Source organism: Bos indicus, chromosome 24 (genome assembly GCF_029378745.1).
Source record: "Bos indicus isolate NIAB-ARS_2022 breed Sahiwal x Tharparkar chromosome 24, NIAB-ARS_B.indTharparkar_mat_pri_1.0, whole genome shotgun sequence".
NCBI lineage: Eukaryota > Metazoa > Chordata > Mammalia > Artiodactyla > Bovidae > Bos > Bos indicus.
In genome coordinates this window covers 1,170,962-1,746,332 of record NC_091783.1, presented here as the reverse complement: position 1 = coordinate 1,746,332, position 575,371 = coordinate 1,170,962, and the positions used below count along the sequence as shown (strand labels likewise).

Genomic DNA, 575,371 nt, shown 5'->3' with positions numbered 1-575,371 from the left:
GCTTCAAAAGCAAGGCAGGTTTATCTCCTCACAGCTCCGGGTGGTTGGAAGCCTCAGGTGTCAGCCGGCTGGGTTCCCCGAGGCCCTGAGGGAAGCTTCCACCCTTTCCCAGCCTGCGGGCAGCTGGCTATCTTTGGGGGTCCCTCTGCTAGGGAACCATCACCCCTATCCCTGACCTACTCTTCATAAGGTGTCTCTGTGCTCAGATTTCCTGCTTTATATAAACATGGTACAGATGAACTTATCTACAAAGCAGGAATAGAGTCACGAACGTAGAAAGCACACTATGGTTACTGGGCCATGGAGGGGATTAGGGGATGGATAAATTGAAAGATAGGGACTGACAAATACACAGTACTATATATAAATAGATAACCAATAAAGACCTACTGTATAGCACAGGGAACTCTGCAGAATACTTTGAAATGACCTATATGAGAAAAGAATCTAAAAAAGAATGTGTATATCTATAACTGATTCACTTTGCTGTATACCTGAAACTAATACAGTATTGTAAGTCAGCTCGACTCCAATAAAAAAATTCTTTAAAAAAAAACCCTGAATGTAGCAGTCACAGTGAATCCAGTCTGACCTCTTCTTAGCTGCTTAAGTCTGTAATGATCCTAATTCCAAACAAAGTTCCATCCTAAGGTTCTGGGTGTTGGAGCTTCAACACTGGAATTTGGGGAGGGTCACAAATCAGTCTTAAACACTGGGAAGGGAAGCTTGTTATACAGATGGAAACGAGACAAGATACAGCTCGGCACGCGCGAGCACACCAGTAACCATCAGGGCTTCTCCGGCCAACACAGGACATGTACATATTTCCTCATCAGCCTGTACCAAAGGAGCAAACCAGCTGACTTGAACTAACACGGAAACATCTGCTAACTTATTTCTGAAAACAGACTTATCGAGTTCTGCCTAAACCCACGTGACATGAACCTAGCACAAACTGTCTAGGAAGTGCAGAGAGAAGGCCATCGCCCCACTTCAGCCTGGGCAGGACTGTCCGCTGCCTGCCAGGCTCCCATCCTCACCAGTGGCTCAAAACCTCTGTGGTCTCCGGTCCCTCCCCCAGCATCGCACCAGGTGCCTGCCCGGCATCCTCCTAGACGCCTGGGGCCACATCTGTGAGCCCCCACCCTCTCATCAAGAGGGCTCCCTTTCACACTGACCACTCAGGCTGTGGAAAAGATTTCTTTCTAAGTAGAAAGAATGGACCTTCGGGGCTCCAGGCCCGCAGTGACACTGTTTGAAGGACATCAAATGTGGCCTCGGGGTGGTTTCATTTGCTCTCTTCTCCTGAGTTTCTGGGCTCTTCCAGGGTAAGTCTGTGACCAGGAAGTGAACTTCCTCTGCTCAGAGTTGCCTCATTAGTCTTCAATTACTTCCTGTCTAAGGGGAAAAAAAAAGCCAACAACCCACACACCCAGGAGACAAATAAAGAAAAATAAAGGGTATTAGATCATAAGTAACTACACAGAGAATGAACTTCGTGCTTTTTTTTCAAACTTGACTTCTTGGCTTCTTGCTTTTTTTTTTTTTTAGTTTTGTTTTTTCTGTCACTTGCTTGGTCCTCACTTTTGTTTGCTTTGATTTGGTTTGTGTTTGATGGTTTTTTTTTTTTTCTTTTTTAGTTACCCAAATGTAAGATGCAAAAGCAGTCATCTCTTGCCTGCATGTGTCAGTGCTAAGTCGCTTCAGTCGTGTCCGACTCTTTTGCGACCCCATGGACTGTAGCCCCCAGGTTCCTCTGCCCATGGAATTCTCCAGTCAAGAATAATGAGTGGGTTGCCATTTCCTCCTCCAAGGGATCTTTCCAACCCAGGAATCAAACCCGTGTCTCTTACATCTCCTACATTGGCAGGCAGGTTCTTTACCACTAGCACCACCTGGGAAGCCCAGTCATCTCTTGGTGTGCCCTAATTAAAGGTAAATTTCATTAGGAAAATAAAAAGATTTTCATTTATAGAGAAGACAAGGACACCATCTCCAGCCCTGGGGGGTGACCTCAGATACTGTTAGAGACCGTGGTTTCAGACACTCAGATGTTCAGAGGCTTGACCTTCCCTCCAAAAGGCTCCTGATCTCTTCTTTGAATCAGATGACAGCAAAGCAGGCAGTGGTTGTCGTAGAGATTTATCGTAGGAGGGGACCACTTCCTCCTCCGCCACCCAAGGATCTTCAGGAAAATCTGCTCAGGGGTGGGGGGCAGCCTTGTCTCTGTGGGTGCTCAGCCTTGGGGTCCAGGAGCCCCAGACCATCAGGGTGAACTTTCACACCAGCCAGAGGGCCGCTGCCCAGGGCTCTCCTCCAGTATCAGGACTCGGCTGTAGGGCTCAGGCAGTGCGGCTGGCGAGCCATGGACAGCCCTGATCTCAGACCATGTGGAACCCGCAACCACTCTGGGAGGGCCACGCATTCACCTTCGGTCAGTAGATGCAGAGGCGGGGTGTGAGGCTGGACCCTCTCTGAACCCAAGGCGGGTGCAGTCAGCTCCTCAGGACACAGTGTCCCCTCCCAGTGTCAAACACTGATAATATCCATCTCAGCTGAGTCCAGATATGGGCCGGGCCCCGCAGCTGTCCCCCACCCATCCCTCCCGCGCAGGGACCCAGGGTGTGAATCCACACCGCGGTCCCGTTCCCGCCTCCTGCATGGCTCAGCCTTCAAGGGACCCCCACAGGACATCTCCCACCCTCCTCAGCACTGAGACTTGTCCACGTGTGGACGGCCGAGCAGCCCCTTGGGTTCTGGCCGCGGGACACTGGCCTGCTTCCTAGGAGGCCTGGCTGCCCCCTGCCCGCACACCCTCCTCTGTCCCCTCTGACTCAGGACTCTTCCCTCCCTGGCTCGTGCCTCCATCTTAGACCCTCTTGCTCTTCCCCGCTTCATCCTCAGCAGGTCAGGGAGGCATGAAAGCCCGTCCATCCTCCGCTCACAGAGGTACAGCCAGATGGCCAGGCCTGAGGGGCCCAGCGGTCACCCCACCTAAAGACATCTGCAGGCTCCAGGCCAGCACATCCTGATGACTCGCCTCTCCTGCAGGTGGAGGAAGTGTGTTCACGTTTCCCTCATCCAGTAAGGTCAGCCCATGCATCCCACCCAGGGAGGGGGTGCAGACCTTCACCACTTGGCCCCTGGCCTCCAGCTCCTCCAAAAACTCAAGGCCAGCTGCACTGAAATGACCCTGGACCCAGGGACAGTCAGCCGTCAATGTGAGCCCCCGCCGGGGAAGTCTGGGCTTGAGGCCTCGGTGTAGGGCAGGGAGGTCCTGCCAGGTCAGGGTACCCTGCCGCCCGGCCGGCAGACTGCCCTCGCCCAGGGCAGAGCAGGAGCAGCAGGGCAGGTCCTTCACCCGCTCCGGGACAGCAGAGGCTCCAGGAGGATGGGAGAGTGGGGAGGGGCCTGCGAGGCTCCGGCTCGGTCCACGAGATGACGCAGGCCGCCAGTCAGGGCCCTCTCAGGGTCGGAGGCCCACCTGCAGGGCCCGGCCCTCGGCAACACCATCCCAGTCTTGAGGGGCCCCAGGGCCTCTGCCTGCCACCCTGCAGCGTCCTGCAGGCTCGGCGCCCTGAGTCCTCCCCTCAGAGGCCTGGCCGAGCCCCAGGCTGCTCATTTCATGGGGCCTGCAGAGACCGCGTCTCTGGGGGCCTTTCTGAAGCGTCAGTCACAGAGGGGAAGAAAGGGCAGGTTCATGATTCATTCACTCCTGAATCCAGTTCCCACCACCAACTGGAAGCTCAGAGTGGATTTTTATGGCCGAGATATAAATCCCTGGAAAGCAGGGTCTCCCATAGACAAGCTGTCAGGGGTTTCAAGGCCAAGATGGCCTTGGGTGCACGGGCCATTCCTTGCAAACGGGCGTCGCCTCCTGCCTCTCTGTGAAGCTGGAGTCAGGCCTTTGGCAGAGCTTCCGAACGTCACAGTTTTCATCACCAGGCTCAGCAGGGCTTGCCCAGCCATGAGTCCACATCCCCGGGTTCTCTTTAAGGCACTAGGCAGGCCGGAGGGATGCCAACCTGACAGACATGCAGTTTGTTCCACGTATGACCCGCCCCAGGTGGAGAGGGTGGAATTCTGCTCACTGCGTGGCACAGGTGGGGTGGGGCGCACAGGGGCCCCAGGTCCCAGCTCCTCCCAGGTACCCCCGAGGCCTCAGCCCACGTGGCTGAGAGGACAGAGCATGGAGGGCCTGGGCCACCCCTGGGGGCGGGAGCCAAAGCCACTCCGGACAGGCCTGTCCCTGTGCCCCCAGGGGGGTGACTTCCCTCAGGGCTGCACCCCCCAGGCCTGGAAGCCCCCAGGCCCCGCGATGGGGCTACTGCCCCTCCAGGGAAGCGCTCTGCCCACAGTTTCAGGGAAACTTTGCTTCTGCCTCCGTAAAAGGGAACAAGAGGCCATCTGGCAGAAAGGCCAGGGCCCTGGGCAGGGGCTTTCTAGGGGGAAGTCTCTCAGGCCCTAGGCACACCCCCTGGACCCCATCTATTACCCATGAAGGCAGGATGAGACCTTTTTCCCACAGCTCATGCTCACCAGGAGGGTGATGGGGTCCTGACCCCAAGAACAGAGTCGTCCTCATCCTCTGCTCCCAGCAACCTGAACCCCGAAGGCCCGCTGAGGCCCCACAGAGCCCAGCGCTCAGACTCCAGGGTCCCCGGGCCTCAGGCACACAAAGCAATTTGAGTTAAAGCTCAACAGAGTCCATCCAAACAGACAGGATGGTAGATGCACGGACACCAGGCAGCAAATACAGAGGTGGCCGCTCCACGTCTAGGGAGACGGTGTCGGAATGGACTGACCGGTGACCTGCAGCCCAGGTGCTGGGGGCGGGGGAGCGTTGGCCCGCTACCTCTCACTCAGCTGGTCTTTCAGCCTCGAGAACTCGCTGTCTTTGGAGACGCCCAGCTCCCAGGTGCACGTGGCTCCCGGAGGAAGTGCTGCAGGGCTGTGTTTGTTGGGAGCCCAAACCGCAGTCCCAGGAGCACGCACGTCACTCCAGGGACCCAGGACCTAGAAGCACAAGGCCCTCACGGCAGGTCTCATGTGGGTGCATCTGCAGCATCTGCGCGGCACCAGGCAAACCTTACACCATTGTAAGGACCCACGCACTGAGTCCCCGGGGCCCTCTCGGGGGAGCTCTGAACGACGCCCACCCGCAGGTGAGGAGGCCAAGCTGCACAAAGTCTCAGGAACCTCTTCAAGGCCACAAACCCCTGGGACAGGGTGTAAGGGGTGCTGAGCTAGAGTCAGACCAGGGTTGGCAAGCTCCTCCAAGTCTATCCGAAACCCTGTCCAGGCCAGTCCAAGGCCCAGGGAGTCAGGGTGGGGGTGCACGAGGCAGGGAGGTTGTTTGGCCCAAGAGCTGAGCATGGGGTCAGCGTCCCCTGAGAGGCCCGGCAGGGGCAGATGTCCACAGAGGAAACAGGCACCGAGACAGACGTGGGTGAGCGGAGCTCTGCAGTGGCCCCCACAGAGTCGGCTCCCAGTCCTGGAAACTAAACGGAAGCTTCTACAGAAACGGGGTCTTCGTGAGCTTGATTAGCTCAAGGGTCTCTGAAGGGGATCTACCTGGGGTTATCCACTGGGATCTCAGCCGCCATAGGGTCCTGGCAGGAAGGCAGCAACCCCCAGAGGAAGGGGAGCGCACAGAGGCAGAGGTCAGGGTGCTGAGGTCACATGGAGCAGAACCCAAAGCACATGGAAAACCCCTCCCTCCCACACCCTCCCTGGTTGCTCAGACGGTAAAGAACCCGCCCGCAAAGCCCCTCCCCTGCTAGACAGCATGTCCTCCTCGGCAGACCAGAGGTGGGCGACACAGTACCCCGTCCTCGGGAGGCCCCGTCCGGCCCCCTGCATAATGAAACCTTGATGACGCCGCCTCGGAGCACAGTGTATTGACCGCGGCAGAGCAGACACGGTCATCGTCTTTCTGTCATCACATGAGAGAATCTTTATCTCTCATTAAAAAAGGCCGATAGCTCCCGTGTCCCGGTGATTATCAGCAACCTGCTCTGACGGCTGAGTGAGCTGGCTCCCAGACCCAGAGAGTAAGTGCAGGTCGGGGGGCACCGGGGGAGGGGCTGAGAGTCGAACCCCAGTAACAGATTCGCAGCAACATGGGCCTGCCTGGTGGATTCTCTGGTGGGAGAGGGGCCACCAGCGGGGCCTGATGGAGCCGGGAGGAGGGGTACAGGGGGCAGGCGCCAGGCACAGGGGGACAGTGGGTTCATCTGACCTGCCCACAGGACTGAGGCTGGCCTCCAGGCTCCACCCTCCAGATGCCCAGAGGACACGGCAACGAAAGCACTGCCCAGAGGGGACCCTGTGGGGTCGGGGGTGGGTCCCTGTCCTCCTCTCCCCCAACGCCCACCCCCCACCGGGCCTACGCGAGGGTCATGTGACTGAGACCGTCCCTTGTCTTGCACCTGCTCTCAGCACCAGTGCATGGGCTTATTTTGTTCTGAAGTTAGGGTTTTCTCATGTGTTCCTTTTTATTTCCTTTATTTTCCTGAATGAAATGTCATCCAAACCAGAACAAATTCCCAGAACCTGCAGGATGGAGTTCTTTGCTCTCCTCTGATTGCCAGTCTCTAGAATAATGGCCCTGACACCTGCAACATCCCACAGAGGATGGTCCATGCGTATCCCCAAAGCCCCCTGCATCCCACAGAGGAGGGTCCATACGCACCCCAAAGCCCCAGCAGAGGCATGCTGACCACACACTGAGAGGCCCAAGACCCCTATGTTGGGCTTCCCCCAGGTCTGGAGAGGGGATCTGGTGCGAGGAAGGAGCTGGGGAGTGAGCAGGGGCCAGAGCCCCTCCACCCCGTCCACCCGGTCCTCCCCATCCTCCCCGTCCACCCCATCCACTCCGCCCTCTCCGTCCTCCCCGTTCACCCTGTCCACCCTGTCCTCCCCATCCTCCCCGTCCACCCCATCCTCTCCGTCTTCCCCACCCTCCCCATCCTCCCCATCCACCACATCCTCCCCGTCCACCCCGTCTTCCCCGTACTCCCCGTCCACCCCGTCCTACCCATCAACCCCGTTCTCCGCATCCACTCAGTCCTCCCCGTCCATCCCGTCCACCCTGTCCTCCCCGTCCACCTGGTCCTCTCCATCCTCCCCATCCTCCCCATCCTCCCCGTCCACTCCGTCCTCCCCATCCTCCCCGTCTACCCGGTTCTCTCTGTCCTCCCCATCCACTCCCTCCTCCCTGTTCACCTGGTCTTCTCTGTCCTCCCCGTCCACCCTGTCCTCCCCATCCTCCCCATCCACCATGTCCTCTCCATCCTCCCCATCCACCCCATCCTCCACATCCACCCCATCTACCCCATCCACCCCATTCTCTGCAGCCCACCTCTGGGGCCTGACTCCAGTCACATCCCCACTTCTTTCTCCTCCATCACCTTCCACATGACCCCAGCCCATAACATTCTGCACACTGAGCGTCAGCCCAGCGCAAACAAAAAGCCCTTTCTCCAGGGCAGAAATTGTGAAAAATCTCCAGCCTCAGAATTTACAGCCACTTTCCCTCGAAATGCTTGACATTTCCCCACAATTTCTTAGATATACTCGGTGGGTAAAGTGCGTCATCTCTGTTTGAATTTATCGCACAGAATAAGCCATTTTCTCCACTTTAATGTCATCCCCTCGGTAACCGGCAGGTCGGGGGCAAAAACGAAAAACAGCAAATTTGTCAATGGAATGTGCAAAGCTGGTGTAAATTTATCTTGTCCTAATCCCGTGCCTTTCATCTGTGATTTCTCATATGCATATGGGAATTTCCCACGTATTGCTTTCTCACACATTTCACTGTCCAGGCCACAGCGGGCCAGGCTGGTCCCTCAGCCCCATCAAGGCAGCCTGGCTTCCCTCCTTCCCTCTTATTAAACTGCAGCCAGTGAACTCTGCTTCTCGGGTCATCTTCCCTGAAACCCCAGTGAGCTGGGCTCTGTGCCCCTCTTCTCCTGAGAGGAGCTCAAACACAGTGGCACCGCGACCCCGACTCCAGCATCCCGAATGAGGGTCCAGAGTCCCAAATGGAGAGGAGGGCAGGGCACATCAGTGCCCCCTCCATCAGACTCATCTCTCCTGTGACACTGTATATCAGATGCCACCACCCTGAGGACCTCACAGAGCGCGTGTGTGCCAGAGCCTCATGGAGCTTGGAGCCTGGAGCCCATGAGGGCAGGGGCTTGCATCACAGGGATGCAGCTGAAGCAGGTGGGGTACGAGATGCCCCTAAGATCATCTGGAGTTTTCACAAACAGCTTTTCTCCAAGAAGCACCCCTACCGCATCTTACCTGTAACCTCCTCCCTCTTGCTGCAGAAACAGCCCCCTGTGTTTTCAGGGGGTGTCAGCTCACCCCAACCCCTTGTCCAACCACAACCCCCCCTCCCCAAGAAGGAAACCCACCACCTTTTGAGTCAGAGAACGAGCGTCTCCTCTGATTCAGAGTCAGATATGGGTACTCACCATGATCGAGTGTCCCCCGGTTCACGAAAAGTTCACCATTTTCCGTTCATTTTAACCCCACCTAATCATTGGAAGCATCTCTTTTTAGCAGAAATGAGCACATCAATCTATTAGAAAAAGAAAACAGCAGGAGTGCAGCTGGCACACAGTAGGACTGACGCTGAGCAAGGCAGAGGGGCGGAGTCTGAGCCGTCAACAGCAGGTGGGGACGGCGTGAGCACTCGGGCTGAGAGGAGGGTCCAGGATGGACTCCCATCGCCCCGCCCACCACGCTCAGGACACGCGGCCCCCGGGCCGACCCAACCACCTCTGCGCCCCGCGGCATCTAACACGCCGACCCCCGAGTGCCCCAGGAAAACTTTCTCTGGGTAAACATTCACATCTGGGCACCTCCTTCTTCTCAAGGATGTTTCCAAATGTTGATGCTTCTTTCTTTCTATGTATTTATTTATTTTATTTTTATTGAAAAGCTTTAGTGTGAAAGTGTTAGTTGCTCAGTCATGTCCGATTCTTTGCAACCCGGTGGACTGTAGCCCGCCAGGCTCCTCTGTCCATGGGATTCTCCAGGCAAGAATACTGGAGTGGGTTGCCATGCCATCCTCCACAGGATCTTCCAGGCCCAGGTATCGAGCCCAAGTCTCCTGCACTGCGCGAGGACTCTTTACCATCTGAGTCACCAGTGAAGCATTCCCCACTTTTTATTGAAGTTGGTCTATGATGTCACGTTAGTTTTAGGTGTACAGCTCAGTGACTCCGTTACGCATGTGTGTATATATATATATAAGATCCTTTTCCCTTATAAGTTGTTACAGATTATTGAGTAGAGTTCCCTGTGCTATATAGCAGGTTGTTGTTGGAGATCTATTTTATACATAGTAATAACTTATCACTTCCCCACTTTCCCTCTTTGGTAACCATAAGTCTGTTTTCTGCCTGTGAGTCTGTTTCTGTTTAGGAAACAAATTTGTTTGTATTTGCAACAACTTGGATGGACCTAGAGAAGATCATGCTAAGTGAAGTAAGCCAGAGAAAGACAAATATCATATGATATCGCTTATTCATGAAATCGAAATTTCTTACACCCTTCTCTGCAGAGAAGCCGTGATCCTCAGACGGGTTCACACGCGGCAGAGTGGAGCCAGGCCCCACAGACTTGTCCCAGGTCTGCCCCGTGTCACAGGGTCCCAGGGATGGACATGTCGCAGACGCGTCACTGGGGTGGGGGGCGCCCGCTCTTCGGGTCTGCCTGAGGCACTTCTCCCCCAGCTCTGTGTCACTGTGGGGAGGGATGCGTTCCCTTCAGAGAGCGCTTGAGCACGTCTGGCTCCCAGGACCCCGCGCGAAGCGGAGGAGGGACTGCGGGACGGCCTTCAGGCTCAGGTCCTGCAGGCGTGCACGGCAGGACAGTGACACGCTGAGCAGGACGTTTGAAAAAGACTTCCGTCTCGAGGCCAATTCTGTCGTCTCTTACCTTTAACGACAGCAGCGCAGAGCTGGGAAAGGCCCTCTTTTGTTGGGTGCTCAGCCTTAAATCCATTTCTGCTGCCACCAGTTGGTTTTCAAGTAAAGTCCTAGACTCTACTACATGTGTTCCCAGCACGTGGTAGAGATGGATGGCTTTTATAGAGAAAAGAAATGTTCCCCTTTTACCACTAAAGGAAACATTACACCCCCTCCCAATACACACACACACAAAACAAAAAACACAGACTCACCGCTTCACAGCAATGAGCTATGAGTGATGGAGAGATTTCCAAAATTAGAACTCAAAAGAAAAAGTACCTCCATCCCACAGGATAGTGGTTGATGTTTGTAGACAAACACTCAATTTTTTCCAAATAGTTTTCACCCCTATAACACACACCAGGGTCTCTGCTCGACGGCTGAGCTAGAATGACAAAAATGACAGATAAGGTTCTGACTGCAGAGACTTTCCATGGAGCACATAACCGGGCACAGAGCTTTCCGAGGGCCGTGCACGCTGCAGAGTGGAGACCTGCTGTCTGAGAGCGGGCGCCGGCCCTGGTAAGCACGGACTCCACGTCTCTGGGCGGGGTCCTGCAGCCCGGTGGTCACAGCACGGGAAGACAGCAGTGCCCCACGCACCAGGTGAAGGGCCCCCCAGCAACCGGGCGTCAACCTCAGGCTGAAATCAGAAAACTGATGCCAGATGAAAGGGCTGCTCAGACGGTGATTTTGAGAATCACAGGATTTCAAGCATTTCAAGTCCTCAGCATAAGGCCAAGCTCCTGTGAGCCTTTCATGATTCTCATCTGATTAGAACTTTAGCACCAACCAGGGTCTGGGGCATATGAGCCTTTCAGTGTACATTTGAGGAACTCAGCATATTCATTAATATCATTACCGTGGTGGTTCCCTCTGAGATCTCCCCCCAGAGACCACACTGAGTTCCTGGACACTGATCAGCCACAGTGAGTTGTCAATCCGAGTGCTCAACAGTGACCTCAGAGCACAGAGTTAGCTGCTGTTGTCGAAAATGCGAGCCTACCTCAAGACCCCAGAGTCACTGGTCTGGAAAAGGAGGTGAAAAAATCTGAACGTTGCAATGTGAGGATCAGATCCAACGCAGATAAGCAGAACAGAGGATGTAGCTGTCAATTGTGCTTTGCAAAGACAGAGAGCAAAATCATATTTAATGTCTTCACTGAATAATAAAACACTGAGTATTTGTGAGCACGCCAGATCCTGTAATCCTTTGCTCAAAAAATTGAAGCTCACCTGTTAGTCAGGGCACAGCTCTGTAGGCAGATAAATAAGATACAATGAAGAAAAGCAGATTTAACACCAAGTATTGTGTGGGGTTTTGTCAAGACTGGACCAGGCACAGAAAGTTCAGGTCACACCCAGCGTGAAGTCGGTGCTGGGGTTGGAGTGAAAGCCCCTGATGGCAGACCATAGGCAGGATGCTGGAAAGGGGAGGGTTTGAGCACCTCTGCTCTCTGGCCAGGTGGCCAGCTGGACAGTGGGCAGAAGAATGGGAGAAAGGAGTGAGCGGGTCTGCAGACACTGGTGGAGCTTCAAGGGAACAGCCGCTGGGCAGTAGGTGTGGAGTCAGAGCAGGCGGACTGAAACTAGAAAGTGGCTGGGACAGGCCTGGCGCTGGGGTGAGAGCCCTGTCTGGGTGAGCAGATACAACGAGTCATGTTGAGAGCTGCAGAGAACAAGTCGGGGACCGTGGGACAGCAGAGTACAGTCATCCAGTGGACAGACGGAACCTGGACTTAGGCCATGTGAAGGCTTGCCCAGGGCAAGGACCTGCTGTTCCTTTCTGTCCCCACGCCCAGTACAGTCCCTGACTCCCGTCATCGGCTGTAAGGTATTTATATTAACGTACAAGCAGCTAAGGACTTCTCCCATGGCTCAGCAGTCAAGAATCCACCTGCAGTGCAGGAGACTCAGAAGAGCTGGTCAAGAAGATCCCCTGGAGGAGGAAATGGCAACCAACCCCAGTATTCTTGCCTGAAAAATGCCATGGACAGAGGAGCCTGGTGGGCTACAGTCCATGGGGTCACAAAGAGTTGGACACAACTGAGCGACTGAGCACACACACACACAGATAAGCTAGATAAGCATGCAAATCTAAGATGCTGAGAAAGTAGAAACTGTGTGTTGAGTGCAAGAGAAGGGAAAGGTGGGGTTGAGGGAAGTTAAGGGAAAGTTCGTTAAGGTGTGGTGGTGGCTGGAGCGTGGCTCTAAGATGCGGAGGAGCAGCGGGACGGGTGTGGGAGCCGAGCCAAGGAGCACCAGGTGTGTTCGCAGGTGAGAGGAGCACAGACCTGGAAATACACGGAGTCACCTGAAAATGCTATGAGCTATAAAATGAGCCCGTGAGGCAGCTGGGTAAAAAGTTAGTCACCAAAGCATTACCATTTCATATCTTATCAGATAAACAAAATGCGGGAAAAAAATAAATTTATGAGATGTTCACAAGATACCTATGGAGAAAACTTTGGAAAGTCTGAATGTTCTGAAAGAAAATTTTTCTGCATTGAAGCCACAGTTTACTTTTAGATAGACATCCTTTTGAACTGTGGTGTTGGAGAAGACTCTTGAGAGTCCCTTGGACTGCAAGGAGATCCAATCAGTCCATCCTAAAGGAAATCAGTCCTGAATATTGATTGGAAGGACTGATGCTGAATCTGAAACGCCAATTCTTTGGCCACCTGATGCGAAGAACCAAGTCATTGGAAAAGACCCTGATGCTGGGAAATATTGAAGGCAGGAGGAGAAGGGGATGACAGAGAATGAGATGGTTGGACGGCATCACCGACTCAATGGACATGGGTTTGAGTGAGCTCCAGGAGTTGGCAATGGACGGGGAGGCCTGGCGTGCTGCAGTCCATGGGGTCGGAAAGAGTCAGACATGACTGAGCTACTGAACTGAACTGAGCTGAGACATCCGAACCATGAGGGTGTCAGTTCTACTTGAATTATTTTAAAATGTTGTGAGATCCTGATAAAACATCCATAAGAGCAAAACCAGAAAACGACACCCATAATGCTGCTGTGGAGGAAAAAGAAGGACTAGAGGCACTCTTCACAGCAGATGCTGAAACACACGACGATATCAATGTCACAGCAGCTGAATCGAGTGGACGGAGAAATCAATGGGATAGAGCAAGAAACCCCGAGATAGAGCCACATGTCTACATTGGAGTCGCAGTATATAATAAAGTGTCATTTCATATCACAGAGAAAACCAAGATTCAATAAGTGCCCCAGGGACACGGAGGCCCAATCCAAGCAAACAAAGTTTGGTTCCTACCTTTCAACAGACATCAAAATAAATCCCGTATGGAATATAGCACTAAGTACAAAATAACAGCAAAACAGAATAGTGGAGGAAAATACCAGATGTTCCTAACCACTGAGTGAGAAAGAATGTCTGAGGAAGAAAAACAGAAATCCAGAGGCCATAAAAGAACAGGGTGATACATTTAACTATGCAAAATAGAAGTTTTCCAATGGCAAAGCACCACCAAATAGGCAAAAAGAGAAGTGAACAGGCAGCATATTTATAACATACATCACAGAGAAAACCCTGCCCCCTTAATGTAAAGAGCTTCTGCAAATCAATAAGAGAAAGATTGATGAAAGAGTGGCAAGAGAGGCAGGATGTATGAACAAAAAAGAAATTCAAAAGCGGTAAGAAATAACCCCGAAACACATGGACAAACTTGACCCTATGAGGAATGCAGACTAACACAGTAGGGATACAATTTTTCATGCATTAGATTGACAAACATCTAACATTCACTCACACTCAGAAGTCAGAGTTGAGGATGAGGGTCTGATCAGTCACTCAGATATGGGGGTATCCACACAAGCTCTGTGGGTAACCTAGCAATGACTGTCAAAACTGGAAATGTGTTTCAGTATCTAAAACATACAAGTTCATGGTCCCAGCCATCCCACTTGTAGAGGAGCTTCCTGCAGTCACGGACCTGTGTGTGACGACCCAGGGAGGCAGGGTCATCTCCAGAACATCTCCAGGACAGCTTTGCTCGCCAACAGCTCAAGACAGGGAAGCAGTCTAAATGATGGTTTGCAGGAGGTGGCTTAGGAATGGACGCAACCGCTCAAGGCCGGGAGAGGAGAGAACCTCTCCTGAAGGACATGCAGGACGGCTAACAGGCTTTGACTTTGGGGAGATGAAAGGGCTCTGGGCAACTTTCATCCCATCTCTATGTTATACCATGACCTTGGATTACCTCTTCACAGAAAAACAGTTTTAAGCACTAGTATAAGAGTCGGGCCTGGGGAGAAGATAGAGACCGTTTCCCAGGCGCTGAAGGCAGGTTTCAGGCGTATTCGCTGGGCAGGTCCCCGGGAGGCTCTTTCCTGGGACATGAAGTCTCTGTGTGGATGGGAGGAGGCTGGGGACTGAGGGTGGGTAGCCAGGTGTGCATGCACTGTGCTGGAGCCTCCCTGTGGGTCCACAGCCACAGAAACGTTTAAATCCATCATAGGCTCGGGTTTTTCTCCAAGGGAACCAGATAGGCGTTATTTTGGGGTCCAGAGCCAGGGACTCCTGGAGGACGGCCAGCTGCCCACCAGCTCCTAGGCCGGGGCCCCCGCCCACCGGCGCTCCGAGGCCGGGGGCCCCCGCCGGTGCTCCTACGCCAGGGCCCCCACCGGCTCTTAGGACACTCCTAGGCCAGGGCCCCCACTAGCACTGGGTGTGGGGCTGCAGCTCTCGCAGGAGCTGAGGCTCCCTATGACTCACTCAGAGCAGAGCTGGCTCTCCTGACTTTCCCAAACCCCAACTGTCTCCAGGCTCCTGGACGAGACAGCACTGGGATGAGGTCCCTGTCCCCTCTTCCCTGTAAGATAACCTAAAAGTTTCATTGAAAATATCAAAGTCAGTGAAAAAATGAACTAAGAATGAACAATTTTAATCTGGTGTTTCAATCCACATAGAGAAGTAAAAACACACACAAAAAATCCTTCCAGTTTCTGAAAACCTAAGAAATATTCTATAGTGAACATCTCGCAGGGTCTCTTAGAGGCCCCTAAAAATGGGATTTTAATGAATTGGTTTCTCTGTTCCCAGAGTGTTCATTTAATGTATTTCTCTTTGGTAAAAGGAGAAATATCTCACCCATGATAATCTGTCGTCTATAATCTAATTTCACCCTCAATTTATTCATCTCTGCACCTGAGTAAAATTCTCCCATGGTTATTAACAGATTTCTTAATTGCAACCAGCTTGTAACACGGTAGCAAACACACTAGCAGCTGATCAAGAGAATTCAAACTGTGTGGATCTGTGTTGGTCCAGCAGAAGCTGACTGTGTAGACATTAATACGGGATGGATGTGGAGGACTAGATGCAAACACAGAGAGATGATATAGACAGATGCAGAGGAACCCGCAGGTGCAGATACAGGTGTGCATATTGATGTCGACACAGATGCAGCATACAAGCACATCTCATTTTGCTGCAGTTTCCTTTTGCACTTTGCAGACACTACGCTTTTTCACCTGCTGAAGGTTAGCAGCAACCTTGTGTCCAGCAAGTCTACAAGCACCATTTTTCCAACAACATCTGCTCACTTCGTGTCTCTGTGTCGTATTTGGTAATTCTCACGATATTTCAAACTTGTTCACTATTATTATAATTGTCCTGGTGATCTGTGATCAGTGACTGATGTTACTATAGCAAGAAGATCACAACTCAATGAAGGCTCAGATGGCGGTTAGCATTTTTAGCAGCAAAGTATTTTTAGTTAAGGCACATCCATTGTTTTTACAGACATAGTGCTGTTACACATTTAATAGACTACAGTATTAGTGTAAACATAGCTTTCATAAGCCCTGGAAAGCCAAAAGATTGTGTGTTTTGCTTTATTTCGATGTTCACTTCATTGCCACGGTCTGGAAGTAAAACCAAAATATCTCCCAGGGGAGCCTGAAGGTGGACGTGGATATGAGTTTAGGTTCAGGTTAGGATATGGGAATAGATGATGGGATGGAGACAGGAGTGCAGATGCAGGTGGAGATGGAGGTTTGGGTTAGAGATCAGGGCTTCCCTGGGGGCTCAGAAGGCAAAGAATCCGCCTGCAGTGTGGGAGAGCCAGGTTCGGTCCCTGCATTGGGGAGATCCCCTGGAGAAAGAAACGGCAACCCACTCCAATACCCTTGCCTGGAGAATTCCATGGACAGAGGAGCCTGGCAGGCTACAGACCATGGGGTCAAAAGAGTCAGTCATGACCGAGAGACTAACATTTTCACTTTCATAGATGTTGGTATAGATGCCAGGGACAGAAATATGACTCAGTGGCTGAGCACGCACACACATGTATACCTGTACAGATAACATGCCTAGATGATGAGGTATACACAGATGACACACACATGGGCGGGTGCACATGCAGGGAGAGATGACACAGGTAAATGTGGATACAGGAGTAAGATGCTGGAGGTGGAAATGTAGACATACATGTGGACACTGAGATGCAGGTAGATATGCAACTCTGATCAGTTTCTGTAGCGTTAACAAAGCCCTCCTGGAGGAACCTCAGTCCCTGACAGCCGTCACTCTTGTGACCCTGAACATACGCTACTTCCCTCTGCTCTTGCTGCCTCAAGCCATCGTCTCTGCAATGTTAAAGCCCAGCCAGTGGTTCTCATGCAAGCTTCAGTCCAGCGAAGCAGCCCATCCTCTGGCTTCCCCAGTGTGTCTGTTGGGAAAGGGAGTCCCAGGCGTCCTGGGATTGGCTTCTAGAAACATGGAGGGTGGCAAAACCAGGACCCAAATGCAGCTGGTCGCAGCCCTGCCGTTTTCATCTGGAAGAAAAGCTAGACAAATTCAGAGAAGACACGTTTTATTCACAAATTTTCAGAGCTCCAGAGAGGCAGTGAGAGAAGATGAGGGAGCATGGACATCCCTGCTTCACAGAGGAGGTGACGTGTGACCCGAGCAGATCCCATCTGGGGAGCAGCTGAGCGTGGGCTCCAGCAGGCTGCGAGGTGCCCACCTCCCTCCAAATCGCCAGGCTCTAGTCACTCCTTGTCACCCGCGGTGCACACACACACCCTCAGCTCAGAACACCTGCCACTGGGGCCACAGCTACTGTGCAGACATTCAGGCTGGCGCATGCAAATGCCTCATCTCCACTTCCTTCCTTATCCCTGCCACCACCGTCCCCTCCAGACACACGAGACACACACAGCAGACACCACACACACACCAGGTATACACACCAGACACACACATCGGATACGCATGTAACTACACATAACCACACACACACAAAACACACACAAATGCACACACATTTAGCAGCTTCTCCAAACAATGGGAAATACCTGTTTGTCTAAGTTCATCTCTGAACCTACAGACCCAGTAAATTAGCAAAAATACATATGGATGAGGCTGATACATTTTAATTTTGCAACTAAAGGAACTTGTCAAATACCATAGTTTCACACAGTTTTTATCTTCTTAATTTTTTCCAGCTTACTGAGATATAATGAACAAATAAAAATTATGCATATTTATGCAACAACATGATGTTTTGTGTACACATTCTGTAATGATAACCACAACCAAACTAATTAACACACTCACCACCTCACATAATTACCATCTGTGTGTGTGTGTGTGCTTGTTGTGTGTGTGTTGTGAGAATGACTAAGATCTACTTTCTCAGCAAATTTCAAGTGCATGGTGCATTATTATTGATAGCACCATGTTGCACGTTAGATCTCCAGAACCTACTTCTAACTAGGAGTTTGTGCCCTTTGACCAACATCTAATATTAGCTTAAAACTGAATAGAATTGTGATATTAACTTTGTGTTCCCCTGCCTCATTTTCTCTTCCTTGCAAGGAAAAAAGGATACTTGGCTAATTAAATATTGCTCCATAGAAGGACTCTTTCTATCAATTACTATTTGTGTGTTTGAGTATGTGTATGTATATATTCAGATTCGACAGATCATAGATAGATAAATGATTGGTAGATGGATGGATGGATGCCCGGATGGATGGATGGATGGACAGACAGACAGATAGATACTGAAACAAGTGATAGAAAGACTTCTTCATAGCTATGGCAATAAATCTCCCTACACATTAATTTGACTTATGATGTAGAAAATGCCAAAGTTCTGGAAACTACTCAGGCAAAGAGAAATTCAAATAATAAACCAGTTTATTTTGTGCTGCACCTACCTTTTTTCCAGGCATATTCCAGTAAAGAAGTTAATTTGACAATGGTATGAAGCACAGAAGAGAAATTGGCAAACAGCGTGAGTAATGGCTAACAAGTTGCAAATTAAACACCAAGCCGATAAGCATCACGTAGAAGCAGCAGAATATATCAAAACTTGCTGCGCCTCTAGGGATGGGCTAAATTTGCTGTGCCATATAAAACAGCGCCATTAACACGTCATTGCAAGACTTCCTCCTGGAGGAGATGACTTTGGTGAATGTGGATGTGTTTTCAGCACAACTGTTCAAGTGTAGAGAAGCCCAGGAGCACAGGAGGCAATTGAGCAAGTAGCCGCCTCTCATTCACCCACACGATGGCCGGGACTGGGAGCAGACGGGAGGGTCCGAACTCCGTGTCCTGGGAAGAGGCCATCTGCTGGTCCACTTGCTCAGAAGACAAGACCTATTCCTCTTGATTAATTATAGATGGAGCTGGAATGAGCAAGTCACTCTGGAAAATATGCTCATCTTGACACATAAGAAGCGAGCAATGAAGAGATGGCTTCAGTCTTTCCTTTTCTTTAAACTTCAAACTTGGTCTCAGTATATGAAAAATACCAACCAAAATTTGGCTGCATCCCAAAACAAATGAAAAGTCATTTCCTTGGGAGAAAAACACATAGCCATTTACAGGGTTGAATTCTTCGAAGAGATTTGTGTTACTAAACAGACAGAAATTGCCTAAGTTCAGAAATATATCCATAAATAAAGCATACATCCTCTGGAAATGGATGGGAAGACTGAAACACAGATTGCTAAGAAAGATATGATGAATGACGATAAATATGATATGAATAGAATTAGATGTCTGATTCAAATTTATTTCTAGGAGTAGCAAGTAAAAAATACAGGCTTAATTCACTATTAAACCTTCTTAATCTAATTTTTAATATATCAAGACATTCTTAACCTCATTCTCAGTATACCAAGACATACCTAATACCCATTTCTCAGGATTGTTCTCAGGGTTAAATGAACTAACATGTGTAAACCATCAAGACTAGAACCTGTTACATAGCTGGTGGCAATAAATGAAACTTGAGAAACTTTCAAATACGAACTACTGTGGTTTGACCTGAGTAAAGAACCGTGAGAAAGGCTCCAGGAGAGCTCGGGACGCCCTGGTGAATTATGTCCTTTATCAGAGTCTAAGGTTCTTCTCTTAGGACTATGATGAGTCAAAGCTTTCAGGCATCAAACAAACATCGCCATGACTATTTGAGGACCTCAGAGAAAGTGTCCCAGGTAAGTGAGCTGCTTGTAGAGCATCCATCTTTGCTCCATGAGAAAAGTCCCAAGACAATCGTAACACATCCTTAATGAGGAGTACATTGGCAGACAGCATATAATGTCCATTTCTCACCAGACAGGAGCCCAGGGCTTATACATATTTCTAAACCCCGTCCTGCTAAGGAGAAGGCAATGGAACCCCACTCCAGTACTCTTGCCTGGAAAATCCCATGGACGGAGGAGCCTGGTAGGCTGCAGTCCATGAGGTCGCTAAGAGTCGGACACGACTGAGCGACTTCACTTTCACTTTTCACTTTCATGCATTGGAGAAGGAAATGGCACCCCACTCCAGTGTTCTTGCCTGGAGAATCCCAGGGACGGCAGAGCCTGGTGGGCTGCCATCTATGGGGTCACACAGAGTCGGACACGACTGAAGTGACTTAGCAGCAGCAGCAGCAGTCCTGCTCAAAGCTAAGGCTAGAGGCATGTGATAGACCATTGATTCCATTTCCTTGGGCTTATGTCCCTAAAACCTTCCAAACAGAAGTAAGCTGCAGAGACATCCTCTCAATTAAGCTGGAGAATTCTCAAAATATTCCATAATCTGTGTCAGCAGCACCTGGCGTGTACTTTCCAGCTGAACTGGAGAAACCCTTTCCCTGAAAATCCTGGTGTGCTCACCAGCCCTCTTGGAGTCATTAGCAATCTGTCAGCACAGAACAGATCTCAGCATGTCTTGAGGAGGTGAACTTTATTAAGTCTAGATTCTAGATTAAGCCATGTCACTTAATCTAATGGGTCTAGATTAAGCCATGTCACGTGTTCCCTTCATAGAGCTTAACATACTCTAACGCCTTGTCTGGCTTCTTCTTGGGCCCCTCTGAGAGCAGAGCATGCCCCCTCCATGCCTGAAAGATACCTGAGAGATGCTAAGCACTCCTGGCTCATCTCCACTGGCCCACCAGGAGTGACCACTCAGCACAAGACTCTGGGAAGCAGGTGATGATGTCTGATACAGACTGATTCCAAAGAAAAGCATAGGATGGTTTCAGGCTAAAATGCTTGCTATTTTCAGAACAGCATTGACCTTCCAATGTGGGGGGGAAGGCATGCTAAAACAGGTGAGAGAAATGCAAAGCAAAGCACATCCACCTTCATCTCTTTTTAATGATTCTATCCCTGACTACAAACAATCAAAGGGCCTGATAGGAATGGACGGTTGACAAAATATTGGTGGGAAAGGAGTGCTTCTAGAAAAGATCTAAAGAAAGGAATGATTGATGAAATATACATTTAATGTATTTGACTCCAACCCCATTAGGCTGACTTGAACCACATTTCCCTGTGTAAACTGATGAACAGAAACTGCAACCAGAGCCATAAGGGCAGCCCTTCAAATGGATATTCCTGCAGCCGGTAACCCAGCAAGACCAGGATTCCAGCCTCATCAGACCGCGGCTGCTCAGCCCACATGTCATTTGTCAAAAATGACTCTCTCTTTATCAAAACGGAAAATTCACTGCTTCTCCCTATTTCCTTCTGCTTGACTTTTTTTTTCCTTGAAAAGAAGAGATAAATCCCAGTAGCACAATTAAAGCACTAGCTAAATATTACTTTGTTGGGCTTAACGATAGATTACAATGTGTGCATAATGACCCACTTCTAGTAATATCATCTGATTTAGTGAGGGAATCAGAGGCTGCCATATGTTCACCAGCGAGGTCTCAGAGTCGCTTCTTCTCCTCCGTGATGGATCAGCCAACTGCTGCAAGGATGATGCCGTTTGGTCAGGAAGCCTCGTCTGAGCACCAGGCACTCAGAGTCTTAGCCGTGACACACAGTTCATCAGACGGCTTCCCAAGCGCTCAGCAGGTGAGGTAAGCACCGTCGCCTGCCTGTGGGAAGTCCCTTTACTGTTATAAACCAGTTCACACATCTTCTAAATATTTATTTACCCAACTGTATGCTGATTAAAAAAAAAAAAAAACAGAAAAAAAGATTCTTAGGGTTGAACACAGAATTTTTTTAACAAATCACAGCTCCAAAAACTGACCATAACTGCTCTTTCATGTTAATGGAATGAAGTAATCATTTTGTTTTTAAATCAAAATTTAAATGTTGACTCTGGAAAGTTCCATTTCAGAATAAATATAAATGAAAACTGTGTTACCAAGACATAATATCAATCTTAGCTTTGTAAGACAATCTACTGATCCATTTAAGTCCATATTCACAAAGAAATAAGAACAGTTATTGACTTAATCAAACAGTCTCGATAATATTATGTCATCACCATGCAAGTTATTTCATATATTTAGCAAAAATTGAAATAACACTTACTTCCCTCAAGAATGGAAAATGTGTGTATGGTGTATTATCATTTGTGTAAGAAAGCAAGCCTGTGTTAATAAATAATTTTATTCACAAAACAAAAATGGAAGGGTGGACCACAAAACAGGAATAGTAGGGGAGATATACTGTTCATGGGGTTCTCACAATGGAAACAATGACAGACTTTATTTTCTTGGACTCCAAAATCACTGCATATGGTGACTGCAGCCATGAAATTAAAAGATGCTTGCTCCTTGGAAGAAAAACTATGACCATCCTAGACAGCATATTAAAAAGCAGAAACATTACTTTGCTGACAAAGGTTCATCTAGTCAAAGATACGGGTTTTCCAGGAGTCATGTGTGGATGTGAGAGTTGGACTATAAAGAAAGCTGAGCACCGAAGAATTGATGCTTTTGAACTGTGGTGTTGGAGAAGACTCTTGAGAGTCCCTTGGACTGCAAGGAGATCCAACCAGTCCATCCTAAAGGAAATCAGTCCTGAGTATGCATTGGAAGGACTCAAGCTGAAGCTGAAGCTCCAATACTTCAGCCACCTGATACGAAGAACTGACTCATTGGAAAAGACCCTGATGCTGGGAAAGATTGAAGGCGGGAGGAGAAGGGGACGACAGAGGATGAGATGGTTGATGGCATCACCGACTCGATGGACATGAGTTTGAGCAAGCTCTGGGCTTTGATGATGGACAGGGAAGCCTGGCTTGCTGCAATCCACGGGGTCACAGAGAGTCAGACACAACTGAGCGACTGAACTGAACTGGAGGGAGATATACAGCAGAGCCTTGAACACAGTGGGTTTGAACTGTGTGAATCCATTTCCATGTAGATTTTTGCCAGGGAATGTGAAAGTGCACATGGCCCACAGTTGGTTGAATCCACGGCGCCTCGGACAGCAAGGGCCAACCTCAAAGTTATACTTGGATTGTTGACTATGAGGGTTGGCACCCCAACCCTGGCTTGTTCAAGGATCAGCTGCATTTTGAAATATCAACCTTACTTTGGAATAAAGTGAATATTTTAAATGATAATAGATCATAGTTTGTTTTAAAATATAAATCCCAAACTATTAAAAAAAATTAAAAATCTGAGGTTAGAAGTGTAGACGTCAGCTGTGAGCTCCCATTCAGAGCACAAGGTCTGAACCTACCATGTTGATGCCTGAAGAATAAAAGCAGAAACATCCTGCAGAGGATTTTAACAGGACCAGAGAAGGTAATGGCACCCCATGGCAATGGCACCATGCGGTCGTGAAGAGTCGAACACGACTGAGTGACTTGACTTTCCCTTTTCACTTTCATGCATTGGAGAAGGAAATGGAAACCCACTCCAGTGTTCTTGCCTGGAGAATCCCAGGGGTGGGGGAGCCTAGTGGGCTGCCGTCTATGGGGTCACACAAAGTCGGACACGACTGAAGTGACTTAGTAGTAGTAATAGTAGTAGTAGGATCTATGCACACAGCATACATAATGTCCAAGATAAACACGAAAATAAGAGACACATCAAAAACCAGGATAAAACCAGTCACACAGTCAGCAAATACAAAATGAAACATGACACAGATGCCAGAACCCTGGGCGGAGTACTAACAACAGTGAATACATAGCAATGATTCATAAAATAAAGGTAAATACCCATGAAAAAAAAATGAAAATGAAGACATTCTCAGCAGAGAAGCAGGATTAAAAAAGGAAACTAAAAAAAAAACAAACAAAAAAACATTAACTGAAAAATAGAATGTCTGAAAAGACAAATTCACTGAATGGACACAGCAGAATGGAGCTGATGGAGGAAAGCTCTGTCTTTCACCTAGACCACAGACCAGGAAAGACTTCCGAGTTGAAATAGAGAGAGGAAATAAAGATCAACAGAGCCTCAGAGACCTGGGGTTGGGGAGGGCGGGGGGTGGCAATTAAAAAAAGCAAATAAAGTAGAGACACACGTCACTGAAGTCCAACCAGGGGGAGAAAATGAGAGAGAGACACAAAATAGCGTTTGAGGAAATAAAACCTCAAATCATACCAAGTTTGATGAAAAACATACATTTACAGATTTAAGAGGCTCAGCACATCCAAACAGAATAAAATCAAAGAAAACAACACCTGGTCACATCACAGTCAAGATGCTAAAGGCCTAAGACATAGAACAATAACTTGGAAAGAGCTAAAGAAAGCAGACCAGCTGTCTAAAGGGAAAAGGGATTTGAATGACCTTGGGTTTCTCATCAGAAACCAGAGTCCAAAGAGCTAAAATTGCTTGGTTTCAATTGATCAGTTAGACTTGATCAAATTTAAAGACTTTGTTCTTCAAATGCCACCATAGGGAAAGTGAAGATGCAGTCACAGATGAGGAGAAGATTTTACCAAAACACGGATATCAGGTAAAGGACTCATGTTCAGAATGTTTAAAGTACTTTCCCAAGTCAGTAATAAAGACACCATCAGCCCAGTAAAGATTGGACAGAAGGTTTGAACAAACACTTCACAGAGGGTCTTTGTGAGGGAGGACATGTTCACACTGATCTGAGGGAGAGTCAGCTTATCCTGGTTCCCAGGCCAGCAGTGCTGGTGAGAGCTGGACCTCTGACCACCGATAGGGCAGCCCTGCAAGTCAGGATGCTGAAGACTTGCTGACCTGAGGCAGCAGAGAGCTGAATCTGGGCATCCTAAGGAAATGCCAGCCCAAGTCCAGGATGTTCTTGTGACCTTTGGGTGGGGCTTGCTACTTTTGAGAAATACTCAAAAGTAGTTTTAAATGATTGGCTGATATTGGGAATCATGTCTAAGAATCTCCCTGATTTGGGATCCTCAGTTTCCAAGGCAAAGCCTTCAAAATTGCCCTCATTCCCAGGAGGACCAGCTGTTGTCCTCATCCGACCTGGGACCCATGTGGGACCTGGATTGTAGTCAGAGCTGTTGAGGGAGAAGGAAGCATCAGTGTGGATCTCCATGTACTCAGCTTCTGCTGGTTTCAGCGCTGATGGCTCTCAACTCAGAAGAAAGAGCCAAGAGTGAAAATTATTTTCGATGCTTAAAAAGCTTTTCAGTTAGTGGACAGGGACCATTTCTGAAGCCATGTCTTGGTTCTGCTAACCTGCGGCCTCTCAGCGTTGGCGTCTCTCCTGGGATTCAGCCTTAAGTAAAGCAGTGCTCTGGTCCTGGCCGCTGCCCGTCCCACCATTGCTGGCTCCACCTTGGCCATTTGTCCGGTTGCTGTTAGAGCTGGTGAATATCCTGCAAGTAGCTTGAACTTGCTTTATGTCCAATGCAGGTGTGAAAGTGTTAGTCACTCAGTCGTGTCCGACTCTGCAACCCCATGGACTGTAGCTCACCAGGCTCCTCTGTCCGTGGGATTTCCCAGGCAAGAATACTGGAATGGGTAGCTGTTTCTTTTCCAGGGGATCTTCCCGATCCAGAGATCGAAGTCAGATCTCCCAGAACACGGGCAGATTCTTTACCATCTGAGCCACCAGGGAAGCCCTATATCCTGTAAGTTTGAGGCAAGTAACAGTTGTGAAGTGTGTTCCTGCTTCTTTCTTGGGCCCTACTTAGTCTGAAAGAATAAGAAGTGAACAAATAAATATTTTCCCACAGTTATTTCTTGCAGTAATTCTTTTAAAGGATGAGATCGAACATCTCCCTACAAAATACTTACTACAAGAGACAGAACCCTTCTTAAAATAATTTTCTCAGTAAGACTGATAAGTTCAGTCATGTAGAAATAGAGTAGGAAGTCAAGAAGAAAGAACCATGCGATATTTGGAGAGACTCCTTGGGAAGGAAAACGCTTGTGCTGCACTGGAGACAATAGAGTCAGTTATCAACTGGCAAAGCGCTGAGGCTATCAAATCAATAACGGATGAGATAAGAGCAGGATTTCTCCCGGAAACAAGAGCAAAAGATAGAGAAATCATAGCTGAACGGATGGCAGGACTTAGGAAACGTTACTTTCAATGTAATTTTCAATAACGGATCTTAAAGGCAAATCACTTAACGAAAACAACCAACAAAAGAAGTGAAAATCTTTCCCTCTGGCCTGAATTGTGTCCCCTCCTGAAATTCAGAGGCTGCACGTCTAACCCCCAGCAGCTCAGAATGGGCTATATTTGAAGATGAGGCGGTTAAAGAGGTGACCAACGCTGCACAGCACAGGGGGCTCTACTCAATACTCCGTAATAACTTACATGGGAAGAGAACCTAAAAAGGAAAGGATGCGTGTGTACGCACAGCTGAATCACTTCACTGTGCACGTGGAGCTAACACAACACTGTAAAACAACTATACTCCAATAGAATTGTTTAAAAGTAACCACACGATTAAATAAGAACAAGGCCGTTAGGGCAACCCAAACCCAACCTGACTGGCATTCTTACAGAAGAGAGCATTCGGACCGAAGACCCCAGAGGTACCTGCTCACAAAACCACGGGAGAACGCGGCAGGAAGGCGTGTCTGCAGGCCAAGGGGAGAGGCCTCGGGAGAAGCCAGCCCCCTGGACACTTGGTCCTGGACGTCTGGCCTCCAGGACTGGGACAGAATAAATGTCTGCTGTGTAAGCTCCAGGCATACTAATAAACGTTCCTTAGTTTAAAAAAACCATCTTTAATCTGCCAATCAAAAGGGGTCACTAAGCTAAAAAAGAATGCAGCACCTGGACATATCCTAATAAAATTTCAGAAACTTTTAGGCAGGAAAATATAACCTACTAACTAACCTTGTAGTTTTGTCTCACAGCACCAGGCACTAGAATTTAAGAAAGAACCATCTGTAGGATTTTGAGATTAAAATATTGTTAAGTTAAAAAAAAAAATACTCAGGTTACATCCAAATTGATTGTCCTTCATGTGGAAGGAAAAACAGAGAGAGAGAAATTGAGAAAAGGCATCACAGACAAGCAAATACTCATAAGCCACTTTTCCTGTACTTCAAAAGTAGATGTTGTTGTTATTTATTGACTAAATAGTATCCAACTCTTCTGCAATCCCATGGACTGTAGCCCGCCAGGCTCCTCCATCCATGGGATTTCCCAGGCAAAAATACTGGAGTGGATTTCCATTTCCTCCTCCAGGAGATCTTCCTGAGCCAAAGATTGAACCCGTGTCTCCTGCACAGGACCAGGGAAGTCCCCTCAAAACTACATAAAATTAAAACCTCAAGCGTAGCAAAGTCACAGTATAACAGAACTAGCTGTAAGCAGAGAAACCACTAAAACAGAGATCAATTTAAACATCATATAACATGAAATGTAATTAAAAGAAAAAAAATTAAGGAAAAAGATACAATTTTAAATGGGTAATTGAATAATATTCTGGCTCTAAAATCCTAAATTATGTTAACACATGCTGATAAGTAAGAACAAGAACCAGAAGTATTGTGAATCTGTAAGTAGAGGTCAACGTATTAACTCTTATCTTTAATTTCATAGGAGGTGCAAATTAAGTTCAAATGTTTTTAGACATAAAAACTAACACCTGTATAATATAAGCAGAATATAATTTTCCATTTGCCACACAGAACTCAGAAACCCCAATGCTGAACGTGGGTCTGTTTGAATCCAAGTCTGTGTCCTCGGCCCACAGTCGCCAAATGTAGCAAATAAAACACAGGCTGCCTGGTTACACCGAATCTCAGACAAGGACCAAGACACTTTCTAGGGTGACTGTGAACCATGCAGTGTCTGGCGTCCAGTTTTTATCTGGCAGCAGGGTCCGGCCAGGAAAGACGAATCCTAGGAAAACATACGCCCCTCTAAAGCCAGAGTGCGCCCTAGAATTTGTGAAAACGGCCACTCTGGTTGCCTCTCACCCTGGAATTCTTCGGACTCAGACGATGTTCTCTGAGGTGGGGTCAGCTGTCCGGGTCCCTTTGCCCTGGCCCCTCTTAGGGGGCGCGTGCTCAGTTTTCCAAGCAAGAAAAGGAAAGTTTGAAAAAGTGTAAAATCAAGTGTCAAAACAAAAATTCTAGCAACTTTTCTCTGAAAATGCAGATACTGGCTGCTTTACTTCCAAATGGAGACCCCATGCTGCAAGACTTGGAAACATGTCTGTTTTCTTATTTTGACATTGAGCTCTGAAATAACACTGTTAAGTGTTAATTTATTTATTTTTTTTTTTTAGAAATTGGCTTTTAACACTAGACAGCTGGAAACTCTAAAAGGTTAGCCTAGATCTGATACACCCACTTGAACGACAAATGCCAAGTTTCCATCAAAACTTTTCATAGGTCAATGAAGCAATTATCCTAGGAACCAAGACTGTGATTATCTGAGGTGGCGAAGTGCACAGAAGCTATAGGACAAGGTGGGGCTTTCTCGTGCTATTGAGGGAGTTTCTTCCTAGAAACACCAGAAAGATCTTTAATTTCGACAGCCCAGCTTGCAGGCAGGTCCCAAGAGCAGCCAGGTGGTCACAACAGGAGCCTGGACCAGGTGACCGAGGTTGCAGGCAGGGGGCAGAGGGTGCGTCTCTAAATTGAGTCTGACTCGACAAAAACAAGTTTTCTCACGGGGAAGGCTTTTCCAAGTCTGATAAACTGTACTGGGAGCTCATGAGTGCTCATTTGAGTGACTGCTAATCTGAAAAGAATTGTTTTGAGAAGATAAAATGCAAGTGAAACAAGGTCAGGTGATGTGAAAGGTGGCCGTCTATTCACAGTGAGATGAGCATGGTCCAGCAATGGGCAGTATTCCCCTCGACTCTCTGCAAAGTCAAGCAAAGACGGAGTTTTGCAAAATTAAGTGTGAGGAGGGAGGAGATGGCGGGAGCGGGAGATAGATCATAGCCAAGGAACTGGCAGCTCAGTTCAGCTCAGAGGAAATCTTTGAAGCCTTGATGGCAAACCACGCTTTTCAGCATCCTTCTTTCTGGTCCTTTCTCTGATGGTGAAGCTTCTGATTTCCACCATATGGAGTGGAGGGCTTCCAGGGTTTGTGCTGGAAAACGAGCGTCGTGCTTGAAGAAGCACCACCCATTCTGGGTTCAGGGCATTGTGTAACGGTAATGAGACCCTGACTCGCTCGGCTCCCAGGACTCCTCAGAGCCCCCCGAAGCTGAGCCCAGAAGCCCCGACCGGCGCTGCTGTATAGGAGGAGCCAGGAGGAGCCAGGGACGCGGGCTCAGGGCGGCAGGAGGGGCAGGCAGGCCCTACGTGCTCCCAGGGTAGCGGGACCGTTGTCAGGGGGCGAGACCCCAGCAAGGCCGTGTCACATCAGAGCTGTCTCTGCCGGGCCTTCCACTCGCTTAGATGAGCCCCACTGTCTCCGGATATGAACATATGGCCACACGCACTCCTCACAATATGTTATAATATTTATTATGCCACCACGCTGTGCCAAGTTAAAACTAAGTGACATAAATTCTGTGGAACACATATGTTTTTATAAGAGTGTCTCTGACACCATCTTCATACCTTCATCCGATCAGATCACGGGTCCTTGCTGGGAGATAAGAACAGTTAAGTTCGGGTGAGCTGCTCCAGTCTGGCTCCTCCCCTGGCAGGGCCGTGCAGGACACAGGGATGGAGGCTGAGGCAGGAACGCGGACACAGGACGAGGACTGCCCTGGGCATCTGAAGAGGAAGGAGAAGACCACGGATGAAAGACTCGTGCTGGCGTACTTGCAAGTGAACCGGGTAGAAGCAAAACCACAGAAGACTTACTAAAAATTATTCTGTGGGACTTTCCTGGTAGTTCAATGGTTTAAAACTCCACGCTTCCACTGCAGGGGCACAGGTTCAATCCCTGGTCATGGAACTAAGATCCCACACGTGTTGTGGTAAGGCCAAAAAAAATTATTTTGTGCCACCAGAGAAATATAACATCTTGAGTGTTTTGTTGCATATTCTTCCAGATTTTTTTTCCTATTTGTATGTAGATGATAAATAGAGGGATGCTTGATAGATACACAGACAGGGCTTATATGCATAGATACACAGCATGCACGCATGGAGATGTTCTACACCTTATTTTTCATTCAACAGTATATCTTGCACGTGTTCCTGTGTTAATAAACACACTGGACTCAGTTTTAATAGCCGAACAGTTTCTGTGTCATGCTACACCGTGTAATTGCTTCACACCACTCCCCTCTCAGGGACTATTTATAATTTTTCTTAAATCCCTACCTGTTCTAAAGAACGGTGCATGCTCACAATAAAGCTTCTCCAATTCTGTATTTAGAAAGCGAACATCCATGTATCTGGCTAATTATTTTCTCTGAGTACGCTTCTGGAGGCAGCGTCGAGGTGGATGTGAGGCTCACATCGAGGCTGCGCGGGCTTGTCGCCCACGTGTCCTGGTCAGTGCGTGCATCCCCCAGCCCAGTGCTGGGCTCAGGGCACTGGGAGGACTGGTCTTGTGTCTGTGCACAGCAAACATCACGCTTGCAGGGCCGTTAATTCCTGTTCATCCCAAGACTGACACTTACATGGGCCCAAAAGACGGAAAAGCAGGAGCAAGAACTTGCCAATGGAGGCAGCAAACATGGAGCCAGACTGAACTGAGTGTCTGTAGCTGCTCGTCCTCTGAGCTGGGACGATGACACCTGGCACACGCGTGTCGGGTAACCTGATCGTAGGGTCAATCATGCCACGTGAACAGCACTGGGAAGGTTCCAGGGAATGTTCTAGAAACTCAGCAAGAGGCACATGGACGTTTCGAGGAAGTTGGGGCAAATAGACAAGCTAAGTCCCGGCCAACCACCATTTCTTCCTGCTTCTCTTACTAAGGCCCAGTCTCTAAGTTTTGGCTCCCCAGGTGGTGCAGTGGTAAAGAATCTGCCTGCCACTGCAGAAGAGATAAGAGGCCCAGGTTCAATCCCTGGGTTGGGAAGATCCCCTGGGTGAGGGCATGGCAACCCACTCCAGTATTCTTGCCTGGAGAATCGCATGGACAGAGGAGCCTATGAGGCTACAGTCCATGGGGTCGCAAAGAGTCAGACATGATTGAGCATGCACACACACTCAAGTTCTGAATAAAGAGAATTTAGGGATTACAGTAGCAGGCAGAAGTCGAATACAGTTTCAGAAAAGACAGAGATGGGTGCTTCTCAGAGTTGACTGAACTCTCAGCTCTCTGTGGCTCCATCATCTCCTGATGAAATCAGCGTCACTGAGCAAAGCCGGCCACTGCATTGTCAGCTGTCAGGCCCCCACTCCACCCCCCGCAGGGTCCCTGCACAGGTTGATACCTTCGGTATCCACCAGCCCCGGTCTGACGCTGAGGATCACAGGCCTTCTAGACCACCGATTTCCAGACGTCTTTCAAAAACTATGGACATTTCTCCTTTTTTTCTTTTAGAAAGACTGTAGATATTTTTCCCCCTGCCTCTTGAGGTAGCTCCTTAAAGAAATACAATCAGAAAGTTGCTAATTGCTTTTTTATTTTATAGTGGCATCTCTGATTTTATTTTCCTCTGGCAGTAAAGTATTATTAAAAGTTGTTTGATTTGGTTTTTTTTTCACATCTAAATGTTTCAACAAATGCTCATTTAAGAGCTGTTTACTGTGCTTTCTCTTCTCCTAAAAAGTTCACGTTGAAAAAATAAAACGGCCTACTCAGAAAGATTTCTGTGTTCCCACTTCCTTCACAGTAAGACAGTAATTTCTGAGTTTCAGAGCTGGAGACGTAATACTATTTGTTGTTACTCTGTGTCTCAAAAGCCGGTGCTTAGGCAGTCTTGACTCACGCTGTGCTCAGCTGCCCTCGGGGGACACTGTGTTAAACTGTGAGGTGAGAACAGGAAAATGGCCCTGGGGCTCTGTGATGTGCAGGCGTGTCCAGGGCCAGGCCACCTGCTCTCAGGTCAGAGAGCCTGTCACGAACCCGCAGGAGAAGAGACCGCTGACCTGCCTGGATTATGGCACTTTCATGCTTTCCTCATAAGTCAGTCAGTAAAGAATCTGCCTACGATGCAGGAGACCTGGGTTCAATTCCTGCGTCAGGAAGATACCCTGGAGAAGGAAACGGCAGCCCATTCCAGTACTCTCGCCTGGAAAACCCCATGGACAGAGGAGTGTGGCGGGCTACAGTCCATGGGATCACAAGAGTTGGACACGACTTAGTGACTAAACCACTGTGGAGATTCAGTATCGATTATGAAAACGCCTGTAAAACCCGTTGTTGGATGGTGTTATGGTGAAATGAGGGATCTTTACACTCAGGAGATGAGAACTGCTCGCTAAAGAAGAAATCAGAAAGTCCCTGAAGTGTACAGATGTCCGCCGTGGTCTCCTCACTCATCTCCACAATTCTCACATCTCTCTCACCCTTGTCTGGTCTTTGCAGTCCTGGAGCCCAGTCCCAGCTCGGCAACCCCAAGGGCTTGGTCCACAGACAACTCCCACCCAACACAGCTTCCTCCCTCTAAATGCACTTCTTACCTCTGTGGAGTCCATTCAGGCCTCTCCCCCAGCCCCTCCACCTGGTGCTGGTCGAGCCCCGGTGTGCCTGGAACCCAGGCTTCACCTCCTTCAGGGGCCTTGTCTCCATGGTTCTTGACCTCACTTGACCCTGAGACACAACTTCAGGTTCTCTCCTCACCCCTCAGATACAAGCCGGCTCCACTCCATTTCTCTTCCCGGCTCCTGAAGACCCAGGCCAGCCCTACTGACTCTCTCAACCAAGACTGCAGCTCACTCTGCAGGTCGTGAACAGCGAGGGAGGCAAACACATCCCATCCTGGGGAAAGTCAGCCTCGCCTGTCAGGTTCCCCAGGCCACTGAGGTCGGGGGCTTCTCACAGAGCTGGCACACACGCTCACGCCATGTTCATATTGCGACTTTCAGCATCAAAGGAATCCACTGAGGTCGGGGCTTCCCACAGCACCCAGCACCCTCACACCATGCTCCTTTTCTGACGCACGGGTGACAAGCGCATGTGGGACTTTCAGTGTCACAGAAAGTTGCTGAGGTTTGTGGGGAACACTTCTCTCTAAAATGAGTGACTCTTCACTCCCATCCTTTTGATCGGAAACAGAAGTTTCTTCCACCAAACAAGTCCTGTCACCCATGATCCTGCCTCCAAGCCCAGTTCAGTTCAGTTCAGTTCAGTCGCTCAGTCGTGTCCAACTCTTTGCGACCCCATGAATCGCGGCACGCCAGGCCTCGCTGTCCATCACCAACTCCTGGAGTTCACTCAAACTCATGTCCATCAAGTTGGTGATGCCATCCAGCCATCTCATCCTCTGTAGTCCCCTTCTCCTCCTGCCCTCAATCCCTCCCAGCATCAGACTTTTTTCCAAAGAGTCAGCTCTTCGCATGAGGTGGCCAAAGTACTGGAGTTTCAGCTTTCAATCCTTCCAAAGAACACCCAGGACTGATCTCCTTCGGGATGTACTGGTTGGATCTCCTTGCAGTCCAAGGGACTCTCAAGAGTCTTCTCCAACACCACAGTTCAAAAGCATCAGTTCTTCGGCGCTCAGCTTTCTTCACAGTCCAACTCTCACATCCATACATGACCACTGGAAAAATCATAGCCTTGACTAGACGGACCTTTGTTGGCAAAGTAATGTCTCTGGAATGGGTGAATTTAACTCAGATGACAATTATATCTACTACTGTGGACAGGAATCCCTTAGAAGAAATGGAGTAGCCATCATGGTCAACAAAAGAGTCCTGAATGCAGTACTTGGATGCAATCTCAAAAACGACAGAATGATCTCTTTTCATTTCCAAGCCCAGAGGGATCATCAAACGATTTCTTGGAAACTCCCTCCCCTGGTGAGCAGCGGTGGGAGGGGGCGGCAGTGGGGCACAGCAGGAAGCACCCACAGCACGCCAGGAAGTCAAGACAGGTCCTGGGTGGGGAGGGGCCAGATGGAATGTGAAGTGGTGTTAGGGCTGCTGGAGAAATGCAAGGAAGTGCGTGTGTAAAGGTGCAGAGAGAGCAATGATGGAGACTGTGCTGGGACCCCAGATGTGCTGGCGCAGACGGAGCGGGAACAGGGGGGACGCTCGAGTGGATGGAGGGCTGGAGCCTTGGGTTCTGGGTGAGAACGCTCCGACTTGACCCACTGGAATAGGGACTGGGTGGGGAAGAACTGGGAATGAGTCTTAGACTCTGGAGCGATCTCACAGTGGGGCTGAGTGGGAAATGGCAGGGCAGGGAGACCATGGAGTCAGTAAACGGACTCCTCCATCCATGAAACTCTCATCCTAAAGGGCTTTCACATCTCCATTAAAGCATAGACCCTACTTCTCTCTTTTGCTTCCTGACAAAAAACCTTACAAAGAATATATCCATGGACATTTTCTTTCCAACCATTTCCTCACCACACTCCTGGAATTCCACTTCCAATACGAACATTAGAACTGTAGCTTCTGCTGAAACCTGGTGCTCCTTTTCTGAGGCTCACTCCACATGGTGCGGCTGGTGTGGTCGCCAGCCCACGGCCGGGAGGTCTTGCTGTCCTGCGGGTCCTGCTGAGCACAGAGCATCCGGGGCATCCCCAGGAGTGTGAATTCCACAGGCCTTGGACTCAGACAGACACGGGCTTGTTGCCAAACCTCTCAGAAACTTGGTTTCTTCATTTGTCAGCAGTAAGGGGATTACATGAGACCACATACACACACACACACACTCTCTCTCACACACACACTCACTGACACTCACACATACACACACACTCTCACACATACACACACACACCCCAGAGCTCCCAGCACTGACCGACCACTTGGCCCGGGGTGAATTCATCCTCTCTGCAATTTTCCGGACAGAGGCACAAGGTAACCAAGTTGATCCTGATACAGGAGAGTCAGCCCCTGCTGAATCTGTAAAGATTTTTCACTGATCTGTAAAGAAATAAGAACTATAAGAACAAAAATCTAAAAATGTTGAAAAATGTTGCTTGTTTTACAAAAACATGGTGATAATAGATCACATTTGGTGTTTTCAATATCTATTTACTGTTTTTAGTTGAAAAGATTTAAAACTTTGTTGAATCTTTATCAATCAGCTTTTCATTTTTTATTTCACTTTGTTATGAAATTCAAAATTTTGAGAAGGTATGTGAGAATGACTAGATTCTCTGATCCCCAGTAATTTTTTTTATTTCCTTTGACAGCTTTGAAAGCTGGTTTTACTCTTATACTAAGTGGTGTCCAACTCTTTTTCAACACCATGGACTGTAGCCCAGCAGGCTCCTCTGTCCATGGGATTTCCCAAGCAAGAATACTGGAATGGGTGCCCATTTCCTCCTCCAGGAGATCTTCCCAACCCAGGGATCAAATTCAAGTCTCCTGAATTGGCAGGTGGAGTCTTTACCACTGAGCCACCAAGGAAGCCAGAGATTTACTATTAAAACTCTATTTTCAAATGAAATAACAGAATCGGTCAGAAAGAAATCAGCAACATTTATTGCCTTGATGAATCCTCCTCTCTGTAACAAAAAATGAAGTCAAAAAATGAGTGGAGAAAGATGGAGAACTGAATTAATTGTTTGATGTGTCCTGAAGCCGCTACCCACTGCAAGCTTCTTACAGAACTTTCTATGTGTTTACAACTTCAGTAATAATTTTTAAAGATTTCTGTGCTAGGAACTATTCTAATGTATTTTCTTTTATATATCCCAGAAATTAAAAAGAACAACAGATAGGCATGTGGCTGTCACCAATAAGTCTATATTTCATGAAACAATCAGATCACTGTTCAAATTCCCAAGAACCAAAGTAAGGTCTGTAGAACTAATCAGATTCTTCCCTCCATGTGTCAAATTTAGCCTTAGGATCTAGTCTGATGGGAAACCTATAAGTCATTTCTGGACCCATGAAGCTGCTGTTTTGTCTCCAACACCTACCTTGCCAAAGGAATTATTTACTGGATGTAAATAGTGCCTAAAGGTGTCATTTGACTACTGTACTGTCAAGCTGAATTATTCATTTCCATTTGCAAAAAACACCAAAAATGCAGTAAACAGATGTTGTTTGCAGGGGACAAAAGAAAGCAAGAAAAATAGTAGGAATGTAAGAAGATATTTAACATACTTATGAAGTTGCTGTATATTTTTTGTGTTATTTGTGGGAAATCAAATTCATTTGACTAATCAAAGATTATAGTGAGTTATCACATGTAATGTAGATGGATGACAATTTTTCAAAGAGATGTGACATCATAGATGTTAAGTTACATAACTGGTGTAGCGTCATAGACCTAAAGCTAGGCATCACCAGACCTGTGATGTCAGAGAAGTAAATTATTGAATATAATTTAATCATCTGTTGTTCACTGGTATATGCACACAGAGAATGTCACCGCGGCAAAATTTTCATTGAGGTGTATTTTGAAAAATGCCAGCGAGGAGAACTCCAGCTGGCAAAACTCCAGCTGGTAACAGAAACATAGCTTTAGAATAGATCCAGCCTAAATACAACTGGCATCCAAATTAAACTATATTTGGTGCCAAGCGTTTTAGAAAAGTCTACTTGGTTATAGACTGGCAAGTGAATTCAGAGCTGTTGCCATTACAGTGTCTGATAACAAACAATTTTTCATGGGAGGAGTCAAAGGAAGCGCATATGATCCCATCAATTAATGCAGAAAAAACATTTGGCAAAATCCAACATAATTCAAGATAGAAACTCTTAGAAAACTAGGACAGGAGGGGAATCTCCTCAACTTAATAAGGCACATGCTTATTAAGTGGCTAAGTCGTGTCGGACTCTGCAACCCCAAGGACTGTAACCCACCAGGGTCCTCTGTCCTTCGGATTTCCCAGGCAAGAATACTGGAGTGGATAGCCATTTCCAGGGGATCTTCCCGACCCAGGGATCGAATCCGTGTCTCCCACATTGCAGGTGGATTCTTTATCACTGAGCCACCTGGAAAGCCCCTAAAAAAAAAAAATAAAAACACAGTTAAAACAATTTTTAATGATTTCCCCCTAAGTTTCAGAAGAAGGTAAGGATGGATTCTTTCACTATAACTGTTCAAAATCACAGTGGAAGTCCTGGCCAGTGAAATAAAAACAAAACAAAGATTTTAAAAGCATGGATTGGGAAGGAAAAAACAACGTTGTCTTTGCAGATGGCATGTATGTCTACGTAGAAAATACCAAAGGTGCAAAAACAAGGCAAAACTCTTAGAACAAATGAAAAAGAGGGAGGTTGAAAGATGCGAGATTAATACAGTAAAGTATTAATAAACCGGCCAAGTGCACCTAGAAGCAAGAATATCAAAACACCGTCAGTAACAGCACCAAAAAAGTACTCGGGTACAATTCAAGGTCAGCACGGACACTGATAGGTCGTGTTGATGGGATGCGATGAGAAGGGAACTTTATTTTGCTGGTCTTCCTTCCCAGGCTAACCATGGGGAAAACATCAGACACACTCAGATTAAGGGATAGTCTACAAACTGCCTGATCAGTGTTCTCAAAACTGCTGAAGTCACCAAAAATAAAGACATTCTGAGGAAACGTCACAGCCTCAAAGAGCCAAAGGGGCGTGACCAGCCACCACCTCTATGGTGACACTCAGTGAAGGTTTGAGTAACTGGGGCCAAGCAGACAAAGAACTCAAGCATCACAGTGTCACAGGGAGAAAACGCCCTGTGTCCTCAGTGTGGACGTGGGCACTGCAAAGCTTCCCACTAATGAAAATGTAGTTTGGGGAAAGGTGACGTGCCCTCCTTAGAGACAAAGGCATTGCCAGCCCAGCCTCTGGGGACAGACTTGGTCAGTCCGAGTCAGCCGGTCATGAAGCAGGATGTGCTGGTGATGACCGCAGGGACCATCACCACACCAAGTTAGTCCTGGACTCACACTGCAGGGCTGGCAGAGGGGCGGGCTGGATCCCTGGCGTGTCAGTTCTGTCCATCCAGAGAGATACACAGGGCTTGGAAGTCATGCACAGGAAAGTAACCATTTTCACCGGGAAAAAAAAAAAAAAATCAATCTTGAATGTCAGCTCCTGTGAGAATTTGTTAAAGATATTTTAACCTAAATTGGCTCATCTCACACTCTGTCTATAGTGGGAAATGAATGGACTGCATCTGCGTCAATGCCTTCAATTCAACCCTCTTTCCCTGAACAGGGAGCCTCTCCAGTCCATTTGGCCTCAGATCAGCATAGATCAGGAGGCCGACGGAGGGGCAGGGCAGGCTTGTCTTGGGCGAGCTGCGGGCCTCACAGACCCTCTGCAGCCCCCATCCTGCAGGGGACCCTCCCCCGCACCCGGGAGCCAGGAGCTGAGAAAGCAGTCACCATCCGGGGAGACACCCGCCAAGATCCTTGCCAGCTGTGAGTTGGGAGAATCCTTGTCCTAAAACGTTATTGTCTACAGGGAGATCTTCAATGCGCGGACACTCTGGACCGAGTGACAATCTGATGCACTCACCATGTCCCTCCTATTTATCCAAAGCTTTGAATTGCCCCCATTTTTTCTGCAGACTCCCCACTGGCATCTTTAGGGCACAGAGGGTGCCCTGGGCCTCCGTCCCTGTCTGCTGTTTCTCAGCTTAGAATCCGTCCCACAGGAGTTCTCCCTGCCATTAAGGCCAGACAGCAGGAGTGGCCCACATCATGAACAGGAGACTCGCAGGCAGTGAGCAGGGCCCCAGGAGCCCGCAGACAGGCCAGAACCTCCCAGACAGACACTAACACCCGAACATTGCCATCCAGGGGTCTCTCAGGGCCCACCAGGCCCAAGGCCTCCACTCTGGGATGTCAGATTCAAGCTGAAAAATAAAGCAAAGTACAAGTCCTTCTTACTGAAAATCTACGAAAGGATGGTGGACACACCCATGCAAACCGGAAGGCTTGTGACCCCGGGGAGGGGGTGTGGCTCCCCGGACAGTGGTTCTGGTGGGCAGCGAGCATCCTGGGCTGGTGGAGAGGCAGGACCATCTGGGGCCCACACCTTCCTGCTTCTCGAACAGCGATGGCACCCAGGCAGTTACTCTGTGCGGACACGGAATGAGGAGCCTGGAGGGGCCTCCAGCTGGAGCAACAGAAGAGGAGTCCAAAGGCCAGGGACCCATGACTCGGGGTCACCCAGACACTAGACGCTCATCTTTCCTGCTTCAGTGTCTCCACCTGGCAAAACCACTCACCCTGCCTCTGGAGCCAGGGGTCGGGGGTCCCCTGGGGAAGTTCTCCTGAAAGAAGCTGATTGTAAGACAAGGAATGAATGAGGGCAAGAAGGTGCTGCTCTGATCCAGAGCCCAGGGGCCTCGGGCTTGGACTCAGAGCATCCACAGGGGAGCCCCAGGCCACAGAAAGACCCTGTATGCAGCTTGAGGTGTGGACCCAGCCTCGGAGGACCACTCCCCACCCTGTCAGCAGTAATAGCAGAATCTCCTCGATTTCTATCCCACGATATTCAACTTCTGCTGGGCCGGGTCTCAGCCGTGAGCTGGGAAGAAAGGACAGGCGGGTGAGACTTGGGGTTCACCCTGACCCTGAACCTCACCACAGCAGGGACGGCTGAGGATGCAGCAGAGCCCTGGATGACCCCAAGACAGGTCACACTCCTCCCTGGAGAAATAGAATTTGCAATCAACCACTCATACTTTTATTGAAATTATGATTTCATTTCCTAATATATTGTCGAGACTGTGGCATCCTTTTTATGTGAGTAAATATTAAAATGCATCAAACTGGCCAGTGAAGATGAAAACCCTTGGCAAAAGACTTGCAATTAAGAAATGTACATTTGTTGATAGGCATATTGGATATGCATTTTCTATTTATTTATTTGAATTTTTATTATTCATCTCCCTCAACTAAAAGCAAAACCACTGCTGACCTCACTGACAAGTATAGTATGAGATGGTTCAACATGATGACATGTCTGAAGGGCTAAGGGTATATTCCCAGTGACTTTTCTTCCTTGTTCTTTGTGGGGTTTTTTTAGTTTTTATATTGTGAACATGGATTAATTATAGTGACCGTAACCTATGCCAAGCATAGTTATCAAGTGAGCAGCAGGAAGGAGAAGCAAAATCTAAACAACAAAAGAACACATGAAATCCGGACTCTGAGATTTTCACATAGTTTTTTTCCTTCACTAAGATAAAGATCATTTAAATATTTTCTTAAACTTTAAGAATCCAAGTGAGGCAGTTGTTTTGACATGATAACTCAGCAGCTCCGGCTGCCTGTGTACTTTTCTGGGAAAACCGTTGCTTTATTTCTCCAGGGCACCTCACCAGACCTGTGGGGTACAGGAGGGGGTCCCAGGCCCCCTCTGCTCAGACCCCAGCCCCCCACAGGCCCTGCTCCTGCCGCCCAACCCTCCCTCTCTGACTCCCTCCTCCCACCCCCCACAGGCCCTGCTCCTGCCGCCCAACCCTCCCTCTCTGACTCCCTCCTCCCACCCCCACGTCCAGGACGCCCTGGGCTCACATCCTAACCCCAGCGCACATCCTGCTGCCGTGGAAAACGGACTTAACTTCACTTTTGGACTTTCGGATTGTCGTGTTAATGTGTGGAATGCAGTCAGTTTTGTGCATTGATCTTGTATCTGGCAACTCTCTGAGCCAACTTACTCGCTTCATATTAATAGTTTCTGTGGATTCCGTGGGTCTTCCATGTGCAAGAGGACAAGCATGCATGCTAAGTCATCTCAGTCATGTCTACAACCCTATAGACTGTAGCCTTAGAGGCTCCTCTGTCCATGGGGTTCTCCAGGCAAGAACACTGGAGTGGGTTGCCATGCCCTCCTGGATCCAGGAGATCCTCCCAACCCAGGGATCGAAACTGCATTGGTAGACAGATTTCTTTTTTTTAATATAAATTTATTTATTTATTTTAATTGGAGGCTAATTACTTAACAATATTGTATTGGTTTTGCCATACATTGACATGAATCCGCCACAGGTGTACACGTGTTCCCCATCCTGAACCTCCCTCCCACCTCCCTCCCCATCCCATCCCTCTGGGTCGTCCCAGTGCACCAGCCCCAAGCATCCTGTATCATGCATCGAACCTGGACTGGCGATCCATTTCACATATGATAATATACATGTTTCAATGCCTTTCTCCCAAATCATCCCACCCTTGCCCTCTCCCACAGAGTCCAAAAGACTGTTCTATACATCTGTGTCTCTTTTGCTGTCTCGCATACAGGGTTATTGTTACCATCTTTCTAAATTCCATATATATGCTTTATTATACTGTATTAGTGTTTTTCTTTCTGGCTTACTTCACTCTGTATAATCGGCTCCAGTTTCATCCACCTCATTAGAACTGATTCAAATGTATTCTTGTTAACGGCTGAGTTACCACTAGCGCCACCTGGACATCATCCGCAAATGGAGAAAGTTTCTCTTCTTCCCCGCAAAGAGCTGCCTTTTATTTCCCTCTAGTGCTGCCCGCCCAGGCTGGAACCCCAGCACAGTGGAGGCAGACGCCCCTTGTCATCCCCGATTTTTGTGTGAAAGTTTTCAGCCTCTCACTGTGGGGCGTGGTGTCCACTGAGGGGTTTACAGACGCCCTTTATCGGGTGGAGGGGCTCCTCTTCTGGTTAATGAGCCTTTTATCCAGAATGAGGTATGGATTCATCAGGGGGCCCCAGGGGCTGTGATTGGTCTACAGCCAACGTGTTCCTGCAGCTGAGCATCACCGACTCAAGGGACGTGAGTCTGAGGAAACTCCAGGATACTGTGGAGGACAGGGAAGCCTGGCGGGCAGCAGTCCATTAGGTCACAAAGAGTCAGACAAGACCGAGCGACTGGACAACAGCAGCGAGGAGTCTTCTCAGAAGACTAACGGTGGCCTCTGACCTGGGACCTCTCCCAGCCCCCTGCAGGTATGGCATCGCCCCCTCTCCTCTAAAGCAGCCCTGCCTCCAGCCCCAGGATCTCCAAGTGCATGCACTAATGCCAGTGATCACTGAGCTGACCGCTCGTGGTCTTCTGGCCCTCAGAGAGCACCCTCCTCCGAGACGTCGCTCTCCGTGCTCTGCCTGCAGCTCCAGCTCCAGCCTGGCTGGACACCCAGCACTGCCCCTCCACCCAGGGTGACTGCAGGGCTGTGCCTGGGTGTCCCGTCCCCGGGCAGTGACTCCAAGACAACGAGCCTGCAGGGTGTCACAGGGCTCACCTCTTTCCTCTCTCGACTTTAAAGATTCACTGTCTTTTGTGGCCTGACATCCAGTGTCTTCAGGGCCATTTTTTCACCGATTTTGTCGTTTTTTGAGCTGTTTCAGCAGGAGGGAAAGCCAGGCCCCTGTTATCCCACCCTGACCGGGTGGGACACATGGAGCCCAGCGCCCCCAGCCCTTCCAGTACGGGAGCAGGTCCTTGTGATCCCGGTAGAGGTGGGCCTTCCTGCTCCTGGCATGACTTCAGCTGCCACCACCGGCTGGACGCTGTCCGCGTGACCCTGGGGACTCTCTTCTGGGCCACTGGGGGAGGGGCATTGCTCCTGAGTAGTCACCACTGACCTGCAAGGCCTGGGGGCTCCTTCCAGGAATTTAAGCTCCTCAAGGGCAGGCATTGCTTCTGTGTTGCTCTTTGTTGCCTTGCTAGCACTCAGAATGCACAGTATGTGCCTGACAAATATTTATTTTGCTTTTTTCCCCAGTCTATAAGAGATAGCTATCTATGCATCCATCTATCCATCCATCCATCTATCTGTCTATATCTATGTATTTATAACCGTAACCTCTCTCTACAACTTAGAAGCAGTGAGCGTTAGTTGCCTTCACGTATCTTCCTTTTCCATTTGCTTCCCTCTTTTCAAAGTAAGAATGTGAGAATATAAAATTAAAATGGCACATCTTTTACAAAATGCAGGGAAATCTTTGTCTTCTAATCTGGAAAATGTCTTAATTCTCCTGGAATGAAAGCTGCACTTTCTATTCCTGCCTTCACTCTCATAAGCTAAAAGTTAATTTCTTTACCCTGTCCTCTAACCTCTGGAGGTAAATATATCTACAAATTAGTCAAAGTGTCTTTGTTGAGTACCTCTCGTGCATCGCTGCATTCACTGTGATGTTAATGAAGGTGGAGAGAAACGTCCTGGACCCGCCCCGACAGACTCACCGTGTCAGGTGGCTGGCAGGGGTCTGCCCTCGCAACTCGCTGCTCAACCAGCCTGCCGTAGCCTCGGGCCTCAGCTCCCAGTGTCAGGTCGGTGGCTGGCAGGGGTCTGCCCTCGCAACGCGCTCCTCAACCAGCCTGCCGTAGCCTCGGGCCTCAGCTCCCAGTGTCAGGTCTTAACTGTGAGATTCAAACTGGCTTCGGACGCTCACAACGGTCTGTTCTGTAAAACCCACACCCCAGGAGTGAACCTAACCCTTGTGAAGTGCGTTCTATCTCTCAGCTCTTTGTGGTTGTGTTTGCCCAACTTTTCTTCTTGTCTAATGAAGCCATCGCTGGGCCCTCTTATAAACCTCCTTCCTCCCTGGATACGAGTCGAATCAAGTGGGTTTTGTTTCTTATCATTGAAGATGCATTTAAATTCCCATCACTTGTTTGTCTTGTTTTGGGGGAAGGGATGGGAAGCAGAAATAGAAGAGGTGCGTGTGAGTGACGTCAGATGACCTCTGAGAACGGTTCCCTTAGGAGCCAGTGACTCGGACGCTCTTGGTAGTTAGAGAGATGGACAGACAGACACAGAGAGACACACACAGAGACACAGAGATGCAGACATGAGGGAGAAGCCTGGGACACCTTTCCCCTCCCTCTCCTTAGCAGGCACGGCGGTCAAGGGCACAGCTCCTCCCCAGCCACGTGTGCATGTGCAAGGAAGCTGTGCAAGTTCTGGCTGCCCTTTCTCGGCTTCTGTTGTTTTCTTGGGGCTCAGTGGGGTGGACAGTCTGCACTGGGGCAGGACATGCCAACAGATTGCCTCGCTTCTGCCTCGGTGCCCGAGGACAATGACATGCCGTATGCCAGCGGCAGGAGATGAATGGGGCTCATTTACACTGGCACCGGCCTCCCGCGTCCGTCTGCAGAGGCCGCCCTGGCCAACGGGAGGCGACGGAGATGCAGCGCTGCAGCCGTCTGGGCTTGGTGCAGGAGAGGGGACATGGAGAAGGGTGCCCCTCCCGGCTGCGCTGTCGGCCTGGCAAGAGCGGAAAAGGAACCGGAAAACATCAGAGTCCTCCACTCCCCCTGCACCAGAGGGAGGGAGAAAGGCAAACCCGTGCAGTGCGTTCCAGCTGCAGGGAGGAAACAAAAACCCAGCAGGTGTCTCGCTGGCACATTCAGAGCAGTTAGAGCAGACGGGTGGCCACAAAGGCCTGGCCCCACGGTGACCCCAGCCCCTGCACCCGCCTGCAGCCCCACCGCTCATATTTGACCTCTGACCTCTCTGGAAGCCCCGAGATAAACAAGGATGTTTGTAGGTGTGGGGACAGACGCGTGGTGGAAAAGCCCCATCCTAGGTCAGGGCAAGTCAGGGTCCCCCACAAGGCACGTGACTCCTGGACCCCGAGACTGTGAGGGCCTGTGGGGACAGGTAGTAATCATGTGTCCCTCTTCTTCAGAATCCCTGTAATTAGCATCCTGATCAGAGCTGGGCGAGCTTGGGGCAACCTCCTGGCAGAAACACTCACTTTTAAATAATAACAGTAACGGTAGCAGCTGCAGGGCCTTTTTATCCAACTTTAGAGCCCCAGGGAAATAACTCACTCAGTGTTGGCATACCCTGGAGACAGCAGCCCAGGAGCCTCCCGGGGGAGGGCCCCAGGGGTCCGGGTCCAGGGGAGATGTGCCACTCAGTGCGGCTGGACCCCCGCTGATGGAGCCCGTGGCAATCTATGTGTCATCAGTTGAGACCCAGAGTATATAGACGTGGTGCCGGACTAGGATGGAGATGTGCCTGTGGCCCCAGACGTTGGGACAGCTCATGGGCAGGGTCACCACCTCCACCCCATCAGTCCCTCCAGCCCATCACTCAACACCATCTCCCTTCTTGGTCCCGGACTCTGCCTCAGAAAGAAACAGCAACTGAAAGGAAGGAGGTTCAGCCAGGATCCATCTTTCCAGCTGGCTTTACAATGATGACAAATACACATTTCTCTGGTTTTGCCCGCATAATAAATCCATTTTGAGCAAAATCACATAACTTTTCTTCTAAGCAAGAATCTGTGCTCACTTAAGGTGGGAGAAGGCACACTGCAAGGCTGCAGAGGTGGGTGGCATCCCACAAGCCGGCATCAGGATGTGACACAGTGAGTCACTTTCCCATCTACTTCCCGGGAGAGTCCTGGAGGTCTTGCCCTCTGCTCCCAGGGGTATCTCAGCACTCCTGCTGTTCACACCCGCTCCCACCCGGCTCGTGGTCAGGAGCTCTGTCCTCCTGCAGATCTCAGTAGAAGCCTGAATCCTGGAGGGATGGGGTCAGGGTCAGGGGGTTGGCTGGTGTCCTGAATGGACACCCAGAGGTCCAGGCATCTGTCCACTGTATCAATAACCAACCCCAGCCCCTCACAAAGCCCTTAACCCAGGCTGCTCTCCCCAAGTCATGGCCCCCAGCAGTTGTGCACAGGTGTGTGCATGTGCACAGGGAGTGTGCATACACCCACTTATTTCTGTGCATGTATACCAGGGGTATAATATACCCATACACATGTATGCAAGTGTACACGGGCTGTGCATGTAGTCACACACGTGTGAATGTGTACACAGGGTATGTGTGTACACACGTGTGCAAGTGTATGCAAAGTGTGTAGGTAGCCACACACGTGTGTGCATGTGTACACAGGGTGTGCATGTACACACACATGTGCATTCAGGAGGACTCATTTCTCTGCGGCAGAATGAATTTCTAGATATAAATGGATTTTCCAGATAAGTTAAACTTATTCCTTTAAGGGTTTATTTTCCCCAAGGTGCTTTGTGGAAGGATTTCTAAAATGAGGTGTATACTTTCCTGCTTTCCAAAATAGATGCTCCTGAATGTAATTTAATTGTGCAGGTATAAAGTGATAAGTCAGTGAGCTTAGCCTTTGCAATTTACAGTTTTTGTCTGCCAGCTTCTACGTTTCTTTTTGGGGGCGGGAGGTGCAGTGGAGCTGGGGTTAGGCAGTTGTTGGAGTAACTAGATCTTTTTTAGCCTCTAACACTCACTGCTGTGCTAGTTCACTGTAGGCTGGTAAAGATGGGAACTAACCTGGTAGACCTGTGTGCGTGCATGCTCAGTCTCTTCAGTCGTGTCCAACTCGGCGTGACCTATGGACTGCAGCCCACGAGGCTCCTCTGTCCATGGGATTCTCCAGGCAAGAGTACTGGAGTGGGTTACCATGCCCTCCTCCAGGAGATTTCCCAATCCAGGAATTGAATCTATATCTCCTGTATCTCCTACTTTGCAGCAGGTTCTTTACCCATTGAGCCACCTGGGAAGCCCCAGATACGTGTGGAAGGTAAGCATAAAAGGCCCTGAGGACTGACCCACTTCTCCCAACACAAGTCCTCACGTCCTGTTGTCAGAAGTGTTTGTTTCATTATCTCTCTGCAGGATCTGCTGTGTCCTGGAGGTTTTCGGATAGAGGTGGCACACTGGTGTATGATGCACAATTCACCAATTTCTCCCTTGATGGATGGTGTTTGATGTTGGGTCAAAGAAAGCCTTTGCCAAACCATAGACTCAGAATATTTCCTTCTAAACATCAGCACTACCGACTGCTGATACACACGGCGATCTGGGGGACTCTCGAGGAAATCATGCCACATGGAAACAGCCGATCTCAGGACAATCCTACTGAGTAAGTCCACACAGTCATCACTCTGAAATGACAGGGTCATGAGACACGTTGAAGAGCAGCGGTCAGTGGTGGGGAGTGAGATGTGCTGTAAGAGAGGACCAGCAAAGAGCCGTGTGCTGGGAACTTTCTGTCTGTCAGTTGCAATAGTAGTCACTCACATCCACAAGGTGACCAAAACTGCATGGAACTCAATACACACAAGGTGTGTGTAAAAGTAGTGGAAGCTAAGGCTCGTGGATGGTGTTATGAGCATTTCCTGGTTGTTACACTGCTCTGTAAGATATTACCAGGGGCGAAAACTGGGTGCTAGGCATGCAGGGTCTCTCTATGGTATTTCTTATTACTGTACAATTATCTCAAAATCAAAAGTTTGCAAAATAGAGACTTTTCCGTAGGTTGCACATTAAAACCACCATAAACTATAATTGATTAAATAACAATGTGTTATCATCCTTTATTATAAAATTCCACTTGGTGGATGAGTCATAAAGATTTTAACATAAAGAGACCTAACAACTGTGTATTTCTGTGAAGCACAAAAGAGAATTTTGAGTAGTTTAAAATTTGACCTTGGTTTCATCACATTACCCAGCCTGAAAGTCTCCACCAGCTTCAGGAGCATCGATACCTTCAGCTGTCATTGTCATCAACATTCGTCCCAGATGGAAATATTCCAGGAACACTCAGTGTTTGGTGACAAAGACAATATATCTCACTTAGAATTTTTGAAATGCACCCCTGAGCAAGTTCCGGGAGATGGTGAGGGACAGGAAGGCCAGGTGGCTGCAGTCCATGGGATCGCAAAGAGTCGGACACGACTGAGCAACTGAACAACAATTTCTGAGTAACAGGGAAGTCCATCCCGTAACCTGAGCCTAAGACTTTTTATCAGTGCAGCAATATTCGGGACAGACAGGACTGCCTATCCTGTCTGTCAGCGTGGAGCATTGACTGCCTACAGGCCAGCTTCATGCTGTAAATCGGTCACTTATTAGGAAAAGAGTCCCCACTGAGGGGCAGGACCAGGATGGAACATCTCCTAAGAAATCATCTTAAAATGGGGATAAACTTCGGGAACTCCCCAGTTCCCTGACAGCAGCAAGGTGTCTGAAGAACACAGCCGCGTGCTCCTATCCAAACAACAGCCTAACTGGGCTGCAGTCAGAGCCCTGCCAAAGAAGCCGCGCGCTGACAGCAAGCTCGCCCCAGACCAGACTTTGTTTCCTGTGCGGTGAGTCTCTCGAGCCGCGCTATCGACAGACAGCTGTGTGCCTTCTGCAAACTCCTAGAGATCGCTGTTCTTGGCATGTAGCTTCTCACGGCGTGGATGGTCCAGTGACCACCCACACTCAAAGTGCCGAGGAGGACTTCCAGCTCTCCTCCCCCTAGACTGCTCCCAGGTGTGCTCCCTCCATCGGACTGAGTCTGAGCGTGTACCGCTGCGTCCCATGGATTGATAGGAACAGGCAAATGGCGCTCTTGAAGTCGGCAGACACCTGTTCCACCCAACGCCTTGCAGAGGAAGTGGTAGCTTAACTTGGTAACTAGGAGCAGATACTTGTCAGAGACACATAACGTGAGTAATTGGCTCCTTTTCCATGATATAAATCAACCCAGTCCTCAAAGACCAGGCTCTGCAAAATATCACATTCACACCTTTCCATCCGATCATCAGCAGGGCCAGTAGTTATTAAACCGTGACAACCAACAGAAAAGTAAAGGAAGTTCGTATTTAATTCAACTCAAAACAGTAAGTGCTACTTGTTCAGAATGACTAGACTTTCCTTAAATGCTCCTGCCCCTCCGTGGGGACTCTTTCCCTAATAAGTGACTGATTTGCAGCATGGAGCTGGCCTGTAGGCAGTCAGTGCTCCACGCTGACAGTGATGGGGGAACAGACTTTATGTTGGGCTGTTTGGTGCCTCTGTGAGTCACCCGCCAGGGTCAGTGAGCCGGCCCAGCACACAGATGGGTGGTCTGTCCCATTCCTGGGTGGCCTCGGAGAACAACAAACCAATACTTTTTGCAATTAACTCAAATTGTGCATTTGAAATGAATGCTTCCGCTCTCTTTTTTCTTCCAGTCAGCACATAAAAAATCAAGACCTACAACTTAATACATGATTTAAAAAAACTGTAACATCATTAAAAGCAATTAGGAGAAGAATCTATATACCATTTGAAAAACTAATACTAACTTAAAATTCCATTTTCACTTCAAAATGGTTTAATATTTCATGAAACATTAAAGCCATGACAATCATGTGGGAAATAGAAATGCAATGACTAAATGTTAGTTTTTTGGGAACATGTGTATTATTTGTTAATCACCTACCCCAGTACCTCCTTCCTGCTGCTTGCCCTTGATCTATGGCCACTTTGAGGCCATGCTTGACCACAGTGGTGTGTGCGAAGGTGGACAGACCACAGCACGTAGAAGCAGCCCAATGTCCTTCTGGCTGTGCCAAGGAGATTGTGAAGGGAAAGGCTACAACTGTGGCAGAAAAGATGTCTGGGATATGCTGGACATTTCCATTCTCAAGGTCTCCATGACTGTAACCAGTCTAGGTTACTAACTAGTGATGTCTAAGTACCATAGATGAATTTTCCATCTTCATTTTCATGACACTTTCTCCAAAAACAAGCCACTGCAGCTACTGGCAGACATGCATTTTTTAGAACAAAGGATGTTTGTTCAGGTGGCGAAGAGATCACATGGATGGGTCAGAGACTTTGATAAGCAGCCCAGCAGGAGGCATGCACCTGTTCAGGTGGTGTGGTGCCAGGCAACCCCCAGCAGGTAACCGGCAGAGGTACCACAGATGGGAACCTGGCTCTGGGGGTGTCCATTCTGCTCTGTCGTTGACCAGCTTGCACAGGACATTCATCCCCCTGGGACCAGCTTCCTCACCCATAGAGAGGGGTCATGCCCTTCCTTCCAGACTTTCAGGGGGCACTTAATGAGCTCCCACATGAGGAGTGCCTAGCAAACTCCTGGACTCAGTAATGTTAGGTGGTGGTGGTGGTGTGTGTGTGTGTGTGTGTGTGTGTATAAGACTCTCCCTTCCCAGCTCCAGTAGCTCAGTAATGTCCAAGTATTTGCGACCCCAAGGACTGTAGCCTGCCAGGCTCCTCTGTCCATGGGATTCTCCAGGCAAGAATGCTGGAGTGGGTTTTCATTCCCTTCTCCAATGGATCTTCCCAACCCAGAGATCAAACCCGGATCTCCCGCATTGCAGGCAGATTCTTTACTATCTGAGCCACCAGGGAAGTTCGTTGTTAACTGGAATTAGCCGTTAAAATAATTCCCAACTAGATTTTTGTCTATAGCCTCTAGGGACTGGGAAAGGAGTCGGTAGTGGGAGCTGAGTAGAGGGACCATCCGCTGCTCCTTCCCACCCAGAGATGCTAAGACCAGCCCCCAGGCAGGTCAGAGAAGGGCCAGCACCCAGCTGGAAGTCACTGCCGACACCCATCATCCAAACAGATTCACTTCTCCTTCTCGAAGCACAGTTTTAATTCCTCCTCAAGCATCGATGGATGTTGTGCGAAGTGCACGGTCTGTAGTCAGAAACAGCTCCAAGTGGGTCCAGCCTCTTACCAGGAGTGACTGGTGAGCACCAGCAAGTTGCTTAATCCCTATAGGCTGCATTCTCCCATTCCAAAATGTATAAAGTGATGTACCTGAGTGTGAATATCCTGAATAATGTACACAAGGTACCAAGATTAAGTGATAATTAGACGCTAATGTGCAATTCCTTCAGCCCCTGCTAACCATGCCCAGAGGAGGGACACATGGGAATGAATGGACCCCGCCCCTCGCACCATGAAAAGTCATCCACTTTGAGCAACGTGGCAGAATGTTTTCCTGAAGATGTTCACACCTGAACTTGCGGAGCCCATGAACTGGTTACCTAGCAGGGCGAGGGGATTAAGGCTGCAGTTGGAATTAATCCCCTAACCAGATGCCCTTCAAATAAGGAGACCAGCCTGGATTATCTGGGTGGCCCATCAGAACAGCAAAAGTCCTTTCTAGTGTGAGGGGGATGGGGAGCCACAGTCAGAGAGATGCCAGGGAGAAGAACGGGAACCTTGGTGCTGGCTTTGCAGACAGAGGAGGGGACCATGCTGTGAGGAACAGGGGCCACCACCAGGGCTGGAAAGGAAAGATGGGTTCTCTGAGGTCCCGGCCTGCCAAGGCTCACTGGACGACAGTGAATCTGTGCTGTTTTAAAGCCACTAAATGCATAGTGTTTGTTACAGCAGCCGCAGGAAGCTGTCACCAAGAAGGAGTCTGGAAAGACCCTTCCAGGCAGTACTTGGCTGCTCTGGGGTAGACGCTGCCTCCCCCACCCAGTCCAGTTTCAGAAGACCCCAAATAAGTCCCCAAGGATCATCTGCACACTCCTGGGAGAATCACTCAAAAGCAACTTGGTTTGTAGAGGAAGACTTGAGGTTCATGGTGGTTCTGATGGGAAGATGCGGAGAAGGGCGGGGTGGGAAGTGCAGGTGAGAAGCAGGAGGCCTGGAGACGGTATTCAGGACGCTGCCCAGGGGCAGGAACCCAGGTGGACAGCACACGGGGAGGTCACGGGGATGGAGGTCCACTGTTCATCAGACTGGGGTTTTGACCGAAACGTCACTCCTCCCCTCCCCAGTGCAGACTTGCCATCACTTCCCAGGTCGCCTTTCACCACAAAGATGCACAGACTCCCTGGCGTGGCAGAACGTGGCCCCTGGGAGTATCTGGACAGTGGGAGAGCCCAGGGTGGAGCCTCTCTCACCCAGACTCTCCCTTCCCATTTCCAGTTGGGTGGGGCAGCCATTACCTCCTTCTCCAGAACAGAAATGACCAGCCTGGGAGTTTAGCTCCACATTTAAAAGCATAACCTGCACTCAAACTGAGTTGATATAAATCTAATAGTGGGATGCTCATAAAGAAGAATTCTAAAAATAAAGCAGATCATCGGAATGTTCGTGGGACTACTTCTTTTGACGTGGGTGCTTGCAATAATGCCAGGGTAGATGCATAGAGTTCATCATCTACTCTGTTTCTTAGGGCTTATGTTGGATTTTTAGTGTCTTTTTCACCAGGACAAAGGGCTGGTAGGGTGAACATAGCAGCCTGGCCCTCCTAAACTTGCCTCCTGGCTCCTGAGATGGTAAAGCAACCACATGCAGGTCACCAGGCCAACGTGCCCTCTGTGGGGTTAGCTCTGACGGTTCCACCTGTTGCCAGAGCCTGTCCCCACCCACCCCTGCTCCCCAGACAGGGCTGTTTCCTGCTACAGTCCCTGAAGTCTTTTCTTTTCTGCCTTTAGTCCCTGTTGATGGACTGAGAAGGGGAATGGGACCGGGCTGTTAGAACAGGATGTGGGCTCAGGTGTGGCTCCTCTGTGGACCCCCACACTGTGAGGCGTGGGGGAAGCAGAGCTGTTCAGCCCTGACCACCCAGCCACTCCTCTAAGGGTTCAGAGCAGGTGGGCCACGGGTGGGCCTCAGGTGGGCAGTGGTCACCCGGCTCCCCACGGCTATCTCACCAGCCCCTGGGCAGACAGCTGGTCCTCAGGGAGCACTTCACAGACTGGATAGCTAGGGAAGAGCATGAGGGCATGGAGGGTGTTAATGCCTCAAGCCTCCTTTCAGGCTGTTGCAGCAATGCCCATGTGATTTCCATGGACACTGATATCTCCAGTAATGATCCAGCCGTGTCTGGTCAATGCAGTCAAGCAACCAATTTGATTGACTTTTAGTTGCTTCACTGTATCATTCAATTATTTGACTGTAATGACCCGATTTTTCAGAATGGCACACACAAAGCCACAACCCACACAACCAGAAAGAACAAAGACAGAGTGAACAGACAGTTCAGAAATCACACTCTCTCCACTATGGAGGGGAGCGTGGAGAACAGGAGATACTGTATTGCTTCCCAGAACATTACTGTCTCTGTTTGGGGCAGAACCACCTCAGAAAAGAAAAATTAAGTGCTTTAGAGAATAGAGGTTTATATTTGGCCGTGTGAAAGCAGTGTATCATAGATCAAAGCGAGAGGATGCAGATTCTGAAGCATCATTATTACCGACAATAAAGGGTAAAGAGGCTCTCACGTCAGCCCTCCCCGGGAGGATGCTGCATCTCCATGCAGACACTCTGAATCTTCTGGGCATCACATTCAAAACCCGCAGGAGATGGGTGATCTTCTGTAACTAAAGGTGACAATTGCCGAGTTAAACTATGCCAATTTCAGCCACAGAGCGGCTGTGGTAACACCAAGACCTCCACCCCATTCTCCATCGTGAGCCCAGGGGCAGTTCCCTTCCCAGGAAGGCCGTGCCCCAAGTGAGGCTTCAGGAAGAGACTTAATTCTGACCCCAGTTCTGCACCAAAGGTTGTGTTTTCCAACCATAGAACTTGGGACGAGCAGCCCCAGTCCGTGAGCAGACGGCCGAGGCCCAGTAGGAATTCCACGATGCACACAGTGACTTCAGAGACTTGGAAACCAGCTCCTCTGACTGGCTAGTGGGGTCGGGATGGGTGGCCGACCATCAGCTTCTCTGCAGGGTGAGGGTGACTGGTTTGCAGAGAAATCCCTCCATGCAGCTGGTTTCTAATGAACTTTCTCGGAGGAGATAAGCTTGTCTTTTCCAAAAGCACCATCAGAGAAGGCTGCCCCACGAGGCCACCCCTACCACCAGCCCTCCTGGCTTTCCCAGACTCTTTACAACAAATGGAAAATAGCAGCCTGTGCTGGGCTGTTTATCTGCAAGGCTAGAAAGAGAAGGGCTGCTTGGCTGTCAGGATCTGGAAGCATCCATTCATGCCCGGATGTGGACCACGTCCTTCCTGGCTGGCAGCGACCCGCGCACAATACCCTGAGCACATCCTCAGCATCGAGTTCATCAGCTCTGGCAGGAGAACTCCATCAACTCCAACAGGCTGGTCTTTAGGGTGAAAATGTTGTGAAAGAAGCTCTGAGATTGAACTTCCCTGTCCCTGCACGAAGCTGAGGTTGCCATCTACAGGGTCTGCTCCAAGTAGTATTTACAAACAGCTTGTCCCTGGGCATCCAGCTAGTGCTCAGTGGGGGCTGAGTGGGTAATCACACCCCCTGTGCCTTCGTCAAGTCAGACTTTTGCTTATTTTGAAGGTTGGGATTTTACCCCAAGTCAGGAGTAGGGCGTCTCTCTCTCTGTTGTTGTTAGGTTGTCAAGTTGTGTCTGACTCTGGACCCATTGGACCGTAGCCCACCAGGCTCCTCTGTCCATGGGATTTTCCAGACAAGAATATTGGTGTGAGTTGCGATTTCCTTTTCCGGGGGTCTCTTCCCAACCCAGGGATCAAATCCATGTCTCCTGATTGGCAGGCAGATTCTTTACCACCTGAGCCACCTGTGAAGCTTCTTATTGCCTTAGCAATCATCTAAATCAGTCCCCAAAATGGCTATTTTGACTACACTCAGAGTTTTCAAATAAATGCTTAAAATGTATTATGTTTTATAAAGCTATGCTTACAGTCACATAATTCTTGGTGGAAAATAATGTAAAAACTTTCTTAAACCTTTAATTTAAAAACTCACAATGAACTAAACTTTTACCAAATGCCATACATCAAACCATAGAAGACTGGGAACATGGAAAATTCAAGGTCCGCATATTCATCCAAGCCTCAGAACTGTTTTGACAAATTGCACACCCATTCAGAAAGTTTTTGGCACTAGTTCAAGTCAGCTACAACATAGCTTTATGTCAGTAAACCCAGCATGTTCTGCTTACCTGCTGCGACCGATGCTTCAGGGACACCTATGGCCTGATTCAAAATTTCACCTCCACTCTTGTGCCCTCATAATTTTGTAAAAACACATAGCTTTGATCATAAAAGACCAATATGTGTCTATGTCTAAAAAGCAAAGATTTCCTGAGCAAGTTGAGACTTATTTTTCCCCACTAAATGGAGGCTCAGATGGTTGGATGGTGTAATTGACTCAATGGACATGAGTTCGAGCAAACTCTGGGGGTTGGTGATGGACAGGGAGGCCTGGCATGCTGCAATTCATGGGGTCTCGAAGAGTGGGACGCAACTGAGCAACAACAAAAAGAGGGCAACTCTGGAATGCTTCAAGACCTATTAAAAACCCACAAATACTGTTTGGATTGATCTTACAGTAGGCAAACGTACAATTTTAAAAACATGTAGCGAGTTCAGTAACTGACAGGGTTTTTGAGGTGTTCGTCAATTCTTCTGCCAGCATTTACAGCTGTAGCGAACAGTTTGATGCAGCTCTAATTTCTAATTATGACTTCCCAGGAGTGGAGGAGGTTGTCAATTTTGCTTGTCCTGTGGTGAGAAACAAAATGATTCCACTTTCTGCTGCCAACCCAATCATCCTATTCTTCAGCAAGGCTAAGAATAATCATCTAAATAACAAAAGTCAACAGGAGCGATTAGTGTTTTAGGACTGGCTGCTACTGACTTTTCCAGAGAGATGCAGTCAAAGTGACACTCAGAGAAGGTCTTCAGAAAACTCTCCTGAACTTTCCACGGCAAGACTCTCCCTCGAGCTCTGAAATACACACAGCCCGGGGAGGAAGCCCACTCCCCGAGTGCTCACACCCTGCTCTGACAGCCCACAGATGCCCTTCTCCCCCAAACGGCTGCAGTGAGGACACCTGGACAAGTGAGACCATCACTCAGTTGTCATCATTTTAAGGCTGGAGATTCTTCACGTGCAGTGATCAGGTGGCATGTGGGCAGAAAGCTGTAGCAGATTTGTACAGAGCAAGGCCAGGAGATTCTGTTGGGACCAGCAAGGTTTCCTCAGTCCCTTAAAGCAGAAGAAAGAAAGGCTGGCAATGCAGAAAGACCATCCCAAGGTAGACCAGCTGTCCGACTCTGGAGCCAGCAGTACTATCTTCTCTCTTTGTCTTCTGCTTAGCACTTGATTGATGAGCTGGGGTGGGTGCAAAGACCCCCGGAGAGGTCTCAGATTCTAGCAGCCTAATCAGCCAACAATTGACCCCAGAGGCCAGGGATCAAATATCAGAGTGATATGCATTTCAATAACTCTGAATTGATACTAGGAGAGCAGACGCATGTTCACAGGAGGGTGACTGAAACAGATTAAATATTCATGCTGAGAGCACCTGTGAGGGGCTCTCAGTGACCACGGTCATCAGCCTCTTGGGCAATTTCTCTTAGCCTAATCTGTCATCTTTTTATCTCACAGGTTAAATGTACATGTGCTCCTCAAGGAGAATGGTAGTGGCCATGGAGGGATCTTCAGTGAGTATCTCTGCGGGCAATCTGGCCCCATGGGGCTCCCACCAGACCCTCCCCACCCAGACGCAGGACATGGGGCTCCCTCGTGCCAGCAGTGAAGCAAACGATGACACCCCTATGCTCCAATCAGACACACAAGCCAACACACTCCATTTTTCCTCTAAAGTGAAAAAAATCTAACATTCATGAATGTTCTCAAATTAGCAATGCTATATAAGAAAGATTCAGAAAGAACCTATAAGAATCTCATGAGAGAGACGTGGAAAGACTTATTACAGTGAACACACCCCCATTCTTCAGAGTGAAGATGCTTTGGGGCGACGTCTATCTTGTAACAGTCACTGAATATGGATGCTCAGAGAGTCACTGGACTTATAAATACTTTGGGTGATGGTGGTTTAGTTGCTAAGTCATGTCGGACTCTTGTAGCCCCATCGACTGGAGCCCACCAGACTCCTCTGTCCATGGAATTTACTCTATCTTATTTCACTGTCATAAGCATTTATGGAGACATCATGGTAAATTTGCAACAAGATCTAAACACACACTTCCTATTCATTAGTGACGTGTGTGTACCTTCTTCATGCCCAAGAAACCATCTGAAAACGGATTCCTTGCTTAGCTTTCAGGAATTTCTTAATTTGGGCCTTTTAACACAAAAGTATCAGGTTACACTAAAGCATGACCTTGCTTGGCAGGAGGTATCATAAAACTTATACAAAAGAGCTCCATTCACAAGGATGTTGGTGGCATAGTCAGTCCAGATAATCAAGGTTTACTTAAAAGTAAGTGAACACAGAATCGGTTCTCCTAGCCCTTCATTCTAAAATTAGAGTCTTTCAACTGCTTTATACAAGAGGCCACACAGTGTGGTCAGGTAATAAAAATAACAACCCAACATGAAAATAAACAAATAAAAGAAGCATTAGGGAGGAAAGATTAATAGGATAATCTAAAGAGTTATGTGGCTGTGGCATGTTTGAGAAATTATTTAAGTCATAATTTTCATCAGCCATGTTCTACTGCAGTAAAAGTTCTGCACATGCAGGAAGCACAGGGATGCAGACCTAGTATTTTTGCTTAAAGTTTACTCTCCTGTAGGAATGTAGAGGCTTGCACTGGGGCTAGTCCTCATGAGTGTGGACATCTGAAGTTAAGAAAAGCATTTGTCTTTCAGATAATAAAGGTGCAAAGTCCCAAACCATATGAAGATTAGTAAATGAAAATGCAAATGTTTTTCATTTATAATGGAAGTGATAAATAACCACAGCAGACTTTGATACTACATACAATCATTCTTACCAAATTTTGTTGTTCAGTCACTAAGTCAACTCTTTGCAACCCCATAGACTACAGCACACGAGGCTTCCCTGTCCTTCACTATCTCCCTGAGATTGCACAAATTTATGTCCATAGAGTCAGTGATGCCATCCAACCATCTCATCTTCTGCCTCCCCCTTCTCCTCCTGCCCTCCAACTTTCCCAGGATTGGGGTCTTTTCCAGTGAGTCAGTGCTTTGTATCAGGTGGCCAAAGGATTGGAGTTTCAGCTTCAGCATAAGTCCTTCCAGTGAACACCCAGGACTGATCTCCTTTAGGAGGGACTGGTTGGATATCCTTGCAGTCTAAGGGACCCTAAGGAATCTTCTCCAGTATCACAGTTGGAAAACATCAATTATTCGGTGCTCAGCCTTTTTTATGGTCCAACTCTCACATCTATGACTACGGGAAAAACCAAAGTTTTGGCTATACTCACCAAATGTGCTTCAGCATAAACCCAGGAGCACAGGAGGTGAAATAAGAAAATGGACCCACTTGGGTTGAACTTGCTGATTGAACCAGAGCCAGACCAGCTCCAAAGGCTGTAAGGATGGTCCAGACCATCTCTCAATTGTGGATGAGATCCCACGAAAGCAGACAGCAGTGGGAACTTCAAGGTCATGGAAGTAAGACACAGGGAGCTGGACGTGCCACTCATAACGGAAGATATAAAACGCAGCCATGGGTTCACACAGGAGACTGAAGCCCATGCACGGCTGGCCCAGGGCTCACGTCCGCGGGAGTTCGTCCCTCCATGTGCCTGGTCCCAGCTTCTTCCATGCTGCCTTCCTCCGAGACAGCACCTGCCCTTTCCCTGGAAGCTTGCATTTGTATCAGCTTAACAACTTAAGTGAGAAGTGTGTCTGTTTCCCAAGGGTTTTGACAAAGCCGGAGCTAACATGCTCCTTTAGGTTGAGTTACATGTGTGGCCTCCTCTGAGCCAGTTGCTGTTAAGCTTCACAGTCTTGGCGGATGGCAAATAAGGACCCTTGAATCATGTTATAAAGTGATCAATCTCTTAGTCATTTTCCTATCTGTGAGTGAAAACACTAATCACGCCTTATGAAACTGACACGTGTTAAACCAGGCAACGCGACGCACACAGTACACTGCCAGGCTTCTAGTAAATTCTCAATGTTAGCTCCACCACGACTTGTGAAATAGTGAAAGTGTGTTCAAGTAAGAAATGCAATGCAAACTATTACACCCAGGATGGATAACCAACAAGGCCCTACTGAATAGCGCAGGGCACTCTATTCAGTAATCCTGCGATCCTTTTGCAATTGACTTCTTTGGCACCAGTGGTAAAGAATCTGCCTGACCATATAGGAGACATGGGTTCAATCCCTGGGTTGGGAAGATCCCCTGATGAAGGACATGACAACCCACTCCAGTATTCTTGCCTGGAAAATCCCATGGACAGAGGAGTCTGGCAGGCTACAGTCCATGTGGTCGCAAAGAGTAAGACACAACTGAGTGACTGAGCACTTCTAAGTGTCACTATGTAAGTTCCCTACCTACAAGCCTCTCCACCTGCACAGGACGGGAGTTTAAGGTTTTTACCTGCACTGGAGTTCCCATAATACTTTCCAATCCACTCATCAGCTTCCTGAAGAGCAGGGATAGGATGCCTCCTGGCAGGGGTTTCCAGGGGCTGAGCCCCACAGCCATAGCCTGGGGGCGGACCTACAGACCATTTCTGTCTGACCACACAGCTGAGGGGTGCAGGCGGTCCCACGTACAGCACCCCTGTAGAGGTGAGCTGGAGTCCTATGAAGTGAACAGGGCACCTGTCCATTCTCCCAGGGTTGCTGACCAGGGAGGGTGTCCTCTTGTTATATGACAGGTATTTCAGAGAGTTTATGAGAACAAAGAAGAAAAGAGTGGCCCTGAAGAACAGTGTTGTATATAGTCACCATCCTTCTCTCTTTAGACAAAGACATAAAGCCTTTGTGTCATTTCTAACAGAGACAACACCCTCTCCTGTTTAACCAGCTTTGCATGCCTGAGTAGTCAGTGATGATAAGCATTGGTCCTGGTTGCCAGCTGTTAGTTAAGTGACTTAATCTCTCCAAACCTGTTTTTTTGCCTGGAAAATGGGCTCTGAGTGTCTGGCACTCATAATGATCATAGGAACTAAAATCCAAAGCAATAAATACTTTTGATCTTCCAATGGAGCTCATTTCATAATAATACATTGAATAATCAGATCGCTTGCTAAACATGGAGGTGGTGTCTTCCTACCCTGGTTGCATTGCAGAAGTTGAGACTTTCCACAGGGAAACATTTTTATTTTCCAAACAGAAACACCATAAAAATACACTGAGTAACAATAACTCATTATTGTAGTACTATGTGTTTTTCCCATGCAATGTTTTAAATTTTTAATGTATTATTAGCCTTTTCCAAGTGTAAATATGAAGACATCATACCAAATGCCATATTTAAGGAACTGCCATAAAACAAAATTAGGAGGCGTTCCTTAAAGAGAGGGCAAGAGAAGAAAAAAGACAGAAATAGAACTTCTGGTGTATGTCGGAATTAAAGCTGCAGAATTTGATGAAGCCACTGAGAAGTGGGTCAGTCGCACCGTTTCTACAAAACACTTTTTCAAACAGGAATGTTTAGATAGTTTATGATGTAATCACAATGAATGCAGAGAATCTTCCGGTCTCAAAAAGAGAAATGAAATTAAAAACACAAATACTGATAAAGTGTTCCAAACGTGCAGAGCCAATGATTTAGTGATGCTTCTTTTACCTTAAATGAACCAAGAGATCACAGATCTAAAAATGCTTAAATATGATTTTAAAATTAATTATGCTTCACCCATAATAGTATTTAAATTGTGTTTAAATTGCTTATTTATGCAATGGACTTGTCAGACAGAAAATGTATTTTTGCCCTGAGTTGCACTGAGCCCGGCTGTGAACGCGCTTGGTTTGATCTTTGGGATCCAAGTTGAGTTTGCAAAGACTCGAGAGAGTCTTGCGCATGCAGGGCAGCCTCTGTGGTTGGAGCTCTGGAATTGGTTTTTATTTTTTTTAAAACAATCTTCCTAAAAGTATTTGCACCATCTTTCTATCCCATTTGTATTTTGCTAAATTAAAAAATTAAAAATACTGTAAACCTTAAAATATTTTTAAAATATTATGATAAAACAATTTTAAATGGAATTAGAAAACAGAACTCAGTCTCAGCTACAGGTCATAACTACTAGATGATCCACAGAAAACGTTCCCAAAGTTTAAAAGTTCAGACTTGAGAGTTTTTTTCTGTGTAAGGAAAAGACTATAAAATCTACTGAAAAGGAAACAAAATGTTAGCTTCTGAGGCAAAATGTCATATTAACTGATAGAAATGCCAATAATATGGGCCCATGTGAGGGTGTCCCTGTGAAAAGACGTGGAAACTCCCTTTGGTCTGCGCCCACCCGAGAGAAGGTAAGCAGGGGTCCAGATGAACTTACTCATTGAGAAGCGTCCTTACGGTGAGAGAATCTGATGGTAGGTCACGGTCCTTCCCATGTCTTACAGGTGGAGGGTGGTGGCTGGTGTCTGCACTGGCCTCGTGCCTTGAGGACCACCAGGCTCCGTGCTCATGTCCCGGACACGTCAGTGGCACTTCACAAAGCGCAGAGGTTCTGACGTATGTGTGTTTGACTGAGCCACTCGGTGGTTCTGGCTCACGTGGTTTCATGTTCACGGACTTTCCTGATACACTCCACACGGATCTACATCCAGTTGGGAGAACGACATCCCAGCTCCCACGGGAAACTTCATTCAGCTTCACTGAACTGCCTTTGGAGTCTCTGCTTTTTGATTCGGGCTCAAAGAAACTGAAGCAGAGAGTAATGGAGCCTTCTGAACAGTTGTTGTGCACCTGGAACAGTGGGAAAATGGAGAGAGAGATTTGAGTCAAAATTTCCTCCTTGAAAACCCCCGGAAACCACTCACTGAATATAGTATTCTCAGGTTGGGATGCTGACCCAGCAAACCTCACCTGCTGCGGGGGAACATCTCTGGGGTTGTGTCAGGGCTTTGGTCCAGACTCACTCTGAACACATGACACTGATGCTGGGCTTTCTGTAATAAATAAACTGCCTACATCCAGCATCTCATCAGACCCCCGCCAGGTGAACCTCAGTGAAAACAGTGCCATGGACGCAAACATGTCTGATTCCAGATGCCTCCCCTGTCCCAAACCCACGGGTAGACGTGCAGACTTGGCTATCCCAGCGCCTGCCTCTCCATCCCAGGCCCACTCTCATGACCACCCTTTGTGCAGAACACGACCCTGTTCCCTCCAGCCATGGTCTGCTGTGCATGAGCCCACGTGATTCCGGCTGATAAATCTCACATCTGTTAAGGCCAGGGCAAAGGTTGATCTCCTAGCACGTATTGAGACCATCTGATTCCCCATCTGAGGGGATAATATTGACAATGAGGGTGATGATGACGAAGATGAAGACGGAGGACTCCCACAAGGCTGTTCAGAGCCTCCATCCCAGAGAAGGACCAGTCTGTGTGTGAGAAGCTCAAGAATTGAAGGAAGAGCTATGTCCGGCTCTCTAAAATGTCTGGAATGAAGAAGTTAGCCCTGCCTTAAAGGCCTGCCTGACAGGCTGCAGAGAACAAACAGCGGGGCTCCAGGAAGCCCGGCTGATGCCTCAGCTCACCCACGACGGCCCTCACAGCGGTGGCTCCAGAGACCATGTCCCATCTCCCTGGTCGCCCTGAGCCACGGTCTCGTGGCTGGAGCCGCAGGAGCCCTGTCAAGCAGGCCCTGGGTAACATGGCTCGTGGACATGGGCACCGGCCCCCCAGCGCCTTTCTTTCCCTACTGGGCCATGGGGCGGCTGCCCTGAGCTCCTCAGGACCCCATCTGCTTCCCAGCGTCGGTGAGGCTGTGCCCACAGGAGGCACGTTTGAGCCGCGGGTCTGCCCGAGCTAGCCGGCCCGTGGAGGCAGCACTTGGCTGCAGCGCAGCTCTGCTGGGGCCATGGCTCACAAGGCCCCACCCAAAGTGGTGAGTGGGCTGCCCTTCTCCCTCTTGGCAGACAGAGAAAATCCCAACGCAAATCCTGCTAAGGTGAGCTCACAGCAGGACACTCCGACTAAAGCTCTGTCTCTGGGTCAGTCAGCCACCTCCACATATAAGGCCCGCCCCACCAGACACAACCTTCTAGGCTTTTCACTGAGGCCTGGGGTGAGGTCAGGGTACATGCACAGTCATGTACACACACACATGCTGCCACACATGTACACACATGCACCTACATGTGTACACAAACACGTGCACACAGGCATACACACTGCCATGCGCACATGTGCGCACACACACCAGCATGCACGCAGACACATACACCCACATATGCACACAGCCGTGTGCACACTGGCACACACACCACCATGCACATGTGTATATAAACACAGCCATGCACACATGTGCACACACTTGCACACACCCATGCACACACTGCACACACTTGCACCCACACGTGCACACAGCCATGTGCACAGGCAGGAATGATCCTGGATGTTCTCTGTGCCACCACTGCTCACACGTCCCTCTTTAACAATCATGTTAGATACTCTTGTTTCCTTTGGCTGGCGAACTGGGCAGGGCAAGGTGACAGACTCCTCTCCTTGTGGGGTAGCCCCATGGTGATCTCTCTCTCCTCAATACGCTCTCTTTGACACCTGCGAGACATTCTTACTGTCTTACATAACCCAGCACTTGAAGCCAAATAGAGCCTCAGATTCCAGGGGAGACTCAAACGGTGGAATGGTCATGATTCCCACTGCAGTCCATGTAGGGTTAGGAAGTTTCTACTTCTTTGGGGTCTTCCCAGTGGTGGGAAATGCTCTCTGGGGACCCTGCTCTCTTTTTCTGATTCTAACTAATAAATTTCATATTGGAAACAAAGTTTATTTCTTAATGGAAATAAATTTATTTGGATGGAGATTCTGTTATGGCTTCCTCTTTTCAAGGTCCCTCTGCGTCTCCCAGCTCTCCTTGCCCTGGCTGGTTCTCATTCTCTCACCCTCACCACCGAGCACTTCCTTAGTGCTCCCACTGCTCTAAGAAACTTGGAAAGTCTGTTCTTGAATTTGCTTGCTCCAGTTTCATCTCATGCAGTCTTACATGTATGAACCTGAACAGACCACATTCTCATGACACTGGTGTCACTGAATATTATTGTTTTGCTTTTAATTACCTTAATCGGTTGCTATGCTTAGCATATTTTGACAGAAGAGGCACGTTTTACACACACACAGGTACACAGCATCACAGGCATCTTTGCACAGCTTGGTCTCACATAATTGTGACATCTGCCGTCACCATTGACCTTCATAAAGTTTTTAATTCAATATTGGATTCCAGAAAGCACTCATGTTACCAGTCATTTAGCAAGTGTTTGGGGACAGTCCACTACACCGTTTGAATTCTCTAGGGTAGGGTGAGAACATAAAAGAATTGCATTAAGTGTTTCCTGGATGCAAAGAATTCCCAGTCTATTTGAGAATCCCAACCTAACATTTGTAAGACACAAAAGACAGCAATCTGTATGTTCTCTATCTGAAACTGCGGGTCAGTCTTTATGGAAGAAAGAACTTTAGATCAGGAAGGATGAGTGCATGGGATTCATTTGGAGAGCAGGACCCAGGCATTGTGGGATTGAAGCAAGAGGGAAACACAAGAGAGGAAAGGGAGGTGGAGCTGGCTCGCACCTGGGAAGAAAAGATGGAATGAAAGCAGCCAGATTCCAGCGAAGAGGATGTGTTGACCTCATCTCACCCAGCTGTCTTCTCCAAGTGTTCATGTAAAGCAAATTTCAGTTCATACAGAAACAACTGTACCTACAGGATTCCAAAATACTTCCTGCAATGACCCTTCCTGCAATCCACAGCAGAGCTGGCCTCGGCTGCCCACCAAGGGACCTGGTCCTGAAAGGTCGTGGTTTCTCTGTCCACACGTTGCCTTGTGATCCTCCCCACTGACCTTTGCAAGCAGGAAGTGTATCCTGTGTTAACTGTGATTGGTTTCTGAGCTCCTGGACCCCAGTACCCATCGCCCCAGCCCCAGTGAGCCCCAGCGAGCCCCAGCGATCTTGCAAAGACCACTGCTCAGAGGACAGCCCTCCCACGACTGCAGAGGTCGAGGAAGAAGCAATTCCTAAGCACCATCACAGAAGTGTAAAGATTGCAATGAAACCCTGAGAAGTGTAAAACCAACTCCTAATTAGCTCACTTCCTAAAAGAGCAGGATTTACTCGCTGTAGACCTTCGCTAATGAGCATTTCAGAGCTGAGAGAAACCAGATGCGCGCTTTCCCCGCCTTGGAGGAGATTGGACGGTGTGTGGGATTTCGTGCATCTTCAACCTATCAATAGCACCAAGAGCACTTAGAGCAATAATCAATAAGTCATATTACCCAGATCCATAGTGTGACCATCCCACAGGACAATCAAACGTTTTGTTATAAGGCGGCTGCTTGGCAGATTGTATTGAGATTTTTTTTTCTCTGATGTTTAGCATGATGGTTCTATTTGGGGCTCTTTTAATTAAAAGCAGACCTTGCAGAGCAGCACTCTAGTTTGCCTGCACCTGATTACACAATAAGATGCACAAATATTTGTATTCGTCTTAGCATCATGCTAATTTATGTTTTATGTTATACTGATTGCCTGAATCCGACCAGTTAAACAAAACATACCATTACATCCTAAAGGATATTCAATTATGAGGTTGGCTACTCTTCTTTTCTGTGTCGTCATTTAGATAAGGGATATAATTCATTCCACGATCTTTTATTTATAACATTCAGTGTGTCATGCTGAATGTTAAGATACACACAAAAGTCAATTTAAAGTACATTTGACCACAACCAATTTGCTGCAGATATATCCGATTCCTCATAACATTCTCCTAGTAGTCCTAGCTGTAACATGTCCCATCTTTTATTTACCACATTGCTGCTATTAACCAGGAGGAAATGTGAAAAGCCAGGTATTGATAACCAATGCCAATATTTCAAAAGTGTAAATAGCTATGCAAGCATTCATTACTGTCTACATATTTGTTTTAAAAGTTAAACTTAGGCCCGAATGAAAAATTCAAAATACACTGCTTTCATGGATTTTAACTTAAAAAGGCTAGATATGTAATACTTGTGTCTTCTGCACAGAGGAGCCACAGAACACATCCCTGTGTATCTCCTCTGGTTCCACTGGGACCTCAGACCAGCTAGGTCCTTGGTCTCCTCTGCTTGCACTGGGACCTCCACTAGCTCAGCGAGGCTGGTTGGTTCTTCATGGGCCACACCGACACAGGTCTCACACCAGGTTCCTCCTGAAGCGGCCCCTGGACTCTCAGACCACCAGGGCCTTGAGTGGCCACAGTCACTTGGGATCATATTTCCTTTCACAAAAGAGCACGATTTAGCTCTGAGGACCTCTTCCCACCACTTCCTAAAGCCAAACACCAAACTGGATTGAGCTCTGACAAAACCGCATGACTGCCCCCACCGTCTTCCCAGAGAAGCGCACAGAAGTGAGGAAGCCAGGAAGTGCTGTGGCCATGGGAACGGTGCCCCGACGCTCGGGTCCGGACACGGGGAGGCCGTGCGTGCAGCCAGGGACAGGGTCTGGACCCCCACGGGCACCCACCTGAGACTCAGTGTTCATCCAACCTACCGCCTCCGCCGAATAAAACAGGGAGACGTACCAAGTAAAAGAACATTTAACAGTGTAATGAAATTTTTCCAAGACGGGCAGGAAGAGAAGCAAAAGCAGCGCCCAGACCGACTGAAAACACAGTGAGAAGTGTGCTTGGACGGCTCTGTGGCTGCTCCCTGAGCGAGCGGCTGGCGTTGCACGCCCAACAGTGCGATTCACTTCCGGCGACGGTGAGCCCCCCAGGTGAGCTTGTCTTCTCTGCACCTTTTGTGTCCCCTTCTCAGACCAACGTCTCTCACATTAATGAGATTGGACTCTGGTCTGAACCTCAGGGGAAAGCCAGGGGCTGTGCCCAGTGACCATGCAGTCTCCGCCACCTCCCTGTGTGCCCTCATGCTGGATCCCCGTCCATCCACACACAGTGGACACACACGTGGACACATAGAGGCAGGCACACACATACAGATACACATGCACATATGTGGATACACATGGACACACACATACATGGACATACACATGCATGGACATACACATGCAGACACATACATAGAGACACACACATGGGCACCCGTAGACATACATGGACACACATATGGATAATCATACACACAATGACATACAAGCAGACACACATGAACATGCATGGAGTCGCGTGTACATGCATGCAGACACACTCACACATGTGGACATGTGTGGACACACATGGACACCTGTAGACACACACATGGACATGCACACGTTGACACACACCCTCATGACTCCCTAAGTCCGACAGTGGTTGAAAGCTGAAATAGACTTGGTAAGCCACCTGGAAATGTGAGGTGTTCACTCACGTGCTCTAAAGTCACTTCTCATGATTCAGGGTCCCACCTCCACCAGCGCATCCCTGTCAGAGTTCGACCCGTGAAGGGTCTCCAGGTCTCACCCTATCACTTCCTCCCTCTTTCCCAGGGAATTCCAAGCTCCTTCATCCCCCTGAACTGTCAGGGAGGCTTGAAGGCAGCCTGAATTTGTCCACGTGTCTAAGCTGCATCTCAGACCAGCCTCAAGACACCTGACTTATAGATGCAGCTTTTGGGAAACACAACAGACAGAAGTGTCCCTGTGGAAATATAAGTTAGTGACACTTTCATGCAGATGACAGTTCAAGGCTTAAGTCACCCAGTGACCCCTCTCCTCTGGGACACAACCTCTATCAGCTTTGGTACCAGGACAAGCACCATGTCCTTCTGACTGGAGAACCAACACAATTCTGAGGTTGTGAAAGATGAGCCCACATTCCAGGCACTCATATGTGGTCGATACAATTAGATTTTACCTCTTAGGGAGCTAGAAACTTATCTCTAAATATCTTAGTACAACAAAAAGGGGGGAATTAAAGTGCATTTGACAGAATGAACTTATGCTTTTTATTTACCTGTTTGCTCTCTAAATTTTAAATTGTTAGGAGCTTAGGAGTGAGTTTTCCTTGTTAATGAGTTACGTAAGGAAGAAGCAGAGTCTCCCATGGAAGGAGGCTGAAAGCTGACTCCAGATAGAGTTCCTGGCATTTTTTAAATCTAGAGCTAATCTAATTTGCATTAGAGACTTCCTTTGTTCAGCCTGGGAGGAGGTAGTTTGTTTAAGCAGAGCTTTTATACTCTCGATTCATAAGAGAAGATTTACAGGTATTAACCCAAACTGCAGGCAGTTTGATGCAAAGAGGAGGTGAAGATCAGGAAACAGGCAGAAGGCATTCTCGTTCCTTCCCTCTGATTCCAACAGCTTCCCCATCCGGAAGGGGTGTTTCTGAGATCTGGAAAAGGTAACCCAGTCCTACTCTTTCTGGACAAAGTTAATAATGCAGATCAAACTCATAAACATCTTAGGACCTAGAGGAACTGACCAGGGGTGGATGAGCTTGGACCAGGGTTTTGCCCTAAAGGGACTCAGTCCAACCGTCCAAAGGATGTGCACAGAAATGGTTTGTTCTCCTGAAACCCATTCAGAAATGGATGCTCAAGTGATTTCTTTTTTTTTTTTTTCTCATATTTTGTCCTGCCTATGGTCTTACTTCATAAACTAGTTGGAAAAACACCTTTTCTCAAAATCCAAATTGCTCACTCTGGGTTCCAGAGTCCTTTTGTGTGTACTGCTCATGGCACCAAATCTGCCCTTCAAACGGGACAGCATTTGCTTTTCAAGTGACATCCTCTCTCTCCACGGCATTGTGAGCTCCTGACTTCACACGCTCATTGTACATCATTACTTCACATTTCCAAGATACTCATTTCCTACTGAGACAGCAGAGCAGTTTACACCACATGCAGAACTCCAACCAGCGTCTTCCTAGGCATGGACGTCCCACATTCATTCAGTCTCAGAAGCAGCTGAGGTCTGAACAGCAAAGGCATCACTACAAAGCTTTTCTGTTGCCATGGTGGGTAGTATCTCATCAAACCTTAGATTCAGGAAAAAAATTTAAGAAGGCATTCAACTCGTTTCTCTAATTCTCATTTGATACTTGAAAACATAAGATGATATTCCTTATTTGGTAGGGCCTTAGTCGTGATTTCTAATGCCTACACTAGCCCTGCAGGTGGCTGCTATGCCCCCAAGTTACAGATGACAAAACTGAGGCTGCAGAAAAAGTGAGAAACCGCGACCACACGGCGGGTGGAGGTAGACATGGACTTGAACTTGGTGGGCGTCAGTTCACGCTGCCACACCGCTAGAGCAAAATACCTTAACCTGTGAGCTCACTGTTACCCACACATAAAAGCAGACACAGATGCTTCCCACTGCAGGCACGTGTCACTGAAATACACGCAAAATACTGATTTGTGTATATGTCGTGTACAAGTGCACGTGCGCGTTTATATTATAAAACCGTAGCTCTTGAAAACAGGCGAACCTCTCAATTAGAACAGAATTCCGGCAGAGGCAGACTCGAGCAGTCCCTGCAGCAGGAGAGTCACCCCCACCTGCCCTCGCCCCCAAGGCCCCCAGACACTCGTCCTTAAACCACAGCCGGGAGGGAGGGGACCGCGGGGATGTGAGCAGGAAGTAGATGGAGAGGCCCTGGACACCAGCACGAGGGGGCACTCGGCCGCTCCATCCCAAGTGTCGAGGTTCGTTTCCACGACCATCCTCTCTGACCAAGCTTTTATAGACGTCTGTCTGACCAGCTCCCTTAAGCATGCATGTAATGAGTGCATTTATGGGACAGCCTCAGTGAAACCAAACCTCACTCACAAATCTCTGGATTTGTAAATGTCAGGCAGCAGCAGTCCCCGACCCCACAGCGCAGCGTCCGACTCCATCCATCTCCTCAAGGACCACACCGCATCTGGAGCCCCAGCTCCGACCAAGAGCACCGACCTCCCAGGAACGTGAGGACATCGCTCCTGCTGCCCCTGCAGCCCTTTCCAGAGTCTTCATCTGCACGTATGGGAGTAGGCAACCCCATCCAGCTGGGCTTAAAGACAGCCTCGCTGCATCTACCCTGCCAGGCGGACCACACGGCTAGTCGGAGCCCAACCAGGAAGCTGAGCCAGGTCAGCATTACCCACCGCGGCTGCAGCAGGAGCCTCGCGTCCACCAGGGACCTGCTTGTCTCATGAGACCTGGGGAAAGGAGGGTTTCCAAGAGGAATTTTAGGATGTGACAGGGACACTGCACCCCCGTGGGGTCCTTCTCCCTGCAGAGGGCATGTCCGTCCCTGAAGGAATTTTCCAGAAGCCCTGCACGGCCTCCGACGCTTCCTGTAGAATATTTTAAGTGGATGAAAGAGCCCAACAGACACCTTTTTCTGGATTCATAAATAGGCTCCCACCTCATATTATGGGCCTGAATTTAATTTGTTCAATATTCCCAACACTAACGATGCCCATTTAAGACATCCTGTTAAAAGTTTGTAACATTAATTTAATGGAAAAATGCCAATATCACTCCAAGAACTCTATTAGATTTTCTCCCTGTTAAATTAATGTTACTAACTTTTAATGGATGCTGTAATTAGATGTTATTATTAACGGGAATATTACCCAAATTAAAATCAGACCCTGCGAGAGACACAGCGTACATTTACAAGGGCATAAAGCGCCCTGTCTGGACGTCACAGGCTCGCCTGTGCGGCCAGATGGCCTGGGCCCGGCCCCCGGACCCACGGCAGGACCAGGCCAGGGTCGGGGCACGTGGCCTGTGTGAGACCACAGCCACCGTCACGGCTCCCACTTAGAAGAGGAAACAACAGCCCCACACCCTGTGGGGGACGGGGAGCCCTCTCCCAATTTCACACTCAATTTAAAGGGTCGCTCTCCATCCGGTCTGATTGGGTTCGGCAGCTTGAAATTGATTGTTTGGGTTGTAAAGCTCGCCTGCCTTCCCAGACAATTTAAAAAGAGGCTCTTAAGCTGCTGGCTTGTTACGAGCTGGACGCCAGAACAAGGGGTGCCAAGAATCCAGAGCTGGGGGTCTGACCCTGGCCAGGCCCTGCTACCCACTGGGACACAGAGGAAACCCTCCCTCAACATCCTCTACCAGGAGTGGCCACCGAGGGGCAGCTAAAGCTGGGATGCGGGCGGGACAGAAAACCCATGTGCGCCCATAAGCTTCTCTCCTGTCATCACACCATGAGGACCCAGGACCATGCTGCACAGCCAACTTGCATCTGACAAAACCCCTTCCCGCTCATGGGCTTCCTTTCAGAGACAGAAGAAGCCCAGTAATTGGGATGCTGGGTCTCTGTCCATCAGGCATCAGGCGGCCCCAGCAGAGACCAAGGTCAGGACAAGGCTTGGAGGCCCTGGACAGAGACCACAGAGGAATCGAAGCCACGGATTTCCTGAAAGCATCCAGCCAGCATTTAAACTCAGCATCCAAGTGCTTCCCTGTATTTCAACTCCTTGCCTTCTTTCAGTCCACATCTGGAGAGAGTTTTAATCATCAGGAAATAGAGAGCAAAACAAGAGAATCAGAAGGATTTTTAAATCCACAGACTGGGTGAAGAGCCCAGAATAACTGCCCTGCGTTTCTCTCTTGGAAGACCTGACCTCCCCCTGCTCTCCCCAAAGCTGCCGCCTGTCCCAGGAAAGCAACTTCAGATCACGCTATGCAGGACGTCTGTGTAGCTCCATTTCTCAGGTTACCTACCACGTGGCAATGATACGGGTTACACACCCATCCGGCGGTGAAGGCAGATACTGTCTCTACCTTACTGAATTCTCCAGGCCTGCACAATCCATGGCACAGAGTTGGCATCTAATTAGTTGGATCAATGACTAAATGAATGCACACAAAATGGATACGAGAAGTTTTTAATTGCAATGACAAAGGAGAACAAAGTTTCTCATAGCTTCGTCAATTTAAAGACCATTAGGAAATGGATGGTGGGATTGTGATCTTCTGGGAAGAGAGAATGCCTCTTCTAAACTGGAATTCACCCAACCATCCAAGATCTTGTCTACGCAGCCAGAAAGAGCACCAGCGGTGTGAAGAGGATGCCATGCCCGACAGGCCTGATCATGGCTGTTTTTAAGAGAAGAGAAAGGTAGGGATGGTGAGATGACCTCACGTGCCATGCTTGTCTGGGGTATTTGCATTCACACACCAGAGCACAGGTCTTCCCCATGTGGATGCTCTAGTCGGGGGGTGAAGGGGCAGAGGGAATGGGGCTTCTGTCGAGGCCGTTCTGAGATCAGGGGATCAGCTTCATCCCATTCCCAGAGCTGGCTCTTACCTGGGTCATCCCCGCCCCTCTGCCTCAGTGAGGGGCCAGGGATGGATGGTGGCTCCGGAGACCAGCCTGGGGAAGAGGCATCAGGCGGTTGAGCAAGGCGAGGTCCAGGGAAAGGTGTTGGAGCCGTAAGAAAGCAGCTCTGGCCTGAATCCCCACCACACTTGTCACGTCCCAGGAGCCAAGAACATCCTTGCACTGTCTGAACCAAGCAGAGTTGGGTTTTTCTATGACTTACCATTATAAGCATTCTAATCACACATTCATATAAAACAAATAACAGAAAAATTATGCAAGTCCTTACGTGTTCTTTCAGGGAAAAGTCAAATCAACATGAAAATCATGATTTCAAAGTGACTGATTTCCTTAATGAATTAAAAAATCCAGAAATCTATGAATGTTATTTTTAAAATGGCTTCTTCATTCCTAATTCCATTTTGTGCAACTAGGAAGAAATTGCTTCTAAATCAGGAAACTCTGGCTGCCATGAAAGTTTTAATTAACCATGATCAATTGAAATTCATAACCCTCATAATATGTCAATAATAAATTTTCATGTAATTATCATCTTGTTACAGTAAAGTTTCTCAGACTAAGTTTCCTGTTCTGTAACATGGGACAATTAATAATAATAATAATAATAAACTTATAGGAACATTCTCTTCCACCTTCTGTAATACCTGATTTTACAGAATAATAATAATTTCTTATTCATCAAACATCCTGATCAGTTTTGCAAGAATTTCCACTCAGGAAAATTAATTTCACCCTTAGCAATCATTTCTCATTTTAATCACAGAAACTAAAGCCCTTGGAAGATCCAAAGCAAACCCTGCACATGAACCAGCCCAGGCAACAAGCAGACCTTACTCCACATGCATTTTTATATTTCCTTTTAAGTACAAGCTCCCAAAAGTAAAAGATGCCTTCTTTTAAATGTTTCAGTTTAAAATGCTAAGTAAGAGTTTATCAAACTCACCTTCTGTGTTTACTCTTGTAGAATTCTGTGTTTCCTCAAAATCAAGGTTTAGTTTTTTGGGGGGGGGAAGTGATTTAAAAATAATATAAAAATGGGTGTGGTCTGTGGGTGGCTTTCCTATCTTATTACATTAGAAATGTCACTCCATATAAATGCGAGTTCACTCCTTCACTCAGTCCCGTTTTCTGAATGCACGTACTGATGGCACGGTCTGCAGCACTGCAGTAAAGCTCTCTTGAATGAACGCAGGGAAGTATCCAAGCTCAGAATGTGGGCTCCCCCAGGGGCCCTTTAGAGGCAGAGCAGGGGCACCTTTGGGGCCTCCGCTCTGGTGCCATCACATGGGCTCCAGAGCGACCAGGACAGACTGGTCCTTCTGTCCACGCACCGCTTCCGGCCCCTCACATAGGCGAGGCTTTCCGGTGGGTGCTGACACACACGTGTGCTGCACACAGGCTGACCCAGCTGTGAGCCCCATGGGGAGTGCAAGCAGGCTGGGGGTAGGTGGGCGGCATTGGGTCAGGGGCCCTGACCGTGGAGCCGCCCTGGGGACCGTGTCCATCAGGCATCCAGCAGCATTCCTGGCCTCGAGGTCCCAGCTGAGGTGGCGCATGGGCCCCACCTGTGTTCCAAGGCGTCAGATCAAATCAGATCAGTCACTCAGTCGTGTCCGGCTCTTGCGACCCCATGAATTACAGCACACCAGGCCTCCCTGTCCATCACCAACTCCCAGAGTTCACTGAGACTCACATCCATTGAGTCAGTGATGCCATTCAGCCATCTCATCCTCTGTCATCCCCTTCTCCTCCTGCCCCCAATCCCTCCCAGCATCAGAGTCTTTTCCAATGAGTCAACTCTTCGCATGAGATGGCCAAAGTACTGGAGTTTCAGCTTTAGCATCATTCTTTCCAAAGAAATCCCAGGGCTCATCTCCTTCAGAATGGACTGGTTGGATCTCCTTGCAGTCCAAGGGACTCTCAAGAGTCTTCTCCAACACCACAGTTCAAAAGCATCAATTCTTCAGTGCTCAGCCTTCTTCACAGTCCAACTCTCACATCATACATGACCACAGGAAAAACCATAGCCTTGACTAGACGAACCTTTGTTGGCAAAGTAATGTCTCTGCTTTTGAGTATGCTGTCTAGGTTGGTCATAACTTTCCTTCCAAGGAGTAAGCATCTTTTAATTTCATGGCTGCAGTCACCATCTGTAGTGATTTTGGAGCCCAGAAAAATAAAGTCTGACACTGTTTCCACTGTTCCCCATCTATTTCCCATGAAGTGGTGGGACCGGATGCCATGATCTTCGTTTTCTGAATGTTGATTTTTAAGCCAACTTTTTCACTCTCCTCTTTCACTTTCATCAAGAGGCTTTTGAGTTCCTCTTCACTTTCTGCCATAAGGGTGGTGTCATCTGCATATCTGAGGTTATTGATATTTCTCGCGGCAATCTTGATTCCATCTTGTGTTTCTTCTAGTCCAGTGTTTCTCATGATGTACTCTGCATATAAGTTAAATACACAGGGTGACAATATACAGCATTGATGAACTCCTTTTCCTATTTGGAACCAGTCTGTTGTTCCATGTCCAGTTCTAACTGTTGCTTCCTGACCTGCATACAGATTTCTCAAGAGGCAGATCAGGTGGTCTGGTATTCCCATCTCTTTCAGAATTTTCCACAGTTGACTGTGATCCACACAGTCAAAGGCTTTGGCATAGTCAATAAAGCAGAAATAGATGTTTTTCTGGAACTCTCTTGCTTTTTCCATGATCCAGCGGATGTTGGCAATTTGATCTCTGGTTCCTCTGCCTTTTCTAAAACCAGCTTGAACATCAGGAAGTTCAAGGCACTAGGGTCACACAAAGGGGCGAGAGGCTCCATGACAGCACCTCCAGAGCCAGTGTCCAGCTCCCAGCCTTCATCCCTGGGAGGGCTTGGCCGCAGGCTGGATCCCCTCTCGAGGACGTGGTTTGTCATGAAACCACGCCTTCCTTCGTCCCAGTCCACGTCCTCCCTATCTGTGGTGTTTCTACGTCTCTTCCTCGAGTCCCTGGTCCCGTGTCTTCCCGCATCTCCAGAGGACACCACGGTCAGAGCCTCCTCCCTCAACACAGGCTCCACCGGCCGCCTTATCTGGCCACCCTCAGGAGCCTTCTCCGTGGGCCCCTGTGGGAGTGGACAACGGGGACCGGCCCAGCTGGCCGGGTGGGTCCCTGTAGGGGGAGCGCAGCGCCCAGGCCGGTGCCCACCCCCCCAGCCCTGACCTCTGCTGCACCCTGGGGCCCAGTGCCGCTCCACGGCGGCGACTAGAGCCTCCCCGGCCCTCGTGTTTTCAGCCCCTTACCCTTGGAGCAGCCCAGCCTCCTGTCCGTTTCCCGTGACTGGCTTTTCCCCTGGATTATGTCAGTTCATGAACTGCAGGTGCTGCCCGCCGAGGGCAGGGCTGGCACTTGGCTCACTGCATCACCCCAGGGCACAGTGGACTCTAAGTAGGTGTGTCCGTTTGGTCAATATATGCTTTGCAGTGAATCTTAGGAAATGATGTCTACATCCTCTCCAAGAGGACAGCTTGAAGGCCCAGAACCTCATGTGAGTATTGACCAAGGACGGGGAAGACAGGTGGACTCCTGTCCTGAGGCCTCGACTCCCGGGGAACCCGTCCCAGGAGGCATCAGGGAGCAGAGCCAGGAGGATAGGGTGGAGACACCCGGCTTCCAACTCGGGGACACGTTCCCCACGGCCTGGGGTGGGGACATGCAGGGCTACATCCCAGCGTCTCCAGCCCGAGTCCAGCAGCCACAGGGCTTAAGAGAAAGACCTGAACAAAAGCCTACCTCTCGTGGAGTAGGACTTCATGAACAGCAACACGGACTGAAGCTGACCTTTAACCAGAGAGAGGAAGAGAAGCTCAAATGCAGCACAGACCCTTCTCTTGTCTGTGTTTAATTTCACACTGGACTACCGTTGATCTACAGCTCTGTGTAGGTTTCAGGGGTGCAGCAAAGGCATCCGGTTGTCCGTGTGTGTTTCCATGCCTTCTTGGATGATTTTCCCCTCTAGGCAATCACAGAACACCGAGTAGACTTTCCTGTGCTGTGCGGCAGGTCCCTGTTGGTGTGTGAGTGTGCATGCCTGTCACTGAAGGCCATTTGAGAAATACGAAAATCCAGCAGCAGAGAGACACACGCGGCCCCTCGTTAGGGGCCCAGCTGTGATGACATCGTAACTCAGGCACGTTTCCTGTCCACCCCCACATCGCAGTGCCCACGCCAATTAACACCTCGGCCCTCCGACGGGGCTTGTTTAGTCCAGGATGTGGCCGTCACCTCTGCAGGAAGAGCCAGCCGGCAGTCAGCCCCACGCCCCAGGCCGTAGGGCTGCCAGCTGACCTCCAGCGCCTCGGCCTGCGCCCTGCTGGGGGCCAGGAACCCCACTCCAGCGGCATCCCAGCCTCGGCGTTTAGCAGTGTACAACCCTCTCTAAACGCGTCCCGGGAGAGAACCCCACGTGCGGGCCACAGTGGCAGGGACGGGCCTGGAGGCGGGCGCTATGCTGGGTGGTGGTCTTTATTCTCAAACATTGGACTTCCGTGGTGGCCCTTCAGGTGCTAACGAAAGAGCTGTGTGCAGTTTGGAGTGAACCTCCACAGTCCCCTTACACACGCTGGGGGACGTGGTTAACCAGGCTGGTGAGAGCGCTGAGCCCCGAGTGCAGGGCAGTGTGCTTCCCTGGGGCCGGGGCTCTGGAGAGGCTGCGGGGAGCGGCTGCCAGGGCTGTCCCCAGGGAGGACGGGCCCACAGCTGGCTCCTGGGCCAGACCCGCAGGGACCCGCAAGGGGAAGAGCCACGGGGTTTGTGAGCCAAAAAGTGCAAATTCAGAGGGTCCCAGTCTGTTCCACAGGGGAGATATACAGACACCAAGTGCTTCACAGCAAGAAACGCTCTGGCAGTGAGACAGAGCCTCAGGGGTCAAGGCTCGGGTCAGGTCTGAGGCACCTGAAGGAGGAGCAGGATTTGAAATGATGGGAACCCCACAAGGGGAAAGAGTGAGTTCACAAGGGGAGAGTGAGACCACGAGGGGAGAGAGTGAGTTCATAAGGGACAAGTGAGTCCATGAGGGAGTAGAGTGAGCCCACGAGGGGAAGAGTGAGCCCACGAGGGGAGAGTGAGTCCAGGGGGAGAGAGCCCACGAGGGGGGAGAGAGTGAGCCCATGATGGGAGAGTGAGCCCATGAGGGCAGAGTGAGCCCACAAAGGGAGAGAGAGCCCACGAGGGGGGAGAGAGTGAGCCCACGAGGACAGAGTGAGTCCACCAGGGGAGACAGTGAGCCCACGACGGGGGCAGAGAGCCCACAAATGGGGGAGAGAGCCCATGAGGGGAGAGTGAGCCCATGAGGGCAGAGTGAGCCCACGAGGGCAGAGTGAGCCCACAAAGGGAGAGAGAGCCCACGAGGGGAGAGTGAGCCCACGAGGGCAGAATGAGTCCACGATGGGGGAGAGTGAGCCCACGACAGGGAGAGAGTGAGCCCATGACAGGGAGAGAGTGAGCCCACGAGGGCAGAGTGAGCCCACGAGGGGAGAGAGCCCACAATGGGGGAGAGAATGAGCCCACGAGCGCAGAGTGAGTCCATGAGAGGGGAGAGTGAGCCCACGACAGGGAGAGAGTGAGCCCACAAAGGGGGAGTGAGCCCACGAGGGCAGAGTGAGCCCACGAGGGCAGAGTGAGTCCACCAGGGGAGACAGTGAGCCCACGAGGGGGAGAGTGAGCCCCCAGCCTGCTGCTCTTGAGAAAATGAATGGCAGAAGCCACCTTGAATATCTGGGGGGCTCACCCCCTGGTTTTTTATTTGGTTTTACTCTGTTTATTTGCCTTCTTTGCTAGAATTTCTTCCCATTTCTTCACTGGTTCAATCTGGGATTAGCCCACAGAGTAGGGCGGTGCCTGGAAGCAGGGAACACGTGTGGACATGGCTGGCAGGATGGCCCGTGGGCTGTGGCCTGAGCCATCTCCGCCACTCTGGGCCACATACAGCGTCCACAGAGCAGGTGGCCAGGGCGACTCCCACCCAGCCGGGGGAGAGGCGGTGTGGCTTAGGGGCGGGGCTCCAAAGGCCAGTGCATGAGGCCGGGTGTGCCCTTATATGGGGACCTCTCTTGCCTTTTGCAGTAAGGAAAGAGCTAAATCACCACCCCCGACTCCAGGAGGGTCAGGACAGCCCACCAACACGAGGGGCCTCACACAGAGCACACACACCACCCCCAGACGGGGCCCGGGGAAGGAGAGCATAGCCCCGGACAGCCCCAGGGCCGTGTGCTCAGAGGCCTCTCTGCAGGGGCCACTCGCAGGAAAGAACTGTTAAGTGTGACTGTGTGTTGGAGAAACATGCCCTTGACTACACAGGTTCTTCTGATGGAATAACTCTCTGGCCCTGATGGGACGAGCACAGCGCGCGAGGAGCTGACCTCTGTTCTGCAAAGTGGACAGAAACAATACATGGGCAGCCCGTGGAGGAACCCGAGAGGTTGCCCGCATGCAGAACATATGTCTGCAAGCCCGTTAACCCAGAGCGCAGGCCGCTTATCAGAAAGTTTCAGATCAGCCACTCTCTCTTCCTGAATATTTTCTAATTGGTCAATTAATTCCATAAGTGGTTGGGGAAGGCATTTCCTCAAAGGGGCAGAATGGCCGAGTCTCTTTGAAATTATCCAAATTCTGAATGTGGATCTTCCCAACTGGAGTCGGGCTGTGTCTACGCAGCCCAAGCAATTCAACTATTGGACTAATTGGCTTGTCACCAACCAGGTGTCTAACCAAGAAAGCCAGTGATTCCAAGGAGGGCTGTGGGTGGGATCCCTCTGATTACTAAACCGCTAGTTAGTGGTTGGTCTGTGAGCTGAGAAATCTGAACCACATTTGCAAGTACTGTGAATCGAAATGCAGATCTGGGCTAATATTTTTTACTTTGCAGGGACACGTTTTAAGCTGTTGCTTCTGTGATCAGGCCATGGCCACCCAGACTGCGGACGGCCATAAAGGCGCCAGTGGTAAAGATGCTTCTGGAAATCCTTCACCCAACAAGCCTACATCTTTATGCTAATTATTCCTGAGCAGGTATTCTATCTGAACCATTGCAAACTGCTTCCCTCATCTTTAATTGGGTTTTATTAACTCGCATCTATTGTTAAAGCCCAGACAATAGCAGGGGAAGGAGTGGAGGAGCAGCGTGAATGGCAACCCCATTGTGGGGAGTAATTTGAACAGGTGGGCAAATTGAAATATTTAGTGAGTTGCTTTGTTTTAGCTCGCATTGAAAAGTTTATAATGATCCAATATGTTTTCAAAAATACACCCACAATGGAGTTTGTCTGTGGGTTTTACACGGCCAGGCACAATGAAAATGAGAAGACGCTACAGACGTGCAGCACTGAGGGGCCGGATGTCTGAGGGCGAGGGGAGCAGAGAGAATCCGGACACTTCCCCTGCTTCTGAAATAAGCTGGTGGGCGCCCTGGGGAGGGTCTTCTCTGATGACGACGGGTCCTCGGAGGAGACTGTGCTAGTGCGGGTGGAGGGAAGGGCCGGCAGGCGTGAGGCTTTTCCACGACACTGCAGGGAGAGGAGCAGGAGGGTGTCAACCCTCCCCTTGGGCTCCCCGGGGCCACGTCGGGAAGACACTCGAGCTACGTCCCAGGGTCGGGCCTTCTGTGGGCTGCCAGCTGGGAGAATCCGCCCTGTTCCCACACTGGGAAAGGCCGCGTGACGAGGGGCTTCGGGAAAGGAGAGGACCACCTGACAGAGGACGCTCAGGGATGCATCACAGGTAGAGTCCAGGCAGGGCCTGGAGCCGCCCGTCAGGAAGGGCATCCAGTGTGGCTGGCACGCACCCGAGTTTCACTGTTTCTCCCGTGAGAAGGGAACGTGGTGGTCACCCTCAACAGCGCCCGCGCCTACACCTGCAGACTGACTGCCGGCCACACACGTGTGGCTCTGTCTCTCACGGTGGCGAGGGTGGACCCAGCTGGGGACATCCACACTGACATCCCCCAGTCTGGGCGTCCTATTCAGGAACCATCGTGACCAATGACGAGGGGTAAACACACTGGATCCTGTGACTGGCCACAGATTCTCTCCCAAGCTGCTACTCACCTAGAGCTCATTTATCTACTTTCACCTACAAAACAAAACACAAAGAGAAGAAAAAACAACGGCTTTTCCTTTGAAAGCTTACATTTCCTTAAGGGATTTTCTCCAGTTTCAGCTGTAAAAATTTTTGAAATTTTCATTGCTATCTTCTGCTATTCTGTCTGACCACCTGTCTTATCTGTCCTTCCCTCTGCAGTGAACTTGACCTCCTTGTGGGACTACGTGTTTACCTGTCCATCTAACTCGGTTTTGTCTGCCCATTCGCTTCTCCACCACATAAAATTTCACATCTTTTGTGCATTACAGTCTGAAAATTCCAAGCACCTAACACAGGCTTCCCAGATGGTTCAGTGGTAAAGAATCAGCCTGCAATGCAGGAGACACAGGTTCAATCCCTGGGTTGGGAAGATCCTCTGGAGGAGGAAACAGCAACACACTCCAGTCTTCTTGCCTGGAGAATCCCACAGACAGAGGAGCCTGACAGGCTCCAGTCCGTGGGGTTGCAAAGAGTCGAACACGACTGAGCGACTAAGCAACAACAGAGACACAGACCGTGTGAACCAGATGACGAGGGAGGTGGTGAACCCTCCTCTCTCCCCTGCAGGAGAAGAGGAGACAAGAGGGACAAATACGTCACCTAAGCTGGCGGAAATCCAACAAGAGCGTAAGCTACATTGTCAGGATACTAGGAACACCTCTTATACACACGCTCACCACCCAGACCGGACATTATTTTGTTTTTTCTCCCTGAGATTATAAGGGGGCTTTGAATTAGGAGCACATAGATTTCCTCCTTTCAATGCTAAAAAGAAAAATGTTTCTGTCCAGGTCTTAATGATCAATTACATTAATTTAAGGTAACGGTGAATAAAACTTATTTTCCATTGTTAAAATTATATAATTGCTTTGAATCAAACCCAAAGACACAGGTTAATGAAAACCAGTTGACAACCTGGGAAATAAATGAAATGAAATGGGGATAATTTAGTAATTCAAAGTTTGAAAAGCTCTTAAAAAAAAAGAAACTTGATCAGAGAAAATCACATATATACACACAAATGATATTGCATCATAAATTATGTGAATTTATTGAAATAAAAACACAAGTTCTAATACATATATATATACATACACATTAAAATCATACAACATATTATGTATAACATAGGTTATAAAATCAAAGATGCTACTGTCTTGAATTTTTCTCAGAGAACACAAATATATCTGTGTTTAAAATTTCCAAATTGCTGGTCTCCTACATAAATAATGTAAAATCACTGCGAATTAAACGTGAACACTTTCAATGACATAAAAATGCTTAATGTGTAACATTCATGATCAGTGATGCTGATTCTTACAGTGAACTTTCTATTCTCTGAAAAATACTCCACTCATCTTTAAGGAGAATAGACAGCACATTCTCAAGGAATTGTTTAGAACAGAAGACTCAGTCCCTCACATCTGGGTGTGCAACCACACGTAGTAAATTTTCATTCTCACTATAAATCGATTTAATAGTTTTCACTGTAAATGCAATACATGATTTTCCCACTTTTTAATGGGAACAGTTTAAAGTGCAATATTTCCATGAATCTTAAACAGCCTGAAGTGACTCAATTTCAAAGTTAGAAAAACTGCCTTTCTCACTCTGTAATTTGAAAAAATGATTTTGACAATAAATAGCAGTTGAAATGAGTCAATTTAGCAGTGACAAAGAATGTTTTGGACTGTAAATGTAGTGTTTAAGCAGTTATTTTAACAGTAGACTTGTCAAGTTGACATAGCCGGGCATCATAAAAACTGTTTAAACCTGTAAATTTAACTGTTAAAATTAGCAGTTACATGGTCGACTGTTAAACATGGTTAAAGTGGAACCCAAACAACAGCAAAAAAAGTGGTCTTGGTTTCAAATGTCATTTTCGTGTTGATTTTTGTTACTTTTCTGAATTTTGATAAAGGATAATATTTTGAAAAGAGAAGAAACTTTTCCAGGAACTTTGCTAGTAAACCAGATCCTCGGTTAGTGGAGCAAGAAAAGAACTGGGATGATGAGCTCTGGAGGGGTGTCCTCCAGGTACAGACCCCCCACCCCGCCAGCCCCTGTGACCCCAACCCATCCCCCACCCCAGTCCATCAGGTCACTACCCAGCGCCTCATGGGCAGCTTCCTGACCGGAGATGAGCCAATCGCCTTCAGGTAGGGACTCTGCTTATGAACAACGAGGGATCAAACTTATGTCCATGGCTCAATTCTGCAATAAGAAAACACACTGGGAAACACCATATTCTGAGGAAACAGCAGAATGTGACTTTGGAATCTGTATAGCTCTGGGTGGTCACCCTCAAGGGTCTCCAGGAGCCTGCATTGAGTTGAGAGAACTCAGTCATCAAGAGGCTCCCCATGGGGACTTCTCAAGGTGCCTGGACTTCACCAATCAGGGCACTCTGACGGTGTCAAACAGGGGACCCTGAGCCCTGATGTGCTGGAAATGGTGAGAGGGCAGTCTTCCACCTAGTATCTTTCCCCGTATATCCAAAAGTTTGTGCAAAGGAGTCTGGGAAAGGGCGTTTTGCTATTTTTTCATAACCACGACACATGCATTTCCATAGTAATTAAAAAGAAAATGAAGGAGGCCTCAGGAGGCTTCACGAACGCCACAGTGTTTGGTGGGACCTGAGCCGGTTCACAGTCACCAGCTCTGCAGTCACCACACGATCCATGGACGTCTAAATTCTGCATCTTCCAGTCTAAATTCTGCATCTTCCAGTAAAGCAGAAACGTTGAGAAGGGCAGGTATTTGCTGGCTCGAAAAGGAGCCCATCAGATTAAGAAGCAGGAGGCCTGAAGCTTGGTCCAGATCTGTCCTTGCTGGTTCTGTGGGCCATCAGGGCCACCCACCTACGAGGGGACGACCCAGGTCCTCACACTGACCAACCCCCAAGGGCTGTGAGGGTCAAACCCGGCAATGAATATTAACGCCCAGCAGCACTTTAAACAAACGTGTGTTATTAATCATCACCATAAAGGAAACCATTGCATATGTTGGACTAAAATCAATGCGGGAAAAAATGACCTTCCCTGGAAATGTCATTCATCCTAATTCTTCCCTGAATATCGATATGGTCACATACCCATGCACAAGCGAGTTGACCACTCTGAACCCACTGAGTAGTTACTAACCAATCATTAACCAGTAAACACCTGGAAATTTATTCTCATAAGACTGACGTGAATTGAATCAGTTCCCGGTGAAACCATTCGATTATTTCTGGTCTAATGCTACAGCATTAAACATGTCAGTAAGTCAGACCTGCATGTGAGGAAAGTAGTTCTGGTTTCAGCATTGGGCCATGAAAAGAACAAAACACAATAGAATACAATACAATATTTTGGTTTAAAGGAACTTACAAGTTGACTTAACATCCAACTCCTTCTTCCTATACTGTAGACAACTGAGGTCCATATATTCTAGCAGATTTTTTACAAATCACCCCATTATTTTATTCGGATTTACTTGACCAAAATGTAGTGTTGCTCTGTTGAAATGCGATAGTTTCTAGCAGCTCAAATTTAACATTTCCAACCACAGTCAAACAGAATTACCATTTTAGTGGTCAGTTATGTGAACCCTGACCCCTCCCAGGAGCACAGCAGTGCAGTGGGAGAAGTTGGCGCCCACCCAGGACCCCAGCTGGGGTTGGGGGGTCAGGAACCCTCTTCCCAGAAAGGACGGGAGAGCTGTTCTCTTAACTCTGTCCCCGAAATCGGTAATAACGCAAATGTCATTATTGAAATACCACCATTTCATTAAATACGCACATCCTTAAGTGAGCCCTGGGTCCTCGGAAGTACTGTTTCGTTCTCTGCTCGGGTCAGGGAGGAACGTCCACAGCTCCATAGCCTGCCATCACAAGTTCAGGCCACCTCCCAGAATGTCCTGAGGGGTGAGACCCTGGTCTTATCAGATTGTAAGACAGAGGATGAAGGCTTTGTACATTTTATTGTTGTATAAAAATGAGCACTAGCCACTTCATAAAAGGTGAATGGGAATGCTCATAAATAATTGTTGGTAAAATAAAAAGTACTTCCCTTTATGTTTCTGCGCCGTCACATACTGTGGTTCAGCCTCCATCACCCCTTCAGCAGACGCTTGTGGGTGCCACCTGAAACTCAACCAGCAAACGTCCCCGTGGCAGCTGACGGGGACCTGGGCTGCTCACAGGGAAACCGAGGTGCAGATGACCTTGCAGCCAACACACAGCCCTCCCAGTAGGTGTCCCCACACTTCCTGGGGCCTCAGACCTGCCAACAAAGCACACCGGCACCCAGTCAGCCCTCATACACAGACGTCCCCACAGAGAAGAGGTCAGCACATGCAGTATCACCTCAAACACGTGCCTGGAAGCCAGGTGTGAGCTTTGTCACACTAATACAGTAGTACCTCTGACCCGCTCCATCGCAGCTCTCCAACACCCCCTCTTACCCCAGGGTGGGGCCCAGAGGGTCAGCTCGATGGGCAGGGAAGTGTGCCTTCAGCCGCCCGTTCATCCAGGGAAAGAATGTCGCCTGCCCGGCAGCTGAGGAGCCCGTGGGGCTGAGGCCCGGCTCCTCCCTCACTGCCCCGTCACTCGAGTCCCGGCCCTTGGCCTCAGTTTCCCCTCCTCCCTTCTCTCCCCTCATGAGCTCGATCCATCGTGGTCACTTTGGCCAGAGGCAGACTCGCCCTGAGTGACCCAGGTGACCACGTGGCGGGTGTGAGTGAAGTAGGTGGGGCAGGGTGGACCTGCATGAGCTCCCTGGGGCGGGACAGCCCATGGGCCCAAGGTGCTGACTCTGCTTTGCTGGCAGGGAAGTCCCCTGAGCGGTGGAGCCCAGAGGGCTTCTCCATGTTAATGAGGTGAGGGAGGCCCTGCGGTCTGCACAGAGTGGCTCCAGCCAGCGGGGCTGCAGCCCCGGTGCCTCGGCCTCTGCCCCGTCCACCCTCACCCCGGTGCCGCCGCCCCCTCAGCCCATCCTGAGAGCCAGGCCCCTGGAGCCACCCCTGATGTGGGCGATGTCGGGGCTCTGGCGGGTTGCCAACCAAGTTCGTCCCTGTTTTCTTGTCTGAGAAGCAAGACCACAATAGCACCCACCCCCAGCACTGGTATAAAATTAGGCCCATGTGAACTCAGTATTTAAGACAGTCTGACCCATGGGAGGCCCAGGGCCCCCGGGAACCCCGCCGCTCCCTTTATGTCCCCTCCCCATGTGCCGCTTTCTCCCAGGCCGTCCCCACCCCACTCTCATCGTCACGTGAAGGATGAACATCACACCTGGCTCACTTCTGCTAAAACCCTCCATGACGCCTGCTATCTCCCTGGAACTCGCCCTCGTCCCAAGCCCAGCGCCCTGCTCTCTAGGACCTGGGCTGATCTCAGTCCTCCCACCGCCTTCCAACCAGGGACTCCAGCCTCTCCCTTCACCTGGCAAACCCAACGCCGTCCCCAGGGCCCAGGAGCGCCGGCTTGCGGGAGGCCTACTGTCCCAGCTGGACTCCCGCAGGACGCAAGGCTCTCCCCCTGCACCCTCGGGGCACCCGAACCCAGGGTCTCTGTGGTGGTCCAGACTGGGGGCTGAGCCCACCACCTGGAGGGAGCCCCCTCAAGGGGCACCCCGCCAGGCCAGTGCCCACAAGCCCACCTCTGGACCAACATCCTGGGAGCCTGTGAGCTCAAGGTCACATCAGCAAAGCCCCGACACTCACATCTCCCAGCTCCACCAACTCTGCCCTCTGACCTCTCTGTGTCAGAGGTCAGCCCTCAGGGCACACAGACACTGCAGATTTTCGTGTGAAAGTCAAGTCATCATCTTGCAGGTTACGCTACAGTTCCTGGACCCCAAAGCAGACAATAAGACTGCTGCTTTTGTTTTTCCTTAATCTCTGAATCAGCCCAGCTCCCTGTCCCTTTGCCGAACCCTGTTTAAATTGTGGAATTTATGATTTCCTTCAAAAGCGACGACTTTACTGTTGGGTAAGCAAATTGCCTTCTGATGGTTAAAGGTTCCATTTGGGGCAACGGCACATGCCCCACCTTGCCCAGAGCTTTGCTGCATTTCTAGTGACACCGAAGCTCCAGCCCCTGGCAGGGAACTTGTCCTTCGGGGCCTGCTCGACAGCACCAGGGCCCGGGGTGAGTCCCTGCCGACCCTGCTCGAGGGGCCAGCTGCTCAACTGCCTTGACGGACACACTGAACAAGCAGGAGGGAGCAGCAGAGCTACCTGGACAGGGCAGAGAGCAGGTGATGGGGTAAGATGGATGGCTTGAATTTCCCACCAATCACCCGGCAGCACTTTGGCTGGGGCAGTGATTGATGAAGTGGTTAGTCGTCCATCTCACCTGGCCACGAGACCTGCAGAGTGTCAGTGGAGCCTGGCTTGGCTCCAGAACATAAGAGAGACCTCGAGCCCACAATTTGCCCTCACGTGGGAGGTTCAATAACCGCTTTGGACGGCCGCTGGGCCCGCAAACGTTCCACTTCAAGTGTTGACAGGCTTTACCATGGCTGCGGCCCAGGTCTAAATGGACACATCTCCACAGCCAAGGTTAACTTCTCTTTAGGTTCAGTGAGTTTCTCCTAATTGCCCTCAAATAGGCACTGCTATTCCAAGAACTTTAAGGAAAGTCCCTTTGGGGCCCTTTAAACAGGTTTTAAGTGTCTACTGAGTGTCAGAAACCTGCTCTGTGTTAAAATGTCGCCTATTTAAAAGGAGAGTTGGAGAGAACACGGCCCTGGAATCCGAGAAGGAAGAGGCAACGCGTCCCCCACATGTTGCTTAACAGACAAAAGGGAAGAGGGAACTTGGAATGAGGGAGATTTGGGATCTAGATGGAAGGAGCGTTCTCCTGCACAGAGAATTCTCCTGTCCTGACACCTTGTGGGCGTGGGACCAACCGCTGCTGAAAGAACGGAGGGAAAGTGGCCAAGCTCGTCTGCTCTGAAGGAAGCTGGACCCTGGGTGCTCAGGGGTTGGGGTGGGGGTCCCCAAGATGATGGATCGGGGGCTGCAGCAAGGTGCCAGACATCAGGGTCTCCAGACACACACCCACTGGGTCCTGGCAGGGAGGAAAGGAATGGACTGACTGGCGGGCGCCTTCTCTGATTCTGAGAGGACTGGGCTACATCCTCCGCGGGGCGGGTCCTCGGCCGAGTCACGGGCCAGGCCAGCGTTGGGCCCTCCACCCAGCACTCGGGACCGCCCACAATGAAGCCTGAAATCCGATCCCACAGCAAACACCGGCCCAGCCAGGCCCGAGCTTGCACGAGTATTTTGATTTTGCATTTCCTTTCTGAATCCATTAATATTTTATGAGACCACACAGAGGGCTCGTGCCCTGCCCGGATCTCCTCTTTTAATCATGTGATGTGCTATAAAGCGTGAGCTATTGATGGGCGGTGGGGGGGGGGGCGGGGGCCAGTGGTGGCTGGGCTCTGGAGGCTGCGGAGACAAGTCCTGAAGGGCAAGGAGGTCAGGACCCGGGGCATGGGGCGCAGGGCTCTGCCTAGTCACTTGCTGGTCTTGGCCACCAAGCTCCTTCTCCTCTGGTTTAAGTATTGGACTCACAGAGGAGCTCGCAGCCAGGGACACAGGCTGCTCTCCACGACACGAGGGCCTAACAGCAGCGCCCAAGCCACCAGGGACACTTTCTCTGCACCTACACTTTCTGTCCTGGGTCCCACCAGGCAACCTCCCCTTGCCCCCAACTTTCTGCAGCCTTCCCAGGTTTGCTGTGCAAACCCCCCAGACAACCGCCACACGTCCACACTTCCTGCTTCCATAGCCCTTCCTCATCACACTTCTGTGTCTGGAGGAAGGTGGGAGGAATTACCCACCTGATTCTAGAGAGTTCAACCCCACCTGGGAGCTGGTTTGCAGCCGATCACCGCTGTCGTCATAGGCACCACCTCACCTGTGCATCAGGGTGAACGGGCTACTGGGTAGTGAGACAAGCTCTGCAATGCAGACAGTTGAGAACATTCAGACTCTATTTAAAAGAACACATCTCATTTAAGCATTTTTATTTTAATACAAAGAAATTCAATAGTCTCACAGCTGCTGCTGCTAAGTCCCTTCAGCCGTGTCCCACTCTGTGACCCCAGGCTCCTCTGTCCATGGGGATTCTCCAGGTAAGATTACTGGAGTGAGTTGCCATTTCCTTCTCCAAGGGATCTTCCCAACCCAGGGATCAAACCCAGGGTTCTTATGTCTTCTGCATTGGTAGGCAAATTCTTTACCACTAGCGCCACCTGGGAAGCCCTGTCTTGCAGTATTCATGGGTAATGAATGCTTGTCACTTCCACTAGGCATCAGTGAGCCAAGCTTCTGGCTCATGTAATTGTGGGTCACCCTGTAGATCAAATCCGGGGTGAAGCTGGTGTGTGAGGGAGACAGGCCAGGTCCCCAGCAACTCAGCACAACAGGGGCTTTCTTCTGCTCTTTGTCTCGGGTATATTTTCCCAGTGGGTTTATAAGCTATGGTAATAGTCACAAAGGAGGGAATTCCAGATGCTAGGGATTCACAAGCAAGATGAGAGGAGAGTCGTGCACACAACTGGAACAGCACGCTCCCAGGTCACAGGGAAGGCACGGTTCACCCCAAATCCTCAAAGCTGCAATAATCTGACTCTCATGATACTCTCAAGGCAGTAGGAATGTTCAGTATGAAAGCTGCAGTCGTTGGATAGAATTTCCAGGAAAGGAAATTACTCATACCTCTCTTTGCCTTTCTATACATCTTCCTTCTACTGATCTGGGATGTAAAAATGATGTCTAGAAATCAGCAGCCATCTTGTGAGCATGAGGTGACTTTGAGAGTGGAAAGGTAGCACCTGTTAAGAACAGTAGATCAGAAAGACAAAAGGAGCTTGAGATGTCATGGACCTACCACTCCAGCCTCTGCTTATCCCCAGGAAAACACTAATTTTTCAACATTGTGATTATTTGGGGTATTTGGGGTCTCTGCTGCTCTACTACAACCAAATACAATTTCTAAATGACACACGGTATTTTTTAATTTCAAGAAAGCAATGGATATAAACTTTTATATTCTGTCATAATCATCATAAAGCTGTAGCAAAACCATACTGCAAAATCTCATTATCTCTGGGCTATTTCATGCCAATGTAATAATAGATACCAGTGGATTAATTTATCACTTCTCCTAATTAGTAGTTATGTTTTTAAATAGGGTCTTCAGGAGTAATGGCTTTACCTACAGCAGTGAAATTTGATAACTTGGCAGCTAATGAGAGAGTTTCGGGTCTGTGAGTGATTAAGGCCTTGTCGAGTTGCAGTGTGCAGGTGCCACCGTTCTTTTCTGCACGTTGTTCCAGCCTCTAAAGGGACAATCTTGCCCCAAAATGATACATCCTGATTTAATAGCCAGACCCCAAGATGTGAGCTGAAGCAGGGAGACCGGCAGAAGCGCGGAGGATGCGGGTGTCACTGGAATCTGGGCAACTACATCACTTCTCAGATTATCACTGCCTGAGAGTTCTGACCACAAATTCAGAGAGTTTTGTTTTTTCTCTCATGATGAACAAACACCAGACAAGCTTAAAAGTCCGTTAGTCCGTCTGCAGATGACACGTCCACTTCCATCGGGAAGGGGGTGCCGCTGTGGAGAGGCTGGATTACAACAGGGTGACCAGCTGAGGAAGACGGACACCGGAGCACAAAAGTGATTTTCTGCCATCCGTGGAAAATGCGTCTGGCAGAGACTGCGGGGCCGTGCCAAGCCTACTTTCAGAGTGTGGTCCAACTCTAATTGTCACACAGATCTGACATCCACATCAACCCCAGCAAGGGGCTCCCAGCCCAGAATCCCTGAGAACCCTTCAAATGTCTGGCATCCATGTGTTAAACAAAATATGTCTTGTGGCTGAATTTGTTTATAAATTATTAGTGAGACATTAACAAAGTTTCCTGTTGACCGCACGGCATTCATTAACCAATCACAGAGGCTTCAACGGCACTTTGTGATCTTAAGAGCCGTTTGACGGTTGAAAGGGAAAGCGGTGCTGATCTAAATGCTCGGCTCGCTCACCTTCTGCGGAAACTTAGTTACTCTAGATGTTCTTAATCTGACCAACGGACTCACGGTGCTGGTGGTGTCAACAAGCAGTATCAGTCACTTGAGCGAGGAAGCCCCAGAAGGGGCCAGGCGGCCCCCCTGAAGAAAAGCAGTTAGGGGCGTGGAATAACCACCAGGCTGCCACACGCACAGCAGCCTCTACACCCACTGCTCACCTTGGAAAGAAACAGCAGCTGCATTTCCTGCATCAAGAGTCCAACTCCCACCGTACACAACACTGTCTTTCCAATAAATGACAAGATAACCAATTGCATAAATCAATTGGTTAAAAGAAAAGTTACCTTTTAGAGGTGCAGGAGCTGGCAGAAATCATACTGGGTGCTTTAATTTAGAAAAACCTGAGAACTTGGACTAAAAAAAAAGTAAAAATTCCATTACTGAGTTTCTGGTTTTCTGCTTGTCTGAAAGCAGGCATGATAACAATGGTTTAAAAAAAAAAAGAAGAAGAAGAAGAAAAAGAAAGAAAAAAGAAAAAAAAAGGATGTTTGACCTTTTAGGACTGACAGAACAAGTGTGATGTTTGACAGTAATAGCTATTATATAATTCACTTTCTGCTTAAGTTTTTAATGGCACTCACAAGATAACGGTGTGTATGTGTGAGTATGTGTGTGTGCACATAAGTAATGGAGGAAAGAAAAAATTGGGTGAGTCTAATTTCTCATAGCAATCTTCACACAGCTGGATGTTTCTCAAATATTTCAAAGTGTTTTGATCATTTAAAAAGATTTAAAGCATTATTTTCCTAGAAATTCTGACAAAATGATTCTACCAAATTAACCACTTGCTCCAAATTACATATTGTGTCATTAATCCCTGATATAGATTATATTTTACAGGCAATCACCTGAATAATCCTATCATGTAAGAATCTTCTATTTCCAAATTCTTGGGTAATATATCTCGCAGAGAATCAATGCTGTCTCTGCTTCTAAATTTCTATTATCTTCATCCAGTAGGTGTGAATTAGTGACACCCATAATTCCACACAAATCTCACAAAAATGAAAAATAATATCACCTTCTGTCCCATTTCAAGCACCAGGTGCCTAATTTGTTTTCCCTCAAAGCAGAGCAGGAAAGGAAGACCAGGAGCAGGTACCAGGCCACGTGCTATCCCATCTCGGATGAGACAGAGGCCGGGAAACAGCCAGACAGCGAGGACGATAATAAGTGGGGGATGAGCCATGGAGACGTACCCCTTGAGAAGAGGCGGGCTCTGGGAGGATGCTGGCCGAGCAGGGTTAATTAGACGCTCACTGGAGCAGGGGTCTCACCGCGTCTGGGGACCAGGACACCAAGCTGTCAAGGTAAGGCAGAAGATGACACAGGAGGATGCGCATGCTGGGAGATGCATGTGCCAGAGGATACGCATGCCGGGAGATGCGCATGCCAGAGGATGTGTGCACCCAGGCTGAGCTCTGCAGTCAGAGCGTCTTCATCAGGACCGGGGGCAGTGCTCCTGTTACCCTGGGCACCAGGTCGGAGCCCCCAAGGCAGGACCATCCTTGGCCAGGGACTGTCCTCAGCGTCATCTCACTCAGGCACTGTGCCCTGAACATGGCAGCCACCCTGTGGGCCCTCAACTGTCCCTGTGAAAGGAGTGATGGAGCATACAATGGGATGGAGAGAGATGGGTGCCGCCCAGCTGGACACCCAGGGACTGGCATCCAGAGCACAAGACACAAGCATCCAGAGCCACACGCGCCCAGCACCCTGACCCAGACTAAACCTGCTGGGACGGGGGTTTAGGCTAAAGTACATACTGAGTCTTCAGTAGGCTTTGGCCGCTGTCAGGGGGGCTCAGGGACTGGCAGAAGGGGTGCAGAGGAGGTGGAGTGACGGAGAAAGTCAAACTGCGGAGAGGGCACGTGTGCTGGAAACCTGCCGGCTTCAGGCACTTTATCTCTTCCTTGAGCACTATCTCTTCCCTGAAATGTCTGCATGGGTAGCATAAGATAAACAAGAAGAGATTTTTCCAAAATAACTCACCTATTAGATGTGAAACCATAAAAGCATAATATACTTTCTGGTCCAATCTAGAGAACCACCCTCTGGTTTGAAAATAAAGATTCCCAGAATAATGGTCGTGGGTCTGGGTGGGTCCAAGGAGGGTTGGGTTGCCTTTCCTCAAATAAACCCAAATCCCAGCATCACAGAGGTCAATCCAAGGGCGCACACTCTCCTCACCTGCTCCATCCTGAAGCTCCAACACACACTTTCTCCACCTCCACCGAGAAAGTTGAGTTTCTCCATCTACGTTCCATCTTTCCCCACACACCCTGAAAGTTTGATCCTAAATAGGAAGGTTCTTTTGAGTGTTGTATGTTTCATAATCCAGGAAAACCTCCATCCAGAAGGAACTACTGTGAGTGGAGACAAATGTCAGCCTCGGTGGGAATAACGTGCTCTTTTCAGGACCTGCAGCTGCAGTGCCATCAGGGAGTTGTCTGGCCACGTGGTTTTTTCACATCTGTCAGTTCATTTAAAGAAAGGAGCACACACAATTTCACTAAAGCCAGTTACATAGATTTGTGGCCCTCCCTTGAGAGCCTGGAATCTATACATGATAATAATATGTTACATGGGGTCTGGAATATCATATTTTCAACTCTAATCAATAGATTTTTACATACCTATAATGTAATCTGTTTACGTAAAAGTGTAGCTGATTTTTCAAATCAACAATCCAGCATTTAAGGACAATCTGGATAAATGAATTTAAATCCACATCCAAGCTAAGATAATTAGCCTCTTTCATTTTGAGGGATAATGTTACCGTACTATATTCTTCTATATCATGAGTTTTGGATCAATAGCCAAATATGAAAGCTATCAAATAAAGTGGGAACTTGCAGTGTTTTGTTAAGTCAAGGCTCTTTGAAGGTGACCCTTAACATCTTTGCTGAAAGATATCTTGAGTCAGAGGTTTAAATTTGCTAAAGAGAATGGCTTAGTTCAGGACATTTTCACCATGTTTTTCCACCCAGCATTTCCCCCTCACCGATGATTCTTGAGTTTAAAAGACTGAGCAGATCCTGGAAAATAAAGAACAGGCCCCCACCTGCAGGCCATACTCACACACAGATCTTTGTTTCCAGCCCAGCACCCCTTTCAAGGGCCTCTTCCTGAGGCCTTGGCTGGGGCATGGTCTCCCTGGATCCCCCAGGTCCCTGGAGAGGCGGGGCCTGCTGCATGGGCTCCTGGGCCCCTGTGCTGCATCCCCGACCCTCACCCAGCACGTGCCTGGGGAAACGTGCTGCAAGGGAACTGGCCCTTCCTCACCCACCTTTCGCCTGCACTGCTGCGGCAGCTGGATGGGGGCTGGAGCGAGCCTTTCAGTTTGACACATTGTCCTAATCAACCGCCAGGACTCCAGGCAGCTCAACAGGCTGGAACGCGGGTCACAGACCCCAGTTGCAGGCACCACCTCTGTCTTTCTAAGTTCCACAGCTGGGTGAGCAAGGCCCCCATCTCTCCGTGCAGCTCGGGCTGCAGCTCAGGGCTGCCCGGTCATCATCCATCACCTTGGTGGACACTCTGGTGGGTATGGCCTTGACCCTGCTTCACCTCAGGTCTGCTCCAGGGCAGGGGACTGAAGAGACCGGCTCACCACCCTGAGAACTTCCTGACATCGTCCAGAGGAGCAGACGCACAGGACAGCTTGCTTGCTTTCTTTTTTAATTTTTATTGGAGAAGGACACTTTCTGTTTGCTTGATTGCTTGTTTGTTTGCTTGATTTTGTTTCAGGAATGCTGAAATAAAAGAGAAGAGAGTTCGATGCCTGAGGCTCAGCACTAAGGCTCCTCTGTCCCTGAACCAGCTCTGAGGCCTGAAGCGGAGGGGGAAGAGCCAGAATGCATGGCACCAATGGGGCCCTGAGAGCCACAGCACAAGCCACTGCACAAGCCACAGCTCGTCATGAAGATGAGCAGCAGTAACTAACGGGGAACGGTTCTATGTCAACAGTGCCTAACCCTAACGCCATCTCACAGCACCCCAGGGGTTGTCCCTCCTTTAATTCCGTCAGAGACAGAAGGACGTGAGGAAGGGGCCAGCTAACTCGTCACAGCCAAACCCAGGCAGCCACAGAGCCAAGAGTTTAGTCCCAGCTGTTACAGCATTGCACTCTTGGTCACCACGGAGCCACCTAAGTTGAATCTAAGACACAGGGATCTTCCATCGTCTGATTCAAGGTCAGGTGTCTCTTTATTGTGCCACTGGGGGCCCGGCAACAGTGTAAGGTGCACTGTTAAGGAAGGAGGCTTTGTCTATTTAGGGGCTCAGCCCCCATTTCATTATTTCCCTACAGATGAGTAGTTTGGAGAGTTACTGGCTGAAAGTCCTCCTGGACGAGTGAAGTCAACAGTGGTAGGAAACATATCTACATGAAGAAGGAGGAGAAGAGTGTGGCTTCCTGGAGATCACACCCTGGAGACCAATACCCTGGAGACCACAGCCCTGGGGACCATAGCCCTGGAGACCACACCCTGGAGACCACACCCTGGAGACCCCAGCCCTGGAGACCACACCCTGGGAACCACACCCTGGAGACCACAGCCCTGGGGACCACACCCTGGGAACCACACCATGGAGACCACACCCTGGAGACCACACCATGGAGACCACACCCTGGAGACCACAGCCCTGGAGACCATACCCTGGAGACCAGAACCCTGGAGACCCCTGCCCTGGGGACCACACCCTGGAGACCACACCCTGGGAACCACACCCTGGAGACCAGAACCCTGGAGACCCCAGCCCTGGGGACCACACCCTGGAGACAAGAGACCTGAAGACCACACCCTGGAGACCACACCCTGGAGACCATAGCCCTGGAGACCACACCCTGGAGACCACAGCCCTGGAGACCACACCCTGGAGACCACAGCCCTGGAGACCACACCCTGGTGACCAGAGCCCTGGAGACCACACCCTGGGAACCACACCCTGGAGACCCCAGCCCTGGGGACCACACCCTGGTGACCAGAGCCCTGGAAACCACAGCCCTGGAGACCACACCCTGGAGACAAGAGACCTGAAGACCACACCCTGGAGACCACACCCTGGAGACCACAGCCCTGGAGACCACAGCCCTGGAGACCACACCCTGGAGACCACAGCCCTGGTGACCATAGCCCTGGAAACCACACCCTGGAGACCACACCCTGGACACCCCAGCCCTGGAGACCACACCCTGGGAACCACACCCTGGAGACCAGAACCCTGGAGACCCCAGCCCTGGGGACCACACCCTGGAGACCACAGCCCTGGAGACCACACCCTGGAGACCACAGCCCTGGAGACCACACCCTGGAGACCACACCCTGGAGACCACACCCTGGGAACCACACCCTGGAGACCACAGCCCTGGAGACCACACCCTGGGAACCACACCCTGGAGACCACAGCCCTGGAGACCACACCCTGGAGACCACAGCCCTGGAGACCACACCCTGGGAACCACACCATGGAGACCACACCCTGGAGACCACAGCCCTGGAGACCATATCCTGGAGACCAGAACCCTGGAGACCCCCGCCCTGGGGACCACACCCTGGAGACAAGAGACCTGAAGACCACACCCTGGAGACCACACCCTGGTGACCAGAGCCCTGGAGACCAGAACCCTGGAGAAAACACCCTGGGAACCACACCCTGGAGACCAGAACCCTGGAGACCATACCCTGGAGACCAGAACCCTGGAGACCCCTGCCCTGGGGACCACACCCTGGAGACAAGAGACCTGAAGACCACACCCTGGAGACCACACCCTGGTGACCAGAGCCCTGGAGACCAGAACCCTGGAGAAAACACCCTGGGAACCACACCCTGGAGACCACAGCCCTGGAGACCAGAACCCTGGAGACCCCAGCCCTGGGGACCACACCCTGGTGACCAGAGCCATGGAGACCAAGCCCTGGAGACCACATCCCTGGAGACCACAGCCCTGGAGACCATAGCCCTGGAGACCAGAGCCCTGGGGACCACACCCTGGAGACAAGAGACCTGAAGACCACACCCTGGAGACCACACCCTGGAGACCACAGCCCTGGAGACCACAGCACTGGAGACCACACCCTGGAGACAAGAGCCTTGGAAACCACACCCTGAGGACCACACCCTGGGGGCCACAGCCCTGGGGACCACACCCTGGGGACCAGAGCCCTGGAGACCAGAGCCATGGAGGCCACACCCTGGAGACCAGAGCCCTGGGGGCCACATCCTGGAGACCAGAACCCTGGAGACCCCAACCCTGGAGACCAGAGCCCTGGAGGCCGGAGCCCTGGGGGCCACATCCTGGTGACCAGAGCCCTGGAGACCAGAGCCCTGGGGGCCACACCCTGGAGACCCCAATCCCTGGGGACCGCACCCTGGTGACCACAGCCCTGGGGACCACACCCTGGTGACAAGAGCCCTGAGAACCACATCCTGGGCACCACAGTGCTGAAGACCACACCCTGGAGACCACAGCCCTGGGGACCGCACCCTGGTGATCAGAGCCCTGGGGACAACACCCTGGGAACCACATGCTGGAGACCAACCCTGGAGACCACAGCCCTGGAGACCACACACTGGGGACCACACCCTGGTGACCACAGCCCTGGGGACCACACCCTGGTGACAAGAGCCCTGAGAACCACATCCTGGGCACCACAGTGCTGAAGACCACACCCTGGAGACCACAGCCCTGGGGACCGCACCCTGGTGATCAGAGCCCTGGGGACAACACCCTGGGAACCACACGCTGGAGACCAACCCTGGAGACCACAGCCCTGGAGACCACACACTGGGGACCACACCCTGGTGACCACAGCCCTGGGGACCACACCCTGGTGACAAGAGCCCTGAGAACCACATCCTGGGCACCACAGTGCTGAAGACCACACCCTGGAGACCACAGCCCTGGGGACCACACCCTGGAGACTAGAGCCCTGGGGACCACACCCTCGTGACCACACCCTGGACACCAGAGCCTGTACATACATACATCCACTGTAATTCCCAGGAGTAACTGGGAGAGAGACCCTGGATGGAGTCTGAAGCCCTGGAATTAGCAGGAATGTTTCAAGGGCCCCCATGCATTTGTGTTCCTGTGACGACACTGAGTCATGACCACACATGAGAGACACCATTTCACACCAGTCCCTGCATCACCTGAACAGTGAAGACCCTTCCAGAAGTTCCACCTCACAGATTAAAGCCACATTGTAAGAGATTGTCCTCTTGGGATGAATTTATGCTTCACGTGTATCAAAACTGGTTCCTTGAGTGACTTCGTGGGAGACAGAGCCTTATTGCCAGAGGGGAGGCTCATCCCCACCTTCACGTGACGTCTCTGCCTCGGGTGCTGCCTTTTGTTTCTCCCGTTTACTCCTGAGGTTTGACTTGAAACTGCAGAAGGTGTGTGCTGAGTAATGAAAAGCAAATCGTGGGAAACCTGCATACTTTGTTCCAGAAATTCACAGTCAGCACAAAAGAACCTGTCCTCGTCCACTTCAAGGGCTCAGAGAAGCACTAAAAAGAGCAGGGGTGACCACAGAGGTGTGAAGGTTCTCTTCCACTGTACAGCTATCAGAAGTTTAAAGAGAAGACAGCCAGAGAACGACCCAGAGACGGAGTGAAGGTGGGCTTCTTGCTCCTCCCCAACATGGAAACCAGCTGATTTCATCCAGCATCTGTGCTGAGTCAGGGCCACCTGTAAGATGGGGGTTCTCACCACGAGGTGCAGGAGAGGCCCCCAGGCTTCGTTTCTGTCTGGGAGTGGGCCAAGGAGAAGGCCCATGAAATCTGCTTTTTCACCAAAATCCGTGTGCAGACTCGTCCTTCTCATCCCAGTTCCTCAGAGAAGACCTTAGGAGGCTCTGCCCCCCTTCAAAGTGATGCCCGCAGCCTGCACCTACAACCCACCCCTGCCTGGCTGGACACTGCACTGCTCGCTCCTGAGCCTTCTCTGTGCTCACGTGACGCTGCCCCCACACTGGGCACTGGTCGTGCTGGTTCACTCTGTGCAGCACCTTCCAGATATTAACGAAGATCTAAAACTAGGAACCCTGACTTTCTGAAAGGGAAGTGCTAGTCGTTCAGTCATATCCGACTCTTTGTGACCCTGTGGACTGTAGCCTGCCAGGCCAGGCAAGAATACTGGAATGGGTTGCCATTCTCTCCTCCAGGGGATCTTCCTGACCCAGGGCTTGAACCTGAATCTCCTGCGTTGCAGGAAGATTCTTTGCTAGCTGAGCCACCATGGAAATGACATCCTTATAAAAACTGGGAGAAAATATTTTCAGATAATATATTATATCTGACACAGAACTCACATCCAGAATAAATAAGTTTTCAAATCAATATGAAGAAAAGAAGCAACCTAATTTCTCAAGCAGGCAAAGTACTTCGTAGACACATCACTCCGGGTGATGTATAGATAGCAAATGCTGAGTATCACCGGTTATCAGGGAAACACATGCAAGCTGACACCAGAAAGATTCCAGTTAAAAGACCTGGTTTCTCAGGCCACGGAGAAAAAGGCGCTTTCATTCATTGCCAATGAGACCATCAGAGGGGACAACCTCTTCAGAGAAGAGCTGGCTGCACCTTCGAAAGGTCTAGATGTAGCTACGGTCACCCCCATCTCTGCATCCCCAGGTTTTCACCCAAGAGCAGTGGGAGCATGTACAGACTGAAACTTGTACACAGACGTTCCCTCCAACATTGTCGCTAACAGCCAACAAGCCCATCAGAAGGTGAAAAGATAAACAGACTGGCACATCCGTGCAGTGGGAGCCGCTCCCATCTGCAAGACTGACTCTGGGTGCAGGTTACGGCACGGCCGACCACAGATAACTGCCAGGTAAAGGGAGCCAGGCCAAAAGCCAAAGTACGTACTTTCTGATTCCATTTATAGAAAATTGAAGGAAATTAAAACTAGATTAGCAGCCGCCTGGGGACAAGAGTCGGGAAGGTGGGGGCAGGGTGGGGATCTCAAAGAGACACCAGGAGACTCTGAGATGAGTGAACACGGTTGCCATCAGGACTGGGGTGAGGGCTTCGCAGGCGGACTCTTGGGTCAAGTTGACGCAACTGTACGTTTTAAAGACGCCTGGTCTCTTCATGTCCCTTACACCTCAGTAAAGCGGCTTTGCAAAGCTGCTTATCTGGTAGGAGAAAGGGCTTCATGAATGAGAGAGGAAAGAACAGAAGGCAAGGGGCTCTGCCCGGCACCACGCGGAGTCCACGCCCTGCACACCAGCCCCCAGCTTCCGACGGCCACCGGCTGGCTCTCCTGCTGCTGTGGGCCCTGGCCACTAGCGACCACTGTTCACCCTGAGTGGTATCTGGCTACTTTCCACTCCAGCACTTGATTTGTGCCTGTGGTGACAGCCCCGGCCCCTGGATAGGGGGTGGGTGAGCCCAGCGTTTCCCCTGGTTCCTTCTGAAGACCAACCCCTCGTCCAGGTGTCGCCACAGGGCCAGTCTTTCCGAGGAGCTGGGTGCATGGGGGATGCCTGCTTCCTCTGCGGAGGGTGGGGGTCGAGGGAGAGAAAGCAGGAGAAGGAAGAAGAGGTGGGAGACAGTGTGGACTGGGGAGGGCTCAGGCACCCACCACACGCTCGGGCACACCCAAGACCCCACTCTGCTCTGGGAGGAGCCTGCTCCCAGCGTCGTAGGAAGCAGAGAGTCAACAGGTAGGAAAAGTGAGGTGGCTTCAGGGAGACACAGCCTGGCTCCACAGGACCAGCGCCACAGCAAGGCCAGAACCGGGCCAGGCAGACGCACCCCAAGGAAGGGACCCACAGTGGGTCACAGGTCACCCAAGGGAGGCCTGATGCCAGGCTGGACAGCGAGGCTCCCGCAGCTCACTGCCTCCTCTGACTCAAAGCCAGCTGGTCTCCATCCCAGGTGGGCTGGGGGCATCGCCCACTTCACAGGAACGGAGCAGAGCAGACCCCACAGCCTGCTCGGTCCCGGCCATGGAGGGCATGTGCTTCTGGGTTGTCCTCATCTCTCGTAAACAGCAAGCTGTGGAGTTCGGCCTTTGGTGTGCAAAAGGGGAAGGCTGCTGCCAAGGGCCAGCATGGGGCCAACCTGGCCCCTGGACATGCTGGGGTGCTCTCCTGTCCCCGTGAGCCCATCGGCCTGGCTTTACAGCTCCCCCAGCCTGGCGGTCAGACCATGGTCTGGCACATGGCGTGCCCTGAGCCCACCAGCCTTTCCGAAGGGGGTCACGGGGACTCCTGCACACAGACTGCCCGGGCCTCCCTCCCCCTCCCGGGGCCCCACAGCAGACAGAGAGCCTGCCTCCTGCTGTCATCCAGCCCTGTCCTCAAGAATGGCCACCCTTCCTGCAGGTGAGACCGGTCCTCAGTCTTCTGATGCCCAGGACTGGTCTGGACGACCGGGCCATGGTTGGAGAGTGGGCTCCCGAGGGGCACGCGTGCTGGGCCCTCCGGGGGCCAGGTGGTGGCGCTGCTGTCTTTAGGCATCATGGCCACATCCCCGGAGCCGGCCTCAGAGGCCACCTGGCCGCAGGCACCGCGCCCTGCGACGGGGCGCCCTGGGACGGCACAGGGCTTCTGGAGGCGGGCCTCCCGCCCCACCCCACAGGGCCCCAGCCCAGAGAAGCAGGCGGTGACGGGAGGTGGACCCCGGCATCACTCTCAGCCCTGGCCTCCCTCTGCCCCCCACCTGCCGCCCCTCAGGACAAAAGTGACCTTGCACCCCACCCACGACCTGGGGGAGGCTCACGGTGATTTAGACAGTGCCTCTGCCACTTACTTCCCCGCTTCTCTCATGAGGAAGGTTTCCAAACCTGTAACAGTGCCAGAGCTGACTGGAGGTCAGAGGGAAGTTTCTTTCCCTCTGGTTCTGACCATCTTTAGCCCACGCCACTCACTCACCACTTCACATCAGGAACCCATCTTTTTTCTGTCAATGCCCGCCCCCCTCCCAGAGCCGGTCGCTTGGACCCCATCTGTGGCGGATGAACTGTGGCTGGGTCCTTCCTCCTCTGAGTCCCCCACCCAGGGCGCCCCATCCCCTCCTTTGCAGCCTCCATCAGACAGTCCTTCTGGAGTCGACTGCGTCTCCACCGCAGCCAGGAAGGCTCGTCTGGTGTCTCCAGGCCGTGCCCATGAGAATCCTTTCAAAAATGCCCTGTGCCTCTCTCTGTCAGCATCAGGTACCTAAACAAAAATCCTTTCCACATGATTCTCTAATGCTATTTCTTATCAGTTAAGTGGATTGTGAGGTCATGTTGATCTATTATCCGTACAGTTAGAGGAATGGGACCACTGATGATGAAGACACAGATGAAGACTCTCAGATAAGACCTGATCTTGGAAGATGTGGAGGACAGCGAGGGGACTTCCGCAAATGCTGAGCTGAGACCTCGCGGTGTCAGGACGTGGTCCGTGTGGACAAGGTCCGGGATGCTGGCCCACGCACAGCACATGCTGAACTCACCAGGGAAAACAGGGATCGCAGGCCTGGGCTTGGGACCACGCACACAAGTCCCTCCCTCAATATCTCTGGGCCACGGAGGCCCCTCAATGTGGGGAAGAGAAAGGCCCTTCCAACCAGGATGGCATCTGACCCCCTGGACTTGCAGGAGACAGCTGGGGACACCTTTCACCTGAAAAGTCAGAGATTTGATGAAGCTCAAATGGAGAGCTTGATTCAGAGGCATCTGGGGTAGGGGATTGGGGGGGAGCGGGGGGAGGGGGAGGGCAGCTCCTCCCACTACTGAACCCTACTCCTGTAGCAGAGCACCCCCTCCCCACTTCCTCCTCCACGAAATACCCCCTCCCATTCCAGGTTTCTCTAAGCAGCCCAGGGACTCATTTGCTCTCAGTCTTTGCTGAGACTTTATTCCTATGTTATTCCGCAAAACCCATGGCAATACTCAGATCACAGGGAAAACTCTACCTGAAAACAGCATTCCCAGGCAAGGCATCCCACCAGGAGAACCTGGAGCGCATCCAGAGCTCCAGACACTAAGCTCCTGCAGTTAAGAGCCCCCTAACCCAAGACAATGGAGGCAATCTTGTCAAAGTTTTCAAGACTCACTTTGCACTTCTTTTCTCTTGTTGATTGAAGCCATATTTTTGGTGTCATTTTAATAGTCTCTGTGCACATTTTCAATATCTATTCATCTCACAGTTTGATTAAAGGTATAATGAATAATTTTTCTGTCATTTACATTCGAGAAGAAATGCATTCATGAACTCGCACACAATCTGACTTTCCATAAATTCTCTTCTTAGACATGCATTTGGTCAGATTCGCAAAAGCTTAATGTCAGATTATTATTCCTGGCACTCACTCATCAGCACCTCCCAAAAAAAAATCCACCCCCAGGATGTGGTTCTTGGATCCTGCACAGAAATAATTGATCTCATGACGGCTGATGGTGACTTCCCTGCTCCTTCAGCAGCCCTTCAGTCAGACCTGGGTCTACTCCTGAGATGACACGGCTGCGTCCTCCCACACCAAGGGACGTCCCAGTCGGAAACGAAGCTGGCTTTCCAGTCTGTGTTACACGCATGTTTCTACTGCCCATGAGGGACTTTGCTGACCCTGCCTGGCACAGCCCAGATGAGAGGGTTGCTCAAGACTCGGCCTGGAGTCGGGCCCCTCTCCTCAGTGGCCCAACGCTCTCCTGCAGGCAGGACACGGCTCGCTCTGCGGGAGCAGCTACCAGGACACCCTCATTAATCTCCTGGCTGTAGAGAACACAGTCCTTGCAGATTCTGTGTCTTTTCCACTTTACGTTTGGATTTAAATGCACTGACTACGATCATCCGAACATGAAGCATCAGGGGTGTTATATAAGAGGAGCACTCGCCCTGCCTCCCCTGATCTCATCACTGCCCCCCCACCCCCCACCCCCACTCCGCCTCCATATAAAATGACGATGATCACTGAAAAATGCTAACTTGCCCTGTCTTTTCCCTCTAAATACAAACTTTCCTTCATGTCTAAGTTCCCAGAAATTCCAAGCCCAGTGTGAAGGCGAGAGTCCTTTTCCTTGAAGAGTCCCACCATCCCTCCTACCCAGCAGCGGGCTGGGGGCCCAGGCAGAGTTCAGGGCATCAATGAAAGTGCTGGCCCCAAGGGGAGAGGTCAGGCACGCCTTGGACCCTCCCTGAAGGAGCCCCAAGAGACCCCATCCTTCCTTCCAGCCCTGACTCCCTGGAAACAGGGAGCTTCCTTCTGCTGCGAGTTACAGGACCACTGCAGCCCCGATGCAGGCCTGGGTCTGCCTACGACTGTGGTCCGTTTATCAGCCTGGGACTTGGACATTAATTAGGGCTTCATTTGCTGCTGGGCCTCCTTCTCTACAAATATTTCCTCTGGGGCATGACAGCCATTTCCTGTCCTTTGATCTCGCCCCACAAGTAATTGAACCATTAGCCTCATACCTGCAAGAAGCTGAATAGGAGCCCATCTGGGCTGGGGGGGAGGGCTTCACACATCCTGCTGGTCAGAGCTCAGCAGGGAATCAAGGGTGGGACCCGGGTTAGCATGGTTGGAAATAAAAGGAATAAAATATTAAACAATGTAAAGAATTAATTTTCTGTACTGCATGTTAGGGAAGCGTCACAGTTTTCAGTTTCAAATATGGAAGCCCTGAGTATGGTGTAGTTAAGTAATGATGGCAAATTAAAATAATAAATAACACTAACGAACTGTTTACTGAGTACCAGACACCATTCTACACACCCATCCAAGACTCTCTGGCTGGGCTGTCCCCCGAGGGGACAAGAGCGGGTCCCCAAAGCCTCCCTTCCCTCAGAGGGAAGCAGGACATGTAAACAACTCACTGAAACCTGCGGACCACGTGGCTAAAGTCTTCATCCACAGGTGGAGTCACGCCTACAGCGAGTGGCAACCGTACCCAACACCTGGGCCGGGTTCCATCCACACTGGGAAATGCGGACGGCTCCCTGCTGCCCTGGGGACCTCAGGGCCCCGATGCAGACTCTGGAAGACTGGCAAAGAAGGCAGGGAAGTTTACAGTAGTTTCTCAAGCTGTCAATACTCTAGTTGTTTCTAAGAATATTCGCAAGGCTATGGCCTCAATTCACCCAAGTAAAGTCCCTTTCAGATCAGATCAGATGTTCACTTCAGCTCAATTAACTTATTAAACCAACTTTAAGAAATGGAATAAAATTGGTGCCTCTGATTCTGAAGGGGCCCGACTCAGATACAAGAACAGCCACCAAAACAGAGCAAAACACACACCATTTCTGGCTCTCGCGTGTTCCCACCAGGACAGCTGGGGGGAATTTCAAGAGCAGATTGCTGATAATCGTCCTGTTCACACGTTCTGGTTGCGGGAACCGCCGCCTACAAGAGGGACAACATCTCACTCGGTTACATTAACAATTATTGCAGTGCGGACGCTGCCCGGGAAGCCGTGCAGAGTGCACTCTGCGTTTGACGAGGTGAATGGTTTCTTTTGTCCTCGGGTGTGAAAATCTGTTTCTTTTCATCTTAGGAAGTAAAATCAGCCACATGTAAAGTCATGACATCCATGAACTTTCTTTCTGATACAGTTTTGCCTGAGAAGCTGAGTTTATTTTTATACAAATGTAAATGCACTTTTTAGTGCAAAAGGACACGTATGGGCAGCATTTTTCTTTCTCTACGTTCCCTTTTCCAGTGGCTGCTGTAACCTGCAATGGACCAGGCAGGTGGGCAATTCTCCAAACTCCAGAGAAGGGGAGCAGAGGACATCCTCGGGGTGGACAAGACGTGCCCCCGCCACGGTGCCCCCGGCAGAGCGCACAGGCAGGGGGACCTGACACCCCTCAGTCCACAGAGGAGGGCGGAAGAGGAACGCAGGGCTGCCTCCCGTGTCTCCTTGTTGGGGTCCTGGCAGGTGCAGGGACAGGCGGGCAGAGGTCAACAGAAGAGCTCCTTCTCTTCCCGATGCAGATCTGAGGACCGGGGTCAGCGGCCAGGAGACGGCCCCAAGGGGTGAAGTGGTCAAGGGAGGCCAGGGAAGCCCTTAGCCAAGTGGTTGGCCAGGCTGGTCCCCAGCTGTGGGCAGAGCTCCTGCCCACCCATTACTGGTCAGATGCCAGCACTGCCGAGGGGGAAGCTGACCACCTCAGGGTCTGTGCCCGCACTCCCAGAAGGCACTCAGCATGATCAGAGGCCATGGGTCACCACCCAAGACAGCTCCCAACTCTTCTGCTCAAGTGTCTTCAGAGAGAAGTCTACAGCCTACAGACAGGCGTCCTGTCTGCTCCTCCCTCCGCACAGGCCCTGGCCTCCCTGGGCTGAGGCTGACCCGGGCAGTGTTCCCTACCCACCCTCCACAGGTTTACCGGGAGCTTGGATGGGCCCAGGACCCCCATCTCAGGATCTAACCTTCCCAAAAGAAGGGCTGACCCTCCCTATCGCCTGTTGGTCTCCCAGGCAACCTAACTAATTATCTCAAACTTGGCAGCCCAGAGCAGCAGAATTTATTCTCTCTCTGTTCTGGAGACGGGAAGTCTGAGCTCAAGGTGCTGGCAGGGCCGTGCTCCCTCCAGAGACAACGGGGGGAGCCTTCCTGCCCCACCCCCAGTTTCTGTGGCCCCAGGTGCTCCTGGCCATGGCCACACCCTTCCGACCAGCGGCTTCTCTCTGAGTCTCTTCTCATCAGGATGCCAGCCAACAGAGTCAGGGCCGCTCTACATGCATGACGCTTCCATCCTGGGGCCCTTCACAAATCAAGTCAGCAGAGACCTGACAGGTCATACTCTGAAGTTCCAAGGGGACACGCATGGGAGCGCCTGGTCAACCCGCTGCCGAGGGGACGTGCATGGAGGTGCCTGGTCAACCAGCTGCCGAGGGGACGTGCATGGGGGCGTCTGGTCAACCTGCTGCCAGGGGGCCACGCATGGGGGTGTCCGGTCAACTGCTGCCAGGGGGACATGCAAGGAGGTGCCTGATCAACCCGCTGCCAAGGAGACGTGCCTGGGGGCGCCTGGTCAACCCTTTTCAGGACACAAGGCCGGCTTTGCCCGCAAAGGAGAAGGAGCTGCCCTTGGGGCCATGTTCCCTCCACCCTCCTCTGCCTGCAGCTCCTGACAGCAGTTCCTGCGGCAGGAACCGTGGCCAGCCCTCTAGATTTATTATTGCATTTAATCCCCATGATAACCCCAAAAGGAGACGTATTAGTCTTGTCTCTCAGAGCACAAGACTGAGGTTTGAAGAAGGGAAGAGCTCGTAAGTGGCCAGCAGGGCCTCTACCAGGTCTTGAGCCTCTGCCACACACGGGCCTCCAGAACAGAAATGAAGGTCCCCAGCCCCTTGGGGCCTCTGGGGGTTGCTGGGTGCAGCATGGAGCCAGATGGGCCCTGACAGGGGCTGAGGAAGATGCAGAGACCCCTGCCCGCAGCCGTCCTGCAGCAGCGAGGCCAGCCGCCCGCGGCCCGGTGCGGCCGGCGAACGTGAATTAGCTGTAGCAGATGTTTTTACTCTGGGAACTACCAGACCTTTCTGGCCACTCAGTTATCCTTCAAGGGGATAAAACTCTACCCTTCTATTATGTGTTGTCATTGGAGCATTGCACAACTTTATCAAACTTTTTATTCTGGAAACTGAATTAATTTTCTGCAAGGGGGTTTTTGTGCGGCTCTTTAATCACATTTACTGGAGAACATGTGTACTGTACAGCCGGGGAGCCGATTACGGCTTCCAGAAAGGCCACTTTCAAAAGGAGATTGCCCTCGCTGCCGAGGCCTCCATCTCAAGGCCCCTGGGTTTTGTGAAGAGGAAAAAATTAATTACTATTTTAATAACGAAGCCAAGCCGGCTGAAAATCCTCTTAGAGAGTGGCGGGATGATGTAAGGGCCGGCGGGGGGGATATGAAAGCTCCGATCACACCTCCGCCCTGCACGCAGCGCTCCATCCCGTAAGATGATACGGGCTGCTGGGTCACACATTAGGGAATTAGAAATATAATAATAACACTGTTTTCTCTTGGGAAGGGGAAAAGTTGTGATCCTGAGGCGCAGGCTGGTGGGAACTCCCAGGGCTGGCCCCACTCTGCCCCCTCCCCGCCCCCAGCTCCAGGCTCCAGCAGCCGGAGTCGTGGAGAGCAGAGACGACCGGGGACCCCAGGAAGAGGTGGGCTGTCTCAGGGCTGCTCCAGGGCTCCCGGGGACACCTCCCACCCCCCACAACTCCCCCTGCCTCCCCCATGCCCCCCAACCCTAGTCCTCTCCTCTTTAGCTTCCAGAGGCAAAGGCTGAGCTGGTCTTTCCTTCTCTCCACGGACACATGTGCCGGCTATTAATTCTCCTGAAAAGTAAAAGTTATTAACCAACAAGGACCTACTACATAGCAAAAAAAATAGTAAACGTTTTGCACCAAAATGGTGGGGTGGGGTAGTGGTTATTGCCAAGTGAGCAGAGGGTTCCTGGTCACAAGGGGCTGTTGTTCTCAGGCCTGAAGCAGTCTCCTCTCCCACCAAGGCTGATTCTGGTGGCGATGATGAGGCTCAGGAATTAGGTGACCACGTCAGAACAATGAGGCCATGATCGCTCCTGAGACTCGTCACCCTACGGGGCCCCCAAGGTCTTATCCTTTTCTCGCCAAGGTGCCCCTTCACCCCTTGCCCCCACCTGCTCCTCTGCACTGTGCCCCCCCACACCTCCCCCTGGGCACTGTGGTGCCCACTCCCGAGGCAGGGTCAGCAGAACCAGGGTCTCGACGGACGCACTGTGAGCTGTGTACTGACCCGAGGAAGGCAGGATCCAGCCAAAGGCTACCCCGATTCAGATCCCTCCCGTTTAAGAAAGAAAGAAAGAAGGTTCCGAAAATCAGTAGAGACAGAGTGACTGAAAGACACTGTGTGTGTCTTGGGGAACGGCTGGGGAACCTATGAAAGAGATGCTTATTTAATCAGATTTCTCAGATCTGTAGTAAATGGCATTTGATGACTGTTCGTCAAAAATCATATGAAAGTATATCGAATAAATTAAAGAGTTAGCACTCACCAGAAATATTTTATAAGAAGTCCCCAGAGAAGGCACAGCCTTTCCAGGGAGCATGATGAACAACGAGATGACACGTTGTGTGGCTAGGAAGTCACAGGGGCTGCTGTGGTCAGCAAATGGGTCATGTTCACAGCAGATAAACGTTCATAATGGACGTGCTGGGAAAGCGTCAGCCAATGTGGGTCCGCTGGACCGAGGTCCACCTGAAGGATGTTACTGGGCCCTCATGCCCCCAAGCTGCGGCAAGCCCAGGGAAGGACCAAACCCGCACACGACGGCGGGGGCAGTGGCTGGGAGGGAGGTGGTGTTGAGGAGGAAACCCTGCTGAACATCCGGAGCTGAGGAGCAGGAAGGAGACTCAGTGCCTCCCGAGAATGGAGATGCAGGAAGGCGTCGGGTCCCCGGCAAGGGGCGAGTGCAGGGTGACATCTCAACCAGAGGAAATGTCTGGGGTGAGCAACGCAGCCTCGGCTGGGAGCAACTTTACCAGTTAATGCACTGCCTTCTTGAGTGTCCGGGGACCTCTGGGCTTTACCCCTAAAGCCTGGAGAGAGTCCCATCTCCCCTGTGACTACAACAGCGAGACAGTTCTCCCTGAGGTATCAGTTTACCCCAACTATTTCACAGACTCTCAACCACGCTCTGAGAGAATTCAACTAGATTTCACATCACCTAATTGAGTTAGGATCAGTGCCTCAGTGCAAATACATGCACAACGTGGCATTAGAAGAAAATACGACTCTTTGCACATTCCTCGTTGGCCGTCAGAACATTGCTATCCTGGGGTCCCTGCCCCCTTTTGTTTTAAAAATAGGATAAAGTGATGGCTGTGTATTCTAGTTGAAAAAGCTCTGTATGTGACCAGTCCCCATCGTGGATGTGAGCAGGGCCTCGCCGCCCTGGTCTCTGCTTCCCCTTCCCCGTGGTGAGGGCAGGTGAGCACAGGTGAGGCAGGCCTGCCCTGCTCACCTGTGATGCTTCCTCTCTGCTTCCTTCCTTCCTTGTGAGTGATATAATCTCATCCACAAGCCAGGCTGCCAGGGTGCATTAGGGAAAAAGCGGGCAGCATGGAGAGAGCCAGAGAAAGAGGAAAATCTAAGAGATCTCTACCTTTGGGGCACTCACACCATCCGAATGGCCGAGCACTGCCTACAGAATTCCCACCCATGGGACCTAAACGCGGCTCCATCCACGAGACCCCACTAAGTGGAGCTGGGCCCCCAGGGGATGTGGCAGAAGTTCTCCTGGTCCCACCCCCAGCACCAAGCTCCCGGGTGCAGTCGTGGGGAGGAGGGCAGCCCGCCCACCCAAGCAGGTGTGGCCCCGCGCGCCCTCCTGGGCAGGCCTCAGAGATGGAGACCCAGCCCTACACCCGCTGGGAGCCCTGGGGCAGGGCAGGCCACCCGCCCACAGGCTGGAGCCAGGCTGCGCAAGAGGGAAGGACAGGCGCGGTCCTCGCCTGGACCCTCACCAGTTCAGGCTGCGGGCCAGCCAGGTGGGGAGCGGATATCCTGAATCCCCGCCCCCCTCGCTCAGAGCGGGGCCCCTGACTCTCAGGCCACCCTGGAGGGAAGGCCATGGGCCTCGCAGCACAGAGAATCCTTGGCGTCCAGGCAGGCCCTGCCGTGCAGAAGTGGGTCAGAACCCCGGGGCCTGGTGCAGCAGACCACGGCCCACACGCTGAATCCCGTTTCTGTGCTGCCCACGAACCAGAATGATGTTTAAACGGTTAAAAACTTGAAAAGAATCATATGTCAGGGCAGGTAACGTGGAGTGGAGTTTGAGGTCTGGGGCATAATGAAAGGTCCAGGGCAGACGGAGGCTGACCCTGCCGGGGCACCAAACAGAGCCAAGCTGATGCTGCGGACACCGTGGGAATAGGGGAGCCGGGCCGGCAGACCCGGTCCCTCCACGCCCCCACCTGACCGTTCTCCTGACCCCGCGCCGTCGAGGGGGAGTGGACCTGAACTTTCAGCCCAACTCCCCTCCCCGAGCTCACGCCACAGGAAGCCGTGCCGGTGACTTGAGATGGGGGTGCAAACCTTCCCACCCTCACCCCACAAACTCGAATTTCTCCAGAGCCACTCAGTTAGATGGAAAGAAAATGTATCAGACAAACAAATGGCTAAGTTTTATTAGCTGTTTATAACCTGTACTTTTTCCTAAATTGCCAGAGTTAGCATAAAAGAGACGTGTCATATTGATGCGAAGTCTCCCAGTTAGGATTATGAATTCCGTGACAGCACGATTGCCTTGATATCAATATGTTTTTTCATGAATTGCAAAGAAAAGCAGGTGTATAAAAATAAAACTCACATAAAATATAAATTATCATCATGCGAGTTGATTCTATACCCTCGGGACACAATCGCTCACGCACTTTATATTTGCCAAAATGTTTGCGAGTTACTTTTTTCTGATTTATTTATTTATTTCTATTTATTGAACGTTTCTGTTCCCCTCGCTGAGAGAACTCTGTAAGATAGACGTCTTATTTCCATAACCGCCCCTGGAGGACAACAGTCATAAAATGTTTCTATATTAACCTTGATGTCCCAGATAATGTGATGTGGAGTATCATGCAAAATGCACACCATGCTGGAGTCGGGTCTTCTCCTTAGAGGGGGTGGGACCGGGGGCTGAAGGAAGCAACTGTCTCCTTCTCAGAGTTGACGCCCTCACGAAGGAATGAATGCGTGGAATCGGGGGAGAGGCCGAGTGTAGACATTGCCTGATCTAGCAGGACGTCAGCTTGTTCTTGCTGATGGCTGCCCTGTAAATACTGATAACGTCCATGTGCCCACAAGCAGAGGTGAGCTCAGCCTCTCCCCCCTCTGCCACCTTCCCCCCTCCACCAGCACCCTAATGTTTTGAAAACTCATCCATTTCTATGTTTGAGATCCTTTTCATGTTGTCCCCTTGAAGAGAGATGAATGTGTAAACCTTGCGTGGGTGAATCATCATCTATTTCATCCTGGAATAAATTTAAGACTCTCCAGAACCTTTCTCTGAATCATCCCCCTACATGCCCGTCTCAGCTGCTCATGCCCAGCACTGAGGCCTTGGGCAAGGTGCAGCCTCTGATTCTCCAGAACGAGGCGGACCGGTGCCCTGGAGCTGGCTGCCAGGGGACAGCTTTGGGGGAGCCCACGGACCACGCACTGAGAACAGCAGGGTGGTTCTGGCCAAGGTCCCCTCTGGTGAGACCCAGACGACCCAGAGGCCTCGATGCCTCTGGTGGTGGGCTCCGGAGTCCCCACAGCCTGGGCTGCCCATCTCCACCTCCTCCTCATTCTCCTGGGGAAATGCCCACTCCTGGACCACCTAGAATCCACACAGAAGAAAGAGCTGACTTCCCCTGCTTCTAGGATGGTGTGCTCAAACATTTGTGTGTGGTTTCCCGCAGTTATAACAACTGTCTCCACTTTGTGCCCTGCCATCCACCCTGCCTTGTAGCCCTGAGACCCTTGAGCAGAGGTGGCAGCTTTTTATCTCCTGGATGAAGGGAGTGGCTAGACTCAAGTCCCAGATGAGTGGACGTGGGTCCGGAGAAACAGTGCAAAGCAGAACCAGCCTGCACACCTCTCTCCCTCCCCATGCTGCCTGTCACACCTGTTACCTCCTCCTTCTGCCAAGAGCTCGCGGCACAGCTGGGAGGCTTTTATACCCGAGACGGAGGCAGGGCCAGTGTGACCAGTCCTCCCTGGGACACGGGGAGCCGGCCTCCCCCACGTCAGGCTGAACTGTGTGAATGCGTTTTGCTCACGGAGAGAGGCGGCTCTGTGTGTTGTGGCCGTGGCTCGATTCTCACAGTCTCGTGTGACCAGCGCCTCATGAAAAGGATGCAGGGGCTTTGAAGGAGCACCACGTCCAAAACAGGAGCCCCCTGGAGGAGGAGCCCAGACCCCGACCCACAGTCCTGGGAGTGGTTCACGCCGGCCAGCTGTACCCAAGGCACGGGGCGGCTCTGCCCTCCGCTGACCCCGCCCTCCTGACTCCCAGGACAGAGTCCCCCGTCAGCCTCCCGTCAACACTTAGAAGAACCGTGTCGTGTGCTTCCCAATGATCCCTGCAGTTTCTGCTTCATTCCCATCTGCAGACCAAGACAGAGGAATAGCTTTACCACTGTCTAAGTGACCCAAACACTTTTGCTCCCAAAGAGGACAGAGTCTACATTTGTGAACAAAGAAGCAAAGTCGTAAGAGAATATGCTGATACTTTAATTAAATGAATTTTCTCTGAATGTTTCAGACTGAGCACTCTGGGCAGAAATGATGACACATAGGAAACCTCATGTGAATGTCCGAGCTCATCCTCCCACCCTCCACGCCCCGACACTGATCACACCCTCCTTCATTATGCATGATTGGACTATTATATTCAAGTTCCTTAGTAAAGGAAATATGTTTTGTGCACCCCGTACCATCGAGCATGGCTTCACCCACTGCCGACACTTGATAAATATTTAATTAGCCCATACAATATCAATCCTGCTGGAATATACCGTGCACCAGTCTTTTTATGGGGAGTTCGTTTCTTAATTATATTGATCGCTCATATCATGTGAACCATAATTGGTTCTTTTCTTCTGACAATTTATTTTTAATGAAGTGCTTTTGACCTCTTTGTAATGGCAAAGTGTGTCTTCTCGCTAAAACGGATCACTTACTCCAGAATGCGTGCTGCCCGTCTTCCTTTTAACGTTGAGGAAGCGAATTGAAAGTTTACCGAGACGTTCGCCCATTTGCCCATCAGGAAAGTTGTCCTCAGCCTGGGTGCCCGGCCACCTAGTGACAGGGGGGTGATGCAATGACCGCTCCCAGGATCTTCAGATCCAGGAGATGACACGGCCCTGGGGGTGGACACCCCACCGACCCGGTCCAAACCACGTGTGACGCTCGCCTCGGAAAGAGGGACAGAGCAGCATGGATGCATATGCACTAACATATGGGAATAGACAGCCAATGGGAATTTGCTGTGTAACTCGGGGAACTCAAACTGGGGCTCTGTCATAACCTAGAGAGGTGGGACTGGGCGGGAGGTGGGAGGGAGACTCAAGAGGGAGGGGACATGTGTATACTTGTGGTTAATTCATGCTGATGTATGACAAATCAAACCAATATTTTAAAGCAATCATCAATCAATTAAAAATAAATAAAATTAATAAACAAACAACAGATCAGACAGAAAGGCGCACCGCAGCCTCCGGCAGGTGGTTTTCTCTTCACGTCTTCCTTGGTCCGCACAAAGTTCACCCCGACCACAGCATCCCTTTGCCCTTCTTCTCAGGCCTTGACTCCACCGGGCTCTTAACCGGCCGAGGCCGTCTGCTGTCCAGATTGGCTTGATGACATCGTTTTGCCCCTCACCCCACCCATCCACCCCTGTCCCCACGTGACACATCCCAGGCACCTCATCCAACCAACAGCGACCCACTGACCACACGGGACCTTCGCCTTCCCTGGAACAGGCGGCAGTGCTGTTGGCCCCACGGGGTTCCGGTCCTGCAGCCGCCTTCGAGCTGTTCCCTGCTCGGATGGGACTCACCACCCCAGGGGGCCCGGTCTTCACCCCAGCACAGACAATGCCACCCGATGACTCACGGTCCTGGGAGGGAGAGCACCCCCAGCCTCAAGGGAGCCATTCCTGCGGTGTGACGCTCGCCCTGGGCTCCCTGCCCCCTGAAGTGGGCGGAGCTGGTCTCAGCTGAACCCAAGCTTGTCCGCGCCTGCCCTGCCCCCTCCACCGCCGGCCTGAGGCTTGCCCTCTGCTCATCACCTGAAGTAGGATGCCCTCCTTCCTAAGAGAGTTGGAAGCAGACTCCAGTGCGGGGGTCTCACCGGCTGGATAGACGTGGGGACTTCCTCCGAGGTCACTGGTTGTGAACAGAGGTCAGGCAGGTACATCGGCGGGTGCAACATCTCTGCATTTTTCCAGGAGGATGGGACCCGTGAGCATGAGGATGCAGAGCTGGGGCGGCGGCCAAGTGCCATCCACCTGCTGAAGAGACAAAATGACAGACCGACCGGCCAACAGTTCACATACAAGTATGGATGCAGTTGTACCTGCACCACCCCGATCCCCACAGCAGGCAAAGAGCTCCTCCCTGGGGCACCTGGGGGTCAGACACAGGACGACACGGCTGAGATGCCAGCCACCTGGCGATGGCTTACGGACAGAGTAACCACACATGACCCTGCAGCGTGGGCGCCGTGCCCCAAGGCCAGTCAGACATGGTCAGTGCAGGAGGACAGCCTGCCAGCCAGGGACTGCGCTGAGCCCCAGCATGGAGTGCCCTTGAGGGAGTCCAACCAGCCACTTCTTAGCAAGTCAGTTTGATGGGACACCCCACCCTGGAAGGGATAGGGTTCCACTTGACCAGGATGGACACAGAGTCTGGGTGTGGGCTTGCTCTCATCACAGGCACATGGCCGCCATCGGAGGGCTTACAGAGGATGGACCCGCAGCCTGGGGATCAGGGGACGAGGTCCACTGGACCTCGGGAGCATCCTCATGGCAGAGGACCTTTGCCCCCTCACCTCTCCCTGAAGGGACACACATGCACACATCTGCACACAAACGCATACACATGCACAAATTGTTCCAAATTGTCCATAGTTGAGTGGACCACACACAGAGGGAAAAGCTTCATTTTTCCTTTGCCAGACATCTATACAGTCAGACTCAACTCATCTCTGAATTCACGGGTCTACTCCCGGACTGCAGGCTTGGGGTCTCTGCAGACACTGTGGAGGAGATGGTGAGGTCAGGCTCCAGGGGAGTGGCCCGGGGCTCTGCTGTCAGCCCACTGCCGCACAAAGACGGGAGCCATGGACCTGGAACTATGACACAGAGCGAGTGTTCTATGCAGGCCACAGAGAAGGGCTGAGGACTCATGGGTCAAGTCAGAGAGTGCTTCTCTTTAAAATGAAAATAAGACACAGTCTCCAAGGTCGATGCTGTTACCATCCTGAAACTCAGGAAGACAAGAGCCATGGGCAACTTCACCCAAACCCATGTCCATTGAGTCGGTGATGCCATGCAACCATCTCATCCCTGTCAACCCCTTCTCCTCCTGCCCTCAATCTTTCCCAGCATCAGGATCTTTTCAAATGAGTCAGCTCTGCACATCAGGTGGCCAAAGTATTGGAGTTTCAGCTTCAACATCAGTCCTTCCAATGAACACCCAGGACTGATCTCCTTTAGGATGGACTGGTTGGATCTCCTTGCAGACCAAGGGACTCTCAGGAGTCTTCTCCAAACCAGCACCTCTACTTAATGAAAAAGCCAGAAATGTGAATAAAGCAGATCCAGTGTATAACACACGGGCTCTGATGCAGGAGGAACCCCCGGCACACCGCAGGTGTGAGGGGTAGCCACCACAGCAGCTGAACTGCCCAAGGAAGACGGTGCAGGAAGGATGCTAGTCAGAGCCCTGAGTCCCCATAGAGACGATAGTGGCCCACCCAGGGGGTTGTGGGGAGAGAACTCAGAGCTCCGCGGTTCTGGGAGGGAACACAGATAGCAGGTCTGCACTGCAGAGCAGTCGCAGTGGTAATTTAATTTGCTCTCAGGACGATTGCAGGAACAGCTACTCTGTCTGCACAGCTCATTTTCCAAAGCAAGAAGCAAAACTTGGTGACGGAGATCGGGATCTGACAGACGGTTTGCTTCTGGGAAGGAAGGGCGTTTGAAGGACGCGCCTTCAGAATCTCCCGGGAGGGCAGAGCTCACTTTTAGGAAATGAGATGTAAACACAGCTGTAAACAGACAGTCATACCTTCCAAAGAGAGTCCTTTCCTTCAGTGCCGCAGGCTAAGACCAAGTGCACAGAGCCCAGCGCCTAAGGGCCGCACACAGTAGGTGCTTAATAACAGTGCTTGAGACTAAAATGAATTTGCTAAGTGCAATGAGCAAATGACTTACTATTTATCTAACAGGCCACAAAAATGGGCAAGGACTGTAAACAGATGACAGTGGTTGAGCTGATCACAACCACCTTAGAGCCCTAATGCTGGCTGTATCTCCCGTCCAGGGTGTAACATCTTTCTAGGGGATTAAGAGTAACACTGACCTCAGGGTAAGTTTCTTTGGAGACTTTACTGCCACTCTGTGGAGCCCAGTCTCACTGGTATTGAGTCTCTCAGGATCCTTCGGACACAAGCAGCTGGAACAGAGCTTGAGAGAGTCCCCCAGTAACTTCACCAAGACGAGCCTGACCGGCGTGCAGGACGGGCATTTCCAAGGTCTCCAGGAACAGTGGTGGGCGTCCTGGTCCACACACATGCCTCCATCCACTGCTCCCTCCTCACAGGCATGAATCAGAGCCCCATTCCCTCCACTCAGCCAAACCTATGGGACCGGAAAACAAAACCACAGTGATTCGTTTCTGAAGAAAGTTGTAGGCGTCAACTAGGGCACTGCAGAGACACGTCCATCAGGAAAGAGGATAAATATGGATCTTCAGCTTAATTCAGGCCCAAAGGACATACTGAGGTTTGGGGTTTGGTTTGAATTCACTGAGTCTTTGTCTAGAAGGGCCTGTATTTGGGGATGCTTTTCTGCCTTGACTTTTTCTTTTATCTGTGGGTGACCTTCTCCTCTCCTTGAACTTGCACAGGAGTTTCCTTACTTAAGTGAGGCTGTTATCCCAAATTGCCTCAACCAGTGACGGTCCCCAGGGCCCACTGACAGGCACAGTAGTAAGCAGGAGCTCACCAACACCTCTTGAGATTTTTGTTTTTGATGAAAATTAGGTTTTTGTCATTGCTTCTTTTCATTCAGTCACCAGGATGCTCATTTTGATTAAGGAATTTTCTGTTGGAGAAGCAATCCTTCCAGACTCTGAGGAGACTAGAGACAGATGAAGAGAAAAAACAGAGGCAGAAGAGAGTTAAGGAGGTTTCATGGAGAACTGGGAGAAGGCAATGGCACCCCACTCCAGTACTCTTGCCTGGAAAACCCCATGGACGGAGGAGCCTGCTAGGCTGCAGTCCATGGGGTCACGAAGAGTCGGACACGACTGAGCGAGTTTAGTTTCACTTTTCCTTCCATGCACTGGAGAAGGAAATGGCAACCCACTCCAGTGTTCTTGCCTGGAGAGTCCCAGGGAAGGGGGAACCTGGTGGGCTGCCGTCTATGGGGTCGCACAGAGTCGGACACGACTGAAGTGACTTAGCAGCAGCATGGAGAACTCCAAGTAGGGAAGAAACACTTTTAAAAGGGAGGAAGTTGTCTCTATGGTTTTCCAGAATGCATGTAAAGTGTGCAAAGATGGAGAACCTCTGCTCTGTACTCAGAACCCAAACACGAGATTCAACCCAGTTATTCCAGTCCCCTGCCCTGACCTTAGTCCCCATAGATAAACAACACGCACAGACACCCTCACCACGTGTGTTGATCCACAGACTACAACCAAGGCACATCCTTACATCCATGTTCAGCACTTATGGGGCTGTGTGAACTGGCCTCGATGGGCTCATGCAGACCCACCTCCAACTTGGAGCTCTTGTGCCCACAGGACAACCAAGGTGGTCTGGGAACAAACCCCTAGCTTGAACATTTCAAGTAACAACACAGCAGCAAGAGGTAGTCTGCCTTTCTGTGCAAGAAAACTGACAGGGAAGCAGGATTCGCTTGCAGCCCCAGGTACCTTCCGAGGGCAAGTGCTTCTCCAAATTTAATCCCTACAAGAATCACCTAAATGGCCACTGAAAATTCAGACTCCTGCACCTGGTCTACATACCTGACTCTGTAGCTTTGACAAACGGCTCAAGAAATGGCATTTCATCAGATGGTGGTGGTGGTTCATGTGCTGCTGGTACTCGGGGCTCTGAGAAACCCAGGCTAGCTCTACACCCCACCCCTCCCATCTCCCCCGGACCAGCATGCTACCCCTGGGGGAGACACTCGGCGTGCTCACATGCTCGTGTCCGAAGGGTGGGTCCTGAGAACGCAATGGACTGGAGACCAAGTAGATGGCACAGGGGGCAGTACTCCTGGGAGGAAGGGCCGTGGGGCCCTGGCTTCTGCACCCCAGGCCGGCACACGTCCTCCCCTGCAGAGGCCATGGCTCGGGCTGGGCTTTCACTTGACCCCTCCTTGCAGACAAGGAGGGGCTCTGGGAGGCAGACCTCTCGGCCACAAGACACGGAAGTGGCTGGAGTTGGAAGAGGAGATGCTGACCCAGTCCACAATCCACAGCACCCAGTGTGTTCCCCCTGCTGACAAGACCTTGCGAGGTGACGGGGCTGCAAGCTACGTGGTAGGCGCCTTGACCCTGATGGATGAAATACGCCAAGAGCTGGCTCCGCAGCACGCCTGCACAAGCAGCGTCGATGCCATATTCTGGAACTTTCTGGGTGGGGCAAAGGGACTGCAAGGTTTTCTTTAGCTTCCTCTCCTGACAACATACTTGATTCAGACAGAAGCCAAGAAAAGAGGTGATGCGAGCATGAAGCTCCTGGGGCCGTGAAGACAGGAAGGAGTGGGGACGCCGGGCGCCTCTCGGGCAGTGAGAACGCGCGCCTCCTTGCCCTCGGCTCAGCCTCTAGAAGGACGGCTGGAGCTGCAATCACGGCCCTGGATTAATGGAGCTTGAACAACTTCAAACACTGCTGAACAAGTTCTGACAACCTCTTGTGAAGTTTCTCCTCCACCGGCTGGGTAAACAGCGCACTGTCTCTTTAACTGATTTTATTTTTTTTCTTTTCTTTTCTCCTTTTTTTTTTTAGTTTAAAGATTACATTTAATATCTATTTCCCAGCAGTGTACAAACTGACATCATCTACTCATAAAAGCGGAATGCTTTGCTTTTTTAAGCTTCAAGCTGAATAACAAATTGCCACAGATGACAGCATAAAAGAATAACAGAATGGAATCAAAAGAAAATTCATTGTCAACAGAAACCCCCTGCTGAGGAATTTCAATTTCATATATCTAATTATCCCTGTCAGTTGGAAGAACTGACAAAAAGCATTCTTTGTTCTCGTCTGCCTCCCGCATCTCACTCTCAATTAATTCCGGCATACAAATATGACTAATTGTCTTTGCAGCGCTCAAGAGCGCTGTATATAAATGTTCACGAACTGAAAATGATTTGCAGGGTATTCACGCACTGATTTATGATATCTGAACACAATAGACATGCATAATTCAGGTGACCACGTTCGCACCCTCCCACACCCGTATTACAGAGATTAAGCAAGATTCTCTTTTCACGTCCCTTTTTCATATCTGCTTTGTGACAATAACTCACTTTGCACCTATTAAAAGAGGAAGCATTATATGTCTGCTGTTGCTCATTGAAATTACCATGAACAAGATTATCAGCATTTAAATAACATACGGGCAGTGAAGTGACTTGGGGAGGAGGGCGGGTGGTGGGACCGGGAAAATATTAGGGACTTTTGAAAAGCAAGACAAGATCTCTGTGTGAAGGTTAAAGTTTGAGGGTTTTATTTCAGCTTGTTGGTGTGGCTGGGGGATTTGCTTTGTGTTTTTTGTTTTGTTTTCCTTCTCTTTCTTTGCCCCTCCGTCATGATCGATTATTAAAATGCTTTTCAATTAATGTAGCTAAGCCTTTCATTGTCTTCTTTAGTCAATTCAGGTAGCTTTCTCCCACTTTTTTCAACTTCAGCAACTTAAACTTTACGCTGTTTGTGGCAACATCTAAACAAATTGTAAATAGGATTCAACATGTAATAAAGAGGAAATAATACGTAAGAGGACAAAGGCTTTTCCACTGGAAAATGCATGTTTCTAAAAATCAGGTTTTCTCTGCTTCTTAACAAAATCATTTTTACAATTACAATTTAAAGTTAACTGTAATTCAGAAAATGAAAGTTAGAGTTCTGCCCTAATTATGGCAGCCAAGTAGTCTGTTCCAACAAATCTACAAAACTACAACATTTACTTAACTGTTACCAGATATGTGTAATTGCAGGCTTGATCTAAACATACATTTTATTATCATCTGTGCTTTTTGTTGCAAAAAAATTAAAAAACGAAGCCTGCTTTGGTCAGAGCTGAGTAGCCTCTTTAAAGTTTGGAGAATGAAAGCTATTCACTAACAAGTAGACATTTTTTGGAGTCTAATCATATTGTCAAGGTTACTAATAAAGGACCAATATGACATTCTAAAGGGCTTAGTATAAATTACCCCCAAAAAAGTGCTTTTGAGCAGTGAAAGAGATTTTTTTTGTGAACTGCTTCTCCTGAATTTTTTTAGTGTGGGAACTTTAAAAAGTGTGCTTCCGGGGTAATTTTTATAGGAAAAGCAACAATTGAAGATACATGCTCTTTCCTCAGACACACACTGTCAGCAGCTGCTTACCTGCTAGAAATAGCTAAACAGCCACCAAGCTGGAGTGCTCCTCTGTTGTCTGAAAGTGCGTGGACTGGAATCCTGCCCAATGCGGAAGACCCCCGTGGGCCCTCCTCCCCCAGCCCCCTCTCTGAGAGCCCCTCTGGCTCTGCAGCACTGGCGCGCTTGCTTCTGTTAAAGACCGTCTCAGGGTCCACGGAGGGCCTAGACACTGACTGCAGACTTCTGTATTCAGGGAACAAGGACTAATTTAACAACAATTCTTAAAGCATGAGCAGGGTCTCATCAAGATTTGACTTTGGACTTGAAGTTGTACGCACGGGGCCACTGTGGACACTGTAGAGCAGATCTTGCCGTGTTGGATCACAGTCTCTATTCCTGTGCTTCTATATTTTCACAAGGAAAAAAAATACATGTGTGTGTGTGTGCTCATCTAAGTACAAAAGATGCTGTGAGATCAAATGTAACTGTGGCTCAGACAGTAAAGAATCTGCCTGTGATGCAGGAGATGTGGGTTCAATCCCTGGGTCAGGAAGATCCCCTGGAGGAGGAAATGGCAACCCACTCCAGTATTTTTGCCTGGAGAATCCCATGGAGAGAGGAGCCTGGCGAACTATGGTCCACAGGGTCACAAAAGAGTCGGACAGGACTCAGTGACTAAACAACTATCGGAACAAAATGCAGCTACATTTTTGAAGTCACTACTACTAAATCCTAAAGGACGACAGCTTTGAAAAAGAGGATCATGTCATAAACCTCAGTGGGTCTTAGGGAAGGATGAGGTGCAGGACTGACCTTCATAACAGGTCTGAGTGGAAGTGCCCACCAGTTGTTGGACAGGCACTGGGGTGTGTGTCGACATTTGGTCACGCGTTCTCAGGGTGCCTGAAGGGAAGACACGATTCTTCTCCACCTTCCTGTGTGTCACTGTCAAGTCATCCCCCTCTTTGACAGTGAGCAGTGCTAGTTGCTCAGTCATGTCCGACTCTTTGCGACCCAACAGACTATAGAACTAGGCTCCTCTGTCCACGGGATTCTCCAGGTGGGAACTCTGGAGTGGGTTGCCATTTTCTTCTCCAGGGGATCTTCCCAACCCAGGGATCGAACCCATGTCTCCTGCATTGCAGGCAGATTCTTTACCATCTGAGCTACAGGGAAGTCCCCCTCCTTAAAGAATGACAAATATTCATGAACTTCAGGGAAACTTTCTGAAAGCTCAAGTTATAAACTCCCCAAACAAAACATGGAAACAATACAGTAAATTAAATCTCAGGAGAAAACCTGTTTGTTTGTTTTCAGAAGATATCTTGAGTGACCACACAGAGTGGTGAGTTTGAGACAGAAGAGTCTCTGGTCAGAGGGAGACTGCCGCAGCTGCGGGACTAGGGGCTCGAGGACCCCTCTCCTGTCTTCCATCCTGAAGGCAGCACGGCTCCCACCTCCACAGCCTGAGCTTGACCTTGGTGTGAAGCTGGCAGTGTGAACTGGAGTCTGGAGTGGCTAGAGGAGTGGGCCTCGAACTGTCCAGTGTGCCCGGAACAGAAGGCCCAGGGAAGCAGGGAGGCACTGGGTGGTGGCCATCAGCACTGACAGGAGAGCCAAGGAGGGTGAAGAGGGGCAGGGCTGACAGTGGACAGGGGGGCCAATTAGACTCCATCCCGAGGTCCATGTTTAGTGCGAGCCTCCCTTTGATGTTCCGCCTTGTGTTACAGAGATGAGGACTTTAAATCAAACTGCACTTCCTTTCAAAGCTAGTGAAACTCTTATAGGTTTTGCATTGCAAAGCTGCTTCATCACTTTCTCTGCCAAGATTTTTAAAAATTTAAGACGGTAATAGAACAATTGATTGCTGGGTCCCTCCAGGACATATTGTATTATGACTGTTACCAACACGAGGACTGAGTGTCCGAATGCCAGCAAACTCAGACCAAAGCTGGGGAGGAGCCCAGGCTGCGTTGTGGGTTTTCTTAAGGTGCCAGCAATTCTCATGAGACTGACTGCATTTTGGAATTTCATCTCAGGATGTATGCAGATATGGGATGCCGTTCTCCCAAGCAGGCATGGCTGAGGGACTGGTGAGCCCAGGGATGAGAGATGACCCGTATCTGCCTCTGGGAGATGCCAGCTGTTTGATGCAGGCACCAGCAGAGCAGCTCTGGGTCCCTGGGGATCACAACAGCTGATGATGCTCTGCACTCACATCGGTGCAGATGTGGTGGCCCTGTGTCCTCCTGGGCCAGCCCCTTCCCAAGCAGCATGCACGTGCACTCATACACTGAGTGCATGAGTGACTGAGTGCTCAGTCGCTCAGTCGTGTCTAAGTCTTTTCAACCCCACAGACTGTAGCCCTCCAGGCTCCTCTGTCCATGGGATTCTCCAGGCAAGAATACTGGAATGGCTGCCATTTTCTTCTCCAGGGGATCTTCCCGGATCAGGGATCAAACCCAAATCTCCTGCATTGGCAGGCAGCTTCTTTACCACTGAGACAGCTGGGAAATGGATTTCTGGTATGGGAGGGGAACGATTAATGATGGGGGAGTGGAAGAAATAGAAAGCCCATTGACACCTAACTCATTAATCAACAATTTCCAGATATTATAATTTCAAAAACACAACTTGCTATTCTTAAATTTTTTAAAACATTTACATTGCAATCATTATAGATTCATAAGCCTTTGTGAGCTATGGTAGAGTCTGGAAAGATCTGCTGGTCCTCCCCAGCTTTGCCCAGGAAGGCACCTCACTATGAAACAGCCTCACAGCCAGGAAAGGAGCACTCACGTCATCCCCCATCTGCTTCTAGACACCACCACTGTGACGTGATGTGTATATGTGTGCAGTTCTGTCAAGTGAGCGTGCTCGTGTGACCATAGCCCGGTCACAAGCAGAACAGCCACCACTGGGGCCCTGAGCTACCCGTTGTCACACAGCCGCCTCCCTCCACAACCCCGACCCCTGATCTCTACAGTTTTGCCTTTCAAAATGTCATGTGGATGGAATCCGTTTGTAGCTTCTTGAAATGGGCTTTTTTCACTTGGGATGATTCCTCTGTGACCTTCCAGGCTGTTGCATGAGTCAACGTCTTCTCTTTGTTGCTAACTCATGTTTCTGGGCATGGGGGTGCCATGATCAGCTTAACCTCCCACCTGTGGATGGACACCTGGATTGTCTCCAGCCTTTGCAGCTAAAGGGAAAGCTGTTGTGAACATTCCCGTAGGAGTACTAAGTGAATACAGATCTCCTTTGTCTTGGTCTGTGCCCACATGTGATTGCTGAGCTCATGATAAGGGTATGTTTTGCAAGAATCTGACATCTTTTTGCTTTCCATTTGCCTATGTCACAGTATTTGAAGTGAGCTTCTTATAGACAATCGTTTAGTGTTGTTTCATTTTTTACATCTCTTCTGCCAATCTCTGAGTTTTAATGATCATATTGTTTAGACTATTTACACTTAATTATTGGTCTATTAGGGCTCAGGTGAGCCATTTAGTTTGTTTTCTGTTTGTATCTTCTGTTTTCACTTCTCTATTTCTATTTTCTTACTTGCCTGTGGGTTACCTAAATGTTTTTAGGAGTTCATCTTGATTTATTTATAGTGCCTTTTAGTATATCACTTTATATAGTTTCATTTGTTGTTCAGTATTATAGTATACATACATGATTTATCACAAAACTCTTACCATGTTTTGCCACTTTGAGTTAAGTATTGAAACTTTAATTCCACTCAGTTCAGTTCAGTTCAGTTGCTCAGTCATGTCTGACTCTTTGCAACCCCATGAATCGCAGCATGCCAGGCCTTCCTGTCCATTACCAACCCCTGGAGTTCACTCAAACTCATGTCCATCCATCCATCTCATCCTCCATTGTCCCCTTCTCCTCCTGCCCCCAATCCCTCCCAGCATCAGGGTCTTTTCCAATGACTCAACTCTTTACATGAGGTGGCCAAAGTATTGGAGTTTCAGTTTTAGCATCAGTCCTTCCAAAGAACACCCAGGACTGATCCCCTTTAGGATGGACTGGTTGGATTTCCTTGCAGTCCAAGGGATGCTCAAGAGTCTTCTCCAACACCACAGTTCAAAAGCATCAATTCTTCGGTGCTCAGCTTTCTTCACAGTCCAACTCTCACATCATACATGACCATTGGAAAAACCATAGCCTTGACTATGTTGCCTTTGTTGGCAAAGTAATATCTCTGCTTTTGAATATGCTATCTAGGTTGGTCATAACTTCTTCCAAGGAGTAAGCGCCTTTTAATTTCATGGTTACAATCACCATCTGCAGTGATTTTGGAGCCCAAAAAAACAAAGTCTGACACTGTTTTCACTGTTTCCCCATCTATTTCCCATGAAGTGATGGGGCCAGATGCCATGATCTTTGTTTTCTGAATGTTGAGCTTTAAGCCAACTTTTTCACTCTTCTCTTTCACTTTCATCAAGAGGCTTTTTAGTTCCTCTTCACTTTCTGCCATAAGGGTGGTGTCATCTGCATATCTGAGGTTATTGATATTTCTCCCAGCAATCTTGATTCCAGCTTGTGCTTCCTCCACTGCTGCTGCTGCTTCTAAGTCACTTCAGTGGTGTCTGACTCTGTGCAATCCGATAGACAGCAGCCCACCAGGCTCCCCCGTCCCTGGGATTCTCCAGGCTAGAACACTGGAGTGGGTTGCCATTTTCTTCTCCAATGCATGAAAGGAAAAGTGAAAGTGAAGTCGCTCAGTCGTGTCTGACTCCTAGTGACCCCATGGACTGCAGCCCACCAGGCTCCTCCGTCCATGGGACTTTCCAAGCAAGAGTACTGTAGTGGGATGCCATTGCCTTCTCTGGCTTCCTCCACTAGGTCCTTTTAAATATAATGATGCTACTTCCTGTCCACACATAGTGTTGTGGTTTTGCTTCAATAAGCAAGGATGACTTTAGCATGTGTGAAGGCAACATATTACATTGACCTTTGTTTTACCCATTCTGGTCATCTCTCCTTTCTGAAGACTCAAGGCTTCTTCTGTTGTCACTTCCTCTCTGTCTGGAAAACTTCCTTTAGTTGTTCTTTAAAGGCAGGATTTCTAGCAACAAATCCTCTTAGTTTTCCTTCATATGAGCATGTCCTGACTCCCTTTCATTTCCAAAGGATATTTCACTGGACAGAGAACTGAAATGTGTTGTCCAACTTCCTCCTGGTTCCCATGGTTTCAAATAGGAAGTCTGCTGTCCTTGGAGTCGCTATGACCCCAGCGTACCGTCCTTTCTAGCTGGCTACTTTCAGGATTTTTTTCTTTCTTGCAGTTTCTGAACATTAATTAGAATGGCTCTTGGTGTAGATTTATTTGGATTTATCTAACTTTGAATTTCTTTAGCTTCTTCAATCTGTAGGTTTGTCGAGTGCTAAATTTGGGGGGTTTCAGCACACACACATTCAGTGCGTTCTCTCACGTCTCTCCTTCTGGGAATCCAACAATACAAATGTCAGGCCTCCTGTTATTTTTCCACAGGTCCTTGAGGGGCTCTGTTTTATAGTTTACTCTCTTTGTTTTCAGTCTAGGTTAATTCTGTTGACTGTCTCCTCTGTTGGATGGCATCACTGACCCAATGGACATGAGACTGAGCAAACTCCAGGAGATGGTGAAGGACAGGGAAGCCTGGAATGCTGAAGTCCATGGGATCACAAAGAGAGGAACGCAACTGAGTGACTGAACAACAACTCCCCTCCGTCATTTCCATCCTACTATGGAGCCCATTAAGCCAGTTTTTTATTTTAGAGATCTTATTTTTAGTTCCGTTATTTCTATGTGGTTCTTCTTTATAACTTCTTCTTTGCCGAGATTTTCACTTTTATATTTTTATCAAGAGGACTTGTAATTCTTCACTGAAGCATTTTCATAATGGCCACTTTAAAATTCTTGTCTAAACATATTAATATGTGGTTCATTTCAGTGTTAGTGTCTGTTGACTATATTTTATTATTCAGCTTGTGGGTTTCCCACTACTTGGTTTGATGAGTGATTTTTGGTTGTATCTGGGATATTTTAGAGATCATATTATGGCAACCTGGATCTTGTTAAATCTATTTTTAGCAGGCAGTCCCCATGTTGAGAGGGCCAGGTGAGTGTATATGTTTAGTTTCTCTAAGCCTTGATGATACCACCCCAGCAAAGGTAGGAGACTGACTCCCACTACCTTGTTTCTTAAGACCTACTCTGCTGGGCATTGGTAACACCCGGTGGGGATCAGGGTGGGGGGAAACTCACATTGCTGAAAGGGGTTAAAGCTCTGCTCCCTCCTTTGTCCAATCAACACCATTCCCACAGAACAAACAAGACAGTGTCTTACCGGCTGCAACTGAAAAGTCAGCAAAGTGCTCGCATGCTCAGCCCCACAGAACCACCATGCAGCCTGCCCCACGGGAGCAGGTGACGGGGGTGAGGAGGTGCTGTGAACGGTCTGCTTGCACGTGAACTTGTTGGAATCACAGGGGGAAGGAGCATGTGGAATTTTTCTGGGTTTGGTTAGAGTAATGTTTTCTATTGTTAGTCATTGTTTGCCACCATTTTCAGGCTAAGGGGAACTGACTTTTCTTGGAAGTTTGTCTTCTGTGCCCATTGGTGGTTCTGGGCTGGGGGTGCTGAAATGTCTGCTCTTCCTCCAGGACGTCAGGTAGGCGATGAGGACTCACTGTTACCCCAGGCTCAGGCTCTCTATCTGGCCACACTGGATTTCTCTTTCCACCCCTCAGAGTCTTCTTGTAGTTATTTGTTGAGGTATGGTCAGAAATTCTTACCTGTAAGAGGGAGAAATTGGAAGGAATGGAGCTATTCCATCTTAACCAAAACCAGAACATTTTCTTATAGTTTTTAATCCATTAGGATAAAATGAAAAGGAAATAAAGAGATGTTCCTTGTGAATTAAGCTCATCACAGGCAAGCATTTCTAAATCTCAGCAATACTGATGTTCGGAGAGAACTGGTTCTCTGTGTGGGGGCCGCACTGCGTGCTTGATCTCCATCCATTCGATGCCAGTGGCACAGCCCTCCCACATCCTGACCATGGCACACCTGCGGATATCACCAAGTGTCCCCCAGGAGGCAAAGTCACTCATTGTTGAGAAGCACGCACTGTGATCAATTAGAAATGCTTCATATACCTACCGACGTGTGTGTGTGTGCATGTGTGTGTATAAATAGGATATTTTATTGATTCTTCCAGAAAATAACAAATTCTAGTGAGTCTCTCATTTTTATGCCTATTCCAAACTACCAAACACTGATGAAATATGTATAAGAACTAAATAAATGAGGAGATACACTGCAAAAAAATAAATGGTATGATCAACAGGTATCTTGCCAAAGTATCTGAAACTTGTACAACTCAAGAGCTTACTGCTGGCTGCCTCTGAGAACATGAGACTGTCACACCAGCTCCTACAGAAGAGACTTTCACACTATCATTTACTTAAAGTTACAAGTTTCCAGAGGCCCTCTGGTCTAAACATGTTACATTCATAGAAAGAAAAAACAAAAAATGCTCACAGCCCCCATCAAGTAAGTGATGCCATCAGCTCTGCCATGTCAGAACCTGAAGAAATATACCCAGAAGTCAGCAAGAGTCAGAAAGAAAACCAGAGAATTCCAGCAGCCAGTAAACAGAGGCGTGTGGATGGGAAACTGGTCACCGTGGGCAGAGAGGGAACCCCGGGAGGGAGGGCTGTGGTGCTGTCCGTGGTCCTGGAGGCCCTGACGTGGGGGGGCTGTGTCTGCTAATCCCACATCCCTCCGGGTCCTGCCCACTGGAATGCGAGACCAGGTGAGGGGAGAGGGGTGGGGAGAAAAGAGTGGGAACAGGGAGGGAGGGTCCTGAGAGGCACACAGAGGGAGGGCCTCTTGTCAAACACCCAGGTACAAGGTTTATTTCTAGAAAAACTGCCAAGAGTGGCTGTTTGCTTTTCGGTCTCACTCTCAAAAGATAAAAATTAAAAAGGTGGTTCACAGCACAATCTACGAGACATGTTAGTGTGAGATTTCTGGCTTTCTGCCTAAGTCCTGGTCTCTCCTCCTCATACTGCCTCTGACACAGCATCATCCTAAATGAAAAGCCAGGATAACAGCCCAGTGAAGTGATAGTCCCTCAGTCGTGTCCAACTCTTTGCGACCCTGTGGACTATACAGTCCATGGAATTCTTCAGGCCAGAATACTGGAGTGGGTAGCCTTTCCCTTCTCCAGGTAATCTTCCCAACCCAGGGATCAAACCCAGGTGTCCTGCATCTCAGGTGGATTATTTACCAGGTGAGCCACAAGGGAAGCCCAACACTCCAGTTCAGTTCAGTTCAGTCAGTCAGTCGTGTCCGACTCTGTGACCCCATGGACTGCAGCACACCAGGCCTCCCTGTCCATCACCAACCTCCACAGTTTACTCAAACTCATGTCCATTGAGTCGGTGATGCCATCCAACCATCTCATCCTCTGTCGTCCCCTTCTCCTCCTGCCTTCAATCTTTCCCAGCATCAGGGTCTTTTCTAATGAGTCAGTTCTTCATATCAGGTGGCCAAAGTATTGGAGTATCCAAACACCCCAGTGGATGGATCCAAATGGCTGATTGGGCCCTTTTCCTGCATTACTCTTTTCTGCTCACCTTCAGTTCCCTGAGAGGTGAGCTTTCCTTGTCTGTGTCCTGGAAACAGGTTGCATCCAAGCAGCTCGCTGAGCAGAGCACGAGGAGGAGGAGGAGCAAAGAAGACAGCAGAGCCTCGCGAACGGCCTGCAGCTCACGCTCCGGACATCGGGCAGATGTACAGATGGAACTGTCGGCAGTGGAAACACAAAGAGAAATACTGCTCTTTCTATTATCCACAGGCTTCCCAGGAGCTGTTTGCCTCGTTGCCATGGCATGGGCGGTGAGATTTCATAACTCTCCCCCTGCCTGCCATGTGCTCCACCAACAATGCGAATTTAATCAGCCCAGACAGTTGGTCGGGTTTTGTCCATGTGAGTGGAATAAAACTTTTCTCACCAGCTAAACCCACAAAGTATCTAAAAGCCATAAATAATCGGTAGCCTCCTAACTTGCACCTGCCCGCTCTGTTTGACCAGGGCTGCGAGGGGCAGGGAGCACCCGCGGTTCCCATGCACTGCCTGGCTCTCCCGGTTGTGAGGCCCAGCGTGTTTGCAGTGGAAAATACCCGTGCTGGGCAGGGACGCATTACTTCTGAGTGGCAGAAATAATTCTGCTCCAAGTGATTCTCTTAGATGGAAAAATCTTCACAAACATCTCTTACACAGGTCTGAGAAAATGACCAAAGGATGGCAAGACGAGAAGAAAACACGTCAGAAAGGTCTTCTGAAAGGTTGGAGACGGCAGGAGTAAATTTCACTTGCATCATTAGAAATGGAAACAGAACACTGAAATTCCACCCTTTCCTTTATGGTGAAAGATGCCAATAACACGGTCAGCGAGCTGGTGACAGAGGACCCAGAACTGAGTGTATTCATCACACCTGGAACTGTATGAAAATTTTTGCCTCTTTTCAGAAAATAATCTGCCCTATTTTGAAATGATAACATTACAATATGATCAAGAAAGACTTCTGAAAAAAGTCATATTTCCATATCTTTAGGGATGGTACTAGATTTAAATGTACAGTAGTGGATATTTAGATGTGTTTATTTTTATGTCTCTATTCTGTGATATAAGGTTATGAAATTCCCAAAAGCCTCTTAAAAACATATTCACTTTCTGGTCAAGTGCCCATGAAATTGCTCAGTGTGTTTTTAATGTACTAAAGGGTCAAAAATTATAAAACATAAAACACTACTTTGACACAAAACTAGGAGATGGGATTTTAATGAATTTATCTGCTGATCCATTTTTTCAAAAGAATCAGAATATTTCCATTATAGATTACCAAAAGTGTCTTTACTTTTGAGTGACAAAGCAGAAAGAGAGACAATTATTTAAGCTATTTCTCAGCTCAGCTCCAATTAAAAAATAGGACACAAATAACAGGATACTTGAAAAGTGACTTTCTTAGGTTAGAAGTTGGAAGTGTTAGTCACTCAGTGGTGTCTGACCCTGTGACTCCATAGACTGTTAGCCTACCAGGGCTTTGTCCATTGAGATTCTCCAGGCAAGAATACTGGAATAGGTTGCCATTTCCTTCTCCAGGGGATCTTCCTAACCCAGGGGTCAAACCTCATTCTCCTGAGTTGCAGGCAGATTCTTTACAATCTGAGCCACCCGGGAAGCCCCTTTTTAGGTTCAGTTCAGTTCAGTCACTCAGTCGTGTCCAACTCTTCGCAACTCCATGAATCGCAGCACGCCAGGCCTCCCTGTCCATCACCATCTCCCGGAGTTCACTCAAATTCATGTCCATCGAGTCGGTAATGCCGTCCAGCCATCTTATCCTCTGTCCTCCCCTTCTCCTCCTGCCCCAAATCCCTCCCAGCATCAGGGTCTTTTCCAATGACTCAACTCTTCACATGAGATGGCCAAAGTACTGGAGTTTCAGCTTTAGCATCATTCTTTCCAAAGAACACCCAGGACTGATCCCCTTTAGGATGGACTGGTTGGATCTCCTTGCAGTCCAAGGGACTCTCATGAGTCTTCTCCAACACCACAGTTCAAAAGCATCAATTCCTTGGTGCTCAGCCTTCTTCACAGTCCAACTTTCACATCCATACATGACCACTGGAAAAACCATAGCCTTGAGTAGACGGACCTTTGTTGGCAAAGTAACGTCTCTGCTTTTGAATATGCTATCTAGGTTGGTCATAACTTTTCTTCCAAGGAGTAAGTGTCTTTTAATTTCATGGCTGCAATCACCATCTGCAGTGATTTTGGAGCCCCCAAAAATAAAGTCTGCCACTGTTTCCACTGTTTCCCCATCTATTTCCCATGAAGTGATGGGACCAGATGCCATGATCTTAGTTTTCTGAATGTTGAGCTTTAAGCCAATTTTTTCACTCTCCTCTTTCACTTTCATCAAGAGGCTTTTGAGTTCCTCTTCACTTTCTGCCATAAGGGTGGTGTCATCTGCATATCTGAGGTTATTGATATTTCTCCCAGCAATCTTGATTCCAGCTTGTGCTTCTTCCAGCCCGGCGTTTCTCATGATGTCCTCAGCACAGAAGTTAAACTAGACCACTAACCTGAAGAGCTCCACTTTGACAAGAAGCAAGTGGCAGCAGAGGGACCTTCTGAAAACTTCAAGCACTTGAAGGATTGAAAACATGATTAGAAGGTGGGAACCAGACACGGGGGCTCATGCTACTGTCCTATCCTCTCCGTCATCTCTCTCCGCGCTCCCCAAGCCACGAGCCATACTTTCCACCCATCTCTTCGGAATTTTGATGTCATTGCAACTGGTTCCCCATGGGAGACATTAACAAAAAAGATCCTCATGTTGAGTTGAGACACTGCCCAGGGAATGCTTGTGAAGTGAGGGAAACCAATAAGCCCCCTGCACACTTCACCTGGAGCCTGGGCACACTGTGAGATGACTCACAGGAGCCCGACTCCTGCTCAGGCCTGGATAGGCATGCTCCAGACAGCCAGGGTGATGGTCAGCCTCCCTCAAGGCTACAGGGGTTCCATGAAATTAACCCACTGATATAAGCAAAGTGAATTCAGAAGTGGGACCCTGAAAGCACCTCTCAAAAGATACCAAAAAATGTTTAGTGACCTTGAATGAACAACAGTCTCAGGGGAAACACTGAAATTGAATACTTAACATCCAGCACATAGTATGTGGCCATTGTGGGTCTGCTTTCCTGTAGTTTTCACACAGGTGAAAAGAAGTCACCTCACCACTAGACAAGCTCCGTTTCCCACTCTGTTTGTGGTTAATAACAAGGATATTGAAGCTGAATGTCCAGTACTGGGGCCATCTGATGCGAAGAGCCGACTCATTGGAAAAGACCCTGATGCTGGGAAAGACTGAGAGCAGGAGGAGAAGGGCATGACAGAGGATGAAATGGTTGGATGGCATCGCCAACTCAGTGGACACGAAACTGAGCAAGCTCTGGGAGATAGTTGAGGACAGAGGAACCTGGAGTGCTGCCGTCCATGAGCACATGGACAGACCCCAAAGAGTCAGACACAACTTAGTGGCTGAACAACAGTGAGAAGGAGTCTGGTGAGTTGTGCTGCTGGGGCAGAGATAGACACATTTATTACCATTTCCATTGAAATGCACTAGCTTCTACGTGTGGGTTTTTGAGCAGCAAGAATGAAAAGGAAACTGGTCTTTATCATTTTCACTTTGGCCAAACTCTACACTGAGCAGAAAGTCAGCAAGACTGGAAAAGACCTGCCCAGGACTGAGCCCGGGGCTCTGTGGGTCCTGTCCACTTTAAGAGGTGTTATTACTTGCCAAGTATAGAGCTGAGACTCCAAATGGTTAAATAGCAATGTTCTGGGCCATCATCAAAATGAAAACTGGATCTTTAATCAAAACATCTGAAACCACCTTGACCAGCTCGTCGCCGGTGCCTCCACCATCCCCAGGACAGACCCACTTCACCTGCCTTAGCAAACAGTCTATGTTCCAGCTTTGGTTCTCAGGTCCTACAAGGCACTGCCCTTGATTGGCATGTTGGTTGACCCAGCAGCTCTGAGACAGTCAGGAGGGCAGGAGGTGCGGCTCTGCCGGATTGAGGTGGACTTGGAGACAGGACCTTCCAGAAGCAGTCCCTGCATTTTCTGCTCCCGTCTCCTCTGGTCAAGGTGACCTCTGCCAGCCCTGTCCTCTGACAGTGCCTTGTGCCGGCACTGGGCAGCCAGGGCTGCAGGCTCCAGAGACCCTGGTCCAGGCAGGTCCAGATGTGCCCTGTACAACGAAGAGATTTCTTTAGAGCAAGAATGTCCCCTGTACAGGCCAAAAGCCGCCCAGGCCCATTGATGACCTGGCTTCCCCCTCCGTTGTCATGGGCACCCAGAAAGGGTACGACAGAGCCAAGGCCCCCAGTGCCCGCACTTCTGGGGAATGTGTCAGTGAAGGTGGGGGTAGATGAGCTCAAGACAGGCCAGCGGAGGCTGAAAAGACCACCAGTGCGAAGCAAAGATGCCCATCTCCACATAGCATGTGCCTTAGTGCATGATTTAGAGACACGGTTAGCAGTGGGAGGAGGTGGTGAGAGTCTGTCCTAAAGAAGCGTGGTCCTGGGCACGCAGGTGCTGCTTCTGAGGCCAGTGTGGTCAGACGAGCCCGCAGACCAGTCCTGCCCCAGGGCTCTGCACGACAGACCTCCTGGAGTCTGCAAGAGCATGGTCAGTGCCCAGCTTCTCCCCAAGGACAGCAGACTGCCTGGGATGGCCCAGGGGCAGCCTGGGGCTGCAGGACACACCCACAGACTGGCACCCTGGCCTCCTTGTGCTTTGTTCTAGCACTCGTCAGAAATGCCCCAGCCACTGGCGTCCCCCTGCAGAGACGCGCTCGTGAGTGAAAGAGCCACAGCCTCTTCTACACGTGGACCATAATTAAGGGGAAGGGGAAATACCCCTCTGCAACTAGGCACTGGTCGTGTCTCACCCTTCACTGGTGCAGCAAGGGTGGTCCCTGTAGAGCAAGGATGTTCCCTGTACAGTAAGGATGCTCCCTGTACAGCAAGGGTGGTCCCTGTAGAGCAAGGATGTTCCCTGTACAGTAAGGATGCTCCCTGTGAAGCAAGGGTGTTCCCTGTACAGCAAGGGTGTTCCCTGTAAAGCAAGGATGCTCCCTGTATAGCAAGGGTATTCTCTGTACAGCAAGGGTGTTCCCTGTAGATCAAGGGTGTTCCCCGTACAGCAAGGGTGTTTCCTGTAGAGCAAGGGTGTTCCCCATGGAGCAAGAGTGTTCCCCGTAGAGCAAGGGTGTTCCCTGTACAACAAGGGTGTTCCCTGTAGAGCAAGGATGTTCCCTGTGAGGCAAGGGTGTTCCCTGTACAGCAAGGATGTTCCCTGTACAGCAAGGGTGTTCCCTGTACAGCAAGGGTGTTCCCTGTACAGCAAGGGTGTTCCCCTTAGAGCAAGAGTGTTTCCTGTACAGCAAGGATGTTCCATGTAGAGCAGGGTGTTCCCTGTAGAGCAAGGGTGTTCCTTATTCAGCAAGGCTGTTCCGTGTACAGCAAGGGTGCTCCCTGTACAGCAAGAGTGTTCTCTGTACATAAAGCCTGTTCCCTGTGTAGCAAGGATGTTCCCTGTGCAGCAAGCACGCTCCACGTATCACAAGGAAGCTTCCAGGAGCAGAGCTCTGCATTTCCAGTCCCTGGATGTTAGCTGCTGGGGGTCTTCTGCATGAGCTCCCTTTCTCTGGGGTTTCTGACACGATTAATCTCTGCTTTAGTTGCTAGGGCTACAGTAGCAGACTATTACACGCGGTGACTTCTATTCTGTCCCAGTTCAGAGGCCAGAGTCCCGTCCGCGTGCTGGCGGGGCGGCCCCCTGTCCGCGCCCTCTGCCCTCCGCTGCTCCGATGCCTGCGGGACACCCCCAGTCCCAGCCCTCCGGGTCCCGCAGCGGGGGTGTCTGTGTGCTGTCTCTTCCCGCAGCTGTGTCTCTAGGTAAAAGCATCTCTTTTCAGTCAGGACACAGTCATGCCAGACTAGGGCCCGTCCTCTGCAAACACCCCATTTCCAAACAAGATCATGTTCACAGGTCCTGGGGCTTACAAGTTCAACATGTGCGTTTAGGGGGATACCACCCAGCTGGAGGACGCAAGACCCTGATCTCAGAGAACAGAGTCACGTGCAAGGGATTTCCACTCCAGATACACTGGGGGGGAGGTGTTAAATGGTCCCCAGGTCTGGGGGGCATCCTGTCTGCCGTTGAGGCGCCAGCACTTGGAGGGGCAGCAGACCCCCGCCACGAGCCAGTCCACTGACCCCACAGCAGCTTCCTGACCGACGCCTGGAGGCGGCAGCGCACCCCGAGGGACACTGAGACACCCCGAACCAGCCCGATGCTCTGAGCGCAGCGACAGGGTGGGTCGCAGACGCAGGAAGGCAGCGTTCCCTTCCCGACACTGCTCTGCTATTTATCGCATTCCAGTGTAAAAAGTCAGAAGAACCTGTGAATAAAGAAAGGGACCTTCCTTGGGGACCTGCTCCTCTTTCACTCTTTTCCCCTACCTGCTCCTCCAGAGTTCACACCGTCCTGACCCTTTCATCACCAGCGTGGGTTCAGGGCAACTCTGCAGCCTTGAGCAGCACAGAGCAGGTGGGGAGGCAGCTCCTGAGGGCCCAGTACAGCGGCCGGTGGTCAGCCCTGCCCAGGGCCCATCACAGGTCCCCGAGTCCACCACAGGGCCCCATGGGCACCGGACGGGTACCACCGCTCCCCGCAGGAGACCCTGAACGACAGAGGGCATGGGACACAGGGCCGCCACGTGCGCTCTGAACGGGCCCAGCACCTGCGAACTAGGAGGTGCCATTCAGAAGCAGCCTCGGAACCTCAGCACAGCCCTGGAGAAAGCAATCTGGGGCCGTGGCGGGTCCAGCCCCTGAAATGCGAGGCCTCCCTTCTTGCCCACTTGGCGCAGCCCCGGGCCAGCCAGGAAGACTCACCAGCCTCAGCTGGGGCCTGTGCCTGTATTAGCAATTCACTGTCAACCGGTAGAGAGTTTGCCAAAGAATAATAGATGCTTTACATTTTATGCATAACTAGTTCTGAGACCAGGGCTATAAAAGTTTTCTATTAACATGTAAGCACTAAGACAAGTTTTTTTTTTAACTTGATAAATATACATAACTCCTTTACAATGGGGCTCTTGTATTGCTAATGGGGACCCTTAATGGAGAGTTATATTTCCAGGATTATATCTTTATTCAGTTGCAAATGATTTTTGAGGGGGGGAGTTTTAATACTCTGCTCCCTCTATGAATAATAGTATCATTTGAATGCAGGGGACACCTGGTCCCGCGAGGAGGACAGTGGGGGCCCTACACGGACCTGGCAGGGCTGCCAACTCTGCGTTTTCCCAGCCTCCCCTATCCGCTCCATTCAGCATCTAATTTCATTCTCCCTCAGCAAAATGCTAGACACTTGTAACTTTATTCTCCCTCTGCAAAAACTTGCTCTCTTGTAAGGAAAAAATGCTGGAAAAAAAATTTTTCTCTTATCAATCTCTTCTTATATGGAGTCTCGTAATTTGAAGGCTGGCTAAAGTTTCAGGAAAAACCTTCCAATTAAATACTGTAAAAAGATAAAATAACAGTGGCCTTGCCGCTGCCCACTGGCTTTATTGAAGCGCTCTTTTGTTGATTTATTGTACATTAGCCACTGAGCCGTGCAAAGAACATTACGTTTCAGAAAGAGCTATTCGTATGCGGCCTGCATCCACTCCAAAAACAATCAGGCCTGTATTGCGTTTTGCAAATTTATACCAGGATGTTGGTTTAGAGTGTTTCCCTGAAAAGTTTTTCAAGTAAGTGTCTGCTTTCATGGGGGAGAGTGATTGAGGCACACAAACAAACCTTTGTTTCAAAACTCACAGATGTATGGCCGGGGCTGGGCTTTGTTTTCTCTTTAAGAAGTATTCTCAGATTTTTGTTTTGAGCACAACACAGGATTGTACCAAAAAAAATCAGCTTGAGGATGAATGTCTTGTATAATCTTTGGCTTTCCCAGATTTTCCCAGGGTTAATTTTTCTACTGGAAACTTTGCCTGTTGGGTTGGTTTGGGTGAGTTTTGGGGTTTGTTTGTTTGTTTTTTAAATTCGGGCCCACAGTGAAAAGGAATCTGGCTGCTTCAACTCCTAATGGCTTCAGGAAACTTCATTTCAATGCTATCTGGGGGTCAGCAAGCTTCATCAGTACCCACCAGTTGGGGTCCCGGTCTGCCTCTCGCTCACCTGCCTGAGGACCCCCGTCCAGGACACCCATGAGCCCCAGGCCAGGATGTTCCAGGGGCAGTACCAGGGTGGAAGGGGGGCGGGGGGCAAACTGTTTATACTCCAAGCCAGGCATCCTTGGGAGCGTGAAAACAATTCCTCCTCCCCAAGAGATGGGGTGTCTTTGCATTCCACGTGGTCACAGTTTCAACTGAAAAACACTTGTGCACAGACGTGTGAAGAGTGAGCAGTTAGGAGAAGAGTCTCGTGGGGGCAAAGCCAGGAAGTGGGAGGCCCGCCCGTGGCCCGGTGCCCGAGGTCATCTGCGGAGCAGGGAGCTGTCTGGTGGCTGGGCGCTGGCACTGGCGGCAGCCTCCCCGGGCGGCCGAGGCTCAAGTCTGCATCCAGAGACCGGTCGGGCGTCCATCCCCACACAGGTCAGGGCAGCAGGACAAGCCTGTGAAGGAGCAAGTTTCTTGTCCAACCACAGCGCCCCAGAGCCCGCAGCCCACATGGGAGCCTCACTTGGAGTGGTGGAGGCCCCCAGCGCCCACCTGGAACGCAGTGGCCTCCTGCAGTGTTGGTGTGGCTGGGGGGCCGCTGTGAGTGAAAGGCAGATGCCAGACACCCAGCAAGGGCGTGAGTGTAGGCGCGACTGGCTGAGCGGAGTCACAGCTGAGTTGAGGTTGGTCATTGTCCAGTTTCGTTACAAATTAGTGACCACTGATCATGCCCTTTTCATGCTCATGTTTTATTTATTTTTATTTTCTCCGACTCTCAGAGCAGCCATACAAGTCTCATTTTCAACGTGAGGAAGTTGAGACTCAAGGGCACTTAAATAATTTGCCCAAGGTGTTCCAGCTGGTATTCAAATCCAGGTTCTTCCAGGTGCAAATTCAACTCCTGTCCACTGTGTGAACTCCTCTGAGCTTCCCAAGTCAAAGTAGGTGCGGAGACATTCTCATTCCTCAGATGAAGGATATGTTGGCTCATTTGTGGACTCTCTTCCTTTACTTCGCCCCATCCCCCGCCCCCAGAAAATGGTTTAATTGGCTCCTCACTCTCACCGGAGCTGGCTAATTCTGGTGTGCCATCAGCCCGAACCTCTGCTCTCATCGTTTAAAGACCACGACTGAGTCAGGCTGTGCCAAATGGTGCTGTGGTGTGAACAGTCACCGCCGCTTCGTGATCCCAAGACGTCATCTCCCTCAAGTAGCAGAAATGTCCTGTTCTCCCGGGATGTTCAAATCACGTCTCGAAGTGGGGTGTTGGGTTAGTCTCTCAAGGGAAGAGACTCAGACAGGCGGATGAGACAGGGAGCCAGCAGGTGCGAGGTGGGCCACCAGGTAAAACCCGCAGTCAGAGACCTGAGGGGGTGAGCCTGGGGCCTGCAGGCCGACAGAGGCCGTGGCGCGCAGTTGCCCCAAAGGAGAACACTCCTGCATCTCAGGCGTGGGGCTGCCGCGCCCCCTCCCCACCTCCAGCTTCACCAAAAAGCCACTCTCTGAGCTCACTGATGGCAGTGCAGCGAGATCCGCGAGTCTGAGAGGAAACACCTGGAATTATGAATGGAGCCTCAGAAAAGTCAAGGGCCCCAGGAAACCTTTGCAAAGTTAAAGGAAGTTCCCCTCCCCAGGTAAGGGGCTCGTTCAGGGGTCTTCTGTGGCGCTTACATTCCAGAATCCCCTTCAGGACCAACACACCCACGTGCAGACGCCCTGTCACGTCACCTGCCCTTCAGGTCCTGCCAGGTTCACTGGGACACCCGCCCGCCTGATCGTCACCTGTCACGTCACCTGCCCTTCAGGTCCTGCCAGGTTCACTGGGACACCCGCCCGCCTGATCGTCAGTCACCGACAGTTTGGGACCTGGCGCACAAAGCATCTGTCAGCACTTAAAGCACTTACTGCCTCAGATCTGAGACTCATGGCTTACTATCTTTCTTTTCAGGAAACTCACATTCTTTGTGGCATGTTAAAAAAAATAGATTTTGTACTGCTGCATTTTGTAGTATGGGGGTTGGGGGTTTTGTTTTCGAAACCCCAAATCTCACCACCACTTCAGAGTCTCAGAAACCCCAGGACACTCCTAACACCTTCTGAGGATAAGAAAGACACAAGGTGACCCAAGACGGTGGAGACGTGAGGGAACACAAGTCTGACTCCTCCCTCAAGTTCACACTCAAGAATTCTGGCGTTGCCCTTGGGAGATACCATGCCAGATATAATTTTCTAAGCTAACTGGTACTATTTCCAACACGAAAGCAAGGCATTTCTTATCAACTGAAAGTCAGTTTTCCAGCCACAAGCCGTGTAATGAAAACCTCTTTTGAGCCCAGGTAAAAGTTGGGGCAGATATCTGGGAGCACGGAAACCCATAATTGCTCTCTTATTTGTCCTTTTCAAGGAGGAGGCCAGGACCCGCTCTCGATCATCACTCAGCACCTTTGCTGACCGCTGCCCCAGAGCCAAGTGGCACACAGAACACGCTGGCTAGCAGCCCCGGTCACACAGGCCGGTCCCGGTGCCCGGGGGGCCCTCGAGACGGCCACGCTCGCCCGCCCCTCCCTCACGCCAGATCCCTCCCCCCGAAGGTCCGGTCCCGGTTCGCACCCCCTCTGCCTTCCAAGGCTAACACTTCTCCAGCCTTGCCAGTCAATCACCAAACATGGAAAGGGCAGAGGATGCCACGAGCTGCAGGCGACCCCCGCGCCTTGTCCCTGGCCCCTGCAGACCTGGGTCTCAAACCAGCAGGAGAGATGCGGCCCGCCGGTCAGCTCGGCCTGTCCTTCTCAGCCCCGCTCGGCTCTCACCACACCATCCGGCACCACGGCAGCAACCACTGAGAAAGCAGCCGCCCCAGTCCCCGTGCGTGAACGTTCTGTGCGTGGTCCTGATGCCGCGTCCAGCCGGTTCTGCCCGGGCCCACACGCCCAAGGGCCAGCTTTCTCTCCGGCAGCTGCTCTGGTCGGACAGTCAACGCAACGCAGCCATCTGTCCAGAGCCAGGACAAGGACAGCATCGCACAGGGACCCTGTGGCCTTGCGGGGTCCCCTGTGCTGGGTGATGGATGGCTGGTGGGCGCCCCGCCAAGCGGTGTGCTTCCAGACTGGAGAGTGTCCTGCGGGGCTGTCAGCGTCCTACCCTGAATTACTGGCTTCTGTCCTGATGGCTGTGTTTTAGCCAACTTGAATCTTGGAAAATTATTTTTATTCAGGTGACATCTGTGATAAACAGCCCATCAATAAAAATTTTCTGCCTGAGAAATGTGCTCAGTCCACTCACCAGAACACGAAAACCAGGCTTGCTGATGCTGGCCTGGAAGGTTGAGGAGAGGGAGCATCGTGGAACACAGAAGCGGCCCGTTTCTCGCACACAGTCCACGCCCAGGGCCCCTGGCCCGGAGCCTGCACGGCTTTATAGGGGATGGCCAGCCATGGTTCCAGGTCCACCAAGGAAGTGATCCTTGGCCCCCCAGTGAACCCCATCGGGCTGTCCCCCTTGACCACCTGTCCCAGGAGTGAGGTCTCAGCAGCAGAAGGAGCGGCCGGGTCAGTCTGTGCCCCGGGGGAAGACCAGGGGACTCTCGAGGGCCCTCCAAGCCCAGTGACCCAGTTCTAGAAAGAAGCAGAGGGTGAGAGTGGTCCCTCTCACTCCAAGGACCACCTTGCCTCAACACCCCTCACCTCCCGGCCCACCTGCTCCCCTGCTGGCTCGGGGGCCCCCAGACCAGCTAACCTCCTGCCGGGAACCTCCCGGAGCCCGGTGGCCCACCACCCCCGACCCCACACGCCACCGCCCCCCAGCCGTTTACCCGTGCCTCTCCTGCTCGTCACCACAGTCCTGTCGCGGTTCCCTGGTCTGGGCGCTCACAGCCTCTCCTCCCTGCGGGAAAACGAGCTCAAGAAGGTTAGACACACTGTGTTCACGGCTGAACCCTCCACATCCAGGACCGGGGCCCTCAGAGGAGCTCAGCGAGCCTCTGTCTGGAGGATAGTTTCAGTACCACACAGCTGTCAAGATGAATGTATACCAGGGCAATGGACGGAGGAGGGGGGAGTCGGAGGTCTCGCGGGTGTGGCCCCGCAGAAGCCAGCGTGGAGCTGGGTTACAGAGGAAAGCTTGTGAGAAGAGCATGCTGCCTGCGGGCCCCACGGCAAAGGCCGTTCTCCTCCGCCACCTATTCAGTGATAGGAACTCATGGTAGGAGGCAGTGAGGTAAATATATATACCACAAAGTCTAAAGTTAATATCAAAATAAACAAAAATAAAGTTATAGGTAATTAGCTAAAAGGGAGAGAAATTTATTAAAAATTACCTGTGTGATCCAAAGGAACTGAGAAAGAGGCCAAGAACCAACGAGAGCTGGGCATTGAATTACAGACTTCAAGTCCTGTGGCATGTGGATTACATCTCTGATGAAAGGCTTAGTCTCTGAGTTGTGTCTGACTCTATGCAACCCCATGGGCTGTAGCCCACTAGGCTCCTCTGTCCATTGAACTCAACAGGCAAGAATACTGGAGTGGGCAGCCATTCCCTTCTCCAGGGGATCTTCCCCACTCAGGGAGTGAACCTGGGTCTCCTGCATTGCAGACAGATTCTTTACCTTCTGAGCCACCAGGGAAGCCACATCTCTGAGGCTGTTCTTAAAATTAAAAAAAAAAAAAAAAAGGAGTGGGATGAAAAGTGGTAACTGGTCTCAGGACACATGCTCTAGGTTGGAGGGAAAAATGTGTGCTCTGGTCTCTCCAACCAGAGGGAAGGAAAGGAAGCCTCAGGTCATGGGTGAAGCGCCTGTGACCACCCTGTCCAGGCCGCACAGGGGTGAAGGTTGCTGAGGAGAGAGCCCTCAGGGTCCACCTTTCCGTAGTTGCTCTGTGGACAGAAGTCACACTCGAGCCTGAACAGCACAGGTCTGCTTACACATACATTTTTTTCAATATTTTTGTTGTTCAATGGCTAAGGCATGTCTGACTCTTTGCGACCCCATGGACCTCAGCATTCCAGGCTTCCCTGTCCTTCACCATCTCCCGGAATTTGCTCAAACTCATGTCCATTGAGTTGGTGATGCCATCCAACCATTTCATCCTCTGTCGCCTCCTGCCCTCAATCTTTCCCAGCATCAGGGTCTTCTCCAGTGCATCCAGCTCTTCGCATCAGGTGGCCTGATACTATGTTTTCTCAAAATAGTAACTGTTTTACCCTTTATGGATCTTTAAACTAAGTGTGGGTAAACGCTTGTGTTTGATTAGAGACCATGACAGGAAGGATCAGAAAAGGAGGGTGAGCCCTGCATCCCCTGGGGCTGCTTCAGCTCCTGCCCCGGCGAGTTCTTCACTGTTTTGGAGGCAGAGAGAGCAGTAGGTGAATTTTCTACAATGTAGAGGCAGCACCCAAACCCCTGCATTGTTCAAGGGCCAACTATCTTTTGCTCTACTTTTTATATATCAAAAAAGGGATTTTCCCCATTTTCTACAACCGCATAGTACCTGGCTTGTACCATTCCATGCTTCTAAAATGTGGTCTTTGCTAATGTTTAATGGGCATGGCTCCTGCGTCTCCCTGGCTGAGGATGCGGCCAAGGTAAGAACAGGAAAGCTCCCCACCTGTGAGTCTTCGCAGGTGATGTTTGATCTGATCTGTTCCAGTCTCACAGCAATGCCCCCGTGCGCTGTGCAGGCCCTAGCCCTGGATTATCACACTCTCCGCTGGTGCAGACGCAAGAGCAGAACTTCAGCATGTCCAGCACCAAGGCAGGTGACCCACAGGAAGGGAAGCTGAGCGTGGGCACCCCCTCCTCTCACGGTGGGGACTACCCTCCCCACACCCTCTTTCTCCACCCAGCCTAATTCTTGCTCGTGCTGCCTTTGAGCTCCACTAGCCCACGGAATGATGTTTTTAACACAGAACCAGATTTGCCATGAGCCCCCGGCCCCCAGGGCAGGACGTTCCCAGGAAGCCAGCCGCACCTTCCCTGGGGGCAATGTGCCCCATCCAGCCTCTCAGGTACCTGGTTCAGTGGCTGACCTGTCATCTTCGTGGTTATCAAGTTGCAGCCGGAGAAGTCAGCCCTGGAAGCGAATCTGTTCTGCATTGATGAGATCTCTGCATGGGGAGATGCTAGATAGGATACACATAATACCACCATGGTGCCCCAAAGAATCGCCAGGAAACTGAGCTTTTTCTCAGATGAAAATCCCTCCTGAGTCTACAGGACAGCCCACGGCCCCCTCAAAGGCTGCCGTCTCTCGTGCGTTCCCCTCCCCAGCCAGCGGCTCCTCATGCTCCCACGTCCACTGCAGCGCCCTCTCCACACCCCAAAACCCAGACAGCGACTTTGACCTCTTTATACGCTCAGTGCTTCCTGAAGTCGTCCATTCTAGCAAAGCACCTACAAGAGGGCTTCAAGTGCGGGTTTATTCTGACAAACATGCAAAGGCCAGTCAGAGCTGGTCCAGGAAAACACTGGTCTCATCAACCAGCCCGCACATCCCAGGACAGACGTCAGGACAGGAACTGGGAGCACAGCGGTGTAGATCTCCACCCCACACCCTGTGTTACTGGTATCTGCTGTTAGATGCTGTCACGATCCAGTTATTTTAGGATGGCAGCCCAGGATATGGCTTCTGATTGCTGCTTTTTCCCTTTATTTTTAATCATAGAATAGTGTTAGTGGCTCAGTTGTGTCTGACTCTTTACAACCCCATGGACTGTAGCCTGCCAGGCTCCTCTGTCTGTAGGATTTCTCAGGCAAGAATACTGGGGTGGGTTGCCATTTCCTTCTCCAGGCGATCTTCCCAACCCAGGGATCAAACCCAAGCCTGCATTGCAGGCAGATTGCTTACTGTCTGAGCCACCAGGGGAGCCCAATCATAGAATAATAAACATGAAATTCACCATTTTTAAGCACTCAGTTCAACGGTGTTGTGCCTACATCACCACCACCCATCCCCAAAACTTTTGTCCTCTTTCCCATTAAACCCTAACTCAAAGATCTAAGTATAAGAACTAAAACTATAAAGTCTTGGGAGAAAACATAGCGGAAAAGCTTCTTGAGACTGGATTCTCACAGGTCCTTCCCTGAGCGTCTCCTTACGCCTCTGTGACATTTTCATCAGTAAATCAATACAGAGGGAGACTTCATCTCACACTCTTTGCTGGCAGGTATCACAACCTGGATGCAGAGAAGGCAGGACCATGCCATGCATGGGGCTGGGTCACCTGAACATAACACGTTCAAGCCATATCTGAGGACGAGGCATGGGAGGGCTTGGCATCAGGATGGACAGCATCTTAGAGCGGAAGCTCTTTGCTGGGGTGATGAGTGGGACTCTCGGGCTCCTGGGGCTGCAGGAGAGGAACTGCCCTCAGGGAGGCCTCCTGGGCAGCGAGGGAGGCTGTGTGTGTATGTGTAAAATTACATGTAACCGCAACATTACACCATACGTACATGAACAACTACATCACACAACTGCATGCTATCTGCTTACAGATTTGCGGGCGGTCCGCCATCGCATGCACCACACTCTTCAGTACCCCAGAGGGGCCTCTGGGCCCAGGGCACCCACCTTGCTCTCTGGGGTCTCAGCCTGAAATTGTGCTAACACCCCAGCGTACCATGGCCACGGGGCAGCCTGTCTGGGTCACGGCTCATCCTCTGTGGACCTGGCCATCAGCTCAGGTCTGCTGACTGAGTTCTGGGTCTGCCTCCAAGTTTCACCACCTGCAGGAGGATGTTTGAAAATGTGGAATCTCAGTTCTGGTGGGAATACGGGCAATAACCTCCTCAAAAGTCACGTCACAAATGAGAAATCAAGTGCTTTGCCTGAAGTCACAGCTCAGGCTCAGAACAGAGCTGGTGTGGCTGCCCTCTGTACCCTGGACCATGAGAAAGTCCAGGTGCTCATCGCCACAGGCCTTGGACGTGATACCAAACTACACAAGAGAATCATTTGGAAGGACTCAGACAGCATAGTTGCAACAACAACAGCAGCAATAATAATAATAAAAGTAGTTTGTGATTTGGGGAAGATCAGATCAAGACTCACAAAGCCCTCACCTCCCTAACTCCCCATCAACCCATCAGGCCAGGATCAGAGAGCCTGGCCAAGGTCTCCAAATGGTAGATTTGGAGTTCAACCTCAAGGTTTTCCAAGTTTGTCACCAAGCACTTCAGAGGTTCCCCTGAGAGGGGACAGAGCAGGGGAGCCTCCCAGTCTCCCTGCAGTCGCCCCAGAAGAGACTGGTCCTCTCACCGCCCACAAGCAACCGTCGCATAGAGAGGAGAAGCGCAGATCAGATAAACCAGGACAGAAGGTGATTTGTGGGCTTTGTGGGCTCATACTGGAGACCCTGGAGCCTCCCCAGAAAATGGCCAGCTCTGTACTCAAAGGGATCCTGCCCGGGAAGCCATCCAGATGTCTCCCATTACCAGCCCGAGAAAGGCAGACGCAATACGTGAACCCACACCAGGGTCTCTGGGGATGGCATGATAAAGGGCCTCCCCTCGCAGACGACAGGAAGGAAAACCACCGTTTCCCAGCTGGGACCGGAGTGAGGGAAAGCTCACATGACTGAAAAGCAAAATTGTCTGTCGTAAAGGAGCTTGGCTAAAAATCACATAAATGACATGACACCATGCTGGCTCTAATGCACCCACAGCATGAACACGCCCAAAGCCAAGGCCACGGTGCCACCGTCCTCCGGGCGTGGCGGTGAGAAGGGAGGAAGGTCGAATAAGCGGAGTCTGCCGGGGTCTCCCCCAGAGAAGGGGCGGCGGGCCGCGTGCTGTTCACACCACATTCAACCCCACGTGCACAGGAGGCGGCCAACGGCTCCCTCACTTAACTCTTCCACCAGCTGAAGACAAACTACCCACAGCTCGGCTTCTGAAACCTCTTCTACAAGAAAGGAGGTGCCTGTGGGTCACCTGACAGCTTTGTGGCCGAAGTTAGCAGATTAGCGGGCGTGCTCATACGTCAGCCTCTGGAGAATCTTATCACCTTCAACTGTGTTAGCTTAAACCATCACCTGGAGAGAACCACCTCTGGAGAAAGCGGAAGTGCTGAGTTTCCGGAGAAGGATGTGGGTCCGCAGGGCAGTCCTTGCCCAAACTCTGGAGCCTGAAGACTGTCTGCTCCAGGGTCTCACAAAAGCCAGCCCCGAGCAGATGGCCCCCTCCTTCATCTGAGTCCACAGAGCAGCCCCCGGGAACCGCGGGACCTCCAGCCGTGTAGGCTTCTGCGGGGTGGGCGGAAAGGATGAAAGAAAAGCATGATACAGCACTGCAAGTGCTGCGAAGGTCCGAGTATCGACCCACAAAATGCAGGTTCGGTTCTGTAGATGGGATTCCGTAGGAAGACCTTAACAAGGAAGGAAGTCCGAACGCAGCTTCGAGAAGCATCTCTCCTTTGTGGGAACTGATGAAACACCCTTTCTGACCATGCTGAAGAACGCGGAGCCCATTGGCTTCAGGCTTGGGCGTCCTGCTGAGATTCCCATGTGTCACATGCATTCTTCTCTGTGAGGCACACACACTTATGAGCCAGGAGCCTGGACCACCCCCTGGCAAGGCCACTGACCACCCGAGTCACCACGCATCACCGACGGCCCGCTGATCCTCAGGCATCTCACGGACAGACTGAACGGTGGTCTGAGGACCCTCCCCTCCATACAGACTGCGATGCTGAAATCAGAGGACTCCGCACACGGGTCCCAGGTGAGGGCTGGGGAGACAGAGGGGCTGGAGGGTGAGGCCCCAGTGCAGACGTGAGCAGGACGCTGGAAGGACCTCTCTGTCTGGAAGGCCACCCGCCACCACAGCCAGCAGAGGACGCAGAGTCACAGGCCGTATCACATTCTGAGGACTCAGCCTGGACGCGGATGCCCCGGAGCCTCTCTCCTTCCTCGGACACGCCCGGCATCAATAATCAGCAGAGACAGCTTCACAGCGCTTTCAGCGCCTCTTCGCCAAAGTTGCTGAGCACCACAATAGGGACGGAAGCGGGCGGCACAGGCCTGCCCTCCCTCCCCAACACCTGAGAGCAACCGCCTGCACCAGAACCAAGGGTCGGTTCCGCCCTGAGGAGCTGGTTCCCTTTCCACCCCTGCTGCAAGAAACTGCTCCCGGTGAAAGGCTGAAACTCACACACGTGTCCTCTTACCACTCTGGAGACCAAAGTGCAAAGAGCCCCAACATGCCAGATCCAAGCGGTCCACAGGGCAGCTCCCTCCAGAGGATCCGGGGAGATGCTCTGCTCCCCGGCCTTCTCAGCATCCATGGCTCCCAGGCCCGCGTCACAGGGACCCTGACTCACCCCCCAGGGCCCCTCACACCATGGCCCCTGCCTCCCTCCCCATTGTGATGACCCTTGCCATGAATTTGCTTCTCTATTGGGTAAAAAAGTCTCAGTATAGTTTTAATGCATTTCTCCAGTTATGAGTGAGATTCAGTCTAAGATCCAGTTGTACTTCTTTATATATGAACTTTTTCTATACATTTTTTCCTATTGGATTGTTAACTTTTTTAAAATAAATTGTAAGGTGATCTTCACCTACTAGGAAAACGAGCCTTGTGTCTCTGACATGAATTACAAATATTTTCCCTAATTTTTCATTTGTCTTGTGATTTTTTTGCCTGTTTTATTTGTCATTAAAAATATTTGATTTTATTGTGGTTCAATTACTTAATCTATTATCTACATCTTCTAGATTTGGTTTCACACTTAGAAAGTCCTTCCATATCCCAAGATTCAGGGGATAAAATACTAGTTTTATGTTAAATAATTTTTCAGTCTTTTTATAATTTAAACCTTTGGTTCATTTGGTATTTATTTGGGTGGGAGGTGAAACAAGAGTCCCATTTTATTAATTTATTTTTAAAAGAGTACTACCCAGAGTCCCGATATTGTGCTAAGCAATAATAAGCTGGATAACCTAGAACCAGACATTCTGGAATGCAAAGTGAAATGGGCCTTGGGAAGCATCACTACGAACAAAGCTAGTGGAGATGATGGAATTCCAGCTGAGCTGTTTCAAATCCTAAAAGATGATGCTGTGAAAGTGTTGCACTCAATATGCCAGCAAATTTGGAAAACTCAGCAGTGGCCACAGGACTGGAAAAGGTCAGTTTTCATCCCAATCCCAAAGAAAGGCAGTGCCAAAGAATGCTCAAGTGCAACTACCACGCAGTTGTGCTCATTTCACATGCTGGCAAGGTAGTGCTAAAAATCCTTCAAGCTAGGTTTCAGCAGCACATGAACCAAGAACTTCCAGATGTTCAAGCTGGATTTAGGAAAGGCAGAGGAATCAAAGATGAACGACTTCTGCTTCATTGATTACATTAAAGCCTTTGACTATGTGAATCACCAACAAACTGTGGAAAATTCTTAAAGAGACAGGAATACCAGACCACCTTACCTGTCTTCTGAAAAAACCTGTATGCAGATCAAGATGCAACAGTTAGAACCAGACATGGAACAATGGATTGGTTCAAACTTGGGGAAGGAGTATGACAAGGCTATATATTGTCATCCTGCTTATTTAACTTACATGCAGAGTACATCGTGCAAAATGCTGGACTGAATGAATCACAAGCTGGAATCAAGATTGCCGAGTGAAATATCAACAACTTCAGATTTGCAGATGATACCACTCTAATGGCAGAAAGCAAAGAGGAAGTAAAGAGCCTCTTGAGGGTGAAAGAGGAAAGTGAAAAAGCTGATCTAAAATTCAACATTCAAAAACCTAAGGTCATGGCATCTGATCCCATTACTTCATGGCAAATAGATGGACAAAAAGTGGAAGCAGTGACAGATTTTATTTTCTTGGGCTGAAAAATCACTGCGGACAGTGACTACAGCCAAGAAATTAAAAGATGTTTGCTCCTTGGAAGGACAGCTATGACGAACCTAGACAGCATATTAAAAAGCAGAGACATCACTTGCTGACAAAGGTCCATCTAGTCAAAGCTATGGTTTTTACAGAAGTCATGTACGGATGTGAGAGTTGGACCATTAAGAAGGCTGAGCACCAAAGAATTGACACTTTCAAACTGTGTTCTGGAGAAGACTTTTGAGAGTCCCTTGAACAGCAAGGACATCGAACCAATCAATCCTAGAATAAATCAACTGTGAAGATTCATTGGAAGGACTGATGTTGAAGCTGAAGCTCCAATACTCTGGCCACCTGACTCAAAGAGCAGACTCATTGGAAAAGACCTCGATGCTGGGAAGGATTAAGGGCAGGAGGAGAAAGGGTCGATAGAGGATGATATTACCAACTCAATGAACATGAGTTTGAGCGTATTTCAGGAGATGCTGAAGGACAGGGAAGCCTGGCAGGCTGCAGTCCCTGGGGTCACAAAGAGTCGGACACGACTTAGAGACTGAGCAGCAACAATCTGCATTTATCATGTAATAAATTGCAGTGTGGACTATTTCTGGGTGCTCTCTTCCATGCCAGTGATAACTCCTATCTAGAAACAAGCACCACCTAACAGTACAATTTAAAACCTAGTAGTGCCAGATTGCACTCATTTTTTCATCTAATTATTATTCCTGCTAATTTTTCAATATAACTTTCTACTCACCCAATGTGTTCTGTTTGGGATCGTTGCTGTTAGTCGCTCAGTCGTGTCCAATCCCTTGCAACCCCATGGACTGTGGCCCACCAGGCTCCTCTGTCCATGGGATTCTCCAGGCAAGAATACTGGAGTGGGTTGCTGTTTCCTTCTTCAGGGATTGTTGCTAACATTGTCCTAAACCTATAGGACAGTTAAGGAAGAAGTGATCCCTGATGAGTCTCTCAAATAGATACTCTTTTTCATTTTTTTCTCTTTTCCCACACTGTTTCAATTTTTTAATCAGATAGACTTTGAGATTTTTTAAATTTATTTTTAAAGTTTGTCTTTTGATATTTTCATGTGAATGGTTGCAACTGCAAATCAGCTCTTCAACAATTCTAACTGGATATTTTTAGTATATGTGAACAGCATCAATTTCTATATGTTTTATTAGTAGTAACCACCTCACAAAATTCTCTTATCTGCAATAAATTTTCAATCTATTTTCTTGGATTTATCAAATAAACAATTGTGTTTCTGCAAATGGCAATAATTTTAACTCTTTCCAATTTTCAGAACTTGTTTTCTTGTCTCATTTAATTGTATTAGCTAGTGCCTCCAGCAGAATATTAAATAATAGTGATGATAATTGTTTTCCAAACTTGTTTTGTTCCTGCCTTAATGCGAAAGCTTCTTGTGTTTCCCTATTACACACAAAGCCACAAGCTTGAAACCTATGTTCTAACACTAACAAAATACATATCCAATCCCACGATAAAGGAGAAACAGAATCACAAAAGTGTTTAAAATCATGTATGGAAGTTATGATACACTATATAGATGTTATACATATTATAACGATTTTTTAACATGTGCTTTTTTACCACCTATGGAAATTTGAAGTCATTTTTCCCTTCTTCGTTTTTTTCTCCAAAAGAGCAAACTTTGATAATATTTACTGATTTTCTGCTTTAAAATTCATTTATTACTATTGTTATCTTTAATTGATTCCTTTTGCTTTCCTAAAATTTATGTACTTGCTAATTTTTCCAAATTTTACATTGAGTACTTAATTTATTTTAATTTTTATTATTTATTTTATGGTATAATCATTTGAGATTATAGTTTCCTCTGAGCACTGCTGTAGTTCTAATCCATCAGTTTCAGCATATTTTCTGATCATTATTTCCAAGAGATTTTGAGATTTCCATTTGTAGTCTCTTTTTTAATCTGAAAGAAAGTGAAAGTTGCTCGGCTGTGTCTGACTCTTTGCAACCCCATGAACTATACAGGGAATGGAATTCTCCAGACCAGAGTACTAGAGTGGGTAGCCATTCCCTTCTCCAGGGAATCTTGCTAACCCAGAGACCAAACCCAGGTCTCCCACATTGCAGGTGGATTCTTTACCAGCTGAGCCACCAGGGAAGCCCCTTCTTTATCTGAGTTTCTTTTAATTATTTTCAAATGGTTTTTTTTTTCATTTTAATTTTTCAGTTAGTGAGATTTTTATTTGTCTGTCTTATGACTTTTGTGGATAATATGTGTTATGATTTTGTGGTTAATTTCTATTTTTAATGCATTATGACCAGAGTATGTAATCTGAACTGTCTCTTTCTATATTCTGTAGATTCTAACAGGTGTGAGGTGGTATTTCATTGTGGGTTTGATTTACATTTCCCCAATGATCAGAGATGTTAAGTCCCTGTTCATTTATCTGTTGGCCATTTGTATATCATCTTTGAATAAAATTTGCTAAGATCTTTTGTCTATTTTTAATTGGCTTATTTGGGTTTGTTGGGGTGCAGGGAGTTGTTGCTATTGAGTTGTAGGAGTTCCTTATACATTTCAGGGAATCAGCCTCTTATGAGACGCATAGGTTGCAAATGTAATATTTTCTCCTGTTTCAATGATTGCTTTTTCATTTCATCAACTGCTTCCTTTGCTGTGAGGAGCCTTCTAGTTTGATGTAATCCCTCTTGTTTATTGCTGCCTTTGTTGTCTGTGCTTTCGGTGTTATACCCAAAAAATCATTGCCAAAACCAATTATGACACTATTTTCTGATGAATATTCTTTGTTGGCCATTTTTAAACTTCCTTCCTTTTATAATCTTTTTAAAATATAACCAGTGCTGTGTGTGTGTGTCTGTGCTCAGTCATGTCTGACTCTCTGTGACCCCATGGACTGTAGCTGCCAGGCTCCTCTGTCCATGGGATTCTCCCAGCAATAATACCGGAGTGGGTTGCCATTTCCTCCTCCAAGGGATCTTCCCGACCCAGGGATCAAAGCTGCATCTCCTGCATTGGCTGGCAGATTCCTTATCACTGAGCCATCTGGGAAGCCCTGATGGCTTCCCAGAAAATTTGGAGAAAATTCATGCAGATAAAGGACCAAGGCTGCATTGCCAAGTAACAGCAATTCTGGTGTGAGGCTGTGGGTGTGAGTGTGTTCCTGTAGCTCTCATGGCTCACAGGCTGGCGGTTAATGGGCTACTGAGGCTATAGAGCAGCCTCCTGATTCTAACTCATCAGCAGGCAGCTTCCTGCCAGAGTGGTGTATATGAGTCCTGTCCAACCCCACCTTTCAGGCCTCATCCAGACCATCTTAGTCCAGAGAAAGTCAGCAGCAGCCCATACACCTGTCTCTTATGGTTCCAAACTGATTACCTTGCCAGGTGAGCTCCACTCTACTGGGCTTGCCGCCATACAGAAGCAACAAAATGATGATAAGTACATGCCTGCCAATAATTACTTTTTGTTATCCATGCTGACCTAAGGTTGTGATGTTGACCTAATATTTTCCCCACTGAATACCTGAGCTCCACTCCGTCTCTAGTCACCAGGACATCGAGGGGGGCAACATCCACCATCTAGTTCAGTTCAGTCTCAGCCGTGTCCAACTCTTTGTGACCCCATGGACTGCAGCACACCAGGCTTCCCTGTCCATCACCAACTCCCAGAGCTTACCAAACTCATGTCCATTGTGTCCTTGATGCCATCCAACCGTCTCATTCTCTGTCCCCTTCTCCTCCTGCCTTGAATCTTTCCCAGCATCAGGGTCTTTTCCAATGAGTCAGTTCTTCGCATCAGGTGGCCCAAGTATTGGAGTTTCAGCTTCAGCATCAGTCCTTCCAATGAACATTCAGGACTGACTTCCTTTACTATCTACTGCTGCTGCTAAGTCACTTCAGTCATGACCGACTCTGTGTGACCCCATAGACGGCAGCCCACCAAGCTCTCCCATCCCTGGGATTCTCAAGGCAAGAACACTGGAGTGGGTTGCCACTTCCTTCTCCAGTGCATGAAAGTGAAAAGTGAAAGTGAACTCGCTCAGTCGTGTCCAAGTCTCAGCAACCCCATGGACTGCAGCCTACCAAGCTCCTCCGTCCGTGGGATTTGCCAGGCAATAGTACTGGAGTGGATTGCCATTTCTTTCTCCAAGTTACCCTTTAAACCAGGGAATGGCAGGACCATCTCACAACGCTGGGCTCCCTGGGCTTTTCTCACCCGCGTTCTCGTCCTGCAAGGCCCTCTCCCATTGTGGGCCAGCCCAGGCCTCCCCTGCAGCTCTGTTCCTGAAACACCTGGCATCATTTCTCCATCAGCCCTCTCCTCGCACGAGGATGCCTAAGTCTGACCTAAACCTGGCCACCTGCACCTGTGAGTCCCAGCTCCCGGACTGTTTGCGCCCAGAGTGCAGAAACCGCCCGCACAGCTGAAAGGTGCAGGTCTCTGGTGGACAGTGGGGGCCGGCCCGGTTCAGACCCTGCTGCGTGCTCTGTGGGGCTAGGCGACAGGGCAGCTGCTTTTCCCACCACCTGACCCCAGGGTTCACAAGAGATGACTCTTAACTGGCTTGTGTAAAGCCCTGGTCAGGAGGGTGTGCTGGTCCGCTCGGCACCCAGGCCCAAGATGCGGGCTCGGCTAACTGCTCCAGACAAGAGACCAAGATCCAGGCTCAGGGGGCCAGGCCTTCATCAGGTCACATATAGTCTGGCTTGAGATCAGCTTGAAAAATCAATTTAAACAGAACAAAAAAGCATGTCTATAAGGCTGGGGAAAAAACAGGGGAACGAATTATGGCTTCTCTTTGTGAGCCATCTCTGCCTGGCAAGCCCACCTCCTCCTGTGGGGTCCCCCCCACCCCCGCAACTTGGCAACCTGAACCTGGTTGTGATGTTTGGCAGTCACAGGCTTTCTTTTTCTTCTTTGCTGTTACTAATCTTTCATCGTGTAGCATTAGCACACAACATGTCTGACACCCTCACTGTGTTCTACAATTAGTTTCCGAGTGACCATGTTAATAACACTGACATTAGCCGTGTTCATCTGAGGATTATGCTCAGTAACCGCTTGACTCGATCTGGTGTTTGTAATTAGATGGTCTGGATCTTAGTGATGCAGGACTTGGTACCCCAAGGTAAGAACACAAAGATGCATTTCTTATCCCCAAGACCCCCACAGCCTTTGAAACTCAGTTAAACAGAATTTTACTGTCTCAAATACTATCAAATAGAATATTTTTCTCCTCTGTGAGAAATTTGCAAGACCTAGTTGAGTTGTTGATATACAGGATATGAGTCTAATAAATATTACCTGAAATTGATTATACTATGAATCCACTGGGAGGAACAAGAGAATAATTGTTAATGCATTATTAGCTACTGGCAAAATACTATATTTTACATTTTATTACACAGATTATATATCCCAGCATACGTGATTCTATTGCATTGTTTATTCACCAGCTTGGTAGTTATTTTTGAGGGTTTTCCTTTGGTATTACCCCGGATTGCAAAGCTCAGTCAATATTATTTATAAAATAAGGATTATGGAATGATGATCTCTGGACAGGCAAAGATAGTCGTTGTGAAATATACTCTGCCCAGTGTCACTGATCACTGCTTCAAAGCGTATTCTGTCTCCAAATAATTTTTCTCCTCAGAAGATGGTGATTTTAAATATCACTCTGACATCTTCTCACCTTTCACAGATATTCTGATGCAAGGCATCTCATTTTCTAAGTACAGTCCACAAAGATTAGAGGCAAGTATGCAACTCCTGCTCTGCTGCTGCTGCTAACTTGCTTCAGTCGAGTCCAACTCTATGTGACCCCAGAGATGGCAGCCCACCAGGCTCCCCTGTCCCTGGGATTCTCCAGGCAAGCTCTAGGTAGCTCCAATAACGACGGGTGCAGAGGGTTCCCGTCTCAGATTCATGGAGCTGGTGGCGTACGGGCAGATGGAGCACAGCACACAGCCTGGGGTGTCAGGGCCCACGTGGGTCCCCACCACTGCACCCTCTGAGCTCCTCGCTGAAGCCCTGGACCCCCAGCTACAGACCCCATGACCACAAGCCAGAGGCACCACAGCTTATGCGGCCTTTTCCTCAGAGCTGTCCCTCGCTGGTGCCAACCTGCAGTCATGACCCAGGGCCTATGAGTCATCATCTGACAGCCTAGTCATCAGTGGAACCCTCTGACCATCACCTGGGGACTATGAGTCATCACCTGATACCCACTGGCCATCACTGGTACCCACTGGTCATCATCTGGTACCTACTAGTTATCGCCTGGGGATGGGTCATCACCTGATACTGAAGTCACCACTGGTACCTACTTGCCATCACCTGGTGCCCAGTGGTCATCAGTGTCCCAGGAACCAAAGGCTCCTCAGCTCTGAAAGCTTTCTCCCAGGAATGTTCTTCAGGATGAAATTTTGTCACCATAAAACTAAAAATTTTTAAAACAAAAACCCAGCTTGCTGTGAGCACCTTTTGTGAACATTCTGGTTTGAGCAGGGTCCAAATATACTCTAAAACCCCAAATTCCATACGTTTTACAAATTACTTTTTGTTGTTGTTGATATGTGTGCTTTTTTTAAAATTATTTTTGGTAAAAATGCTTAGGCATGTGGTTCCCTCTGTAGGGTTTTTCTAAATCTTGGTCCCTTCAGCTGCCAGAAATTAAAACAAAAAGACTGTATGACGCTCTTGTTCTGACTCCTGAGGTTTCAAAAAGGAAACTATTGTTAACTGCAAATTACACTGAATAACTCACTTGGTGTGGGTTTTTCACTCAATTCTAATTATTAATAATTACCCTAAAGTTTTGGAGCTGGGTGTAAAAGGCACAGCCTTGTTCTTGCTCACCAAAAGAGCAGGGCCCCCTTCCTCTCCAAACCCTGGTAGACCTTCCTGAGAAAGAGAAGGGGACGGAGTGTTTATGGGCCTTGTTTTATGAAATGAACACATTCATGGGTCATTGCGTCAATTCCATCTTCCTGTTAATGAACCAAAAGAATGACCAGGACCCAAGCAGTAAATCCTTTGATACAGGAAACTCTCTTCATATTAATACACAGCTATCCTTTAACTTATCTGGAAGGTTTTAATCATGTTTTTGCGTATTGGATTTTAGTTAAGTAGGACAGCTCCTACTTAACTAAATTAAATGAGAATATTAGGCAGGAAGAGCCAAGGAACGTGACTCGCAGGCCAGGGGCCCCCTCGGCCTTGCACTGTGGTACCTGGAGCTCCTGGACACAGCTGGCCATCCCGAGGCCAGCCTGTACTGTCCAGAACTTCCAGCTGGCCTGGAGACCAGCTCAGCCCAGCATCCCACTGTGGCCAAACTGAGGGCCAAACCTGCGCTGATACCCAGACTTTCCCAGCTTTCAGCAGCTGCATCTGCTATGAACCAGAACTCATCTTGGTTCAGACTTGGATTCTACAAGAATACTAAACAAGGGGGAAGTTACACTGGAATGTTGCAGAACGTTCAGTTTCTTAAGTTATTTTTCCAAAGGGGAGAGGAGATAGGCTTCTGTTGACAGAGCACTGATGTTTCACGGATCTGGGGGTTTTGCTTCACTTTGGTTTCTTTCTTCATCTTCCTGATTCATTTCTCTGAGTCTATGGACTGAACCAGATAATGGATGTGAGACCCCAAGCAGTGACCGCAGAGCTCAGCAAGTCGTGGCCAGGAAAGCAGTGGCCCCGAGCCGTGGTGTGTGTCAGGGTGGCAACAACAGCACCACGCCAGCGACCTGCTCGGACAGCCGAGGGGCGGTGGGCGAGAAAGCCAGCTCTGAAGGCCCGCGCCGTCTGCAAGCAGCTCTTCAGGGAGAGGCGGTGAGAATCCATCACTGCTCCAATCGGCAGAACCAGAATTTATGAAATTCCTGGTGGGCAAGGTCGGCGGAATATTCTGCTCCCAGCCCCGTCAGGATGAAACGGGGCTGCCTGTTCCTCACTTGCCCTCCACGGCTGCCGCGCTGTCTGTAATTGACTTAGAATTTTTCCCCTAATATAATTCTTTATGAAACCTGCCTTGAGCAATGGATCCGTGATTGCTCACCGAGGGTCGGGCCTCATTTGTTCCTGTAGATTGTGCCTAATTAACGCTAACTTGTCTGTACATAAAAAGTACAATGGGCTGTCCTTCCCAATTTAATTCCGACAGTTTAATCGAATCTGTATTCTTTCAAAAATAATTAGATCATTTACACTTCATTAACATGTAATGTAATGTTGAGACATTCATCATAATGATTTCTTATTTTTCTTGTGCAATATTATCTCCTCTAATGAAACTGTTAACACCATGCATGCCTTAATTAGCTGTATCATATCACTGATGATTTCTGAAGAAAGCCACGTTTTAACACATGAAATTGAATTATCTCAGTAGGTATATTTTCAGAAGAATCTGTCTGCTCTTGAGAAACACCTTCCGGCCGCCCAGCCGCAGCTCCACAGGCGCCTTCAGGTGGCTCCACCCAGGCCTGGGCGGCAGGAAGGGCGGGCACTTCCTCACGGGGACCCTGGGAGCAGAGCCCACGCCCAGGGGTGTCACACACTGGCAGCCATGTCCACTAAGGCCTGGTGGGCACAGGCAGCAGGCCTCTCCCAGCTCAGAGGAGGCAGAGGTCAGCCCCGTGGAGACACGCATGGCTCAAGCAAAAAGTGAAGCCACAGGTTCACCTGGCTCAGGTAGGCAGGGAGGGAAGCTGGGGTTCACCTGGCTCAGGTAGGCAGGGAGGGAAGCTTCTGCAGCCCCACCTGGCTCAGGTGTAAGGCCATCTAGCAGGCCGTGACCCCCTCCCCCCCACCATGCACTTCCTTACCCAGGGTACAGCAGAGTCTTCAGACCCCAGGATAAATCATGTGGGAAAGGCCCCATCAGATTCCGAGTGGCGCTCTCACCTGGGGCTGGTCCCACAGGACAGGTGAGTGGGCAGGAAGGGCCCCTAAGCCTAAGCCCTAGTCCCACCAGGAGCTAGCTGCTGCACTCCTCCTTTAACCTCTCTGAGTCTCAGTTTGTTCTTGTGTGAACAGGTGTTACAGTGTGCACACAGCCTGGGGTAGAGATGCCCATGTCCCCCCACATCAGAAGGTCCTGCGGCCCCATGACCTGAGTGGGCAGAGCCACACCTGAGTCACATCCCATCACACCTGCGTCACACCTGAGTCATACCCGCCACAACTGTGTCACACCCCATCACACCTGAGTCACACCCGCCATACCTGTGTCACACCCCATCACACCTGAGTCACACCCGCCACACCTGCATCACACTCCAACACACCTGAGTCACACCCCATCACACCTGTGTCACACCCCATCACACCTGCATCACACCCACCGCACCTGCATCACACCCCATCATACCTGTGTCACACCTGCCGCACCTGCGTCACACCCGCTGCACCTGTGTCATACCCGCTGCACCTGCGTCACACCCGCATCACACCCTGTCACACCTGAGTCACACCCTGTCACACCCTGTCACACCCTCATCACACCCTGTCACACCTGAGTCACACCCGCCATACCTGTGTCACACCCCATCACACCTGTGTCACACCCGCCACACCTGCCTCACACCCTGTCACACCTGAGTCACACCCTGTCACACCCCGTCACACCTGCATCACACCCCGTCACAGAGCAGGAATCCCGGGGCCTCCTGATGTGCTGCCCCTCTGCTGTCAGAGTCCAGAGCCAGCCCACCAGGTGGGAACAAAAACAACACAGCCAGGAAAACTCTGATCTTTGACCAGAAGATGAGTTACTACATGCCGTCTGCACTGTTCTGAAACTGGCCTGAAAAGAGCGAGACGTGGCTGTGCGACCTGGGTGGGGCCCTCCCCAGGGTCTGGGGTGGGGGCCGCCCCGGGGTCTGTGGATGGAGCCCACCCTGGGGTCTGCAGTTGGGGTCCACCCCGGGGTCTGAGGTGGGGGCCGCCCCGGGGTCTATGGATGGAGCCCACCCCGGGGTCTGCAGTGGGGGGTGCCCCGGGGTCTGCAGTGGGGGCCTCCCCGAGGTCTGTGGATGGAGCCCTCCCCAGGGTCTGCGGTGGGGGCCTCCCCGGGATCTGCGGTGGGGTCCACCCCGGGGTCTGTGGTGGGTGCCGCCCCAGGGTCTGCAGTGGGGGCCTCCCTGGGATCTGCAGATGGGCTCTTCTCCTAAGCCAGGACTCCCAGCCCCCATCTGGCTGCTCACCTGCATGGGATCTAAAGGCATGAAAGCTCAGAAACCAAAGCCCAGATGGACTAAAACAGGAACCCCTGAAACAAGGTGGTAACCCCAAGCCATCTTCTCTGTCCAGAGAGACCTGCTCTCCCTGCGGGGCAGCCGTCTAACTACACTGTCTCCCACCGGCCCCTGGAATTTGCCACTGGAGTCTTCGGCTCAGGGATGGACCCTCCAGACGCACAGATGGGTGAAGAACGCCTTTGCCGTGGGGTCCACTGCTTCTGGACCTCGTTCAAGTTGCTCTATCTTCTGCCCACTGTTAAATAAACAAAAAGCACACATAGAGGTTTATTTGGGCAAAGGAAGCAGAGAACAATGTGAAGTTCAACATCTGCAGCATCGTTTAGGTGCCTTTGGTTTACCTTCTCTGCCTGGGCCGGGTGTGAGGAGGAAGCGGGGAGACCACAGGACGGTTCTCAGAGGTAGAAACATCTCCCTGGAACTCCGCGCCCTTTGAAAGCAGCTCAGCGTAATTGTCCTGCAGAACATTTGGAGAATTCAGGCTACTAATTAAGCACTCGTGCGTCAATTAGTTATAATAGCGGTAATAATACACAAACAATGGTACGAAGTTATGCGCTGCTGAGCCTCGCTCCCCGTTTGGTGAGCTTTTCTTCTTCGCAGCTTTGGCTTTGAAGATTTAAGTTAATAATTTGTCCCTAATGAATTTAGCCTTTCTGTTTCTCTAGGACGCAGGGTATTTAAATGACTGAAAGAAACGATGCTATTAACACAATTTCTCTTTAAAGAAAACTTTCACCACCAAGAACAATATTTTCATATGATTGTTTCCGCACTCAGCCCCCAGAGGTGTGTAGATGAGGTCACCTGGTTGGGCAGACGTCGGACAGAGGTTGGGGACTGGTGAGAATACACAAACTTTGGAGTCGATGATTTGACTGCATTTCATAAAGAAGGCTGAGCTCCAAAGAATTGATGCTTTAGAGCTGTGGTGCTTAAGAAGACTCTTGAGAGGCCCTTGGACTGCAAGAGATCCAACCAGTCCATCCTAAAGGAAATCAGTTCTGACTGTTCATTGGAAGGACTGATGCTGAAGCTGAAGCTCCAATGCTTTGGCCACCTGATGTGAAGAGCCAGCTCTTTGGAAAAGACCCTGATGCTGGGAAAGATGGAGGGCATGAGGAGAAGGGGGCAACAGAGGATGAGATGGTTGGATGGCATCACCGACTCAATGGACGTGAGTTTGAGCAAACCCCAGGAGATGGTGAAGGACAGGGAAGCCTGGTGTGCTGCAGTCCATGGAGTTGCAAAGAGTCAGACACAACTGAGCAACTAAACAAAAACAACATGAAAATTTAGTTCATCTTCTATAAGATCTATAAGCTTATGCAACACACACAATCTGTGAATAAAAGAAACTCACAATAAAGCAAAATTGTTCATAAAGGTAGCTTTTTTTTTGGATGAGAGAAAATGATAAAGTCTATTTACTGAATGATAAAATGATAAAGTAAGTCTATTTACTGAAATAAATTCCAAATAATAATTTAAAAAACCTTTTCAAGATGCATGTCCAGCCACCCACGCCCCAGAGGTCCTCGTAAACAAGAGCCTGGAGCAGCTCCCCTCCCCGGATCGTCCTCCTGTGCCCCAGACCCCTTCCTTTCTGTGAAGGCTGGACCCTTCGACTCAAATGCAGCCCACAAACCTGCATTCTCCACAAACAGAGACGCACAAAATCCTGAGACCAGACTGGGACTCATCGGACAGGCAGGACGGCCACCTTCAGAGAAAAACCAACTCTGTAGCTTTCAGATACTCACATCACTAGGTCCTTTCCTTCAAGAAGCGTGGTTAGAACAGTAATATCCCCTTTGCATAAATACAACATCAGTCAGAGGCTATAGCTCTGAAGCGAGTCTTGCAGGCAGCACAGATAGCTATCTTGTTTTGATCCATTCAGCCACTGTGTGTCTTTTGATTGGAGCACTTGGCCCATTAACATTTAAAGGAAGTATTGATAGGCATGTACTTACTGTCATTTTGTTGTTTTCTAGTGTGTTTTTCTTTTTGTTTTTTGTTTTTTTTATTGTTCCGTGTTCCTGTCTTCCTCTCTTGTTCTCTTCCTTTATGATTTGATGACTTTCTCTATTGTTATGTTTTATTCCTTTCTCTTTACTTTCTGTGTATCTATTAGAGGTTTGTTGTTACCAAGAAGTTCATATGTAACAACCTATGTACACATAGTAACCTACATACATACACATTTACACGCACATGTATATAGCAGTCTATAAGTACTGAGGTTCAAGCACACTCTAAAAGCACTACATTTCTACTTATCCCCCCATTTTATGTTTTGACGTCATATTGTGTGAACTGCTTAACTTATTTTAGATGGCAGTGATTTTACTACATTTGTCTTTTAACCTTTATACTAGTTTTTTAGGCAGTTGATGCCCTTTCTTTAAGTTTTAACCTTATTTTTTGCATTTACTAGTGAGATCTTCTTCTTCCATATTTTTTTGTTTCTACTTCTGACTTTTCTGTTTAAAGACTCCTCTTTAAAACTTCTGGTAAAGGAAGTTTAGACAAGATGAACTCCTTTAGCTGCTTCTTATCCAGGAAAACCTTGGTCTCTTCTACAATCCTAAGCACTGACCTCGCTGGGTGGAGTTTTCTCCGTTGGAGGTTTTTTTCCCTTCCATCACTTTGTGCTCATTTCTGCCAACCTGCAAAGATTCTGCTGAAATATCAGCTGATAATCTAACGGGGCTTCCCATCTTAAAAGCAGCAATAGAAAAATCACTCCCTTGTACATAGCCAGTGATTTTTCTATTGCTGCTTTTAAAATTCTCTTTTTATCTTTAACTTTTTCCATTTTAATCATAACGTGTCTTGGTGTGGAGCTCTTTAGTTAATTTTGTTTGGGACTCTCTGTGCTTCCTGGACTTGGGCATCTTGTTTTCTCCCCCAGGTTAGGGGCTTTTTTCAGTCATTTTTTCTTGAAGTAGATTTTCTGTTCTTTTCTTTCCCTCCTCTCCTTCCAGGACCCCTTGAACATCAATGTTATGTTGTCCTAGAGGCCCCTTACACCATCCACAGTTTTAGAAATCTGTTTTACTTTTTGCTGTTTCAAGTCAGGTGATTTCTCTTGCCTCATGGTGGGGGAGGCCAGCGGTGGACGGGGGTCCTTGGAGGGGGCGGGCGGGAGGGTGCAGCCTCAGGCAGAGGCGGCCTTCCAGCCATCGCTCAGGGTTCCTGAAGCATTACGTCCTGGCCTTGGGTGAGGCTGGACATTTCATCTCCAAGCATGTCTCTTGCTTTCTGTGTTTCTCAAAGAGCGAGGAGTCCCTGGTCAGCCGAGGCTTTGCCAGGCCTGCTCTGCCAAGCAGCTTGGCCCCAGCAGGAGACGTGGAACAAGAGCACACACCTCCTGAAGTCAGGTCCAGGCTCAGGGGGCTCAGTCTGACTGTTTGCACAGGACGCAGGCGGTCAACCTCTGCTCCATCTGAGGCTCTGAGGGGGGCCAGAGGGCTTTTCTTCCTCTCTGCCTTTTAACCCCCACCCTGAGGCCTCTGTGCAGAGCTCCCCGGGCAGGGGTCCCCAGGACGGCCGGTGGGGGACGGGAGCCGCTATGCACAGCCATGTGGGTGCAGCTTTCCCTGTGAGCCGGGGGCAAAGGCTACAGCGTCGCTCAGGTCAGCATGATGGTGCCGGGTTCTGAGCTGGTCAGAACCCATCCTAAACAAATGGGCTGAGCAAAGCCATCCACAAGAGTCACCGGCTTCGCCTCCACGCAGAACCAGGCTTCCCGGAGAACATGCTTGATTTTACTTCCAGTCCTCACTGTCCTCTCAGGAAGGATGCTTGAGGTCAAGACAGGGAGGGAGTCATGTGGCCACTGCGGGCACCCATGCCTGGAGGCCCAAATGGAGACAGCACCCTGACCAGGGCCTGCCCTGACCCGGGAGGTGCCCAGTCTCTCTCCGAGGCTACCACCCAGCCCTGCAGGTGCCAGGCTCTAAAGAATCATTCCGGAATATAAACAAATAATTTACACTGGTGGTAAAGGAAAGGAAAATCTTAGAATGAGATGAACATGAAAAGATGAAAGACCTGTGACCTGGGGACCTGTGACCTGGGAACCTGTGACCTTGGGACATGAGCCAGGGCCCCCAGGCCTCCCCGCCTGCTCTGCAGGGGACACTCAGCCCCTCCCATCAAGCTCCCTGCCCGGCTCTGCGTCCTGGCACCCAGCTCGCTCTGGTGAAGACTGGCTGCACGCTAGCCAGGGTCCCAGCCCCTCGTGGGCGCCTCATACACTGGAGAGCAGGGTGGGCCCTTCGCCCCGTCCCTGTGCCTGTCCCGGGCAGGGGTCCAGCCCCACACCCCCGCCGGCTCCAGACTCTGCCCACACGGCCATGCCATCTAGGATGGCCCTGGGGGCATGTCCAGCCATGCCTGTGTCGGGAACGCCCCATGGGCAGAAGTGACACGCTGCCACCCTTGCTTCACCCTCGCTCAAACTCGGGGACCCTCCAAGGCCCCACAGAGCCACCAGAGTCTGGGAGCCAGCCCACACCAGGCGGGTGCCCCGCAGTGACCCCAGCCGCCCCGCAGTGACCCCATCCACCCCGCAGTAACCAGACTGCATGGGGGTCCCAGGCTAGGGATAGGGCAGAAGGAGGGGCCCACATGAGGTCACCAGTCCCCATGGAGTCCTCGGGGCCCTGCCGGCCACCCGCAAGCAGGTGGCCCACCCCGGCCTCCCCCCACACTCGGTCCCGGAGCGCAGACGCTGTGCCGGGTGTGGACAGAACCCGAGGCCCGGGTCTCGCTGGATACAGTGACCGCGTCCCCTCCGATGACACCCCATGGCCTTGCAGGCGGTCCTTGCACACAATCGATTTCCCGCAGAGTTTTGTCTGAAAGATGCTTCTAGATTATGGCAAGAAAGCACTGGGTAATCCTCCTGCCAATGTCGTTATGCTAACAGACAGGCCCGCGAGGCTGATTGATAGCACTTCACTGCGAGCGCGTTTCAGCCCCAGGCATGCCCGCCAGCCCCCAGCGAGGCTGACCCCGCGCTCTGCTTGTTTGCCAGGAGCGGGTCGTGTTTGCAGGGGAATCTGTGAGGCGGGGGTGCAGGCAGGCTGCTATGGATTTGCCATGTTAGCCTGAAGTGTGGACTGCTGACTGTGTGATTAAAGCAATAATCGTTTCTGTGGGATCCCGTGCTTCCCTGCCGTCTCCCGGCCACGACCAGAGCGGAGCTGTGAGCTCCAGCCCTGGCCTGAGTGCCTCGTTGCAGAGAAAACACCAAAGCCATGGCAGGTGGCTTCCAGATCTCTTTAGAAAGCAAAATATGATCATGGGTCTCCAGGTAAATAAGAAAGCAGCCTTCGTTGTCAGGAGGGAACGTGACAGCTTGGGGAGCAGGGCTGTCAGATCGATGCGGCTGTTGATTCTGGCTTTACCGGGGGCCATGCTGAGCCTTGGGTCTATACTAAGGAGGTGGACACCCTCTGTCTCCAGGGAAGGGGTTTAGATCACAGGACACGGGGCTCACTCCTGCACTAGCGGGCTTGTCATCCGGGCAGCTCATGGCCTGGGACGACCCTCCCCCACTTCTCCTTGGGTCTCAGACCCCAGGGGAGGGCACGCCACGCACTCCCACACCCACACCCAGGAGGGCTGTGTGAGCCCCAGCCCCAGAGACACAGACATTCCCGCTTCTGAGCTTTCAGCTCCAGACCGTCACTAGGAAGCTCCTATGTTTCGTAGCAAATGGCATCAGAAGCACCGTCCACCGTTTTCACGCCTGAGCCCGCGCGCGGCCCCGCTCTGGGGGCTTTCCTCCCGCCCACCCCTCCCACCTCCCAGGTAGCTGAACGGCTCCACTTTGCAGCAAGTTCGTCCCACTCGGCTCCCAGCAGGATAATCTGGGACGATTCAGTCTCCCAGCGGAAATCGCTGGGGCACCAACAGATCTTTAAAAATCAGAACATCTGGTCAGTCACCTTCTCCCATCTGGGTAAACAGAGCTGAGCTAATAAGGCCGCGACGGGAAGCCGTGGTGGCAGGTAGTTTTAACAGTTACGGGATGGAGCTGCACGAACGTGTCAGCCCCAGGAAGGCGGTGGGGCGATGGGCGACTGTGCTAATCGGTCCTTTCAAACCACAGGTCACTCATGGGCATGTTAAACATCACCCTAAAAAAGAGATCCCAGGGATGGTGCTCCCCATGTGTAAAAGGCAAGGTTCCTACATTGAAAGACAATTCAGCATTTCTTAGGCTTATGCAGTCGTGATTGTAATTATTGTTTATCTATAGGGAATTGAGCTTTAAAAATACTATTGAAAGTGTTAGTCACTCAGTCGCGTCTGACTTTTGTGACCCTATAGATTGTAGCCTGCCAGCCTCCTCTGTCCATGGGATTCTCCAGGCAAGAACAGTGGAGTGGGCTGCCATGCTCTTCTCCAGGGGATCTTCCTGACCCAGGGATCAAGCCCAGGTCTCCCACACTGCAGGCGGATTCCCTACCAGCTGAGCCTGCAAAAGGGGAGAAGAGGAGGAGACACATCCATGTTCTCAGGCTGAGGCCAGCCCTAGGCTCCTGAGACGGCGCCAGGCACTGTCTGGCGCTCCTGGCAGGAGGCGGGGTGCTGGGGGCAAACAAGGCCTCCTTCCAGCGCCCTCGAGATGCGGGCCCCGGCTCACTGGGGTCTTTACCGTTTCCACATGAGCCACATCCCCAAGCCAGTGCTCACAGGGAGCGGCCGAAGGGTCCCCCAGCCGGGGCGGCCCAAAAGAGGATGCCCGTCCCCAGAGGTGGAGCCGGGTGGTCCCTCTGCCTCTCCAAACAAAGCGGAAGACCGCCCAACTCAGCCTGCAAGAATGTCTCCGCATCTTCCTTTCCTCCCTTTCTCTCTGATGCATGCCGACCCCACACAGCTTGGAGGGCAGCTTTAAATCATGAGTGACGCTGACCTGGAGCCGCTGGACCTCTGCACCGTCCACGCACGGAGATAACACGGACATGGCTTCCTGACAACACCCACAGGGCCACGCCTACCTGACACCCTGCAGGAATTTGAAAACAAAAGACAAAATTAGAAACGATGCATGCTGGCAAAGACAACAGGATCCTGAAGACCAGACAACGTTGGCCTTGACCCGCCTCAGACCCGTCCTGCACCAGGCCTCGAGCGTCTGCACACACACCCCGCAGGGCAGCCCCGGCCCCCGCCTCCTGGGCCCCCAGCTCATCTGAGTCCGGGACCCCCACGGGCCACAGCACTCCCTGCCACGCGAACCTTTAAGGAGGGGCCTTGCCACCTGTCGACTGCGTCTGCGGCAAACCGATGATAAGGCTCGCATTTGAAAAAATAAATAAAGACACGGCAACAAAAACAACTGCCCCTTATTCTGGGAGAACCATTTGGTCCATGTCATACTCACTACTGTGTTTAGATTTTCTCCAGCACATAGGTTCTAGTATAATTTATTTTAGAAGCCAGAAAGCACACTATTTGGCAATTTCATCACTCCAGGTGTAATTTTTTTTAAAAAGTCTTCCATTGTTGTCTGTCATTTGGTTAAGTCTCTGCCAGCCAGCTCCACAATAAGTAACTACAACCAGAATTAGTGATCACGTTTTTTTTTCCCCCTCAGAGTTAATTGAAACTGATGTGTTTTGAAATCATAGTGGGGGTTTCCTGAGAGGAGCGCTGTGTGTTATTCAATCGGGGTGCACAAAGCCGGCCGGGGCCAGCACGACTCGCTCCCCAGGACTGGCTACTTTGGCACAGGTGGGCCCCTCACAGCAGCCTCTCCCAGTGGATAAATATTTAAATTACATGTGTGCTGATGAACAGAGAGGCCTGAAAGGAACTGCTCTTTCTCCTCCTGCCATCCGCTGTGAGTTCTGAATACAGCTCCAGGTCAGCGGAGATGCCCTCTCCCAAATCGCAGAGCCGCTGACCGCTCGGGTCAGACCTGCCCTTCTTCTTCTCCCTGGGACTGATGTTGACAGGCTTCGAGCGGCATTTCCAATTAACAGCACCATCGTCTTGGAGAACAGCTTTGCTCAGGTTCACTGCTAAGAAGTAAACACTGGACTGCTCGGTGGCAGTGATTCACGACAGAGGAGGAAAGTGCACACTCGTGGTGGAGGCTGGTTCCAACCAGGTCCACTCTAGAATTCCACAGCTGCACCCATACATTCTTAGCAACGATCATAAAATTCTTATCTTTTTCTCATTCCTCCACCCCTTTCATTGCTTCTGGAATTTCTTTGTGACTCATGAAGTATATCCACGCTGCAAAATCCTAGGGTACGCCTCCAGACCCATCACGGCTCTGCAATTTGAATTGAACGGAGTGGTGCCCCAGCGGGTTAACGTGAGGATGTTCGAGTGTGTTAATCACAGGAATGGCCAGGTTGTGTTTGCAGCCCTGAACAGGTAAGCAGCTTACCTGGTGAGCAGGTGGTCCTCATGGTGCTGAGCTCCGCAGAGTGCACGTCTAGAAGAGACTCTGTTCTTAGCATGATCACAAGTGTCCAGAGAGCTGGGGAGACTCAGAGGAATGCAGGGTGCCCTATTTGGGGCACATCTCAGCAGTTTCTGGGTATTCGATGGAGAAGGACTTACCTTTGGCCTGAAGTTCCCAATGGGCCAGATTTAGCTGACATGACCTGCAGTGTGCTTAGGAGGTGGTTTTGGGACGCAGGGTCAGAATGAAGAACCCTCAAGCCTTCGCTGCATCCACAGAACAAGTACAGTTCTCAAAAGCTTGTCACCACCTTGTAAAAACCTTGTTCAGGCGGCAGAGGTCGTCCTCCCATCTTTGTGGAGGAGGCTGATGTTAGAACGAGAATAAAGCTGGGGGACCTGGCCCAGGCAGAGCGAGGACCTTGGTCCAGAAGGGCTGCTCGAGATGGGGGCCTCCACTCACCTTCTCGTACCCCCGCCCTCAGGGCAGGCGCTGTGAGGAGCTCACACTGCAGTTTGTTGCTCAGCAGGATGTGACTGGCACTTGCTCACCTGATGAGTGACAGGCAGGAGACCTGGGCGGTGGTCCCCGGAGTTGCCTGTGGGATCTCGGGGGTTGATGTGCTTCCCAGCAACTCCTCGAAGCCTGGTTACTATGGTCAGCGGACAAAGGACACCTTCCAGCACTAATTACCTCTGGCCAGAGCCATGTTTCATGTATTTTCACATGTAGATAAACCTCATAATTTAATCTTTGATTTAATGCAGCCCTCGGTCCTCGTTTTCCAACAAGTCAACCAAAAATGTAGTGATTTCTCTTCGGTTAGTCGGAGTCTTTGCGACAAGATGCACATTCAGGCAGAAGTTGTTTCTGGGGTGCTCTGCCTCCCCGCCCCACTCGGTTCCCCAGCCTCACGGAGAAGGTTGGTGAGATGGGAAGTCCACTGTGGACGTGGAAGCCAGCGGCATGGTCACAACGTCTCCACCGGAGGCACCCTGTGTCCCAGGGAGCTCTAGACTGTCCTGTCCCTGCTCAGACAGCGTGGCTGTCAGATGGGGGGTCCACGGGTTTCCCAAACGCCCCTGCAGCTGGCCTCAGGCCAGTGCATGGTAACAAGAAACCGGTCACTGTCTTTGGCTCTGGAGTCACTGATTGTCACAACACTTAGTCTCTCATACTAAGTGTTGGATCAGAAAGTTGTCAGGAACTTTTTTCTCACGAAGACATTTTTAAATAAACAGGCGCGCGCATGCACACACGTATGCACCCACACACATGCACACACACACACACCACCACCAAGCAGAAATGAGACGTGTGAGTGTGAAGGTTTACTGGCAGAGGCGCAGAGAACTGTCCGGAGAGTGATGGGGGGGCAAAGGCCGCAGAGCCCGAGGATGTGCACCACCTCTCCTTCGCCTCCTGGCCGGGGAGAACCAACCGTCTCATCCACGGCCTGGGGGCACCAGGAGAGACTTGGGGGTGTGGAGACGGATCTGTCCATCAAGACGGGTTTGGGGAGCCTTCAGTATCCTGACTGGCCCAAGACCTGAACACGCAACAAGCATCCGTCTTACAAACCCCCCGAGCACTGAGAACAGCAAGTCAAGATCCCCAAGCTTCCATCCTGCTTGTCACTGGTCACAAAATAACCACATGTTCAAGATGGTTCTCCTGAGGGTGAGGATGGAGACATTTGCATTCAGCAACTTGAACGAAGCAGTGAAGTGTAATGAACGACCCCTCGGTTCAGGTTTAAGGGTGTTCCGACAAGTGCTTCTAAGGATTTATATTTATGACAAAAACCATTTAACATAATGGGTACCTTATATGTACCGTGGCCTATTACTCAACCATTAAAAAGAATGAAATAATGTCCTTTACAGCAACATAAATGGACTCTAGAGATTGTCATACTGATTGAAGCAAGTTAGAGAAGGAGAAATATAGTGTGGCGTCCCTTATATGTGGAATCTAAAAAGAAATCTTACAAATAAACTTATTTACAAAACAGAAACGGACTCACAGACTTGGAGAACAAACTTACGGTTACCAGGGGGACGGGATAGTTAAGAGGCTTGGATCAACATGTACACACTGCTATATTTAAAATGGATAACAGCAAGGACTGACAGGGAACTCTGCTGAACGTTATGTGGCAGCCTGGATGGGAGGGGAGCTTGGGGGAGAATGCTAATGCTACTGCTAAGTCGTTTCAGTCGTGTCCGACTCTGCGCGACCCCATAGACCGCAGCCCATCAGGCTCCGCCGTCCCTGGGATTCTCCAGGCAAGAACACTGGAGTGGGTTGCCATTTCCTTCTCCAATACATGAAAGAGAAAAGTGAAAGTGAAGTCGCTCAGTCGTGTCCGACTCTTATCGACCCCATGGCCTGCAGCCCACCAGGGTCCTCTGTCCATGGATTTTCCAGGCAAGAGTACTGGAGTGGGGTGCCATTGCCTTCTCCGTGGGGGAGAATGGATACCTGTATATGTACGGCTGAGTCCCTGTGTTGTCCACCTGAGACTATCACACTGTTAGCAGGCTACACTCCAGTACATGATAAAAAGTTTAATAAATAAAAGTCATTGCTTTGAGTTAATGTGAAAACACTTGTATATATACAACGCATACTTTATTGAAACCCCCAATATTATCATTTCTTCTCAGGATACTTAACAAGCTAGTGAGATTTTCTGTGGTCCATGTAATCTCCTGCTCACAAAGGTCTCATTCATCTGGCAAGTCTTATCTGTAAATTATCAGCTCAGCCTCTCAATCTCCAACTTATTTTTTGGTTTGGCTTGGGTTTGGGTTTTAATTATAACATTAGACTAGTTTGCATGAAAGAATTTGGCCTGTTTTCACTGTTTTAATAGAACGGTTGATAATGAAATTGTACATAATTGGCCCTATTCCAATTTTTATCACCTGAGAGTTTACAAAAATCCTATCCCGGAGCATTCAAGAGTCACATGTCTCCACCAAAAAGTCCTCAGAGGCTCTCGACCCAGAGTCAGTCCTGCTGCAAAGCGGGTGGTGGATGCGCCTGCAACTCCCGGGGTGGGGGTTGGGGGGGTGGCGCAGGCATCCCTCCCCAGCTCCCACCTGGGGACTGAACCCTGACTTCAGCACCCAAGCCACCACGTCCAGCTCCAGTTCCAGGCGCTCAGGGATATGAAGCCCAGTCAGGGCCCATGTGTCCTCCTGGGGGCCTGTGAGCTCCGGGCAGGCTGTGGCCAGTCCCCCCTCCACCCTGGGGACCCTCCTGGACCCGTCCACCTCCTGGCCACTCCTGAAGTTGTGAGGGGCCAGGGGGCCCCACTTGTGGGGATCGGGGTGCAACAGGGACCCTAAGCCTCGGACTCTGCGAGACCTTCCAGTCTGGATGTCCTGTGCCTCCGGAGGGTCTGGGCCTCGGGCCTTCCTGGTTCCAGGAAGGGTTCTTCCCTCTACAGCCCCCTGCCCCACTCTGCTCTTGCTTTTCTGGGTCCCTCCCCACCCTCCCCCTAGCCACCACCTTGAGATGTCCTGAAACACAAGCAGGACAGCCGTCCACTGCTGTAGGGCAGAGCAACTCATCTTGTTCAACAGAAACCTCCGTAACTGAAAATATCCTTCAGTCTTACCTCTTACCCATTAAGATCCAGAAGCAAGTTCTTCCAGTTCTGCAAGCCCCTTGATGTATCACCTGGGCTCTTCTCCTATTTCTACCTGGAACCCACTGACCCGGGCCCAGGCTCGCCTCCTGCTTTAATGCCTTCCTGCCGGGCCTGCATGTGTGTTAGTCACTCAGCCGTGTCCGATTCTGCCACCCTATGGACTGCAGCCCGCCAGGCTCCTGTCCACAGGATTCTCCAGGCAAGAATACTGGAGTGGGTTGCCATTTCCTCCTCCAGGGGATCTTCCCAACCCAGGGATGGAACCCTTGTCCCTGCACTGCAGGCGGATTCTTTACCACTGAGCCACTAGGGAAGTCCCTGTAATGGCGAGGTAGCCAGCAAACACAAATGTCTTGGCTCTTCTGGAAGGCCCCACACAGCCAGGGGCTCCGCAGCAAGGAGGCCAGCCTTCCCAAGTCATTGCAGGTGACGGTTGTGCCAAACATTCTGCCAGGGTTTAATGGGCCTCCCAGCCTTGAGGCCTGCAGTGCCAACCTTGCCATCCATCCACAGACCGCTAGAACTGAGCCAGAGTTTTGGGTTTTATCACACTTGCACCCACGTCCAGAGCGAGTAAAAAATAAGCCCCCAAGCTTCAGCGGTTTAGCCCATTGTTTCCCGTTCTCTTAGCAATCCAGTGTGGCTATTTCTGCCGCTGGCTGCCCTCCACATGGCCCTTCTGGGAGCCAGGCTCCCTCCGTCCACGGCATCTCCTTCTTGGGCTTCGCACATCACTGCACGAGCCATGGTGGGCAAAGACCACTGGCAGATCAACACACTGGCCTGGAAGGGACGGATGCAACTTCCACTCCACTCCATCGCTGAGAACTAGTCACTGGCTCCACCAGGATGCAGGGGAGGGCAGGGGCTACAAATAACCCCCCATGCGGACAGTACCTCCTACACCACAGAAGAAACCCAAATCATTGAAGCCGTCTCTGCAGAAAGCAGTATGAAAAAGTTCAAAAGACTTGCTGTTTGCTGTTCCCAAATTTTCTGTGTGCAGGAATCCACATATGGTCTAAATAATAAAAACGCAAAACCCTCACCCCATCCCCAGGGCTGTGCACCCAACAGGTTTGGGCATGGGGCCTGATATTCTGCACTTTTGACTAGTACCCCCAGGAGATTCTGCTGAGGGCACTTTTAAAATACAACCACAGAGCATCTGTGTGTATGTGCTAAGTCGCTTCAGTTGTGTCCGACAGTTTGTGACTCTATGGACCGTAGCCCACCAGGCTCCTCTGTCCATGGGATTCTCCAGACAAGAATACTGGAGTGGGTTGCTGTGCCCTCCTCCAGGGGATCTTCCTGACCCAGGAATCGAATCAACATCTCTTATGTTCCCCGCATTGTCAGGCAGGTTCTTCACCACTAGCATCACCTGGGAAGCCCCTAAGACAGTTAATAAAATATTGATAAATAGCGTTGATCAGGAGAGAGAGGAGAACACTCTGCAGCTTCGAGGACATTAGTTTCTGGAGGGCCCAGCTGGGTGTCCAGGGACTCTCCTGCTCTGTGTTCTGTGTTGTGTGACCTTGGGAAAGAAGGGTCATTCACAGTCACTTTGGTGAACACGGTCACTTCTTCACTGGAAAAATCATGACACTCATATATTTAACTGAGTGATCAGACATCCTGCTCAAACTTTGCTCAATGCTTTCTAAATAAATGCATCTTCATGCTCAGTTTGGAACATTGAACCTATAGATTTCAATGTACGGTCTTTTCATGGCACATAATGAATACCTACAAAATGCCCAGCCTTGTGCTAAACACAGGATCAGAAAAAGGAAAACAAATTTGCCCCAGGAAACCAGGTCTTCTAGACAGGGCAGTGCATAGAAACCGAATGACGACGTGACAGGGGTCAGGAGAGAAGCACGGGTTACGTGTGGGCAGACCAACGAGGAAAGCAGCCTGTGCAATGGCTTAGGAGCTCCTGGCATGCTGGTTAACCCTCACTGACCATGTGGGAAGGGCATGTTTTCTTGTTTAATGGCAGTAGGCACCCAAGAGTTACAGAAGGTATCAGACAACATAAAATGACAAGTGTACAGTGTCGACTAGGAACAGAAGCAGGCCATTTTGAGAAACAGACATGCATTTTTTCACTGTTCCTAGACAGGGTGGTATAGCCATGCTAGCATGACACCTAAAAACAAGACAACAGAGAAGAAACCTGTTCCAGCACCCTCATCAGAAACTCGCCATCTTTGGACAGCTCACAGCTTTGGAAGGCTCATTGCATTGTTCCCATTGGTTGAATAGAGATGCTAAGTCCTTTCCCTTGTGAAGATGCTCATGGGGTAGCAGCGGCTGTTGCCAGGGTAACAGCAGGATCCAGGTGCTCTCCCCATCCCAGTTACAGGGTTGGCCCTGCCTTCCAGGCCTGCAGACTCTTTCTGGCCACGGAGCTGTCCGTGGTCCTCACATTCTCTGGTCACATCCTCTGAAGTATCAACTTAACTCTTCAGCTGAACTTTTCTTTGCATAAAGTGTAATTGCCCGCTAACAAAGAGGAACCCCTAACAAAGAATGGAAAACATTAGTAGTAGTTCCATGAGGTCAAATAGGCAGAGATAACTGCTGGTGAGCCTGAGGGACTGTGCCTCTAGAAACTTTGTTTGCTATTCATCAAGCTAGCTGCAGAAAAATAGGATGGGAAGTTTTAATTATCCTGACAGCCAGAGTTTCAAAGGCATGGAGACATTTGAGGCTGTCTGACAAGAACATCAGATGAGCTAAAATTGCGGAGGAGAACGAGTGTATGTTAAGGCAGAATTCTCTCTTTTTCAAAAAAGATGGACCTTGATGTTTCTCCCCCATGATTTCAGACAAAATGTACCATTACAGCCTGTGTGCAATACACTCGGAATGTAAGAGAGTGGAGGCTGACCCTTTACAGGGCATCTTGAGATACTCAAAAAATTAAATCCTTTCTACTTCTGTCAGGTGGAAACACGGCTCTGAGAGGTGGGAGCAGGTTTGTGGGCTGGAGCTCCTGAGAGCTCACCTGTGGGGGACAGCAGAAGACCCTCTGGTGGGAGGATCCGCAGAGAATACAGCCCTGCAGCGCCAGCCCATGGAAGCCAGCAGGCGCCTCTAAGCTAGGCTGGGCGGCCATCCCCGTCTGCGTATGGGGAGCCCCAGCAGCAGGCCCCCAACGTGTGGCTACGCTCCAACCTCTCGCCGCCGTCAGCCCTCCTCCATGTCCCCCACAGTTAAAGCAACCTTTCTGTGCACTTGCCGAAGCCCCCACCCCCGAAGACACCAGCTCTGGGCCCTGGAGACCCCCTCCATCCTCCCACCTGAGCTTCGAATCCTCTTGGCTGCACGACAAGGACTCTGATTGGTTAGATTCCCTTGCAATTGTTTTCAGTCAAATAAATGGAAAATGAAAGTACAAAACTTTATCTTCTTCTTCTAATGTGATATTTTATGTACGGAATTATGTTATAATAAAAAATTCTCTGTGCTCTATAAAACAGCGGATTTAAAGCTTAGCGGGAAATATCTCGCTTTCTTGGCTAAGACCAGCTGCTAAAGGGCAGTAAAACACTTATGTGCATAAGAGCACATCCAACTCACCCGATCTTGCAAAAATATTCTTTAATATCCACGTGCCATTTCTTTGGAAAGACTGAAGAGTAAGGATATATGGTGCCTGTAAAGATGTTTTCCTCAAGAGTGTCTACTTTCCCCACCGTTTCTAAATTAGACGATTCCATCGATGACTTTTTAGCTTCCTACGTCCTACGTGTTTCTGTTGTTGTTCAGTCACTAAGTGGTGTCTGACTCTCTGCGACCCTACGACTGCAGCACGCCAGGCTTCCCTGTCCTTCACCATCTCCAGAGCTTTGCTCCAACTCATTTCCATCGCATCATTGATGCCATCCAGTCATTTTACCATGTCCCCATTTAAATATATGAACTTATAATGACACTAGGCAATGGCACCCCACTCCAGTACTCTTGCCTGGAAACTCCCATGGACGGAGGAGCCTGATAGGCTGCAGTCCATGGGGTCTCGAAGAGTCGGACGGACTGAGCGACTTCACTTTCACTTTTCACTTTCATGCATTGGAGAAGGAAATGGCAACCCACTCCAGTGTTCTTGCCTGGAGAATCCCAGGGATGGGGAAGCCTGGTGGGCTGCCGTCTATGGGGTCGCACAGAGTCGGACACGACTGAAGCAACTTAGCAGCAGCATACGATTATCTCAAAGAATTTACATCAGTTCAGTTCAGTCGCTCAGTCGTGTCCAGCTCTTTGTGACCCCATGGACTGCAGCACGCCAGGCCTCCCCGTCCATCACCAACTTCCAGAGCTTGCTCAGACTCATGTCCATTGAGTCAGTAATGCCGTCCAACCATCTCATCCTCTGTATTCCCCTCAACTCATGTCATTTACATCAATACTTGGCTTTTGAATCATAAGATAGTGTTCTAAGTGGACAAAAATCTTAAAATAATCATATTTTTAAGTGGACACTCATTATTCATTATTCAGTATTGAACATACAAAGAAGTGCCTGAGAAAAATGTTATGAACTTAAATAGAAAATAAAATTACACCAGACATATGAATATTTCCCTGGATGAATTCCAGTAACAAGATTTAATTTCAACAGACATTTCCAGCCACACTTTATACAAGAACCACGTTGACATGTACTAGGACCAGCCTGAAGCATCCTAACCCCACCATGGGAACCAATAAGTTAGAACACATTAACGGAGTGGCACTTCCTTAAGGGAAAAATATCTAAGAAATAAACACAGAAGAAACGAGAGAAATGGAAAGTCACCATCACAACACCTCACTGATGACTGTCGCAGGCAAGGTCCGTCAGCCTGTGCATCCCCCACACTCACTCCACAGACAGCAAACGCCAGCTGGAGTCTCGGTTTACCAAGGGGAGGGAGGGAAGCACGGCCTGTAAGCACACAGTGGCCCATTCGGAAGCCCTGGAGAGAAGAGATACCTTTTTAAACCATCAGGAAGGGGCAAAATGTCCCTTCCAAAACGGGGCCACAGGGCAAAAAGTGTGGTGCCGATGACATGAAGAAGGTTGGACAGACAGACGGCAGGAGGGGACAGAGACCGTCCCTGAGGCCCCCACACCCCCGGGCCCTTGCAAGCGTGTTTCCAGCAAGCCTGATCACTTGCGACCTCCCACAACGCTGACCTCGAGGTGGGCAGCCAGGGGAGTCCTGACCGTGGCTCCACGCTGTGACACCCGCCTGAGGGGGGTCAGTGAGCCTCGGATTCACGCTCAGGAACATCGTTTCCAGATGACTCAGACTCCACCCAGAAGAAACCTGATGGCAACCCTAGCCCCCACAAAGCCCCGGCCAGCAGCTGGACCCGAAGGCCAGGGGCCCTGAGGATGGGCATCACAGCTGCGACTCCACGGGCACCGTGAGAAGAGAACAAGCAACAGAAGGAAACAGACATTTTCGGATTAAAACGCCTACAAGTCTGTCCACTAAAGGAAAACCGCCTCCACGGAGCCCGTGCCTCACCGTCCCCTGAGGACATTAAAACGAGGCTGCCGGTCTTCCAGCCTCTAACACCATACGTGGTAGAAGGGAGAAGCCTGAAACATTTATGAGTATAAGATGCGATGTAACCAGTGGTCCCTCCTTCGATTACAGGTGTTTTCACATTACAGCTGAGCTAAAGTCCTCTCTCAGTATTTTATTTTATTTTGTTTTTTTTATTTTTTTTACTTTACAATGTTGTATTGGTTCTGCCACACATCAACATGAATCCGCCACGGGCGTACACGTGTTCCCCATCCTGAACCACCCCCCACCTCCCTCCCTGTAACATCCCTCCAAGTCATCCCAGTGCACCAGCCCCAAGCATCCTGTATCGAACCTGGACTGGCGATCCATTTCATATATGATATTATACATGTTTCAGTGCCATTCCCCCAAATCACCCCACCCTCTCCCTCTCCTATAGAATTCAAAAGACTGTTCTATACATCTGTGTCTCTTTTGCTGTCTCGCATACAGGGTTATCGTTACCATCTTTCTAAATTCCATATATATGCATTAGTATACTGTATTGGTGTTTTTCTTTCTGGCTTACTTCACTCTATAATCGGCTCCAGTTTCATCCACCTCATTAGAACTGATTTAAATGTATTCTTTTTAATTGCTGTGTAATATTCCATTGTGTATATGTACCACAGCTTTCTTATCTATTCATCTGCTGATGGACATCTAGGTTGCTTCCATGTCCTGGCTATTATAAACAGTGCTGCGATGAACATTGGGATACACGTGTCTCTTTCCATTCTGGTTTCCTCGGTGTGTATGCCCAGCAGTGGGATTGCTGGGTCATAAGGCAGTTCTATTTCCAGTTTTTTAAGGAATCACCACACTGTTCTCCATAGTGGCTGTACTAGTTTGCATTCCCACCAACAGTGTAAGAGGGTTCCCTTTTCTCCTCTCGGTATTTTATAGGCTGCAGTTCCGGCCTGGGCAGGTTCCAGCCCCGGCTTCTCCCTCCAACGCTGCCTGATGTTTACAGTCTGATGGTGCACCACTGGAAGGTCTACAGAAAAGTGAAAAGAAGGAAGCACTTTCACACTTTACACTGGGGTGTTTTTGCAGTACATCAGTTATGTGAAGGTAATCCCACCACAACCACTTGCCCTGAAAAGTTAGAGGACCTGTTCACTCACGACAGGTTCTGGGCACCCGGAAACCGCACAAGCACAAAGTCGCAAACGCTCTCACAGACGGAGCAGAGTAGCAGGCAAGTCCTCCCAGCAGCGAGGAAGCGACGGGGCCGAGGAGGCAGAGCGGGAGGTCCGCAGCCGGCCCCAGGCGCGCCGCGGGCCAGCGGGAAGGCTGCAGGGAGGGCACGTCCGAGGCCCCCAGGAAGCCCGGGCCGGGCAAGGATGAGGGGCAGGAAACCCAGGGGCCCTCGGCCTTCTCACAGACGCAGGACAGCCCTGGCTGAACAGACCCATCTCCCTGCCCCGGGGGACAACCCAGGCCCGTGGGCACGGGTGCGTCAGGGGCCCAGTGAATCCACATCGCGAAGCCCTTAGACCCAATGAGCTTTTCCACATGCGCGCACGCCCGAGGTCAGGAGGCAGGTCTGTCCTGACATCTGAGCCAGGAACGGCCGCTGGGGGCCACGCTCACGGGGAGCCGGGGTTCCTTACGGGTGTCGGGGTGCTGACCCTGCGCTCTGTCCTCATCGCCCCACGTCTCCCTGGTGACCGTCCAGGACACCCGCCTCTAGGCGCCCTGGATGCGTCCACACCGTGGCCTTCCGGCAGCAGTGGGGCCGCCAGCTTCGCCCAGGCCTCTGGTGTGAGGAGGGTCCCCCGTTTCTCTTTCCAGCTGCCCCCTGCCACCGGTGTCAGCAGCCCCGCCGTGCAGACAGGGCTGCGCTAAGCAGAACCGCGGCACCAGCGGGCAGGACCCTCGCCACCAGTGGGCAGGACCCTCGCCCAGCACCCAGTGCAGAACAAGCTGGAGCCAAGAGCAGGACCTGGAAGGTCGGTGTCTGAAGGCAGGCCCAGCGCGCAGCCTGGGGGAGGCGGGAGCAGACATAGGGCCCCAGGCCCCATGGAGAGACGGCTCAGCAAAGCCCCCACTGCTGACGCCAAGCACCCCATCCTGACACAGGCTCCACCGTGACCCCACGATTTCTGGCCACTGTCACCTGTTTGCTGCATGCGTCCAGAGTCCAAGGAGGTGTGCGCCTCCCCAAACCAGGGATCCTGCCATGTACCACGGCAGCAGGGGGACAGTCGTGCAGATCAACAGACACACCAGCAGTGATGCCAAGATGGAGTGCAGTCCACGCTCGAGAGGGGTGAGTTGGGGGAGAAACCAGCCCAGTGTGTTCTCCCACGTCTCCAGGAAGGCCTTTGGGTGGAAAAGATGAAGCAGGGTGCCCACCGTCTCCCGACCTCCCCTTCTGACTCCCTTCTCTGAAGCCTCTTTTGCAACCTGGTAGGGGAGTCTGGGTGCCCCCATCCTGGGCCCCTGGGGGTTGCAGCTGGCTGTCAGGCGGCTCCCATGCATCCCTTCTTGGAGGAAGTGGACAGGGGAGAGCTGAGAGGAGACAGAGCTGCCCGCACGGCCCAGGACGGAGGGGGAGGTCACCGCCGTCAGCGTCGCCACTCTGAGCAGACAGAACACAAACATCGCCAAGACAAGACGCTCTTGCTTGCCAGGAAGGGCCGTCTGGTGGACGCGCTTTTTCTAACACTATTGATTCCATCCCCAAAGGTCATGAATTACAGGGGGAATTAGTCCTGCGATGTTTGCGGAGCCTGACCTTGTCTAACAACTTTCCCACCGGTGGCTGGCAGGGCCAGGAGCGTTCTCGCTCCTTGACTGCTGTTAGAGCCCTGACCCTTGTCATCACCCAGCCTCTCAGGGGAGCTGCAGGCCAGGCCTCAGGGTGAGGAGGGTGTCCGTTGGGTAATCCAGGTTCTGTCCACAGCCTGGGATCTGAGGCACCCCTCCCAAAGCACAGAAGGCCCCTTCAGGGTCATGGGTCTCCTGCCTGGGGACCCTCTGCACAGAACCGCCCACACTTTTGAGACCCTTCAGGGCCCTGGCACTGTGGCTTCACCACAAAGACAAGCACAAAGGCCTCAAGTGTCCCCAAGGGGGCCGTGTTTACAGCAAGCCCAGAGTCCTTAGGACTGCAGGGAGAGCAAACCAGTACGTCCTAAAGGAAATCAACCCTGAATAGTCATCAGAAGGACTGATGCTAAAGCTGAAGCTTCAATACATTGGCCATCTGATGAGAAGAGTCGACTCTTTGGAACAGACCCTGATGCTGGGAAAGACTGAAGGCAGGAGGAGAAGGGGACGACAGACGATGAGATGGTTGGATGGCATCACTGACTCAGTGGACATGAGTTTGGGCAAGCTCTGGGAGATGGTGAAGGACAAGAAGCCTGGTGTGCTGCAGTCCCTGGGTCGCAAAGAGCTGGACACGACTAACGACTGAACAGCAACAACAGTCTTCAAGTCCCTTGCGACAAGTGAGGCCGGTTTCGGGCAGGTCACCCAGCAGAGAGCAGACAGAAGCTCAGAAGTGGCCCAGGGGGCTCTGTTCCAGTGGCTTGTCTAAAAACATCCAGCAGAGCCGGGAGGAAGCCGCTGAGGGAAGCACCGCCCAGACAGACGCTGTCCTAACTTGCCCCTGGGCGAATTGAGGAATTTGTTACCTTTATTGTCAGCGGCTTACTGTGTTTCTTTCTGTGAGCACTTGAAGCTTGATAGATGATACAGTACAATTTATTATTTATACAGTGTCCTTCACAGAGAGGACCGGGAACCGTCCGCAAAGGACTAAGACAGACGCAGAAGACGCCCCGAGCGCCCAGACCTCCGGGGGCGTGGGTGGAGGCCGGGGCGGCTGGCAGTGCCACCCTCTGTCCAGGGCCCCCTCCACCTGGGCCCAGGAGACACGCCTGCGGAGCCCCTGGGGACACCCGCGGTGTGCCCATCAGCTGTGGGACTCAGCCAAGGACGGTGTCCCTGAAAGTCACCCATAGAACAAACGCCGAGGTAGAGCTCAAAGCTGCGAGCACTCTGCCGACTCTGGGGGTTCTTTGCTTTTGTTGTCATGGTGGTGTTTATTCTCAGAGGCGGATCAGATTAATTTTACTGCAGTTGAAAATCATGCAAATATAGTTGAGAAAGAGGCATTTAATTCTTTATTGCTCTTGCGCACGACACAAATAGCACCTCCAGTACGAGCACTGGCAGGCATTTTTAGTGTTGCTCCACGATACAGTACATCACAATGTTAATTTTCCACATTACTTTATTCCTTCTCCAGACCATATTTTACAACAGAGAAAACAAACTGCTTGTAATTACACTGCATGCCAGGACAAATTAAGTAAACACGCATTTTTAATGCTTCGGGCTGTTAGGGTAGAAAACAAAGGACTTCGGTTAAGGTCAATATTAGAGTTATGCCACGGCCCAGGGACACGGGAGACAAGCTCTGATTGAATGCCGGCCGAGAGGAAACGCTTCCATTAAAGCCACGGACGCAGACCCTGCAGAAGAAGGTCCCGTCAGGGAGGCCAGGATGCTTTTCCTATTTCATATCCATTTTCTGGGAGATTAATGTTAATGCCAATAATAAAAAATAATAACAAACTAAGAGGAAAATCCACTGTGTCATTAACAGGGACATCAGTCAGCTAAAAGCGAGCCCACTGCGGTCCACACCCGCCTCTGGAACTCACGTCTAAACAAATACATGCCATCAGTAGCAGCCACAGACCTGCAAGCTGCATCTTTTCTTTCCTGTTCCCACCTGCAAAATAACAGCTGACAATCGTACTGCACTTGAGGAAATGCAGAATTGAGGAAGGGTCGTGTTTTTAATGAGCCAAAGAAACAAAAACGAACGTCACTAAACAGCCGGCAAGGTCAGGGCAGGTCCAAAACAAACAAGTGTTTCTGCTTCTGTGCCTGCACCCGCCCGCTCCCCCGCCCGCTCCCCCGCCCGCTCCCCCGCCCACGGCAGCGGACACGGAGCAAGTGGCTACATCACGAAGGTGCAGGGGCTGGAAACCCTCGCTATTACGAAACTGCTGGCGTGAGTACCCTCGGGCGAACGCCCTCGGTGGCCTTGTGTTCATCTTTGCTCTGAATCTGTCGAGACACCTGCTTCAGTTTCCCCTAGAATATGGGAATATTTGACTTCTCCTCCTTGTCAGGAGCTTCCTGAAGAGAATCAGATGCCATCCATCCTTGTGATTCGTGGATTCTGGTCTTGCAGATTCGCCCACCCCTGAAGCATGTTGTCTCCTCAAGTCAACGCCCAGGGCCTCGTGGGACCTCACAGATGCACCAGACGTGCCAAGTGCCCATCCCACCAACGGCGAGCAGCCTCTAGCTCTCAGCCTGGAAACACGGGTCCTGTCAGGGTCCATCCAGGGCCATGTTCCTCCAATGTTCATGCTTCTTCTTGGTGGTTTCCCTGCTTACACCAGCCCTGTGTGGGATAGTGCAAGGCTGGCCGGTGCCCTGAGCTCGGGAAGGTGGCGACTGCCCTTGCAGAGGGGACACATGTGGTAGGTGAGGCTCCGTCAGGTCAAGTTGCGGTGTCGCTGGCCCTGAGTTCCACGTGGGCGAACCCACTGCACGAGCTAATGAAGGAGCCGGGGAGGGCAAGCCACCCGTCAGAGTCCTCAGACTGTAGGGAGCTTAGACCCACCTCATTTTGCTCGCTGACAAGCTTAGACCCTCACGTGCACAGAAATGCTTTACCCAGAGAATCATTTCAGAATTCTGTGTATAGAGGGATTTGCCAAAGATTCGCGTGCATGGAAATGCCCCAGCTGCACACCTGAGACAGTGCCAGGGCTATTGCCTTACACACAAGAACAAGAACCGCCATCACGCCATCAAATACCCCCACGGGATCTTCTTCTTTCCCTGGAGAGTCTGCTGGGAAATATGTAAATTCAGCCACGAGATAAAATCAGGGTTTCCCGGGCCCAGAACACAGCAACCTCAGAAGAGCAGGCGGACTGGATGGAATTTGAGACTGAGCTCCACCCCCTCCGCGCTGTCCAAAGAGACACGCTGGCGAGGATGGGTGAGCCCGTCCCCGGCGCTACCCCCCGGGTGAACACCACTGAGGGCTCGTCCCAGGGACAGCCAGCGCAGACATGCCTGGGGAGAGGCTGAGATTTTAGGACCAGAAAGGGATTTGGAGCCTCAGAGACTCGGGAGGACGCGGACGGGCTGGGACACAGACCTGCATCCCAAACCTGACCTGCCTGCTTGCACGGCCCCTCCCCCCCCGCCCCCCCACCCTGACCCATGTCGGGGCCTGGGCACCTCACCCACGTCTCCACAAAGCTGCCTCCACCTCCCCAGCCGCTTCTCATCCTGAGAAACGGGCCAGCTGGTAGCCACGCAAGACCCAGGGCAGGTCTCTGCCCCCGGGGCCCCGGACAGCCCAGCCCAGGACTCAGCCACGCTCTGCACACATCAGCCACCTTAGTGCAGAGCTGGCCATTCTCCGCCAGTGTCCGCCCCTCCCTCTCCTTTAGACCATCCACTCCTTGAGACCAGGGCGGTGTCTTATGTTTTCTCCTGTTTCCAAGGCCAAGAGCACCGCCGGACACCCGGGAGTTCAGCAAACGTGGGTGAAAGGGTGCAGGCTGTGGGGAACCAGGCCCTCCGCCCACATCGGGGGCACCAGCAAACGCCGGAAACCAGAGGCCAGCTGGGGGCTTGAGTCAGGCGTTGACTCAAACGTATTAGCTTCAGTTCTCTGCAGAATGCCTCCAGGATGGACGTTAAGCGGATTCAGGTCAAGATAAGATTAAAAAAGTGAAGAATGAAGAAGGAAGGAAGAGGAGGGCAGGAGGGAGGCTGATCACTTGTCCGAAGATGCCACACCTTTCAAGGAAAATGTTTACGACGTGCATGTAGAGAGCGGGAATGTGAGCTAATTACTGCTAACCTTCTGGCACAGGCACCCGGTGTTAAAACAGAGAAAGAAAGCACTACCCAGAAAACCTGAGTGAGAAAACAGATAAACACAAGAATAACAATTTACACGGCAAGAAGATTCTAGTCTTTAAAACAGTATTATCTCTAATTTCTTTCAAGGGAGAAAAAAGTTCCCTGAGAAAACATGAGATGCAAAGTATGATTTGCTTAAATTCGATTCACATGCAGCTCTTCTGGGGGTGGTCAGTGAGGAGTGGGCTGAGCCTCCCACACCACACTCCCGTCAGGGTGCTGGCCGAGCAAGGGAGGCTCGGGCCCTGCACAGGCCTTGCTGGACTCCGGGCTCAAGGAGTGGACGGAGCTGATGGACGGCAGCCTGGGACTCCCGGCTGCCTGAACCTAGAGCCCCTCAGCTGTGCCCCTCATCTTCCAAGGGGCTGGGCACTCAGCCAGGCCCAGGCAACCTGGACGTCTCAAACCTGTTAGCAGTCCAGGGGGCAGGCGGGCACGGGCCCGTCCAGCCAAGGGCACAGTGAAGTCGGTGCTCCCTCCCGGCTCATGTTCGGTGCTCCCTCCCGGCTCATGTCCACTTGACTCACGTCTTGCTCCTCATCGTCACTCTAGCTGAGGGTCTCCTCTGGGACAGGAGGGTCACACACAGCCAGCAAGGACCTCAGAGTCCCCACAGGAAGGGGACCAGGCTAAGCAGGGGCACACGGAGACACCCTGTGACTAAGTGCCCGGGGGACACTTAATGGCCGGGTCCAGGAATTGCCGAGGTCTGGCCTGGTCCCTGCAGGTAACACTCACTGTGCAAAACAAATGCAGAAGCAGTGCTCTGACACCTTCTCTTCACCCTCCTCCATTGCCTTTTGTTTCTGTCTAAATGCTGCTGGCATCCAAGGCTGGCATGCACTGGGTCATGAACCCCGTGGTCTGGAAAACACGTGCTGGGGGGTGCCTGGGCATCCCCAGGGGCACCATGCTCTGGGGGCTGCATGACCGATGCTGGGGTGGGGGCCGTGTGAGGAGCGCCCACGGGAGCCGGCCCCCCTGCTCTGAGCACCCTGAGGACACTCTGGCTATGCTGGCTCAGGAGGGGGCTCTCCCCGAGGAGGGGGTCTCACACAGCCTGGATCTGCTGGCCTCCGAATGCTCACCCTGACCTCAGCCGTGCTGGGGGGCAACAGGCTGAGGTCCTCACATGAGCTCGTGCCTCACAGGCCGGGGGACAGAGGAGGCAGACCAGGGCCTGCAGCCCGGCCAGGACCCCCTGCGGGCCCAGGGGAGGGGACTGAAGGACAGTGTCGCCGGGATCTGCCCACGTTTCCAGGACCCAAGCACAGGCACTGCTCTTTGGGTGCCTGGGCAGCATGTTTCTGCCCCCTCGGCTCTCTGCGTCCCGATAACCAGCATCTGCTGGTCGTCTCTGCTCACGTGGCAGCACTGCCTGCCAGCTCCACACTGCCTGCTTCCAGGGAAGCCCAGGGATGCCACCAGCAGATCCAGGGGTGCGCTCAGGACCCAGGCTCCGTTCAGCCAGTGACAGCCTCCAACAGCCAGCAAGTCGTCAAAGTCAAAGACAGGCCTCTAGTTTTAGCAGCCAAATACACGTCCAGAAAAAAAGTCGACTAACCGACTTTTGGAAGACCTCACTTCCTCCTGGTTTGCACAGCCAGCTCTCAATTTTGTCACAGATCGTGTTGAATAACAGGCAACACCATGTGACCTGTTGTGGAAAAGTATTGTAACATAATCAGTCAACCTCCCTGAGGCTAAAAGCGCTGCACTGAAAAATCCAGAACTATTGGGTTTTAAGATGGTGTGGAGGGTGTGAGTTTTTAAAATGAGTCCTCTAGAGCACTGCTGTGTTGGAGAAGACTCTTGAGAGTCCCTTGGATGGCAAGGAGATCCAACCACTCAATCCTAAAACAAATCAACCCTGAATATTCATTGGAAGGACTGATGCTGAAGCTGAAGCTCCAATACTTTGTGCACCTGATGCGAAGAACTGACTCATTGGAAAAGACCCTGATGTTGAGAAAGATTGAGGGCAGGAGGAGAAGGGGACGACAGAGGATGAGATGGCTGGATGGCATCACCGATGCAATGGACTTGAGTCTAAGCAAGCTCTGGGAGTTGGTGATGAACAGGGAAGCCTGGCATGCTGCAGTCCATTGGGTCGCAAAGAGTGGGAAACAACTGAGCCGCCAAACAAGAACAACAGAGCACTGCTGACTTTCAGAGTGGACGTGTCCTGTTTAGGAGAAACTGTAGAGATGCACAAGGCTTGTGAAGGCAGAAGAGGCCCACGCTGGCTCCGTGGCCAGCTCCTGGACAGGGCGGTGCCCCCAGTCACTCGTGTCTTGTCCAGAAGTTCATCCAACTCACCCTGCGGGGCCCCCACGGCCCTCCCAGAGGCTTCTGTGCTCCAGGACCTCAAAAAGCAAGAATTTCATTTTTTAAAAATCTAGTTAACATATCAAAGAGCAGAAAATGTGCAAATTGCTGCCCCAAGGATCCTTTATTGCCTTTCCTTTTCAGATGTGCGCCCGCCCCTGCGCCCACCCCTCCGACAAGGTTACTCATCATCAGGGAGCAAGCTATTTATGTCCCTCAGATGTTTACCTTCAGTAAAGACACTTCAAAGAGCGCTCACGGGGCTCTCCCTGGCCCGGCAAACACTTAAAACCTATTGCTGTGATGGATGGAGTCTCTCCCCAGATTTAATAAATAGAAGCAGCGGCCTGCTCCTCTTTTAGGGCAGCTGTTCTCCTAATGGGCTCGCAGCTCACGGGTGGCCTGGCTGGCACAGCCTGAGAGCGAGGCAGGGCTGCAACGACAACCCAGGGCCTTCTTTTTATTTCTTCCCCCAAGTCTCCCGTCTAAGAGCCGGACGGTTTGTTAATGTTTCCCGCCCAAGCATTCCACAATCTTGACTTAATCTTTCTATGGAGGATGATTCCCCATAAAGATTACTTGCTCTTCTTTTAATATCGAGTTGCCCAAATGGGTTTGATGAGCATCCTTAATTAAGTAGAGAATGTAAATACATCTAAATGTTACCTCACCAAACACATTAAGTTGCTCAGAAGGCTTGATGACATCAGTAGCTCCCAGGGGCACAGCCCCGTCCGAACAGCACGGATTTAAATGCACACAAACGCCAGCCAGTCTTCCCCTCTGTGCCCTCACGGGCCTTGGAGAGGCACACGCCCTCGGGGGGACAGGGAGGGGGAGCTTTCAGGCATCATTTCTCAATACCCATCACGACCGTAGGACCCAAGTCATGGCGATAGCCAGGACTCTTAGGGACACCCACTCAGCTTCATAATACGTCGCATGCGTGAATGCTCAGTCGTGTCCGACTCTTTGTGGCCCCATGGACCATAGCCCACCGGGATACTCTGTCCATGGAATTCTGCAGGCAAGAATACTTGGACTGGGTTGCCGTTTTATACTCCAGGGGATTTTCCCAACCCAGGGATCACACTTGTGTCTCCTGCTTTAGCAGGCAGCCTTTTTACCACTAGCACCATCTGGGAACCCCAGTCTTTACATAATTTGGTTTTTAGCCGCTAGGTCATGTCTGACTCTTTCAATCCCATGGACTGTAGCCCACCAGGCTCCTCTGTCCATGGGATTCTCCAGGCAAGAACACTGGAGTGAATTGCCATTGTCTTCTCCAGGGGATCTTCCTGACCCAGGTATTGAACCTTGGTCTCCTGCTTTGCAGGCAGATACTTTACCAACTGAGCTAGGAGGGAAACTCCATTATATTATTTGCCCCTTTTTAAAAACAAAGAAACTGAAGCCGGGAGAGGTCAAGCGTCCTGGTCAGGGTCACTCAGGAGCCTTGTATTCCAACCAGTCTCTGAACTTGGACCCACGCTCTCCAATCAGTAGACACCACATCCTCATCAAGAGGATGACTGAGCAGAGGGGGTGCACTTCCAACCACACGCAGCTCAGAGACTAGTTTCAGTGCCATCCGAGCCCCACCATATGGGGGTGCCTCCCCACACAAGGACGGGGCCCCCAAGAGGCTTCGGAACAGCCAGGGCTGCCTGTGGCCACAACAGAAAGGGATTCTGAATGGAGCCTGTCGTTTCCAAAGTTGGTCGGTTTCCTGGCCTGAGGACTAGCACACAGCTGTGACCACGGGAGTCAGGTTTCCTGGAGGAAGAGGGTTTTCTGCTTGACAACAGCTGCTTGGTGTTTCAGAGCATGTTTCTGTTCCAGCCACAGAACCAGGATTCCGGGGAGAAGCCCCAAGACCCATTGCTCAGGATGGTTCTGCCAAGAGGACCCATCAGTATGAGGCCTCAGCATGTACCTGGGGAGGGACTGGTCAGTTAGAGCCTCCAATGCCTGCATGTTGACAGCAACAGAAAATACTGATTCAGCAAATAAATGATGCCTCTCATTCAATAAATAGTGTTTTTCATTTCTATTTGCTACTTACTTCTAAGTTACTTAGAGATATAACATGTGAGAAAAACTAAAACTTGGTCTTCCAGGAGAAAAAACGATGTTTGGCCAACAGGCACTGGGTCAGACCCTGCAACCTTGGTAAGGAGACTGGGCAGATTTCTCCATCAGCGCTGGGCAGACCCCATCATCTCTCCAGGGTCCAGTCACACCCAAGACGAGCTCCAAGTTTACCCAGAGAGTTCCCGTGACTTGGAGCTGCACCTGCATGAGAATCTGGAAGGGGCGGGAGGAAATGGGACCACATATTCTTGAGGCCTTGTCCCTTCTCAGAGTGACAGGGGAGGTGGCCCCAGGTCCTCCTCGCCCCGCACCCAGGACGTTGCAGCAGACACGCCTCCCAGAGCAGAGCCAGCAGCCTGGCAGGGCCCTCAGTTCCGGGGGTAGGAACCCAGCAGACTACACGGGGGACCCCATGCAGCAGACTCTCTGCTCTGCCCGTTACACGTGAGGAAACTGAGGCACAGAAGTTACACCATCTGCCCAGGGCCACGTGTCTCATGCCAAAACTGGGCTTTGAACCCAGAAACCTGGCTCCAAAGTCGGTTCACTTCCCTGCTCAGAAGTAATCAACTTGCCTAAGTGTCTGTGTCCAAAACCTCTGTTCCCTGGGATTTCACGTGGGGCCCGACCCCAGAGCATCCAGTCTGCAAGGTGAGCAGCTGTCCCCGGCCACTGTCTCCTAGGGGGCCTTTCCGAGCTTTGTTTTCTGACCTTGGGGCTCTGGGGGGCACCACGGGGCTGCGATCCCGCTGTCCGTGACCCCCATCCCAGGCTGCCCCTCAAGGTCAGGCTCCAGCCCCTGCCATCCCCACGTGGCCGCGACCCTCACAGTGCCCCACAGGGGCAGGCGTGCATGCCCTCCACCCTGTCGATGGCAGGGTGACACTGGGGCCAAGGCTCTGCCCAAATGCAGGTCATTAACTCAGCACTTAAAATCAGTTCTGCCAACTAGCAGTCCTCCATATTTGACAGCTATCACCCTCAAAGGAAGAGCTGGTGAAGACACTGGAGTCAAGTCCCAACACTACAACAGCAGCCCTGAGACTCACTGCGATGATTGCGTACTTCATCCTATCATCATTAAATAAATGGTCTTTGTTTTTCTTTAAGAAGAAAGCTTCAGGGAAAAAGAATATGATAAATTCAGACTTAGGATAGTGCTCTTTAAATAGACATCAAAACGGTAGAATAACCGAAATCCCGAAGAGTAAACTGAGGTAACAGCATCGCTGAGGGTTGAATAACAGCTGCTAAGCACAGCAAAGTTTGGTGCACACTGAGGTGTGCAGAGAGGGATGTGTGTCTGTCTGTGCTCTACAGGGGACTCAGTGTGCAACCCTGAGACATCAGCCCGCGGGCCGCTAAGGAGCCTGACGCACTGTGATCTGCTGTCGCTGGAGAGGGCGGCTTCTGAGGCCCCAGGTCGCTCAGCGGCCGGAAGTGCGGCGGAGGTAATTCAGCTGCTCACGTGGGCCTCGGGATTCTGCTTCCGGCGTCTGATGAAAGCGCAAGTTGTAGGATTGCAGCTAAACAACAAGAAAAAAATTTGTCAGAAAGATCGGTTTGTAACTGAAGCCCAAATTTCCCTGAAAAGAGAGAAAATTACTCCTCACGTTCCTAATGAAAGGAGGGATGTTCTGTGCACTTGGACAAGAGCCAGCCTCGCAGCATCCCCGGGAGGACGCAGGCCCTGCTCCCCAAAGGCCTGCTCCATCTGGTTTTACAGGAAAAGGAGGGACCCTGGACGGCTGCGTCTGTAGGCCAAGCTGGACGAGGAAGCCCAGGCGCCCCAGCCCACCGCAGCAGCGTCTCCACGGCCCCCACAGGCTGCCCACGCCATACTCCCCACCACGCGGGCCCAACACCAGGTCTGCTGCCAAACTACTGCCTTGGTCACTGCCCGCAGGCCACGCTGCAGCCGGGCCACGGCCATGCCCAGCAACCTCCGTCCACGAAGCCCGTCCTGCGACAGTCAGCGCTCCCACCTCCTTCCTGTGCTGTCGTCCGCGGTTTGCTGTGCTCCCCGCCTTCTGGGAGCCCAGGGCATGGGGGTGGGGGGCGGTGGAGAAGCTTAGGGCTCTGCTCGAGATCCACCTCAAGAGACCCCAGCAGGAACTCTTCTGGGACACTGGTCACTCCCAGTGCTCCTGGGTCCTGGCGCCTGTGAAGACCCAAAGGCAGAAGCTCCTTTCACGAGGACCAAGGACACGGACCCCAGTGTTTGCTGCAGGGCAGATGGGCCAGCTGGGCTGGCGGAGGGGGGAGGCAATGGGCGGGCAGGCAAGGAAGGCTCCGGCAGGGCACCAGGTAACCCCTGGAGCTTAAGGGGGCAGGAGAGCTGGCCTCCCCAGACGAGCCAACACAGGCCTGACCCCCAGACCTAACAGCCCACGGCCCTCCACAGGACGGGGGGCCAGGGGAGGGGGCAGAGGTGCTGGGGGAGGGGGCAGGCAGCTGGTCCTGAGCTGGTAGGACAACCTCGGCACAAAGTCAAAGCAGCCCTCTTGTTAGAGGTGGCCATGCTGCCTGGGCAAGAGGCAGCCAGAGGGCCCGGCCCCCACGTGGTCAGTGCTGGGGGTCTGCACCCAAGAAGCGTAGGATCAAGTCCTCTGCCCTATAGCCTCTCCAAGCTACACCAGTGACCCCCTGGGCCAGGATCTAAAGATAAGGGCTGGTCTCTCAGGATCTTGGGGTGAGGGCTGTGCTCTCCAGATCTCGGAGTACAGGGCTGTACTTTCAGGATCTTGGGATGCAGGGCTATGCTCTCAGGATCTCAGGGTGAGGGCTGTGTTCTCAGGATCTTGGGGTGCAGGGCTGTGCTCTCAGGATCTCAGGGTGCAGAGCTGTGCTCTCAGGATCTTGCGGTGAGGGCTGTGCTGTCAGTGTCTCGGGGTACAGGGCTGTGCTCTCAGGATCTCGGGGTGCAGGGCTGTGCTCTCAGGATCTCGGGGTGCAGGGCTGTGCTCTCAGGATCTCGGGGTGCAGAGCTGTGCTCTCAGGATCTCAGGGTGAGGTCTTCCTGTCAGGATCTCGGGGTGCAGGGCTGGTCGGTCTGGGGCCGTCTGGGGCTCCTGTGTTTGTCAGCAGTCAAGCCCCATGTTTTCTGGGTGTATGGGCTGATGGGTCCTCCTAGTCCTCACGGTAGGCAGCCTCCTGGAGACAGCTCCGGTCTGAACCACCTGTTCAGTCAGGAGCCTCTCCCAGCAGGTACCTCCTGGCTGCCCGCAAGACTGACAACAAACCCATCATAAGTTCAGGACACACAGAGAAGCCAGTGGCATGAACAGCAGAGCTCTGAGTGCCAGCCTGAACCCGCACAGCCCTGGTGACCAGGGTGCCTGTGTCTGAGCCGTGTGCTGGGCTCTGCTGCCTCTTCGTCCACAGAGGGACCACCGTCCTCAAGCGGGAAACGGCACTTCAGTCCAGTCACTCGGCGAAAATCGGGAGCTGGCTGATCCCACAGAGCAGAGAACACAGGTCTCCTTGAGTCAAAATGGGTCCTGTTCTGTTTCCCGAAGGCTGCTTCTCATTAATGAAACCGTTGTAATTAAGAATAAAAAAATGCAAGAAATGTAAAATTCAAAAGTCCAATTGCGGCTGCAAGATAATTATTAGCTTTCTGATTATAACTGTTTCTTACCTATAATCCCCGCTGCCTTGTCATTAGTGAAGCCTATTTCCATCATCACCAGAGTCTGATATTAAGGAACAACGAATTTCCCGCAAGTGAAAGAGCGATTAGCTGAGCTGTGTCCACTCAACCACAAGTGAGCCCTGGAGTGACCCCTGCTCTGCTGAATTCCAGTCACTGATAAAGGGGCTGGCTGGGGGAGGGTCGCAGCCTGTCCCCACTCACCTGGAAGGCAGAGCACCTGGCATAAGTGCAGAGACGGGGCACTCAGACGCTGCACCTGTGGGGAAAGTCAGTCTTCTTCCCGACTTCACTGCCAGCCACTTCCTCTAAAGACAAACGTGGTTCCCACGTCGTGCCAAATGTTGGGTGGACAAGGGTCTGTGACCTGGCAGCCTCCCACCTGCAGGAGCGCCGCCAGGCATCAGGGCCCCTCTGTCCTGCTCCAGGGGCCGTGGGGAGGTCATCGGGGGGCACTTGGAGCCCCTGCCCCACCCCACCCAGCCGCTGTGCCCACCCCTGCAGCTGCCAGCAATTAAATCTACGGGAGGAGGGAACTCACCTCGTACACTCCGCGGTAATTATAACTTGCTGCCGACGTCCAGCTCTGACAGGCTCCGTCTCGTCTGCCCCTTGGCGCTGTGGCATTTATTTACAACCTCAAGAGCATCTCAAACCCAGCAGCTCACACGGACACTCGGGTCGGTGATGGATAGGCTGTGGGAAGTGACTGGGCAAACAGCGGATCAGCAGTCAGTCGTGTACATCTCTCAGAGACTTCAGAGGCGGCTTCTGTGGCCGGAGCCACCGCGATGAGGTGCCGGTTCACCACCTTGTCCCACATCGACGTGTCTCTGGACTGTCCGCCTGTGACCTGGAAGTGCAGAGCAGACACCCGTCAAGGACGCGCTGCCCGGCTCTGCATCACCGGCTCTTCCTCACGGCTCTGTCCTTTTCCTCTGGGCTCCTCTGCTCATGATCTGCAGGACCGACCTGTGATGTTTCATAGCCCCTCCACCCGCCAAGGTGATGCACCACAGACCAGCCACGTGCAAACACGCTGAAAGACACCACAACCTCACGCAGAAAAGAGCCTGGCACGTGGCGGAACTCAGACCCCATCCATGAGCATCAAAGTAGGTGATTCCTGCCACATCCACCATGAAGACGGACACAGAAGACTGTGTCTGGTCCCATTCTCCTTAAACAAAGCCTGAGCCACGTGACGTTCCTGAAAAATTTACGAGGCAGGAGTGAGGCTGGATGTGAGATATCTGAAAGATACCAAATTACAGGAAAATTTGCATTTTACATATTTTGAAATACCCTATTTTCAATAATACATTATCTAAGCTTTGCAAATGACACATTATCATAAAATTTAATGCATAAATTGCTACTGCTCTCAGTGTGGTTACACATACATATTTGGAGGGTGCAAGAGGGAGACCTTTGGGGGAAATGGTCTGTGTCCTGCCAATTTGCATATCAGTGTGGTCGTCTGAGAAATGGGTTCAGGCCCCAGTCCTGGTAGCACAGGCCAAGGCCTGCTGCTCTGAGAAGGGCGTCCGTCCTTTCTGAGCCCCCGCGTGATGGTGCTCACTTGCTCACAGTCTGGGCTCTAAGGGGCACTCAGCCGCTTCTGTGTGCACTGAGTCCCTGCACAAGCCGGGCTGCAGGAGGGCATGTGACGGGGGGAGGTTGGAGTGGAGCCACGGTCCCGACGTTACCCAAGCTTGGAAGGTGCAGACGCAGGCACGTGAGAAGCTGGACGGGGACCAGGAGCGTCCTAGGTCGGCGCCTCTGCCCAGTCTGCCCGCTGGCCCTCTCCTGCAGTCGTGGCCCTCCAGCCACGTGCTGCACGTTCAACCGGAGAGAAACAGTGACTGTTGGGTTTGTTCCTCAAAGGGCGCGTCTCCCTTCAAAGATCAGGCCTCCTCTTCGGCTCGTCCTCTGGCTTGAGTAAACTCCTATGGATTTCTGGCTCACTCAGAAAAACTTATTAGGACTGAATATGAGTCTTCTCTCTACTGTCAGAGACAGCGGAGTCCACTCCTAGCAGAGCCAGAGGTCCGGGCACTTTGTCCGCAGGGGGTGGGTGCCAGTCCACAGGGAGGAGGGGTCAGAGGTGGAGAAACAGGCCAGGGAGGCGGTTTGAGGTGAGACCAGTGGAGAATGTCAGGCCGAAACATTCCCACGCCTCCCGGGGACTGGCCTGCAGCCCCTGCCACACCCGATCGTTGTCACTGTCAAAGCCGGCGCAGGCATAAGAGAAACCAGCGCCGGGGATCACCAGGCATAAGAAAGCTGCCCAGTCTTCTCAGCCTTGGTTCCAGCTCCAGCACGAAGTGGCCCCACACGGACAGCCCAGCACCTGTCCAGCCGGTATCCCTGACGGCCCTCCCCGTGCGCCGGATGGAGAGGAAGTCGGGCAGGTGGACAGATGGCCCTGGGCATGGGGGGGCTCTTGTCCAGTGACCACAGTTTGGGCCCTTCCTTGAGAAACCGATTCAGGACGAAACAGACCTCAAGCGGTTCCCTGGAAAGTGGCCGTGCCTGTGACTACCACAGTCTTGGGGGAGATGGGCGCTAATTGCTGTCTAGACGTTTTATTACACAGCGAGGCCTTGGTCACTGAGCGCCTCCCTCTCTGCAGGAGAAACTAGGGTCAGCTGGACTGTTTGTCCTGAGGAGGGCTCAGCACAGGCCAGGGTGTGGGGGCCAAGGATCCTGAGCCCCACTCACCGGATCCCAGGGCGGCTTCTGGGGAAAGCGGGCACTGGGATGCCTTAGGGCCAAGTCCCTTCATGGGCGGGGGCCCCGATTGTGAAACCAGACAAATCCGTTACTTCCTACAGATTCTCCTGTGCGACTTCCGTTTGGCTTACTTGTGTCTTTTTTTCTCATCGTTCTTGCAATGGTGGATTTTCTTTTTTTTTTTTTTAATTACTTTTCAACCACCATACAGCCGGGTCTGCAATTTGAGGTGTAACAGCATCCTGAGGTGAAAACGCTGCAAGAGTCCAGTCTTTCTGAGCAGACCGGGCGGGGCGGGTCTGGCGCCAGTGCCTGAGCCCCGCCTGCGGGGACCGAAGTCGCAGGAGGGGCCCCTGTGATCTGCGGCCACGTCCCAGGCCCTGAGCCACCCGGGGCAGCGCCTCGGCCATGCGGCATGGAGCACAGCCTCCGACCCAGCCGGAGCTCCGAGGAGCGTCTGTGCCGCCGAGCCCCCTGCACCCAAGCCCCCTGCACCTGAGCCCCACCCGAAGCAGCCCCAGGCCCGGCATGCGGAGGGTCCCCTGGGGCCCCAGCGGTCTCTGTCACTGCTTGTGCAGACCACATGACCGGTCACGTTGCTTTGCACCCGCAGACTTGGGGACCCTTTGGCTCATAGGAAACCAGCCTCACAGCGATTAGCTAACTCCAGCTGGCAGGCAGTGTTGGCAACGATGTTGTGGAGTTATTCTGGGGGGTTCTCTGAGCACCAAGGCCAAGTCACTGAGGTCTGCGTATGCGTCATCCTGCAAAACCATCTCGAGACTGAGCATTTGTAAACCCAGGGTGCTCCCAAAAGGAAAGGGACTCGGGGCCTCGGCTGTACTATCTGACACCAAGGATTTCTCCCCGACTTTGTGGCTGGTACCCCCTTGCCCCCACCCCCGGTCCACAGGCTCCTGTGACCTCAGCCAAATCCACCCTAACTCACTCCCCCAAAAAACAGTTCAGATTCTCTGGCCCAAGCATCAGAGTTATGAGTCTAGAGCTGCATCTTGCTAATTAGGGGATGGTGCCTCTCGGACCTGCCTCGATGGGTATCCAGCTGCCCAGGCCTCACTGTGACCTTGCAAAGCCCATTTGAGGGTCCTGCCCATTGCAGAGACTCTCCTGCAGCACCCCTGCCACCAGGTCCTACCCAGAGCCCCACGTTCGGGAAACCCACCTTAGCAGTGTGTTTACTGCCTGAAAAGAACATGAAGGAAGCAGAGAATTTTTTTACTCAAAGAAAAGTTTTCTTGATTTATTTTGATTTCTTTTCTTGTTCTTAACAAATTTATAACTTACTTTAATAGCAAGTTTATAACGATACAGTTTACAGTGGGCCCTCTGTATCCACGGGTTCAACCAACCGTGGATGGAAGCTATTCAGAAAAAATATTCCAGAAAGTTCCAGAAACCAAACTGGAATTTTCCATGTGGCAACAATTATTTACACAGCATCCACATCATGTTAGGTGTTGTGAGTAACCTGTGAGTGTTCAGCCACCTCAGTCATATCCGACTCTTTGCAACCCCATGGACTGTAGCCCGCCAGGCTCCTCCATCCATGGAATTCTCCAGGCAAGAATACTGGAGTGGGTTACCATTCGCTTCTCCAGGGGATCTTCCTGATGCAAGTGTTGAATCTGCATCTCCTGCATTCCAGGCAGAGTCTTCACCGCTGAGCCACAGGGGAAGCCCTCGTAAGTAACCTAGAAATGAGCTAAGGTACACATAAGCATGCCTGCGTATGCCTTGCGCATCCTCCGATTCAGCTGCCCAAGGCGATCCTGGAATCGATGCCCTACAGACACCAGGGGTGACAGCACATCCCATAAAGTTTAGCTTCATGTACACATTCCTCAGATACGCAGATGACACCACCATTATGGCAGAAAGTGAAGAGGAACTAAAGAGCCTCTTGATGAGAGTGAAAGAGGAGAGTGAAAAGTCAGCTTAAAGCTCAACATTCAGAAAACTAAGATCATGGCATCCAGTCCCATCACTTCATGGCAAATAAATGGGGAAACAGTGGAAACAGTGGCAGACTTTATTTTGGGGGGCTCCAAAATCACTGCAGATGGTAACTGCAGCCATGAAATTAAAAGACGCTTGCTCCTTGGAAGAAAAGTTATGACTAACATAGACAGCATATTAAAAAGCAGAGACATTACTTTGGCAACAAAGGTCCATCTAGTCAAAGCTATGGTTTTTCCAGTGGTCATGTATGCGTGTGAGAGTTGGACTATAAAGAAAGCTGAGACCTGAAGAATTGATGCTTTTGAACTGTGGTGTTGGAGAAGGCTCTTGAGAGTCCCTTGGACTGCAAGGGGATCCAACCAGTCCATCCTAAAGGAAATCAGTCCTGCATATTCATTGGAAGGACTGATCCTGAAGCTGAAACTCCAGCAGTTTGGCCACCTGATGCAAAGAACTGACTCACTGGAAAAGACCTTGATGCTGGGAAAGATTGAAGGCGGAAGGAGAAGGAGATGACAGAGGATGAGATGGTTGGATGGCATCACCAATGCGATGGACATGAGTGTGAGTAAGCTCTGGGAGTTGGTGATGGACAGAGAGGCCTGGTGTGCTGCAGTCCATGGGGTCACAAAGAGTCAGACACAACTGAGCGACTGAACTGAACTGACACATTCCATGCTTTCAGTATTTTCTCAGAATGATACAACTGCCGTCACATGCTAATTTTAGAATATTCTCAGCACCCCAGAAAGAAAGCTCATACCCAGTGGGAGTCACGCTGATCCCCCACTCCCGGGAAACCACTAACCTACTTTCTGTCTCCATGTTTGCTCTTCTGGATGTTTTATGCAAATGCTATCATACAATAGATAGTCTTTTCTTGCTGGCCTCTTTCGGGAGCACAACATTTTCGAGGTTCATCTTTTCTGTGGACAAACAACACCTGCCTGTGTGGACGGAGCCCGACACTAACTCTTCCCCAGCTGACTTTCGCCACGTCCGCGGCCTCACTCTGGGTTCTGGGGAGGAACGCCACTGTGAGCTCTCTCTGGCGAGATTCATGTGGACGTGTGCTCACTTCTCTCGACTTTCTCTCCCTGGGAGACTATGCGCTAACATTCTGGGAACTTCTGCTGTTACAGCTGTTGAACTCCAGGACCACTGACGACGCCTTTCCCTTGGTGAGCTCTCTGCACCTCCCGGTCCCTCTCTCTGTCTCTCTATCTCCCTTTCTCTCTTTCTGTCTTTCTCTCTCTCTCTCTTCCTCTCTCTCTGTCTCCCTGTCTCTCACCCTCTGGACACTCAGCCCCTGCAGCTTGAGTCCTTGTCTGCACATCAGAAAGCTGGAGCAAGACCCTCCGCTTCGGCTGCACAGAGTCTGCAGGCGCACAGGATCACAAGTGTCAATTAACCCGAGTTAGCCCAAGTGTGTCCACAATGACCGAGGACAATGCGTGTTGTTTTATTTCCTAATCCTCCAAGGGTCCCAAGAACGGGCCCCAGTTTCAACGACCTGAGAGGCACTTGCCCCAGACCCAACTCGAAGCCTCTCGGTGACGCACGGGCTTTCATCCCCGACCTCTGTACATTCCTTCTGTGCGTAATCTGCTCCTAACAAGGTACCTGCTCTTGCTAATTCTTTTCTTCTGAAAAAAGCAGTGTAAAAGGAGTTGATGTTATACAATTCATGTTTGCAGGAAGAAAAATTACTTTCCAACAAGCAAAAGAAGAGAAATGTGGCAATTTGTAAAAAAAAAAAAAAAAAAAGGTAACTCCGTCTGAGACACAGTGATTTTGTAAAATCCGTCTTTTCACTCACAGCTTTGCAAAAGTAGCTCCTCCCCATGGGAGAAAGTTTTTACTGAGTCTTGCAGGTGAGTAAGATATTTAAAAAACCCGAATGAAGCTTTTGGCCAATACAACATGATAAATATAATAATACTTCTGAATGTTACAGATGAAAGCTGTTATGAGAGTAAATCCTAAGAGTTCGCATCACAAGGGAACTTTTTTCCTATTTCCTTAATGTCGTATCTATACGAGGTGATGGGTGTTCACTACACTTATTGTCATCTTCTCCCGATGTGTGTGAGTTAAATTATGTTGCTGCGTCTCACCCTTGTATAGCGCTCTGTATAGCGCTCTGTATATACATCTCAATAAAACTAGAAGAAAAAAGTGAGTTCTTTGGAAGGTGTTTCCTCTCCCCAAACGTGAATTGAGAAACTCCAGTTGAGTGTCAATAACAGAAACATAAATGCTAAACAGCTTGACTACTCCAAATCTTAGAGTTTATATCTATTTATATATTATCCTTTCCCTTCAAAAGGACTGAGCCCAGTGGGGCCAGAGCTGAAGACAACAGAGGAAAACATACAGGCGGCGGGGGAGACTGGGATGAGCAGGAATCCTCATTCTCAGCAAACCCTTTCGATAGGTTCAGAAATTAGCTGAGCTGCCTGACAGCTGGTTGATGACACGCAGATAAGGACAAATATGCCTGCGAGACCCAGATCCCATGTCTTCCAAACCTGTCTGGCCTGTCTCTAATGATATCTGCCTTGAAAGTTCTTTTTGCTACAGTGGCCAACACCTGGGCTCCAAACAACCGTCACCTGAGACAGCGCCTCTCCTGGGTCTCGGCCCCGTCCCCCGGGAGCCCTCTCAAGGCACCACATGGCTGGCCCAGGGTTTTGCAAAACAGCACCTTCCATCCCCAAGCGCGTCGAGTTTCTGTCCTTGAAGACGGTCCTCTCTGGTCAATTAGCATGAGCTCTGATATTGGCTGGTGTCAGAAATCTCGTAATAATGTCAGAAATCTCACAGAGTGTTAGCATCCTGCTGCTGCTGCTGCTAAGTCACTTCAGTCGTATCTGACTCTGTGCAACCCCATAGACAGCAGCCCACCAGGCTCCCCTGTCCCTGGGATTCTCCAGGCAAGAACGCTGGAGTGGGTTGCCATTTCCTTCTCCAATGCATGAAAGGAAAAGGGAAAGTAAAGTCCCTCAGTCGTGCCCGACTCTTAGCGACCCCATGGACTGCAGCCTACCAGGATCCTCCATCCATGGGATTTTCCAGGCAAGAGTACTGGAGTGGGTTGCCATTGCCTTCTTTCTGTTAGCATCCTACAGGAAATCTTTTCATCACAAAGACCCAAAAGATTCCCCATACAATGTCCCACATTTGCTTTAAAAAAGCTGTAAGTAAAGTCATCTCAGAGATGCAGCACGAGATCATTGATGGAAGCAGGTGCTTTAGAATCAGGAATTCTGGCCCTGACCCTCAACTGCCCATGAAGTCTTGGACAAGGCCCAGAATTTCTGTGAGCCTCAGTTTCTTCAGCTGAGAAATGGACAAATTCCCTAACTGGAACTTTACAGCCTGTTGTCCACAGCATCAGAAATTATATATACAGTATGTATATAGACAAGGCCTCCTCGGTGGCACAGTGGTAAGGAATCCACCTGCCGGTGCAGGAGATGCAAGAGACTCAGGTTCAATCCCTGGGTCAGGAAGAACCCCTGGAGAAGGCAATAAAAACCCACTCCAGTATTCTTGCTTAGAAATTTCCATGGACAGAGGAATCTGGTGGGCTACAGCCCATGTGGTCACAAAGAGTCAGACAAGATGAGTGGCTGAGCACACTAAACTATACAGACAAGGATGTCTGTATTTTGCTTTATGTTATTTTTATAATGCACATCAAAACTGGTAAGAACCAAGCTGCACAAGTCTGAGGTATTCTTTTCGCGAGAATCAGGGACAATTTCATAATCGACCACTTTTACATATTTTTCACTCACATGAAGTGAAAAGGAACACGCCACTGCCTCACTGAACATTAAGGATCAGGGGTTGGAAACTTCAAGTATTCATAAATACTTCCCAAGTCTTATAGTCGATTGCATGCAAAAACAGATGCAACACATATTTGGAAGTTCTCTGTCAAAGGAAATTTCCTTTAACTGTACTGAAAATGTTCCAATATGTGATTAAAATGTTTTTGCCATGTGCGTAGTCAAGCTCATCACTTTACAGCCTGTGGGCATGTTTAGGATGTCACAGAATGGAACCCCTGTCGTTATAACTTATGATGGATTATAGATAAACAATATGAGGTAGGTCTGCTCGGAGAGTTCTCTGCAAACGCCAGACTGTAAATCCTGATTTTTCACCCAGCTTTGCGGGTGGAAAATCCTGGTCACAGCTACTCAACTCGGCTCAGCGCTTGTACCAATCACAGCTGTAAACGATACGTCAGTGAACATGTGGCTGTGTGCCAATAAAACTTTATTTGTGGACACTGACGTGTCACATAATTTCCACAAGAAATTTGATTCTTTCTTCTTTTGATTTTTTTTAATCCATTAAAAGAATTCTCAATAACTCCTTCTCAGCTTGTAGGGTATACAGACCCCAGCAGCCGACTGGATTGGCCGACCGCTGACCCAGAATAGTCTGATATGAAATCAGAGTCTCTGTAATGGTCTTATTTGCATGAATACAAAAATGTCCATCTGTAAACGGATTTCTTCAAGGGAAAAATGTTAAATTCTTATGGTAAATCCAAGTTACCCTTTCACAACCCAACAAGCAAAGCCCCCGTGCTGGAGGAGCGAGGTCTGGCTTGGACCTGCAGGGTCAGGGAGTGGAGACGCTGGAGTGGGTCCTGACTGGGGAGAAAGGGACCTGGGATGACGGAACGGGGGCTGAGAAGGGGTGCAGAGGAGGGGAGGGGGCTGAGGAGAGGCCGGCCCTCCCGCCTGCAGGGCCCCTTCCCCTCCCTGAAGCACTCGCCCAGCAGGCAGCTGTCCTCCCCGCAGAGCAGCACACCTGCCACGCACGTGGACCGCGGGCCTGGCGCCCCCGTGCGCACCTTCCGCAGGACAACGGAGGCCCAGCCTCATCCCGCGCAGGGCGCCTGTGTCCCTGTCGACGGGCCCTCGTCTCCCCTCAGGGGACACGGCTTCACCAGCTTCAGTGAGAGCGCAGCGGAGGAGCCAAAGCGGCTTAGCGCCCCACCCCCGAACCCTGGGGGGGCGGTCTGGAAAAGTCTCTGGAAGATGCCGGCAGGTGTGACCTGCATCCGTGCACCGTGTCTGTTCCCAAGACCAGCAAGAGGAAAGCTGCCTTTTTAATGGTGGGGGCTTGTGTCCGTCTAGTCAAGGCTATGGTTTGTCCTGTGATCATGTATGGATGTGAGAGTTGGACTGTGAAGAAAGCTGAGTGCCGAAGAATTGATGCTTTTGAACTGTGGTGTTGGAGAAGACTCTTGAGAGTCCCTTGGACTGCAAGGAGATCCAACCAGTCCATTCTAAAGGAGATCAGTCCTGGGTGTTCATTGGAAGGAACGATGCTAAAGCTGAAACTCCAGTACTTGGGCCACCTCATGTGAAGAGTTGACTCATTGGAAAAGACTCTGATGCTGGGAGGGATTGGGGGCAGGAGGAGAAGGGGATGACAGAGGATGAGATGGCTGGATGGCATCACCAACTCGATGGACATGAGTTTGAGTGAACTCCAGGAGTTGGTGATGGACAGGGAGGCCTGGCATGCTGCAATTCATGGGGTCGCAAAGAGTCGGACACGACTGAGCGACTGAACTGAACTGAACTGTGTGCAGCCATAATTTTCTGTTTACATTGCAAACAGTCAAGCTCGAGTGTCTTCATTACTGAAAGAGAGGCGAGTTGCTCCGCTGTTGGTAGTTCCGCTTATTCATTGGTGTAGATGGTGTTTGTGAGCCATCGAGTCACCTTCTGCCCCCGCAAGTCACTCAGCCTCACCAACGGTGAGAACAGCTGTCCACATCCAACTTCATATGAATATTCCTGATTATGGTCAATGAGGTTCACGCACTGGTCTGTGAGGTTCACACACTGGTCTATGAGGTTCCCTCACTGGTTTGTGAAGTTCACACACCACAACTGTGAGGTTCAAAATATAAAGAAGGAATACTGTTCTCAACTAGGACCTGCCAATTGATTCCCACAGACAGAAATTAAAGTGTCAGAAGGGGTGCAGGTGGAATTCTGGGCTGATGAGTTCAATCTTAAAAGGATTCAGAACGGCTTACTCAAATTTAGCAGACTTGTAGCAGCCAAACTGCACCATCCCTGACAACCACCCCGGAGTGGGAGAATTTCTTTGAAGAGATCCGAAAAACAAAAGCCGCCCCAACGTGGACACCCATCTCTAAGTTTCAGTCTTATTGCCAATATAAGTTGAGACACTGGCTTTGGCGTGTGGCAGAGTTAAATTTTTTTATCTGTAATCCTGGTGTGGTCCTTGGAAACTAAGTTATTAAGCTACCCTCCTGAGAAAAAACTCAGAACACGCCTGTTCAGCAACAGGAAGGAGACTTCTCTCCACTCCATTTCAAAGGTGCCATGTTCTTCTCCGTGAAACTCTGCTTTGTCACATGGCTTCATCCAGGGATTGTCGGCCAACTGCAATGAGTCGACACTCCCATGGACAGGGGCTGCCACGATGGACGCACTTCACCCAAATACTGGACAATAAGAGAAACTTCATGTTTGTCTTTTGCAAAATGACTTGTCACAGAGCGTCACCTTTAGGAGAGCATCTGCTGAGAGCCTAGCTACACTGTGCGTTCTTGCTGCAGGCAGGGACACATGCAACAGGTTGTGTTCAGAGAATGTGCGTAGTCGCTCAGTCCTGTCCAACTCCTTGTGACCCCATGACCGTAGCCCACCACACTCTTCTGTCTGTGGGGATTCTCCAGACAAGAATACTGAAGTGGGTTGCCATGCCCTCCTCCAGGGGATCTTCCCAACCCAGGGATGGAACCCAGGTCTCCTGCATTGCAGGCAGATTCTTTACCAGCTGAGCCACCAGGGAAGCCATCAGGGAATGTGGTCCCAGATAAACAAGAGGGGAGATGGCAAAGCAACACGGGAAGATGAGGCGTCAAGGACTTCTTTTCTGAGCTGAGGTGTAACTGACACACAGTACCACAGATGTGCAACATGTTGATTCCATATTTGTATATGTTGCAAGCTCAAGACTTTGTCTAAGTAATATTCATCACCAAACGCGTCACAGACTTTTTTCTAGTAACAAGTTTTAAGACTTACTCTCTCAGCAGCATTCAAATATGCAACACAAACATACAACTATTAACTATAGTAATAATTAAACTGTCCTTAAATGTACACTTTTGAGATGTGTCTTCCCCGGGTCCAGAGACTGTACTTCCTGGACGGGCACCATGAACTCCTCTCTTGAGAACTGAAAGCACATGTTCCCCACAGTCCCCGTATGTGCCCCCTCCTGGGCACACGGCACAGCCTCTCCTGGGGGCTGATGCACCTCGTGCTGATGACAGCTTCCCCGAAACCTCACCAAGAGACACTGCCTCTTCCCAGATCTGCTGTGAGCACAGTGCATGCCCACCTGCATCCACAAGACCGTGACGGACCTTCTGTCCACCACATCCGGGGCGCCTACCCCCTGCAGCTCTGGAGCCCGGGCCTAACGCGCCTGCCTGGAGCCCGGGCCTAACTCAGCTCACCTGCCCACCATCTCCCCAACGGAGGACACCGGCCAGGCCCAGGTGCCCAGAGGTCGGGCAACCTGGGTGGCGTCCCAAGCCCGCAGAAGGTGGGCTGCACGTCCAGACTGTGGAGACTTCGAGAAACGGACTGTTTCTAGTCAGACTGTTTCTAGTCACTGTCTCTAGTAGGATTGCAAAGAACAGACGACAGCGCAGAAAAACCTGGATTAGAGTGAGAAGATACAGTCCCCTCTCTATTTGGCCAGTGGATTTTTGCATGGCCCTAAAATCTCTTCTCTCTCTCCATATAAATAGCTCCATTATTTCATCAGAAAAAAAGAGAAAATCTTTATGTCTCTCTCCTTTAGGTGACCCTTAAGGACCAGTAAGCCCATGAGGAAGGAAACCCGGTTCCAGCCCAGGCCCAGACCTTGGGAAACCCTGAGCATCACACGTCTGCTTCCTCACCTGCCAGCCAGGCTCCCCAGCCAGCCCCGCAGGATCCTCACATCACATGATTGCAGAGGCGATGCAGTGCTGCCCAGAGTGTGTCTGCTGTGATTAAAAGTGATGAGAATCAGCAGTGTCACAAAGGGCTCTGGAACCTACTGGTAAGGTTGTGCACACATGTGGGTGTGCACAGCTGTGTGTACACAAGCACGTTTGTATGCATGTGTGTCTCTGTGTTTGCACATGTGTGCTGTGGTTCTTTAATGTTTATGTGTGCATGTGTGTACACGTGTGCATGTGTGTACACTCGTGTGCATGTGTGTACACTTGTGTGCTTGTGTGTGCCTGTGTACATGTGTACACGTGTGCCTTTGTGCATGTGTGTGTGCGTGTGCGCGTGTGCATGTGTGTGCACAGGTATCTGTGTGTGCACGTGTGCACACATGTATTTGTCCCGCAGAAGCATTCAGGGGCTCCCATTTTGAAGACCAGTTCAGATGCCCTTCTCTGGCTGGTCAGCCTCAGTGTCCGACCCAGCTGTGGAATCACCTCAGTTTCCACACATCCACCGTCTGGGGATGCTTCCACCAGCAGTCCAAACCCCAGACACTCCCTTTGAGAAACCAGTAAGTTATGGTAAATCATACGATGACATTCAAATCCCTGTGAAGTCCAATCTTCAAGGAAGATTGCCTGTTACAACATGAAGTGAAAAGGCACAAAACCAAACTAACAAACGGTCTCTGCTGTGCGTGAAATAGAAAAATAACAGAGAAAACACAGGAAAGTGGTTTGTTGGGAGATGAACAGTTTCTCTTATTTTCTTATGTCTCTCAATTTTTTTGTTTCTATGCAATGATCACACAATAACGTGTTATAAACGGAGAAAGAAGAAGGGCACCTTTGATGTGAGGGTGGAGAACGTGTGCAGGGCTGGGACTCGGGGTGGAAAGAAAGGCTGTGCCTCGGGGCAGTCCTCCGGGACTGTGCCCGGCCAAGCTCACTGTGATACCCGTTCTGACACGCATGTCAAGTGTGAGTCTGGACTCCGGGCCCTCCACTTGCAGTCCCTTGGGGAGCAAGGCCTGGGTGCCCTCAGGGGCCACACTGGCCCTGCCAACAACTAGACGGGCAGCCAGTGCCAGGCCCGAGCGCCAAGGATAGGCAGTAGCTTTGAGGCCTCGGGGACCTCAGCCAGTGGAGCCCATGGTGGATCCTAACTCCTGGCAGCCCTCTTGCCCCCATGGGGTCCCCATGCCCCTGCCCCAAGAGCCCTCCTAGGCCTCCCATCCCCAGGGTTCCCCCAAACCACGCTTTGTCCCCTATAAACCATGGCACCCACCTCCCCCCAAAATGGCCCCAAGGGTCTTCATACCAACTCTGAAGGGTTCTTTATTCACCTCCACTCATGTTGATGACACTCCAAGTTTGGAACAAATGTGATCAACACACAGAAGTTTCCCCGGAGAGAAGAGTGCTTTTCTGCTGCAGGAAGGCACACGGAGGGCGATGGGCAGAAAGCTGCGTTTGTGCTTAGTGAGCGCCTACTGTGTACCATCACTGTGCTGGGCTTGAAAAGATGAAAAAGACACAAGAGCCCATGCAGAGGCCAACACACACACACAGACACACACGAATCACATCAGCTCATAAGTGCCTCAAAGGAGGGAGTGTAGAGACCGAGCCGGGGCCTGGTGTGCACACAGGAGCCAGGCTCCTAACGGCATCACCCAGCTCCTTTTAAGTCAAACCTAAGTACAGAAAATGCAGATTGCTTCAAAGAGGATTTAACTTTTCAGGACAGACCATTTCCAAGCCCAGCCTTTCCCACCTCGTGGAATTGCCAGCTGGGTGCCCGGGGTTGGGCCTGCCCCAGTCTCCAAAGAACAGGGCTGTGACTGAAGATCCGGGCACATGAGCCTTGATCAGACACATAGGAGCACCTCTGTAGCCCCCTCGGAGCCCCAGGATCTCACAGCAAATCTGATTACTGAATGGCAGCATGTTCCATGAGCGTGTAATATCAGAGCCCGTGCTGGGGGCAGGCAGGCACGTTTAATAACTCGTGCTGTCTTGGTTCCCCACCTGAAGGATTTCAAGAGATGATCAGGGAAAATAAAAACAGAATGGATGGTTGAGAAAGGCAAATTGGAGGGTCTGAACAAATTGAGTTATTCTAATAAGATGTCTCTTCCAGAGTTCTTTTCTTCATCAGGCGCAAACCTGACTGCTAATTAAGTTATTCCACTGGAAAGGAGAAAAGAATCACCTACAACTTTTTTTTTAAGAACCACTTTATAACCTTTGGTCCCTTGTTCCCGCTTTGGGCCACAGGGGTATAAACCTGTAATTAACAACTTCTTTATTGCCTCCTCGATAGTAATTGCCATGTATCGCCTTAGGTAGTGAGAATAAAATCCTTCCTACACTCTCCTCCCCACGCTCCGCCAGCCCCCTGGTTGTTATTCAGGTCTTGCCAAGATTTCACCTTCCACAAACCTGTGCTCACTGGGCAGCTCCTACACTCTGACCTCTCTGTGAGCGTCAATACGTCTGCTATAAGAAATCCCTCCCTGCAGAGCAGCCTGGAAAGAAACAGGGGAAACGGGGGAAAAACATACAGGCCGGGCTGAGATTAGCTTATCAATTATCGTGAAACCGTCTGCAGCTTCAAAGGGCCGGGAGCCGGGCAAGCAGAGTTGATCGCGCCTGGAAGGGTCTGCAGTTGTCTCCTCATTGCCCAGATGTGGGGCCGCCCACTTGGAGCCGGGGGAGCCCGGACGTGAAGGCGGGGACCGGCGTCTCCCCAGGACTGAGTCAGCGGTCCTGGGTCAGATGGCGACAACACATGTGTGCCCACTCGGACCAGCGCTCCGCGGAGGACACAAGCATTCGTCTCCTCCCTGCGACCTCAGCTTTCCTGCTGGTCGGCCGGCAGCAAAGCGCTCATCACGGGCGGTGTCTCCGCAGTCCACGGGGCTTCAGGACGTCGGCTGGGCCGTCCCACGGGACTCGAGCCTCTGACCACATGTGGGAACACAGGCGACAGAAACGACCCACTTAGAGGCCGAGCGCCAGTGACTGACATCACTTCCTGATTAGAATTCGGGGGACTTTTCTGAGTTTTGCTTATTTTGGGCTTTTTCCAGTGGGATGATTGAGACTTTGATTTGATCCACAGTATCTTAGAACCCACCAGAACAATGGAAAATGAATGTAATGTTTATCGATACAGAGAAAAGTCCTCTGGCTAGAGAGATACCAAATAAAATCCAATTAAGTTCTCCTGTGGTCACAGGTCTGGTTAATGAACAACCCTCGCTGTGCTGAGCAGCGAGTGAGCGGCCCCAGCCTCTGCGCCTCTGGCCCCCTGCTCTGCGGGCCAGCCGTCCACGCTGAGCACAGCCTGGCCCACACCCAGTCAGGACTGGTCTGAACACCATGGACACGGGACTCCAGGGCAGCAGGCCCCGCGCCCCCGCATCCTGAGGGGTGGGGGATGGTTTCAGTGGGGGAACCTCCATCCTCCCGGCAGAGAGCAGCCGGCACTGCCCCTCTTCATCTTCAGGCTCACAGACGTGAATTCCCAAATTACTGTTTTTCAGAGCACAGACTCTCAGCGAGGCCTACATATTTTTATTCCATCACTTGTTTCCAACCTCTAAACTTACTGTATGTGTTAGTGTAGCCGGCATAAATTAAATATATATTAGTAGAACCTTCCTTTCTCATTTTATTGATATTTTTGAGTTAGAGGGAAGGATCTCTGCCTATGGTAAAGAAAAGGAACACAATTATGTCCCCAAACTGAGAAAGGATAAAGCAATATTCTTTTTAAGATCACCCATAATCCCAACAAGATTCCCAGGTTGTTCACTGGTAAGAAATCCACCTGCCAATGCAGAAGCCTCCGGTTTGATCCTTGCTTTGGGAAGATCCCCTGAAGAAGGAAATGGCTACCCACTCCAGTATTCTTGCCTGGAGAATCCCGTGGATAGAGGAGCCTGGAGGGCTACAGTTCACGGGGTTGCAAAAGAGTCAGAGTCAACTTAGCAACTAAACAACAAATAATCCAAACATCCAGGGGCAAGCCATGTAATACTTTGTCATATTTCAATTGTCCTTCCATTTTTTTACATTATAAAGTCATAAGGTTCTTATCATTTTAATTCTACTTAAGAAAAAAAAAAACTTTCTCGAAGTTACAGTTTCCCGTGTCCTTGAAAACTCTACAGACTACTTTAAAGACTATACAGCAGTCTGTCTTCTAGAAAGTGGTGGGTGCAGCCACTAAGCACTGCCTCTCACAAGGCGCAGCAGGGTGGCTGCCTTCCGAGCCTTTCTGTGACCTGAAGGGCGGTCTTCGCAAGGACCCAGTGGTCCCCGTGTTACACACAGAGAATCACAGAGCAAAGATATCTGGTTCAGGGTCTCACAGAGAAACAAAGATGCCTGCCAGAGCTCACGGTTCCCATGCCAGCCTATACCCTCCAGCCTGAATGCAAAGTCGGCTTCACCCTTGCAGTCTATTTAAACATCGGAATAATTGTTTCCAGTTTTTCACTGTACAGACCTCACTTTAATGTATCCAACTTCTTGTGCTCAGCTGCTTTTGCAGAACCCTAATCCAATGGTGACTGTGTGTGTGTGCTCAGTCGTTCAGTCTTATCCGACTCTGTGCAACTCCAGGACTATAGCCCGCCAGCCTCCTCTGTCCATGGGATTCTCCAGGCAAGGATACTGGAGTGGGTAGCCATTCCCTTCTCCAGGGGATCTTCCTGACCCAGGGATCGAACCCATGTCTCCTGCACTGGCAAGCATATTCTTTACCATCTGAGCCACCACCAGGGGATCCAACTTCTTCCCACCACCCAAAATGTATCCAGAGCCACGGAGATGGAGCCAAGCTGCTTTGTTTTATTTCCTCTCTTATTTCCCATTGCAACAGTGAACCGCAGTGCAGGGGATGGGACCAAGGTGGGAGAGAGAGAAACAGGAGGAAAGAACCTAGATGGTCTGTAAAACAAAGACCCACAAGAACAAATAAACAAACAACGGGGTCCTTGAACTGACCGAGGCTGTGACCTGGGCATCGGGGGAAAGCAGACTGGCCTTGTGCGAGCTGTGAATTAACTGCCTTGCTGTCGCTGGACGCCAGGCCCATGAGGGAGCAGAGCCATCTGGACTTCGGGGAGGCTGGGCCATCGCAGGGACCTCCTGCCCCCGCCGGCCTGGGGGCCACCATCAGAGCCACAGCTGGCAGAGACCCACTCGGACTAAGCAGCCTCACCCTCAAATATCTCTCACCCAGGATCTCGGAAGGGCCGACTAACCGGAGCGACATCAAGAGCGGACGCTGCTCCGGGAAACCACATGGAGCCGCGTGTCGCGAGGCCACCGTCACCAGGCGGCCCCTCACGACCAGTGTCCACCTCCTCAGAGCCACAGCTTGATGGCTACCTGCGTACCTCCGTGTTGGCCTCTCAGGAAACGGTGTCCAAACAAGCGGATCCCCTCATACTTTAAAGACAAAGACAGGCAGCACGGAGCCGTGCCTGCATTCTCTGAACGGACGTGCTGAGCGTCCTCCTCTGACCTGGTGGCCAGCTGCCGTCTCCCTAACCCAAAGCACGAAAAATGCTTACAAACCAAAGCACAGGCCCCTCTTTAGCAATGACATTTTCTGCCACCCGTTAATGAGCCAAACTGCTAGTCCGGACATGCTAGAGAAGGAGCAAGTGCCAAGTGGAGAGACGCCGGGCTTTTATGTTGCCTCTCTGAGATAAAGCAAAATGATACGTAATCTTGAATTATGTCATGATGCAGAATGCTGTGGTTTCCTGGAAATACGGGGCTAATCATTTATTCACTTAGGAATCAACTAGAGCATCAGTTGTCAGATTAAACTCCTTTAACGTTCCCAGTCTCCCTCGCAGGGTGTTAACACTCTAAGTATACTGAGGCCTTTGTGTATATTTAAGCAGGAAAGAGGAGAAGGCTTTCTCGTGTGCCAAACGGAAAGGGAAAACAAAAGTATCCTTTGCTGCCGTTGGGAGGCCGACACTTGGTGAGTTGCCACAGCGGCTCAGAAGCACGCTCAGCCACATGTGTGTCCAACGGCGGGGCCGTCAGCTGCCCGGACAGCCAAATGGAGGCGGATGTCGGCGGGGCACCGTGGCCTCCTCGGCCCATTCTCCCCGAGTCCACCCCCAAGGCCCGTAAATTGTCGCATCCACCTCTCCAAACCCCCCGCCTTCTTCTCACTCAGTAAACTGTAAACGCGCGCCCTCGGTGAGCTTTGTTGCTTCAAAAACAACTAATCTTCACCCAGTTTTGTCTTGAAATATTTCATCTAAAAACCATAAAAGACCACACTACTTATTTTTGGCAGAAATGTCATACAATTTTGTATCACTCCACATCCAGTAGCTATGTGCACACAGCTGTTTTTCGTGGCTTCACAGGAATTTGCATCACGTGAGAACCAAGCATTTTTCCATTTCTGTCTCCAGTGACTTGGTGTGTCCATGTCCTGAGGATCTTCTAGAAGCCATGCGAGCAGGAGAGATGAGCACACCAATTTGCACGTCGCCAGCTGCCCAAGTGGAGCTGGGGGGATGAGGCGTATATCAATTTTGATTCCGTGATTTAGTATAAGCTCAAGAATTGTGGATAAAAAAAGAATTGTGGATAAAGATTTCAACTTAAATATATATATATATATATATCTGAAGCAGCTAGAAATATTCAGAAATTCTGTACACTTCTTTCCTTGCATATTTAGCTTGGTATTCTTAAAACTTTCTGGTATCCATCATGTTTTCCCTAGATAACTGTAAAGAAAGAATTTTGTTCAAGGTTTGTGAACCTTTTGAGGGAAGCCTGGCTATGTTTCTCCCATCTGTGTGGGTAGTGCCATAAAAGTTCCTTTTTTATTCAGATTTCCCTAGGATAAACCAAAGTTCTGAAGCCACTGGCAAAGAAACAGGAACAGATGTCACCTGCCATAAGGAGTCAGCATTAGAAACAAGTTGTCTCTAAGACTTTTTAATATAACTAATAATTCACACTTGCTGAGAGCAATTGGGTTAAAACAGTCATTATACATAACACACAGAGGAAAGGCCCGGGTATTAAGGCTTAGTTGGTAGACCATCCTAGAAAGTTAATAGACAATGAATTTTAGCAAATTCTGGGAGATAGTGAAGGACAGGGAAGCCTGGTGTGCTATAGTCCATGGGGTCACAAAGCGTCCAACATGACTTAGCAACTGAACATCAACAAAAAAGTTCTAGCATATAGAACAGGACATGTATCCATCAAACGGTGAATATTCAGATGTATTTACCAACGTATCACCAATGACCAAATACTGGAATTTCTGTTTTTAATCAGGGGTCACTGACATCACGGGGACAGTCACATGGAAAGGAGGTCTGAGTCTGGAAGAGTGATAAATGTTCTCTTTGTGGATATTACGTTCCTGCCTGGAGCTAAAAGTTAATATCATTTGATGTGCTAAGCATTCCCAATAGTGAAATTTAAATCAAAACCCACTGAGTAGGGAACCAGAGTGTCAGAGAGAGAAACCAATTTTCTCAGTATTAGAAGATCCCTGTTCCTTAATGTTTGTTATCTGAGCATGTCTCACTTCCACAAAAATACCACACTGAATATTATATATAAGATATGACTGTATTCACAATAGCCAAGACATGGAAACAGCCCAAGTGTCCATTGACAGAGGAATGGATAAAAAAGAGGTGGTACATACATACAATGGAATACTACTCAGCTATAGAAAGAGTGAAATAGGGACATCTGCGGCCACACTGAGAGACCTAGAGGTTATCATACTAAGTGAAATCAGTCAGAGACAGGTACCATACAACACCACTCACACGTGGAATCTGAAATATAGCACAGATGAGCTCGTCTGTAAAACAGAAGCAGACTCACAGAGAGAGCAGCCAGTGGTCGCCGGAGTCGGGGGTGGGGAGGGCGGATTGGGCGTCTAGGGTTAGCAGATGCAAGCTGGCACATGGAGAATGGTTAGCAGATGCAAGCTGGCACATGGAGAATGGACAAACGACAAGGGGGGCCCCACTGTATAGTACCGGGAATTGCATTCAATATTCTGTGATAAACCATCCTGGAAAAAACATGAAAAAATATACATTTGTAGAATTGAGTCAGGCTTCCTCATGGCTCAGATGGTAAAGAATCCGCCTGCAGTGCAGGAGACCAGGGTTCGATCCCTGGGTCAGGAAGATCTGCTGGAGAAGGGAATGGCAACCCACTCCAGTACTCTTGCTTGGAGAATCCCATGGACAGAGGAGCCTGGTGAGCTACAGTCCAGGGGATCACAAAGAGTTGGACACGACTGAGCAACTAACACTTTCGCTTATAACCACGGAAGCTCCCATTTGTAACTCGTGGCAGAAGGGCTCGAAACCGTCATTCAGGAGACTAGGTTCTGGGTCTTCCACCTGAAGCCAGCCCCAGACCTTGGCATGCCCACCGAGCGGGCGGCAGTTCCCTTGTCTGTGAAATGAGAACGACTGCGTGAAGGGTGAAGCCCTCACAGGCCCAGCCCCACGCAGTCACTGTGCCGGGGGGTCCAGGGCTGCCCAGTCCCTGATGGGGTCCTCCGGGGCCTCCAGTCTGAGGACGCTCCCATGGCCTTGCTTTCGGTCAGAGTCAGTTCTCACCCAGCTACTGCTGGGGGCGCCCCTGAAGCGTCTCTTCCCCGAGTTCACACACTATTATCAGAGGCTCTTGTTTTCGCTTTTAAGGTTAAAAAGCCCTTAGGTTTCAAATAAAATAATACCTAAAGAAATAATTTCAGTAATAAGCAGGGCATAAAGTAGCATTTTCAGTTCAATTTCACAAACGTCATGGAGCACTGTCTCTACAGTGATATGAATGCTTCAGGAGCTGATAAGGGAAGCTCACGCTTTCTCCCCACAGGGAGTTTGCGGTTTAGCGAACAGCAGTGGGGGTGGGGAGGCCAAGATAACACAGGCGCAGAAGGCGGAGGAACAGAACAGCCAGAGAACTCAGAGACTGCTGGTCAGTTGGAAAACGCAGGAAGTGTGGACGGGGCTCCGCACTTGAGAGGGGGCCTGAGAGCTGGACAGGCTTCCTGGGTAGGGGCACACGGCCCGAGTCCAGGAGGGGCCCAGGCCCCCGGCCCCGCACCCCCGGCCACAGGAGTTATGCCCGGAACACTCTGAGCCGCAGCAGCCCCATAGGAAGATGCAACTGATGGGAGGAACAGCAAAAAGCCTCCGAAATCAAAAATGAATGAAAAGTGCAGAAAATAAAATTTTGTTCAGACATACACCTCATCAAAAGTACCCCCCTCAGGCCCCCGCCCAAAGCACTGACTCAGAAACTGACGTGCTTCCACGTGAGCAGTTTCCTCAAAGAACTGCCAAAAAAGCCCAGGTGTGTTCTGCTTTCTTGGTTATTCCATGCGGAAGTGTGGAGGCTCCAGGGCACCATCCCAGGAGCTCACTCCCTGCAGTGAAACCCTCAGTTCTGTATGTTACGCACATGAAACCTATCTCTAGCCTCCAGCGGAACACAAGTTATCCACACTGCATCCATCAGTGCTAAATGGTACACAACTTGTAAATTTTGGGGAACTGTGCAAATCTTGGGCCTCTTTGTGAGCATTCTTAAAAGGTCCTCCATTAATCTCCCAGGTCCTAATCAGGAGGATTCCAGGGGCTACACCACTGTTTGTAGCAGGAATCCTGGAGCTTCGTCATAAAAGGTGGCTGGTTTAGAATTCAGCTCAAATTCCGAAAACATGCGTCTACACTGAGTAACAAAGACAAGCAAGGAAAACTAACGGCCCGCATGCAAAGTGATAAAGGAGCTTGTACCTCTCGAGTGGAAAAGGTTCCAAAGTATTTTCCCTGTAATTTGCATTGTAGTTTGTAAGATTTATCGGTTCTCATTCAAGTCACCAAAAATACAACGGAGAATTTTATATTAATTGGAACATTAATAATGCATTTCTAAGCTAAATGATGTCCTTGGGATTTCAAAGGAAATCTCAGAAATGCGTGGCTGAAGTGCTCCGTGCCACCAGACAGGCTGAGCCCCTCATCAGGTATTCATTTGAATGGATTTTTCCTTCAGCGCGTCCACAGGCACTCGGTAAATTGGCGGATAAAGCAAATGTATTCGTGTAAACTCGTTTGATTAGCACCTCCTGCCCTTCCAAATGAGGGAATAACATTCTGGGATTCTCTCACAGAGGCTATTTCAGTTGGCTGTATTCAATATGCACTGCATCCCTTAAAGGCTACAGTTTTATGAAAAGCCTAACAATTACATAACCAAGAACATTCCACAAATGAGAAGGAATCATTAGAGTTTCCTTCTTCTCAGAGGTTGTAAATCCTTGGAACTTTATCCAAAAAGGGATGGAATAACAATGGTGCCAGCTCTTCAAGGGCTAGAAAATAGCCCCTGATCACAGATCCCTCGAAGCACCTCTAACTCTCTGCTGGAACCTGACACTCATGTTACTAAGAGGGGAAACCCGGGAGCGAGGCAGTGTCCTTCAGCAGGGACGGGCGCCAGCTCCCGTGTCCACGTGGGCAACCACAGGAGCCTCGAGGGAATGACCACAGCAAACCACCGGGATGGGGCAACCTCCTCATCACAACGTAGAACGAAGACCCTGGACAGAAGGAAGGCAAACTCCAAGAGTCACCACGTTTAGTCCAAAACCACAAAACCAGACAGACCGTTAGAAGTCGGGACAGCGCTTACCCTTCAGGAGGAAGAAGGTCACAACCAAGCTGTGTGAGACCCTGAGGTCCCCTTCTCTGTCTCAGCAGTAATTAAGTGGATCTCAGTTTCTGGACAATTTGCTAAACTGTGTTTTACATTTTGCTCACTTCTCTGTATGCATGTTATTCTTCACTTGAGAAAAAATACTGCAAATAGAAACAAAAACCCTGCAAGGTGGTGAACCCCAAAAGGACAGCAATTCTGTCTGCCCACTGGTCCCTGCGCACCCAGCCCCTCCAGACCCAGCTAGGGGTGGGGGGGCGGCGGGCCACCCGGGGAGCAGAAATTCCCTCGTGGGATGGGACTGTGTGATCAGGATTATCTGCCCTGCGGTCGACCCTGTCATCTTCTTTCTCTGCTTTCTTCAGTGTCTGATACTCTGCTGCTGCTAAGCTGCTAAGTCACTTCAGTCATGTCCAACTCTGCGGATCCCATAGACGGCAGCCCACAAGGCTCCCCCATCCCTGGGATTCTCCAGGCAAGAACAGTGGAGTGGGTTGCCATTTCCTTCTCCAATGCATGAAAGTGAAAAGTGAAAGTGGAGTTGCTCAGTTGTGTCCGACTCTTCCCAACCCCATGGACTGCAGCCCACCAGGCTCCTCTGTCCATGGGGTTTTCCAGGCAAGAGTATGAGTTGGTAAAAACAAGTATTCATCTTACCCTGTTATTTACAAAATCTAAGCAACAGCCTCGGTTGCATTAAATATACAAAGAGTGAGAGAATAAACACCAGTATTGCTCATATTCAGGAACTTCCTGGCTCACTCAACTTCAGTCTACCTGAATGACCGATTCTCAGAGCGTTAGAAAACTGCAGGACAGACTTTACGCCGTGCACCTGGGGGGCCATGTGTGAACACTGCTGTGTGACAAAGCCCTGCTGGTGGACGGCACCCAGCCAGCCTGCTCTGGGGGACAGACCGATAGTAGCCTGCAGGCTAGGACTCGTCTCTGCAGAGAACTGCTTTCTTCCTATTCTATTGCTTAGTCACACTAATATATCTAACCAGAGACATCATATAAACACCTCTAAAAATGCTAAAAAGCCCTCTGACAAATTCACCCTCATTCTTAATGCACTCAATGAAATATGCATGGGTGGTTATTTTCACGACATAATTAAATGCATCTTAATCCAAATGCCGACATCATGCTTTTTTAATAAAATTTTATGTATTTGAGGTATGACACTTAATGTTTCAATATACATATACATTGTGAAATGATCACTACAGTTGAGCTAATTTACATGCATCACCTCACATAATTAGCACTGTGTGTGTGTGTGTGTGTGTGTGTGTGTGGTGAAAGCACTTAAGATCTACACTCGTAGAAAATGTCAAAGACGGTATTATGAACTACACTGATATGCTATACATTACCCTCCAGAATTTACCCATCCCATGTAACACAAACTCTACTTTTGACCAGCATCTCCTCAATCCCCTTCCTCGTACCCCGGGTAGCCAATGTTCTGTTTCTATGAGTTTGACTTTCTTAGATCCCATGCATAAGGAGATCACACAGTATTTTCCTTCTGTATCTGGCTTATTTCACTGAGCATATTCACAAGAGCCACGATATGGAAACAACCTACACATCCATCGGTGGAGGAATGGATAAAGAAACCATGAAAGATGGATGATAGGGAGGTAGGCAGATAGATTGGAAGAAGAGAATACTATTTATCTGAAACACAGAAGGCAATCCTGCTGGTTTTGCCCACAGGGATGAACCAGGAGAACCTTATACTAGGTAAGCATTTAGAGCCTTGTTTTGTCACAAGGGTAGACAGTGGTGACTTTAGGAAGCTCGAGTGAGGACTGAGTAGGAGAGTGACGGCAAAATCACCTTGCACAGTGGTTTCCAAACGCAAGCTGCTGTGGTCAGTCCCCACCATAACGCACTGCTCCCAGAGGGAAGAAGACGGGCTCCGCCCAGCCCATCCAGCCTGTGACCCCGTGTGCTTCTGATCAAACTGCCTGTTTACACCTCACTTCTCAAGTACAGCTTTGACCTGGGCTCTGGCTCTTCTCAAAAGGCACTACTACTTTAAGAAATCACATGAAAGTCACAAGAAAGAAAACGGTGGCGATGGGAGGGAGTCGCAGGGACGGGGACTGTGCTGTGTCTTACTGGAAGCAAGACAGTTATGCCGGCTCCAAGGTTTCATGCTGTCTTCTTGATCCACATCCACGCTTTTAATATTTAAGAAAAACTAGAATAAGAAAACAAGCAACCCAAATGCCCACCTGCTCATGAGTGGATGCTGGTACATCCACAGGACAGAGTATTCTTCAGCAAAAACTAAAAAGGAGTGAAGTGCCAAATAGATGAACTCTGAAAGCACTGTGCTGAGTAAAAGTCAGCCACAAGAATCACACAGGACACGGTTCCATTTCTGTGAACTGCCCACAGCCGGCCGATCTACAGACTGGGAGGTTGGGGGTGATGGGACGTGACCCCGAAAGGGCACAGGGTCTCTCTTGGAGGGACAAGAATATTCTAAACGCAAGTGCTGACAGTTGCACACACCTGAGAATGAGCTAAAACCACGGCAATGAACACCCTCAGGTTGAACGGTGTGCCGTGTGAACTACATCTCAATAAAGCTATTATTGAAATAAATAACAGCTTTTTTTCCTTTCCAGCCTCATTGGGGTGACCGTTATCACCTGATCTATGTGTCTGGACTGTGTGACAAACGTGTTTTTCTCATGCATTATACATGTAACTTAAAACAGTGCCCACGGGCACCTGGGCGGAGGGCACGTCCCTCCATCACCGGGGGCAAGAGCTCTGCAAATTAACAGTTCAGTGAAGCGGGTAATGGGTCTTCTGCAGGCACCGAACCCCTGTGGGGCGTGGGGTTCCCGTGTGAGCGGGTTACTTGCAGCCCAGGCAGTGTGGTCAGGGCCCTAAGCTCCTCAGGGGTGGGGGCTCTGCGGGGACACCCAGAGCCTGCGGCCTGCACGCGTCTCCACAGCACGCTCTGCAAACGCGTGTGACAACAGCTTCTGCATGTGCCCCGCGTGCTCAGCACACGTGTCACAGTACATGTGAGCACACATGTACTACACACGTGTCTCTTGCCAGGAGGTGGGACCTCTCAGTTTTTGCCCACAGCCTCTCTTCCCGGAGACCACACGCATTTGAGGTCTACAGGTCTGGGCAGTTTGTGAGATCGTGTCCACGGCCCCATCCTTGGGCAGAAGTTGGCTTTGGTCTCTCAGGACCTTCCATGCTGGAGTGTTTTCTGGGAAGAGCCCTTCGTGAAAGTAGGGGGTGGTCCTGGGAGCAGCCCCTCCCTACAGACAGCAGCTGGGGCCTCTCAGGTCTGGGGGTTCCCGGCACACATAGAGGAAACACACCAGCATCTGGGAGACAGGACACAGGACCTGCCAAGAGCTCCTGGAAATCTGGGACTCAGGATCCTGGCCACTGTCTTCTCAGGCAGGCAGCGGGGTGCCCAGCCCCCCAGGACAGGAGCCCCGAGTCACCCCAAAGCCAGACTTTCTCTTCCTCCTCCCACAGGATTCCCAGGGTCTGACCTGAACCTAGGTAAGCCCAGAGCTCTGAAAATCAAATCCACACTTGAAAAGCAACAGGGACCTGTGGCAAATTCAAGCTAAGCATGTTGGCCAGTACCCCAGGCCCCAGACTTCAGTAAGACGAACAAGCACCCTCTGGAGCTGTGTGTCCATCAGATCTCTGGCCACTTCACAATAGCTGTCTAGGTCAGCGGGCTGTACAGGGTCTAAACTCAGCAGGCAAGCCCCTCCCATGCCCACCCACTCTCCTTTGTCATATGTGGTGCAAACCATCCACAATCAGCCACCATCAGGGCTGGCTGACCGTCCGGGATGCGGACCATCCATAGGGATAGCACCCGCGTGGGGACGCTGCGGGTATGGAGACATCTCAGCTCTCCCCCAAGTCAGGACTCTCTCCCTGGAGCCCAAACGCCCCTCTGCCCACATCTGAGGACCCAGCCCTACAGAGCTGTGTGTCTGTCTACACACATTGGTTAGACCGGTTATCAAGCGGTCACATCGCTGGTTCTGAAAACCTTATCCTAGAGAAGCTGGTTTATTTCAGGATTTCAAACATTTCAGTACAGTCTTTCCTCTACTTTTTTGTACCCTAATATATCAGCCAGCATAGAAATAAAGTTACTACAAACAGCTGGCCTAAATTCCTCTCCCAGCCCCTCTGTGAACACTTTCTGTGGGTTGCAGAATATGCATATTTTCTACGCCCCACATTTGGCTGATAGATGTTGTTGCAGGCGCTGGGTAGTATGGTTAAAAATGTTTCTCTTTCATTTCTGAGTCTTTAATTTTATGTTTGAGCTCTGCATAAAAATAGCTTATAATTGCTTTTTGACAGTAATAAGCCTAAGATTGTGACTCAAAATTTTGAGATATTATGTTCTTTTGTAATTGTATTCAATGAATACATAGTTCAATATGGAACTTAAAAAGAATTCCAGCTTGTGCAGTTCCTATATTCCACTGACACATTAAAGTCACAGTGAAAGTGGGCCAATCAGGGGGCCTGACTGGGGTCCACACCTACTTTCTAAGGACGCTCACCTCCACTGGCAGAAGGGTTTTCTTGCAGAAGCTGTGAGTGGAGAAAGAGAACCTTTAGAACCTTCCACCCGCTTTCCCGACACCTGCCTGCACTGCGTCCGAGCACCACAGATAGAGCCGCAACGTGAAGAACTTTAAGTCTCTGATTTTCCCTAAAAGACAATGTGCGGAAATTTCTCACATTGCATAGAGAATTGTTTAATATGAATAAAATATGGTCAGAGAATATGGTCACTGAACACAGTGACAGATTCTCTTTTCTTGGGCTCCAAAGTCACTGCAGACAGTGACTACAGTCATGAAATTAAAAGACGCTTGCTCCTTGGAAGGAAAGCTATGACAAACCTAGACAGCATATTAAAATGCAGAGACATCACTTTGCCAACAAAGATCCATGTAGTCAAATCTATGGCTTTTTCAGTAGTCGTGTATGGATGCGATTGTAGGACCATAAAGAAGGCTGAGTGCTAAAGAACTGATGCCTTTGAACTGTGGTGCTGGGGAAGACTTTTGAGAGTTCCTTGGACAAGAAGATCAAACCAGTCAATCCAAAAAGAAATCAACCCTGAATATTCACTGAAGGGACTAATGCTGAAGCTGAAGCTCCAATACACTGGCCACCTGATGCGAAGAGCCAAATCACTGGAAAAGACCCTGATGTGGGAAAGATTGAGGGCAGAATGAGAAGGAGGCAACAAAAGACACGATGGTTGGACGGCACCACTGACTCAACAGACATGAGTCTGAGCATACTCTGGGAGATGGTAAAGTACGGGGAAGCCTGGCGTGCTGCAGTCCATGGGGTCACAGAGAGTCAGACACAACTTAGCAACTAAATAACAACAACAGAAATTAAAAGCTAGAAACACACAATGCTTTCATCGCACGAATTGAGACTGATACTCCTTTAAGCAATGAAGACATTACCCAAGGATGGGGTGAGCTGCTGAAAACTGACGAGAGAACTCAAACAATGATCTAGAAACATGAGAATAAAGTCTATAAAGAGTGTCCCACAGCCACCGATTCTGTGTAGAGTGTTCATTTATTTTTTGGTTTTCAAGCTTCTTCAATAAAACACAGGTGCACAAATGTCCCCCGTTTACATTTCAATGAACGGCTTCTGCCAGGCTGGGGGGGCGGTGGGGCGCAGAGGGGTGCGGGTGGGAGGGTATGGGATTCAGAAAGCCCCCAGAATTTAGAACCTGTCACTCTCACATGTATTAAAGTCACATCACTACCATTTTCCTCAGTAGCGAGAAAAACCCAGAATAGTTTTCAGACACAGAGACTATCATCCAAAAGTAAGGAGAGAGAGGCGGCAATAATACGGAAGTAAAACGCAACTAAATGATGTTTCTCAAGGTCAGTGTCTCCATGGTGACGGCGGGTCCTCCGCAGACAGATGTCTCAGAGCCTCAGGCTCTGTGTCCGCATTCCAGACCAGGCCAGAGAAGCAGGGCCCTGCCACCATCATCATGTTCATCACGAACTGAGGCGAGCAGCCAAAATTTTCCTTCCTAAGCTTCAAAAGTGACAGAGTGAATATTTTCATGTTCAAAATAGAAAACAGTTAATGAGAAACACAATTCACTTCCAATAAATTACATATTTTTAAACACTATGAATGCATGAAACGAGATAATATGGGCAGAGAGCAGAGCCCTGGGGTGGCAACTGTGGTGAGGATGGTGGGGTGACAGCCACACCCACCTTGGGGCCTGCGGAGACCCCGGATGTGGCCACGCTGGGGTCCCAGTCTGGGGCCTCCGTTTAGAGGCAGATGCCCCGGTGAGCAGCTCTGCGCCTCTCACATCACTGACATCAGCAGCAACGGGACTGAGGTTCTCTTCCGGGAGAGGAGACGTACTCTCCTGGCTTCTTCTCAAGGAGTATTTTTTCACTCTTACATTAGGTGATGCTAGCTGCCATTCCAAAACTGGCCCATCTTCATAAACGTGGCTTTCTCTAAGCTGCCAAACACCGTCACCTCCTTAGGCATTCAGAGTTTGCCCCCAGTTTTTCATTAACCAGAAAGCACTTGATTTTACTAAAATGAGCAACACTGGGTTGTAATGACGTCACTCTGAGCGCTTCTGTCTGTCTCAGCCGCACGCCCCTCAACCCCCTTGGAGCCCAAGCTCTGTCTGGGGTGTGGTCCCTTTGGACTCACACACACGGCAGAGAGCTGAGGCTAATGATGTAATGAGAATGTCACTCAAAATTTTATAAACTTTAATATGGACATTCAACTCCCATTTCTTTGCAAGTTGAGCAAGAAATGACAATTCTGCTAGCACCAGTACCAAACACTCTTTTTATATGGGGTTTTAAAATGTAGGGGATTGCAAATCTAATGCCTTATTCATGCTGCAAATTACTCTCCTTGGCATTGAAATATAACCGCAATTAAACCTGCAGTAAAGTGTTACACGAAAGCCCTGATTGCTTCCAGCGGAATCCTGAGCTTTCTTGGGACGCCAGGCATTGATGGCTGAGCCATCACTTCTGTCATCCACTTTTATTACCTGCCCAACAGTCCCCAAAAAAGAGTTGGTTCTTGGCTTTCTGCAGTGTGGGTTTCCATTCCCCAGGACCAGTCCATAAAAGAACCCAGGATAGCCCCCTGCCCCTCATGTCCATGATCCATTAGGTGTGCCCACTTCTTGCAGCATCCTCACTCCTGGCCAGGTACATCTCATCACTTTCCAGCTCTAGGAAGCACGTGATTTCAGGCCTTAGAGCTATGTTTCCAGTTCCTGCACCATGAAAGCAACCAAGTCAGTCACCCAACACCTCCTGAGTGCGTTGTGCTGGGAACGAAGAAATAGGAAAGACAGGCAGTCTCGGGCCTCAGGAAAGGTGCCTTCTGGTGAGGACAAGTGATATCAAAACAAAGAGCCAGTGTGCCGAGTCCCCTGAGGGCGCCTAGTGGAGGGAGCATCGAGGAACAGAAGGATCAGAACACACGCACGTGGGCAGAGTCGGGACAGGCCGTGATGTCCACTCTTGGGAAACTCACCTATTTAAGACCAACAAGGACCTACTGTACAGCATCAGGAACTCTGCTCAGTGTCATGTGTCAGCCTAGATGGGAGGGGAGTTTGGGGGTGAATGGATACATATGTATACATGTATAGCTGAGTCCCTTGGCTGTCCACCTGAAACCATCACAGCATTGTTAATTTGCTACGTGTGTGCTAAGTCACTTCAGTCGTGTACAACTCTTTGCAACCTTATAGACCATAGCCCACCAGTCTCCTCTGTCCATGGGATTCTGCAGACAAGAATACTGGAGTGGTTTTTCCGCTCCCAGGGGATCTTCTGGACCCAGCAATCAAATCTGTGTCTCCTGCATCACCAGGCTACTATTAGCACCACCTGGGAAGCCCTAAAGGACTATACTTCAATATAAAATAAAAAGGTGTTTTTTTTAAATTATTGAGACTCTACAACTTAAACCCTGGGACATGAGAAGAGTTCCTAAGGGTAAGGAAGATGCAGTCAACTCAAAGCTGACCCCTCGACCCACCCACAGCCCAGCTGAAGGCAGGTCACCCTCATCACTGTGAGGCTAGTTTTCCGAAAAGGGCAGGAGTGGGGATGAACAGCTGTAGTTGTGAAATTCAGGACAATGTTCAGGAGTGAGACAGAACAGATGCACAAGGTTTAGCCAGAAATCAGGAAAGCACAGTGTGAACCAATGTGCTGGGTAGAAACTATTTAAAATACAAAAACTCCATGTGTTAGAGAAAACAGTGGACACAGCTCCAGGCACACAGGCGCTGGGAGGCCGTCCAGCTCAGACGCGGCTCAGCATCAGCCTCCACGGCGAGAGGGAGGCATCTTGTCTGTTCTGACCTGTCTCACCAACATCTGGTCGTCGTCATTCCGGTTGAGAACAAATCAAAGGCAGAAAAACGAAACTTTAGCACATTTGACATAATGATGTCAATTTGGTTTTTAAAAACTAAAGAAACAGGAATGGCTTAGTAAATAATAACTAGAAAAGCTATATTTCCACAATATCAATGGATCTCTAAAGCAAAAACCCCAACCAAATAAAAAGGCCTGGGTGCTGCCACCAGGAGGCTAATAGCGTGGCGGGGGGGGGCGGCGACCCAGGGGTCGAACCCACGTCTCCTGCATTGGCAGGTGGATTCTTTACCCCTGGGCGTTTATGATATTACACTGAGTTTACTAAAAGGCACAAGAAGCATATTTTGGTAACATGCACAAAGGCTGAGTATCCGGACAGGAGGGGCACCTCCCACGGGCTGCCAGCCGCCCCGCAATCCTCCTGGACACCTGACAGGGGACCAGAGGGGATGAAAGTCCTCAGGTGGCACAAATCTGTGAGGATACCGGGGGACAGAACGTCTCGACAAAGCAGGACAGGGTCACGACCCTGGAGTGGTCCAGAGGTACCTCTGTTGTCCCTTCCCCAACACAGCCCAGACCATCAGTGGCCATCGGTGGCCGTCGGTGGCCGTCAATGGCCATCGGTGACCGTCAGTGGCCATCGGTGACCGCTGGTGGCCACCAGTGACATCAGTGGCCGTCACTGACCTCAGTGACCGTTGGTGGCCATCTGTGGCCGTTGGTGGGTGTCGGTGACCATCGGTGGCCACCAGTGACATCAGTGGCCGCCAGTGACATCAGTGACCGTCGGTGGCCGTCAGTGGCCTTCAGTGGCCGTCAGTGGCCTTCGGTGGCTGTCGGTGGCCGTTGGTGGCCACCAGTGACATCAGTGGCCATCAATGACCTCAGTGACCGTCGGTGGCCATCAGTGACATCGGTGGGCCGTCAGTGACTGTCAGTGACTGTCAGTGGCCGTCAGTGGCCGTCATTGACCGTCAGTGGCCGTCAGTGGCCGTCAGCGGCCATCAGTGACCTCATTGACCATCAGTGATTGTCAGTGACCGTCAGTGACTGTCAGTGATCATCAGTGACCATCAGTGGCCATCAGTGATCTGGATGCCAGGCTGCATGAGCATGGTTGGTGGGGGGTGGGGGGCAGGAGAACCCCCCTCAGGACCCCCTCCTGCCACATGCACTGAGCAGTCACATCAGAGAGTGGCCGCCCCTGGGTAAGAGCCTGTGGACAGAGGGTCCAGGGACACCTGGGGTCCCTCCACCCCAAGGTGCCAGGAGGAGGCATGCCTGCTTCCCTTCCCCAGGCCACTCCCAGGAGATCAGAAGGTGAGTTTACAGGACGTCCGAGCCGCTCCAGGACTCAGCACGGCAGACAATAAATAACAACAAAGAGAGACCTTTGAGACGTCGAAGGAATGAAACAGGCAAGAAGAACTCAGAAGAACCACTGCTTACTTCAAAGAACCAAGGGAGATGTTAGGAGGACGAGAAAGAGCAAAGATGAAGACCGTGAGGTCAGAGAGAGGGGACAGCGCCACATACAGTGGAAGCCGAGGGCTCTGGGAGGGGTGGGCCGGCAGTGAGGCCAACAGGGCCCCAGGAGACCAGCCTCCAGGGGCAGGGGCGGAGGCCAGCCCAGGACATCCCCACATGGAGGACACAGGTCCTCACACCAAAGCGTGTGAGAGCACCAACAGGGAAGACTCGGAAAACTGTCCTCGACACCCGTCCTGACCAGCACCGGGCACAGGGAGACCCCCGGACGGCCAGCAGGGAGGCCGAGCCCGGCCCGGCCCGGCCCAGCACGTGGCCAGCCAGCAGGACTGACCCCGGGACCAGGGGACCCTGGGAGTTTATGAGTGATAAGTCTACACAGCACCAAAGATGCGCTGAGTCAGGGCCATTCTGGACCGACGTCCACACTGGTGTATCAGCCTGTGCTCCGTCATCCGCCCGGGGAGCGCGTACCCAGGCAAAGAGAATCTGCTTTAGTACTACCTTTGAAATTAAAGTTTCCAGAGCCTTACAATGAAATTTATGTCAAATTAATTTCTGGGGCTCAATGAAGCTTAAAATGAATTCATAATGAGGTACATTTAAGAGGTGTATATAGGGGTTTGGAGGGGCTGATCAAAGAGGTCCCCTTCCTGCCATTAACTCTAATTTCATGATTATGACACATTTTATCCCACACGACACATAATCTAAGAGATGATATGCTTTTACAATTACTGTACATGCAGAATGTGTGACCAAATGGAAGTTGAATATTGCTACATTATTATTATCATTATTAGTTAATTGAGTATCAACAATGTGCACACTTATATGAGAGACAACGAAGACAGAGTTCCTCTGTTGGAGATTTATATTTTAATTTAGACATACTTATAATTCCAATATAACACATACAACCTGAGAAAATCATTGTCTCAAAACTGCAAGAATTTCCTGAAATATGTGCTTACAAATCCTGATGACTGGGTGTCAACAAAGCGTAATATTTAAGAGATTCTGCTTTCATAGAAAATAAGGTATTTTGCATTTTTCACATGCAAATATTAAAAACTTTAAGAGCATATCTTAATAAATTCAGCTTCCTCAGAAAATGAAATGTGGAGCATTATAAAGACAGGAAAATGTGCAGAACTTCTGAATCTACTTCTCATGTATTGCTACCTTGATGCCATGAATATTACGTTTGAGCTGAGAAGGTAAAAATGGATATATCGTTTAATCTAATTTAGACACAGATTCCTAATGATATACACAAGATTTTTATTTCTGTGTTCTCCTTCCTAAACAACACACATTCAACGAGAAACAGACAAATCATAGCATTTGTGGCCTGAGCATGGTTATGCAGACCGTTTCATTCCATCCCCATTTGGAGAAAATGTCCAGTGCAAACAGTGGTGAACTACTCCAGGGCAGAGACGGCAGGACTCACCCATTCCTGAGCCCCTCCGGGAAATAGGCCATGCCCAGCCGGAACCATCAGGGCAGCCCCGAGGGTGTCAGATGGTGCACTCCCGGCCCCCAGACACAGGCCGCAGGAGACAAGGAGCCCCGCAGCACGGTGCCACAGACCTGTGGGTAAGAGCCGCAGAGTCCACGGGAACACGACGACCCTCCGCCGGGAATGACACACCTCTCCCTCCAACATCCGGACTGTGCTCTCATGGAACGACCAGCATTCTGTCAATGGTATAACTGTGGGAAGTTATTCACATTCATATGTTTATACACAGAAACCCAGTGTTGCTCATATAAATAATAAAGAAAATTCGATAATTGTTTAATCATACAGAAGATTCACAAGATAGGGTGAGTCTTGAAAGTGACCACAGAGCATTTGCACTGACCACCAGGAAGTCACAGCCAAGCCGCCCCCGACCCTGGACATGGGGGAGCTCCCTGGCCTCCCGTGAGGATGCCCCTCATCCCCACATCGTCCAGCTCTGTCTCCACTTCCCCACGGACTGGCATTTTCTCTTTTTTTCAATGTTTTATTCTTTTACCTAAAACCTCAAATCCTTTTCTGGAATAAGTCATGACATAAATACATATAAAATTAGTTAAAACTTTAAATGACCATTTCATCCCTACCAGATTATAAAGCCAGCTGAATTTTTAATTAGATGAGCAATATCTTCAAAATATGCAAAGTCTAATTAATAAATAATGAATTTCTAAGTTGCTTCAGTCATGTCTGACTCTGTGCGACCCATAGACAGCAGCCCACCAGGCTCTCCCGTCCCTGGGATTCTCCAGGCAAGAACACTGGAGTGGGTTGCCATTTCCTTCTCTAATGCATGAAAGTGAAAAGTGAAAGTGAAGTCACCCAGTAGTGTCCAACTCTTAGCGACTCCATGGACTACAGCCCACCAGGCTCCTCTGTCCATGGGATTTTCCAGGCAAGAGTACTGGAGTGGGGTGCCATTGCCTTCTCCAATAAATAATGAATTAGGTGTCTATAAAACATTATATCAGCTCACCTCATTAACTGTTCAACTGGGTATTCATAAAACTTTCACTGCTTCTGAGGACAATTTATACATTGGTAAGATGTTTTCAGCTCCCCGAATGCCTGAGTAAGTAAGAGCACTGCCAAGGAACCGGGTCAACTATCATTTAACCAGGTACCACATTGTGAAAAATGACTGGTCCTTCAGTTCAGTTGCTCAGTTGTGTCCAACTCTTTGCGACCCCATGGACTGCAGCAAACCAGGCCTTCCTGTCCATCACCAACTCCTGGAGTTTACTCAAACTCATGTCCATCATGCCACCCAACCATCTCATCCTCTGTCACCCCCTTCTCCCACCTTCAACCTTTCCCAGAATCAGGGTCTTTTCCAATGAGTCGGTTCTTTGCATCAGGTGGCCAAAGTACCTTACATATTTGCAAATTAAAATACCATTATTTCTGGGCACCAGAATATGACACTGGAAAATAAAGCCATGACTTACTGAGACATAACCCCCACAAAATCAGCAAATCAGAGCATAAAATATTTACACGCCTGCCTGTTGCCAGTTCCTCCTGACGCCCTGCTGCCCTGGGCTGTCCTGGTGCCCACCCAGGCTTCCTGGAGCTGCCCACACCCACCCCGTCCTGCCCCAGGCCCTCCTATCCTGCCCCAGGCCTCCCTGATGCCGAACTGAGGCTTGAAATTGGTGGCAAAGACAAGCCTCATTCTTAACAATTATTTTCTACTGCAACAAGACACATATCTGCTCCAAACTTTCTTAAAACAGATGCCAGTAAAAATATGCTTCCAAAACAACCTAGCAACCATAACAGACACCAACAAAAATTGGCCAGAAAAATGTTTTGTGATACATCCAAATCTTCAGAGTTTGGGTTTTTTTTTCATTCAGTGATGGAAACTGCTAAAACGCTCTCCGTCTAAAGGGGCATTAGTCCTTTACACCAGCCCCACATGAAAAGCACAGAAGTAAAGCGCTGTAAAGGGGACGTTTCCGGGCACAAACCAGGATTTCAGGTAACAGCGTGAGCCAGGCTGGGACCTGGGACCCAGGACCCTTCAGTGCAATGTGTGCGCCTGAACAATGACTCCTCGAGCAACAAAATACAAAGAAACTGTCAGGGACTAACAATGACTGCGTGAAGAATATGATGTAAAAAGGCCAAAACCCAGCTGCCACGTGGAGGTGTCGAGGGCAAAAGCAAAGTCCCACGCATGAACCAAGGGGGGCGGACCCCCAAGTCACCTCCCCGCCCGACCCCTGACCTGGCCCCACCCTTACCCCATGTAAGGGGAAGAGCAGGGCTCCTGTTACTTGTTCTCGCCCACCGCACCCATCCCACCCACCCCACCCATTGCAGCAGAAGCCCCAGTAAAGCCTTACCTGAAGTCTTCATCTGGCAAGCATGCTCCTTCCCTCCAGGGGCCTGGCGGCTCCAGGCCTGGGGTCACGGTTGTCAGGTGCCTAAGAGACCGACTTGGCCTTGCTAGGAGCCAGGAGCTCCGAGCTCAGCCCAGCCAGCCCCCCACTCCCCAACCCCACATCATCAGTCTCCCCATGGCTCCCAGCCGGCAGCGGGGCTGGGGTCTGGGACCTCCCGACCGAATGCAGGCGCCTCACGCGGCCCCTCCGTTTACACGCAGAACTCACCTGTCTCCTCTACTGTCACGGGTGCACACCCACGGAGCTCTTGGTGCCTTTTTCCCACAAGACCCAGAGGACACAGATGGGGGGAAGCCATCTTCACAGCCACTAACCTCCATGGAGACTCCAAAGGACCTCGGCGTGGGGAGCAGACGGTGAGCAGAGCCCGGCGGGCTGCTGGGGCAGAGCTGTGTCTGGTCCCTTCCCGCCGCCGGCTCACACCTGCCGGGTCACCTGCAACCGAAATAGGAACACTCGAGGTCAGGGCGGCGCCAGGCGGGCTGCGGGGCTTGTGTGACTATTGAGGAGAAGCACATACAGCGTTTTCACCCCACGTGCTGGATATGTCGTCCTGATTCCAGCGTCCTGATAACTGTATTTTAGTAAAATTTGTTCCTTGGAACTCGTATTTTATTTTGTGCATTTTAATGCATTCTGACCATCGTTCCAGCAAAGGCACAGGGGTGGGGGACAGCAGAGGGGAAGGTGAGGGGGTTAGGACTCTGCCCTAAAGCCACCTCGTTCACGTCCCACCCGCCCAAGAAGGAAGGCGCCTTCTGGCCTAAGGATGCTCCAGACGACTGCCCAGAAGGATATCTGCAGGAAAGCAAGTGAGGTTATTATTTCCTTTCTTCTTTTAGAGTTGGAGCCCAAGAGCAAAGGCAGAAGAGCGTCTCCGCCAAGGCCCGTTCTCTGAGCCGGAGCGAGAGGCGAGCGGAGTGGGCTGGAGGCCCTCCAGCTGCTGTGCCGCCTCCCTGCCATCGCCTGGCCCCGGCCTCCAGCAGGTGCAGCCCAGCCTTCCAGGGCCCCTTACGCGCCAGCCACTCCCTCTCCAGCCTCCCTGCGGCCACCAGCCTGCCTGGTCCCCAGGGCCCTGCCATCAGCCCCGACCCCGACAGCCCCCAACACGTCCCTACCTGGCTCTCCCGTCCTGGGGGTGGGCGCCCCCCGCATCACCTGCTGCCTCTGACCAGCGGCTCTCAATGCGTCCTGGGCTCCTGCCAGCGCCACCGATTCTGGCACATGCCCCCACAGAGGGCCCTTGAAAGCCATTCCCAGCAAAACCCTGCATTTTCCAGGTCCAGGCACACGTGCCAAGCGCCCCAACACGCCTACCGGCCCCTCAGATCCCACCATTGTCTCCTCCGCTGGGGCCGCTCAGCCGCCTCTCACCCAGCATCTGCTTCACCAAAGCGCCCACAGGGCCTTGGGGCTGCCGCTGCGCTTTGGGACCGCGGCTCCAGGCGACCCCTGCTTCCGTGTGGGGCTCGTGCGTCCCCGAGAGCTGATCCGCACATCGTTCCCGAGTGTGGACACCACACAGCAGAGAGGAGGCCCCCACGGGTCCAGTCCTGCAGCTGAAAAACCAGCGTTTGTCCTCATTCATGGAAATCTCCAAATACATTTCCAAACGTGATCATATCCACAAACGGCTGCCAAAACCCAAGGCCTCCAGTCTAGAACAAAGGCGCAGAACCACAGAAGGTAAAACCAGCCACTCCCCAGCCTCCACACCCACAGCTGAGAACGTGCTATGAAGACCCGATGCCTGCCCTGACGGTGTGTATACCAGAAGGGCGGTCAGGATAGTCGCTATCAGACACGACAGCAGCCTCGTCACATCCGCAGCATCACTATTTCCACGCGTGTCAGAGGCGGCAGCAGCTGAGGACGAACCATACAGCCCAGATGTGGATCCACACTGCCCTCCTGGGTCTCTGCTGCAGGCCCAGGGCTGGCCCTGCAGGACTGCAGGGGCCTGGACGTCAGGCTGCAGCTCAGGCAGGGCGCCCCCCTCCACCCCTCATCTTTGCGGCGTCCATACAGCAGCAGGAACCAGCCGTGACCACCCGGAGCTCGTCACAGGGCTCCCGGCCTCCTGCTCGGGGTGCCCTCGGGCCCGCACTTCGTCCTGGGAGCTCAAGCTCCAGCTCCGGTACTATTCGGGTGAATTCTAAGCCAGACGCGGTCCCATCCTTGACCTCCGTGGCCTGGTTTCATCCCCAGCCTTGCAGGTGAGTCCGGAGGACACCCTGCGGGATCCACTGCCCCCGGGCGCCACCAGGACACAGCTCTGTCCAGCGGCAGCCCAGGAATCAGGGGCCCGAGCCCTTTCTCTCCAAACTGACGCGTGTTTTTACTTTCCTCCATCTTCCCTGAATCTGAGAGCTACACACACGGGCTCCTCCTTCTTACACGAATGAAGAGTGAGGAAGTGGGCGCACAGGAAGGAACCCAGGAGTCCAGGCAAACCCACCCAGCGGCTCAGCGTTCATGCTGCCCCGACCCTCCATGTCCAGGCACCTCCATCCTCAGCACGGTACTGGAAGAAGGGCCTGGGGCAGCTCCTGGGGGTGGCCAGCCTGTGGGACCGAGCCCTTGACCTGCAGATCTGACGCTGACTCCAGGGAACAGAGTCAGAACTGAGTTAGCGTATGAAAGGTAAAGAGGGTGTTTCATCAGATCCCTGACAAGCTGCTGACATTTTCTCTAACAAAATAATGTTTGAGGCTTGCATTGCAGGTGATGAGGGAGAGCTGAACTGTAACTGAACTGCTTATATTTCTTTTATCTCAGAACAATTACACCTCAAGTCCACTGAAGCCAACCGCCTAATCAAATCCCACGGCACCTCGACGTCCCTGCAGTCCGACACTGTCCCTCCCCAGAAAGTTGCGGAGACGAAAGGAGAATAAGCCAGGAACTCTATTTCTCCACCCGTCCCCCACCCCCTCCCACAGTTAGATCCCCATCAGGGGACGGAACTATTAATATAAAAGTGTTCCCGGGTCAGAGCTCCGTGATGTACCTTCTAAACTGAGACACAATTATTTCTATCAGAACCAGTCCTCAATCCAGACGCAAGAGATCCGTGCTCCCCAAAACCACCCAGTGAAGCCACATGGTCCAAACTGCCCTTGTTGGGAAAAACCAGGCACCATTTTGAGGCGTGATTGTGATGCCCATTACGAAAATTAGTTTTCAATATAATACATTATTAAGTCGCTGTTCCTGCCTGCCTTACAGGAGTCAGAGGCCCACAGGAGCCAGATCAAATTTAGGCAAAGGAATTCTCAAGTTAATTTAGTTTAATTATGAGAGCTGAAAACTACTACTGAGTCTGCCCTGTTAATGAACGATCCTGGTTAATGAATGGTTCTGGTTAAATTGTAGCTCTTTCACCAGGTCCCCTTCTTTATTGCAAACTTCCCTAAAAGCCAGCTAAGTGGAGTCAGAACCCCTCGCTAAACCTGAATCATAAATGATTTTTTGCACTGTAAAATTTAAATCTCAGGCCCTATCGTCATGAAGTTGGACCGCTCTCCCCACGTCCAACACCGTGGAAGGTGGAGAACACCCAGACTGCCACTCGCCCCCGGCCCTGTTCTTTGCCCTCAGCAGCAGCTCCGGGCCAGCAGCCTCTCAGTTACAATCTTCCTGTTGCTTCTGCATCACCGGCCACGGCCCCAGGTTTCAGGTCCGCCCTCAGGGCTCACCTCCTCCACTCTGCCTTTGCACAGTCGACAATCCAGCTGCATCCAGGCCAGCCCCACCCCATGGGGCCACACTTACTGGAGATTGTGCCCAGCTTGTCTGCGTGACCACGTACACATGCTCCAGGCGTGCTCATCGTCAAATAACAAAACCCACGCGTGTTGGAAGCCTGCCTTGGGGCCCACGGTCCTCACACAGCTTCCCCGCGGCGTGGGCAGCATGCACGCGGGCAGAAAGTCAGTCTCCATCTCACTCCAAGTCCCCCCCCACCAGGCTCTCTGGTTCTTCCCCGAGAAGTCCCACTCGGCTCGCACGCCCCTGGCTCCCCGAGAGCCTGTTCTGGGGCCTTGCCGCCTCCCTATTGTCCTCGGGCCCCGTGGCCCCGCCAGCCCCCTTCCAGTGCTCCTGCCCCTCAAAGACCTGCTACTCCTCTCCTCTCATCCACACCCCGGGACCCCTGCCTTAAGCCTCCTCTGACTTCCTCTTCCTGTGACTCATTCACTCCAGGGCTTCAGCCGCTGCCCACTGGTTGACAGTTTTCTAAGCTGCTTCTGCTGCCTCAGACACCTCCACTTTGATGTCCGGCAGACACGAATTTTAACACGTCCCTAACAGACACGTCCCTCCTTTCCTGTAAATCTCCTTGGAAAGCATCACCCTGGAGTCACTCTTGTGAATTCCCGGTCTCTGACGCCCTCCCCAAATCATCCGATGATGACGTCATATCAACTCCCACCCCCAGTTCGCTTCCATTTCTGCCTGTCTCTCCATCACTGCCCTTCTGTCCATTGCACGAGGCCTCTATCATCTCTCAGGGACTTTATCGGGCAGCCTCCTAGCTAAGTTCTATGCACTAGTCTTGTCCCAATCTAATCTCTGCATCCCCACAAAGGTCAAACACCAAGCCAATCTCATCTCTCAGTCTTAAAGCCCTTGGGGCCGTTCTGGGCAAACTCCAAAGCACAGGTCCTCAGGATGCCCCCCAGCCTTGAATCACACGTCCCATCAAGGGAACCCTGCAGCCTTTGGGCATGGCTCCTGTGCTTCTGAGCTTGGAGTCCCCTTTCTGGTGTCTGCCCTCCCCACTCTGTCCACACGCCCCTCACTGGTCCGTAAACCTCAGCTAGGGTTGCACACGTTCTGGGAAATGGCCTCTGTCTCCCCCTCTCGTCTGAGCTGGGGACCCTGCCTGGGAGTCAGGGGTCCCGAGTGCATACCAGCATTGCACTTGGTACACAGAACCTGCTCCTGGTCTTACCTTCCACCTTAACTAGGCCTTGAATTTTGAGCATGGATTCTTTGTGTTTCTAGCTCACGGCTGCAGGCCTGACACCCAGCAGTTGTTGGGTGAAGCCTCTTGAATGGGTGTTGCTGGTGTGCAGGGTGTGGAGGTCTCTGGGGGCAGAGACAGGACCCCCCCCCTCCCCGTTCTGTGCGTTTCTCCCTCAGAGCTGACCCATTAGCAGAATTACCTTTCCCCAGGAAGTGCCTGGCCACCAGAGATCATGGGCCACATTCGGCACTGAGTTGACAGCATTGTCTTGATTGAAGTAGCAGTCAGCTAGAGACCCTCAAAGGGGGCGTCCTCACAAAGGGCTGCCCTGAGCACAAATCTGAGATTAAGCGGCACTCTGATGCTGGAACAATGAGGGTAAATCTTGGAGGGCTGCACGCCATCTCAAGAGACCTCGGGATCCTCAGCCTCCGCACCTGCTCCTTCCTGAAGTCCCTCCCCCAGAGGCTGAGCCTGGGGCCTGAGTCGCAGCCCCGCCTTCTCCCACAGCGAAGGCTCACCAGTCACTCCTCACAGCGCACCTCAGCAGGCCCAGGGGTGAAAGCGTCCTCGGGCGAGAAGGAACCAGCGCAGTGCCGCTGTCAACTTTGAGAACGTGAGCAAACAACACGATGGCCGCATGGCAAACCCTTCAGCAAGTCGATGGTCCCAAAGCTCTGCCTTCAGCAAAGTTGCAGGAGGCCCTACCTGAGTCTTGATGGTATAGGTCACTGAAAATAGTTTCAATGATTGATCACCGTGTGATTACTGGCATGCACCCCAGAAGGAAGTAACTTGGCAAATATATCCATAAAAACAGAATCGATTTGAGAGGAATGCTATCCCATTCCAGCAATGAGTAATATTCATCTACAAATACGTAACTAGATAGAAACCATACTGTCTCCATCGCATCTATAAACTTCTGACCACTGTGTTGAATAAGTATTCATATTTCTTTTAAGTGATTGTGTGCTGTGTGCTTAGTTGCTCAGTTGTGTCCGACTCTTGCAACCCCATAGACTGTAGTCTGCCAGGCTTTTGTGTCCATGGGATTCTCCAGGCAAGAATACTGGAGTGGGTTGCCATTTCCTTCTCCAGGGGATCTTCCCAACCCAGGAATTGAACCCAGGTCTCCTATATTGCAGGCAGACTCTTTACCAACTGAGCTACATTGCTTATTTAAGTGATTAATATTTATTAAATTTTATAATTTGTTATGATAGACTATGTCCTTACAATAATTATACCAATAAATCCAAAAGAAATCAGAGCTTTACGAATACAAAATTTTCCCAATTATTTTAAGCATAGGGAATTCTTTTTCTTCAAAGAAGCATGATAAGATAATGGACCAAAAAAATAAAACATGTTATATAACATTAGGCTAAACTCCTATTGGGAAGAGAAACAGAAATTTAAGGGGAAAAATAATATTTAACTTCTGGCTGTTAAGGAAAGAATAGTTATCATGTATTTTTAGATGGATAGTGCCATGTACCAAATTGCTATAGTATTAGGCTCATATGATCCATTTTAATTTTTAAAGACCAGTATATATCAGTATGGTGGAAATTACTTCTTTGCAACTATCCGAACTGATGAAAAAAGGCAGAAGTCTTCTTGAAAGGTGCAAAAGGCAGCGTTGTTCTGTGATGCTCTGTAGGCGTACCCAGGAGAAGAAACTTGACAGCTAGGTATTCTGTGACTACCTGGGGTCCCTCTGGGCACTGAGGGCAGTGCCAGCAGACACACCCAGCCTACAGGAGGGAAGGCCAGAGCCTGGAGAAGGGAACGACTAGCTCGGGAACAATGGCATTCGAGGGCCTGCATGGAGGCCTTAGAGTCTGGGGGAAGGCTCCATGCAGAAGAACCCTCGAGCTGTGGGTGGTAGAGTGAGTCCTGGACAGTCTCCAGGCAGGGCAGATGCTGAACAGAACACCAGAGATGGGAAGCCTGGGTTGTACCGAGCCCAGGATTGCAGGAGGCGCAGGCGCAGCTGGCATCCAGGGCCGGGCTGGAGAGGCCAGGTGGTGGGCGCCCCCGGGGGTCTTAACGGAGCAGAGCATCAGGACCTGGTTTGTATTCGGAGGCCACTCTGACCGCTGCAGGGAGACCGGAGGCAGGAGCTCAACTGGGAAATGTCACATGGTCCAGGGGAAGAGACAACACGGATAACAAGGCCTGGAGGAACTGACAGCCCACTGTCAGGGGAGGTGCTGGGGTGCGGACAGAACAGTTAAGCAGCCCCCAGCCAGCAGTTAAACAGCCCTGATTTGCTGAGGACGTCCTAGGGCCCAGCACACCTGGAGTGACTCCTCTACCCCTCACCAAGGTCCCACAGGCAAGGAGGGCTATTTGTTAATTGCCTACAACTGATGAGGGGCTTTGGCATAGTCAATAAAGCCTTTGACTGTGTGGATCACAAGAAACTGTGGAAAATTCTGAAAGAGATGGGAATACCAGAACACCTGACCTGTTTCTTGAGAAACCTGTATGCAGGTCAGGAAGCAACAGTTAGAACTGGACATGGAACAACAGACTGGTTCCAAATAGGAAAAGGAGTACGTTGAGGCTGTATATTGTCACCCTCCTTATTCAACTTCTATGAAGAGTACATCATGAGAAATGCTGGGCTGGAAGAAGCACAAGCTGGAATCAAGATTGCCAGGAAAAATATCAATCACCTCAGATATACAGATGACACCACCCTTATGGCAGAAAGTGAAGAGGAACTAAAAAGCCTCTTGATGAAGGTGAAAGAGGAGAGTGAAAAAGTTGGCTTAAAACTCAACATTCAGAAAATGAAGATCATGGCATCTGGTCCCATCACTTCATGGGAAATAGATGGGGAAACAGTGGAAACAGTGGCAGACTTTATTTTGGGGGGCTCCAAAATCACTGCAGATGGTGACTGCAGCCATGAAATTAAAAGAGGCTTACTCCTTGGAAGAAAAGTGATGACCAACCTAGATAGCATATTAAAAAGCAGAGACATTACTTTGCCAACAAAGGTCCATCTAGTCAAGGCTATGGTTTTTCCAGTGGTCACGTATGGATGTAAGAGTTGGACTGTGAAGAAAGCTGAGTGCCGAAGAATTGATGCTTTTGAACTGTGGTGTTGGAGAAGACTCTTGAGAGTCCCTTGGACTGCAAGGAGGTCCAACCAGTCCATCCTAAAAGAGATCAGTCCTGGGTGTTCATTGAAAGGAATGATGCTAAAGCTGAAACTCCAGTATTTTGGCCACCTCATGCAAAGAATTGACTCATTAGAAAAGACCCTGATGCTGGGAGGGATTGGGGGCAGGAGGAGAAGGGGATGACGGAGGATGAGATGGCTGGATGGCATCACCAACTCGATAGACATGAGTTTGAGTGAACTCCAGGAGTTGGTGATGGGCAGGGAGGCCTGACGTGCTGTGATTCATGGGGTCGCAAAGAGTTGGACACAACTGAGCGACTGAACTGAACTGATGAGGGGCTTCCCTGGCGACGAAAACAGTAAAGAATGTGCCTGTAGTACAGGAGACCCCGGTTCAGTCCCTGGGTGGGGAAGATCCCCTGGAGAAGGGAATGGCAACCCACTCCAGTGTTCTTGCCTGAGAAATCCCATGGACAGAGGAGCCTGGCAGGTTACAGTCCCTGGGGTGGCAAAGAGTCAGACCTAACTCAGCAACTAAACCACAATCGATGAGACTCCAGGCACAGAAACTGGGAGGAACCATCTGGGATGTGGGACAGCTGGGCAGAAAGGGTGAGTGTGGCCACCTGTCCTGAGGCCGCGTGCAGAGGGCCCGGTCTGCGGTGGAAATACAACTCGCCTTGTAAACCGTTGCCGGGACAGAACCCAAGGGCCAAATGGAAGGTATCTGCAGGCTGGCCTTTCATGGACCTCAGTCCTTGACTTAGTTCTCTCCCTCAAAGAGGAAGTTCTTATGAAAAGTGTTGAGATGGGAGAGACACCGGAGGATCTAAGACAAATCCCCTATTTTTCACCTCGGGAACTGCAAACTCAGGGAGGTGGTCCACCCAGGCTTACATTGAAGATAAAGGCTCAGCTTGGGCCACGGAGGCCGAAGCGTGGCTTCCAGAAGCAGACAGTGGATCCCTGAGAACAATCCTGATGGAACCACTTTTTTGGAGTTATTTAGGCAGAGATAGATATGGCTACAGAGAGGCACATGTGTCTGATGGTCCTTTCAAGCCCCATTTTTGCTAAATGTTCATAGGCTACAAAACATCCCCTTCCCTTTTCCATCATGAGTCTGTGAATTCCATGTGAACAGCCCACACTCACCGGAAGTCCCCAGGATGATGCAACGCGATGAAGAGGAGCAAGAGGAGGGCGTCGGAGCCCGCACCTGCGCCCTGGTGACTGACGGGCCCCTGCCTGTCTGTGCCCGCCCGCAATGCAGGCTCCTATTCACCCGTGAGGCACGTGGCAGCTGCTAAATGGCTGTCTATGGCAGTTTGGTGAAAACAATAATAATACGTTATAAATCAATGAAAATGAAGTTTTTGCTGTGTTAATCTGATATAGATTTGCTAACATTTGTATGAAATTCAATTCTGTTTGATTGCATCAGCATATGCTTCATTTCTTCCAGCACTATTGATTTTGAAGGTTCTTATCCATATGTCTAAATTATTTCTATTACATCCTTGCATTACTGTTCAGAAATAACCTGGGTAAACGGAAGCCATTTTTTCCCATTTTCTGTTGTTTTTCCCTTTTCTCATCCTCATTCATTACTTGGGTCTGTATTTTGAATGGAAAGAAGTACCTTTAGAAGAGCCTTCCTTCCTTCAGGAACAGTTAATGCTGAATTATCACTGCAATGTGCAGATTTCCATTGTTAACATTTATGATTGTCATTATTGTTATTATTTTCATTGCTATTGTTTTCTGAGAGCATCTGTCTGTTTTGATGGGTCAAATTTTCAAGGAGGGTTTAAATGATCCTGGAATCTACAGCTACATATTAATCTTCCTTGGGGGGAAAAAAGCGTGTGATTGTGCATCTTACTGAGGCCAATTAATAACCAAAAATGCTGAATTTTCAACACAGAATCAAAAAGGAAAGGAAATCAAAGGGAAAAACGAATGTTGAAGGCCAAGAAAGCAGTGTTGAAAAGCATCCACAGACACAAAAAAAGTGAGATCCCGATGTCACCCACCTTCCGGCAACCCAAATATCCTCGGAAGAGCGCTCCCCACCCTGGAGAAACAGGGTCGACCACTAGGCCACCATCAAGTCCCCATCAAGCGCCCCCTCACCAGTGAGTCACCGTGAAGAAAATAGAAGACAACAACTCACTGGTACTCACTGTGGACGTCAAAGCCCATGAGCACCAAGTGAAACAGGCCCTGAAGCCTCTGACACTGACGTGGCCAAGGCCAGCACCCTGGTCAGACCTGCTGCAGAGGAGAAGGCATGTGTTCAGCTGGTTCCCGACTGGGACGCTTTGCATGTCATCAACAAAACCGGGATAAGGCAATGGTACCCACTCCAGTACTCTTGCCTGGAAAATCCCATGGACAGAGGAGCCTGGTGGGCTGCAGTCCATGGGGTCGCTAAGAGTCAGACACGACTGAGCGACTTCACTTTCACTTTTCACTTTCATGCATTGGAGAAGGAAATGGCAACCCACTCCAGTGTCTTGCCTGGAGAATCCCAGGGATGGGGGAGCCTGGTGGGCTGCCGTCTATGGGGTCGCACAGAGTCAGACACAACTGAAGCGACTTAGCAGCAGCAGCAGCAACAAAACTGGGATAATCAAAACTGAGTCCCAGGTGGCGCTAGAGGTGAAGAACCCACCTGCCAACGCAGGAGACATAAGAGACATCTGTTCGATCCCAGGGTCGGGAAGATCCCCTGGAGGACAGCACAGCAACCCACTCCAGTATTCTTGTCTGGAGACTCCCATGGACAGAGGAGCCCGGTGGGCGCCAGTCCATGGGGTCGCAGGGAGTTGGACACAACTGAGCAACAAACAGCATGTGCTGCGTTCAGCTCCTCTGAACTGAGTGCCCCTTGTCACCCTCCATCTGTGGCCCTGGGGGTAGGGAGGGGGGTGCTTTCTGCCTCCCATTCCTGCAGGATGTCCCATCTCCTCTCAAAGACCCGCTTCTGTTCGTGCAGTCTGTGCTTGGTATCACCTGCTGCGGGGGGAACAGGGGAAGCTAACACTCACTGACGGAAGCTCTTCTACTTGGAAGTGAAACTGATTCTAAGTCAGCGCCCAAGCAGAGGGCCGGGCTCAGAATACCTCCGAGTCTCTGGTGCCGTGAAGGCTGCGCCAGGATTACTTGCCAAGCGCTGGCACTTCTCACTCAAACCTGACCTGCCATCTTTTATACAGCAACCTATATGTTACAAATGAAGCAATTTATTTTAACTGTTAGCAATAGCTTTTAAAATAATGAGGACAAATCACAGTGTTACAAAGAATACAGCAAGCTCACCAGAACTCCAAAGAAACATTCTCGACCTTGGCAGCTTGTTCCAGCAATTCCTGCATATACTTTAAATTTGTATTTACATGTGAAATAAAATCTGTATTGTGCATCACATCACCTTAAAGCAACAATTTTTTTTTATCTCTTCTGAGACAAATTCCACCAGAACATGAGACGAGGTAGCACAAAGCCATTTTTACAAGCAACATAGAAAGTTAGTTTGCCTTTATTTTCTGTTGCATCATCAGGCTTTTTTCCATCCACGGCCCTTAATTTTTAAATCAGTGCTCTTAGGGAAGAAGCAAAAGTAAACACAACTGCTAGAAGTCAACCCATGTTCTCTGCTCTTTGCAGGACAGGAACCAGGCTCTGAGCCCCACTTCCCGATCAAATTGGACAAATGGAAAGAGGGTGGAGCACTGAAGCCGGGGCTAGAGGGCCCTGGAGAGGCTGGTGGGTCTCAGCCCCACGAGCTTCAGCCCAAACCATCAGGGACCAGTGGTCGGCTCCAGGGGCAGAGTCCACGCGCACCCTCAGGGTGTGTTTTGAGGTTAAAGAAGTCATTCCACCTGGGCTGCCTGGAGCCCTGAAACTAAGTGGAAAGCATTTGGAAAACATGTAAATACCTAAGCTGACAAAACACTCATGGAGGTCACCCCACCTCCTCTGCCAGCCGTGACGAGGGCTTTCAAGGGAACTGGGGTGGGGCAACTTGCCTTGATTTCATTTAATGATAAGGCATCAATCTCTGCAAATTAGACAATTTTAGCAAACCACATTCTTAAAAGCATGCACTAACTTAACTTTACTGAAACTTTACTCCAATCAAAATTAGTTTTATACATACGTACTTACATATGTGTAGACATATATATATAAAGAAGAGAGACAGAACCAGGGCTTACCAGGAAAATAAAAGATCCCTTTAAGTGACTTTAACAGAGGAAATAGAGCTTTAAAAGTAAAGATCTTTTTTTTTTTTTAATCTAAGAGCATCAAGCTACATTATTAGATTTAGTTTCAGGCGTTTATTTATGCAATGCCTGTAATTAACAAATATTTTCAGCTGGGCTCCCTGTGCTATAGAGCAGCTTCCCACCAGCCATCTATTCTACACGTGATACTGCTGCTGCTAAGTCGCTTCAGTCGTGTCCGACTCTGTGCGACCCCATAGACGGCAGCCCACCAGGCTCCCCCATCCCTGGGATTCTCCAGGCGAGACCACTGGAGTGGGTTGCCATTTCCTTCTCCAATGCATGAAAGTGAAAAGTGAAAGGGAAGTCGCTCAGTCGTGTCCGACTCTTAGCGACCCCATGGACTGCAGCCTACCAGGCTCCTCCGCCGTGGGATTTTCCAGGCAAGAGTACTGGAGTGGGTGCCACTGCCTTCTCCCTACACGTGATAGTGCATATACAACACTGATAGTGTATATATGTGATAGTGTATATATGATAGTGAGAGTGTATGTGATAATGTATATATGATAGTGAGAGTGTATACATGATAGTGCGAGTGTATACATGATAGTGCGAGTGTATAAATGTCGACGCTACCTTCTCCATTTGTCCCACTCTCTCCTTCCCCCACTGTGTCTGTTCTCTACATTTGCATCTCCATTCCTACCCTGCAAATAGATTCATCAATACTACTCTTCCAGATTTCATATATATGTGTAAAGCAATTTTCCTCCAATTAAAAAATATATTTAAAAATTAAAAAGCACTTAATTATACTTTTGAAAAAAACAAACAACTATCTTTGATAGTCAAAGGTTGACCCTGAAGACTTTAACTTAAGTCCTAAAGTTTAAATTAGCCCAAGGGGTCACAAAGACTCAGACACGATGGAGCAACCGAGCACGCCATCCAAACACTGCTCCCTCCCGACCTCCTGTGCATTTCACATCCTAGAATTAAAGCAAGCACAGGTGGCCTGCAGACACGAGCAGTGTCTTCTGGAACAGCGTCCAGTGAGGGCAGGATCAGGGTTTCCAGAAGGAAGACCTAACGTCACACACACGACTCAGCTTTGTGACTGGGATTTGAGACACTCAGCGGTAAACTGAGGCTGTGTGACGGTGAGAGGCGGGCCGCGCGTGTGACTGGGATTTGAGACACTCAGCGGTAAACTGAGGCTGTGTGACGGTGAGAGGCGGGCCGCGCGTGCAGGTTGTTGTAGCGCACCCCCGCTGGCCGTTTCCACAGCTCCCTTGTTGCCCCTGGCCTCCGCCTTCAGTTCTGAGCCCTCGTCACTCCCTGTGGGTCAGCCAGACCCAGACAGAGTCGAGTCCTTCCCGCATTACTGTTTTCTTTCCAAAAAGGCTTCCAAAGACCCAGTGCCCTGCTGTCCTCTGCCGTTACCCTGAGTGGGGTCTTGGCAGCATCTCATGGGCTGGGTGGTGTGTTCTTGGGGCAAACCCAAGCCTGGCCATGACCCAGCCCCAAACTCTGTGCCCAGCTTTCAGTGACCAGGTCCTCTGGCCCCACAGCTCTGCCTGGAGCCCAGGTTCTGCTTGCTCCTCCATAACTGACGCTTTTTGCTTGGGTTCTTCCTATCGCACCTTGCATTGCACATCTCATGGTCATCAGGAACCCACATCCTTCACTCCTGGGGACACCAGGTAGGCACCTGTGCTGCTCGTGACCCCTGGTCCCAACTGCCAAGCAGCCAGGTGAGGGCACATAGCCCATGGGCAAACGAGAGACCCGGAGCCACAAAACACACAGGAACCCAGACCCATGACTGGAGTCCCAGGGGCCTGTCTCTCATCCCTCTTGCTCCACGTCCACCACCACACGGGAGCCATCAAGCCAGTAAAATACCCTCCTTCGGCCTCTGGATTTTGTCAAATTGCGTTGGCCTTGTCGAGAAGCCCGGCTGTGGGAAGGGGCTTCCACACAACAGGGAGGGGCCCTGCACCTACTGCAGGGGGTTCAGTCCCTTGTGCCCTGGAACTGCCTGCCAGGGTCTGCCCAGGGCGTGGGGGGGCCGAGGGAAAGTGCCTGCCACCCACACACCCGCCAGGGCTCGCCTGCAAGACTAGAGATGGGCTGAATGGCCTTGGTTGTTGTGTGAGGGGCTGTGTGTGTTGTTCTTGTTGTTGCGGGGGGGGGGGGGGGGGTGTCTTTTTTTCATTTCAGAAAGAAAATAATAACACAAAGGCTTCTTCGATGCCCCTGTTTCAAGGGTGCTACAGCCCGGCTGCTGGCTGGCACCTGTCCATTCTATCCCAGCAGCTTTAAAGAAACATGCTGACGGGTCTGCCCACACTGAGGACACTTTTTCCTCCACCTCTGCTTTTTCCTAGGGCTCACAGGCACTTTCCGACTTTCTCCTCTGCCTCCTTCTCCTTTTTCAATCTTTCGGGCTCTTCCATTGTTATTCGCCCTGCTTGTTGCTCCCAGCAGCCCTGACATACCGCACATCATCTGAAACCACAGACGACAGGATGCAATAAGCTGGAGAAAGCAGCAATCGGAGAAAGTTCTTCATTCACTCTCGCTCCTAACTCTCTGTCTTCTTATCCTACATAGAAAATAAAAAAATCAATACCACCGCCCAGGGCTTGATAAAAGTGCCGGCCGAGTACAGCAGGCACACTGGATATAGTAAATTAAAGTGATCAAAATTTTCCAGTCGACTCTGCCCACACCCTCCGTAAACTAACAGCCCTGTCGGCCGGGTGTCCGTCATGGGAAGCTTTATTTTATCAGGGCCTCTGATTATCTGGAGAATGAACACACACTTGCCCGGGTCGGAAGCCTCAGCATTGGGGTGTGAGGACGCACGCCCGGAGGAAGGTGATGCAGGAGCGGGCGCCCAGTTTCCACCAAGACATGCGTGTTGCCCACAGGGCACGGGCTGTGGGCTCCACAGGAAACACGCCAACAGGCGCTTTGTGTTTAGTCACCTGAGTGCGGTAAGGCAGGGTGTCAGCCGGCGCTGTCCAGATGCAGACCCAAGTGCAGGCTGGAGGCCCAGCTGTGCCCTCATGTGCCTGCACGTGAGGAACATGACCTACGGAAGCCCATGTCCTCCTGCAAAATAACAGCAAAGACGGCAGTAACAGGAACATCACAAGCACAGTCTTGCAGACCTCAGAGTCCTGGGAACAAAGAATAATGTATACAAAACACCTCCATATCGCAGGTGCTCACACAAGGTTGCTGTGCACACAAACACACACCCATGCACTTACACATACTTGCACATGCACAAGTGTACACAAGCATGCATGGACACACAGACATATATACATACACACAAACACACACATACACATACACAAAAACATGCTTCTATATACACACCCACACACTTACACACATGCATGCACACGCACAAGCACACACAAGCATGCATGGACACACATCCGTATACACTACACACACACACATACACGCATACATGCATCTATACACACACATGCACACAGGTGCACACGCACATGTATGTACCATAAAAACTGAAATAGAGTATGCTTTTCATCTCACTAAAAGACAACTGTCCCTCCAGATGGATAAACAGTATGCATATTCCTAGTAGATCAAATCTATTAGCACCCTTCACACACAATTTACCGACACAGGAGTAAAGATTTGACTCTGGAGCACAGTTCCCAGTAACGGGACCCAAGCCTTGGGGCGCCTCCAGGAGGGCGGAGGGCTGTCCCCCAGCATGGTTGTATCAGCCGGCTCTGCCGTCAGAGCCGCGACCCTTGTTAAGTCACTGACACTCGTCCGACGTTGGAAACGAACTAATAGCTTCCATCGACCGTCGGAGAAATGAGCAGAATCAGAGAGCAGCCAGCTGGCCGGGCAGCCGCGAAGACATCCCGGGACAGTGCAGGAGGCAGGTGCCCGCTAACAGGGAAGTCGCGCCTGCGGAGGAACTCGCCCGCCCCATGAGGGGTGCGCGCCGAGCCCAGGAGACCAGGGCTGAGCGCCAAGGTCTCCACAGGCGCCTCCACTGCCCAGACGCTCCATCTATTAGGGTTGGCGCCGCGCGGACGGCAGGGAGGCGCGGGCTGACCACTGCCCAGACGCTCCATCTATTAGGGTTGGCGCCGCGCGGACGGCAGGGAGGTGCGGGCTGACCCCATCATGGGCGTGACCCTCCGTCCCAGGGCCTCGCGCACACCAGGCTCTAACCCACTGCCCGGCTGGCACCAACCCTGCTCAGCCCCAGCCTTCTCCTGTGTAAAGTCTGGGTAAGGGCCCCACGCTCCGCATTGCCTGAAGAGCAAAGTGAACACATGCACGGCTGGCGGGAGTCTGGGTGCCGTGAGTGGCAGACACCCTTCTTGAAAGATCTGAACCAATCCATGTCCACCCGCCTCGTGTGCTCGCCCCGAGCGGCCACTAGAGGCGGACAGGCACGCAGTCCGCCTCTTCCCAAGGAGCTCGGGCACGCCCAAGCTCGTGACCACACCACACAGCCCGGCTTGCCCTTGGTCCTGTCTCCGTGCTGACAGCCGCCCTTCACAAAGCAAACGTGATGGGCATGTTTGGACGCGCACAGAGGCAGAGCCCTGACGGCCTGCGTCCAGGTCGCTTCATCACTGGTTCTCCCAGTCCCACCCCGCCCACCTGCTGTTCCACCGGGAGCCCCAGCCCTGTCCGTTCACCTGTCAGCACCCTTTCCAATGGAGCCTTGTCATCATCATCACACTGTAAGTAGTTAGTGACAGTCTCCTCGAGTGATCTAACAACCAGTCAGTTCTCAAGCCTTCCTGATTATTTCGGAAATGCCTTTCTGTTGCTGGTTTGTCTGAATCTTCACAATGCTTTCCACAACCTGGGCTGGGAGAAAGCATTTAGCCTGATTTCCGGGCATTGCTACATGCTGGTTTATTTTACCACAAGCTCCTGTCCTTCACCATCACCTCCTCCCCAGCCTTCAAGGGTCCCGACTTCTCTCCATCCCAGTTTCTGTCCTGAGTTGCAACTCAATGCCTCCATCATTGCAGGGAGGCCCCAGTCACTCCATCACTGTTTCATTCAAGGCTGAGTCCTGAAGCCTCGTCTGCAACTCAAGGAGTTTCCTGTCCTTGGAAGATTCCCACCTCACATCTCAGAGTCCCCTCCAGGCAGCACACAGCCCTCAAGAGGAACAGCCCCTCAGGTGTGGAGACGAGGACAGGTCAGACAAGACACCCGCTCTCACGTTGGCACCCATCTGTAGAGCGTGACTGGCACAGATCTGTCTTATTAAATGTCTCTCCTCGCTGTAATTGCCTTTCTCGCCTCTTTTTAAAAAATGAAAAGCCTCTCCCTGGACATGCGAAGTCTGGGGTCCAGCTCCCCTAATTTCTTCACCACTTTTCATCCCCACCTTCATGCGCGCCCACCTCCACAAGCGCCCCTCCCCTGACCTGCCCGTTTGGCTCACGCGCACACGGTGAGCTTGTCTACGTAAGGGTAAGTCAGCTCCCCACAGACACGTCAGGGCCATCGAGTGCAGCTTCTAGATCTGGACCCTGTGTCAGCTGGAGCTTGCCCTGCGTTCATGCCAAGGCTGAGATGCGTCTCATAACAGAGTCTTGCAGAATGGGCCAACGTGTCCACACTTGGAGGTCATGGCCTCCACACCCGGCCACAGCCCCCAGCTCATGGTCTCCCCAGGCCTCCATGACCCCCACTCCCGGCCTCCCCAGCTTTGGAACCAGATCCAAGGCTTTCCTCAGGAAGTTTCTTACAGCCAATTATAGGACTTAATCAATAGTTAACACCTGTGACAGCGCTAATCTTTGTGTCTAACATCTAATTTCTGGGAGGCTTTCATACTTTCACAGGGATACAAAGTGCACCTAAATAATAAGAGTAATAAAGTGTGCCTGCCTGGAGCAGAGATGAGCATGCCGACGTCACCGTGAGGTTAGTGGGTCCAGCTGTGTCAGGACACCTACGAAGGCTCCTCTGCTGAGCAGACCTCCAGGACTGCGTCCCACGGCGTCTGCTTGGAAGGAGGCGAGGAAAAGAAGCAAATGTGGGAAAGCACTGCATGTGATGGTGTGAAGGTTCTGGCTGTGTCCTGATCTACTAGGAATGTGAGAAAGCACACTCCCCAAATCCACACGGAGCACCCTCAGTTTTCCCCCAGACTCTCTAACGGGACTACTAGCCTCCTCTCCCCGAGGGACACAGCCCCAGCTGGGGGTGGGGGGCGGGGAGGACTCAGCATCACAGGCCTAGCGGGGGCTGGGCCACCCGAGCCCCAGACCACCAGACTGGGGCAGGAGACCTCCCACCACCCAGCCCACAAGGTTGAAGGGAACAGAAATCACCTGCTTACATGGTGGTCAGAGACTTTCCCGCCCATGGCGACTTTAGGCGCGAGCTCCGCCACACAGAGGGACCGGAATTTAAACAGTTCAGTTCATCAGATGTTTTAGTCAGTGCGTGTAATGGAGACCCCAGGCTGAGTGTCAGCAATCAGGTCCTGGACCTAAGATCCCATGCATGATTCCAGGGCACCGTCTTAAAGGCTGATTCTTCTCTCCCAGGAAAGGAAGGTCTTTGGGACGAAGCCTGTCTGCCTCCCCTCTGCTCCTTCGGCAAAGCTGGAGCCCGGGTCTGGGGTGGTACTGATGGGCCTCCATCAGCGTTAACTAGTTAACCTGACGGTGACTTCATAAACCCCTCAAGACACAGACATTGGGAACCTTGAGCTCAGATGGCTGTCTTTATAAATCTTGTAGATGGAATTGCTGTGTTTATCTCACAGATAAATATCTTTCCATCTGCACCTGTATCAATGTACATTTTAAGAACTGAGTATTGTTTTAATCTGATCATTGCAGGAAAACAAGAGGTCACTTCTAATGCAAATAAAAGCTCCTTCCATCCCGTACATGACATTCTGGTATCTAACGGCCTTTACTTCCAACCACTCCCTGGTTTAGCAACGTCCAGGGCACCTGGAGGCAAGGACCAGCCGCTCTGGTATGAGGACATTGAGTCTGTAACCACATAAAGACGGGGCACAGGACGTTCTTCTTAAATTTAGTATCCAGCTCCAACCTGTCGATGCCACTGGGTTCATGTAACACGTGTGGGGACAGGACTTTACAAAAAAATTGTCTGATGGTGTGTAGGACTGAAGGAGAGCAGACCCTGAAGACATTATGGAGGGGGAGGGGGCATCAGGTGGGGACCATTTGACATGAATGAGAGAATTCCTTTGGGGGCTTCCTGGGAAAGGGGGATGGGCTCAGAGGCAGCAGACAGCTGTTTCCCTTCCGTCTCCCACCAAACGTCAGGGCGCATCCACCAAAAGGTGTTTGGGTGAATTGAGATCACCTTTCGCAATGTCACTAACTATTCCCCTAAACACATGGCCTCCAGGACGCCTTTCACACACCGACTTACAAGCTCCTTCTTGCCTCCAAGTGTCTGTTAGTTGTTGTCCGGGGTGGGGATGGGGGGGTGGTCTGTTGCTGCTTCACTGCAGGAAGACCCTGATACGGAGACATCTAGGCTTATCTGAATACTTTTTAGGGTAAAGTCCTAGAGGTGGAACTGTGCTGTCAAAATGCAGGAATGTTTTAGCCTTTGATACCATCATGGTTCTGATAAGTAAGAATCAGTCAGTCGCCTAATTCCTCAATGACCCAGCGTTTTTCTGTGAGTTCAAAGCCTGACCTCCCAAGCTGCTTCCTCAGGGACCCTGTGCCCCTGTCCATCGCCCCCGCAGGCAGACAGATTCCACATGGAAATCAAGCAGGACAAAGTTCCCCAGAGACCCCCCATGCAACCAGGATCCCGTCAGCTTCTAGTCTCAGGAATGTAATATGCATGGCCTCTGGTGGCTACTGACCACGTTGACACAGGAGAAGAGTCATTTCCTTGAGGGTGTGGTTCAAAGAACAGCTGCAGGAAGTAGGAAGTCAGGTGAGGGCAGAGGTGGTTGGGGTGGGGACCCAGGGGGTGGCTTGTAAACAGTCTAGAGTCTATTAGCCTAGTCTAGTAGCCCACACCCCCCACCCGCTCCCCTGCAAGGACTCTGAGTTTTAGCAGTCCGTCGTCCACAGGGGCTGTTAGTTGTTGTTAGTTGGGGTTGTGATTAAAAACCCTTGGAACACGTGTGGGGACAGGACTTTACAAAAAAATTGTCTGATGGTGTGTAGGACTGAAGGAGAGCAGACCCTAAAGACATTATGGAGGGGGAGGGGGCACCAGATGGGGACCATTTGACATGAATGAGAGAAAAACAGAGGAATTTAAAAGTGTGACTGCAATTGATGAGAAAAGTTCAATAAACGTCAAAATTATTCTGAAAACACTTGATCACCAAGAGAAAAATTTCACCCCAAACTAAAGGTTGTAAGTTCAGGGGGAGCACTGGCAGGAGCCCTGCAGGTTAACCTGGGACTCTGGAGTCTGTAGGTTCCCAGGACCCTGGATTCCGCCTCCCCAAGCCTGCCGCTCAGGCGGTTCTGCCCTGGCTCCACGGCCTCCTGAGCTGCGTCTCCCAGCAGAGATGCCGACAACATTCTCTCTGGTTCAATCTGTTTTGCCCTCTTGTCTGATATTTCCAAGGGTTTTTAATCACAACCCCAGCAGATTGATCAATGACAGATATGAGCAACAACTTTTGCATGCTAACGGTGCTGGATTTTTTATCTGAGTTAATATTTCTCCCTTAAAAAGTCTCTGCACGGCTATGTATTAATTAAAATCTAAATACTAAATATTGATTGATGTGTTATCAGGCCATAGCAGTTGGGCTCTGCCACATTGATTTTTTGCTGTGATTTATTATCATATTTAAGAAAAATCATTTTGTGTGATTATACGAGGAAATAGACTTTAGTGAGGGTGTAATTCTTTTGTATCACTTTGGTTGTGTGGAGGTCGGGCCAATTCCTCAATTGCCACCAAGATCGCCGATACCCTTCACGGCTCTTCTCCAGGGCTGCACCAGCCGGGGCTTTAAGCCTCCTTGGTCTTGTCATTAGGAATAATGGGTAATAGGATTTCCTCCTTAATCACAACAAAGATTAACAGATGGATGAACCCACGTTCTCAAAATTATCTAGTTATTAACAAGTATTCCTTTTTATCACATTAATAACACTGTCGCAGAGGATTTTTTTTTGCCTTTAACAGCAAGAATTAAAGCAAAGCCCCAGAACAATGTCCAGGCCAGCCCGATGTGTTGCCATGAGCCAATTAATCTTTTCTCTTAGTGCAGAAGCTACGGCTGCTGCAGCAGAATGCGGCCATGAGGAGGAACAGAAACGCATGGCTACACGAAGCAGCCTAGTGGAGGCCTGGGCCTGCCTTTGTAAACGCGATTTATACGCAAACAACAAGGGCTTAGATCCCAGTTGTTTACCGTTCCCCAAACACAAAGGTGGGGGAGACAAATTCAGTCACGTGGAAACTTCTGCACATCAGACTCCAGATCAAACTTTCACAGAAACATAATCACTGTCATTTGAATTACTGCATCGAAATATTCCTTGCATTTTATTTTCTTCTCTCTTATTTTGCGTGCTCATCTGAAGAGACTAAAATTTCCTCAGTATTAACTGAATCATTCATTGATTCAATAAACCAAAGTCACTCATTGTTCTTCCCACTTATCACATCTTTCTGACTCCAGGAGAAAAAAAAACAGAAGAAAATAAATGTATTAACTGTAACTTCATATTTGTGGTTTTTCTCTTACAGTCAAAGATCCTTAAATTACGTAGAATTTCAGCCACGAAACCTCCCTTGACTCTCAGCTGAGCACCTAACTTGCTGCCCCAAGTCCACCAGATCCAAACATAGGGCTTGTCCGCGGTTCGCAAAGGGATCGTAACAACAGACAGAGGGTGGGTGAGGAGTCATAGGGAGATTTAGGAAGAAAAAAAAAAACAGTTTCTAAGGAAAAGAAATCAGACCATCTCATCGTCATTAAATCGAAATCAATTTTAAATATGAGGCCTTTCCCCCTAATTTCACAAAAATTTAAAACATAGACTCAAAGGCAACATCGGGAAGAGACCATGCTGGGGAGAAACATAAATGCGCTAACACTGTGCACACAGTCTGTGTCCTTCTCTTGTGAACGGTCTGTTCTCAGAGGGGTTTTCTGAGGAGGGGGGAGATGGGAGAGCCTTGCTCACAATAAGGCTTATTTGGGGTACACGAGTGTGCTCAAGACTCGCTCAGCAAGGCCGGGTCTTAGGAACGCCCTGAGCCCGGGTCGGAGACAGAGATGGACCGCCCTGAGCCCCACAGTCGAGCAAGGGCCGCCCTGAAGGTAACCCGAGGAGCACACACCTGCCACAGGACACGCACACGTGGCCCCTCACGGCCGTGCAGCTGGCACGTCCGTCATGAAGGGGCATCTGAACCACAGCGGGAAGGGCAGGAGCGAGGGTCATCCAGGCCAGCGGAGGCCCAGGAGGCACGCAGACCCAGACACAGAGCTGGGACCTCGCAGCCAGGAGCTCTTGTGGTTGTGAGGTGCGTGCGTTTTATGGACATTCAAAAAAAATGAACTCTGAATCCAGTCTCCTATATCAGGCAGGGTAAAGAGCCTGGAGCTAAATTTGTGGAAATTATTTTATAGGAAAAACACTAAACTCAGTCCTACCTATAAAGACACTATTTCTAAACCTTGGTGCCTGAGATTGAGTTATGAAACAGAAAATAATAATAAATGCTTCCCCCATCATTCTTGCAAGACCCATGCCCACTGGATGATGAGAGAGCTGCACAGCGTGGAAGGCGTGAGGAGGGGACCTTCACCCTTCTCTTAACTGGGTTTTGCATTTGCTAAACAACAACGCAAATAGCCTCTGACCCTCATGCGGCCCCGGCCAAGCACAGCATCTTCCCAGAGAAACACATTAGCCCATCCTCACAGGGAGAACACAGCGTGTTTGCCTTGGTCCTCATATTTGGGAGAAGCCCGTTATCAAAGTCCCCGAAGCTGCGCATTGGAAAATCCGCCCTGATTTGGCCCATGATTTCCCACCTGGTCTCGGAGAAGGACTGCTGAGGGTCCTGGGCACAGGCTCTGCCCTGCTCCCCCCTGCACCAGCCCCAGAGCTCACGGCAGCCAAAGGTGGTCCCACAGAAAGCACGGGACCCGGAATGTGGAGGTGACCCCCAGCCTAGCAGGTGTCCCTCTTGTGATAAATGCCACAGACACACCAATGACCTCAGGTGACCTGATCATACTCAGGCGCCCGTGTTGATGACTTTCTCTAGTACCTGGCTCCCACTTTTTTCTCATGAGAACTGAGCTTCTAAAAGCAGCCCAGCTCCACCCATCACATCTGGCTCCTGTACATCGAATAGATGAGGTCATGAGGATAGGCCCCTAACCCACTCTGGGTTCCTCACAAGAAGAGGAAAAGGCTGCGTGAAGACAGAGGTGAGCACTGGAGCGACACGTCCACAAGCCAGGACTGTCGGCCCCTCAGAGGCAGGAAGGGACCTGAAGCAGGTACCACGAGAGCTTTCAGCAGAGCCTGGACCTGCTGACACCTGGACGGTGAGCTTCTGGCCTCCAGACCATGAACAAGTGGACTTCTGTGAAGCTACCGGGTGTGTGGATGCTGTGGCAGCTGCAGAAGCTGATCAGGGTGAGACTTACATCTGAGGCTGGTGAAGTGCTCACACTCCCAGAAAGAGGCCTTCCTCATCCCCACAAGGACCATCACCCACTGCTGAAGAAGGGGAGGAACAGCAAAGATTTTCAAGGATTATTACCATCACCGACATCACCAGCTTCATCACCTCCACCACAGTCATCATCATCTTCATCTTCCCCATCACCATCACCACCACCCTCAGAACCCATCACCATCACCCTCAGACCCCATCACCATCACCCTCACCCTTAGACCCCATCACCATCACCCTCAGACCCCATCACCATCAGCCCCACCAGTCACCATCATCACCATCACTATCAGCCTTAGACCCCATCGCCATCACCCCCACCACAGTCATCATCACCATCACCCTCAGACCCCATCACCATCAGCCCCACCATAGTCACCATCATCATCTTCCCCATCACCATCACCCTCAGACCCCATCACCATCATCCTCAGACCCCATCACCATCACCCTCAGACCCCATCACCATCACCCTCAGAACCCATCACCATCACCCCCACCAGTCACCATCATCACCATCACTATCAGCCTTAGACCCCATCGCCATCACCCCCACCACAGTCATCATCACCATCTTCCCCATCACCATCACCCTCAGAACCCATCACCATCACCCCCACCAGTCACCATCATCACCATCACTATCAGCCTTAGACCCCATCGCCATCACCCCCACCACAGTCATCATCACCATCTTCCCCATCACCATCACCCTCAGAACCCATCACCATCACCCCCACCAGTCACCATCATCACCATCACTATCAGCCTTAGACCCCATCACCATCACCCCCACCACAGTCATCATCACCATCTTCCCCATCACCATCACCCTCAGAACCTCATCACCATCAGCCCCACCATAGTCACCATCATCATCTTCCCCATCACCATCACCCTCAGACCCCATCACCATCACCCTCAGAACCCATCACCATCACCCCCACCAGTCACCATCATCACCATCACTATCAGCCTTAGACCCCATCGCCATCACCCCCACCATAGTCATCATCACCATCACCCTCAAACCCCATCACCATCACCAACACCACAGTCATCATCACCATCTTCCCCATCACCATCACCCTCAGAACCTCATCACCATCAGCCCCACCATAGTCACCATCATCATCTTCCCCATCACCATCACCCTCAGACCCCATCACCATCATCCTCAGACCCCATCACCATCACCATCACCATCACCCTCAGACACCATCACCATCACCCTCAGACCCCATCACCATCACCATCACCATCACCCTCAGACCCCATCACCATCAGCCCCACCATAGTCACCATCATCATCTTCCCCATCACCATCACCCTCAGACCCCATCACCATCATCCTCAGACCCCATCACCATCACCCTCAGACCCCATCACCATCACCCTCAGAACCCATCACCATCACCCCCACCAGTCACCATCATCACCATCACTATCAGCCTTAGACCCCATCGCCATCACCCCCACCACAGTCATCATCACCATCTTCCCCATCACCATCACCCTCAGAACCCATCACCATCACCCCCACCAGTCACCATCATCACCATCACTATCAGCCTTAGACCCCATCGCCATCACCCCCACCACAGTCATCATCACCATCTTCCCCATCACCATCACCCTCAGAACCCATCACCATCACCCCCACCAGTCACCATCATCACCATCACTATCAGCCTTAGACCCCATCACCATCACCCCCACCACAGTCATCATCACCATCTTCCCCATCACCATCACCCTCAGAACCTCATCACCATCAGCCCCACCATAGTCACCATCATCATCTTCCCCATCACCATCACCCTCAGACCCCATCACCATCACCCTCAGAACCCATCACCATCACCCCCACCAGTCACCATCATCACCATCACTATCAGCCTTAGACCCCATCGCCATCACCCCCACCATAGTCATCATCACCATCACCCTCAAACCCCATCACCATCACCAACACCACAGTCATCATCACCATCTTCCCCATCACCATCACCCTCAGAACCTCATCACCATCAGCCCCACCATAGTCACCATCATCATCTTCCCCATCACCATCACCCTCAGACCCCATCACCATCATCCTCAGACCCCATCACCATCACCATCACCATCACCCTCAGACACCATCACCATCACCCTCAGACCCCATCACCATCACCATCACCATCACCCTCAGACACCATCACCATCACCCTCAGACCCCATCACCATCACCATCACCCTCAGACCCCATCACCATCACCATCACCCTCAGATCCCATCACCATCACCCTCAGACTCCATCACCATCACCATCACCCTCAGATCCCATCACCATCACCCCCACCACAGCCATCATCACCATCATCTTCCCCATCACCAGCACCATCACCCTCAGACCCCATCACCGTCACCCCCACCACAGTCATCACCATCTTAGCCAGAGCATCAGTGACCACATGTGCCTCAGCTACTTAATCTCTCCAAAGTGCCATCCTCATCTACAACATAAGGAGGCTTTTTTATATGGTGTCCAGGATGGTCTTTTCATACTGTCCATGGGATTCTTATTTTCTTGGGCTCCCAAATCAGTGCTGACCATGACTGCAGCCACGAAATTAAAAGACGTTTGCTCCTTGGAAGAAAAGCTATGACAAACCCAGACAGTCTATTAAAAAGCAAAGACATGTTTTGCCAACAAAGATCTGTCTAGTCAAAGCTGTGGTTTTTCCAGTAGCCGTGTACAGAGGTGAGAGTTGGACCATAAAGACTGAGCACAAAAGAATTGATACTTTCGAACTGTGGTGCTGGAGAAGACTCTTGAGAGTCCCTTGGATAGCAAGGAGATCAAACCAGTCAGTCCTAAAGTCATTCAGTCAACCCTGAATATTCAGTGGAAGCACGAATGCTGAAGCTGAAGCTCCAATACTTTGGCCACGTAATTCAGAGAGGCAACTCATTGAAAAGACCCTGATGATGGGAAAGATTGAGGGCAGGAGGAGAAGGGGGTGACAGAGGATGAGATGGTTGGATGGCATCACCAACTCAATGGCCGTGAGTTTGAGCAAATTCCAGGAGATAGTGGAGGACAAAGGAGCCTGGTGTGCTGCAGTCCATGGGGTCACAAAGAATCAGACATGACTTAACAAATGAACAACGGGATGGTCTTCATTATCGGTGGACCTTAAAAGCTGCTCCATAAATGGTCAGTTCTGAACTTGGTTTGAGTCCAAATGAAGTGAGTCAGAACCTAGTGAAACGCTGGTGGAGTAGAAGCCAACCATTGGTCCAGGTGGAAAAGCCTCAGAGGAGAAAGACACCTTCCCGCCATGCCCAGTGGACGAGACCCCCTCCTACAGCGTCCCAGCTGCAACAGAACCAGTGATGAGGATCTCACATAGATTAGTGTCATGCTCTGCCAAGTTTCCCAAGTGTGCATTATTTAAAATAAGCTGCCAAATAAGGCAAAACGTCACAACTACTCTTTCTGCAGAAACTGGGCAAGTTTTTAACTCAGACACAAAGATCCTGGAGTGCAGACAGCATCTCATGTCTCAGCATTTCTTTCTTGCCCCTCACCAAGTTATGCCCACGTCTCCAGTTCTGAGGCTTTCTTGGCTTCGGGGGCGCCCAAGGTCAGTTGGACATGGAATTCTAACGAGAACAGGCCCATCATATGGCGTTCACCCCTTCCCTGGGCTTCTCCGAGGTGGAGTATTTGACTGATCTGGCCAGTCCCCTCCGTTTATGTCAGTATCTATAGCACATCACTCCACACCACAGCGTACCGGGTGGCTGCAGGCCCACACCACCAAGCCTTTGTCCTAAGAAATCTCCCTAGCTCTCCTGTTAATTATGTTCAGAAAAATGCAGAATTCAGGTACCAGCTGAAATAAAAATAAAGATCATACATTTTTCAGATGGTTATGGATTTTCCCTCCTATCTTTGCTGTGTGGCACTAGTAATAAAGATCCCAACTGCAGTGCAAAAGATGCAGGAGATGTGGGTTTGATCCCGGGGTCAGGAAGATCCCCTAGAGAAGGAAACAGTACCCACTGCAGTATCCTTGCCTGGAAAATTCCATGGAAAGAGGGCTCGGTAGGCTACAGTCCATGGGGTCGCAAAAAGTCGGACATGACTTAAAAGCTAGCACATGGATTTTCCATTCTATCTGAGTCACGTGACACCCACATGTCCTGTAGATGTGACGACTAAGGGTAAACGTCCTCCATACAACACCATAGAGCTGCTGTGGGCGGACACGTGACAGCCCTGACTCAGCGCCTTCCAGCTGGGTTGGTGCACTGTCTCTGTGTTTGTGGCATGTGTCTGATGGAGGACGTGCTCCCAGGCTCTGTGGCACCTGCTTCTGTGCATACGTACAGGAAGTCCCCTAACACAGCAGGCCCTGCCCCTGCAGACTGTCACTGCCTCGGTCTATGTCTCTGAACGCAGTGTTCTCTGGATCTCTAACAGTCAGAAGTCACGGCAATGCCCCTTGACCTTCCTCAGAACCTGATGCTGCAGCTGCTCCCGCCAAAGGACTAGCTGAGTCTAGACCCAAAAGAAGGAAACTCTGCTCTGGCGAGATGGCTGCAGTGCTGCCCGATGGGCGCCCACATAAACCTCCACCTGCCAGCTTCAGCCCCTTCCTGGCACTGCCGCCCAGGGCCCCTCGTGAGTGGGCGTGGGAGACGGCGCCAACAGGCCAGCGGGCAGAAGGGAGCCGCCAGGGCACCGCTGGCATCAGCTCCCAGCTCTGGTGCCCCCGAGGGACTCGCGCCTGTAGAGAGAAACCACCTGGGGAAGGAAGACCATCAGCAGGGGCCTGGCCACCAAGATCACTTTCTCCTGGAAGAAGAGGGCTTCCTTGGGACTAACGAACACAATGACCAACAGAGAAACCTTTAAAAACTGCTAATGTGAGGCACGCTGCCCCATAAGCCCCAAACAGGTTCCTGCGGGGAGGACGAGGTGACGGGGCAGTCTCAGGGCTCTCGCTACCTGTCCCAGCAGCGGCCTCATCTCTGCCTTTTCCCGTGTCTTCCTGCCCAGCCGTGGGAGCCCTGCAGGACGCTCTTTCTCTCTGTATTACACTGTGGTTTCCAGTAAATCATCACACACTCAGGGTGGGGCTCGCAGCAGAGGAGTGTGGCAGGGGTGAGCCATGCCGGGCTTCCCCACCTATCTAAGTCATCACCAGACACCCTGTTGGGGCTGCGCCCCTGTCGTAAGCTCATCACCCCTAACTTCCACCACAGAACTCTCCACACTTCTTCACCTTGTCCCAGATGGCAGGACACATAGCTATGGAATCCTGGACTCAAAACAGAGCAATTCAGCTACTGAGGAAGGCACATTCGAGTGCTTGTAACCAGGTAGTAATTGCTAACATGCACACTGTGGGTTTTCTACTTTAAAAAACTCTTTACCATTCTAAGGTAAGATAGGACCAAAAACATGATGTCCAAACTGTAGAACCAATTAACAGTCATAACCACTTTCTTTGCAGCCCAAAAGTATTCCCAGGGAGATAACAGGACATATACAGTCTTTTTAAGCTTATAGAGAAAAGGAAAAGTTTGAAATGAAAGTATGTTTTGGGGGGATTTCCTCCTAAAATGAGTACCAACTGTGCAGACAGTAGACCGCTAGCTGTTTGCCTCCATAGATTCTCTGGGGTTAGACTGTACAAAGGACGGAGACTCTTCTTGAAGCATAGAAGAAACTTCATTATAGACGCCTAGGAAGAGGTGCCCTGTTTGCACCAACATTATGACGTCATCCGTCACCGTAATTACAAGCAGAACCAGGAGGTGTCTCTTCCACACGATGGAGGCGCCCTGAGCCTTGCTTCAGGCCACAGGCAGTTGCGGCCCTGCCGGTCCCAGCACTGCCCACTTGCCCGAGCCAGCGACGACAGACCTTGCGGGAGAACTGTTTAATTAAAAGCCAAGCAGAAGTTTCTGGTATGTTCAGTGGGCTGACTCTGCGATGACCTGAGATCGTCGTCATGCTGATTGATCTGATTGTTGATCATCATACAACATGCCCTGATTGCATGCTGTAATTATTTCATTCATCACAGAATGACAGCAGAAGAAATCCTGCACCGGCTCTCTGGACAGTGGGGACACCTCACCAACAGGGAAAGCGGCCACAAGCGGGGACACAGAGGGCATGTGGGGCGCAGCCCACATCTCGGGCAGCAACTCAGTTGTCACACTTAGATCCCTCCCCATACACCCGAGTCCTGGCCTGGCACCGCAGGTCAGAGGCCGCTTGTTCTGTTCAAGAGCATGAAGGTCCAGCCGCTCAGACGGTCAGCGTGAAACGGGAGCGACCCGACCCCTGTGGGCACAGGCGGCAGCCTCCGGGCCACACACTTCTGTGGCTGAGTTTCATCCTCACTGCAGAGACAGTGACGTTGGACGTCTGACCCCTGCAGCGCCTGTGTTTTGGGAGGTGCCCCAGTTCTCACCTGGTGTCCACACCACAGAGTGGCAGGGGTAAACGCAGGTGTGTGCTGAGCCCTGTGTCAGCGAGGCCCGGAGGGCACCCACGGCGTGGAAGGAGCAGCCTAGCCCTCAGAAGCCACAGTCACAGGGACAACGTCCCTTCCTTCCACCCGAGAGCAGATGGCAGAGACCCACAGAGGAAGGTGTGGCATCCAGTAACTCCAGGGAGGGCGTGAAACCCAGGAGGCCAGTGTCGCCCCAACTCCCCCCCAACAGGGTCTCCAGCCAGGATACAGGGAGCCAGAGGCATAGAGCCTGCATGCGTCCTGGTCAGAAAGAGCCCCATGCAGCCCTGCAGTCACTTCTCAAGTGTCTGGTGTTCACTCAGCAAATCTGGGGCCAGGAAACCCATTTAAAGGTTGACCGAAATTCTTCTCATCAAGTAACATCTTGTGTCAAATGGCCACGCATCTGTTAATCCCGTTTGGATAATATGGAAAGTAACACATTTACTCTTCCAATAACCTCACAACAGCCAAGAACAAATATGCTTTTGTTCTCTAAAGAAAGGCATGGGATAAAACAGTTTTGTCCAGCTATCACATATCAAGCAATAATTTGTGGTCAAAACCACGTAGCTGCCATTTTTCACACATGGGGGACCTTCTGTTCCTTCATTCAGTGTCTTCCCAGTGGCAGGGGGTCTGTGCTCCCCTCCCAGGGGGAACGGGAGACCACGGCCACTTGTAAGGCAGAAGGATGGTGCCCCGTGGCATTCCCTGAGACACCTCATTGTGTTTAAACATTACTCAGGGCAACCAAACTTCTCGGCGTGTACCCAACAGAAAGCAAAGTCCTCCACGCACACACAGTCCCCTTTTTTCGGGGTTTTGTGAAGGCTTCTCGCCCAGAGAAAGTTAGCTAGTGGGCAGCGGAAGAACTCCAGCCTGAGCTCCTGAGGCTGCGGACGGGGTCCATGGTGTGAGACGGATCACATACACTTCCCAGCCAGGCCCTAGCTCTGCCACCCACAGACAGGAGAGACACAGAGGCCGCCGCCGGGACCATGTCCCAGGCCGTTCAGCGAGAAGACCCCTCAGGATGTCATCCCACCTGCAGCCCAGCTCCACCAGAGGCCATCCAACCAGGCATCTTGAAGACCATTCATCGCTCTTGTTGAAATAATACACGAAGACAGCTGATGAACACCAACCTCCTGAAAGTAATGTGTGGAGACTGGAGATGAGAGAAAAAGCCGAGAAAGGCTGTCAGTGACCCGAGGGCAGAAGCAATGGCAGAGATTTCAAAAACGCACCGGCCGATTCTCAGCACAAACACATGTAAGGTCTGGCAGAATTTTTCAGAAATCACAATATGATATTATTTTAATTCTCTTTGAAATCGGTACATTGTAACAAAATACTGCTGCTGCTACTGCTAAGTTGCTTCAGTCATGTCTGACTCTGTGCGACCCCAGAGACAGCAGCCCACCAGGCTCCCCCGTCCCTGGGATTCTCCAGGCAAGAACACTGGAATGGGTTGCCATTTCCTTCTCCAATGCATGAAAGTGAAAAGTGAAAGTGAAGTCGCTCAGTCGTGCCCGACTCCTAGCGACCTCATGGACTGCAGCCTACCAGGCTCCTCCATCCATGGGATTTTCCAGGCAAGAGTACTGGAGTGGGGTGCCATTGTGACATAATAGTAGCAGCTAAATTCTCTCTGAATTGATATGACTAAAATGTGTACTTAACATGGAATATGAGTAGTTAATGTTTGTGTTTATAAAGTCATTGTATATATGGAATTTAGAAAGATGGTAACAATAACCTGGTGTACGAGACAGCAAAAGAGACACTGATGTATAGAACAGTCTTATGGATTCTGTGGGAGAGGGAGAGGGTGGGAAGATTTGGGAGAATGGCATTGAAACATGTAAAATATCATGTAAGAAACGAGTTGCCAGTCCAGGTTCGATGCACAATACTGGATGCTTGGGGCTAGTGCACTGGGACGACCCAGAGGGATGGTATGGGGAGGGAGGAGGGAGGAGGGTTCAGGATGGGGAACACATGTATACCTGTGGCGGATTCATTTTGATATTTGCCAAAACTAATACAATTATGTAAAGTTTAAAAATAAAATAAAATTAGAAAAAAAAAAACCAAAAAAAAATAAAGTCATTGTAAAATTCAAGGACCACGTGACTACAGGGAAAACAATCCAACCAATCCCCACATGGATTATAAGGACCATTCTCAGCAAGAAACTAGTTTCAAATGTGTCTGTAGGCTACGGGGCTATCTCACACACAAACAGTTCACACAATGAACAGGTAACAACATAGAGTGAGATCTGCCCTCGCGAGCAGTTGGTGTTGTTCAGTCGCTCAGTCGGGTCCCACACTTGGCGATCCCATGGGCTGCAGCACTCCAGCCTTCCCTATCCTTCACTATCTCCCAGAGTTTGCTCAAACTCATGTCCATTGAGTCGGTGATGCCATCCACCATCTCAACCTCTGTTGTCCCCTTCTCCTCCTGCCTTCAATCTTTCCCAGCATCAGGGCCTTTTCCAAAGTCGACTCTTCTCATCATGTGGCCAAAGTATTGGGGTTTCAGCTTCAGCATCAAAAAAAAAAAAAAAATGCAAGCAGTGAAAGTGAAGTCGTTCGGTCGTGTCCAACTCTTTGCGACCCCATGGACGGCAGCCCACCGGGCTCCGAGATCCATGGGATTTTCCAGGCAAGGATACTGGAGTGTTTAAAAAAAAAAAAAAAAAGCCAGCAGTACATGTTCTAATTATTTTTAGAGCAATTATCCAATAAGCCACTTTTTTCTGTCAGCTCAGTTCTTAAACACAAAAAAGGCAAAAAGCATCCAAACAGCATGTTTATCTATTATGTGATTTACATTAAATGTATTTCATACATTCAATGCTGACATTCGTTTTTGGCCAAAATTTGATTGATTAAAAACAAGAGAAGCAAAAAGGAGTCAGCATAAGCAAAATGAAAGAAAAATTAAGTCATTAAAGGGGAAAATGTCCTTTATAAATAAATTCTGGTTTTTACTTTCAAGTGAGCATCGGATGTGTGCCACAATCATAAACACAGTTGTCTTATGTTTCAACTTGAATGTTACACACAAGGCCATAGTCTGATTTCTTGAAATAGCATTACTTTCGGAAGGAAGGGCTGGGATTGAGGTGTGCTGGGGTATAAATCAATTAACAGTTCATTTATCTGCCTTGTCCAGAATCTTACCTTGTGTGAAGGACTAATCTCTTGCCTTTCAAAAGTTCAAAATAAAGAAATCAACCAACAAGTGAAATAGCAGGGGGTGTACTCTGCAGGAAATGTAGGTGCCACCATCATGCTCCGGAGCACAGGCCACCGACGGTCCTGCGTTGCCTCCTCCCGCTCGCTCCTCCTCACCCTCGCTGGTCTCGGGCCTCCTCACACCCCACCTTCCTCTGGTGGGGCCTCGGTCTCAGGGGCTTCTCTCCCTCTCCACTTCCGGTGGCAGCGGCCCCCTCCTGTAAGCAAACGTCCCCTCTTCGGCACAACTGTCACCTACGTCTTCACTGCTGTTGGCTTTCCTCACGAGCCTGGACCTCCTCTTCCAGCCTCTGGTGACACCTTCACCTCAACTGCTCCGAGGAGACTCAAGGCCATCTGTCCGAAACAGCCCGCCTGCTGCGCAGATGGGGGTGGGCCTGGTGGGATGGCCGTGGTGCACGGGCCACAGGCTGCAGACCTCCGTGGACCGCTCCAGGGAGACCGTCCGTGCTCCAGAAGACCTGCTTGGTCTCCGGCAGGCAGGCGTGTGGCTGAGCCTGGTCCTGGGGCCCTGGGGCATGGCTGCGCAAGCCCACTGCTCTACCCTGAACGGCAGCGCTGGCCACTCCAGAGACACCTGCAGTTACGCTCCCAGGAAAGGGAAGAGTCCTTTGCCGACCGAGTCATGGCACCTTCAACTTCCTATCTTATGAATTCTGATTCACCATGTCTCCGTAAAGCAGAGCACACACACAGAGTGCAAACATCTCCAGACTTTAGGGAAATCCACTGTCTGCTCACTGATTAAAATTTTTATAAAGGATTCTTTTTTTCTTAACTTTCTGATTTCAAGAAAATCAGTGTCTTTGGGGTCCAGTGTCTTCGCCATAGAAGGGCAGGCAATGCCTCTGCATCACTCCCTCATGTCTGATTTCAAACAGAAAAGTCCGGATGAATCAGACATACAAGGCTCAAAATGCAGAATACATTATTAAGTGAAATTTCTCAGCAGTAGCCAGCGATTCAGAAGGGAGAAGCAGAGATGTCCTGGCTACCCCCAGCCCCACCCCCGCACGTGCAAGAACAGAAGCTTGGTCCTTGCCCAACACCGACCAGGAAGGCCCAGAGCAACAGCCTGCTCCTTGGCTCCGGGCCACGCAGGCCAAGCACAGCCCTTAGCATGGAAGGGCCCGCGCGTCTGGACAGACCTGCTCATTTATTTAGCTCATCAGCCTGATTGCACGGCTTGAGCAGGAGGCTGTAAGTCCTGCTACCGGGTTGGTTTTCTTTTGTTGATGGTTTTTCAGGAGGATGTACCGACTCTAATCTGTACGATTTTTGTTGCTCCTTGATTCCTGACCTTCCAGGACAGCTTGAAAGCGTCCGTTCCGGGCAAGGCCCAGTGCATCCGGGCACAGTGCAGACGTCCACCCGGGCCAGCGGGCGGGCGGGGCACCGCGGGGGCCATCCGCAAGGCCAGCGGGGCAGAGTGTCAGCTCTGAGCTTTGCAGCGCCTGGAGCTGAAGCAAGTGACGCCTGTGACCACGAGCAGCCAGTACCTACGGGTCCGCCCCATCGAAGTTGCTCCTGCCTTTCTACAACTTCTACAAACACGTCGTGGCAGAGCCGGCGTGCTCCCCAGCCCGCGCCCCTCCCTCCGATCCGCAGGCGCCCCGGGCCCCGCGTGGGGACGGGGTGGGTGGAGCCTGCCCCCCAGCCCCCCACCCCGCCCCGGGGTGCCCGGCGACTGCACTGAGCTCCGTACGTCCCACGGGGTGGGCCCAACGAGAGAAGGGGACAGCGAGCCGCGTTCTCCAAAGTGAGTGGCGTCTGGACAACAGAGGACCCTCCGGCTCCCGCCCTGCCGCCCAGCGGATTAGAAAGCAGAGGAGGACGCGGTCCCGCGCTGAGGCCTCGCTTGCTTTTCACACCCCCGCTCCCACTGGAACCGCGACCTCGGAGGGCTGCACAGACGCGAGTGGGAAGGGACTGGGGCGGGCTCAAAGGCAGGGCTCCCTCGGCGCCCACTGCACCAGAGGCCCGGAAGACGGCCTCCCCGGGGACTCGGTGCCTGTAGGCGCGGCAAGGGGGCCCAGGAGGTTCCTCCTGCGTCCTCCCTGTGTCCCCCGCCGCACCCGAAGCCTCTCTCCTCCCAGCAGGCGTCCGAAACGCGGCCTCGAGGAGGCCCAGCCGTGCGGGGGCGCCCCTAGGTCCGAGGACCCGGGCGAGCGGACACGCGCGCACTCGCTCCGCCGGGCACGCTTGTCCCTGCGCGGGGCAGCCGGGCTGGCGCGGGGGGCGGGGCGGACAGGCGGAGCGGGGGGCAGGAAATGCCATTAATTGGGGAAATGCACACGGATTGCCCTCGCGGCCTTTGATGTGCGCCTGGGGCGGCGCGGCCCCTCCAGGCTGGCGAGCCCATCCCGCGTGTGCCCCGGGCCGCCCGCGCTCCAGGGAGTGCAGCCCGCCCGAGCGCCGAGGACGCGCGACATTGATCTGGAGGGAGCAGGAGGCCGGGGTCTCCCCCTGTGTCTCCCGTCAGGCAGCTCGGGTGGAGCCCTTTTTGTCTCTCCCTAGACCCCCAGTACCCTGGGCCTCCCGGCTCCCCGAGTCCCCCGGGGCGGGGTGGGGGGGGGGGGGCGGAGGTCGGCGGGCGGCCGAGCCCTGCGGAGGGAGGTCGCTCTGCCCACGCACCCTCCGGAGGAGAGGCCGGGTCTCTCTCGGCCTCGTGTATGTACACATATAAATATAGTGTTCGTCCAAATGACATTCCGCTCGCTCTCCCTCTGGCCCACCCCTCCCCCCTCTTCTTTTCATCATCAGCAAATAAAGATTAGCTGGGAAGATTATGGAAGCGTTTTCAGGCTGCTGCTGATCTTTATTCCGGAGGCTTTGTGATGATATTGATGATGATGATGGTCAAGTGGACAGTTTGATTTTTGTGTTTGGAGCTAGTTATAAAGAATCAATATTATATCAAGGGGTAACTTTCGTGATAAAGGACTTTAACCAGTCCGGCTATTCATCATAAGTCTGTAGCAAGCAGATAGGTCAAAAGAAATTATATTGCACTAAAGACTGAGTCTTCTTATCTCTCCCATACCAGGGGAATAGGGACAAGCCGATCGATACAGTAGCTGCTGTATACTTCTTGCAATTATCAATAGCTGATTTCGCCTTTTGAGGCCTGCATCTAAAAATGCAAGCTAATAATAATCGTTTGAGCCTCCCTATAGGCAAGGGAGTCAAGGTTTTAGCTGGCCACTGTTTAAGGAATCATCCGTGTTGAAGTGCCCCAGCCGGTCCACCACAGCCCAGATATGTGGCTCAGTGGTCAAAAGAGAAGTGCTTTCACATGGCTTGTGTAGCTAAACGTGAAGACGAATGAGTCTGTGCTGTTGTTTCTCTCCGTATGACATAAAAAGCCATGGAATGTTTGCCTGTGATGCCTACATGTGAAGCTGTAAGCTGACCTGTAATGAACATACAAGATGACTGTGAAGCACAAAGACCTAGATGGATTTCTATAACTACACACGTGGCTCCTATCTATAAAAATATTTAGACATATTTATCTCGATAGTGTTGAAAGCAAAGGGGGGTAACAGCAGTTGTTGTGTGCAGTGTGGGCAGGGCAGTTAGCTATATGTTGGTTTATTTAAGGAGAGCATTTTATTTTTATGGGGAAAGTGATTTCAAATGGGTGAGCGAGAAGCTCAGAAAAAGCGTTTTCAAAAAACCATAAATATAGTTTTTGGCTGCACGTTTCCTAGCACCACCCCCCCCCCCCACCGCCCAAATGTAATAGAAAAGAAACATCTTTATAATTGGCACTTGACATGCTGTTTGCGTTGGGCTGTGGTACACCCAGCACAGATTTCCTGTTGATGGAAACATTTATCATCCTGATTGCCCCAGAGTGGCAGGTGGTGTTATCAATTACCTCTTCTTACCAATAATAATATTAGTATGGTAATATCTTTGCTCAAGTGAGAACCAATTAGCGGTCACTTGTCACACCATTAAAGACACAAAATCATGCCGGTTTTAAGGACCTAAAAACAAAAGTTTGGGTGGGGGAGGAACCAGAGACAGGGGAGAGAGAAGAAAAGAACTTTGATTTGGGAGGGGAAAAAAAATGAAAAGAGACAAAAAAATAAAGCTCTAACCTTTGAATACTTTTTATACAAAGTAGCTGGGAAAATAAGCACATTGTAAATAAAGTGCCCAATGCACCGTATGCAAAGCTGTCTTTCGTTTTTGAAGAGCCAGGTAGACTCAATAAACGGGGACATTAAGACAGAACCAAGCCTTCCACCTTCCCTTGTCAAGCCAGTATCCCAGATACGCTTTCTGTAGTATCTGAATAAATGATACAAATTAATCAAACACCTAATTATATGTTCCACTAATGTAAAATATACAGTATTAATTTGTAAATAATATTATTAAGCAGACAAAATAATAACGTGTCGCCTCCAAAGATGAAAACAACATTGCAAGAGTAAAGACAATTAACAAATTAGATTTAATTATAGGGAAGAAAACCCAACTTTTGTTTTTGCTAGTGTTTAGGTATTACAATATTGTAATAGACAGTGGTCATGTGATGGCAAAGACCTGTGTGTTGCCTGCACAAGTCGGTATCCACACGTCTGATGCACAGCTCCGGGGGTCCTTTCGCTTGGGCGAGACTGGAGGACACATTCTGGTACCTCATCTGTGAAAACACCCTTCTTGACACGTTGTCGACTCGCATTGTAGCTATGGTTGGGACTCGAACTTAAGATAGGTATGCTTTCATTAAAACTTCCTGCACTAAATAAAAACACTTAAAGAAAAGTTTCAGACCTCAGTGGAGGGAGGCGAAGGAGAACAGGAGACTCAGGAGGTAACTCGCCTTTTGTTTTCCGCCTCTACTTTGTATTTTATTGTTTTTCTTTTTTTTTAATTTTATTGATCTTGAATACCCCAGTCAATCTTTTAAAAGGTTTACAGATCCACACCACCTAGACTTGGCGGGGAATTTCTGTAGGTTCCCCTTCCGCTGCGTCCCTGGCTCTTTCCGTCCAAGTCTTTGCTCGATCTTCTCAACGAAATCTGAGCGCAGAGAGCGCGGGTGTCGAGGTGGAGCCGCACCTACTCCCCGCCGGCCCCACCCCGCGCGCGCCCTGGGCAGGGACTGCACCCCGCGCCCGGGCAGGTCGGACCGCGGGCTCGGCGTGCGGTTTCGCGGCCGCTCGCTTTGTGGCAGCCCCGGCGTCCGCCGCAGCCGAGCCCAGCCTGCCGTGTCTCCCCACTCACAAAGCGCCTCGCGGCTGGCGGACACGTCTGCGATCTGACGGCTCGCTTCTTACAGCTAAAGGGCCGCGGCCTGACATTCGCCTTCGCTGGAGGGACTTAAGATCCTCCCCACGACCGCACACCGTAGAAAATGCAAAACGAGTCGACGGAATTAGACTGTGGCGTTTATAAGTCCGGGAAAGACTTAAGGAAATCGTGCCAGTGGGTCGGAGAGAGTGGGGGACGGGGATGGGGGGCTGGGGGAGGCGGGCGAATGGCTTTAGGAACAAAAAGGCGGGGGCCGGTGCGCGCAAAGTGGCCCGAAGCGGAGGAGTCGCTGCCACGGGGCCCGAAGGCTGCGGGGGAGCCGGGCGCGGGCTTCCTCTGAGAGGGTTCGGACGCCTCGAGAACTTCCATTTGCTTCTTTTCCCCCAAAGTGTCGTTTTGTAAAAAGAAGGGAAAAAGAATTAACCAGGTCACAACAGGCAGTGCACCTTTAACCAGGACTCCGACCCACTGACGGCCGCTTTGGGTTCTTTCTCTGCTGGGGAGCAGACGTCTACCTTTCCGCTGCGGCGCTGCAACTTCCCCAAACTCCTGCCGTCCTGTAAATTCTGCAAGAAACTTCCACTCGCTACCACCGCCTGCCCCTGCGTCGCCCCTCCTCTTAGCCACTCTTTTCCCAGCAAAGTTCCTGGCCAGCTAGCCCCAAAGCCCTGGCTGGAAACTTTTCACTTCCGAGCGCCTCTGCGCCGGATGCGAGAGCGTCCCCAAAATGCAGCAGCATTTGCCAAAGTTGACGGCGCACTGGCGAAACAGACCTTCCCTGCATCTCCCAGCTTAGCTATAAAAGCGTTACCATTGGGGGGGGGGGGGGATGTTAACTCTAGATTTCGAACATGTTTCATTTTCCATTTTTTATTTTAAAAAATAAAATTACCTAAGTGAATACTCCTGCCACCAAGTAGCAAAACAGAACCAATTTTCAGGAATCTGGCTGGGAGGGGGTGGCAAAAGCGATGGCGGGGTCTCTTTGGAGACGATTCCAACCTGTGCGCTTCCTTCCTCTGTATGATTTTTCTGCGCTTTACCTGGAGCCCAAAGCTGTTGCTTCGTGAAACTTACACAATTAGAGGCGCGCGAGAGAACACCGGCTGGGAAGAGGGAAGGTTCTAGAACGGAAAAGCAATTCCCAGAGAGCCGGGCGAGTGGCGCAGGGCTGGGGTCCACCCGGGGCGGGGGAGGGGGTCCCCACTAGTCAGAGCCCCGCTCCCAGCCACGCGGGGAGATCGCAGCCCTGCGGACGCCCAGGGCTGTCTGCTAGCCGGCAGTTCCCTTCCAGCACAAGACCCTGGGGGAAGCGCCGGGAGGCCATCTGTGCCAAAGCTTCGTACCAGACAGGGCCACTTGTGAAGACAAAAATAATAAATTTAGGAAATGAAAGAAGACATGCTGGGGCGCAGGGCACAAGCGCGAGCTCGGCAGCGACGGGCCTGGAGCACATCCCGGCGGCCGCTCGCAATGGAGGACACGAGCGGGAGTGAGCGCGCGGGAGTGGGCGAGGGCGCGTGTGCGCCGCTGCGGGTGGGGTGCGCGCGAGGGGGCGGAGGCGCGCGCCTGATAACGCGCGGAGAGTGGGTGCGTGTGCCGGGAGCGCGCGGCGCCCGCCGCCCGGTGATGCGGGGCAGGTTCGGACGTGCGCGACCCCTCACCTGCTCCCCCTACATCACCCCCAAAAGTCCAGAACGCGGTGGGCCACGCGTGGGACTTTTGTGGACTTGGAACTTTCAGTCGCGAGGCCTCCGGGCACCCTGCGCTCCCTGCCCACGCCACAGGCGCCCGGCACTGCACCCATCAGGCTACGGAACTGGGGGTGGGACGCGAAGCCCCGCGGTCCCCTCCCTGTCCCTGGATTTAAGGAGCCACAGGCGGCCCGGAGGCCTGGCGGGCGGGCGAAGGGCCGGGGCAGCCCCGGTGGCGGCGGCGGCGGGCGGGGCGGGCGCTCAGGAGTCGAGGGGCCCGGGGTTGGGGGGGGGGGGGGGCGGCGGCGGCGGGGAGACAGGGGTGGGAGCCGAGGGGAGGGGGTCCGAGGGGAGGGGAGGGGAGGAGCCGCGCGGCCCGCGCCGCTTCCGAACCGGAAAGTTGGTCTTGCCGAAGTCCCGCCACCCCGGCGTGCGCACTCCGCTCCGCTCCGGCCGCGAGCCTCCGGGCCGGGCCGGCCGCCGGGGGAGCCCGAAGAGCGGACACGAGCCCGGAGAGAAGGTCCGGAGACTGGGACACCACCTGAGCCCGAGCGGGGCCGGCGTGCGGAGAAACGCCGAGGACCAGTGGAGGCAGGCGGCCGGCCGGCCCTCCGCGCCCGGAGAGCAGGAGGCTCGGCGCCCGAGCGCCCCGGAGAGACAAAGGCGCCGGCCGGAGCCCTGCCCGCGGCCGCCCGCTCCGGGAGGGGCGCCGGGCGGCGGCGGGGGGGCGCGGCGCGGGGCGCGGGCGGCGGCGCAGACACTCTATAAAGGGGCGAGCCCGGCGCGCCGGCGGAGAGGCGCCGCGCGGACGCCGCCAAAGTTTGCTGCCTGCGCTTGGGTCCGGGCGGCCGCCGCGGCCAGAGCCGCTCCCGGCCCGCCGGGCCGCAACCGGGCGCCGAAGAGCGCGGAGCCCGTGATGTGAGGCGGCGCCGGTCGCGCGCCCGGGTCCCGCAGGCGACGGCCCCTCCTCGCCGCGCGGCCGCTAATTGCGAGCGCGGCCTCATTTGCATAGGCCGCCCGAGTCCGCTGGAGGCCGGCCAATCGGCGCGGCCCTCTGCTAATAGCCATGCATTATTCACCAGCCTAATTGCTCAGCCCCATGCGCGGCCCGCGCAGCCGCCGCCGCCGCCGCCCGCGCCCCGCGCCCCGCGCCCGCCCGGCCGCCCCGCGCCGTCCCCGCCGGCCGCCCCGCTGATGCCGCTGCCCTGCGAGGGGCCCGCGCGCCGCTAGCAGCATGTCTCGGCGCAAGCAGGCCAAGCCCCAGCATCTCAAGTCGGACGAGGAGCTGCCGCCGCCGGACGGGGCTCCCGAGCACGGTGAGGGGCCGCGGATCGCGGGGCGGCCGGGCGTCTGGAGGGAGCGTGGGCCCCGCGGACCCAGAAAGTGCCCGGGCTCCCGCGAGCCGGTGCCTGCCGTGTGGCGCTCGACCCGGGCAGGCCTGCCTGGGGATCCGTTCCTCCGCCGGAGCGCGCGGCGCGGGAGTTTCGGGCGAAGTAAACTTGGCTCGGCCGCCGGGAGTTGAGCTGCGCGCGGAGGCGCCAGGGCTCGGGGACCGCTGGGAGCCCGCGCTGCCCCGCGGAGGCCAGCGCGCCTAGCCGGGCGCGGGCGGGAGGGGCCGAGCTGCCGCCTCCGCGCCGCCCCCCAGGCTCACCACGCCTGGACACTGGGGCTGGCCTCTGCGATCGCGGCGCCCACTCGGGAAAGCGCGGCGGCGGGGACGCGTCCCGGGGTCTCCCACCGCCGGATGCGGGCCGGGGCAGCTTTGTTCGGCGCCCGGCGCCCCAGGCGGTGAGCTCTCGGAGCGGATCCGCCGCCCTGACCGCGGCCTCCCCCTCCCCGGCAGGCCAGCGGCGCCCGGTGTGCCCCGAGGGCCGCGGAGCCCGCGAGGTCCGGGCGCGCCGACAAACCAGCGATCCCATTCCGAGGCGAGTAGGAAGTCGGTGTGGCCTGGCCTTTCCTAATGGCCGCCTTGGGAATTAACCCCGGGTGAGCTGCCCCGCGGCGCGGGGGGTGGTCGTGCACGCGGTAACCCCGGCACGCTTCTGTCGCTTCTCGGTTTTCTGGGCCTTTTCCTGCTCTTGGAGGCGCCGCGGCCACTTCTGCAGTCGGCTGGAGGGTAGGGACTTCCTGCCCATCCAGGAGGGAAGGTAGGAGCCGCGAAAGTAAGCTCCGGGCCAAGAGCGGGCTGGCCTGGCGCGCCCCAGCCCGGGAAAGTGAAGGCTCGGGCCTCGCGCCGCCCGCGGGTCCCCAGGGTGCGGGAGGGGCGGCCGCGGGGCTATCGCGGGACGCGGGGCGACCCTGCACTTGCCCGGAGCCCGGGCACAGAGTAGTGTGATCCTTACGAAACAGGCCGGCCAACTTTTTGGATTAACCTATTATAAGTGGTTTAGAGCAGATACGCATCTTTGCTTTGGGAACTAGGCTGCAGAAAATAAAAGGAGTTGAAGAGTTTAGCGAGCGGTGCCGTAAAGTTTGCAAAAGCAGGTATTCGTCCACATCGGAATGGAGAAGGGAGCAAAGGCTTCTTACGCGGCTGGGAATTCAGGAATTAAATAAAATTCGTGAACTCGTGAGGGTCTTTTTTGTCGCAGCGGAGGTAAGAGGTTCTTATCTGTGTCGCCTGGTCACCCAAGATTAGAACGGGAGATATGCTAAAAAGAAACGCTTGCATATGGTGGGTAGATTAAGGACAAAGAATCTTTTTGTCATGGAAATGGATTTTTTTTTGTTTTGTTTACTTCATCACATAGAATTTCTCACACTTGGTTTGTTTTCTATTGCCCTCAATGACTACATGATCAAATGAATGGATTTATTTCTGCCGAATGAGAAAGACAGTCTTTCCTTCAAAAGAACTACATTGCATCCCAGTGAGGAATTTTAAAGCTTTATTATTGTGGCTCCTGAATAGCTTAAAATCGGCTTTCACAGCCGCCCCAAAATGCAACAATGTAAATACTTCTCAGCTTTGTAGGGTCGTTATCAAAATGTGCAATGTCTCTTTTTATTAAAGCATATTTTAATTAATAGAGTAAAACCCCTTGTATTTAACAATTAACAAGCTGAGACACTGCTATTCATTTTTAATTTCACTTCAGAAATGCGAGCATGGTGAACCTCCTAGTGTAGCATGTGGAGGGGTCCAGAGCCCTTATTTGAAAACCTAAGATGGAGTAAATTATTCACAAGTTCTCTTTTGAATTCCCCTTGTTGTTACTGAATTTATTTAGGGGTGAAACATATTCAGGATTTTTTTTTCTTTTAACCCACCATGGGATTAAAGTTTTTGTCTAGGCTATGTTTTTCACAATCATTCAGAGTTGTAATCAAGATATTGCCACAGTTCCTGATCATACTTTGCAACAGGCCAAAAATAGCCTGTCTGGGGCTGAGTCTCAGTCAAGGAGTGTGTTCCCGCGATTGTTCCGGAAAACTGTTTAAAAAATAGTTCTTTCTGATTTAATTATTCTGAAGCTGATTGTTCATGGAGCATAAAAGATACTCTGTTCTCTGTTCACTTAAGGAATGTTCATGTATGTATTACTCTGTTGTGCTGATCGCCATTAGGAGGAGAATTAAGTAAAATATTTTTTTTAAGATAAATGGTTGTGAAAACTAAATCACTCCACCATGAATTCAGATATTCTCAGAATTATATTTTGTTAAAAGCAGTGGAAATAAACTATGCATCAAGTTATAAGTGAACTAAGTTTACATTGTTTTAGAAAGGAAGTAAATAATTCCTTTGTATCACTTTGGGTGTTACATGTTAATTAAAGCAGTAAATGCCTGCAATAAAATTGAAAGTTCTTGATAATGACATGAAACACAAATATTCTATGCAAAATTTTGAGTATGGTATGGGCGGGGCAGAGTGCACAGTCACATCAATTTACAGTAAAAGGCTTTATTTCTTTTAAAAGAGAAATGTGACTGTTATTTTTCAGGCTTTAGTTTTTAGGCAAGCAGTGAAAAGACAGCTATCCAAAAATGCCTTAGCACTTTCCAGACCTTATTGCAAAAGTGAACTATGATGACGTATGTAGAACGGGAAAAAGTGATAAAGATTTACATAAAGTTCTAAAGTTATTCGGTTGTTAAAGATGTGTTTTAAGGATGGCTGGGACTTGACTTACATTCCCAATAGGTACTATCTTTTAAAATTGTAAAGTATTTCCTTCCTGTTTCTGAAAATTTAGAAATAAATGGGATGCAGTTTTGGGATTCAGTTAATTAAATGTATGCCACCAATATGGAAATCCTTTGAGCCAGCTGAATGTTTTTGTTCTAAGAAAAATTAATTAAAACTTCTAATGATGGAACAGCACTTACACTCCTACTAAGAGCTTTAAAAGGTGTATTATTGCTATCCTTCATTGGATAAAATACAAATTAGGAGGGATATATTTTATTGTCGTTAGGAGGAAAATATGTATATGAGGAAGAACAAAAGAATGTTATAATTTAAATCAGTTTGCCATCCTGTATCTTGTTTGTTTTTTATTTTCTGCCAACTCACAGTTACATGGCTATCTTAAAAATCCTTTAAAATGTGGTGATCCTGTGATTTAAGACTTTACCAGTGGTATTCAAAGACTGTGTTTAAATTAAGGGGAAGAAGGCCCCCAGCCCTGGGTGCTGAGATCTTTTCTCTTTTATCTGTCTGTGCACGGTTTGCCTTCAGCGCTCAGGGCACTCACTCACACACTTACAATTCAGCATTGCAAAGGAAACAATACAGAAGCCACTTTCTAACATCCGTAGGCAGACTGTTTTCTCTGAAACATGAAAGGTAAGGAGTAAGTTAAGCAGGAGGGGAAAGGAAAAGGAGAATTTGCAAACATTTATTTTTAAAATGGCAGTTAAAATCCTAATCTATTTAAAAATGCATAATTTGGCGACCAATAAAAAGTCTGCCAATTAATTCCCACCGTACAGAGAAAGAGCTGATTATGTAAGAGGGATTTTTTTAAGGCACATTTAAACTTCCACAATCTATACATAATCCAATATTTTTAGATCTGTTTAGATCCAGAAAAGGAAGAAGGTATGGACCAACAGCAGGAATTACTTAGCAAGCTGATTATTTTTTGTATACAAGATGATGGCAAAAGCAGGCAAAAGTGGGTCAGATTTCATTTTCAACTACAGTCTCTAAGAGGCTTTGCCATTCACCCCAAGATAGCTCTGAGAACGTTTTCTTTTGGGGAGAATTCAGCAAAGGTGCAACCAAGGTTTCCGTTCTGTACTGAACACCAGTTAGAATTTAACATCCTTAAATGTAAGTATTTTATTTGCATGAAATAAAAACCTGCTTAACTGCCAATGAGGTCATGCCCCATCCTTTAAGGCTGGAAATAGTTTCAAGAAGGAGAATTGTTAAATACTACTTAGAAGAGGAAGAGGTTTTGTTGTTTTGTTAGTTTTCATTTCCTTCATGGTTTCTTGACCAGTTGCCAGGATAACAACAGCCTCGTGAGAACGAGAGCTGATTCCACTGCCGGTGGGCCAGGTTTGCTATCACAGCATGTGTGATGCTGCCCACACTTCGTATAAGACCAGGTGTAAATAAAATCTATGTAGACATTGAACGTTTACTATTACTCTACATAAACTTTTATATTTTACAAAAGAGCCCTGTCCTTAGATTTTTTTGTTTTTCACTATTACTTGACATAAACTTAAGCCCTATCCTTAGGTTTTTCTCTCTAATTTGAACACTTCTGTGATCTCGAAAGCAGTTAACCGTGTGATTTCCAAGCTGACGAGTAAGGCAAGTCGTATCACAGCAAGTGTGAAATATTAATTGAAATAATAAAATAATGTAATGGGCTCTGTTTATGTGAGAGATCAGGGTTGGCCTGTTTGTTAATTAAAGGCAAAAGCTCGGGTCCAGGGAGACCTGAGGCTCTGGGGTGGCATCCCGGCGCCCCTCCGTGGGCCTGTCTTTTCCAGGCATCCTGGATTAGTCCTGCTGACCATCCCGGACCCCTCCCCCTCTGTGTTCCGGGAAGCCTTGGGGCCGCACAGGGTCCTGCCTGGTGGCCTGGAATCTGTGAGAAGGTGGGCTTGCAGGGGACTGGCAGCTTCCTACTGCTCTACCAAAGGTGGGTGGCTCAGAGCACTGCTGCAACAGACCTGCTGGTTTAACCTTTGCCTGCTTTGCCCTGCCAGGGGTGGCCACTAGATGTCAAGCTCATAATACAATTAGTGCATCTGCGCTGTTGACCTTGGCAACAGGACTCACCAGTGTTCTGTTAAGTGTTAACACTGGCTCTGAGAGTGGACTGGAGACCCACAGGTTTGCCCTGTGCTGCTGGGCTTATCAGATGCCCGGCTAGTTCAGCACAAGTGTTTATAGTTCTCCAAGAGGGAGAGAGACCCGTTTTCTTTTGTGCGGCTGTTACATCTTGAACTGTTTAATTAACCCTGCAGGTGCCGTGGCTCTTGGTCTTAATTCTTCAGCATTCCTGGTCCTCTTTGCTGAGTGCCCTCTCCAGACCGCCGTTTGATTGTTGACTGTAGGCTCAGCGCAAGCAGACGCTGGCTTCAGACCCCGGGCAGAGCTTTTCCTGGAGGATTTTTTTTTTTTTTTTTGCTCATGTGTAAACTTCCCCTGTAGAAATGGAACAGTGTGCAGAGGTGATGGCAAATCCTGGAAATGATTTAATAACCTGAGACCGAGTGCAGGAGTCGACGGTTACAGTCGACGGATGGGCGCCTTCTTCCTGGACACGGCGCAGTGTGCGCAGCTGTGGGGTTCTTCAGGCCAGGTGTTTGTACATCCGAGAGGCTTGGCTTATTTCTTTATCGTCGTGCCGGTGGATATGGAAAGTGAGGAGTTGGGGGAGGACCTAGGCAGTTGTCTGCATAGATGCATGGTGGAGTAGCTCGTTTAGCTTCATGTGTGAGTTTATCTGGACCAAAAAAGTGACCCAGCACAAACCGTGCTTTCCCCTCCCCTAGTTTTGATCGAAATGGTCTGCATTGGCCGCCGAATTTCAGGTTTGTGCGTTGCTCGTGAGGCACAGATAGTGATATCCGTGCATTCATCGGAAGGGTGATTACAGCATAACATCTGAATGAAAGAACGATTGTGCAACCTTGAAGTGCAACAAACATCTTATTATTTGATACAGCGTCGGGCAGATAGTTAAGACAAGTGAACGTTGTGGCTGCTTTCCAGCTGCGTGCGTCCATAAAGGAAACAGTGTTCTCCCTCCCCGGTGCTTCACCCCGCAGAGGAGAACCCGCAAACCTTTTAAACAGAAGGCGTTTGGTGCCTGTGCCACAGGTGGTCCGTCCTTAACACATTTGAGGCGTGGGCCACTGAGTCGGCGGAAGCCGGCCTGCGGGTCAGCGCGGCTTGGGCGAGGCGCGAGCGCCCTCCGCTGTCCGGCTCCGAGCGCACACGCTTGGAGGTCTAGGGAAAGGACAAAATTTTTCTATCGCGTCTGGAATTTCTTCTACATTGTTAAACACAGTAGGGGTCTCTATTTGTCTCCTCCTGTTTCACAGCTTGGGCTCAGTATGTGATAATTCATCTTTCTTTATGGGATTCAAAGCTATCATAAGGAGTTAAAAAGAATTAATTTGCAAGAAAATAGTGTCTCCTAACAATTTGGGAAAACTTGAAAAATGCTTCTTAGATTTTTAAGGGATGGAAAAGACACAGGAGAAAAGTACAGTTTCCTTTCCTCGAGACCCACGTGCGTTTCCCAGTTACTAATTAAAGTGAAGAGGTTAACATCCGTTTTCCCATAAAGGACAACTTTTGCTTCTCCTCTTGTTAAAAGGAATTAAAAAGTGTAGCAGAATCAAGGTGAAAGTTTGAGCTTGATCAACAAAATTATCAAACACCTGTTTACTGCTCTGTGTAAGTGGTTACTTATTTACAAGGTACTGCCCTCAGGATGCAGAGAATAAAAACGCCTTACTGAGAACTCCACTTAGAATTTTTTTAGGAAAGCGTCATGTGGCAAATATTCTCATCAATATTACAGTGATGCTTTTTACTTGTAGCTTAAAAAGATCATCGGGCATGTAAGCACTCTGCCAGGTCATCTCTACTTGGAAGACCACCTTAGCTTTTGCAGGCAGTGAAGACCTGATCCCTGTATAACATGATCCTTGTATATTGTATAGCAGACCGGGAATTGGAGCTGAGAGAGAGATAGCGCAAGGGGAGGTCCTTTCACACCCAGAGAGTTATAAAGGGGACATTTTTGTTAAACATCCTCTGTGTTTTTATTAGTGAGAAGGGGGAAAATATGTACTTTTAATACTGCTGTTGAGGCCCTCCCTAGGTTGGAGGCCTCTCTCTGAAAGGCGAGGGAAGCCTTTTGCCTCTCCTGTGGCGCACGTGCTCAGGAGTGCTTGAATGGTGAGCGTTAGAAGCCCTGAAAATCTCATGTATAAATAGTAAGTGTGGGGCTAGCTGTAAACTAATTGCACATTTCCTCTCCAGTTGAAATAGCTTCAGCTCCTGCGTGTCCCTCCTCCTGACTGCGTCCAGGAGAACAGACCCCATCGCCAGGCTGGCAGCCATGGCCAATGCATCCTTCATGTTAGCAAAATAAGGTTATTTTCACAACAGCTCCTTCTTCCCGTTGACAGTCAGTCCAGGAAAGCTGTGTGGCACTTTCAGAAAGTAACCTTGACCAAATACTCCTGTTAACCAAGAAGGGAAGATTCCTGCCTAAGTTCTGTTCCTGGGTGCACTGGTTGGCATTTTTCTCCACTAGTTCTAACCCTTGCACAGTCTAAGCCCCTGACTATGTGCAGTTAAGTCTCTTAAGTCGTTGATCTGCCAATATGCAAAAAATAAATTATTTTGACATTAATGATAATGTTAACAATGCTTGTTTTTCAATTGTCCCTTTTAGGAAGAAAGAATTTCCTATTGCATTGGAAATAAATTTCTCAAACTTGTACTGTTGTTACAGTGGCTCATAGACATGGCTTTACCGTGAAACAAAAATTTTAAAGCCATATCAACAAATGGATATAATAACTTCTACTTTTAGAATGCAAAAGCCAGTTTCCAATGTAAGTTTAATTAAAAGATAGTTGAATCCGACACAATAGTGGCTTAAAACAATGGCAGGATTAAAGGACTTTAGACGTTATATGATAAAATTTGGAGCTGCTGTCAGATCTTTCCTATAAGGGTTTTCTTGTTATAGAAAGCACTTTTTTAAAGATAAGTACTTCCAGATTAGCATGTCTACGCTGTAACACGATGCGTGTAGCCACTGTAACGAGAAGCAAGTTATAACAACTTATTTTGCGTCTCACCCCGAACGCGACATAAGGTCGCTGCTTTCACTCTGGGCTCAAGTGTGGTCTTGCTGCTTCTAAAGAGCTCTGTCCCCAGTGAAACAGGCTCGCTTTGGTTCTTCTCTCCCAACCAATTCAGTTGAAGTGCTTGTTGTTCTTTAAAAACGTTCTTAAAATATGCACCCAAAATTTCTATTCCACACGTGACGTATTAGAGTCTTTTCATTTGTATTCATTGCATTCAAGACTGTCTTGTGAAATTTGTGCTTCTCTATAACTTTCATGGAATGCTAATCCCACTCAGATTTGATAGTGAAACAAGTAGAAATTAACAATTGAAGTGATCATGTTACCGTATTTCATGCAGACCCCAGTAAGAAAAACTATAGGTGGTGATGCTAAATTATTTGCCCTCAATACTAAATATGAATTGTATTGAGGAATTTTTTTTCTTCACTGATTGTAGTTTTTTAAATATGTTTTAGTTAAAAGGCAAATTTATTATGAAACTTTGTAAAATCCAACAACTGTTTAGTTAGGTTCATTAACATAATGAACTAACAGGCCCTAATGTTCAGAATGCCATTTTCACCCTATCTCCTCTCTTCAATTTTGCTTTCCTTCTTGGATTTTAGAGGCGTACAATGCAAGTTTATTTTACTTTGGCAAGAATATCTTCATTGTGTTTAGGTAATTATCAATTTCCTTTAAACAAAATGGCTTATTATTTGGTAGATAGTGCTTAAATATTATTATTCTGTGCATGGTTTCTACAGTTGAGACACAGTTATAATTTTGCCCACCTGCAGTGGGGGCAGGAGGAAATTACCTTCCCAGCTTTCTTGACTTTGCAGGTGAACCCCACATACTTAGTACATGAAAAAAGCCAATGGAAATGTTAAAATGTATCTTTAAAGTAAATAGAGATTTATTTGGGTTTCTTAAAACCTTAGAGAAAAGTACAGTGTAAAATAAAATCCTGTTTCCTTATTTCACATGCCATAATGTGTTACAAAGAAAATCTGGGAAATGCTCATTTGTAAAGATGAAAGTTAACGTAAATTCTTCTGGCAGTCGTCGCACTTAAAGCGATCCAGCAATCAGCCAATTTCCAAGCGTTTTCTCAGTGAATTGTCCCCAATACATACTCCATATTAAAAAATATATTCTTGTATAGCACAGGGAACTATATTCAACTTTTATATATTCAACTGTTATTCTTTAGTAATCTATAATGGAAAAGAATCTGAAAAAGAATACAGAAATAAAACATAAATATGTGTATATACAAAATAATCACCTTGCTGTACACCTGAAACTGGTGCAACATTGTAAATCAACTGTACTTCAATCATAATTTTTTGGAAAAGAAAATGAAAAATATTCTTTGGACAAAACATACACTGTTTAATTGTATAAAACTGTAAACGTATATACCATGTGAATGCTTTTGTATACCATGTAAGTTATACATTTTTTTCTTCTCTGGGGAATAAAGATGTAAAAATAATTTTTCAAAAAATTAGCAGTATTTAATTTCTCTGTATTTTTCTCTTTTTTTGTAGTTTTCTTTTTAAAAAGTATTAAAATTAAAACTCTATGAAGACTATGGCTGGCATTTTATATCATAGCTTTAAAGTGTTAAAATTAACTTTTAGAATATTTTGTGTTCTGATAATTACACTATTTATGATACAGTATAACACTGATTCCAACTTGATTGCTTAATGCAGATGAACTTTTTAAAATGTCCACTAGTGCATTTTTTATTATGTGGGTCTGCAGGAGAACAACCCACTGTTATAAACAAATTGTAGAGATTCTTTGCCTTTTTAAAATAGGTGAACTAAAATGTGAGATAGCCCGTGTTTTCTTATCATTAAGAAATTATTTACCTGAAGAGTTGAGGCTTTTTCCCTGCCCTGTTCCATAACCCTTGCAAGTTTCAGATCAGATTTTGCATACATAGAGCAAAGTTAAGTACTCCAAGTATTTATTTTGTTAACGCTGCTATCTGCAGTATAAATCAGCCATGTCTTTGCTTCCAGCTACACTCGACCTCATTACAGACACCGATTCCGCTCCTGCCTCTGTGCAGTAAGGAGACTCCTTGCAGTCTGAGCTTCAGCACTGAATTTAGTTTAAAAGTCTAGCAGGTCTTTATGGGCTGCAGCTCTAACTTTTTCCCCCATCAAATGGTTGAGCCAGTTAAGAAAATGCTAATTGAACACCACTAATAATTTTTTAAAGGCACGTATAAATTACCTGGAAACAGCAGCCTCGCGGGGAGCAGCCAACCAGCTTCGAATTATAGTTTTATTCTCTCCTCTAGCGGAGGGACTAAATGTTTTCACTGGATATTTTTTACAAGTCAGATTTCTCTACTGAGATCAGTGCCGAATCCTTCCTTCCCTAAAACCCTAAACGAGAAAACATGGAGGCTTCTCAGCAAATCCATTTGTTGATGTTTCAACAGTCAATGGTTTTCGGGGATATGGACCTGAGGGTGCGTGGCGCTCACACTCCACTGCTCACGACAACAAAGGGCCGGCTTGAGGCTGTCACTTGTCTCTGTCCAGGTGATTTGTTGCTGTCACTCCATCCGCAAGTTGACAAAAAGCAGTTGCAAGGCAGTTTTACCCAGGCCGGCACAGGGAGCCTGAGCACCCCATTGAGGGCTGCCTGTCACCCCAGCCCCCCCCCCCCGAAAATAGGAGCTGGGCATGTCCTCGGATGTTGGTTTCTCCTTCCTGTATAGCTATTTATTTGATCAGGTGTGAATGAGAATCATTCATTATACAGGGTTGTTATTCGGCACAAGAGGGTAACGGGAGTCGGCAAGTCGCTGCCTACAACAGTAATTAAACATGTGTAACCAATTAGAGGGTTTCCACCATGGCACAAGCATATAATTTGCTAAGTCTTTCTATGTGAATAGATGAAAATAGGTACAAAAAGTGTGTCTGACTACAACATTCTCATGTTAAACATGTCAACATAAATGAACTTTAAATATATAATTTCTAGTTTGTTAACAATCTGTGGGACACGATTGGCTAGTAACAGTAACATATAATTTTGGTTCATTTTGCCAAGAAATATTGCATCTGACAGAGGCAATTAATTGTATTAAACATGATTAATTTTAGGCACAGACTATATTGATGGTATTCGTTTGGTGAATCCTGAAATGTAGAAACGTACTGTATCTGGAGGCAAGTGCACCCGCTAAAAAGATACAGGATTGATGTGTGGATCGAACTGCAAGTCGGGGAGATTGTTTTTCTGAGCAGAGATGTAAGAAGTGCTTATATATTCTTTGTTATATTTACAAATGAAAGTATTTAGCTGAAATTTCCTCCATGAAATAAATGCCCATTGATTTGAAAGGTTCTGTAGAATTACATTAAATCTGTAATGTCTCCGCGCGGCATAAAGATAATAAATCTCCGTGGTCCGAGCCCAGGAGAGAGGCTGCAGCCGGCTCCCCTGTCAGGTGCTGACGTGAGTTTGAAAGGTTACAGATTAGTTTAGCAATGTTAAGCGAACTGGCAAAGGCATCTCTGATTTTGCTGGAAATGAGGAAGCCGGATGGTAGGGGAGTCCTAATGAGCCCATCGAAGGCTGGCTTTGTACCCAACAGACAGGGTGGCTGCAGATTGTATGAAAATATTGGAAATCAATGGCTTCTATGGAATTTCATTAAGAAGCAGTATCCACAATTGATAGAGCCTCATAATTTGATGGATTGTGCTAAGAAAATGATTAGCTAGCTAGAAAGAGTCATAGAATACACACGCCAGGACGTCAGAAATGTTGAAGTGGGGTAATTTGTACAGAATAAAAAATATTGATTTTACTTATGTGCAAAATTTTGAGATGGAGGGCGGGCTGTCTCTCGAGACCCGGCTGATGTAATGTCTTGCTTTTTCAGCGGCCCCCGGGGAGGGCACCGAGGACGCGGACAGCGGCAACGAGAGCCGGAGCGGAGGCGAGGACACGCACGTGTGCGAGAAGTGCTGCGCCGAGTTCTTCAAGTGGGCCGACCTGCTGGCGCACAAGGAGGCCTGCACCAAGAACCCCCTGGTGCTGATCGTGGGCGAGGATGAGCCCGCCCCGCCCTCCGAGGACTTCCCCGAGGCGTCCCCAGCCAGCTCGGCCAGTGAGCGCGCGGACAGCGAGGCTGCCGAAGAGGCGGCGGCAGCGGCGGCGGCGGCCCCGGAGGGCGGGGAGGCCGTGGAGGCGAGGGCACCAGAGCGGGAGGACGAGCCCATGGAGGTGGGCGCGCCCGCGGACAAGGGCTTCCAGGGCCCGGGCGCGGCGCATGCGGGTCAGCCGCCTCCACCGCCAGGCCCCGAGCCGGCCCCCGGGGCGGCCTACGGCATGCCCAGCACCAACGTGACCCTGGAGACCCTCCTGAGCACCAAGGTGGCCGTGGCGCAGTTCTCGCAGACCTCGCGGGCCGCGGGTGCAGCGGGCCCGGGCGGTGGCGTGGCGGCCGCGGCCCTCCCGCTGATCCTGGAGCAGCTCGTGGCCCTGCAGCAGCAGCAGGTGCAGCAGCTGCAGCTCATCGAGCAGATCCGCAGCCAGGTGGCCCTCATGAGCCGCCCGCTGCCGCCATCCCGGCCGCCGCTGCACCCCGGGCCGGCCGCGCACCCCACCCTGCCACTCTCGGCCGGCACTGGCCCCGCGGCCACGGCGCAGGGACCCGCCGCCCCACCGGCGGCCTACGAGGGCCCCCAGCACCTGGCTGCGCCGGCGTCCACAGCCAGCACCCCGCACGTCGCGGGCGGAGGCCCCTCGGTGCCGGAGCCCGGTGCCCCCGCGTGCTCCGGTGCCCCCGCGACCTCCACGGCCTCCACCCCAGCGGCCGGCGCCTCGGGGGGCACCTCCCGGCCACAGAACGCCCCCACGCCCCCCGCCCTGGGGCCCGGGCCGCTGCTCACCTCTACACCCAGCCTGCCAAGCCCACTGCTACCTCAGACCTCCGCCAGCACCGTCATCTTCCCCAACCCGCTGGTCAGCATCGCGGCCACGGCCAACGCGCTGGACCCCCTGTCAGCCCTCATGAAGCACCGCAAGGGCAAGCCCCCCAACGTGTCGGTGTTTGAGCCCAAGGCCAGCACTGAGGACCCCTTCTTCAAGCACAAGTGCAGGTTCTGCGCCAAAGTGTTCGGGAGCGACAGTGCCCTGCAGATCCACCTGCGCTCGCACACGGGCGAGCGGCCCTTCAAGTGCAACATCTGCGGGAACCGCTTCTCCACCAAGGGCAACCTGAAGGTGCACTTCCAGAGGCACAAGGAGAAGTACCCCCACATCCAGATGAACCCCTACCCGGTGCCCGAGTACCTGGACAACGTGCCCACCTGCTCTGGGATTCCCTACGGGATGTCGCTGCCGCCAGAGAAACCGGTCACCACCTGGCTGGACAGCAAGCCAGCGCTGCCCACTGTGCCCACCTCAGTGGGGCTGCAGCTCCCACCCACCCTCCCAGGCGTGGGCGTCGGCAGCTACGTGGACTCCCCCAGCCTCACCCCCGCCAGCCGCTCCCCGCAGCGGCCCTCACCCGCGTCCAGCGAGTGCCCTTCTTTGTCCCCAGGCCTGACCAGCTCCGAGGCAGGCGTCCCGGTGGCTGCAGGATCCCCGCAGCCAGCACCCGGTGGATCTTCCCTGCCCAAGACCGAGCCCGTGAGCCTGCCCTGCACAAACGCCAGGGTAGGGGACCTCCCGGCCACGGCGGGGCAGGTCTCCACCACGTCTGCCCTGGCGGACAGCAGTGCATCCCCAGGCCTCTGCAGCCCGGTCCTCCCGGCCGGGGCCGAGCCGTTTAAGGCCAAGTTCCCCTTCGGAGGGCTGCTCGACTCTATGCAAACGTCCGAAACCTCCAAGCTGCAGCAGCTGGTGGAGAACATAGACAAGAAGATGACAGACCCCAACCAGTGCGTCATCTGCCACCGCGTGCTGAGCTGCCAGAGCGCCCTGAAGATGCACTACCGGACGCACACGGGCGAGCGGCCCTTCAAGTGCAAGATCTGCGGGCGTGCCTTCACCACCAAGGGCAACCTGAAGACGCACTTCGGCGTGCACCGCGCCAAGCCACCCCTGCGTGTGCAGCACTCCTGCCCCATTTGCCAAAAGAAGTTCACCAACGCCGTGGTGCTTCAGCAGCACATCCGCATGCACATGGGGGGCCAGATCCCCAACACGCCGCTGCCCGAGGGCTTCCAGGACGCCATGGACGCTGTGCTGCCCTACGACGACAAGGCCGCCGATGCTCTGAGCGCCTGCGACGACGACATGGACGACAACTCCCTGGAGGATGACGCAGAGCTGAAGGACGCGGCCGGCGACCCAAACAAGCCACTGCTGGCCTTCTCGGGCTCCTGCCCACCCTCCCCGCCCTCTGTCATCTCCAGCATCGCCGCCCTGGAGAACCAGATGAAGATGATGGACTCAGTCATGAGCTGTCCGCAGCTGAGTGCCCTCAAGTCTCTGGAGAACGGGTCTGGGGAGAGCGACCGTCTGAGCAACGACTCGTCCTCGGCGGTGGGCGACCTGGAGAGCCGGAGTGCGGGCAGCCCGGCCCTGTCTGAGTCATCCTCCTCCTTGCAGGCCCTGTCACCCGGAAACAGTAACAGCGAGAGCCTGCCCTCCAAGTCCCCGGGCCTTGGCGCCCAGGAGGAGCCCCAGGAAACCCCGCTGAAGACGGAGAAGCCGGACAGCCCGCTCCCCGGCCCCGAGAACGGAGGGGCGCTGGACCTGACGGCCACCCACCCGTGCCGGCCGGCCGTCAAGGAGGAGGCCCCCTTTAGCCTGCTGTTCCTGAGCCGCGATCGGGGTAAGTGTGCGAGCACTGTGTGTCGTGTGTGTGCCAAGCCCTTTGCTTGCAGGAGCGCCCTGGAGATCCACCTCCGCAGCCACACCAAGGAGCGGCCGTTCGTGTGTGCGGTCTGCGGGCGCGGCTGCTCCACACTGGGTAACTTAAAGCAGCACTTACTGACCCACAGGTTGCGAGAGCTGCCTCCCCAGTTGCTTGACCCCAACTTTACTCTAGGTCCCAGCCAGGGCACCCCGAGCCTGGGCCCTGGCTCCACGCCCACCACCATCAAAACGGAAGTGAACGGGCACAGCAAGGCCGGCCTGCTGGCCGAGGGTCCGCCGCTGCCGGCTGCCGTCCAGGTGCCCCCCGGGCCTCCGACGGTGATGAGCCCTGGCCTCGCACCCATGCTGGCCCCCCCACCGCGCCGGACCCCCAAGCAGCACAACTGCCAGTCGTGTGGGAAGACCTTCTCCTCGGCCAGCGCCCTGCAGATCCATGAGCGCACCCACACTGGGGAGAAGCCATTTGGCTGCACCATCTGCGGGAGAGCCTTCACCACCAAGGGCAACCTCAAGGTGAGGGTCGCCCGGGACCCCCCTCACCTCCTGTGGTCCTGGCTGAGGGGCACCCCCAAGAGAGCGTGCATGTGCCGTGTCTATGAGTGTTATGGACGAGTCTGCCTTGTATGTGTGCCCAGGTATGCGTGTTCCATGTGGCGCTCCCACGCACGTCCAGGGCCCAGTGAGGAGCTTGCCTTCCGTGCCGGTCTGTCCTCCCCTTGAGAGGCTGGTGCCGCCTAAGTGGCTGCAGGGTGTTGGGGAGATGCACACTTGCGGCCCTGAGTCCAGTGGGTCACTGATACCAAAATAGCTAGGCTTTTAAATGCTTCCACGTGACACGAGCACTGCTGATCCTGTCCAGAGGCCAGGGCTTTGATCTGTGGGTTTGTCCACGTGATTGCCAAGAGGGCCCGGTGGGCATTTGGCAGAAGCTTCCCAGCCTGAGGGCCAGGGGCAAACGGTACAATGATATAATGTTGGTATCGAAGATGCAGCGAGGCAGCCCATCTTCCCTGGAGGCAGGCTGTGTGGCCAGCACCACGGAGCCATTCAGGCCAGCGTGCTGCTTTCTAGCCCAGGTTAGCTGCATGTGGGGTTTCAGCAACCCCCTTCAGTAGGCACTGTGGACGTGGTTTCCACTTCCTGAAGGCCACCTGAGGTCCTTGCTGACCACAGGTGCCCAGACGTTCCCTCTCTGTTGGGGAGAAAACCAGAGAAAGGCACAGAAAAGGCAGGAGTTACAAGCAGAAGATGATCTGGGTATGGGGGGAGCTTTGGGACCCTCCAGGTGGCCTGTGGGTCTGACACCTTAGTGGGGAAATCATGCTGTCAAGCTGTGAACTGATAGGAGTGTCCATCAGCTCATCGGTCAGCTTGCCTTGTACTTGACGAAAGGAGTGTTGCAGGTTCATGTCTCAGATGTTCAGAAAACCTCACCTAACAAGTTTGTTGTCCCAGATGAATGCTCAGGCTGGGGAGGAGGGGACGGAAAGGAGCTGGAAGGCGTCCCCTGGCCCCGGATGCCCTGTAACCGGAGGCTGGGCGTGCTCACGCCTGAGTGTGGCTCTGTCCCCGCAGGTGCACATGGGCACCCACATGTGGAACAACGCTCCCGCCAGGCGTGGCCGCCGCCTGTCGGTGGAGAACCCCATGGCCCTGCTGGGTGGCGATGCCCTGAAGTTCTCAGAGATGTTCCAGAAGGATCTGGCCGCACGGGCCATGAACGTGGACCCCAGCTTTTGGAACCAGTACGCCGCTGCCATCACCAACGGGCTGGCCATGAAGAACAACGAGATCTCCGTCATCCAGAACGGAGGCCTCCCCCAGCTCCCCGTAAGTCTCAGCGGGAGCGCCCTCCCCCCACTGGGCTCCCTGGCCGCCGGGCTGGACAAGGCACGTCCAGGCAGCAGCCCGCCCATCGCAGGGCTGGACAAAGCCAACTCGGACACGGGAGGCAGCCGGCCGTTCACACGGTTCATTGAGGATAACAAGGAGATTGGGATTAACTAGCCACGTCCCTGCCCTGTGGGTCTCCTTCTCGGTTCACCCGGAGCGGGAAAGACGTCACCGGGTGGCCGCCCGAGGTGGCCTCCTGCGCTGCCCGGTTGCGCCTTTCAAGGTGAACTTGGGAACTCAGCAACCTTGGAGATAGATCTGAGTCAGAAAGAGACGTCTTCCGAGAGCCGCCTCGGAAGCCGAAGGGGCTCAGACCACATCCGTTCCATCCCTCCAGAGCCCGCCCCGTGCCAGGGAAACTCGTCCAGTGGTCTTGTTGGAATTAGTTAGAAACTTGAACTCTGTCTTTAGAACTCTTATCTCAATGACGTGGTCCAGTGCGCCTGACGCCGGTCCCGCACAGCACCTTCCCCTGTAGAATTTATGACGTTCAGATGATGCGGGTCACAGACAATGCAGCCTGACTATAACGGCAGCTTTTGTACTGCAGAATACATCTGGCTATGTGAATTTTTTTTTTTAAAGCAAGATTTGTTTTACTATAAATAAGTGGGTGATTTCCATGCAGGCAAAATCGTGAAGTTCTGTTAGGAAACAGCATGCTTTTCGTGTGCAAGCACCTGTCAATAACAAGCCTTTTTTTTTTTTTTTTTTTTAATTTAAATGTCTGTAGCTGCTATGTGGACAGTGGTCTCTAGTGTGGTCTGTAGCCCAGCAATTGGGAACAAGTCACAGACAGAACAAGTCACCGTGAATTATTCACAACATTATAGCAGTTGTGAGTAAATATTTCACATTATCAAAGCTGTACAATAAAAAGGTAATGTTTGTATAATGTGGTTGCAAACTCTTAATTTATACTATTGCACTTTTAGTATTTTGTATTAGGGAGGTTTGTCTATAATTTGAAAATTTTAAAAGATGTAAAGCATTTTATAAATAGTACTTTGATTGAAGGAAAATGAAAAAAAAAAAAAAAAAGCTGTTACGGTCTTAGGTCAAATGATACGAGAAATCTGTGCTCCTTAACCAGGAAAACCACCAGGACTTGTCCGTTCCTCAGTAAACTAGGGCTTGCCATTTCTTACATTGAGTGATTTAACTTTTCTAGAAAGCCCATTTAAAAGCTTGACCACCCCCAACAGAACTCTGGTGAACTCGTCTTAGGGCTGTGGCACCAACATAAGCCGGGAGGGGGGAGCCGAGCAGCTGCCGTGCGGGTGTGATCTTGCTGTCCCCGCTGCTGCTTCCTCGCACGCCCGCGGACCAGATCCCAACTGCCTGCCGGCCTGGCGTTGTGTCCAATAAACCGAGAGGTGCCGGGTGTCGGGCAGTATAATCCATCACAAGCGGGACATGTTCTGGTTTCTGATTTATTTATTACCTTCTCAGAAGCAAACGAAGCGCACTGTGGTCCAGTCGCTCAAAGTGCAGGCTTGTGCTGGTGACGGTCAGCTGCTCCGAGTCAGGGAAGGGCCCCGGGCAGGTGCAAGCGGCTCGGCTGAGCCAGGCCGTGTGGACAGGTGGTGTGTTCTACCTCATTCTGTGTGCTGCACGCGTGCCGGAGTCTGAAAGTGGGGCCTCCTCCAACTGCACGGTCCCCCGGGTCATCGTGCCCGGGGGCAGCGCCGGGAGGCGAGCCTTGAGGAAGGAGGCAGGCAGTCGGCCGCCTCAGCAGAGACCGAGCTCTAGAACGATCTTCCTAACAGAGCCCCAGCAAGCGCAGACCACATCGTGTCACTGAGCAGAGTTTCAGAGCCTCACAGATGAGCAGACCTAGCGGTGGTTTCTGTCGGAAAAGAGCACGGAACCCTCCCACTGTTTCCCACAGAGGTGGGATGGAGTGAGCCCCGGGAACCCTCTCTTCTCCCAGGACGGGTGAGGGTGCGCCTGTGTCGGGAACAGAAAACAGGTGCTCGGTGTCGCTGTGTTTCAGCAGTGAATGTTGTTATTATTTATCTGTGTCCCTTTTGGTGTGATTTTTTTTTGGGGGGTGGGGGTCGTATTTGGTACCATGTAGTGTTCTGTCCTCCCAGAAAGATGTGTATATACCGTGAGAAAAGAGAAATGTAAAGTGCTGTACATAAGGCAGCTCGCGGCGGGCAGTGAGACTGCCCGGCCTGTGTCCGGGTGAGGCTGTCCGTCTGCACGGTGGAGAGACACTTATTTTTCTATTGCAGCACCGTGCAGGGCCGGGCCCTCCCTGAACCAGTGCAGAGTTGTTACCCAGATCCAATATTTTTTATGACGAAATCTGTGGCTTGACACATCTACTGATTGAAATGGATGTCTTAGTCTAGGCTCCTATTTTTGTCATATGGAATTGAATAAAATGCAGGATGTAATATTATTTCTGAATGGCGCTCCTTGATTATTCTAATGGAAAAAGTGGCATTTGAGGTTATGGTCATTGATGGTGGATGTATATTTGTGGTGTTTCTCCAAGGACAGTCAGTCAGGTCTGACAGCTTAGATTTAAGCCATATCTAAGCGTGTCTTGATCGGTCTTGAAATTTTCATGTTTCACCTTTTTCTAAAATAAAAATACAGCCTTTTGATTGTGGTTTTTTTTTAATTTACATCTTTGATGGAAGAAGATGTGGTAGAAAATGTTTAATGACTAGAGACGGTTGACAGTGTCCATAAATGACTGCACTCTGAATGACCCTCCCGTGGTGGGCCGTGAGGAAAACCTCAGTTCTTTGGGTCCCTGGAAAACTAAATAGCTGTGCCTCTAGCCGTGATTCAAAGAAGCAGGCCAGGGAAGAAGGTGCGGGGCCCTCCCTGAGCCTGTCAGTCCCAGATGAAGGGAGCCCCTCGCTTGAAAAGAAGCTTTACCTTGCCAAAAACATGTGATAAGGCATAAAACCTTACATAATTTAGTAGCTCCTGGAGTTCAACATATATAATCCATTTCTTCTTTTAAAAAAGTAACTACTGATACCTAGAAGCCACAGTGAAGTTCACCTGGGAGACGCTGGGTGTTTCTGAAGTGTTGAGAAAGGTACTAACCACTAAACAGCTGCCCAGTCCCCCGGCAGGTGTCATATGTCATGAGCCTTAGGAATTAAAACCCTGTTGATTTCAGAGCTAGAGCAGAAATTATGAGAGAAACCGACTAAATCAGATAGTCATTTTTTTAACATATGGCAATAGTCATTTAAAGTAATTAATATAAATTAAAATGTAAAAAAAAAAAGAGATTTACTTCTTAATTCAAAAATGTTTCCAGTGTAAAACCAGAGGTGTTTGGGCTTAACAAGCCTGGATATTTACTTCTTCCTGACATGAACTCTAGCTGCTCAGACAGTATATCAACAAATCATAAATGCCAACAATCCCTAAAAATTATTTATTTAAATATATTTATATTCTAAGTTGGTTGCAGGAACAATTAACATTTCAAACTAATTAAAAAGCATTGCTTAAGGGCCAAAAAGCAATTGCTGTGAAGCCCTCGCTCTTTAACTCTGTGTGTGTGGAAGCTTCCAGGCAGCCCAGGTCCCCTGCCCGCTCCCCCTCTATGCCCGGCAGGCAGCGCCCAGCGCCCGCTGCAGCGCTCAGAAGCCGAGGCAAACGTTAAGGCTGTTTGTTACCAGCGGCTGCACGGCATTTCCAGCCCACCCACCTTCAACGCGCTTTATTTATTCTGGCTGGCTGTCCAAGCCACGGAAGCCCAGACCCCTGTCTCTTCCCCTGGTGCATGCTTTCGGTGGATAATAAGGTCACATGTGTATAATTCTGCAGCCAGCCTGTCACCTTGCGAGCGTGCCAGCCGACCTGAGGACCTCGGGTTCAGCCTTTGTGTTTCGAGTCCTGTGCTCATTTGCTCGTTTCTGGGCTGAGGCACTCCTTTGCTCCTTCAAGAAGTTTTTCTAGGGGTCCAACGCGTCTTTGAAAAGCAGAGGCTGTGAAATGTTTCTGTGAGCGGGTCTGTTGGCTGATTTGAGCTACGGGAAAATCTGATCTACAAAATATTCCATGCAACACTAGGAAGATCATGAAATCCTTTTCTTTTTCACTTAAGTGGAAAACACTGTGTATTGTTTCAGCACTTTTTTATGAACGGAAAACCTTAAAATGAAATCACCATAGAAACATTCTCCTGTCCACATCTTTGTCCCAGGGTGGCGGCTGTGGGTGCATCAGTGTCGCCGAGTGGCCCTGGTCTTCCCCCAAGTGGCTCAGGCTGGGGACAGGCCAGGCTGTGCCCTGTGAGAGCCCCAGCAATTCCTCCCTTTGCTTCCCGATCAGCAACAGCGGGGGAGAATTTGATGACAATAAAATTTCCACTTCCAAAAACCAGTGTTTTGTTTTTTTTTTCTTTAAACAACTACCACTAATGTACATCTTTCTTCCCTGCCCCCTTCAGAATTCAGTAGACAGACTAATTGATGGCCTCTGTACAGAGAGAAGATACAAATGATTAGCTAAGAATATAAATATGAAAAATCTATTACAAATGACTTTGCTAAAGAAAATATGTGGAATCATATTTGGACCATGAAAAATGTGTTGGTATCTTTGATTTTTTAAAAAATCATTAAGTTTATTGAAGCTTTTAAAAATGCAACTATATTTAAGGTAAAATAAAGTCGATCTCTGTGAACATTATGCTGACTGCATTTTCTGTCAGAAAGGAGACCTTTTCAGGTGGATTGGATTTTGTCACGTGTGCACGTCACATACAGAGCCTCATTAAGGCGACATACAGATATCTGTGTCAGTGTAGACACTCAGCAGAGGATACACCGGAGCAGGGGTTGGCTCATAGTTCTTTCTGGGGAGCAGTTAGAGAACCTCGCTATTAGCACTGGGTTTCCTGTCCTAATTTATAACTGCATGTGCAGTTCTGGTGTGATGTTTTCAGAAGGAAGGCTCGCCAATTACTCTTAAGCGACTCTGCCTCAAGCTCTTCCTCATGGCTAAGTTCAGTATTCACTGCGCACTGGACCAACCCAGAGGGAGATAATCAGAATGTTGGTGAGACAGGAGAGGGGAAGAGAGGGAGTCCTGAATGTGAGAGTCCATGCATGTTAAGGGTTCCCTACGTCACTGAATGGAAAACATGATTTATAAGCCCCCAAAGTGAAGGGATATGTGTGTATCCCTGTGAGTCACTGTGTCTGACTCAAACCTGGAAATAAATGTCTGGCTGTCATCCCACATGTGGTCACTTGTGAACATGGGGATTTTGCACATTCCACGAAATGCTTTCCATGTTGGTCTGCTGTGCGTGTTTTTACACCACAGAATTACCTGTGAACTAGGACTGTCTCAGGAGTGTGGGCTCCTTCCCTCTCCAGCTGCTGCTTTCTTTCCATTTATCAGTTCTCTTTCTGGTTGAACCTCAAGGACACCTGAACTTTCATAACTTTTTACAAGTCAGGATATAAATATTTAAATGACCAAAGTCACCACATTTCTTGTCTAACTGGCATTATATAAGATGGATTATATGTGTGATATAAAACATTTCTGTTTTATTTACCTTTTCTATTTACAGTATCAAGGGCAGCTTGGGAACAGGTCTTGTTATGACCTAAATTTACCCAGAAAGAGGAATATGTCACACCGGCCCTCAAACACCACCTCCAAGGAAAAACAGGCAGCCTCAGAAAAAAACATTTTCCACTCTGACGATAGTGGAAGTTTTAGGGATACACAGAGGGAGGAGCACATAGAAACTTCCCCACACGTTCAGATAATTGAACAATAAGTTAGATTTTGAATTCATTTTCCTTCACAAGTAAGCCTGGAGTTGTTTGGTTTCTCCCTAGGAAATAGACGGGTCTAGGAACAGTTCTTGGGGTAAAGACTGTGCCTGAGAGCAAGAAGCATGAGCATTTCCTTTCTATCTTGTCTTTTCGGTAATTCCATTCTTTCCTTGGCTTCTCATTCGGGGCTTTTTGTTCTGCTCTGTTTGTGATGTTTGGTAACAGAGGAGCTGCCCCTCGCTGCAGAGGCTGTGCGGGCAGGGGTTTGGGGTCACAGAGAAGAGTTCTGGAACCCAGGTGTCTCCTAGTTGAGGATTAAACAAACTAGATAATTGAAAAGAGGAAGGAGCTGTGAAAGCATTCTCTTCTAAAGTGAGCGATTCACTTCTGTGACATCGTGGATAAGTCTCCCAACCCGCTGATAATTTTAACCCCAAGATGAGTAGCTACATATGGATAAAGCACCAACTTATTAAAGAAGCCAATCTGGAAATTGTACCAGCAGTGAAAATAAACACTAACAGAGACATAAAGAGTAGAAAACTCACCAGCATCTCAGAGAGTTTATAGCTGCATTAACCTCATGGATTTTCAATTAGGAGCTATAGGCAGTTTGGGAAATGAACTTTATCAATAAATATTTGTAAATGATTAGCTTTTCCTGAGGGCAACTACACATTTTTCATAACCTCAGGACACTTTCTAGGACTTGAACAAATCCCTGAATGTTGTTTAAGGTGATGAACCTCCAGCTCATTTGTTCACGATGAACCCCTGGTCCACTTAGAAACCTTTCCATTATGGTTTTTTGCATTGTCATCTCTTATCCAGAATTTATATTCTGGCTTGTGTTTCTCTTTTTTTCATTTTATGTTTTAACCTTGATTTTGTCACTTTTTTTTCTGTTTTGCTGGAAAATAGTAGAGATCAAATTTTAAATTAGAAATTGTGATGTGAGGGAGCTCCCTTGCAGTCCAGTGGTGAGGATGCGGTGCCTTCACTGCTGTGACCTGGGCTCAGTCCCTGATCGGGGAACTGAGATCCTCAAAGCTGAAAGATGAGGCAAAACAGTACATAAAACTAGAGATCTTAACTTGGTTATTTTCAAGACTGGTTCCTGAGGCTGAGCTCTGAGCCCAGGCATCTTTCTCTTCCAGTGGGTTGAATTACTCAGTTTTAGAAATACAGACCCAGTGGTCTTTGTGCCTGGACTTGGTATTTAACTGAAGACAAATTCAGAGGTTTCTCACAATCCCTGAAAAGGGAGACTCAGATGATTTCAACACCCGCTTTTGCCTGCAGGCTTCACTTTGGCACAAACAAAGCATCCTCCGTGGTGTGGAGACAATCGTGCACAAGCTGCCTTACCTGGTGCTTGTGTGTCTGCCGGGAGGCGGCGAGGGACAGACGCACACCGTCTCCTGCTGGGCAGGCGTGTCTGAGCCAGCCTGCAGGCCCTGCCTCCTGCTGTCCAGGACTGATTCCATCTTGACGACAGTGAACAACAGTGACCCAGTAGTTCATTTTGCATAATGTCCCGTGTGGTTGATGGTATCTGACTTGGTTTACTTTGGGAGCATTAAGGGAATAAGTGTAGGTATTTAAAATTATAAGTGCATTAAAATAGTACTTGTAATCACAGGAAAAAAGTACCACCAGGTTGAGCTTTGGTGAGTACTACAAAGGGAACACAGGTGTGGGATCTTGCAGGAAAAATGACGTTGCCTGGCTCTTCATAAAACTCACTTTTTAAGACATTCTTAAACCCCAATGTGTATCTTAAAGTCAGTGATAAGAACTAGTTTAAATTGTTTTGATCTTCACTAGTAGGAGTTTCTACTTTACTGGTAAGTTATGTGTACCTGAAAGAGCAACTCTTGAAGAATCACCTCCTTCAACTCTGCAAATACGTGTTTGTCCAGAATAACAAGTTCAGCTTTTTGAGCAGAAAATAAAACGTAATTGTTTTGATGCTGCGTACTCCCTGAGGTGAGAAGATACTAGGGTTAGGATTTAGGGTTAGGCAGAGAAAGCAGTTGGCACAGGTTTGCATGGGCAGCTTAGTTGTGTGTTGGAAAATGCTGTGTTTTCTGTGCTTCTAAAAATTGCACGTTTGATACAATTTGTGTTTTCCCTGCTCTTGTAATTAAAGAGGCTGGGACTTCTCTTGGGATGCGTCCGAATTCCTAGAACAGAGCGCTGGATACGGATGCAGACTTCTGCCGTTTCCAGAACCTTCTCCCTGGCTGCGACACCAGACCCCACCCACCGCTTCTCTGAGAACCACTGCTGGCGTCTCTCCATCCCCACCTCACCTCGGTCTCAGATCTTTACGGGAGAGCCCGTTTCCTTTCCGATCTCAAAGCAGTCCAGCCTTTCTGAAAATATGAAGTACTTTCCAAAAGCAAAAACAGAATGTGGTGCGACGCAGGTTCTCTGGCCCTTGATGGCAGGGACGCCCCCAGGTCCCTGACGCTGCAGGTGAGGAGGGCGGGGGTGTGGGGGGTGCCTCCTGGCTTCCCCCTCCCACGTCACCTCCAGGGGCCTGGTTCCCCCCCTGGATGGAGACCAGCTTCACTCCCCCGCTTCTCGAATTCCTGGGCCCCTGCTGCTCTCTCTCCAAAGCAACCTGCCTGCACGCGCGGCCGGGACAGGTCCAAGGAAGAGCTGGGGGGGCACGTGTCCCCAGTCCCAGCGCCCAGGCTGTGGGGCGGAAAGACTCCACTCGTGGGCATGGAGATGCCCGCCCCCGGGACATACCAAGAGCTGGAATTCGGACAGGAGAGGCTTCTGGGGAAGGCGGCTCTGAACGCACGGGAAGCCGAGACCCACCAGCTGCCAGGAAGCGACATGGGGACCAAGGGCAGGGGCCTGCAGGCCTCACCCCAGCCCCACCACCCTGCGTGGTCCTCCTGCAGAGTGAGGGGCAGCGCCCTCTAGGGTGCTGCTGAGTGAAGCCCCCCAGGTGGGCCGGAAAGCCCACTGGCTCCCTGGGAGCACCTCCAGGGCCCTGCCGCCTCTGCAGGTGGGGGCTCAGGGCAGGGGCGACCTAAGCCCGCCTCTTCGGCACTTTCCTACCTCCTGGCCTCCAGAGTTCCTGCCGGGAAGACCACCACCTCTGAGTCCTGCGGGGGCGGTGGGGGCTCGGAGAGGACTGGGGTCCTAGGGGACTTGCTGAGTCCAGACCGACATTTTAGAAGGAGACCTGGACAGAGTAGGTCTCAGCGGAGCGGCTGTGCTGCCCCGGCCCCGGGGCCGTGAACTCGGTCAGGGAAGAGGTGAGGCGCACATATCATGCTCACACACACACACAGTCACACAGACCTCACACTGCCACCTGCTCACTCAAATGCCTGCAGTCTGCTCTGCCCACACCACCCCCAGGGCAGGGGCCTTCCCGGATATCCTTCATGAAGTGAGAATCAACATGGCTACCTCCTTCCTCTCTCTGGTCCAGAGGCCACACTAATGAGCCACACCACTTATCTCTGGTCACCAAACAGAATTAATCTACAAAGGTCAGGCAAATTATAATACACATACCCACAGCACACAGGGCGGGATTCCAGCAGAAAGGTCTGCCGGGGACACTGTGAGATGATAAATGCAAGTCAGTCTTGTAACAATCCTTACTGTATTTAGTAGATGAGAAGTAGATAATGGGTGGGTAGGTGGGTAGGTAGATAGATAGATGATGGATGGATGGCACCTGTTTCCTGTACTTTCACTCATGACCACAGGATGGCTGCTGCCACGCCAGGTGCATTCACTCTCACACGCTCATCCGTGTCAGTGCATGTGACGTTCGTGTCAGAGCCCGTCTCAGGGACCCTCCCCAGTGACCCACCTGGCATCTGCTGTGTGTCAGAGCCTCGTTGTGAGCAAAGATGAAGGCACGGGTGCTGCGTGTGGTGGGTGATTGTCTGGGTGATACTGATCCCAGAATTTATCCTCGAAAAGCACGTTCCAGATTCTGACCAAGCGTTTCACCTTCATCACTGAGCCAAAGTTTTGCACATAGTCCATGCCCAATAAATACGTGTTGGTGTACTGCAATTGGAGTTATAAATGCAGAAAAAAATCCCTAGAACTTTGATGAAGTTTAAGTGAACCCGGAGGAAAGTGAATCTGCCAAAGAACGTTAATATTTTCTGCTTCTCCCCTTCCCCGAGTCTCAGTAGCATAGTCCATGCCCAATAAATACGTGTTGGTGTACTGCAATTGGAGTTATAAATGCAGAAAAAAATCCCTAGAACTTTGATGAAGTTTAAGTGAACCCGGAGGAAAGTGAATCTGCCAAAGAACGTTAATATTTTCTGCTTCTCCCCTTCCCCGAATCTCAGTAGTGATTATTGACAAATGCTGAATGGCTTTTCTGCAGTCACATCTCTGTGTTCAGCTTAATGATATGGGAACTGCAGATGGAGGTGAGGGTAACTTGAAAAGAAAAGGGTATTATTGGTAAATGCACTGGACGCCTTGCAAATGTGAGAGGATAAATTGAAATTTTACAGGACTAATGAGTTTTTGAAAACTGTTAGCCAGGCTTGTCCAAACTGTTCTCTCCCTATTTAAGATTTTCTAAATTAGAAACTCAGAAATTTCGTAGCTGTTTTGGTCCTGGAATAAATAAACAGCCAAAGTAGATGGTGTTTTCCCATTTATTAAACTTACATTGTCTCTTGCATCCACTGTAACCTGTGTATTATTTTTATTAAGGTTGATGGTCTGTTCAAAGCACTTGCTTTATTGAGCCCAAATGTAGGTACTTTGTAACCATAACGGGGCTCAGCTGTCAAAAAGAGGTGAATTCTAGGCGCCTTCACATTTAATTTTTTTTGCATACTGCAGGGTTCTGGCGGAGAAGGCAATGGCACCCCACTCCAGTACTCTTGCCTGGAAAATCCCATGGATGGAGGAGCCTGGTGGGCTGCAGTCCATGGGGTCTCGAAGAGTCAGACACAAACTAAGTGACTTCACTTTCCCTTTTCACTTTCATGCGTTGGAGAAGGAAATGGCAACCCACTCCAGTGTTCTTGCCTGGAGAATCCCAGGGACGGGGGAGCCTGGTGGGCTGCCGTCCACGGGGTCGCACAGAGTCGGACACGACTGAAGTGACTTAGCAGCAGCAGCAGCAGCAGGGTTCTGGAGCATGTCCATATAAGCCTAAAATTAAATTTCGAGGTAAATGCACCATATTTTTGAAATTGTTGTTTATTGCCTAGTGGTTAAAGTCTTGAATTTGATTCTTGGGCTTAAGTCTTAGTGTCAAATTTGAATTTACATTCATCACTGAAAACTGTTATGGACCTAAACAGTCACGTTTATATATTTGAATCCAAAAATCTTGCTGTAAGGGGATGAACCTTTCACACACTTTGAACTGCAGAAGTAACCTTTATTTTTATTTCAGTTATCAGCCATTTCCTCTGATTGTTGTTGTCGTTCAATCCCTAAGTCGTGTCCGACTCTTTGCGACCCCGTGGACTGCAGCACACCAGGCTTCCCTGTCCTTCAGCATCTCCCAGAGGTTGCTCAAACTCATGTCCAAGTCAGTGATGCTATCCAACCTTTCATCCTCTGTCGCCCTCTTCTCTTCCTGCCTTCAATCTTTCCCAGCATCAGGGTGTTTTCAAATGAGTCAGTTCTTCACATCAGGTGGCCAAAGTATTGGAGCTTCAGCTTCAGCATCAGTCCTTCCAATGAATATTCAGGGTTGATTTCCTTTAAGATCAACTGGTGTGACCTCCTTGCAGTCCAAGGGACTCTGAAGAGTCTTCTCCAATATCACAATTCGAAAGAATCAGTTCTTTGGTGCTCAGCCTTCTTTTCATCTGATATCACTGTCAATTGGTTTAAATACAATTTGCCTCAATGTTCTTAATTTGTCGCCCTGGGAAACTGGCACACCCATTCATCAGTTGAGAGACTGCATTTTACTTTGCATTTTTGTACTTCCATTATATAACATTATGTAGTTGCATGTGAAGAAAATGCTAAATATCCTTCAATATCATTTCCTTCCTAAGCAAATCATCTGAGATTATTTTGTGTTTTGGAAAAAAGGAAGTTATCTGTGAAATATTTTATCTCTGTTGCCTAGACGTGTTCTCAAATGTAATATAGATAAATAAAAAACTAAGTTGCTCACAGCTTTTCTGGTGAACATAATTTGAGAAATAATTACAAATTCTAAGTTGTGGGGGTTTATTTGTTGCCCATGTCAAAATTGTAGCAGAGGTATTTCATCCACACAAGTCTTTCAGAATTCAAGTCTAATCCATCCCATTGTTCCCTATCGACTCAAATGCTACAACAGTGGATTCTGACGTTTTCACTGATCATCTTCAGAAGAAGCAGTTAGTACAGATAGGTGTCTCTCCTTTTCAGACTAAAACTACGTTTAGTGGCTCTAAACCAGCATTTTTTAATGAAAGAAAGCGGAATAGAAAATGTTAGACCTCATGGCACGGCAAGTTGAAATTACGAGTCTCACTTTATATCTGTGTGTGTGTGGACAGGCTCTCCGTGTGAAGTAGTCACGATCAAAACAAAGGTCACTGCTCTATGGGTGCATCTTTTCCTTTCTTTCTGTTCCTCTGCCTTTTTTCCTTCCTTCTTTCTTTTTTCTTTCATTCTTTCTTTCTCTGAGTCATTAGTTTACTTAAACGGTTAGAAGGGTATAAAATCTGAAATCTGTCACGATTCACACTCAGGTTTCATCACCTACTGGCTGTGTAGTCATCGGCGAGTTTCGTGACCTTTATGTCCATTTTCTCAACTGTCAAGTGGGCTGCTTGATAGGCTCGTTTGTAAGGAGGTCAGACCAGTGATGGTAAACGGTGAGGACCACATAAGCGTTAGCTAAAACTATTGCCAACTCTTGAGAGCAGTCTCTTTCACTGTTACTATTTTTCCATATGCTACATTCATTAACTGTATATTATTCTTTCAGCATTTCTAGATGATAATATGTATCCCTTTATATTAGAATTTTTATATTAATTTTTTTTGCATTTCCTGAGATAGAAACGTTATTATGTATTGAAATGAGTAATTCCTATTTGAATATAAATATGGGGAAAAGGCACTGGCAACCCACTCCAGTACCCTTGCCTGGAAAATCCCATGGATGGAGGAGCCTGGTGGGCTGCAGTCCATGGGGTCGCTAAGAGTCGGACACGACTGAAGCAACTTAGCAGCAGCAGCAGCAGCATATAAGAATGAACATAATGAGGTTTTCATTGATGGAAATCATTCACTGAATGCATGCATTGCTTATATAATAGTGAAGGATTTTAATAACGATTTTGGATTATGAATATGCATAGGGAAAGGTCAGTAACTACTTGGTAAGAAAATGATGAAATGCAGATTTTTTAAAGGTGAGAAGCACTTAGTAAAAACTACGATCTTGAATTTTTGGGGAGATTATTTATGATTCATACAGGAAATCGAGAAGAACAAGTCTAACTGTACCAAAGAAATAGAAAGGCAGGATATAACCATCCAACTAGAGCTGATAAAAGATTCAGAAATAAACTACAGACCTAGAGAAAGCTAAAACAAAAGAGAACATTTTTACTTATAGTGGTTCTGTCCTGCAAAAATGTTTAAAATTTCAGTAGATGAAAAATGCCGGGATAGAATTTTAATTTTGTAGCTTTACCCAAATCAGATCCCAGGAAGACTGTATTTAGTTTGTGACAGGCAAAGATTCATTCCGTCCTGATAACTGATTCCTCTGACTTCTGGAATTGCATCTTTCTAGACATGGAAAAGGAAGGTAGAATAATTTGGTGACCAAAGAATTATAAACAGAAAACTCAAAAAGAGATATAGATGTGATTAATGGCTTTAACTACACAAAGCACAGCCCCAAACCAAACAGTTGTCTTGACTAATACACGTGTTTTATTTTTCTGACAATCCAAGAGAAATACTAACATTTTGTGAATTATGACCGAATGTGTGTACTCACTGCTGTGCAAATGGAATTTTCCACCCAAAGCTGTCTTTGCTTTGATGGCATGAATCTAGCCCAACCGTGACAAACTAGCCTAAAAGGCAATCCTAAAACCTTTCTCTTCAGCAGAATGGGTGCAATCAGTTGTTGAGAAAAGATATTGCGAGTTTTGTTGAGGAAACCATATTGTGCTTGCATCACTGAAGCATTTAGACATGTTCTAGATTACAGAAATAATAGCAGAGCCAAAACCTTCTGCATACAGGTCTAGTTTGTTTTAAACTCTGAAGAAAAACCAACAGTAAAGATGAAACTTCCAGCCTGGGGACCCACTGTAGGAATATGAAACGGCTCCAGGGAAAAGAGTTTAGACAAAAAGGAGCACACTTCCAGGGTGGCCACACAGAAGGTCTTTATTCTGGAAGTGACGATGCAAAGGTGCTCCAGGACACCTGAAACTAACACTATACTGTAAATCAGCTCCACTTCAGTCAAAAAGCAAAGACGCACCCGGGCAGCCTGTGCCGGGTGCTGTGTTACCCGGGAGGTCCCTTCTGGGGAGGACATGAGTGACAGGCACCATCTCAGGTATTTTGCTAAAAGATGGCTTTAGAAAGGCAATGTCATTAGTGAGACTTGGAACCCCTTTTGGCTCAGACAGTAGAGAATCTGCCTGCACTGCAGGGGACCTGGGTTATATCCCTGGGTGGGGAAGATCCCCTGGAGAAGGGAACGGCTACCCACTCCAGTATTCTTGCCTGGAGAACCCCATGGACAGAGGAGCCTGGTGGGCTACTGGCCATGGGGTCACAAAGAGTGGGACATGACTGAGCAAGTAATACTTTGGCTTGCTTTCCAAACCAAGCATGTTATGTCCCAGGTTATATTGTAATTCCCCAGCTTCTACTTTTTGAATTATTCCAAGTCATCAGATCTTCGGTGTTTGAAGAAACAACTACATCTTATCATCTGTTGGTTTCAAGGTTAAAATTGTGTGCTTTCCCAACCACTTTCGGAACCAAGGATGCTTTGAGAAGAGCCCTGTCTTGGTAGTGAATCCTCTTCCTTTCACCAGATTTCAGCCTGAACTGCAGCTGAATTGCTGCGCTCCTCTTGGCCTTCAGGCCTTTGTATTAGACATTCCTTAAATTCAAGGGCAAAATCAGCAGAATGGCGTTTCCCAAAGCAATCTTTAACTCACTTTGAATTTCAGTGTTGGACCACTTAACTTTTAGTTTGTTTGGACCAATAGTCAATCTCCAGGTAGAAACCCTCCAGTTTTAGTTCTTGCTCTCAAATAATTCATGTCTAGAAAGAATGTGCTGATTGAGTAGGAACGGCGGCCCCAGGCATGGATGAGGGCCTGGGAATCGGATTCTTCAGGGACACACTCGGGGCAGCTGAGGCGGGTTTCTGTGCTGCAGGACTTCTCAGAGCCTTAAATGAGCTCACGAGCCCCGTGCATTTCCTGGCGAGGAGTGTGGTCTGCCTGGTTGGCAGGCGTGGAACATAGAACGAGGGTGGGAGACCCTGAGCCCCACACCACGGCTCTGGTGACAGCCACCTTGTCCTAAGGTGCAGACGCGTCCCCCGAGCTCACCGTCTGCAGCCCCCCGGACTCTTCAGGGTCCACGCCCCACACCATGGCTCTGGAGACAGCCACCTTGTCCTAAGGTGCAGACGCGTCCCCCAAGCTCACCATCTGCAGCCTCCCGGGACTCTTCAGGGTCCACCCGAGCTGCCAGCCCCTCCTCTCCTTTCCTGACCTCATGTGTGCTTCGTTCACAGGCCTGGTCTGTAGGCCAAGCTGCAGTCCCCCCACCCGGGGGGGCTCCCATGGCCTCGGGAACAAAGGAAACTCATTATCTCACCCCACCGTCCAGGCGCTGCGGGCCAGGCAGCTGGGGCAGAGATCGGGGAGGGGGAGGTGGCCCTTTTCTCTCCCAGGTTCTGGCGGCAGGCCCACTGTGTAGACACGTGTGTCTGCGCCCTGCTGCAGGGCACCGTGGCCAGTGCTTGGTGCCTCCCCTTCCTAATTCCTACTGCATGAGTCCAAGTGGTAGGAGCCTCACAGCTAAAGGAGCCCTGTGGCCCAGTGTCCGGTTCTCTGGGCCAGAGTCTGGGACCTTCCCAGGCCTCATGGAGTGCCCTGCAGTCTGAGGCCGCCTCTGAGGGGTCACCTGCATGTTGGGGTCTGGCCCCCCATGAACCAACATCTCACCAGGCAGCAGCCACATTAATGTTCACCTTGGCCTTGGTTCTCTGCTTTGATTTCCATGCTTACTCTGTGGTCACCAGCAGCAAAGAAGTCTGCCCGACCCAAGTGGACTTGGAAGGGCAGGGCTTCTGGGCTGGAAGGCGGGTGGCCCTCAGTGCTGGGGCGTCCCCCGAGCACACCCAGAAACCAGAGGCCCCTCAGGGAAGCCACCTGTCCTGGTCAGAGGGTCAGAGTGAAGAGTGTCCTGCGGGTTCCCAGGTGGAGACTGGCCTGGAACCTGATCAGAGACACGCCTGGCCCGCATATGACCCCGCTTCGCCCCTGCTGGCCGGTGTTCACTGGGCGATGTCCCCTCAGCCTGACCCAGATGCCCTCAGTCCTCGTCCACCCCGAGCTGGGTCCCTCATGCCCTCGTTTATTTTACACACACTTTCCCTCCATGTCTCCTGGGAGCTCGTCACAGTGGGAGGAAGGCCATCCTGCTGTGCCCTTGGCTGCAGCAGCTCTGCCTCTGCCTTTGGATGGCCGCTGGCCTTCCCGAGTCGGGTTTCCCACCTAGATGAAGAGGGGAGACCCCTGTGGTTGCAGGTGTTGGAAATAACATCAGGGTATTTTGCAGATTAAGTGCTTAATGCTCCAGAACCTAGTAGGTCCTGTCAGCAGCTCTGACCATCTGAGCGTCCATCCACCTGCTCACAAGCTCACACACTGCCCAGGACAAGTGCCGGGTCCAGGGCACCGGGAGGAGACACAGGCTTTCGGGTCACTTGCACCAGCAGCCAGGCTTTGGTCCCAGGTCTCTAAGCCCCATCCCCATGTGACAGCTGCTCACATGGGAGAGGGACCCTGAGCCAGGACGCCTGAGTCTCAGAACAGGGAGGCGGCCGGCTGCCCCCTGCCCTGGCCAGGGACGGCCCTCGTGTCCCGACTGCTCACCGTGCAGACAGTGAAGAGCCAGCTGAGAGCGTAGGGCACCCAGCGCCCCCCACCCTCACGGGATCGGAGGTGACAGGACAAATGCTCTGAGAACTGCCCCCAGCACTCAAAGCCTGGCCCAGCGACTCCTGCGTCTCGTGGGGAGACGCTGCCTGACGTGGCTGTTTACAGAAGCATGTGCAGTGCTGTCAGACGGTTTACATGTGTGTGGGCTCCGACTCTCATTAGATAGAAAGCTGTTGGCGTTATAGCTGAAAATCTGAATAAATGCCCAGTTTATGACGCTTCTTCCCAGTGCATACGCCAAACATGGTCTTCAGATCCATATTCTATTTGTGATTTTCTGTCGTGAAACATAATGTAGAAAACTGAAAACAATGCAGTCACCTTAATCTTGTGGCTAGATTGGCTGCAACAGGCGTTAAGAGTGTTTCTCACAATTGTCATTGCCTCATTCACCTGCTGGGAGTGACACTGATGGAGCGTCCCTCTCTAACGGGTGGCTGTTTATGCTGGATCAGTTGGGTTTGTAGGAGGACGAAATGGAATCCGACAGCGGGATGAGGCCGGGGTGCTGCCAACGGTGGCGCCGTGTAGAGAGCCTTTGTCCCTCTCGCTCTCATTCCCGTTATTAAGAAAAACTTCTGCCCGAAGATGCATTTCTGTGTGAGTTATGGTGACTGTGTAAATCATAGGAAAAACCAACTCGGCGAGTCGCCGCGCCCACAGGACCCACAGGCCACGCTGCCCCTCAGGGCCGCTCCACTAGGGCCAGGGAGGTGCCCCTCTGGCCACTCAGCCGACCGCCTGCCTCCCCTGAGCCCTCGCCCGGCCTCAGAAGGTGCCACACAGGCGCAGGCGAAGGTGCCATATTTGCTTCTCGTTCCATTCAAGCCCTGGTTATTCCTTGTCCTAATCACCCACCTAGCATGGCCCACCAGATTAAGTAGCTAAGTGATTAGTAATCATTAAATGACTAATAATTATAATAGTAATTGGGCTTCCCAGGTGGCACCGGTGATAAAGAACCCGCCTGCCAGTGCAGGAGACGTAAGAGACGAGGGTTCGATCCCTGGGTTGGGAAGATCCCCTATAGGAGAGAGTGGCCACCCACTCCAGTATTCTTGCCTGGAGAAACCCACGGACAGAGGAGCCTGGTGGGCTACAGTCCGTGAGGTCACAAAGTGTCAGACGTGACTGAAGCAACTTAGCACGCACACGCGGGCTGCTGCCTGGCTGTACGTTGCTGACTTTCTGTGGGATCTCCATGGCGTGGCGTCCCCGAGGTTCTGTGATCTCCATGAAGGTCATTGTTCCGTATGACCCCATGACAAGGTGACTCTTCCAGAGAGGCTGGCAATACACTTGTGTGGCTTCCACAGGGCTGGCCAGAGAATGAACAAAATAAGAGGCAGGGCTCCCAGAGGTTTCTTTGAATGTCCTACTGCTCCTACTCTCCAAGGAGGACATGCTGAAGCTCAAATATTGAAAAGGAAGTTGCATCTATGTCCACAGTGTTTTTTCTAACCTTTATAAACATATTTAATAATAGGTGTTCTGTCCACAGGTATTTGAGTCAATACTCGCAAACATACTTCATAATGTACACGTCTTACATTTTAATTATACGGGAAGTGTTTTTGAAACAGTATGGCCTCTTGCAACACAAGCTATTAATCCGACTTTCCCAGTGCCTGTAGTTTTGTTTTGCTTACCTTGATCCTTTCACACTGTCGTTTCTTTTCTCTCGGGAAGGAAAGGCTGATAACCTACGATATTCATTTGGGTGCCCATCCATATCCCACAGTTATCCAAGTTGACTGAGAGCATGTGAGCACTCACCAAGGCTAGGGGCCAAAGAGGCAGAGGTTCCCTGGATGGAAGTCAGAGCCTCTCTTCCAGTCCATGCCACCTCTGTTTAATGGCTCTGTTGTTTACACGTCTCAGTGGGCAGAATCAAAGGGTGATCTGAATTTATTCCAGGCAATTTCTTCTTTTGTTTTTCTTAGTTCATGAGTATTAATATTCTTTAATAAGGATTTTTAATTCTGAGCCTTTTTTTTAAGGGAGGGAGCTCTGCTTCCCTCCTTTCTGGAGGGAGAAGCATTAATGAATTCTAAGTGATGGGATGTTCCAGCAACTTTCTATAAAGGGGGGACAGAAGAAGGTTCTCCAATGCAGTGGGTGTCCCTGTGATTCCTGGGTCTTGGGGAAGCCTCAACGGTCCAGCGATGACGGTGCCATTCTGATGCCCTGTCCTGCAGTCCCTCCTGTGGGGCAGACCTGTCGGGGGACACCCCACCCTGCAGTCTCTCCGTCGGGGCAGACCTGTCGGGGGACACACCGCCCTGCAGAACCTTCTGCGGGGCAAGCCTGTCTGGGACACCCCGCCCTGCAGTCCCTCCTGCGGGACAGGCCTGCTGGGTCACTGCTTATCCTACCAGTATCTGAGACAAGGAACTCAAGGCAGACGGAGCCCGAAAGGACTCAACAGGGTCACCACATATGTGCTTCTGGGTCCAGTGCACTCCAAGTGCTCAGTATGCATTCTTGTACTTCGTTCTCGCACAGATCTTTTGAAGTCGGTGCTATTATTATTCCCATCCCTCAGGTAAGAGAGCTGTTACTCAGAGTTTAAAATTTGCTGTAATTCATAGGCTTCCCTAGTGCCTCAAACAGTAAAGAATCTGCCTGCAATGTGGGAGACCTGGAGAGTTTCGATCCCTGGGTCGGGAATATCCCCTGGAGGAGGAAATGGCAACCCACACCAGAATTCTTGCCTGGAGAATTTCATGGACAGAGGAGCCTAGCAGGCTACAGCCCATGGAGTTTCAGAGTTGGACAAGAACTAACACTTCACTTCTTCATAGTCAGGTAAGAAGGAGAGGAGAGATGAAAGCCCAACAGCTTCCTCTTGAGCATCAACTCTTAGATGATGAGCTCTGTTGGCTCCTAGATTTTAATAAAGCCATCATCATACCTTAAAATACATCTGAAAATAAATTTGTCATGGTCTCTGATGCGTGTCAAGTTTCTATAGCAAATTTTTTTGCCAAGCAACTGTACTCCAACAAAAATTAATTTTTAAAATGTTGCCAAAAATTTTCAGTAGGAAGAGTGGAGAGTTATTAATAAAAAATGACATGTGAAAATAATAAACATCTGTAGAGTGTGCTTTCATAAAACAAACTTAAACTTGTTGGAAAAGTTAGAGTTCCTGGGGCTTCTTCTTTAAACAGGAGAGGATGGCAGGGGGATGCAGGGGGAGTGTGGGTAGATCACGGAGGGGTGTCCACCGTCCAGCCATCCTCATTCTAATGGACGCCCACGCAAGACTGTGGCTGGAAGGAAAGTGCTGTGCAGCCTCTGTACGAAAGTAAGTCCCTGGCAATGAGGGTGGCTGAACACTGGAGAGCCTCAATGAAAAAATCTGAAAATTTTTCCCAGAGAGGCTGTGTTCCTGTCAGTTGTCAGGCTAGCTGTCCCTGGGCCAGCCACTCACGGTGCCTGGGCCCTGCATGTTAATTCTGATTTTACAAGTGTATCAAGCACATCTGGAATCTCTCACTTATAACAACTTGGTAAGCTTAGATCGTCTGAAAACTCCAAAGGAAAAAGGGTTTCAGCATTTGGTTTATTTTTATTTGACTATTAAAATTAAAGCAGATATATTCCACATCTAATATAGGAAAAACATATTAAAAACTAAGTGGTAAAGAATCCACCTGCCAATGCAAGAGACTCATGTGATGCAGGTTCAATCCCTGGGTCAGGAAAAGTCCCTGGAGAAGGAAATGACTATCTACTTCAGTATTCTTGCCTGGAAAATCCCGTGAATGGAGGCGCCTAGTGGGCTAAGTCCATGGGGTCACCAAGAGTCAGACATGACTAAGCGACTGAGCACAATAGGAGAAAAGTTAGCATTCAGGTAAACAATAATAGTGTCAGGGGAGTGTGTAATTTCCTTGGTTCTGTCTTGCCGCAGCAAAGATTTGAAATGGTGGACCAGCGTTACAGCTTGATTACAGCCCAGAGTTTTATTCGGCAAGCAGAGGCAAGTACAACTTTTCTTTTGCATGAGGGTGGGCCAACCCCAAAGGAGAGGGCTCAATCGGCTTGGCTTCCTCCTTTTATATGTTTGTCTCCTCCCCGCCTTGAGCCTGCCCTATGCAAATTGGCCTGGCCAGAAGGGGGTGTGTTTGTTTCACATGAAGTTCTCACTTCAGCATGTGGATTTTCTTTTGTTCCATTTTCACGGGCTTTTTCCTTTCTTTGGCTTTTAGCCACCACCATTTTGGACTCCTTTTTCCTATTCGAACTAAGATCAAATTGCCAACATTCGCTGGATCATCGAAAAAGCAAGAGAGTTCCAGAAAAGCATCTATTTCTGCTTTATTGACTATGCCAAAGCCTTTGACTCTGTGGATCAACACAAACTGTGGAAAATTCTGAAAGAGATGGGAATACCAAACCACCCGACCAGCCTCTTGAGAAACCTGTATGCGGGTCAGGAAGCAACAGTTAGAACTGGACATAGAATAACAGACTGGTTCCAAATAGGAAAAGGAGTATGTCAAGGCTGTATGTTGTCACCCTGCTTATTTAACTTCTTTGCAGAGTACATCATGAGAAACACTGGGCTGGATGAAGCACAAGCTGGAATCAAGACTGCCAGGAGAAATATCAATAACCTCAGATATGCAGATGACACCACCCTTATGGCAGAAGGTGAAGAAGAACTAAAGAGCCTCTTGATGAAAGTTAAAGAGGAGAGTGAAAATGTTGGCTTAAAGTTCAACAGTCAGAAAACTAAGATCATGGCATCCAATCTCATCACTTCATGGCAAATAGAAGGGGAAACAGTGGAAACAGTGGCTAACTTTATTTTTTTAGGCTCCAAAATCACTGCAGATGGTGATTGCAGCCATGAAATTAAAAGATGCTTATTCCTTGAGAGAAAACTTGTGACCAACCTGGTGCTGCTGCTACTGCTAAGTCGCTTCAGTCGTGTCTGACTCTGTGTGACCCCACAGATGGCAGCCCACCAGTCTCCGCCATCCCTGGGATTCTCCAGGCAAGAACAGTGGAGTGGGTTGCCATTTCCTTCTCCAATGCAAGAAAGTGAAAAGTGAAAGTGAAGTCGCTCAGTAAGTGTCTGACTCTTCGAGACCCCATGAACTGCAGCCTACCAGGGTCCTCCGTCCATGGGATTTTCCAGGCGAGAGTACTGGAGTGGGTTGCCATTGCCTTCTCCGATGACCAACCTAGACAGCATATTAAAAGCAGAGACAATACTTTGTCAACAAAGGTCTGTCTAGTCAAGGATATGGTTTTTCAACCATAGTCATGTATGGATATAGTCATGTATGGATGTGAGAATTGGACTATAAAGAAAGCCGAGTGTTGAAGAATTGATGATTTTGAACTGTGGTGTTGGAGAAGACTCTTGAGAGTCCCTTGGACTGCAAGGAGATCCAACCAGTCCATCCAAAAGGAAATCAGTCCTGGGTGTTCATTGGAAGGACTGATGTTGAAGCTGAAACTCCAGTACTTTGGCCACCTGATGCGAAGAGCTGACTCATCTGAAAAGATTCTGATGTTGGGGAAGATTGAAGGTAGGAGGAGAAGGGGATGACAGAGGATGAGATGGTTGGATGGCATCACCGATGTGATGGATATGAGTTTGAGCAAACTCTGGGAGTTGGTGATGGACAGGGAAGCCTGGCACGCTGCAGTCCATGGGGTCGCAAAGAGTCGGACACAACTGAGTGACTGAACTGAACATTAGTGTATAACAGAACACATGGAATGTGTGTTTCTGCTATATGCTGATGATCAATGCTATCAATAAATACAAAGAAGAGAGAAAAAAACTTCACAATTTATACAACAAATGTCTGTTAGCCTCTTGGTGTGGGTGAAACCATGGTGGTCATCTGAGGAAACAGACAAGATGCAGGTCCTTTCTGGACAGAATGAAGAAGACCACTGGACCCACAGCAAAAGGCAGCTTCCACTGTGTCCTGAACGAGAGTAGCCCCACAGTGCTGCGGGAGGCCAGAGGGCAAGGGCTGTCTCACCCAGGGGGTCAAACCTCCAGGTCATCTGGGTAAAGGCAGCCTCAGCCTTGACCTCCCTCACTCCCCTGCACTCCTGATCACATTCTAAATACTGCTCATCGGGCCATTGCTGCCTCTTCCAAAGATGGTTTTGGGGTGAGGAGGGCATTTTTGCTTTTTAACAACTGCAAAAAGAGAGTAAGAGCCCTTCCTTAAAATCACTTACTTTGTACTAAAACTAGGCCAAATGCTTAAAACACATGATCCCATGGACGTCTCACAAAGCCCTGGGGCGGGGCGGGGCCGGTGCTGTCTCCCTGTCAAACAGACGAGGAGCCCAGGCTCAGGAGGGCCCGTGAGCTCAGGGCACGGGGCCGCGGTGGGGTGAGGACCCTTTATCGAGTCCATGCCCACAACCACTTCATCATTCTGCCTCCACAAGGAACGGGCACTATTCTAGGGAAGGAAGGAGAATTTCCTTCTTTTTAGATGCTTTTTAAAGGAAGACACTGAGTGCTTTTTTTGAGTCGTTCCTCAAATTTTGTGGTTTCTCTTGAGTATCTGGCTTTCAGAGGTGATTTGTGATATGGGTAGCATGTTTCATAAAGTTTCTTATGATTAACTTCTGAACACTGCTGAAAATATTAAGATGGTAAAAAAGTAATTTTGGTTTTGCATTGCTGAACTTTGCTGTTTGATAACAGAATACATTCTTTTTTTTTTGGAATACATTCTTATACAAATGTGGTTATGTTATACATCATTTTAATGCACACTTACTGCTGTATGTATTTTTCTAATGATTTATGACTGTTTATTTTATATTTATTTTAGACTAGGGAAATGATGTTAGACAAAAAGTGAATTCGGGCGATTTTCTTATTCGAGTTCAAAATGAGTCTTAAAGCAGCAGAAACAACTCACAACATCAACAACACATTTGACCCAGGAACTGCTAACCAACGTACGGTGCAGCTGTGGTCCAAGAAGTTTTGCAAAGGAAACGTGAGCCTTGAAAATGAGGAGCCCAGTGGCTGGCCATTGGAAGTTGACAACAACCGACTGAGAGAATCATCGAAGCTGATCCTCCTACAACTACGCGAGAAATTGCTGAAGAACTCAATGTCAACCATTCTATGGTCATTTGGCATTTGAAGCAAATTGGAAAGGTGAAAATAGGTGGGTGCCTCATGAGAAAGTGAAAGTGAAGTCACTCAGTTGTGTCCAACTCTTCATGACCCCAAGGACCATCCATGGGATTTCCCATGCAAGAATACTGGAGTGGGTTGCCATTTCCTTCTACAGGGGATGAGAGAAAAAATTTTTAAATCATCATTTTGAAGTGTCATCTTCTTTTATTCTATGCAACAACGAACCATTTCCCGATTGTGACGTGTGACAAGAAGTGGATTTTATGTAACAACCAGTGATGAGTATCTCTGTGGTTGGACTGAGAAGAAGCTTCAAAGCACTTCCCAAGGCCAAATTGAGTTCAGTTCACTCGCTCAGTCATGTCCAACTCTTTGTTACCCCATGGACTGCAGCACACCAGGCTTCCCTGACCTTCACCAACTCCCAGAGCTTCCTCAAACTCATGTAAATTGAGTCAGTGATGCCATCCAACCATCTCATCCTCTGTCACCCTCTTCTCCTCCTGCCTTCAATCTTTCCAACCATCGGGATCTTTTCCAGTGAGTCAGTTCTTCACATCAGGTGGCCAAATTATTGGAGATTCAGCTTCAGCATCAGTCCTTCCAATGAATATTCAGGACTGATTTCCTTTGACTGGTTTGATCTCCTTGCAGTCCAAGGGACTCTCAAGAGTCTTCTCCAACACCATAGTTCAAAAGCATCAATTCTTCAGCACTCAGCTTTCTTTATAGTCCAACTCCCACATCCATACATGACTACTGGAAAAACAATAGCTTTGATTAGACTGACCTTTGTTGCCAAAGTAATGTCTCTGCTTTTTAATATGCTGTCTAGGTTGATCACAGCTTTTCTTCCAAGGAGCAAGTGTCTTTTAATTTCATGGCTTCAGTCACCATCTGCAGTGATTTTGGAGCCGAAGAAAATAAAGTCTGTCACTGTTTCCATTGTTTCCCCATCTATCTGCCATAAAGTGATGGGACCGGATGCCATGATCTTCATTTTTTGAATGTTGAGTTTAAAGCCAGCTTTTTCACTCTCCTCTTTCATTTTCAGTAAGTTCTTGCTCTTTAGTTCTTGCTTGCTTTCTGCCATAAGGGTGGTGCCATCTGCATATTTGAGGTTATTGATATTTCTCTTGGCAATCTTGATTCCAGCCTGTGCTTTATCTAGCCCAGAATTTTGCATGATGTATGTTAAATTGAATGTAAGTTAAATAAGCAAGGTGACAATATACAGCCTTGATGTACTCCTTTCCCAATTTGAAACCAGTTCATTGTTCCATGTCCAGTTATAACTATTGCTTCTTGACCTGAATACAGATTTCTCAACAGGCAGGTCAGGTGGTCTGGTGTTCCCATCTCTTTCAGAATTTTCCAGTTTGTTGTGATCCACACAGTCAAAGGTTTTGACGTAGTCAATAAGGCAGAAGTAGATGTTTTTCTGGAATTCTCTTGCTTTTTTGATGATCCAATGGATGTTGGCAATTTGATCTCGGTTCCTCTGCCTTTTCTAAATCCAGCTTGAACATCTGAAAGTTCATGGTTCACATACTGTTGAAATGTGGCTTGGAGAATTTTGAGCATTACTTTGCTAGCGTGTGAGATGAGTGCAATTGTGCAGTAGTTTGAACACTGTTTGGCGTGGCCTTTCTTTGGGATAGGAATGAAAACTGACCTTTTCCAGTCCTGTGGCACTGCTGAGTTTTCCAAATTTGCTGGCATATTGAGTGCAGCAATTTCACAACATCATCTTTTAGGATTTGAAATAGTTCAGCTGGAATTTCATCTCTTCCATTAGCTTTGTTTGTAGTGATGCTTCCTAAGACCCACTTGACTTCGAACTGCAGGATGTCTGGTTCTAGGTGAGTGATCACATCCATGGTTATCTGGGTCATTAAGCCAAACTTGCAACAAAAAAAGGTCATGGTCACTGTTTGGTGGTCTGCTGCTGGAATGATCCACTACACCTTTCTGAATCCCAGTAAAACCATTACATCTGTGAAGTGTGCTCAGCAAATCAATAAGATGCACCGAAAACTGCAATGCCTGCACCTGTCATTGGTCAATAGAAAGTGCCCAATTCTTCTCCAAGACAATGTCCAACCACACATCACACAACAATGCTTCAAAAATTGGATGATTGGACTACGAAGTTTTGGCTCATCTGCCATATTCACCTGATCTCTCCCCAACTGATAGCCACTTCCTCAAGCATCTCAACAACTTTTTGCAGGGAAAACACTTCCACAACCAGCAGGATGCAGAAAATGCTTTCCAAGCATTCATTCATTTTATGCTATGGGAATAAATGAACTTATTTCTCATTGGCAAAAATGTGTTGATTGTAATGATTCCTATTAATAAAATGTGCTTGAACCTAGTTCTAATGATTTAAAACTCACTGTCTAATGCTACCAACTAAACACTAAGTTGGTCCAACTAACACTAAATTGGTGTTTTCAGCAACTTAAAAATACCCAGAAGTGGCCCCTGCCCCATGAGGTCTGTGCTCTGTCCTGCAGGGGTGCAGAGTCAGGGTGACTGTGTTTGGGTCCACAAGGGCCTGTGCGCCCCAAGGGATGACGGTCAAGTGGGCTTGGGGCACCCTGAACAGGGACAAAGGTGGCCAGACACCAAAGCCTTGACTTTTATTCTACAAACAATCATGGACATGCGTCTTCAGGACTCACGTTTCTGTCCATCAACAAGACTTCCAACTCTTTCCATCTCAACTTAAACGAAGATGCTCACGGTATGAAAGTTCCATGGAAACTGTCTTCAGCATAATAAAAACAAGTAATTTATCTGATTAAAGAATGTCAACAGCAAGTGCAGTGTCATTTGTGTGGTGACAAATTGTAACCATCCTTCCCAGGAAGAAGGGTTCAGAATTGGGGGGAGGGTGTCTCAGGAAAGCACCTGTCTTTAATGTGTTTAATGTGCAGCTCCGGGACCATCACTCTTGTCCTTTCAGATGTAGATGCAAATTAGACCTAACACAGTGGTTATCAACAATAACTGCTGCTTCCCCTCTCTTGTATGTTCAGTGAGTATGGTGGGAGAACAGGCCATCATGAAGGAGGGGTGCTGTGAGCCTCAGGATTGCAAACATCCAAGGCAGCACCACTAATCATCACTGGAGTTGGACGTGTGATGGAAGCTATATTACAGGTGAATTGATTCAGAGATCAGCTGAGTGGGGTGAGAAACACAGCCCTCTGGACACCTTCAAGACCCTCACTGTGTGTCTTGCATGCTGGAGTCCCATAGGGGAGGCAAGGAGGCACTCACTTTCCCACGAGGCTGGAAAATACAGGTGACCTTGGGTTGTGAAGTGCCTACAGGGTTTGGGTTTGAAAATTTGTGGGATCCTCCAGTGGTCTCTGACAGACCCTGAGCCATGTGTATGTGAAACAGGCTTAAGTTAGCTCAGCTAAGGAAATAAGATATAGACCGAGACTGGTATTCATACCGAAAAGCTGAATTTTCCCGTAAAACTCTCCTGTGAGCATATGAAACACACTCATTGAAGAACAATAACAGAATCCAGAATCTCTGCAACCTAACATTCACAATGTCCAGGATCAGTCCAAAATGACCTATCATCTGAAGTATCAAGAAAATGGAATTTGTTATCCGGAGGAAAGCGAAGCAATGAAGCCATATCTCAGTATGAACCCAAGATGGAACCCACAGGCAAGACTTTGAAGTGAATATTGTAACTATTATCTGTGAAGTGAAAGAAGTATGTTTTAAATAAGTGGAAAACAAGACATCTCATCAGAGATACTGACAAAATTTTTTAAAAAACCAAATGGCAATTTTAGAACCAAAACCCCCCAAAATTTCTGAAATAAAAATTTCATAGGAATAGACTTAGCTGGAATAGACGACTGTTTGCAACCCCAAGGACTACACAGTCCATGGAACTCTCCAGGCCAGAATACTGGAGTGGGTAACCTTTCCCTTATCCAGGGGCTCTTCCCGACCCAGGGATCGAACCCAGGTCTCCTGCATTGCAGGTGGATCTTTACCAGCTAAGTCATCAGGGAAGCCCAGTGAAGTGGGAGGGCCGTTCCTTCCAGTTTGTTCAGACCCCTGCAGTGTGGCTGTGACAAGCAGGAAATGACAGGCTTAGGACATGTGTGCAGTGCCCAGGGGGCTGTGGGGGGAAGGACCACCAACAGCCCAGGGCCAGGCAAGGAGGCCCCCTCCTAGGAAAAGGGACACTGGACACCAGGATCTGCTGGGGATGTGGACAGGGTGTGTCAGATGTGGCATCTCATTATTGAGACGATGGTATTGTGACTAGAAAGATCCTCAGACTTTAAAATTATGGGTAGAAAGACCTTGTCAGCCACACAGCTATTGATATAGAACAGCCTTCAGTTCAGTTCAGTTCAGATGCTCAGTCGTGTCCGACTCTTTGAGACCCCATGAATCGCAGCACACCAGGCCTCCCTGTCCATCACCAATTCCTGGAGTTCACTCAGACTCACGTCCATCAAGTCAGTGATGCCATCCAACCATCTCATCCTCTGTCGTCCCCTTCTCCTCCTGCCCCCAATCCCTCCCAGCATCAGAATCTTTTCCAATGAGTCAACTCTTTGCATGAGGTGGCCAAAGTACTGAAGTTTCAGCTTTAGCATCATTCCTTCCAAAGAAATTCCAGGGCTGATCTCCTTCAGAATGGACTGGTTGGATGTCCTTGCAGTCCAAGGGACTCTCAAGAGTCTTCTCCAACACCACAGTTCAAAAGCATCAATTCTTCTGCGCTCAGCTTTCTTCACAGTCCAACTCTCACATCCATACATGACCACTGGAAAAACCATAGCCTTGACTAGACGAACCTTTGTTGGCAAAGTAATGTCTCTGCTTTTGAATATGCTATCTAGGTTGGTCATAACTTTTCTTCCAAGGAGTAAGCGTCTTTTAATTTCACGGCTGCAGTCACCATCTGCAGTGATTTTGGAGCCCCAAAAAATAAAGTCTGACACTGTTTCCACTGTTTCCCCATCCATTTCCCATGAAGTGATGGGCCAGATGCCATGATCTTCGTTTTCTGAATGTTGAGTTTTAAGCCAACTTTTTCACTCTCCTCTTTCACCTTCATCAAGAGGCTTTTTAGTTCCTCTTCACTTTCTGCCATAAGGGTGGTGTTATCTGCATATCTGAGGTTATTGATATTTCTCCCGGCAATCTTGATTCCAGCTTGTGCTTCTTCCAGCCCAGCATTTCTCATGATGTACTCTGCAAAGAAGTTAAATAAGCAGGGTGACAATATACAGCCTTGATGTACTCTTTTTCCTATTTGGAACCAGTCTGTTGTTCCATGTCCAGTTCTAACTGTTGCTTCCTGACCTGCATACAAATTTCTCAAGAGGCAGGTCAGGTGGTTTGGTATTCCCATCTCTTTCAGAATTTCCCACAGTTTATTGTGATCCACACAGTCAAAGGCTTTGGCATAGTCAATAAAGCAGAAATAGATGTTTTTCTGGAACTCTCTTGCTTTTTCCATGATCCAGCCGATGTTGGCAATTTGGTCTCTGGTTCCTCTGCCTTTTCTAAAACCAGCTTGAACTGGAAATTCACAGTTCACATATTGCTGAAGCCTGGCTTGGAGAATTTTTGAGCATTACTTTACTAGCGTGTGAGATGAGTGCAATTGTGCAGTAGTTTGAGCACTCTTTGGCATTGCCTTTCTTTGAGATTGGAATGAAAACTGACCTTTTCCAGTCCTGTGGCCACTGCTGACTTTTCCAAATTTGCTGGCACTTTCATGGCATCATCTTTCAGGATTTGAAATAGCTCAACTGGAATTCCATCAGCTCCACTAGCTTTGTTCGTAGTGATGCTTTCTAAGGCCCACTTGACTTCACATTCCAGGATGTCCGGCTCTAGGTCACTGATCACACCATCGTGATTATCTGGGTCGTGAAGATCTTTTTTGTACAGTTCTTCTGTGTATTCTTGCCACCTCTTCCTAATATCTTCTGCTTCTGTTAGGTCCATACCATTTCTGTCCTTTATTGAGCCCATCTTTGCATGAAATGTTCCCTTGGTATCTCTAATTTTCTTGAAGAGATCTCTAGTCTTTCCCATTCTGTTGTTTTCCTCTATTTCTTTGCATAAGAACAGCCTTATTGATTCCAAATTCCGACCAGCTATAACAAGACTCCAAAGAGTAGTTTGATTCCATTTTATTCTTTAGCTAACCCTTTGAAACTCTCCACAAGAAATTATTAACTACATTTTTTCCCATTTTGATAGAATAGTTGAAACATCTATGGCTCATTACAAAGCAGTAATTGAATGAGTGGTTTAAAGGAAACTATGAATGCTCTAAAACTATGAACACTCTACATTGATCTAAACAGCCGGATTCCAAACAACCTGAAATTCTTTTTCAAGTTATCAGGATTTCCTGAGTACGGTTGAAGTTGCATGTAGCAAAAAAATAAATGCCATGTATATGTGTACCCACTCATATTCATGCATACACACATTTTTTGTGGTTGACTTAAATTCTTTCAGAATTTAAGAATTCAGAATTCTATGAGAAGCTAGAATAAATTACCCCTCACAAATATATTAGTTTTAAATTATGAACTTGCTATAATGTGAGAGCCTTAAGTGGTGAATTGGAAAAAAAAAAAAACTTATTCTAGTTTTTCCTGCCACCCCCCCTCTATCTTTACCATCTGGGGGTGACTCAGATGGTAAAGAATCTACCTGCAATGCAGGAAACCCAGGTTTGATCCCTGGGCCAGGAAGATCCCCCTGTAGAAGGGAATAGCAACCCACTCCAGTATTCTTGCCTGGAGAATCCCATGGACAGAGGAGCCTGGTGGGCTATAGCCCATGGGGTCACAAAGAGTTGGACAGGACTGAGTGACCAACATTTTCACTTTAAGTGGTGAATTGAAAAAAAAAAAACCTTATTGTTGTAATTACATTTTTCTCTTTTATAATAAAGGTACTTAATCATTCTTCTTTAAAATGTATTTCTACTCAAGGAATGAAATATGATGTGTTTTAGTGAAACTGGGATCTTCTGAATCCAGATGTATGTTAGAGGGTGTGGCAGTACAGAGACTTTTTGTTTAACTTCACTAACCATCGAGTCCTGGAGAAGGAAATGACAACCTACTCCAGTACTCTTGCCTGGAATATTCCATGGACAGAGGAGCCTGGTAGGCTACAGTCCATGGGGCCACAAGGAGTTGGTCACGACTGAGCGACTTCACTTAAGACTTTCACCTGTTGAGATAAAGAATGCATTTCTCTCAAGGGAGAGTTCCATGAAAGCAAAGCAAAGAAAGCATCAGTAAGAAATCATAAATGTTAAAATTGTCCTATAAAAGATATATTTAAAGACGGATTTTTACAAGATTCATTTTTTGGTGGTAGTTTTTTTAACTGATCACTACAATTTGTTGTTCTTTAGTTGCTAAGTTGTATCCAACTCTTTTGCAGCCCCATGGACTGTAGCCTGCCAGGCACAATCTTCAAAGTTCTTTTTTGCTCATTGACTCCCTAAAGTAATTTTGGAAATGTATTCATTCACACAGTTTGTGTTGATAGCAGTTTTTATTGTAAGTGTAGATAATTACAAATGATGCATCTTTGGCATTTAAGTAAGTGTTTACATTTAAAAACAGAACTGTGACATCACTCTTTCATATGCATGGAATGGCATTTAAATTCCACCATTTGATAACCTGTCATCCATTTTTAAAAATACATAAGGAAGCTCTTCAATATTTAAAAATTTGCCTTTTTGCTAAATTATAATTTTTGAGAGGTAAAACAACGTTCGTGAAGATATATAACAAAGATGTGACAAAATTTTTTTCAAGTAATTAAGATGGAAGATATGGTGTGAAAGATATTAAGAGCTGCTCAGAGTATTTCAGGACCTATGTGTTTAGAGGCGATTTAACACAGGAATGTTAGGGTGGGATATCTGGGTTATATATAAAAGTGGTTAAAGCCTGTAGGACAATAAACTACACCCTTTAGGGTTGTTGGGAGTGGTTATGTAGCTGGAGTACAACGTCAGCTGTTGAGAGTGGTTCCAGCTTGTTGGTGTTAACGATGTCAGTTGAAAATCATTATCTAGCCGGTTGGTGTAAACAATGTCTGCTGTTGACAGTGGTTATCTAGTTGGTTGGTGTAACAGTGTCAGCTGTTGAGGGTGGTTATCTAGCTGGACACTCAAGAGTGTCACGCTATTGTGGCAAAAGGCGCTGGCCACCAGCTTCATTCGTCACCCGGTGCGCACGGGCGGGGCGCGCAGGTTGCGCACTGCGCTAAGGTGGGCCAGGTTCTCATGCCGCAAGGCCCTCAGTGCCCTCCATCTGGCTCTCAAGAAGGCCTCCTCAGGGGGGCACAGGGGCCGGGCAGCATCCGCCGCACTCCAGACCAACAGGTCAGCGCCTCGGCCCAGGAGCGCTCAGGAAAGGCCTGCTTCCCGCCTAGCTTGGACCAAACGGCTTCCGCTCGGGCCTTCCCCGCCCAGGGACGTCATTGGTCGCCGACGGAGTTGGGCCACTAAACGCCGCCACCTCCCTCTCACGCCCTCGCCGCAGAATGACGTCACCGGGCCCTGTCGCGCCAGGGGCGGGGCCTTGGAAGCCTCCGCCCCCCGCGCCTCACCTTCGCGGTGGCATCATCATCGGGCCCCGACAAGTGGTGACGCCATCAGGCCTCGACGCACGGTGGAGGGGCAGGGCGCGCGGGCGGTGCCTCAGCCGGGTTGGCGCTGAGGGGAGAGGGCGGGGAAAGGCGGTGAACCGATAGGGATCGGGGAGGGGCGGGAAGGTGGCGGCCAGAGGATGGCGGACCAGATCCCTCTGTACCCGGTGCGCAGCGCGGCGGCCGTGGCCGCGGCCAACCGTAAACGCGCGGCCTACTTCAGCTCAGCGGGGCCCGGGCCGGGGGCCGACAGGCCCAGCAGGTAACGACTGGGCCGCCCCAGCCTCCCGCCCCGGCGCCCTTCCTCGCCGGCCCGACAGGGGCCGCCCAGGCGCGCCCGGACCTGGGCAGGGCGTCTGCGCTGCGAGAGGACCCCCGCCTCGGAGCGCCCCGGCCCTGCTCGGCGGAGAGAGGGGGCTGTCTCGGGTTCAGGGACTGCTGCCTCTATCAGCGCAGGCAGCATGGGTCCCACGGCGCCCGTCTAGCAGTTGTTAGTCTCCGAAACTTGAGCGTCTCCGGAAGATCGTGAAGATGGCAGACACAACTAGTCAGGCTTAGAAATGCAGACCTTGTTGGGAGTCACTTCACAAGTGGAAGACCACGTGAAGACATTTCAGTTTGTTTCCTGAGAACACTTTTTACTTAAACATATCTACAAAGTACCTTTTGTTGACAAGAATTTTTGCTCTTTAACAATGGGAAAACGGAGATTCAGAAAGGTTGAATTGTTTCATGTGAGCACAGTTATTAAAGTGGTAGAATATAAAAGTGGAGACCTTTGATTTAAAATGGAAATCTCATACCCTAGTTGGATTTAGTTCGTATTTAACTTCTTACCCAAACGGAAGACTACCCCTATGATACATATGGTACATATGATATGATATGGTTAAGGAAAGAAACCTATAAAAAGGGGAAATAGTTGTTAAATTTTTATTTCTGAAGGATTGTAGAAGCAATTTGCCTTTAGCACACAGAAGAGGTATGGATTTTAGTACCCGGTTGCTTCAGGATTCAAGTTTTAGAATAATTTTTGGTTTGTGCTGTTTGAGAGGCCATATAGTCGGTGGCTCAGATGGTAAAGTGTCTGTCTACAATGCGGGAGACCCGGGTTCAGTCCTTGGGTTGGGAAGATCCCCTGGAGAAGGAAATGGCAACCCACTCCAGTACTATTGCCTGAAAAATCCCATGGACAGAGGAGCCTGGCAGGCTACAGTCCATGGGGTCGCAAAGAGTCGGACATGACTGAGCGACTTCACTTTCTCACTTTATAGTCAAAAGAGTACTTATTATAATGTTTCAGAGCTGAATTGAATCTTGGTTCATTTACATACTAGCTGTTTGATCTTCGTTAACTTAAACTGTAAGCCCTAATTTTGTCTGCTGTAAAATGGGGGCAATATTTTTTCTTGTAGAATTGTTGAGGGTACTGGAGGAGTTAGTAAGGAGCCCATTTTTAGTGTTCGGCCCTGAAATGGAGAGGTATGGTTTCTCCTTTCTTCCCTGTCATTACCTATAAGAGTAACTGTGTTAGTAGTCTTCTAAGTAGTTGATTTTAGGAGATATCTTTGAAAATGTGCCACCTCTTTCACAATAGATTTCCCTCAAAGTTCTCATCTGCCGGTTTTTGCCTTATACATTTTAAAGCTTCCCTGGTGGCTCACACGGTAAAAGCGTCTGCCTACAATGCGGGAGACCCAGGTTCAATCCCTGGGTCGGGTAGATGCCCTGGAGAAAGAAATGGTAACCCACTCCTGTACTATTGCCTGGAAAATCCCATGGATGGAGGAGCCTAGTAGGCTACAGTACATGGGGTCACAGAGTCGGACATGATTGAGCGACTTCACTGAATGTGGTATATATACGTTTAGGATCCCTATGTCTTCAGGCAGATATTTCTTTTATTGTTGTCTCTGGTAACTTTTTTTGCTCTGGAGTCTCCTTTAGTAGACTAGTGTAGCCACTTCTGCTTTTTGTGGATAAATGTTTGCATCGTATTAGCATTCAACCTATCTGTGTTGAATTTGAAGTGGGTTGCAGCTGGATCATGTTTTTCCATTATTCAGTCTGCCAATCTCTGTCTTTTGGTTGGTATATTTAGGCCATTCATGGTGATTATTGATACATTAGTGTTTAAGTGTGCCACTTTATTAATCTGTTTTTCTGTTTCTTATCTTTCTCTTCTTGCCTTCCTTTTGCTTGAATGTTTTTGTGATATCGCTATAGTGTTTTTTAGGGTAGGCCTTTGTATAGTTTTTGTAGTGTTTGCTCTGGGTATCACCGTAGTGTATTGATACCAGTATTTACTATATGGAGTGATTTGTGGAAACTTGTTTTCCACAAATTTTGGTTCCTTTACTTCGCTTTCCCCCCATGCAATTTAAGTGTCATGTCCTTATATATGTATGTGTGTTTGTTGGATTGTGTTGTAAAATGTATTTTTTAGATAAAAAAAAGTTTGCAGGTCACTATAGTTAAATTAGACTGGCAAATAAAAGCACAAATTAACTTCACAAAAAATCATGTCCTGAGTATCTGATGGTGTTAAACTTTTTGTTTAAATTATCAAGTATGGTTTATAAGACTTGTGATGAAAGGATAGCTTATTGAACGTACCCATATTTTTACTCGTTTTTTTCTTCCTTCCTGCTGTTCCAGGTTTCTCTTTTTTTTAATTTCCTTTTTGTTTTAGGACCTTCCTATAGGCAGTCTTAAGATTTCATATTATGATGTCTTTATTTCTCCTTTATTTCTGAAAGATAGTTTTTATTGGATAGAGAATTCTTGTTGATATATCTTAGTACCTGAAAACTCTTGTTCCACTTCCTTTCAGCTTTCATAGTTTCTGATTAGAAGTCCGCTGTCATTCAAATTGATGTTCTCCATAGGTAATGCATCATTTTTCTTTGGCTGCTTTCAAGTTTTTTCTTTGTCTTTAGTTTTCAAAGGTTTAATTATGAAGTATCTTGGTATGATTTCTTTGAGTTTAACTTGTTTGGTAGCCGCTAAGCTTCTTGAATCTGTTGGGTTTTGTGTCACCAAATTTAGGGAGTTTTTAGTAATAATTTCTTCAAGCACTCTTTCATGCACACCTCTCTCTTATCCACTTTCAGGACTCCAGTGATACAGATGCTGGATCTTTTATTAGTTTTACCTAATTCTTTTAGGCTTTTTCCCCCCCGTGTCTATTCTCTGTGTTCAGACTGTGTAAATACTATTTATTTGTTCTTAATTTCCCTAATTCTGTCATCTGTCATTTTCACTCTACTAAGTGACTTTCACTTTCACATAGATCCCATCCAGTGAGGTTTTGTTTCTAATGTTGTATTTTTAAGTTTTATAATTTCCATTTGTTTGAAGAGAATTTGAAATTGATTGTTGAAGCATTTTTATGTTTGGTGCTTGAAATAATTGTTACACCATTCTATATCTGAGTTAATCTTAGGATTGATGTCAGTTGGTTGTCTTTTCTAATTCACATTGTCAGTGTTTTGATTCTTTGGATGATGGATAGTTTTTGATTGTTTCCTTGATACTTTTTTTTTAATATTAGGAGAATGCGGGCCATATTGGTATCTTTAATTCTAGCAGATGATAATCCTGTTTAGATTTAGCACATAGGTCCTGGCCTGCCTTTGTTGGCCTCAGTTCCAACGACAGTTTAATTCACAGGGCCTCTGTGCTGATTTTTGGTCTGTTGGTTTATGTCGTGCTACCAGAACTCTTACTTGTCTCTCTCTATGCTGCCGAGGAGAAGGGATTTCCCCAGGCTCAGGGTCTCTTGGTGAGAGGTGATGGTGTCATCCCATGTGGATGATGAGACTCTGTTGGATGGACAGTGGCTGTAGCTGTCTCCTCTCCATCTGTGCCCCCTGACTTCCCTGGTGTGTCTTGGTGGGAGAGGAGACTCAGCACCACTGTGGCCAAGAGGCTCTGTGTGGCTGAATCGTTATTGCTTGTGCCCATGGCTGCTGTGGCAACTTGAGGAAGATGAGAAGAATTTCAGGCCATGGATAGAAGCCATTTCCTGAGTGGCTGTTTCTGTGTTTGTTGATGCTGCCTGCCCCGGCCTCACCCCACCCTCCCACCCCCACTCCAGTGAGAGAGGGGAGTCTCAGGCTCACGGGACATGGAGACATCAAGGAAGGCCTTGATGTCTGAGGCCTCTAACCTCTTTTTGTGGCAGGGGCCCTAACCAGTGCCACTTGGATGCCCCCGTGTCCCTGGGTGGGATGTGGGAGTCTCAGGCTGGTGGGGTGGGACAGTACCTCCTAAGGCCACTTGTCAGTCTTGTCTTGCTGGTGGTGGACTCTCAGGGGAGCGAGGGCCTTCCTGGGCTGCCTTTTCTTGCTAGGATGGAGTAGGCTGTGCTGGGCCTGTGTCCTTCTGTTGGGTAGGGTCTCATAAGGTGTCCTCCCATTGTGTTCCTCTGGTTCTGGGTCCCCAGTCCGCCCAGCTCTCTTCCTCTCATTGCTGTATTCTCACCACCCTCCAGAGCTCTCCTGGTTGGCTCTTGCTTTATTTCCAGGTTCGTATTGATTGATAGTTGTTTTTAGGGAAGAGAAACAGAGAGAAATGGATTGTGACTTAAAAGTTGTATTCCTGTATTATTTTGTGAAGTTGGTTTTGGTTGTATTTTATCATGGTGACATTTATGTATAGTTTAAAAAGTTAACTGGTGGTGAAAGGCTTATGATAGTCACTGTTGCTCTCTACCAGTCACCTTCTCCCCAGCCTCTCATTCCACTGGCAGTTACTTTGTACTCCTTTAACTATTTCTTGTATTTACAAATCTCCATTATTACAGTGACTGTATTCCTGACTTGTGTCAACATCTGAAATGACTTGACTTCTAATTCAGTTCAGTTCAGTCACTCAGTTGTGTCTGACTCTTTGTGACCCCATGGACTGCAGCGTGCCAGGCTTCCCTGTCCATCACCAACTCCCAGAGTTTGCTCAAACTCATGTCCATCACATTGGTGATGCCATCCAACCATCTCATCCTCTGTCGCCCCCTTCTCCTCCCACCTTCAATCTTTCCCAGCATCAGGGTCTTTTCCAATGAGTTAGTTCTTCACATCAGGTGTCCTTCTAATACCTTCCTTGATTTCATCCCTAGCCAGAACAGAACAAGATGCTCCTGCCAGGCTCATACAGCACTCTGCTTCCCCTCACAGCATAGAGTGCACTTGACTAATTGCTCATCTTCTCATTAGACCTTAAATTCCATGAGTAGAGTGGCAGTGATGGCCAGACTTTACCCTGATTCCTGGCCCCAGGAGATGAGTGGGGAAGTGTTTTCTTCTCTTTCCCTTTCTGGAAGACATTTTGTAAAGTTGGTGTTACTTCTTTAAATGTTTGGTAGAATTTTCCAGTGAAACCATCTGGACCTGGAGATTTCTTTTTAGGGTGTTTCAATTTAAAATTCAGTTTTTTGAATAGTTATTGAGCTATTCAAAGGATCTGTTTTATATTTGGTGAATGGTGATAGTTTGTGCTCATGACCAGTTGGTTCATTTTAGCTAAGTTGCTGTATTTATGTGTATAGACTTGTTTGTAGTATTCCCCTATTTTCTTTTTGCTGTTATTTCATTCAGATGTTGGTGGTTTGTGCCTTTACTTTTTTTGTTGTTGTTCGTTCTTGCTAGAGATTTGATCTTTTCAAAGATCCATCTTTTACTTTACTTATGTTTTACTAGTTTTCTTTTTCCAACTTCATTAATTTCTTTGTTTACATTATATTCGTTTTTCTCTTCTCATTTCTTAAGGTGAGATCTTGGATTATTAATTAGAGACTTTTCTTCTTTTTTAATGTAAATACTTATTGCTGTAAATTTCCCTCTTGGCACTGACTTACCTGTGTCCAACAAATTTTTGTGTTTTGATTTTCTCTGAGACATCCTCTCTGACCAGTGGATTGTTTAGAAGTGACTTTGGAAAATTTACTGTTACCTGCTAGCATGATTTTTTTTGTGATCAAAGAACACAATTTGTATGATTTCAGTTATTCTAAATTTGGTGCAGTTTGTTTTGTGACTGAGGATATGATCTATATCAGTAGAAATCCTGGGGCTCCTGAAAAGAAAGTGCTTTGTGCTGTTGTTGGGTGAAATGTTCTGAAATGCAGTTAGAGCCTGTTACTTAATGGTGCTGAGTTCTTCTCTCCTTGCTGGTTTACTGTCTGGTTGCTGAGGGTGGATAGTTGAAGTCTCTTAACTGTAATTATGGATTTGTCTGTTTCTCCTTATAGTTTTATCAGTTTTTGCTTCACATATTTTGCAGGTCTATTTTTAGTGCATTCATGTTGGAATTGCTTATATTCTTGATGGACTGACATTTTTATTATTATGAAATTTCCCTGTCTGTCGCTAGTAACTTTTTTGCTCTGATGTTTGCTTTACTGACATTATTATAGCCACTCCTGCTTTTTTTGGATTGATATTTGCCTGGCACATAATTTTCCATCCTTTTACTTTCAACCTGCTTTTAGTAAAGTGAGTTTCTCTTCGTTGATATGTGGTTGGTTATACTTTTTATCCACTCTGCCGTCGTGTGTCCTTAGGCTGATGCATTTAGAACATTTACATTCAGTGTAGTGATTGATCAGTTACGGCTTACACCTGCCATTTTACTTTCTGTTTTCTGTCTTTTGTTTCTCTCTTTTCTTTTTCCTGCCTTTTTTAACAGTCACTTGAGCATTTTTTAGAATTCCGTTTTGATTTACTTGTGGTGTTTTACATGGGTCTCTTTGTATGAACACTGTAGCAGTAGTTCTACATGTTATGTTACACATGCATAACTCATCACTGTGTGCTCCTGTTGATATTTCGTCAATTTGAGTAAAGTGTATAATAAAATAAAAAGTAAAGTGTATACCTTACATCCTTTTATTCCCACCACTGGTAATGTAACTATGGGCATACCTTGTTTTATTGTGCTTTGCAGGATTGTGGTTTTTTTTTTTTTTTTTGTTTTTTTTTTACAAATTGAAGGTTTGTGGCAACCCTGCATTGTCAGTTGATGGTTAGCATTTTTAAGCAATAAAGTTTTTTTCAGTTAAGGCATGTACTTTTTTTAATACATAATGCTATTGCACACTTGGTAGACTTCAATACATTGTGAACATAACTTTTGTATGTACCAGAAAACCAAAAAATTTATTTGACTCACTTTATTACCATATTTGCTTTATTCCAGTGGTCTGGAACTGAACCTACAGTATCTCTGAGGTATGCTTGTGTCGTGTAAAATTATATGTAAGTTTTACATATACGAAAGTAGTTATGTATTTCCCTTACATACAATTAGAACTGCTCATCAATGTTAGAAGTTTTGCTTTATCTCTCAAACATAATTTAGAAAACATAAGAGGAGAGGGACACCTTATTATAATATTTTTGCTACTTCTGTTGTTCTCTTATTTCCTGGTATACCAAAACTATTTTCTTGTTTCTGTTCTAAGAATTCCTTGGCTATACTTTGAGGATGGGTCTGCCGAAAACAAATCTCTTAGTTTTTCTTCATCTGAGGATGTCTTATTTCCCCTTCATTCTGTAAGGATATTTTCATCATATATGCAGTTTCAGGTTGACAGTTCTCTCAGCACTTGAAAAATGTTATGTCACTTCTTTTTGGGTTCCATGATTTCTGATGAGAAATCTGATGTCATTGGAATGATTTCCATTGTTGGTGCAGTATTTCTCACTAATTTCAAGCTTTGTCTTTGGTTTTCAGTAGTTTGATTTTTTATGGGCCTTAGCACAGATTTGAGTTTATACTGTTTCACTTAGTTTCTTGAATCTTTTGTCAGTTAGAAGTTTTCAGCATTTATTTATTTGAATGCTTATATTTGGACAATCTTTCATCTCTTCTGCTGATACTCTAGTGACATCTTGTGAGAGCTTTTCTTTTAGTCCCACTTGGTCAGGAGTTCTGTTCATTTTCTGTTGAGATTGGGTGATTGGGTGATTTCTGTTGTTCCATCTTCAAGCTCATTGATTTTTTTCTCTGTCTCCTTCATTCTGCTGCTGAGCCTGTCCATTCAGTTTTTAAGTCTTATTTTTTTTCTAGTTTCAAATTTTCTAGTTGATTCTAATTCATATTAGCTCTTTCTTTGCTTAGTTTTTCTAATATTTTCTTATGTTTCAAGCATGTTTGTATTGCCCATTGAAACACTTTGATGATGACTGTTTTAAAACTCCAGTTAGATAATTTCAGCATCTGAATCTTTTTCATGTTAGTATCTTTTGAGTCTCTTCTCATTCAGGTTGAGGTTTATTGGGTTTTGGTATGAGTGATTTTGGTTGTATCCTGGACAACACCAACTGGACAATAGTTGGTGTTGTGCTCTAAAGCTGTGGACCTTATTTAATTGAGAAGGAAATGGCAACCCACTCCGGTACTTTTACCTGGAAAATTCCATGGATGGAGGGGCCTGATAAGCTGCAGTCCATGGGGTTGCAAAGAGTCGGACACGACTGAGCGACTTCACTTTCTTTCTTTCTGTAGTTCCTTTTGGAGAAGGAAATGGCAACCCACTTCAGTGTTCTTGCCTGGAGAATCACATAGACGGAGGGTCCTGGTGGGCTACAGTCTATGGGTTGCAAACAGTCAGACACGACTAAGCAACTAACACACACACACACACACACACACACACACACACACCTTATTTAAGTCTTCTGTTTTATCAGTCTCTTTTAAAAAGAGACTCATGCTGAGAACAGATGGCTATTGTCTGATTATCTCTAAAATATTAGTGTGTTTCTTGGTAGAGGAAATACAATTTTTTTTTCAGTGTTTTCTCATTGAGTGTCTACACACATTTTTCTATGAATCTAAAAAGTTTTACAATTATTATGATAATAGATATTTTACTGTTTTCCTTTTCTGTGATGGTCTGTAATTAAAAGCTTTTTTTAAAGTACAGAATGATTCTTAAGATAGCATTTATCAAAGTACCAAGGTCCAGGATTCCTTGGAATCAGAGACATATTCTTATAATACATAGCAGTTCCTTTAAAAGAACTATTTCATGCAAGTTTATAAAATTCTTTATACTTAACCAAAATAGAAATATTTTTCTTAACTTTCTAAACTGACAGTATTAGCACGAAGATAGAGTTGGTGATTGGAATAGCACCTTTTGGGCAGCTGGAGTATGTGTCCTTAGCTTAACTGTCCTGCTTGTCTGTAAATTTCTGGATTGGCATTTACATACATTAAATATTGTACCATTAATTCTGGAGGCTAGTGGTAAAGAATTCGCCTGCCAGTGTAGGAGACAGAAACATGGGTTCAATCCCTGGGTCAGGAATATCCCCTGGAGGAGGAAATGGCAACTCAACCCAGTATTCTTGTCTAGAAATTCCCATAGACCTAGGAGCCTGATGGGCTCTAGGGGGTTGCAAAGAGTTACATGACTGAAGTGACTTAGCATGTATGCACCATTAACTAATTCAGAAGTTTGTCTCAATATATGTATAGTGTTGGTGTAATTTCTTATTCAAGAAATTGGTGTTCAGTTTTTATAGAACATTCTATAAGAGGAATCATAGGTCAGTAAAGCCTGACTGTTGTCCTTGTTGCTTATTTTTGCTCCTGATGTCAAGGCGTGCTGCTCCAGCACTGGTCCTTTAATTTTTTTTTGTTTTTTAAAACTATTCCCCTGTTCATCTCCTCTGCTGTTGTAGGAGGAAAGGAGTTCTAATTTCTCACTAGTTCATACAGTTTTGCTGCTTATTAATGACTCATCGCAACACAGTTGAACTTGGAAGCTGTACCTGATGAAGAAAATATACATTTTTTATAGCATTTCATTGCCTTGTTTTTCTGCTTTATTAACATGTAGGCAGAGAGGGAGTGTTTATTTTTCTTAAAGAAGGTTTAAGCAGTAGGCGTATTTTAAGTGTTTTTCTCCCTTTAATATCAGTTGACTTCTCAGAAATGTTTCTCATCAAAATGGAAACAATAAGGCTGTTGGACTTAAGATAAAAATGTGAGTTTAAGATAGTTATTGTGCTGACCTACTTTTACTTGGATACATGTAAATTATGTGCCTTCCAGTACTTGAATGTTTTGTTGAAAGTTCCTGGTTTTTTAAACCTTTGGCCGCCGTGGAGAGAGCTGTCGTCAGTTCTTAGCATGGTGGACTCTTGGGTTGGGGATCATCCATTCTGTCCTTTGTTCACATTGTTTTTACTCATTTAAAAAAAATATGTTTCCAGAATTATACTTAATTGCTGGAAACGTTGATTTTTCTTGAGTGACAAACCAATTAAGTGTGTATGACACCAGGCAACAAAGACACTTAAGATTCTCTGCTTATCTTGTCTCTGAAAAAATCCATTATTCATCATCTTATTGTTTTTAAATACTGAGGTAAAATTTTCAATACAATAGGAAAATTGCTTTGGAAATGGAATAAATTGCTTGCCAGTTCAAAGGCTCACTTTCTGAAGTTGAGGTTACTAAACATGATGCTGCTTATATTCATTATCTTTCAGACTCTCATTGTACTGCTTTTCTAGCATTAAACATGATAAGATTGTGACTTTTGCTAAAATGCAGCATAATCACTAAAAGAATTTAATGAAAAAGACTAAAAATCTCATTTTGTATACTATGTTATAATATCTGTAAGTGGTGGTTTGAATTTTAATTGCAATTTGTATAAATATCCATTTTCTGGTTGACTTTTAAAAGAGGTGCTTTTACACAAAAGTAAGAAAAAGGAATTTTTGAGAGGAAAAATATTAATTCTGTTTCAGATTGTGTACTTTTTGCCTAAATCATCTAAAGTGATAGGTGGCTTGCTTTAAGGATATTCCATGGTGGAATTGAGAGTAATTGGAGTTGTTTGTGGATTCGATGAGAGATGAAGACAAGTATCCCTTTGATTAGGGGAGTGAAGTGTTCAAGACGGGTGTCAGTATTGACTGCTGCTTCTCCAGACATTTGCTTTAAGCAGAGGTCTTCTGCCTTCTTGGTTTTAGTGATGATATGGTATTCCATCATGAGTTAAGCAGCTTTAATTGTTGATATGAAGGTTTTTCCATGCGTTTTAGGTGACTAGCATAGCATGGTGATCATCATCTTTGTAGATATATCTTACATATATTTTTAATTTTCATGAGATAATTAGAACCTGTGGTTAAAGTTAAATTACATTATAAAAAAAGAAAAAGGCTTTTGATGCATCTTCACAAATTATTCTCCCAAAAGTTGTTCACTTTCTTATAGCAATTAAGAGTGCCTGGTTATCCAAGACTGTTGGCTATGCCAGATGTTAAGAATTAATTTTTTTCAGTTATTTTAATTTGCATGTTTTAAGAGTCCTTTTTGAAAACGAAAATCATTCCCAGGCTTGAAAACTTTCATTGCCTTCCTCTGCTCACTGAGCACTTCATTTTCGTTCCCCAGACCATGAGGCTCACTCACTCCAGCCACACTGGCTCTCTCCCCTCCTGCGGTCCTCCAAGCTCCACAGCCCCTTCTCTGCCTTCCTAGACCTTCGTGTGGTTGGCTGCTTTTCATCCAGGTGTCACTTGTTGAGACTCAGCTTCCTTGATGATCCAGGAAAACCCTTCCTGTCACTTCCAGTCTTATCACTTCCTTAATTGTCTTCCTAGCACTTTTCCCATTCAGTGTCTGTGAGTCCCTGAGCTGTGTATCGCAGGGGCTTTGTTGCCTCTCTGCTTCTGTACCCGCGGGGACACTGCTAGCACGTAGTGGGCACTCGAGTGTGTGTTGAAAGCGTTGGAGTTCCTAATGTGGTGGAACGTGATTTTTTTAGTTGTTTTTTTTTCCTTTGTGAATTGTCTTTGCTCATCTGTCGTTTGAGGCATTTGCTTTTTTATCGATTTGGGAGAACTGCCTATATAGCATTGTTTTTCTGTTATACGCTGCATTTATTCCCCCTAGTTGCTTGTTTCTTTTAAGATGTTCTTCTTTGATAATGCAGATTACAGATCTACATTGTACCTGGCCATAGTAAGGACTCAATAAACATCAGCCATCCGTTTCCCTGAGCTTCTAGTCTAAGAGGCCTTCAGGGGTTCTTTCCCCAATATTCTGGCTGTCCAATTGAGCAGCCCACTCCCCATATTCACTCTCTTGAGTGAATTTGCCCTGTGTGTCAGGGTGCAGACTCTCTCTGTGGCAGCCAGCAGGACGACAAGAGGAAAGGGCCTCATGGTAAGTTCAGGCAAGACCGCATTGTAGGAATTAGCTTGGCAGGCTGGGGGTGTGCATAGTGATGAGGGAATATCCATCTGCCAGTGGTTTCTTGGCTGCCAGGGAGCAGGGTGTTATCAACAATAACTATAGAAAAAAATTTTTTTTAATTATACTATTGTTTTATTGACTGTGCTGAAGCCTTTGACTGTGTGGACACAACAAACTGGAAGAATTCTTAAAGAGGAGGCAATACCAGACCACCTTACTTGACTTCTGAGAAACATGTATGCAGGACAAGAAACAACAGTTAGAACCAAACATGCAACAACAGACTGGTTCAAAATTGGAAAAGGAGTACATCAAGGCTATTCATTGTCATCCTGCTTATTTAACTTATATGCGGAGTACATCATGAGAAACGCTGGGCTGCATGATCACAAGCTGGAATCAAGATTGCTGAGAGAAGTATCAACAACCTCACATAGGCTGATAATACCACTCTAATGGCAGAAAGCAAAGATGAACTAAAGAGCCTCTTGATGAGGGTGAAAGAGGAGAGTGAAAAAGCTGGCTTAAAAGTCAGCATTCAAAAACTAAGATCATGGCATCCAGTCCCATCACTTTATGGCAAATAGTTGGGGAAACAGTAACAGATTTTATTTTCTTGGGCTCCAAAATCACTGTGGATGGTGACTGCAGCCATGAAATTAAAAGACACTCCTTGGAAGAAAAGCTATGACAAACCTAGACAGCATATTAAAAAGCAGAGACATCACTTTGCCAACAAAGGTCCATCTACTGAAAACAATGGTTTTTCCAGTGGTCATGTATGGATCAGAGTGTTGGACTGTAAAGAAGGCTGAGTGCTGAAGAATTGATGCTTTCAAACTGTGGTGTTGGAGATGACTCCTTGAGAGTCCTTGGACAGCAAGGCAATCCAACCAGTCAATCCTGAAGGAAATCAACCCTGAATATTCATTGGAAGGCCTGATGCTGAAATTGAAGCTCCAGTACTTTGGCCACCTGATGCAAATAGCTGACTCTTTGGAAAAGACCCTGATGCTGGAAAAGATTGAGGACAGGAGGAGAAGGGAACAACAGAGGGTGAGATGGTTGGATGGCATCATCAACTCAGTGGACATGAGTTTGAGCAAGCTCCAGGAGATGGTGAAGGGCAGGGAAGCCTGGTGTGCTGCAGTCCATGGGGTCACAAATAATTAGACATAACTTAGTGACTAAACAACAAAAGGCATAGGTAATATGAGTTACAACCTAAGCATTTTTGTTGTTGTTCAGTCACTAAGTCATGTTGATGTTTCTCTCGGAAATCTTGATTCCAGCTTGTGAGTCATCCAGCCTGGCATTTTGCATGATGTCCTCAGCATATAAGTTAAATAAGCAGGGTGACAGTATACAGCCTTGACAGACTCCTTTCCCAGTTTTGAACCAGTCCATTGTTTCATGTCTGGTTCTCACTGTTGCTTCTTATCCTGCATACAGGTTTCTCAGGAGACAGGTAAGGTGGTCTGGTAGTCCCATCTCTCTTCAGAATTTTTCCACAGTTTGTTGTGTTCACACAGTCAAATGCTTCAGTGTAGTCAATGAAGCAAAAGTAGTTCCCTTGCTTTTCTGTGATCCAGCAGATGTTGGCAATTTGACCTCTGGTTCCTCTGCCTTTTCTATCTAAATCCAGCTTGTACATCTGGATGTTCTTGGTTCATGTGGCTTAATATGAGGAGAAAAGAAAAGTGTAATTAGTAGAACTGGGCCAGCTCTTACCCTGAGTGAAACCCTTACTGTAGACAGGAGACAGCTTGCCCCACCTCAGTGCTCTGATCTTTCCTCTCTCCAGGTACCAGCTGGAGGATGAGTCTGCCCACTTGGATGAAATGCCACTGATGATGTCTGAAGAGGGCTTTGAGAACGACGAAAGTGATTACCACACTTTACCACGAGCTAGGATCACCCGAAGAAAGAGAGGCCTGGAGTGGTTTGTCTGCGGGGGATGGAAGTTCCTCTGTACCAGGTTTGTCTCCCTTCGCTGCCTAACCTCCTGCTCAGCGAGGTTACATTGTTATTTATAAGCTTAGCTTCTCAGCACATTTGTTTCCATGTCAAACTAAAGAAGCCACTCTAAATGACATCCTGGACAGTGTAAATAACCTTAGTCAAAACCAAACAGTGCTAATCCAAAAGGGACAGAAAGCCAAATTCACTTTTCTTGTCAGATGATTTAATGTTTAAACCCTGCAGAAGGAAATGGCAACCCACTCCAGTATTCTTGCCTGGAGGATTCCATGGATAGAGGAGCCTGGCGAGCCCCAGTGCATGGGATCGTGAAATGTTGGACACGACTGAGTGACTAACACTTTAAAAGATGGAGACAGTGACTCTGTAATTAATACATGGTAGAATTGATTTTTGTCACTGTATTGATATTTGTAAATTGATACTTATAAATTGTGTTCCTTTCTTTTCCATCTATAATTTTATACGTACCCCATGGCCTCTGTGGAGGATTGGTTCTAGGACCCCTGAAAAGTGAGAGTGATAATCACTCACAGGTGTCCAACTCTTTTCGACCCTGGTCTGTAGCCCACCAGGCTCCTCTGTTCATGGATTCCTCCAGGGAAGAATACTGGAGTGGATAGCCATTCCCTTCTGCAGGGGATCTTCCTGACCCTGGGATCAAACCCAGGTCTCCTGTGTTGTGTTTACCGTCTGAGCCTCCAGGGAAGCCCTCTAGGAGCCCTGCAGTTACCAATCAATGGATGCGCAAGTCTGTTACATAAAATAGCCTAGTATTTGCACACAGCTACACACATCTTCCTATATACTTCCTTGTTAGTATTTTTGTTTTTTCAGTTAAACATATGTATTTTTTCAGATTTTTTCTATTATAGGTTACTATAAGGTATTGAATATAGTCCCTGTGTTGTATTCTTGTTGTTTATCTGTTTTATATATAGTAGTATGTATACGTTTATCCCAAACTCCGAATTTACCCCCTTCCTTGCCAACCCCTGCTATCCTCTTTGGTAACCTTAAGTTTGTCTTCTGTATCTGTGATTCTGTTTTGTAAATAAGTTCATTTGCATCATTGTTCAGCTTTTGCATATATGCACTATCACATGATATTTGTCTTTCTCTGACTGACTTCACTTAATATGATAATCTCTAGGTCCATTCATGTTGCTACAGATGGTATTATTTCATCCTTTTTTATGGCTGAGTAATATTTCATTGTATATATGTCTCACATCTTTATCCATTCCTCTGTCAGTGGACACTTTGGTTGCTTCCATGTCTTTGCTATTGTAAACAGTGCTGCAGTGAACATTGGTGTGCATGTATCTTTCTGAATTAGAGTTTGCTCCGGATACATGCCCAGGAGTGAGACTGCTGGATCATATGGTGATGGTAGTTTTTAAGGAACTTCCATACTGTTCTCTCTGAGTGTCTCTGGTGGCTCAGATGGTAAAGAATCTGCCTGCAGTTCCATACTGTTCTCCCTGAGCATCTCCAGCGGCTCAAACAGTGAAGAATCTGTCCACAGTGCAGGATACCTGGGCATGATCCCTGGGTTGGAAAGATCCCCTGGAGAAGGGAATGGCAGTCCACTCCAGTACTCTTGCCTGGAGAATTCCTTGGACAGAGGAACCTGGTGGGCCACAGTCCATGGGGTCGTAGAGTCAGACACGACTGAGCGACTTTCAGTATACTCTTCTCCCTAGTGGATGTACCGATTTACATTCCTACCAGCAGTGTCGGTTCCTTTTTCTCCACACGCCCTCCAGCATTTATTATTTATAGACTTTTTAATGATGGCCCTTCTCACTAGTGTGAGGTACCTGTGGTACCTTTTATAAATCTGTTTTGAACTGGATTGGTCTAAGACAGTTGTGTCAGACCCAGAAGCAGGGTCTAGAGATAGAGGTTGAGCGTTGTTGTAATTATTATGATAGTGGAAGCCCCTCAACGATGACTCTCCTAAAAGCATCAGTAGGCGTGTGGCATAGGCCTATGACAGGGAAAGGAGGGGTGGGTACCTTGGGGAAAAGGACAGTTTTGGAAAGGAAGGCTTATACTCCTTTTTTTTAGGTGGCAGAAAAAATAAGGGAGGAACAGTGAAATCATGTTGGAGAAGATGACTTTTATCCTTGATTGGGACCATTCGTTCATTTAAGTTAGAAGGTGTCTGGGATACAGATGAGGGCTAAAAACAAGAGAAAGTTGGTCATGCTTTGGTAGAGATCATCAGTAATCAACAAAGGAAGATCAATAATCATGCATTTGTATCAAACCTAGCATAATTCTATTACTGTTTGTCCATCAGGGAGAGGCTTGGCCATTACAACACCAGCTGTGGAAGCGAGGCGGTGGTTACGGTGGGAACGGGGGCCAGTGTTGTCGGTTGAGGAGACAGCTGCAGTGGATGGGTTTGGGTGGAACTGTCTGATGGTGTGACATGTGTTCTTCATTAGTGTGGGGTGGAGAAAGGAGTCGGACTTGACCCCATGGTGCCGTCTGAGGTGCACGTTCTCACCATGGTTGAAGCCAAGAACTGAGAGTCCCTGTCATGAGAGTTAAGGGGAAAGCTAGGAGTTGAAGAAGAGTCTGACTTGACGAGCCAAAGCCCTTCCTCCCTCTTTGCCCCATGGACTGGGAGAAGTGCTGGGACTGGGCCTTGTGGTCTCCATGCAGTAGGTCCGGATTTGCCATCTGCCAGTAGAGAACACCCCCCAAAGGAATCCTGCAGTGGAAATGAGCGTCTGTTATGCGTGGACGATCCCTGGGTGACAGTGTTTCTGAAGACTGAGGGCATGGGGGCAGGCACGGACAGACAGGCAGCTGTGAGGATACAGTGTGGCCTCGTGTCTGCAGTGTGGGCTCCACGAAGGAGGCCTGTGCTGTAGAAGTGGCGACTTATCCGTCCCGGTCAGACATTTGCCAGGAATTGTGAGCATTAACAACACTGAGTATACTGTTGAGTTATTTTTGGTCTCTTACAGGGTTTTGTTTTTACCAAATGGAACATAGGCACATTCGGGATTTCATTTGCAGTATTCCTTTTCTTACTGAAGATATATTTGAAAATATAGATGTTAGCAGCAAAAACACCCATGTTTTGGGGAAATTAAAACAGCTGAGTAACATACACTCGACATGTATGTAAAGTCTTTATCTTAAGAAATGGTGATCCAGTGGGCACAGCTGACTGAGCCATCGTGGCGGCTTTACTCATGAGTGTCTCTTTCCATGTGGACCAGAGTGACCTGAGACGTGACCACATTTCGTGTTCAGGAGACACCTGCTGCACCAGGAAATCGTTACAGAAATTAAAACTACCTTACAGGACAGAGTTTACGGTTAGCAACTTACATTGGTTTTATTTTCTTTATTTCTTATAGATTTCCAGTTTTGAATATTCGTTAACCTTTTTATTTACTAAATACCAGGGATTATAACTTCCCTGGTAGCTCAGATGGTAAAGAATCTACCTGCAATGCAGGAGACCTGGGTTTGATCCCTGGCTTGGGAAGATCCCCTGGAGAAGGAAATGGCTCCCCACTCCAGTATTCTTGCCTGGGGAATTCCATGGATAGAGGAGCCTGGCAGGCTACAGTCCATGGGTTGCAAAGAGTTGGACACAACTGAGTGACTAACACAATGACACGACATTATAAAATTGTGTTACTATAATTATTAGGTGGTGGATCAAAAAGTAGAAGTTGTGTAAAATTAGTTTAATTGCAGAAGAAAATGTTAGTGAATATTGTAGTAAAGGTAGCAAATATTAGTGAGCTCTAGATATTTCTGTGTATTTTTACTTGTAGATTCTGTGAATAGTAAGGCTTACTTTAAAATTGTTCTTCTTCAGGGATTAAGTTGGCTTTAATTTCTTCATGGCTTAAGATCTGCCTTCTCATTTTTATTATTTGGCAAAAATTCCAACTCTGACAAATTTGATTCTGAAAATTTTTTCTGTGATCTGTCTTCTAAACGTTTGAGTGTCCTCCACATGAGTTACTGTGATGCACTCAGATATGTAGTTCTGGGGGTGGAAGTGGAGCAGTAATGTCTTTCTCAGGAGATTTACATTTCACTCCCTATCAAAAATCACTTTGTCCCGTGAAAGTGGAGCCCTGAGTAGCATTTCCATATGAAGGGGCCTGTATCAAATGCTGGGATTATTCCTGGATCTCAATGGCCTCTACCCTCTCAGTTAACCTGCAGCACGTTTGGAGTGCAAAAGCATGGGAAAATGCAGGTCTTAGAGGAGGACGTGAGTGCCCAATTGCTTCTGGCTTGGTGACTGAAGATACTTGATGGATGGAATATTTATTTGTTTATTTAGGAAGCTCTAAATATTGGAAGTTACCTAATTATGGTCACTTAAAATTTTAGAAGATGGGATCTTGGTATGTAGATACTTTATTTAATATTGGAGCACTACTTTGATTGTAGAGGCATCTGTGAAAAGTTACTAATCCTAAAGTGTTTTTAAGTAAAAAGGATACTTTGTGCATTACTGAATTTAGTTTCAATTTGCATATAAATGGGAAAGTGTCTTCAGAGTGATGAGTCATTGAGGTAGCCTTCTGGGCCCCTGCCCTTGTTCTGGGTGCAGGCTCCTGACTTGTTCCAGGGGCAGCTCTCTGCTGCTCCTTCTCACTCACCAGTATTTACCAGTGTATTTTACTCTTGTTTCTTTGCCTTCAAAAATCGCTCATGTGTACCTTCTGCCTTAGCTCTACAACTCCCTAAGACTTACATGTACTTTTTGATTACAAGTATGTTCTTTACTTGGTAGCACCTGTCTCTCTCGCTGTCTTCTGTCTGCATAATCCAGTGGCAGTTCTGGTAGCACCCCAGGCTTTTGTCCACTTATTTAATCTTGGCGACACCACTGGACTTCATCAGTTCAGTTCAGTCACTCAGTCGTGTCCGACTCTTTGTGACCCTATGGACTGCAGCACGCCAGGCCTCCCTGTCCATCACCAGCTCCCGGAGTTTACTCAAACTCATGTCCATTGAGTCAGTGATGCCATCCAACCGTCTCAACCTCTGTCATCCCCTTCTCCTCCCACTTTCAATCTTTCCCAGTATCGGAGTCTTTTTAAAAGAATCAGGTCTTCGCATCAGGTGGCCAAAATATTGGAGTTTCAGCATCAGTCCTTCCAATGAATATTCAGGACTGATTTCCTCTAGGATGGACTGGTTGGATCTCCTTGCAGTCCAAGGGACTCTCAAGAGTCTTCTCCAAAACCACAGTTCAAAAGCATCAATTCTTTGGCGCTCAGCTTTCTTTATAGCCCAACTATCACATCCATACATGACTATTTGAAAAACCATAGCCTTGACTAGATGGATCTTTGTTGGCAAAGTAATGTCTCTGCTTTTTAATATGCTGTCTGGGTTGGTCATAACTTTTCTTCCAAGGAGTAGGCCTCTTTTCATTTCATGGCTGCAGTCACCATTTGCAGTGATTTTGGACCCCAAATATAAAGTCTCTCACTGTTTCCACTGTTACATATATTTGTCATGAAGTGATGGGACCAGATGCCATGATCTTCGTTTTCTGAATGTTGGGCTTTAAGCCAACTTTTTCCCTCTCCTCTTTCACTTTCAAGAGGCTCTTTAGTTCTTCGCTCTCTGCCATAAGAGTGGTGTCATCTGCATATCTGAGGTTATTAATATTTCTCCTGGCAGTCTTGATTCCAGCTTGTGCTTCTTCCAGCCCAGCGTTTCTCATGATGTACTCTGCATATAAATTAAATAAGCAGGATGACAGTATATAGCCTTGACGTACTCCTTTCCCTATTTGGAACCAGTCTGTTGTTCCATGTCCAGTTCTAACTGTTGCTTCCTGACCTGCATACAGGTTTCTCAACAGGCAGGTCAGGTGGTCTAGTATTCCGATCTCTTTAAGAATTTTCCACAGTTTGTGGTGATCCACACAGTCAAAGGCTTTGGCATAGTCAATAAAGCAGAAATAGATGTTTTTCTGGAACTCTCTTGCTTTTTCCATGATCCAACAGATGTTGGCAATTTGATCTCTGGTTCCTCTGCCTTTTCTAAAACCAGCTTGAACATCTGGAAGTTCATGGTTCATGTATTGCTGAAGCCTGGCTTGGAGACTTCTGAGCATCACTTTACTAGCGTGTGAGATGAGTGCAATTGTGTAGTAGTTTGAACATTCTTTGGGACTGCCATTCTCTGGGATTGGAATGAAAACTGACCTTTTCCAGTCCTGTGGCTACTACTGAGTTTTCCAAATTTGCTGGCATATTGAGTGCAGCACTTTCACAGCATCATCTTTCAGGATTTGAAATAGCTCAACTGGAATTTATCACCTCCACTAGCTTTGTTCTTAGTGATGCTTTCTAAGGCCAACTTGATTTCATATTCCTAGATGTCTGGCTCTAGGTGAGTGATCATACCATCGTGATTATCTGGGTCATGAGGATCTTTTTTGTATAGTTCTTCTGTGTATTCTTGCCACCTCTTCTTAATATCTTCTGCTTGTGTTAGGTCCATACCATTTCTGTCCTTTATTGAGCCCATATTTGCATGAAATGTTCCCTTGGTATCTCTGATTTTCTTGAAGAGATCTCTAGTCTTTCCCATTCTGTTGTTTTCCTCAATTTCTTTTCATTGATCACTAAAGAAGGCTTTCTTATCTCTCCTCGCTTTTCTTTGGAACTCTGCATTCAAATGGGTATATTGGTCCTTTTCTCCTTTGCTTTTCGCTTCTCTTCTTTTCACGGTATTTGTAAGGCCTCCTCAGACAGCCATTTTGCTTTTTTTGCATTTCTTTTTCTTGGGAATGGTCTTGATCCCTATCTCCGGTACAGTGTCACGAACCTCCGTCCATAGTTCATCATGCACTCGGTCTGTCAGATCTAATCCCTTGAATTTATTTCTCACTTCCACTGTATAATCGTAAGGGATTTGATTTAGGTCATACCTGAATGATCTAGTAGTTTTCCCTACTTTCTTCAATTTGAGTCTGAATTTGGCAATAAGGAGTTCATGATCTGAGCCACAGTCAGCTCCCAGTCTTGTTTTTACTGACTGTATAGAGCTTTTCCATCTTTGGCTGCAAAGAATATAATTAGTCTGATTTCGGTATTGACCATCTGGTGATGTCCATGTGTAGAGTCTTCTCTTGTGTTGTTGGAAGAGAGTGTTTCCTATGAACAGTGTGTTCTCTTGTAAAACTTTATTAGTCTTTACCCTGCTTCATTTTGTACTCCAAGGCCAAATTTGCCTGTTACTCCAGGTGTTTCTTGACTTCCTACTTTTGCATTTCAGTCTCCTATAATGAAAAGGACATCTTTTTGGGGTGTTAGTTCTAGAAGGTCTTGTAGGTCTTCATAGAACTGTTCAGCTTCAGCTTCTTGAGCATTACTGCTCAGGGCATAGACTTGGGATTACTGTGATATTGAATGGTTTGCCTTGGAAATGAACAGAGATCACTCTGTTGCTTTTGAGATTGCACCCAAGTACTGCATTTCAGGCTCTTTTGTTGACTATGATGGCCACTCCATTTCTTCTAAGGGATTCTTGCCCACAGTAGTAGATATAATGTTAAATTCACCCATTCCCGTCCATGTTAGTTTGCTGATTCCTAATATGTTGATGTTCACTCTTGCCGTCTCCTTTTTGACATCTCTTGGACTTTATAACAACTCCCTAACCACCACTTTTTCACTATTAGTAGCAGAGTGTTATGAATAATTTAGTTATATTTTGGAAGTCTAGGATCCTTAGTTTTTTCTATACAGGATTATTGAGAAAAAATAAACTGTTGAATATGTGTTTTTAGCCTTTGGTATTTAATTTAGAGTTTATAGGGCACGACAGTTTGGGAGTTACTGGGATGTTAATTTCATGCGCTGCTGATAGTGGTGTCGATACTGAGGATTTTATTCTAGTAGATGTTTACAGTGTCATGTGACGAAGACAGTGGTTTTACACTTAAGAGCCTTTTACCGGTAGACCATGTTGATACCAACATAAACTCTGGAAAATCCACATTTTTTCAGTTTTATATTTATTTTTTCAAACATTGAGCTTGGCTATCCTTTGTTCATCTTAAGACTTGTCTGACTTTTTGCACATTAAGCCATTAGATTAGATAGTTATGTGTTTCAGAATAAAAAATTCATATCTGAATGCATTCCTGGAGGGTTTCTCCTGTATCTGAAGTGTACACCGCCGAGGACCATTGTCCCAGCTGCCATGCTGCCCGCAGCATGTTCTGTGTCCACCAGCCCTGCTCCACGGCTTCCCTGGGATGCTGGGAATATGCTTGATCTTTGGTGATCAATATGCTAGTCACTGGACAGGTGGCTGTTGAATCCTTGAAATGTGGATAGTGTGACTGAGGAACTGGACCTTTTATTTTACTAAGTAGTAAGTAATTCACACTAAAATAGCCACATGTGGAGAATGGATGCTTTATTAGACAGTAAGTTTTTGTGACAGTGTTGTAAGGTTGGATAAGATGGTTGCATGGCATTACTGACTTGATGGACATGAATTTGAGCTAGCTGCAGGAGTTGGTGATGGACAGGGAAGCCTGACATGCTGTAGTCCACAGGGTCTCGAAGAGTCGGACACGACTGAGCGAATGAACTATAAGGTAGGAGAGCTAAAAACAGAAGGCTAAAAACACATATTCAGTAGTTTATTTTTTTCTCTATAACTCTGTATAAAAAAAAACTAAGGTTCCTAGACTTCCAACATGTAAGTAAGTTATTCATGACACTCTGCTACTAATAGTGAAAAAGTAGGGGTTGGGGAAGCTCTATGAAGTCACCTGTGACATCACAAGGTCCACATGAGCTCCTGGCACAAGGCCCATATCTCTCAGGGAAGCACTGAGCTCTCTGCCTCCTTCCAGACCTAAGGTTTTCTGAGCACAGCCAGGAACCTGGTGGATATTCAGGAGGAATAAACTCATCGCAATTTAAACACCTAGCGTATTCCCTCATACAGCACATCTAAGTGTTCTGTGTTTGATAGTGATTTTTTTTTCTCTTTTAAATGTGGTATGCTTCATGAATCTGCATGTTGTCCTTGCTCAGGGGCCATGCTGACCTTTTCTGTATGTTTCCAGTTTTAGCATGTGTGCTGCTGAAGCGAGCACTGTAAAGTGATTAAAGAATCACCTCAGAAGGATTGGAGTAGAGGGAGGACCTGCAGTGAATTGGACCTGAGTCCAGTTGTGTCACCCTCATTTCACTGTCACGCCTTCTAAGACTGGCATTGTCATGTTAACTTGGTCAGAGTGAAGTTGGGCGTGTCTGCCTCCTCCTGGTTGGTGGGTCTGTTGTTCTATCCTTGGCTTCAACTTCCCTTCCTAAATAAACCATTGAGAGTCTTTCTCTACATTTTGGAAATTTTAAACTGAATTGTTAATACTGCAGTTTAAATTCATGATTATTTTATGCTTAATAAAGATGAATTTGATACCTTTTCATCATTTTCTGAAGTATTTTAAGAAAAGTTCTCCCACTAGAAGGCTTATATGCTCTACTCAAGTATAATGGTTGAGTAGACGAGGGGGTCGTCCCAGGAAGGGGACGAGTTTGTATCCCTGGAGCCCTGGCACTATTGGAGCAACAAGGGTAGATTTACATTAAAATCTGTACCTCATAGGTGAAGGTAACTATATGAAAATATAGTCAAGCTTTTATTACCATTTGAATAGTCCATTAAATGTTGGTATCCTTTCAGGATATTGCATTGAGTCATAAGTCTTAATTTTATATTAATGCTACTAGAAAAGTCATCTTTTAAAGAAGGAAAAAAGTGACTACCTAAGACAAAACGAGGATGGTCACGTTTTAATCAATTGACGTCTAAGAGCCTTTGTCAGAATCACTCAGTGGTGTATTGAGAATTACGAGTAACATATGGTGACTCTTCTCAGTATATGCAGCATTGACTGCTTCAGAATGTTAGTGGTTTTATTTTGCCAGTGAGAGGGTCTAAACAGGGAAGGCAATCTCCCTGAGGTTCCAGGAGTCATCACACACTTGTATAAGCTCTTTCAGTACTTTTATGTCAAATTTAAATTAATATAGCTGACCCGTTTTAAGAAAGTCCTTACTATTTAACAGTAAATAAGCCATTGGTGTCTGGTAAATACAGAAACAATATTGGCTCTAGATATTTAGAATTAATTGTAAAACATTTAGAAAAGCATACACAACACGTATCTTTTGTTTCATGCAGTTGCTGTGACTGGCTGATAAATATTTGTCAAAGAAAGAGAGAATTGAAAGCTCGTACGGTGTGGCTTGGATGTCCGGAAAAGTGTGAAGAAAAACATCCCAGAAATTCTATAAAAAATCAGAAATATAATATATTTACCTTTATACCTGGGGTAAGATTGTTAAATTCTTGAAAATGCACTGGATGTTGGAGATTACTTTGTTCTCATTTTTTTTCTCTCGTTAATTCTGTCATATCCAAATCAGAGACCTTTGAACCATGGATATTTCAAATAATTGTGAAATAATTCATATACTTTTTTCTTCTTTTTTTGTTTTCATACATGTCATTAATAGCCACATAGTCCCAGGGACAGAGGAGCCTGGTGGGCTTCCGTCTATGGGGTCGCACAGAGTCGGACACAACTGATACGACTTAGCAGCAGCATCAGCATCAGAGTTCAACTCAAGAAAATTTATAGTCTGATTATTGCCTTCAGTTCCAGATAAACATCACATTTATATCATTGTAGAAATAATCAAATAAAGCTAAATAAAATTACCAGAAAATAAGTCATAAATTTTGACTGGGTATTTGTTTGGAGGGAAATGTTGACTGTATATATAACGTTTAAAGCCTGCTAAGGCTGTCACTCAAGCGCATTTCTGGCTCAAGTCTCTGGGGTGTCTCTGGGTCCTGTTGCACACTAGGTTTGTTTGAGCCCTCTGAGCATCTCTGGTGGGTAAGGGGTTTAATTCTAAATGTGATTTCACCCCTACTGCCGTCTTGCTGGGGCTTCTCCTTTGCCCTTGGACGTGGGGTATCTTTTTAGTGGGATCCAACATTCTCTAGTCGACAGTTGTTCAGCAGGGAGTTGTGGTTTTGGAGTTCTCGCAGGAGAAGAAGATGAGCCTCTTGATGAAAGTGAAAGAGAAGAGTGAAAAAGTTGACTTAAAACTCAACATTCAGAAAACTAAGATCATGGCATCCAGTCCCATCACTTCATGGCAAATAGATGGAGAAACAGTGGAAACAGTGGCAGACTTTATTTTTTTAGGTTCCAAAATCCATGCAGATGGTGACTGCAGCCATGAAATTAAAAGATGCTTGCTCCTTGGAAGAAAAGTTATGACCAACCTAGACAGCATATTAAAAAGCAGAGACATTACTTTGCCAACAAAGATCCGTCTAGTCAAGGCTATGGTTTTTCCATTATTCATGTATGGATGTGAGAGTTGGACTATAAAGAAAGCTGAGCACTGAGGAATCGATGCTTTTGAACTGTGGTGTTGGGAAAGACTCTTGAAAGTTCGTTGGACTGCAAGGAGATCCAACCAGTCCCTCCTAAAGGAGATCAGTCTTGAATATTCATTGGAAGGACTGATGCTGAAGCTGAAATCCAATTCTTTGGCCACCTGATGCAAAGAACTGACTCTTTTGAAAAGACCCTGATGCTGGGAAATATTGAAGGTGGGAGGAGAAGGGGATGACAGAGGCTGAGATGGTTGGATGGCATCACTGACTCAGTGGACATGAGTTTGAGTGAACTCTGAGAGTTGGTGATGGACAGGGAGGCCTGGCATGCTGCAGTCCATGGGGTCGCAAAGAATTAGACACAACTTAGTGACTGAACTGAACTGAAGGCTGTCACAGTCAAAGAAAAATAACTTTACTCAAACATGATTGAGCAACAAAATATCTACAAGCACTTTTAGATTTATTTTCTACTTCACAGTATACATTTCAGGCCTTGTTTTATTATTATATCAGTAGTTATCTTTAATTAGGTATTATGCTAAATTTAAATTCTGAAATTTAAATATTTATTACTTTTTGTTATTGCCAGTGATGTTTTTGTCTTAAATTATAAAGCTGAGATTATATGTATTTAGAATAGTTGATTTATTTTTGCCTCATTCCCTATTTTAATAGATTTATTTATCTTTCTAAAGGCAAAAGAAAGCTGGTGCTGATTATCTTTCCATTATCAAAGTTTTTAACACATTTTCAGTATTAGGTCTTATGCTATTTTGCAAAAAATACTCAATTATGTGAAATGAGGGCTGCTTTAGCTTTCATGTTTTTATTTAAATAACCATGCTGACTTTATATTGGGCATTGATTAGCATCACTCTCCGCCCCCATCCATCCAGTTGTTGTCAGATGCTTGATGTCTAATATGCTTCTTTATTAAAACATGCAAAACTAATGCCTCCATAATTAAAAGACTGCTCTTTTGTCAGGACAATAAAATGTAAACTGTCTTCCAGGCAGATAAATATTCTCATCTTTATTGAATGAAGCTGCTGTTTTCTCCCTAGGTTTAAATTATTAAATACTCCCAGATTGGCTAAATACTGTACATTTTTCCGACGCCGTCTGAGTTCACTCAGCAGACAATAGAAATAGAGTTTTGATTGCAGTGTCCAGGGGGGGCAGTGCAGCTTAGGTTTTGATCTGAATGAGTTCACACAGCCTTTAGGATGGCTGTCCTGAAGAGACCTGTTGATGTGTCTGTACCACTGTTACCGTGGGAATGACTTTTTCCTTAGATTATCTCTTAAATTAGTCTTTTCATCTAAAATGTAGTATTTTAGAAACATTTGGTAATTGCACAGTAGGAATTCTATGCCATTTTTAGCACGAATGGCAATTTCTGAATTGCTAATAGATATAATTTATGCTAACTGAGATTTTAAAGAAATCACTGAGGAAAAAGAGAGCTTTCTTTCCTGCTGAGATTAATTTATGAAATGATTCAAAACATTTTAGACAGCAATTGAATGTGATTATAAATATAAACGTGTTATCAATGTAACTGATTTTTCAGTCACACACATAATTGTGTGATGATGTATACAGCTTCATTATATAAAAACTGTGATTCCAGCCTCTTTAAGTCAACAATAAGAACTTAACCCATTGCTCTGCCCTTGTTAAAATTTCCATGCATTCCAAGTTGTATTTAAAAATGGCATCCAAGGAGATTTTGATTTACAATGTGCAAGTTTGTAAGTTTCATTATAATTATAGTGTGCTATTTAAGGTATTCCCATCTATAAACACGAGTTTTTTTCCATTTTGATTTTCAATTTAAATCTAATGAGTGAGGCATTTGTGAATAGAAGTCTGTTAATATACTAGATCTTGGATTTCCTTAAGGATTATTCTGTTTGAATTAAGAAACAAAAATGAAAATACAGGATTTGCATTCCTAGAAGATGCTATTGAATGATGATTTTAATTTAGTTTATATTTGAAAATATTGTTTAAGATCAACTACCAAGAGACTATAAAGAATATACAGGTAGTTTTCTTCATAAAAATTGGTCTATAATTTACATATTTTTATATATTTTCATTTCTTACACTTTGAGGGAAGTAAATGCAAGAGATTAGTGTTTTTTTTATGTGTGTGAATGCATACCTATAAATGATTTGCTTATTCACTGGATCTTTGTGAAGCTACGTAATGTTCACATTCAGAAAATGTGGCTGTCATGTTTGAGTGTTTACCACTTCGTAAATATAAGGTTGCACCACTTTCGCAAAAGATTTTTTGAATTTATGGCTTACTAACATTGGGAAGGTTTTCCCGTGTGTCTTGGGTGATATGCATGTAGAGATTTATGAAAGATGAATGTGGAAGACTGCATACAAGGAAACAGAAAACCAAAAGGTTTAACATAGTTGAAAGTTCTGCCTTTTTTTCAGTTTATTTTAAATATAATTTGAGGTAATCTTAGCTCTTTTTTGTGGTTTAGTTATTAGAAAGCCATTGTCAAAATTAAGTTTATTGTGACTCAGCATATTCTCACTGTTGGTGGAAATTCAGTTAGATATTATGCTGATTTTAATTAAGGTATGAAAGATTTTTCTTGAAGAGATTATATTGATTTTTTTTTCTTTTTCTTTTTAGGTTTTATATGAACAATTCAAATTTTTCCTGAATCTCTATTTCCTGATAGTATCCTGCTCACAGTTTGTACCAGCACTGAAAATAGGGTATCTCTACACCTACTGGGCTCCTCTGGTAAAAAGAAAAGATTTTGAAATTACGTTAAATTATTAAGTATTTAAAATACAGTTTTAAGAGTTCAGGTGGTTAAAAGAGAAATTGATCGGATTTTTGAAATGTGACATTGTTGCTGTGTGTCACTGCACTTTGTTAAACAGTTTCTAGAGTCCTCTGCAGTCCTCCAGCTAGGTCAGCTGGAGACATTACAAAGCACTTTTGCTGGCGGGGCTGGGGGTTCTCTCGGGCCCCAGGGGGTCAGCTCCATGTCCCAGCCCAGCTCCCTCCTATGCTGGGAGAGAGCAGGCGTCGTGTGCAGAGTAGGTGTCAGGCAGAGGGCACAGCAGTTGCACGAAGCCCTGGCATGCTGCAGGAGCGTGTGGATGTGCGGCTGTGGTGGGAGGCGCCCACGGGGTGGTGGGCTGTCGGGTTTCCTCCTGAGTGGGATGGGGCCCGTGTCTGTGTGTGCACACGTCACTCGATAGGGAGCCCTCAGGCTGACCCCACAGTCCTAGCCAGCCACACAGCTGTGCAGAGGAAACACAGGTGACTTCTGCTGCTTTGTTTTCTCTCTCTTTTCTCCTCACTGGAGGTGGTTTTTTGATGTTTAACTTGAAGTACATATTAAGATGTGAGTTTTAAAACTTTTTTTGGGTACAGTGAGAATTGTAAATCTTACACAGTGCATTACTGTGTTCCTTAGGTAGTGTTTATTACTTTTTGTCATTTTTTGTTTTTGTTTATTGTATGCTTCAAAACTAGTATAAATTGAAGGAAAAAAGTAAAACTAAATAGTAAAAGAATTTTCCCTTTTTTGCTAAAGTCCAATTTTCTCAAATACTTTGTTTTATTTTGTTTAAAGGGGTTTGTCTTGGCTGTTACTATCATGAGAGAAGCAGTTGATGAATTTCGGCGTTTCCAGCGAGACAAGGAAGTGAACTCACAACTGTACAGCAAGCTTACAGTAAGAGGTAAGTAAGACACTTTTAATCCAGTTTACCATTGGTTCATGTGATCATCATTCTAGACTGAGCATAAATGCAAGAAAACGTTTTAGTTTTGTTACTGAAAATAGTATTATGCAATTACATGTTATCTAACTAATTTTCCTATAATAGTATGATGCATATGATTTCAGGATAGATTTTTATTCTCTCGATGTTTGAATGTATGTATGTATATATGAATATAAATGTATACACACGCCCATAAACACATGCATGCACATGTACATACACAGGTGTGTATGTGTGTGTATATATATATATATGTTTATATATAGTTACATATATGCTCTGTTACAGTTTGTATAGAATGCTTGTGTACTAGACACACATGAAACCCCACTTACGTGTACACGTTGTAAAGCATAGCATCGTCTCATTTAAAGTCTGTCTTTGCAATCTGTTTTAAACACAGTCAGCAAGACCAGACATCTGGCACCATGGTCTGAAATTATACTTGGGGAATAGGACTTCTAGCACCTGAAACAGACGTCGCGATCCAAAATGGAAGCCGATGTGTGCTCGCTCCCCCACACCCTTCACTTCAGGCTTGCACCCTTGTCTGGTTTATGTGTTAAGAGTTGTTTATTTGGTTTTCAGTCCACTGTAGAAAAGAGGCAGTGTGATAGGGAGAGAATGTGTGAGGCTATTATGATAAGCATGAGGACAGGAGAAGGTGCCAGAGAGAAACTCCGTGAAGATTCATAAAACCTTGGAGCCTGTCTGGAAGCGGAGTTCAGAGTGGAGTGGGTTTTAGTCCCTTGTTGGATATATATGATTTGGAACTATGTTGTCTCCTTCTATGGGTTGTATTTTTTCTTTCTTCACCGTGTTCCTGATGCACAAAAGTTTTTATTTTCATTAAGTCCCAAGTTCATCTGTTTTTTTTTCTTTTGTTGCTTATATTTCGGGTTGTATCTAAGAAATAGTTTGCCAACCCAAAGTTGCAAAGATTTACTTCCATATTTTCTTTTAGGAGTTTTATTGTGTGAGCTTCAGGTATATGACCCATTTTCCTTTTGTATGTGGTATCGCTTCACATTCTTTTGCATGTGAATACCAAGTTGTCCCAGTATCATTTGTTGAAAATATTATGCTTTCTCAATTGAATTGAAAATTAATTATTAAAAAGCTTTGATGCTTGAAATATTGGCATGGTAGAGGAAAGTTGTGTTGTATAAAAAAGAAGGTAAGCTTTAGTTCTGGGGAAAAGACTCCCCAGAATGGCCAGGTAAATTAGGTATAACTTTGGTTCATCTGTTTTAGAATACAGTATAGATCTTGGCTTGTGTTTTCTGTTGTTTTATATTGTGAAATGTGGGCTGAGCAGAGATTTGTTTCTGTGCACTGATTGTATCATTCACAAATGAACAGTGCAGTGATGTCAGCAAAATGAAGAGTAAGCAGCTCCACAGATCAATCAAGACCTGGCAGAGCTAACTTGTCAGGACTCTGAAAAACGTCAGAGCCTTGCAGCATCTAGGGGATTATTGAATCCAGGAAAAGGCCACTTGAAAATAGTAGGAAAGCTCCTTGGTGTTTTCACCTGCCCTTGCTCCACCCTGTCCCCGTCATGGCACCCTTCTTGAAGATGGCAGCAGCCAGATCCTAATTTGGGACTCTGGACACTGACTCTGAAGAGTGCGGAGCAGAACTTATTTGTGGTGAATCTTTTTTGTCTAACCTGTGTGGGGGCTACCTTAAGGACTGACCCAGTTGACTTGTCTGTCTTTCACCTCACCTGCAACTCTGGGTGGGAAAGCTGGAAAGCTGCAGGTGTCTCTTATTGTCTAGGCTGGGGTCCAGCCGCAGCAGCCGGGCAGAGATATCACAGCCGGGCTCACACACTAGCTGTCACAGCCAGGCAGGAAGAATCGGGAGGGAATCTGAAGTACCCCTGTTGGCCCAAGGCGGGGGGGGAAGCGGTTTGAAAGCCATGCTCAAGGCTGGATGCAGGCTCAGGGCAGGCAGAAGTGAAGGCTGAGGCGGAGCTGCGACCAGGGTTCCCGCACGGAACCGTGGTCTGCGAAGGCTGTGAGCAGCTGTGCCTGCTCCTGTCTTCATCCTTGCTCCCTTCGCTTCCTCCCTCCACAGCCTCCTTTTTCCTCACATGCAAGGAGATCTCTTTCAAACACTGGTTGAATATAAGCTAAAATAAGAAAGACTTGAGAGACCGCATGTGACATAGAATACATGCTTTACAAAAATAGTTTAGAAAAGTCACCAGATATACATGGCTACAGCATATACTAAGCAGAGCAGAACAAACCCAAAAGGTGGAAATATTTCATTTCCTGAGTTATCAGATGATAATACTCAAAATGTCTGGGTTTCCACAAAAAATTACAGAGAATGCATTTCACAGAAGACATTAACAAAAACTGTCTCTGAGGAAGCCCAGACATTGAACTTCCTAGACAAACATGAACGTCACCCACCTCAGTTATGTTCTGAAGCTAAGGGAGATGGTGGAAAGATGCTGAAAGATACCAGAACAGTATATTGGCAGATAGAGCATATCTGTAAAGATATGTCAGTATTTAAAAAAAGCAAGAAATTCTGGTACTGAAAAATACAGTAAATGAAAGAGAAACTCACTAGAGGCTTTCAGTAGCAGACTTGAGCTGGCAGAAGAAAGATCAGTGAGCCTGAGCCTCCGGTCACTGAAAATGGTCCAGCCTGAGGAGCAGGGAGGAGAAGGAAGAGCAGTGAGCAGGTCCTGAGAGGCTTGTGGGGCAGCGTCAGGGGTACTGAGGTACCCAGAGGAGTGTGTGCTGGAGGAGAGGGGAGATGTGAAGGGATATGGCCATTGACCCCCAGTTTTGACAAAAGATACAAATCTACACATTGAGGAAGTTCCCTGAAGCCCAGGAGGTCAGAATGGAGACCCACACCGAGACATAGCATCATCACGTGGTCTGAACCCCGGGGCCACGAGCACAGCCTGCGAGCAGCTCGAGAGGTGGCTCCAGGCAGGGTCCTCGATGGTGATGAGCATGCTGCAGGCTTCTCATCAGAGACCGGAGGGCAGAAGGAGTTGGAGAAGGGAGAACTGTCAACAGAAATTCTGTATCTAGTGAAGCTGTCACTCAGAAGTAAAGGCGAAATGAAGACCTGCCCAGATAAGTTTAGAATTAAGGATAGGAGCTCAAGCAGATGCACACACACCCCTGCTTGTCACAGCACTACATAGGGTTGGCAGAAGGCGGTGACGTCAGTTGTCTATCAGTGGATGAAGGGCGAGGGATTGATGGTCTCTTCATAGCCTGGGAAATTATTCAGCAATAAAAGTTAATGAAATACTGATAGATAACAGAATATGAATGAACCCTGAAAATGCTATGCTGTGTGAGAGAAGCCAGGTACCAGAGGTCATGTATTGTGCGATGCCGCTCTTGAAACTCACAGAACAGGTAAGTTAATAGAATGCAGGTGCGGCTGCCGTGGCCAGGGAAGCAGGGATGGGGCACAGTCCTCAGTGGGCGAGGGCTTCTCTGGCGGTGGCGAACGCGTTGTGGAACTTGGTAGAGTCGGTTGTAGAATACTTTGAATGTACTAAATGCCACTGAATTATTTACCTTAAAGTGGCTGCTTTCATGTCATTTTCACTGAGTATAAACTGTTGAGGAAGACAGACTGGTATGTATCTTTTGTGTGGTTTAGTCACTTAGTCGTGTCCAACTGTTTGCGACCCCATGGACTGTAGCCTGTCAGGCTCCTCTGTCCGTGGGATTTTCCAGGCAAGAACACTGGAGTGGATTGCTGTTCCCTTCTCCAGGCAATCTTCCCGACCCAGGGACTGAATCTAGGTCTTCCTCATTGCAGGCAGATTCTTTATCAACTGAGCCACCAGGGAAGTATATATCTTTTACAATTCTGTATTATTTGAACTCAGAATACTCTAAGACAGTTTCACTAGTTTCATTTCAAATACAAATGAAAATTTACCTTTTTAAAAAAATTGGTCATCGTTGCCTGTGACCTGAGCAGTGGACATTTCACACGTGGGTGACAGTCATGACAGCTGGTGCTGCTTGACGCCCGAGTGTGTCAGAGAAAATGCCCTGTACTCACTCACACGGCACACCCAGGCGGCTGGCGTTGTCTCAGGAACAGTGAGCAGCCTGAGGCTTGTGCAGAATGGTCTGCCCTGAGTGGCCATCCTTCTGGGTGGAGTTTGTGTTTGATCCTGGACCTGTTGACCTCAAGTCCAGTGTTCTTCCATCTGTGGCATGTTGCTTTGTGATTGGTTATTCTGCTAAAGATGATTGGTAAGTAAAGTTTAGAATGTAAAAAAATGGAGTTTATGCTTATTGCTGAGTATAGTTTAAAATATTTTCTTATCAAGAATATATGCTGCCTACTTAACTTCTAGTGTTTCACAGTTACCTATTCTTTGAATGGCATTGATGGCTCTTTCCTCTGTGATTCACTCTAGTCTGTTGTAGCATTTTACAGCATTTGAACTTTTCTTATTTGGGGTTCTCAAGCACATTCTTGTAGAAATACACTGAGAAAACTTTGTTTGTTGTATTTTTTCTTTTGAAAAGGAAAACCACTTCCACTTGCTAACATCTTGAAGGTGCTGTGTTTGGAAGCAGAGAGTCTTTTGGCTGTGGCACGTGATCTCAGTGAATACTGAATGGTTTTTAGTTTGCTCTTTATTTCATTGCCTCATAAACTGCTTTTCTTGGGTGGGAATTTTCCATACCTATTGCTTCCACCTTCCTTCCTGTCTCCTTGTTTGTGACTGCTTGTGTTAAGCTTTATCTCCTAGTGAGTAGCAACAGAGGAGAGTCACAGAAGAGAGTAATGTAGACTTTCCTGCTTCTTGGCAGCTTTTGCAAAAATTCCTGATGAAGAAGTTTGAAGTGGCCATTCTCCTTTTGGATTCTTGGAATCAATGCTGTTTTTTCCCCTGTTGCTAAGGAGTGGTTTGTAGATTGTATACCTTGCTTGTCTTCATCCAGTTAGCTAGTTCACAGTTTCCACATTTGTTTGCTAAGTACCCACTGTGTGTCAGTTACCACAATAAGCTCATGAAATTCAAACATGGATCGGTCATGAACTAATAAGCTTTTCCCAGAACTCATGCAGTCTGTTTTCTAGCAGATGAGATCAACCCAGAAGTCTTCATTTATTTGTGTGTGTTCTCAGCAGCCATGAGATCTCAGCAGGGCTAAGTCATGTCAGCCATTTCCCAGATTTAAACCTAAAGCTAGCGTGGAACTTGATGTTTAGAAACAAACTTGAATTAATTCTGTGCTGCTGCTGGGTCCTTCGTACAGCTTGTGGTGATTGTTTTTCCCAGGATATCTTAGTTATTTCTTTCACTCATTCTGGCATTTTGTTGTTTAACATGTTTCAAACCTAGGAGAGAGAGAAATTGTGACTGGAGGCTTGTGTAAATTACTTGTGTTTGTGTGTGTGAATATGAGAGAGACAACTTGCATATTTACTTATTTCTTGTGATCCAGGTCCCTTGCCAAACAGGAACCTAACTCATGCAGAGTTCAGAAAGAGAAGATGTTCTTTATGCCTACATTTTTGGGCATCTTTGACTCAGTACCAATACTGTGTTGTCCCATACTTCTTAACATTCTTAGGTTTTTTATGCTAAAAAGATTTTTATGAAATGTCTCAATGAAATTTTCTCATCTTCTAGTGAAATTGACCCCATTTATCAGTAATAATTTTTCCTTGAAAATCAAGAGATTTTAAAATCCCTCTTTTGTGCCTTTTACATATTGTCTATGCATTGTCACTTTCACTAAGTCATCTTTCTTGTCTGTGTTCTGCATTTGAAAATAATTATTCCAATATTCATTCAGGAATATTCAGCATGCATTGTTTCATCTTGACTCTGCACTGACACTTGTCACTCAGTTCCTGTGTGTCAGGCACAGCAAGCACTTCAGGTTTATCACCTCCTTTGTTTGGTTCTCTGTGGCCATGTCACAGTAGACATGTACTGTCAGGACTGGGTGCACGGGCAGGAGTGGATGTGTGTGCTCGTTTCCTGCATAACTGGTATTTTTCCTTAGGTCCCCCTGAGAGGACCTGTATGAATTCATTTCTTCATGATGTTAAACATTTAGCAGTTTTTATTACATTGTTTGGAGATCAGGGCCTGGAAACTATGGGACATAACTTTAAAGAATACCGGCGCCCACAGAGTGCCTTCTCACCCAGATCAGCGTGTGTGTGTGGATGCGGGGAGCATCCTCTGCTCCCTCTGGAGTCTGGCTTGCTCTGCAGCTTTCTTTAGTGACTGGACTCCCAGGTCCCCGGTTTTTTAAATTTCCAGTTTGGTGAGAGATCCTCTCGCTGTTTTTGCTTGCTATTTCTCTTTTAACACTTTACTGTTTCTTCTCTTTTATAAAAGTGTATTCCTCCTTGGTTCCCATGTTCATCTTTACCGTATTAAAATTTCTGTGTGTACACGCTCAGTTATGTCTGACTCTTTGTGACCCTATGGCCCACAGCCTGCCAGGCTCCTCTTTCCATGGGATTCACCAGGGAAGAAAACTGGGGTGGGTTGCCATTTCCTTCTCCAGGGGATCTTCCCGACCCAGGGATTGAACCCGTGTCTCTTGTATCTCCTGCATTGGCAGGAGGATTCTTTACCACTGTATCACATGTGGCAAATATTTTTATTTTGTTTAATTTTTTCATTTTTTAAACATGTAGATACCTTTTTTGTAGGCAGCTCTTCTGATCTTTGTGGTTTTTACTTTAATCTTAGAAAATCTGTTCAATCCCAGTGTGTTGTAAGCAGCTATCTTAATTTCCTTACAATGTTTCTGTGTTTTTGTTTTTTTGTACTTAGAATTTTACTCCACTTGCAGTTTTACGTGTAAGGTATTATGTGGAGAAGGGATCTACCTTTTTTTCCCCCTCAAATGGTCAGTAAGTTACTTTAAAACAAGTTCTTAATTTTCCTCAGATCTTTGAGAAATGCATTCAATTCGTTTTGGCCCTTTTCTCTAGTTTATGTGCTGTTCCACTGACTCATCCAAATCTCTAGGCCACGTCCACACAGTTCTGAAGAGTGTTTCATTACAGTGCATTCTAGCATCAGGAGACCTCTCCCTCCCTCTCTCCTTCCTACCCTCCACCAGGTATTGTCATTTTTCATTTTTTTCTTGTGTTCTCTGAGAAACATGAAACACTATGAGATTCCTGAGAAACTTTCACAAAGAAATGTTAGTTTCTCCAATGTTTCTTCTTTTATAAGTTTTTTGGCTTTAGAATTTGCTGTGTATATCACATATCTATTTCGAGTAAATTTTTGTATTAGTACCAGGTGTGGGTGGTGGTGTTGCTGGCACCATTTTTCAAGAAGGTGACCTCTTTCCCACCGCATTGCCTTAAACTTCAGTCAATAATCAGTTGTCTTCCATGTATGTGTTTATTTCTGGACTCTCTCTTCACTCTGTTGATCTGTTTGTTTCTCTTTATGCTAAAACAATGCTCTTGATTACTGTTGTTTCATAGTATTAATAATTCTGGAGCACAGCAGTGTTTGCCCTCCAGCTTTGTGTTTTCATTTTCAGAGTTGCTTTGGCTAAACTGCATCCTTTGTATTTCCATGTGACTTTTAGAATTGCTTTTTCAATTTCTATTAAAAAGTAGCCTGCTAGGATTTTAATTGCACTGAATCTGTAGGTAAATTTTGGGGAGAATTGGCACTTTAATAGTATTAAAGTGTTCTGATCCATGAAAGAAATATACCTCTTCTTTTACTTAGGAGTTTTAAAATTTCTTCCCAGCAATATTTTGGGTTTTCTTCTGAATTAGAAGTCTCTCTTAATATATTGGGTTGGCCAAAAAGTTCATTTGATTTTTTCCATAAGGTCTTATGAAGAATGGAATGAACTTTTGGGCCAACCTTATAATATAACATAACATAATTAATATACTGTTTCCCAGCTACCCACTTCATAATCTGTGTTAAATTAGGCTCCTACTTAAGATGTGAAGACAATTGGGGGAGAGTACCATTCCCCCAATAATGAGGACCAGCCAGACAGCCTGCTGAGATGCGGGTGGTCATCTGCTCAGCAGCAGTGCTCTTTATCTCAGCTCTGTGGCCTTCCAGGAGCTCCTTATCTGTGAGCAAGTGCTTTTTAAAAAGTTACATCATTATCTCTCACTCTTATCATGTTACGTGTGTTTTGTTGGGAAATAAGCAATGAATACATTTTCATTCTTATTTGTTGATGTCTGTATCTGGTTATAGGTGGCTTTTATGGTTCTGTTCTCTTTAACCCATTCTGACATTTGACCCATTTCAACTGATGAATGGTTATACAGTCCTTCTCTTCTTTTAAAATGGGTTAAGTTTGGATATGCATCTGTGAAGAACAAACTAAATGTCCTTGAAGTGCACAGGATCTGAAATTTGGTAGACTGTCAGGTGTTTGAATATTTATAGCAATGTAGCATTTTAAGCACATGTGTAGCAGTCTATAAAATCTGCCTCTGCTTATACCTGCTCTAGAGGCTTCATGGGGTAGTGTTACTGTGTGAGTAAGGAGATCTGCGGAGGGATGGGTTTCAACCTAAAGGAACAGCGAATGCAGAGAGCCTATGAGAACCAGCATGGACATTACATCGTCGTAGGATTAAGTGCCAGACTAGAGCAGGAGCAGAGGGAGACGAGGCAGGGGATGAAGCAGAAAGCTACTGTGAGATCAGCTGTGGAGAAGAAGCACACGTGCTGCAGATTTGGTTATCTTCTAAGTGATTGTCAAATAACAGAGGGCTTGGGGTGAGGATGAGCGTAATCCTTAATTTTTCATCTAGTTCTATTAACATGTAAAAAAGCAGAAGGAAGGGAAAGTGGATTGGATAGTAGCACAGCATAAAATTAAATGATAAGATGGGAATTGTGTTGAGTTAAAGGACAGGAAAGCCTGGCATGCTGCAGTCCATGGGGCCACAAAGAGGCGGACAGGACTTGGCAGTTGAACAAAAATATACAGGAGGCGTGCGCTCAGGGTGTGTCTTCACTGCCTGACGCTTAGCTGTAAAAACATGGCAGTGCGAGTACAAGCATGAGGCTTGAAGTAACCAACTGAAAAAAACAAAAAGTTTTCTGGCTATTAATAAACAGATACTTACCTCTTATGAAGATATCTTAAGATTGCTTCACATGTAATTCTAAAGTACACTGTTATTTTATAATATCAATAAAAAGTAGCTTCATCTCCCTCCGGGAAAGTAACTCAGCCCTTATGTATTTATTGTATAATTGAGGAGTGTGAAAAAATGTAACAGCAGAAATATATTTACCAAACTTTTTGATATCCTCAAAACAAATAATTAGGAACTGATGTGGTTCTATTGAAACTCAGCTGCATTCAGAGATATTTAGGAAATAAGGCTTTATAATGAGCTGAATTTGGTCTATAAGTCAAGTAATGACTGGTAACATTAGTTTTTGTAATATGAACAAATGTAATAAGAACTTACCTCTTGTTCTTTTAGCTTTCAGAATAAACTGACTGTAAAAGAAGTGGATCTTTTCTCTTATCAAAACAGTAGTTTTGACAAAAATATAAAAATAGATCTACATGGCTGTTGCTGGTCCTAAAAGGGAGATGGACAGAGGGAGGGAGACCAGGAGAGGGAGCGAGACGGAGGGGAGAAGGAATCACAGGGAGCAGGACCTGGACCAGGGCTCGTTACTGCTGTCCCGCGACGTCTCACCTTGTCCACATCAGCTTTTCGTCTCCTCTCTGCGGTGCTGACATGACATAGACTCTGTGTGTTAGATTTTGTAAATGGTCATGCTGCACTGGATACTGTAGAGATAAGAGTTTACAAGCGTCTACAGCACTTTTTGTGTAAAGCTCTAACCCTTAGTTTTCAGCCCTGACCTGTGTCTTTGGAGCTACTAGTGGAGGGTGATCTTGCGTTTATTTTTCTTTGTTTGTTTTTCTGTCAGTTGTGTGCCAGTCAATGCCATTCACAGTATTAATGTAAGGATTTTACATCTCCATGTTTTTCAGCTTTGTCATCAAATTATTTTGTTTAGTGATACTTTCGATCATCCGTAACTTGACTCAGACCTGAAATAATGGCAGATACGGGAAGAACTTTCCAAATGGAGTCCTTGTCCATGTTCCGACACATCTCTTATTGGGGGATAGTTAACTGTATTTGGGAGTTGACTGAGAGAAATTAATTTTTAGTGACTGTGTCCATCTGAAATAAATTTATTTTGAAAGTATAAGTATAGATAAATATCTAGAATGTAATTTTTTCCTCCCAAAGTTATTTCTGAAGTATTATTTATCAACTGAAAGTTTAACTCTGATGTGCTATTATTTCATTGAGTTGATTATACTTCTTCTTTTTTTTAAGGTAAAGTGCAAGTTAAGAGTTCAGACATACAAGTTGGAGACCTCATCATAGTGGAAAAGGTTGATGCATTTTTAATATATTTTAGACATGTGTATACCAGTTATTAACATTTAGACTGATTGCATCTGAAGGAAATTATTTGAGACAGTTATTTTAAATCTTAACATTATTGTGTAAGATTGATATTCTGAAGGAAAAAATCTAGACTTTTGTATAGTGGTTTTTTTTTTTTTTTTTGCTAAAGTACATTTTAGTGTGTAGTCATATTTTGTCTAAAATAATATGTGTTAACTGTTTATTGTTTCATTGTCAGAATTATATCTTTGACCAAAGAATTATATTAGTTAGAACCTATTTATCATGAAATATGTTTCAGTTTCTGGGGCTTCCCAGGCGGCACTAGTGGTAAAGAACTTGTCTGCCAATGCAGGAGACATAAGAGGTGCGTCTTTGATCCCTGGGTCAGGAAGATCCCCAGGAGAAGGGCATGGCAACCCACTCCAGTTTCTTGCCTGGAAAATCCCACGGACAGAGGAGCCTGGTGGGCTCTGGTCCACAGGGCCGCAAAGAGTCGGACACAACTGAAGCAACTTAGCACACGCAGTTTCAGTTTCTAGAGCTTCCTTTTACAGACAGATGTATTATACATAATTATTGGATATTCTGTGGCTTAAAAAAACGGGAAATGGAAATAAAGAGGATTAGAAAGAAAAAGTTTAGGTCAGTGTTGTAGGAAGCCACAGTGGTCAGAGGTGGCTATGGACAAGCTGCCACTCCACTGGAGTTACCTGCCTGGGCTGTCTGCCTGTGTGGAGAAGCGTCTCTGCCTGCACAGTCTTGCTGAGTAACCGTTACTGAGGGCTCAGTCTTTATTTTTAAGGCTCTTGAACAACTTTTAAAAAAATATGGCAGGTTTTCCTAAGGCCTATTACAGAGGAGTGTGAGCCCTTGGTACCAGCTGACGTCCACCTGGGAACCCACCAGGGCACCCCTAGCCTGCGTCACCCGCAGGGGTGTTTAGTGAGAGGGCTCTTCCTCAAGACTGAAGTGGTCTTCATCTGGTTGCAGTAATGTGTACACAGATAATGTTGTGGGCTGTGTTTGTCTAATATTACAGAATGGGAGAAAATTAAACACATTGATTTGCAACATATTTATGTAGTATTCAGTTATATGAATACTATAAATTACTAACTTTTGATCCATTGTTAGATTTTGGATGGTTTTCTTTTCTGCTATTGAAGAGTGCTGTAGTGAACATCCTGGTACATATATTCTTGCAGAATTCTGTGGGCTAAACGCTGACAAGAGAGATGGCTGAGCCATATGTTGGTCATATACATTTTGATGTAATTTTTTTTAAAAATCAACATTTATTCCCTCACAGTTTGTATGGTCAGGAATCTGGGTACAGCCTAGCTGCACCTCCTGGCTCCGAGTCTGTCCCAGGGCTGCAGTCAAGGGGTGTCAGGGTGTCAGCCTCCTAGCTGTCACCTCCAAGCTCCACTGGGGCGGACCTGATGCTGGTCTCACTCCGGGGCTGGTTGGCAGGACTTGTTGCCTTTTTGGATTCAAGGCCTCAGTTCTACCAGCTTTTGGCCTGAAGCCACTCTCGTTCCTGGCCATATGGGCCTCTCCACCGGGCAGCTCACCACTGACGTGCCAGTTGGAGGGGAAAGAGAGAGTGTAAGTGTCAGCGAAAGGGACCGTGGTATATTAAGAAGACACAGGTCCCTACTCCTGTGTTGCTCAGAGTCCTGAAGAGGGAAAAATAAAAAGTATCCAGTAATTATTTTGGAGTTTCTAATTTATTTATTGATGCCCATAGAACATAAAACAGGATAGAGGAATATAGGGTAATGGTCTAAAATTGACATTAAGAACAGAAGTTCATTTGCAGTAGCATCAAAGAAATAAAATACTTACAAATAAAATCATTGTTAAGAATAAATGAGTGAGGTCCAAGAATAAATAAAAGAGGTCCAAAACTTTGAAGGCTACAAAACATTGTCAAAACACAGTAAAGAAGACCTAGATAAATGGAAGGACTTCCCATGTTCATAGATTAGAAGTATTCATACTGTTAAAACGAGAATACTCCCAAACTGATCTACAGATTCAGTGCTGCCCTCTCAACGTCCTAGCTGACTTCTTTGTAGAAATTTATGAGCTGATTCTGAAATTCATATGGAAATACCAAAGCTTCAGAGTAGCCAAAGCAGTTTTTAAATGTATGAACAAAATTGTTCGAGTATTCACACTTCTCCATTTCAGAACTTTTTAAAAGTTAACAGTAATCAATCAGGACAGTATGGAACTGGCATAAATTAAACATTGAGAGTCCAGAAATAAAGCCTTAAGTTTGTGGTTAATTGACTTTCAACAAGGGTGCCTGGAAAATTCAGTAGGATGGAGCTGTGTTTGGGTGGGTGCTTATTTTTGATCCAGTGCTGATTGTGACATTCTTCATTTTGTTGTCTGCAGTTATAGTTCATTCATTTTGTTGTTGCATACTATGACTTTTATCCTTTCTACCACTGGTGGATAGTTGGGTTGCTTCCAGGTTTTCTTGTTAGGAATGATAGCTGCGAGACATCCGTGACCATGTGTTGTGGCTCACGCATGCGCAATTTGCTGCTGCATATGTACTCAGGAGTGGGCTTGTTGGCTTTAGGGGTGTGTGGATGTTTCACCTGAGTGCTTACTCCAAATGGTTTTGCAGAGTGATGGATCAAATTAGTACTGAGGTCAGCAGGAACAGTTCCCATCCCTCATGTTTGCCATCACTTAGCACTGCCAACCTTTTAAAATTACCATTTCCAGATTGTATACGTAGCAAGTTGTAGTTTTAATGTGCATTTCTGTAAACTGTCAAAGGTGAACACTTTTTATATGATTTTGGATATTTCTTTTTTGGAAGCTTCCCTGTGGTTCAGTGGTAAAGAGCCAGTGAAAATCTCTTACTATTTTTCTTCTGAGTTATCCTTTCTTATCAGTTTGCAGGCCTTCAGATATTCTAGATAGGAGTCCTTTATTAGTTTTATCTTGCAAATATCTTTTCTTTCCTAGTAGGCTTTGTGGAATAGAAATTCCTAGTTTAATGAAATCTACCTTATTAATCTTTTCATTTATAATAAGTTTTTTTTAATTTGTGGTGGGGGAGGGGAAGGAGTCTTGTTTAAGAAATCGATCTTTCTACCAAAAAGTTATGAAAGTATTCTTCTGTATTATCTTTTAGGTTTTATTGTTTTGATTTTGACATTTATAATTCATTTGGAATAGGTTTTTGTGTTTCTATTGACATAGAGGCCTGGTATTACCTCTTCTCATCGCCCATAGGTATCTAGTTTTCTCTAGAAAGCTATTTATTTATAAGATGTCCACAGTGCCAACTTCCTCATAAATCTGGTGTCCATATTTGTGTGGACTGACTTCTGCATTCTCTACTTTACATTATAAAATGATCTATCTTTGTGGAATGTCATCTTGTCTTAATTATTCTATTTTAATATTTAGTTTTGCTATGTTATACATTCAGCCCTCCATGTTGTTAGTCATTCTTGGCATTTGCATTGCCCTCTATATATTAGGAATGTCTTGTCAGTTCCCATCAAAAAAGCATATTAAGATTTCGATTGAGTTTGTATTGAATGTATAGGTCAGTCTGTGGACACTTGTAATACTGCATATTATAATGTGAGAGCACAGTGTGTTCTATTTAATTTCTTTCAGTAATGTTTTATAGTTTATAAATTTTTTTATAGTTTTTTATTGAGAGAACTTGCCCATCTTTCATCTGTTTTATTCTAATGCTAGTTTTTTCTTATTACCAAAATGGGCATTTTTTTTTAATGTACTTTCTTGCTGTTTGTTACTGGAATATATGTTTTCATTTTCTGTGTCATTAATTTTGCTCTTATATTTGCTTACATCTTTGATGTTTGTGTTCTTTGTATTCTTTGGGATTTATTGGCTTTTTGTTTTTCTGCTTTCAAACAGATATTCAGTTCCCTGTGTGTTGTTAGTCTCCCTTTTCTTCTGTTTGCAGTTTAATCATGTATACTTTCCTCTTACCATTTTTCTAACTTTGGCTGTGTTCCACACATTTTGATATGTTGAGGTTTTATTACCAACATTTTCTAATTTCCATTCCCCCTTCACCTAGGGGTTCCTTAGCTCTCAATAATGGCCTAAAGAAATGTTAGAAATTATTTCATGTTAGAAATAAGAAGCACTGTTCTGCAGCATATCTTTTTTCACCATTAACAGCTCAATTTATATTTGTTGTTGTTGCTTGCTGACTGACAATAATTCATTTCTTTATTGTTTGTATATAAATATTTACTTAGGTCTCAAAAAATATAAATAATTCATGAAATTATGTGAAGTATTCTTATTATATTTTTCTTTAGTTTGTACAGCTTTCCCAGCTAATTAATGCTAATGCTAAGTATTATTAGTAGTACTAATTAATACCAATTATCATCAGTAATAGTGATTAAGTAAATGTATAAATAGTGAACTTTGAGTTTTTCTCCTTTTCTGCCTTGTAAAAGAGTATCTTCTCAAATTTGTAGGGTTTAGTCTGCTCAGCTGTACATTTATTCATTCATTCAACATTTACTAAGTGTTCATTTTTGATATGCTTTGTTTTGTGTTAGATGTTAGAAGAACACTATCCTCCCCTTCCTGGTCATTTAGTCAGATAGTGCATAATTTTTTTTATAAGGCAGTAAACATATACTATATGTATGAGTCGAAGTACAGCAAAGGCCACAGAAATGGTAATGTTTAACATTTTTTAGAAATAGAGTAGTTTCAGATCATCACTAAATGGCATTTACATGATTCATTGATGGGGAAAGAAATCTTAGAGATCTAACTAAAATATGAATTAAATTTTCATTTTTGTTATACAAATTATAAATGTTTCAGCATAGAGATAATATTATTTTAGTTGTTTTTAGCAGCTGTTTCGCCTTTGAAATGGAATTGTGTTAATTTATAAACTTACATACAGATAATTAATATTTTATGTTACTCTGCAGAATCAAAGAATTCCATCGGACATGGTATTTCTTAGGACGTCAGAAAAAGCAGGTATTTTTATTTTTATTTGCATTGCTGATGATTAGTTTTTGGCAGTTTAATTTTCATATTGAAAGATAAAGTTATTCTCATAAGAATTTTTCTTCAAATGATAATTGAATCCTTTAATTTCTAAATCACATTTAAGTATGTTTAAAACAATGATTTTACTGTATAATATGTTGGTTTAAAAAATATAATCCTATCAGAATCTGTTTGTCAAGTGAATATTTTCATGCAATCCATTTTGATATCTAAATAATTAATGATGTTGCTCAAATTTTGATTGCTGTTCTGCATTTACAGTTTTATTCCTCATTTAGCAAACATTCATTTAGCACTTACCATGTGCCGGGCACTACTTGTTGCTTAGGACACAAAAGGGAGTGAAACCAAGTTGCTCTTTTCAAAGAGTTGATGATATATTCATTTATGGAAGTATACATGTTGACAGCTAGCAATACTCTGATTGTATATAAATATTAAAAGACATGTGGGGGTGATGGGAGGGAGCAGACAATTTGCCTGGGTAAGTTGAAGTGAGCTTCACAGTAAAAATGATATTTATATGACCTGAACTTTAAACAAGAAGAAGTTGCTAAAGTGGTAATGAAAAGGAAGCTTCTTGTGGTCAGAGAGAAGAACTGTTAATTGGAAATCAGGAAGCTTAAACTCTAGTCTGCTTTGACTAGTTTCTAATTATATGACCTATCCGTGTGGTCATACACTTTCATCATCTCTAAAATGATGGGAGGTTTATCAGGTAATATCCAAAGTTCCTTCTGCCTTATGTTTCTGACTTTGTTGAATAAATGAACATTATTTTTATAGGAAGCTCAACATGTTATTTTTGTTCTGGAAACTCAGCATATTGTTTGTAGCATGAAAATTCTATAAAGGACTCAGTTAAAAATTTAGAGTTGTTGGTTTAGTTTTTTCTCCATTTATAAATAGTGTTTTCCTTTTTTTAAGGACATTTTAAGTCATCATAAAGAAGGAAGATGTTTTCTTTTTTCACCAATTGTGTTACGATTATTTACATCCTAAGAGGCATGCTAAGTTGCTTCAGTTGTGTTCGACTCTGTGCAACCCCATGGACTATAACCTGCCAGGCTTGTCTGTCCATGGGATTCTCCAGGCAAGAATACTGGCAAGAATACTGGAGTGGGTTGCCATGTCCTCCTCCAGGGGAATCTTCCCGATCCAGAGATCCAGCCTATATCTAAGTCTGCTGCATTGGCAGGCAGGTTTCTAACCACTAGCGCCACCTAGGGCTAGATATAAATTTACTTTCAGTTCAGTTCTTCCCTTGTAGCTCAGCTGGTAAAGAATCTGCCTGCAATGCAGGAGACCTGGGTTCGATCCTGGGTTGGGAAGATCTCCTGGAGAACGGAAAGGCTACGCAGTCCAGTATTCTGGGCTAGAGAATTCCATGGACTGTATAGTCCATTGGGTCACAAAGAGTCAGACATGACTGAGCGCCTTTCACTTCACAGTTCAGTTCATTGATCAGTCGTGTCTGACTCTCTACGACCCTACAGACTGCAGCACGCCAGGTTTCCCTGTCCATCACCAACTCCTGGAGCTTACTCAAATTCATGTCCATCAAGTCAGTGATGCCATCCAACCATCTCATCCTCTGTCGTCCCCTTCTCCTCCTGCCTTCAGTCTTTCCCAGCATCAGGATCTTTTCCAGTGAGTCAGTTCTTGGCATCAGGTGGCCAAAGTATTGGAGTTTCAACTTCAGCATCAATCCTTCCAATGAATATTTAGGACTGATTTCCTCTAGGATTGACTGGTTGAATCTCCTTGCAGTCCAAGGGACTCTCAAGAGTCTTCTCCAACACCACAGTTCAAAAGCATCAGTTCTTCTGCACTCAGCTTTTTTATAGTCCAACTCTCACATCCATACATGACTACTGGAAAAACCATAGCTTTGATTAGATGGACCTTTGTTGGCAAAGTAACGTCTCTGCTTTTTAATATGCTGTCTAGGTTGGTCATAACTTTCCTTCCAAGGAGCAAGTGTCTTTTAATTTCGTGGCTGCAATCACCATCTTCAGTGATTTTGGAGCCCCAAGTCTCTCACTGTTTCCACTGTTTCTCCATCTATTTGCCATGAAGTGAGGGGACTGAATGCCATGATTTTAGTTTTCTAAATGTTGAGTTTTAAGCCAACTTTTTCACTCTCCTCTTTCACTTTCATCAAGAGGCTCTTTAGTTCTTCTTCACTTTCTGTCATAAGGGTGGTGTCATCTACATACCTGAGGTTATTGATATTTCTCCTGGCAATCTTGATTCCAGCTTGTGCTTCATCCTGCCCAGCATTTCGCATGATGTACTCTGCATATAAGTTAATAAGCAGGATGACAGTATGCAGCCTTGGCATACTCCTTTGCCGATTTGGAACCAGTCTGTTCCATTTCTAGTTGTAACCATTGCTTCTTGACCCACATACAGATTTCTCAGGAGGCAGGTCAGGTGGTCTGGTATTCTCATCTCTTTAAGAATTTTCCATAGTTTGTTTGATCCACATAGTCAAAGGCTTTGGTGCAGTCAATAAAGCAGAAGTAGATGTTTTTCTGGAATTCTCTTGCTTTTTCGATGATCTAGCGGATGTTGGCAATTTGATCTCTGGTTCCTCTGCCTTTTCTAAAACCAGCTTGAACATCTGGAAGTCCACAGTTCACGTACTGTTGAAGCCTGGCTTGGAGAATTTTGAGCATTACTTTGCTGGCATGTGAGATGAGTCCAATTGTGCGGTAGTTTGAACATTCTTTGGCTTTGCCTTTCTTTGGGATTGGAATGAAAACTGGCCTTTTTCAGTCCTGTGGCCACTGCTGAGTTTTCCGAATTTGCTGGTATATTGAGTGCAGCACTTTTATAGCATCAACTTTTAGGATTTGGAATAGTTCAACTGGTTTCCATCACCTCCCCTAGCTTTGTTCGTAGCAATGCTTCCTAAGGCCCACTTGATCTCACACTTTAGGATGTCTGGCTCAAGGTGAGTGATCACACCATCATGGTTATATGGGTCATGATGATCTTTTTTGTATAGTTCTTCTGTGTATTCTTGCCACCTCTTCTTAATATCTTCTGCTTCTGTAAGGTTCATACCATTTCTGTCCTTTATTGAGCCCGTCTTTGCATGAAATGTTCCCTTTACCTAAATTTACTTTACTGTGTGCTATTTAATGGGCAGTTTTCTTTTTCCTGTGGGACAGAGACTGGCGAACTACTTTACCAGTCCCTTTCCCTTTCCTGTCCAGTTAGACGAAGCCATGCCCTGAGGTGTGGCAGAGGAAGGGTGGCTGAAAGCTGCGTGCACCGGTTTTAGCCCCGGCTCTCCCTGCGCTGGCTGCGTCTCCATGACTGCTCTGACCTTGGGAGCTGCCTGTTGAAGATGGCAGAGCTTCCCTCAGCTTAGGTTCCTAAATGACTGTGTGTAACAGTCCTGTCCCCTTCCATCACCTAGTGAGCTCTGTATGATGGAGACTTACTATTAACTAGTAGAGTTGGAAGGTTTATCTTTTATGGATAGAATAGTGTTCCCTTAGCACCTGCAGAGCTGTGACAGGCAGTTAAACTCTGCCTTTGCCTTCATGTCTTGTTTGTACAGACCCTCAAGTTCTGCTAGGCTTGAGAGATTTGGGCCTTTGCAGTTTTCAAGGGGATGTGTGTATCCCTGCACTGGCAGGTGTGGCCTTCTAGACTCTTGGGAATATAGAGCTCTTACCCCTTGTCATCTGATTTTCCAGCTTTTCTTTTAAATTTTGTGATCAGCTTGTTGTTTACCCCAGCTTTGCTACCACCCAAGGAATCTGCGATAATGAACAGTTGCCACTGATTGCTTCTGACAAAGATTCCAGGAGAAACACCATTCTCTGTGACTCAACTGTGGGTTGGGTCAAAGCCAGACAAACCCTACCTAGTCAGGTGATTACAGCTCTCTGGGCGTGGAGTTTGGGGAGTCCCAGCCCTCATTTGTTCTCCTCAGTGTCTGCCAGACCTCTGGTTTCCTCAGCTCTGTGAAGTTTGACTTGGGGACAGGTTACTGGAAAAGGGACAAGTCAGACCACACAAGTCTGTCATAGTTAGATTTAGCCCCATTTCTTAAATAAATGCACCTGGGATTGTTGCAAGTCTGATTATTTTCCAGAGTTTTGAAAAAAATTGCTTTTGACACCTTTTGCTAATGTTCTCATTACAGTTATGGAGGAATGGGTTTACAGAGATTTTTACACTGCCATCTCTCCTTATTTATGGTTTGTTTATCTTTGTTTGTAAATGTATTCAGTATAATGAATAACAATGTGTGTATTTGGGAGGTGCTTTTATATTTAATTGCCTTTGTAGTGATTATGGTAGATATATATGTAAGAATATTATACTAAATGTGAAAATGGCTATAGGTAATTAACTTAAAAGAAATATATTATGCACATCATGTTAGGAGATTAAATGTGAACAATATCCATCACTTTAAAGCTAGAAGATTATTAGAAAAGTCCATTTTTCAGAGCAAGAATCTGAAGGCTAGAATACAAATTCTTTGCTAAAGTTTTGGAAATTGTAATTCAGCCACTGTATAATTGTTATGGCATGACATAGTAAGATAGCAATTCAAATAGAATATTAGAACATTAGTTATAGTGTTATAGTGACAAATGATATAGTCTGTTGTGCTGACTTCAGATAAATAGAATTGTATCCAAATGGATTATGTTCTAAAAATGTCTCCTTTTTCTCAGATTTTGCTTTGCATTGTATGTTGTAGGGACAGTTTCTCTCTGTAGGATAATGATATTTAATTTTTGGAGGACATAGATCTTTTTGAGACTCCTAAGAATTATCACTTTGTTCCTGAAAAGAATGTACACAATATATATGTCTGCTAATTTTTTTATTTTTTACATATTCCTAAAAGATTATTAATGATCCAAGTTTAAGATCATGCTGTCATCTGTTTTAACCTGTGGTTATATTTCTCAGGTTTAGGATTTTTTATGTCAAGTTTTAATTGTTAAAACAGTTACTAATACTTATATGGAGATATTAACATGTCAGATTCCTGTTTTGTGATATTTTTCTTCTCTTTATAAAATGACTGCATAGCTTCTAGCTATGTAAAATTTGTGTCATAATATTACTTTCAATCAAAGATTTATTTTTAGAAATTCTGTTTCTGTGACTTTATATAATTATTTAAGTTTTTAAATTAAAGCGTAATTTTTAAAAGTACACATTCAGAATTTTTTGTGTATCTGCTAACACTATAAATATTACTTTATTATTTTTTAGTTTCAGCTCAGAAAGCCCTGATAATGCATTGTCTATTATAATAAGAATCTTTAACACTAGGCAGTATAAAAGTCTTAAATCTGTGCAGCATGTTCAAGTTTGGACAATAGCCACTGGGCGTTTGTCAATACAGCTCAGCGAGTCTCTTGGTGGCATCATATTGACTGTGTATTAATACAGGGTATTCTATCGGGCCGTCAGTTGATTGTTTAGAATGTAAATGAAGCTGTTGATGGATCTGGTGACTGATGGCTTAAATTCCAATTAATCAATTGCTTCATCAGTTTCTTAATTCAGATCAAATATCTCCTGAATGCACACAATTCTTCTAGTGGTATTAAGAGAAATTAATGCTTTAGAACTAATTTTCATCAATCTCTTATAAATGCCAATATCTTTTTCACTTGTCTCCTAAGTGATGACATTATCGTTTAAGTGTTTGGGACATACCACAAGAGATCAGCTGTCACTTGTTAGTGGGCGAGGGGTAGGTAAATGACACTGTACTCCTCTGCATTCTCTGTGTGGTACTATTCATCTTGCCACAGCTTAAAAATTTCATGCAGAGTCATTAAGTCATATAAATGATTTAGAAATTAAGTTTAATGGCAAATGATCTGGTATTACATATGCAAAGTCAATGTCTATTTTTCTTTTGTTGGGCACATACTGTAGCCTGTCTCTTTCAGAGCCGTTGCATGTGTGAGCTGTTGCAGGCAGGCTGCTAATATTACAGGGTAACTTATTAAAACTTATGACAGACTCGTGTGCCCTGTCTCTGAGGGTCCCATCAATTACTTTATCACCAGCTCTCCTAGGCGACCCATACATGAGTTAATCTTCATTTGATGATCATTAAACCTGTCCTTTGCTGTCAACTCTTGTCAATTATACCAAATAAAATCAAGTATTCATAAGAAGTCAGTAATAGGATATAAGCAGACCAATTTAATAATTCATTTTTACTGAGCCTTAAGTGGCATCGGTTATAGCTAGTGCTTGCTGTTAAAAAATTACTAGACATAGTTCGTGTAAGACAAGGTGGCCATATTTACAGTTTTTCTACAGTTCATTTTCTCTCTTTAAATTGTATCGTGTGAGTCTAGTAATGTTAACTGTTGTTGTTCAGCTGCCCAGTTGTGTCCAACTCTTTGTGACTCCATGGAATGTAGCATGCCTCCCTATCCCTATTAACTGTACTGGAAGATAAATGATATGTCAATTTCCTCTATAATTTTAAGAATAGTGTAATTATTTAACATGAGGTATATCCTTTTACTTTGAAGAAGAGCATGTATATTGTTTCTAGTGTTTGGTAAGTTTACAGATATCTAGGTAAGGTATATAAACACAAAATACGTGAAATTTAAGAGGCTTTAGAGAGTCTTTCTTGTCTCATTTTATATGTTAGAAAGCAAACCTTTAGAGCAGAGCCATGGGCATCGATGTCTCAAAGTATGTGTCAGACAGAATCTAGAATCCACTCCCTTTCAAGTTGTTTTTGTACTTTATGAAGTACACACACAGATGTATAAACATGCATATATTTAAGAGGAAAAAAGCAATCTTGAGAAAAACGTTTAAGCGTAAAATAATATGTACTGCAAATTTCCTTGAACTCCTTTTTAGTTAAAACCAGTTATTCTCCTTATCATAAATCTGTTGACAAATAATGCATAACAAAATTTGTTTCCCTGTGAACTTTATTGGGAACAGACCTTGCTTAAGTCCATGCATGAGGGCAGTGCTGAAAACAATGGGGAGCTTGGTGGGCAGTAGTTCAGAGGACGAATCTGTGATGCACTCCAGCAAGGGAAACAGCAGCCCTGCCAGAAACTTCCCTGCTAGACTCCGGGGGAAAGTCACCCAGTAGGGGGCCCACAGCCCCCGACCCGTCTGTGTGTGCAGACACTGGGCTACTCCATGCAGGAATAGTGGGAGTGGGACAGATTGGAAAGGCTTCTGGGAAACAGACAGGCTCACCCATGTTGGCCCGGGGCCTGAGCACAGTCTCTAGATTCCCCGCTCTGTTCCCAGGGCAGTTCCTGTGAAGCTGACCTTCAAAACAGAATCACATGCACCCCCATCACCCCTGCCTAGACGTCAGTGCGTCTGTCCAGGCTGTGGTCCCAGGCTCAGGCAGAGAACCTTCCAGCTGCTGGTCCCTGACCGACTGTGGGGCCAAAGTAGGACTGTCCAGAATTGCGAGAGTTCCCCATGAGCCATACACATTCACTGATAAAGAATGAAAAATCTGACCAACCAAGCACATTCGAATGGCACTATTTTTTTTTAAACCAGTAAGAGGTTTACGCAGAGCCTAGAAAGCAAGGAAATACTCTGAGCAAGGATATCAGAGGGAGGGTACTGTGGAGGAGCAAGATTTCACAAAGTTGTTAGCCAGGTCTTTAAAAATAAACCATTGACTAAACAACCAGCATCCAAACTAAATTCCTGGTTTGTGTAATGTGGTTCAAGCTGTTAGATAAATCAGCTGTGACGAGGTCTGTGTTGGTGTACGGCACTGGGGTCTGGAATCTCATGGACCCGATGGTGGCATGGAGCTGTGCTTCCTGGTGAGACCCTGGGGCAGTTCTCCTCTGAGCCTGCACAGGGCATCACCTGCCTCCTGTCTCTGGGACATCAGATGTTCTGTGTGGGCCAGGACTGTCACTTAGTTGTGTTCGGACTCAAAAATCATGTCTGACTCTTGGCGACCCCGTGGACTGCAGCATGCCAGGCTCCCCTGTCCTTCACTGACTAGTAGGTGCTCAGTAAGTAGTAATAGCCTTCATTTTTGATGAGAAAGAAATGACACCCTATTATGGATACATATATAACTCTACATTTTTTGAGGGGCCAAGTCCAAAATAGTTTCTAACTGAAAATGTAGACTCCATAACTACTGCTTCCTTAATTTGGAGTTTTCTGTTCTCATCATAATCTTTGAAAGACCTACCCAGAGAGAGCCAGGCCAAAGTGTGCTTGTGTTGAATCCCTCCGGTGTCCCTTACTGTTCTTCCTGCTACTTTGTCCCAGGCCTCATCCTTCCTGCCCTGGCCCACCGTTGGTATCTTTTATTCTGGCCCTTTGGCCCTTGAGGTTCAAAATTTTCTAAGAAGACTTTTGTGGGGGGTGGGGGGTGGGGGGGGAGTCGCACTGCATATCTTGTAGGATCTTAATTCCCCGGCCAGGGATTGAACCGGGGGCCTGTGGCAGTGAGAGCCCAGCATCCTAATCACTAGGCGACCAGAGAACCCCCGTGCCCAGAAGACGTGAACACTTGATATGTGTTACTGTGGGTCTTCTTTTCCTTAAGTGTATATCATAGTCATTTTCCAGCTGAATCCTCCTCCCTTAGGGCCTCTCACAGAAGTCCTCCACCCCATTTCTGGTATAGGGCTCTAAAAAGCCTGCTCCAAAAGACTAAGTTTCATTTTAGAACTTTATGGCTGGGCTACTTGTATGGCCAGTGGCATGCATACTCTGATTCTCCCAGCACATTTTTTTTTCTTTAATTTTATTTGGTTGTTTATCTAATTATTAATAAGGTCAGTAGGAACTGTAGTCCCTGGAATAATGCTTTCAGTATGGTGGTGTTCAGTGGATGTTGGGTACACACCTAAGACCAGTGTGGTGTATCAACCTGTAATAATGTGAAGCAAGGCCAAGCCACATGAGTTAATTCAGAAGTTGACAGTGCTGCCTTTCTTTCCTAAGTTCTTAGTGAACATTTCTAGACATTTCCTATAAAATCTTCATTAGGTCTTCATTTATTTTTTAAAAGATGTTAGGAGGTATTTATTTCTAGATAGCATGCAAACCTTTAATTTAATGCTTCTGTTTTGCTGTAGTGATCACTATTGAAAGCTGACCTGGCATACGGCAGTCTCTTCCTCTGGATAAAAGGGAAAAGGCCATGAGATAACTTATTGATGAAATTAGCTACTGAAGTGGAGAGGACATGTAGTCAGCCAATAGTTGTCATAGCTTGAGCTCTGTTAAAGGAGCATGTATGCAGTGAGCCGTTCAACAGAGCTGCACTGTGCTGAACTGTGCTGGTCAATAGTATAATTCTACATAAAATTGATGGATAGGAGCAAACACTGCTAGACAGGGGAAGGGGAGCTCAGAAATATAAATATGAAAAAAGTACAATGAAAAGTAATCTCCATTTTTGCAGGTGTTACAATATAAATTTAGATGTAGGTTACTATAGTGCAGTTTCAGTTATTTGCAGTTTTCCTATCCTGCAGAGAACAAATGTATGTGTAACATTTTTGGTTTACATTTTCTATAATAATCTGAATATGTTTCTTAAAGGTTTTTAAAAATGTTGTACTTTGTTCTTAGGTTCACAGAACAGTGAGAAGGGGGTGCAGAGGTTTGCAGTATATTCCCTGCCCTCACACACGGGTAGCTTCCCTCATTATCAGCGTCCCCACCAGACGGGCCATTTGTTACAATTGACAGACTCACACTGGCACATCACTGTCACCAAGCTTCCATCATTCGCATTGAGATTCTCTCTTGGTGTAGTACGTTCTGTGGGTTTTGGCAAATGTGTAATGACGCCCATCCATCGTTGTATATAGTATCATAAAGAGTATTTTCTCCGACCTAAAATCTTCTGTGATCTGCCTGTTTGCCTCTACCCCCACTCCATCCTGGGCAACCACTGATCTTTTCAGTGTTTCCGTAGTTTTTTCTTTTCCAGAATGTCATGTAATTGGAATCACATAGTATGCAGCCTTTTGAGATTGGTTTCTTTCACTGAGAAATAAACGTTTAAAGTTCCTCCATATCTTTTCATGACTTGATAGCTCATTTCATTGTATTGCTGAATTATTCTCCATTATCCACATTTACCACAGTGATCCATTCACTCACCCAAGGACGTCTTGGTTGTTTCCAAGTTTTGGCAGTTGTGAATAAAGCTGGTATAAAATCTACATGCAGGATATCATGGAACATAAGTTCCTCAGCTCTTTTGGATAAGTGTCAGGGAGTGCAGTTGCTGGATTGTATGGTAAAATTATGTTTAGCTTTGTAAAAAACACCAAACCGTCTTCCAAAGTGGCTGCACCATTTGCATTCCCAGCAGCAATGAAAGAGAGTTCACATTGCTCTGAGTCCCCAGCGTTTGGCGCTGTCGGTGTTCTAGAGTCTGGCCATTCTCATAGGTGTTGAGTGGCGTCTCCTTGTTGTATTCCCTTTCGTTTCCCTTTTGTGATGTGGAGCATCTTTTCATGTGCTTATTTGCCACCTCTATAACTTTCTAAAATAAAGTACTAATTAATAGTAAACCTTAATAGTCAAGAACACCAAACAGGAGGTAATCACTTAAACAGTTAACGCGCTCTGTCTTTTCAGCAAACTCATTTTGTGAGTCAAATAAGTAGACTTCTAAGGATTTTTGTTCATGGGAATCTCTAGATACATCATTTGTATATCACCACTGTACGATGAATTGTGGCTTTAAGGTACCCATAACTCAGGAGTTTTTCTTCTCTTATTCCAAGGTTCGTGTTTTATTCGAACTGATCAACTCGATGGTGAAACTGACTGGAAGCTGAAAGTGGCGGTGAGCTGCACACAGAGGCTGCCCGCTCTGGGGGTGAGCGTTGTTGTCGTTACTCCATCAGTTACTGTATGGTCATTTCTGTGCACTTACGTACCAGCTAACTTGATTAATGCATTGATAATGTAAAGAATAATTTCACTACTAAATTCATCGAAAATTATGCCCACATAATTTCTGTGATATCTTAGCACATACCCTGTTTGAGGTGTGGTTTTGAATGTTCTGAGCTTGGCTCAGGTTTTCCTTCTTTTCTTTCCCTTTCCTTGTTATTTCTATTTTTAATCCTCTCATTTGAGTAATCTTTGAAATCGAGACTCCTGGTGGGGGTTAGATGAGTCCGTTTTTGGTAACTGACTGACTCCCAGAAGGCTATTAAGGTGCTGCTTTGGGATAATTCAGGGGGGGCATCCCCAGCCCTGAACTCAGCCCATCCACTTCAGCTTTTCCCTCTGAGAGTGGAGAGTCTTCCCTGGGGAGGAGGAGGTACAGTGTCCCTGTGTCTGTCAGCTCCTGAGGAGGAGAAAGACACCTGCAGACTTCTGGCTGGGCCTCTGCTGCCTGGAGATGGACAGGATAGAGGACACCATGCTTGTGGATTTCAGCGTGTTCCGTGGTCTCTGAAAGTCCATCTCACATGTGCTCAGAATCTCCGAAACTGCTACACATCTTTTTTTCTTTTTCTTTAAGCAAAATCACAATTGTGGCCTTTTGGTGGTGTTGGGTATTGTATGTGCTGTTTATTTGAATGAGAACAGCTTTATCTTAACATGATTTGTTGATATTCATTGGAGAGTAAAGAAAGACTGAGATTGTCTTAAGAATGACCTTGAAGCCAAGCAGTTGTTGCAGGGAAGGGGGTTGAATCCTCTGGATTTGCTCACTGTCCTGAGATGGGCTGGCTTTGATGGAAGTAGGGACGGCTCATGGTTCACAGTTAATTCTGTGAATCACCGGGGACTTCCTCATTCTTGTATGTATTGCACTTTGGGGAAACTAAATCTGTGTGACATATGTCAGCCTTGGCAGTATTTTGATTCTTCAGGTGCTTTCCGTCAGCTATACTTTCGGTAGTGCCTGCGTTGAAATTCCTTCCTTCTTTAGAGTTTGTTGGGTTTCTTGGGTCTGTGGGCTCATGGTTTTCTTCTCTTTCCGTCCTCCTTTCTGCCCAGACTCCTCTCCCTGGGACACGGGTGACAAGTGTTAGACTTGACATTCCTGCCCATGTCGAGCTTCTCACTTCCCAGGGAAGTCCCATGTTGGTCGGTTTTTAAATTCACCAATGTCTAGTTTTCTGTTAAAGACCTTGAAGAAGGAAACGGCACCCCACTCCAGTGTTCTTGCCTGGAGAATCCCAGGGATGGGAGGAACCTGGTGGGCTGCCGTCTATGAGTTCGAACAGAGTCGGACATGATTGAAGCGACTTAGCAGCAGCAGCAGTAGCAGCAGCAGCAACAAATTATTTTATTCCAAATACTGTATTTTTAATCTCTGGAACCAGGTTCCATGTGGTCACCACTTTTTGTTATTATTTAAGTCCTCTTCTCTCCTAATGTGTTCACAGTTTCATTTAACTCTTTCAGCAGTTTGTGATACATATTTTTTGTTTGTTAATTCCGTTGTCTCTGTTATTTCTGAGTATGTTTCTTTTTAAAGAATTTTTCTCCTTGTTACAGGTCACACTTTCCTGCTTCCTTGCATAGCTGATAACTTTTAATTGGGTGCTGAATAATGTAAATAACTATGTTTTTCTCTTACTTCGCAACCTACTGATCTTCATTGTCTTAGTTCCATAACTTGTGGATAAACTTGACCTTTCCAAGACTTGTTCTTAAGCTTTGTTGGGGAGGCCTGGAGTCCCCTTTATCGTGATGCTAATGTAACCCCACCCCAGGGCCTGCTCCTCCTGGGGTAACTGTGGGCATCTCAGGCTCTTCTGAGGTACCTCTAACTCCAGCTGCTCAGACTGTGTCTCTCCCCAACTCTGTGTCATCCCTGGGTCTGGGCAGGATGCTTCTGGTCACACTGCGCCAGCCATCACTTCCCTTGTCCTCCTCAGTCCAAGGCGGGAGCAGACTCATCAGACCTGCTGTGGCCTGTCCTTCCCTCCCCCTCCCTCTGTGCCGGCGCCTGCCAGCTCCCGCAGGTCCCTGGGCTCTACCCGCCGCTCTGCAGCCTGGCCCCAGGCGCGGCACCTGCCCTGGGCAGGAGGCTGGCCTCCCTGGGGCTCGCAGCTGCGTTCTCGTCTCCCGAGGGTCCCAGTCCTGCGACTCTACCAGGTACCTTGTGTCCTGTGTCTGAAACAGCTGACTCACATGATTTGTTCATCTTGCAGTGGGAGGGCAAATCTCACACCAGTTGCAATGACACAGCTTGTAGAAGTTTGATTAATTCTTAGTGAGAAATATGTGTCTTATGGGCTAACTGAGCTCCATGATATTTAAAATTAAAATTAAAAGGTGGTCCATCAAGCATAAAGTTTTAACAAGTCCAGAGCAATGGGCCTCTGCTATTGGAGGGTTTGCTTACTTCAGGAACATACCTGCCAGGAGGACGGGGCACACCCCGGCCATGTCTCCTCTGTCCTGGAAGGCACTTCATACCCTTGTTCTCAACCACACAGCTTCCTTCACAAACACGTGAGTGAAGCTGTGCACATTTTTCCTGTTAGGATAGGCGTTCAGCAGTATGTTTGGGGGTTATCCTTTTATGTTAGAAAATACATGTCTCTGAAGGAGTTTTTTAGCTACATGGTATTTGGCAAATTATAACCTCTGGGACTAGCCTGGCATTGGTGAATGTGAAAGTTAATGTTTTGATATTTTATAGATAATAATAGAGTGCAGAAGTAGGCATAGCGCAGCGGTTTGATCCTTTGGCCAGAATGCTCTAGAAGACGACAGTGACAGCCCTGCTCATCTCCTGTACGTTAGTCAGTGGACCCGTCAGCCTCTTCAGTCTGATGACTGCGAGAGTGGCATCCCATTTAAATATGCTTTTAATCTTTCTGTGAGGTTGAAGATTTCTTACCTAAGAAAGTAGACTTATTTTATTTTTTTGTAAGTGTCTGTTCATGTTGTCTACCCATTTTCCTGTTGTATGTTTTTAAAGAGGTTTTTATATCTAGTTGGCTAATCATTTATCATTCTTCACTGTTTTAATCTGTTTTAAATATTTTTGTTTATAGTTTCTTTTGTCCATATAAAAGCTTCCTGTCCTTAAATAAGGTGACCTAACAGCAGTTTTAAAGTAGTCTCTAGAATGATTATTTATATAATGTGATAGAAGTGCTAATTATCATTACAGTGACTTTCAAACTGACTTGTACATCTTAAATTTACACAATGTTAGATGTCATATATTTCAATAAAAATATTTTTAAAAATAAATAATCACTGCCTTTATTTCTTGCTTAGACTGTTTCCACTCCATGGTTATAAAGATCAGATCAGATCAGTCACTCAGTCACGTCCGATTCTTTGTGACCCCATGAATCGCAGCACGCCAGGCCTCCCTGTCCATCACCAACTCCCAGAGTTCACTCAGACTCACGTCCATCGAGTCAGTGATGCCATCCAGCCATCTCATCCTCTGTCGTCCCCTTCTCCTCCTGCCCCCAATCCCTCCCAGCATCAGAGTCTTTTCCAATGAGTCAACTCTTTGCGTGAGGTGGCCAAAGTACTGGAGTTTCAGCTTTAGCATCATTCCTTCCAAAGAAATCCCAGGGCTGATCTCCTTCAGAATGGACTGGTTGGATCTCCTTGCAGTCCAAGGGACTCTCAAGAGTCTTCTCCAACACCACAGTTCAAAAGCATCAATTCTTCGGCACTCAGCCTTCTTCACAGTCCAACTCTCACATCCATACATGACCACAGGAAAAACCATAGCCTTGACTAGATGGACCTTTGTTGACAAAGTAATGTCTCTGCTTTTGAATATGCTATCTAGGTTGGTCATAATTTTCCTTCCAAGGAGTAAGCATCTTTTAATTTCATGGCTGCAGTCACCATCTGTAGTGATTTTGGAGCCCAGAAAAATAAAGTCTGACACTGTTTCCACTGTTTCCCCATCTATTTCCCATGAAGTGATGGGACCGGATGCCATGATCTTCATTTTCTGAATGTTGAGCTTTAAGCCAACTTTTTCACTCTCCACTTTCACTTTCATCAAGAGGCTTTTTAGTTCCTCTTCACTTTCTGCCATAAGGGTGGTGTCATCTGCATATCTGAGGTTATTGATATTTCTCCCGGCAATCTTGGTTATAAATGGTTACTTTAAAAAAAAGTCACTGCCTTGTCTTTATGCTTGGACTGTCCCACTCTATGGTTATAAATGGTTACTTTAAAAATAATTATGCTTTACACATGAACCCCCTAGTCCGTCTAGCATTTGAACTCTGAGTAGGAAATCAAAAACAACTGCTGGCCAATTGCAGCCGTACTGTTTGCTGACTTGCTCACTATTTTAGCACAATTTTAAGCTTGCCCTGGGAGGTTCTGTTTTAAAGCCTCAACTTCGGTGTCTGAGTGTGCAGACTTCTCCAGACCTTTGCACATCTGTTCTCCCAGACTGTTTCCTGACTTTACACTTTATATCTTTTGCCATGCTGCTGCTGCTGCTGCTAAGTCGCTTCAGTTGCGTCCGACTCTGTGCAACCCCATAGACGGCAGCCCACCAGGCTCTCTGTCCCTGGGATTCTCCAGGCAAGAACACTGGAGTGGGTTGCCATTTCCTTCTCCAATGCGTGAAAGGGAAAAATGAAAGGGAAGTCGCTCAGTCGCGACCCCATGGACTGCAGCCCACCAGGCTCCTCCATCCATGGGATTTTCCAGGCAAGAGTACTAGAGTGGGTTGCCATTGCCTTCTCCAATCTTTTGCCATATTAATGTGTAAATGTTTTAAATTCTGTGTCGGTGAATATTTATACATTTTCTTTTTTTGAATGTGGATTTTGTGTTGTGCCCAGAAGGCTGTTCTTCCACCCGTGTTTGTTTATCATTTTAACCACTGTCAGTGTTTGTCAGCGGTAGTCTCAAAGTGAGAGGCTGGTCATTAGCATTTATTGTCTTGTAATTATTAAATATTCCCTGCACATAGACCATAGGGAAGGAGGTTCAGTCCTGTTGCTGAATCTCTGTGGCTGAAAGATGGTTTTCTGAGTGAGGTCGAGTAGGTTCTTTTCACGGCAGCCTGCAGCTGGGCCGGAGTCTTCTCTGCGCAATCCTCCTCTCCACTCTCTGCAGCCTCACTTAGACCCCCAGCGTTTCTGTTGGCTTTGCTCTTCCTTTTCTTAGGTGTTGCCCGAGAGAAGGCTGTGCTGTTGCGTTGTCACTGAAGACGCCCAGCTTTCAGTTCTCACTTCTTGTTAACAGGGTAGCCCGTTGGCCTCAGCCTGTCCGCTGAGCCCTGGAGGCTTCCCGCTGCTGCTTCTCAGGCACCCTTTCCCTCCTCTGTGTCCTGCCTTCCGTTCCCAGCACACATTCTCAAGTAGTCTCCCCAGAGTTGCAGAGGGGAGATGCCACATGCCCCAGTGACTGGAGGATGTCTGTTTGCTGTTACGCTTGGTGGGGGGGGGGGGCCCACCCCAGAGTGTTTGCCTCTGCATTGCCTTTCCAGGAGCTGGGAGGTGCTTGAGTGCTTGACACCTGGAAGCAGTTGCAGCAGAACATTGGTAGTAGAGTTAATTTGCTAGAGTGTTAAAAAAGAAGTACAGTGTTAAGGCACTGTATCAGAATTTTTCTGAAAGAAAAGCCAAACAAGCAAGGCTCTATGTGTTACATAGATTCCAGGAGCATGGGTCAGCCATGACAGAGGCTGTGTGCAGAGGGGCCTGCAGAGTGCTGGTAGAAATGTCCATGCGTTGATCCTGTTGGTGTCACAGGTGTGTATTTGTATTAAGATGCAGAACATTGTACACTGTAAGCATGTATAATTTATTGCTTGTAAGTTATGTCCTAAGAAAATGTTTAGAATCCCACCGTGTTGCCTGTATTTTTGAATATTCCCTTGGCTGTGATCACAGGAAGTACTTTCTATCACATTCAGTATTATATTTTCTTCATTTTTATTAGTGACAGATGTATGAATTACAAAATACTTAGAAAGCTAGAGTAGACAGTTCATACAGTGCTACTTTTAAAATTTTATGGTTGATACACTTTGATAGTATGTTAAGCGTTTGGGTGAGGTAACTGGAAAATGAAATGTTTTAAGTTTTGATAAATTTAGCTGAATTCGTGATTCAACCATCAATTTACATTTGTAACTTCATATAATTTGGCATATTAGATATAGACTTTTTTTCATAGGAAGGAAAGCTCTAATTTCATTTTGGACATAGGCAAAGCAGTTTGGCTTTTCATCTGATAGCTTACACTGCCCATAACTGTCACTCATTTGACTTTTCTGTGTCTGATGTAAAAGACCCAGGGAGTGTGCAGTGTCATTTGCTGTTTGTCGCATCGACAGTGGAGCGTTGTGTCCGTGGTGCCACCAGGAATGGGTGAACCTGTGTTAGAGCCCTTCCTGAAAAACTGAGGAACAGGCTTCCTATTGTGTCCAGAGCACCTAATGTGATCAAAGAATTGAAGCTGAGTCAGAGCGGTGTTGTCGGCTGATCCCACCCTGTGATGGCAGGTCTGGCTTCTCACCGCCGTGCAGGCAGGGCTCAGAAACATGTGGGAAGCACGTTCCCGGCTTCTGTGATCAGGCAAATTTATTAACAACAATGAGGTCACAGCAATTTTCAATAAATCATGACTCGCTGATTTATTTCAAAAGATCCATATAGCAGTAAACAATACCATTTACATTTAATTAGTTTTATTGAACGAAAGGCAATTTTATTTGTAATGAACCACATGTTATGATTAAGGATGTATTTTAATGACCTTTAAGTAATGCGAACAAATGTTGCCCTTGACCTAATAGCAGAGGCTTTCCTACATTATTGAAAACTTCAGAATGATTTTTAAATTATCATGAAAAGCTTCGAATGACATTCTCATTATTGTGCCATTATTCAGTCATTTGATGTCTAATATACTAGATGAAATGCACTCCTCTCAGTGTTCTTGTGCATTCAGAAATATGGGGGCTGTTGCTAGGCAGTTCTTTATTTCCATGTATCTAAAGATATTCTCTTATATGAAAATGTCACTTTTTAAAAATTACCGTGACAGCGTAGTGCTTAAATTTTTAAATGATAGACATGCTCAGTTACTCAGTCGTGTCCAACTCTTTGCAACCCCACAGACTGAAACCCTCCAGGCTCTTCTGTCCATGAAATTTTCCAGGCAAGAATAATGGAATGGGTTGCCATTTCCTACTCCAGGAGACCTTTCCATCCCAAGGATCGAACCCACATCTTCTGTGTCTCCTGCATTGACAGCCAGATTCTTTATCACTGAGCCACCTGGGAAGCCCCTTGAATGATGAGTGATCCTCAAACTTCCTCAGACTTGCTGGGAAAGATTGAGGGCAGGAGGAGAAGGGAACAACAGAGGATGAGATGGTTGGATGGCATCACCAACTCAGTGGACTTGAATTTGAGCAGACTCCAGGAGATAGTGAACAACAGGGAAGCCTGGTGTGCTGTAGTTCATGGGGTCACAAGAATCAGACATGACTTAGCGACTGAACAGCAACAACAAAAAGACTGAAGTATGCATTTAACTAAAAATGATTGTGGAAAGTTAAAGTTGTATCATTTCCACATTAAATTAAGAACCTTGTAATTATACAGATCCATTTATCACACTCATTTTTGATGCTAAAGCACACTGCACAGTTTTTGTGTGCACATAACTTCTGTATGTATTTGTAGATGTTCTATATGTAGTGTGTCTACATATACCATAAACTATTCTGATATTTTATCTGTATTTTAAAGAAATAAAGTTAAAAGCCAAGATTTTTATTTTTCTTCTGTATTAATCATTTTTGTTCCTCACCATTCATTCCTAAAGACCTGAGTTTCTACTGAATATTGTTTCCTGTCAACCTAGAGAACTTCTGTTAGCATTTCTTGTAGTTTATGTCTGCTAGCAGTGAATTCATATTTTCTTTTATCTCAAAATATTGTAGTTTCACCTGTTTCGTGAAGGAGATTTTTGCTGAATATTGAATTCAGAGTTGACCAGTTCCCCCGCCCGCCACAGTACTCTAAGTATTTTGTTCCATTATGTTCTGCTTTCATTATTTGTGATGAAAAATCAGTCATTATTTTGATAGGTTTTTTCCCTGTATAGACTGTGTCATTTTTCTCTAGGTATTTTTGAGATTTTTCTTTATATTTGGTTTCTTCTTTAGCTGTGACTTTGTGCCAGGTTTTACTCCCCTGGTTGGGGGTTTGCTGAGCCTCCTCAGTCTGCACACATGTGGCTGTCAGCCAGTCTGGCATGGTTTTGGCCTCTTGATTCTCAGAAAGCTTTTCCTGCTCTTTCTGCTGTGCACTCTTCCAGGCCCTCACCTGCTGTGCTCAGGGACGCTGCATCCGCACTCGCTGTCGCAGTCTCACCCCTGTGCGTTCTTCAGAGTCGCCATCTCTTGACCTGTCTTCAGGTTCACCGACTCTGTTCTCCGTTAAGCCTATCTAATGAGTGAATTTATTTCAACTGTGTTTTTTTTCAATTCTAGAATTTCCAGTTGGTCCTTTTTTGTAACATGTTTTCTTTTTCTCCTGTGGTTTCCTATTTGTTTATTCTTTAAGAGAATGTTTTCCTTTAAAGATTTGAAATGTCCTAATAACTGCTATCGGAGAAGGCAATGGCAACCCACGCCAGTACTCTTGCCTGGAAAATCCCATGGACGGAGGGGCCTGGTAGGCTGCAGTCCATGGGGTCGCTAGGAGTCAGACACGACTGAGCGACTTCACTTTCACTTTTCACTTTCATGCATTGGAGAAGGAAATGGCAACCCACTCCAGTGTTCTTGCCTGGAGAATCCCAGGGACAGAGAGCCTGGTGGGCTGCCATCTATGGGGTCGCACAGAGTCGGATACGACTGAAGCGACTTAGCAGCAGCAGCAGCAGTTAACTGCTATGAAATTCTCATCTGGTCTCATTCTGATGTCTGGTCATGTCAGAATTAGTCTTCATTGATTAGATTCTCCTTGAATATGGATCTTGTATTCTCATTTCTTCCTGTGTCTGGACATTAGGATTGTATCTTCAACATACTGATACCTTGTAGAGACTCTGGATTCTATAATGTTCTGAAGAGTATTGAGTTTCTTGTTTGGTTTGGTTTGAACTGGTGTTGACTGGACTGAAATCGGACCCTCACCTCGTCTTCCCTGCAGTGGAGAGCCATGGGGGTCTTTTGCTCCTTTCTTCTGGCTGAGCTGGAACCTGCCTGCACGAGGGGCTCGGGACTCAGGCCGAGAGCGTGAGGCTCGCGGCGCCCAGCCTCCTGGACCTGCCCTCTGGGGCTTCACCTCCTCTGTGGAGCTTCAGCATCTATGATCTGACCTTTGTTCTTCACGCCTGGAAATCTGTGGTTTTCTGAGTGTTAGCAGCCATGAGGCAAAACAAAATAGAAAATAAAAGCAAAACTTACAAAAATGGCAGACTGTGTTGAGGGATCCTCCGGATCCCGCCAGTTTTGATGCTTTTCTCAGAGGACCCCCAGGGCTCAGCATGTGCGCCTCATTGCCTTGGTCGCTACCATGAAAGGGCCCAGAGTAGTGAGCACAGAGAACAGGCATGGGGTGGCTTCGCAGGAAGACAAGTCGTGTTCAGGAACTGGTCAGGAGGCACTCTGAATCTTCAGACTTTTCAGATAGCGTTCCATAGCTCCAGCCCTTCCATCCTGCCCATTTATCTCAGGCACGGTCCAGGACAGGTCATCCCCTTTGGGGACAGTGGCTTCAGTGATTAGACTGCTGCAGGAGGTGTGTGTACAGGAGGAGTCTTGGGAAGTGGGTCAGGCTCACAGTCAAGCTCATGGTCCGTGGGGTTAGCGCCAGGTACTCCCGACTGCTTCTGACACAGCCTGCTGTGAGGTATAGCAGTCGTCCTTTAAAGGCAAGAGATCCCCACAGCTCTTGAGCTTCAAAGTGGTTTCTTTGGGTTCTCTTGCATCACAATTCATAGTACTGGCACACAACATATAAGAAAATCACCTCTTTTGGTAAATGATATATGAAAAATATTAGTTGGTAATTGAGAACTTTCCAAGTAATTCTGTTTAATTATCATGTAATTAATTCAGATATTCTGTATTCCAGGACCTTTTTTCTATCAATGCTTATGTTTATGCTCAGAAGCCACAACTGGATATTCATAGTTTTGAAGGCACATTTACGAGGGTAAGTTAAATCTTTGTTAAATGCAAGTATATTCATTGTGTACGTTAAAAACATTACAGCAAACCTTTATTTTGAAAGTGTAATTAAATCAAGAATCAATTCAAACAAGCTCTGAACTAAAAAGTGAAGACCTGGAGAATGTTTCAGCTTCTTAAATTTTCCTATGTCAAATATTTCTTTGAGATACATTAAGTACAGTTTTTCTGTTTTTAGCATATTTACTCTTAATAAGATCCTTCTCCCTTAAAATATTATGAGTCAGTAAAATGAAGTAATTCAGCTATTCCAGTTTTTATTTTGGACAGGATGATATCCACATCATTTCTTAATTTTTACTGACTGGTTGGATGGATGTGTGTGTGTGTAAGTCCACATCCATTTTCTTATGTACATACATGTATTTCATTCTGCATTCTTTTCACTGGTGTTTTGGTGTAGCTTAAAGTCCCTTCTTCCCTCAATTATTGTTAGGATTTGGTAACTTTTGGATTTAGCACCTTATACTGATGCTACAAATGATTTATAATACTTAAGGGATTTTAATATTTACAATTGTAGTTTATTTTTACTTCCTGCAATTATTTTTAAAGATTTCTGGTAGTACAACCATCTTTGTCTCACTCTTGGTCACATACAAGGGTTGGTGAACAGTTGTCATCATTTGAGGAAGCATGAAATGGCAACTCACTCCAGTAATCTTGCCTAGAAAACCCCATGGACGGAGGAGACTGGTGTCCATGGGGTCGCAAAGAGTCAGACACAACTGAGCGACTTCACTTTCACTTTCTTTCTTACTAACGGCATATTGTGTGTCGGGTAATGAGCAGAGTGGGAGTGTAGACCTGAGGAGGAGGAGATGGGCACGACTCTATGACTTCATTTCCGCAAGTGCTGCCCTAAAAGTAGCTGCAGTTTATTCATGGCCTCACAGCCTCTCCAGAGTGCCCAGGCCAATGTTAAGAGCAGACAGCATCACCTGTTGCTAATATACGCAGCATAAATGTGGGAGAGTTCTGAAGACTGCATTTTCCTGTGAGTGGGGAAGAGGTCCAGATGCACCGATAGTGTCAGAGTCCAGACCCTGATTGCATCTTTTTGTTAACTTGTGTGAATTACTGCAGGCTCTTATCAATACAGTTCATTGCCTTCATTTGATGTTCCTAGCAAAGTTTTTTTACTCATTATTATTATTTCACTCATTATTCACTCATAATTATTTCAAACATGAGTTTTAGATCATTTCAGATGGAAAAATCTTTGCTTTTGTGTGCATTTTTCAAAAAGGAAAGAAAAAAACCATGTTAAGTGTAACTTGTTTTGTAACTGGAGCTTAGTTTACCAAAATAACAACTGAACATTTTAAAAAGTGGTATCTGCTTATATTCCTTTTTTATAGTGTAATGGGTCAATACAAAGGAGAAAATATGTTTCTTTTGACTCAGCCTGTGTAATTTAATAAGAATCAGAGATTGATTAAGGTGTCCTGTGGCAATAGACATTGTATATGTCACTGCCCATGCAGAGTTTAAGGCACACATGCATGCTGTGATTACTATCCATTCCCTTGAAACAATGTCAGGGTTACATAAATTATGTGCTATATGGCATTTTGTGTTATATAAGTGATTCATGTTATTATTATTGATATCACTAATTTTGCTTATTGTTAAAGACATAGCTATTCTCTCTGTACTTTGGAGTTTAAAACTGTAGCCAGTTTTGAAATATTAACAGCATCTGTGGTCCTTTAACATCACATTCCCACTTAATCTTTTTATGCTGCATTTTCTACTGTAATTTCCTTTGTAAACCATAGCACACTTACCATTGTTCATGTCTTTTTCAATCAAAATACTCTCCTTTTAAAAAGCATATCCCTATTGTTTGTTAAATAGGGTGCACTATTGAGAAAACAGCTTGAAATTGTAACATTTTGCACTCTCCCCCTCAAGGCAAATTTTATCTTTTCAAACTATATAATATTAAGAGGAAGGAAACCCAGAGAGAAAGTTATTTAGAGATAATTTCTTTCCCATCATCCCAGTCTGTCTTCTGTACTATATGAGATTGGTAAAGAACTATCGTTTACAGTAATTTTCTCGATATTAGAAAAATGTTTAATGTTTAAAGTCCATCATTGTTGTTACAGAATTGAAAGCAAACTTCGTAGGCACTGTGTATTCTTCAGCACATAATGGTGTTAGAAACTGACAAAAGCACTCACGTGATTAAAGAGTTCTAGAAAAGTAATGGGAGAACCAACTTAAATTTTAAAGCTAAATTGTATAGAATTGCAGTTCAGAAAGCTTTATAACAGTGTTACATTTTCTTATGCCCCTGTCTGTCTTGGAGTTTCACACGGTGGGAATACTATACTCAAAGATACGCATGCAGTAATGGTTTTTAACTTTCCATATCAGGGGCACCATAGGGAGAGTTTGAAGCTAATGCAGTTGTACCCCTTTTGTACTTTTGTGGTGACTTGATGGCCAGCTGTGGGCAGGTGGTCTTAAGAAGTTACTAAAAGAAATGGGTGGCTTAGAGTAACAGCATGCTGCTGCCACATTATTAGTTCCATCACAAGGATTAGAAACCAGAGGAGGAGGTTCATGTTTATCTCATCTTAGATTATTCTCTTACTGGACAGATGTGACTGCCTGTTCTATGCTAGAAGTTCACAACATCAAAATCAGTGCCATAGTTACGTTGCTCACAGTCTGAAGGGAAACTAAATATGGAAATTGCTAGATGCAGTAAAAATAATACAGAATTCACACTGGAGAGTAATTTTATATATTTGTCTTATGCCTTAAATGGTAACTGTGTGAATCAGCAATCGGCAGGGTATGTCCTAGTCCACACGTACTTGGCTGGGCCATGGTAAAGCACCTGCACTAGCCTACAGGTAAAGGGTGCACCATGTAGACTGTGTAGGAGGAGGCAGGACGGTATCGCTCTTTTTCTGGCGCTCCATCAGTGTTTATCAGTGTTAAGATTCTAAGACCATCTCTGTGAATGAATCAGAAGTTGATCATTTCAGTTCAGTCAAAAATTTAAGTACGAAATAGTTACTATGGGAAGGCCACCTCCTCTCTTTCAAGAGTTGATACTAGAAGTTTTTTTGTAAGCTCTAGGATTTTCTGCATATACGATCATAACATCAACAAACAGATACTTTTACATCTTCCTTTCTAAATTGTACCTTCTATTTCTTGTACAGTTGCTCTGGCTGAAACTTTGGGTATTATATCAGTTAGTTGTGGTGAAAGCGGGCATTCTGATCTCAGAGGAAAGGTTTTAGTATTTCACTGTTTAATATGATACACATAGTGGGGTTTTCATAATGGCTTTTAATATAAGGAGGTTAGTTTGTTCAGTCGCTCAGTCGTGTCCGACTCTTTGCGACCCCATGAATCACAGAACACCAGGCCTCCCTGTCCATCACCAACTCCCGGAGTTCACTCAAACTCATGTCCATCGAGTCGGTGATGCCATCCAGCCATCTCATCCTCTGTTGTCCCCTTTTCCTCCTGCTCCCCATCCCTCCCAGCATCAGAATCTTTCCAATGAGTCAACTCTTCTCATGAGGTGGCCAAAGTACTGGAGTTTCAGCTTTAGCATCATTCCTTCTAAAGAAATCCCAGGGTTGATCTCCTTTAGAATGGACTGGTTGGATCTCCTTGCAGTCCAAAGGACTTCTTTTCCTAGTTTGTTGAATGTTTTCTGTCAAGAAAGGGCGTTGAATTTTGGCAAATGCATTTTCTGCATCAGTTGAGGTGATCATGTTGGGTATTTTTTCCTTCATTCTGTTATTGTGATATATTTTCTTGATTGATTTGCATGTTGAACCATCCTTGTATTTCAGGAATAAATCTCACTTGATCATGAAGTATAATCCTTTAATATGCTGCTTAATTTGGTTTTCTGATGTTTTGTGTAGGAGTTTTGTATCATTGTTCATAGAAGATATTGATGTGTAGTTTACTTTTCTAGGTATTCTCTTTGTCTGGTTTTGATATCAGGGTTGTCCTTCCTTCAATTCTATCAATTGCTTCATAACTGTCTTTCATTAGGAACATGCATGCGTGCTAAGTCACTTCATTCATGTCCGACTCTCTGCTACCCCATGGACTGTAACCAGGCAGGTTCCTATGTCCATGGGATTCTCCAGGCAAGAATACTGGAGTGGGTTGCCGTGCCCTCTCCAGGGGATCTTCCCGACCCAGGGAATGGACCTGCATTCAAATTAGTTACATCCGATGTCTCTTATGTCTCCTGCATTGGCGGGCAGGTTCTTTACCACTGCGCCACCTGGAAAGCCCCATTGGGAACATAATTGTTTTTAATTGTCATATCTTTCTGCCTTATTTAACATTTAATTAATACATAATGTCTCTTGTGATCCTTCTGTCTGCTCAAACTGCCTTGAATCCCTTTAGTGAATTTTTCATTTTGATCACCATACTTTTCAGCTCTTGAATTTCTTTTGGTTTCTGTTTGGATTTTCTGTCTTTTCATTCACATTTCTGCTTTGTTCATACTTCGTTTTCTTGACATTCTCCACATCTTTGTCTTTAAACATCTTTAATAGTTTTCTTTTAAAGTCTTTGTCTAGTATATCTGCCATCAGGTCTTTTTCAGGGATAGTTCCTGTTGATTTATATTTTTCCTTTGAATGGAGCATGCTTTTCTGTTTCTATTATGCCTTGTTACTTTTTGCTGTTCAGCAAGCATTTGAATATAATAATGTGGTAACCCTGGAAGTTAAAATCAGGGTTTGCTGGGGTTCTGTGTTTGCTTTTGTTTGTTGTTGTTTGATTGTCAGCTCAGCCTGAGGCGTAAACTTGATATCTTCTTGTGTCTTTTCTGAGCCTTTTCTTGGGCATGTGCCATTGTTTTATGTTTTTTTTCCCGTATATGCAGTTGTTTTTGAATGTCCTGGTCTTTAATATCTGGCTCCCAAAAGGGGAAAAAGAGAAAAATGGTAGGGGTTAAAAGAGCACTGGTCCTTGAAATGCCCTGGAAATCACTTCTCTGGGTGGGGGAGTGGTAGCAGCAGCGGCCACCTGCCTCATTGGCTGCATCTCTGTCACCCAACATGGCATCAGAGTACAGGTTCCTGATCCTGGAGCACAGGGTCCTTTTGTCCACTCTGGCTCCCACAGGCGGCTCCAGAAACGTGTGTGGCCTCTGGAACTTGCCACCCTTCACCAGCTCCAGATTCCAAATTAGTTACATCAGATGGATTCTGTCCCTGAGGTTGTTGTCCAGGTGGGGAGTCATTCCTGGTGCTTCCTGCTCCATTGTCATCTTAGAAGCGTGTGTAAATTCCTGTCTTTTTGCCTATTTTTTCACTGCTTTTTCTCTGCTTGTTAGTTGAATGTAGCTGGTGGACTTGTTTTAACACTGTGGATATCTGAAGTATGAGTAATAAAAAGTTGCTAATTTGCATTTTTCTTTCTTTTCTCTCCCTGAATAGGAAGACAGTGATCCACCTGTTCATGAAAGTCTCAGCATAGAAAATACATTGTGGGCAAGCACTGTGGTTGCATCAGGTGAGAAAGGAGTTGTGGTTTTAGTGTGAGTTCGCACGTGCAGGAGGTGCTTTATGTGTTTAGGTGACTCCAGACAAGCATGTGTCAGAGTGCTTTCATCACAGGGGGACCTCGTGGGTCCGGCCTGACAGTCTGCCTCTCAGATGAGCCCAGGCTGAGGCCCCTGTGCGGTCCTCACACTTTGAGGAGAAACTGAGCCACACGGAGGCTGCTCCTTTGTGGGGAGACAGTTCTGACTTGTCACTGTGCCTTCAAGAAGGTGGTGCAGCAGAACCAGTCTGGGGCTAGGGGGCAGCTGGTGAGTTTAGAGGGATCTTACACTGCTCATCTAACAGAGCACGAGGGGTCGATGTGGTGGGTTGTCTGTGGGGGGACGTGTTAGATGAGACAGGGGCCTGACAAGGTGGATTGGGTCAGCCCTTTAAGGGCCAGGGTCCAGGTTCTTTCACGTGAAATCGGAGTATGTTGGTATATTTTTAGGGCTTCCCCGGTGGCGCTAGCAGTGAAAATCCACCTGCCAGTGCAGGAGATATAAGAGATGTGAGTTCAGTCCCTAGGTCAGGGAAGATCCCCTGGAGGAGCAAATGGCAACGCACTCCGATATTTTTGCTAGTTGTCAGACAGGAAGGCATTTACATATGCATTTCATCAAGTGGATTTCTCTGAGAGGTGTGACACTCTAAGTGCTTCCCCCTTTCAGAAGGTGGTTGACCCTGTGGGTGGTAGCAGGAGGCGGCAGCCGGGAGTGTCAGGGTGCTAGCAGGGAGAATGCAGGACCGTCTGTCCTGGTGTCCGTCACTAGTGCAGCCCCCTGCCCCGGGGCTTTGTGTGGGGTCTCTGCTCCAGACCAGTGTGTCTGCCAGAGTCCTTACGGATCCTGTCTTCAGGAGCTCATGTCAAGAAAGACAGTAAGGAAATGAGACAAAGGCAGTTCCCTGGCAGTCCAGTGGTTAGGTGGAGAAGGAAATGGCACCCCACTCCAGTACTCTTGCCTGGAAAGTCCCATGGATGGAGGAGCCTGGTAGGCTGCAGTCCATGGGGTCCCTAAGGGTTGGACACAACTGAGCGACTTCACTTTCACTTTTCACTTTCATGCATTGGAGAAGGAAATGGCAACCCACTCCAGTGTTCTTGCCTGGAGAATCCCAGGGACGCAGGAGCCTGGTGGGCTGCCATCTATGGGGTCGCACAGAGTCGGACACAACTGAAGCGACTTAGCAGCAGCAGCAGTAGCCACTGGTTAGGACTCAGTGCTTTCACTTCTGGGCCCCAGGTTCAATCCCTGGTTGGGGAACTAAGATCTTGCAGTCTACACGGTGCAGCCAAAACAAAAGGAAAAGAAAGAAAATGAGACAAATCACCTGAGCTTTGCTGAGTGTCTCAGAAGAGTGCAGGGTGCCCTGAAAACAAAGAAGTGAATAGCTCACCTCTCAGGGTCTGGAAGCCTTCTCTGTGAAAGGTACACGTGAACTAGATTTAAAAACAGATGGATGCGCCCAAAGGAGAGGATGCAGTGAGAGGCTGGAGCCTGACTGCTCAACACTGACCACCAGGTGGAGGCCTCATGCCAAGGGCACCGCAGGCTGAAGACAGTGGTCCAGGCCCGTGTGCCCAGCACGCGGAGCAGGGCATTCTGTGTGTGTCTGAACACATGTGTGTGCACACAGGTGACAGGCTGCTCCTGCAGGAGAACACCTGTCCTTTTAGAGAAGAGGGGAGGAAGTGTGATAGCAGACAACTCTTCAGGTATTGATTTTTTTGTCATGATGAATTTTTAGTGAAAAGAGAGAGGAAGTAAGGATTGCACATGGTGAGAGACCTCAGAGATGCCTCCTGAGTCCCAGGTGCAGGGCTGTGCTCAGATGCCACCGCTATCAGCAGGGTCACGTCCCCAGGCTGTGTGCAGCTGGGCCAGGCTTGGAGTCCAGGCCTTCACCTTCAGCACTTAGCATGTCACAGCCTATGGGAAACACCACAGCATCCACAATTAGGTACCTGGTCACAGACTTTACGTTTCCTGCATCTAGCTGTTGTGTGCTATTTTTTTTTTCATTATGTTGATATGTATTCTTATAAAGGATCAAGATTGGGTTTACTCATAAAGATATTTGAAGATTCTCTTTGTCTATAAGTCCATTTCATCTTTGTTCCTGCACGTTAGACTGTTCCGACTGGTCCGCAGTCCTAGTGACTTGTGTCCTTCTCAAAGAACTGGGCTTGTGGGCCCCAGATAATTCCCTGTGCACACAGTTTCTCTCCTGACCTCACTCCCAGCCTGACCTTGGCAGGGGCTATAGCTCCCAGTTGTGAACCGTAGGTATGTGTGTGTGCATACTACTGCAATTACTGCATAGGTAGCCCTTTCTTATTAAGGTACAGAATACAGTTGCTGGAGTGTTTTTTCTTCTGAGAGACTGTTTAGGTTGTTTAAAACCATCCATCCCAAAAGTTTAAATAAAGCACATTTAATTTTAATTTCTATTTAGGCATTTTTTAAATGCAAACTTTTTTCATGAATTTGAAATCTTTTAACACATGCTTAACTATTTAAAAGCCTTATTAATGTGAATAATTTTTATTTTATATTACTTAACTCCTATATACTGAAGTATGCTTAAAATACTTTGGACTTCCAGAAATATTATAGGAACTCTTGTCTTCTTTCACTTGATTACAAATTGAGAAGGAAAGACCAGAATTTTTAAAAATCTTATTCTTCAAAGGTTATGTGTCACTACTATACATAAAATGGATAACTAGTAAGGACCTACTGCATAGCACAGGGAATGCTACTCAATACTCTGTAATGGCTTGTACAGGAAAAGAATCTAAAAAAGAGTAGATAAGTTTTATCTTATTATTTATCATTTTATTTATCAATATATGTATAACAGATTCACTTTACTGTTCATTTGAAACTAACCCTAACATTGTAAATCATCTATACCCCAATAAAAATTAAAAAAGAAAAAAGTATCAATTGAATTCAAGTTGCTTCCTGGTGGAGTAAACTCAGGTCTTCCTTCCTTGTAGGAACTGAACGTCTGGGAGCAAGGACTAAAGTTGACAGACAGACACAAGGACTGAGGGCACCAGAGAGGGACACATGGACTCCCAGGGGGCTGTGTTCCTTCCCCTTGTTGGTTCAGAGAGCCAGGAACCCACCATGTTTCAGTGACAGGTGGATGTCAGCATGCGATCATAAGTGGCTGAGCCTGGAAACAAGAAAGAGTCCTCAAGAGCAGGACCGCTGGACTTGTGTGCCAGACGGGGTCCAGGCTGAGCCCCAGAGCAGGACTGCTGGGCGTGTGTGCCCAGACGGGGTCCAGGCTGAGCCCCAGAGCAGGACTGCTGGGCATGTGTGCCCAGACGGGGTCCAGGCTGATCGTGATAAATACAGTAGTGAGAGTAAATATTTGAAAACTTATGTAAGAATTTAACGAAGTAATTTAATGTTAAGAAAATTGGGACATATATTGTCTCAAAGATTTTTATTTGTTTCTCAATAATTTATTGATATAGTATTTTACAAAACTAGTCCTCATGACCACTTAGAAATTTAAAAATAGAACCTGTACCATGTAGTTTGCAACACTCTTGCTCTGGAGAAAGTTTAGTATCAGATGTCAGACAGCAGGGGAACCCCTTCCCCTCGGGTGTCCCTAGAGACTGGACCGGAGGGCACAGACAGAAAAGCAGGATGGAGTTCGAGAGGTAGTAACTAGGGGCAGAGAACAGGTACCAGCCTGCAGCTCGTGATTCAGACTTGGGTCTTGAGGGGCGTTGTTGCTCCCCCTCACCTCCTGTGGTCTTGCTCCTCCTCTGATGTGCCCGTTGGTGGAGCCCTGACTCCGTGCAGGTCTCACTGGTCACTCTGTGTGTCTGCCATTGGCAGAGTGGGAGCCCACAGTCACACGGGGCTCAAGACCACAGTAAATGCAAGCCTCCTGGCTTCACCAGAGGCTTTCAATTAAAAAGGGAACAAAGGCATGCTTCTAAGAAGAAGCAGACGTGACCTCGGAGGATGTCACGCTGAGCGGGTACCTAGCATCTTCTGCTTTTCCGGGGTTCTGTGCAGGGATGGAATCAAGATTGCCAGGAGAAATATCGATAACCTCAGATATGCAGATGACACCACCCTTATGGCAGAAAGTGAGGAGGAACTAAAAAGCCTCTTGATGAAAGTGAAAGTGGAGAGTGAAAAAATTGGCTTAAAGCTCAACATTCAGAAAACGAAGATCATGGCATCTGGTGCCATCACTTCATGGGAAATAGATGGGGAAACAGTGGAAACAGTGTCAGACTTTATTTTTCTGGGCTCCAAAATCACTACAGATGGTGACTGCAGCCATGAAATTAACTTACTCCTTGGAAGGAAAATTATGACCAACCTAGATAGCATATTCAAAAGCAGAGACATTACTTTGTCAACAAAGGTCCGTCTAATCAAGGCTATGGTTTTTCCTGTGGTCATATATGGATGTTAGAGTTGGACTGTGAAGAAAGCTGAGTGCCGAAGAATTGATGCTTTTGAACTGTGGTGTTGGAGAAGACTCTTGAGAGTCCCTTGGACTGCAAGGAGATCCAACCAGTCCATTCTGAAGGAGATCAGCCCTGGGATTTCTTTGGAAGGAATGATGCTAAAGCTGAAACTCCAGTACTTTGGCCACCTCACGCAAAGAGTTGACTCATTGGAAAAGACTCTGATGCTGGGAGGGATTGGGGGCAGGAGGAGAAGGAGATGACAGAGGATGAGATGGCTGGATGGCATCACTGACTCGATGGACGTGAGTCTGAGTGAACTCTGGGAGTTGGTGATGGACAGGGAGGCCTGGCGTGCTGCGATTCATGGGGTCGCAAAGAGTAGGACACGACTGACGACTGATCTGATCTCATCTGATCTGTGGAGGGATGAGTGACAGCAGCCGTCCTGCTCCCGTGGACCCAAGATCGCCATGGCCACATCTGCCCCACAGGTCCTGCCTCAGCGCCCCATATTCCACACTCCACAGTAAAGAGACAGTGGAGGCTCATATAATTACATGGTTAGTTGTGCACTGGTTGACTTCAGTCAGTAGTACAGGCATTATCTTTCTCACCTCAATTATATTTCTCACCTTCAAATTTTGTGAAAGTTACGAATATAAATTACTCATAGCAGCAGTTCACAAAACAGACTTCCATGTTTTTATTTTTAGGTATTTTCACTTTTTTATTTGGCTGCCTCAGGCCTTAATTTCGGCCCACAGGATTTTGCTTGCATTTTGGGGAAGATCCCCTGGAGAAGGGAAAGGCTGCCCACTCCGGTATTCTGGCCTGGAGAATTCCATGGCCCGTAGGGTCAGAGTCGGACACGACTGAGTGACTTTCACTCATGCTCTGTGATTGCCCTGCAGCGTGTGAGATCTTAGTTCCCCAAGCAGGGACCAAACCTGTGTCCCCTGCACTGCAAGGCAGATTCTCAACCACCAGACCACCAGGGACATCCCCATGGCTTTTAAGTTGATATTTCAGAAATGAGTACCTCTGATCTGAGCGTTTGTAATCTATAGGTCATTCTTGGGGTATTTTATTATTCTTTTATCTTAAGTTTGATAGAGCACAAAGTTAACAATTTCTTTCTGACATGTATGATTAGAAAACCAAACTTTCAGGAGATGTGAGTAAAAGAGACACACAAATTCCAAAGCAAATACTGTCTTTATAGTATTTCTCTTACTGTTTTCATTGTCTGCATGCTGAAATGTCCACAGAAGTTTCTTGTACCTGGTTGTCCTGAATCTTTACAGTGGAAAGATGCTCTCAGATACCTGTTCAGCGGAAATGGCTCACCTGGTACCGTGTTGTTTGTGGTCACAAGTTTGATCAGTTTAATGTAGGCTCTCTCAATGTAACTCCAGTGTTCAAGTTACCATTTTAGTAGGCATTAGTGAACGAACAACTTCTGTTGTCACACTTTCTGTTGTTACCAAGAGAGTATTAGTGCATTTCATTGCGTGAGACATCAGTTGAGTTTTTCAAAGCCTGTTTTTAAAGTTAAGATTAGATTTTATGAGCTACCAAAATTAAATACGCTATTAGATAAATATGTATAGAATCAAATGGTACATTAATATTTTCAATCAAAATGATTAAATTGGAGGTGTTACCTCTGTGCTTACATTTAAGTTTCTCTGTAAGGGCCACTTTTGTGTTTTGCAGGTACTGTAATAGGTGTGGTCATCTATACTGGAAAAGAGACTAGAAGTGTCATGAACACATCAAATCCAAAAAACAAGGTAGGTTAGGTGGAGCACTGACTGCTTTAGTGAGCGGCCTCCGCTTTCCCTGGGAGAGGACAGGCTCCAGGCAGCTCGGTCGTGTTAGCTTCATGCATGTCACAGGAGCAGGGCTTCCTGTGTTGGTGATCTGGGACGTGGATTCTCTGTGTAACAGCAAGCTTGTCTGGAAGAATTTTCAGAACTATTTTTCTTTGCTTAATCAGAGTTTTATATGTCTCTTAAATTTTCATTGTTGTATATATAATTTGCCCATAATTTAACAGTTAATTATGGGTCTTTTAATTTCTCCTCAATCTATTTATTTTATAATTTGCACTCTATTTTTATGTTGATGGTTCACTTTTAAAATGAATCTGTATTAATGTTTTTATGGTATTTAACTTGATAGTGTATTGTTAAGGTAATTTTAAGTTATTTCCATTTCAGAAGAAGCATGTTGAAAACTAGATTTTAGTTTTAAAGACTGCTAGATTATATTTCTAAAATTATATTCCTAAAATTATATTCCTATTATAATCCTAAAATTGTTATTTATGTAGTCATTGTGTATCTAAGTTAAATCATAACAAAAAGTCTAAATTCTCAGTAGTTAGTAAGTAACATGTTTTGTATCAAGTCATAATATATGCTAATATCTGCTGAATGAGAAGCTCTTTCTTACTGCATTTTACTCATTTTTCTTTGAAATATAATTTGTGTGTATCTGAGTAGAACAAAAAGTCCTCTCATGGAGCCGTGCCTGCTATGTGAGTAATTAACAGAAGAGCTTGTCTTCTGTAGGAAATTTTATAACCAAGCAATAGAAATGAAATCATTATTTGAGAAGATACCTTTTAGGACAGGATGTGTCTCATTTTTTCAGCTAAATAGTATTTTAAAAAATAGTTAACCCTTCAGAGGCTAGCAAAGCATCCCTGTTTCTCTGAATGGTAGGGCCATTTGCAGGGCCGCTTTCTGGTGATGACCGAGAGCAGTAGTCACCAGTGAGGTTGATGGCGCTCATGTCTCTGTGTCTGTTAGGGCTCCAGGTGTCTGCCTGGCGCATGTTTAGAGAAGTCAAAGAAAAAGGTTGTGCTACTGTTGTTTTAGTAGAAATTCTGATTTTGATAATGGGGAGAAATAAATCTCATTGATTTATATAAACCAAGTTTTATAAACTTTGCCTTAATTTGAGCAAATCAGATATATGTCAATAATTCTGCAATAGAGTTAAATTATTTAAAAATAAGTTATTATACTAATGACAAGAGTTGTCATCACATACATAGTTAATGTGTGTTTTCCAGCAAGTATGGTGTTTTTCTTTTCTTCAGTAGGCGAAACTAGGGTGTCTAATAATGCATGTATGATTTCTAGGGTTTTTTCCTCAATCATTTTACTTTTACACTTATGATGCTATTTGAGGATAAATTTAGTTGTAAATATTAACTTTAAAGTCCTGAACCTCTTTAATCCAGCTTTTTAGTTCCCCCTTAGCCTCAGTGCAGCTCACCTCTGCCACTCTCACTGTCTGCCCACGGTCACTTCTTTTCTCAGGTCACCTTTGGTGTTGGCTCAGTGAGCTGTTCCTTGCGTGCCAGTGACCTTTCCTGGGTTTAGGATGCAGTTAAGAACTCTGACCCTGGAGGCCTGGGCTAGGCTCTGGATGTTGCCACTGACCAGCTGTTTGCTTCCAGGCACTCGGCAGATGTTGCCTCTCCTTATTAGCTTTCTACGAGGTGAAATGTTAAATCGAAATGAGTGCCCAAGCCCCACTGCCAGTCAGGACACACCCCCAACAGCTCCAGCCCTGTCAGGCCTCGTGTCTGCCTTCCCCCCTCCTCTGCTCCTCCTCTCCTCCTCCTCCTGGTTTTAGACAGCCTTCTCAGTGTCCTTGGGTTAGGAAAAGCGTCTAGATTCTGCAGGATTGCACTCGGACCCTTGCTCAGGCACTTGTCGGCCTCACACAGGGAGCGGACTTGTCCCTTCTGTGGCCGCGCCTTCCTGGGGCTTGGCCAGCGTTTGCTGCAGTCCTTCTGGTGGGAGGCCCTCGTGATGCTCCCAGCTGATCACAGGCTGTGCGTGTGGTGTCGGGAGCCTGCACAGTGGCCCCCAAGCAGACAGAGCCAGTGGGCCGCAGAGCGGGACCTGCCTTGTCCACATGGGGCTGCTTCTCCCGAAAGACACTCTGGGTGGTGGAGCACCAGCTTGACATGGAAACAGTCTTATAAATCAAGGAATCATCTTAGGAGAGAAATAAAATCTCCCAATGTGCATAGGTCATTAAATCTTTCTAAGTGTTAAATGCTAGATTTATAAGAATAAAAATCAGGAAAATGTTATAAGCATGCTACAGTGAGCAAAAGTAGCTGATGCTATTTATTTAGGGTGAGTTGATGTGTGTCGAATGAAAAGAATGTGTAGTGTTTGAGTCTTAAACAGAGAAGGGAAGAAATGTTCAGTATTTGTAAGACATTATTATCTGCAAACTGCATCTCAGTAGCTTCCTAAACCAGCTTATTTCTGGATTTCACAGAAACCTAGAGGAAACAAAAACTAACCTTTAAAATGCTTTGACTTTCATCGGACTTCTTCAGGGAAGCCACACTGTTCTTAACCATCCACTCTGAGAGCTGCCCTGTGAGTGAGTGTCTGTGGGGACATTGAGGGATGGAGTGTCAAGTGGAAGACGTTTCCTCTCTGCTGTGTACACGTCTGACGCGTGGGCAGGTGCTCTGCTCGGCGCGGCCCCTCATGGGCCTGTCCTGGAAACACACCTCGGTGACCTCGGGGATAAAAAGCTGGCATGGCAGGTTGCACACTGCATCCTGTCCGGCTGGTCAGCAGTGCAGCCGTGTTCCCTTGGCCCGAGCACGGGAGTGACCGGGGCCCTGCGGCCTGCCCCAGCCTTGGGAGAGGGAGAATTGGGGATGTTTAATGCCGTGCACTGCTGCCCACCCACAGTGTGGTTACGGCGAGCTTCCAGGCCTTTCACACAGAGCTGGAAAGAGAAGTGAGGAACCTCATAGAGCCTACAGGTGCCGGTCGTGAAGGGCTGAGGTGGAGGAGAGGGGAGAGGAAGGCGTTTCTGGAGCTGGGCAGGCCACGGCAGGTCGGTGCCATGGACGCCCTGGGGATGAGAAGCTGAAGGGCTGGCAGGCGAAGGAGTGGAGAGTGAACATCCTGCACAGACCCCTGTGGGTGCGGGGTGGCCGGGAGCGCTCGGCCGAGGGGGAGCGGGAAAGACAGGGCAGGCTTCTAGGCAGGGCCCAAAGCGCCGGAGGAGCTGTGGGGGTGAAAGCTAACCGGTGCCTCCGTGGGGAAAAGATTGTGTTGATTTTGTTTCTGGTGAGAAAATATCACAAGACTATTGATGCTTCCAATAAAAGAAGAGACAGTCTTAGTTTACACAGAGGAAAAATATGTTTTGGAAGAGTTTTGTAGGCATCTGATTAGTAATTTAAATATACAAACAGAATTTCTTAATGAGAAATTATATACTGTAGTATGGAGAACAGTTACCATCTAAAATATGGCCTGGCTTCTTTGATTTTGTAAAAAATATTTACACTCACAGACACAGAAAACAAAGTTATGGTTACAAAAGGGGAATGAGGGGGGTGAGGGATAAAAGAGGAGGTTGGGATTAACATACACACACCACTATATGTCACCAACAGGGACCTACCAGATAGCACAGGGAACTCCATTCAATATTGTATAAGAACCTTACTTTGTAAGAACCCGAAAAAGACTACATATATAGATCTATAACTGAATCACTGTGCTGAAGACCTAGCCTAACACAGCACGGTAAGTCAGCTGTACCTCAGTAAAAAATAATAAAAATCAAAACAAAGATTCACAGTCATCAACTAATCACCCAGTATTTCCCCGATCTCCCCCCCGCCCATTACTCCATATTTTGTTTGTTTCCTACCTCCATTATTGTGAATACAGAAGGCTCATGTAAATGTTAACTGCTCTGAGTTCCTAGGATGAAAACCACTGCAGTTAAAGCACTGTTAGTGGGAAGTTAGTGATGATAATTGATGTAGTGAAATTGATGCACAACGGGATAAGCGTACGAGACTAAAAGCATTGAGATTATTGCTCAACCATTCAGGTCCCTAAATTACTGAACCCCAGCTGCATCTTAGAGCTCTGGTGGAGCCAGTAGCGAGTATGTGGTCTTCTCAAGCTGATGGTCAAGAGCCCCAGAGCAGAAGTGGAGAATGGTCTGGTCCACAGTTTTAGGTTGTCAGGTGGGAGCACCTGAGGAATAGAGGGGTGACAGCTTCCCATATCAGAGACAGTAGCTGCCCACCGACCCCAGCAGGCAGCGAGGTCAGTGCCCTGCGGCCCTGTGGGTTATGGCCCTGTACATCATCACTCTCAGTACCCACGCCCACTCACAGGGCCCTCCTTCCAGGCTTCTGCACACGGCACAGGTGTCCATCTTTGGGGAGCCCTGAGTCCTCTGGCAGTACCCCCAGGCACTCTCTGCAGCCCTCGAAGTGTGAGGATCACTGCCCCTTTGAGGATACGCTTCTTCTGGACCACCCTGTGTGCTGTGTAAAATACCCTCCAAGACGCATGTTAGATCGTTTGGCTGTTGAGTACTGGTTATTTCATAAACTATACTTTAAAAGTTACATACTCAGCTAGCGTCCAAAGCCTTGTGGGAGCCACTCTCCTTTTTGTCTTCATCTTGTCCGTTTTGTTCTCCAGCTGCTTTTTTAAAGACAACTTCAGACAGCAAAGGAGGAGAGGAGTGCAGTCACCAATGGACCTGAACTAGGTTTCACACAGGTGCCCACTGGGTTCTTCGCTCTGTGGCGGCAGATATCATGGGGTTTTATCCCAAGGGTGTCCTTTTATACAGCAGGGAGCCTTGCACCTGCCGGGGCTCAGCCTCCTGCCTTACTGGCCCTGGGTTGGTGACATCAGCTTCCCATCCAGGGACTGATCCGGCTGAAGTCCCCCCGACCCCCAGACTTCCCCAGCCCAAACCTCTGGGGTCTCTGACACACACCAGAGACGGAGAGCCACTGCCCCGAGTGGATACCACAGTCAGATAAGTGAGGATCCTGCGTAGATTTATCGGCTGTAACTGAATTCCATGACTCGCAGACATCCGGCTTAAATTCATCCTTCTAGAATGGCCTTGAAATTGGTTCTATAAATCCAACTTGATAATTTTATAATCAGAAATACTGTTTTACCCTTATTGCAGGAGCTTATTAAAATACTGTTTAAAATGCAGCATGTTTTATTCAGACGTGGGGATTAAGAATAAATCCTAAAATGTAATTAAGAGTGGAGGAAAGTTCTAAAAGAGAAATTGTTAGAGCTCCTTCTCAGAGTCAGAATGTTCCCCTTGTAGTGCTCATTGAGGCAAATGAGAAGCAGGGATTGGTGTCCACACAAAATTCAAAAATTCTGTTTTAAAACTTGGAACAAATCAAAAGATTATGTTATAAAGCAGTTACTTTTACAGTAATATTTGATGAAATTTTAAATTATAAGGAATACAATTAGAGTAATGGACTGTTTTATAAAGCCCAGCTTGAGATATATTTAATAAGATACTCTACATTTACGAGGAAAAAATTCTTGCAGGAGGTTAAGAAAAATCAGTTGTGACAGGTTGCCATTTTCACGCCATTCATAATAATAAGTTGCTCAGAGCAAGAACAGAAGGATGAAATGATAATACAGATTGCTTCCAGCAGTTATTATAATCCCTTGGGCATATTGATTTGTGTTTCTAATAAAAAGATGCTTTCAAACGTCTCATTGACAGACAGACAGGTGATATGTGCCATTATGTGAATTAGAGCCTCTTCTTTTATCTGAATGGTTGTAAAGGCATTTGAGATAATAGAGCCCAAATAGGATCAGCCATGGTATACTTTGCAAGTTGAAATATCAAAGACTGTTTTGAGACTAGCTCTTTTATTTTTAAAAGGGCAGTTTATTAATATTTTAAAAGTTGTGTTTTATATTAAAATTTTACAGTAGAAAGACATTACTCTTCTTGTGGTTGTATACAATCACTGCGCCCCTTAATTGTTTTAATAGTTGCCTTCTTGAGTAATAAAATATTTTTGGATTTAAATACTTGTTTAAAAATGGGATCATGTGGTTCACAAAAGAGCTACATGTTGTGGAATATGGTATTACAGTCAATCCACAGAGATAGAAAGGCTTTGGGAGTGCTTTTTTTGGATAACTGTTATTAATATTAACAAATCATAGTGTTTTGAAGCCTCATCAGGAGAAGATTAACTCGAGAAACAAACCTCCAATAAAGTAATTCAGTGGCACGTAGACAAGACCCCTGGTGGCCCTCAGAGCTGTGACAGCACACACCGCCTCGCTGCACTTGCTCAGCCGCGCACTCGGATATTACAGCTGCTCACAATTAAAAGTTGTGTTTCTTCATCAGCAGTGTGAATATAAATAAACTTATAATTTCAGGAAAGCAATACAGAGGCAAGATGCTGAATGAAGAAGCAGTCCTAATGATAACCTCTGAGACATGATGCTCTATCAGAGTGTACAGCAAACATCTCAACCGGAAAACTTGGATTCAGGCCCTAGTTCCTTTTAAATATGAATTTGATTGTAAGGCAGGTGTTCTGAATAGGAAACAGCATATTTGTTATTTAAAGTAAATACTTTGTACCGCTAAAAAGACAAGTTTTTACGTAAATTTCTGAATGAGGTCTTACTCGTCATTTGTTGTGTATAAAGTAAGTAGTAATTGATAGTATGTCAAGACCTTGATGCTGGGAAAGATTGAGGGCGGGAGGAAAAGAGAGCAACAGAGGATGAGATGATTGGATGGCATTGTCGACTCAATGGACATGAGTTTGAGCAAACTCCGGGAAATATGGCAAAACAGAGAAGCCTGGCGTGTACAGTCCATGGGGTCACAGAGTCGGACACGACTGAGTGACTAAACAACAACAACAACATCATTTCTGAACTAAATTCCCTGTAATCAGTTTCTTAACAGAGAAGTACAATTTATTCAGGAAACAGATAAGTGTTTTCATAAGTGCCTTTGTATTTTGAAATCCTTGATTCCTTGTCCTGGGGCCATGAAAACTGTTAGAAATAAGTGGGACTTGTGATGACTGCTTTATCATGACATTTCCATCTTAATTTATATAAGCTCGCAAAACTTACTCCCAGGAGCATTTCTGATGAAGGCCTTTCAGTGTGGGTGAGAAATACGGTCTGAAAGATGTAGTGAGATGAAAAATGAGAAACTTGGAAAACTTCTGGATGAAACCAGAGTGGATGGATGACTGTGTCGTGAATGAAGACAGCAGAGGAAGACAAGGTTTTCCTGTTTTCAGATTCTCACGGTACATTTCACCTTCCCAGGAGGGCTGGCAGCCCCAGGACCGTGGTGGGTACCTGGGGTGTAGTGCCCTAGGTTGTTATGCAGAGGGGGTCCCTTCGTGGTCACCATGAAGAGAAACGGGTCATGAGCCGCGTGGGTTCAGAAGCAGACTTGGTTGGGGAAGATTCGAAGCCAGGGGTCAGTTGGAAGAGAAGGGAAGTCACTTGGTTTGCTTGCTGTGTGGGAAGGCAGGGGGGATGGGCAGGACCCTTCGGCCCCCACCATGCTTCCTGCTTCTTGAGAGAGAAGCTAGCCAGGGGAAGGCTTGGCTGCCCCCCGGCAGGGTGTGCGGGGTGCCTGTCCTTGGGGCTGTCGTAGGTGAGGACCCCAGTGGGGGCGTGGAGGCCGAGTTCCAGCCCAGCCTCTCCCCGTGCCTACTGGCTGCGTGTGTGGGAGCGCCCGGCCCTCTGCCACCCCTGGTCCCTGGCGACGGTGGTCTGGTGCCCACTCCAGAGGCAGCCCCAGGCTCTGTGCCGCCTCATCCTGGTACCGCTGCTGTCTCAGCCTCTTGCACGGTGCCCACCCGTGTACTGAATGGTCACGGTACTTAGCAGTGGTTCACGGTTTTCCCCTCCATAGTTACATTTTTCTGACCAATAATTTAAAAATAAGTGTATTCCTCAGAAACACATCTGGTTTCAACTTAATTGTCTTTTCACACGCCTAAAAATGTATTCTGGATATCATTTTTAAAAGAAACTCCAGTATGTTGACATTAGAGTAGCTACTCTACCCAACTTTCTTTTTTACAACCGCATTAACTGAGCATGTATATGATACATTTAACATGAAGTTAAATAGCTTTCTTTTCCCCTACGTAATAAGCATTTTCATCTAGTAATTTCCTTTTGCAAAACTTTAAAATATATCATGTGAGTTTGACTTTTCCCACTGTAATAAGCTGCTAACTGCTTAAGGTTTCTTTTTGAGGGACAGTTATTCACATCAAACATTTCTGAAAGGCTTGGGTTTTTTTATGTTTGTTTATTTTTTTTAATTTTATTGAAATTGAGTTGATTTACAATGTTGTGTTAGTTCCCCCTGTACAGCAAAGTGACTCAGTTATATATATACATACATCACTCTTTCAGATTCTTTTCCCATGTAGGGCATCATGGAGTATTGAGAAGAGTTCCCTGTGTACAGTAGGTCCTTTTTAGTTATCTATTGGCACCCCACTCCAGTACTCTTGCCTGGAAAATCCCATGGACAGAGGAGCCTGGTAGGCTGCGGTCCATGGGGTTGCGAAGAGTCGGACACGACTGAGCGACTTCCCTTTCACTTTTCACTTTCATGCATTGGAGAAGGAAATGGCAACTCACTCCAGTGTTCTTGCCTGGAGAATCCCAGGGACGGGGGAGCCTGGTGGGCTGCCGTCTGTGGGGTCGCACAGAGTCGGACACGACTGAAGTGACTTAGCAGTAGCAGCGTGTATGTGTCAGTCCCAATTTCCCAGTTTATCCGTCCCCTGACTGCCCCCTTGGTAACCATAAGTTTGTTTTCTACACCTGTGACTCTGTTTCTGTTTTGTAAATAAGTTCATTTGTACCATTTTTAGATTCTACGTATAAGCAGTATAATATATTTGTCTTTCTCTGACTTACTTTGCTCAATGTGGCTTCTTCTTAAACTGCTTAATACCATCAAAATCAAAAATTTTTTTGAGGCATTGAAGTCAGAAGGAAATTTTTTGAGCCCTATTATTTGAACCCAATTAGAATATAAAACTTCTATGAGATAAATGACCACACGTAATAATTGTTAGTTTATCAGTAGGATAAATTAATTATAATGTAAATTGTAATTGGTGTGCCAGTGTATTTCTTAGTAATATTTTCAAGAGACAATAGGATAACGAGCCCAAAATGTACTAGTGAAGGTTAATTAGTCCTCTCTACCAGTGAACAGTGCCTTCTGTAGAAAGCTTCAGTAAAATATACTAGTTGAAATACTTGCTTATTAATACTTTAAATTTTGGTCTGGTGGTGACATCTTGGGAAGACCTCTGGATGGGCCTCGGCAGTGCCCTTCCAGGTCTGTCCCTCCCGGCGTGCCCCTACCTACCAGGTTCGCTTCTGCATCGCGATGCTGCTGGGTTGAGAGCATTAAACGGAGAGGAGATACAAAAGGAATTTGGTCCGATGGGGGTGCTCACAATCTGTTGGGTGCTTCTTCTGACCAGCTTCATCCTGTTAGTTAACAGTGCTGGGTACTATTTGAGCTGCCTTAGTTCAGCTTAGTTAATGAGGATGGGTTAGTTAGTTCTGTAGACTGGAGAGTGGGCTCATTAGAATTTATGCTACGAGACTCGAAAGACCAGAGTCCATGTGCTGAAGACTCAGTGCATGTTTGTGAAGTCACTTCATTTCTGGAGGAGGAAAGAGCGCTGGAAATAATCTGCTCTGACCAGGAGAGGCCAGAGAGGCAGCTGTAATGAGATGCTGATGGGGCCGCAGAGGAGCAGGTTCCACTGGGGGGCACCTGAAGCTCTTTTGTTTCCCTTGAAATGTTGACATTTCTGAGCAAGCCAGCGAAATCCCGTTACAGACAGAACTGCACCTAAGCAATCTTTTTTGATTATTCTTAGTTTTTGAAGCTGATTTAATTTACAAAATTTTATACTTTCAAAACAGATAAAGCAGAGGAATCATTTACATTAAAAGTTATGAATTTATGAAAAGGTGGCACCTAACACTCTAAAAGGATTTAAAATTCTTTTTTTTTTTTTTTTGTGCGGGAAAAAGGGAGGATTTATCACTTGCAGCAAGTAGGGAGAACACTGGGGATCTTTCACAAAGCAGGGTCTCAGATTGAAAATTCTCAATGTCCTTTAACACACAGTCTTTGTGTGTTTTATGCAGTGGCACAACAAAAATGTTTGTTCCTAGAACTTTGAAAATGCACTTACTGCCCAAGTAGGTAAACACTTAATAAATGACTACTTTAGATGGCACTTGCTGTGCTGGCAGTAAGGACAGTTTTTTCAAATGTTGCAGGTGAGGTGATATCAGAGTTATCGGACACATTTAGGAAGCTAGGACTAGAACTCAGATGTGTGTCTCCTCGCTCAAAGTCGCCCCTCGGTTTCTGCTCACTTGCCTGTTAGTGCTGGTGTAAAGGAGGAGGCTCCTTCGCTCCTGCAGTAGTGCCGACAGCCGACACCATGTTATGTGTGGCGTGGAAACCCTCCCAGGCCCGCAAATAAAGGCGTAAAAATGAGACCCAGGAAAAATGACAGATGTAACATCGCTACCTACAGTTCATTAACCTGTGGAAATGAGCAACTGGTGCACCATACACTTCAGAGAAGGATTTGTTTTGTTCTAAATGAATATTTAGTCATTTGAGCAACAATTTTCTTAAGTTAAAGTCAATAATTTGTTTTTTTATTACAATTACAAAAATTGTTCCATAGCCTTAAGATACAGACATGGTCTGAAACACACAATATAGAGAACAGAATTTTCATAATGGATCAATTTAATATGTTTTTAATTCCAAACAATATAAAAAATGACTGCTTCCAAGGTTTAATTTCAGTCTGAGCTGCTGCCTTCGCTCCGTACTTGAAATGAACGTGGTGACACTGCAGTGCCTCATTTCGGGAGGGCGGGTGTGTGTCCTTGGCCTCGTGAGCAGTGAGCTCGGTCCCCGAGGAGTGTGCTGTAGATCGCAGGAGGGAATTGGACTGAAAGTCTCCTTGCGTCCTTTTGTAGAACTCAGTCCTCTCTCGAGAGAACGCTCTCAGCTTTGGCTTTCTGGATGAAGGCCGTGACAATTTTAAAGATAATTTATGGTTGCTAATTAAGTAAAACAAAAGTAAATTCTTTTAAAGTATCACATGATTTGCACAGTTTCATTCAATTCATGTGTTTGGTCCTTGTAAGGATGTGTAGAATGCTAGGTTGTGACTGCACGTTCTCTTAATGCTGAGTTAATGCATTAAGGACAGAAAGCAGGACGCTCATGGTCCACATCCTCTACAAAGTAAGGGTAATGTCAGGAGAGATTTCAAGTGTAAGATTTAAAAGCGGCTAAAGGGTAGTTTAAATATTTTCCCCTGGAATGACTATAATTACTTCAAGAAGTACAAAAGTCTTGTTTGTTATTTTGTTGTGTATGCATGCTCAGTCGTGTCCAACTCCTTGCAACCCCATGGTCTGTAGCCCGCCAGGCGGCTCTGTCCATGGGATTCTCCAGGCAAGAATACTGGAGTGGGCTGCCAGGCAAGATCCTCCAGGGCATCTTCCTGACCCAGTGATGGAACCCACATCTCCCACATCTCCTGTGTCGGCAGTGGGGTTCTCTACCGCGGAGCCACCAGGGAAGCCCATTATTTTCCTAGTGCTACACTGTTAGTTTTCAGACTAAAATGTGAGTTGCTTGGTCATCCTTTTAACATCCAGGAAGGCCAGTTTCTCCCCTTGCTGGTCCAGCCTGCTTCTGCCTGTTGTCTGACCTGAACTTCTTTGTTAGTTCTGGTTGTCATGTGCAGGTCCAGCTAGCTGCTGCCGTTACTGTTGATGTAAAGTTGTTGCTTTCTGTTTACATGCAGGTTATGTCTCTTGCTAATAAATGGAGTGTAAGCACTCCACGGCCACTCAGTGGGTCACTTCTCGCCAGAATGCCGGCCACTGCAGCGCTGCCCTTGCTCCCCCTAACTAACCTGGGAGCAGTTAGGATGCAGGTGCGGGCGCATCTCCCTCAAGGAGCCGTCGCCCTCTGTCCACATGGCAGATGCATTAACAGACTGTATGAAACTCACTTGACCTTGATAGCCTTCATGTTCATAGGGGGTTGAGGAGCACTGAAAACTGACCCTCTGGCTTGTGAGGGATGCCTGACTGAGGGGAGCCAGCCTTGTGCGGAGGGAGACCCCGGTGTCCCAGGTCAGCGGCCTGGACCGGAGCGGCTCAGCGTGGCTAGCTATGCGTTTTGGGGGAAGTGGCAGGAGCTGGGGGCTGAAGAAGCAGTCGAGGGTTGATCCCCCGAGGGTCTCCCATGCCGCTGATGCTGGAGCCACGTCTGGAGCCAGGGCCGCGGGCCCAGCAGAGACACAGAGGCCAGTTGCTCTGATAGCTCCAAGCACGGCTGGCATAAAAGATGAGGTGGAAAGCCCGTTAGGTCTGTGGGACCCACTTCAGACTGTTGAACATCGAGGCCTCTGTAGCCTGTGGAAGGAGACAAGACACCAGACACTTCAGAGATGCTAAAAAATCTAGTTAGGGGCACAACAGAACTGAGTATTTTAAAATACTAACGTAAAGAAAAACTATAGTAGTCTGGTGCTCAGAGTTTGAGTTTCTATACCTGACATATTGTGGGCTCGGCTCCTGACCACTGCAGCAAAGTCACACGAATTTGGGGTTTCCCAGTGCGTATAAAAGTTAGGTTTACACTACACTGCAGTCTAGTAAGTGTTCAGTAGCATTATATCTAAAAAACAAAGTACATGCCTTCATTAGAAATACTTTATTGCTAAGAAATGCCGACCATCTGCACCTTCAGCGAGTCTTAGTAGTAACATCAGAGGTCACTGATCCCAGATCACCCTAGCAAGTCTGATAACAATAAAAAAGTTTGAAATATTGCGAGAATTTCCAAAACACGACAAAGACATGAAGTGAGCAGATGCTAGAGAAACGGCACAGACTTGCCGGACACAAGGTCGCCACAAACCTTCGACTTTCCGTGTGACTGTCCAGCAGGGCTGCCCTGTTCCGGTGGAGAAGCAGGGGCCTAAGTCCCCGGCTGCGCTTTGCTGTCCGGGCCCTTGGAGGCCATGCAGAGGAGGCAAGGGGCAGCAGCAGGCAGGCCCCATGTGCCCAAGGCTCCTGTCTGCAGAGCGCTGCCCCTGTGCCGGGCCCGCCCCGCCAGCCCCAGGCCTCTGCGCGGCCTCCGCGTCCAGCCAAGCCGCAGGGCCCGGCCGCTGGAAACCGTCACCTCTTCCAGTGTCACCCTCAGAGGCCGTCCCTCCGGGCCCTGCAGCAGGAAAGACCAAGTGGACAGAGAATTGCTGCCCATCCCCCAGACCCAGTGACACACCCAGTGCAGTCCCGGCCTCCCGGCGTGGGTGCTGCAGGAGCCCCGAACCGCCAGCTGTGGGAAAGCCACACGGCCTGTAGACGAAGTGCTGGAGGGGCGAGTGTGGCTCGACCACCCTGGGGCTGCAGTGTGAGTCTCGCCCAAGGTCCCGGAAGGGGCTCCTCCCTCCTCTGGGAGGCACGGCAGACTGAGGAGCAGGTCCTGAGCGACAGGCACAGTCGTGGACGGGACTGCCTGTCCCCCGTTCTTCTGGGAGGGCGTCCTGCCCCATCCCCTCATCCGCCCGGTCCCCTGTGGGGTGGGATCGAGAAGCACCCGTGAAGGTGACCTGGGCGAGTCACTCTTTCCCCACCCTGCACCTCCACACCCGCGGGGCTCCAGCTGAGAGAGCCCTAAGACATGGACTCTGAGGAGCTGCCCCTCAGGAGCCCAGAGTCGGCAGGGGCACGCTCGGGGCACTGGAGGAGCTGGCCGCCTCAGTCACCACGGCTGCAGCAGCATCCGACACACCGGTCCCGCCCAGGCTGACGTAGAGCCTCTCACTGAGGCTCATCACCTCAGCGCTTACTGCCTGCATGCTAAGTCTCTCGGTCCTGGCCGACTCTTTGCGACCCCGTGGACTGTAGCCCACCAGGCTCTTCCATCCATGGGGTTCTCCAGGCAGGAACACTGGCGGTTTTTATTGGATACTACTGTGTGTCGCACTGTGAGTACACATTACGAGCCATAGACTAAAGGGGAGGTTAGGCAGTCTGAGAAGGCACACGTCAGGCCCAGGCTACCAGACGGGGAACGTGGAAGAAGTCAGGTCAGCACGCTAAGGGCCCCAAGAAGGGGAGCAGACAGCGCGCCCAGACAGGCACGGAAGCATCAGCGGGGAGGCAGAAACTGCGAGGAAGTCGAGGTCAGCGTAGCAGAAACCAAGAGTACCCACGAGAGATTACAGGAGCCAAGACGGGAGATGCGGCCGCAGACGGGACCCAGCCACAGACGGGACCTGTGAGCGGGAAGATACGTCAGGAACTTCCAGGCCGAGAAGCCAAATGAAAGAAGAATGAAGAAGGGGGACACACAACAGGACAGAGCATCCGCGGGTGTGTGTGCCTCAGCAGGCGTGGGGCACTGTACGGGAGCAGCAGCGAGGCAGCCGGAGGGCAGCAGAGACTTAGAGGGAAACGGCTGAGGGCTTTCTCCCCTTGATGACAGACCGGGTGCCTGGGAACAACCAGGCTGGGTGAGTGCCCCAGAGCCTCGGACCCAGGCTCAGGCCTTCTAGCTGTGGCCGACCAGCCTGAGGAGTAAAGGCACAGGACGCTTCCCGCCACGCGGGATTGAGGGTCTGGGGTGGTGTTCTCATCACTCAGGACGTTGGGGCGAGGCGGTGATGTGGCCTGGGCTGCAAGCAGGGACGGTCCTGCTGACCATGGCCCGCGGGTGGCGGGGCCTGGCTGGACGCTTCCGAGTCCGAAGCGAACACATCCAAGCAGGCCAAGTTCAGAGCGTGGGGTCTGCTCTCCTCTGCCCTCCCACAGCCCCGCTCACTGGAGACAATGCCGCAAACCACGGCAGGGCCCGCAGGTGCGAGCAGTATCCCCCACCCTGTCCGCAGTCAGTGGTGGGCTTTCCTGACATGCTGTGGAGGACGGGGGTTTCCTGCCCGTCCCGCCGAGCTTGCTCTGGCTGCGGTCTGGGCGGCCTGCTGACCGTGTGGAGTCTGCGGTCACACTCGGGCTGAGCCCGTGGGCGGGGTTTCCTGAGCTGGCCTCCGTCAGCGTTCCTTTGTTAAGATCTTAGGTGAACGTATGTATTGTTTCCTCAGCTGCTCATTCGTTTTCTGAAATTCCAGGTGTGCTTTCTGTTTAGCAGCTTTGAGGTCATTAGATCCAGTCTTGCACCTCACCTCGCCCTGCCCCTGGTGTCTGACCGACAAGCCCCCTGCCCCACCCGGCCGTCTCAAGAACAGCGGAGTCCCAAGGCCTCTGCCCGCCGGGCCAGCCACTGCTGGGCAGAGTCATCCACAGCAGAGCCTGCGTGCCGCGCGGCAGAAAGCCCCCCAGGCAGTGGGCTCTGCAGGGAGCACGCAGGCCAGGGGCTTTGCCTTTGAGCTGCTTCACCAGAGAAAGACTCAGGCCTCACCAAGCTTGTGCTTTCTCTGCTCCCGTGGCCGCGGTGTGTAATCACTTTGTTTAGGCTCTCCTCCTTTTCCCAAAGTACAGTAGCTGATGCCAGTTGAGGAAGTTTCACCACTGCTAAATAAAAACAGTGAAAGAAAGCATTTTGATAAGATCTGACCAGTCTTCATTTCATGAACCTCATGGAAGTTTGTGTAGTTAATGAACATTCCAGCCACAGATCTAATGATGAGAGCAGAAATATTATCATTTCTGGTTCACATCAGCCAGCCAGGGAAGCCCAGCTGTAGTCAGGGGCCAGGAGCTGCGAGCTTGGCCACACACCTCAGCTCCATGGGCTGAACGAGAAACCGTAACCAGGCGGGACTGGGACCACGTAACAGAAGTCATGCAGAAGCACCTGGCAAACCAGGAAGGCCGTTGGCTTGGAAATTGCCAAGGTCACAAGGAATCAGAACGTGATCAGTTATAAACAATTTCAACCAAAATGAAGCTGCTTTGTGTGTTAGTTACTCATGTGGAGTTAATCTTGTTAAAGTAAATTGGTTATGTGTTTTGTTTGCTTGTCTGAAGCATGTTTCTTCACGTAGGACACAGACAAGTGAGTCCGGTGCTGACGTGGCAGTGATGGTGCCTCCCCTGTCAAAATGCCAAAGTCTTTCTGAAATCTCGCTGCTCCTGGCTCCTGGCTCCAGCCCTGTCACAAAATCCCCAGCCTTTATTTTTGAGGGAGAAGCCTTGACACATCACCTGGAGATTTCCAAGGCGTTTCCTAGCTCACTGGTGCCCTTTCATGGTGCCGCCTGTCCCGTGCTCCTGGGGTTCTCCTCGCCTCAGTGATCAGCCAGGTGCCTGGGGGAGTCTGGGGGCCGGGTCCCACTGAATGGCTCTGGTTGTGAATGGCCTGCCCACCCCAGGGAGAACCTGGGGTGTATTTTGCCATAAGACTATTCTCGACCAATTACTAGAACCCTAGCTCTTTTAGTTTAGGGCAACGTCTTTTGTCATTAGGTGCACTTTTTTAACAGCTAATACGTTTACTCACATTTAAAATCAGTGCGTCCAAGTGATTGACACATTTGGTATCAGAGTTGTGACCTAGCAGTTGTCTTCCAGTGGCTGAATAAACTTGTGTCTGAGAGCTTTCGAGTGTGGAAGTCGCCTGACACAGGGCTTCCTTGTGGAAGGTTTGTTGGTGCAGAGCGCTGCTGTCGCCTGCTATGGCAGGCCCTCGCGGAGGTGGCGTGAGCACAGCCCGCCATGGGTGGTGCAGGGCCTCCTGGCTCGGGCTCGCGTGCCCCAGGGAGAAAGCCCAGTGTGGGCTGAGCGTTCTCAGGAGGAGCAGTGCTCAGCTGGTTTGCATTTAATACACGCGGTGGGAAGGATGGTGAACGCCTTGTGAAAGTTACGGCTTCTCTGAGTCCAAGTGTGTTGTCGCTTTATGATTTGTTTTCATGGCCCTGGCGCTCAGCAGCCGATTAGGCTGGTGGGATTGTTTCTACGACATTCTGCAGAAGACTTCTTTAATCCTCTTCCTCAAGCAGATAAGCTACGCTCAGAGCACTCGCCTATAGCACCATATTATATTAATGTGTTTTACTTGTAATTTAGAGAACAAGAAGAATGCCCCGATCTGAAGGCTAAGCTGTCCCCCATGGCACTGGCACAGCTGATAATCGCGAACTAGAAAGATGTGTATATCAAATAGTTTACAAAATGAAGCCAGCTGTGTTTCCCTACATACTGAGGCTTCCTGACATGCATCATTAAACCTTATTAGCTACTTCCTTTTACAAAGATTCTTGTAGTCTTGAACATTGCATATTAACATTTTCTGCCCCTCCAACTGGAAATTATTTGCTTTATTGTAGAGTGTCAACTTGCTCTGGTTTCTGATGCGTTCTAATTGGTACTTTAGAGTATAATCATCGTGCGATACCACGCCATGCATTTCTTTATTTGGAAATTAATACAGACCTTTTCACTTTATCTGTCAATCTGGGCAACTTTTCACACAATTCCCAACTCTTGGGATTGCTTACAAGCCATTAAGTATGAAATTGTTCATAAAATGTCTTTGAAGACGTATCACAAAAATTTTAGATAGTTTAAAGTATGTTACATTTTGCCGAGATACTAGTAATAAACCTCTTAAATAGACAGTTAATAATAAAAGGGTAATTAGGAAGATGAAAAGTTTATTTAAGCATATGATGTTAGTCATTTAAAATTTTCAGTAAATCTGCTAAATTCCATTTTCCTTTCAAAAGAATGCACATCATGAGAACCATGGATTTTGACATTGATTCAAAGTCAGGTGTCAGGTGTTAGGCCAGGGCAGTACCTTTCCTCATCCTTTCCCCTTCCCGCCATCCTCTGCCTGCATCCTGCGCTGCCTTAAGAAGCGAGTACGTTTACCCATCATTAACCGCGTGGTGGGTCAGAGTAGGGACAGGTTGAGAGCGGCCCTTAGGGCCAGGGTTTCTGTATCTTTACCCGTGTTTAACATAATCACAAAGAGGTGATATGCATTTCACTGGGAATTTCACGAGTTCAGTTAAACAGTGATCATAGCTTTGTTTCCAATAAATATCTTAGACACAGATCTTGTCACGTCAGCTAATGACTCTTGATTTAAAAACACTACTGAGTGGTTTTATGTCATGATGGGTGCCAGATATCTGGAGATTGGGGTGGAGACCTTAAGTGGCCCATAAATCCCCACGTTATTTACACAATAACCCCAGCAGCGATGCGGGGGCAGGTGACACCGTCTGATCGCAGGCTTTGTGATGCAGTGTAGGTTCTCGCTGCGCCAAGCCGCCCGCAGAGAACCAGACGTGAAACACGCTGAACTCAGCTCTACCACACACAGCACGCAGGCGTTAAGGGTTTTTCCTGCTAATCATCCTTTTTGCTTTCTAACACACTATAACTTAGAATTAACAACTTTATACTACCATGTATGGGACGGAAGTAGTCCGTAATGGAACCAGACTTCATGGAATCTATTATATATAAAAATTGTTAACTAATGTCTAATACATTGCCTGGCACAAACCTGTAAAAATATGTTGGTTTGCCAAAGGAAGAGTTTAGATGGTGACATTTGGAATCACTGAACAAATCTCTGATTTTGTTGTAGGAACTCATCTTTATCATGACCTCTTATGAAAAAAATTTAGGTCTGGAAGTTAAAGTTTCACTGGAAATTAATGACCTTGTTTACTGATAAAATTTAACCATTCCTTTTCCCAAAATTTTATTAGGAAAATATGCAGGTGGAGGGTGTTCCCCACCTCCTACCCCCAATTCATTCACTTAAAAAAAAAAAAAAAACTGTTCAGGCCATGTCCCAGGCAAGCTCCAGGGAGTGGGATGGTCTGGTACCTGACTGCCCAGCTGTTCCCCATGCCTCCTGCTCAAGGGGGACCACCGGGGGTTGGCCGGGCACTCGCTTGTCTTGGGAAGAGGCATGTTCTGATCTGATGTGTCTTCTAAGTCCCAGCCTTCCCCATCGCCTGTGGTCCCAGTTCCAAGCCAGTAGCAGGAGTAATTCCTGCAGTGTCCCTTCTGGGTGCCAGGAAGTACTTGTTTCAGCTCTTTGCAGAGTTCAGAAGGCACTCTCACAGGAGGCGGGCCTGTGCCGGAGACCCTGGTGCGGCAGCGTGAGAAGCTCTGGCGATGTGTGCAGTCGTCTCTCAGCGAGCAATCCCAGAGCCCAGATGTTAACAGCAGTATTATTAATGTGCTTAAAGGAGAAGATTACTTTCTAATTCAGTAATATATTTTATAAATTATATTTTAGAGTGTATCTTAAGGGTGTTTCTACAACACACACATATGCACAATGATACTTAAAATAAGGGACTTGGCACATGCAGGAGAAAATAAAGAACTACGCATGCACGTACCTCCCAGAAGAAAACTGTAAATACTAGAGTCTCTTCAGTATGAAAAATCCACGAGAAAATGAAAGGTAATGACTGCCCATATTTCAGCAGATTTACAGCCCTTTCTTACTGAGTCTGTTAAAATTTTAAGATTCCTAATAAAAACCTTTCTTTAAAAATATCAGGACCATTTAGAGTTTTTATTAGAAAGAAAATCTATTTTTCATGTTTCAAGGGAAAAAAGAATTATCAACAGTGTGGGGACTTTAAAAATCTTTGAAGAAATATAAAACAAAGTTCCTTAGCGTACCAGTGACCACACACAAAACCTGCTCTTACTGGCATTTTTCCAGACTTTTTTTTTTTGTTTAAACACAGTTACTAATCCCTAAACTCATGGGTATTGTGCTTTTAGATAGTAAGAATTCAAGAGTAGGTTAATGCTATTTGTAAAATATCTGTTAAAGTAAATATTAAATTGCCAAAATAAACTGCTTATTTAATTAGACTAAATTGAAATCAAATGCCTGACCTCAAATTTCACTTATATGAATGTTGAATGTTGAAGTTTCTGGTGTCAGTGGATAACTTAGGCTGTTGGCGCAATTATTTTGAATTGGTGGGTGGTCTTGGCAAAACCAGTTAAAACTGATAGCTTACTACATTGTTAAGACAAAAATAAGGTAAATACATGCAGGATCTCAGTACCACTAATATAAGCTGTTACAACTTTATTGACTTAATTTGTAGATCTGAATCTTTTTTTCTAAAAGCCTTAGCACTATACTGTTGTACTGGTTACCTACAGTATTTTGGGTGCCATATCTTAAAATATGATTCTTTATTTGCTAGAAGTTTTTATTTAGGAAATTTCCCCCCGTATGTAGTTTATCATGTTATAGTCTATAAATTCTGTCTTTGATTCTTCATGGCAACATAGATATTTAGGGTAATTTTTTCATTAATAAAACTAAGATAACATGTATTAAATTTACTAAATTGGCTGATTGAAGATCAAAGTTCTGCTTCTTGGAAAGGCGGCTTTCAGCAGTCAGCGGGGGAAAAAAGCATCAAGCTTGAGCGCCCTCTGCTGGTGAAGCCACAACATGCTGCTCCTTGGCTTTCGCTTTCTCTTCCCAGCAAAGAAATGTTACTGTACCAGCGGCGAGAAGCCGAATGGCAGCAGGAACATGGCATGGGCAGCGCACGCAGATCGCACTCCGCACAGTGTTCGGACGACAGTGACTCGTAAGGGCAGTCACCTTGCGTCCCTGGCTTTTCAGTAAGCTGTGTGGGCTGTTGTAAGATAAGACCAGACTACTGTCCACTAGAAAATTGTTTTTAAATGTTAAGTGCTATAGATTTTAATGTAGGTTGTGTACATAGAGTACAAATTAAATTTACAAATACTTGCCAGACTGTTCTGCATATTTATGTTTACTCATTTTTGGTTTTAAATATGGCTTTGATGTGTCACAAGTTGAACCTATTTGAAATAATTTAATAATTATTAAAAACAAAAAATTTTACCACTTAGAGTCACTATATTGCTTTAAATTTGATGACTTTTTAATATACTGGTTATGCTTTAATAAAGGCTCTACTATGACAGATGCTGTCAGATAGTAACAGGCTTGACCAAATTATCCTACACGAATGTAGAAGTCAGTCTAAATTTGGCAAAAAAAAAAGATCTGACGTGTGTATATGTGTATGTAACATGTTCATAGATAATGTGCCATTTTCTGACAGTTTTGACAATTATAAAATGTTGAGTGGATATGTTTTATAGCAAATGCCCAAGCCAGTATTGAAATTTCTCAAATGATCTGGAAGGTTGAATGTTTGAAAAGACAGCCTCATTCTTCATTCATGAAGCCCCCTTCAAACTCAGCAAGTAATCTGTTTGTAGGTTTTAGGAATAATTTTGCCCCTAACAACAAACATGTTTATTGTGTCTGGCTGGCAGACTGGTTTGATGGCATGTATCGCCCTGAACACGGAGCTGATCAGCACCAACGTAGTGTCAGCTCCGGGAGGTCTCGTGTTGGGTCTCCCATTCTTTTGAGTTTCTCACAGTAATATGCAAAGCGCTATACTTCCTGGTTCAGTAGCTAAGCTTTGCATTAAGCCTTTTTTTTGTTTGTTTACATGAAAAATATAGCAACCCCATTTTATTTTTGAATGTTAAATATTAAGAAATATGTGATAATGTATGGTAAGCAAGGGAAAAAAATCTTAAAGTGCTAAACATAGAATAGTCGGGCAAAATTTATTTGTAGGCAAAAATGTATAATATGAACTATTCTTTCAGTACAGACTTTTAAATGTGTATCATGTAAATATAGATTTTTGACTTTTAAAAATTAAGGTGATATAACATTAAAAATTATTGTGCTGATACTTATTTAGGGAGCTTTTAAAGCACAGATTATCGAGCCAATAGACTAGAACAGCTAAAAGAAGCACTTCTTATTTCGCAGATCACTGGGGCAGTAAATGGTAATAGCCGAGTTGTCTATGGGCGGGCGGTGCCTGCATCCAGGGCAGACACTTAGGACTAAGGCGCTCTTGTCCAAACATGAATGAATAAATAAACTGGAGAAGGGGAAAAGGGGCTATATGGCATCACTTTATAATTTAAAAAATACTTTAAAAATCCAAACTGGAAAAAGTTATTGCCATAACATTTAGAAGTTTACATTTAGTGTAAGAATTTCAGAAGTACATTACTGAAAATTACTTTTTTTTTTTTTTTAAATTTTTAAGATTCTGCCGTAAGTAGAAAATATGGGACTGATTTGTTTTTAAGATATTTAAAAATATGTGCTTTTTATAGTAATTTCAGGAGGTTAAAGCAGTGATCCTGTGTCAGCTTTGTAGTCACAACCCAATTTCTGAATGATGTGGGACCGACGGGCTGATCCCAGAATAGTTTAGCTGCTAAAAGGGAAACCAAGCAACAGCAATGTCCCTGTTTCCCCTCAGTCATCTCTGTCATGTAAGGCTGTGCTTCGGCCTGTGTAGAGTTGTCTTGAGTGTATTTGCTAGTAGGTTGGAGGCTTTTCTGTTTTTCAAATTGAGATGTGTTTACAGCGAAAATACAGGACAAATTAAAATGATACTTAGGTTTTTTCAAGAGTTTAAATTGGCTTTTTGACATTTTGCACATTACTGATTTGTTATTGTAGAATACCTTCATGTAGTAGGTAAGGAAATGTGAGTTTAGAAGGAAGGTTACAGAGCTTGGATGTTCACATAACATTAATCCAGGATAATAGCACATGAAGAGCAGTTGGTGATGCTTATTAATGCCTTTCGTTTTCTCTGCTACTAAGTTTTTATAACACAAGACTTCGCATTGATTTCTTGGGGACTTGGGGGGACTTTGAGACAGGCTGGAGAGGCGCTGCGTTGCTGAGATAAGGTGGGGTCTCATTCGTCCCCAGTGCCTTAACAAACCTGACTGATCTTTCGTTGATTAAGCAGGCTACCGTATTTACCCTTCATTGTTAGTATAAACCATTATTTTACTGAGAACCATTAGCTGTTTAAAACTTGGTACATAAATTAAAGAGGAGCTAAGTGGATTTGTGATCGCTGCCATTAGTGGCGTCTTAGATTATACAGGCAATTATTGTGCTCATTACCCCAGAGCAGCCCCTTCCCAGAGCCATTGTGGTGTCTTAGACATTATGCACAGATTTTCCCTTGGAGATTAAAATTTCCAGTAGCGTATTTAATTTTGTTATCACAGTTGTTTCAAGTAAAACAAATATTATGACAAGTGGAAGAAAATTTGCTTTACTAATATAGGAAATTACAAAAATGTTGAAAGTTACTTCCTAGTGTACTTAATTTACCTTTTTTTGTACAGTCATAATTACTTCAACTGATCAGTAATATATGTTAGGGGTGAAAAGATTTTGAAATCGGAGTAAAAGGTACCTGGCCTGTTTAGGTGTTTTAAAAGTTTTTAAAGAAGGAAGAGATTCACATCAAAACTCAAGTTACCACCTTTATAGAATCTGTAGCTTTAGTGTTAATTAGCTTTCATGGTGAATAGTTTTTGAGTCCAGACTGCATTTTAGGCAAGTTGAAGAAACTTTCAAGGGTGTTCTAGAAAAATGAGTATAAAATTAATTGCAAATGACCTTTTAAAAAACAGTTGAAATATCTCTGTTCTCCTCGCTGTGTTTTGTTAGAATTGAGCCCCCCTCTCCAATAAGACCATACTATTGATATATACTGTAGCGTGGTGCAGTTGTGTTCCAGGAAGAAGAGTCGTAGTTGAGAAAAGGCTCCTGAAAGACGGCAGGGAACAGCCCACTGCTGAGAGGCTGTGTGTACTCTGCTGAACTTGTTACTCCGTCCTTTCAGCTGGAAGTGTTTGGAGAAGACAGCATGTCCGCCTTACAGGCACATCAGGCGGCTGACCACATGTCCTCCTCCACTGGAGGCACATTGACACTTGGAGTGAACTGTGCATCAGAGTGCAGTGGCCGCTGGTAACGTTTCAGTCCCACATGGGGCATTGTTTCAAAGGAAATTTGGTGCCCACTGCTGACCGCTTCCTCCTGCCTCTTGACAGATCTTCCTTCACTGCCGCAACGCAGGGGAAAGTGTGAGGTAGTGGTTATGCATTTTGCAAGACAGTGATTCTTTATTTTATTACAAAAAAAGACCAACTCTGGAAGGCCAGATTAAATCATTCCTTTCACTTTTTAATGGGATTTGGATGAATAGGGTAAAATATGCACTTTGCATTCATTGATAGCATCTTTACGTTGAGGTAATTGAGTCTTTTCTCCCTGACTGAATGAGTAATGACTTCATCTGACCCTCCCGAGGCCTGGAACTCAGGCCGCCTTTGTCACCGCGGAGGCCCAGGCTTTGAAACATGCTCTACTTCCCTGGCTTAATTTTTCTTCATTTTAATCCAAAACCCTATTTTTCTCAATAATTCAAGCATAAACTATGTAGTAGTTGAAGTAGTGGAGATTGCAAGGTATTTGTCCTGGTCGTGCTGGTTTTTAAATGGAGTTGATAAATCAGGCGTCCAGGTCCCCACTGCCTGCTCTCATGGAGGCCCCGCCCCATGCTGCCGGAGAAGCTTCCAGAACACTGTTCGCGTGACTCGTCCTGGACCAGCTGGCCCCACTGCCCACTTGCCGGGGCACTGTGCTGGAAGTGACCGCCAGGAAGGCAGGGCGCCCCACCTCCAGGGAGTGCTGCACACCTGGCCAGCCCATGAGGCCTGGGAAGGGCCTCATCAGCCGCAGGCACGTGGACGTGAGGCATCGCCAGGACCCGGGGAAAGTCTCCAGAGTTCCAAGTCTGAATAGCGTGACCAGAGGCAGCCACGTGTCCCAGGCCTGGGCCTGTTGGGGTGTTGGGGGACATAGTGAGGAGCAGGGCATGGTGGAAGGGGCCAGTTGAGGGGCTGAGTCTGCAGGGTGGGGGCTTAGTGAGGGCCGGGGCCTGCTGGGGGCTGGCTCGGAGGGATGGGGTCTGCAGATCACCCTCAGCCCTCACCCCTACCCCAGGGCCCAGTGGCTCCCAGCCCACCCAGGGGACCCTGCAGTGTCTGGGTCGGGTGTGAAAGTAGGGTGCATGCACTAAACACACTTTCAGTCGTGTTGCTTCTGGGTACCTGGTGTCATTCCCGTTGCTTGTGCAACCTCTTTAAAGGCTATAAGGTGTCCACCAACAGCGATGCTGATCGTCAGTTCTAAGAGGTAACTGTCCGTAAGCTTGGTTAGAGAAGATTCCTCTCTTACAGGACATATCACTCGTGTTCATCTTACCTTTCCTACTGTTGTTGTTCAGTTGCTCGGTCGTCTGACTTGCGACCCCATGGACTGCAGCAGCCAGGCGTCCCTGTCCTCCGTCTCCTGGAGCTCGCTCAGACTCGTGTCCATTGGGTCACTGATGCCATCCAGCCATCTCATCCTCTGTCATTCCCTTCTCCTCCTGCCCTCACTCTTTCCCAGCATCAGGGTCTTTTCAAATGAGTCAGCTCTTCACATCAGGTGGCCAAAGTATTGGAGCTTCAGCATCAGTCCTTGCAACGAACATTCAGGATTGATTTCCTTTAGGAATGATTAGTCTTCTCCAACACCACAGTTCAAAAGCATCAATTCTTTGGCATTCAGTCTTCTTTATGGTCCAACTCTCACATCCGTACATGACCACTGGAAAAACCATAGCTTTGAGTATACAGACCTTTGGCAAAGTAATGTCTCTGCTTTTTAATACATGTAACATTTCCTGCTAGACTGACTGTTTCTCCCCAGGTGAAATCTTGTAGTTTACTCAGTTTTCATAACCTTAGCATGCATGTGTGCTCAGTCACGTCTGACTCTTTGTGACCCCATGGACTGTAGCCCACCAGGCTCCTCTGTCCATAGAATTTTCCAGGCAAGAATACTGAAGTGGGTTGCCATTCCCTTCTCCAGGGAATCTTCCAAACCCAGAGACTGAACTCACATCTCTTGCATCTCCTGGATTGGCAAGTGATTCTTTTACCACTGTACACCTTCATTTTTCATAACCTTAGAGTTTAGCAAAAAATGTAGTAGACATTTAAACTTACTTGTATAATGAATGAATTTTCTTCACTGCTGCACTTAATGGGTTTTCTGACAGAGTTTTCTTTTTAACTACAAGTGCTTTCTTTTTAACTAGAAGTTCTAACATCATGAGGGTTTGTGGCAAATATTAATCAAAACAAGATATACACTAAATATGTGAGGTATGGAAAAGACTAGCCTTTTATTGGCCAAAGAAGTGATATTTGACAAGGTACTACAAAGTAAACTGTTATTAAGCAGCTTAGTAATTCTTCAAGTTTTAAATTTAAGGTGTTTATAAAGGTATTTGTCCTGGTCATGCTGGTTTTTAAATGGAGTTGATAATCAGACTCCCAAGTCCTGCTGTTGGTAGTTTTGGTAATTCATGTTTCCTTTTTTAATTTCTCTTTTTCAAAATTTGTACCAGATACAGGAGAAACTCAAATGACAGATAACCCGATAGGATTCACTTTTCTGCTAGTGTCATAAAACTTAGGAGTAAGCGGCTCTGTTAACACCTGCTGGGCCCTGGCCTGAGGGTGGGGCATGCTGTCTGGGCTCCCGGCACCTCCATTAGGAGATGGGCAGCGCCAGTTTACCATGGAGGAAAGTGAGGCTTAGAGAGTGTGAAACGTTCTCCACGGCCACACGGCTAGGAAGCAGAGACTCAAATGCACGTTCTCAGCAATAAAGAAAGTGGTCCTGGTAGTGAGAACAGTAGCACCATGCCTGTAGTCTTGCTCCATGCTGGAGGCCGTGCTCCCTGTGCTGTGCGCCTCCTCCCCCCAGTTGCCCAGTCACGGACGGGAAACACGCCCATCTCGCCCAAAGCTGCGCAGCCAGCACCCAAACTGGCCTGGACACAGCGTCCTGAGGCATCTCAGCTGCAGTGTGGCGTCCCTTCTCCTCTCTGCGGCTCTAAAGCCTTTCTGCAAAGCCCCACACTGCCCTCCCCACGCCCCTCCCTGTCCGCCACACCACGTTGCACGGTGGTCTTTCAGCCATGAAACTCGGCCGGGAGGAAGACTGGGAGGAGGTTACTGGGCTGGAAAGTGAAGTTGCATGCTTCAGAAGAGCTGTGTTCTCTTAGCTTGTAGGACGGGCGGTGTTTGGATGTCTCACCTTTTCTACCTCCAAGATCCCGCACAGATCACACACAAAAAAAGGAATGAATTCTTACTGACATAATTTTCCCATATCTTGCTTAGCTGGTAAATAATCCACAAACTGAATCTGAGTGTCGCATACCTTCCTGGGAGAACCTCCAGTGGAGGACTTCTGCAAATTAACCAGTTGTCATTGCAAGCTAACTATTCCATCTGTTGCTTTTTTTCTTAATCAAGAGAAGTTCTTTTCAGAGAGGCTCTTGGCTGAGGGGGATGACAGACAGCCGGCCTGTTCTGGCCTGGCCCGTGCAGAGGAAAAGGCACCTGTGCTCTCGCAGGAGTGGGCTGTGCGCCTGTGCGTCCCCTTCTGTCCAGCAGTAGTCAAAATCTCTTCGTTCAGAGAGAGGCTCTCAGGACTTGTGTTTTCTCAGTAGCCTCTTTCTGGAAACCTTCTGGGGACCGGGACTTATTTCCAGAAATTCTCCCTGAATCTCTAGAACACTTTTTTGGGAAAACTGTAAATGTCATAAGTTTTCCCAAGAAAATGTGTTTTATTGTAATAAAGGCTAATACAAAAGAAAGTCATCCCTACCATGTATTTAGACTTGTAAAATTAGAGACACTGTGGCTCTTTGCTAATTCTGTATTTTCTTTCAGGTTGGTCTGTTGGATCTTGAACTCAACCAGCTGACCAAAGCACTATTTCTGGCCTTGGTTGCCCTCTCGGTTGTCATGGTGACCTTGCAGGGATTTGCAGGCCCCTGGTACCGCAGTCTCTTCCGCTTTCTCCTCCTCTTCTCCTACATCATTCCCATAAGGTGAGTTTAAGGATGAGGAAAACCAGTGTCTGGTTTCATTGAATATGATGTTATTGAATGTGTTGTTCTCAGTGTGAAAGAAATGATCCACTTAGAACTAAAGAGGGAAGATAAGGGACTGACTCTAACCATGGCTGCTTCCCTTTCACAGCGGGCACTGACTCTGAGAAGTGAGCACGTGCCTGAAACTCCCCGTTGAGAAGAAGGTGGAGGGGTCCATTCTGTTACCCTTGGCCCCAGCGCTCTCAGCACTGGAAGGCCTGAGCCCAGAATCTGCCGGTGTGAGCCCCACCCCCTGATGTGAGGCGACCCCCACCCCCCGCCCTGAACCCCAGTGGGGGCCCTGCCCCAGGACAGCCGGCCTCCAGGGGCAGAGTCTCTAGGTCTGCACTGGGGGCCCTACCCCAGGACAGCCAGCCTCCCAGGGTGGAGTCTCTAGGTCTGCACTGGGGGCCCTGCCCCAGGACAGCCGGCCTCCAGGGGCGGAGTCTCTAGGTCCGCATGGCCTATCTCAGGTGTTAACAAACTCCCTGTCCTGCAGCTGCCAACGGCCATCTCCTCCCGTCTCTCTTGAGCAAACACATCTTTTCTTGGGATTTCTTAGGGTTTTTTCCTTTGTTTTCATGAATCTTGTTTTTCTTCATTCTTTTGCTTTTATCAGTTCTGAAATTTTATGTGGTGTCCTTCATGACTATTTCTGTTGTACAACGAGAAAGGCTGGGTAAGAGTGCTCTTCCTTCTTTGGGGCACTTCCGTCTTTGATAGAAACTATTGAACAATATTCAGATTTTATTGCAGTTTTTTAATATGACTATGTTTAATTTCTTTCTTCTTTTCTGTAGTAAACTAATGATGTAAAGAGACTTGACATGTTTCCCCCTTATCCTCTTAATAGGAAATACTAATTATAGTCATGAAAGTTAATACATAAGTTATTTTTAAACAAAAACTAATGATCATTTTCTCACATTTCAATTTTATATATTTATAGTAAAAAAATTAGATAATACCCAATAACAAGAGAAAGAAAGAAATATTATGTATAATCTCTGTAGCTAATGATAAATTCTGTAAGACCTTTCAGATGTGGATATACTTACAGACTTAGAAGTAAGAATGTTCATACTTACCTATACATAAGTATATTAGCATTCACACATATCCTTTTTTTAAGTCTATATATCCTTTTAAAAAGTCTGCTTATGTGGCACTGCCCTGGCAGTCCAGTGGTTAAGACTCCACACTCCACTGTGTGAGGCTTGGGTTCAATCCCTGGTGGGAAACTGAGACCCTGCATGCCACTGGTGGGGCCAAAAAAAAAAAAATCTGATTACAAAATGAGAAAGGTACAAGGCTCTGTGCAAATCTGGCTTGTTCTAGTTTTTCCATCAACAGTTTTATATTTAGATTAACATGCTTCATCAAGCTTGGAGAGACTCGCTGGATGAAGTGTGACTGCACCTCTGTCTGTCTCTGAGATGCTCACATGCACCTCAGCGTGACACTTTTCCTCATTTTTCATAGTGTGAGGATGCAGTTATACAGGTTTAGCAGAAGGGATGACACAGTAAAATGTAAAACGTATAGAGGACACTGATTTAGGGGCTTAACATTTGATTCAACCAAGTTTGTTTTCTCATTGCAAAGTTTCCATTAAAATATAAATAGCAATACATTTTAGTATTTACTAAATATGTTTCTGCGCTTAACGAAGAATCAATTTTAAATTAGTCTTAAAATAGTCTTTTCTCTTTTTCAAAGTACCAGTTCTGGAAAATAAAGTGCTTTTTCTTCTACTGACCTAACACTCTAAAAGGCTTTTCTGTTTGAAGAAAAGAGAGCGGTTTTATTGAAATTCTCTACAGAATTAAATTTGTTTGAGTCACCTGATACAAGTTACTTCATCTTTCAAGGAAAATAGTATAAGACTTACCTCGACTTTTGTAATCAGAAATAAATATGTGTTCCTTAAGTCGTTTGTTTCTCTCACAGCACAAAGCCAACCATCAGAATTCTTCATGGTGCGTGTACAGTTGCCTCAGGTCAGGAACTTGCATTACATGTCTCTAGTCACTGTGTTTTCTGCATATGCTGTGAAATGCTGCGTGACAGTCTCGTTGATGATCAGAAACAAGTGTCTTAGCAATGCTGAGCCAGGGAGGCTTAGGTGGGCAACAGAAGCAAGGTGATATTTGACGAGGCGACAGCGGCGTTCCTTCCAGTAAACACTGGAGTGCCTCTTGTGGGTACAGCGTCTTTGTGGAAACACTGACGTTGATGAGTGTTTGTGTGGCCTGGGAGACCATTTTCCTCTCTTTCACTCTGAGTCAAGCAGCCAAATCAGCGGGTGTGGGAAGGCTTGCCAGGGAAATGCCCACGTATTCATTCTACCAGCTGACCGCTTGGTGGGACGCCCGGTGCTCTGCCCAGAGCTCTGCTTGGTCAGCACACCAAGAAGGGAGTGTTGAAAATGTTAGCTAACACAGGCACAACATTTGCTTCAGAATTTAGAGATTAACTTTCCTGGAGTTTTATTGAAGGAAAATACTTAGATTTTTGTCAAATTATTTATAGGGCAGATACCCTTCCTGCAGCATCACAAGTTTATGCTAACCTGCCAGCTTCATTTTCCAGGTAGAATGCTTAGGGGAAAGAGTACTTTCAACCTTACTTAGACCTCGGTATGATATTCAGTTACTTTCGGCTTGGGACATTTGCAGTCTCTCCAGACTGCAGAAGATGCTAACCTTAGAAGATTCGGTGTGTGGAAAGCATGCACTGGAGGGAAGTCCTAGGGTGTGGCTGGACAGCCTTTTGCTGAAGAAGGGAGGTTTGTGACTCTTAGATCCACTTAGCCATCTCAGCAGGAGTGAAGAATAGATGGGTTTGTCCAGCAAAGACCTGTGGAGGGGCTCTTGTCTGACGGTGTGGTCCCCCCATGACACAGACGAAAGACCCTCAGAGTTTTTGAAAATGTTGTATCAGCAGTAACACTGCCGTCTTGGACTGGAAGGGACAGAGAGAACAAAATAAGAAGCCTGCCAGACTCCCAAAATTCTGTGTGGGAGAAATGGGCTGGAATTCTCCACGGCTGGAAATGGGCTGATAGAACAGCCTGGCTGCAGGCATGTGCTACATTTGCGGGGAAAGGAAGAATAGTTTTGAGGCCAGAGCTGGCACATGTGCTGCAGAGGCTGTGGAGCTTCCAGGCACAGAGAATTATTCTCAGCTCTTGAAACCTGATGGAATCTGCTTTGCTGGGAAGTTACTACAACTGCTTTGTAGTTACTTATGATGTCTGGATGTTAGTTCTTTTTCAGTTCTCTGTTCTGCTGATAATCTTTCTCAGTCTTTAACTTGAATTTTTACTCACCCAGTGGTTAAATTATAAATAAAATTGTTAATTTTACATTGTCAAATTTATAATTCTGTTTCGTTGTTGCCTTTTACTCTGTACGTTTAAGAATTCCTCCTCTACTCCAGAATGGTGAAGCTGTCTTCCTGTGTTAACTTCTAGAAGTTCATCAGTTTTCTCTTTGACCACTGAAAGTGCTTTTGTTGTTGTTTCCTATTTTGTGGGGGGCGGTGGGGGGGCGGGGGTTAATAGTGTGAAGTAGTATTTTCACCTATTTTCCCACACCGGTTCTCTTAGCACCCTTTATAGAAAGCACCTCTTCCCAATGATCTAGGGTCCTCTCTGTCACATGCTAAGTATTCATATATGCACAGGTCTATTTTGGCTTCCCTGTTCTGGTCTTTTTGTCTTTTCCTGACCAAATGACAAAGTGCCTTAATTCGTAAGCCCTTATAGTAAGTTGGTATTTGATAAAAACAAGTCCTCCATGTGTTCATTGAATGCCTTTGCTCTCCTCGGTTGGGCTTCCCAGGTGGCTCTAGTGGTAAAGAATTCACCTGCTAATGCAGGAGACAGGATTTGATCCCTGGGTTGGGAAGATCCCCTGGAGAAAGAAATGGCTTCCCACTCCAGTATTCTTACCTGGAGAATTCCATGGATAGAAAAGCCTGGCGGGCTGCAGTCCACGGAGTCGCAAAGAGCTAGACACGACTGAGCGCACATGCAGGCTCTCCTTGGTCATTTACATTTAATACTAAATCTTCAAACCATGACTGTGGAATATCTCTTACCTGTGTTAGGTCTTTTCTAACATCTCAAACCTTTTAAAAACTTTCATTGAAATCTTGCATAACTTTTGTTAGAACTATTTTTAGATACTTGACATTTTTCAAATGCTGTTATAAATGCCATTTTTTGAAATAAAATGGATTTCTATAAAAATGGTTGAATCCATCTATTTTGGTAAAATTTTATTGATTCTAATTATTAATGTGAAATCTATTCCGTTTTTTTCTGTAGATAATCACCTAGTCAGTGGATAATGATAGCTTGTTTTCTTTCAGTTTTTTTGCACCCTTTCTTTCTTTTCCTTGTCATTGCAGCAACGATTTCTAGCTTAATGTTAGTGATACCGGACATTCTTCTTTTGTTCCCGGTGTGAAAGGCAGAGCTTTCAACATTTCATCGTAAGGATGCTAGAAGTTTTTACAGAACCCCTTCTTTACAATATATAATAGAAGTTGTTTCTATTCCTATTTTGTTAAAAATTGTCTTTAAATCACTGATATAATTTTTTAAACATTGCTACTAAATCTTTTGAGATGATTTTTCATCTTAAGTTTTTCTTCTTCAGATATTCATTTGCCAAATTATACCAACTGACTCTCTGATGTCACACCTGCTTTGTATTATTTGGGGGGAAAAGCACAACTTGGTCATGGTATAATACTCCTTCATGCATTACTGGATTCCATTTGCTTGTCATTTTTGTGAAGTTTTTGCATTGGTTTATCTGAGTGAGATTAACTTATGCCTCCCTCTCACATCGTCTTTTGGTGTTTAGTGTCAAGATTATGCTGTTCTCTTAAAATACATCAATGAGTCTTCTCCAAAATTTTTTGTTTAAAATTGTAATTATTTATTCCTTGGACATTTACACATCAAGGAGCCCGTGTCAGCCTGAACTTTTTGTTGTGGAAGGTTGTTTGATTTCTCTACTGGTTTATTTATATTTCTTAAATACTTAAAGTTTAAGTAGTTAACTTTAGTCAGAAAACTTTATTTCAAGTTTTTAACTTCTTGAGTCAGTTTTGGAAAGTATGGTTTTTAAGAAATACATCACCTGTACCTAAATATTCAAAAATTTTTATTAAAGTTTGTTGATAATGTTTTCCTATAATCTCTTCTTATAAGTGTGATCTGTGGTATTGATCGTCTTTATTCTTGATACTTATTTCTGCCCCTTCTCTTTTTTTTTCTTGATTAGTCTTCCAGTGGTTTTGTCATCTTTAGTAGTCTTTAGGAAAACCTACTCTTGACTTTATTGATTCCCTAAGGCTATGTAATATTTTCCTATTTTAATAATGTTAACTTACTTTATTTCTTTCCTCCTACCTTCTTTGGTTTGTATTCTTCTTCAGATAGATGATTAACTCACTGGTTTTCATATTTTAACCTTTTTGAATATATGCAGTTGAGGCTATACATTTCTATATAAGTACTACTTTGGCAGCATCCTAGAAGATTTCATGTGTAGTATTTTTGTGATTGTCAACTACAGATTGTTTAGTCTTCACTGTGATTTCTTCTTTGACCCATGGTTATTACAAAGTTATTTCTTAGTTTATGAGCATATTTGACTTTTCTAAACATGTCTCTGTTCATAGTTGGCTTAATTGCATTGTTGTCAGAAAACATGCCATTTGTTATTGCACATCTGTGAAATATTTTGAGACTAGTTATAGGGTCCAATATTTAGTTGGTTTTTGTGGACATTCACTGTGTACTTGAAAAGAACATGAAGTCTGAATTGTTGGTCTCAGTGCTTCACAGTCTGTTAGGTCAGGATTGTTCATCTTGTTCATAAGTTTCTCTGTACCTTTTGCTTGTTTTCTCAACCTTTTCTAACGGTTACTAAGGATGGTGTCAAAATCACCCATCAGTATTGTGAATTCATCTATTTTTCCTTTGAATTCTATTTTTGGTATTATATATTTTGTGACTTTACTATTGATGGTATCCAAGTTTAAATCATTACATATTTCTGCTGAATTATGTATTTTCTCAATAGAAAGTGACTTTCTTTATCTCTGCTAAGGCTTTTTGCATTAAATTCTACTTTGCTTTATGTTAATATAGTGATGCCAGCTGGCTTTAATTTGCTTGGCATGTCTTTTTCCATCTTTGTACTTTCAACTTTTCTGTGTAATTATATTTATATGTGTCTCTTGTAAATAGCATAAAGTTTAATTTTAATCTACTCATAGTTTTTGACTATTTAGTGCATACACAATTATTGTAATACTGTTGTATTTTTAGTTTAAATCTATTATTTTATATTGTGCTTTTAATGTATAGTTCTATTCTGTATTTTTTCTCCTTTCTTACCATTTTTTTTTCAATTCCACCTTTTCTCTAGTAGTTGGTAGGTTTTATAAGAGTTTCTGTTCTTTTTAGTATGTATCCTTGAAATTTAAAACATTCCTAATTTCTCAGAGTCTAAAGGTATTAGTTTGCTTTGCACGTCATCTTACAAATGTTTAACTCTATTTGCCCCTTCTGACCTAATCCATTTTTGTAATTTATCCTAATTGTAGTTATTCTTAAACTGTATGAGATTACTGTTTTACACATTCCCTCTTAATTTTGGTTTATCAATGTTTTATTCTTCTTACCTTTCAGACCTTCCATGTAGAATAATTTTCCTTCTGTCAGAAATTAATTCTTCAGTTTTTGTTTAGAGAGGTTCTTTGTTGGGAACTCCAGATTTCTCCTCTTGAAAAACAGTCTCACCTGTGGATAGGTTTCTGCGTTGTCACGTCTGTCTTGCTCTCTTCTGGCTTCTGCGGCTGCTGTTTGCTGCTTTTCATTTCGGTCTTACCCCCGGCACCCTCCCAGCGTCTTTCAGGTGTGCTCTTTGTTGGTGGTGTCCTGCTCTCTGACACAGTGTGTCTAGATAGATGTCTGTTCCTGAATCTGTAGATAGGTTTCTTCCACTCATCCAAGAACATTCTCAGTTTGTCCCTAAATATACTGCCGTTGTCCTGTTCTGGGTGGGCAGAGATTCACCCGTACCCTTTGTTTCTCCTGTTTTACTTTTGTACTTTCCACCTTTTTTTGTTTCTTGCTTTATTCTGTTAATAAATAATATTCCTAATGACCTGTCTTCCAAGTCACTGATTTCATCTTTGGCTATATCTAATCAGGCATTAAACTAATTTCTAAATTTCAGTTATTGGTATTATTTTAGTTCTAAAATTTGATTTATTTATGGACTTGACTATTCCATTTTTATTTTTGCCTATTTCATGCAAATATTTTTCTCATTTTCCCTGTGTGTCCAGGCTACAGTCCACGCCTGTCCCACGTGTATATCTCACACCTTCCGCAGTTTTTTTCTCTTGTATTTTTCCTCTGGCTCTTGTTCGTGGTATAATATGTTTGTGTGCTATGTGGTGTTTGTTGTTTTTGGTTTATTTGGATTTTGTTTGTTTCTTTGCAGAAAAGCTGACTATATTTGAAAAGCTAACTATATATATATTTGAAAAGCTAACTATAGGAATCATTTGAGATAAGAGATGGAAATACGTTTTTCCAAGACAAATACCCTTACTTCTAAACTGTGTACTTGTACTTACTACCTGTCTTGAAACAGCTTCATCCAAGTTCAAGATTCATGGTTACAGACTTACTCAAGAAACGTGAGCCTGACCCCATCACACATGCGGGTGCGTTGGTCCAGGTTGGTCCTGAGAGCCATGGGCAAATCACCTGGTGAAAACATTGTTGAACCATCGCTTGCCATCTGTGGTGTGTCATGAAAATTTTAAAGAATCATAGAATAAAACATTTGGGGGAGGGAGAAATCAGATAAAATTGTATCTGAGCTTTTTTCCTTTAAATGACTATTTACAGGAAAAAGTTTTGATTACTTTAGATAAAGCTTGTCATTTAAATGACTTTTATTTTCTTTTGCTCAGATTAGGATCTAAAAATAAGCCTCTCTTTGGAGAAGTATGTGTGAATTATCTCAGGTAGCTTCACTCCCTGAGGAGCCTGGTGTGCCCTGCAGCTGGCTCACCTGGTCCTGATAAATGTGCAGGTTTAATTGTAACAAATTAAGTTTAAATGCAGCAGGCCGTGTCAGCGGGGGGCGGGGGGAGTGGGGGGGTTGGGGGTGGTATGCCACAGTCCACGCTGCACACCTCACTTGTGCAGGGTCCAGGCTACCCCCTCAGACACTTCTGTGGCCATGGGGAAGAAACATGGGGAAAGAAAGTGCCACTGTTAAGATGACCTCTGTGTTCTAAAATTAACCTCGTATTTTCTCACCATAGCATAAAGCAGGTTCATACATGTTCCTCTCGGTGACACTCTTGAACACGCTAGCTCGTGAAGATAGTTTATTTCATTTTTCTTATGTGTGTAACTGGAGGAGGGTGTGGCAACCCACTCCAATGTTCTTGCCTGGGAAATCTCATGGACAGAGGAGCCTGGTTACAGTCCATGTGTTGCAAAGAGTCAGACAGGACTTAGTGACTGAACAGAAACAACATTATTTAGCAGTAAAGGTCATAACTGCCTCTGATTCAACTGACCATCTAGAACTGCAGCCATTTTCCCACTTATTTGGAGTAGGTCTCTAGAAAATTTCACAGTTGCTAAATTAGTAATATAATGAGCTTAAATATGTATATGGTAGCTATTATTATAATACTCAAAATAGAAGGCTTAATAAAAATTTTTTGTTCAGAAAAAGTGTAACTAAAGTATTGGGTTGGCAAAAAGTTCCTTCAGTTTTTAAGTAAAAGACATGTTTTTCATTTTCACCAATAATTTATTGAACAACATATTCTCCATTTTGTTCCACTACCTTCTGCCATTTTTCAGTCACTTCATAATTCCATCATTCCAAAACATTTTGTCTTTTTGAGCAAAGAACTGTTCCAGGTGCATTTTTTAGTCCTCCATGAAATGGAAATTTTTTCCATTAGGAGAATTTTGTAAAGACTGAAATCAATGGAAATCTGCAGGTGCGATGTCTGGTGAATACAGCGAATGGATCGGAACTTCCCAGCCAAGCTGTAACAGTTTTTGCCTGGTCAGCAAAAAAGCTTGAGGTCCTGCGTTATCCTGATGGAAGCCGATGTATTTTCTGCTAATTCCCCAGGCTTGTCGTCAAGCACTGCTTTCAGTTGGTCTGATTGGGAGCAGTACTTGTTGGAATTAATGGTTTGGTTTTCCAGAATGAGTTCGTAATAGAGGACTCCCTTCCAATCCCACCATTTACACAACATCACCTTTGGATGAAGACCAGCCTTTGGTGTGGTTGGTGGTGGTTCATTTCCCTTGCCCCATGATCTCTTCCATTCCACATTCTTGTATAGTATCCACTTTTCGTTTCCTGTCACAATTTGTTTTAAAAACAGAACATTTCATTACGTTTCAGTAAAGAATTACATGTGGAAATACCATCAAGAAGGTTTTTTTCACTTCACATGTGTGAAACCCAAATATCAAAATGATTAACATACCAAGCTGGTACACATGGTTTTCAACACTTGATTTGAAAACTTGATTTTGAGTATGTTGGCTGTGTCCCATGTGGTATAACGTTGATTATTCTCAGTTCATGTCTCGATTTGATTGCTATCAACGTCAGCCGGTCTACCCAACTGCGGAGCATCGTCCGGCAAGAAATCTGCAGCACGAAGCTTCACAAACCACTTGTGATATATTTGATCAGTCACAGCAATTTCTCCATAAACTGCACAAAACTTGTTTGTGTTTCAGTTGTGTTTTTTCTTCTCTTGAACTAATAAAGCATAATATGCCAAAAATGTTGCTTTTTTTCCATCTTCAGTATTAAAATGGCTACACAAAAATTCAGCAATTTTATTCATTTTTTTTAATGCATGCTATGACAACTGTCACAATACAATCTTAACAAAATTGTGTCAATGAAGTTAAAGATAACTAAGTGCTACTAGAGTCATCTTACGGAAAAAACAGAAGAAACTTTTTGGCCAATCCAATACCAGTTGAACAGAGGCCTGTGTTTTGAAGTTCCATAAAATTAGAACATAACTAAAAAGTAAGTTAAATATCTAACTAAAAAGTAAGTTAAAGTAAGTGATGATAATTACTCTGTCGACTTGGTGTTTGAAGTTTGAGCTTCTAGAAACTTTTGGCATTAAAAATGAAAATTTTTAATGGACTGACATTTGATCAAGATGTCCAGTGTGAATCAGAGTGAACATAAGCTCTGCTTCCTCCCTATATGGTGTTATCGTCTTAGTTGAAGGTGTTTTTCCTTCATACACAGTGGCTCTGCTCTGTTTTTATGAACGTGATGCTCAGGGGCTGGTGCTCGGAGGGCCTTCGCCCAGCCTCCTCCTGAACCTGCTCCCCTTCACGGCCTCCTCTGCGGGGGGGAGCTTCTCCTTTGTTCTTGTGAATCACGGGGATGGATGTCAAGACCCCTCTCAGATACTGATGCTCAGTGATTCGGGGTGATTTCCTCCCACGTATCTCTGGCCCCTTTGAGCCCGGACCCACGCTGCCGTTGACCTCTCCCAGGTCCTTCCAGCTGCATCGCAAACCAGGCTGATAGGCGAAGGATGAGCAACTGGCTGAGAAGGGGCCTGCTGACTTAGGTGTCAACAAATTCATTTCTCTTAAAGTCTGAAATCCACTGTGATCTATCTCTTCCACCTCACATTACAGAGAATGCATGTCTCTGTAAATGAATTTTTATCGAAAGTATGCTGGACATGAGGTGTTGAGTCACTAACGACTGCAGTGGGTTTTCTCTGGCAGTTTGCGTGTGAACCTGGACATGGGCAAGGCTGCCTACGGGTGGATGATCATGAGAGACGAGCACATTCCCGGCACCGTGGTCCGGACCAGCACCATCCCGGAGGAGCTGGGGCGCCTGGTGTACCTGCTGACCGACAAGACAGGTGCTGCTCTGCCCACGCGCACCTGGAGGCATCTGGGCGGGGGTGGGGGGACCCTGGCCTGCCTGTGCCCACGCGTGTGTATGGGTGTGTATGCACATGTGTGAGAGTGCTGAGTTCACAGCGATCCCCACACTGACTGCGAAACTGGCCTCCAGCCAGTCTCCCGATTCTGACATAACAGGATCATCAGAATTAGCGAGATGTGAGATTCTTAGAGACTTTTAAAAACTTATTTCTGTGTTTTGAACTTCCACACCTTACACTTGTGATTTTGTTCTATTTAACTGCCTGTGTTACACCTTTCTGGTAGCTTCTTAATAGCTAACAGGGCTTGTTTATTATAGAATGGTAGTTACAAACTGGTAGAAGAAAATGAGGATTAATAAGATCTGTGAATTTGATGTTTGTTTTAACAGTAACGTTCTCGAAAGAGCCTCTCTACAATGGTTCTTCCCCATAGGGTCCCCTGCTCCAAATTTGCTTTGTCTTTATTTCATTTTTTAATTTTTTCATCAAAGAATTCTTGTCAGTCCATAACATACTAAATAAATGACAAATTGAATCCAGAACTATAACAAGAGCCATATCTAAGGGTTAAAATCCCTTCTTGACTGACTGATTCATGGTGTAAATTCCTTTGTAATTCTTAGCCAACTAGAAGTAAAATCTATAAATGGTAAAGAAAATATGGGTTTCCCATATTATACCATACCATTGGCAGTGGTAAAGAATCCCCCTGCCATTGCAGGAGACACGGGTTCAATCCCTGGATCTGGAAGATCCCCTGGAGGAGGAAATGGCAACCCACTCCTGTATTCTTGCCTGGAAAATCCCTTGGACAGAGGAGCCTGGTGGGCTACAGTCCATGGGATCACAAAAGAGTCAGACACAATTTAGCAATGAAACAGCAACAAATAAAATATATCTCAATTACAATTCAACCTTATTTTTAATAAAATATTAGAAAAATCCTCACTGTGGTCAGGAAAAAGAAAGACTAACATGTACCAGGCTTTGACATTTACTCCAGCTACTGCTGTGAGCCAGGGACTAGAAATAAGATCCACAAGCAAAAGAAGAAACAAATATTTACAAATGTAACAATCAGTCAAGGAAGTCAATGGCTGAAAATAAGAAATCAGTAAAGTGGCAGGTTACAGATTGAAATAGCAACAGGAATAAAAGTCGCTCCCTTACATGTGGAATAAACTGAAGAATGATTCTGTTTAGAATCGCTGAGGTCCATGTAAAACATGAGGGCGCAAACTTGAGGAACCTGCGGGCACGTGTGAAGGCAGTGAGCAGAGCTGGCAGAGAGCTGTGGGAGACTGACGGCAGTAGAGAGATACCCCATGTCCCGAAGGCGATGGTTCAGTGTCCTGTGGCAGCCAGCCTTCATACAGGGATTACAGGTTTCCTGCAGCTCAGTCAGAAATAGTTGTTGGATTGTGTTTGGTTTTCATTAGGGCTTGTCTCTGTGGGACGCCGAGGAATCTGCTGGGAAGGTGATACTCGGTGAATCAAAAAAACTCAGAAATAGCGACCTGAGGAGCTTGGGGTCAAGAAGATAGGTGGAGGAAGTGCCTTCCCATCCTCACTGCGCTGATGGGAGAAAACTTCAGAGAGTTAGCCTCGAACAACACTGGAAAATGCACAAATGGCCCATTGCTGATCCAAAGATTGAGCTGTTTCTGGAAAACAGCTGGAACTTGTTGGATGGAGAAGCAGGCACATGGCAAACCCAGACCCCTACGAGATGTTACAGATGTGTCAGAGATGTCTCCAGAACCAGCCGAGTCCTGGAGAGGTGGTCAGTCCACAGCCGGCAGGCGTGGGCAGGGAGGCACCCAGCTGCTGTCAGCAGAGAGCACCGCCCCGGTCGACGGCTGTCGGTGAACATAGTCGGGAACCACAGCCACCCCCAGGAGACGAGCATCCTGGTGCCCACAGGCAGGCTGTTCCCAGAGAAGGCAAGTTCATGACTGTGTACCTCAAAACCCGAAGAGCCCCCCCAGAGCTTCTAGAGTGGTGAGAGAGCTTAGTTAGTTAACACTGTAAACTTGGTATCAGCATTTGGTATCAGCGTTGAACTGCATTTCTCTATACCAGCAAAAAGGAAGACTGCTAAGTCACTTCAGTCGTGTCCGACTCGGTGTAACCCCATAGACGGCAGCCCACCAGGCTCCGCCGTCCCTGGGATTCTCCAGGCAAGAACACTGGAGTGGGTTGCCATTTCCTTCTCCAATGCATGAAAGTGAAAAGGGAAAGTGAAGTCGCTCAGTCGTGTCCAACTTTTAGTGACCCCATGGACTGCAGCCTACCAGGCTCCTCTGTCCATGGGATTTTCCAGGCAAGAGTACTGGAGTGGGGTGCCATTGTTCTAAAAATGCCAATTAGAATAGCAACAAAAAGTATAAAGAATTAAAAAATAAATTCTAGCAAAAAATGGGTAAGAACTATGTGGATATGTGTGTTTAAACATTGAAAGACCTTACTGAGACCTAATTAAATGTACGGCCGCCCTGTTCTCCTGAGTAGGATATCCTAATGCAGGAGGGTGTCATTCCACCTTCATGAAACGTCTGACATGTCTGCACAGACAAGACTCACCAAGTCGGGTCACAGTTGGTGGGAGCACCCTGTGGCAGGCTACCTTGTCAGGCGGGTCTTGGCCTGGTCAGCCCAGCGTTTGTGCCTCGGAAGTGGCTGTTCCCTGGGGAAGCGTCTGCACTGGGTGACGTGGCAGCCCTGCACCATTTTACATTCCTGCCAGCAGCGTCCAAGAGTTCTAACGCGTCCTTATCCTTACCAGCACGTTCCAGGTGTTCCTAGCAAAATTCTGGCCACAAGAGCCAGCGGTGCGTGTAAAGAGAGCATCAGCTCCGGGACAGCGGTACCGTGGCGGTCCTTGCAGGGGCCCATGCAGCAGCGACCCCCGCAGGGCGTGCCCCTCCTGGCGTATGGGGCGGGGAAGGGCTGGGGGCTCGGCACATCCTCAGGCCTGGCCCCCCACCCCCAGCCGCAGCTCCTGCCCCTCTCAGGGCCTCTGCGGTCGCCTCCAGCCCCGGTGCCAAGTTTACCTCATTCTTCCTGGGGGAGCAGGTGCTGTCTGGACCAGAAGTCCTCGTGTGGCCATCGCACGTGATTGCCCTGGGGGGCACTGACCTACTGTTTCACAGAAGTGTACAGACAAAGCTCACGCCTGACAGCACATGGTCAGCTCCAGTCTCTGTGTCTGCCGGTGTGATGTCGTTAAGTCAAGGTTTTGTGATGTTATTTGTCCTCCAAAGACTAACTGTTGTTTTGCATTTTAAACAAAAATGGGGTTATCATTCTGTAACTCCTTCATTTTTCTTTGTTGAGTTGGAGTTACAGTCAGGGTAAGGATAAGTGGTTTTTGCCCAGAGTCATAAAAACAAAGCCTCATTTCTCCCACAGTTCACTCTGCTACTTTTAAAAGGCTAGACCAGCGCTGCTTTAGGTTTTGGATAAATGGTCTTGGTTCCTGAGATTTAAGGGAAAAAAAAAAAAAAAACAACACAGAATAATTGTATAAAATAGAGAAAATATTTTTCATCTCGTCTTCTAAACGGAAGCCTTCAGCTCCTGATGTAGCTCTCCGGCGGTGTTCTTGAGTTCCTGGGTCTGTTCTGCCTTTCAGGCCCCGGGACGGCTCCCAGGATGAGCCGGGTGTGGGCGCCCCTCCTGTCGGAGGCCGGGTTGGGGGCGAGCTGCTGTCAGGAGCCTCACAGGGCTGGTGGAGCTGTGAGGTAGGCCTTCGTGCGGTTGTAAATTGGGTTTGTGCTTCATCAATAAGCTTTCTGACAAGAAGCGTCCATCAGGGTATCTCTCATTTGCCGCAGCAGAACAGAAAATGAAGTATTCCAATAATTGCATTACAGTTTCCTCCTCCTGGACAAGAAAGCCGTGTGCTATAATTAGGTTTGATTGGAGTGCACGTTTCCGGTAAGATCTGAAATTAATGATGTTGCCATAGTGACACATCTGCGGCCACCAGTGCGTGAAACATAAAGTAATTCACTCGACAAGGGTCGACATCTGTTAGCTGCCAGGACGCAGAGCGTATTGACACTGACCAGAAATACTAGGCGTGGTGTGATCAACACGCAAATGATGCTGAAACCAGAGGACAGGCCGTTTGCCCCGAACCTGCTGAGAGGACATCCCCTCTCCCCGCCGCCCCCAAGATGCCATTGTTTGAGAACAATGCTGCCGAGGATTCATAAATTTTAAAACTGGACTTGGGTGCAGCCTGTTAAAGCAATACATTAATTCCTTTGTTAGTTTTTGTCTTCATGTAGAACAAAGCCATTCCTGAAACACCCTCTGAAACAACAGGTTCTCGGATGCACTGTAATCACAGCATCCGTTGCCCAGCATGCTGCCTTGCTGAGACTCGACTCGCAGGGAGCTTTGTAGGACGGCGGCAGCGGCGCGTGGAAGCACCATCTCCCTGGTTTCCAAGGGCACCAGAGCACAGATGTGCCCAGCAGTGTGCACACGTGCACGGAGTGTGTGCTGGTGGCCTGACCCCAGAGGACCACAGCGGTGTCTCCTGCCTGGTGAGCCCCAGTGGGGCCTCAGTGAAGCAGCCTGAGCAGCCTCGCTGGTGCGGTTGTTCGCTGACGCGGGTGACCGGGTGTGAGGGAGAGGGACAGTGGGGTGCTAGTCAGGCGAGGTTCCACACACATGCTGGTGCCAGTGGTGCCGGGCTCACGGGAAGGCCTGGTGTGTTGCACGTAGAATGTGTGACCCCCATTAAATAACGTCGAATGTCTGCTTGCATGGTTTGTAAATTAGTCTTACCACTTTAGAAGCTTTGTTTCCATTCCTGCACCATAAGATGTAACACTGTTTTCTGGTTGGTTGGTTGGCTTTGGTTCTGTTTATTTTTTGTTTTGTTTTTGGCTGCCGCGAGTCCTTGTTGCTGTTTGGGGGCTTCTCGTTGCAGTGGATTCTTGTTGCAGAGCGGGGCTCTGGAGCACAGGAGCTTCAGAAGTTGCAGCTCCCAGACTAGAACACGAACTCAGTAGTTGGGGCTCTTGGGTTTAGCTGCCCCATGGCCTGCGGAGCCTTCCTGCCCCAGGGATCCAAGCTGTGTCTTCCGCCTTGGCAGGCAGGTTCCTAAGCAGTGGGCAGCCAGGGGAGTCCGTGAGTAACTATTTTAATCAAGCCACTTATACCATGTCCCTGTCACCTTGTGGCCCTGTCCCTCAGCCGCTCTCTGAAGCCGGTAGATGACCCAGCCCGCACCCGGCCTGCATCGGAGGCCGAGGACTCCCTGTTGCTCTCATAGTCACCTGTCAGGCTGCGTTTACTTTAGGAGCTCTTTCTTTTATGCCTAGCATGGCACGCTCGTGGAGGAGGTGGCGTCTTTCTGAGTGGCTCCACAGATACTGGCACCGGAACCTGGCTGTCAGTCAAGTCTTGGGTTGCAGCAGCGCCACGCGGTGGCAGACGTGCGATGTGCCATCAGAGGGTCCGTGTTCTTGTCTTGCTCACTGTTTCACTAACAGCCTGACTGCAAGCGTTGCTTTGACTTCTCCATGCCATTGTTACTTCCATTTAAAGCAGGGATGGGGGACTTCTCTGGCCCACTGGTTAAGAATTCACCTGCCGGTGCAGGGGACGCTGGTTTGATCCCTGGTCCAGGAGGATCCTCGTGCCTCCAGGCAGCCAAGCCTGTGAGCTGTGACTGCGGGAGCCTGTGAGCCCTAGAGCTGTGCTCTGCAGCAGCAGAGGCCACTGCCACGAGAAGGCCACGCCCGTCATCAGAGAGCGGCCCCCTCACCACCACTCGAGCAGGCCTGGTCGCAGCATACATGTACGTGTGTAGGATGTACATGACGTACGTTCTTTTGAGAGTGTTTGTCAAAACAGTCTCTAAGTAAACCTCCCGTCGGGGGCAGAGGCAGGGGGCGAGAACCCACAAGGAGGGTCCGACGTGCGCTGTGATCACATGGCTCTCCGTCATGTTCACACTTACAACTGCATCAGTGCCCGAGGGCGCCCCTCCTCTGAGCTTCGACACAAGTGCAGGGATCCCCAGATGCCAAGCCGGCCTGCAGTCCGGGGACGGGCTCGCCAGGCGTTTACCCGCCCCCCGCCCCTCACCCCGTGTGGCTTTCCTTCTGTGGAGCAGGAAAAGCAAAGGTCCCGTGCTTGTGGGCGTCTTTTCACGTTAAGGTCCTGTGCTTGTGTGTGTGTTTTCACGTTAAGGTCCTGTGCTTGTGTGTGTGTTTTCATGTTAAGGTCCTGTGCTTGTGTGTGTTTGGTTTCACATTGAGGTCCCATGCTTGTGTGTGTGTGTTCACATTGAGGTCACATGCTGTGTGTGTGTGTCTTCATGTTGATGTCACGTGCTGTGTGTGCATTTTCACGTTGAGGTCCCGTGCTTGTGTGTGTGTGTTCACATTGAGGTCACATGCTGTGTGTGTGTGTCTTCACATTGATGTCACGTGCTGTGTGTGTGTTTTCTTAAAGTCCTGTGCTTGTGTGCGTGTTTTCACATTGATGTCACGTACTGTGTGTGTATTTTCATATTAAGGTCCCGTGCTTGTGCGCATGTTTTCACGTTAAGGTCCTGTGCTTGTGTGCGTGTTTTCACGTTGATGTCACGTGCTATGTGTGTGTTTTCTTATTAAAGTCCCGTGCTTGTGCGCATGTTTTCACGTTAAGGTCCTGTGCTTGTGTGCGTGTTTTCACATTGATGTCACGTACTGTGTGTGTATTTTCATATTAAGGTCCCGTGCTTGTGCGCATGTTTTCACGTTAAGGTCCTGTGCTTGTGTGCGTGTTTTCACATTGATGTCACGTACTGTGTGTGTATTTTCATATTAAGGTCCCGTGCTTGTGCGCATGTTTTCACGTTAAGGTCCTGTGCTTGTGTGCGTGTTTTCACGTTGATGTCACGTGCTATGTGTGTATTTTCATATTAAAGTCCCGTGCTTGTGCGCATGTTTTCACGTTAAGGTCCTGTGCTTGTGTGCGTGTTTTCACGTTAAGGTCCTGTGCTTGTGTGCGTGTTTTCGCATTGATGTCACGTGCTGTTGCGCATTTTCATGTTGAAGTCCTGTGCTTCCGTGTTTTCACATTGAGGTCATGTGCTTGTGTGCGCATTTTCATATTGAAGTCCTGTGCTTGTGTGTGTGTTTTCATATCAAGGTCCCTTGCTTGTGTGAGTGAGATCATGTGCTGTGTGTGCGTTTTCATATTAATGTCACGTGCTGTGTGTGCGTTTTCATATTGAGGTCCCGTGCTTGTGTGTGTGTCTTCATATTGAGGTCCCATGCTTATGTGTGTGTTTTCATGTTAAGGTCACTTGGCTTGTGTGTGTGTTTTCATTCTGATGTCACGTGCTGTGTGTGCATTTTCATATTGAGGTCCCGTGCTTGTGTGTGTTTCTTCATATTGATGTCATGTGCTGTGTGTGTGTTTTCACAGTAAGTGATCCACGTGCAGTAGTTGAAGTCTCCTGTCAGGGTCATAAGATGAGTACCGTTGGGACCTCCTGGGCCCCTTTTAATGAGAGCTCACCGAGGTTCTGAAATACGCGGCCTGCCCCCGGCCTCCCCTCTGTCATGCTGGTACTTCACTGCGCCTGTTGTGTATCTTTTTGATTGGAGGCTCAAACCATGGACCCTCCTGAAAATGGCTTTCCCGGGTTGGTGGTTGGTCCCAGGGTGGGTGAGGAGGGCACACAGGGTGGCCCACGAGCTGGAGAGCAGCCAGGAAAGCGCCTCTGCCTCCTCTCCTCCTCTCTGTGCGACTCACGTGGTGTCCAGGCTCGAGTGCGTTGTTTCTGTTCAGTGGAAAATACTCCGTGGTTCACGACAGATTCATGTGAAGGGGATAGACGTGCTAATCTCGACTGAGGGTCACCTTTCCAGTTTCCCACCCGTCTCTCTCTGAAGGGGCAAATCTGCCTTGGACCAACAGCAGATCTGAACCGGGAGACAGAGCCCAGACTTTTCTGCAGAACCAGACCCCCCGCCCCCAACCCATTATTGGAAATTGCTGAAAGGGAGCCTGACGCCGCAGGAAGAGTGCTCCAGTCCTCATAGTGAAATGGAAGTAAATGAGGATGGTGTGGACGACACTCAGGGATGCTTTGTGTGGCAGAGCGCGTGCTTGGGGTGCAGGGCGCAGCCAGCCCTGGGTGTGACATGTTGGGGCGCAGCCGTGACCCGCCAGCAAGCTCCCTGTGTTGATGGTGTTCTGCTGCTTCTGTCCTAGGAACCCTCACCCAAAACGAGATGGTGTTTAAGCGGCTGCACCTGGGCACCGTGTCTTACGGGACGGACACGATGGATGAGATCCAGAACCACCTCGTGAACGCCTACACACAGGTGAGCGGGCCCAGCCCGGCAGGCATCTCCCTGCCAGTGTGCCCAGTGCTGCTGTGGCCACGGGGCCTGGCACAGGCTGAGCTGCAACGCGGCTCCTTCCCCGGCGACGCCTCGGCGTGGCTGTGCGCATCACTCACTTATAAACCAGGAAACAGTCTTGGAACTAATGTTAACAGTTTCTCTGTTGTATAAGCATAACCTTAACCACCTTAAATCACTTATTTGTATTAAATTTCCTTAGTGAACTATTTGTAAAATTACTCGGTAAACACAGTATTTTTAAGAATATTAAGTGGAATGTGGCAATAAATATGTTTCTTAATAATCCTTCTGTTTTTCTTCGTAATCAGTAAGCCCTCTTCGTATTTTTAAAGGTATATCTTAACCCTCTCAGTAAACAGAAGTAGGCAACCTGATGTTTCTGCCTTTTACTGTCAACGATCATCAGTGCACAGCTAACCTGTTTCATCTTAACCACTGTCCTTTAGCACATTGCTTTGGAGAGAGTACGTTAGTTCTTCTGTAAATATGCAGTCTGGATCTCTAATGGACAAGGATAGGTTTCTTAATCGTTTTCAGAGCAGACTTACAGACCCTCTGAGGTCATAGGAGGAGGAACGGTTTTTTCTGTGGGAGGGCACAGCCCAGTGGGTACAGCATTTGCTCTCCACAGGGCATCAGGGCCACAGTCCTCCCGTTTTTCAGGCTCCTGGCCTTAGGGGTGTCAGGGCCATGGGTCCCCATCACAGGTGGGGGCCACAGAGCAGGGCCGACACAGCCGCCTCCCGGCTCACGTCCCACACATGGTGGCCTTGCTCGCCCCCAGGCTCTCTACCTCCTGGCTCACGAGCTGCGCGTGGTGGCCGTGCTCGCGGGTCTCCCTGCCCTCAGGCTCTCCACCTCCCAGCTCACATCCTGCGCATGGTGGCTGTGCTCGCGGGTCTTACTGCTGCCAGGCTCTGCAGCCACGCTGCTGCTCACACCTGCGGAGGCCACTGTGTCCCCACTTGCTTTTTCACAGACTGGACTGAACTCTCCTTGCCCTCTGCAGTTCTTCCTTCAGTCAGTTCAGTTCAGTCACTCAGTCGTGTCTGACTCTGCAACCCCATGAATTACAGCACACCAGGCCTCCCTGTCCATCACCAACTCCGGAGTTCATTCAAACTCATGTCCATCGAGTCGGTGATGCCATCCAGCCATCTCATCCTCTGTCATCTCCTTCTCCTTCTGCCCCCAATTCCTCCCAGCATCAGGGTCTTTTCCAACGAGTCAACTCTTTGCATGAGGTAGCCAAAGTATTGGAATCTCAGCTTCAGCATCAGTCCTTCCAACGAACACCCAGGACTGATCTCCTTTAGGATGGACTGATTGGATCTCCTTGCAGTCCAAGGGACTCTCAAGAGTCTTCTCCAACACCACTGTTCAAAAGCATCAGTTCTTCGGCACTCAGCTTTCTTCACAGTCCAACTCTCACATCCATACATGACCACTGGAAAAACCATAGCCTTGACTAGATGGACCTTTGTTGGCAAAGTAATGTCTCTGCTTTTGAATATGCTATCTAGGTAGGTCATAACTTTCCTTCCAAGGAGTAAGCGTCTTTTATTTTCATGGCTGCAGTCACCATCTGCAGTGATTTTGGAGCTCCCAAAAATAAAGTCTGACACTGTTTCCACTGTTTCCCCATCTATTTCCCAGGAAGTGATGGGACCAGATGCCATGATCTTCGTTTTCTGAATGTTGAGTTTTAAGCCAACTTTTTCACTCTTCTTCTTTCACTTTCATCAAGAGGCTTTTTAGTTCCTCTTCACTTTCTGCCATAAGGGTGGTGTCATCTGCATATCTGAGGTTATTGATATTTCTCCCGGCAATCTTGATTCCAGCTTGTGCTTCTTCCAGCCCAGCGTTTCTCATGACGTACTCTGCATAGAAGTTAAATAAGCAGGGTGACAATATACAGCCTTGACGTACTCCTTTTCCTATTTGGAACCGGTCTGTTGTTCCATGTCAGTTCTAACTGTTGCTTCCTGACCTGCATATAGGTTTCTCAAGAGGCAGGTCAGGTGGTCTGGTATTCCCATCTCTTTCAGAATTTTCCACAGTTTATTGTGATCCACACAGTCAAAGGCTTTGGCATAGTCAATAAAGCAGAAATAGATATTTTTCTGGAACTCTCTTGCTTTTTCTGAACACGAAGTATGTTGTCAGCCTTATATTCAGTTTTGTGAAAACCATCTCTTTTTTCTGTGAAGTGCACCCGTCTGGCATGTACTTTACTTTTGAGATGGTATCAAATGAAAACGGCCTTACCTAAGTGTGTGTGTGTGATATGTATGATCAGACACCCCCAGAAGCACTCATCTGTGCATGAACACGTAAAGTCAAGCACTTTATTAATTTGGGTGTCGTTCATTTTAATACAGAGTATTTTGGAACCTAGAATATTTATAATAGATGAAAAAATTTTAATGGAGGACTACTATCTCCCTTGTGATCTGTGTCTAGATTAAATAGTGCCAGGTGACATCTTTAAAAAAAAAAAAAAAACAACCTGTATTATCCATTAATATGATTTCAGTAGCTCCAAATAAGTTATTTTACTAGAAAAAATTAAAAGCAGAAAAGATGTCATATAGACACAGCAAATAGTATCCCATCTAAGAAGAATCTTACAAACCTTTTTTAATGAAAGCTATGTTCGTTGGCTGGTTATCCAGCTTTTTATGTGAACGGATTTCTTCGTTCCCTTCTGCTTGTTAGTGTTAATGAGATGACAATAATCTAAGTCCACTGGAACGGAACACGAGTCTGGTGCAGCCTGATCGCGCTTCCACCCTGGGATCCTGAGTGGACTTGAGTGGAGTGAGGTGCTCAGCCTGGGTCAGCAGGAGCAGGGCCGCTTGGCGGCTGTGTGGGTGTGCAGTCAGGATGCAGGTGTGGGTAGGGGGGCGCAGGCAGGAAGGGGCACCAGCTGAGTAGGAGGCCACCTCATTAGCTGGCTCTGTGATTGACGGGCGGATGGGCATGGCTCGGCTGCTCTGCACAGCCACCCAGAAGCAGAGAGGCTTTCCAGAGGCGTCGGAACCCTTGGGTTCCGTGGAGAAGCATGTGACGGGCCTTGGGGTCGGGGTCCTCCCACAGCCCCACCCAGGAGGAGGTGAATGGGTTGGGGTGGGTGTGTCCAGGGCCATCAGGAGGCAATTACTATATGCAGCGCTCCTTGTCTGCAAACCAGACACTTCCGAGACTGATGCAAAGCCAGTGAGTCCATAGTACTAAGGGAACCATCCCAAACGCTTTTTCCTGCTCTTACCTTCAGACCATTTTATGCACACAGTTTTTAAGGAGAAAGGAAAGCACTTGGGAGTCTTCTGTTCTTAACTTTGCTCTTAGAAGTGGTGGATAAACAGGAATTGTTCAGGACTGGGCACATGCATGCCAGGCTGCAGTGAATCTACTAAAAGGAGATGGTCAGATTTTGAGTACTGTAGCAAATATTTCAGTTACTGGACAACCAGGAAATGTCCAAGGACCTTGTGGCCCCTGGATCCCCAGGTGAGTCTTTGCCCCGTGGGTCACGTGTAGGCGACCGTCACTGCCGCCACTCTGCAGCCCAGCCTGGCCGTCCGTGACAGGCGTGCGTGTGGGTAACTCCAGCGTGTGCCTGCTTGCCTCTAACCCTGCGGCGTCTGTGTTTACAGACGCAGTGTCAGGCTGGCGGAAGCAGCGCTGCTTCAACTCCTCCAAGGAAAGCCCCGTCGTCAGCGCCCAAGGTGAGGAGGAGCGTGAGCAGCCGGGTCCATGAGGCCGTGAAGGCTGTCGCCCTGTGTCACAATGTGACGCCCGTGTACGAGGCCCGCGGCGCAGCTGGCGAGACCGAGGTCGCCGAGGCGGACCAGGATTTCAGTGATGACAACCGCACCTACCAGGCCTCCAGCCCTGACGAGGTCAGTCGCCGAGGGCCGCGTCCCGGGCAGGGCATGTCCGCAGGCGCAGACAGCGCCTCCCTTGACTCCTCCCGGCCCCACCAGGAGTGCTTGCTCTGTCTTCTCATGGGGTGAGGAGGGCTTGTCCGTGGTTTTCAGAATGGGCTTTTGCCACAGGCCAGCACCCTCCTGGCCCAACCCTGCCCTCACCCCATCCTCGTGGGCAGGTGCCTTCTCATCCCAGAGTGCCCTGGGGTTGGGTCCAGGGAGGCGGGGAGCGGGACCAGTTGCCTGCTGATTATGAGGTCTGCAGGCTGCATCCTCCCGTGTTCTCTCTCCAAGGGAATCACCAGGCTTGCAAGTCAAATCTCTAGGCATTTTTCTAGAATTTAGATACAGTGTGTGTGTGTGTGTGTGTGTGTGTGTGTGTGTGTGCTCACTCAGTTGTGTCCAACTCTTTGCGGCCCGTGGAGTGTACCCCACCAGGCTCCTCTGTCCGTGGGAATCCCCAGGCAAGAATACTGGAGTGTGTTGCCATTTCCTCCTCTGGAACATCTTCCCCACCCAGGGATCGAACATGTGTCTCTTCCATCTCCTGCATTGGCAGCCGGGTTCTTTACCACTAGCGCCACCTGGGAAGCTCAGTTCCAGAAATGCTGTTGATTCCGCAGGTGGGGCCAGCTCTTCTCCATCCTGGAGATCCAGTAGGTCAAACCAGAGCTGAGGCCCACCGCCCCAGTAGGTCCCTCTGCTGGTACTGCCAGGCTCTGAGAGAGGGTGCAGGCCAGGGTGTGCAGCGCAGGGCCTACAGCCTGTCCTGACCTCCTGACGGTGAACCCCCAGTGGAGCAGCTCAGGGCATTGACAGCTGTGTTTCGTTTTTAATTTATTTTTGAAGCTCTCATTACAGAGGTATTTCCTTTTTTCTTAAACTGAAGTATAGTTGATAGACTATATCAGTTACAGGTGTACAAGGTGGACTTGCCCGGTGGCTCAGTGATTCACAATTTGTAAAGGTTATACTCCATTTCTAGTTACTATAAAATGTTGACTGTGTTTCCCGTGTTGTAGCCTATTTTGTACATAATGGCCTCTCGCTCCCCACTGGCCTGCCGCTCCACCTCCCCTCTCCCCACTGGTCGCCACTCGTCCGTTCTCTGAATCTGTGAGTCTGCTTCTCTCCTGTCACGTCCACTGGTGCGTGTGGTTCCCCAGCAGGGCCAGCGGGAGCCTGCCCTGTGGTTCAGCCTTTGCCTTCTGTGAGTCTCAGTGCCTGTCTTCCCAGTAAGTGCTGGGGAACCTGTGAGCTGTGAGCCGGTCTGTGGTCAGCCGTGGGGACGCCCCGCAGCACAGCTGAGCCGTCGTGCAGAACAGGGATCCAGGCCGTGGGGCACTGAGCCACCCTTGGGGCACAGCCTCCAGGCCCCACGTCCCTGGTGAGTGATGCAGTGGGCGAGAGCATGGGGTCCCATCCATCCCCCCAACTCTGCTTTATAGACCACGTTGACCAGCAGGTGTGTAGAAACCTCCTTTCCACCCGAGCTCGGTATGGCCTTTGGAATCGCGTGTGTGTCACCTGGAATACATGTCACTCACGGTCACAGTGGGCATGGGGCCTGGGCCGCGGAGGCAGGTGGTCAGGTGTCCGGGCGGCTGGCCTGGCCTCGGGTCGGCCTGGAGCAGACACGCATTGGAGGGAAACGCCGCCCCTCTTTTTCTTGCAAAGGAGTTACACTCTTCACATTCTAGTGTTCTAGAAATCCTCTCGAGTTCCATGTGATTACTTATTGAAAACGTATTCTTTCCTAGTCCCGAGCACGGGAAACTTAGACCACAGATGTTTTCCAAGGAAAATTTTATTGGAAGTTTTAAAAATCTTATATGTTTACCTTATTACCTTCCAAAAATAAATACAAATTTTTATTTAAAATACTAGAATTTTTATCTTTAGGTTTTTATGTTACAACATTTTTTAAATTTTAAATAGGAATTCACAATAGAGATTTTCACTGATTCAAAGATTTCCAGAACTAAATTAAAACTACTAGCCTTATATTTAAATTTTTTATGTCAAAATTTCTTCCTACTTTAGAAATTAGACAATGATTAAAAATGGCAGGCCATTAAATAACCTCTGAGAAATCCCTAACCCATATTTCAAATCTGAAAATGAAAAGACTTGACTTCATCGTAGTTTTTAAAGCACTTTGTGGATGCAGTGTTTGCAGGTCCCTGAAGCCCAAGGAAAGTCATCTAAATGGATCATTATTTTGCTTATTGAACTTTGCTGCAGTTAGGTTGACAGATGATAGCATTGTTTCCCAATCACCAAAGTACTGTTTTAAAGGCATTTTTTATTGAATAAAGTGCTTAGAATACTGCACCCTGGAGCTTTTTTCAGGGAAATGGCTCAGTTGATGTTCTCTGCTTGCCCTCAGCCTTGACCTGTCAGCATGTGTGCAGTTAATAAGCAACCTTATCATTTAGGAGACTTATCCGGCTTCATATACTCATGTCAACACCATACTCTTACAATCCCTATTTGCTCAGGCTCCTGTGTCATCTTAGCTTCAGTAAGTGTGACTTACTGAGTGGAATGCACTGGTTTCTAGTCTCTCATATTGTGGAAGTGCTTTGTGTTCGTTTTCCTGAAAAGAGAGCATCTGCTGACTTACCTCTGTGTGTGCACAGACGTGTTTCTCCTGCTCCAGGGATGGTGTCTGGGGACTGACTTCAAGCCGTGAGAGGCTGTCCGAGGTACGGTCCCTGCACACTTATAGTGACGAGCGTGCTTGAAGCTGTCACGTGCAGCGGGGGCTGGGCTGTCAGAGCAGGAGTGATTTCGTATTCAGAACCTGCAGCCTACTTAGGCTCCAGTCGCTGTTTCTTATGATAAGTGATCAATATTTCATTTTCTCCAAGAGAGTAGAAAGTTTCGCTTGCCTGTCACTTTGCCAGTACAGCCTCAGCATAGCAAACTCCAGCTTATCAGACAAATGTTCCCGGAAATTCCTGGACAAAGTTAAAACCCAACCCTGGTAAACTCTGTGTCCAGTGCAGCTGTGGAAGCTGAGACCAAGCCAGTGTCACCAACGGGCGCCACCAAGTCAGCTCAGGGGCAGCGCCTCGGGCACCAGGTCGTCACCTCCAGTGAGCAAGGCCAGTGCGATGCAAACCCAAGACCCCAGTCAGCTCGGCTCAAAATAATTGATAGGCTGAGATTTTCAATGACTTAAACCTGCGAACCTGCTGTTGTTGGTAACATTTCCTCCTTCACCTCTGTAAGTTCTGTATTAACTGTTATTTCAGGGTGTAGCTAGTTCTGTTCATTTGGACGTTTCTGTGCAGGAATCAGCTGAAATTTATGACAAACCACGAGTGGATTATTTACAAACAAAAGAATGACCGTCCTTAATAGCATTGCTTTTGATTTACTCCAATGTATGCTGCGTGCTGTAACTTTACACTCATTTAATTGTGTGTGCTTATTGAAGCAGGACTAACTATGGTGTTGGGTCAACATGTTTATGGGGAGCAGCTCCCCATCTGTGACGTGAGTCCCCCTCCATGACCCTCAGGAGCAGGACAGAACATGAACCACACAGCCTGCCCTGAGTATTGACTGGCAGCTTTTCCAGGTGGTCAGCTTGCACATTTTGTTCATAATTCTATCAAATTATAGCAGTGATGGTAGTACCGCAATTGAAAATGAAGATGTGTCAGTGATCAAATTGTGATTTATAAGGTGCACAGTAGGAAAGGTGTCCCTGGAGTGTAGCTGGTGGCTATGCAGATGCTAATATGGTAAAGGAAATTTCTTCTGATCTTTTCAAGAACGACAGCACAGACATTGCTGAATAATGGAATTACAGCAAAAATTAATAACAAAATCTGCCCCACACTGGCTACCTAGCGTGGGGGAGTGTGAGAGCATAAACAAATTGCCTGTGACAATGATTGCCCAAGCATGTTACTAACTGGCCTGTGGATGAGATTTAACTCAAGCTCCCATTTAAATATGTATTTTTCACACTTGCATTTTAATTATTTTGATCTTTGTATTATTTTCAATAATCACGTTGTTAAAAATGTCTAAAAGCCAAGTTAGAGAAGTAATCATCCTTACATGGTCTCTTCCATCACTGACAGCGTCCAGAGGGAGCAGGAAAGGGCAGCAGCTGCTCCAACCACCCCCGCACCGCTTCTCTGTGAGGCCACACACCCCGCCCTTCCCTGCCCCGGTGGCTCTCTTTCTGCGAGTGTCCCCTTAGAAATGCCACACAGCAGCGGTGTGACCTGACGCGACGGTGACAGCCCAGGAGGAGCCAGGGCCGTGGTCGTGCACCCCAAGCAGCTCCACCCAGGCACCCCCTCCTGGGAGCAGTCAGCAGCTGGAAACCCCACCTCAGCCAGCAGACATGCTAGGTAGTGCCTTGCACATCAAACCAGGACTGCACTGACAGAAAGAAAAGAAGCAAATGAAGCTGGTACCCAACTAAAATGTCTAAGAAAACGGGAAAACCAAAGGAAAGTAGGAGAAAGAAAAGATAAAGGAAAACATAAAAGTAATGATTGAATAAGCAGTAAATTCAAAAGCTGATCCTTTGAAAATTAAATAAAATGGAAAAACTTGGCAAAAATAGTAAATAATACAAAACAGTGAATGCAAACTCAGCATACACACCTAAAAGTATGCATATGAAGAGTGTATAATAGACAGATGAGCTTAAATTTTTAAAAGAGAATATTAAAACACAGCCCAAATGCTAATATTTTTTAAAACCTGTAATATCCATGTTCAGGAAAAATACAGATTAGCAAAATGGAGTGTAAGAACTACATAAAACCTTGTTAGACCTGAAAAAAGGAAGAAACAAAACTCTCTCCCTTTTTTCAATAGATAATGTGATTGTCTTCATAGAAAATCCCCAAAGCTCTGCTGAAAGTTTAACTTTCTCCTAAGACTTAATAAGTGAGTTTACCAAAGTTGTATGTTATGATATCCATATACAAGAATTACTTCTATTTGTATATGCCAGCAATGAGCAATTAGAAATTGAAATTTTTTAATGTACTATTTATAGAGCACACACACAGAAAACTAGGACATGTTTTAAGGATGCTGCTGCTGCTGCTGCTTCAGTCGTGTCCAACTCTGTGCCACCCCATAGACGGTAGCCCACCAGGATTCCCCGTCCTTGGGATTCTCCAGGCAAGAATACTGGAGTGGGTTGCCATTTCCTTCTCCAATGCGTGAAAGTGAAAAGTGAAAGTGAAGTCACTCGGTCGTACCCGACTCTTAGCGACCCCATGGACTGCAGCCCACCAGGCTCCTCCATCCATGGGATTTTCCAGGCAAGAGTACTGGAGTGGGGTGCCATTGCCTTCTCCGGTTTTAAGGATAGATCTAACAAAATACGTATAGTATTTGTATGCTGGAAAGTGTAAGACAATGAAGAAAACTTGAGGACACTATATGTGAGAAGTGTACACATGGATTGGAAGACTTTCTGTTACCAAGATGTCAGCTGATTTTTTATAAAGGTGCCATGGAAATCCATTACAGAAAAGATGATCAAAATAAATGGGGCGCAGAACATTTGAACAGCCATTTGCAAACAGAGCTTGAACCAGTATGTCTCACTATTATAAAAATTAACTCAGATTGGTCATAGACCTAAATGAAAAACCAAAAGTACACAATTTCTAAAAGAAAATCTTTGTCGGTTTGTTTGATTTAGGCAATGATTTTGTGGGTCACAAACAGTGCAAATTGTAAAAGAAAAAACTGTTAAATTAGACTTTGACGTAAAAATCCTACATTCTTCGAGAAACATTGTTATGAAAATGAAGACAAACCACAGACTTGTAGGATGTGTTTGCAAAATACATACCTGACAAATGACCGGTAACCAGTACAGATAAAAGAACTTGAAAAACTCGATCATGAGAAAACAATCACCCGGTTTAAACAGAAGCAAAAAATTTGAACACCTGCGCCACCAAAAACAGGTGCGAACACAGGCTGTATGGGACCATAGAGCAGCCTGGGTGCGTCTTTCGAGCGATGACATTTTGCTTGTGAAGAAGTGGCTAACCATGAACTAGTGACTTCTAGGGTGAAAATTGGGTTTTTACTCTCAAAGCCCAGATGACGCTGGACAAGCTCTTCACCCCCGTCTCTTCCAGGACCCAGAAGACTGCCACACACGAGCCAGTGCTCAGACAGGGCTCCGTGTGTTCTCTCCTGTCTTCAGTGTCACGTTGAGCTTCCCACTGTTCAACCATCTTGAAGAAGAGATTCTTTCTCCTTGGTTCAAGAGGTGTCTGTGGTGCTGGTCACTGGGGGTGGAGCCCTGAACACAGCAGGCTTCGAGGGTCTGCCCTGAGGCCATCGTAGACCCCCTCGCTGTTGTCCAGCTCTGTAACTGGATGGTCGCTTCTGCCACAGGGGTCTGAGTGGACCACTGCCGCCCAGTCTGTGCAGGGCCTCTGGGGGTGGGTGTGGCCAGCAGAGCCCGAGTCACGTGAAGAGCCTCCCCGACCCTTGGCTGATGCCCTTCATTCTGCGTTAGGAGACATTATGCTTTCAAACAGCATGTGTATTTTAATTGCTTAATCATCTTTAGGAAGAAAATACAGTCAAACTGTCAGTACCTTAGAAATTGTCCTTCCTTTCACTGCTACGTGTCACACCTCTGGATGTGAAGTTACTCCTCAAATCTGTCTAAAAAGAACAGCACTAGTTTACTTCAGATGTTCAGAGAGTGCGGCCTGGACTCCGTGAGGCCGACTGCAGCCCCGAGGCACGCCGAGGCAGGGTGGCGAAGCTCAGAGCCGGGGAGACCCTCTGCCCTCTCAGGCCCCACGGCCCCACGTGTGTGGCCGCAGGTGGCAGTGGCTGGGGTGCTGAGCACATGACAAGGAGTCCTGTGCGCTCCTGTCCATCCTCTGTGGCTGTTTGTTTACAGACCTGCTCAGAAATGTTAAGTTTTATTTTATCAGAGAGAGTTTTGCCCAGAAACTAACATCAGAACAGTAACTAAAATGTCTATTCTAAAGTGTCTATACCGTTGCCATTCTGAACACTTTTCCTTTTGTTGGCAACAGACAGTTAAACCACAGAATGCTCACTAAGAACAGCTACACGGATGCTAGGCTAGGTAGCAGAAGCCCAACTGATTTTTTGTGATAAATGCTACCTCCAAGGGGTTGTGAAACCAAGCATAAGCTAAATAATAAACAGATGTGAGTCACCAAATATAGAAACTTGCATCCTGACTGCAGTGGGCCCAACGAGATGATAGGGTGTTCACAGGAAGATACAATTTATAGGTCAGGATATAATGGTAACCTTTCACTGCGTAGACTGAAGGAGAACCTTGGGGTCCGGATCACGTGCAGATACAAAGAGGTTGTGTAGGAACGTGTACGGAGTTTCACTTTCAGTTCTCGTTTGCATGAGGCTGTGGGGTAGTTGACTTGCCCCCCTTGACATGCCTCTGCTGATGTCCATGTGTCCCTTTTGAATGCTATAATTTGGGGAACATCACTGATGCTCTAAATTATAGTCCTGTATCCTTGTAGCATCTTGTTAGGGCCCGGCCTTCTCTAGTATCCTAGTAACGTGCTGGAAATCCGGGGAAGGCGGGTTCTAATTCCAGCTCCACGGTGACTCACTGTGTCATGTTCACATGCTCTTGGACCCTGGAGTGGCCAGGGTCCCCTAGAAAGGCCTCAGAACAAGCAGGGCTAGCTTTGTCTCCTGGTGGCGTCTCAGTGAGCTCGCTGATGCTGGCCTGACACGCTCCCCCAGCAGGGAGCGGTGGCCTCACACCTCGCCAGTCCCCCTCGGGTAGCCTCACACCTCACGGGTCCCCTGCAGGTGGCCCTGGTGCAGTGGACAGAGAGCGTCGGCCTCACGCTGGTCAGCAGAGACCTCACGTCCATGCAGCTGCGGACCCCCGGCGGCCAGATCCTCACCTACTGCATCCTTCAGACCTTCCCCTTCACATCGGAGAGCAAGCGCATGGGGGTCATCGTCAGGGTATGCCCGCCCCTGCCCCAGCCAGAGTCGGCTCTGCTCACTGCAGGGCCGCTAAGGCTCCTTGCAGGGCTTTATGCTTGTCCCAAAATTCAGACTGATAACTTATGCTCCAGTGGTCGTGACGACTAAGGCAGAGTGAGTATAAGGTGTTACTGGTGAGTTTTGAAATCAGCTCGAGCGTCTTTGTTTTCCACTGCAGTAGCCGCTGAAGAGTTTACCTGAAGACTGGCTTATGACCATGAAGTTGCTGTCAAATTTTTCTAGCAAATACCACAAATACATCTTGGATGTTGGCTAAACTAGAAGCTCATTCAAACTATGAAAATTTGAGAGAATTTACCTTGCAGTCCCAGGCACATGTGTGTGTACAGGTTTTACTTCAGAAGCCTCAGCATAGCACCTCTCGAGCTGCCGTCGTGGCCTCGGCTGCGATTGGCCTGGGCGCCCAGGGAGGACGTGGCCCTGCAGAGGGGGTGTTTGAGCAGCCCGCCCGGAGAAAGGCTCTCCCGGGGCTGCTGTCTCCAGCCGTTCCGTCCAGGCAGCCTGGCCTCAGCGGGCATGTCTCGTTGCAGGACGAGTCCACAGCAGAGATCACGTTCTACATGAAGGGCGCCGACGTGGCCATGGCCTCCATCGTGCAATACAACGATTGGCTGGAGGAGGAGGTATGCGCTCGCTGCGTCTGCAGGCTCTTGACGCAGCGCAGGCCGCGAGCTGTGGGTACTCACGGGGGTCGCCGCGCGAACCGAGGTTCCGGGTTCTGGCTGGAGGAGGAGGTATGCGCTCGCTGCGTCTGCAGGCTCTTGACGCAGCGCAGGCCGCAAGCTGTGGGTACTCACTGGGGTCGCCGCACGAACCGAGGTTCCGGGTTCTACCAGACACCAGCCAGCCCGTAGAGCAGGAGAGGTGGGAGAGCTGGTGATAAAACACGCATTTGCTGTGTGAACAGCTAGCGTTTGGGGTTTTGTGTGAATATACATGGATATATGCAGGCGGGTCCTTATGAAGAATATTTTATGTTGGTGAAGAAATAGCATCACTAATCAGTCACTAAAAAATATGAATTAATATTGTCTTTGTATGCAGAGTTGTATTTTAACCTGATACTTATTTTGTAACCTAATTTAGTTAGAATTTTACTCTAACTCTAATTTGTACATAATATTCACTTCAAACATGGAAAGTAAGACCCAGATATAACCAATCCTATATTTTCATCAAATTCTCCCTAAACAAGTATGACTTGTACTTGTTGTTCACATTTATGTGTTAACAAAGAGTTAGACTCAGAGGAGAACTAACGCCCTGAAGTCAGGGCGCGACCCCCGCGCGGTGCCCGTTGTGGCCGGGGTCCGGTGTGCCCCATTATGTGTTAACAAAGAGTTAGACTCAGGAGAACTAACGCCCTGAAGTCAGGGCGCGACCCCCGCGCGGTGCCCGTTGTGGCCGGGGTCCGGTGTGCCCCGCCCCCGCTGCACGCCCGAGTCGGTCTGTCAGTCCAGGGAGCACAGCCCACGTCCATGGCGGTATTGGCAATATGAATCAATAGCTCCTTCAGGCACTGGATTTAATCAGGGACATGAATAAATTAAACTCCCTGAAGACCTAGTAAAATGCCATAAAAATTACTTTTGGTCATAATGATGTGCAATTAATTATAAAATCCTTGTTTAATTTATTTAGCTTTATGAGGTCAAATCAATAAATGTCTTGCAACAACAGACAGATAATGTCAGATTGTTTTTCACAAAGATAACTTTATTAAAAATCCTTTATGCGTTTATTTCCAACATTGTAGTTTGTTCCGTGGACACATCTTTCGACCCCCGCCCGCGTCTGTTGTAGTACTGTTGTTGTCTGAGGGCCTTCTGTTTATTCAAAAGCCCGCAGGTTCTTGGAGCCTGAGTTTACAGGAGCTGTTCTGTGTCAGGGAAGCACCCGAGTGGAATTTTGCTTATAAACTTTTTCCCCAAACTGGAAAAACAAAACCACCAACACTTGCCCTCGTGTGGTGGAAAGGGCGATGGCATGAGGCCTGCCCTCCAGCACCTCCTCTGTAGACCAGCTGGAGGCACTGGGGTGCGGCTCCTTCTGCGATGCCCGTCTGCTGCCCACTCCCGGGGGAAGCCGTGGTAGTGGCCGTGCGGGGGGTGCCGAGCCCATGGCAAGCCTGTGACCTGCCTGTGCTCTCCCAGTGTGGGAACATGGCCCGCGAAGGCCTGCGCACGCTCGTGGTGGCCAAGAGGGCACTCACGGAGGAGCAGTACCAGGACTTCGAGGTGAGCGGGCAGCTCCCCTGGGGCCACTGTCGCTGGGTGGGCAGGGCATCCAGCCTCGGTCGATCCAGCATGACTCACAGCTTCACCATCATCCCCAGAGCCGCTACAACCAGGCCAAGCTGAGCCTCCACGACCGGACGCTCAAGGTGGCCGCTGTGGTGGAGAGCCTGGAGCGGGAGATGGAGCTGCTGTGCCTGACGGGCGTGGAGGACCAGCTGCAGGCAGACGTGAGGCCCACCCTGGAGATGCTGCGCAACGCTGGCATCAAGGTACGTCCTGGGAGTGGTCCCCTGAACCAGGTACCCTGTCCCCCAGGGGTAGTCCCCTGGAACTCAGTACCCTGTCCCCCAAAGGTGGTCCCTTGGAACTCAAATAAGACGTAGTGTGGAAGTGTCTGTAAGCAGAGGTCTTTGCATGACCTTTGGAGAAGAAACCAGCACATCTGGAAACCTCCGTGTCCCCAGCTGGACGTCCATCCTTAGAGGTTCGGGCAGTTCCACACCACCCCCAGCTTGTAGGCACTCCCAGGGCAAGCTGGTTGCCCCCTGGCCTGGCCCGAGCTGCCTGCACCGCAGCCTGTACTCACTTTGGGGGTTTCCCATAAACTTCATGATGCTGCCTACTGACCCACAGACCAGCTGGCTTCCCAGCAGTTTGTCCTCTTCGGGTCTGGGGAGACGAGGGATTTGGGTGTGAGTTTCAGTTTGTTTTCTTGCCTTCCGTGCTCTCACTGAAGCTGAAGTGCGGTTTTTGGGGGGCAAGAAACGTGCTGCCTCAGAACAGGCCTTCCACTTTTGAGAATTTTACTGAAAAGAAACACTTGTGTCTTGCTGGACCAGAGAGCCAACTAGGGGGAAGTGTCAGGACACAAAGGCATGCCAGCTTCAGATAACAATGCCCTTGGCACACCTAGATGAGGGCGCCATGACAGCACAGAGGAACACAGGAGATTCCCCGCCCACTGAGGGGCGCAGTGGGGCCGCCACAGGGGTCCGAGCTGCTATCCAGGTGGGAGTCAGAATTAGAGAGCAGCTTGGACTCCGAGCGCTGAGCCAACCTTAGCCCGCCTGGCCAGGAAGTTGGGTAGAGATGCGAGACAGGTTAGAGCGGACAGCCTGCCCGTCCACCATGTTTCTTCCTGAGCTCCGCCAGTCCAGCTTGCGGTGTCCTGGGTGGTCGGCGAGCCGGGCAGTGCGCGCGCCCCATGTAGAGGTGTGGGTGTCTGCAGTAGCTGCTCCCTGAGCCCCGGGTGAGGCTCTGCCCTAGTTCCTCCCCGTTTTCCATCTAAAGATGCAGACTCCTTTGTCCCGTCCCATGGAAGGATGCGGTTTCGGCCCGTCCTCTGAGCGTGAGCCATGGCACCCGCAGGTCACGGTCACCGGATTGTCGGGAGTGGGGATTCTTGTACTGTGCCTTGTTTCCAACCTTGTCACAATGAGGTGTCATAATCTCAGATCTAGGCTCAGTAAAGTGAATCTAAATGTGTAATGGAAATAAAAAACACAAATCCTCAGACACTGAAAGGAGCCACTGAGCAGAGAGCCAGTACACCATGTAAGTTTGCGTCCTGTGCCCCCAAATTCACACTTGTGTCTGATACATAGAACACCTGGAAAATTCAGAGGATAGAAACTACTGATGTTACAGAAGTGTGTATAAACCATTCCATTATGTATAAAGTGTGCTGATTTTGCTTTTCAGGCTAGGGAGAATTACACAGTAATACTGCATGTGTGTGATATTTATAAGTAAGAGTGGTCTCTGGAGTTCCTTGGTCGCCTAGTGGTTAGGATTCTGGGCTTCCACGGCCCAAGTTTAGTCCCTAGTTGGGAAACTGAGATACCGTAAGCCACAGGGCGCAGCAAAAGTTAAATAAAATAACTACAATAATAAATGGGCTAGATCTTTTTATTCTTCATGGTCTTGTTCAACATGCCTTATCTGACATAATTTCTGGCTTAACCACTGCCCGTCAACCCATCTTGAACCCCAGCTTTCAACTGAGAAGCTCACAGGTCACACAAGAATCTCGGGTCGGGTCCTCAGCCCTGTGGCCCTTCGGCCATGAGGCTCCTGCCCCAGTCCTTCGCCTGCCCCGGCTCCAGCTGGCTCGTCTGAACATTACTCTGCCCTTGCTGTTGCCGTCAGCACGTCGTCTGAGACGTTCTCATTCCATCTTTACAGTCCCCGGTGCACGGAGCGGTGACACTAGGCGCACTTGAGTCCGTGCAGCCGCCGCCTGCCTTCACGCTCCAGTTTCAAGACGAAACTGCCCCTGGGCTGCCAGCTGTCCCTCCCGCAGCCCCAGCACCTGCCGGTCCACTTGGTCTCTCTGAGTCCGACTCCTCTAGGGACCGCACTTAGGCGCGATCAGGCAGTGTTTCCCTTGCCAGCTGGTTTGTTCCACTCAGCACAGTGTCCTCGAGGCCCGCCCCCATTGTAGCAGGTGTCGGAACCGCCTGCCCTGTATGGAGGGCCCACACTGGTGTCTCCACTGTCCGTCCGTGGACTCTTGCCTCACTGCACGTTTTGGCTGTTGTGAATAGTGACGCTGTAGGTGCAGGTGTCCAAGGATAGAGACTAAAGAAGTGAACGCGTGCCAGAGCTGGGGCTCACCCACTAGGACTGTCTCCTAGATCTGGATGCTGACAGGCGACAAGCTGGAGACCGCCACGTGCATCGCCAAGAGTTCCCACCTGGTGTCGCGAACGCAGGACACGCATGTTTTCAGGCCGGTAAGTGTAGTCCACATCCCTTTGGACTTTAAACGTTTTAAATTAAAATTTACTGGTTTTATGAGAATGTAAATTAATTACTAGATACCTATTTAAAAAGAGAAATAATTTCCTTGCTCAATTTATAAATGTTAAAAACAGATTTCTATTAGTTACATATATTAATGTGATCAAAAAGCTGCTTTTGATAGAGTGAAACAAGATACACATTCAAGAGTATTTTCCTGTAGTACTATTAGAATTATTAACTAAATATCTATTTTAAAACAGACATACTGCCATCACTTTCCATTTGATTTATAAAAGTGTGTAGTGATTTAAAAAATTAGAGTTCCCTAGTGGTCCAGTCGGAGAAGGCAATGGCACCCCACTCCAGTACTCTTGCCTGGAGAATCCCATGGACAGAGGAGCCTGGTGGGCTGCAGTCCATGGGGTCGCTAAGGGTCGGACACGACTGAGCGACTTCACTTTCACTTTTCACTTTCATGCATTGGAGAAGGAAATGGCAACCCACTCCAGTGTTCTTGCCTGGAGAATCCCAGGGACAGGGGAGCCTGGTGGGCTGCCGTCTGTGGGGTCACACAGAGTCGGACATGACTGAAGCGACTTGGCGGCAGCAGCAGCAGTGGTCCAGTGGTTAGGACTTGGTGCTTTCTCTGCCAAGGCCTTGGGTTCAACCCCTGGCCTGGAAACTAAGATCCCACAAGGTGTGTGGCACAGCCAAGAAATAATAATGTCTGTCTCTTAGTCATCATACACGTTATATGCGGTCTAGAGGCCGCTTTTGTGAGACAAGCTGTAAATGCAAAGTAGACGTGTTTTTAATTTACCGCCATCTTCAGATTAAATGTTCTCCCTTAATTAGATCAAAGGAAATTAATAGAAATGATCTAAATTAATGTGTTTACTGTATCTGTTAGTTATGATGAAATTTGATTCAAACAAGAAATAAAAGTTTCTTGGGTCTTGATTGATGGTGGCTGAGCACACATGGTGTGTGTCTGTCTTCCAGATGAAGCACTTGCACCTACAGAAGTAGTGATTTGAATATAATTTACATGTAAATGTCATTTGTCTCGGAGCATCAGAATCACAAATTAGGCCCTGCAGACTACTATTTGCAATTAAATTATTAATGATTCTGATAAAATTTCAGATCAATTTTTGTTGACTTTTCAGTGTTATAGCCCCACAAATAAAATCTCCATAATAAAAACTACCTACTTAAAGATGAGTCTGGGATTAATTTGAAACACATGAAACTTTATTTTAGTCCTATATAATATATCATTTCTTTTATGCCCCATAAAATCTCCACAGGAAGAATGTCAAAAACTGGTGTGTTGGCTTCTGAAATGTTTGCATCCTAAAATTAATGGTATTTTGAGATTATGGCTCGATTTTACATCGTTTAATCCTCCAGATACTTAGTTGGCCTGAACTACAAAGAGTTGAAACTCATGACCAAAACACAAAGCAAGCATTTTGCTCACTCACCTTGTTATGAACGAGGCGTCTGTAAATGGTCCTTCCGTTCCCCACCCCCTGCTCGGTCTCCTCAGACCCACCGGACCGCCCAACCCCGAGACTGTAGACTGTCCATTCGTGGCCGCCGTGTGCTCACTCGCGTGTGCTCCTGAGCGCTCACGGGGGCGGGACTGCCGTCTCCGCTCACCTCATCTTACTGCACTTGGAGAACTTGCCCTGCTCTTCCCAATGTGTCTCCTGCTCTGAGTTGCCACAAATTGGGAAACAATGATATTGTTTACTGCCAGCACTGCAGGAGAAATTCAGAAGACAGTTTGTTACAGCGTTTCCTGTGTCTGGAGCTCCATCATGCTAACTGGGCCTTTCTCTCCTTTCGTGGAGGTGACCAGCCGCGGAGAAGCCCACCTGGAGCTGAATGCCTTTCGAAGGAAACATGACTGCGCACTGGTCATTTCCGGGGACTCCCTGGAGGTGAGGCTCGTCCTGCCCCAGACCTGTGTGTCTGTCTGTCCTTCTCCCTGGAGGTGAGTCCGCATCCTGCCCCTAGACCTGTCTGTCTGTCTGTCTGTCCTCCCTGGAGGTAAGGCTTGTCCTTCCCCTAGACCTGTCTGTCTGTCTGTCCTTCTCCCTGGAGGTGAGGCCGCACCTACCCCCTAGACCTGTCTGTCTGTCTGTCCTTCTTCCTGGAGGTGAGGCCACACCTACCCCTAGACCTGTCTGTCTGTCCTCCCTGGAGGTGAGGCTCGTCCTGCCCCTAGACCTGTCTGTCTGTCTGGCGGCCTGTGGGCTTCCACAGGTGTACCTGCCAGGCTGCCTTGCTCATCGGCACTGTTTCTGGGTCTCTGCTCTCAGCAGGCCGCATGCAGCCCTGTGAGGGGTGGGCCCTGAGGAGTGGCCGCTGTGCTGCGGTGAGAGCCTGGCCCGCACAGCTCTCGCCTCTGCTCTGCTGCTGGCTCCCTCAGTCCCTCAGCCCCTCTCTGGGCGCCTGGAGCCTGCTCCGTGCTAGCAGCGTGGCCACTGTGGAGTCCTGGCTCTGGTACGCACCTCGTGATCTAAATTCATCCACACACAGACGTCCAGCAGTGGCCCGGGACCCGGGAGACCCTGTGCTCCTGGAGACCCCCGCATGGGGCGGGTGGCTCATGGATGTCTGGGCCATCCCCTCTGTCCGGTCCCCTCCACTCACTCTGCTCATGGGCCTGGCGGCCACAGTTACCCAGACAAGGGGGTGCCGGGCACCCACGCCCTCTGCAGTTTGCCGACGGTTCTCGCAGACGTTTCTAGGAGTCTGGGCGGAGTGGTGGGTCCTTTTGTGTCCCACCTTGTCAGTGGGACACAGGCCAGCCCATCAGGGTGCAGGCAGCACCCACACTTCCCGGGGGAGCAGCAGAGATGGCCGTGCCGTCTGTGCCTGCGGATGGCGCCACGTTTTCGCTCTCCCTGTGGACCCGGGAGGGGCTGGTGGCCGTGGTCACAGAGCCTGCCACCCACGCTGCTGGGCTCCGCACCTCCCAAGTCTGCTCAGTGGCCCCCGCAGAACCGCACAGGACCACAGGGCCTGGGCAGCAGAGCCACAGCCGTAACTCGGGGTATCCAGCTCAGCCATGGGGCCCCGCAGCCTTTAGGCAGCTCTGGGGGATCTTTAGTTTCCCAGCCAAGATGGGGAGCTAGGGATCAAAGTGTTCCATGTGACCAGAGACTAAGATCTTCTCAGGGGGGCCGAGGCGGGCTGGTCAGAGGCCGCCCTGGAGCCCTGGCCTTCGAGCTGTACATCCACTCTCTGTCTGTGGCGGTGAACCCGGGCCCGCTCCTCCCCCAGGTCTGCTTGAAGTACTACGAGCACGAGTTTGTGGAGCTGGCCTGCCAGTGCCCAGCCGTGGTCTGCTGCCGCTGCTCGCCCACCCAGAAGGCCCACATCGTCAAGCTGCTGCAGCAACACACAGGCCGCCGCACCTGCGCCATCGGTGAGCATCCCCATGCACCGGGACGGGTGCCGCACTCCCCGCTGGCTGGACTCCAGCGGCATGGTACCCGGGGTCCAGACCCCTGTCTGCTGTCAGCGAGGGAGGCGGGCCCTGCAGGCCCTCCTCACACCCCGTTCCCTGCCTCAGGTGACGGAGGGAACGACGTGAGCATGATCCAGGCGGCGGACTGCGGGATCGGCATCGAGGGGAAGGTGCGGCCTGCCCTCCCTGCACCCAGCACCTGCTCTGGGTGGCTCCACCACATGGGTGGGAGGGGGCAAGGTGGGGCCCACTGCCCTGTAGGAGCAGCTCCCTGAAGGCCAGGTGGGGACAGTCACGACCTGCTACGACCCGGTTCCCTGGCCAGTCTGTCCTCTGAGCTCACGTGAAAACACCCAGAGAGACGGGGCATGCACGGGGTCCCAGCTCCTTTGCTTCCTGGGCCCAGTCGGGTGTCTGGTCACAGCTGAACCTGCAGCTGCTTGTGGTGGGGCGTGAGTTGGCAGCTCCAGCTGAGGCGACAGGTTGCAAGGACTGGCTTGCAGACGCCCGAGGTCCCTGCTTAGATCCTGGGACGCCCACAGTGCTGGAGCTGGACCCTCCCGAGGTCCCGGGGGCAGCGGCCGCTCCTCAGCCGAGAGTGGACTCCCTTGGGCAGGGGGCCCGCACAGTTCCGCCCACTCTGTGCTCCCGGGAGCTGTGGGTCGGACACGCCCCGCAGGCCCGTCCCCAGCAGCATGTCGCTCCCTGGTGGGTTCGGCCTGTCCTGAGCACCCCACCCGCCCTTGCAGGAGGGGCGGCAGGCCTCACTGGCAGCTGACTTCTCCATCACGCGGTTCAAGCACGTTGGCCGTCTGCTCATGGTGCACGGGCGCAGCAGCTACAAGCGCTCGGCGGCACTCGGCCAGTTCGTCATGCACCGGGGCCTCATCATCTCCACGATGCAGGTGCGTCCCGCCGTGCCCCCAGCCCCACCCCAATTCACCATCCCCGCTCCCAGTCCCCGCCCTGGCCCCATCCCAATCCCCGCCCCCAGCACCACCCCAATCCCCGCTTCCAACCCCACCCAGTCCCAGCCCAGCCCCCCCAATCCCGCCCCAGCCCACCCCATTCCGCCGCCCCCGCATTCCAGGAGGGCGGTGGGCCGTGGGCGGTGGCTCCTTGGGTGCCTCGCGTTTTGACCACCCGTCGGGACCTGCGTCACTGCTCTCTCCCTCCAGGCTGTGTTCTCCTCCGTCTTCTACTTTGCATCGGTCCCTCTGTACCAGGGTTTCCTCATGGTGGGGTAAGTGGACCATCCAGCACACGCAGTGGCCGCACGTCGGGAGGACGGGTCCTTGGGAACCTGGGAGGCCATAGCCGGAGCGCTTCCCACATGGGCAGAGTCAGGACGATCACACACGTGCGCGTGGGAGGTGGCCCCTCTCCGTCTGTCCCCCGGCGATCCCGCTGTCACCTGTTCTCCTTAGAAGCTGTTTTTCTGGGGAAGCCACACTGCATCCAAGCAGGGCCGCCCCTTCCTGGGCCCGCACCCTCCCGCCGGACATGGTTCTTCCTAGCAGGACGTGAAGTTAGCGGCAAAGACACGAAGGGCAGACAGCGCTGGGACGGGCCTGACATCCTGGGACAGCCACCGGGAGGCCTCCTGGGGGAGCACAGCTGAGTTAAGACCACAGACCTCGCTAGGTGTTGGCAAGAAGGGGGCTCCCAGGCCTCTACAGCCCCGGCAGGAGCGCACAGTGGGAAAGCAGCCCAGAGATAAGAGTAAACCTACGGCCCAACAGCCCTCACCTCCGTGTGCCCATTGCCACAGGAAGACCCCTCCTCTATTCAGCGCGGTCCTGCGAAGCCCCGACGCCCAACAGCTGACTCAGGAGATCCACTGAGTCGTGTCCCTGCAGCCCAGGGATGAAGGCTTGGGCTGCTAGGCAGCGGACCTGAGGCGGCGGGTTGGGCACTGTGGCGAGCTCAGCGACTTCTGCTGAAACGAAGCACACAGCTGCCTGCACCCCTGGTCCTCCGGCCCCGGTTGGCACCCCTGTCAGAAATAATCGAGCTTACCTTTACAGAACAAAAACCCTGTGCAGTCTGTAGCCGCTTTATTTGTATTAGTAATAACCAAAAATGGGCTGACACAGATGCACTGCAGAGAAGGGGGTGTGGAACTGCCCTGCCCAGAGCCAGGGACCAGGGACCAGCTGAGCAAGAGTCCAGACGCTGGCGCCCGCAGTGTGATGCTGGCCTGTCGCCGTTAGGCAACAACAATTATGACATGGAGAACAGGTGCCAGGGGGTCGGAGGGGCAGAGGGAGACTCCAGGCGGGCTCCAGGGCCCCCTGTGGCCTCCCGGCCTCAGGCTGGCTGCAGTTCTGGAGATGCGGCCACTGGGGGGAGCTGGCTAACGGCTCCTCGGGGTCTGTCTGGGTTCTCTGTGATAACTGTTCTGACGTCTGCAGCAATCTCAAAGTTTTAATTAAAAAGCTTTAATTAAAACCGAAAATTTGGATTCCGCTGCCTGTGAGCATTGTGGCTTGTAGGCATTGTTCCAGTGCTTTAGGACAGGTTCTGCTCTGTTGCCAACTTGTTTTGTTCTGTTTAGAGTTTGCCTTTGGCCTCTGGTGGAAGAGGTGTGCTCCCGGGGTAACCGCCCTGCTCTCCTTCAGGTACGCAACCGTCTACACCATGTTCCCCGTGTTCTCGCTGGTGCTGGACCAGGATGTGAAGCCGGAGATGGCCATGCTGTACCCAGAGCTGTACAAGGACCTCACCAAGGTGCGGCCCGCTAGACCCAAGCGGGGGGGAGCTGCAGTGCTCCGCATGAGACTGTGCTTGTGAGGAGGGCGCATCCTCTTTCTGTGGGAACCGTGGCCCTGGGTCAGCGTCGTCCTCAGGTGGGGTCGGCTCCCGCCCCCTGGAGCTGCCGGGGTTCATACCTTGGTGGGCCGCGGGCCTGGGGTCTTCACAGGCTACCCACACGCGGCCACGAGACACACGTGCTGCGCCACTGACAGAGCTGCTCCCCTGTCTCCCCAGGGGCGATCCTTATCCTTCAAGACCTTCCTCGTCTGGGTTCTGATCAGCATTTACCAAGGTAAGACAGACTCTCTCCTCCTGGGCTGAAGCTGCCTTATCTCTTGTTAGCAGTGGTGCTCTGCCTGCCGGTTAAATTTCTCAGGCCCCATGTTTCGTCAACAGTTGAAGATCGCCGTCTGTTTATCTCGCGAGTCGATCCCCAGCAGCTGGCCCCTTCCCAGCGCAGTGTGGGCTGGCGTTTCTTACTGGTCCAGGTCACCTAAAAACCGACCTGGTTTTAAATAAATGACAATTCTGAAAAACGTAATCAGCCCTTATGACAGCATCTAGCCCACACAGTGGCTTGCTTTCTTGGCGTGGTGGCAGGGCTTGACGAGATCTGGACCCTGTAGTTAGAAGGAGCCGGCTGCCCTTGTGGCGTCCCAGAGAAACAGGTGCCATGGAGCGTGTGGGCAGTGGCCAGACCCGCAGCGGGCACCAGGGCGTGATCACCAACTGGGGGGAAGGCCTGCCCCGATGCCGCTCCGCTGCCCGTCCAGAGTGTCTGTGCGGCGCCGCTCAGCTCCCCAGCCGTGCAGGCCCGTGTCTGTTGGCACGGTCGATGTCGTTAGCGGCAGCCTCTCGGTGACGGAGCCGGCAGCCGCAGCGGAAGGCGGTGCTCTCTCCCAGGTGGCATCCTCATGTTCGGGGCGCTGGTGCTGTTTGAGTCTGAGTTCGTGCACGTGGTGGCCATCTCCTTCACGGCGCTGGTGCTCACGGAGCTGCTGATGGTGGCGCTGACCGTCAGGACCTGGCACTGGCTCATGGTCGTGGCCCAGCTGCTCAGCCTCGGCTGCTACGTGGCCTCGCTGGCTTTCCTCAATGAATATTTTGGTAAGTTGCCATGCAGTTGTTCTCTGAATAACTGTCTCTTCCTGGTTTCCACGTGATTTTCTTGTTGCTTCTGCTACATGATCTTCAGTGTGGATTGCAGACAGCTTCACAGCACACAGCTCACTTTGCGGGGAGACAGAGTTCCATGTAGTGATGCCCAGAGCTGGGCTGGGCTCCCCAAGGGCATGCTCCCCTTGGTCTTCTTCCTGCTTCCTGCTGAGGCTGCAGGGAAGAGGCTCAAAGTACAGGGCCCGCGCGCCCACCCCCTACCCCCCATGTGTGCGTGAAGAACAGGACGTGGAGCAGAGGACAGGACGCAGGCACAGAGCACAGAGGACAGGACGCGGGCACAGAGGGCTGAGCATAGAGGACAGGACGCGGGTGCAGAGCACAGAACACAGGATGCGGGCGCAGAGGACAGAGGATAGGATGCGGGGCTCAGAGCACAGAGGACAGGATGTGGGGCTCAGAGTGCAGAGGACAGGACGCGGGTGCAGAGCACAGGTACAGGACACGCAGGGCAGAACCTGAAACTGTGGACGGAGCCCCAGGGGGAGCTGTGGTTCCCAGGGAACGGGTGCGGGCTGAGTCTTTCGGCACTTTGTCAAGTGGGCGAAGTGAAAGGGTAGACGGGCAGCTGAATGCCGTCGCTGGAGACGCTGGAGACGCCCGACTGAGGAGAGCCCCGTCCCCCGTCTGGGAGGCATTTCCCGCCGGCCCTTCCCCCGGGACGCTCTGGCCTGATCCACCTGCAGAGGCGCCTCATGACCCCCCGGGGCCCCGGTCCTGCACTCGTCAGAAGGACAGGGCTGCTGCCATGTGTGCCCAACGGGCATCCACACTGTCCCGCACATGGCACCAGGCCTCCAGTTTGTTGTGCTTGAGCCGGGTCCTCACGGCGTGCCCACACTGCCCAGGCCCCGTGAGCCCTGGGCAGACCAGGCCTCTGCTTCCCGGGCCCCATGCCGTCCGTGGTTCTTCGGGCAGCTTTGCCCACAGCCTGCAGGGTTGGCACGTCCTGAAGGCGATCGCCCAGCCAGGTTCCCACGCGGCTCTCCCCGTCAGCATCAGGACAGCCTAACCTCCGCCAGGCTGGAGGTCGGCCCAGCACGTCCCCTGGGTCAGCAGGACCCGTGGGGGGCAGACTTGCGGAGATGGCTCTGCTGACTCCAGACAGGCCCAGAAGGTCCAACCCATCATGGGCTCCATTGTGCGCATCTGCCCCTGAACACGGGGGGTTCCTGCCTCCTGTTGCGAACCCTTCACCTGATGCAGGCAGAACAGTGCCTTCACAGGGACCCCGAGGCTCTGCCAGGCCCACCTCTGTGGTAACCTGGGTGCAGGCGGAGGGGGGCCACGACCCCAGCACCCTGAGACCTGTTTGGGCTTTCTCTCCCACAGACGTTGCCTTTATCACGACTGTGACCTTCGTGTGGAAAGTGTCAGCCATCACAGTGGTCAGCTGCCTCCCTCTCTATGTCCTGAAGTACTTGAAGCGGAAGCTGTCCCCGCCCAGCTACTCCAAGCTCTCCTCCTAGCCCCTCCCTGCACCTTCGGCTGGTGGCCGTGATGTCCAGAGCACTGCAGCTGCTGAGAGGCCATGAGGCCAGAAGGGCCCAGGCAGCCCAGCCAGGCGCCATGAACATCCTGCCTAGGCACCATGGACTTCCCCCCCTTGTCCTCATGGGGCTGGATTTCTTTTCCTCCCCTTTCTGTTGTTTTTCAAAGTTTAATTTTCATGTAGCACCAGCTTGAGTTTCCAGGAATATGAGCCCTGTTACTGTAAAACATCAGCATTCTCTGCAGTTCTGGGAACTGAAATGAAAATTTATTTACTATCCTGCAACTTCCCAACTAACATTCAGGTTGTTTCTTTGATGTCATAACAGAGTCGCCCTTCTTCACCAGAATAAAGCCTCCATTCTGTCCAGGCTGTGTCTGCCACACCCTCCCCGCGCCTCCTGCAGGCGCACCCCGGTCCCAGGCGCCCGCACAGCCTCTCCATGCCCACGGCAGCCACACGCGTGTGTCCTGAGGCGCTGCTATTAGCTCAGCTGTCCGTGTCCTTCTGGTGTTTGTCTGAGTCTGCTGCTGCTTCTGGCTCCTGGCACTCAGGCGGTCCATGGCCGCTCGCGGGTGCTTCCGTGGGAGAGCGCTTCCTCCTCCAGGCCGTGCTCCAAGTCCCCCTCTGGGTGGCCACTGCCCAGGATGCATCCCAGGGGGGCTTCTCACTCTGGTCCCCGGCCAGGTCCCCACAGGAAAGGCCGTCAGTCGGAAGCCCCTCACATACCCAGCTCCTCTCAGCAAACAGTCCTGTGGCCCCCAAACAGGCAGACCCTGGGGTCCCGGGGAGGCTGCTCCCACTGCTGCTGGGTGGGTCCACCCTGCAGGTTCTCCTGAAAGCCCTTTTTGCTGGAGTAATTTAGACTCAGGGAAGCTGGCCATCCACACAAGCACTGTGCTGGCTCCCTGACTTCCTGCTAAACCCTGGTCTGACCCCCAGTCTGGACAGCTCCTGGTGTTCCTTTGTCCCGGGCGGGGGTCTCATCCCAAGCTGCCAGTAAGGGCCCCGCACGACAGGCAGGTGGCACTGGTTTGCGTCCCTAGCAGGGGGCGCGGTGGCTGCGCCCCTGTGATCCCAGAGGCCCTCAATGGGCGGTGCCTGCTCAGGCTCCTGCTCAGGCGGCCTGGCTGGGCTCCCGATGAACAGAGCGCGCAGAGCAAGTGTAATTCCAGGGGACTCCAGCAGGTGGCGCTAGAAACTAAGGAATGCAGCCAAGGCCGGCGGCCCAACTTCCGGGCTCTCGGGTCAGTCAGCGGTCTGGGCTAGATTCTCCGCGCATTCCCGCCTTCACTCACGGGCCTGTGTCCACGCGAACTACACTCTGGATGGGGACCGGGGTCCCCTTCATGGTAAAGTGCGGGCAACACCTGGTTCTCCCAGGATGACCCCGCCCGCGGCCCCCGCTCTTCTGCCCGCCGCCCTCCTGGTGGCCGGGAGACTCTGGGTGAGCAGAACCCTAGGGCCCAGGAGGACCGAGGTCATGCACCGTTTTCCTTAAAGCAGAACTTTATGAGTCTCACAACCACGTGATTGTAAAGCCAGAGACCCTCTCTGCTCTTCTCCAAGCCAGTTCTCAGGCCTGGGCTATGTGGCTGCCGCAGAGAAAGGCCGACCCCAGCGCCTTCCACAGCCCAGCTCTGCTGCCTACAGGGTCGGGGGCCCGCCCGGCTCAGGGAAGCCAGCGTGTGGAGGGGCCCCCGAGTCCCTGCCCGACCCCCCAGTCCCTTCTGCCAACTGGGCGAGCGGCCACCGTGGGCCTGGCGGGCTCTGAGCCGGGGTGACCGGGGTCAGGCGGAACTCTCCGTTCCCAGTCACAGGATGCTCTGCCGGGGGCTGCGGTGGCTTCTTCCAAGGAGGCCAGAGCTCCCAAGGGGAGGCTGGGCCCACTCTGCTCGTCCATCGGCCCTGCTCAGGCCCCTCGGAGCTCTGCGTCCATCCATCGGCTGGGTGGCCCGTCAGGGCTCAAGGGAGAGCTGAGGGTGGACACGACCTCTGAGAAGCGAGTGAAGCAAAGGCAGGACGGGGTTGAAGCACGGAGGGGGCAGGGCCTCGGGTCCCTGGGCAGCGGAGCCCCTGACCCGGTCACACAGCCCACGCCCAGGACAGACAGAGCCGGAGGGGTCCTCCCGGGCAGGCTCACGACGGTCAGGTGACTGCGCTGAACCCTGGATGCTGTTTGTTCAGAGTGACCTAACGTCGCTTCAGGGCTCCCAGGCTCTTCCTGACCTGAAGGTGCAGAGACTGGCTGGCTGAGCCAAAGCGGCTCTGATTCTATGATGGGGCCGGGTGTCTGGTCCAGGCTGCGTCTTCACGTCCCCTGCCCGGCACCTGGCTGGGTCACCTGCCCTCAGAGAGCCGGCTCTAAGAGAAGCCAGACTCCTGAGCATCGGGGGGAGCCTCACAGTTTAGACGGTTGCTCCCAGGGCTTCTGGGCACAACTACAGGGGGTGCCCTCCACACAGGCAAGCTGGCGGGGCGTCCACTCAGCCCCAATGTCCTAGTCCTGAGTAGCCCTGACTGTCGCTGCCAAGGAGAGTGGTCTGTCTGAGTGTCTGGAGGCTGCAGTTACGATGATGACTTTGGGGTCTCGCCCAAAGAGAAGGGGTACTGTGCTTCTTATTGTTTTCACCAAACAGGAGCGGAAGGCAGCTGCACCCCCAGGCCCACTCCCCTCACTGGGGTGACATCTCACTGGCTGGGACGCAGCCTCCTGGCCCCAGAGCCCCGTGATGCCCCCGCTCCAGCTGAGCAGCTCCCTGTGTCCGGAATAGCAGAGCAGAGGGGGACGCCCCAAACATGGCCCCAGAGCGCCAGGCCGGGCCGGTCCTGGAGGAGGCTCTGGCCCCACTTGGGGGTGCCAGAGGGCAAGGCACCCACACCCAGTGAACTGGATGGGCCCAGCTCAGTTCAGGGGTCACAGTTCCAATGCCAAGGACCCTGGGGGCGTCAGGGGCTCTGGGGAGGGAGCCTCCCACTACTCCCCTCACATGTTCTCAATGAGCCCTGAGGTCCCCACACCCCTGGAGCCTGAGCTGGGTGCAGGGTTGTGGGGTCCCTGTCTGGCCTGTACCCCCTCGCCACCACTAACCACCTCTGGGAGAGTAGCCTGTCACTGGGACCTCCCAGGATGTGAGGGGCTGCCCCCACGACCCTGCAGGTGGCCACCTCCTCCAGCAGGGCTTCCTGTGTGCCGGGACCCTCCTGCCCGCCACAGGCACCCCACCACGGGCACACGTGCCAGGCTGCGGGCTCTGCCCCCACAATTGCTGGGACATTCTGACTTCCACCACCCCGTCCCATCTGAATGCCTGCATGAGGGGCAGGTGACAGACAGGCGGGGGAGGGCATGGGGGGGGGCTCCAGGACCTTGGGACCGTGGGGCTGGGCTCAGGCTGGTCAGATCTGGATGAGGCACTTGGAGGCTGAGCAGCCTCTATGGGGGAAGGACGCCCAGTGTGGTCAGCGATGCAGACCCCAACATCCCACCACGTGACCCTAATGCTCAGCAGGACACTCTGCCCTCAGCCGGGGGCCCACCCGGGTCCTCAGGAGGAAACGAAGGTGAATGTTGGGTGGATGCCCAGCTGGGGAGTTTGGTGGAGGGGGGCTGAAGGCATTTTGGTAACCACAGCTGCCAGCCTGGCAGTTGAGCCACTCAGCTACAGACTGCCTGCTGTGGCCCTAGGACCCGCCTGCTGTGGCCCTAGGAGCCGGGATGTCCAGGGCCCCCCATCACACTGCCCAGGAGGGACCACCTGGCAGCTTGGGGCCCCACGTGGCCAGATCTGGAGGACACTGCATGAGAACCACGTGAGGACGCAGGCCATGCATCATTAAACAGCAGTGATGAGGGGCGGACAGACTTGGGTGGGCCCAGCTACAGAGCCGTTCCCAGCGGGGATGAGAGGCCTGGGGCGTTTCTGAGTCCCTTCCCAGTCCCCCTCAACAGCCTCAGCCCACCAGGCTGCAGCCGTGCCCTTTGTCCTTGGGTCCCAGAAGCCTTGGTCCTCTGCCTGCACCAGGGCAGGCATTCGTCCTCTAAAGTGCCTCCAGCCTGGGGTCCCCTGCCTTGCCACCGCCTCCCCTCTGCCTTCCAGTTCTGGCCGCCGGCCGGAAGGTCTCACGGCCGCCAGGACGTTGTAGCACCTGCCCAGAGCAGCCGCTGCAGTGCCATCGACAGAGCAACATGGGCTGCGGGTCCCTGGAGGAGCCCGACTTGGAGCATGTGGGCCAGAGACCCCCGAGGGGGCCAGTCACCCAGAGGCCAGAGGGAGGGTCTCGAGGAGTATCTGCACCCGTGCTCAGGCCGGCAACTTCCTGACGGTGGGGAGGTGCACTCAATGCAAACACCCTTCCACGGACGAGCAGGGAGGGAAGCAGGTCCCTGCCCACGACGGGCTGAGTCAGCCTCAACAGGGAGGAGCGCTGACCGGGAACAACCCGGATGGACCTCGAGGACATGTTGCCGAGTGAAACAGCCGTTCTAAAAGGACAAATACTGAGTGATTCCATCCACACAAGGGGCCTGGGCTTAGCTTAGTGTGCAGGTTCACAAATGGGAGGTAGGGGATGGGGTGGGGCTGGTGATCCGGGTGCCAGCTTGAGAAGATGAGAGCACTCCACAGACAATGGCGACTGTGTGCCCGTACTTGATGCCAGTGAAGCGCACACTTATTGTTTCCATAGTGAACTGTGTTATGTGTGTCAACAGTGAACTGTGTTATGTGTGTTGCATGTGTTGACAGTGAACTGTGTTGCGTGTGTTGCGTGGGTTGATAGTGCACTGTGTTGCGTGTGTTGCGTAGGTTGATAGTGCACTGTGTTGCGTGTGTTGCATGCGTTGACAGTGAACTGTGTTGCGTGTGTTGTGTCAACAGTGAACTGTGTTATGTGTGTTGCGTGTGTTGACAGTGAACTGTGTTGCGTGTGTTACATGGGTTGATAGTGCAGTGTGTTGCGTGTGTTGATAGTGCACTGTGTTGTGTGTGTTGTGTGTGTTGCATGTGTTGCGTGTGTTGACAGTGAACTCTGTTGCGTGTGTTGACAGTGCACTGTTGCATGTGTTGCGTGTGTTGACAGTGAACTGTGTTGCGTGTGTTGCGTGTGTTGACAGTGAACTGTGTTGCGTGTGTTGCATGTGTTGACAGTGAACTGTGTTGCGTGTGTTGCGTGTGTTGACAGTGAACTGTGTTGCGTGTGTTGCGTGTGTTGACAGTGAACTGTGTTGCGTGTGTTGCATGTGTTGACAGTGAACTGTGTTGCGTGTGTTGCGTGTGTTGACAGTGAACTGTGTTGCGTGTGTTGCGTGTGTTGACAGTGAACTGTGTTGCGTGTGTTGCGTGTGTTGACAGTGAACTGTGTTGCGTGTGTTGCATGTGTTGACAGTGAACTGTATTGCGTGTGTTGTGTGTGTTGATAGTGAACTGTGTTGCGTGTGTTGATAGTGAACTGTGTTGCGTGTGTTGCGTGTGTTGACAGTGAACTGTGTTGCGTGTGTTGCATGTGTTGACAGTGAACTGTGTTGCGTGTGTTGCGTGTGTTGACAGTGAACTGTGTTGCGTGTGTTGTGTGTGTTGACAGTGAACTGTGTTGCGTGTGTTGCGTGTGTTGATAGTCAACTGTGTTGCGTGTGTTGCGTGTGTTGACAGTGAACTGTGTTGCGTGTGTTGCGTGTGTCCACACGCGTTGTAAGCAGACAAGTACAGCACAGGGTCTCTTGCTGTCTGGGCACCGGAGGCCCAAATGCGGGGGAGCCTGGGGGTGTGCGGAGGTGTCGGGCCCATGGCCCCTGCCTGGAACCCCCCGCTGTCAGCTCCTGGGACCCCACAGCCCAGCCCTGCCACAGCCCCAGGCTCTAGGGTGTGGGCTTGAAACAGCATCTTCCCTGAGGGTTCCCATCCATTTACACTTTGGCAAGACGCCACTTCCTGTTTCCAAGAAGGAAAAAAGGCCAAGCGGGCTTGTAAAAAGCCGACTTCTGCTTCAACATCAAACAGTTCAACGCAGCATCTCCATGAGTTAAGTGTAAATGAATCAGAAGCACATGGATTAAATTTCCCTTGAAATTCACTCCAGTTTAAAAATTAATGGAAAAAGTGCCTGGCAAAACTTGTTTAGAGCTTTATTGAACCAAAAACACTTTAAAAATAGTTTGGGAAGCTCGGCAGACCCAAGCCATGGGCGGATTCCATCTCCTCCCACGCTGGGCCAGAGCCCCGGGCTGGGGAGGGGGTGCTGGCCTGTGCCTGGGGTCCTGTGCCCGCCCCTCCCGAAAACTCACTGTGTGCAAAAGCGAAGCCAATTAGAGCGAGAAAGGGACCCAGACCACCCCCCAACCCCGCCAACCTCGGCCCAAGACTGGGATGGAAAACTGCTCGCCTTGGGCCACTGCTGAATTTAAGAGTTGCCATCAGAAGACTGTTCCTGTTACCATTCTGCAAAACGAAGGCATAGTGAGCTCACAGGTGCAAACCGTGAAGCTTGCCAGAAACCAGAGGAGGACCCTAGTTCCCTCCAGCCAGGTCGGTGGCCAGAGCAGATGCCCAGCCAGCCAGATATGGGGGGTGTGGAGTGCCCGCCGCCTCCGCACGCCCTCAGCTCTCAGAAACATAGGTTTGGCCTGAGGCTGCTGGGAGGGACCCAGGGCAGCAGGAGCCCGTGCAGGATCCCTCAAGAGGATGGAGGGGAACTGCGGGGACTCTGCTCCACGGGGCATCCTCACCCCTCCTGGGTCCGCCTCAGAGGCCGCCAGGCCCTTGTGGGCCTCGCAGAGCAGGACAGACCCCAGGGCCAGCTGGGGTTCCGGTGCGGCCTGGGGTCCCAGCTGAGGCTGAGTCCACAGCAAAGCAGACGAGCGGCAGAGGGGAGGCAGCTCCTCCCAGGTAAGGAGCCCACAGGCGGGGTCTCAGGTGGGCCCAGAAATCCGCCTCTGGCCTCCCTTTCAACAGAGAGGACCTTGGCCTGCATCACTGTGAAAGCGCTGAGGATTGCAGACACGACAAAAATCCCAAGGTCACTTCCGCTGCCCCAGGGGACTGAGCCCAAAGGAGACTTCCGCAGGCTGGAAGGCAGTGGGCAACACACCAGTGTGCTCAGAGGAGAACACTGCAAACCAAGAATCTGATACTCAGCAAAACTACCTTTCAAAAGCGAGGGTGAAATGAAGATTTTCCCAGATAAACAAACACTGAGAACTTGCTGCTGGCAGACCCACCTTACAAGAAATAAAGGAAGTTCTTCAGGTGGAAAGCGGGTGACCCCAGACAGACACTGAAGCCACATGAATAAACAGTGCTGTTAAAGGTAAGTACGTCATTTTATGAAGCAGTACAAATGTATATTTTCCTCCTTTATTCCAATAACTGGTTTAAAAAGCAATCGTATAAAATAATACAGATATAATGTAATGTGAGGCCTATAATTAGTGGAAATGTAAGACAAGTGTAATATTTTCACCAGAACCAAGGAAGTGGGTGAAACAAAGCTGGGAGGAAGGAGATGCCTGCAGGTGGTGAAGGAGCACCAGAGCCCCGCTGGGTCTGCAGCATCACCATTCGTTAACATGTTACCATAAAAAGAGGAGAAAGGAATGAACCCACATAGGATTCATGGTTATGTCTGTCACTGAAATTAAGCTACTAGGCATCTGAAGCTGACTGTGATGTTAATATTTCTGTGGTAAATCCACTAAAGAAATAACTTTAAAAGGGGTAAAAAGCACTAAAGAATTCATTTTGCTACATCAGAAAACATTCACTTAACATAAAGCAATAAAGGAGGAACAGAGGAACAAACCAACGGGAGGAAAACAGAAAACAAGAAAAATGAAATGGCAGATATAAATCCAATGATATCAATACTAACATTAAATGTGGATGGATTTAACAAGCTGATCAAAAGAAAATGTGATCCAACCCGAACCCGGCTACAGTAGGTGCACTTTAGACTCACGAATGGACTAAAGTGGAAAAACATACATTATGCAAAGAACAAGGTCGGGAAGCTGGAACGGCTGTATGAATGTCAGATAAAATAGATTTTAACACACAGAAAATGTCATTAAACAAAGAGGCATGTTTCATAACGATTACAGGGCCCATCCATCAGGAAGAGGTAAAAATTATAAATATATGTGCATCTAGCCACAGAGGCCCAGAATATATGCCACAGAAGCTGACGGGAGGAAGGGAGAGGCAACGCTGCAGCAATAGTGGGAGATGTCAGGAAGGGCCCTGCCTTCAATCATGGGTGTGGCAACCAGGCAGAAGACCAACCACGAAACAGAAGACCTGAGCCCAGGGAGGCATACCAGCGAGGCCCACCCGACATCCTTAGGACACGCCACCCAGGCGCGGCAGAACACACGTTCCCCTCAGAGTCACATGGGACACTGTCCAGAGAGAACGTTCTCCACTGGACCAGGGGAGCCGCTGCTGAGACTCAGGGCGGGCCACGTGGAGGGCGAAGGGCGGGAGGTGCCATGCTGAGTCTTCGGCAGGGATGCTGACCAGCCCTGGCCGTGCTGACACTGGCTGAGGACTGCAGTTTTAGCCCAGTGGTGGGACGCCTGGAGTGGGTGGTCTGGAGATGAAGAAGCCCCTGTGCTGTCTCAGGGACGAGGAGAAGATTCAAGAGCTACTTCACAGGGAAAATCTCAGAGCAGAACCTCCAAACCAGAAATGTACGGACCTCTAAGGACACCCCTAACAGAAAAGGGAACTCACAGGTGTGCAGACCCATCTTTTTCAACTTCAGGCACAACTGGCAGGTTTACTGTCAATGGCTTTTTAAAAGAACCTCAGCAAAGTTTACTTAGAAGTAAACAAACTCTTCCTAATTGTGATTTTTGGGCTTCCCAGGTGGCGCTACTGGTAAAGAACCTGCCTGCCAATGCAGGTAGACATAGAGATGTGGGTTTGATTCCTGGGTCGGAAAGATCCCCTAGAGGAAGGCACAGCAACCCTCTCCAGTATTCTTGCCTGGAGAATCCTCATGGACAGAGGAGCCTGGTGGGCGGCGGTCCGTAGAGTTGCAGAGTCGGACACAACTAAGGCAACTTAACATGCATGCAATTCTGATTTTTCACTTAATGCCTATCTCTACCCTCTGGCTCAATGCCCATGTAGCCAAGCATGTCTGCCAACACTTGGTTCAGTCTGTAAGCCTCTTGCAGGCTGCTCAGAGGTGCTGCAGGAGGAATGCACACCTGCCCTTTAGAGAAATCGCATGCTCAAAGTGGTTCCAAATGGGAGAACTTTAAACTGGCACTGCCAGGGCTTGGAGGTGGACCTGGCGAGAACAAAAGCATTTACATTCAACTCACAGATGTCTGAGGTGATTTTCATGAGCAAGAAGTGGCACCTGGGTGTGCAACAAGGGAACAGCAAGAAAGGGTGGACACCAGCTGCACCTGCCCAGAAGGCCCTGCCAGGCTGGGGGTGCAGAAGCTGGAAAGTGGGACCAAGGGGTCCCCAGCGGGGCTCCCAGGGCAGGGGACACAGCAGCCCCTTCAGGCAGCTCTGGCCAGACCAGTGCCTCCCAGGTCCTCCAGAGCCGGTCCCCAGGCCGCGGGCGCTGAGGGTGCCATCTCCATAGCACTTGTACTTGAACACAAAACCGAGAACAACAGCGACTGCAAAGTCTATAGAAAATATTGAGCAGGAAGATGAATACCCAAGTGTGCACCAGAAGAAAGGATTTGGCACTAAAGGGACTTTGAAAGTGGTAAGCTTCTTTGGGTGTATTTGCCCCAATAATCCACAGAAACAACAGTAATCTAAAAATAGTCTTGTTTTCTGTCCTAAGCTCCTTTTAACTTCGTTAGTCATCACCAATTCTTAAAATAAAACCCGTGTAACGTCTCTCCTAGTAGCAGCTATAAACACACCTCGAGCGGGGCCGGAGGACCCAGAAAGGCGGAAGGGGCGCCGGGGGGCCGCGGGCGCGGGGACGAGGCCGGTGGCCCCGCGGTGGCCGCAGGGCCGGCCCGAGGCGGACACGGGGGCGCGCTGGCCGCGGAGCTGCGCCGCCGCCTCCGGGACTCCCTGCGCCCTGGCGCGCGGCCACCGTGGTCCGGGCAACGGCATTAAACAGAGGGAAACAGACGGGACACCGTCACCCGGGCGGGGGAATGAGGGGCGCGTTGAGAGCAGACAGGAAAAGAGCTTTTCTGGATGGAGTGAAAATTATTTATTGGAGGAAGAGGAGGAGGAGGCGGCGGCCAATGGCCGAGTGGCACTCCCGCCCCGAGGGGTCCCGCAGGCTCCGGGGCCGCAGGAGCCGCAGGAGCCCCGCGCCCCTGAAAGCCCGAGAGGGGCGGGCGGAGGGGGCGAGAGTCAGCCTTCCTTTTGACACAACTCTCCAGACCTCCCTTCGCTCCACGCCACGACTCGGCCTCTCCTCCCGGCCCGTTCCCCTAGTGGGGCGGGCACTCGCGCCGACAAACTCTCCAGGCAAAACCCGAGCCCGTAGACTAGGGGGCCGGGGACTCACCAGCGCATCTTTGCAGAGGGAGGCGGGGGCGGGGGGAAGGGGGAGGGGCGGGGCGCCCCCTGGCGGCTGCCAGCTCCGGACGCACGTCCCGCCCCCCGAGTCCCCGCCCCCCAGTCTCCGCTTCCCCCACCTTTCTCCCCCCCCGCCCCGCCTCCCTCCGTCCCGCGTCCTCGCGACCCTACCCCCTCGGTAAGCGCGAGCGGTTCCCCCTCTTGGGCCTCCAGCGTCCTCGCGGGGTCTCCCAGCCCCAGCCACTGCGTCCCCGCGGGGTCCCCCCCGGCCCTTTGCCTGGGGCTCGGGGCGCCTGGCGGGCCAGCTCCCAGAACGTGCGCTGACCCACAGGTAATAACACCAGGAGTGTCCTGACCCCCACCAGACCCCCAGGGGAGACCCCCAGGGGAGACCTGCGCCCAGTCAGGCCGACTCCACTGGGATGAACCGACAACCGCGGTGGTGACGTGGGCATCCCCCCGCAGGGCGCCTTCCTGTTGTTTAATGTCGCACCGAGGGCAGGGCAACCCCCCCCCCCCCCCGCACTGGGTCAAGCGTGGCATCCCCCTTTCCCCGGGTGCCGGGCGTGGAGTCCTTTGGGAGCACCCACCCGCGAGCCGCAGGCCTCTTGGTCCCTGCGGCAGACACGTCTTCTGCTTTGGGTTTATTTTAACCCACATAGGGTGTCGTGCAATATATTTATGATTCTTAAACACCAGACATTTTAACTGCCCCAACACTCCGTCCCTTCCATCCAAGGCCAACACGAAGATATGGTCCCATTTTGGCCGCTGAGCTGCACCAAGAAGCAGGAGGGCTTGAAAGAGGAAAGAGTGAAGTGAAACGGCCGCTTGGAGAGGCCTCCCCCGCGAGGCGAGTGGACCAGCCCCCGTCGGCTGGAAACCCCAGTCGCGCCCGTAAACCGCCCTGGCCCTAGGGGCCGGCCGGGGGCGACGGCTGGGAGCCCGGGGAGGGGCTCGTGGTTCTCCACGCCCCACCCCCCCTCCCCGCCGCCCCGCGCCAGCCAGCCGTGCAACAGGCAATCTGGGTCGCTCAGATATTTACAGAAGAAAAATGACAGTGACTCCACGTCCCGGGACTGCCGTGCAATCTGTTAGTAATTTAGCGGGATGGGAATTTCCTTTCTCGGGCCTGCCAGTGGAAGCGCTTTTCCAAATTTCCACAGCGGGGGAAGCCTGCGATTTTACATAATGACTTCAGCATGCAGGGCTCTCTCGGCACCCCCGTCGGCCCCCCTCCCCGCCCCGCCCCGCCCCCCTCATTAAAGCGCAGTGCGGTTCTCTCAGGACACCCGAGTGGACCCAGGCGTCCGGGCCGGGCCGCGCGCCGGGTGCGCCCCAGCCTCTCCGCATGCACCCCTGTCCGCCCCCCTTGCGCCCCGCGGGACGGGCGAGCGGCGGCCCGGCGCGGGGAGGGGCGGCCGCTCGGCGGCTGGTCCCCCGGGCCCAGCGCCGGCTCGGGCGGGCGGGGGCGTGATGTCACGGCAGGGAGGGGGCGCGGGAGCGGCCGGGCCAGCGGGGAGGCGGGGGAGGTATTTTCCAGCTTTAAAAAGGCAGGAGGCAGAGCGCGGCCCTGCGTCAGAGCGAGACTCAGAGACTCCGAACTCGCCGGCACAGTCACCGCGCCGGGGAGGGCGGCCGGGCGCGGGGACCGGGGCGCGGGCGCACACCTCCGAGCCCCGGCCACCGCCACCCTGCGGGGCTCCCGGGGCCGCAGCCCGGCTCCGCCACGCGCGCACACACCCTCCCACCACATTTCTCTGGGGCGCGCGGGCTGAGCTGAGCCCGGGCCGGAGCACGTCGGCCAGGGGAGAGGGGGCCTTTCGCGGGAGACCGGACCCCGGGCGGCAGCGCGAGGCGCCCACTTCTCCCGCTCCTCCTCCTGCTTGCCGCCGCCGCCGCCGCCGCGTGGATGCCAAGTACCAGTTTTCCAGTCCCTTCCAAGTTTCCACTCGGCCCTCCGGTTGCAGTCGGCGGGAGCGGAGAAACTTTGGGGCCCTCGGCGCCCGCCGGCGGCACCATGAAGTCAGCAGAGGAAGGTAAGCGGGCGCAGCCGCAGTCCCCCACCGCGGCCCCCGAGGCGTGGGGGCGGCCCCGCACCCTGAGCCCCGCGCCGATCCCGCCTGCGCCCGGCGGGCTCCCGGCCTGGGGAGGGGCGAGCAGGCCAGTCTGGTGTCCGCGCGCGGGGAGGGGCGCGGGCAGCCGAGCGCGCAGCGGGCGCGCTGCAAAGATTGGGAACCGGTGTCCCCCTGGTGTTTCCCCAGAGCGGCCCTGATTTCGAACGCGCCTTCTTGCCAATAGGTGTCTCCTCTTCTCTAGCGCTGAGTGCGCGCACTTGGCCTTCGCTGGTGCAGCCGCTCGGCAGATCCCGCTGTAGAAACTCGGTTCATATGCAGGCGGCTTGGGGACCAGCGAGGTTAGGGCCGACAGAGCCACAAAGGAAGGACATTTTGGGGAGAAGCGAGGCTTCTTTAGGAAAGAGGGATGGCCCGGTTTCTTCCCCAGTGGGGCCGGGCCACCCTGTAGCCTCGAAGACCAGCCGTACAGTGATGTGGGGATCTCTGCTCCCCTCTACGAACTTAGAGGGGGGCGGATTCTCTCCAGGCACCGGGCCACGGGAACCGCTCCGTAAGGCGCCGCCACGCCGATGGCTCGACCCGCAGAACTAAAAGCGATGAAAGGCGCGGTGGGGCGCAGCCCCTAATTCAAACCAGTTTGCAATCTTGTGGATTTGAGAGTTCCAACCGTAGATGTTTCAGGACAGTCTGGGAAGGGCCTGCCGAGTTTCAAGCTACTTTTTCATAGTCACAAGGATGGCATAAGCGTCTGCCCTGAAGCCGGTGATGGCGAGGCCGCGACTGATAGTCTGCTGGCGACCCTCCTTCGTGCAGCCTCGGGTCCACAGCCCCTCACATTCACCCCTCACCCGCCCTTAGAAACCGCCACCATCACCCCGAACTCCCCCACCACCCTCATTAGCCGGGAGCAAAGGGGTGATTAGCCTCCTGTGAGGGGCCACCGGGGCCAGGGCTCTGGTGGAAGCCAGAGACACCTTTCCAAACGCCTTATCAGCGCTGAAGTACTTTGTCTAAATTATTTTAAGAAAACTGCCAAGGCTGCCAATGTGTAATGAGTACTCATATTTTATAAGGGCAGACATCCTTCTGGGAAGTGCTAGAAACTAAATGCTACTGCTTCCTGCACGATTCTAATAAATATGACGGCCCCACTTGCATCACAGCTGCAGTTTTCAAAGACTGCCTGCTCTGGAGAACTTCTTACCGTCAGCAAACATGCGCTCAAGACCCTACATTCAATGTAAGAACGTCATATGGGGGTCAGGGCCTTGATGTCTTATGTTATTTATATGTAGTTTTAATCAAGGGAAGATATATATTAGCATACACCTTATGTTTCTTACCATTTCATGCCAATTTAGAAAATGTTTAAATGTAAGCAGTAGATAATGCTTACAGGACGAGCTGTTACTGTCAGAAAAGTTTTAAAAGTTGTCGAGATTTTGATTTTACATCTTTGGACACTTTACATCAAAGTTTCCCCACATATTTCTTACCACTGCTTTTTAAATATGTGGGCCTTTCAAAGTTTAGATCTCTTTACTTGAGCAGTCGGTGGTCTGTCGTCAATAAAGGGTCCTTTTTTTTTTTTTCTCTTACAAGAAGAAAAGACATCTATGAGGGGGTGATTATTTGTCCTGTTTCCTACGTAAGAGAATACATTCTAAGGCGCCAGTGCTGAGACAGCTAGCCAGGCGCGGTGATACCCTTCGACTAAACAAATATCGGTGCATGTATCAGGACTGCAGAATTAGGCCAACCAGAAAGCATGATCTAATCCTTCATACAGACAGGAGCGGGGTGTGAGAGGCAAGAGCCCGTCTGCAGGTCCACGCCTGCCTTGCTCAGGGCTGGCGGAAGGATCTGGCCTTCCCCGCAGGCCAGACTGGGCTTTGGTTGCCCATCTGAGAATCTGAGGGAATCCCCAGCCTTCCCCTCCAGTTTAATGAGCATCTGGTCAAAGCTCATTAGGCCTGTTGTTCGGGAAGGCCCTGTGCTTGTTTTTCCGCGTGGGGAAGGCAGAGAAATGCGGGCCTTGTAGGTACGCCCACCACCCATTCAGAAGTTGCTCCACACGGAATGCCTGGGGCGCTCCAGGACTGAACAAAGCCCGCCCTGTTCTCCCGCCTCGCTCCGCGTCGTCTCCTAATCCAGATTAGAAAGGCCCCGTGGCCGCATCGCTCGCAGGGCTGGAGGCCTGGGCCCCGAGCACACCCGCCGCCGCTGGGAGGAAGCGCCAAGCTAAACATTTCCATCAAGACAGGAGTGTCTGCTGAATTGGCAAATAGCTCCAAACCATTTACAAGACGCAAGGCACTGAGGGTGCTGGTGGGGGACCAGTTAGAAAACGGCCCCCTCTCGGGCGACCTTGGTGGGGGGTCAGCTTCTCCTTGGGACAAAGCAGACCTGAGTCCTGACCCTGGGGGACTCGGGTCCACCGGGAAGGATAAACCCACTTTCTCCAGGACAAAACAGTCCAGAGAGACGTTTTGGTGTAAACAGTGGGTAGAGGCTGTTAGGTTTGTGTGTAAGTTTTTGGCGAGGGTGATAAAGTGGCTGAACTTAAAAAAAAAAAAGAGAGAAAAATGAAATGCTGTGGCTTCTGAACGGAAAACAGAACTTCCATTTGCCTGAAGGTCAGCAAAAAAAGCAAACTAAAACAAAACAGCCCTCCAACATACATCTCAAAGTTGGGACTATTATTAGAAACTAAATCAGGCCAAAGTGAACTATAGTTTATCACGAGAGAAAACCAGCCGTTTGAAAAGGTCCTGAGAGAGAAGAGGTTTGGGGGGTGTCGGGTGACTCCCAGGTTCTCTGCTTCCGGAAAAATTGGTCCCCAGGGGCCGAGGGCCTGCAGGAGAGGGGAGGACGCGACAGGCTGGATTAGCAGCAGAGTCGCAGAAACGGACCATTGAGCACCGCCTCCTTCCCCCGTGGGCGATCCTCTGCCTCCCCCCCCCCCCCCCCCCCCCCCACCCCGCCTTCCTGACCACCTTTCTCGGGCTTTTCCAGATGTTGCTTTCACGGGGCGCCAAGACCCTGGGGAAGTAGAACGGCTGGGAGAAAGTCCAGTTGGGCCGGGGGCGGGCTGGTCTCAGGAGGGCCTAGCTCTACACGGACTTTGTGCGCACACGCTGCTCTGCGCCCCGGCCTTGGGTGTCACCCCCGCGGGCTCCCCCTCTTCTCGCTCGGCCTGGGGGAGCTCTGGGGTTATTCAGGGATGGTTGGCAGGCTACTCGTGGGCCCACAGGCGTTTGCACGCGTGTTTCAGTAATTTGAGGGACTAAAGTGAGCGGGGTCACAAAAAGGAAAGGTAGCTAGTTGGGCATCAGCCTGCCCGTAGCAGGCCGCGCTGGAAGGCTGCGCCGCCGCCCGGGCGTCCCCACGACCTCCCACCTCCTGACTCTCAGGGTGGGGCTGGGGGGGCGGGGTGGAGATCTAAGCTGCCCGGGCCGGAGCGCAGTATCGTGCGTGCGGGTTGGGGGAAGAAGCTGCTCCTCTGAAAGCCGGCCCTGCCATCCAGGGGGTTCTGAGCCGGCCCGGCCTGCGGGGCTCCAGCAGGACGGAGGTGGGGGCTCCCCGACCCAGGGGCGGGCGGCAGCCTGGAGGTCCCTTCGGCCGCTCAGCGGAGCCGCTGTGGTCAGGGCCGCGCGTCCCGGGCTCTGCGCCCCTCCCTCCAGCCCCCTCCCCGGTGGAGCCGCCGATGCCGCTCGCTGCGCCCGCCTCCCCGAGCGAGGTTGCGGGCTGGCGGGGGTACACCGCCAGGTCCCGTCCGCACTCCCAGCTTCTGTCCACCCGACTCCCGCCGCAGGGGTTCTAGGGCCGCGGGGCGGACGGAGGTGGCCGGAGACCCCGTGTGCCCCTCTGGCACCAGTGCACCCCCCGAGCGCAGATCCGGGAGGCACCCGGGGATCTCCCTCGCGCTGGGGGGCCGACCCCGAGAGCTTCCCTGGGGGGGCCCCCGGGCGCGGGTGGGGGCGCGGGGAGCCGGGACACCAGTGAAAGGCGTGCGCTCCGGCTCGCGGGGAGAGTTTATTTAAAACTCGGAAGCCGGCGGCCGGCGAGCCGCTTGTTTATGTAAACCCGGAAACAGCGGGGGGAGGGGCGCGGCGGGGGAGGGCCGGGGGGGAGGGGCGCGGGAGTCACGTTACCGAGGACGCGCGGCCGAGCCCGGGCGCAGCCGAGTCCCGGCGGCGCGACCACAGGTGCCCGCGGCCCGCGCCCGATCACGGAGCCCGGCCCGGGACCCCGACACTAGACCCCGACCAGGAGCCCGACCCCGCCTCGACCCCAGACCCCATGAGACCCCGGACCCTGAATCTGATCCCGACCCTGACCTCGGACCCCTGACCTAGGACTCGGAACCCGAGCCCCGACCCCCACCCTGGACCCCTGACCTCGAACCCCGACTCCGGCCCTGGCCCTCTGACCCCCGACCCAACATGACGGGGCTGGAGGAGGACCAGGAGTTCGACTTTGACTTCCTCTTCGAGTTTAACCAGAGCGACGAGGGCGCCGTCGCGGCCCCCGCAGGTGGGTGCGCGGCCGGGCGCGGGGCGGGCGGCGGATCCGGGTCGGGAGGGGCCGGTCTGGAGGCGCGCCCGGCTCCCGCCCCTCTGCCCGGGGCGCCCCCCCGGCCTCCGTCCCACCCTCCGCGGCGCCCGGGCAGAAAACAGGTCCAAGCTGAGGGGCGAGCGGGGCGGCGGGGGAGGCCCTCTGGGGTCGTAGGGTCGCCTTGCCAAATGGGCTAGGCTCCGGGCGCCGTCCCGCTGGAGGGGCCTCCTCTTTAGGGCGCGGTGGGTACTGTTCCTGCCAGGGGACAGGGCGCCAGGCCCCGGACGTGGACGTCCCGCGGGGCGGGGGCCAGGAGCCCCTACGTCTGCCCTCCAGGCTCCTTGTGCCCTCAGCGCTAAAACCTCCCGCCCCACCAGGAAAAGTCCCAGGGGAACCAGCCTTCAGGCCCCGCGACCACCGAGTTCCCCGGCCTTTTCTTTCTTTCATTTTCTCTTCTCTGTCAAAAATAAAGGTTCTACTTAAACAAGCAGCTGATGCAGGAACCCTCCAGCCCCCGGGACTGGGTGCGTGCTCTCCAATAGGAATGAGACGTTGAGCAGTCACCCAGTTTTGCAGGAAGACTGGGCCTGAGCTGGAGGCCGCCCCAAGTGGAGGGCGCCCGGAGCCCCTCCCTGCAGCCTGGCCCCCCACCTGTCTCTTGTGTCCCCTGTCAGCCTCCTTTCTTGTTTGTCTGCAGGACACTCTCTCTGGCCCTGCCCACGTGGCGGGGAAGTGGTGAAGCTGAGCCCAGCAGCTTGGCACCGTTGGGTACCCAGCTCTGCAATGACTGTATAATATTTTCCGTATCATTCACCACCCCTCTTTTAAAACTGCAGCGTCCTGCTCGTTTTTTTAAAAAACAAATGTTCCAACCAGGCCAATGTGGCCTGAATCAGTCCTCCCTGGATGGCCTCCCTTTTCCTCTTCTGGGCTGTGGGTCCCCAGGCCTTTGGGTGGGTGGGAGCCAAGGCAGGCGAGGGTGGGAGAGCGTGGCAGTTTTCTGAACAGATGTGAGGCTCGAGGTGGAGAAATGGGCCCCACAGGCCTTCTGTACTCGCTTGGGTTTGGCTGTCTGGACGCAGGTCCTGGCTGGGCTGTCTGGGCTGTTTCCACTAGCATACTTTCTCCCTTGGTATCCAGCCTCCTTTCCAGTCTTCTTAGCAGATGTATCTGACGAGAGGCCTGATGTGTGAACTGCTCCCCTGACCACTCCAGGGTGTGAAAGCCGGGTGAGGACGGAGTGCCACGCACATCCGGTGTCCTCAGGCTCTGCCGCCCCAGAAGGCAGGCCTGGTCAGAGCAGAGGCCTGTGCTTGGGAGTCCCCTGGAGTGGGGGGAAGGCCTCACAGCCCCCTCGGTCTCTGTGCATGTCTGCTCCCGTGACAGCAAACTGAGCAAAATTCTCAAGGTGCTCCTTCAGCATCGTTGCCAAGTGTATACCCCCACCCACCCCAGCCTCCAGGGACCACAGTCCCAGGAAAGCCTCCTGCAGGAAGGCCTCTGGGATACCGGGCCTTGGTGGAGGGACGTCAGGCAGCTGGAGGGAGCTCTGGGCAGAGACGAGGTGGTGCCTTCACTTTGTCATGGCATTAGAAGAAAGCATCCCTTTTTATCTATCTATGTGAGAGACACTCATACTTTTTATTACGACTATCTTAGAGCAGGTTTTAGGTTTACAGCAGAATTGAGAGGAAGGTATCGAGATTTCCTGTGTACCCCCTGCACCCACAGGCACAGCCCCCCAACCATTGACATCTCCCCTAGATGGGACGGTTGTTACAGTCAATGAACCTACATGGACACATCATCGTCCAAAGTCTGTAGTTTACATAATGTTCCCTCTGGGTGTTTAATCCTGTGGGTTTGGATGAATGTGTAACGACACATGTCCACCATAGTGGGGTCATTCAGAGCGCTTTCACTGCCCCGCCCCTGTTCATCCCTGCCTCCTCAGTCCCCGACCACTGACCTGGTCACTGTGTCCCTAGTTTTTCCAGAGCGTCCTGCAGTTGGGACGCTGGACGCAGAGGATGCAGCCTTTTCAGATTGGCTCCTTTCACTCAAGTGACACTCAACTTGCGTCTCCTCCAGGCCTCTTCCTGACTTGATGGCTCTAGTGCTGAATAACATCTTTTGCCTGGATGGATCACAGTTTATCCATTCACTTAACGAAGGACATCTTGGTTGCTTCTAAGTTTCGGAAGCTATGAATAAAGTACATTCTTCTTGTTCTTATTAATTACTAACATTACATTGTAATTATTAAGTTAATGGTTACATTGTTATATTAAATTCTTCAGCTCTTAATGGGTGACAGAAATGACTTCACATTATTTCAGGGATGAACTTGGACAGAAATAAGTGAATGACTGACCAACTCTGAAGTTGATTGTGAAGCGAGGTGACAGAGCTTGGGAGGCGATTATACTCAGCCCAGAATGGGCACTTTCTCAAAAGGATTCGGCCTTGCCTGACCACAGGGCCCCTCACCCTCACCATTCTGAGTGAGAGTGGCATATTCTCACCTGTCACCTGTCGCTCACGCCACCTCTTGCTCTAGAGTGCGTGACACCCCCGCGTTCGAGGAGGCCTGGGTGCTGGGGTTCCTTATGTGCAGAGAGCTTGGCAGGTGCAGATAGTCAGTCACCATTTGTTGGAAGAAAGAAAGCAAGCAGAGTTTTAAAAATAACCCACCCTGGTCTGGGCAGGGTGTTGTTTGCCCAACAGGGGCTGCCCTGGCCCCTCTGGGGAAGGAGGATGGCTGGGGGCTTCCCTCCTGGGGGGGCTTCCTGCTGCAACTTCCCTCTGGGTCTCAGGAAATAGCTGCTCTGCTGTGGGCCGGGCGGGCGTGGCCCTGCTTCCCGCCCCGGGCTCCTGTTTTCTAAGTTATTTTGGCCGCCCAGCTGGGGCTGTCACCCTGGCAACGCAGGAGGAAATGGGCGGGGCCTCCTGGCGGCCTGGGGGCGGGTCCCTCACCGTGCCGGTTGGGGGCCCAAGATTCTTGCGTGAAAGGGGACGTTTCCTGAGAAAAGGAAGACTTGGAGTTTTTATTCAAAGTGCCCTCTCAGTGATGGTGGTGGCCTGGAGACCCCAGAGGCCCACGTGTTCTGCTCGCTCGCGGCCCTCCGGGCCTCGGGCCCAGAACCCAGCGTGCCGGCCAACCCGGGGCCACGCAGGCCGAGGGCCACACTTGCGCCTCCAGCCGGCAGGCCCACGCCCTCAGTTTGCTCAGACTTCCAGAGACACTCCACCAGCGGGGTCTTTGTCCGGAGGATGTTTTACTCTTCCCGTGGAGTTTGTCGAAGGAAGCAGCCGGGGCGAGTCGGCCTGGGGATGTCTTGGCCCCTTAGACGAGGGGCCTGGAGGGGAAAGACCTGAGGCGCGAGGCTGGGCTTCGGAGCCGTGGGCCTCGGGAGGCTGAGACGGCCGGCTGCTCTGCCTCTGGAAACGTCTGCCTTGCAGGTGGCGGACTGGCCCTCAAAGCTGTGTCTGTCCGTCACCCGGGGGCCTGGCCGCCCCTGCTCAGTCAGCGGCTCCCCACAGAAAAGTCCTGGCGAGGAGTGGCTTTGTTTTGCTTTGTTTGTCTCCACTACCTGCGAAGCTATAATCTAGCCCTGTGGGGCCGCGCCCGCCACCCGGGAGAGGAGGCCTGGCAAGGCGTCGGGAGGCCTGGCCTGGCTGCCAGGCTGCTTCCAGTTCTATTTCTAGCTTCGTGTCCTGTGGTTCAACCCCAGCAAATGCTGAAGGGGATGTTCCTTAAAATGAAAAACAAAAGTCGCGTGTCGTGTTGCCTCTCAGGGTCTGTGACCGACAAGGGGGCGAGGTGCTGTGACGATGCAGCCACGGTGGGTGTGGGCGAGCGCGGCCGGCAGTGCGTCCGCGTGCCTGCTGCTCCCCAGGAAGGGCGAGGGGTCCTGACCTCACTGGCAGGGAGGGTCCGAGCGGTCAGGAGCCTGCAGGGACGCAGTTGGCCATAGTGGAGGTACACCCGGCAACTTTTTTGTTGATCGTTCAGTGAAGTGTTAGTTGCTCAAACGTGTCTGACTCTGCGACCCCGGGGACAGAAGCTGGCCAGGCTCCTCTGTCCATGGGATTCTCCGGGCAAGAATACTGGCATGGGTTGCTGTTCTCTCTCCAGGGGATGTTCCCGACCCAGGGATTGAACCAGGGTCTCCTGCACTGCAGGCAGAGTACCGGTTGTTCAGACCTAGCACGACTGAGTGGTTCTGGAATGAGTGGTTTTCCAGAATGAGAGGAAACACTCCTCCCCACGCTGGTCTGGGACGTGCTGTGGGTGGAGCTCGCTGTGGGCTCTGGACGGGCCAGGAGCTATGCATTGTCCCCTGGCTTCACACTGGCATCCAGCTCTGTGTCCACCAGGAGGACGGGGTCTGCCCTGGAGGCGAGGCCGCATCTGTCTTCAGAGATGAGGCACGGTTTTATGAATGTCCGTTACGTTAAGGCTTCTTGAATAGGCTCTCCCTGGTATTCGCCTAGACTCCTGCGCTGTGAGTTAATGACCCTCCTTGGCGGGCGGCCAGGCTCTGGAGGCAGCGGCAGAAAGTGCATATCGTGGGTGCTGAGCCCTTTGGTGCTGCCTGACGTGACGTGAATCAGCCTGGGCATCTCAGGATTTTAAGAAATTCGCTGAAAATATTTCCACCCCATGTAAATGTAATCCCTTTGAATAGTTAAATAACTCAGATTTGAATACAGTTCAGGTGGGAAATAAGCCCAAATTGGGTGGGAGTGGGGCAGGGGGAGCGGGGAGATGCCCCCCAGGGCGGGCAGGCCCAGGCGGCTGGCAGCAACCTGTGGGCGTTTCGTCCTGCAAGGGAGGTCTTCGTCCCAGGCTCCGGCTGAGCTCAGAACAAAGTTTAGGCACTTAGGAGTTTCGCTTCATAATTTATTTAATTAAGGAAAACTTGTGCATAGGGGGTCTTGTTTGTGTTCTAAAAGCCTCATGCCTTTCTTTTCCTCATTGATCCATGGTTCTCTACAGACCTGGGTTAAACAGTGGCCCTCCTTGGAGCCTCTAGGGGTCTGACCCTTGCTCCAGTCTCCCCTAGGACCACGGGCCGTGGCGGAGTCCTGCGGGCAGGTGGTCGTGGGGCCAGGACTCGCTCTGCTAACTGTAGGATTTTTCTTCGAATTCTTGAAATTACCTTCCTGCCAACAAATGGTAGTTCAGGGGTCGGATCAGCCGTAAGTCCTAAAATAAAGGACAGATTTCCGTCATACTGTTTGGCTGAGCGGGAAGCATGGGATCTGTTCCCTGGACCCCGTCAAGGCCCCGCGGGCTCTGGGAGCTGGAAGTGGCCTGCCAGCCCGTGGCGCCTGGTTTGCGCTCTGTGTGCCCTGCCCGTCAGCCTCCTGCTTGGGCTCCCCTCCTGGAGTTGGCTTCATTCTTTAAAACGAAGTCCCTTCTTCGCTGAGTGCTGCAGTCTGTGTGCTGCACACGGACAAGAGCGCGGTGAGCCACGGTGGCCCCAGAGCCGAGGGGTCTGGTCTGGGCCACGGTCACTCCTCCTGGGGCAGCCAGGCCTGGGGGCCACGCCCACCTGGTAGCCTGCGTGGTGTCCTGGCCACCCGGACAGGGCCGCCTCCAGGACGGACGTCATGGAGGCGCTGGAGCACGTTTGCCTAGCAGCTGCTGCCCCCGGGGAGGGGCCCCCACAGTGCTGGGCCAGGCTGGCCTGTCCTCTGCTTCCGGGCACCGTGTGACCACCATGCTGGCAGAGGGGCCTGTGTGTGGGCGGGGGGCAGGGGCCAGGGTGGGCGACCCCACCCCCTGAGATGGAGCCAGGTGCTGCGCCGGCGGTCGAGAGGACCCGCCTGGGAGGAAGCCGGTCCTCGATGACCTCCGAGGCGCCTTCGTGACTCACCCGTGGTCTGGGGACACACCGAACATGGCACAGCCACGTGTTGAGAAATCCCTGCGTGTTAACAAATTAACACGATTTGTTAATATTCTGCACGTTGATCACGGTCCTCATCACATCTCACTGTCCAGGTGGTACTGCTCGACACTCCAGCCGGTTGGCCGGCCTGCTTTTGATTGGACTGGTTGATGTCTGACTTCCTACCTGAAGCCTCGCCAGCGCTGGGAACAGTTGTTTGTTTTCTGAACGAGCAGCTCTGGTCAGAATGGTCTGGAGAGTTGGGCCACGGTGAAGGGGACCTTCCAAATTGGAGGTCTGTTCACGAGGCTGGGACGTCCACGGGGTGTGCACCTCGCGGTGGCCAGAAGGGGCCCTTGGTCCTGCCTGGTGCGTCTGCTGGACGCCTTTGGGAAGAAGCACAGAGACGTGCTTAGGCTCCCGTAGTAACGAGGATTCTGGCTGACGCCGCTGTCCAGTCAGTTTTGCCCTGAGGGTCAGACCCTCGAAGGGGCCCCGGGGCCTCCTGTGGGAGGGGCCCCTACCTGCTGCCCAGGCCCCTCTGTGTCCAGGGCCTCCGCGGCCCAGGCTGAGGTGGGTGTGTCCACTCCTGTCCTGAGGGCTCCCTGCAGGGTGGGTGGGTCTTCCAGGGCCTCAGCGGCCTGACCTGCAGCCCCCGGGCCAGCTGCTTCTCAGAAGTCTTGACCGTCTCTTCTGGATGTGCCTTTGCAGGGTTGTTAACTTCCTGGAGATTTTTACAAAGGTGGTAATCTGATTCTCACCATGGTTTTTGTGTTGAAGTGTCGGTGAGACTGCGGGTGTTGGTGTGAGGACGTTGAGGGCAGCTTCGCCTGGCAGCCCCAGGAGGGTCCCTCCATCCCCCTCAGGAGCATGGGGCGGGTGGGGGTGGGGACGACAGGGCTGGCAGGGTGGGGTGGGGGGGTGTCTGCAGATCCGCTTACCCACCCCCCCCCCTCCCCCCGCCCCCTGGAGCTTCAATTCCCTCAGCTGCAGTTTCCCGCTCTCGTCCCTCTCAGCCTCGCTCCGGGGCTGTTTAGATTCCAGCAGCGACTCTGAGCATCTGGGCGCCTTCTCCCCGAAAGATAGGCTGCCTGCGAGACCCGGGGGCGGGGCAGGCCTGCGTGCTCTCCCGGCCTGCCCTGTTGAGGGGCAGCTGAGAACAGTGTTTTATGGGACGGTATTTCAGAGTGTAAAAGCCGGAGCTCCTCACTAGCAGGGATGGTAAGGGCCTGGGTTACCAGAGGGTGGTCGCAGGCTCCTTTTGAAATAAGTGAGAATGGAAATAGATCTCCCCCGATTTGGGAAGCTAGACCCGTTGTTGTTGGTAAATCCGTGGTGTTTGAGCCTGCACTTCGAGGCCCCTGAGCTCTAGGGTCTGTCCAGGCAGGTTCAGAAGCCTGGAGGCTGGATGAAGCGTCTCTGGGGCCGGTGTGTTGGGCCGGGGAGGTGGTGTAGGGTTTCCTCAAGTGGCTCCATTATTCAGAGACCTTGGGAGACTCGGCTCCAGGCTGCGGTCATGAGGAACCAGCAGTTATGAACCGTCTGTTCAAATCGGAAATCCAGGCGTGTGGTTTGCTGCTAAAAATGACTAATTACAGTAGTAATGATTTTTTATACATATTTTACTGAGGTTATAATTAAAAAGAGCCAAATTATGGCTGTACATCGATACCCTCTGCTTCTCTTTCTTTTGAAAGGATTCCTGGGCCCCGAGTCTCTGTCAGAGGTTGCGTGAGAGGCCCCGGAGTCTGTGTACTCATCTCAGTGCTTTGTCTCTGGTGATCAGTCTGTTACAACGTCCTTAAACGTCCCGGTCCCAGGGTCTGACACCCTGGGTCTAAACCCTGTCCATCTGTTCATTGAACAAATCAGCACCATTTGGCCTGGAAACAGGAGTGGACCACAGAGCGCACTGGGATGGCTCTGACACCCCCATCCTGAAACCCGTGGTTTCCTCTAGTGGAAGATATGATGGATGATCAACGTTATGTGGGGGAGATAAAGTGGGGGAGGGTGACATGCGTGTCGGGCTGGGGGGTTGGGATTGGGATAGGGTGGTTGGGGGAGGCAGTGTTTGAGTAGAAGCAGAAAAAAGGGGCCCCACGTGCGGCTCTTGAGGAAGGAGTGTGGGCAGACGGAAGCCCCATTGGGCGCGTGACCGAGTGTGAGGCCACGGCTGGAGTGGAGAGAGGAGGGCCAGAGGGGCGGGGGCCCTGAGGGCAAGGCCAGGGCGGGCGAGCAGCGGGGTCATCTCAGTGGCCTACGGGGTCGGGGGTCGGGGGCCCATCTCAGTGGCCTGTGGGGTCGGGGTCGGAGGTGGGGGGCCCCACACCCCCAGTCCAGGCCCTCACCATCTCCCTCTTCCCTCCAGAGCACTACGGCTACGCCGCCCCCGGCCTGGGTGCGGGCCTGCCCCTCTCTGCGGCTCACCCCTCGCTGCCCGCTCCATGCCACGACCTGCAGAGCTCGGCCGCGGGCGTCTCCGCCGTGGGCTATGGCGGGGCAGTGGACAGCGGGCCCTCAGGCTACTTCCTGTCATCCGGCGGCATCCGGCCCAACGGGGCACCGGCCCTGGAGAGCCCGCGCATCGAGATCACCTCCTACCTTGGGCTGCACCACAACAGCAGCCAGTTCCTGCATGAGGTGGACGTGGAGGACGTCCTCCCCAAGCGGTCCCCATCCACGGCCACGCTGAACCTGCCCAGCCTGGAGGCCTACCGTGACCCCTCCTGCCTGAGCCCCGCCAGCAGCCTGTCCTCCCGAAGCTGCAACTCTGAGGCCTCGTCCTACGAGTCCAGCTTCTCGTACCCATACGCGTCTCCGCAGACGTCCCCCTGGCAGTCCCCCTGCGTGTCCCCCAAGACCACAGACCCCGAGGAGGGCTTCGCCCGTGGCCTGGGGGCCTGCGGCCTGCTCGGGTCCCCACGGCACTCGCCCTCCACCTCCCCCCGCACCAGCGTCACCGAGGAGAGCTGGCTGGGGGCCCGCACGTCCAGGCCCTCGTCCCCCTGCAACAAGCGCAAGTACGGGCTCAACGGCCGGCAGCTGTCCTGCTCCCCGCACCCCTCGCCCACGCCGTCCCCGCAGGGCTCGCCGCGGGTCAGCGTCACCGACGACACCTGGCTGGGCAACACCACACAGTACACCAGCTCGGCCATCGTGGCCGCCATCAACGCCCTGAGCACCGACAGCAGCCTGGACCTGGGTGACGGCGTCCCGGTCAAGGCCCGCAAGACCACGCTGGACCACTCGCCCGCGGTGGCGCTCAAGGTGGAGCCGGCGGGCGAGGACCTGGGGACCACGCCGCCCACGCCTGACTTCCAGCCCGAGGAGTTCGCGGCCTTCCAGCACATCCGCAAGGGCGCTTTCTGCGACCAGTACCTGTCGGTGCCGCAGCACCCGTACCCGTGGGCCCGGCCGCGGTCCCCCGCGTCCTACACCAGGTGAGCGGCGCGCGGGCGGGGCTGCAGCCTCCCGGCATCCCTCTGCCTTCTCCAGCCTGCGTCTGTGTCCAATCTCCCTTTCTCAGGACCTGGTCACGTTGGCTGAGGGCCAGAGAGCTCATCTTCACGCGTTCTGTCCTTCTTAGACCGGTGCCCAGACGAGGCTGTGTTCTCCAGCGCTGGGGGGGACCTTCGGGCACATTGTCTGCCGTCTTGGGGCTTACTAACACGTGGGCTGGGTTTTTATTTTGCTCCCTGTAAAGCCAGGCGCAGCTCCTGTCTCTGTTTTCGCCTCCCCTGCTCACACCTAATTGCTGTCACTGCACAGTCGGCGCAGATGGGGCCCTGCTCACAATTCCCCGGAGCAGCCCGCGCGCCCGCACCAGCCGTGCCGGCTTGGGAGCGACTCGGTGCCCCTCCCCAGAGACCGCCGCCTGGCAGGAGCCCCAGCTCCTCCGAGCTGCTAGTTGCATCTTGGGCTGTTGATTTTTCTTTTTAACGGTGTTGGGGCTGCTGCTTCTGCTCCATTGGGTCCCCTCACTCAGCCCGGGGCTTTTATTTTTAACTAAACAGCTTTCCCAGCAGGTGGACCACTAATGACCCCTAGCAGAGTGCTTTCTGCCCCGGGACTCTGGTCAGGTGTCGGCCATGCGCACAGGCCCTCCCTGGAGGCCCGTGCTCTGCCAAGGGCTGTGGCTGCCTCCCAGGAAGAGGCTTCTGCCTGTGGATTCAGTGTTCGAGGCTCGTTGCTGCTCCTGTTTGCTTCTGGAGGCAGGACTGCGTGTTGGCCCCGTGGCTTCCAGCTGTCCTGTCCAGACCTTGAGGAGAGTGAATCAGGGTGTTATTTGTTACAGAGCTTTCTGTGTTCTCTTCAGAACCGTCCTTTTTTCTAAACTAAAGATGTAGATAGAGCTGTAAGTGGACAGTTTAGTTCTTGGTGCCAAACCTTTACAGAAGCTTGTGGCAAAAAAGCAATGTGAGTTTCTAAAGCTGAACGCTTCCTTTCCGCCGGCATGGGTAGCGGTCGAGAGCCAGGGGGCAAGGGGGCCGTGACGGGTCTTGACAGGCTTCAGGGTGCATGCACATAGAGTTCAAAAAGCTGGCGTTTCCAAAGTTACTGTCAAAACAGATGTATCCCGGAACGTGGATTTCATTCATGAATGTGAGAGTTTAAAAAAATACATTTGGAGGCATTTTAAAATGTAAGAATTTTTATTCACTCTCTCTTTATAATTATTATAAAAGTTTTATAATTATATAAAGAAAGAATACATCAAAGCACCCTTCTCCAGTTTAGAACGAGGCTTCAGTGAACTCGCATGGTGACGTTGGCTTGAAGGTCCTAAGGGCTTGCAAGGAGACCATGAGCCCGTATCTCCAGGAGCCGCTAGGACCCAGCCCCACTGACGGGGTGGTTTAAACAGCAGACGTTCCTTCCTCACAGTCTGGGGCTTGGAGCCCACGGGTCAGCCGTTTGGCTCCTTCTGCCGTCATTGGATGCGACCGCTTTGGGGGCTCACCCTAACTTGACGGCCCCTGTAAAGACTGAGCCTGCAGGTGCGGGGGTCTGCTGCCGTCCTGGGGTTAGGACTCCACCCTGGAGCCTCTGTGGGGAGCAGCTCAGCCTGTGACCCCAGGTGGACGGGGCGGCTTTCTCGAGCCCCAGTGCTGGGGTGCCCATGGGAACATGCGTGGTTCTGGGGGTTGTCAGTGATGGAAAGCACCAGGGCTGCCCCATTTCTGCTCAGGGGGCTGCTCCGCGGGCTGAGTGCCCCGCTCTATCTCCCGGTCCAGGCCCCCTCGGGTGGGGTCCCCCAGCCTCCTGTGAGCTCACGCCAACAAGCCCCACACTTCCTCCCGGGCTTGAAGTCAGCTTTTCCCACTGTTTTGGTTCCACATCAAAATGTGTTTCCTGGTCCCTGGCAGTGTTTTCCTTGTGATCCTGTCCACGGGTGCCAGGGGCCAGCTGGAGAAGGGAGAGGTCAGGCCGTTGCCCTGGGGGGTGGTGACCACACTTCCTGCCCTTGGACACTGCCGCACGTGCCTGGGGACCGGTGGAGGGAGGGGGCTGGCATCAGGTGTCAGTGGGTCTCAGGCTGCACGGCTGGGCGCCCGGTGCTGACAGGCTCCGAGGTCTGGGATGGGCAGTTTATCAGGACAGATCCATCGCCACCCCCGTGGGAGCAGGCAGCCCTTCTGGGCACATCCACGACTATCCTGCCAGCGAGAGGAACTTTTTAATGAGACGTGTGCGGCGTGGGTCTCTTCCCGAGGAATGTGGAGTCCATGGGATCACCGCTCGCAGCACACGCGGCCCTCTGTTCTGCGTGGAACCTTCCGACAGTCTCACGGGGTCAAAGATGATTCCCAGTTCCTGCCACAGAAGGGGTTGTGTTTGTGGAATCAACAGAGTTGTTGGACAGAAGTTCGTAGCTTTTAAAGAAGAGTTTTGATAGAGCCTCAGAGAACGGTGCTCTGCTCCTGAAGCTTGAGAGACGCAGAGGAGTCACAAGTGACCCATCTGAAGGCTGTCTGTCCAATGGCTTTAGCCAGGCCACGGGGGGGCCTCTCCAGGGAGGACTCCCCGCGCCTGTCCTTGGATGAGAATAAGCAGGTCCTCCCACGGCGCTGACAGCGACGCTGCCCCTGACCGTGGTAGAGAGGGCAGAGATGGCTGTGGATTGACTCCCGCTGGTGGCTTCAAGGGGCTGTCATTGTCCCGGAGATGCTCAAGCGTAAGCCTGTGTCGGTTCAAGAAAATGTACTGGAACTCCTGCCCTGGCAAGGGTGTCGTCCTTACCCAGGGCCTGCATGCGTTCAGGGAGCTTGTTCTTCCTTTGGAATGGGCTTGTGGAGAGGCCTGACTTCTGACGTCTCAGTGCTGTCTCTGTGCCCGGCAGAATCTCTGGATGTGCCTTCAAGGGGCAGGGTTATGTGAGGAAAGGACTGGAAGGAGCTGGTCTGGGAAGGCAGAGTGTTTTGAGACATGCCGTTTCTGACAGCAGCAGCGTTGAATTAAATCACTGCAGACGAAACTTTGCTTTGTGGTCTGAGCATTACTGACTTATTTCTTTGTTAGCCACGTCCTGAGGCTTGGGGCGTCTTAGTTCCCAGACCAGCCCTGCGCCCCTAGCTGTGGAAGTGCGGAGTCATAACCACTGGGCCCAGGAGAGCCCCCACTGTGGGGTCAACTTTCTGAGGGGTGCGGGCATGTGATGACCCCACTGCTTGTTCTGGGTTCAGCGACCCAAGGGGCTGCGCTTCCCAGTCAATGTGTTTCAGACACAGTTTCTTCTAGGTTTTGGGTACAATTGATGACTTTAATGATATGTGTGACCTTCGTGCTGTGCCCAGGTCTTAGCTCCCAGAAGCCTGATGAAGCTTCAATTGATTGACTGCATCTTTAAGTTATATGAATATTTCAGAGTTTACCCTAATTTGGAAAAAGATTAAATAAAACTGTATGCTGGTAACAAATCTGACCACACATCATACCACTGGAATGACTGCCCTGGCCCCAGCCGTCTGCACTCGGGTAGTTTGCATCGGGCCAGCCCACCCGAGGTCTTGGACACATCGCTTCTGGGTTATTTTCCCTTTTCTGACCTGGCCGAGGAGCTCGTCATCTGGAGGTCACAAAAGGAAGCTCAGCAGGGACACCCCTGGTGGTCTTGTGGTTAAGACTTGGCATGTCCACTGCAGGGGCCGCAGGTTCAATCCCTGGTCCAGGAACTAAGATCCCACGTGAGGCAGGGACAAAAAAAAATTTACACCCTTCCAATAAAAGGAAGCCGCTGACAGTAAGCTTTAGAAAGAAACCAGTGAGTGGAGTGGTCTCCGTACGTCCCCCCCAGTGCTTACAGGACCAGGGCCCAGTGCCCGGGCCACTGTTCAGGCCCCACTGGTAACAGGTAGAGCTGGACTCAGGCCATGAGTGGCAGCCCCCTGGCTGGGCCCTGCTCCCAGGAGTCGTGATGCATTTGCCTGCTAGGTGGGGGGCTCTGGCGGTGTCGAGGGCTGGGATCTCTCTACAAAGTCCATGTCCTGCTTGCAGGGTGTTGGTGGCTGCTCGGGGAGGTGGGAGGCCGGCAGACTGAGGCCTCAGGAGCCCAGAGGCTAACTGTGGCCTCAGCTGTGCAAAGGCGTCTGCAGGTGAACTCGGTGTCCAGAGTCGGGCCTGGGCTGTGATTTCTGCAGATCATGCTTGCTCGCTGCAGGAGTAGATAGTCTCAGAGGCCTAGTGCCCAGCTCCCCATGGAGCAGGCTCTCCTGGCTCCTCAGAGTCCACCGTGGACCCTGGACACAGCGGCCTAAGCGCTGACTTCCGGCGGGAAGGCGTAGCCTTGAGGGTTCAGCTGAGATCTGCAGGTTTGCGGCAGAGGCTTCTCTGCACCTTTCGGTCTTTCCTCGAGATGCAGGTGGAGGATGTGGGCCTGACTGCTCTTTTTTTTTTTCAAAGATTTATTTATTTTGTGTTTTGGCCGTGCTGGGCTTTTGTTCCTGTGCGCGGGCTTTCTCTAGTTGCGGCGAGCGGGGTCTCCTGTCTGGTTGGGCTCTCGGGCTTCTTGTACTGGCTTCTCTCGATGCAGAGCAAGGCTCCAGGCGCACAGGCACAGTAGTTGTGGTGCGCGGGCTTAACTGCTCCATGGCACGTGGGATCTTCTTGGACCAGGGATCGAACCTATGTCTCCTGCGTTGCACAGTGGATTCTGTATCACTGGACCACCAGGGAAGCCCCCGATTGCTTTATTGGATGTTATCCTATGAATGTCTGGTATTATTAGCTGTGAAAAGGAGAACGAGGATCTCAAGGACTTCTGCATTCCTGGAGAGGATCAGTTTGAGTCTTTGTGGCTTTATACACTGATTTTCAAGTCGAGCCTTGAGATCCGTGCTGGTTGATTTTGTGGATAATCCAAGTGCTCAAAGAGTTTTGCTTTTGAGACTGGACAGCTCCCAGCCTGTTCTTGCTCTGACCCAGCTGGCCATGGCATGCGTGTGGGGCTGGGCTGCACTCGGGGGTCTCCAGTCTTGAGTTTCCCAAACTGGTAGGAACCTGACCGGGAGGAAGTGTCCAGTGACAGCAAGCACCAGTGACCACAGAGAAAACAGAACTCTTTCTGTCCAGAGGTTTTCCTCTGAAGAGAGTGCGGGGGACTCGGGGCCTCAGGCACCTGCAGTGCACCTGGGTTAGGCAGCCAGGGAGACACGGGGCCCATCCTGCGGAGGGTGAAACTTAGTCACATTTAAGATGAGGCCCTCTGTGGACATTAACGGGCCTTCGCTGACAACTGTTCCTTGGGTTCATAAGCAAAAATGTATGTGTCGTGATGGGGTTTGCTTTTTGAATAGATGCTTCTAAAATAACCTCCTGGAAGCTGGGGCTTCACACCCAGCCTCGAGCTGGTTTTTGGTGAAGAAAGTAACCGCCCAGAGGCTTTGAGTCCAGGTCGGTTAGCGGGCTGAGTGCAGGCACCCCACCCCGCCACAGGCGCACGGAAGCGCTGGTTAGTGCTGCGCCCTGCCCCAGCGCTTGTCACTCCGGCCACGCCGTTTCCATGGCCCATTGAGGTGATCGGCCCTGCTCAGGCTGTGCGGAGGACGAGCAGGTGGCCTCCGCCCGCCAGCACCCCCTAGGGGCTCAACCTCATCTGAGCCCCCCTCCCACGGGCACAGGGACATGTCGGGGACTCTGGGGACCGAGCTGGCACTCAGGAGGGGTCCGGGCCAGTGTGACCTGGGCAGAGCCTCCTGGGGGAGCTTGGGCCTTAGGACAGGTGGCTGGCCGCAGAATCTCAGGGTCAGGGTGCTCTGTGTGTGGCACCCCGAGGACAGGCAGGGGATACGTGGGTCATTGGCCCCCCTGTACGTTACTGCCCAGCTCTGCCCCTCGCCCCCCATCCACCCACTGATACCCCAGTAAAAGCACTTCTCCAGCCTCCTCCAGGCCGCCAGCCCCCTCGGCCTGTCCTGTCCCTAAGTCCCCTCAGTGCAGAGGAGGCCGTCCCGACAGTCGGGGGTGACAGCTCACAGTGTCCTGAGACCCAGGTGAGAGCTCCTGTCTGAACGGCCCCTGTTGCATCCCTTCCAGGCCCATCAGAAGAGCCCGGCCAGCTCTAGACTCGGGCCTTCCCGTGGTTGACCCCAAGCGCCTCCCTGAGGGCCCCGAGAACCAGTGAGGGTCACCACGGAGAGATCAGCCTTGCCCAGCAGCCCTCCAGGAAGGTGACCTCTCTGTGGGAGCAGCTTTCTTGCCTGGACTCTGCCGGGGGCGGGGGGTGGGTTGGCCTTCGGCGAGGTGTGTGGTCCCGGCCCGGCCTCGGCCCAGAGCGCTCTGGGAGCCCAAAGACTCTGCTTCATTAAATAGCTGGGAACTGAGCCCATGACCTTTTTTAAAATTAAAGGGAAAAAGTCAAATCAAAGCAAGTAAGTCAAGCAGCCCTTCCCTTGGCTGCGACCCTGGGAAAACGCGTTTCTTTCAAGCTTGGGGTGACGGCCTTCCCCTCTAGGTCTGGTCTCCTTCGGGTAGATTTGAACCCTGCCAAGTTCAGAGTTTGTATCTTCAGCTCTTTTAGAAACAGCTGAGTTCTAAAACCTTTGCAGTTTTCTTCTAAGTGATAGGTCCATTATGGGCTTTAGCTCTCAAAAATTCAACACTGAAAGGACTGTACCCAAATCATCTGCTTGGAATAGCAGCTCCCCCCCACCAACCCCAGGTGTCTACAGGAAGGAGAACTTCACAGCACAGGGCTCCCTGAGGCTCGTCCGTGGCTCCTGGCGTGGGGCACGTGGGCAGCCGTTCAGTGGGAGCTGTTCTCAGTCGTGAGTAGACATGGCCTTTGTGGGAGGAGGTTCGGGGGGCCCAGGCTCAGGTGAAGCTGGACGAGGGAATAGTCACCGAGCTCATGGGGTGAGAGCAGGAAGGTGGAAAGGAGGGTGGCTTGGGGGCTTTACAGCTAACAGTGTTCCCTGTGGCATATTTTTTAATGTCAGTAAACCAAAAGGAACTTGAGTGCCTGCTGGTTCCGGCCTGGAAGATCACCGTGGAAACTCGAGGGTGTGTTTCTTAGATTTGCTCTTTCAGTTTGTGTCACAGAAAAACAACCCTGTGCAGCGTCGGAGACTCGTCACGGTGCCCACACCCACCCCTAACAGACGGAGGAACTCGCAGTCCACCTGCCTGCCCCCACCCACGCCCACCTTGCGTGACCTTTCCAGTGATGTTCAGTGTGCGTCTTCCAGAGACGGGGTCAGGTTTAGACACGAATTGTGGCACCAGTCGACATCACACTAGACACTAATGTGTGGTTTAAATAATCCCTTGGTGTCACCCAGCGAGTGTTCAGACCCCCTGACCTGTGGTTTCCCCGAGGCCGTCGGAGTCCGGCTCCACGCCTCCCGGTCTGCTCAGGTACATGAACCATCGTTTCCCCCGCGCTCAGCTGGAGGGGCTTGGCAGGTCCCAGTCCTGGGCCTGGAGTCCCTCGTTGCCTGTAGGCAGATGCGTGTCAGATGTCAGGGGACACTTGGAAGCCCGGACACTTTGGTGGATGTTACCCCTGGGGGTTCAGGTGTTCATGTGTATGTCACCACCTCTGGGGTGCCCGTTAGTGTTGCAAGAAGATGCTACCTCGATTGCCCTTCCCTATGAGGCTTGGCCCAGATTACAGCCAGCAGGCCCCGTGCAGGGGCCAGACCCCCAGGAGGCATCAGGAGCCCCGAGGGTTCGTGCTCTGTGATGGAGGCTGTGGGTCTGTGCCAGGGACATGACCAGCAAGACCAGCCGGGGTCTCACACTGGGTGTGCACCTCTTCGGTGTCTATAGTGGTGGTGGTTTAGTCACTCAATCTTGTCTGACTCTTGTGACCCCATGGATTGTAGCCCGCCAGGCTCCTCTGCCCATGGAATTCTCCAGGCAAGAATACCGGAGTGGGTTGCCATGCCCTTCTCCAGGGGATCTTCCTGATCCAGGGACGGAGCCCAGGTCTCCTGCATCACAGGTAGATTCTTTACCATCTGAGCCACCTGGGAAGCCCTTTTATATCTGTATAAAAAGGCAAAAACATATAAAAGGGATATATCAACAAAATAAAATAGATGTGATACTCTGGCTTTTTTTAAAGAGGATGAGGTGGTTGGATGGCATCACTGATTCAGTGCACGTGAACTTGGGCAAAATCTGGGAGATGGTGAGGGATAGGGAGGCCTGGCGTGCTGCAGTCCATGGGGTCTCAGAGCCAGACACGACTTGACTACTGAACACAACAGCATCCCTTTTATACGGAAATACTTAGAGACGCGCACCCAATTGTGGAGGCAGTCTGTCTGGTTGATCGTAAGACACACGCGTCTGTGTGTGTGGAGAACGTAAGACAGCTCCTGTTTGCACGGGTCAGCTGGGTCAGCTGGGTGTCAGATGTGAATTTAACCATTTTCTTCGTTGCATCGAGTGTGATCTTTTAAGAAATCAGATCAGGCTGGAGATGAGTTTGATGTCATCCATCATGCTCAGCAGGCAGGGCTGAGGCACAAGAGAACCTCCAGGCGCTCGGGGTCGTGCGGGGGCTCCGCTCCGGGTCGGGGGTACCCGAGGAAGGTGCTTTGGCGCCAGAGCCGCGAGGGGTTAGGATGGCGCAGCAGGCACATCTCAGAATGTTTCTTCCAGGCTGAGGCCTTTTCCCTGAATCAGAGGTACATTTACAGTTTTGTGGAGCTGCCAGATTCATGCTGAAAATTTCCAACCTCAAACAATAATTTTAATTGTCTGTGTGTGACAGTATTTATTTTGTGAGCCATTCTAACTTTAAACTGCATGCAGCCGTGTTGCTGGCTCTGTCAGTGACTCAGGAACAAGTTATTCCCCAAGCCTGTGTTTGGCCGTACTCAAGTGCCGAGCGGCTCTGGGGCCTTGCCCTCTGGATGGTGAGGAGTGGACCTTTCGGTCCTCCTCCACTTCTCTGTCTGTCTCTCAGTCTCTTTCTGTTTTGATTTCCTGGGAGTCAGATGAACCTAACTTCTACCTGTTTTTCATGTTTCTCTTCTGTTCACAGCAAAGGACAGTCTTTTCACCTAGATGGACAGTATGTATAAGGGAACAGATTAGTACACTGCATGTTCTGAATGGAGACATGGTCTCCTCATGTGGGCCTGGTACCACTGCCCCGGGGGACCAGAGGTTCTGTGGTCCGATCTCTCCCTGCTCCTCTCGCAAACCTGCCTGCTGCTCCCTTGGTTCTGCGGGTCTTGGCTGCTGTGGATCATGGACATGGCGAGGTTGCTGCAAACCCATTGCCTTATCAGGCGCCCCCCATTTGTCAGGTGTGCTCACAGCTGGTTTGTGGGCAGAGGAAATGGGAACCAGCCTGCCCACTTCTCAGGTCAGGCTGATAGACCTGTGATTTTTAAAAGATCTACCTTATTGGGGAGGTTAAATAATTTTTAAGCCTTTCATGAAGGAAGGAAAATATTTAGGGTCAAATGTGGAAGAGGTTTGCATTGTGTTCAGGAACCTCGTCGTGAAGAGCTGAGAAGGTCTGGGTGTCCGTCACAATTAGCTGGCCATAGGCTCTGCAGCTTTAACTGCTGCTCATGTGAGGACAGTGACCTCACCGATGGGAGTTTCAGACCCAGCCGGAAGGACACGCCGCCCGTCTGTCTCAGGCCGGGTCCGTGGGCGCGGGGAGCCGTCCATGCCTCTAACGCTCTGTGTGTCCATTTCAGCCCGTCCCTGCCGGCTCTTGACTGGCAGCTGCCGTCACACTCAGGACCCTACGAGCTGAGGATCGAGGTGCAGCCCAAGTCCCACCACCGTGCCCACTACGAGACGGAGGGCAGCCGCGGGGCCGTGAAGGCATCAGCCGGGGGCCACCCCAGCGTGCAGGTACCTCTCCACTCCAACCAGGCCTGGCCCTGCTCAGAGAGGTGCCAGTTCAGCCCAGAGGCCACTCTGTGGCGACAGCCAACAGCTCTTTCTGTGTTCTTAAAAAAATCTTCACCTCTCAGCCAGTTTAGCTGAATATTTTATGCCCAGTTGAGTCCCAGTCTGCTCGGTACAGACAGGCAGATTGAGGGTGCACTGCCTGCAGCCCCTGTATGGCTGTAATGTGGGGAGGAGGCTTCTCTTCAGCGAGCTGCTGCGGGGGCAGGGGGCAGGCGATACCCCGGAGACCGTGGGGTGACCACTGTAGGCCTGGGAGCGTTGGGAGGGCTCCATGGACAGTGGTGTTGGGGTGACCAGCCTGGGCCTGGGGGAGCTAGGAGGACCCCCTGGATGGTGTTGCTGGCAAGTGTTTTTTCACCAAGGAGGGCAAATGGCTCTAGCTTTTGCTTGTGACTCCTGGTGGGAGCTACAGGGACCTGGGCACAGCCAGGCAGCTGCTTTGTCCAGAGGGACGCTGCCCCGTACCCCCGTGGGTCCCTGAGCATGCCTGACTCAGAAAGGACGGGCGACAGAAGCCAAGGAGAGACAGCGTGCCCAAGGAGGTGCTCTGTGGCCAGTGGGCAGCGTGGGCTGGGGCTGCCACCTAGACTAGGCTCTTAACAGACTTGACCCTGGTGCTCTGTCACTTCAAGGTGTTCTGGAGTAGGAAGATCTTAAAGAGAATAAAAATAGCTTTGAAATAAGAGTGCTCCATTTTCCAGGACCTTTCTGTAACAATCTGTAAGAATGAACGTCCGGGGCTGGTCGAGCCGCGGAGAAGCTTCTGCTCAGAATCCCCCTCTGTCTCTCGTCCGGCTGTGTGGCCCTTCGTCCCTGATTCCTGCCACGGGCGCTGCACAGCCAGACCACATGCTGGGCACCTTGCACCCTGCGTGAGGACAGGCGGAGGCCTTCTGCCCTGGGGAGAGTCAGAACCCAATCTGAGGGCCCTCTGCCTGCCCCCAGCCCCGCGGGTACAGAGCCCCTCTGCCCGCCCCCTGCTCAGAACCATCCCCCAGCCCCCAGGCGTCCCTTCCCTGCCCACATTCCCGCCTCCCAGGGCTGCTCCCCAGATGTGGTCACGGTCCCTGTCCCCGAGCAGCCATCAGTAGGGCCTCAGCAGCCATCAGTAGAGGTCACCTTGGGCCACGTTCAGATTCGTCCCAAGCTAGGTCTGTCTGCACGGGTTCCGCTCCGGATTGGAGTTTTCAGAGGCTGATTCTAAAGACTCTGCTTTCCTCTCTGAAGCCTGGGACCCTTGGAGGCAGTGGCTCCCAAAATGTGGTCCCTGACCTGCAGGGTCATCCTCGCCGTGCCCCTTTAAGATGCGTGTTCTCTGGCCTGCCCACCCCACTGGGCTCGGAGCTGGGCCCTGGGTCCGACATTGGGGTGCTGGCTGGGACTCGCCACTTGTCAGCTGGGAATGGAGGAGCAGGCACCTGCCACAGGATGTCAGGGCCAGGGCAGCGTGGTGGAGGAGGCTGGGAGTGGGGTGGGCTCTGGGCACCACTCCCCTGCACACACCTTGGGGGGGCCAGCTTGCTTGGCTACAGGCCAGCATGCTGAGCTGGTGCTCAGGCCTCACCCGCCTTGCCACCGTTCTCCAGCCCCGGAGATAAACCTGAGCTCCCAGGTGGGCTGTCCTTGTGGACGGCAGCATTCAGTCACACGTGTGACACGACCCGCCGGGCCCTGCGCTGTGACCTGTGACAGTCCTACCGGACACACATTTGCCATCTTGTCCCCAAGAGCGGCAGGCCTCAAAGTCCCCCACCCCTGTCTACGCCCCCACTGTGACCCGAGCTCCCAGCCCTGTCATTTAGGGAATGGTGCAGGCCGGAAGGGGAGACAGCAGGCACTCCTTGTTTGTATTCTACTCCATTTAGATAAATGAAAATAAAGCTGGCGAGGGCAGGAGGGTGCAGGGACAAGTGGCCGTCCACCAACGCAGCAATCAGGGCCTGGAGTCTGCGGGATGATGTTGGGGCGATGTTCACAGCCACACACTCGTTGCCAATCAGTACCCACTTGGTTGGTGGCTTGACTTAGAAGCACAGCAGGGGCCCCATCAGTGCCCAGGCCATGGCGTTTCAGGTCCTCCCGGGCGGAGGCAGGTCAGCAGTGCCTGCATTTAGCCCAGTGGCATAAACATAGTGTTTACGGCCCCTCTTGCTTCGGCTTCCACTGGAAGAAAGTGCATCGCTGAATGGAAAAGACGTTACGTTACAGAGGCGAGGAAATAGCTGTTAAGTACAGAGAAATGAAAATAAAGCAACGGAGAAGTAACAGCCGAATGCCCCCTGCCTCATAGGTTCTGTCGGCCAGGGGTGCTGTCCTGTAGGGCAGGGAGCCTCGTGCGGACTGGGTGCTGCTGAGACGCCAGGTGCGCGGCTGTGGCCCTGAGCGAGGGTGTCTGCATCCTCGGTGTGCTTTCCACGGTCCTGGGGATGTGCCCCCCACCCCCGGCCAGGGCCCCAGGCTCCCATCCCCACTGGGCAGGTGTCTGGGGCACAAATGCTATTACCTCTCAGTGTAGAGTAGAGAGAGCTGAGATGTTCTGGAGGAATTCTGTAACTTGAAACAGCGTTTAAAGTATCTTAAGCACGAAAGTGTTAGTCGCTTAGTCATGCCCGACTCTTTGTGACCCTATGGACTGTAGCCCAGCCTCCTCTGTCCATGGGATTCTCCAGGCAAGAGTACTAGAGTGGGCAGCCATTTCCTTCTCCAGGGGATCTTCCCGACCCAGGGATCCAACCCGGGTCTCCTGCATTTAAGGTGGATTCTTTACCATCTGAGCCACCAGGAAAGCCCCACCCGAGCATGAGTACCCCAAAATGACTCAAGTTCAGTGTGGGCGGAATGAGGGTGGCTGGTTCTGGGTGTAAACGGTGAGGCCCCTCCCGCACCGTGCAGCCGAAAGAGAGAGAGAGAGAGAGAGGAAAGCCGGCCCCACAGAAACGTCAGCCTCACCCGGTGTCTCTCCCGCGAGGGCGAGTCCTCTGATCTCGAGGCAAAGAGGAGCTACGTGCAGGGCTGAGGCAGCAGGTAGGAAGAGGGGCTTTTAGGGTTTGTTTTCTTTTTCAGTTAGTGGACCACAAATTGGGTAAAAATAGAATCTGCAGATAATTATAAAACAAATGAAAATAGAAAACTCTCTTCGTTGCTGTGAAAGCCAGGTAACCACAAAGTTTTATTCTGCGCTGAGTTATTTTAGCACATCCTCCAACACAGCGGCTCCTCCCACCAGGGCGTCGCAGCCTCGGCCAGGCCGATCCACACGTCGGGGGGCCAGCCGCTCCCCTGTGCCCTTCTGCGGTCAGCTGGTCAGAGGGAAACCAGGCTTTTTTCCCAGAGCATCCAGGCTGTCAGTCAGACCTGCTGTCACGCGGAGCAGGAAGGAGGCCAGCGCACGTTTGGGCTGGACATGGGCTTTCTTGCCCGCCTAGGACACCTAGCTCATCGGGCCTGAATCTGCGTCCCCGTGCTCGTTGCGAAGTCAGAGGCCATGACCATGTGCAGGACGCAGGCCCCTCTGTGCCCAGATGTGGGGCAAGCTGCCCCCCTCGGCCCCTCCCCTGAATCTAGGAGACACGGTAAAAAACAGAACCTTCTTTCTAGGCAGAATCAGACTATAAGATTAGGAAAGGACTTCATGTTTAGGGGACCTTGCCCCCCATTTTCATTTGGGGACACAGATGCATGTGGGGCTTGGCCAGCGTCGCTCAGAGACTTGGGGGAGTGTTTCAGACCGTCCACCGCCCCGACTCTCCAGAGGCCCCTGCAGCCCTGGTGGGCGTGTCTGGCTGCTCTGGCAGCCCCTTTGGGTGCTGGCTCCTCAGGCAGGACCCCCGGCCACCAGCTGGGAGGCCCCTTTGGGTGCTGGCTCCTCTTCCCCGGGGCCTGGAGCTGGGTGGGCTCCGTCCGGCCTCAGCGAGGCCCACCGGCAGGCTCAGTGTGACGACGCAGCCAGGGCAACAGGGCCCCGGTTCTGGGTGACCTTTGTTGTGATGGAAACAGCGAGGAGGGGGCTGTGGGCTTCCCTGAACTTTACAGTCTTGCCTTTTTTTCTGTCAACAGTTCAGACACACGCACGCACACAGTGCTCCCCACTTCTGGCCTCTCGGCCAACGTCCAGGCCAGGGCGTCCGTCTTGCCTGCCCTCTGCACTGCCTCCCTGACACCCCGACCCAGTCCTGGGAGCAGACGGCCCTGCCGGAAAGGTCCCCAGTTCCAGCTGCCCCATGGGGCTGGGGAGAGACCTGGGGGGTCACCACTGACCTCTGACCCAGGGATCAGAGGAGGACGCTTCGTTTACCCAGTTACCAAAATAGCCCAAGGGATAGCATCTAGCCCCACAGACAGCCAGGCCTCAGTGAATAATTAATAGGTCATGGAAACGTGAGACTCGGTGGGGCCTGTCAATTCCTGAACAGCACTTTAGTTTGTAACTTGTGTCCTTGTCCCTGTGAATGACCCGTGTAGCCCCTGTGTGGCCAGGTGAGCAGACGGGAGGCCCCAGTCCAGACGGCGGGGGCGGGGAGGCTGGGCTGCCCGGGGGGAGGGTCCTGGCCCCGCCTCATGCCCCGAGCGGCCCTCATGTTCCTTAGGGTGGCCGGCTTCTGGGCTCAAGTTTGCCCCTGAAGACTGTGACAGATGACACCAAGGAAGGAACACACCAGGAACCAGTCATTTTTTCCCAGATCATTAAAATCAGCGTATCACGTGATCATCCCTTTTCATTTCACGTGGCACCCCTCCCCGCCACCACCACCTGCCCCAGGTACTAAAGCATCAGTATTTCAAGAGATGGGCTTCTGGGAGTGTCTCAGTACTGCGGCTAGACAGCAACGCTTCCTTCATCTGACGTTCTGGTGTGTTTTGTTTTACTCTGAACTTCACTCCGTTTTTTTCTTATTTGATTTGTTCTAAGTGGACATCTCTTTCTACTCTGGAGATAGGATCGTTTAACCTGAAACCAGAGTTTTCACAAAAGCCAGAGGAACAGACGCTAGTAGAAGAAATTCCGTTTGACTGCAAACCTCCTTGGGCCCGGCGGGGAACTGAGGGTCAGACCACCCGATGCAGCAGCCTGGCTCCCCTCCGCCCTGGGGGCCCAGACGCCACTTGGACGCGGGTCTGACCCGGCCTCCCTGCAGCAAAACCCCACCAAGCTGCCCTTGCAGTGAATCAGTCTTTCACAGGGCCGCAGGGCAGGGGCGCCTGCCCTCCACTCTTCCTGCAGCTCCCAGGCAGGTGGTGTTTCCCTCCTGCCCTTCTTTCTCGGCCACGTGCACAGACCTGGACGGTCTCCCTCTTCGCAGACACACCTGTGCCGTGGGAGCTACTGCTGTTGGGCGGGCTCTGCAGAAGCTCTGGGCCCCATTCAGCCCCTGCAACATGTGGTCATTGTCTGTGCCGAGCAGGGGATTGCCATTTGTACTCCTGCCGAAGCAAAGAGGTGCCCACTCACGAGGTCACAGGGCACCAGCACGAGAATGCGTGAGGTAGCCAGTGAGAACAACAGAAACGAGGGCTGGGATTTGCGGCCGCTGCTGACGCCGCAGACACTGAGCAGCGCCTGGGGAGCAGGGACGCCCCAGGCCCCGGCCGGACCCCACGCCAGGTGCCCCCGGCACTACCCCTCCTCCTGCTGTGCTGTGCTCATGGGCCTGTTTTTGTGGGGGGCTCCGGGTGGGACGGCGCTCGCCCCCGAGCACTGCCCCTGCCCCGCGTGCAGCCGGGCAGTCGGAAGCACCCCGTCCACACACTCCAGGTGGGGAGCACGGTCTTCAGTGAGCTGGGGCCTCCGTCTCCTCTCCCTCGAGAGCCACTGGGCTCTGGGCTGCGGGACAGCCGTCTACTCTGCGTCGGCTCAGGTGGCCAGCCCCGCCCTATGTAGGCCGGGCCCCACCCAGCAGGACCCACAGTCCTGCCCTAGCTGCTGTGTGGCAGCCATCCCCTCCACGGCACCCGATGCCAGGGCTGGGGCTGGCCTGGCAGCAGGCCGATGACGGGCGTGTGGGCATCTGGCGGGCAGTGCCCTTGGCCTCTCGGCACCTCCATCGGCCCTCTTGCCTGGCCCAACCCACGGCGCCTCTGGGTCACTGGTGGCAGACCCACAATCCAGGCTCGGCCTCCAGAGTCACACCTCTGCCTACCCAAACCCCTGGGGAGTGGCCACTGCCCCCATCCATCGTGCAATATTTACAGTGAGTTCAGAGAGGTTGTCCTGAGGAACGAGGGCTCGGGTCACAGCGTCGGCCCCGCCCACCCATGGTCTGGTCTGCAGGGAGCTAACCTCACGTGGGGGGCGGGGGGCCGTCCTTCCTCCCAGGCCATGGAGGACGCGAGACACCCTGAGGGGAAGCCCTCTTGCAGATTTGGAGGCCGAAAGCTCACACGGCAGTCTCTCAAGTTAATCCAGTACTGGGAAAATTTCGGTTAAAAAAGGTGGAACCAGCTTGTGAACTGGAGTTTTTCTTCCTGCAGAGCTCCTTTGGGTATTGCGTGAAGATGCAAATTTTACATCTGGGTTAAACGCATAATTTCCCTTTAAATTGCCTGCTTGACTGTGTACTAGGATCCCTGCTCGGTATATGTTTGTACCAACTGGAAACTTAGTTGAAAGTAATTTCACTCAATTAAACTAGTCCTTTGTTTGATGACGCTGCTGCCACTGTGTGTGCTGTGGGAATTTCAGCGTCCGGTAAATTTGGCCTCAATCATTCCTCACCTGTCATCCTGCCGTGTAAGTGCTGAGCTGAGCGCAGCAGCTAAAAACAAACATCTCTGTGTGTAGAAAACTCACTAGCTCTCGTACCTTGAAAATGGAATAATACATCCAGTTTAGTTTAAGTTGAAGCAAAGAGAGGTCATTGCTATGACAGGTAATTTTATAAATATTATTTTGACAGATACTATAAGTTGCCAGGGGCAGAAAACTCATGCAGTGGAACATGTGAAGTATTTAAATGACTTCTCTTAAAATGAGCTTCATGTTTTAAATAATAGATGTTTACCTCCCAGGTTAAGCCTTAAATATTCCCATTTTCACTGAAATGGCATGTTTTTAAAAAGGCAGCGTTGTACCCACAATGCACTGCCTGCCGGCAGAGCCAAGCCCCAGAGTGAGTCCTGTGGGATTCGAAGTTGTTGCTGTCAGACCGTCTGACCCCGGCCAGACCACGTGCCGCCCTGGGGCCCCTCCTGACACAAGGAACACGCCGTGGCCACGCATGAGCAAGTCTTGGTCAAAGCCTCGCCTACATATTCTTGTATTAAATGTCACAGAATGTAATACTGAGAGGCAGGATTTGTCTCTTCCTCAGTCTCTGATTTTATTCACGTTTCCTGTTGTGAAAACCTAGGTCGAGTCCAGCACAGATTGCTCAGGAAACTCGTTAGTTTGGCAGAAGATGGGACTCAGGCTCCCCAGCAGGGACGAGAGCGCCGGGCGGGCCGGGGGGATTTGGCATAAGACTGGACTCGGGCTCCCCAGCACGGAAGAGAGCAGCTGGGCGGGCCGGGGGGCCAATCCTGCTTCCCAGCACCCTCCCTGACTCAGCACTGTGCTCAGAGACTCTCGTGGGTCCATCTAGGAGAGTGCACATCCGCCCTGGTGGGCAGAGCGTGCGGTTCCTGCAGAATTAACCTTGTCAGGAGGACCCACCATCAGGAGTTGGCAGCCCCAGCAGGTTCTCTGTGTTGATGGCCTCAGAGGTGGGAGAGGCCCCATGTCAGCCTCTGTCCATGCAGCAGGCCGGGAGGACAGCGAGTGGACGTTAGGTCTCTCAGTAAACTTAGGCTCTTGCTAGCTCTCTTCTTGCTGTGGACACTTGGGGACCAGCCACAGGCCTGAGACCAGTTCACTCTGTCTGCTCACTGCCCATCGGGCACACGTCTGGTCCGTACGGGTCAGACCCTGTGGGTCAGGATGAACACAAGATTGTTCTAATAGGAAAGACCCACTTTGAAAACAAGCACACCCATGGGTGCCTGGGGCCGTGTCACAGACAGAGACGATAAAAACAGGGAGTCTGATGCCTGAAACTGCTGCTCCTGCCAGGAAATAAGATCTTTAAGCAACTCCAGGGTCCCAGAGAGTCTGGAGAGCACGTGTGCACATGTCAGCCTGTGAGCATGCGTGTGCGGCGTGTGCATGTGTGCACACCCGTCCTATGTGCACGCCCGACCTGTGTGCATGCCCAACCTGCATCCTCGTCTCCATAAGATCTCACAGTGATGCTCAGATGCCCCGGGAGCCACTCTGCAGCCCATGACATTTAACAAACACAGGCTGTTAAATGTTACTCGGGTGCTACAGACCGTTCCCCAGAGACGTCCACCGACGCCAGTCCCCGGTGCTGGGAGTCTCAGCTGCCGGACGCTCACCTGAAGCTGTAAACTCGTTCACTGGGGCCGCGATCCAGCCGCAGTCAGAGCTGGGCTCGGTGGCCTGTGGTCTCGTATTGTCTGTTGTAAGGCTGTGCAGACCATGTCTGCCGGAAGACGGGGCTGGATGGACAGAGCCATGAGGCTACGCGAGCCCCGCCCTGATGAGGTGCCGTGCGGATCCCTCTCTGGCCCGGCTCTTGGCCTGATGCCCCGGCTCATCCTCCCACGTGGGGGGTGCGCAGCCCCGGCACTCTTCTTGATGAGTGTGCGTGACTCTCAAGAGTGGCCTGTCATTGTTTGGATTCTCTTCTGAGGCTTCAGAATTTACAAGTGACTTCATCTCTTAATTAAGTGAAGTCAGTGCAGTAGCTGGGTCTTTGTCAGCGCGTCTTGATGGACGGTTTGCTGCTGGTTTTAAACACGCTGGAAGCAGCACGCGCTCACTTCTCTGGGCTGAAGAGAGACTCGTTCCTCACTGTGGGGTCAGGAGAGCTGGGGAGGCCACAGCCGAGGGCGGGAACGAGGTGGACGCTGCTAACTGGGTGTCGTGGAAAGAAGTGGAAACCAGCCAGGGAAGCAAGCAGTGGGATCTCTGCAAGGAGGAGCGAGACACGGGGCAGAGAAAGTGCCGGAGCCTGGCGCCAGACCTGCCAATGAAGTTCCGGCTCATTTGTCTCTGGACCTTCAGCTTCCATTCTGACATCCCAGCTTGGAAAAAGTGAGCCCTAGAAACAGCAAGCAGGGTCTTGGACATGGAGGTCAGCTGCTGCTGGACCTGGAGGTGTCCCGTTTCTGCAGTCACTGATCCTGTCCCCCTTGTGTGTCTGAGAACTGTCTGCATTTAGTCCGCCTCCAAACAGTCCCAAGTCCCAAGCCGGCACTGCCTGGAAGTTCTCGGTCGTCTAGCCTGGCCTCCTGCCCTGTGGCTGTGGAGTGACTGTCAGGACTTCTCACAGGACAGAGGTGGAGCCTGGATGGCGGGGCGGGGACTGATCCCCCTGAAGCCTCATCTAAGCAGGGGCTTTGGGGCTCATGTATCAGCTGGACCTGAGAACAACCCCACTGCAGGGCCAGTTCTCCTGTGGTTTCCGCCCGGGGAGCAGGGTCGGCCAGAGGGTGGGTGGCTATGCCCTCGCCCTTATGGAAGCAGTGACCGACAGCCTTCTTGACTGCACTGGTCTGGCTCATTGAACTGCCTGTTGTCTGAACTGCTACCATGAGTCCAAGGAGCAGTGATGACAGCCCGCGAAGGGGAGAGCAGCCCACTGTGCCCCCTGAGCCTATGTCGGCAGCTACCCTCCTGGGGCCTGTGTCGGGACCCTGGCAGGTCCCCACTTCTGCAGGAGGGGGATCGGCACAGGGGCTGGCCCTGCGCTGCCTGCTTGCTTTGGATTTGCCTCTTGAGGATGGCCTGCCATAAACAGGATGGAAGGCAAATCCAGTGCTCTTCTGAGAGGGACTGTCACTGAGGGGTACGGGGGAAGCGAGGCGGGGACTCCACCTGAGGTCTGTCCAGGAGCAGCTGGTGAAGGTCCTGGGAGCGGCACTTACCCCCAGCTCCTGGTGCAGAGTCAGCTTGTTGTGTGTCTGGAGCCCAAGACTGATGGGTTTTATGCCCACACAAGACCATGTGCCCAGCATACAATTGAAATGGCCGTGTACAGGCCCCCCCCCCCACCTCCCATGTGGGATCTGAAGCTGGCAGAAGACAGGCTGCGACCTGGGGCTCATGGGACAGGCCCCAGGGTCCCATGCACCCGCAGCCTGCCGGGCAGATGTCGGGTGTGTCTGATTTGGAGCATCCTATTTCTGGTTAGGACAGGACTGAGTAGGAGAAAGTGGGTTGAGTCCTATTGGGTGCATGTCTGAATTCATCGGGGGTGGGCTTGTGTGGAGGGGCTTGGCCTCATGAGATGCTTGTGTCCACACGCGTGGGCAGAGGAGTGTCTGGACGAGGCCATGGCCCGGAGACCCCGGCTTTCCTCCCCACCTGCCCCTCGTGGGGCCCCTCTTGCCGTCCTGAGACGCAAGCAGATGCGTGCAGGTGTGTACGGCCCTTGTGTGCGCTCGTGTTCCAGCACGGGCAACCGGGTGTTCAACACCGACTCACGAGGTGTCCAGCCCAGAAGGGGGCGGGGGCCCGGCCTCGGGCCACGAGCGGGGAGCGAGGCGGGCGCGGCATGGGTGCAGCACTCACGGCCCCGCTCCTTTGCCCGCAGCTGCATGGCTATGTGGAGAGCGAGCCTCTGACCCTGCAGCTCTTCATCGGCACGGCGGACGACCGGCTGCTGAGGCCACACGCCTTCTATCAGGTGCACCGGATCACGGGCAAGACCGTGTCCACCGCCAGCCACGAGGCCGTCGTCTGCAGCACCAAGGTCCTGGAGATCCCGCTGCTGCCGGAGAACAACATGCGCGCCACGTAAGCTCGCTGCGGGCCGGCCCTCGGAGGGAAGGGGAGTCCTCCTCACACTTCCACTTTGCTTAACACCTCAGGAAACTTTACAAACATTTACGACGGCAGACTTGTTTCCTTCTAGGGTTTTCATGTTGCCACTCAGTTCACAGCTATGCGAGCCCCCTCTGTGTACAAACATGGCACCCACTTTTTCTTTTTTCTAAACTTTTCATTTTGTATTGGGGTATAGCTGATGAACAATGTTGTGATAGTCTCGGGTGAACAGCAAAGGGACTCAGCCATACACATACATGAAGTCATTCTCGCCTGACCCCTGCCCCCACCCCTGTATGGCACCCTTTTTTTTCTGAAAGCTCTGTGAAAGCCAGAAGAGTGGTTAAAACGCTGCTCATGTTGAAGCATTATGGAGACCAGCATGTCTGGGTTGTGTTTTCACTGAGGGTTTCTGCTGATGTGACCAGCTGGAACATGCAGGTCAGGCCTGGCTCTTTGGTGTAGAGATGACTCGGTTAGCAAGCTACAGAGTCTTCTTCTCGGGTCCAAGTGGGGTCCCTGCTTGTGGCCTCATTAACTGAGTGACCACAGTGTGCCCTGCCCTTCACTCCCGAGCTACACATGCAGCAGAGAAAGGGGACAGGGTTGTCCCTCTAGACTCGCCTTCTCCTGGGGGCCTCTGAGGGCGCAGAATGGAGCCTCAACACCCTGTGTGTCTAGATAAACACGTAAGGCAGCAGTTCATTAACACAGGGTTCTCGGGGGGTGTCTGTGGGGGCGGCCTCGAAGCAACTTTGCAGGGAAACAGCAAGTGGGAAGGCCCTGCGCCCAGGTGGGTTTGGCGTGTCCCTCGGAGGAGAAGGAGCCCAGGGCCGTGGCTGGGGAGGGAGGGTGTGGGAAGCCACAGTGTGGGCTTGTGTGGGGTGTTGATCAGTTGTTTCTAAGTAGCTCCTGAACCCTCTACGTTGTAAACAAAGAGAAAGCCTTCTCTCTGTGTTGGCTTTTCAGGGATTTGAGGGGATTCATTCTAAGTTTCCCAAGGACAGGAGCGGGGCTGACGGCTGGGAGACCCTGCTGGTCCCTCCAGCAGCTGCAGCTCTGACTCCGGTGGCTGCGTTTACTCCATGAAATACCCTTCAGGCCAGGGCAGCGCGGGCACCGCGGGCCAGTCTTCCCAGCACTCTGGGCCAGGCTGTGGTCCCGACCTTCAGGCCCCGTGCTGCCTTGTCTGTGCGTCTGACGGAGGGAAGGGCTGGTTTCCATCTGACAAGTTGCCTGTGGATTGTTGTGCTGGAGACTGGTGTTGGATGGAATCATTAAGTTAAATGAAACTAGAGGAAATCACACGCTGCTGCTGCTAAGTCGCCTCAGTCGTGTCCAACTCTGTGCGACCCCATAGACGGCAGCCCACCAGGCTTCCCTGTCCCTGGGATTCTCCAGGCAAGAGCACTGGAGTGGGTTGCCATTTCCTTCTCCGGTGCATGAAAGTGAAAAGTGAAAGTGAAGTCGCTCAGTCGTGTCCGACTCTAGCGACCCCATGGACTGCAGCCCACCAGGCTCCTCTGTCCATGGGATTTTCCAGGCAAGAGTACTGGAGTGGGGTGCCATTGCCTTCTCTGGAAATCACATGAGGCCCTAGCAAATCCAGGATCCTGAGCTGAGGGGGGACACTCCCAGAATCTTGGGGAAGGAGGTTTTCAGAGCCCGCCCTGGGAGACTTCCTCTGGGGTGTCCACACCTGCCCACTGCGGCGGGCCCTGAGCGAGTGGGGCTCTGCCTGCTTGAGACCTGGGGGCATGAGGGGCTGGCTTGTCCTGCTCCTTTGCCGCCCCCCCACTTGATGGGTGGACTTGGGGCTGTTCTGACAGGTGAGTGGGTGTCAGGCAGGGCTAGGGACTGAGGCAGGCACTCTTATCTCACAGCATCGACTGTGCCGGGATCCTGAAGCTCAGGAACTCCGACATCGAGCTGCGCAAGGGGGAGACGGACATCGGGAGAAAGAACACGCGGGTGCGGCTGGTCTTCCGCGTCCACATCCCGCAGCCCAACGGCCGGACGCTGTCACTGCAGGTGGCCTCCAACCCCATCGAATGCTGTGAGTGCCCCGCCCCGTGTCCAGGCCGAGGGCCAGTCCCGCCGGACCCTTCCCTTCCCACAGCCCACAACATTCTGCCCCGCCCCAGGGGGTGTGCTGTGTCGCAATCCCCATCCTCACAGCTCGCCTGCCTGCCGCCTCGGGGAGCATCCTGGTTCATTCCTTTGTCTCTGACCTGAACGTCAGTCAGGTATCTTTGACGGCCCCTCCCTCACGGCCCCCTCTGCCCCGCAGCCCCTCCCTTACAGCCCGCCGTGGCCCCTCCCTCACAGCCCCCTCTGCCCCGCAGCCCCTCCCTCACAGCCCGCCGTGGCCCCTCCTTCACGGCTCCTCTCTGCCGCGTGGTCCACTCTTGCTGGACCCTCCTGTCCAGTCTCCAGATGGCCATCCCCAGGCCGTGGGCTCTGCTACGGGTGGCTCCAGCTTTCTATGGTCTCTCCCCGTGAGAAGGAGCAGGCCCCTCATCTCAGGTCTTCTGGTCACTGGGGAGGGCTATGTGAGGACCCTGGCGACTGGGGGCTGTGTGAGGACCCCAGTCACTGGGGGCCGCAGAGTGTATCTTCGCTGTTGCTGCTACACAGACCTCTGCCCCATATCCCGATTTTGGCCACCTGTGCCCTCAGCCCTTGAGAGCCCACCATGGACAGCCCTCCACATTCGACTTTAGCCTGGGGTGCCTTGCTCTGTGGGCCCCCCACCCGGTTAGACCCGGGGATCGCCCTGTTGCTGCTGGTGGGCAGGCTGTGTCCCCCCTCACCTGCAGGACTCCCCACAGCTTCCCCAGGGCCTTCAAGGGTGATTACTCTAGCGGAACACGTTCACTCCCACAGAGGCACACACACACACTCACATATGTATGCACACACGTCTCCGCGTGGACCAGTCAGAGGCATGCTGCCTTCCCTTTGACAATGCGTCGTGGGTGGACCAGCTGCCCAGGAGGGGCTGGGGCGGTGTGGGTGGACCAGCCCTCCCGGGAGGGGTCTCCCTGGCTCACTTCTCGCTGCACCCCCACAGCCCAGCGCTCGGCCCAGGAGCTGCCCCTGGTGGAGAAGCAGAGTGCGGCCAGCGGCCCCGTCCTCGGAGGGAAGAGGATGGTCCTCTCCGGCCACAACTTTCTGCAGGACTCCAAGGTCATTTTTGTGGAGAAAGCACCAGGTATTTCCTCTTAAAACCAGCATCGAGTGCTTGCTGTTTGGGTGCCGGCAGAGGTTGGCTGGCGGGAGAGGGTACCATGCACGGTCCCAGAGCTTCCTCAACGTGGCTTTGAGGGGCTGCGGGTGTGGGGCCTGCATCTGCCCAGCTAGCAGGTGCCTGCTCAGGGGCTCCAACCAGCTCTTGCTGGTCTTTGGCTTTCTCAGAACCGCAGACCATCCTAGGCAGGTATCCTGTTGTGCAATGGGCACAGAAGCCATGGGGGACCCCACTGGGGCCCAGAGACGTTTTTGTGCCACTCGTTCTGGTGGCACAGCGCCCCGCAGTGCAGAAGGAGACACTGGTTGCTTTCAATGATGGTGCCCCTTGGGGCCACAGCCACTCGTGTGTGTGTGTGCACATGTGTGCATGGACCTGTGTGTGTGCATGCGGGTGTATGCTTGCACATGGACCTGTGTGTGCATGCACATGGACCTGTGTGTGTATGCTCGCTTGCAGGTCTGAAGGGAAAGGCTCTCTGCTCTCTGGTGTCTGGGGAACCAGGTGACCAGCCTATTATTGAGCTGCAGGATGGATGCAGGGGGTTAGGGGTGGGGGTGGGAGTAGGGCTGGGGGGAGCAGGGCTCCTGCCCCAGGGCTGCCCAGCCCTACCCGGCCCACATGGTCATAAGGGTGAGCGTGCGGCCTCACCTCTCTCATACCCTGGGGTGTGTTTGTAGAGCACGTTCTTTGTGGGGGGCTGGCCTGAGGGGGTGCCCCTGCCCACAGGCTGGGAGGGAGTGCCCGCAGGCCAGGTTCTGGAGCCAGTTGCCCAGCTGCTCCTCTGAGCCCCAGTCCAGCTCTCGAGCCCAGGGCAGGGCCCCTGCTGCTGACCGCAAACCACGGAGACTCTCAGCCTCCGTAATGGGGTTGATTTTGTACAGTCTGCAGGAAACTTAAGTGCTTCAGTCAAAACGGGCTTGAGAGTCTTTCACATTGACCTCATTCTGCCTGCACCATTGTGCCTGTGATTGGAAATTGTTTTACAGGTGGGAGAAGACCCGCCTGAGTACAGTGGTGGGGGAAGAATTCGCACTACCAGAACGCCCCTCTTTGGAGGAGGTGAATTTTGAAATAATTTCAGCATTTGTGTTCTAAATGTGTGCGTGGGCACCCCCTCCCAGCCTGTGGGCGGCGGGGTCCTCACCGCACTCGGAGATGTGTGTAGTGGGAGCTGGCCAGCGCCCCGGGCTCTTTCCTCGAGCAGTCAGCCCTGACCTCGACCTGGGTGCCATGATGGGACCGTGAGGCGTCTCCCAATCTCCTCAGCCGATCGTGGACAGGGGCGGACTCCTCGGTCATGGCGGCCTGGTCCCGGGTCTGCACGGTGGCCATCTGCCTGCAGCTGGAAGCCAAGTTCCGGGCGCCTGGCTGTCAAGGTCGCTGGGCTCCCGGCTCCCTGGCCCCAGGCAGGCTCAGTGCTGCTGTCACCCGCTGCCACGCTGGCCTGTCCCCAGCCTGCTGTCTCCTGCAGCATTTCCATGTCTGGCGGGCAGAGGGCAAGAAACCAGTAAGTGGGTGGAGACCAGACATCCCGCAGACACGTGGTGCGTCATGACAAGTACAGTGTAAACACGCAGCTGTGCGTCCTGTCACACTGCGTCTGCGTCTAAACCAAGTTGCCGGCACATTTGCACACACGTCCACGCCAGTCCCGTGTGTCCAGCGTGCATTCTTAGCCGAGCACACGTGCTTCCTGATGAGCCTCAACAGTTACTGGGCTTTTCTTGGTTGATTTTGGGGCGAGAAACCACTAAAGTCAATTTAGACTGAAAGACTGGTCATCCTCTAGGCTCCTGAGGAGGTGCCTGGTGTGCTGGAAGATTCTGTCTTTAGCCCCTACTTGGAGGCAGCAAGGCTGGCATGTGAGTGGTGAGGCTGGTCCAGGAGCTGCTGGCTGTGGGCAGGAGCAGGACTGTGGCCGGCCTGTCTCATGTCAGACGCTGGGTGAGGTGGGTGTCTGGTCACCGTGTCGCCTCAGCTGCTCTGAGCAGTACTTGGAGTTTCTTAAGTGTTTCAAGATTCCTCCTGGCCAGGGCTGGCTGTCACCTGTGCCTACCTTGTGTGACCAAGCAGGGTCCCGGAGGAAGATGGCCCTCAGGACATGGGAGCGAGGCTCCTCCCATGGTCAGGGGACCCCTCAAAAAGAGCCGCGAAGCAGCCGCTCTCATCTCTGAGATGTTCGTGTTCTCAGCTGCGTTCGTGGTGAGACTCTCCAGAACCACCCTGTAATTCTGCTCAGGGTTTAGTGTCCAGCAAGAAGCCACAGGGCCTTCCCTTCAAGGAGGACAGCTGTGGCCTCTGAGCCAGATGCCACCTCCCGCAGTGGACGTCCCTGAGCATGGGGCCTGGGACAGACTCACTGGGAGGCCTGGCAGGAGCAGGATGCTGAGATGCTCCCCCCACCGCACTGTCTCTTGCTGGAGGTCAGGGGGCTCTGTTCAGACTTATGCATGAGGGATATACTTGCACATGTGCAAACATTAAAAACACATAAAAAACATTTAAATACGAGGACACGAAGAGAGTGCCTACATGGAGGGGGATCGGGAGAGACCAGGGATTTGGAGCTTGCACCGCCATGAATGTTACCAGGTTCTCGACTGTGATGCTTAAAGTCAGTGATGTGTAGCCCAGCCTTTCCATGCGGTTCCTAGAAACTGTGAAGCTCAGCAGACCTCACCAGAGCTGGTGGCTTCAGCAGGCAACATGGTCCGCTGCAGCTTGTGTGTGGCTGGGCACGGGCGTGGTCCCCAGGGCATCCCAGTGGACACTGTGCCTCCTCAAGGCCCAGACTCGAGGGGGACCCCTTGGCACTGAGGCTCAGGCAGGTCCCATCTGCCCAGGCTCAGGGCTAAACCACCCAGGGTGCAGACTTGGAGGATCATCGGGTTCAGCGTGACCGCCAGCTACACGACCAGACCACCTCTCTGCCAGACCTGTTCACACCTATTACTGAGGTCCCAAACCCCACGTGGTCACAGACCTAGAAGAGAACATCACGTCCTCAGTCCTAAATCCTTGCAACAGAAGCAGGACTTGTTTCCTGCAGGGAAGGCCTGCCACTGCCCAGGATTGACCATCAGGAAACAGCGCTGATCCTCAGTGGGTGGAAAAGAGCAGCAGCCAGGCCCCTCTGGTCCTCAGGAGGCTTTTTCTCACTTTGGGCCTCGGAGCCAAGTGGTCCTCCCACGACCCTGAACTGAATGTTTTCAGCAGTCTTGGGGGGTTTTGTTTCCCAAGTGCCTTCAATGCAGATGATAGGCGGGCGGGGCCCTGCTGGGGTCGGGGGCCATGGCATCCTATTCCCGGCTCTCCCATGGTCAGGGGACCCCCTTGCAGGGGGCCACCCTGCAAGGTCCTCCAAGTGTCCCGTGAGGGCATCAGAACATCACCCTCTGAAGGCCAGAGGGTGCCCGTCCTACTTGTCGCTCGCCGTGGACGGCTGTTGGTGTCACGCATAATGCGCAGTGGGTCTGTGTGCGGGCTCACATGAGTGCATGCGCGTCCCTCCCCTGGGCGAAGGAGTGACCTTCCTTCCCTCTAGAGGCACGTCTGCTTGTCCATGTGAGCATCAGAGGCAGCACCCCAACCCTGGTCCCCCGGAGGGCTGGAAACCAGCGCATTTCAGGCAGGGTCAGCTGCTGGGGACCCTCGGGCCTCCGTCGGGCGGGCCTGCTCGGTCCCCACCCTGTGGAGCGTGGAGCAGGACGTGCGCCGGGGCAGCCCCTCCCAGGCCCGGCTCCTCCCGCCGGGTGTGGCGGGGAAGCCTTTCCGATGACTCAGGCTGCAGGGAATTCCCTAATGACTCGGAATATTTTTACTCCTGGGCTTGCACACAGTTTCCTACTGAGGAGGCCAGCGAGCTCCTGATAAGGCTGGAGCACAAAGGCCCATTCAGGCCTGCGGCCTCCCCTCCCGTAGGAGCCACGGCTGCGTTCCACACCCGGTGGCCTCCCAGCAGCTTTGCAGACAAGCATGCCAGAGGCCAGGGGTCACCTGACCCAGGCCGGGGCAGTGCAAGGAGTCAGCAGTCAGCGGGGTGGGGGCCGCTGGGGAGTGTCCCGTGTGGGGGTCCCACAGGGCAGGCACGGGCCACCCTGGCTGCCACTCCGGCCTCCTCCTGGAGCAGGACTGCGTGTGCACTTCTGACCACAGAACACAGACTGGGCCAGAGCCCCCAGGCCAGGGTGAGGGACGTGGGAGCCCTGTGCCTGTGAGCCGGACCTCAGTGGCCCGTCTGCCTCTCCCCTTTGCTCTGTGCTCGTCTCTCTGTGGCTCCAGGGATCTGTGCTTTTCAGACGCTGCGACAGAGCTGTGAGCCTGTGCGGGTGGCCAGACTGGTCAGCTTGTGGATCTGCTTGCACGGTGGGACCGCTGGACCCCAGGCCCGCACTGGACGGGATGGTGTCGCGCGGCCCCTCCCGCCGCGCCTGTCCTCCGTGCGCACGCCCACCGCCCGCTGCACACCCACGTTTCCCGTGGTGGCTGTTCCACCTGTGGGCCTGCAGCCCATTCCCGGGAGGCTAGTCTGGTCTGCGGACCCTCCTGGAGGGTGGGCAGTGGATGCTGGGTGAAGGGGTCTGTCAACCTCTATGGACCAGAGGAGAAGCAGTTGCAAAGCTTTGCCCCAGCTGTTCAGGTTTTAACACTTAACGGCTGTTTTGGGGTAACGATGGGCTTTGTCATAAGAAAAATTGTTGTTTTTAAAAGGCACCAAGGACGTGGGAAGCTTGGTTACAGGAAGAGTCATTTCGGTTTCCTCAAACCGGTGGGGGTGGGTGGGGCCCAGTGGCGCATCCATAGCAGGTCTGGGCCGCACCACGGGAGCCGTGTCCACGGTGCTTTCCACGCGTACCAGGGACCTTCTGCCATTTATCGCCCAAGTTGGGGTCGCTCCTTCCCTGAGTCCTGCCCTCATGGGAGCTGTGTGCTGCTTGCGGAATGCTGGCACTTTTAAGGGCGGGGGTGTTCTTTCCGTCTCCTGTTGGTTTTTCCTAGAGGAGAGACGGATGCGGGTCCCCTGGCTCCAGCAGTGTTTGATCCCCTAGTGGGTCATCTGCTGGATGCTCTGCGGGGGCACTCGGTGTCCCGAGGGGCTGGTGTGGCCTGGCATGTCCAGGCCTCTCTGTGACTCACATTTCCTCTCTGCTCCACCCTCCGCCCCTGCCCAGCCAGCACTGTGAGGGAGAAAAAGGCGATGCTGTTTAACTTATTTATAATTTAGTATTTGTAACACATACATTTCTTCTTGGAAAACAGAGAGAAAGCAAAAACTAGGCCCAGAACCATTACTAGATGTAACGATTCATTTGGGGAGCGACTTTATAAAAAAGTGCAAAGAGGTCCATGTAGGAGATTGACATCTGTTAATTCCAAATAACGACCTGGCCTTGTAGGCAAAGCACGCCTGCCAGAGGGGCTTCCTAGCACCGGGAACACGGCTCTGTCACCCCAGCCAGTGGGTCCTGGGCCTTGCCTCCTTCCAGGGCCTGGCCCGGGGACAATAGGCCCTTTCTTTCACAGGCACTGGAGCCTTTTCATTTTTTCAAACATGCAAACGGCCACGGGGTAAGGTTAAAAATACCTTGTGTTTTGCATTTCTGTGTCCTGATGTGGCAAGGAGTAGTCTCAGAGAGGATTTTCTTATTCAGCCCCCAGTTTCCCTGAGCAGGGCAGGACCCGTGGCTCTAGGGCCACGATCATTAGAATAACCCTGCTCCCAAGACCTATGAGGGCACTTCGGGCCCAGGTAATGAGGCCCCAGCTCCCACTGTGTGCCCTGCACTCAGGCTCACATCCCAGACGATGGCCTTCCTACCTGGGTTGCCTGCGTTCCTCCTGGGTTACCCCCTCTTTGAGCGTAGACCCCTTCCAGGGCTGGCGCTAGGGACGCTCAAGGCCCTAGCTAGGGATGCTCAAGGGCTCCCTCCTGCAGAGTGGGGGTCTCCAGGCCCCCGCTCCAGACCTGCAGTCAGGTCTGTTTGAGCTTCTCTCCTGGGGTCCTGGCATCCACTCTGTGGTTGATCGGTCATGCAGGGACCCACTCCCGTCAGCTGCTGCTGAGCCGGCCGGGCAAGGGAGGGTCCTCTCATCGCAGGACTCCCATCTGCCTGCGTCCAGGTGTGATTTGGGGGCCGCCCCGTTGGGACAGAATTAACAGACTTCCCAAATCCTTTCTTGCAGATGGGCACCACATCTGGGAGATGGAGGCAAAAACTGAAGGAGACCTGTGTAAGCCGGTGAGTGTGGGCCAGACGGGTGGCTGTGGGGGTAAGGGGAGTGGACGCACGGCCTAGGGGGCCACTTGCTCTCTGGAGAGGCTCTTGACTACACAGGGGCTCCTGGCCCAAGGCACATGGCTTCTGATTTGTTGCAATGAACCACGGATGAGCACACAGAAAGAGAGAGAACAAGGAGTAGAAATGGTTGTGAAGTGCCTCCTGACCCAAGTGGTCTCTGCACGCGCAGCGCAGGGAGCAGACAACGCGGACGCGGGGTGACTGCAGAGAGCCAGGCAGCTCCTGGGCTGCAGGCCCCCACCAGGTAGACGAGGTACACACACATGCCCAGAGCCTGCGGTCTCCACTGGCCATTGTCACCAGGGAGTCCAGACTCGCTGCCCTCTGGGAGGACCCCCTCTCCAGAGCCTGAGCCCCACCCCTCACTGCCTGGCCATGCGGGCCCAGGGTTTCTACCAGCGTCCTTGGCTCCTCACGCACTGTCCTCCCACCAGGACACAAGCTCAAGGTCAGATCTAAGTGCTGCTCCACCTGCTTGTCCTGCTGGCCAGCAGCCAGGGGGACCTGCAGACCCGAGGTCCTCTGTGCCCACCTACCCTCTGCAGGGCGCAGGGCCTGCAGGTGCCCATCTTGCACTTGGCCTCCGTGGTATTTGTGGCTGCTCACACTTAAGGAAGAGCCAGGAGGGGGCCTGAGGGAGAACCAGGAGGAGGGCCTAAGAGAGAACCAGGGGGCTGAGGGAGAATCAGGAGGGCCTGAGAGAGAACCAGGAGGCCTGAGAGAGAACCAAGAGGCCTGAGGGAGAACCAGGAGGGCCTGAGAGAGAACCAGGAGGCCTGAGAGAGAACCAGGAGGCCTGAGGGAGAACCAAGGGGCTGAGGGAGAACCAGAAGGGCCTGAGAACCAGGAGGCCTGAGGGAGAACCAGGAGGCCTGAGAGAGAACCAGGAGGGGGCCTGAGAGAGAACCAAGGGGCTGAGGGAGAACCAAGGGGGCTGAGGGAGAACCAGGGGTCTGAGGGAGAACCAAGGGGCTGAGGGAGAACCAGGGGGCTGAGGGAGAACCAGGGGTCTGAGGGAGAACCAGGGGGCTGAGGGAGAACCAGGGGGCCTGAGAGAGAATCGGGGGGCCTGAGAGAGAATCGGGGGGCCTGAGAGAGAACCAGGGGGCCTGAGAGAGAACCAGGGCAGGGCCTGAGAGAGAACCAGGGCAGGGCCTGAGAGAGAACCAGGAGGCCTGAGGGAGAACCAGGGGGGCTGAGGGAGAACCACGGGGGCCTGAGGGAGAACCAGGAGGGGGGCTGAGGGAGAACCAGGAGGGGGCCTGAGAGAGAACCAGGAGGGGGCCTGAGAGAGAACCAGGAGGCCTGAGGGAAAACCGGGGGGCCTGAGAGAGAACCAGGGCGGGGCCTGAGAGAGAACCAGGGGGCTGAGGGAGAACCAGAAGGCCTGAGGGAGAACCAGGGGGCTGAGGGAGAACCAGGGGGCCTGAGGGAGAAGCAGGAAGGGGCCTGAGGAAGACTGGTGCCTTCTTGCTGTGTTTCTGTCTGAAGTCGGCAGAGGCTTCTCCTTCCTCTGGATGAGCGCTGACACGGTACACCTTTCGGCCCGCATCTTTATTTTATAAGAATGCCCAGCAGAGCAGCCCTGTGCTGTCACCCACACTCCCAGCCCCTGCCTTCTGGTTGGGGTGTGAAGACCTTGTGTCTGAAGTGTTTATTGACGGGTTGGATTACTGTCCACCTCCAAGTGTCTGTCCTCCTTTGTCTTCACAGAGCAGGAGGAACCTTCAGGTAACAATGCACAGGCTGGCAGGTGATTTTTTTTCTTTTAAAAATCCTTTACTTTAAAAATTTTTAACTTATTTATTTTAAATGAAAAAAGATGAATTTTTTTAATGATGAAAGGTACAATTCACAAAGAAGATAGATATTATAAAACGTTAGACACCTAACAGCAAAAAAACAAAGATACATAAATCAAAAATCAGAAGAAATATAAGGGAAAAGAAAAAATATATAATCGCCATAAGACACATCAACATTTCTCTGAGAATGTTTTATCAAGTGCAGAAAAAATAAGAATACAAACATCTTGAATGAGGTAATTAATAATTTAAATGTAATAGATTTATATTTAATTATTTTATATTACTCTTACATCCTACGGTGATTTTTTGAAGTTCAAAGTTCCTCCACTGTCTCTCCCTCGTCCCACTGGCCCCTCTTGATGGTGGCGTGTGGATGGTGCATTCCTGAGAGCACAGGCAGTGGGAGTCATTGTTCAAAGTCTCATTCATGATAAGGACTGAATTTTCTCTGTCGGCCACGAGATTTGCAGACGTGATCCCGGTACCCTCTGCCCTGTGTCTGGAATCCCCTCCCTCCACACAGGTGGCTTCATCAGGAAGAAGCATGCTGTTGTTGAGCTGCTAAGTCATGTCCAGCTCTTTGCAACTCCATGGACTGCAGCATACCAGACTTCCCTGTCCTTCACCAACTCCCAGAGCTTGCTCCAACTCATGTCCATTGAGTCGATGATGCCATCCAGCCATCTCATCCTGTCGCCTCCTCCTCTTGCTGCCTTCATTCTTTCGCAGCATCAGGGTCTTTTCCAGTGAGTCAGCTTTTTGCATCAGGTGGCCAAAGTACTGGAGCTTCAGCTTCAGCATCAGTCCTTCCAGTGAATATTCAGGGTTGATTTCCTGTTGAATTGACTGGTTTGATCTTGCTGTCCAAGGGACTCTCAAGTCTTCCCCAGCACCATAATTTGAAAGCATCAATTCTTCGGCGCTCAGCCTACTCTGTGGTCCAGCTCTCACATCTATACATAACTACCGCAAGCATCTTTACCTGTGACTTTAGCTTCCTTTTCCAAGCACTGATGCATTTACAGAAACCTTTCCAAATGGTATTAAGGGCAACCTTTCCTCCCAGGCCCAGGGAGGACGCCTGTATCCCACTGTCACCACCCCCCAGGGTGTCCAGGCCTCTAACCTCACACGCTGCCTCACGGCTCCCCCTGGTTCCCTTGGGGAGATGCTGCTGCCTTAGGAACTCCACTTCTGGACAAGGACTCCAGGCCCCACAGTTACAGAGGTGGGCCTCGGGTTTGCTGTGACCAATACCAGCCACTGGCGGTCACCCCGAAACAGAGGCCCTTGGCTCCAGGTTCCAGGCCCCCTGTAGGCCCAAGTCCTCTGCCCCCGGGCTACCCACCCCTTCTCCCTGGGCAGGAAGGAGAGGCCAGCAGAAACTGTGCATTTTTGGCATCGAAATAATTCCGCCAAGTTTGCATGTTCAGATTTTCCGTTGTTGGGTTTCCTTTTCCACTGTGAACAGTGCATATTTTAAAGAAAACTTAACCATTATCAATCGTGTGTTCTGAGAGAAAAGCATGTGAACAGCGATGTGCTTCAGCTTTACGGTTTCAGCTTTCTTATCTCTTAAATGAAGTTTACTTTCATATATTTCTTCTAATTATGAAAGCGTGCCATATTCATTGTGGAAACTTGGACGATATTAACAAAGTTTAAAAAGGAAAACGCCTAGTGAAATTTCAGTGGGATGTGGCCACCATTAACACGTGGGCGTATTTCCTTCCACCCTTTTCCTGTCATGGGCGTGTATCTACACGCACACACACATACATACACATTATACATTTCAACGAGGCTGGGTGGCACTGCGTGTGTGGTTTATGTATGACCTTAAGCAGTGTATACAGTTGGTATGTATCTGTACACACACACACGTACATACACATTATCCATTTCAACAAGGCTGGGTGGCACTGCGTGTGTGGTTTATGTATGACCATGAGAAGTGTAGATGGTGGGTTTTCTCAAAGTAAGTGGCACGAATGTGCTGAGAGCCGTTTGGACCTCTTGCCCTGGTGCTGGAGAGACAGGTTTCCCTTCTGACCTCTACCCTCACTGCACATTTAGTGCTTCATCATGATCTAATAACCTGTCCAGCATATCAGTCTGTGCCCACATCTAAACACAGTCCTCCAGTCACTTGGAACGAAGAGCACCTGGCCCCCCGATGTGGAACCTGCTGCAAGTTCCTTGCCCCACCGGGCATGTCCCGGTGCGTCCCTGCAGCCACTCCTGCGTCCCAGCTCTGGTTCTGGTCTCAACTTGAGCAAGCCCTCTGCCTTTCTGTCTCTTGTCCTCGTTTCTGCTGTTGACTCCGACGTCTGCTGCCACTGAGCACCAGCTGTGTGCCGGTGCCAGCATTCCCTGCAGTCCCCTCCTCAGACCATTGCCCCGAGGAGCGTCTTCCTCGTCCTCTCCCCTGTGCCAGTGGTCGAGTGAAGACTTGGAGATGTCAGAGCCCAGGCTGAAGTGCAGGCCTGTCCGACCCAAGCCAGGCTCCCAGACACGGGCTGCGGGGCTGGGGCACAGACTTGGCAGAGGTGCAGCCCCGGCAGGGGTCTGACTGAGCACACATGCCCTTTCCGGGTTACCCACCCTTTGCTCCACTGACTGCATCTTGTTCCAAATGGGATGAAGTTATTAAAACAACAGAAATGCACTTTCTGGCACACATGTGGTCCCAGGAGACGGAGCCCAGAGCAGGCTGCAGGCCTGGTCCTGCCCCCTATCCCCCCACCAGCTGCCCTTAGCAGCAGACTGGGCCTCATGTTTTCATCTGTAAAGGGAAGAGTTGCCCTGAAGTTCTCACTTTTCTGTTTAAACATTCTTAAGATTTCATTATTAACTGGATCCAATCAATTTTGCTGTTAATTGGCTACAACAACTCTTAAAAAAAAGTGATGCCACGGATTTCTCTTACACATTTTCCTCTTGTTAACTGAAATCGTATGATAAAAATCATTGAAGAAACCTTTTAGGATGTGAAATCTTGCCCTACCCCACCCCCAAAATCAGGGCCTCTCTTTGGTGCTGAGGTTGGGCCCTCGTGTGGATGGCTGGACACCTGAGCACGCAGACCCTCTCTGCTTTCTTCCCCCACAACACACGCTGGCCCTGCCCCAGTGACTCCTCTGTGTATCTGTACTTAAAAGGGGGCAGTTTGGTGCAGATGTTGCTGATCTTTCATTTAAAACCTAGAAGGGTAACAACAGCCTCCATAAACCCCTGGTCCATCGTGCCTGCCTGTCCACCTTCCCATCCCCATCCATTGTCGGGGTCGTGGCTCGGGCTTTGGGCCATTGGCACAGAGCATCTCCAGGGGGGCACTTGCCCTGGGTCTCTGCTGCCAGTTAGCTGGACAGGTGCTCCTGGGTCCACTGCGAGTCGGTGCCTGGGGGCCTATCAGTTTCCTGCAGGTCATGCTTGGGTTTGGGGACAGAGAGGCGTGGGGTCCTGCCCAGTGGCTGATCCCCTCTCGGCACCTGTGCTCACGACTTCTCTCCTGACTCAGTCGGCATCATCTTAGATGAAGCCCCCGCCTCCTCCCCGCACACCCCCCTCAGCCCCCCTGGGCTCTGGCCATGCAGAAGCCCTGGGCCCCAGGCGCTCGGGCAGGCCTCTCCAGGGAGAAACCTGCGTGCCTCACTCTCGGCGGGGTAGGGGAGTGGGTGGTTGTGTCCCTGGCTTGTGAGTCGTTCACCACCCTCACCTACCTCTTTCTCTCTAGAACTCGCTGGTGGTGGAGATCCCGCCTTTCCGCAACCAGAGGATAACCAGCCCTGTGCAGGTCAACTTCTACGTCTGCAACGGGAAGAGGAAGCGGAGCCAGTACCAGCACTTCACCTACCTGCCTGCCAACGGTAACGCTCTCTTTCTAACCGTAAATGCCGCCAACGAACCCACGGGGTGCTTTTCCTAAAAGAAAATCAGGGACCCTGACGTTTCAGTCGCTTCAAACCGTGTGGTCGCACTGTGGGCCCGGCCGTCATGTCCTGTTAGCAAGATCTCATCGTCGGTTCCTTCCAAGCAGAAGTGGAGCTTTTGGTGTGCTTTCCTTCCTTACTGTGGGGGTGGGGCTGCATTTGGGGGTGATTACTGACCCTTTGGAGGCTGCTTGCCAATGTGAAACCGCCAAGGGGGTGAGAAGGTGCAGCTGTTTCGTGCTCAGAAGCTGATGAGGTGGCCTCGGCGTGAATTTAAATTCTCGAGATGCTTAAGGTGGAAATGCAAATAGTTGTCATGATTTTGCAGGTGCTTGAGAAATAAACCTGAGGCCTGAGGCTGGTGACTGGTGTGGTCATTCACTAACATGATGGTTCTGTCCCCAAGCTGACGTCCCACATAAAACTCTCGGCTGGAAAATTGCCTCTCCCCTCGGCCGGGAGGCTCTCGCCCCCAAACACCCGTTGTTGTTGTTGCGTCGCTCAGTCGCGTCCGATCTTTGCGACCCCATGGACTGCAGCACTCCAGGCCTCCCTGTTCTCCACTGTCGCCCGCAGTTTGCTCAAGTTCATGTCCATTGAGTCGGTGATGCTGTTTCACCAAACACCCTTTGCTTGAGCAAAAACACCTTGTTTACATGGTCCATTCACACACTTGAAGGGTGGTTTCTCGTTCTAAAAAGGCCTGTTTGCACCTGTTCCATGTTCCAGGCTATTTTCTTAAGGAGAGCAACACTGTTGTTGCTTCACCCCTGAACTCATAGGCAGTTGTTTGCCAGCAGAGCTCAGCCCTGCAGCCTGGTGCCCTGGCCCCCACCACCTCCTCCAGGCAGGCAGGTCTGTGTCCAGAGAGGACCGAGTCCTGATTCCGTTGTGTGATATAAGTGCAGCTGTTATACTGTGGCTTTTGTTCTGAATACTTGAGAGATCCCTATTATCTAAGAGGGAAATCACATACTTAGAACTAATTGCGAAAGCAGCTATGTCCTTATGAAGATGTTTTTGGAGGCTTCAGTTTTCTCTTAAACGTGAAACTCTCTGTGTCACAATAGACTAGGTGACAGAAAGCCCTGGAGAACCTGTGGCCGTCAGACAGTAGAATTAACTGTTTTCCAGGAAAACAGTAGCCAAGGCTCTCCAGGTTTGAATAACGTGGTTTTGCTGTAAAGTCACTGCGTCACGAGCGTGCACATGGACAGAGCCGCAGGAACGTGCTGCCGTGGGCCTATGCACGAGGAGAACCTCCGCCCTCCTGCCCTGGGCCTGTCTGCACATCTGTGGCCCACTGGGTGCACCTCTCAAGTCCTGCCTGCTGTTGGACACAGTACTGCAGCCCTGGTGGCAGAAATACTCATGTTGACTTGAAAATGTAACAATCACGTACTAATTAAAATTCAAGTATGGTTGACTAAAAATTGAATGTTATAAAGAAAAAATCACTGTCTGAAGCAGTTTAGAAACTAGTTTGAACATCGTTTCCTACATTTCACTCCAGGTTCACCTCCCACTAACACAGATGCCCCAGTGTTCACGGGGCCTTTCAGATGGGGATACTGAGGCCCCCAAAGAGACGTTGCTGAGGTCGTGGGCGGGGCTGTCTTGGGGCCCCCATCTCCCCTTCCCTGCAGCTGTCCTTCAGTCCTGCAGGCCCCGCCACCAGCAGTGACCTGCCCCGACTCCACACTCTATCCTCTATGTCTGCCCGGAATGCCCCTTTCAGCTGGTGACCCTGCTCCACCCGTAAATCCTCTGTCCATCTGTCTGTCTGTCCAGAGCATGGCCGTGTGGCCTGGTCTCCCTTCACATCTCTCCTGGACATTTGCTTCATCCCCAGAGGCCAAGGGGGCCATGCCACCTGCCCCTGGAGCCCAGCCCTGCCCACCTTCCTGAGTGGTCTCCATGCCCCAAGGGGCTGTGATTACAGACACTCCACTGTACTGCAGGTTCCCTATGAGCAGCCCCTAGGCAGCCCTGACTTCTTACCAAATCACAGGGGCCATCCCTATATGTGTGTTTTTTTTTTTCTTTAAAAAAAAATAAATGCATGAATGAAAAAACAGAATTCAAGTTTCCAGTTTTGGGTTTGGTGTTCTTCCCACTGTCACTGCCTCCTTCAGCTTCAGGCTGAGTCTTCACAACAGTGGTGGTGCTGGGGGGCGTGCAGGCGGGCAAATCCCCACATCCCCACCCCCTCCCCACATTGTGTCTCAACCCTGCCCTCACCCCCGGAAGCCTCGACCACAGGGAAACCCACCGCAGCCCCCTGTCCCCGGCCGTCCGCCACATCACGTTAGCATCAGCTGTTCAGCCTGGAAGGGAGTCCTGGCTGCTGGCCTATATGGGGCCCAGGCAGTTTGGGTCCCTTCCCTGGTGGCTCAGACGGTAAAGAATCCACCTGCAATGCTGGAGACCTGGGTTCAATCCCTGAGTCAGAAAGAACCCTGGAGGAGGGCATGGCAACCACTCCAGTATTCTGGCCTGGAGGGCTACAGTCCATGGGGTTGCAAAGAGTCGCACACGGCTGAGTGACTTTCACTTTCATTTTCTTTCCCTTGTGGGGAGAAGTCTCCAGCTGCGATGGGACACCCAGGGCGAGCCGAGCAGGCAGAGTCGGGCTCTGTGCAGTGTCTCTGGGCGAAGGCCGAGGGCAGAGCAGAGCAGACGTCTATCCAGGCGCTTGTGCTGCAGACACAGCGCGTGCGGCCGGGGTGTTGCCTCCGTGTCTGGTTGGTCACCGTCTGGGTTTAACTCGCAGTCTTCTGAAAGGAAGCGTGCAGTCTCTGGGGTAACTGAGCTGAAGGCCCTGGTCCTGTCGTGGGACTGAGACCTTCTGGGGAGCAGTGACGGTCCTTAAGTTCCCACGCACCAGCTGTGTTAAAGATGCAAAGCAGCCTGCCTGTGGGGGGCGGCTCCCAAGTCTGGGGGACGGCAGTGTCCACTTTAGCTGTGTCCCTGGGGCTTGCGTTCTTGGCAATGCCTGGTGCCCCTGGGACAGGCAGCCCGCACGCAGGGAAGAAGCCCAACTAATGACCTCAGGGTCACAGAGGGAAGTCTGCGTGCTACTGAGTTGAGAGTCCAGCAGAGCCTGGGGTCTGAAGAGCCTGTCTCTGGTCTGAGATGCTTCTAGCTGTTCCCTGGACTGCCAGCCGTGGCGCCTGGCCCCCTGCCTGCCTTTTGCTCAGGACACAAGGGTCCAGGAGTTTTGCCGGGATTGCGAGAAAGCCCTGGGGACATTCAGGCGCCCACGTGGCCTCCGCCGATGGAGAAGCCATCTCCAAGAGCCTGAGGCCGAGGGTCGCACACTTGCTGGGTCCAGGTCAGCAGGGTGGCCAGGGCTGGTGGCCGGAGTCACGGGCAGGCAGCTGTCTCGCCTGGGCCGTCAGCCCCGCGACCTTGCCTCACAGCCAGCTCTGGGCTGACCTTTCTGCTGGGCGCCTGGCTCGTCTTTCCCCGAGTTCGTGGCGCTGACATTCCATCCCGAGTCTTGACCTCCCAGAAGCCAGTGTGCACACCCGGCAGTGAGCTTCGGGGGCCGCCCCCAGGCCGCCCTCTGATCACTCCTCTAAGCCAGGCCTCGCGGGTGCCCACTCTTCAGCATCCCCTCAGGTCACAGATCCCAGTGGGCCCCTACGCCCCCTCCCCCCGCTGTATCACAGCTGCGTCTTTGTGGCCTTGACCGCAGGGAGCCGTGCCTCTGATCTGAGACACATGTGTGTGTATGCGTGCATGTGTGTGTGCACAGCCTGAGTCACTTGCTTGGAGCAGCCATGTCCAGAGCTCACTGAAGCTGGGGCTTCAGTCTGTCCCCGTCCTTCGCCCTGAGGGCCCCAGGCTGAGCTTTCTCATCTCGTCTCCTGGTGGGAACAGGGGGCCGAGGAGAGGGTTGCAGATGGACCTCTGTCCACACCAGGGCCCGTCTGGCCTCGCCTCGTCTCAGAGGACCCGTCGGCCCCCTGGCCAGGCAGGTGCTACAGCGTTCCCCCAACGTGGGCGGAGGGCTAGGGTGTCCGTCCTGGGCCTACAGCCCCTAAACTTCCGCCTGAAGACCGAGTGGGGCCGGGTGCAGGCGGGAGGGCGGTGGGGAGAGAGCCGCTGTGGTTGGTGGCCTGGCCAGTGTCCCTGGGTGTCCTGGAACCTTGCAAGTCAGCTCAGCCGTGTGGCTGGGGGGCCAGGCAGGGTGGGGGCTCGTGCGGGCACTTGGCTAGGCTTCTCCTGCTGTTATTAAACCCCAGCTTTATGGGTTCCCTCACAGCTCCAGCCAGGGACGAGGGATCTGTGTTTCTAGCTCTTTCCACATTAAACTTGCCACACGGGAGCTGGGAGCTGGTTGCCCGTGTGTCCAGGGCCCTGCTGCTGGCCCCAGAGGGACGAGTTGGGGGAGGGGGCTTGGACACTCTTTGCTGTGGGCCTCAGCTCCTTGCTGTGGGTCTGGCCTGCGTGCCGCTGGCCTTGCTGTCTGGAGCTGGTGGTGGAGAGCCCAGGCATTCGGGGGGGACTGGAGACTGTTCACCTCTAAAGGCCTCCATGGGGTCAGTACCGTCGGCTGTCTTGACCAGCGACTGCTTCAGGCTGCTGCCCGGCCTCGACTTTGCAGGGAGGGGTCTGAGCTTGGAAGAGAGGAACGATGGGGGTGGGTGAACCAGGGGCCTGAACTGGTGGGAAAGAACGTGGGCGCCCTTTCTGTGGGGGTCTGGGCCCAGAGCCCAGCACAGCCACACCAGGCATCCCCTGCAGAGACCGTCACACACTGTGGATTGAGGAGGGTGGAGGGTGGACACTGAGGGCCACCGGCCACCGAAACTCGAGGCGGTCTGAGTCAGGCATGAGGCCGGGCCCCCAGGCACAACCTCGCAGAGCGACTTGGCGACTCCAGATCCCCACGAGGCGCTCACACAGAGGTCACCCCAGGGCCCCCAGTGAGTCACAGCCCCGGACACGCAGCTGCCTGGACCAAACGCAAGAGGGTGAGGCACGGTCCTTCTGACGCAGCTTTTGCAGCACCGGGTGAAACCCAAAAGCGACCCACTCGTTGGTTCATTTTGTCTGTTCTGCCCGCCATCCATTGTCAGCCTAATCAGAGGAGTCAGATCCCCAGGCAGGGCCGACCCAGCGGTGCCATCGCCACGGATGGCCAGGCCGCCTCGCCAGCTCACACCCCACATGTCTGCCTTAGAGCCGTGAAGCTGGTCCATCTCAGCGTGCCCGAGCCTGCAGTTGCTCTGTCTCTTGGGGTCCCCTCGATGCTCCTGCAGAGCTGCCGGGCAGCACCCCCATCAGGCTAGACCGGAGCTCCCGCCAGCACAGACCTGAGGTCTCAGCGCCTGTCGCGGTTGTGAGGTTCCCGCCCCAAGCCGGGAGCTTGTCCTCTGAGACCCAGGACCTGATGCAAGTGCTTGGGGAGGTCAGAGCTTGTCCGCAGAGGAGGAGACGTCACTCTTGCCGTCGTGCGCTCGAGTCCCCTCATCCTCTGGTCCAGCCGCCCACCCCCACGGCTCCCTTCTGCCCAGGACACGCACAGAGGTGTCCTCTCACCGGGGCTGGCAGCTCAGGCAGCTCCATGCCCACGATTCCTGCCTCAGAAACCATGCCCTGAAGTTCTGTTGCGGGTGTCTGTGTTCACAGCTCGAATGTCACGTAACAAACAGAAGGCAGTTTGGGCTTTGCTCTCCGGGAGGACAGCCTCTCCCGTGCGGGCGGGGCCGGGCGGGCTCACGCTCCTGCTGTCCTCAGGTGGCGCTCCAGGCGCCAGGGTGGTATCTCCCACAGAGGTCCCTGCCTGCCTGGAGAGGCTGCAGTCAGCTCAGGTGCTGGGGGTGCCAGGTCGGGGAGGGGGGCCTGGCCCACCTGGCTCACAGACGCCCCCCCACACTGTGTCCCCTTTGCTGTGTCCCCCATATCCCCCCGTGTGTCCCCCTCCCTGTGTCCCATGTCCCGTGTCCCCCTCACCCTGTGTCCCATGTCCCCGTGTCCTCTGTGTCCTGCATTCCCCATGTCAATGGACAGTGAGACCCTCTCTCTGGACCACGGCCCCGCAGCGTCGGCCCCCTCCCCTCGCTGACCCGCCTCCTCCCTGCCGTCCGCCTCCAGACGCCGTCACCGGGCTCGGGGTTTCGCTGCCCAGCACCCGTGTGGGGCAGGTCCATTGGCAGCAGCCCCTTGGGCTGTGGGGTCAGCCCAACCCTGGCTCCTCCTGCGCCAGTGGAAACCGTGCTTGTTGGGCCCTCAGTCCCCTCCTAGCTGGACGTCACCTGACTGGGGGCCGTGGGGTCAGCCCGGAGGCCACGCAGCCGGCAGGTGCTTCCGGGGCCCAAGTCCACCCACACACGTGCGGTGTGGACGCTGGCCCTCGACCCGGGTGTGGCCATGTCCGTCCATCCGTCCGTCCATCAGAAGAGTGCCTCTTCTCGGTGTCTGTCACTGTTTCTTGTCCAGTCGTCTCCGTCTGCATACCGTGCCAGGTGTCGTGAAGAGAGCGGGCAGGTGTGCCAGGACCCCGCGTCTGCCGCACGCTGCCTGGAAGTGCCCCCGGCGGGGCTGACTCGCTGGAGTCTCTCTCAGTCACCGTCCGGGCACCGTGTGAAGCCCCCAGGGTGGGCGGGGGGAGGGGGGTCATCTCCTTAAGAGCACGAGTTTCTTCCCAAAGGGAGCCGTCGAGATGGCCTCGTGCTGGGGCTTCAGGGTGGGGGCGAGCGCGGGATGCAGACACAGGAAGACGTCTGAGCGAGAAGGCCCCGCTCGGCCGGGTCGCCGAGGAACCGGAGCTGTGCGCCCGTGGGGACCCGGGGGCTACGAGTGGGGGGACGCAACCTGGGTCACGTCCACCCTCTGTGGTGGGGACTCGGGGTCCGCATGGGCTCACGACCTGACGCCAGTGCCCACGGCCACACAGACGCCCTCCTGCTCCCGCCCTCCGCCAGCCCCGGTGGTCCGGCTGCCGCCGTGCAGCAGGCAAACCAGCCCCGGCATTTCCCCACAGCTCCGCCAGAGCAGGTGAGGTGGGCAGGGGGCTGGTTAAAGCGCTGGAGGGGCACCTGAAGAAGGAGGTGAGCCTGCCCTGGCACCAGGCTGAGAACGCGGCATGGGAGAGGAGCCCCGAGGGCATTGGCTTAACCTGCCGGACCTGCCGCTCTGAGGCCCTGGGCTCTGCACGTCGGCGCCGACGCAGAGCATAACCGGCGTCATCCGGGCCGCGCGTGCGCAGAAGCAGCCGCCCGGCTTGTCTGGTGACAGGCGCCAGTGCTGCCCCGTTGGAAGGCCCCGCCCCAGCGCGCCCCCTGCCGCTTCCTATGGACCTGGCTGGAAGCCTGCCCCGCTCCGCAGCACGGTCCAGGCAGGCGGCCGGCTCCTGGAGAGGCCACCTCACCCGCACGGGAGCCGCCTCACACCGGGCTTCTCATCGGGCAGCAGGCAGGCGCATCGCGGGGTCTGTGACCCGTGGGACTGGTGCCTCCGTCAAGGCCCCCGGCCCCCTCTCCCCACCGCCTCACTGGGATGTGGGACTCAGGGCTGGAGCCCCAATCAGGAGGCACGTGGGGCTCGGACCCAGTCCAGGCGTCTCCTGAAGCGGCTTCCACGTGGGGCCCCAGGCTGAGGGAACGGTGCTTACTGCAGAAGCCCCAGGCTGTGGCCGCTGCTGACCACGGGTGTGCAGATTGGAGGGGAGGGGTCGCATCTGAAAGTGGTTCTGCACACGCCCTCGGACGTGGGGCCCACAGGCACACCGAACCTTGAGGACCCAGTCTGGACTCGGAACAGCCCTGGGCCCAGCGCGTGCCCTCCCCTGGGGCCTGCGGTCTCTGCATCCTGTGGCATCCGTGTGGGGAAGTAGCACACCCACGCTGGAGGGGCGGGTCTTGCACACACCCACGGGGCCATGGGAGACCCGCAGGAAGGGGGACATGGAGTCATGGGAGACCCGCACCCACAGTGCCGCAGGAGACCCACAAGAAGGGGGACACAGAGTCACGGGAGAACCGCACCCACAGGCCACGGGAGACCCGCAAGACGGGGGACAGGAAGTTCTCTGGAAACCCGCACCCACAGGGCTGCATGAGACCCGAAAGAAGGGGAACACAGAGTCTCAGGATACCCACACCCACAGGGCCGTGGGAGACCTGCAGGAAGGGGGACACGGAGTCACGGGAAATCCGCACCCAGTGGGCCACAGAAGACCCTCACGAAAGGGGACACAGAGTTACAGGAAACTCGCACCCATGGGGCTGTGGGAGACGCGCACGAAGGGGAACTTAGAATCACAGGAAACCCGCACCCATGGAACCGTGGGAGACATATACCCATGGGAGACCCACAGGGCTGCTGCGGGAACCAGGACCTGCGGGTGTTTCCCGACGTGCAGTCAACCTGGGTCAGCTGGCCTTTCTTCGTGTCCGCCAGCAGCCTGTGAGGCGTCCCTGAATCCTGCCCAATGGTATCTGGAGCCCCTCACACAAAGCCCTGGCAGCTATGTGCTCGAGAGAGAAGTCTCTCGCCCAGCAAAGGACCACAAGTGATGCGTGGGCACCAGGCAGGCCAGGGCTGCGGGAGTCAGCCTGGCTGATGGAGACCGACCAGCGCCGGGAGTGAGGATGCCTGCCGTGCCCACACCTGCCATGCTGGACACGTCCTGTCCAAGGATGCCAGGGACGCCCCAGCTGTCCACCCGACCTGACTTTGGGGACGGGAGTGATGACCCTGGCTCTGCCCGCAGGACCCACATGGTGGCCATCACCCGCTGTGCTTCTCCCCAGCCTTCCAGCTGCCGCACTGCCTGGGGACCCGGTGCCTCTCTGCCCGCACAGGCAGGAAGAACGGGAACAGGGCTGCGGAGGGGGCACAGGGAGGGCAAGACCAAAGGGAACGACTCCGCTAGGCATCCCGGGTGCAAGCCGGGACCTGGTGACGCTGAGCGGGGCCACGTGCTCTCACGTCAGTGTCCCCAGGTCCCAGCTACGCGGCCACGGCGCTGCCCAGGCGCCCTGTGGACGGGCTTTGGGAAAGCCGGTCCTGGTCCTCCAGGCTGCTGTGGGTTGCAGGCACCAGCCATAACAGAGAACAGATGTGCACCCGCACTGGCTCGAGACTGTGTTCCAGCAAAGCTGCGTCTGAGAGGAGCTTTATTTACTTAAGGCGGAGGCTGGGTGCGCGGAGGCCCGCGGGCTGGGATGGCGAGGGGCGTTCCCTCCACGCCGCCCACCCCAACTCCAGGAGGCCAGCCCCACACACACGAAGAGGCGAAGACGTGATCAGGAGGATCTGGTGACAGCTCATTGTCCTTTCTCCGTCTGCGCACTGCAGCGCTGGGCGTCTGTTGTGAAATCAACTGTGCTCTCACCAATCGCTCTCCAGGGAACGCGACCATCAGGGTGTCTCTTGTGAGCGTGTGCGTAATAGGCAGCAACCAAGGAGAAATGAGACACAGGAAGTGAGCCGCCAGGCAGGGTGGCCGTGGTGGAGCCCAGCCCACCGCAGACCCCAGGGCACGGGGCTCAGCGCCCTCGGGGCCTGGTCAGGCCCACAGCCTGGAGGGAGGGAAGGGACAATCCAGCGCCCGTGGTGCCACTTTCCAGCCTGGCTTTCAGCACGCTGGGAGTACCCAGAGGCACTGCGCAGGACCCTGTGGCCGTAGTCGTGCATTTTCCCCTGGGAACGAACCTGTGCGCAGGAAGGAGGGCTGGCATTCTTGCTGGTATAAAAGCGTTTCCTTGTCTAGCGGCTGAAGGCTTCTCTCCTGTAGCAAGTGGACACTCGCCTTTTCTATTGGATTTTTATTGATCTCTAAGTGCCATCTTACTCTTTGCTTGAGTTCACCCCATGTCAGACATTTATCAGTATGTCGGTAGCAGCAGAAACGCAGTAGTACATCCAAGTTAAAATTTTCGCTTTGATTGCTACAAATCCACGGGCCCTTGGGTCCAGGCTTCTGCTACAGCTCGCAGATGGGTTTTTATAGCACATTAGTGCCGCAGGAGAGTCCAAGGAAAACAGTGCTCTCGGCCTGAGAACCAGCTGCAGCTCTCCCGAACCGATGACTCACGCCCTCGTTTTAATTGGGTGGGAGAACCAGGCAGGAGACACACAGGGACTCAGTCAAAGCGCTGTTTGTTTTCAGAGGGTATCCTAGCCACAAGCCCGCCCCGGTGCTCCCATCTGCAGCTCATGTTTATTTAATTTTTTTTTTTCCTCCTCGCAGTTCCAATCATAAAAACGGAGCCCAGCGATGATTACGAGCCTGCCCTCACCTGTGGACCAATGAGCCAGGGCCTGAGCCCGCTCCCCAAGCCTTGCTACGGCCAGCCGCTCGCCCTGCCGCCCGACCCGGGAGCCTGCCTCATGCCTGGCTTCCCACCCCGTCCACAGGGCAGTGCCAGCCCTGAGCTCCACGACCTTTCCTGCGCCCCTTACGGCTCGGCCACGGCCGGCCCGGGCCACAGCCCCCTCGGACTTCCGCGGCCAGTCGGTGGGGTCCTCGCCAGCCAGGAGGCGCCGAGACCCTCGGGTGTGCCTCCCGGGCCCCCCCAGCCACCGCCCCCCACTCTGCTGCAGCCACAGGTGAGTCCGACGTCAAGCGGTAGCTGCTCCCCGGGGCGCCGGCCAGCGCTCTGTCCCCACAGCCCCTCCTCTCCGCTGCCGCCTGGGACCCGAGAGCTGACCCGCCTGCAGCCCTGTGGCCCAGCGCACCCCTGCGGGACGGGCCACCAGCAGCACCAGCCACCTGAGGTTCCGAGCAGCGAGCCCGCCGCCGCCCGGCCCCCGCCGCCGCCCGAGGTGCGTGAGGACAGTAATCGTAGTCTGGCCCCCATTCCCGTAACGGTCAAGCGAGAGCCTCAGGAGCTGGACCCGCTCGACCTGGATGACGGTAAGTGCCCGCCACAGCAGGCGCGCGCCCAGCCCTGGGCCGAGGGGCCCCGGCCTGGAGCGTGCCCACCGCCCCGGGAGTGTGCCTGGCATGTGTCACACCAGGAAGTACCGGCGGTCAGCAGTGCCACCGCCGGCCAGTGGGGGACGCCATCCCCGCCCAGAGGGTGCCTGTTCTGTGCATCCTGGGGGCACGTGGTCCCTGTGGCAATGCCAGGTGTGGTGACCATGGTCCCTGGAACACGGCCTCTACCAGCTGAGATGTCCCGTGAGGACAAGAGGCCTCCTTGGACTCGGCTGTGGGCCCAGCTTGTTGCTTAGCGTCTGAAGTGCCTCTCTGGTTATGTGAACCATCATTAAGTGGTCAAATAGCTAAAACTGAGTGGCTTTCGCTCTGTTTAGCTTGTGAAGCCATGTGTTCTGTGCGTATTGGCTGTCGCGTCCAGCCCTTTGCAACCCTAGACTGTAACCCTCTCGGCTCCTCTGTCCATGGAATTCTCCAGCAAGAACACTGGAGTGGGTTACCCAGATCCGGGGGCTCTTCCTGATGCAGGGATCAAGCCCGTGTGTCTCTTGCACGGGCCGGCAGGCTCTTCACCACTGTGCCACCTGGGAGCCCGGTGATCAGATGGGGAGGTAGGGCGGCACTCCAGCGCACCCACCCAGTGCAGTGCCCGCTCCGCGGGGACGAGTTTGGGTGGATGTAGGGCGTGTTTTGGGGATGCCTGCAGTTAGGTTGATGATGCATACTTTCTGATATGAGGTCTTCCTATGAAATGATGATAGATGGCACCTGGTCGAGAGATTTTTTTTCTTGCTTTGGGACAAAAGGCCAGGGCCCCAGGTGTTGTCAGTTAGGTGACTCGGTGCTCACGTGGGCCCCGCATGGTGCATCCATGTGGGCGTCTGGCCTCTGTCAGCCAGCAGCCCATCTCCCCGGTGTAAGTCAGTCCCCGAGCAGGCTATGACCCAGTGCCCACCTGGCGCCCAGCTCCCCAGCTGCAGGACTTGGGGAACCCGAGAACCGCAGGACAGTCCTGGGCACGGCCCCACACCCCCAACCCCTGTCGGCTACCTCGGCCTTTCTGCCTCCACCGTTGAGGCTCCTGGCCTTTTCCCTGAAATCAGAGCCAGACATGTAGGCATCTTTCCATGACTGCCGTCTCCCCCACGCCTGTGTTCTGCCCCAGGGACCCTCTGGGGAGAGTCGCTGGGCGTGCAGTCCCAGCACCCACCCTCACCCTTGGTGCCCATTCCCACCTGAGGTGGGGGTACAGCCGGACCCAGGGCACATGGGCCTTCCTGGTGGGGACACCTGGTCACAGCCCCCAGCCCAGTGACCAGGAGGGCCCTGGGCCTGGCGGGTCCCCGTCTGCTCAGGTGGACCCCGGGCCTAGCAGGTCTCCATCCGATTGGGCGGCCTGGGGCCCTTCTGGTGCCTCTCCGGCTCCTTCCTCACGCGAGCTCACCAGCTCATGAGTGTTCTTGTTCCTAAATGCTCGCTTCACAGCAGGCGCCCCCCTTGTGGGCTGTGCTTGTGGGTTCCTAGAGAGGCCATCTCTGCTCACAATGGTCCCAGCCCGGGACCCACTCGCTCACGGGAGCTACCGTGTAAATGCGAGTCAGCCCCTTGTCCTCGGAAGACCGTCTGGTGCAGAATAAAGGCGTCGTGAGTGTGGGGACCTGAGTCCCCAGCCTGGATACCAAGGGGGTTGGGGCAGATCTCACTGGTCCTTTCTGACTGGGATGGTGGCAGGGGTATGCAGGTGTCATGGGGCGAGTGGGGGCCTCGAGGGGTTTCTGTAATGCTTGGATGACTTAAGAGGGCCCGAGTAATCTAATCCCTCACCGGCCTCACCTTTACACGTCATATGTGGTCGAGGTGTCTGAAAATTAATTTGTGAAGAAGGTTGGTGTCCAGGGGTATGCGCAGTGCGGCCCCAAGGCCTGATCCCAGGGGTGTGTGGTGCAGCCCTGAGCCCTGCAGGGAGAGGGAATCCGTGGGCTGGGGCCGATCCCTGATTTAGAAACAGGCCCCTGTGAAAGGTCTGGAGGGGATTGGGGAGAATCGTTGGAATTCACTCCAGGCCACGTGGGTCTCTACTTGTGTCTGGGTTTGAAGTTGCAGCCAACTCAGGAAGGTATGGACAGAGAAGATGGAAACAAGGGTGAAAAACTAAATCAGAAAATTAGAAACCATTGGTTTCAAGTAGCCTTGACATTAACAAGCAGACACTCCATCCTTGTCATTTGAGCCCAGGAAGAGGCGAGAAATGGGGTTGACTGACGGTACAGTGCAGTACAGTACAGTACAGTACAGCGGAGGGTGCAGGGGAGTCTCCTCCCCGCAGGACACGGGGGCTAGCTCTGGTGCCGCTGGGGGGCCTGCCCTGCCCTCTTCTGGGCTTTGTCCTGCAAGCCCTGGCACCACCCTCAGGGCAGGAGGGCCCGGCGTTTGCTGTGGCTCCCTTGGGGAACTCAGCCTCACACAGGCTCAGGAACAGAGCGACTGCGCGTCTGACCCCACAGTGACAGTTCAGGGCACTTCTGCCAGGCCGACCCCACTGTGATGGTTAAGGGGACTTCTGCCAGGCTGACCCCACGGTGATGGTTAGGGTGACTCCTGCCAGGCTGTGCGCCCTCCCCACTGGGCTCTCAGAGGTGCTGTGTTGGCCGATAGGAGTCAGGGGCCTGTGGGGGCTCCTCGGGCTTGCTTGTGATGCTCGTGGTGCCGGGCCTGTGAGCAATGGGAGCTCGTTTCATGCGTGTCTGGTGTTTTATTTGAGGTTTCGTTTTCCAGAAGTGTAGAGTAAAAAGCGCAATAGTAGCACAGCACGTCCAGTTCCAGGGAGCCAGGGCGTTTGGAGCGCGTGCGTGAATCTTTCAGAGAGAGGAAAGGTGCCATAGCTTAAACAGGACGCCCGTGCTCCATGCAGAGTGAAGCCCTGTGCACAGCAGGCCGGTGCTGGTGCCAAATCTCCGTTTGCTTCAAGGACATGCCTCAAGTGAACCCCATTTCTTTGTTTTTCAGGTGTTTCTGCTGTTGTATCAATAGTGTCTGGCCCATAGGTAACTTTGGTTATAATTTATTCTTTGGTTCAACAACATTCATGGAATTTAAACTTTCATTTAGGATTTCTCAATCATGGCGGTATCACTGGATACCTTTTTTAAAAAAATCAGCTTTGTGGTCTTCTCTTATTTTAAATGTGGATTGAATGTGTCATAAAAGCTCCAGTGTTTCCTTGGTGGTTTCTGTGACCTGCTCCTCGCTGGGCTGAGCTACACAACCGCCCAGCAACTCCCGCTCTGGGTGTATACATGGCAGTTCACACACACGTGCACAGCGGTCTGTGTGTCCTGTACTCACTCCCCGGGTGTGCACACTGTGGTTCCCACTCACATGCACAGCAGTCTGTGTCCTGGACTCGCTCCTTGGCTGTACACGTGGGCAGTTCACACGTGTGCACAGCAGTCTGTGTCGTGAACTCAGTCCTCAGGTGTATGTGTGGGTGGTTCACACTCGCGTACACACTGATCTCTGTGTCCTGGACTTGCTCCCGTTGACGTGGATCTGCTGGCAGCATTGTGAACGTCCCTGAAGCTCCGGGGCCTGTCCCGTCTTTTCATGGGGGACCCTGTGAGGACCCGGTTTGTGAGCCAGCGACAGTCTCGGGGTGTCGCTTGTTGGCCGCTTGTTGGCCGCTGCTGACCCCGCCCGCATGTCCCCCCAGCCCACCCTGCGGCCTCAGCCACAATCGGCCCTTTCAGGCCCCTCCAGGGGTCTTGGGTTTCCAGAAGTCTCGATGTCATTAAAACAACAAGCAGGTGGAGCAGGCGGCCAGGCCGTGTCTGCCTGAGTCTGCCTGCGCCCCCACCCCCCCACACCCCCCTTCCTTCCTGAGCTGGGGCTGCTCTGGGACCGAAGGCAGACTTTCCTCATGGAAAGTTTTACTAACCTGGCCCAGGGCCCAGCTCGGAGGCCTCCCCGCTCCTAGTGATGATTGAAAGAGTCTGGATCAAACACGCTGGGTCGTTAGACGGTGGGCTCTACCCGCTGGGCGGAGGGCGCACTTGGTCATGCACAGGTCCTGAGGGTCAGTCCTTACGGCACGGCGTCCGGAGGTGGCTGGGGTGGGGACTACCGTCAGTCTGGTGACCCGCAGGCCTCATCTCCCAAGACAGGAGTCCCGGGAGCAGAGCCCCCGCCCACACTTCCCAGAGCCAAGAGTCTGGAAGGGCACAGAGCCCTTTCCACACTCGGCCCTGGAAGCCTCACAGGGACATGAGTCTGTCTGCACAGGGACCCCACGCCAGGCTGCCAGGGACGCCATGCCTCCAAGGGTCAGACGGTGTGAGACTTCGGAATAAATACCCTCCTCCCTGTCTAGATGGACCTGAGTGACAGCTGGTGACGGCAGGAGCCCTGGACGCTGCCACCCCACCCCGGGCGGCGATCAGGCCATGTGCTTCTGTGGTCCTGGCCGCTGTGTGTGTTTCTGCTGCGCCCGCACTGCCGGGATCTGCCCCTCAAGAAAGGGGGGAGGCAGGGGCCACTCTGAGTGTCCGCTGAGTAAGGGCCTTTATAAATAGGCGCTGTGCCTGGCCCCTGGGACGCAGCCCGCCAGGCCATGATGGTGAGCGTCTCCTGGCCTCCTGCAGCTCGGGTGACCCCGCGGCTTCAGTGTCCACCACTCAGGGCGTCCCTCAGATGCCGGATGCCGACATGAGCAGGAAGCGCCGGCCACCCAACTCTCATCCAGGGTTCTTCAGCCCAGTTGCTTTCTGGGCACTTGAGGGGCATCTGGTGGTTTGCTTTCAGCTAACGTTAACCTTCTGCCTTAATCCTAGGTCTTAGCTTACTTCCTTCTCTAAGTGGAGAATTGTTTGACGTTACTAATTTGAGGGAAAGAAAGAGGAATCTGACGTGGGGGGAGGAAGCGGAGGGAAGAGCTGGGAAGGTTTCGTGGAGCCAGAGCCACTTGGCTCTGCTTGGGCCAGAGGCTGGTGCTGGCCTGCCGTGCTGGGGCACCGTGGGCGTGTCGCGGTGCATGGTCCCTGTAGGCTGGCCCCGAGGGGGAGAGTGTTGGCGGGTGAGTGTATCGGGACCAGAACGTGGTCTTCCTGGTGGATGTGCCTCTGCGGAGAGGTGGGCGCCTTCCCAGGGGGCTTAGTCAGTACCGCCCCCATTCCAGGCCTGCTCTCCATGGCTTTGCTCTCCGATGCCACACATTTCAAAGCTCTTCCTCACTGAAGAACAAGCAGGCCTGGCAGGTCCTCTCAGACACGTGAGCCCATGCCTGGCACACGGCTGTGCTCTGTCCCCAAAGTGTGACACCAGGGGACGGGTACTCAGAAGCCTCGCTGCTGACGGGCAGTCAGGCCTGGGGTCTCTGAGGAGTGGTGACCGGGGCCGGAGGGCCCTGTCTAAATCTGCTGGACGCCTGTCTTTTCGAGAGCAGTAGGCGTGTGGCTGCCCTGCCCTAGAGGGCCAGGCAGAGGGCCCGCAGTGTGTGGCACTTCTGAGTGACCTTTCTGATACAGGAGTGTCCCTTCCATGTGGATTCCTGAAGAACAGTAACTGCCTGGCACAGCCATCCTCCGGGTCCAGGTGAGAAGAACCCGGACGGATGGTGTTCGAGAACCTGTGTTCCCATCAGAGCTGTATGTGTCCTACCTGACCCACTATCACCAGCACACAGAAAACCCAGGCGACAAGAACAGTGCCAGCGTGTGGGCTGGGCTCATTCCAGAGTGACTGTACATATGGTCTCTGTTGACGAATTCAGCCTCACAGCAGCCCTGAGCGGGCAGAACCGCCGGTTCAGCCCCTGCTGTCAGAGAGGGAGGCTGAAGCTCGGAGAGAGGTGTCACTGGAGCTGCTCACAGTGCGGCAGGGACAGAACCGGGGCCCGCCGTGACCCGCCCGCCAGCCCCTATGTCAGCGCTGGCTCTGGGCCCCCTGAGGTCGAGCTGTGTCATTAAGATGCAGTGAGCAAAGATTCTTGCTTAGGAGTCTAGCTTTCATGTGTGGACTCGCCTCGAAAGCCAAAGAGAAGTGTGGAGTGTGGTATGTGTTTCCTTCATCAGAGAATCTCTGTTATTAGTGGAGGCACTTTTTGATGACCCAGGGAGAACTGGGGGAGAGGCAAGACTTCCAAAGTGATGCAGAGAGGACCTTGGTGAGATATCAGTCCCTAAAAGCAGTAAAAACACCGACACAACTTTCAGATCAATTATTCCAGAACCTGACAACTACCCAGAGGCAGAGCAAACTGGAAGGCATTTATTCAAGGGAAAGTGGACCTTGGGAAATGATCTGTGGTGCTGTAACTCGGGGCTATTCCCCTCCCCCCACTCCGTGAAGTGTAGCCACACAGCCCAGTTCAATCCCTGATCAGGGGAACCATGATCCTGCAAGCCGTGTGGCATGGCCAAAAAAATAGACAAGCAACATGCAAGATGGATGTATTTGCAAAACAAGTGCAAATACAAGTGTCTTATAAAGGACTTATACTCAGCACATGTAAAAGCTGCATATCTCAGTAATAAGACAGCCTAGTCAAAAACTGGGTAAGAGATTTAAGTAGACCTTTCTCCAAAGAAGATACATGAATGGCTAATAAATACATGAAAAGATACTCAACGTCAGTAGTCTTGGGGAATGCCAGGAAGCTGCCTTTTCACACCCATGAGAGATGCTGTGAAAAATCAGAGACAGTAGCAACTTATGGAGAGCACGTGGAGAAATAGAACTCTGGCATGTTACCAGTGGGGATATAAGGAGTGCAGTCACTTGGGCCGTGCCTTTGCCAGAAGACCCGACAATCCCACGCTCAGACATCTACCCAGAGAAGCGAACACATATGTACACACGAAGACTTGCACAGAAATGTCCTTAGCGACATTGTGTGTAATATCCAAACATGTGAAACAACCTAAACGTCCACGGAACAGAGTTAAACAGTGTGCTACGTCCATACCCACAAGGAGGAGTGCAGTACCGATTCGTGGTAGGACGTGGTCGAACCTTGAAAACATGTGGAGTGAAAAGGCCAGACACAAAGGACCACGTTTTATGTGGGTCCATTTATATGAAGGTGTCCAGAGAGGCAGCCCGGCCTGGGGATGTTTCTAGGTCTGGCCTCTTGTGCAGCGTCATTGGTATTACATATGGTTTTGCTAAAACACTCGATGCCAAAGGAGAGAAGTGCTTTGAAAGTGAAGGCATGTGTGCATCGTGTGTGTTTGCTTCTGTATGTGGAACATACACAGCCCTTTTTCAGGCGCGATGGGAGAAAACTCACAAATTCTGTATTTATATGACACAAAATAATGCTGATAGCAGAGTTTCTCTTGGGGAATAAAAATATGTGTGCTTCTCCATCACTTAGTTTAGCTAAGTAAAGGATTCTCTTTAAAGTGTGAGGAATGTGGGTCCTCACGTTGGCTGGGCACAAAGCCTTAAGCCCCTTTACCCTTTCCAGTCTGAATTTTGGGACACCGGGTTCTTCCTTCCTTACAGATTACAAAGTGGACGCTTCCACACAGTTAAGAATAAAGACGGTCCATCCCCCCTCTCAAACATCCGCCCTTATCAGGCCCAGGGGACCCCGACTAATCACAGCCTGGTCCTGAGACAATGGGCTGCGCCGGCCTCCAGAGGACATGGACAGTTATCGCCCAGAACCCGGGGCTGGCTCTCTTCTGCTCTGAGCAGAGCGCACAGTGCTGGATGAGTCCTCGGTGGGGCAGGGGGCCTTATCAGCCCCAGCCCACCCGCCCTCCCCGGGAAGGCTTCCCCACTCGCCCTATCAGGCTACACAGCTGCCGCTCTCCAGATACGGCCTGGGAGCGCCCTGGGCGGCGGGGGAGACCGCCGTGATGCCCCGGCTCCGGCCGGCGGGCCTGGCAGGAGGAAGCAGGGAGGTGTGGCCGGGTAGGCCTGGCGTCCAGACGTGAACCAGGCCCCGCCGGCTCCCTCTGCTGCCCCCGGGGCTCCGGGGACAGCCCGTCTCAGGCCTCCCCATCCTCTCTCCATGTGCCGAGCCGGGTTGGTTTGCAGGCCACTCCGTGTCTCTGCGGAGGTTTCAGCCGACACTGGGCAGGGCCCCAGCAGCGACCTCGGGAGCTAACTTCTCACCTGTGAGTGTGAGTGAGGTCGGAGCGTTCTGTACAGACAGGAAACTCACAGACCAAAATCGGTGAATGAGAAGGTCACTGGGATGGGGACACCCGGGGGGGCACCCAAGAGGTGGGAACACGCAGGGGGGACCCCCTGGGGGGGTGACACCTGGTAGGGTGGGGTCACCTGGGGGCGGGGACACTGGGGGACACCCAGGACAGACCCCCTGGGGGTGACACCCAGCATGGTGGGGACACCCAGAGGGGGATACCCAGAATGGGGGTACATGGGACACCCGAGGAGGACACCCAGGGTGTGGGGACAGCCGGTGGGGAGATACCTGGAAGAGGGAGGTACATGGGGGGACACCCGGGGGGGCCACTCCTTCCCCTCAAGGGTTTCCTCTGGGATCGTCTTTAGGATGGCGCCCAGGCAAGACAGCAGGACCAAGGTGACCTGGCTGCATTTGATGAGAGAAACCACACTTTGGGCATTTCCTCATAACTGCTGTCCCCAGACTGAGACTGGCCGGGAGGGGGCACACCGCGTCACGTGTCGGGGCCCCATCCTGGCTGCAGGAGAGCCTGCTGTCTGCTGCTCTTGGCCGGGCTCCTGGCTTTCACAGCGTCAGACTCAGAATCGCCTTTCTGTGCACTTTCCTTTTTTTTTCTGTCCACAGTAGCTGTTGCCAGCAAGCTGTAAACTACCGTATATCACTCAGGTTTAAGAACCTAAACTTTAAAACAAATTAAACTCTTGTTGACATTGTAATAAAAATCAGAATGGAATGGGCAGCTCAGTAGAAGCGAAGTTCAATTATTTTTGTGGATTTAAGATTGTTTTCTGGGATTCGCAGGCTCCCAGGGCAGCAAGTGATTTCCTCTTGGCAGACGGTCGGTCAGAGGAAAAGCGGTGGTGGCTGCAGAGGTGGCCGTGCGGGCCGTCACTTGAGTGTTTGCTCTGGCGGCACAGGGCCGTCTGCAGCCACGCTGGAAACGCAGTGTCCCGGCCGTGTTGGAGGGGAGATGTGCAGGCAGCTTTAAGGCATTTTAGTTAAAGAAAGGAGCTGAAATCATGTATGTCGGAGACTGCCTGTCACCTCGGTGTTCTGCTGGATGGAAGACGGCCCTGGGAGCACAGGCCATTGTCCTCCAGCACCCATCCACTGTCCAGGCAGCGAAGCACAGCACCCTCTGCCCTGCCTGGCAGCCCCCCCCAGGCCTGTCACCCCCCACACACCCGTCACTTCCACATACCTGTCACCCCCACACACACCCGTCACCCCACACACACCCGTCACCCACCACCACACCCGTCACCCCACACACACCCATCACCCCACACACACCCATCACTTCCACATACCTGTCACCCCCACATACACCCATCACCCCACACACACCCATCACCCCCACACACACCATCACTTCCACATACCTGTCACCCCCAGACATACCCGTCACCCCAGACACACCCATCACTCCCACACACACCTGTTGCTTCCACATACCTGTCACCCCACACACACCCATCACCCCACACACACCTGTCACCCACCACCACACCTGTCACCCCACACACACCCATCACCCACCACCACACCCGTCACCCACCACCACACCCGTCACCCCCACACACCCCTGTCACCCCCACACACCCTCGTCACCCCCAAACACACCCGTCATTTCGACATACCTGTCACCCCCACACACACCCATCACCCCACACACACCCATCACCCACACACACACCCGTCACCCCCACACATGCCCGTCACTTCCACATACCTGTCACCCCCACACATACCTGTCACCCCCACACACACCCGTCACCCACCACCACACCCGTCATTTCCACATACTTGTCACCCCCACACACACCCATCACCGCCACACATACCCATCACTTCCACATACCTGTCACCCACACACACACCTGTCACCCACCACCACACCCATCATTTCCACATACTTGTCACCCCCACACACACCCGTCACCCCCACACACACCCGTCACCCCCACACAAACCCGTCACCCCATACACACACCCGTCACCCCATACACACACCCGTCACCCCCACACACACCCGTCACCCCCACACACACACCTGTCACCCACACACACACCCGTCACGCCACACACACACCCATCACCCACACACACACCCGTTACCCACACACACCCATCACCCCACACACACTTGTCACCCCACCACCACTCCCGTCACCCCCCCATATACCCGTCACCCCCCACACACACCCATCACCCTCACACAAACCCATCAACCCCCACACACCCATCATATCCCACATACCTGTCACCCCTACACACACCGGTCACACCCCACCACGCCTATCACCTCCTACACCTGCGCCTATAACCCCCGAGCTATGACACCTCCTTCGTTCACCAAGATGGAGACAGTCGTTCCCATCAGATCACACACCAGCTCTCTGTCCTGTACGTGGTTTCCTGCCACGATGCTGCAGAATTGTGAACTGCAGAGAAGTATGTGGATGGAAACTCGGCGACAGGTTAGCCCGATGAGCCAGGTGGGCTCCTGCAAATGGGCTGTGGCCTGGGCTCTCCAGCAGCCTCTCACAGCATCACACCCCTGCCCTCGCCTGCCTTACGCTCTTCTGCACTGTGTCCTGTTTCTCTCTACGCAAGCCCAGGTTGGCTGTGAAGTCACGATTTGTGAGCCATAAACATGCTGACGTCCCCTGGCCACCATTGGTTGGCTCGAGGTGTCCAATCACCACCATCACTTAAGTCTTCAGAGCCGGTGCTGAGGTCACCTAGGCTGCCTGGGGTGGTGAGGTCCTCAGTGGGTTCCTGCCTGTCCCCCACCCCAGACCCAGCAACACAGAGGGAAGGAAGGGGGCCATGGGGTGCGAGCCTCACTCTGCAGATGGCGTCCAGCACTTCCTAACTGGTAGAGTAAGGAGGAGACTTAGAAACGCAGGATCCTTGGAGGAGGTTCCCTCACGGAGCCCTCCCTGTTCCTGGCTGCTTAGAGGACCCGTGGATTTAGAAACATGCCCTTGGATCCCAGTAGTTTGTAGCTCTTCTCACCACAAGGCTTTGCAGAAACGTGTGGGATTCCTGACCCAGGGCTTGCTGAATCTATAGAGTATTTGGATAAGACCATGCTCTTGTGCAGTGAGCTTGTCTGACGATTTGTGGACCAGGGGCCATGACCAGCGGGAAGGTGCTGAGCTCGGAGCCCCACTCCTGGCTCGAGAACTCCTGTCACTTCATCTCGGGTCTCTTCACGCCCTGTGGTGGAAATAGGCCCCTGATTTATCCTGAAGCTCAGTCTGAATCCCACATGAAGGCCCAGCACAGCTCGGGTATAGACACGACCCATCCAGAAGCCACTGGAAGGCCTCAGTGATCTTCAGTCTGAGCTGACACTAACTGTGAACAAGTGTCCTACCTAGCTTGTTCTCCACATGCTGGTTCTTTGGTTTTGTTTTTTTGTTTTTGAAGAGCTATATCAAGGCTTCTTCAGAAATCAGATTTAGATAGAACATCTCTGGTGGTAGTGGATTAAGAATCCCCCTGCCAATGCAGGGGACACAGGTTGGATGCCTGAGCCAAGAAGGTTTCACAGGTCTCGGGCTGCTGCAGCACGTGCACCACGACCGCTGGAGCCCGTGCGCCTGGAGCTCGTGCTCCAAGACGAGAAGCCACCACAGTTAGAGTGCTGTGCGCCACAGTCCAGGCACCACAGTGAAGAGCAGCCCCCGTCTCTGTGACTAGAGAACGCCTGCCTGCAGCAACAAAGACCCAGCGTGGCCAAAAATTAATTAATTAATGTTTAAAAGTGTTCTTCTGAAAAAAAAGAAATCTAATTTAGATAAACAGAGAAGGAAGTAATGCTAAGTTTCCAAGCTCTGCCCCACAGAAGGAAGATGCTGTGAAGTTACTGTGGCCATGACTTCACAGCTGGAGAACAAGAGCTCTGAGGCCTGCGGGGCCCAGACTCAGCCTTGGTGAGGCTCCTGGAAGAGAGTAATCCAACTTTCAAAGAGGACAGAAATCAACCGGTGTCTGCAGATTGCTGGCTCTGCTTGGGCATCGCAGGGTAGTCGAGGCACCTGACCGGATCAGACGCCTCACCCTAGGGAAGTTAGAGTGCAGTCAGGGAGAGCAGGTTAAACAGTGTTTAAAATATAAATAACAATTCTGGGAGACAGAGCCGCGCTCTAGACGGCCCCCTAGCACCTACCCGTGAGTCACAGAGGCCAGTGAATCCAGGTTTAGGTTTGGGACACTTGGAGGCCGTTTCAGAAGAAGCAGAGATGGAGCAAAAGCCTCAGGGGCTGCGGCTTCTCTGCCTCCAGTGGCATCTCTGGGTCACATAGGAAGTGCAGTGTCGTCAGCGTGGGGGACACATTTCCAGCCTTGGTTCCACATCTGTTAAGTGCAGGCAAGGTCAACGGGTAGAACCTCCTCCAGAAACCAGCCTGTGAGACTCTCCGCGGGGAGGGTCCCTGGTCCCCTGTGCTGCCCAGTCCTCAGTCTGGGCGACCTTTCCAGGTGTTGGAAGGAAACGCAGGGGATCCCCTGCCCGGTCCCCCGAGGGGTGTGGGACCCAACCGCGCTCCTCCACGGGCTGCGACCTGAGACGGGGCCGCAGGGCTGGGGTCATGGGACTGGAGACCTGAGACCGGGCCGCGGGGCCGGGGTCGTGCGGCGAGGCCGCTCGTTTTCGTGGCCACCAGGGGCATGGCGTCATTACAGAGTCAATTAGAGTGCGTGTGTGCCAGTCCCGTTGATTTGATTTAGAGCAAGGAAAGCTCCAGTAATGTGCAATTACAAGAAACTTAATGGCCCTTTATACTGAAGGCAACTTCCATGGCACCTAATATACTTTGATGAATTACTCATTATGTGCAGTGTTGGAATAGCTTCTATAAAGATTAATAATTAGATAATCAATACAAAAATTCAATCTTGGTTTTTGCTTTTTTCCTACTCCAGGGTCAATATGTCCTGAAGATTATGGGACCTGTCTCATTTGCCCGAATTTTCTGCCTTCCTGCTTCGCTCTCTTTCCAATGTTTTCCAAATTAGGAGTTTAAGCATCGATTACCAAGTTGGTGTTGCACTTTTTCCTTCATGCCTTCTGTGGTTATTATTTTTTTTGTCCAAATCTTTATGGATCTGATCTTTATGGAATGAGCAAACAGGTTCTGCTGTCAGTGGGTTTTGTCAGCACTCAGGTACAGTTGACCCTCCAGGTGGGCTCGGTGCCGCGAGGAGGTCAGGGGTTAGTGGGTGAGGCTGGCTGCAGGACTGAGTGTCCGGGTCACCCTGTGCGAGCTGGGCCCGAGCTGGGGTGGGGACGCAGGCAGACGTGACAGCTATGGTATTCAGGACCTGCCTGGGCCTGGTAAGGTTCTGGAGGGACTCTGGAGCCAGGAGGTTGGGCCTGCTGCCGTGTAGCAGCCGTGCCTGCGCCCTCGGAGACAAGGACATCCACCCCTCCATGCCCAGTGTGGGGGGCTCGGAGCTCCAAGACCGTTAGTTGACACTGAACTAGGGGCACTGCCCAGTGAGCAGGTGAGAGGTCCATGCCAGGCCCCTGCCACCAGCCTCGCCCCCCAGTGAGCAGCCGGAAGTTTTTAGCTGTCTGTCCACGGGCAGCCCAGGGCCTGCAGTACAAAAACCTCTTCTCAGAGATTTGAACGATAGTTCAGAATATTCTGAAGGTGAGGAAAGCGTGCTTTTCTGTCCACAGGGATGTGGGTGTGGACTTCAGCACAGCCGCTCTAGAGACTTCTCTTCCGTGGCACCCAAAAGGTTTCCTGTCTGCTCCCCTTCCTGCCCCCTGGCCAGCCCAGGGCTCCCCGGACGTTCGTGGGTGCGAACCAAGTCCCTGGGGTCTGCTTAGCATGTCCGGTCCCTGGGATCTTGTTAGAGCTTTCAGTGGGCCTGGGTGAGGCTCGGGGTCGGCCCCTCTGAGCTCAGGCGACACAGTGTCCCAGGGTGGGCCTGGGTGGGGCTCGGGGTCGGCCCCTCTGAGCTCAGGCGGCACAACGCCCCCAGGTGGCAGGAGCACCAGGCCTGGGCCGGGCGGGGCAGGCGGCCTGTCCTAGCAGGGTGGTGGGGTGATGGCCCAGCAGGGTGCAGGCCCTCGTGGTGCTGGTCATCGTGGGGTGGCGGGTGCTGGGTCTGCCTGTCCCCTGCTCCCTTCTGACCCCGGTGCTTCATTATGAAACGGGACAGAAGAAGCAGCATGCGGGCCCCTGGCCCCTTGCCAGGTTCCCCGCCTTGGGGAGGGAGAGCGGCAGTCACCCCTCTGCCCCGTGTTGCCTTTAGACGCAGTCATCCTCTCATCCGCCGTGTGCGGACGCGGACGCAGTCACACCTGACAGACCTCCTGCTGATGCTCGGGGGGCTGATGGCTTAGTTCAAGGTCACGGTTAGCTTTGAGGCAGGCTTTCTCTTCCTGCGAACCCAGGTTCCCCGAGCTTCCTTCATGGGCGGCATCTTCTGACCAAAACTGGTGCTGGCTGGGAGGTCATGGATCCTGTGCCGGGTGGTCCCGAGAGCCCCAGACTCAGAGTGGGCACCTCTGACCTCACTGACCACCTCCCCTGCCCCACAGAGAAGGACCGGCCCCACGCTGGCTGTCGTGGGTCCAGGGGTGCCTGCAGCTGGGGAGGGGCCCGAGCTCCCAAAGCCAGGGATGGGGCACGCCTGCCAAACCCACAGCGGCTCCTTGTCCAGCCCCATTTATTCAATTTTACTTTTTAATTAAACGGGTCTCTTAATTTTTTTTATTTTTCCAACTCTGTTCATTGTCGGAATAGGAACTTCATCACTGGGGCAATGTGTCCCCCGGCGGCACAGAGCAGGCCCTGGAAAAGTGCTTGTCGGTGGTTTAATGACCCCAGTGAGCAACGCGGAGCGAGCTTGGCAAGGGTAGAATAATGGCCCGGGTCACGGGGAAGGCGTCCACCGCACACACCAGCAGGAGGCCAGGGGCGGGCGGGGACCCTCCTGCCACGCGGCCCCCGCTCCCCACGGACGCTGCAGTTTCCACACGGGCCGTTTGCATTATTTGGAGTATTCAGGCTAAATGAGGAAGCGGCCATGGAGGCAGGACAATTATTCTGTTTTAATGGCTGGCAGCCCCGCGTAACAGAGGTGCCTGTCAGGGCCAACCCACATCCAGCTGGGAGGGTCATGTTTTATTAAAACCGTGACTGTTGTCATCCAGCCCCTCCACTGTCCCATTCTCTCCTTCCAAAAATAGCAGGCCCCGTGGCAGTGGCTTATTATGATTAAAAAGATAAAAATAAGTGAAGGCTGAAATAGGTCCAGGACACCCGAGGTAACACGAGAACTTACTTTTTAATGAAACTTGAGAAACTGTTTTATTTTCCACTGCCTCGCAAAGCATCTCTGGAAAAAAAGAAAAAGTGAAGAATGATTTTAGCACTGTTGCAACTCTGCATTTTCAGAATTACAACAGTTGTGATGCGCACGTGGCAAAATCACCATTTTCAGCCCAGAGTCTCGCAGGGCGGCACCTCCTCAGGGAGGGACAGGGGCTGTGGGTGGACCAGGCATGGTCACACTGGACACGGAGGCCACTGGACCTGGGAGACTGACCAGTGCCCACCTGTGAGGGAGGTGGACTTGCCACGAGGTCGCCTCTTCTCAGGAAACTGAACGCCCACACGCAGCCACACCTCACGCTTCCTGCACAGGGCACGCACTCCCCTGGTGCCTCTGCTCTCTGAACTGTGGCCTTGGCTTAGCTCAAGTCCACAGAGATGCCCTTAATGACAACCGAGTGTGCCTGCCTGTGTCCAGTGCAAACGGGGACACGTCCATCCCATTGGTGACGGAATCACAGCAGTGAACGTCCTTACGTCTGCAAGGACACACAGCCACCGGCAAGGGCTTTCTTACCCAGGAATCACCAGGTTTGCAGGCAAGCACAGCAAACATGATCCGGAGACTTCCTAGGAGTTAGTTCCTTAAGAAGAGATCCGGCTGAGACGTTTCTGCTTCCGTCCACCGAAATTATCATCCTCTTAGGTTACATACTAACTTTAGCCAAAGGTGCATTTTCTGGGAAAGTTAGCAGATACTTTTTTAAATTATCTTTTAGTTGTAGGAATGGGAAAGAATATCCTTCCTGTTTTGCTTTGCTCTTCAGAAAGCTATTTTGGTTTTCTCTTAAAAATAAGAATGATTTTGATGACTTGGTCTCTAGAAGGATGTGCGTTTTTCTGCCCCTTGAAGGAAGATAGAGTGAAGAAGTAATAGTTGCTCTTGTGCCATATATTTATTTATGTGCCATATTTAATGTGATCATGAGCTTTGATGGAAAGTCATGGCAACTCGTACAGCATGGGCTGGTGTGTTCGAGCTGGGATGGGGACAGAATTCTGTGGGAACCCCTTGGGGAAGTCACCAAGACCTTCTTTGTTTTTTATATTGCTCTTGTCTAAAGGACAATGATGCTCTAAAGAACCAGGTCTCTTCATTAAAAAACCAACATCACAGCATGTTGTAAAACCAGAAACGGAAAGAATGACAGTGTGCCTGCTGGGCTGACTCGTTTGCTAAGTAGCAGTAGATAAATATTGTGAGTTTTTAAAAACCCGTAGTATAGTTTGATTCCTTATTGGAACTAACCTAACTGTCAAAAAAGAGATGTTTTAAAGTGTATGTAGTTAGGTATGTAATTTTGAGAAGGAAATGGCAATCCACTCCAGTATTCTTGCCTGGAGAATCCCATGGACAGAGGGGTCTGGCAGGCTATAGTCCATGGGGTCACAAAGAGTTGGACACGACTAAGTGACACACACACACAGGTATGTAATTAGGCATTATATCAACAAATAACGTTTTTTTTTAATTGACACAAAAGTGTTATTTATAAGGTATGGTCCTTCTCTGAGTAAGTTGATTTGAAGGCAGGGAGTAAACTGTGTGGTGAGGTTAATGTTGCTGAGCTAGATTTTTACCTCTGAGCCCAAACCCAGGCCTGAGAGGCCAGGCTGACAGCTGTGTGAAGACAGCCGGAAGCGTCTGACACCTGCTTCTCCTGGCCCTTCCCGCCCTGTGCCCACCAGGGCCCCTGCAGCAGGAGGGCAGAGCCCGCCGCCCGCGTGAACAGGCCGCTGCCCCACGTGTCCCTGCGGCCGCGTCCAGCGAGAAACCAGCTGGTGTCTGTGACCCATTCGGGGACGTGGCGATGTCCTCGTTAACCTGAGAAACTTGCACGGGCACTGTTCTGACAGCACAGGGGTCCACACGGGACATCAGGAACGTGGAAACTGAGAGCAGAGGGGGCCGGTCCCGCGTCCCGTTTTGTGTCTCGTGGTTGAACCCAGACTTCGCAGTGGCTTTAGAGCAGGGCGGCCGCCCCTCACACAGGTTCTCTCTTACCGGCAGGCAGTCGGTAACGGAGAGTTCCCTGGAAGGCGCTAGAGCAGCTCTGCTCCCTCTGTGGAGGCCGGAGGCGAGGCTGATGGGGCCTCCTCAGCCACCGTCCCGCTGCGCGGACACAGACCAGACCCCAGGGCCGCCCTGCCGCCGGCCTCCCGGCGCAGGCTGTGGTGAGCCAGCCCGCGCGGTGAGGCGACCGGCGCGTCTCCTGGCCCCTGGTCCCGTCCACGGCGATGCGAACAGTAACGATGCGAACAGTAACCGCTCCAGGGGGCTGGGAGACACCGCGTCACGCCTCGCTTTCCCCCGCGCACAGAACTCGGTCCAGGAGGGGTCTGTTTCTCCATCGGCGATTCACTGGGCGGGAAGGGCCTCAGGCACGCCCGCGTCTTCACCGCGGGACCTCAGGCCCCGGGGGCAGGCCGCTCCCTCAGGAAGCTGGGGGCCGGGGGAGGACGCCCCGGCGGCCTGTGCAGCCCTGGCCCTGCCACACTTTGTGTTCTGACTCTGATCACGTGTCGTCCTGTATCTCCCGGGGTCTCGGGGACCTGCTGGTGTCAGGACCCTGGGTTTTCCATCGTACTCATTCTTTCCTCTCTCAGAGCAAAGTGATCCTACTATCACCACGTTCAAAGTCCCGATATTTAGAGTCAAACCCAGAAGCACACATACCGCGTCTTCACTTAGGGTAGGAAGTGGGGCACTTGGTGATAAAGTCTCGGACAGATAAGGTGGGGACACTGGCGATGAGGAGCCACCTCGGGGCCGTGGGAGTGAGAGGTGACCATAAGCAGGAGGACGTGTGGATGGTGGGCAGCTGCCACTTGGATGTCAGACCTTAAAACCAGGTAGAGCCTGCTGGAGCCGCGAGAAGCCTGTCAGGCGGGAGCAGCTCTCAGAGCCCCCTGCCTGTCCGCGCCATGTGCAGGCACTGCTGCGGGGGCATGGTGCTGTTTCTGAGGCCACACTGGCGGGCCCCTCCTGGCACTGGACCCGCACCCACAGCACCCCTTTGAAGGCACCAGGCTCAGCTGCCCACAATATGGGAGCCGGGGCTGGCAGCCCACGTGCAGCTCCTCCAGGTCAGGGGAAATGGTCACCACACAGACCCTGTGGATTCCTTGGTCGCCTGCAACGTCTCTCCCTTAAAAAAAGTTTCTAAAGCACAGAAAAGCAATACAGGAAAAACGAAAGACGAAGTCTTTCTGGCTCAAACAGTGTACTGTGTGTGTATGTGTGATGGTGGGTGGGTGTGGATTTTTTGTTTTGAAAACATGCCGCGGAAAAGGAGACGAGAGACTGTGGCCTTACACAGCCTCCCTGGCCTCTGTGTTCTGAGCACCTTGCGGGTGAGGACGGTGAGAGTCACGGGCAGAGAGGGCCTGGGGGGGCCGACCCTGCAGGAGGGTGGGCGAGCAGGGCTTTGCTGGCCTGGCTGTCAGGGTCCCCACCCCTGTGTGCATCTCCCCGGCCTTTCTGACTTTCATAGTCATGACTGAGAAAGAGCAGGTCACACGGCCCTGTGGAGCCTGAGGGAGTAGTCTTGAAGCTTCCAGACCCGGAGCAGTCTCGAAGCTTCTAGACCCGTAGTGTGTGCAGGTGAGGAGGGGCGGCCCCAGGCTGAGGTCACCAGGTCAGGGTCTCAGCTTCTCGCCTTCTCTCAAGGGCCAGGATGGCTGAGCCTCCCCACCTTTACCTCCGTAGGATTGCTGCAGGATCAAGAATAATACACATGCAAGGGCTTAGCAACTAACCGTAGGAGTTGGGTAAATAGTTTGTTCACTCCTTATGATCTGTCTTGAGATCTGTAGTTGCATTCAGAAACCAAGAATTCAGAAACGTGGGAACATTTACTTAAAGGTCAGACGTTGAAAGGAGAGAAATATGTAAAAAACTACTCAGACTCGCGATTCCTTTTAGGTTTGCTCTGTTCTCAAGATAGTCACACGGAGCCCACGGGGGAAACCGCAGGGATGAGCCATGGTGTTTCAGCACAACAGCAGGCTCTGATGCCAGCTACTCTCAAAGCGGTGTCAAAAGAAAGCCAAATACTTTACTTTAAAAGGACTTTTCACCTTATTAGTGAATTTGCACACTCGCTTGTGAATAGCAGAGACATCTTTCTATGGTTTCAGGAAGGATATAGTTAACATTTACCAGTGTTACTCAAGTACAGGTGAAAACTATGCCTGTGTTTTGTACATGTTAGTTTTGGTATTTTTTAAAAAAATGCTAACTTCCTTTTCACTCAATCCCATATTTATAGAGAGGTGGGTTTGTGTATGGGCATCAGATATACACATCCTGCGTCTATATCCCAGATTAAAACAACAATTCAAACTGCCACATAAGTTTTAGGAAAAAAACAATTGTTTCCACCTCAGGAGCATTTTAGAGAAAAATTAAATATAAGGGAAAAAACCCTTATTAAATTGTGGTATAACAGCTCACCACATCCTGTTGCAGGGACAATCTGACGTGAAACACAGCAAAGGTTCCTCTTTCAGGTCCCTCACGATCCGGGAGGGTCACATGTTACCTGCAGTTCAAAATACTTCTGTAAAGAAAAAAAAAACCTCTGTGTCGGTGGAAAAGCTGAATAAGAAGATGGAAATTATCAGTAGAGAGAAGACATTGTGGGAAACCGTAGGTGTCTTCGGCACAACCATATCAAAGAGAGAAAGCCACCCCCGAAATAACCCACACAGAGCCCCGGGGCCGGGCCTGATGCGGGCTCGGACCCATGACCTCACGGAGGGAAGATAGGAAGTCGTGGCTGGGAGGACCAGGGCCGGGACCCTATGCTCCACTTCCCACCCTCCATCAGGGCCCCTCTACCTCAGCCCTACCCTGACCTCGTCTTTCTTTATCCATCTATGAAATAGGGCCATCATGGCTTCCCTGCAGGGCTCCTACTCAAACTGTGTCTGTGGAAGGAAGTGAGGTCTGAGCACCCATCCTCAGCCCCGGGGACCCTTATGGGAAGCGTCATCCACCGGGGGTTGCTGGTCTTCCACCTTTACTTTGGGCAGCTTCCCGGCTCAGGCCACAGTGCTCAGGGAAGATGCAGGAGGGTGTGTGGAGAGGTGGGGGTTGGTTCTTGAGTCTGTTCCTAAGAGGAGTGACCCACTGTGACCCCAGCCTGCCCTTGCCAGTCATGGGCAGCGCTGGGTCCAGCCAATGACATGTCAACAGGAGGCTCATCAGAGGCCCCAGCCGATGGTGATGGGCAGGAGCTCTGCTCCCACCCTGGCCCCTGAGCCTCTCCTGGGGGCTCCCCATGGGACCAGGCCCCACTTATTGCAGAGCCCTGCACTGGTCTCCTCTCTGGGCCCAGAATGTCCGGGATATGCATCTTCACTACACCCCCCACCCCCACCACGGGCACCCCCTTAAAGGTTCAGGTGCCCCAGTAGGCAAAAGGGGAAGCCCACCGCTTAGGTTTCTTCCCCTTTTATCTCGTCAAACAGATGTTATTTTTCCTGTGGTCTCTCTAACCCTGAGTAAAGATTCTCAGCTACTCCACTGGCTGCCTTACTAACCCTCAGAGCTCCCTCCCAACCCCTCACTTTTACCCTCAGATGGGGAAAAAATGGAAACAGTGACAGGTTTTCTTGGGCTCCAAAATCACTATGGACAGTGACTGAAGTCATAAAAGTAATAGATGCTTACTCCTTGGAAGAAAAGCTTTGACAAACCTAGACAGCATTAGAAAGCAGAGACATCACTTTTCAGACAAAAGTCCATATAGTCAAAGCTATGGTTTTTCCAATAATCATGTACTAATGTGAGAATGGGATCATAAAGACAGCTGAGTACCAAAGAATTGATGCTTTTGAACTGTGGTGTTGGAGAAGACTCTTGAGAGTCTTTGGACACCAAGGAAATCAAACCAGGCAATCCTAAAAGAAATCAACCCTGAATATTCATTGGAAAGACTGATGCTGAAGCTCCAATACTTTGGCCACCTGATGCAAAGAACCAACTCATTGGAGAAAACCTTGATGCTGGAAAAGATTGAAGGCAGGAGAAGGGGATGCAGAGGATGAGATGGTTGGATGGCATCAGCGACTGGATGGGCATGAGTTTGAGCAAGCTCCAGGAGTTGGTGAAGGACAGGGAAGCCTGGCATGCTGCAGTCCATGGGTTGCAAAGAGTCGGACATGACTTAGCAACTATACAACAATATTACCTCTCAGCTCTCCCTCCCAGTTCCAGTCATTATTGCCCATCAGATATTTTTCAGCCATCTATTCCTGATCTTACTAGACTGCTCTGAGATTTCCATTTTCCTAAAACTGGGAAGGCAGAGCCAGACTCTGGGTGGTGTGACTGACCTCCACCCCCACCCCGCTTCAGGTGGGGTCGACCAGTGTTCGCACTATGAAATCTTTGCCTTGAGGCATGACAGCTGATTTCTGTTCTGGGATGGAGCTGGCCCCACTGCCTCCGTTACCCCTTCTCAGTAGTAGCTGTCACCCAGTGGGAGAGACCCTGACCTGCGTGGCCCCAAACCTGCTTCTTTTCTCGGAAAAGTTTAGGCAGCCCCACCAGGCCCCTGGCCTTGGGTTGTTTTAGGACAAAATGAGGTGATGGTCAGGAAAGCGCCCCGTAAGCCGTCCAGTGCCCAGTGAGGACAGTGTGAACGGCTCTTCCGTGCCTGTGCTGCCACAGGATGCCCGCCGGCCCCCGCACGTACGGGCTCTACCGCCTCCGTGCCCCCCGACCTCCGCCCCGTGCCGCACGTAGGCTCTCTACCGCGTCCGCACCAGCTTCCACCCAGCCACACAACACTGCACGTAGGCTCTCTACCGCGTCCGCACCCGCCTCCACCCCGCCACCCACCACTGCACCTAGGCTCTCTACCAAGTCCGCGCCCCCCTCCACCCCGCCCTCCCGCGTCCACGCTCCCCTCCACTCCATTCCCCTCTCTGAATGCGCGCGCTCACACTCTCTCACTCTCTCGCTCTCTCGCTCTCTCTCTCGTATGTTCCGCGTTGCCCTGGGGCAGAGACACCCTGCGTGCTGTTGAGGCCCATCCTGACCTTGACCAAACCTTAGAGAGACTCGGGTCCTGTGGCTGCCTTTTGTCAGAATGACCTTGCGGGGCAGCGCTCGGGAGAGATGGACTAGACTTAGTGGACTTAGGAGCACAGAGGCCGAACCTGGAGGAAACGGAGGAGCTGCTGGCCCGGGGGCCCGTGTCGCCCCCCCGCCCTCCCTGCCCCGAGCCCTCGGGGACCCGTGAGCCAAGGCAGGGGCATGTGGCCTCACCCGCCGAGGGTGCACTGGCCGAGGGTTGTGGAGGCAGCTGCCGCCTGTCCAGCGTTTCCCGCATGCGGCCAGGGCCATCGGCAGAGGACATGTGACCACCTGTCGGACAGCCCTGTCAGTCCGGGCGTGTCGCTGTGGGCCACTGCCTGGCACCCCCACCCCCCACGTGCCCCTCCTCGGGAGGGGCCCGGCTCCAGGGTCCACAGGGCCAGCAAATTCTGTTGTCGGTTCCCGTGACACAATTCCTGGTTCCCCACTGTGCTTTATTATTGTTATTCTTAAAAATACTTGGCGGGTAGGGGGGGTGTTGAAAAGCAGTTTAGGGAAGGGAGTGGGCTCGGAAACGCGCCCCACTGATTGCTCCGGGAAGCCGCCCTCGGCCTGCCGGGGCCTCAGCAGAAACACACGGTTTATCTGCCGGCAGAGGGGAGCCCGGGCAGTTCCGTGACGCGAGCACATCCCCACCTCTGAGCCCTGCGAGCGGTGCCGACAGCCTCCCGGTGACATTTCCCATACGTGCCGCCGGGGGTGGGGGCGGACAGAGGGAGGTTGCCGGTCCCTCCCGAGGCCTCTGCCAGCTCTGCTCATTTCCTCCCCGGCTGCCAAAAATCACAGACCGTGGTGGACACGGACAAGGGAACAGAGGTGAAGGAACAGCCCCGAACAAAGGGAGGCTCAGGCCGGGCAGTCAGCCCTCCTTCCCAAACTGCCCTGAGCCGACTGACCACGAGGCCGCTGCGAGGGGCCCACGGGGCATGGACTTCAAGCGGTGCTTCCACGGCCGGTGTTTATCTGTTGGTTTTTCAAACCTGCGTGAGCACAGACGGCTCCCTGCCCCGGCTCAGCGGTCAGAACCTGACGCAGGCCCCTGGTCTCAGCCCGAGTACTGGCCCTGCGGTCACAGCCCCGGGTCTGGGGCAGCCGTGTCCTGCTGGCTCAGGACTCATTCTCAGGGGACAACTTTTCACAGGCTGAACATAACTGACTGATGGGATTTCAGTCAGTTTCACAAGTTTACATGAACTTGTGTGTGGAGTCCTGTCCCTCTGACGCTCTCTCTACTTTTGTTTTCTTACAGTAAATGAGATAATCCGGAATGACCTCTCCAGCACCAACATCCACTCGTAGTTGGCAGCGTGGACTCTCAGAGGCTGCGTGGTGTCTGTCTGTTCCACGGTGATGACTCTGAGTCAACAAACTGAATCCATACCTGGTACCACTGGGAGCTTCCACCGCAGTGAAGGCTCAGGTCACTTGTGCAAAGAAGTAGCCCAAGGAAGGAAGGACCGATCCCTCTTCTGAAGGAAAGTCACCTCAAGAAGGAAACGAAAGTGGGTGGGTGGGGGGAGCACGGAAGACAGACCTCGTGACACTGCCCTCGTGGCCTCAACCTGACATGGCGGCCGCCCCGAGCTGCGCCCTTCAGGCACCCTGGATTTTTCAGTGGAAGTGCCTTATTTCAGCCGACCACAGCGGCGGGGCACTGTGGAATCAAGCGCTGATGTGGCTCCCAGGAGGGCATTTGTAGGAGCAGAAGCTGTAGGACGTTTCGTCACGAGGCTTTATCCTTTGTATAAGTTAAAAGAATACTGGAGGACTGGGCATTGTGAGGAAACCCTGGCACGTTTCCTACTTTCTCACCTCTTCCTGGGCTGTAACATACAATTCTGTTGCCTTACTCAGCGTGTTTCAGAACTGCTCCAAAGTGTCATCTCAGATCTCGTGACTGCCTTCCCTCCCCTGTGTTACTCAGACCATAGGGTTGTTCATTGTAGCATGTTAGGATTTTGTTTTTAATCTGGCTTCAAACATAGCACAGGTAAGTTGAATAGCACAAGATAGGCTACTGGACAAAAAGAGAAATCTCTCTGTCTTGGGATAGGTCTCGTATTTGCATGTGTGTACATATATAGGCATATATTTATGGTGAATATAACCGACGTGGTGACATTCAGTCTCCACCCGGCAAGGGCGTCTGTGTCAGCAATAACCAGTATCCGTTTTGGAAAATAGACCCGAGGCTCAAAATCCAGCTCCCCGTAGCCACGTCCGTGGGGGCGCCCCCCGGCCCCGGGAGGTCTGCGTCTCGGGTCTCCTGCAGTTAACCAAGCACTTTAGAACCAGAAAAGGTGCATCCATTATATCGGCTGTTACCAAATGGCAGAATTGGAAAGGAACTGTAAATAGTGTTACAGAAGGAGTGTAATATATTTGTTCCGCTGTAAGATCATTCTTTCACAAAAGCCTTTTAACTGCTTCATCTGAAGAAACCATTACCAAAAACAGCGTTTTACTATGTGGTGACTCTAGTGTTTCCAGACTAGTTACTGTTAACATAGGTTAGTGTGAGCTTTACTACTGCATTTTGTACCCATAACAGCTTATTACGCGTTATTGCTAGCCGTGACCTGTTGTTTCACATAACCAAAAAGCATGGTTTAATGGTAACACCTTTAACGTGATAACTGTGCCTTAGGAACTCTCGCCCCCTGCTGGAACGTGGCCGAATTGCACCCTCGGGGGAGGTGACACATCCTGTCCCCAAACTCAAGCGTTTCAGTGGGGAAGGCGCTCTCCCACGGAAAGAATTATTTTTAAAATGTTGTTCTGTACGACTATGTCTTACTTGTTTTTTAAGTCACAGAAACGAAATCCTGAAAGCCATATTTGTAACATTTGCACATTACTGTGAAGAGCTGACGGTATATGGCTTCCTGTACATAGCGGCCCCTCCCCGCCCCCCTCACCCTGCTTGGAGCCCCGTCCTGCATTTAGCCTCCTAGGAATTGCATGAGACGTTTCTCGGGAGACACGAAAGGAGATGTTTGATACTGTGTTAGCTCTCTTTGTAGGTAGAAAATAGATCCAATAAAGCAATATTTTTCTTTTTTTTTTTTTTTGCCGGACCATCTTAGTCAGACTGTGATTCATTCCACGCATGGAAAAATCCTCTTTGTTCTTAAGCGGGTTTTCTGCCGTAGGTCCGTGTGCTTGTGTTTGTAGAAGGGCTTCCCGTCGTCCAGCTGCGCGTGTGAGGCGTTTTCTCACCTCCTTACATGTCAGGAAGGCCACCCTGGGAGGCGTGGATGTGAGCGGCGTCCCCAGTGCTTAGGTGGCATGTCAGAAATGCTTCTCCAGGCCCCGTGGAGAGCACCTCCGCTTGTGCCAACGTTTCTGTCCGGAGGCAGAGCCGGGTGAGGCCTCCCACACTCACACTTGACCTGCCATCACCTTCACGACGAGCCCTTGGCCACCTGGCTTGGCTGTCTCCTCCACTCCCCCACCCACATCGCCTACTCCGGGCTCGGGTAGGGACTGTCAGCAAGTTGTTCTAAGACAAGGGTGGCACCAGGAGCTTCCAGGGGGCACTCCAGGGCTCATCGCGCTGAATTGCGGAAATACTGTTTTGCATTCAGGTCTTTCAAACTCAAGAATTCCTGTTTCTTTGGCCAGAAGGTTTACAGTTTGCAGTGTGTGTGTGTGTCGGTCACTCAGTCATGTCCAGCTCTGCAGCCCCATGGACTGTAGCCCACCAGGCTCCTCTGTCCATGGAATTCTCCAGGCAAGAATACTGGAGTGAGTAGCCATTCCCTTCTCCAGGGGATCTTCTAAAATCCTAGAAAAATCTCATCAGTGTAGTTAGCAAGAGTCCGTCCCACCCAGTTTCTGTGCTGTCTGAAGGGAGCCCAACGGTAATGTCCACAGGAGCTCAGGGAATCGAAGATGCTTGGGTAGGCTGAGGTGGGGGAGGACAGTGGGAAGACTCGGCTGGCGGTCAGCATGAGGTGGCCTCGAGCGCAGGACTCAGCTGGAGAGCTGGGTCCCAAAGCGCATCCCAGAGGCCACAGGGCACACAGGAGGTCACAGCTCACATCCACGTCTCTGAAGGACGCACTTAGTTTTCAAAGTGAGTCTCTGTAAGCCCACCCCCACTCCCAACAATGGCATTGTATATTCCAGAAACAAAAACCTTCATAACAATGGTTTCTGCAAAAGAGGCTGAAAAACTGGAAGTGAAGTTGCTCGGTCGTGTCAGACTCTGCAACCCCGTGGACTATAGCCTGCCAGGCTCCTCCGTCCATGGGATTCTCCAGGCAAGAATACTTGAGTGGGTAGTCATTTCCTTCTGCAGGGGATCTTCCCAACCCAGGGATCGAACCCGGGTCTCCCACATTGCAGGTGGATTCTTTACCATCTGAGCCACCAGGAAATCCCTCAGAGGAGGCTGGGCCTCTGCAAATACCCGTTTACTTGGTTTTCGTTCCTTTCATGTTGCTTTTGAATAAGAAGGAAAGCACCCCACCACTTGTTTCTGGCAGGCAGCTACCGTGCTTTGCTCAGGTGTGTAGACCTGGAGGCCAGGTCACCTCCCAGACGCTCCCTCACTGTCCTGGGTGACCTTGGCACTTCAGGAACTTGGGCAGGTGCAGCCCGGGAGCCACTGACGTGGGACACGTGGAGCAGCCTAATGGGGGCATCTGCTGACTTCCCCCCCTCCCCTGGGGCTTCCCACAACTCCACGCTTGCCCCAGCCTGAGACGATGTGAAAAAACCTGATAGACATCCAATTTCTCCTTGTAGCCAGTGCAACCCGAGCAGAAGTCACCGTGGGAGACCCCTCTCTGTCTGAACGTGTCCCCTGATCCCTGCAGCCTCCACCCTGTCACACAGACCACCCACCCCACCCCAGGACGTGTGGGCCCCACCCCAGTTTCAAGGAGGGCCCATGGGGCAGCTGCTTCTGCCAATCGCCAGGGTGCAGGGCCTTGGCTGACGACGCTGCGAGGAGGGGTCTCCGCACCCCTCATTACATATTCCTTCAGAAACAGGTTCCACGTTGCTATAGATAAACTGCATTGGGTTGTTTGGAAAGGAGAGAGAAAACAGGAGCGGATGAAGCTGAGGAAAAGAGGGCCAGATGTAGGGAATCCACAGAAGATGAGATGAGCTGCCTTCAAGCGTACAACCAGGATTTAGTGCATTCGCAGTGCTGAGTTACCTCAACTTCCTTCACCCCAAAGGAAACCCTGTGCCCGTGAGCAGTCATTCCCCACCCCCTCCTCCAGCCCCTGGGAACCACGATAATTCTGCTGTGTGAATCTGTGTTCAGGACACTTCTTGTAAACCGACTTGAACAACATGGCCTCTTTCACGAGGCACAGTGACTTCAAGTTCATCCACATAAAGGCCTTTATCAGAGCTTTGTTCCTTATGGCCTAATACTGTCCACTCTGTGGATGGACCACACCATGTGTCCATCAGGCAGCGGACATCTGGGCTGCTCCCACCTTTTGGCGACTGTGAGTAACACTGTTGTGAACATTCGCATATGAGTTTTTGCTCCAATGCCTGTTTTCAGTTCTCCAGGGGAACGCCTAGGAATGGAATTCCTGGTAAATTAGCAATTGTGTGTTTTACTTTTTGAAGAACTGCTTTCCCTTGCTCAATTTTTACATTATCCATCCCTGAGACAGACTGTGGATCACTAACCTAATTTGGAATCACATATGTGAAACACATCGTATTTATACTTCTTTATGCCAAAAAAATTAAGTTAGCGCTAAGATGACTAAGTGCTCGTTTACGCCCCAGCAGAAGGCAGCTCCTGCTTGTCTGCCTCCAGCCTCCTGGGTGGAGTCAACCCGCCCTGGTCCTGCCAGCAAATTGGGGCCTCGCTGTGCGTCTGAGTCATTGAGGTGGTGCCAGCCAGGCCCCAGATCACACGTGTCTGTACTTCACACGTACAGACGGCAAGAGCGAGGAGAGAGCCTTGCGGAGGCCACGCTGCCGCACCCTGTTTCTGAAAGAACTGAGCTGCTGCAGGCGTCTCACACGACGGACCTCCCTGCTGATGTGCGCCAGCCTGCCAGCAGAGCTGCACACACACGCTGTCACACACGCACTCACATGCACACATACACACACACACACACATATACTCACACAGAGACATGCACACACACCCAGACATGCACTCATTCACTCACACACACACTCACCCAGACACACACACACACGCACACATATACCCAGACACACATACACCCAGACACACACACACACTTATTCACTCACATACTCACTCACACTCACATATACATACCCACACACTTGCACACATACATACCACACACACTCAAACACACTCATATCCACATACACATACCACACTCACATTCACACACACCCCGCAGAATCTTCTGTCTCTAGCAGATGCCGTCTATTGGAGGCTGTGACCACAGGTTTTAAAGCGTCACAGCCTCCAGGCTGCTGCAGGGCTGCAACTCATGGTCAAGACTTGATAACCACTGCGTTTGTCCTCAGCAGCCATTCCTCCTTTTTTTTTTCCAGAGGAAAAGCACTGATAAGCATCTGTTTAGGGGAAGATTAAGCCCCACATGGGATGCGGGAGCTGGGGCCTCCACACCCCTGCCCTCACGTGCATTTTGGGTCTCCTGTGCTTGGGGTCAGCTGGGCTTCAGGATCTGTGGATTCACAGTTCTCATCTAAGTGGAGCAGTTCAGCCACAACCTCTTTCAGTGTCTCTGCCCCTCCGGCCACAGCTCTGATCACACACCCGAGGCTGCACAGAGTCACCCACAGTTCACAGCACTCACTTCTGCAGACTTTTCCTATTTTACATTGTGGAGTTTTTTGTGCTTCATCCTCTTCCTCAGCAACTAATTGCTATGACTCAGGGTGACTTTAGCCCCAACGCTAGAGCTTTCATTACAAGTTTTCTCTGGGCATGTCTGTCTGCCCTCTGACTCCTTGCATGTGTGGGAGACAGTTATAAAAACTGCTTTTATATCCTTGTTTGATAACTCCACGATGGGTGTAATTTTTAGTTGATTTTCATTGATCAATTTTGATCTCATCTGGGTTGCATCTTCTACCAGTTCTCTCCAGGGTCAGAGATCTAACATGAATTTTTGCATCACTGAGCATGGCTCATGTTCTGTTTCTTATGAATGCCTATTCTGGGAAGCAGTTAAGTCCCTTGGAAAGATTTGATCCTTTTGGGTCTTCCCAGCTTATAAATGTTTGATGGAACCAGAGCAACACATGGTCTGTGGCTAATTTTTCCCACTCTCAGAGCAAAGCCCTCTGAGGATCCTCCCTAGTGTCCTGCAAAGTATGGGGATGTATGCACACCTTGCATCAGCCTAGCGTGGGCTCTGAGTATTTCTCCCTGTAATCCTTTAGGGTTCTGCTCTTCACCAAGTATTTCTCCCTGTAAT

General features: G+C 50.0%; 4 protein-coding genes, 1 long non-coding RNA gene and 1 other non-coding gene across 15 annotated transcripts; 3 read left to right on the top strand and 3 right to left on the bottom strand.

The window, feature by feature from the left end:
• The first annotated feature begins 271,018 nt into the window (after positions 1–271,018).
• On the top strand, positions 271,019–290,529 carry SALL3 (spalt like transcription factor 3). 2 transcript variants are annotated; one of them, XM_070778628.1, is made up of 4 exons: positions 271,019–271,173; positions 283,071–285,974; positions 286,191–286,531; positions 287,594–290,529. In XM_070778628.1, the coding sequence occupies exons 1-4, from the start codon at positions 271,092–271,094 to the stop codon at positions 288,023–288,025; spliced, it is 3,759 nt and encodes a 1,252-aa protein (XP_070634729.1). In that variant the 5' UTR covers positions 271,019–271,091; the 3' UTR covers positions 288,026–290,529. The 2 variants fall into 2 exon arrangements, with proteins under 2 accessions (XP_070634729.1, XP_070634728.1); XM_070778627.1 differs by having other exon boundaries at positions 283,071–286,531.
• Positions 290,530–320,813: 30,284 nt separating this feature from the next.
• ATP9B (ATPase phospholipid transporting 9B (putative)) lies at positions 320,814–472,265 on the top strand. 5 transcript variants are annotated; one of them, XM_019986527.2, is made up of 29 exons: positions 320,816–320,977; positions 334,745–334,918; positions 345,142–345,292; positions 349,040–349,153; positions 349,998–350,106; positions 360,511–360,569; positions 365,559–365,610; positions 376,422–376,516; positions 386,709–386,789; positions 392,269–392,344; positions 398,546–398,622; positions 426,427–426,587; positions 437,482–437,624; positions 445,881–445,993; positions 449,695–449,940; positions 457,804–457,965; positions 458,538–458,630; positions 460,161–460,244; positions 460,343–460,513; positions 462,881–462,979; positions 464,849–464,938; positions 466,287–466,431; positions 466,579–466,643; positions 467,223–467,378; positions 467,652–467,716; positions 469,095–469,203; positions 469,465–469,522; positions 470,134–470,337; positions 471,739–472,265. In XM_019986527.2, the coding sequence occupies exons 1-29, from the start codon at positions 320,856–320,858 to the stop codon at positions 471,873–471,875; spliced, it is 3,411 nt and encodes a 1,136-aa protein (XP_019842086.2). In that variant the 5' UTR covers positions 320,816–320,855; the 3' UTR covers positions 471,876–472,265. The 5 variants fall into 5 exon arrangements, 4 of the variants coding, with proteins under 4 accessions (XP_070634725.1, XP_019842086.2, XP_070634726.1 ...); XM_070778625.1 differs by lacking the exon at positions 320,816–320,977 and adding an exon at positions 344,021–344,224; XM_070778626.1 differs by lacking the exon at positions 320,816–320,977 and adding an exon at positions 338,163–338,261.
• LOC139179540 (U6 spliceosomal RNA) lies at positions 343,944–344,050 on the bottom strand. Its single transcript, XR_011563908.1, has one exon. It is a non-coding gene; the product is annotated as a U6 spliceosomal RNA (small nuclear RNA).
• On the bottom strand, positions 409,403–415,158 carry LOC139176028 (uncharacterized). 2 transcript variants are annotated; one of them, XR_011563739.1, is made up of 2 exons: positions 411,332–415,158; positions 409,403–411,192 (listed from the first exon to the last, which is right to left on the bottom strand). XR_011563739.1 is itself a non-coding variant. In XM_019986531.2 (2 exons), exons 1-2 carry the CDS (start codon positions 412,335–412,337, stop codon positions 410,948–410,950), a joined length of 882 nt encoding a protein of 293 aa, XP_019842090.2. In that variant the 5' UTR covers positions 412,338–415,158; the 3' UTR covers positions 409,403–410,947. The 2 variants fall into 2 exon arrangements, 1 of the variants encoding a protein (XP_019842090.2); XM_019986531.2 differs by having other exon boundaries at positions 411,701–415,158.
• Positions 422,795–428,902, bottom strand: LOC109577752 (uncharacterized). The gene is made up of 3 exons (XR_002183577.2): positions 428,521–428,902; positions 427,718–427,888; positions 422,795–424,285 (listed from the first exon to the last, which is right to left on the bottom strand). It is a non-coding gene; the product is annotated as an uncharacterized lncRNA (long non-coding RNA).
• Positions 472,266–484,025: 11,760 nt separating the features above from the next.
• Positions 484,026–571,036, top strand: NFATC1 (nuclear factor of activated T cells 1). Of its 4 annotated transcripts, none has more exons than XM_070778621.1 (10): positions 484,026–484,442; positions 497,310–498,381; positions 508,102–508,261; positions 518,914–519,116; positions 521,030–521,202; positions 522,220–522,360; positions 528,583–528,638; positions 534,243–534,375; positions 544,646–545,311; positions 569,209–571,036. In XM_070778621.1, exons 1-10 carry the CDS (start codon positions 484,316–484,318, stop codon positions 569,256–569,258), a joined length of 2,781 nt encoding a protein of 926 aa, XP_070634722.1. In that variant the 5' UTR covers positions 484,026–484,315; the 3' UTR covers positions 569,259–571,036. The 4 variants fall into 4 exon arrangements, with proteins under 4 accessions (XP_070634722.1, XP_070634723.1, XP_070634724.1 ...); XM_070778622.1 differs by having other exon boundaries at positions 484,027–484,442; positions 544,646–545,220; XM_070778623.1 differs by having other exon boundaries at positions 484,029–484,442; positions 544,646–545,004.
• The last annotated feature ends 4,335 nt before the right edge of the window (positions 571,037–575,371 follow it).

Excerpts from the sequence above, each read along its gene's own strand:
- LOC139176028 (XM_019986531.2), bottom strand. The coding sequence starts at position 412,337 with ATGGGGCAGGACGCCCTCCCAGAAGAACGGGGGACAGGCAGTCCCGTC. Across the intron at positions 411,193-411,700 it reads AGTCACACGGAAAGTCGAAG|GCTACAGAGGCCTCGATGTT; the intron begins GTTTGTGGCGAC and ends CTCCTTCCACAG.
- SALL3 (XM_070778627.1), top strand. The coding sequence starts at position 271,092 with ATGTCTCGGCGCAAGCAGGCCAAGCCCCAGCATCTCAAGTCGGACGAG. Across the intron at positions 271,174-283,070 it reads GGACGGGGCTCCCGAGCACG|CGGCCCCCGGGGAGGGCACC; the intron begins GTGAGGGGCCGC and ends TTGCTTTTTCAG. Across the intron at positions 286,532-287,593 it reads CCACCAAGGGCAACCTCAAG|GTGCACATGGGCACCCACAT; the intron begins GTGAGGGTCGCC and ends CTGTCCCCGCAG.
- ATP9B (XM_019986527.2), top strand. The coding sequence starts at position 320,856 with ATGGCGGACCAGATCCCTCTGTACCCGGTGCGCAGCGCGGCGGCCGTG. Across the intron at positions 320,978-334,744 it reads GGGGCCGACAGGCCCAGCAG|GTACCAGCTGGAGGATGAGT; the intron begins GTAACGACTGGG and ends TCCTCTCTCCAG. Across the intron at positions 467,379-467,651 it reads TCATCATCTCCACGATGCAG|GCTGTGTTCTCCTCCGTCTT; the intron begins GTGCGTCCCGCC and ends CTCTCCCTCCAG.
- NFATC1 (XM_070778621.1), top strand. The coding sequence starts at position 484,316 with ATGCCAAGTACCAGTTTTCCAGTCCCTTCCAAGTTTCCACTCGGCCCT. Across the intron at positions 522,361-528,582 it reads TTTTGTGGAGAAAGCACCAG|ATGGGCACCACATCTGGGAG; the intron begins GTATTTCCTCTT and ends CCTTTCTTGCAG. Across the intron at positions 545,312-569,208 it reads CCCGCTCGACCTGGATGACG|TAAATGAGATAATCCGGAAT; the intron begins GTAAGTGCCCGC and ends GTTTTCTTACAG.